The sequence below is a fragment of the Rhamphochromis longiceps genome, linkage group LG1, assembly GCF_057381845.1.
Source record: "Rhamphochromis longiceps isolate RC_006_pf linkage group LG1, R_longiceps_female_GT1.1, whole genome shotgun sequence".
In the NCBI taxonomy this organism is placed as follows: Eukaryota; Metazoa; Chordata; class Actinopteri; order Cichliformes; family Cichlidae; genus Rhamphochromis; species Rhamphochromis longiceps.
Genome location: NC_140557.1, coordinates 22260501 through 22775855, shown reverse-complemented (window position 1 = coordinate 22775855; position 515355 = coordinate 22260501). Strand labels below are relative to the sequence as shown.

General features: G+C 40.0%; 19 protein-coding genes and 2 long non-coding RNA genes across 50 annotated transcripts in view; 9 read left to right on the top strand and 12 right to left on the bottom strand.

Annotated features, from left to right (window-relative positions):
• Positions 1 to 220: 220 nt before the first annotated feature.
• LOC146678721 (serum amyloid A-5 protein-like) lies at positions 221 to 1238 on the bottom strand. Its single transcript, XM_085402676.1, has 3 exons — positions 1063 to 1238; positions 803 to 941; positions 221 to 640 (listed from the first exon to the last, which is right to left on the bottom strand). Exons 1-3 carry the CDS (start codon positions 1148 to 1150, stop codon positions 502 to 504), a joined length of 366 nt encoding a protein of 121 aa, XP_085258802.1. The 5' UTR covers positions 1151 to 1238; the 3' UTR covers positions 221 to 501.
• A 5392-nt stretch (positions 1239 to 6630) lies between these two features.
• Positions 6631 to 7655, bottom strand: LOC146678720 (serum amyloid A-5 protein-like). The gene is made up of 3 exons (XM_085402675.1): positions 7473 to 7655; positions 7213 to 7351; positions 6631 to 7050 (listed from the first exon to the last, which is right to left on the bottom strand). The coding sequence occupies exons 1-3, from the start codon at positions 7558 to 7560 to the stop codon at positions 6912 to 6914; spliced, it is 366 nt and encodes a 121-aa protein (XP_085258801.1). The 5' UTR covers positions 7561 to 7655; the 3' UTR covers positions 6631 to 6911.
• A 13816-nt stretch (positions 7656 to 21471) lies between these two features.
• On the bottom strand, positions 21472 to 22489 carry LOC146678719 (serum amyloid A-5 protein-like). Its single transcript, XM_085402674.1, has 3 exons — positions 22314 to 22489; positions 22054 to 22192; positions 21472 to 21891 (listed from the first exon to the last, which is right to left on the bottom strand). Exons 1-3 carry the CDS (start codon positions 22399 to 22401, stop codon positions 21753 to 21755), a joined length of 366 nt encoding a protein of 121 aa, XP_085258800.1. The 5' UTR covers positions 22402 to 22489; the 3' UTR covers positions 21472 to 21752.
• A 13841-nt stretch (positions 22490 to 36330) lies between these two features.
• LOC146678718 (serum amyloid A-5 protein-like) lies at positions 36331 to 37353 on the bottom strand. Its single transcript, XM_085402673.1, has 3 exons — positions 37171 to 37353; positions 36911 to 37049; positions 36331 to 36748 (listed from the first exon to the last, which is right to left on the bottom strand). Exons 1-3 carry the CDS (start codon positions 37256 to 37258, stop codon positions 36610 to 36612), a joined length of 366 nt encoding a protein of 121 aa, XP_085258799.1. The 5' UTR covers positions 37259 to 37353; the 3' UTR covers positions 36331 to 36609.
• Positions 37354 to 38405: 1052 nt separating this feature from the next.
• Positions 38406 to 42501, top strand: LOC146678717 (uncharacterized). The gene is made up of 2 exons (XR_014910862.1): positions 38406 to 39063; positions 41646 to 42501. It is a non-coding gene; the product is annotated as an uncharacterized LOC146678717 (long non-coding RNA).
• An 8698-nt stretch (positions 42502 to 51199) lies between these two features.
• On the bottom strand, positions 51200 to 52223 carry LOC146678716 (serum amyloid A-5 protein-like). The gene is made up of 3 exons (XM_085411345.1): positions 52041 to 52223; positions 51781 to 51919; positions 51200 to 51618 (listed from the first exon to the last, which is right to left on the bottom strand). Exons 1-3 carry the CDS (start codon positions 52126 to 52128, stop codon positions 51480 to 51482), a joined length of 366 nt encoding a protein of 121 aa, XP_085267471.1. The 5' UTR covers positions 52129 to 52223; the 3' UTR covers positions 51200 to 51479.
• A 14356-nt stretch (positions 52224 to 66579) lies between these two features.
• LOC146678715 (serum amyloid A-5 protein-like) lies at positions 66580 to 67586 on the bottom strand. The gene is made up of 3 exons (XM_085411336.1): positions 67421 to 67586; positions 67161 to 67299; positions 66580 to 66998 (listed from the first exon to the last, which is right to left on the bottom strand). The coding sequence occupies exons 1-3, from the start codon at positions 67506 to 67508 to the stop codon at positions 66860 to 66862; spliced, it is 366 nt and encodes a 121-aa protein (XP_085267462.1). The 5' UTR covers positions 67509 to 67586; the 3' UTR covers positions 66580 to 66859.
• Positions 67587 to 81398: 13812 nt separating this feature from the next.
• Positions 81399 to 82374, bottom strand: LOC146678714 (serum amyloid A-5 protein-like). The gene is made up of 3 exons (XM_085402672.1): positions 82241 to 82374; positions 81981 to 82119; positions 81399 to 81818 (listed from the first exon to the last, which is right to left on the bottom strand). The coding sequence occupies exons 1-3, from the start codon at positions 82326 to 82328 to the stop codon at positions 81680 to 81682; spliced, it is 366 nt and encodes a 121-aa protein (XP_085258798.1). The 5' UTR covers positions 82329 to 82374; the 3' UTR covers positions 81399 to 81679.
• A 5431-nt stretch (positions 82375 to 87805) lies between these two features.
• Positions 87806 to 88823, bottom strand: LOC146678713 (serum amyloid A-5 protein-like). The gene is made up of 3 exons (XM_085402671.1): positions 88648 to 88823; positions 88388 to 88526; positions 87806 to 88225 (listed from the first exon to the last, which is right to left on the bottom strand). The coding sequence occupies exons 1-3, from the start codon at positions 88733 to 88735 to the stop codon at positions 88087 to 88089; spliced, it is 366 nt and encodes a 121-aa protein (XP_085258797.1). The 5' UTR covers positions 88736 to 88823; the 3' UTR covers positions 87806 to 88086.
• Positions 88824 to 97038: 8215 nt separating this feature from the next.
• syt7b (synaptotagmin VIIb) lies at positions 97039 to 232693 on the top strand. 4 transcript variants are annotated; one of them, XM_085402669.1, is made up of 13 exons: positions 97039 to 97318; positions 150622 to 150725; positions 169290 to 169369; positions 171373 to 171507; positions 177670 to 177870; positions 186400 to 186747; positions 191667 to 191789; positions 218123 to 218258; positions 224482 to 224749; positions 224860 to 225029; positions 225349 to 225463; positions 225654 to 225853; positions 228190 to 232693. In XM_085402669.1, the coding sequence occupies exons 1-13, from the start codon at positions 97270 to 97272 to the stop codon at positions 228292 to 228294; spliced, it is 2034 nt and encodes a 677-aa protein (XP_085258795.1). In that variant the 5' UTR covers positions 97039 to 97269; the 3' UTR covers positions 228295 to 232693. The 4 variants fall into 4 exon arrangements, with proteins under 4 accessions (XP_085258795.1, XP_085258792.1, XP_085258793.1 ...); XM_085402666.1 differs by lacking the exon at positions 177670 to 177870; XM_085402667.1 differs by lacking the exons at positions 177670 to 177870; positions 191667 to 191789.
• A 1700-nt stretch (positions 232694 to 234393) lies between these two features.
• sdhaf2 (succinate dehydrogenase complex assembly factor 2) lies at positions 234394 to 241765 on the bottom strand. 3 transcript variants are annotated; one of them, XR_014910812.1, is made up of 5 exons: positions 241600 to 241765; positions 240090 to 240313; positions 239583 to 239692; positions 237389 to 237578; positions 234394 to 235202 (listed from the first exon to the last, which is right to left on the bottom strand). XR_014910812.1 is itself a non-coding variant. In XM_085402663.1 (4 exons), exons 1-4 carry the CDS (start codon positions 241624 to 241626, stop codon positions 237448 to 237450), a joined length of 492 nt encoding a protein of 163 aa, XP_085258789.1. In that variant the 5' UTR covers positions 241627 to 241764; the 3' UTR covers positions 237158 to 237447. The 3 variants fall into 3 exon arrangements, 1 of the variants encoding a protein (XP_085258789.1); XR_014910806.1 differs by lacking the exon at positions 234394 to 235202 and adding an exon at positions 237158 to 237284; XM_085402663.1 differs by lacking the exon at positions 234394 to 235202 and having other exon boundaries at positions 237158 to 237578; positions 241600 to 241764.
• LOC146678710 (cleavage and polyadenylation specificity factor subunit 7-like) lies at positions 241728 to 248086 on the top strand. 4 transcript variants are annotated; one of them, XM_085402661.1, is made up of 10 exons: positions 241728 to 241820; positions 242260 to 242430; positions 242854 to 243057; positions 243959 to 244062; positions 244154 to 244299; positions 244398 to 244734; positions 244941 to 245044; positions 246128 to 246272; positions 246397 to 246735; positions 247928 to 248086. In XM_085402661.1, the coding sequence occupies exons 2-10, from the start codon at positions 242341 to 242343 to the stop codon at positions 247944 to 247946; spliced, it is 1488 nt and encodes a 495-aa protein (XP_085258787.1). In that variant the 5' UTR covers positions 241728 to 241820; positions 242260 to 242340; the 3' UTR covers positions 247947 to 248086. The 4 variants fall into 4 exon arrangements, with proteins under 4 accessions (XP_085258787.1, XP_085258786.1, XP_085258785.1 ...); XM_085402660.1 differs by lacking the exon at positions 241728 to 241820 and adding an exon at positions 241860 to 242061; XM_085402659.1 differs by lacking the exon at positions 241728 to 241820 and having other exon boundaries at positions 241860 to 242430.
• Positions 248087 to 248442: 356 nt separating this feature from the next.
• Positions 248443 to 249659, bottom strand: polr2l (RNA polymerase II, I and III subunit L). The gene is made up of 3 exons (XM_085402664.1): positions 249511 to 249659; positions 248953 to 249057; positions 248443 to 248654 (listed from the first exon to the last, which is right to left on the bottom strand). The coding sequence occupies exons 2-3, from the start codon at positions 249045 to 249047 to the stop codon at positions 248546 to 248548; spliced, it is 204 nt and encodes a 67-aa protein (XP_085258790.1). The 5' UTR covers positions 249048 to 249057; positions 249511 to 249659; the 3' UTR covers positions 248443 to 248545.
• Positions 249660 to 257368: 7709 nt separating this feature from the next.
• dagla (diacylglycerol lipase, alpha) lies at positions 257369 to 298565 on the top strand. 2 transcript variants are annotated; one of them, XM_085402657.1, is made up of 21 exons: positions 257369 to 258597; positions 275983 to 276084; positions 276226 to 276437; positions 276600 to 276701; positions 276789 to 276927; positions 277093 to 277180; positions 277872 to 278006; positions 278102 to 278179; positions 278796 to 278920; positions 279274 to 279424; positions 281195 to 281278; positions 282651 to 282728; positions 282998 to 283078; positions 283346 to 283488; positions 287387 to 287455; positions 287541 to 287613; positions 287883 to 288091; positions 288474 to 288600; positions 292364 to 292530; positions 292800 to 292817; positions 295714 to 298565. In XM_085402657.1, the coding sequence occupies exons 2-21, from the start codon at positions 275990 to 275992 to the stop codon at positions 296816 to 296818; spliced, it is 3279 nt and encodes a 1092-aa protein (XP_085258783.1). In that variant the 5' UTR covers positions 257369 to 258597; positions 275983 to 275989; the 3' UTR covers positions 296819 to 298565. The 2 variants fall into 2 exon arrangements, with proteins under 2 accessions (XP_085258783.1, XP_085258784.1); XM_085402658.1 differs by lacking the exon at positions 292800 to 292817.
• Positions 298566 to 304496: 5931 nt separating this feature from the next.
• On the top strand, positions 304497 to 324613 carry ext2 (exostosin glycosyltransferase 2). Of its 2 annotated transcripts, none has more exons than XM_085402642.1 (15): positions 304497 to 304656; positions 305119 to 305460; positions 305545 to 305768; positions 306392 to 306481; positions 308721 to 308837; positions 308929 to 309124; positions 309272 to 309411; positions 310618 to 310711; positions 315312 to 315443; positions 319342 to 319531; positions 321424 to 321590; positions 322237 to 322380; positions 322874 to 323002; positions 323606 to 323688; positions 324040 to 324613. In XM_085402642.1, the coding sequence occupies exons 2-15, from the start codon at positions 305146 to 305148 to the stop codon at positions 324176 to 324178; spliced, it is 2160 nt and encodes a 719-aa protein (XP_085258768.1). In that variant the 5' UTR covers positions 304497 to 304656; positions 305119 to 305145; the 3' UTR covers positions 324179 to 324613. The 2 variants fall into 2 exon arrangements, with proteins under 2 accessions (XP_085258768.1, XP_085258775.1); XM_085402649.1 differs by having other exon boundaries at positions 304510 to 304660.
• A 1302-nt stretch (positions 324614 to 325915) lies between these two features.
• On the bottom strand, positions 325916 to 345227 carry alx4a (ALX homeobox 4a). Its single transcript, XM_085402656.1, has 4 exons — positions 344492 to 345227; positions 334324 to 334643; positions 330330 to 330458; positions 325916 to 329647 (listed from the first exon to the last, which is right to left on the bottom strand). Exons 1-4 carry the CDS (start codon positions 344841 to 344843, stop codon positions 329327 to 329329), a joined length of 1122 nt encoding a protein of 373 aa, XP_085258782.1. The 5' UTR covers positions 344844 to 345227; the 3' UTR covers positions 325916 to 329326.
• LOC146678705 (uncharacterized) lies at positions 340600 to 368169 on the top strand. Its single transcript, XR_014910715.1, has 3 exons — positions 340600 to 340720; positions 340965 to 341083; positions 368041 to 368169. It is a non-coding gene; the product is annotated as an uncharacterized LOC146678705 (long non-coding RNA).
• Positions 368170 to 374321: 6152 nt separating this feature from the next.
• On the top strand, positions 374322 to 388003 carry caprin1a (cell cycle associated protein 1a). Of its 2 annotated transcripts, XM_085402622.1 has the most exons (17): positions 374322 to 374515; positions 376079 to 376213; positions 376701 to 376763; positions 378463 to 378549; positions 381653 to 381894; positions 382059 to 382141; positions 382639 to 382794; positions 382899 to 382948; positions 383044 to 383127; positions 383231 to 383392; positions 383930 to 384038; positions 385407 to 385468; positions 385802 to 385933; positions 386239 to 386398; positions 386888 to 387076; positions 387186 to 387292; positions 387411 to 388003. In XM_085402622.1, the coding sequence occupies exons 2-17, from the start codon at positions 376079 to 376081 to the stop codon at positions 387495 to 387497; spliced, it is 1908 nt and encodes a 635-aa protein (XP_085258748.1). In that variant the 5' UTR covers positions 374322 to 374515; the 3' UTR covers positions 387498 to 388003. The 2 variants fall into 2 exon arrangements, with proteins under 2 accessions (XP_085258748.1, XP_085258753.1); XM_085402627.1 differs by lacking the exon at positions 385802 to 385933 and having other exon boundaries at positions 374324 to 374515.
• A 234-nt stretch (positions 388004 to 388237) lies between these two features.
• On the bottom strand, positions 388238 to 394860 carry nucb2a (nucleobindin 2a). The gene is made up of 13 exons (XM_085402635.1): positions 394741 to 394860; positions 394199 to 394342; positions 393228 to 393335; positions 392868 to 393000; positions 392599 to 392702; positions 391819 to 392004; positions 391596 to 391686; positions 391432 to 391490; positions 391261 to 391353; positions 390717 to 390806; positions 390422 to 390592; positions 390173 to 390233; positions 388238 to 390067 (listed from the first exon to the last, which is right to left on the bottom strand). The coding sequence occupies exons 1-13, from the start codon at positions 394762 to 394764 to the stop codon at positions 389790 to 389792; spliced, it is 1542 nt and encodes a 513-aa protein (XP_085258761.1). The 5' UTR covers positions 394765 to 394860; the 3' UTR covers positions 388238 to 389789.
• Positions 394861 to 402705: 7845 nt separating this feature from the next.
• Positions 402706 to 477556, top strand: plekha7b (pleckstrin homology domain containing A7b). Of its 11 annotated transcripts, none has more exons than XR_014910692.1 (29): positions 402706 to 402872; positions 402985 to 403061; positions 403163 to 403220; positions 439745 to 439828; positions 445046 to 445157; positions 446108 to 446212; positions 446614 to 446686; positions 447103 to 447203; positions 453284 to 453462; positions 454886 to 455314; positions 455556 to 456087; positions 458231 to 458314; positions 459350 to 459484; positions 460228 to 460296; positions 463214 to 463285; positions 464356 to 464436; positions 464523 to 464672; positions 466071 to 466172; positions 466384 to 466495; positions 466688 to 466890; positions 468238 to 468429; positions 468512 to 468629; positions 468724 to 468815; positions 469022 to 469240; positions 470959 to 471189; positions 472233 to 472331; positions 473882 to 474030; positions 475588 to 475726; positions 476944 to 477556. XR_014910692.1 is itself a non-coding variant. In XM_085402572.1 (29 exons), exons 1-28 carry the CDS (start codon positions 402721 to 402723, stop codon positions 475710 to 475712), a joined length of 4110 nt encoding a protein of 1369 aa, XP_085258698.1. In that variant the 5' UTR covers positions 402706 to 402720; the 3' UTR covers positions 475713 to 475726; positions 476944 to 477556. The 11 variants fall into 11 exon arrangements, 10 of the variants coding, with proteins under 10 accessions (XP_085258698.1, XP_085258693.1, XP_085258692.1 ...); XM_085402572.1 differs by having other exon boundaries at positions 453344 to 453462; positions 472233 to 472366; XM_085402567.1 differs by having other exon boundaries at positions 460228 to 460281; positions 472233 to 472366.
• Positions 477557 to 483439: 5883 nt separating this feature from the next.
• Positions 483440 to 515355, top strand: part of sox6 (SRY-box transcription factor 6) — a 135928-nt gene continuing 104012 nt past the window's right edge. For 4 of the 9 annotated variants that reach the window (XR_014910663.1, XM_085402542.1, XM_085402535.1 and 1 more), the window contains exons 1-3: positions 485011 to 485391; positions 506263 to 506326; positions 514345 to 514395. Coding sequence is in view for 6 of the 9 variants with exons in the window: in XM_085402542.1 (XP_085258668.1) it covers positions 514361 to 514395 (35 nt within the window). In the remaining 3 variants the exon portion in view is untranslated. Of the gene's footprint in view, positions 483460 to 485010; positions 485392 to 506262; positions 506327 to 514344; positions 514396 to 515355 lie in introns of those variants that run through there. The other 5 variants (XM_085402549.1, XM_085402526.1, XM_085402518.1 and 2 more) reach the window with 4 other exon arrangements.

The window sequence follows — 515355 nt, the reverse complement described above, 5'->3', positions numbered from 1 at the left end:
GCTCTGGGTAATGACTGAAAGAACAACGCTGTGTAAACAAGCAGTGGAAATGAGCTTTCCCCAAAGCATGGCAACGTGAGATGTTCTGGCCATGTCCTACTGAGAAGAGGCCCTGGGGTAGGCTCAGGAGACACTGGAGAGATTACTGGAAGTGCCCCGGGGTCACTGTAGCAGAAGGACAACTGACAGTATTTGGTTTTAAAAAATGTTTCTGTGGAAATGATGGACCTGACACCAACAGCTTTTGCAGTTTTACACGTTTTTTATTTGTTCAGTGTTTTTTCAATGGGCAACTTTCCTGCTTCCCCGCTTGTACCACACACACCACCCCACCTCAGGTCCCGGCACATCTTTTACAGGGGAGACGTGATCAGTTGATGGAGCTCAGGTATCTGAGCAACAACAAATTTGGGCTATTTAAAACACCATGTTTTCACTAACTCCAACACTAGAAGCGTCTTCATGCAGTTTTATTCTCCTGTAAGTCAATGAGCTTTGCGCTCAGTACTTGTTGGGAAGACCCTCGGGCCTGAAATGGTTGGGATCATTTCCGTCTCGCCCCCAACGGTTTGCCGCCTGATCAGCTTCGGAGTCCTCAGCGCCATGACCCAGTCTCTCCTGCACCCACTCTCTGGTGTTACTAAAATGGAAATAGACAGTGAATCCACCTATCTTCAGTAAGTACGTTTCAGAACAACATCAGAAACTGAAAAAATGAGAGAAGCAGAATTAGCAGCCTTAAAAAATTAGTGATTAGTTAATCAAAAATACAAATGAATTTCAGTAAAGTAGATTGTCAAACCTGATAACCTCAGCAGCCCATCTGCCTCCTGCTCCTCTCTGTGCAGCATCAGAGTTTCCTCTGGCATGAAAGTATTTGTCTGAATCTTTCCAGTTGGCCTCCCTCATGTCGCTGTAGGCTTGCCACATATCACCAGCCCCTGATCAGAATGACAGAAAACAGTACTGATAATAAATAATGACAACATTCGCAATTAAAATATCAAAATCTGAGAAATATGACAGATTGTTGTTAGGTATTTAAAATGCCATATTTCTAACCTTTAGCTGCTTCAATTGGGAAATTATACCACTGGGCATTGGTTTCCACAATTAGAATGAGAAAAATCCCAGCCACAAGCAACTTCATGGCTGCAGAAGTCACAAAATTTAAATCTAAACTGCTTTTTTTTTTTTTACACAGTTTAGACAAATCTTTAGAGCTCACTGAATAACTTACTACTGAGGGACGCACTGGTCTTATATTCTGTTCTGTACGATCATAGGATTACTCAATAATGGAAAGTTTTGGTCCATGTTTACAGAAAGGAAAGTTCAGCCAAACACACCAGGCACCAGTTGTGAAATCGCAGGTATTCACAGCTGTGGAAAAAAAGAGCAAGCTTCATGTAAACCAAAACATCCGAGGGGTTTTTTGCTCATCATGAAAAATCTCTGTTCATTCCAATAAACTCTGCTGCCTTACCTTTATCAATGTATGTGCAGCAATTTATTACTATTAAAGTTATTTATTCATTTTTAGATGTGTTAATGTTTGCTTCTTTCTAGTTTCTTCTGGTTATGTCGTCTTGAATTCAGAATGCAAATCCAGAGTTGTCAGGAAAATTTGGACAAAAATGATTGTTTATGATGTTGTTGCTGCTGCTGTTTTTGTCACTGATGCCTCAGGACGTGATTTTGCGCGAGAGAAAGTCATGCACATGAGCACAAATGCACATATATATGTGTCTACTGGTACACGCTGGTGGTGCTACTGCTGCATTAGTTTGTGTGTTACACTTTACTGGAAAAAACCTATATGGGATTTCTTAATAAATGTAAAAAAGATCTATTGCAGTCTATTGCGATCTCTTTGTCTGTTTCTTTTTAAAACATATGCATGTTAGTTTAGGTTTTTGGTTGTGTCAAGGCTGCGTCTGTGAATTTAGTTTTGTATTTTCCATCCATCCACATTTTGCCACATACTTATATGTCCGTGTATTCTTTGTAGTTATTTTCTAAACAGTTTTTATTGTTAAAAGCAGTTAAATCAGGTGGAGGAAGTGGTTGGGGAAAGGGAAGTCTGGGCTTCTCTGCTTGATGAGTCACTAGATTTGTGGTAGAAAATGGATGAATGGATGGTTGGAAGGCATATGGTGAAGGCATCAAAGCATCATTAGACAAGATGAAATAATAAAATTAATACAACTTGCAAACTAAGGATATTTCATCTCTGTCTTTATGTTAGTTTGATTTTCCCAGTTCAGAAAATAGTTTCAAGTAGCTTCTGTTTTTCCTCAAAAGTCTATGTTTTATTTTTATTTTAACTGGATATTTTTTCACATCTAGTTTTAGTTTTTATGTTAGTTTAGCTATAACTCTTCATAGTTATAGAAGACTAAAAGAAAAATATATTTGTTACTCATAATAGTTCATAATCTAAAAAAAGGAGAAGCATACAGTTATAAGTCAGAATGAAGGTAATGTAATGCACAATTCAGAGGCAACCTGCCAAAAATGCTGTAGCAGACCTCAAAGGAATATAAAGGAATGCTCACTTCAGTGACCTGAAGCATCTTTGTAGAAGAAAGAAGAGAGGATCAAAATACCGCCACAAATAATGACAGGGGGTAATATGTCACGTGTTGTTGTTCATCTGAATTTGTTATCATCTTAAATAGACAGTGAAAATCTTACTTTCCAAGCTGCAGAATTTAGAGTTCATCTTTAAAGTTCACTGAATAACTTGTTTACAGGAACACTACTATTTTTATTCTGTTCAGAAACAAGCAGGGTCAGAGAGATGAAAGTTCAGCCAAGCCCACCGGTGTCCTGAGTGTGCAGCTGCAGGTTGGGGTTGTGGTGGGGATATTTAACCTGGCACTACTTTCTGTTCTTTTTAATGCTGTTCAAATCTGCATTGAATCCATAAGGGTCAACAGGATATGTTGTATTTAAAACAGAAAATCAATCTACAGTTTATTTGATCAAAAAACCAAACTATTATTTATTTATTTATTTTGCTTTGTTTTATGACAGGCTTTGATGCTGACAAAAACACTGCTCTGTTTTGAGCAGTGCTAAAGGTTCAAAGCAGCAGATGGCAGTAGAAGCCTACTGATTCCTGGCAGAGAAATAACTGTAATTCCTCCAATCATGTCACTATGACATGACATGATATGACATGACATGTCATAGTGACATATCTTACACTGAAAAAAATCTATCACACAAATTCCTATATGCATGTATATATCATATTTATTTTTAACTTCCCTCTCACCCCTGCGGGTGGACTTTATCCGTGAAGCTCAGATTCTCTAACAGAGGCCCGGGAGCTTGAAGGTCCTACACAGTCTCTTTGCTGCTCATAGGCCTGTGCTCTTCTGGACAGAGATCTTGGATGTCATTCCTGGGATCTGCTGGAGCCTGTTGCCCAGTTTGGGTGCCACTGCCCTGAGTGCCCACAGGGACCACTTCGCATCTTCTCCCCAGCTCCTCTCTCAGCCATTTGTATATTTATATATACCAGGATTTCAATTAAAGAGCCGGTGCACACTGGAACCATAAAACCAGTCACCAATACTGTTAATTTATGATGTTTGTGGCATAAACATTACATTGGGTGATGGTCCAATCATTTTTAAGCAGTCCACATGTTTGTTTTGCCGAGACCTGGGAGAACAAGCCTTGAGAACAATTTACAAAAACTAAATAAATAAAACTTACATATTGAGATTGCCTTGTTAGACTTTGGATAGGGGTCACTTTAACACAAAATTTCAATAACTTAATGGCACTATTAGTGATCAAGTTAGCAAAGGACCCAATATGCAGGCCAAATGCAGACTCTCAGGTTGGCAATTAAAAATGAACTTATGCAAAACTTAATGTGGTGGGAAAATCCTATGACTAACAAAAATTCAAAAACAAAAACAGCAGCTAAAGAAATGCAAAGAATTAGAATAAAAAGAAACCAGAGAGCGCAGAAACAAGATGGATGTGAAGAGGAGACGATAACAGAGACAGGTTTGACGCTTAAGGTACAGAAAAAGAAAAGAACAACAACAACAGTTGAATAATGATGAAATTAAACCAAATAAGAGACTGTTTCACAGTGTAGGTGTGTGGAGTGTTGAGCAGAGGATCTGAACAAAAGATGAGCTCTTTATTGGCTCTTTAGCAAATCCAAAATGTAACATAATCCAAGGAAAAATTCCAAAAACACGAATTCGAAACCTGCACAGGGAAGCTAAACCAATAACGTACACGGATAACTCACTGGTGGACTAAGCAAAAATAGCAGGAACTGGAGATGGGTGGGGAACAAGCCATAGCTAAATAAGATTGACAAAGGTAAAAGCAATCCATTCACCAATCAAGAAGTAAAAGTGGGAAGAGCCACCACTTAAAACTAAACGTCTTAAGAAATACACAAAGGAGACTAATACAGACATGGTTATTAACACTTCACAAGAAGTGCAAGACAAGAAAAGACCAAGATGCTGCCGCCCCAGCAGACCGCACTGTAAAAGATGGCTGAGGCCACCACAGAGTCATAGAAGGTCTTCAGAAGTGGGCCCTTCACTCCAAAAGACCTGAGCATCTGCAGCGGGTACAGCATGCTCTGCCTTTTCCTGTAGAGAGCATTTGAGTTGTGAGACCAGTACAGTTTATTGTTCAGGTGAACACCAAGGTACCTGTAGCTATCCACAGCCTCAATATCAATACCTTGGATGTTTAGTGGCTGCAGTGGAGGATGTTTGTGCCTGCAGAAGTCTACCACCAGCTCCTTGGTTTTACTGGTTTGGATTGGTTTTAGTGTTGATCTGTAGGTAGTTCTGCTGACACCAGTCCATAAAGCCTTAATACTAAATAGTGACTAAAACTTAAATGCAACAAGTACATGAAGTTTAAGATTGAAGATAACAAAAAAAAATCAAAACAGGAATCGAAAATCAAAATAATAATAATCAGGGAACCAAACAGAAAACGCTTAACCCACTACTGTAGGGTTACACAAGCATCTCAGGGGTCTGTGAGTTAAAGCAGTGCATTGAAGATACAGCATATTACACTGTACTGCTTATTTTTTTCTCTCTTTTCTGATAATAACTCGATAATAACTCAAAGCTCTGTTTCCAGAAGGTGCTATAGATAAAACCTCTAAACAATGTTACTACCGAAAGGTGATTCATTTTTGAACTCTTTTAATGGCACAGGAACATGAATGGTTTGTTAGTGTATACAGAAAGACCATATGCAAAAATATTGTTGAAAAATAATACAACCCTGTATGTAAAAGTTGGTTCACTGTGTGAGATACGTAAAAACAGAATGCAATACTTTGCAAAATGTCTAAATCCTTTATTTTTTTTATAATGGTTAAAAGACAGCATAAGAAATGTTGACACTGATCAGTAAACCACTGCATGTCATTTGAAAAGCTTAAACTGAGAACAAAAACATATTAAAAAGGGCCAAGTACCTCCTGTTGCTTCAGAAATGATGTTCATTTTCTATTATTAATTTTGCAGCCTTACAGCCCTGTGCCTGCATAACGTCATTACCACATTAATATGCCTGTTGATAAGCTGAGCTGATAGCTTGCTCCACACTGAATATAAGTACAATAAATAATTCTAAAAGATGATTGCAAATTTTGGAGAGTCTTTAAAGTCAGAATCAGAAATAAATCAGGAAGCAGATTGTAAAATTGACATAAAAATGTATTTTTAACTGACTCGCTAACTAACTGTGTAGACCACAGCTGATCCATCTTGAACTTTATTGTGTGTAGAAAAAAAATATTGATGTGTTTTCACATCAATTATAGTAGCAGTAGTTAAGTGACAAGGACAATTTTCTCTACAAACACCACAGCCTCAGGTTTCAGACAGAAGACAGCACTGTCACCCAGTGGCTGCACCTGTGCATCACAACTGAGTCAACAACTAAAAGCGCTGCCAGAGATGGGGGAGGCTGAAATCTGACACAGAGAAGCAGACTGGAATATGTTTAAGAACACTGATGCTTTGTGTGTCATACACTGGAAAAATGGGACTTCTTAGCACTATCATTAATGAATATATTTTAACCATTTTGATTACTTTGGTCAAATTTGTGCTAAATAATCAATTTGACAATATACTTTAGGATGGTTGCTGGTGGTAAAGAGGCTGAAAATAAGAGACGGAGGACCAAAGCCCACACAGCAACAACATGAAAAATTTCTTGTCCAAAGTATCCTGGCATCTTGTTCATGAGTAAGGGAGAGGGGAGATTGAAAGATGAATTGGTGCGGTATCTGCAGGAATATGGGCACTGTACTGGTCCAGTGTGGTGAAGAGAGACCTGAGCATAAAAGCGAAGCTGCCAGTTGACATTCCTACCCTCACGTATGGTCATGAGCTCTGGGTAATGACTGAAAGAACAACGCTGTGTAAACAAGCAGTGGAAATGAGCTTTCCCCAAAGCATGGCAACGTGAGATGTTCTGGCCATGTCCTACTGAGAAGAGGCCCTGGGGTAGGCTCAGGAGACACTGGAGAGATTACTGGAAGTGCCCCGGGGTCACTGTAGCAGAAGGACAACTGACAGTATTTGGTTTTAAAAAATGTTTCTGTGGAAATGATGGACCTGACACCAACAGCTTTTGCAGTTTTACACGTTTTTTATTTGTTCAGTGTTTTTTCAATGGGCAACTTTCCTGCTTCCCCGCTTGTACCACACACACCACCCCACCTCAGGTCCCGGCACATCTTTTACAGGGGAGACGTGATCAGTTGATGGAGCTCAGGTATCTGAGCAACAACAAATTTGGGCTATTTAAAACACCATGTTTTCACTAACTCCAACACTAGAAGCGTCTTCATGCAGTTTTATTCTCCTGTAAGTCAATGAGCTTTGCGCTCAGTACTTGTTGGGAAGACCCTCGGGCCTGAAATGGTTGGGATCATTTCCGTCTCGCCCCCAACGGTTTGCCGCCTGATCAGCTTCGGAGTCCTCAGCGCCATGACCCAGTCTCTCCTGCACCCTCTCTCTGGTGTTACTAAAATGGAAATAGACAGTGAATCCACCTATCTTCAGTAAGTACGTTTCAGAACAACATCAGAAACTGAAAAAATGAGAGAAGCAGAATTAGCAGCCTTAAAAAATTAGTGATTAGTTAATCAAAAATACAAATGAATTTCAGTAAAGTAGATTGTCAAACCTGATAACCTCAGCAGCCCATCTGCCTCCTGCTCCTCTCTGTGCAGCATCAAAGTTTCCTCTGGCATGAAAGTATTTGTCTGAATCTTTCCAGTTGGCCTCCCTCATGTCGCTGTAGGCTCGCCACATATCACCAGCCCCTGATCAGAATGACAGAAAACAGTACTGATAATAAATAATGACAACATTCGCAATTAAAATATCAAAATCTGAGAAATATGACAGATTGTTGTTAGGTATTTAAAATGCCATATTTCTAACCTTTAACTGCTTCAATTGGGAAATTATACCACTGGGCATTGGTTTCCACAATTAGAATGAGAAAAATCCCAGCCACAAGCAACTTCATGGCTGCAGAAGTCACAAAATTTAAATCTAAACTGCTTTTTTTTTTTTTTTACACAGTTTAGACAAATCTTTAGAGCTCACTGAATAACTTACTACTGAGGGACGCACTGGTCTTATATTCTGTTCTGTACGATCATAGGATTACTCAATAATGGAAAGTTTTGGTCCATGTTTACAGAAAGGAAAGTTCAGCCAAACACACCAGGCACCAGTTGTGAAATCGCAGGTATTCACAGCTGTGGAAAAAAAGAGCAAGCTTCATGTAAACCAAAACATCCGAGGGGTTTTTTGCTCATCATGAAAAATCTCTGTTCATTCCAATAAACTCTGCTGCCTTACCTTTATCAATGTATGTGCAGCAATTTATTACTATTAAAGTTATTTATTCATTTTTAGATGTGTTAATGTTTGCTTCTTTCTAGTTTCTTCTGGTTATGTCGTCTTGAATTCAGAATGCAAATCCAGAGTTGTCAGGAAAATTTGGACAAAAATGATTGTTTATGATGTTGTTGCTGCTGCTGTTTTTGTCACTGATGCCTCAGGACGTGATTTTGCGCGAGAGAAAGTCATGCACATGAGCACAAATGCACATATATATGTGTCTACTGGTACACGCTGGTGGTGCTACTGCTGCATTAGTTTGTGTGTTACACTTTACTGGAAAAAACCTATATGGGATTTCTTAATAAATGTAAAAAAGATCTATTGCAGTCTATTGCGATCTCTTTGTCTGTTTCTTTTTAAAACATATGCATGTTAGTTTAGGTTTTTGGTTGTGTCAAGGCTGCGTCTGTGAATTTAGTTTTGTATTTTCCATCCATCCACATTTTGCCACATACTTATATGTCCGTGTATTCTTTGTAGTTATTTTCTAAACAGTTTTTATTGTTAAAAGCAGTTAAATCAGGTGGAGGAAGTGGTTGGGGAAAGGGAAGTCTGGGCTTCTCTGCTTGATGAGTCACTAGATTTGTGGTAGAAAATGGATGAATGGATGGTTGGAAGGCATATGGTGAAGGCATCAAAGCATCATTAGACAAGATGAAATAATAAAATTAATACAACTTGCAAACTATTAGATTATTCTGTTATTATATGTTACCTTATATATGTAATCAAAGTAGTTGAATTAGAATACTGCTGTAGATCACATTATACCCTTTAATATAGAGTGTGTGAGCTGTATGTAGTTTAGTTCTCATTATACTTTTGAGTTAACAGAACATATTCACATATTAGTTCATTAGATAAATGTGCATCACTCTGTATCCTTGATCTGCTGGGAATGTGTTACACTGTTTTCTTGACATGCTTAAGTGTTGAATCATGAAGAGAAGGTTGTAAGCAGGAGACTCTGTGTCTAAAGACAGGGGAGATAGATAGACCACATTCCACACCCCCACCTTACAGAAAGCAGAGAAACAACTGCCGAGGTCATAACTTAGGCGCTGTAACAGAGAAAAAATGTGATGTTTTGGCTTTTACGACTAGCTGGGGGCCACTAGAGACTATAAAAAGCTGAGCAACCCATCACCATTTTGAGACATGTGCCTGACCCTCTGGTAGCATCTCTCCCGTCCGGACGTTGTAATGCTCTGACTGTTGAATTGTATGGAAATAAATGATTGTTGATTGAGCATTTATACACCGAGTATTGTCCTTCCTTCAGCCCAAAGATTCAAAGAATTGGGAGATTTCAACAACTTGGTGCCGTGTGACCCGGATCTTTGGTGTGCTGAGGAGGTGCAGATTTGACCTTTGGTGAGATCGTGAGGCGAGGTGAACAGAGGACCGGTCCAAAAATAAAAAGGTAAGCACAGCCTGTTGTATTATAAATACCAAATGTGCATATTGGGCTTTCCAAATTAATCTGTTCGCTGAGTCACATGTATTTTCACAGTAAATTTGTCGGTGTCTGGTTTTTGGCGCAAGATACTAACAACATAAGTTGAGGCTGAATTCCAGTGTGTTAAATAAACTGCTTCTACCGAGATACTAATAACATACTACGTTGGACTAGTTGCAGTAAGCTGCTTCTACCGAGATACTAATAACATACTACGTTGGACTAGTTGCAGTAATCTGCTTCTACCGAGATACTAATAACATACTACGTTGGACTAGTTGCAGCCACTTTACCTTCCACATTTAATTTTGTCTAATACTGGCTTCTGTAGCAATAATACATTAGAATTTATTCTGAAGACGCGGCCATTAGTCCAGTACATTGAAGTCGAGGTTTGTTTATTTTGTTTATGGTGTCAGTGACGTCCTGGCTCTTGCCGGCTATGAAATAGAAGTTGATTTAAGGAAAAGCAGATGCTGGCTTCACGGTGCAGTTGAACGCTGGCAACGCGAGAGCGAAACACGTCCGTAGGTTTGGTTTATGATACGGCGTGTTCCGGTGGTGCGGCCGTGAAGTGCAGTAGTGGTTGGTGCTAGTTTTAGTACATTTGATAGAGGTTTTGACGGTGGTTTGTGGCGTCAGTCGAGTATAAAGGGCTGCGGTCATAATACAAAGTAAAAATTTAGTACATAGCAACACCTGGTTTATGATGTCAGGTATAACTTCGGGGATGCAAGCATCACTTTTATGATGCGACTTTGCCCCGTGGTGGCGGTCATAAGCGCAGAGAAAGGGGTATTTTGGTCTATGGTGCAGTGTGCTTTAAGAAGATCTAATAGTTGAGCTCAGAGGTTTCTGTGTAAAATTCCCGCTGAGGAAAAGTGTTGTGGGTGAGTGTGAAAGCGCGCTCTGGGTGAGAGAGTGTGTGTGAAGCTGCGAGGCGCGCTCTGGGTGCTGTCTTGTGGGTAAAGCGCGCACTGAGTGAGAGTGTGAGTGAGGCGCGCTCTGAGTGTGTTTTTTGTGTGGAGTGTGAAGCGTGAACACAGTGACAGTGACGGTTGATGTGTTTGATTAGGAGGACATTAGAGCAAATACACATTTTAGGATCAAAGGTTGATGCCTAGTGTACCTGTGGAACATTTGCCTATGGAGTAGCGACCCTCCTGTCCGTGGACGCGTGGCCAGGACCGGCGTCGTCCGGGTGCTGAGGTGGTGACTTGGGGAGGTGAGGGCCCCCGCATAGCCACGGAAATAACACTGGAACGGCCGTGTAATCACGGGTTCACATTTATTTCCGGACTAGAACAAGACACATTTTGCGAACAAACGTTGAGTCTAGATTAGTAAAGAAATATAAAAAGGTTGAATTCCTCGTTTCAGTGGTTGAAATTGTTGTGTGCCTGTCCCCTGACGAGTGTGAAATTAAAATAAAGAGGGAATTTGGAGCCACATGGAGATAGACGGGCATAATTGGGTGTATTACTCTGTGGTGTAATAAAAATAAAAAGGAGAGATAGTAAGAGGTGTGCAGTGGAGAATTATGGAGGAGTAGAGAGAGGAATGTGTTGGGAGACTGGCGTACAGTTTACGCTGTCAAGGTAGGCGTGTTGCCTGCTTATCGGTTTAAAAGTGATGAAAATGAAATTAAAATAAATCTCTTAGTGTGTTAATACAGGAAGCTGCGGACCTGGACCAACTGCCCCCACAAGCACAGCGGCCGAAGCAAAATTATAGGTAATGGGAACCACACCCAGCACGAATCAGCAGCTGTGAAAAAGACAGCAGCGAGGAGAGAATTAGAGGAGAAATTAAGAGAAGTTTTAACACATAAAATTGGGGCCAACGGACTTGTGGAGGTTGGGAAGGCGTCCGGAGCATCACAACAAAAAGGTGAAACAAAAACACACACAAGCAGAGAAATCTGAGAGAAAGGCTCCTTTTAAGGTAACGCCTAGTTTGAGAAAAGATAAAATTAACCTGCTTTTATACAAATGCACATACACGCAATGAAGAAACAGCTTACACTCATGAACACGTGAAGATTTTCCAGCAAGGTTAAAGAAAAATTAACATACTTAAATGATGAAGTCTATACATTACTGACAAAGAAACCCTCTGGGTTGCAGGACAACAATTTAACTAAAAAAAAAAAAAAAAGGAACACTGGTCTAACCAACCAGGCAAGACACAACAAATTTAGTGGTTAAAAGATTCAAATTGTGACATGTTTTCTGTTGATTGATTAATAAAAGTGATTACTGAATGAAAGAAAGTTCCTTTTTGGGCTTTTAAACATGATCTTAAGAATTTTAACATATACCGGTGTTGTCCTGTCAACTTGGTGGGTTAGGAGTTGATTATATCGGGAGACAAAAAACAAAAAAAGGGGGAGAGAAGGCTGACACAGGGCCTGGCCCCATTGTCTCCCCTCTGAATAACACAGCCAACACAACAACATTTTCCTGTTCGTTTGTTTTTGTTTTTTGTTTGTTTTTGTTTTGTTTTGTTTTTGTTTTTTCTATACATATTTAATTACAGGCTGCTTTGCCGGCCCTGAAAGCCGAGGCTGACTGGACTCCTGCTCTCCCCCATACGTGACACTGACCAAATGCTGCAACAGCTGGACCCACAACAACGACCTGAGAATGTCAACAGACCTGCAGGAATGTGATCTCATGCAGCCGAGACGGAGAGCACTAAACCTAAGGCCCGTTTCACTACACGGGGGAAAAATTCCCAGACTGCGTCAGCTGACAGAGCTGTGACGAGACGCCCGCCAAGCCCGAATGAAAAGTAAGGCCGAGCGAAAGAATGCTGACCTTGATAACTTTGCATTCACACTGTGCAGGACAGTGATGGACCAACACGGATGATCGGGTGGCGAAAAAGGGCGTGACCGAGACAGGAGGAGTAACTGAGGTCAGAAGGCACCTCAGAATGGACAAAAACACAGAAGAAGATGCAGGTTTCACCTGCGGTGAACATCGACCCTGGAGAAAGGACTGCCCCAATTGGGGTCAGAACCAGGACGGACTGAATTTTGAGCAGCAGCAGCAGCAATGGTCGCAAACAAACTGAAAAGGAGGGGGGGCAGGACCCCAGGGCATGCTTCAGGCCGTGGTTTACCCAGAACACCAGAACAGGAAAGTGATGAACACACACACACACACACACACACACACACACACACACACACACACACACACACACACACACACACACACACACACGTCTCCAAACACACAGATTCAGAATGAAGTGAAATACACACATGAACACGTGCACTCGTTGAGTGAGTGAGAAATGACACACACACACACACACACACACACACACACACACACACACACACACACACACACACACACACACGGGAATGTTGATTCACTGAGAAGTGATGCACACACATACACATGCACACGCTTGTGCAATGAAGAGTGATCCACACGCACACACACATACACGCTGATGCAATGAAGAATGCTTTGCTTATGCTGATATGCAAAATGCTGCACACAAACATCCCAATGCATAATTTTTATGAGGAGCCATTGATTACTTAGAATGTGTTATATGTCACCCAGAGGGCATTTATGTAGATTTTAGGAATAAGGTCTAAAAAAGTTTGGTTATGAAAACAATGTCTGTGCGTGATGTCTGTTTATGGCTCAAGGCCTTGACTGAATTCTTTGCTGTGCTTCACACAGCCCTGATGAGGAACAGTGGCACAGAGTGAAAATGATGAATTAATAGTGTAAGTTTTAGGTCGGAGTACGGCATTTTCTGTGATTGAGTTTTAATTCAAGGAGGAACAAAAGGTGTTACGGCACCTGAGGTTCTCATTCCCACACAATATTGTCCCGGCAGGAAGCAAAATGTTCCTGTGAATTTCTGGTTGATTGTTTGGTTTTGTTTAGCGCTAGCTTGATTTTATCAGTGAGCAGTCAATCCGGCCCAAAAAACAACAAGGAATTGTTTTCCTTTAAAATGATGACGTCATCTTGCTGGTGATGGAGGCTCGAATAGGTTGCGCGGGAGACTCCATTATCAGCAACATCTGGTATGAATGTGTATGGAGGTATGCATGCGAATGGACTGTGATGGACTGACGACTAAAAGTTTTGACTGACTTGATACTGAGACAATGACTGCACCCACTTTAGGATTAGTAAATGCCAATAAACAATTCATAAACAATTCACCCAGCCGACAAGAGAAGGGTGGATGCTTCGCTTTGTTTTGTTTTGTTTTTTCAGGAGCAGGAGGATAAGAGAGACTGGAGGAGGAGACTCTAGCTTCACATAAGTATGAACTGCAGACTTAACACTGTGGTTGCTGATTTTGAGTTACTGATGTTTGCATCAAGAAAACTGTGCTATATTAACTGTGTTTTGATTAAGGTATCATGTTATATTATTGGGAATGCCAAATGCTACAGTGGAGAAGACTTTTGATACCACTCATGACTGGAATATGTTACTATTAACCACAGCAGGCCACTGTAAAAAGTCAATTAAATTTTATAGAGGAAAATCGCCAAAATTGAACAATACCTATGAATGACTGGCCACATTCAGAATAGAGATATGCAATAATAAACATTGGTCCACATGATTTAGGTTCTCACTTGAAATAGTAAGTTATTAAATGTAGAATATAATCGACAGGGACATTTGATAGGATGTGGTACTGCAAAAGAACAAGAGCAAAGTAAATAAAGAAAATATTGTGTTTAGTTTGGATAAATTCAAATTAAAATGTACCATTACACTCAGAGGATCAATATGGAATAAAACATATGCAAAATTTGTAGGAAGTACATGACTGATAACTGTTCTGTCCTGAGCGTTTGTTTCTAGAGCACCCACTTGACCACACCAACAGTTTCTCGCCACCGAGGAGGGGTACTTGCAAAAAGAATAAAATAAAAATCTGAGTTTAACAAAACATTTTAAATGTAAATATCAAGATTACCTTTCTTTTTCCATGAAATGTGCTTGTGGGCACGCCAGCCATTTTGAAAAGGTGGGCAAAACAATTGGCAAGGCCACACCCCCACACATGTGATATAATTTTAAAGGTACTGTTGCCCTCTCTAAGAAACATCAGGACTTAGAGGAGTGGCAAGTAGAGTATGCGAGCTACAAGCAAAAACTAAAATGTGTACTACAGTGTGCAAAAATGAAATACTGGGTCATCAGGGGGTCATGAGGGACATTTATAAAACTAAAAGTCCCACTAACCTTAAAGTGCACTTGAAAAGCCCACACAAGAAGGTTAACCTAGCTTACCTAGAAGACCTCATCAGGGGGAGCACACTCCCCCTCCTTGAAGAGCTCACCCACTCAACCCGCATCCCCAGAAAACAGCTAACCCCAGATAAGGCAGCGTGATGTATCCCGAGATAACAGGACTGGGACATCTAAATAAAGGTGTGAAACAATCGCCTTCAAAAGATTATCAATTCACTTGAACCAAAATTAGGACCACACGGTGCGGCAAGAGTTAATAGTTATTAGTCTCAACACCCAAGGATAACCAGAAGAGCATGACTGATATGATGGAACTGGGATTTTGTTACACTTAATTTTTGCAAAACACAAACAAAACTAAATTGAAACTAAGGATTTTCAGAAAATAAAAACTAAACTAAACTAGCAAACAATTGGTAAAAAACTGATTAAAACTGATGAAAATTGCAAAACTATTACAACCCTGGTCCAGACTAAGATGGTGTTGGACATCTTCAGGGCAGAAAAGGGTTGGTGTGACCAAGGTGTGGTTTGGCTTGTTGTATGTACATTTCAAAATGTTACAGCTCTGGATGGACCAGTTACCAGGGCATGGAAGGATGACAGACTTTATTACATGAGGAGAAGGGACATTTTCGGGATCGAAGATCCTCAGGGATGACAAGGCTGGAGCAACGGTACTCGAGAGAAGAATTTCTGATACTTTCTGAGATATGATGTCACCAACCTTCTCTTTTAATTGTCTAGCTCCAATGAATTGACACATGGGAGTGTGTCAAAAAGGGGGAGTTGAGTTTGAACATCAAACAATGGTGATATGAAAATTTCTATGAGTTTATTTTTGTGTTTAATAAATTAGCTATGGTAAAACTTAAGCTTATAATGTGTTAGACTTAGAAAGGGTTCACTAATTTTTGATTTCTTTTACACACACATAGATTATGATTAGAATAAGTCCTGAACATAATATTTTAAACCAAATTTGAATCATTAGAAGAACAATGGATAACAATATTAGATTATCAAGGCTAGGGAGAGAGGTGTTTTGGTTTTCTGTCTCTTGCAGAGAAAGGAACAGACACCAGACGGGGACCCGGAGATGTGAGGACCCTTCACAGCAGGGACAGATGTAGGGACTGCCGAGACAGCAACTGGGGTCAAGTGTCATGACGTTTGGGCTCCTGGAGAAGATGGATCCCACAAACACAGCAATAACCATGAAGGGGTTGGCGAAAACCAGGAACACCAGACCAACGAGGTTCGAGAGGCTCTTGGCAAAAAGGGGGACACGCCGGTGAACCCAAAACACACAGATCCTTGTTTGAAATCGGGGCAGAATAATCCCCAGAACTGTGCAATGACTAAAGGGTGGTCTAACCCCGGAGGTCGAAGAAAGAAGCTGAGAATCACCCAAACTGGAAGACACTGGTAGCTGCAGCAATAAAAATAAAGGTTAAAAGCTCCTTAGACAGAGGTTCTAGTCTAAGTACATTTGAAAGGTATAAGGGGGCATTAAAATGGGAGTGGAAAACTGGAGCACCAAAATAAAGCTGTGGGAGAACTGGGGAGTGATGGGAGAGTCATCTGTAACTGCTGTTATGGTTGTAAATCTAACTTTGCTTGCATCTGAACTGCGTGAACACAGAGGTCATCCCACATATGGTCCACCCGTTAAAGGGGGACAGAGGGCCTCAGGATCAAGAAAACTTGGACCTTGCGACCCTGGAGTGCATGTTGTAAGTGATCTCTTTCAGAGATCAAAAGGGGGAATTATTAGATTATTCTGTTATTATATGTTACCTTATATATGTAATCAAAGTAGTTGAATTAGAATACTGCTGTAGATCACATTATACCCTTTAATATAGAGTGTGTGAGCTGTATGTAGTTTAGTTCTCATTATACTTTTGAGTTAACAGAACATATTCACATATTAGTTCATTAGATAAATGTGCATCACTCTGTATCCTTGATCTGCTGGGAATGTGTTACACTGTTTTCTTGACATGCTTAAGTGTTGAATCATGAAGAGAAGGTTGTAAGCAGGAGACTCTGTGTCTAAAGACAGGGGAGATAGATAGACCACATTCCACACCCCCACCTTACAGAAAGCAGAGAAACAACTGCCGAGGTCATAACTTAGGCGCTGTAACAGAGAAAAAATGTGATGTTTTGGCTTTTACGACTAGCTGGGGGCCACTAGAGACTATAAAAAGCTGAGCAACCCGTCACCATTTTGAGACATGTGCCTGACCCTCTGGTAGCATCTCTCCCGTCCGGACGTTGTAATGCTCTGACTGTTGAATTGTATGGAAATAAATGATTGTTGATTGAGCATTTATACACCGAGTATTGTCCTTCCTTCAGCCCAAAGATTCAAAGAATTGGGAGATTTCAACAAAACTAAGGATATTTCATCTCTGTCTTTATGTTAGTTTGATTTTCCCAGTTCAGAAAATAGTTTCAAGTAGCTTCTGTTTTTCCTCAAAAGTCTATGTTTTATTTTTATTTTAACTGGATATTTTTGCACATCTAGTTTTAGTTTTTATGTTAGTTTAGCTATAACTCTTCATAGTTATAGAAGACTAAAAGAAAAATATATTTGTTACTCATAATAGTTCATAATCTAAAAAAAGGAGAAGCATACAGTTATAAGTCAGAATGAAGGTAATGTAATGCACAATTCAGAGGCAACCTGCCAAAAATGCTGTAGCAGACCTCAAAGGAATATAAAGGAATGCTCACTTCAGTGACCTGAAGCATCTTTGTAGAAGAAAGAAGAGAGGATCAAAATACCGCCACAAATAATGACAGGGGGTAATATGTCACGTGTTGTTGTTCATCTGAATTTGTTATCATCTTAAATAGACAGTGAAAATCTTACTTTCCAAGCTGCAGAATTTAGAGTTCATCTTTAAAGTTCACTGAATAACTTGTTTACAGGAACACTACTATTTTTATTCTGTTCAGAAACAAGCAGGGTCAGAGAGATGAAAGTTCAGCCAAGCCCACCGGTGTCCTGAGTGTGCAGCTGCAGGTTGGGGTTGTGGTGGGGATATTTAACCTGGCACTACTTTCTGTTCTTTTTAATGCTGTTCAAATCTGCATTGAATCCATAAGGGTCAACAGGATATGTTGTATTTAAAACAGAAAATCAATCTACAGTTTATTTGATCAAAAAACCAAACTATTATTTATTTATTTATTTTGCTTTGTTTTATGACAGGCTTTGATGCTGACAAAAACACTGCTCTGTTTTGAGCAGTGCTAAAGGTTCAAAGCAGCAGATGGCAGTAGAAGCCTACTGATTCCTGGCAGAGAAATAACTGTAATTCCTCCAATCATGTCACTATGACATGACATGATATGACATGACATGTCATAGTGACATATCTTACACTGAAAAAAATCTATCACACAAATTCCTATATGCATGTATATATCATATTTATTTTTAACTTCCCTCTCACCCCTGCGGGTGGACTTTATCCGTGAAGCTCAGATTCTCTAACAGAGGCCCGGGAGCTTGAAGGTCCTACACAGTCTCTTTGCTGCTCATAGGCCTGTGCTCTTCTGGACAGAGATCTTGGATGTCATTCCTGGGATCTGCTGGAGCCTGTTGCCCAGTTTGGGTGCCACTGCCCTGAGTGCCCACAGGGACCACTTCGCATCTTCTCCCCAGCTCCTCTCTCAGCCATTTGTATATTTATATATACCAGGATTTCAATTAAAGAGCCGGTGCACACTGGAACCATAAAACCAGTCACCAATACTGTTAATTTATGATGTTTGTGGCATAAACATTACATTGGGTGATGGTCCAATCATTTTTAAGCAGTCCACATGTTTGTTTTGCCGAGACCTGGGAGAACAAGCCTTGAGAACAATTTACAAAAACTAAATAAATAAAACTTACATATTGAGATTGCCTTGTTAGACTTTGGATAGGGGTCACTTTAACACAAAATTTCAATAACTTAATGGCACTATTAGTGATCAAGTTAGCAAAGGACCCAATATGCAGGCCAAATGCAGACTCTCAGGTTGGCAATTAAAAATGAACTTATGCAAAACTTAATGTGGTGGGAAAATCCTATGACTAACAAAAATTCAAAAACAAAAACAGCAGCTAAAGAAATGCAAAGAATTAGAATAAAAAGAAACCAGAGAGCGCAGAAACAAGATGGATGTGAAGAGGAGACGATAACAGAGACAGGTTTGACGCTTAAGGTACAGAAAAAGAAAAGAACAACAACAACAGTTGAATAATGATGAAATTAAACCAAATAAGAGACTGTTTCACAGTGTAGGTGTGTGGAGTGTTGAGCAGAGGATCTGAACAAAAGATGAGCTCTTTATTGGCTCTTTAGCAAATCCAAAATGTAACATAATCCAAGGAAAAATTCCAAAAACACGAATTCGAAACCTGCACAGGGAAGCTAAACCAATAACGTACACGGATAACTCACTGGTGGACTAAGCAAAAATAGCAGGAACTGGAGATGGGTGGGGAACAAGCCATAGCTAAATAAGATTAACAAAGGTAAAAGCAATCCATTCACCAATCAAGAAGTAAAAGTGGGAAGAGCCACCACTTAAAACTAAACGTCTTAAGAAATACACAAAGGAGACTAATACAGACATGGTTATTAACACTTCACAAGAAGTGCAAGACAAGAAAAGACCAAGATGCTGCCGCCCCAGCAGACCGCACTGTAAAAGATGGCTGAGGCCACCACAGAGTCATAGAAGGTCTTCAGAAGTGGGCCCTTCACTCCAAAAGACCTGAGCATCTGCAGCGGGTACAGCATGCTCTGCCTTTTCCCGTAGAGAGCATTTGAGTTGTGAGACCAGTACAGTTTATTGTTCAGGTGAACACCAAGGTACCTGTAGCTATCCACAGCCTCAATATCAATACCTTGGATGTTTAGTGGCTGCAGTGGAGGATGTTTGTGCCTGCAGAAGTCTACCACCAGCTCCTTGGTTTTACTGGTTTGGATTGGTTTTAGTGTTGATCTGTAGGTAGTTCTGCTGACACCAGTCCATAAAGCCTTAATACTAAATAGTGACTAAAACTTAAATGCAACAAGTACATGAAGTTTAAGATTGAAGATAACAAAAAAAATCAAAACAGGAATCGAAAATCAAAATAATAATAATCAGGGAACCAAACAGAAAACGCTTAACCCACTACTGTAGGGTTACACAAGCATCTCAGGGGTCTGTGAGTTAAAGCAGTGCATTGAAGATACAGCATATTACACTGTACTGCTTATTTTTTTTCTCTCTTTTCTGATAATAACTCGATAATAACTCAAAGCTCTGTTTCCAGAAGGTGCTATAGATAAAACCTCTAAACAATGTTACTACCGAAAGGTGATTCATTTTTGAACTCTTTTAATGGCACAGGAACATGAATGGTTTGTTAGTGTATACAGAAAGACCATATGCAAAAATATTGTTGAAAAATAATACAACCCTGTATGTAAAAGTTGGTTCACTGTGTGAGATACGTAAAAACAGAATGCAATACTTTGCAAAATGTCTAAATCCTTTATTTTTTTTATAATGGTTAAAAGACAGCATAAGAAATGTTGACACTGATCAGTAAACCACTGCATGTCATTTGAAAAGCTTAAACTGAGAACAAAAACATATTAAAAAGGGCCAAGTACCTCCTGTTGCTTCAGAAATGATGTTCATTTTCTATTATTAATTTTGCAGCCTTACAGCCCTGTGCCTGCATAACGTCATTACCACATTAATATGCCTGTTGATAAGCTGAGCTGATAGCTTGCTCCACACTGAATATAAGTACAATAAATAATTCTAAAAGATGATTGCAAATTTTGGAGAGTCTTTAAAGTCAGAATCAGAAATAAATCAGGAAGCAGATTGTAAAATTGACATAAAAATGTATTTTTAACTGACTCGCTAACTAACTGTGTAGACCACAGCTGATCCATCTTGAACTTTATTGTGTGTAGAAAAAAAATATTGATGTGTTTTCACATCAATTATAGTAGCAGTAGTTAAGTGACAAGGACAATTTTCTCTACAAACACCACAGCCTCAGGTTTCAGACAGAAGACAGCACTGTCACCCAGTGGCTGCACCTGTGCATCACAACTGAGTCAACAACTAAAAGCGCTGCCAGAGATGGGGGAGGCTGAAATCTGACACAGAGAAGCAGACTGGAATATGTTTAAGAACACTGATGCTTTGTGTGTCATACACTGGAAAAATGGGACTTCTTAGCACTATCATTAATGAATATATTTTAACCATTTTGATTACTTTGGTCAAATTTGTGCTAAATAATCAATTTGACAATATACTTTAGGATGGTTGCTGGTGGTAAAGAGGCTGAAAATAAGAGACGGAGGACCAAAGCCCACACAGCAACAACATGAAAAATTTCTTGTCCAAAGTATCCTGGCATCTTGTTCATGAGTAAGGGAGAGGGGAGATTGAAAGATGAATTGGTGCGGTATCTGCAGGAATATGGGCACTGTACTGGTCCAGTGTGGTGAAGAGAGACCTGAGCATAAAAGCGAAGCTGCCAGTTGACATTCCTACCCTCACGTATGGTCATGAGCTCTGGGTAATGACTGAAAGAACAACGCTGTGTAAACAAGCAGTGGAAATGAGCTTTCCCCAAAGCATGGCAACGTGAGATGTTCTGGCCATGTCCTACTGAGAAGAGGCCCTGGGGTAGGCTCAGGAGACACTGGAGAGATTACTGGAAGTGCCCCGGGGTCACTGTAGCAGAAGGACAACTGACAGTATTTGGTTTTAAAAAATGTTTCTGTGGAAATGATGGACCTGACACCAACAGCTTTTGCAGTTTTACACGTTTTTTATTTGTTCAGTGTTTTTTCAATGGGCAACTTTCCTGCTTCCCCGCTTGTACCACACACACCACCCCACCTCAGGTCCCGGCACATCTTTTACAGGGGAGACGTGATCAGTTGATGGAGCTCAGGTATCTGAGCAACAACAAATTTGGGCTATTTAAAACACCATGTTTTCACTAACTCCAACACTAGAAGCGTCTTCATGCAGTTTTATTCTCCTGTAAGTCAATGAGCTTTGCGCTCAGTACTTGTTGGGAAGACCCTCGGGCCTGAAATGGTTGGGATCATTTCCGTCTCGCCCCCAACGGTTTGCCGCCTGATCAGCTTCGGAGTCCTCAGCGCCATGACCCAGTCTCTCCTGCACCCACTCTCTGGTGTTACTAAAATGGAAATAGACAGTGAATCCACCTATCTTCAGTAAGTACGTTTCAGAACAACATCAGAAACTGAAAAAATGAGAGAAGCAGAATTAGCAGCCTTAAAAAATTAGTGATTAGTTAATCAAAAATACAAATGAATTTCAGTAAAGTAGATTGTCAAACCTGATAACCTCAGCAGCCCATCTGCCTCCTGCTCCTCTCTGTGCAGCATCAGAGTTTCCTCTGGCATGAAAGTATTTGTCTGAATCTTTCCAGTTGGCCTCCCTCATGTCGCTGTAGGCTCGCCACATATCACCAGTCCCTGATCAGAATGACAGAAAACAGTACTGATAATAAATAATGACAACATTCGCAATTAAAATATCAAAATCTGAGAAATATGACAGATTGTTGTTAGGTATTTAAAATGCCATATTTCTAACCTTTAGCTGCTTCAATTGGGAAATTATACCACTGGGCATTGGTTTCCACAATTAGAATGAGAAAAATCCCAGCCACAAGCAACTTCATGGCTGCAGAAGTCACAAAATTTAAATCTAAACTGCTTTTTTTTTTTTTACACAGTTTAGACAAATCTTTAGAGCTCACTGAATAACTTACTACTGAGGGACGCACTGGTCTTATATTCTGTTCTGTACGATCATAGGATTACTCAATAATGGAAAGTTTTGGTCCATGTTTACAGAAAGGAAAGTTCAGCCAAACACACCAGGCACCAGTTGTGAAATCGCAGGTATTCACAGCTGTGGAAAAAAAGAGCAAGCTTCATGTAAACCAAAACATCCGAGGGGTTTTTTGCTCATCATGAAAAATCTCTGTTCATTCCAATAAACTCTGCTGCCTTACCTTTATCAATGTATGTGCAGCAATTTATTACTATTAAAGTTATTTATTCATTTTTAGATGTGTTAATGTTTGCTTCTTTCTAGTTTCTTCTGGTTATGTCGTCTTGAATTCAGAATGCAAATCCAGAGTTGTCAGGAAAATTTGGACAAAAATGATTGTTTATGATGTTGTTGCTGCTGCTGTTTTTGTCACTGATGCCTCAGGACGTGATTTTGCGCGAGAGAAAGTCATGCACATGAGCACAAATGCACATATATATGTGTCTACTGGTACACGCTGGTGGTGCTACTGCTGCATTAGTTTGTGTGTTACACTTTACTGGAAAAAACCTATATGGGATTTCTTAATAAATGTAAAAAAGATCTATTGCAGTCTATTGCGATCTCTTTGTCTGTTTCTTTTTAAAACATATGCATGTTAGTTTAGGTTTTTGGTTGTGTCAAGGCTGCGTCTGTGAATTTAGTTTTGTATTTTCCATCCATCCACATTTTGCCACATACTTATATGTCCGTGTATTCTTTGTAGTTATTTTCTAAACAGTTTTTATTGTTAAAAGCAGTTAAATCAGGTGGAGGAAGTGGTTGGGGAAAGGGAAGTCTGGGCTTCTCTGCTTGATGAGTCACTAGATTTGTGGTAGAAAATGGATGAATGGATGGTTGGAAGGCATATGGTGAAGGCATCAAAGCATCATTAGACAAGATGAAATAATAAAATTAATACAACTTGCAAACTATTAGATTATTCTGTTATTATATGTTACCTTATATATGTAATCAAAGTAGTTGAATTAGAATACTGCTGTAGATCACATTATACCCTTTAATATAGAGTGTGTGAGCTGTATGTAGTTTAGTTCTCATTATACTTTTGAGTTAACAGAACATATTCACATATTAGTTCATTAGATAAATGTGCATCACTCTGTATCCTTGATCTGCTGGGAATGTGTTACACTGTTTTCTTGACATGCTTAAGTGTTGAATCATGAAGAGAAGGTTGTAAGCAGGAGACTCTGTGTCTAAAGACAGGGGAGATAGATAGACCACATTCCACACCCCCACCTTACAGAAAGCAGAGAAACAACTGCCGAGGTCATAACTTAGGCGCTGTAACAGAGAAAAAATGTGATGTTTTGGCTTTTACGACTAGCTGGGGGCCACTAGAGACTATAAAAAGCTGAGCAACCCGTCACCATTTTGAGACATGTGCCTGACCCTCTGGTAGCATCTCTCCCGTCCGGACGTTGTAATGCTCTGACTGTTGAATTGTATGGAAATAAATGATTGTTGATTGAGCATTTATACACCGAGTATTGTCCTTCCTTCAGCCCAAAGATTCAAAGAATTGGGAGATTTCAACAACTTGGTGCCGTGTGACCCGGATCTTTGGTGTGCTGAGGAGGTGCAGATTTGACCTTTGGTGAGATCGTGAGGCGAGGTGAACAGAGGACCGGTCCAAAAATAAAAAGGTAAGCACAGCCTGTTGTATTATAAATACCAAATGTGCATATTGGGCTTTCCAAATTAATCTGTTCGCTGAGTCACATGTATTTTCACAGTAAATTTGTCGGTGTCTGGTTTTTGGCGCAAGATACTAACAACATAAGTTGAGGCTGAATTCCAGTGTGTTAAATAAACTGCTTCTACCGAGATACTAATAACATACTACGTTGGACTAGTTGCAGTAAGCTGCTTCTACCGAGATACTAATAACATACTACGTTGGACTAGTTGCAGTAATCTGCTTCTACCGAGATACTAATAACATACTACGTTGGACTAGTTGCAGCCACTTTACCTTCCACATTTAATTTTGTCTAATACTGGCTTCTGTAGCAATAATACATTAGAATTTATTCTGAAGACGCGGCCATTAGTCCAGTACATTGAAGTCGAGGTTTGTTTATTTTGTTTATGGTGTCAGTGACGTCCTGGCTCTTGCCGGCTATGAAATAGAAGTTGATTTAAGGAAAAGCAGATGCTGGCTTCACGGTGCAGTTGAACGCTGGCAACGCGAGAGCGAAACACGTCCGTAGGTTTGGTTTATGATACGGCGTGTTCCGGTGGTGCGGCCGTGAAGTGCAGTAGTGGTTGGTGCTAGTTTTAGTACATTTGATAGAGGTTTTGACGGTGGTTTGTGGCGTCAGTCGAGTATAAAGGGCTGCGGTCATAATACAAAGTAAAAATTTAGTACATAGCAACACCTGGTTTATGATGTCAGGTATAACTTCGGGGATGCAAGCATCACTTTTATGATGCGACTTTGCCCCGTGGTGGCGGTCATAAGCGCAGAGAAAGGGGTATTTTGGTCTATGGTGCAGTGTGCTTTAAGAAGATCTAATAGTTGAGCTCAGAGGTTTCTGTGTAAAATTCCCGCTGAGGAAAAGTGTTGTGGGTGAGTGTGAAAGCGCGCTCTGGGTGAGAGAGTGTGTGTGAAGCTGCGAGGCGCGCTCTGGGTGCTGTCTTGTGGGTAAAGCGCGCACTGAGTGAGAGTGTGAGTGAGGCGCGCTCTGAGTGTGTTTTTTGTGTGGAGTGTGAAGCGTGAACACAGTGACAGTGACGGTTGATGTGTTTGATTAGGAGGACATTAGAGCAAATACACATTTTAGGATCAAAGGTTGATGCCTAGTGTACCTGTGGAACATTTGCCTATGGAGTAGCGACCCTCCTGTCCGTGGACGCGTGGCCAGGACCGGCGTCGTCCGGGTGCTGAGGTGGTGACTTGGGGAGGTGAGGGCCCCCGCATAGCCACGGAAATAACACTGGAACGGCCGTGTAATCACGGGTTCACATTTATTTCCGGACTAGAACAAGACACATTTTGCGAACAAACGTTGAGTCTAGATTAGTAAAGAAATATAAAAAGGTTGAATTCCTCGTTTCAGTGGTTGAAATTGTTGTGTGCCTGTCCCCTGACGAGTGTGAAATTAAAATAAAGAGGGAATTTGGAGCCACATGGAGATAGACGGGCATAATTGGGTGTATTACTCTGTGGTGTAATAAAAATAAAAAGGAGAGATAGTAAGAGGTGTGCAGTGGAGAATTATGGAGGAGTAGAGAGAGGAATGTGTTGGGAGACTGGCGTACAGTTTACGCTGTCAAGGTAGGCGTGTTGCCTGCTTATCGGTTTAAAAGTGATGAAAATGAAATTAAAATAAATCTCTTAGTGTGTTAATACAGGAAGCTGCGGACCTGGACCAACTGCCCCCACAAGCACAGCGGCCGAAGCAAAATTATAGGTAATGGGAACCACACCCAGCACGAATCAGCAGCTGTGAAAAAGACAGCAGCGAGGAGAGAATTAGAGGAGAAATTAAGAGAAGTTTTAACACATAAAATTGGGGCCAACGGACTTGTGGAGGTTGGGAAGGCGTCCAGAGCATCACAACAAAAAGGTGAAACAAAAACACACACAAGCAGAGAAATCTGAGAGAAAGGCTCCTTTTAAGGTAACGCCTAGTTTGAGAAAAGATCAAATTAACCTGCTTTTATACAAATGCACATACACGCAATGAAGAAACAGCTTACACTCATGAACACGTGAAGATTTTCCAGCAAGGTTAAAGAAAAATTAACATACTTAAATGATGAAGTCTATACATTACTGACAAAGAAACCCTCTGGGTTGCAGGACAACAATTTAACTAAAAAAAAAAAAAAAAGGAACACTGGTCTAACCAACCAGGCAAGACACAACAAATTTAGTGGTTAAAAGATTCAAATTGTGACATGTTTTCTGTTGATTGATTAATAAAAGTGATTACTGAATGAAAGAAAGTTCCTTTTTGGGCTTTTAAACATGATCTTAAGAATTTTAACATATACCGGTGTTGTCCTGTCAACTTGGTGGGTTAGGAGTTGATTATATCGGGAGACAAAAAACAAAAAAAGGGGGAGAGAAGGCTGACACAGGGCCTGGCCCCATTGTCTCCCCTCTGAATAACACAGCCAACACAACAACATTTTCCTGTTCGTTTGTTTTTGTTTTTTGTTTTTTGTTTGTTTTTGTTTTGTTTTGTTTTTGTTTTTTCTATACATATTTAATTACAGGCTGCTTTGCCGGCCCTGAAAGCCGAGGCTGACTGGACTCCTGCTCTCCCCCATACGTGACACTGACCAAATGCTGCAACAGCTGGACCCACAACAACGACCTGAGAATGTCAACAGACCTGCAGGAATGTGATCTCATGCAGCCGAGACGGAGAGCACTAAACCTAAGGCCCGTTTCACTACACGGGGGAAAATTCCCAGACTGCGTCAGCTGACAGAGCTGTGACGAGACGCCCGCCAAGCCCGAATGAAAAGTAAGGCCGAGCGAAAGAATGCTGACCTTGATAACTTTGCATTCACACTGTGCAGGACAGTGATGGACCAACACGGATGATCGGGTGGCGAAAAAGGGCGTGACCGAGACAGGAGGAGTAACTGAGGTCAGAAGGCACCTCAGAATGGACAAAAACACAGAAGAAGATGCAGGTTTCACCTGCGGTGAACATCGACCCTGGAGAAAGGACTGCCCCAATTGGGGTCAGAACCAGGACGGACTGAATTTTGAGCAGCAGCAGCAGCAATGGTCGCAAACAAACTGAAAAGGAGGGGGGGCAGGACCCCAGGGCATGCTTCAGGCCGTGGTTTACCCAGAACACCAGAACAGGAAAGTGATGAACACACACACACACACACACACACACACACACACACACACACACACACACACACACACACACACACACACACACACACACGTCTCCAAACACACAGATTCAGAATGAAGTGAAATACACACATGAACACGTGCACTCGTTGAGTGAGTGAGAAATGACACACACACACACACACACACACACACACACACACACACACACACACACACACACACACACACACACACACACGGGAATGTTGAGTCACTGAGAAGTGATGCACACACATACACATGCACACGCTTGTGCAATGAAGAGTGATCCACACGCACACACACATACACGCTGATGCAATGAAGAATGCTTTGCTTATGCTGATATGCAAAATGCTGCACACAAACATCCCAATGCATAATTTTTATGAGGAGCCATTGATTACTTAGAATGTGTTATATGTCACCCAGAGGGCATTTATGTAGATTTTAGGAATAAGGTCTAAAAAAGTTTGGTTATGAAAACAATGTCTGTGCGTGATGTCTGTTTATGGCTCAAGGCCTTGACTGAATTCTTTGCTGTGCTTCACACAGCCCTGATGAGGAACAGTGGCACAGAGTGAAAATGATGAATTAATAGTGTAAGTTTTAGGTCGGAGTACGGCATTTTCTGTGATTGAGTTTTAATTCAAGGAGGAACAAAAGGTGTTACGGCACCTGAGGTTCTCATTCCCACACAATATTGTCCCGGCAGGAAGCAAAATGTTCCTGTGAATTTCTGGTTGATTGTTTGGTTTTGTTTAGCGCTAGCTTGATTTTATCAGTGAGCAGTCAATCCGGCCCAAAAAACAACAAGGAATTGTTTTCCTTTAAAATGATGACGTCATCTTGCTGGTGATGGAGGCTCGAATAGGTTGCGCGGGAGACTCCATTATCAGCAACATCTGGTATGAATGTGTATGGAGGTATGCATGCGAATGGACTGTGATGGACTGACGACTAAAAGTTTTGACTGACTTGATACTGAGACAATGACTGCACCCACTTTAGGATTAGTAAATGCCAATAAACAATTCATAAACAATTCACCCAGCCGACAAGAGAAGGGTGGATGCTTCGCTTTGTTTTGTTTTGTTTTTTCAGGAGCAGGAGGATAAGAGAGACTGGAGGAGGAGACTCTAGCTTCACATAAGTATGAACTGCAGACTTAACACTGTGGTTGCTGATTTTGAGTTACTGATGTTTGCATCAAGAAAACTGTGCTATATTAACTGTGTTTTGATTAAGGTATCATGTTATATTATTGGGAATGCCAAATGCTACAGTGGAGAAGACTTTTGATACCACTCATGACTGGAATATGTTACTATTAACCACAGCAGGCCACTGTAAAAAGTCAATTAAATTTTATAGAGGAAAATCGCCAAAATTGAACAATACCTATGAATGACTGGCCACATTCAGAATAGAGATATGCAATAATAAACATTGGTCCACATGATTTAGGTTCTCACTTGAAATAGTAAGTTATTAAATGTAGAATATAATCGACAGGGACATTTGATAGGATGTGGTACTGCAAAAGAACAAGAGCAAAGTAAATAAAGAAAATATTGTGTTTAGTTTGGATAAATTCAAATTAAAATGTACCATTACACTCAGAGGATCAATATGGAATAAAACATATGCAAAATTTGTAGGAAGTACATGACTGATAACTGTTCTGTCCTGAGCGTTTGTTTCTAGAGCACCCACTTGACCACACCAACAGTTTCTCGCCACCGAGGAGGGGTACTTGCAAAAAGAATAAAATAAAAATCTGAGTTTAACAAAACATTTTAAATGTAAATATCAAGATTACCTTTCTTTTTCCATGAAATGTGCTTGTGGGCACGCCAGCCATTTTGAAAAGGTGGGCAAAACAATTGGCAAGGCCACACCCCCACACATGTGATATAATTTTAAAGGTACTGTTGCCCTCTCTAAGAAACATCAGGACTTAGAGGAGTGGCAAGTAGAGTATGCGAGCTACAAGCAAAAACTAAAATGTGTACTACAGTGTGCAAAAATGAAATACTGGGTCATCAGGGGGTCATGAGGGACATTTATAAAACTAAAAGTCCCACTAACCTTAAAGTGCACTTGAAAAGCCCACACAAGAAGGTTAACCTAGCTTACCTAGAAGACCTCATCAGGGGGAGCACACTCCCCCTCCTTGAAGAGCTCACCCACTCAACCCGCATCCCCAGAAAACAGCTAACCCCAGATAAGGCAGCGTGATGTATCCCGAGATAACAGGACTGGGACATCTAAATAAAGGTGTGAAACAATCGCCTTCAAAAGATTATCAATTCACTTGAACCAAAATTAGGACCACACGGTGCGGCAAGAGTTAATAGTTATTAGTCTCAACACCCAAGGATAACCAGAAGAGCATGACTGATATGATGGAACTGGGATTTTGTTACACTTAATTTTTGCAAAACACAAACAAAACTAAATTGAAACTAAGGATTTTCAGAAAATAAAAACTAAACTAAACTAGCAAACAATTGGTAAAAAACTGATTAAAACTGATGAAAATTGCAAAACTATTACAACCCTGGTCCAGACTAAGATGGTGTTGGACATCTTCAGGGCAGAAAAGGGTTGGTGTGACCAAGGTGTGGTTTGGCTTGTTGTATGTACATTTCAAAATGTTACAGCTCTGGATGGACCAGTTACCAGGGCATGGAAGGATGACAGACTTTATTACATGAGGAGAAGGGACATTTTCGGGATCGAAGATCCTCAGGGATGACAAGGCTGGAGCAACGGTACTCGAGAGAAGAATTTCTGATACTTTCTGAGATATGATGTCACCAACCTTCTCTTTTAATTGTCTAGCTCCAATGAATTGACACATGGGAGTGTGTCAAAAAGGGGGAGTTGAGTTTGAACATCAAACAATGGTGATATGAAAATTTCTATGAGTTTATTTTTGTGTTTAATAAATTAGCTATGGTAAAACTTAAGCTTATAATGTGTTAGACTTAGAAAGGGTTCACTAATTTTTGATTTCTTTTACACACACATAGATTATGATTAGAATAAGTCCTGAACATAATATTTTAAACCAAATTTGAATCATTAGAAGAACAATGGATAACAATATTAGATTATCAAGGCTAGGGAGAGAGGTGTTTTGGTTTTCTGTCTCTTGCAGAGAAAGGAACAGACACCAGACGGGGACCCGGAGATGTGAGGACCCTTCACAGCAGGGACAGATGTAGGGACTGCCGAGACAGCAACTGGGGTCAAGTGTCATGACGTTTGGGCTCCTGGAGAAGATGGATCCCACAAACACAGCAATAACCATGAAGGGGTTGGCGAAAACCAGGAACACCAGACCAACGAGGTTCGAGAGGCTCTTGGCAAAAAGGGGGACACGCCGGTGAACCCAAAACACACAGATCCTTGTTTGAAATCGGGGCAGAATAATCCCCAGAACTGTGCAATGACTAAAGGGTGGTCTAACCCCGGAGGTCGAAGAAAGAAGCTGAGAATCACCCAAACTGGAAGACACTGGTAGCTGCAGCAATAAAAATAAAGGTTAAAAGCTCCTTAGACAGAGGTTCTAGTCTAAGTACATTTGAAAGGTATAAGGGGGCATTAAAATGGGAGTGGAAAACTGGAGCACCAAAATAAAGCTGTGGGAGAACTGGGGAGTGATGGGAGAGTCATCTGTAACTGCTGTTATGGTTGTAAATCTAACTTTGCTTGCATCTGAACTGCGTGAACACAGAGGTCATCCCACATATGGTCCACCCGTTAAAGGGGGACAGAGGGCCTCAGGATCAAGAAAACTTGGACCTTGCGACCCTGGAGTGCATGTTGTAAGTGATCTCTTTCAGAGATCAAAAGGGGGAATTATTAGATTATTCTGTTATTATATGTTACCTTATATATGTAATCAAAGTAGTTGAATTAGAATACTGCTGTAGATCACATTATACCCTTTAATATAGAGTGTGTGAGCTGTATGTAGTTTAGTTCTCATTATACTTTTGAGTTAACAGAACATATTCACATATTAGTTCATTAGATAAATGTGCATCACTCTGTATCCTTGATCTGCTGGGAATGTGTTACACTGTTTTCTTGACATGCTTAAGTGTTGAATCATGAAGAGAAGGTTGTAAGCAGGAGACTCTGTGTCTAAAGACAGGGGAGATAGATAGACCACATTCCACACCCCCACCTTACAGAAAGCAGAGAAACAACTGCCGAGGTCATAACTTAGGCGCTGTAACAGAGAAAAAATGTGATGTTTTGGCTTTTACGACTAGCTGGGGGCCACTAGAGACTATAAAAAGCTGAGCAACCCGTCACCATTTTGAGACATGTGCCTGACCCTCTGGTAGCATCTCTCCCGTCCGGACGTTGTAATGCTCTGACTGTTGAATTGTATGGAAATAAATGATTGTTGATTGAGCATTTATACACCGAGTATTGTCCTTCCTTCAGCCCAAAGATTCAAAGAATTGGGAGATTTCAACAAAACTAAGGATATTTCATCTCTGTCTTTATGTTAGTTTGATTTTCCCAGTTCAGAAAATAGTTTCAAGTAGCTTCTGTTTTTCCTCAAAAGTCTATGTTTTATTTTTATTTTAACTGGATATTTTTGCACATCTAGTTTTAGTTTTTATGTTAGTTTAGCTATAACTCTTCATAGTTATAGAAGACTAAAAGAAAAATATATTTGTTACTCATAATAGTTCATAATCTAAAAAAAGGAGAAGCATACAGTTATAAGTCAGAATGAAGGTAATGTAATGCACAATTCAGAGGCAACCTGCCAAAAATGCTGTAGCAGACCTCAAAGGAATATAAAGGAATGCTCACTTCAGTGACCTGAAGCATCTTTGTAGAAGAAAGAAGAGAGGATCAAAATACCGCCACAAATAATGACAGGGGGTAATATGTCACGTGTTGTTGTTCATCTGAATTTGTTATCATCTTAAATAGACAGTGAAAATCTTACTTTCCAAGCTGCAGAATTTAGAGTTCATCTTTAAAGTTCACTGAATAACTTGTTTACAGGAACACTACTATTTTTATTCTGTTCAGAAACAAGCAGGGTCAGAGAGATGAAAGTTCAGCCAAGCCCACCGGTGTCCTGAGTGTGCAGCTGCAGGTTGGGGTTGTGGTGGGGATATTTAACCTGGCACTACTTTCTGTTCTTTTTAATGCTGTTCAAATCTGCATTGAATCCATAAGGGTCAACAGGATATGTTGTATTTAAAACAGAAAATCAATCTACAGTTTATTTGATCAAAAAACCAAACTATTATTTATTTATTTATTTTGCTTTGTTTTATGACAGGCTTTGATGCTGACAAAAACACTGCTCTGTTTTGAGCAGTGCTAAAGGTTCAAAGCAGCAGATGGCAGTAGAAGCCTACTGATTCCTGGCAGAGAAATAACTGTAATTCCTCCAATCATGTCACTATGACATGACATGATATGACATGACATGTCATAGTGACATATCTTACACTGAAAAAAATCTATCACACAAATTCCTATATGCATGTATATATCATATTTATTTTTAACTTCCCTCTCACCCCTGCGGGTGGACTTTATCCGTGAAGCTCAGATTCTCTAACAGAGGCCCGGGAGCTTGAAGGTCCTACACAGTCTCTTTGCTGCTCATAGGCCTGTGCTCTTCTGGACAGAGATCTTGGATGTCATTCCTGGGATCTGCTGGAGCCTGTTGCCCAGTTTGGGTGCCACTGCCCTGAGTGCCCACAGGGACCACTTCGCATCTTCTCCCCAGCTCCTCTCTCAGCCATTTGTATATTTATATATACCAGGATTTCAATTAAAGAGCCGGTGCACACTGGAACCATAAAACCAGTCACCAATACTGTTAATTTATGATGTTTGTGGCATAAACATTACATTGGGTGATGGTCCAATCATTTTTAAGCAGTCCACATGTTTGTTTTGCCGAGACCTGGGAGAACAAGCCTTGAGAACAATTTACAAAAACTAAATAAATAAAACTTACATATTGAGATTGCCTTGTTAGACTTTGGATAGGGGTCACTTTAACACAAAATTTCAATAACTTAATGGCACTATTAGTGATCAAGTTAGCAAAGGACCCAATATGCAGGCCAAATGCAGACTCTCAGGTTGGCAATTAAAAATGAACTTATGCAAAACTTAATGTGGTGGGAAAATCCTATGACTAACAAAAATTCAAAAACAAAAACAGCAGCTAAAGAAATGCAAAGAATTAGAATAAAAAGAAACCAGAGAGCGCAGAAACAAGATGGATGTGAAGAGGAGACGATAACAGAGACAGGTTTGACGCTTAAGGTACAGAAAAAGAAAAGAACAACAACAACAGTTGAATAATGATGAAATTAAACCAAATAAGAGACTGTTTCACAGTGTAGGTGTGTGGAGTGTTGAGCAGAGGATCTGAACAAAAGATGAGCTCTTTATTGGCTCTTTAGCAAATCCAAAATGTAACATAATCCAAGGAAAAATTCCAAAAACACGAATTCGAAACCTGCACAGGGAAGCTAAACCAATAACGTACACGGATAACTCACTGGTGGACTAAGCAAAAATAGCAGGAACTGGAGATGGGTGGGGAACAAGCCATAGCTAAATAAGATTAACAAAGGTAAAAGCAATCCATTCACCAATCAAGAAGTAAAAGTGGGAAGAGCCACCACTTAAAACTAAACGTCTTAAGAAATACACAAAGGAGACTAATACAGACATGGTTATTAACACTTCACAAGAAGTGCAAGACAAGAAAAGACCAAGATGCTGCCGCCCCAGCAGACCGCACTGTAAAAGATGGCTGAGGCCACCACAGAGTCATAGAAGGTCTTCAGAAGTGGGCCCTTCACTCCAAAAGACCTGAGCATCTGCAGCGGGTACAGCATGCTCTGCCTTTTCCTGTAGAGAGCATTTGAGTTGTGAGACCAGTACAGTTTATTGTTCAGGTGAACACCAAGGTACCTGTAGCTATCCACAGCCTCAATATCAATACCTTGGATGTTTAGTGGCTGCAGTGGAGGATGTTTGTGCCTGCAGAAGTCTACCACCAGCTCCTTGGTTTTACTGGTTTGGATTGGTTTTAGTGTTGATCTGTAGGTAGTTCTGCTGACACCAGTCCATAAAGCCTTAATACTAAATAGTGACTAAAACTTAAATGCAACAAGTACATGAAGTTTAAGATTGAAGATAACAAAAAAAAATCAAAACAGGAATCGAAAATCAAAATAATAATAATCAGGGAACCAAACAGAAAACGCTTAACCCACTACTGTAGGGTTACACAAGCATCTCAGGGGTCTGTGAGTTAAAGCAGTGCATTGAAGATACAGCATATTACACTGTACTGCTTATTTTTTTCTCTCTTTTCTGATAATAACTCGATAATAACTCAAAGCTCTGTTTCCAGAAGGTGCTATAGATAAAACCTCTAAACAATGTTACTACTGAAAGGTGATTCATTTTTGAACTCTTTTAATGGCACAGGAACATGAATGGTTTGTTAGTGTATACAGAAAGACCATATGCAAAAATATTGTTGAAAAATAATACAACCCTGTATGTAAAAGTTGGTTCACTGTGTGAGATACGTAAAAACAGAATGCAATACTTTGCAAAATGTCTAAATCCTTTATTTTTTTTATAATGGTTAAAAGACAGCATAAGAAATGTTGACACTGATCAGTAAACCACTGCATGTCATTTGAAAAGCTTAAACTGAGAACAAAAACATATTAAAAAGGGCCAAGTACCTCCTGTTGCTTCAGAAATGATGTTCATTTTCTATTATTAATTTTGCAGCCTTACAGCCCTGTGCCTGCATAACGTCATTACCACATTAATATGCCTGTTGATAAGCTGAGCTGATAGCTTGCTCCACACTGAATATAAGTACAATAAATAATTCTAAAAGATGATTGCAAATTTTGGAGAGTCTTTAAAGTCAGAATCAGAAATAAATCAGGAAGCAGATTGTAAAATTGACATAAAAATGTATTTTTAACTGACTCGCTAACTAACTGTGTAGACCACAGCTGATCCATCTTGAACTTTATTGTGTGTAGAAAAAAAATATTGATGTGTTTTCACATCAATTATAGTAGCAGTAGTTAAGTGACAAGGACAATTTTCTCTACAAACACCACAGCCTCAGGTTTCAGACAGAAGACAGCACTGTCACCCAGTGGCTGCACCTGTGCATCACAACTGAGTCAACAACTAAAAGCGCTGCCAGAGATGGGGGAGGCTGAAATCTGACACAGAGAAGCAGACTGGAATATGTTTAAGAACACTGATGCTTTGTGTGTCATACACTGGAAAAATGGGACTTCTTAGCACTATCATTAATGAATATATTTTAACCATTTTGATTACTTTGGTCAAATTTGTGCTAAATAATCAATTTGACAATATACTTTAGGATGGTTGCTGGTGGTAAAGAGGCTGAAAATAAGAGACGGAGGACCAAAGCCCACACAGCAACAACATGAAAAATTTCTTGTCCAAAGTATCCTGGCATCTTGTTCATGAGTAAGGGAGAGGGGAGATTGAAAGATGAATTGGTGCGGTATCTGCAGGAATATGGGCACTGTACTGGTCCAGTGTGGTGAAGAGAGACCTGAGCATAAAAGCGAAGCTGCCAGTTGACATTCCTACCCTCACGTATGGTCATGAGCTCTGGGTAATGACTGAAAGAACAACGCTGTGTAAACAAGCAGTGGAAATGAGCTTTCCCCAAAGCATGGCAACGTGAGATGTTCTGGCCATGTCCTACTGAGAAGAGGCCCTGGGGTAGGCTCAGGAGACACTGGAGAGATTACTGGAAGTGCCCCGGGGTCACTGTAGCAGAAGGACAACTGACAGTATTTGGTTTTAAAAAATGTTTCTGTGGAAATGATGGACCTGACACCAACAGCTTTTGCAGTTTTACACGTTTTTTATTTGTTCAGTGTTTTTTCAATGGGCAACTTTCCTGCTTCCCCGCTTGTACCACACACACCACCCCACCTCAGGTCCCGGCACATCTTTTACAGGGGAGACGTGATCAGTTGATGGAGCTCAGGTATCTGAGCAACAACAAATTTGGGCTACTTAAAACACCATGTTTTCACTAACTCCAACACTAGAAGCGTCTTCATGCAGTTTTATTCTCCTGTAAGTCAATGAGCTTTGCGCTCAGTACTTGTTGGGAAGACCCTCGGGCCTGAAATGGTTGGGATCATTTCCGTCTCGCCCCCAACGGTTTGCCGCCTGATCAGCTTCGGAGTCCTCAGCGCCATGACCCAGTCTCTCCTGCACCCACTCTCTGGTGTTACTAAAATGGAAATAGACAGTGAATCCACCTATCTTCAGTAAGTACGTTTCAGAACAACATCAGAAACTGAAAAAATGAGAGAAGCAGAATTAGCAGCCTTAAAAAATTAGTGATTAGTTAATCAAAAATACAAATGAATTTCAGTAAAGTAGATTGTCAAACCTGATAACCTCAGCAGCCCATCTGCCTCCTGCTCCTCTCTGTGCAGCATCAGAGTTTCCTCTGGCATGAAAGTATTTGTCTGAATCTTTCCAGTTGGCCTCCCTCATGTCGCTGTAGGCTCGCAACATATCACCAGCCCCTGATCAGAATGACAGAAAACAGTACTGATAATAAATAATGACAACATTCGCAATTAAAATATCAAAATCTGAGAAATATGACAGATTGTTGTTAGGTATTTAAAATGCCATATTTCTAACCTTTAGCTGCTTCAATTGGGAAATTATACCACTGGGCATTGGTTTCCACAATTAGAATGAGAAAAATCCCAGCCACAAGCAACTTCATGGCTGCAGAAGTCACAAAATTTAAATCTAAACTGCTTTTTTTTTTTTTTACACAGTTTAGACAAATCTTTAGAGCTCACTGAATAACTTACTACTGAGGGACGCACTGGTCTTATATTCTGTTCTGTACGATCATAGGATTACTCAATAATGGAAAGTTTTGGTCCATGTTTACAGAAAGGAAAGTTCAGCCAAACACACCAGGCACCAGTTGTGAAATCGCAGGTATTCACAGCTGTGGAAAAAAAGAGCAAGCTTCATGTAAACCAAAACATCCGAGGGGTTTTTTGCTCATCATGAAAAATCTCTGTTCATTCCAATAAACTCTGCTGCCTTACCTTTATCAATGTATGTGCAGCAATTTATTACTATTAAAGTTATTTATTCATTTTTAGATGTGTTAATGTTTGCTTCTTTCTAGTTTCTTCTGGTTATGTCGTCTTGAATTCAGAATGCAAATCCAGAGTTGTCAGGAAAATTTGGACAAAAATGATTGTTTATGATGTTGTTGCTGCTGCTGTTTTTGTCACTGATGCCTCAGGACGTGATTTTGCGCGAGAGAAAGTCATGCACATGAGCACAAATGCACATATATATGTGTCTACTGGTACACGCTGGTGGTGCTACTGCTGCATTAGTTTGTGTGTTACACTTTACTGGAAAAAACCTATATGGGATTTCTTAATAAATGTAAAAAAGATCTATTGCAGTCTATTGCGATCTCTTTGTCTGTTTCTTTTTAAAACATATGCATGTTAGTTTAGGTTTTTGGTTGTGTCAAGGCTGCGTCTGTGAATTTAGTTTTGTATTTTCCATCCATCCACATTTTGCCACATACTTATATGTCCGTGTATTCTTTGTAGTTATTTTCTAAACAGTTTTTATTGTTAAAAGCAGTTAAATCAGGTGGAGGAAGTGGTTGGGGAAAGGGAAGTCTGGGCTTCTCTGCTTGATGAGTCACTAGATTTGTGGTAGAAAATGGATGAATGGATGGTTGGAAGGCATATGGTGAAGGCATCAAAGCATCATTAGACAAGATGAAATAATAAAATTAATACAACTTGCAAACTATTAGATTATTCTGTTATTATATGTTACCTTATATATGTAATCAAAGTAGTTGAATTAGAATACTGCTGTAGATCACATTATACCCTTTAATATAGAGTGTGTGAGCTGTATGTAGTTTAGTTCTCATTATACTTTTGAGTTAACAGAACATATTCACATATTAGTTCATTAGATAAATGTGCATCACTCTGTATCCTTGATCTGCTGGGAATGTGTTACACTGTTTTCTTGACATGCTTAAGTGTTGAATCATGAAGAGAAGGTTGTAAGCAGGAGACTCTGTGTCTAAAGACAGGGGAGATAGATAGACCACATTCCACACCCCCACCTTACAGAAAGCAGAGAAACAACTGCCGAGGTCATAACTTAGGCGCTGTAACAGAGAAAAAATGTGATGTTTTGGCTTTTACGACTAGCTGGGGGCCACTAGAGACTATAAAAAGCTGAGCAACCCGTCACCATTTTGAGACATGTGCCTGACCCTCTGGTAGCATCTCTCCCGTCCGGACGTTGTAATGCTCTGACTGTTGAATTGTATGGAAATAAATGATTGTTGATTGAGCATTTATACACCGAGTATTGTCCTTCCTTCAGCCCAAAGATTCAAAGAATTGGGAGATTTCAACAACTTGGTGCCGTGTGACCCGGATCTTTGGTGTGCTGAGGAGGTGCAGATTTGACCTTTGGTGAGATCGTGAGGCGAGGTGAACAGAGGACCGGTCCAAAAATAAAAAGGTAAGCACAGCCTGTTGTATTATAAATACCAAATGTGCATATTGGGCTTTCCAAATTAATCTGTTCGCTGAGTCACATGTATTTTCACAGTAAATTTGTCGGTGTCTGGTTTTTGGCGCAAGATACTAACAACATAAGTTGAGGCTGAATTCCAGTGTGTTAAATAAACTGCTTCTACCGAGATACTAATAACATACTACGTTGGACTAGTTGCAGTAAGCTGCTTCTACCGAGATACTAATAACATACTACGTTGGACTAGTTGCAGTAATCTGCTTCTACCGAGATACTAATAACATACTACGTTGGACTAGTTGCAGCCACTTTACCTTCCACATTTAATTTTGTCTAATACTGGCTTCTGTAGCAATAATACATTAGAATTTATTCTGAAGACGCGGCCATTAGTCCAGTACATTGAAGTCGAGGTTTGTTTATTTTGTTTATGGTGTCAGTGACGTCCTGGCTTTTGCCGGCTATGAAATAGAAGTTGATTTAAGGAAAAGCAGATGCTGGCTTCACGGTGCAGTTGAACGCTGGCAACGCGAGAGCGAAACACGTCCGTAGGTTTGGTTTATGATACGGCGTGTTCCGGTGGTGCGGCCGTGAAGTGCAGTAGTGGTTGGTGCTAGTTTTAGTACATTTGATAGAGGTTTTGACGGTGGTTTGTGGCGTCAGTCGAGTATAAAGGGCTGCGGTCATAATACAAAGTAAAAATTTAGTACATAGCAACACCTGGTTTATGATGTCAGGTATAACTTCGGGGATGCAAGCATCACTTTTATGATGCGACTTTGCCCCGTGGTGGCGGTCATAAGCGCAGAGAAAGGGGTATTTTGGTCTATGGTGCAGTGTGCTTTAAGAAGATCTAATAGTTGAGCTCAGAGGTTTCTGTGTAAAATTCCCGCTGAGGAAAAGTGTTGTGGGTGAGTGTGAAAGCGCGCTCTGGGTGAGAGAGTGTGTGTGAAGCTGCGAGGCGCGCTCTGGGTGCTGTCTTGTGGGTAAAGCGCGCACTGAGTGAGAGTGTGAGTGAGGCGCGCTCTGAGTGTGTTTTTTGTGTGGAGTGTGAAGCGTGAACACAGTGACAGTGACGGTTGATGTGTTTGATTAGGAGGACATTAGAGCAAATACACATTTTAGGATCAAAGGTTGATGCCTAGTGTACCTGTGGAACATTTGCCTATGGAGTAGCGACCCTCCTGTCCGTGGACGCGTGGCCAGGACCGGCGTCGTCCGGGTGCTGAGGTGGTGACTTGGGGAGGTGAGGGCCCCCGCATAGCCACGGAAATAACACTGGAACGGCCGTGTAATCACGGGTTCACATTTATTTCCGGACTAGAACAAGACACATTTTGCGAACAAACGTTGAGTCTAGATTAGTAAAGAAATATAAAAAGGTTGAATTCCTCGTTTCAGTGGTTGAAATTGTTGTGTGCCTGTCCCCTGACGAGTGTGAAATTAAAATAAAGAGGGAATTTGGAGCCACATGGAGATAGACGGGCATAATTGGGTGTATTACTCTGTGGTGTAATAAAAATAAAAAGGAGAGATAGTAAGAGGTGTGCAGTGGAGAATTATGGAGGAGTAGAGAGAGGAATGTGTTGGGAGACTGGCGTACAGTTTACGCTGTCAAGGTAGGCGTGTTGCCTGCTTATCGGTTTAAAAGTGATGAAAATGAAATTAAAATAAATCTCTTAGTGTGTTAATACAGGAAGCTGCGGACCTGGACCAACTGCCCCCACAAGCACAGCGGCCGAAGCAAAATTATAGGTAATGGGAACCACACCCAGCACGAATCAGCAGCTGTGAAACAGACAGCAGCGAGGAGAGAATTAGAGGAGAAATTAAGAGAAGTTTTAACACATAAAATTGGGGCCAACGGACTTGTGGAGGTTGGGAAGGCGTCCGGAGCATCACAACAAAAAGGTGAAACAAAAACACACACAAGCAGAGAAATCTGAGAGAAAGGCTCCTTTTAAGGTAACGCCTAGTTTGAGAAAAGATAAAATTAACCTGCTTTTATACAAATGCACATACACGCAATGAAGAAACAGCTTACACTCATGAACACGTGAAGATTTTCCAGCAAGGTTAAAGAAAAATTAACATACTTAAATGATGAAGTCTATGCATTACTGACAAAGAAACCCTCTGGGTTGCAGGACAACAATTTAACTAAAAAAAAAAAAAAAAGGAACACTGGTCTAACCAACCAGGCAAGACACAACAAATTTAGTGGTTAAAAGATTCAAATTGTGACATGTTTTCTGTTGATTGATTAATAAAAGTGATTACTGAATGAAAGAAAGTTCCTTTTTGGGCTTTTAAACATGATCTTAAGAATTTTAACATATACCGGTGTTGTCCTGTCAACTTGGTGGGTTAGGAGTTGATTATATCGGGAGACAAAAAACAAAAAAAAGGGGGAGAGAAGGCTGACACAGGGCCTGGCCCCATTGCCTCCCCTCTGAATAACACAGCCAACACAACAACATTTTCCTGTTCGTTTGTTTTTGTTTTTTGTTTTTTGTTTGTTTTTGTTTTGTTTTGTTTTTGTTTTTTCTATACATATTTAATTACAGGCTGCTTTGCCGGCCCTGAAAGCCGAGGCTGACTGGACTCCTGCTCTCCCCCATACGTGACACTGACCAAATGCTGCAACAGCTGGACCCACAACAACGACCTGAGAATGTCAACAGACCTGCAGGAATGTGATCTCATGCAGCCGAGACGGAGAGCACTAAACCTAAGGCCCGTTTCACTACACGGGGGAAAAATTCCCAGACTGCGTCAGCTGACAGAGCTGTGACGAGACGCCCGCCAAGCCCGAATGAAAAGTAAGGCCGAGCGAAAGAATGCTGACCTTGATAACTTTGCATTCACACTGTGCAGGACAGTGATGGACCAACACGGATGATCGGGTGGCGAAAAAGGGCGTGACCGAGACAGGAGGAGTAACTGAGGTCAGAAGGCACCTCAGAATGGACAAAAACACAGAAGAAGATGCAGGTTTCACCTGCGGTGAACATCGACCCTGGAGAAAGGACTGCCCCAATTGGGGTCAGAACCAGGACGGACTGAATTTTGAGCAGCAGCAGCAGCAATGGTCGCAAACAAACTGAAAAGGAGGGGGGGCAGGACCCCAGGGCATGCTTCAGGCCGTGGTTTACCCAGAACACCAGAACAGGAAAGTGATGAACACACACACACACACACACACACACACACACACACACACACACACACACACACACACACACACACACACACACGTCTCCAAACACACAGATTCAGAATGAAGTGAAATACACACATGAACACGTGCACTCGTTGAGTGAGTGAGAAATGACACACACACACACACACACACACACACACACACACACACACACACACACACACACACACACACACACACACACACACACACACACACACGGGAATGTTGAGTCACTGAGAAGTGATGCACACACATACACATGCACACGCTTGTGCAATGAAGAGTGATCCACACGCACACACACATACACGCTGATGCAATGAAGAATGCTTTGCTTATGCTGATATGCAAAATGCTGCACACAAACATCCCAATGCATAATTTTTATGAGGAGCCATTGATTACTTAGAATGTGTTATATGTCACCCAGAGGGCATTTATGTAGATTTTAGGAATAAGGTCTAAAAAAGTTTGGTTATGAAAACAATGTCTGTGCGTGATGTCTGTTTATGGCTCAAGGCCTTGACTGAATTCTTTGCTGTGCTTCACACAGCCCTGATGAGGAACAGTGGCACAGAGTGAAAATGATGAATTAATAGTGTAAGTTTTAGGTCGGAGTACGGCATTTTCTGTGATTGAGTTTTAATTCAAGGAGGAACAAAAGGTGTTACGGCACCTGAGGTTCTCATTCCCACACAATATTGTCCCGGCAGGAAGCAAAATGTTCCTGTGAATTTCTGGTTGATTGTTTGGTTTTGTTTAGCGCTAGCTTGATTTTATCAGTGAGCAGTCAATCCGGCCCAAAAAACAACAAGGAATTGTTTTCCTTTAAAATGATGACGTCATCTTGCTGGTGATGGAGGCTCGAATAGGTTGCGCGGGAGACTCCATTATCAGCAACATCTGGTATGAATGTGTATGGAGGTATGCATGCGAATGGACTGTGATGGACTGACGACTAAAAGTTTTGACTGACTTGATACTGAGACAATGACTGCACCCACTTTAGGATTAGTAAATGCCAATAAACAATTCATAAACAATTCACCCAGCCGACAAGAGAAGGGTGGATGCTTCGCTTTGTTTTGTTTTGTTTTTTCAGGAGCAGGAGGATAAGAGAGACTGGAGGAGGAGACTCTAGCTTCACATAAGTATGAACTGCAGACTTAACACTGTGGTTGCTGATTTTGAGTTACTGATGTTTGCATCAAGAAAACTGTGCTATATTAACTGTGTTTTGATTAAGGTATCATGTTATATTATTGGGAATGCCAAATGCTACAGTGGAGAAGACTTTTGATACCACTCATGACTGGAATATGTTACTATTAACCACAGCAGGCCACTGTAAAAAGTCAATTAAATTTTATAGAGGAAAATCGCCAAAATTGAACAATACCTATGAATGACTGGCCACATTCAGAATAGAGATATGCAATAATAAACATTGGTCCACATGATTTAGGTTCTCACTTGAAATAGTAAGTTATTAAATGTAGAATATAATCGACAGGGACATTTGATAGGATGTGGTACTGCAAAAGAACAAGAGCAAAGTAAATAAAGAAAATATTGTGTTTAGTTTGGATAAATTCAAATTAAAATGTACCATTACACTCAGAGGATCAATATGGAATAAAACATATGCAAAATTTGTAGGAAGTACATGACTGATAACTGTTCTGTCCTGAGCGTTTGTTTCTAGAGCACCCACTTGACCACACCAACAGTTTCTCGCCACCGAGGAGGGGTACTTGCAAAAAGAATAAAATAAAAATCTGAGTTTAACAAAACATTTTAAATGTAAATATCAAGATTACCTTTCTTTTTCCATGAAATGTGCTTGTGGGCACGCCAGCCATTTTGAAAAGGTGGGCAAAACAATTGGCAAGGCCACACCCCCACACATGTGATATAATTTTAAAGGTACTGTTGCCCTCTCTAAGAAACATCAGGACTTAGAGGAGTGGCAAGTAGAGTATGCGAGCTACAAGCAAAAACTAAAATGTGTACTACAGTGTGCAAAAATGAAATACTGGGTCATCAGGGGGTCATGAGGGACATTTATAAAACTAAAAGTCCCACTAACCTTAAAGTGCACTTGAAAAGCCCACACAAGAAGGTTAACCTAGCTTACCTAGAAGACCTCATCAGGGGGAGCACACTCCCCCTCCTTGAAGAGCTCACCCACTCAACCCGCATCCCCAGAAAACAGCTAACCCCAGATAAGGCAGCGTGATGTATCCCGAGATAACAGGACTGGGACATCTAAATAAAGGTGTGAAACAATCGCCTTCAAAAGATTATCAATTCACTTGAACCAAAATTAGGACCACACGGTGCGGCAAGAGTTAATAGTTATTAGTCTCAACACCCAAGGATAACCAGAAGAGCATGACTGATATGATGGAACTGGGATTTTGTTACACTTAATTTTTGCAAAACACAAACAAAACTAAATTGAAACTAAGGATTTTCAGAAAATAAAAACTAAACTAAACTAGCAAACAATTGGTAAAAAACTGATTAAAACTGATGAAAATTGCAAAACTATTACAACCCTGGTCCAGACTAAGATGGTGTTGGACATCTTCAGGGCAGAAAAGGGTTGGTGTGACCAAGGTGTGGTTTGGCTTGTTGTATGTACATTTCAAAATGTTACAGCTCTGGATGGACCAGTTACCAGGGCATGGAAGGATGACAGACTTTATTACATGAGGAGAAGGGACATTTTCGGGATCGAAGATCCTCAGGGATGACAAGGCTGGAGCAACGGTACTCGAGAGAAGAATTTCTGATACTTTCTGAGATATGATGTCACCAACCTTCTCTTTTAATTGTCTAGCTCCAATGAATTGACACATGGGAGTGTGTCAAAAAGGGGGAGTTGAGTTTGAACATCAAACAATGGTGATATGAAAATTTCTATGAGTTTATTTTTGTGTTTAATAAATTAGCTATGGTAAAACTTAAGCTTATAATGTGTTAGACTTAGAAAGGGTTCACTAATTTTTGATTTCTTTTACACACACATAGATTATGATTAGAATAAGTCCTGAACATAATATTTTAAACCAAATTTGAATCATTAGAAGAACAATGGATAACAATATTAGATTATCAAGGCTAGGGAGAGAGGTGTTTTGGTTTTCTGTCTCTTGCAGAGAAAGGAACAGACACCAGACGGGGACCCGGAGATGTGAGGACCCTTCACAGCAGGGACAGATGTAGGGACTGCCGAGACAGCAACTGGGGTCAAGTGTCATGACGTTTGGGCTCCTGGAGAAGATGGATCCCACAAACACAGCAATAACCATGAAGGGGTTGGCGAAAACCAGGAACACCAGACCAACGAGGTTCGAGAGGCTCTTGGCAAAAAGGGGGACACGCCGGTGAACCCAAAACACACAGATCCTTGTTTGAAATCGGGGCAGAATAATCCCCAGAACTGTGCAATGACTAAAGGGTGGTCTAACCCCGGAGGTCGAAGAAAGAAGCTGAGAATCACCCAAACTGGAAGACACTGGTAGCTGCAGCAATAAAAATAAAGGTTAAAAGCTCCTTAGACAGAGGTTCTAGTCTAAGTACATTTGAAAGGTATAAGGGGGCATTAAAATGGGAGTGGAAAACTGGAGCACCAAAATAAAGCTGTGGGAGAACTGGGGAGTGATGGGAGAGTCATCTGTAACTGCTGTTATGGTTGTAAATCTAACTTTGCTTGCATCTGAACTGCGTGAACACAGAGGTCATCCCACATATGGTCCACCCGTTAAAGGGGGACAGAGGGCCTCAGGATCAAGAAAACTTGGACCTTGCGACCCTGGAGTGCATGTTGTAAGTGATCTCTTTCAGAGATCAAAAGGGGGAATTATTAGATTATTCTGTTATTATATGTTACCTTATATATGTAATCAAAGTAGTTGAATTAGAATACTGCTGTAGATCACATTATACCCTTTAATATAGAGTGTGTGAGCTGTATGTAGTTTAGTTCTCATTATACTTTTGAGTTAACAGAACATATTCACATATTAGTTCATTAGATAAATGTGCATCACTCTGTATCCTTGATCTGCTGGGAATGTGTTACACTGTTTTCTTGACATGCTTAAGTGTTGAATCATGAAGAGAAGGTTGTAAGCAGGAGACTCTGTGTCTAAAGACAGGGGAGATAGATAGACCACATTCCACACCCCCACCTTACAGAAAGCAGAGAAACAACTGCCGAGGTCATAACTTAGGCGCTGTAACAGAGAAAAAATGTGATGTTTTGGCTTTTACGACTAGCTGGGGGCCACTAGAGACTATAAAAAGCTGAGCAACCCGTCACCATTTTGAGACATGTGCCTGACCCTCTGGTAGCATCTCTCCCGTCCGGACGTTGTAATGCTCTGACTGTTGAATTGTATGGAAATAAATGATTGTTGATTGAGCATTTATACACCGAGTATTGTCCTTCCTTCAGCCCAAAGATTCAAAGAATTGGGAGATTTCAACAAAACTAAGGATATTTCATCTCTGTCTTTATGTTAGTTTGATTTTCCCAGTTCAGAAAATAGTTTCAAGTAGCTTCTGTTTTTCCTCAAAAGTCTATGTTTTATTTTTATTTTAACTGGATATTTTTGCACATCTAGTTTTAGTTTTTATGTTAGTTTAGCTATAACTCTTCATAGTTATAGAAGACTAAAAGAAAAATATATTTGTTACTCATAATAGTTCATAATCTAAAAAAAGGAGAAGCATACAGTTATAAGTCAGAATGAAGGTAATGTAATGCACAATTCAGAGGCAACCTGCCAAAAATGCTGTAGCAGACCTCAAAGGAATATAAAGGAATGCTCACTTCAGTGACCTGAAGCATCTTTGTAGAAGAAAGAAGAGAGGATCAAAATACCGCCACAAATAATGACAGGGGGTAATATGTCACGTGTTGTTGTTCATCTGAATTTGTTATCATCTTAAATAGACAGTGAAAATCTTACTTTCCAAGCTGCAGAATTTAGAGTTCATCTTTAAAGTTCACTGAATAACTTGTTTACAGGAACACTACTATTTTTATTCTGTTCAGAAACAAGCAGGGTCAGAGAGATGAAAGTTCAGCCAAGCCCACCGGTGTCCTGAGTGTGCAGCTGCAGGTTGGGGTTGTGGTGGGGATATTTAACCTGGCACTACTTTCTGTTCTTTTTAATGCTGTTCAAATCTGCATTGAATCCATAAGGGTCAACAGGATATGTTGTATTTAAAACAGAAAATCAATCTACAGTTTATTTGATCAAAAAACCAAACTATTATTTATTTATTTATTTTGCTTTGTTTTATGACAGGCTTTGATGCTGACAAAAACACTGCTCTGTTTTGAGCAGTGCTAAAGGTTCAAAGCAGCAGATGGCAGTAGAAGCCTACTGATTCCTGGCAGAGAAATAACTGTAATTCCTCCAATCATGTCACTATGACATGACATGATATGACATGACATGTCATAGTGACATATCTTACACTGAAAAAAATCTATCACACAAATTCCTATATGCATGTATATATCATATTTATTTTTAACTTCCCTCTCACCCCTGCGGGTGGACTTTATCCGTGAAGCTCAGATTCTCTAACAGAGGCCCGGGAGCTTGAAGGTCCTACACAGTCTCTTTGCTGCTCATAGGCCTGTGCTCTTCTGGACAGAGATCTTGGATGTCATTCCTGGGATCTGCTGGAGCCTGTTGCCCAGTTTGGGTGCCACTGCCCTGAGTGCCCACAGGGACCACTTCGCATCTTCTCCCCAGCTCCTCTCTCAGCCATTTGTATATTTATATATACCAGGATTTCAATTAAAGAGCCGGTGCACACTGGAACCATAAAACCAGTCACCAATACTGTTAATTTATGATGTTTGTGGCATAAACATTACATTGGGTGATGGTCCAATCATTTTTAAGCAGTCCACATGTTTGTTTTGCCGAGACCTGGGAGAACAAGCCTTGAGAACAATTTACAAAAACTAAATAAATAAAACTTACATATTGAGATTGCCTTGTTAGACTTTGGATAGGGGTCACTTTAACACAAAATTTCAATAACTTAATGGCACTATTAGTGATCAAGTTAGCAAAGGACCCAATATGCAGGCCAAATGCAGACTCTCAGGTTGGCAATTAAAAATGAACTTATGCAAAACTTAATGTGGTGGGAAAATCCTATGACTAACAAAAATTCAAAAACAAAAACAGCAGCTAAAGAAATGCAAAGAATTAGAATAAAAAGAAACCAGAGAGCGCAGAAACAAGATGGATGTGAAGAGGAGACGATAACAGAGACAGGTTTGACGCTTAAGGTACAGAAAAAGAAAAGAACAACAACAACAGTTGAATAATGATGAAATTAAACCAAATAAGAGACTGTTTCACAGTGTAGGTGTGTGGAGTGTTGAGCAGAGGATCTGAACAAAAGATGAGCTCTTTATTGGCTCTTTAGCAAATCCAAAATGTAACATAATCCAAGGAAAAATTCCAAAAACACGAATTCGAAACCTGCACAGGGAAGCTAAACCAATAACGTACACGGATAACTCACTGGTGGACTAAGCAAAAATAGCAGGAACTGGAGATGGGTGGGGAACAAGCCATAGCTAAATAAGATTAACAAAGGTAAAAGCAATCCATTCACCAATCAAGAAGTAAAAGTGGGAAGAGCCACCACTTAAAACTAAACGTCTTAAGAAATACACAAAGGAGACTAATACAGACATGGTTATTAACACTTCACAAGAAGTGCAAGACAAGAAAAGACCAAGATGCTGCCGCCCCAGCAGACCGCACTGTAAAAGATGGCTGAGGCCACCACAGAGTCATAGAAGGTCTTCAGAAGTGGGCCCTTCACTCCAAAAGACCTGAGCATCTGCAGCGGGTACAGCATGCTCTGCCTTTTCCTGTAGAGAGCATTTGAGTTGTGAGACCAGTACAGTTTATTGTTCAGGTGAACACCAAGGTACCTGTAGCTATCCACAGCCTCAATATCAATACCTTGGATGTTTAGTGGCTGCAGTGGAGGATGTTTGTGCCTGCAGAAGTCTACCACCAGCTCCTTGGTTTTACTGGTTTGGATTGGTTTTAGTGTTGATCTGTAGGTAGTTCTGCTGACACCAGTCCATAAAGCCTTAATACTAAATAGTGACTAAAACTTAAATGCAACAAGTACATGAAGTTTAAGATTGAAGATAACAAAAAAAAATCAAAACAGGAATCGAAAATCAAAATAATAATAATCAGGGAACCAAACAGAAAACGCTTAACCCACTACTGTAGGGTTACACAAGCATCTCAGGGGTCTGTGAGTTAAAGCAGTGCATTGAAGATACAGCATATTACACTGTACTGCTTATTTTTTTCTCTCTTTTCTGATAATAACTCGATAATAACTCAAAGCTCTGTTTCCAGAAGGTGCTATAGATAAAACCTCTAAACAATGTTACTACCGAAAGGTGATTCATTTTTGAACTCTTTTAATGGCACAGGAACATGAATGGTTTGTTAGTGTATACAGAAAGACCATATGCAAAAATATTGTTGAAAAATAATACAACCCTGTATGTAAAAGTTGGTTCACTGTGTGAGATACGTAAAAACAGAATGCAATACTTTGCAAAATGTCTAAATCCTTTATTTTTTTTATAATGGTTAAAAGACAGCATAAGAAATGTTGACACTGATCAGTAAACCACTGCATGTCATTTGAAAAGCTTAAACTGAGAACAAAAACATATTAAAAAGGGCCAAGTACCTCCTGTTGCTTCAGAAATGATGTTCATTTTCTATTATTAATTTTGCAGCCTTACAGCCCTGTGCCTGCATAACGTCATTACCACATTAATATGCCTGTTGATAAGCTGAGCTGATAGCTTGCTCCACACTGAATATAAGTACAATAAATAATTCTAAAAGATGATTGCAAATTTTGGAGAGTCTTTAAAGTCAGAATCAGAAATAAATCAGGAAGCAGATTGTAAAATTGACATAAAAATGTATTTTTAACTGACTCGCTAACTAACTGTGTAGACCACAGCTGATCCATCTTGAACTTTATTGTGTGTAGAAAAAAAATATTGATGTGTTTTCACATCAATTATAGTAGCAGTAGTTAAGTGACAAGGACAATTTTCTCTACAAACACCACAGCCTCAGGTTTCAGACAGAAGACAGCACTGTCACCCAGTGGCTGCACCTGTGCATCACAACTGAGTCAACAACTAAAAGCGCTGCCAGAGATGGGGGAGGCTGAAATCTGACACAGAGAAGCAGACTGGAATATGTTTAAGAACACTGATGCTTTGTGTGTCATACACTGGAAAAATGGGACTTCTTAGCACTATCATTAATGAATATATTTTAACCATTTTGATTACTTTGGTCAAATTTGTGCTAAATAATCAATTTGACAATATACTTTAGGATGGTTGCTGGTGGTAAAGAGGCTGAAAATAAGAGACGGAGGACCAAAGCCCACACAGCAACAACATGAAAAATTTCTTGTCCAAAGTATCCTGGCATCTTGTTCATGAGTAAGGGAGAGGGGAGATTGAAAGATGAATTGGTGCGGTATCTGCAGGAATATGGGCACTGTACTGGTCCAGTGTGGTGAAGAGAGACCTGAGCATAAAAGCGAAGCTGCCAGTTGACATTCCTACCCTCACGTATGGTCATGAGCTCTGGGTAATGACTGAAAGAACAACGCTGTGTAAACAAGCAGTGGAAATGAGCTTTCCCCAAAGCATGGCAACGTGAGATGTTCTGGCCATGTCCTACTGAGAAGAGGCCCTGGGGTAGGCTCAGGAGACACTGGAGAGATTACTGGAAGTGCCCCGGGGTCACTGTAGCAGAAGGACAACTGACAGTATTTGGTTTTAAAAAATGTTTCTGTGGAAATGATGGACCTGACACCAACAGCTTTTGCAGTTTTACACGTTTTTTATTTGTTCAGTGTTTTTTCAATGGGCAACTTTCCTGCTTCCCCGCTTGTACCACACACACCACCCCACCTCAGGTCCCGGCACATCTTTTACAGGGGAGACGTGATCAGTTGATGGAGCTCAGGTATCTGAGCAACAACAAATTTGGGCTATTTAAAACACCATGTTTTCACTAACTCCAACACTAGAAGCGTCTTCATGCAGTTTTATTCTCCTGTAAGTCAATGAGCTTTGCGCTCAGTACTTGTTGGGAAGACCCTCGGGCCTGAAATGGTTGGGATCATTTCCGTCTCGCCCCCAACGGTTTGCCGCCTGATCAGCTTCGGAGTCCTCAGCGCCATGACCCAGTCTCTCCTGCACCCACTCTCTGGTGTTACTAAAATGGAAATAGACAGTGAATCCACCTATCTTCAGTAAGTACGTTTCAGAACAACATCAGAAACTGAAAAAATGAGAGAAGCAGAATTAGCAGCCTTAAAAAATTAGTGATTAGTTAATCAAAAATACAAATGAATTTCAGTAAAGTAGATTGTCAAACCTGATAACCTCAGCAGCCCATCTGCCTCCTGCTCCTCTCTGTGCAGCATCAGAGTTTCCTCTGGCATGAAAGTATTTGTCTGAATCTTTCCAGTTGGCCTCCCTCATGTCGCTGTAGGCTCGCCACATATCACCAGCCCCTGATCAGAATGACAGAAAACAGTACTGATAATAAATAATGACAACATTCGCAATTAAAATATCAAAATCTGAGAAATATGACAGATTGTTGTTAGGTATTTAAAATGCCATATTTCTAACCTTTAGCTGCTTCAATTGGGAAATTATACCACTGGGCATTGGTTTCCACAATTAGAATGAGAAAAATCCCAGCCACAAGCAACTTCATGGCTGCAGAAGTCACAAAATTTAAATCTAAACTGCTTTTTTTTTTTTTACACAGTTTAGACAAATCTTTAGAGCTCACTGAATAACTTACTACTGAGGGACGCACTGGTCTTATATTCTGTTCTGTACGATCATAGGATTACTCAATAATGGAAAGTTTTGGTCCATGTTTACAGAAAGGAAAGTTCAGCCAAGCACACCAGGCACCAGTTGTGAAATCGCAGGTATTCACAGCTGTGGAAAAAAAGAGCAAGCTTCATGTAAACCAAAACATCCGAGGGGTTTTTTGCTCATCATGAAAAATCTCTGTTCATTCCAATAAACTCTGCTGCCTTACCTTTATCAATGTATGTGCAGCAATTTATTACTATTAAAGTTATTTATTCATTTTTAGATGTGTTAATGTTTGCTTCTTTCTAGTTTCTTCTGGTTATGTCGTCTTGAATTCAGAATGCAAATCCAGAGTTGTCAGGAAAATTTGGACAAAAATGATTGTTTATGATGTTGTTGCTGCTGCTGTTTTTGTCACTGATGCCTCAGGACGTGATTTTGCGCGAGAGAAAGTCATGCACATGAGCACAAATGCACATATATATGTGTCTACTGGTACACGCTGGTGGTGCTACTGCTGCATTAGTTTGTGTGTTACACTTTACTGGAAAAAACCTATATGGGATTTCTTAATAAATGTAAAAAAGATCTATTGCAGTCTATTGCGATCTCTTTGTCTGTTTCTTTTTAAAACATATGCATGTTAGTTTAGGTTTTTGGTTGTGTCAAGGCTGCGTCTGTGAATTTAGTTTTGTATTTTCCATCCATCCACATTTTGCCACATACTTATATGTCCGTGTATTCTTTGTAGTTATTTTCTAAACAGTTTTTATTGTTAAAAGCAGTTAAATCAGGTGGAGGAAGTGGTTGGGGAAAGGGAAGTCTGGGCTTCTCTGCTTGATGAGTCACTAGATTTGTGGTAGAAAATGGATGAATGGATGGTTGGAAGGCATATGGTGAAGGCATCAAAGCATCATTAGACAAGATGAAATAATAAAATTAATACAACTTGCAAACTATTAGATTATTCTGTTATTATATGTTACCTTATATATGTAATCAAAGTAGTTGAATTAGAATACTGCTGTAGATCACATTATACCCTTTAATATAGAGTGTGTGAGCTGTATGTAGTTTAGTTCTCATTATACTTTTGAGTTAACAGAACATATTCACATATTAGTTCATTAGATAAATGTGCATCACTCTGTATCCTTGATCTGCTGGGAATGTGTTACACTGTTTTCTTGACATGCTTAAGTGTTGAATCATGAAGAGAAGGTTGTAAGCAGGAGACTCTGTGTCTAAAGACAGGGGAGATAGATAGACCACATTCCACACCCCCACCTTACAGAAAGCAGAGAAACAACTGCCGAGGTCATAACTTAGGCGCTGTAACAGAGAAAAAATGTGATGTTTTGGCTTTTACGACTAGCTGGGGGCCACTAGAGACTATAAAAAGCTGAGCAACCCGTCACCATTTTGAGACATGTGCCTGACCCTCTGGTAGCATCTCTCCCGTCCGGACGTTGTAATGCTCTGACTGTTGAATTGTATGGAAATAAATGATTGTTGATTGAGCATTTATACACCGAGTATTGTCCTTCCTTCAGCCCAAAGATTCAAAGAATTGGGAGATTTCAACAACTTGGTGCCGTGTGACCCGGATCTTTGGTGTGCTGAGGAGGTGCAGATTTGACCTTTGGTGAGATCGTGAGGCGAGGTGAACAGAGGACCGGTCCAAAAATAAAAAGGTAAGCACAGCCTGTTGTATTATAAATACCAAATGTGCATATTCAACCCGTTCTCACTCCCAAAGCGTAACATTTTACGCTAGGTGACAAATCGTCACCATATTACGTTTCCGGCTACCCACCACGTTCCTAAATGACGACCTCGGAAAAAGAGGAAATATGAGAACCGTCTGGACTGAACCTACACATGTTCGCTCTTTTTCTTCAAATCGCTTAGAAACACGCTATTTAACATCATTAAAGTCCTGGTTAAGGTCAGGAATAAGGTTATGGTCAGGGCTAGGGATAAGGTTAGGTTTAGGGCTGGAATACAGGTCTGGAACGTCTACTACCGCGGGAGCGTCATTGCACTGGATTCCAGCCATAACCCGCCGCGTACCATAAGAACGCCGAAGGTCTCCTTTCGCGTTCCTCAGGAACGCCGCGGGACGTGACAAAACGTCCACATGTTACGCCTCGGGAGTGAGAACGCTCTGGCATATTGGGCTTTCCAAATTAATCTGTTCGCTGAGTCACATGTATTTTCACAGTAAATTTGTCGGTGTCTGGTTTTTGGCGCAAGATACTAACAACATAAGTTGAGGCTGAATTCCAGTGTGTTAAATAAACTGCTTCTACCGAGATACTAATAACATACTACGTTGGACTAGTTGCAGTAAGCTGCTTCTACCGAGATACTAATAACATACTACGTTGGACTAGTTGCAGTAATCTGCTTCTACCGAGATACTAATAACATACTACGTTGGACTAGTTGCAGTAATCTGCTTCTACCGAGATACTAATAACATACTACGTTGGACTAGTTGCAGTAATCTGCTTCTACCGAGATACTAATAACATACTACGTTGGACTAGTTGCAGCCACTTTACCTTCCACATTTAATTTTGTCTAATACTGGCTTCTGTAGCAATAATACATTAGAATTTATTCTGAAGACGCGGCCATTAGTCCAGTACATTGAAGTCGAGGTTTGTTTATTTTGTTTATGGTGTCAGTGACGTCCTGGCTTTTGCCGGCTATGAAATAGAAGTTGATTTAAGGAAAAGCAGATGCTGGCTTCACGGTGCAGTTGAACGCTGGCAACGCGAGAGCGAAACACGTCCGTAGGTTTGGTTTATGATACGGCGTGTTCCGGTGGTGCGGCCGTGAAGTGCAGTAGTGGTTGGTGCTAGTTTTAGTACATTTGATAGAGGTTTTGACGGTGGTTTGTGGCGTCAGTCGAGTATAAAGGGCTGCGGTCATAATACAAAGTAAAAATTTAGTACATAGCAACACCTGGTTTATGATGTCAGGTATAACTTCGGGGATGCAAGCATCACTTTTATGATGCGACTTTGCCCCGTGGTGGCGGTCATAAGCGCAGAGAAAGGGGTATTTTGGTCTATGGTGCAGTGTGCTTTAAGAAGATCTAATAGTTGAGCTCAGAGGTTTCTGTGTAAAATTCCCGCTGAGGAAAAGTGTTGTGGGTGAGTGTGAAAGCGCGCTCTGGGTGAGAGAGTGTGTGTGAAGCTGCGAGGCGCGCTCTGGGTGCTGTCTTGTGGGTAAAGCGCGCACTGAGTGAGAGTGTGAGTGAGGCGCGCTCTGAGTGTGTTTTTTGTGTGGAGTGTGAAGCGTGAACACAGTGACAGTGACGGTTGATGTGTTTGATTAGGAGGACATTAGAGCAAATACACATTTTAGGATCAAAGGTTGATGCCTAGTGTACCTGTGGAACATTTGCCTATGGAGTAGCGACCCTCCTGTCCGTGGACGCGTGGCCAGGACCGGCGTCGTCCGGGTGCTGAGGTGGTGACTTGGGGAGGTGAGGGCCCCCGCATAGCCACGGAAATAACACTGGAACGGCCGTGTAATCACGGGTTCACATTTATTTCCGGACTAGAACAAGACACATTTTGCGAACAAACGTTGAGTCTAGATTAGTAAAGAAATATAAAAAGGTTGAATTCCTCGTTTCAGTGGTTGAAATTGTTGTGTGCCTGTCCCCTGACGAGTGTGAAATTAAAATAAAGAGGGAATTTGGAGCCACATGGAGATAGACGGGCATAATTGGGTGTATTACTCTGTGGTGTAATAAAAATAAAAAGGAGAGATAGTAAGAGGTGTGCAGTGGAGAATTATGGAGGAGTAGAGAGAGGAATGTGTTGGGAGACTGGCGTACAGTTTACGCTGTCAAGGTAGGCGTGTTGCCTGCTTATCGGTTTAAAAGTGATGAAAATGAAATTAAAATAAATCTCTTAGTGTGTTAATACAGGAAGCTGCGGACCTGGACCAACTGCCCCCACAAGCACAGCGGCCGAAGCAAAATTATAGGTAATGGGAACCACACCCAGCACGAATCAGCAGCTGTGAAAAAGACAGCAGCGAGGAGAGAATTAGAGGAGAAATTAAGAGAAGTTTTAACACATAAAATTGGGGCCAACGGACTTGTGGAGGTTGGGAAGGCGTCCGGAGCATCACAACAAAAAGGTGAAACAAAAACACACACAAGCAGAGAAATCTGAGAGAAAGGCTCCTTTTAAGGTAACGCCTAGTTTGAGAAAAGATCAAATTAACCTGCTTTTATACAAATGCACATACACGCAATGAAGAAACAGCTTACACTCATGAACACGTGAAGATTTTCCAGCAAGGTTAAAGAAAAATTAACATACTTAAATGATGAAGTCTATACATTACTGACAAAGAAACCCTCTGGGTTGCAGGACAACAATTTAACTAAAAAAAAAAAAAAAAGGAACACTGGTCTAACCAACCAGGCAAGACACAACAAATTTAGTGGTTAAAAGATTCAAATTGTGACATGTTTTCTGTTGATTGATTAATAAAAGTGATTACTGAATGAAAGAAAGTTCCTTTTTGGGCTTTTAAACATGATCTTAAGAATTTTAACATATACCGGTGTTGTCCTGTCAACTTGGTGGGTTAGGAGTTGATTATATCGGGAGAGAAAAAACAAAAAAAGGGGGAGAGAAGGCTGACACAGGGCCTGGCCCCATTGTCTCCCCTCTGAATAACACAGCCAACACAACAACATTTTCCTGTTCGTTTGTTTTTGTTTTTTGTTTTTTGTTTGTTTTTGTTTTGTTTTGTTTTTGTTTTTTCTATACATATTTAATTACAGGCTGCTTTGCCGGCCCTGAAAGCCGAGGCTGACTGGACTCCTGCTCTCCCCCATACGTGACACTGACCAAATGCTGCAACAGCTGGACCCACAACAACGACCTGAGAATGTCAACAGACCTGCAGGAATGTGATCTCATGCAGCCGAGACGGAGAGCACTAAACCTAAGGCCCGTTTCACTACACGGGGGAAAAATTCCCAGACTGCGTCAGCTGACAGAGCTGTGACGAGACGCCCGCCAAGCCCGAATGAAAAGTAAGGCCGAGCGAAAGAATGCTGACCTTGATAACTTTGCATTCACACTGTGCAGGACAGTGATGGACCAACACGGATGATCGGGTGGCGAAAAAGGGCGTGACCGAGACAGGAGGAGTAACTGAGGTCAGAAGGCACCTCAGAATGGACAAAAACACAGAAGAAGATGCAGGTTTCACCTGCGGTGAACATCGACCCTGGAGAAAGGACTGCCCCAATTGGGGTCAGAACCAGGACGGACTGAATTTTGAGCAGCAGCAGCAGCAATGGTTGCAAACAAACTGAAAAGGAGGGGGGGCAGGACCCCAGGGCATGCTTCAGGCCGTGGTTTACCCAGAACACCAGAACAGGAAAGTGATGAACACACACACACACACACACACACACACACACACACACACACACACACACACACACACACGTCTCCAAACACACAGATTCAGAATGAAGTGAAATACACACATGAACACGTGCACTCGTTGAGTGAGTGAGAAATGACACACACACACACACACACACACACACACACACACACACACACACACACACACACACACACACACACACACGGGAATGTTGATTCACTGAGAAGTGATGCACACACATACACATGCACACGCTTGTGCAATGAAGAGTGATCCACACGCACACACACACACACGCTGATGCAATGAAGAATGCTTTGCTTATGCTGATATGCAAAATGCTGCACACAAACATCCCAATGCATAATTTTTATGAGGAGCCATTGATTACTTAGAATGTGTTATATGTCACCCAGAGGGCATTTATGTAGATTTTAGGAATAAGGTCTAAAAAAGTTTGGTTATGAAAACAATGTCTGTGCGTGATGTCTGTTTATGGCTCAAGGCCTTGACTGAATTCTTTGCTGTGCTTCACACAGCCCTGATGAGGAACAGTGGCACAGAGTGAAAATGATGAATTAATAGTGTAAGTTTTAGGTCGGAGTACGGCATTTTCTGTGATTGAGTTTTAATTCAAGGAGGAACAAAAGGTGTTACGGCACCTGAGGTTCTCATTCCCACACAATATTGTCCCGGCAGGAAGCAAAATGTTCCTGTGAATTTCTGGTTGATTGTTTGGTTTTGTTTAGCGCTAGCTTGATTTTATCAGTGAGCAGTCAATCCGGCCCAAAAAACAACAAGGAATTGTTTTCCTTTAAAATGATGACGTCATCTTGCTGGTGATGGAGGCTCGAATAGGTTGCGCGGGAGACTCCATTATCAGCAACATCTGGTATGAATGTGTATGGAGGTATGCATGCGAATGGACTGTGATGGACTGACGACTAAAAGTTTTGACTGACTTGATACTGAGACAATGACTGCACCCACTTTAGGATTAGTAAATGCCAATAAACAATTCATAAACAATTCACCCAGCCGACAAGAGAAGGGTGGATGCTTCGCTTTGTTTTGTTTTGTTTTTTCAGGAGCAGGAGGATAAGAGAGACTGGAGGAGGAGACTCTAGCTTCACATAAGTATGAACTGCAGACTTAACACTGTGGTTGCTGATTTTGAGTTACTGATGTTTGCATCAAGAAAACTGTGCTATATTAACTGTGTTTTGATTAAGGTATCATGTTATATTATTGGGAATGCCAAATGCTACAGTGGAGAAGACTTTTGATACCACTCATGACTGGAATATGTTACTATTAACCACAGCAGGCCACTGTAAAAAGTCAATTAAATTTTATAGAGGAAAATCGCCAAAATTGAACAATACCTATGAATGACTGGCCACATTCAGAATAGAGATATGCAATAATAAACATTGGTCCACATGATTTAGGTTCTCACTTGAAATAGTAAGTTATTAAATGTAGAATATAATCGACAGGGACATTTGATAGGATGTGGTACTGCAAAAGAACAAGAGCAAAGTAAATAAAGAAAATATTGTGTTTAGTTTGGATAAATTCAAATTAAAATGTACCATTACACTCAGAGGATCAATATGGAATAAAACATATGCAAAATTTGTAGGAAGTACATGACTGATAACTGTTCTGTCCTGAGCGTTTGTTTCTAGAGCACCCACTTGACCACACCAACAGTTTCTCGCCACCGAGGAGGGGTACTTGCAAAAAGAATAAAATAAAAATCTGAGTTTAACAAAACATTTTAAATGTAAATATCAAGATTACCTTTCTTTTTCCATGAAATGTGCTTGTGGGCACGCCAGCCATTTTGAAAAGGTGGGCAAAACAATTGGCAAGGCCACACCCCCACACATGTGATATAATTTTAAAGGTACTGTTGCCCTCTCTAAGAAACATCAGGACTTAGAGGAGTGGCAAGTAGAGTATGAGAGCTACAAGCAAAAACTAAAATGTGTACTACAGTGTGCAAAAATGAAATACTGGGTCATCAGGGGGTCATGAGGGACATTTATAAAACTAAAAGTCCCACTAACCTTAAAGTGCACTTGAAAAGCCCACACAAGAAGGTTAACCTAGCTTACCTAGAAGACCTCATCAGGGGGAGCACACTCCCCCTCCTTGAAGAGCTCACCCACTCAACCCGCATCCCCAGAAAACAGCTAACCCCAGATAAGGCAGCGTGATGTATCCCGAGATAACAGGACTGGGACATCTAAATAAAGGTGTGAAACAATCGCCTTCAAAAGATTATCAATTCACTTGAACCAAAATTAGGACCACACGGTGCGGCAAGAGTTAATAGTTATTAGTCTCAACACCCAAGGATAACCAGAAGAGCATGACTGATATGATGGAACTGGGATTTTGTTACACTTAATTTTTGCAAAACACAAACAAAACTAAATTGAAACTAAGGATTTTCAGAAAATAAAAACTAAACTAAACTAGCAAACAATTGGTAAAAAACTGATTAAAACTGATGAAAATTGCAAAACTATTACAACCCTGGTCCAGACTAAGATGGTGTTGGACATCTTCAGGGCAGAAAAGGGTTGGTGTGACCAAGGTGTGGTTTGGCTTGTTGTATGTACATTTCAAAATGTTACAGCTCTGGATGGACCAGTTACCAGGGCATGGAAGGATGACAGACTTTATTACATGAGGAGAAGGGACATTTTCGGGATCGAAGATCCTCAGGGATGACAAGGCTGGAGCAACGGTACTCGAGAGAAGAATTTCTGATACTTTCTGAGATATGATGTCACCAACCTTCTCTTTTAATTGTCTAGCTCCAATGAATTGACACATGGGAGTGTGTCAAAAAGGGGGAGTTGAGTTTGAACATCAAACAATGGTGATATGAAAATTTCTATGAGTTTATTTTTGTGTTTAATAAATTAGCTATGGTAAAACTTAAGCTTATAATGTGTTAGACTTAGAAAGGGTTCACTAATTTTTGATTTCTTTTACACACACATAGATTATGATTAGAATAAGTCCTGAACATAATATTTTAAACCAAATTTGAATCATTAGAAGAACAATGGATAACAATATTAGATTATCAAGGCTAGGGAGAGAGGTGTTTTGGTTTTCTGTCTCTTGCAGAGAAAGGAACAGACACCAGACGGGGACCCGGAGATGTGAGGACCCTTCACAGCAGGGACAGATGTAGGGACTGCCGAGACAGCAACTGGGGTCAAGTGTCATGACGTTTGGGCTCCTGGAGAAGATGGATCCCACAAACACAGCAATAACCATGAAGGGGTTGGCGAAAACCAGGAACACCAGACCAACGAGGTTCGAGAGGCTCTTGGCAAAAAGGGGGACACGCCGGTGAACCCAAAACACACAGATCCTTGTTTGAAATCGGGGCAGAATAATCCCCAGAACTGTGCAATGACTAAAGGGTGGTCTAACCCCGGAGGTCGAAGAAAGAAGCTGAGAATCACCCAAACTGGAAGACACTGGTAGCTGCAGCAATAAAAATAAAGGTTAAAAGCTCCTTAGACAGAGGTTCTAGTCTAAGTACATTTGAAAGGTATAAGGGGGCATTAAAATGGGAGTGGAAAACTGGAGCACCAAAATAAAGCTGTGGGAGAACTGGGGAGTGATGGGAGAGTCATCTGTAACTGCTGTTATGGTTGTAAATCTAACTTTGCTTGCATCTGAACTGCGTGAACACAGAGGTCATCCCACATATGGTCCACCCGTTAAAGGGGGACAGAGGGCCTCAGGATCAAGAAAACTTGGACCTTGCGACCCTGGAGTGCATGTTGTAAGTGATCTCTTTCAGAGATCAAAAGGGGGAATTATTAGATTATTCTGTTATTATATGTTACCTTATATATGTAATCAAAGTAGTTGAATTAGAATACTGCTGTAGATCACATTATACCCTTTAATATAGAGTGTGTGAGCTGTATGTAGTTTAGTTCTCATTATACTTTTGAGTTAACAGAACATATTCACATATTAGTTCATTAGATAAATGTGCATCACTCTGTATCCTTGATCTGCTGGGAATGTGTTACACTGTTTTCTTGACATGCTTAAGTGTTGAATCATGAAGAGAAGGTTGTAAGCAGGAGACTCTGTGTCTAAAGACAGGGGAGATAGATAGACCACATTCCACACCCCCACCTTACAGAAAGCAGAGAAACAACTGCCGAGGTCATAACTTAGGCGCTGTAACAGAGAAAAAATGTGATGTTTTGGCTTTTACGACTAGCTGGGGGCCACTAGAGACTATAAAAAGCTGAGCAACCCGTCACCATTTTGAGACATGTGCCTGACCCTCTGGTAGCATCTCTCCCGTCCGGACGTTGTAATGCTCTGACTGTTGAATTGTATGGAAATAAATGATTGTTGATTGAGCATTTATACACCGAGTATTGTCCTTCCTTCAGCCCAAAGATTCAAAGAATTGGGAGATTTCAACAAAACTAAGGATATTTCATCTCTGTCTTTATGTTAGTTTGATTTTCCCAGTTCAGAAAATAGTTTCAAGTAGCTTCTGTTTTTCCTCAAAAGTCTATGTTTTATTTTTATTTTAACTGGATATTTTTGCACATCTAGTTTTAGTTTTTATGTTAGTTTAGCTATAACTCTTCATAGTTATAGAAGACTAAAAGAAAAATATATTTGTTACTCATAATAGTTCATAATCTAAAAAAAGGAGAAGCATACAGTTATAAGTCAGAATGAAGGTAATGTAATGCACAATTCAGAGGCAACCTGCCAAAAATGCTGTAGCAGACCTCAAAGGAATATAAAGGAATGCTCACTTCAGTGACCTGAAGCATCTTTGTAGAAGAAAGAAGAGAGGATCAAAATACCGCCACAAATAATGACAGGGGGTAATATGTCACGTGTTGTTGTTCATCTGAATTTGTTATCATCTTAAATAGACAGTGAAAATCTTACTTTCCAAGCTGCAGAATTTAGAGTTCATCTTTAAAGTTCACTGAATAACTTGTTTACAGGAACACTACTATTTTTATTCTGTTCAGAAACAAGCAGGGTCAGAGAGATGAAAGTTCAGCCAAGCCCACCGGTGTCCTGAGTGTGCAGCTGCAGGTTGGGGTTGTGGTGGGGATATTTAACCTGGCACTACTTTCTGTTCTTTTTAATGCTGTTCAAATCTGCATTGAATCCATAAGGGTCAACAGGATATGTTGTATTTAAAACAGAAAATCAATCTACAGTTTATTTGATCAAAAAACCAAACTATTATTTATTTATTTATTTTGCTTTGTTTTATGACAGGCTTTGATGCTGACAAAAACACTGCTCTGTTTTGAGCAGTGCTAAAGGTTCAAAGCAGCAGATGGCAGTAGAAGCCTACTGATTCCTGGCAGAGAAATAACTGTAATTCCTCCAATCATGTCACTATGACATGACATGATATGACATGACATGTCATAGTGACATATCTTACACTGAAAAAAATCTATCACACAAATTCCTATATGCATGTATATATCATATTTATTTTTAACTTCCCTCTCACCCCTGCGGGTGGACTTTATCCGTGAAGCTCAGATTCTCTAACAGAGGCCCGGGAGCTTGAAGGTCCTACACAGTCTCTTTGCTGCTCATAGGCCTGTGCTCTTCTGGACAGAGATCTTGGATGTCATTCCTGGGATCTGCTGGAGCCTGTTGCCCAGTTTGGGTGCCACTGCCCTGAGTGCCCACAGGGACCACTTCGCATCTTCTCCCCAGCTCCTCTCTCAGCCATTTGTATATTTATATATACCAGGATTTCAATTAAAGAGCCGGTGCACACTGGAACCATAAAACCAGTCACCAATACTGTTAATTTATGATGTTTGTGGCATAAACATTACATTGGGTGATGGTCCAATCATTTTTAAGCAGTCCACATGTTTGTTTTGCCGAGACCTGGGAGAACAAGCCTTGAGAACAATTTACAAAAACTAAATAAATAAAACTTACATATTGAGATTGCCTTGTTAGACTTTGGATAGGGGTCACTTTAACACAAAATTTCAATAACTTAATGGCACTATTAGTGATCAAGTTAGCAAAGGACCCAATATGCAGGCCAAATGCAGACTCTCAGGTTGGCAATTAAAAATGAACTTATGCAAAACTTAATGTGGTGGGAAAATCCTATGACTAACAAAAATTCAAAAACAAAAACAGCAGCTAAAGAAATGCAAAGAATTAGAATAAAAAGAAACCAGAGAGCGCAGAAACAAGATGGATGTGAAGAGGAGACGATAACAGAGACAGGTTTGACGCTTAAGGTACAGAAAAAGAAAAGAACAACAACAACAGTTGAATAATGATGAAATTAAACCAAATAAGAGACTGTTTCACAGTGTAGGTGTGTGGAGTGTTGAGCAGAGGATCTGAACAAAAGATGAGCTCTTTATTGGCTCTTTAGCAAATCCAAAATGTAACATAATCCAAGGAAAAATTCCAAAAACACGAATTCGAAACCTGCACAGGGAAGCTAAACCAATAACGTACACGGATAACTCACTGGTGGACTAAGCAAAAATAGCAGGAACTGGAGATGGGTGGGGAACAAGCCATAGCTAAATAAGATTAACAAAGGTAAAAGCAATCCATTCACCAATCAAGAAGTAAAAGTGGGAAGAGCCACCACTTAAAACTAAACGTCTTAAGAAATACACAAAGGAGACTAATACAGACATGGTTATTAACACTTCACAAGAAGTGCAAGACAAGAAAAGACCAAGATGCTGCCGCCCCAGCAGACCGCACTGTAAAAGATGGCTGAGGCCACCACAGAGTCATAGAAGGTCTTCAGAAGTGGGCCCTTCACTCCAAAAGACCTGAGCATCTGCAGCGGGTACAGCATGCTCTGCCTTTTCCTGTAGAGAGCATTTGAGTTGTGAGACCAGTACAGTTTATTGTTCAGGTGAACACCAAGGTACCTGTAGCTATCCACAGCCTCAATATCAATACCTTGGATGTTTAGTGGCTGCAGTGGAGGATGTTTGTGCCTGCAGAAGTCTACCACCAGCTCCTTGGTTTTACTGGTTTGGATTGGTTTTAGTGTTGATCTGTAGGTAGTTCTGCTGACACCAGTCCATAAAGCCTTAATACTAAATAGTGACTAAAACTTAAATGCAACAAGTACATGAAGTTTAAGATTGAAGATAACAAAAAAAAATCAAAACAGGAATCGAAAATCAAAATAATAATAATCAGGGAACCAAACAGAAAACGCTTAACCCACTACTGTAGGGTTACACAAGCATCTCAGGGGTCTGTGAGTTAAAGCAGTGCATTGAAGATACAGCATATTACACTGTACTGCTTATTTTTTTCTCTCTTTTCTGATAATAACTCGATAATAACTCAAAGCTCTGTTTCCAGAAGGTGCTATAGATAAAACCTCTAAACAATGTTACTACCGAAAGGTGATTCATTTTTGAACTCTTTTAATGGCACAGGAACATGAATGGTTTGTTAGTGTATACAGAAAGACCATATGCAAAAATATTGTTGAAAAATAATACAACCCTGTATGTAAAAGTTGGTTCACTGTGTGAGATACGTAAAAACAGAATGCAATACTTTGCAAAATGTCTAAATCCTTTATTTTTTTTATAATGGTTAAAAGACAGCATAAGAAATGTTGACACTGATCAGTAAACCACTGCATGTCATTTGAAAAGCTTAAACTGAGAACAAAAACATATTAAAAAGGGCCAAGTACCTCCTGTTGCTTCAGAAATGATGTTCATTTTCTATTATTAATTTTGCAGCCTTACAGCCCTGTGCCTGCATAACGTCATTACCACATTAATATGCCTGTTGATAAGCTGAGCTGATAGCTTGCTCCACACTGAATATAAGTACAATAAATAATTCTAAAAGATGATTGCAAATTTTGGAGAGTCTTTAAAGTCAGAATCAGAAATAAATCAGGAAGCAGATTGTAAAATTGACATAAAAATGTATTTTTAACTGACTCGCTAACTAACTGTGTAGACCACAGCTGATCCATCTTGAACTTTATTGTGTGTAGAAAAAAAATATTGATGTGTTTTCACATCAATTATAGTAGCAGTAGTTAAGTGACAAGGACAATTTTCTCTACAAACACCACAGCCTCAGGTTTCAGACAGAAGACAGCACTGTCACCCAGTGGCTGCACCTGTGCATCACAACTGAGTCAACAACTAAAAGCGCTGCCAGAGATGGGGGAGGCTGAAATCTGACACAGAGAAGCAGACTGGAATATGTTTAAGAACACTGATGCTTTGTGTGTCATACACTGGAAAAATGGGACTTCTTAGCACTATCATTAATGAATATATTTTAACCATTTTGATTACTTTGGTCAAATTTGTGCTAAATAATCAATTTGACAATATACTTTAGGATGGTTGCTGGTGGTAAAGAGGCTGAAAATAAGAGACGGAGGACCAAAGCCCACACAGCAACAACATGAAAAATTTCTTGTCCAAAGTATCCTGGCATCTTGTTCATGAGTAAGGGAGAGGGGAGATTGAAAGATGAATTGGTGCGGTATCTGCAGGAATATGGGCACTGTACTGGTCCAGTGTGGTGAAGAGAGACCTGAGCATAAAAGCGAAGCTGCCAGTTGACATTCCTACCCTCACGTATGGTCATGAGCTCTGGGTAATGACTGAAAGAACAACGCTGTGTAAACAAGCAGTGGAAATGAGCTTTCCCCAAAGCATGGCAACGTGAGATGTTCTGGCCATGTCCTACTGAGAAGAGGCCCTGGGGTAGGCTCAGGAGACACTGGAGAGATTACTGGAAGTGCCCCGGGGTCACTGTAGCAGAAGGACAACTGACAGTATTTGGTTTTAAAAAATGTTTCTGTGGAAATGATGGACCTGACACCAACAGCTTTTGCAGTTTTACACGTTTTTTATTTGTTCAGTGTTTTTTCAATGGGCAACTTTCCTGCTTCCCCGCTTGTACCACACACACCACCCCACCTCAGGTCCCGGCACATCTTTTACAGGGGAGACGTGATCAGTTGATGGAGCTCAGGTATCTGAGCAACAACAAATTTGGGCTATTTAAAACACCATGTTTTCACTAACTCCAACACTAGAAGCGTCTTCATGCAGTTTTATTCTCCTGTAAGTCAATGAGCTTTGCGCTCAGTACTTGTTGGGAAGACCCTCGGGCCTGAAATGGTTGGGATCATTTCCGTCTCGCCCCCAACGGTTTGCCGCCTGATCAGCTTCGGAGTCCTCAGCGCCATGACCCAGTCTCTCCTGCACCCACTCTCTGGTGTTACTAAAATGGAAATAGACAGTGAATCCACCTATCTTCAGTAAGTACGTTTCAGAACAACATCAGAAACTGAAAAAATGAGAGAAGCAGAATTAGCAGCCTTAAAAAATTAGTGATTAGTTAATCAAAAATACAAATGAATTTCAGTAAAGTAGATTGTCAAACCTGATAACCTCAGCAGCCCATCTGCCTCCTGCTCCTCTCTGTGCAGCATCAGAGTTTCCTCTGGCATGAAAGTATTTGTCTGAATCTTTCCAGTTGGCCTCCCTCATGTCGCTGTAGGCTCGCCACATATCACCAGCCCCTGATCAGAATGACAGAAAACAGTACTGATAATAAATAATGACAACATTCGCAATTAAAATATCAAAATCTGAGAAATATGACAGATTGTTGTTAGGTATTTAAAATGCCATATTTCTAACCTTTAGCTGCTTCAATTGGGAAATTATACCACTGGGCATTGGTTTCCACAATTAGAATGAGAAAAATCCCAGCCACAAGCAACTTCATGGCTGCAGAAGTCACAAAATTTAAATCTAAACTGCTTTTTTTTTTTTTTACACAGTTTAGACAAATCTTTAGAGCTCACTGAATAACTTACTACTGAGGGACGTACTGGTCTTATATTCTGTTCTGTACGATCATAGGATTACTCAATAATGGAAAGTTTTGGTCCATGTTTACAGAAAGGAAAGTTCAGCCAAACACACCAGGCACCAGTTGTGAAATCGCAGGTATTCACAGCTGTGGAAAAAAAGAGCAAGCTTCATGTAAACCAAAACATCCGAGGGGTTTTTTGCTCATCATGAAAAATCTCTGTTCATTCCAATAAACTCTGCTGCCTTACCTTTATCAATGTATGTGCAGCAATTTATTACTATTAAAGTTATTTATTCATTTTTAGATGTGTTAATGTTTGCTTCTTTCTAGTTTCTTCTGGTTATGTCGTCTTGAATTCAGAATGCAAATCCAGAGTTGTCAGGAAAATTTGGACAAAAATGATTGTTTATGATGTTGTTGCTGCTGCTGTTTTTGTCACTGATGCCTCAGGACGTGATTTTGCGCGAGAGAAAGTCATGCACATGAGCACAAATGCACATATATATGTGTCTACTGGTACACGCTGGTGGTGCTACTGCTGCATTAGTTTGTGTGTTACACTTTACTGGAAAAAACCTATATGGGATTTCTTAATAAATGTAAAAAAGATCTATTGCAGTCTATTGCGATCTCTTTGTCTGTTTCTTTTTAAAACATATGCATGTTAGTTTAGGTTTTTGGTTGTGTCAAGGCTGCGTCTGTGAATTTAGTTTTGTATTTTCCATCCATCCACATTTTGCCACATACTTATATGTCCGTGTATTCTTTGTAGTTATTTTCTAAACAGTTTTTATTGTTAAAAGCAGTTAAATCAGGTGGAGGAAGTGGTTGGGGAAAGGGAAGTCTGGGCTTCTCTGCTTGATGAGTCACTAGATTTGTGGTAGAAAATGGATGAATGGATGGTTGGAAGGCATATGGTGAAGGCATCAAAGCATCATTAGACAAGATGAAATAATAAAATTAATACAACTTGCAAACTATTAGATTATTCTGTTATTATATGTTACCTTATATATGTAATCAAAGTAGTTGAATTAGAATACTGCTGTAGATCACATTATACCCTTTAATATAGAGTGTGTGAGCTGTATGTAGTTTAGTTCTCATTATACTTTTGAGTTAACAGAACATATTCACATATTAGTTCATTAGATAAATGTGCATCACTCTGTATCCTTGATCTGCTGGGAATGTGTTACACTGTTTTCTTGACATGCTTAAGTGTTGAATCATGAAGAGAAGGTTGTAAGCAGGAGACTCTGTGTCTAAAGACAGGGGAGATAGATAGACCACATTCCACACCCCCACCTTACAGAAAGCAGAGAAACAACTGCCGAGGTCATAACTTAGGCGCTGTAACAGAGAAAAAATGTGATGTTTTGGCTTTTACGACTAGCTGGGGGCCACTAGAGACTATAAAAAGCTGAGCAACCCGTCACCATTTTGAGACATGTGCCTGACCCTCTGGTAGCATCTCTCCCGTCCGGACGTTGTAATGCTCTGACTGTTGAATTGTATGGAAATAAATGATTGTTGATTGAGCATTTATACACCGAGTATTGTCCTTCCTTCAGCCCAAAGATTCAAAGAATTGGGAGATTTCAACAACTTGGTGCCGTGTGACCCGGATCTTTGGTGTGCTGAGGAGGTGCAGATTTGACCTTTGGTGAGATCGTGAGGCGAGGTGAACAGAGGACCGGTCCAAAAATAAAAAGGTAAGCACAGCCTGTTGTATTATAAATACCAAATGTGCATATTGGGCTTTCCAAATTAATCTGTTCGCTGAGTCACATGTATTTTCACAGTAAATTTGTCGGTGTCTGGTTTTTGGCGCAAGATACTAACAACATAAGTTGAGGCTGAATTCCAGTGTGTTAAATAAACTGCTTCTACCGAGATACTAATAACATACTACGTTGGACTAGTTGCAGTAAGCTGCTTCTACCGAGATACTAATAACATACTACGTTGGACTAGTTGCAGTAATCTGCTTCTACCGAGATACTAATAACATACTACGTTGGACTAGTTGCAGCCACTTTACCTTCCACATTTAATTTTGTCTAATACTGGCTTCTGTAGCAATAATACATTAGAATTTATTCTGAAGACGCGGCCATTAGTCCAGTACATTGAAGTCGAGGTTTGTTTATTTTGTTTATGGTGTCAGTGACGTCCTGGCTTTTGCCGGCTATGAAATAGAAGTTGATTTAAGGAAAAGCAGATGCTGGCTTCACGGTGCAGTTGAACGCTGGCAACGCGAGAGCGAAACACGTCCGTAGGTTTGGTTTATGATACGGCGTGTTCCGGTGGTGCGGCCGTGAAGTGCAGTAGTGGTTGGTGCTAGTTTTAGTACATTTGATAGAGGTTTTGACGGTGGTTTGTGGCGTCAGTCGAGTATAAAGGGCTGCGGTCATAATACAAAGTAAAAATTTAGTACATAGCAACACCTGGTTTATGATGTCAGGTATAACTTCGGGGATGCAAGCATCACTTTTATGATGCGACTTTGCCCCGTGGTGGCGGTCATAAGCGCAGAGAAAGGGGTATTTTGGTCTATGGTGCAGTGTGCTTTAAGAAGATCTAATAGTTGAGCTCAGAGGTTTCTGTGTAAAATTCCCGCTGAGGAAAAGTGTTGTGGGTGAGTGTGAAAGCGCGCTCTGGGTGAGAGAGTGTGTGTGAAGCTGCGAGGCGCGCTCTGGGTGCTGTCTTGTGGGTAAAGCGCGCACTGAGTGAGAGTGTGAGTGAGGCGCGCTCTGAGTGTGTTTTTTGTGTGGAGTGTGAAGCGTGAACACAGTGACAGTGACGGTTGATGTGTTTGATTAGGAGGACATTAGAGCAAATACACATTTTAGGATCAAAGGTTGATGCCTAGTGTACCTGTGGAACATTTGCCTATGGAGTAGCGACCCTCCTGTCCGTGGACGCGTGGCCAGGACCGGCGTCGTCCGGGTGCTGAGGTGGTGACTTGGGGAGGTGAGGGCCCCCGCATAGCCACGGAAATAACACTGGAACGGCCGTGTAATCACGGGTTCACATTTATTTCCGGACTAGAACAAGACACATTTTGCGAACAAACGTTGAGTCTAGATTAGTAAAGAAATATAAAAAGGTTGAATTCCTCGTTTCAGTGGTTGAAATTGTTGTGTGCCTGTCCCCTGACGAGTGTGAAATTAAAATAAAGAGGGAATTTGGAGCCACATGGAGATAGACGGGCATAATTGGGTGTATTACTCTGTGGTGTAATAAAAATAAAAAGGAGAGATAGTAAGAGGTGTGCAGTGGAGAATTATGGAGGAGTAGAGAGAGGAATGTGTTGGGAGACTGGCGTACAGTTTACGCTGTCAAGGTAGGCGTGTTGCCTGCTTATCGGTTTAAAAGTGATGAAAATGAAATTAAAATAAATCTCTTAGTGTGTTAATACAGGAAGCTGCGGACCTGGACCAACTGCCCCCACAAGCACAGCGGCCGAAGCAAAATTATAGGTAATGGGAACCACACCCAGCACGAATCAGCAGCTGTGAAAAAGACAGCAGCGAGGAGAGAATTAGAGGAGAAATTAAGAGAAGTTTTAACACATAAAATTGGGGCCAACGGACTTGTGGAGGTTGGGAAGGCGTCCGGAGCATCACAACAAAAAGGTGAAACAAAAACACACACAAGCAGAGAAATCTGAGAGAAAGGCTCCTTTTAAGGTAACGCCTAGTTTGAGAAAAGATAAAATTAACCTGCTTTTATACAAATGCACATACACGCAATGAAGAAACAGCTTACACTCATGAACACGTGAAGATTTTCCAGCAAGGTTAAAGAAAAATTAACATACTTAAATGATGAAGTCTATACATTACTGACAAAGAAACCCTCTGGGTTGCAGGACAACAATTTAACTAAAAAAAAAAAAAAAAGGAACACTGGTCTAACCAACCAGGCAAGACACAACAAATTTAGTGGTTAAAAGATTCAAATTGTGACATGTTTTCTGTTGATTGATTAATAAAAGTGATTACTGAATGAAAGAAAGTTCCTTTTTGGGCTTTTAAACATGATCTTAAGAATTTTAACATATACCGGTGTTGTCCTGTCAACTTGGTGGGTTAGGAGTTGATTATATCGGGAGACAAAAAACAAAAAAAGGGGGAGAGAAGGCTGACACAGGGCCTGGCCCCATTGTCTCCCCTCTGAATAACACAGCCAACACAACAACATTTTCCTGTTCGTTTGTTTTTGTTTTTTGTTTGTTTTTGTTTTGTTTTGTTTTTGTTTTTTCTATACATATTTAATTACAGGCTGCTTTGCCGGCCCTGAAAGCCGAGGCTGACTGGACTCCTGCTCTCCCCCATACGTGACACTGACCAAATGCTGCAACAGCTGGACCCACAACAACGACCTGAGAATGTCAACAGACCTGCAGGAATGTGATCTCATGCAGCCGAGACGGAGAGCACTAAACCTAAGGCCCGTTTCACTACACGGGGGAAAAATTCCCAGACTGCGTCAGCTGACAGAGCTGTGACGAGACGCCCGCCAAGCCCGAATGAAAAGTAAGGCCGAGCGAAAGAATGCTGACCTTGATAACTTTGCATTCACACTGTGCAGGACAGTGATGGACCAACACGGATGATCGGGTGGCGAAAAAGGGCGTGACCGAGACAGGAGGAGTAACTGAGGTCAGAAGGCACCTCAGAATGGACAAAAACACAGAAGAAGATGCAGGTTTCACCTGCGGTGAACATCGACCCTGGAGAAAGGACTGCCCCAATTGGGGTCAGAACCAGGACGGACTGAATTTTGAGCAGCAGCAGCAGCAATGGTCGCAAACAAACTGAAAAGGAGTGGGTGCAGGACCCCAGGGCATGCTTCAGGCCGTGGTTTACCCAGAACACCAGAACAGGAAAGTGATGAACACACACACACACACACACACACACACACACACACACACACACACACACACACACACACACGTCTCCAAACACACAGATTCAGAATGAAGTGAAATACACACATGAACACGTGCACTCGTTGAGTGAGTGAGAAATGACACACACACACACACACACACACACACACACACACACACACACACACACACACACACACGGGAATGTTGATTCACTGAGAAGTGATGCACACACATACACATGCACACGCTTGTGCAATGAAGAGTGATCCACACGCACACACACATACACGCTGATGCAATGAAGAATGCTTTGCTTATGCTGATATGCAAAATGCTGCACACAAACATCCCAATGCATAATTTTTATGAGGAGCCATTGATTACTTAGAATGTGTTATATGTCACCCAGAGGGCATTTATGTAGATTTTAGGAATAAGGTCTAAAAAAGTTTGGTTATGAAAACAATGTCTGTGCGTGATGTCTGTTTATGGCTCAAGGCCTTGACTGAATTCTTTGCTGTGCTTCACACAGCCCTGATGAGGAACAGTGGCACAGAGTGAAAATGATGAATTAATAGTGTAAGTTTTAGGTCGGAGTACGGCATTTTCTGTGATTGAGTTTTAATTCAAGGAGGAACAAAAGGTGTTACGGCACCTGAGGTTCTCATTCCCACACAATATTGTCCCGGCAGGAAGCAAAATGTTCCTGTGAATTTCTGGTTGATTGTTTGGTTTTGTTTAGCGCTAGCTTGATTTTATCAGTGAGCAGTCAATCCGGCCCAAAAAACAACAAGGAATTGTTTTCCTTTAAAATGATGACATCATCTTGCTGGTGATGGAGGCTCGAATAGGTTGCGCGGGAGACTCCATTATCAGCAACATCTGGTATGAATGTGTATGGAGGTATGCATGCGAATGGACTGTGATGGACTGACGACTAAAAGTTTTGACTGACTTGATACTGAGACAATGACTGCACCCACTTTAGGATTAGTAAATGCCAATAAACAATTCATAAACAATTCACCCAGCCGACAAGAGAAGGGTGGATGCTTCGCTTTGTTTTGTTTTGTTTTTTCAGGAGCAGGAGGATAAGAGAGACTGGAGGAGGAGACTCTAGCTTCACATAAGTATGAACTGCAGACTTAACACTGTGGTTGCTGATTTTGAGTTACTGATGTTTGCATCAAGAAAACTGTGCTATATTAACTGTGTTTTGATTAAGGTATCATGTTATATTATTGGGAATGCCAAATGCTACAGTGGAGAAGACTTTTGATACCACTCATGACTGGAATATGTTACTATTAACCACAGCAGGCCACTGTAAAAAGTCAATTAAATTTTATAGAGGAAAATCGCCAAAATTGAACAATACCTATGAATGACTGGCCACATTCAGAATAGAGATATGCAATAATAAACATTGGTCCACATGATTTAGGTTCTCACTTGAAATAGTAAGTTATTAAATGTAGAATATAATCGACAGGGACATTTGATAGGATGTGGTACTGCAAAAGAACAAGAGCAAAGTAAATAAAGAAAATATTGTGTTTAGTTTGGATAAATTCAAATTAAAATGTACCATTACACTCAGAGGATCAATATGGAATAAAACATATGCAAAATTTGTAGGAAGTACATGACTGATAACTGTTCTGTCCTGAGCGTTTGTTTCTAGAGCACCCACTTGACCACACCAACAGTTTCTCGCCACCGAGGAGGGGTACTTGCAAAAAGAATAAAATAAAAATCTGAGTTTAACAAAACATTTTAAATGTAAATATCAAGATTACCTTTCTTTTTCCATGAAATGTGCTTGTGGGCACGCCAGCCATTTTGAAAAGGTGGGCAAAACAATTGGCAAGGCCACACCCCCACACATGTGATATAATTTTAAAGGTACTGTTGCCCTCTCTAAGAAACATCAGGACTTAGAGGAGTGGCAAGTAGAGTATGCGAGCTACAAGCAAAAACTAAAATGTGTACTACAGTGTGCAAAAATGAAATACTGGGTCATCAGGGGGTCATGAGGGACATTTATAAAACTAAAAGTCCCACTAACCTTAAAGTGCACTTGAAAAGCCCACACAAGAAGGTTAACCTAGCTTACCTAGAAGACCTCATCAGGGGGAGCACACTCCCCCTCCTTGAAGAGCTCACCCACTCAACCCGCATCCCCAGAAAACAGCTAACCCCAGATAAGGCAGCGTGATGTATCCCGAGATAACAGGACTGGGACATCTAAATAAAGGTGTGAAACAATCGCCTTCAAAAGATTATCAATTCACTTGAACCAAAATTAGGACCACACGGTGCGGCAAGAGTTAATAGTTATTAGTCTCAACACCCAAGGATAACCAGAAGAGCATGACTGATATGATGGAACTGGGATTTTGTTACACTTAATTTTTGCAAAACACAAACAAAACTAAATTGAAACTAAGGATTTTCAGAAAATAAAAACTAAACTAAACTAGCAAACAATTGGTAAAAAACTGATTAAAACTGATGAAAATTGCAAAACTATTACAACCCTGGTCCAGACTAAGATGGTGTTGGACATCTTCAGGGCAGAAAAGGGTTGGTGTGACCAAGGTGTGGTTTGGCTTGTTGTATGTACATTTCAAAATGTTACAGCTCTGGATGGACCAGTTACCAGGGCATGGAAGGATGACAGACTTTATTACATGAGGAGAAGGGACATTTTCGGGATCGAAGATCCTCAGGGATGACAAGGCTGGAGCAACGGTACTCGAGAGAAGAATTTCTGATACTTTCTGAGATATGATGTCACCAACCTTCTCTTTTAATTGTCTAGCTCCAATGAATTGACACATGGGAGTGTGTCAAAAAGGGGGAGTTGAGTTTGAACATCAAACAATGGTGATATGAAAATTTCTATGAGTTTATTTTTGTGTTTAATAAATTAGCTATGGTAAAACTTAAGCTTATAATGTGTTAGACTTAGAAAGGGTTCACTAATTTTTGATTTCTTTTACACACACATAGATTATGATTAGAATAAGTCCTGAACATAATATTTTAAACCAAATTTGAATCATTAGAAGAACAATGGATAACAATATTAGATTATCAAGGCTAGGGAGAGAGGTGTTTTGGTTTTCTGTCTCTTGCAGAGAAAGGAACAGACACCAGACGGGGACCCGGAGATGTGAGGACCCTTCACAGCAGGGACAGATGTAGGGACTGCCGAGACAGCAACTGGGGTCAAGTGTCATGACGTTTGGGCTCCTGGAGAAGATGGATCCCACAAACACAGCAATAACCATGAAGGGGTTGGCGAAAACCAGGAACACCAGACCAACGAGGTTCGAGAGGCTCTTGGCAAAAAGGGGGACACGCCGGTGAACCCAAAACACACAGATCCTTGTTTGAAATCGGGGCAGAATAATCCCCAGAACTGTGCAATGACTAAAGGGTGGTCTAACCCCGGAGGTCGAAGAAAGAAGCTGAGAATCACCCAAACTGGAAGACACTGGTAGCTGCAGCAATAAAAATAAAGGTTAAAAGCTCCTTAGACAGAGGTTCTAGTCTAAGTACATTTGAAAGGTATAAGGGGGCATTAAAATGGGAGTGGAAAACTGGAGCACCAAAATAAAGCTGTGGGAGAACTGGGGAGTGATGGGAGAGTCATCTGTAACTGCTGTTATGGTTGTAAATCTAACTTTGCTTGCATCTGAACTGCGTGAACACAGAGGTCATCCCACATATGGTCCACCCGTTAAAGGGGGACAGAGGGCCTCAGGATCAAGAAAACTTGGACCTTGCGACCCTGGAGTGCATGTTGTAAGTGATCTCTTTCAGAGATCAAAAGGGGGAATTATTAGATTATTCTGTTATTATATGTTACCTTATATATGTAATCAAAGTAGTTGAATTAGAATACTGCTGTAGATCACATTATACCCTTTAATATAGAGTGTGTGAGCTGTATGTAGTTTAGTTCTCATTATACTTTTGAGTTAACAGAACATATTCACATATTAGTTCATTAGATAAATGTGCATCACTCTGTATCCTTGATCTGCTGGGAATGTGTTACACTGTTTTCTTGACATGCTTAAGTGTTGAATCATGAAGAGAAGGTTGTAAGCAGGAGACTCTGTGTCTAAAGACAGGGGAGATAGATAGACCACATTCCACACCCCCACCTTACAGAAAGCAGAGAAACAACTGCCGAGGTCATAACTTAGGCGCTGTAACAGAGAAAAAATGTGATGTTTTGGCTTTTATGACTAGCTGGGGGCCACTAGAGACTATAAAAAGCTGAGCAACCCGTCACCATTTTGAGACATGTGCCTGACCCTCTGGTAGCATCTCTCCCGTCCGGACGTTGTAATGCTCTGACTGTTGAATTGTATGGAAATAAATGATTTTTGATTGAGCATTTATACACCGAGTATTGTCCTTCCTTCAGCCCAAAGATTCAAAGAATTGGGAGATTTCAACAAAACTAAGGATATTTCATCTCTGTCTTTATGTTAGTTTGATTTTCCCAGTTCAGAAAATAGTTTCAAGTAGCTTCTGTTTTTCCTCAAAAGTCTATGTTTTATTTTTATTTTAACTGGATATTTTTGCACATCTAGTTTTAGTTTTTATGTTAGTTTAGCTATAACTCTTCATAGTTATAGAAGACTAAAAGAAAAATATATTTGTTACTCATAATAGTTCATAATCTAAAAAAAGGAGAAGCATACAGTTATAAGTCAGAATGAAGGTAATGTAATGCACAATTCAGAGGCAACCTGCCAAAAATGCTGTAGCAGACCTCAAAGGAATATAAAGGAATGCTCACTTCAGTGACCTGAAGCATCTTTGTAGAAGAAAGAAGAGAGGATCAAAATACCGCCACAAATAATGACAGGGGGTAATATGTCACGTGTTGTTGTTCATCTGAATTTGTTATCATCTTAAATAGACAGTGAAAATCTTACTTTCCAAGCTGCAGAATTTAGAGTTCATCTTTAAAGTTCACTGAATAACTTGTTTACAGGAACACTACTATTTTTATTCTGTTCAGAAACAAGCAGGGTCAGAGAGATGAAAGTTCAGCCAAGCCCACCGGTGTCCTGAGTGTGCAGCTGCAGGTTGGGGTTGTGGTGGGGATATTTAACCTGGCACTACTTTCTGTTCTTTTTAATGCTGTTCAAATCTGCATTGAATCCATAAGGGTCAACAGGATATGTTGTATTTAAAACAGAAAATCAATCTACAGTTTATTTGATCAAAAAACCAAACTATTATTTATTTATTTATTTTGCTTTGTTTTATGACAGGCTTTGATGCTGACAAAAACACTGCTCTGTTTTGAGCAGTGCTAAAGGTTCAAAGCAGCAGATGGCAGTAGAAGCCTACTGATTCCTGGCAGAGAAATAACTGTAATTCCTCCAATCATGTCACTATGACATGACATGATATGACATGACATGTCATAGTGACATATCTTACACTGAAAAAAATCTATCACACAAATTCCTATATGCATGTATATATCATATTTATTTTTAACTTCCCTCTCACCCCTGCGGGTGGACTTTATCCGTGAAGCTCAGATTCTCTAACAGAGGCCCGGGAGCTTGAAGGTCCTACACAGTCTCTTTGCTGCTCATAGGCCTGTGCTCTTCTGGACAGAGATCTTGGATGTCATTCCTGGGATCTGCTGGAGCCTGTTGCCCAGTTTGGGTGCCACTGCCCTGAGTGCCCACAGGGACCACTTCGCATCTTCTCCCCAGCTCCTCTCTCAGCCATTTGTATATTTATATATACCAGGATTTCAATTAAAGAGCCGGTGCACACTGGAACCATAAAACCAGTCACCAATACTGTTAATTTATGATGTTTGTGGCATAAACATTACATTGGGTGATGGTCCAATCATTTTTAAGCAGTCCACATGTTTGTTTTGCCGAGACCTGGGAGAACAAGCCTTGAGAACAATTTACAAAAACTAAATAAATAAAACTTACATATTGAGATTGCCTTGTTAGACTTTGGATAGGGGTCACTTTAACACAAAATTTCAATAACTTAATGGCACTATTAGTGATCAAGTTAGCAAAGGACCCAATATGCAGGCCAAATGCAGACTCTCAGGTTGGCAATTAAAAATGAACTTATGCAAAACTTAATGTGGTGGGAAAATCCTATGACTAACAAAAATTCAAAAACAAAAACAGCAGCTAAAGAAATGCAAAGAATTAGAATAAAAAGAAACCAGAGAGCGCAGAAACAAGATGGATGTGAAGAGGAGACGATAACAGAGACAGGTTTGACGCTTAAGGTACAGAAAAAGAAAAGAACAACAACAACAGTTGAATAATGATGAAATTAAACCAAATAAGAGACTGTTTCACAGTGTAGGTGTGTGGAGTGTTGAGCAGAGGATCTGAACAAAAGATGAGCTCTTTATTGGCTCTTTAGCAAATCCAAAATGTAACATAATCCAAGGAAAAATTCCAAAAACACGAATTCGAAACCTGCACAGGGAAGCTAAACCAATAACGTACACGGATAACTCACTGGTGGACTAAGCAAAAATAGCAGGAACTGGAGATGGGTGGGGAACAAGCCATAGCTAAATAAGATTAACAAAGGTAAAAGCAATCCATTCACCAATCAAGAAGTAAAAGTGGGAAGAGCCACCACTTAAAACTAAACGTCTTAAGAAATACACAAAGGAGACTAATACAGACATGGTTATTAACACTTCACAAGAAGTGCAAGACAAGAAAAGACCAAGATGCTGCCGCCCCAGCAGACCGCACTGTAAAAGATGGCTGAGGCCACCACAGAGTCATAGAAGGTCTTCAGAAGTGGGCCCTTCACTCCAAAAGACCTGAGCATCTGCAGCGGGTACAGCATGCTCTGCCTTTTCCTGTAGAGAGCATTTGAGTTGTGAGACCAGTACAGTTTATTGTTCAGGTGAACACCAAGGTACCTGTAGCTATCCACAGCCTCAATATCAATACCTTGGATGTTTAGTGGCTGCAGTGGAGGATGTTTGTGCCTGCAGAAGTCTACCACCAGCTCCTTGGTTTTACTGGTTTGGATTGGTTTTAGTGTTGATCTGTAGGTAGTTCTGCTGACACCAGTCCATAAAGCCTTAATACTAAATAGTGACTAAAACTTAAATGCAACAAGTACATGAAGTTTAAGATTGAAGATAACAAAAAAAAATCAAAACAGGAATCGAAAATCAAAATAATAATAATCAGGGAACCAAACAGAAAACGCTTAACCCACTACTGTAGGGTTACACAAGCATCTCAGGGGTCTGTGAGTTAAAGCAGTGCATTGAAGATACAGCATATTACACTGTACTGCTTATTTTTTTCTCTCTTTTCTGATAATAACTCGATAATAACTCAAAGCTCTGTTTCCAGAAGGTGCTATAGATAAAACCTCTAAACAATGTTACTACCGAAAGGTGATTCATTTTTGAACTCTTTTAATGGCACAGGAACATGAATGGTTTGTTAGTGTATACAGAAAGACCATATGCAAAAATATTGTTGAAAAATAATACAACCCTGTATGTAAAAGTTGGTTCACTGTGTGAGATACGTAAAAACAGAATGCAATACTTTGCAAAATGTCTAAATCCTTTATTTTTTTTATAATGGTTAAAAGACAGCATAAGAAATGTTGACACTGATCAGTAAACCACTGCATGTCATTTGAAAAGCTTAAACTGAGAACAAAAACATATTAAAAAGGGCCAAGTACCTCCTGTTGCTTCAGAAATGATGTTCATTTTCTATTATTAATTTTGCAGCCTTACAGCCCTGTGCCTGCATAACGTCATTACCACATTAATATGCCTGTTGATAAGCTGAGCTGATAGCTTGCTCCACACTGAATATAAGTACAATAAATAATTCTAAAAGATGATTGCAAATTTTGGAGAGTCTTTAAAGTCAGAATCAGAAATAAATCAGGAAGCAGATTGTAAAATTGACATAAAAATGTATTTTTAACTGACTCGCTAACTAACTGTGTAGACCACAGCTGATCCATCTTGAACTTTATTGTGTGTAGAAAAAAAATATTGATGTGTTTTCACATCAATTATAGTAGCAGTAGTTAAGTGACAAGGACAATTTTCTCTACAAACACCACAGCCTCAGGTTTCAGACAGAAGACAGCACTGTCACCCAGTGGCTGCACCTGTGCATCACAACTGAGTCAACAACTAAAAGCGCTGCCAGAGATGGGGGAGGCTGAAATCTGACACAGAGAAGCAGACTGGAATATGTTTAAGAACACTGATGCTTTGTGTGTCATACACTGGAAAAATGGGACTTCTTAGCACTATCATTAATGAATATATTTTAACCATTTTGATTACTTTGGTCAAATTTGTGCTAAATAATCAATTTGACAATATACTTTAGGATGGTTGCTGGTGGTAAAGAGGCTGAAAATAAGAGACGGAGGACCAAAGCCCACACAGCAACAACATGAAAAATTTCTTGTCCAAAGTATCCTGGCATCTTGTTCATGAGTAAGGGAGAGGGGAGATTGAAAGATGAATTGGTGCGGTATCTGCAGGAATATGGGCACTGTACTGGTCCAGTGTGGTGAAGAGAGACCTGAGCATAAAAGCGAAGCTGCCAGTTGACATTCCTACCCTCACGTATGGTCATGAGCTCTGGATAATGACTGAAAGAACAACGCTGTGTAAACAAGCAGTGGAAATGAGCTTTCCCCAAAGCATGGCAACGTGAGATGTTCTGGCCATGTCCTACTGAGAAGAGGCCCTGGGGTAGGCTCAGGAGACACTGGAGAGATTACTGGAAGTGCCCCGGGGTCACTGTAGCAGAAGGACAACTGACAGTATTTGGTTTTAAAAAATGTTTCTGTGGAAATGATGGACCTGACACCAACAGCTTTTGCAGTTTTACACGTTTTTTATTTGTTCAGTGTTTTTTCAATGGGCAACTTTCCTGCTTCCCCGCTTGTACCACACACACCACCCCACCTCAGGTCCCGGCACATCTTTTACAGGGGAGACGTGATCAGTTGATGGAGCTCAGGTATCTGAGCAACAACAAATTTGGGCTATTTAAAACACCATGTTTTCACTAACTCCAACACTAGAAGCGTCTTCATGCAGTTTTATTCTCCTGTAAGTCAATGAGCTTTGCGCTCAGTACTTGTTGGGAAGACCCTCGGGCCTGAAATGGTTGGGATCATTTCCGTCTCGCCCCCAACGGTTTGCCGCCTGATCAGCTTCGGAGTCCTCAGCGCCATGACCCAGTCTCTCCTGCACCCACTCTCTGGTGTTACTAAAATGGAAATAGACAGTGAATCCACCTATCTTCAGTAAGTACGTTTCAGAACAACATCAGAAACTGAAAAAATGAGAGAAGCAGAATTAGCAGCCTTAAAAAATTAGTGATTAGTTAATCAAAAATACAAATGAATTTCAGTAAAGTAGATTGTCAAACCTGATAACCTCAGCAGCCCATCTGCCTCCTGCTCCTCTGTGTGCAGCATCAGAGTTTCCTCTGGCATGAAAGTATTTGTCTGAATCTTTCCAGTTGGCCTCCCTCATGTCGCTGTAGGCTCGCCACATATCACCAGCCCCTGATCAGAATGACAGAAAACAGTACTGATAATAAATAATGACAACATTCGCAATTAAAATATCAAAATCTGAGAAATATGACAGATTGTTGTTAGGTATTTAAAATGCCATATTTCTAACCTTTAGCTGCTTCAATTGGGAAATTATACCACTGGGCATTGGTTTCCACAATTAGAATGAGAAAAATCCCAGCCACAAGCAACTTCATGGCTGCAGAAGTCACAAAATTTAAATCTAAACTGCTTTTTTTTTTTACACAGTTTAGACAAATCTTTAGAGCTCACTGAATAACTTACTACTGAGGGACGCACTGGTCTTATATTCTGTTCTGTACGATCATAGGATTACTCAATAATGGAAAGTTTTGGTCCATGTTTACAGAAAGGAAAGTTCAGCCAAACACACCAGGCACCAGTTGTGAAATCGCAGGTATTCACAGCTGTGGAAAAAAAGAGCAAGCTTCATGTAAACCAAAACATCCGAGGGGTTTTTTGCTCATCATGAAAAATCTCTGTTCATTCCAATAAACTCTGCTGCCTTACCTTTATCAATGTATGTGCAGCAATTTATTACTATTAAAGTTATTTATTCATTTTTAGATGTGTTAATGTTTGCTTCTTTCTAGTTTCTTCTGGTTATGTCGTCTTGAATTCAGAATGCAAATCCAGAGTTGTCAGGAAAATTTGGACAAAAATGATTGTTTATGATGTTGTTGCTGCTGCTGTTTTTGTCACTGATGCCTCAGGACGTGATTTTGCGCGAGAGAAAGTCATGCACATGAGCACAAATGCACATATATATGTGTCTACTGGTACACGCTGGTGGTGCTACTGCTGCATTAGTTTGTGTGTTACACTTTACTGGAAAAAACCTATATGGGATTTCTTAATAAATGTAAAAAAGATCTATTGCAGTCTATTGCGATCTCTTTGTCTGTTTCTTTTTAAAACATATGCATGTTAGTTTAGGTTTTTGGTTGTGTCAAGGCTGCGTCTGTGAATTTAGTTTTGTATTTTCCATCCATCCACATTTTGCCACATACTTATATGTCCGTGTATTCTTTGTAGTTATTTTCTAAACAGTTTTTATTGTTAAAAGCAGTTAAATCAGGTGGAGGAAGTGGTTGGGGAAAGGGAAGTCTGGGCTTCTCTGCTTGATGAGTCACTAGATTTGTGGTAGAAAATGGATGAATGGATGGTTGGAAGGCATATGGTGAAGGCATCAAAGCATCATTAGACAAGATGAAATAATAAAATTAATACAACTTGCAAACTAAGGATATTTCATCTCTGTCTTTATGTTAGTTTGATTTTCCCAGTTCAGAAAATAGTTTCAAGTAGCTTCTGTTTTTCCTCAAAAGTCTATGTTTTATTTTTATTTTAACTGGATATTTTTGCACATCTAGTTTTAGTTTTTATGTTAGTTTAGCTATAACTCTTCATAGTTATAGAAGACTAAAAGAAAAATATATTTGTTACTCATAATAGTTCATAATCTAAAAAAAGGAGAAGCATACAGTTATAAGTCAGAATGAAGGTAATGTAATGCACAATTCAGAGGCAACCTGCCAAAAATGCTGTAGCAGACCTCAAAGGAATATAAAGGAATGCTCACTTCAGTGACCTGAAGCATCTTTGTAGAAGAAAGAAGAGAGGATCAAAATACCGCCACAAATAATGACAGGGGGTAATATGTCACGTGTTGTTGTTCATCTGAATTTGTTATCATCTTAAATAGACAGTGAAAATCTTACTTTCCAAGCTGCAGAATTTAGAGTTCATCTTTAAAGTTCACTGAATAACTTGTTTACAGGAACACTACTATTTTTATTCTGTTCAGAAACAAGCAGGGTCAGAGAGATGAAAGTTCAGCCAAGCCCACCGGTGTCCTGAGTGTGCAGCTGCAGGTTGGGGTTGTGGTGGGGATATTTAACCTGGCACTACTTTCTGTTCTTTTTAATGCTGTTCAAATCTGCATTGAATCCATAAGGGTCAACAGGATATGTTGTATTTAAAACAGAAAATCAATCTACAGTTTATTTGATCAAAAAACCAAACTATTATTTATTTATTTATTTTGCTTTGTTTTATGACAGGCTTTGATGCTGACAAAAACACTGCTCTGTTTTGAGCAGTGCTAAAGGTTCAAAGCAGCAGATGGCAGTAGAAGCCTACTGATTCCTGGCAGAGAAATAACTGTAATTCCTCCAATCATGTCACTATGACATGACATGATATGACATGACATGTCATAGTGACATATCTTACACTGAAAAAAATCTATCACACAAATTCCTATATGCATGTATATATCATATTTATTTTTAACTTCCCTCTCACCCCTGTGGGTGGACTTTATCCGTGAAGCTCAGATTCTCTAACAGAGGCCCGGGAGCTTGAAGGTCCTACACAGTCTCTTTGCTGCTCATAGGCCTGTGCTCTTCTGGACAGAGATCTTGGATGTCATTCCTGGGATCTGCTGGAGCCTGTTGCCCAGTTTGGGTGCCACTGCCCTGAGTGCCCACAGGGACCACTTCGCATCTTCTCCCCAGCTCCTCTCTCAGCCATTTGTATATTTATATATACCAGGATTTCAATTAAAGAGCCGGTGCACACTGGAACCATAAAACCAGTCACCAATACTGTTAATTTATGATGTTTGTGGCATAAACATTACATTGGGTGATGGTCCAATCATTTTTAAGCAGTCCACATGTTTGTTTTGCCGAGACCTGGGAGAACAAGCCTTGAGAACAATTTACAAAAACTAAATAAATAAAACTTACATATTGAGATTGCCTTGTTAGACTTTGGATAGGGGTCACTTTAACACAAAATTTCAATAACTTAATGGCACTATTAGTGATCAAGTTAGCAAAGGACCCAATATGCAGGCCAAATGCAGACTCTCAGGTTGGCAATTAAAAATGAACTTATGCAAAACTTAATGTGGTGGGAAAATCCTATGACTAACAAAAATTCAAAAACAAAAACAGCAGCTAAAGAAATGCAAAGAATTAGAATAAAAAGAAACCAGAGAGCGCAGAAACAAGATGGATGTGAAGAGGAGACGATAACAGAGACAGGTTTGACGCTTAAGGTACAGAAAAAGAAAAGAACAACAACAACAGTTGAATAATGATGAAATTAAACCAAATAAGAGACTGTTTCACAGTGTAGGTGTGTGGAGTGTTGAGCAGAGGATCTGAACAAAAGATGAGCTCTTTATTGGCTCTTTAGCAAATCCAAAATGTAACATAATCCAAGGAAAAATTCCAAAAACACGAATTCGAAACCTGCACAGGGAAGCTAAACCAATAACGTACACGGATAACTCACTGGTGGACTAAGCAAAAATAGCAGGAACTGGAGATGGGTGGGGAACAAGCCATAGCTAAATAAGATTAACAAAGGTAAAAGCAATCCATTCACCAATCAAGAAGTAAAAGTGGGAAGAGCCACCACTTAAAACTAAACGTCTTAAGAAATACACAAAGGAGACTAATACAGACATGGTTATTAACACTTCACAAGAAGTGCAAGACAAGAAAAGACCAAGATGCTGCCGCCCCAGCAGACCGCACTGTAAAAGATGGCTGAGGCCACCACAGAGTCATAGAAGGTCTTCAGAAGTGGGCCCTTCACTCCAAAAGACCTGAGCATCTGCAGCGGGTACAGCATGCTCTGCCTTTTCCTGTAGAGAGCATTTGAGTTGTGAGACCAGTACAGTTTATTGTTCAGGTGAACACCAAGGTACCTGTAGCTATCCACAGCCTCAATATCAATACCTTGGATGTTTAGTGGCTGCAGTGGAGGATGTTTGTGCCTGCAGAAGTCTACCACCAGCTCCTTGGTTTTACTGGTTTGGATTGGTTTTAGTGTTGATCTGTAGGTAGTTCTGCTGACACCAGTCCATAAAGCCTTAATACTAAATAGTGACTAAAACTTAAATGCAACAAGTACATGAAGTTTAAGATTGAAGATAACAAAAAAAATCAAAACAGGAATCGAAAATCAAAATAATAATAATCAGGGAACCAAACAGAAAACGCTTAACCCACTACTGTAGGGTTACACAAGCATCTCAGGGGTCTGTGAGTTAAAGCAGTGCATTGAAGATACAGCATATTACACTGTACTGCTTATTTTTTTCTCTCTTTTCTGATAATAACTCGATAATAACTCAAAGCTCTGTTTCCAGAAGGTGCTATAGATAAAACCTCTAAACAATGTTACTACCGAAAGGTGATTCATTTTTGAACTCTTTTAATGGCACAGGAACATGAATGGTTTGTTAGTGTATACAGAAAGACCATATGCAAAAATATTGTTGAAAAATAATACAACCCTGTATGTAAAAGTTGGTTCACTGTGTGAGATACGTAAAAACAGAATGCAATACTTTGCAAAATGTCTAAATCCTTTATTTTTTTTATAATGGTTAAAAGACAGCATAAGAAATGTTGACACTGATCAGTAAACCACTGCATGTCATTTGAAAAGCTTAAACTGAGAACAAAAACATATTAAAAAGGGCCAAGTACCTCCTGTTGCTTCAGAAATGATGTTCATTTTCTATTATTAATTTTGCAGCCTTACAGCCCTGTGCCTGCATAACGTCATTACCACATTAATATGCCTGTTGATAAGCTGAGCTGATAGCTTGCTCCACACTGAATATAAGTACAATAAATAATTCTAAAAGATGATTGCAAATTTTGGAGAGTCTTTAAAGTCAGAATCAGAAATAAATCAGGAAGCAGATTGTAAAATTGACATAAAAATGTATTTTTAACTGACTCGCTAACTAACTGTGTAGACCACAGCTGATCCATCTTGAACTTTATTGTGTGTAGAAAAAAAATATTGATGTGTTTTCACATCAATTATAGTAGCAGTAGTTAAGTGACAAGGACAATTTTCTCTACAAACACCACAGCCTCAGGTTTCAGACAGAAGACAGCACTGTCACCCAGTGGCTGCACCTGTGCATCACAACTGAGTCAACAACTAAAAGCGCTGCCAGAGATGGGGGAGGCTGAAATCTGACACAGAGAAGCAGACTGGAATATGTTTAAGAACACTGATGCTTTGTGTGTCATACACTGGAAAAATGGGACTTCTTAGCACTATCATTAATGAATATATTTTAACCATTTTGATTACTTTGGTCAAATTTGTGCTAAATAATCAATTTGACAATATACTTTAGGATGGTTGCTGGTGGTAAAGAGGCTGAAAATAAGAGACGGAGGACCAAAGCCCACACAGCAACAACATGAAAAATTTCTTGTCCAAAGTATCCTGGCATCTTGTTCATGAGTAAGGGAGAGGGGAGATTGAAAGATGAATTGGTGCGGTATCTGCAGGAATATGGGCACTGTACTGGTCCAGTGTGGTGAAGAGAGACCTGAGCATAAAAGCGAAGCTGCCAGTTGACATTCCTACCCTCACGTATGGTCATGAGCTCTGGGTAATGACTGAAAGAACAACGCTGTGTAAACAAGCAGTGGAAATGAGCTTTCCCCAAAGCATGGCAACGTGAGATGTTCTGGCCATGTCCTACTGAGAAGAGGCCCTGGGGTAGGCTCAGGAGACACTGGAGAGATTACTGGAAGTGCCCCGGGGTCACTGTAGCAGAAGGACAACTGACAGTATTTGGTTTTAAAAAATGTTTCTGTGGAAATGATGGACCTGACACCAACAGCTTTTGCAGTTTTACACGTTTTTTATTTGTTCAGTGTTTTTTCAATGGGCAACTTTCCTGCTTCCCCGCTTGTACCACACACACCACCCCACCTCAGGTCCCGGCACATCTTTTACAGGGGAGACGTGATCAGTTGATGGAGCTCAGGTATCTGAGCAACAACAAATTTGGGCTATTTAAAACACCATGTTTTCACTAACTCCAACACTAGAAGCGTCTTCATGCAGTTTTATTCTCCTGTAAGTCAATGAGCTTTGCGCTCAGTACTTGTTGGGAAGACCCTCGGGCCTGAAATGGTTGGGATCATTTCCGTCTCGCCCCCAACGGTTTGCCGCCTGATCAGCTTCGGAGTCCTCAGCGCCATGACCCAGTCTCTCCTGCACCCACTCTCTGGTGTTACTAAAATGGAAATAGACAGTGAATCCACCTATCTTCAGTAAGTACGTTTCAGAACAACATCAGAAACTGAAAAAATGAGAGAAGCAGAATTAGCAGCCTTAAAAAATTAGTGATTAGTTAATCAAAAATACAAATGAATTTCAGTAAAGTAGATTGTCAAACCTGATAACCTCAGCAGCCCATCTGCCTCCTGCTCCTCTCTGTGCAGCATCAGAGTTTCCTCTGGCATGAAAGTATTTGTCTGAATCTTTCCAGTTGGCCTCCCTCATGTCGCTGTAGGCTCGCCACATATCACTAGCCCCTGATCAGAATGACAGAAAACAGTACTGATAATAAATAATGACAACATTCGCAATTAAAATATCAAAATCTGAGAAATATGACAGATTGTTGTTAGGTATTTAAAATGCCATATTTCTAACCTTTAGCTGCTTCAATTGGGAAATTATACCACTGGGCATTGGTTTCCACAATTAGAATGAGAAAAATCCCAGCCACAAGCAACTTCATGGCTGCAGAAGTCACAAAATTTAAATCTAAACTGCTTTTTTTTTTTTTACACAGTTTAGACAAATCTTTAGAGCTCACTGAATAACTTACTACTGAGGGACGCACTGGTCTTATATTCTGTTCTGTACGATCATAGGATTACTCAATAATGGAAAGTTTTGGTCCATGTTTACAGAAAGGAAAGTTCAGCCAAACACACCAGGCACCAGTTGTGAAATCGCAGGTATTCACAGCTGTGGAAAAAAAGAGCAAGCTTCATGTAAACCAAAACATCCGAGGGGTTTTTTGCTCATCATGAAAAATCTCTGTTCATTCCAATAAACTCTGCTGCCTTACCTTTATCAATGTATGTGCAGCAATTTATTACTATTAAAGTTATTTATTCATTTTTAGATGTGTTAATGTTTGCTTCTTTCTAGTTTCTTCTGGTTATGTCGTCTTGAATTCAGAATGCAAATCCAGAGTTGTCAGGAAAATTTGGACAAAAATGATTGTTTATGATGTTGTTGCTGCTGCTGTTTTTGTCACTGATGCCTCAGGACGTGATTTTGCGCGAGAGAAAGTCATGCACATGAGCACAAATGCACATATATATGTGTCTACTGGTACACGCTGGTGGTGCTACTGCTGCATTAGTTTGTGTGTTACACTTTACTGGAAAAAACCTATATGGGATTTCTTAATAAATGTAAAAAAGATCTATTGCAGTCTATTGCGATCTCTTTGTCTGTTTCTTTTTAAAACATATGCATGTTAGTTTAGGTTTTTGGTTGTGTCAAGGCTGCGTCTGTGAATTTAGTTTTGTATTTTCCATCCATCCACATTTTGCCACATACTTATATGTCCGTGTATTCTTTGTAGTTATTTTCTAAACAGTTTTTATTGTTAAAAGCAGTTAAATCAGGTGGAGGAAGTGGTTGGGGAAAGGGAAGTCTGGGCTTCTCTGCTTGATGAGTCACTAGATTTGTGGTAGAAAATGGATGAATGGATGGTTGGAAGGCATATGGTGAAGGCATCAAAGCATCATTAGACAAGATGAAATAATAAAATTAATACAACTTGCAAACTATTAGATTATTCTGTTATTATATGTTACCTTATATATGTAATCAAAGTAGTTGAATTAGAATACTGCTGTAGATCACATTATACCCTTTAATATAGAGTGTGTGAGCTGTATGTAGTTTAGTTCTCATTATACTTTTGAGTTAACAGAACATATTCACATATTAGTTCATTAGATAAATGTGCATCACTCTGTATCCTTGATCTGCTGGGAATGTGTTACACTGTTTTCTTGACATGCTTAAGTGTTGAATCATGAAGAGAAGGTTGTAAGCAGGAGACTCTGTGTCTAAAGACAGGGGAGATAGATAGACCACATTCCACACCCCCACCTTACAGAAAGCAGAGAAACAACTGCCGAGGTCATAACTTAGGCGCTGTAACAGAGAAAAAATGTGATGTTTTGGCTTTTACGACTAGCTGGGGGCCACTAGAGAGTATAAAAAGCTGAGCAACCCGTCACCATTTTGAGACATGTGCCTGACCCTCTGGTAGCATCTCTCCCGTCCGGACGTTGTAATGCTCTGACTGTTGAATTGTATGGAAATAAATGATTGTTGATTGAGCATTTATACACCGAGTATTGTCCTTCCTTCAGCCCAAAGATTCAAAGAATTGGGAGATTTCAACAAAACTAAGGATATTTCATCTCTGTCTTTATGTTAGTTTGATTTTCCCAGTTCAGAAAATAGTTTCAAGTAGCTTCTGTTTTTCCTCAAAAGTCTATGTTTTATTTTTATTTTAACTGGATATTTTTGCACATCTAGTTTTAGTTTTTATGTTAGTTTAGCTATAACTCTTCATAGTTATAGAAGACTAAAAGAAAAATATATTTGTTACTCATAATAGTTCATAATCTAAAAAAAGGAGAAGCATACAGTTATAAGTCAGAATGAAGGTAATGTAATGCACAATTCAGAGGCAACCTGCCAAAAATGCTGTAGCAGACCTCAAAGGAATATAAAGGAATGCTCACTTCAGTGACCTGAAGCATCTTTGTAGAAGAAAGAAGAGAGGATCAAAATACCGCCACAAATAATGACAGGGGGTAATATGTCACGTGTTGTTGTTCATCTGAATTTGTTATCATCTTAAATAGACAGTGAAAATCTTACTTTCCAAGCTGCAGAATTTAGAGTTCATCTTTAAAGTTCACTGAATAACTTGTTTACAGGAACACTACTATTTTTATTCTGTTCAGAAACAAGCAGGGTCAGAGAGATGAAAGTTCAGCCAAGCCCACCGGTGTCCTGAGTGTGCAGCTGCAGGTTGGGGTTGTGGTGGGGATATTTAACCTGGCACTACTTTCTGTTCTTTTTAATGCTGTTCAAATCTGCATTGAATCCATAAGGGTCAACAGGATATGTTGTATTTAAAACAGAAAATCAATCTACAGTTTATTTGATCAAAAAACCAAACTATTATTTATTTATTTATTTTGCTTTGTTTTATGACAGGCTTTGATGCTGACAAAAACACTGCTCTGTTTTGAGCAGTGCTAAAGGTTCAAAGCAGCAGATGGCAGTAGAAGCCTACTGATTCCTGGCAGAGAAATAACTGTAATTCCTCCAATCATGTCACTATGACATGACATGATATGACATGACATGTCATAGTGACATATCTTACACTGAAAAAAATCTATCACACAAATTCCTATATGCATGTATATATCATATTTATTTTTAACTTCCCTCTCACCCCTGCGGGTGGACTTTATCCGTGAAGCTCAGATTCTCTAACAGAGGCCCGGGAGCTTGAAGGTCCTACACAGTCTCTTTGCTGCTCATAGGCCTGTGCTCTTCTGGACAGAGATCTTGGATGTCATTCCTGGGATCTGCTGGAGCCTGTTGCCCAGTTTGGGTGCCACTGCCCTGAGTGCCCACAGGGACCACTTCGCATCTTCTCCCCAGCTCCTCTCTCAGCCATTTGTATATTTATATATACCAGGATTTCAATTAAAGAGCCGGTGCACACTGGAACCATAAAACCAGTCACCAATACTGTTAATTTATGATGTTTGTGGCATAAACATTACATTGGGTGATGGTCCAATCATTTTTAAGCAGTCCACATGTTTGTTTTGCCGAGACCTGGGAGAACAAGCCTTGAGAACAATTTACAAAAACTAAATAAATAAAACTTACATATTGAGATTGCCTTGTTAGACTTTGGATAGGGGTCACTTTAACACAAAATTTCAATAACTTAATGGCACTATTAGTGATCAAGTTAGCAAAGGACCCAATATGCAGGCCAAATGCAGACTCTCAGGTTGGCAATTAAAAATGAACTTATGCAAAACTTAATGTGGTGGGAAAATCCTATGACTAACAAAAATTCAAAAACAAAAACAGCAGCTAAAGAAATGCAAAGAATTAGAATAAAAAGAAACCAGAGAGCGCAGAAACAAGATGGATGTGAAGAGGAGACGATAACAGAGACAGGTTTGACGCTTAAGGTACAGAAAAAGAAAAGAACAACAACAACAGTTGAATAATGATGAAATTAAACCAAATAAGAGACTGTTTCACAATGTAGGTGTGTGGAGTGTTGAGCAGAGGATCTGAACAAAAGATGAGCTCTTTATTGGCTCTTTAGCAAATCCAAAATGTAACATAATCCAAGGAAAAATTCCAAAAACACGAATTCGAAACCTGCACAGGGAAGCTAAACCAATAACGTACACGGATAACTCACTGGTGGACTAAGCAAAAATAGCAGGAACTGGAGATGGGTGGGGAACAAGCCATAGCTAAATAAGATTAACAAAGGTAAAAGCAATCCATTCACCAATCAAGAAGTAAAAGTGGGAAGAGCCACCACTTAAAACTAAACGTCTTAAGAAATACACAAAGGAGACTAATACAGACATGGTTATTAACACTTCACAAGAAGTGCAAGACAAGAAAAGACCAAGATGCTGCCGCCCCAGCAGACCGCACTGTAAAAGATGGCTGAGGCCACCACAGAGTCATAGAAGGTCTTCAGAAGTGGGCCCTTCACTCCAAAAGACCTGAGCATCTGCAGCGGGTACAGCATGCTCTGCCTTTTCCTGTAGAGAGCATTTGAGTTGTGAGACCAGTACAGTTTATTGTTCAGGTGAACACCAAGGTACCTGTAGCTATCCACAGCCTCAATATCAATACCTTGGATGTTTAGTGGCTGCAGTGGAGGATGTTTGTGCCTGCAGAAGTCTACCACCAGCTCCTTGGTTTTACTGGTTTGGATTGGTTTTAGTGTTGATCTGTAGGTAGTTCTGCTGACACCAGTCCATAAAGCCTTAATACTAAATAGTGACTAAAACTTAAATGCAACAAGTACATGAAGTTTAAGATTGAAGATAACAAAAAAAATCAAAACAGGAATCGAAAATCAAAATAATAATAATCAGGGAACCAAACAGAAAACGCTTAACCCACTACTGTAGGGTTACACAAGCATCTCAGGGGTCTGTGAGTTAAAGCAGTGCATTGAAGATACAGCATATTACACTGTACTGCTTATTTTTTTTCTCTCTTTTCTCACAAGCAAAACAGTTAGATCAGATTAAAACAAGAGCAATTAGGAAATTCAATACAAAAATGTTACTGGTGGCCTTCAAAACTAAATTGTGAAAAAGAAAGGAGACACTGTCAAATGACCAAAACACACATTAGGTGCAAGGATTTGTGTTGCAATCTTTCCACGCAATAATTTACCTTTGATTGTTGGATTTCTGCTTGGTCAGCTTTTGGTTAACTTATAAATAAATAAATTTTAAGTATACATGACAACTGGGTTACAAATAATTAGAGAACCAATCATAAAGGATAAAGCAACCCCAGAACTTAATGCTATTACCACCACGTTTCTCCAGAGAGATGGTATTAACCATGTGATAAACAGTAACTTGGAGTTCAGCCAGAAAGCTCTGTTTTAATCTCATTAGAGCAGACATCACTTTAGCTCTTCCCCTTAGTACTTTAAACCACATATGGTAAACTCCAAGGTGGAAAGAGTGCCTTTCTAGCTGCTTTACAATGATGGAGTGGTGCTGAGATTATTGCCCTAATGCCTCGCCACAGTTATCGCAGAGATCTACAAAGAATACCTTGGCGCTTAGTACTTGTTTTTTGCCACAACATGCAGTCAGATCTGTAGGACCTCAGAGACACAGGTGTACCTTCCAGAAGGTCTCAGTCAGCTTCAGGGCATTTAAAGATTGATTAAACCAAACTTACTTTAACATAATTTGGATTGCCAAAGGGTGTAAAGTGTTGGAAGACTGACATTTTGTTTTTAAACTTGTAAAAGTTTAAAAAGTATATATTTCCAGTTGTTCAAAATTGGCTACTGAGTTCTGAATGACATACAAAAGCAGTTTTATTAGTTTCATATTCTGCAAAATCATAAAAGCTGTCATTTGACTTCTGCACATTTGACATAAACAGGCTGTAACGATATTCCCTGGGCTGCTTTAAACTAGCTCAGCTGTAATGTTTCTAACAGTGCTGTTGATTGTGATATGATGAGTCTAAGATTACCTGGAATCTGAGCGCTCATGAATCACTCTTTTATTGTTTCAAATAAACCAACATCTCTCCAGACTGTGACGATATTTCGCAACGTCACCGAAAACGCCCGAGGGATTAAAGCACGGCTCGAGTTGGGCTGATGAATGTGTTGTTTTGCGTTCAGAGGAGGCACTGTGACAGGCTAATAAATATGCATCACAGTGACAGTGCGAAAAAACGATGAAGCTGTGAGAGTGAGAAGGAGAAGTTTCTGTCCATATGCAAGGGAAGCGTATTTTTCAAGAATTAATCGAATGTTTATGCAACAGATTAAATGCATTCCACACTTGACATAAAGCAGAGGCAACAAAAGCAAAATCGTAAAACTATCTGCTTTACACAGATGCACAAAGCTCATACAAGATGTCAGAGGTGCTATCACAAGAAATGTGTCAGACAGAAATCTGTGTGATTGAACAACTGAACAAAGGTGTAACATTGAGTCAACACAGCAGAGCAGTCAACTGGCACTGAGCTTTTTGAGATAAAACACTGCTACATGCTGCAAATTGAAAAATGCTCTCTATCCCTGACATAAAATTTCACTGTTACTTCAAAGATAAAACTAAAAATAATTCTGGGCCTCCCCTAAAACAATGAGGACATGGATGATTAACTTCTACACTTGAGCTGCACTATATTTACAGCAAGAAGCTGAAGATAGCTCTTCCAATGGGTAAAAAAAAAGCTAAAATAATGGTTAACTGGGGGTGCTTCTTCCTTACAAGTTGGAATTGTTTGAACTGGATGTGTAAAGTAATTTGAATTGATTTTCACTAAATGTGGTGCTGTACATTATGGCCAGACATCTTCACTCTGGTCCCATCTGTCTAGATGCAACTTTGCAAACCAAAGCTGTGCTCCTTTTAGAGAAACACAAGCTTTCTGCTGACAACCCGTTCAAACAGCCATACTTGTGCTTTCTCTTTGTTTTGGCACCACCTGACCTTTGGGTGAAGACCAACAAACTACCAAAACCAAAACCTGGAGATAATCAGTCAATTAAGGGTAGCCCCACCTGGCTGGTCATTCCTATGGAAGCAAGGTTAAGGTTGGACTTTATTTTTTCAGGGTTGCTTGTGAAAACTTTCTTTTTCACATGAATGTACTATGTTGACTTAAACAGTTTAAGAGCCAAGAAATGTTCCACTCTTGGGAGTTTCCCATTTGTGATGAACAAACAAACCAACAAACAAAACTTGCTTGCTTGTGTCACTTTCCAGGTCTTTAGCAAATTATTGACAACTCAACTTTGGTGTTAATTTGGGTTGCTCTGTGGCTCAAAATCACCAAAAACTTAGAGCCGATAAATCATATTCCATATAGTGCATTTTTCAAAATGCCATTCTAGTTGGAAAAATGTACACATCAATGGAATTTTTTTTTAAAAAACTAATAAAATATGAAATATTAACAAAATATTAATGATCAAAAATACTCTCAGACACGCAATCGCATTAGGCTGAAGTAATAAATAAGTTGAGATTCTGTTGTAATAAAATCGCCAATCAGGTTACCAGCTCTGTGCTGCATTTCTGTCTTTTTATGGCTTCAAAACGATCGATTACACAGGAACAAAGAATAGAAGAGAAAACGGTTTAAAAGATATTCAGTAAGTGCATTTCAAGGACACATTTACAAGAACCTAAAAGCTAGAAATTTTTAAAGCACTTTATTGCCATGCTCACATTGTAATCTTCATCTTTAACGTTTTATTACTTTTTTATATATAATTTGCCCGCTAAACACTTTTCTTCGACTTCTTTATTAACACTGCATGCGACTTTCAGTTTAGTTGTAACACTCGGCGTTTGATCGGCTTTAAAATCACCTCCTATATTATATGTTTAACCGAAAGACAGCGTCCAGGTGACTGATTGATGGGTAACACAACACTAGAGATCGCCATTGAGCCACGATCCACGCGTGATTCAGGGCGAACGTGAATAGTGAGTAAATGTGCCTTATCGACTGTATAGGCCTTTTGGCTGTAATGGCATTATTATAATAATTAAAACGCACAGACTGCTCATGACACTACCACTAATGAAAAGCTTACTAGAGGCTCAACACGTGAGCGAGAGCAAAACGTATGGGCTACAACTTGGACACGTTATGCGTAAAAGGTATCAATATTCGCAGAGATTCTCACATGAATCCCACTGATTAGGCTATCGATCCGTAGTGAAGCCACGGAGATGAGGGTGATCAGCACTTACTATTTAAATCAGTAATTCGTGTAATTTATTTATTTCCTCCCTCTTCTGGGCTCTTTTTTTTATCATCTCACATAGTAGCGACAGACTTCTGTAGCAGACTGTATGGTTACTAGAATCGATTGTCTGTCAGAATTACCTCTATTATTAAAAAGCTCGGAAAGGCTCCGGTTCACATGACAGTAGGAGCCTCTCATTGTGCAGCTCGGAGTGAAAGAGAGGCTTTGACTCTGTGTGATGAGATGAAGACCTCAGATGAAATGGACAGCAGCACCGAGGGCGCACGGATTCCTCGCCTCGGCTCTGAGTAGACGACCTCCTACCGACTTACTTCACGTCACCCCGCCCGTCTGCTTGCCGTCTCCTCCCCTAAAACCCTTCCTGCGACCAACCCTTTGAGCGACTCTGGGCTTAAAAAAATAGAGACTGAGAGAGAAAGTGAGAGAGATAGCGAGAGCGAGCCAAAACACATACTCCCAACATCACTTAGACTATCTTCTCCAGCACAACAAGGGGAGGAGGACGCACAAGTGGAGGCGCGTCCATGCGTGCCAACCGGCAGACGAACAAGACATTAAAGCGGGCAAAGGACCACAAATAAATTGGAATAAGACTGAACTCTTTGGAAAAGCGCACAGCTTTGCAAAAAAAACCCCAAACAAACAACACCCCCAAAAAAGACAGTCTAGATGAGTGAATGGTAAGAAGAGTCATGCATCTCAACGGAGGAGCAGATAACAGCAAAGGTGAGCAAAAATATTTCAGCGGCCATCAGTGGATAATTTTAATCAGGCTCTCTGCATAGTTCAAAGCTCTCGCGTTGATTGCCAGATGCCCTTGAGTGTGCCATGTTGATGTCAAGTAATGATGCTGGGGGTCATTCCAACAAGCTAATGGTTACTGCTGTCATGGTTTTATTAGTGCCTGTTTGCCTTTCACCAAAACGCACTGAAAAGCTTCGCATGGTAGTGAGAAGGGGTGCTGCAATACACCCAAGGTGGCAAGTGACTGTCTGTGAGCCAGCCACTTGAGCACTTGTTGTTCTCGATTTGGATCCAGTGTGCACGGTCGCATCCTTGCACGGTCGTTCTTGCACGGGGTGACCTGAGCATACATGCACAAGGTCATTTTGATGAGCAGCCTGTCGTGTTTGTGCAGCTTCGAGGTGCGTGTGTTTGTATTGTTGTCTGTAACTGAGACGAATGCGTGCCCTCCGCTGTGGTCGGAGGGGGAGAATTAGAGAGCAGACGGTGTGTAACGACAACGCTTCCTATCAAGATAAGTACCGATGGCTGTTGATGCATCTGCGAGAGCCGTGGTGGTGGTGTTGGTGGTGGGGGTAATTTTACTCTCAGTCTTGGAACCGAGGTCGAGGTCACTGACTAACACCTGATGCTGATGGAGATTTGCCTCTCAATGTCTGTCGACATGACGCAGCCCGTGTCTTACTGAGCACTGTAAAATAAACTGCAATTGGACTTGTGTCCACCACACCCACGCACTCAGCAAGTTAAATGTATTATAATGACTGGCATCAAGTATATGGCACTATGATCCACAGACTGATTGTTCAAACTACTGCATGTAATAGTCAGTCCCCCATAAACGTGAGATATCTGTAGTACAGTTGTGGGCAGAAGAAGTCTTAAAAAACCCCCAAACTGAAATACTAAAGAGCAACACCACAGTGTAAGTGCTGAAAATCTTTCAACTTTTTATTTTCTCACATCTGAGCAGCATGCTGATAATGATGTTATACAGTTTGAATTGGAGTACAGTATTTCACATTTTTATTTGCAAGTGGTGAGCTTTACAGGAGGCTAATATCTTTGTTTTTACCAGCTGTAAAGCATGCTGTTTGGTGAGGAGTTCCCCATGTGGAGAGGGGTGACCGGCACAGTGGCACACCGCATCGCCCCTCATCTGAAATGTCTTACGACCTCATTGCCAGATATGGTTTCACTGGGGACAAAAGATGAGTCACCATCTGCAACTGGAAGTGATTTCATGATTACATGACAGGCGTGTGTGCGTGCGCGTGTATATTCCTGTATTACTCTGCTCGTGGGGACATAAATGTGCATACAGAGTCTCAATGTGTGGGCATGCTTTCCTCCTGGGGACGAAAGGAAAGCATGCCCACAGTGTAAATTACAATAATTTAGTTTGAAGATGCGCTTAAGGCTAGGCTTAGGTTAAGATGTGGTAATGGTTAGGGTTAGGGAGTTAGCAGCTATGTTAAGGGTTAGGGTAAGACTGTAGCAAAGGAAGTTAATGTTCTTGGGAGTGATAGAAGCGTGACTGCATGTGTATTTGCACATGTGCGTGCTTGTGTGAGACAGAGAGAGTATATGTGTCTGTGTTTGTGTCTGAAAGTGAGAGGGAACATGTGAGAGAGAGTCGTGAAGCCAAAAGGTATTAATCAAAAGGTTAAGTGTAACAGCAGAACTCAGGCTAAAGCTCGGCTCCTTATATATTGAAAACACAGAAATAAATATTATAAATGTCACTGAATAACATCAGTGATGACGGAGACACTGCGTCCAATATAATAACAGCTTCTTTTTTTATTCTAACAGCAAAAATATTACATGTGGCATATTAAAGATGTCTGAAGTTCATGAAGTTAATGTTCTGTATGGCAGCTGAAGCAGATGGTGTTTTATGCTTATAGGCTGTTTACTGTGTCAAAATGAATCACATCAATGGCTCAGACTCATTACCCAAAAAAATTATAGCCAAGCCTCCAGCTTTAATTGTCACATTGCATTACCTTAGATAGTCTAGACAACACAGAAACACGTTTTCCGGCAGACACAATCTATTTCAAGATTAATTTCAGCAAACGGTTCAGTCAGCAAAGCGTTTGTAATTTGTCTTAAAAACAACCGGGAGTGTTCTTTCTGGAGCTCATACATTTTTAGCTTCACGGGGACAGCAATCTAAACTTCAGCAATCGTTAGCCCTCTTCTGCACCGTGGCGCGAATTGAGCAGAAGGGTGCCAGTCAAACTTTGAGTGTAGTTAATGTGTTTGTGTAGATTTTACCTGGAGATTGAATTGATATTTTCCCTGCTTGTTGGCTCTTAAGCAATAACTGTACTTTGGTTTAAAATCATCCTCAATTTACACTTTCCTATGAAATAATACATTAGTAAAACACTGCATCAACAGGCTTCCTGAGTATACCTTTAGGTGTAAAATGCAATCACTTGGCCTTTTTGTCCAATTGGACATTAGTGCTAAAATGTGTTTTATGAGGCCACCGTGGCCTCTAACCTTATTCTAATCAAGTGAATGGTTTTGCCAAATGTAATGAAATCCCATCCATGGGTTCCTGTGGCATTGCTTTCACAAATAATGGGTCAGATGTGAGGTAACGCCTACCCTGACATTCATAAACCAAATTCAGATTTGTTCATGTTTGAATCTAAAGGAATATTTGTGCAAAAATTTTAGAAATCCTCGCAAGATGTTCAAGTGATATTGTGCTCAGAGTCTGAAGCAGACAACCTCATAATGCCCAGAGCTCACTGTGATGAGACTTTACTTGTTTATGTGACCAAGATTAAAAAAACCCAAACTCATATTGACTTTACCATAAAAAAGCTGATCTGGCAAACAAATAATCAATAAATGCATAAATGCATTTGCTGATTGTTTTTTTTTTTTCAATTATCTCCAAAAATACCAATTGTGGCTGCTCTTAAGTCACTTCAGCTTCATAATGACATGTTGGTGACAGGGCATATGAATACTTTCATATTTACTCATGATATCCATTCTTAGGTCAAATTTTCAATATCAGACTTCTTGTAAATGCGGAGTATTTGTGCTTCCCAGTGCTACTGTCATTTATTTTAACATAGGCTACTTTTTACATTTTTGTCTTAAATGAAAGAAACAAGCACACATAACATCCCATATACAGTAACTATATTATACTATTATAAATAACTATTTACCTTGACCCTGTGTATAAACGTAATCTTACAAAGTTTTTAAAAAAAGGTTTTCCCGACCATTTCAAATATTTTCTGAAACATTACTTTTTCCTAGTGGAAGTATTGAACTCATCCATCATACCCAGTGCATACGCTCAATTTTGTGAAGTAAAACAAGTGAACCAACACACTGCAATTACATCAAGATTTGATATAAGCTAGGATTTGAAGCTTTATTCATTCTAGTTATATCACCACTAAAGGAGACTCCATCTAAAAATATCCTCATTTATGGTTATGTCAGTAAATGAGTTCAAATTTTGATGCTATAAAAGCAACAGCTCATTTTCCCAAATATTGATTAGGCTCACAGCAAAAATAAAATACATTACATGCAGTCTGCAGGATGTTATGTAATTCTTTCCAGGCATAGAGTCACTTTTTTGTGTCTAGTTCCCCAAACGAGCATTTATTATGCAACTTAAAGAGGGGAGCATATCATTGATTTGCAACCCAGTATTATTTATTAACAGAAAGGAAAAAAAAAGGATGGAATAAGAAAAGGTATTGTTCCAGGGACTAAGAGCGTGAATACGACAGATTGAGGAGCTATTTATATAGAACCAACAAGCAATTTAACACAAGCAGTTACCAGGGACAGCACTGACAAGACAAAAATGTAAATGCACAAGCAGAATAAAGACAAGACCACAAGTTTGTGGATGGCTTGTAGAACATAATCAGAGACACCTTTTTAGTGTTGTAGTAATAATCAGTGGGTAGTTAGTTGTGGAATTCCTGCATTGTTGTTGCAAGTTCCCTTCACAACAGCCCAGGTGTAAATGTCAGGTCTTAAGTAAGCATCAGGGCAAAGTGCAAAAGAGACGTCTTGTTAATCAAGCATGTGAGAACAGTCAGCGATAACCACTCAGTATTAGTAGCATTGGGATTCAGTGGGAAATGTTTAATTAATATTACGGTTCAAAACTAATGGACTGGAATTATTATTAGTGGTATGAGACAAACTGTTAGGGAGACAGAACACTAATTAATAGAATTTGAAACAAATATATTTTTATTCCTTGTTTAATTGTGAGCCACAATGTTGGGGAAACAAGCCACTTAGATTTACAGACTCAAGAGACCAGACGAAGAGGACATGAAAGAGGAAATATTGCTCTGTTCTACTTAGCTGCGCACATATTTTTAACTGAGGAGGAATATGATAGACTACCGCTTAAAAAATGATGACTGAATTAAAAAGTCAGACAGGAGGGGCCAACAAAGAAATAGACACAGCGTGTCACTTAGAGGGACAGATCGAGGCATGTCTCGAGCTAGCAGGCCCGGACAGATGAATTCTTTAGCCTCGGTAAACTGTCACATCGTCACCTCGTGGTGTGAGGTTTGAAATAAAGAGAGCAGCAGCAACAAGGCTTTTTCTCTGATGAAGGCATCAAAGTGAAACACGTCAGGTTTGCCAGTGCCTTTGTTTCAAATACAACTAGAATAATAAACGAAATGCCAAGTGATGTATCATTAACATATTTTTTTTAAACCCAGAATTATTTATATTGGTGTTTTTATTGCGAGCATACCTATATTTATACCAGAAGTAGGCAGGTCTATAGAAAAGTTATTAAATATATATAGAACTTATGTCATTTTCTTTATTGATATGGAAAAGAAATGTGTGCACAGACCCAATCATCTGTCCAAATATACATTGTCTTAACCACTAATGCTTCTTAGTGTTGTAGCGAGTGTTGTTTCCTATCCCACCTGTCATAAAGCATGGAGGTGGAGTGCAACCTTCCAGTCCTACACCAGTCCATCACAGAGCTTTAGGGGCAACCACACACTCACATCCACACCTACGGCCAACTTACAATCACCAGTTAACCTAACAAGCATGTCTTTGGCCTGTGGCAGGAAGCTGGATCACCCAGAGGAAACCTACACATGCACACTCATTCAAGCCCCACGCAGACAGGCTCCAAACTGATCAGGATGTTTAAACTAAGAACCTTGTTCCTGTGAGGTGACAGCACTAACCGCTGCACCACTGGTTTGTGGTTAGGCTCAACGTGTCCACGCCGAAGACGGCATTGTAATTGTTCTCAGATTCTTTTCTTGACCCTGTTTACCTTCTTGAGTTTTACTTTGCACCTCAAGAATACTTGTGGTGGAGAAGATTGTGGAATCTGGCTAAGGTGGCATCGAGGAAAGTAGTGCACCAATCTGCTGGCAGTGTGGGTTGAAAATCTTACTGGCAGATTTAGGGGGCTGGTGGAGGAGACAGAAATAGATAATTGGAGACACAGGCAGAGACGAAGGGAGAGAGGTAGTGTAGATTTAGGGAGAATGTCTGTGTTGTTCCTCCTAGTCATGAGTACTTCTCAAGAAGAGGCAAGTGACAGGAAGAGACATATACTATGCCTTTTAATCAGTGAACTCATTGAAGCAACACTGATCTCCACACACTTTACACAGCAAAGTGGAGAAAGACAGAAAGCAGAGAAAGACCCCAAAAATCTAAAAGTGCTTCTTTTTAAATGCTGATTTATATTTACACATTAGCAGAGGAATGCTGTCGAGGCTCAGTAACAGAAACAGTGTATTTAAATATCTTATAATGCAGCTTCTTCAACTACATGTACTTTCTCGGAGTCTAAGCAGTTTGATGTATGAATAAATATGCACAAAATAAATGGTATGAATCAGCCTCATGTGATACAGGAGGATGTTTCTGTGAACAGAGTTAAGATGAGCAATAACTTCAAATTTAGCACTGACTAATAAAGGTTGTAGAATCTTTACATGAGCACATCAGTATATATAAAAAATTTTTGGCTAAATAATCATTATCAGTACTGATTATATTATTTCCACTTTACTTATGTAAGTTAGGACTTTTTTTAGTGTTATTTCTATCTTCAGTAATTTGCTTTTCTAGCCAAGATTTGCCAATTGGATGCATAAAAAGGCATAAGATGAGCTGTCAGCGGATGTGGGTTGGCATGGAGATCACATGTTATCAGCTCATCTTCTGGGACGGTTGCTGTACACAGATTTTGTGGCGTACATGAAATAACACTATGCTCAGTTTTGGGGTGAATCCCTCTGCGCTCTTTGTTTCTGACACGAGCTTCACAGAGAGACTGTGAGACTGTAACAAACTGCAACAGTTAATCCTTTTCTGTAAGACTTTTCTTGGCTGCATCACGCTGTCTCCATGATCTCCCCTCAGAAGTCTTGTGTGTGTGTTTGTACCTGTTTAGACATCTTTGTGAGAACCAGAAATTGGCGTGCTACTATACTTGTGAGGACCAACAGTCACTTGTGAGGACACACATGCTGGTCCTCATAAGTTTAATGAGACTCAAAATGTGGTTTTAATCTCAGGGTTACAATTGGGTTATGGCTAGGTTTATGGTAAGGGTTAGGCATTCATTTTTGATGGTTAGGGTTAGAGTGAGCAGCTAGGGGAAGCATTATGTAATTATAATGTAACGAGAACGTGTTTGTGTGTTTTATGTGTCTTTGTAGTTGTAGTTTCTCTATACAGCAATATGAATACAATAAAGATAAAAATGCTCACTTTCCTAGCACAGTTTATACCACATGGTATTAATGTTGTGCTATTTGATTTTACAAGCAAAAATGGAAACTATCTCCTTTTAATTAGATCCAAATAAAATGAAATTGTTTTCATATTAGATTTAGCTTCAGCGCAATCACAACTTGCATTACATTACGATGAATTTTAAAAAGACATTGGAGTGATGTAACTGTGGTTTGTTTTGATAGCATACATACAAAATGCACACATACAGAGGACATGGGTTCAGAATTTAATCCTCTTGCAGTTATGTTTCATTAAACATGCCTTTCCTGTTGCAACCTCTCTCGGAGACTGAGTTGCAGAAGTAATGAAAATAGTATTGACAACGTATGCTTGTTCACACCTGGCATTAGAATATTAGAATTCTCCCCGTGTTTGCGTGGGTTCTCTCCGGGTACTCCGGCTTCCTCCCACCGTCCAAAGACATGCAGCTTGTGGGGATAGGTTAATTGATTAATCTAAATTGTCACTAGGTGTGAATGTGCGAGTGAATGTCAGTGTGAATGGTTGTCTGTCCCTATGTGTTAGCCCTGCGACAGACTGGCGACCTGTCCAGGGTGTACCCCGCCTCTCGCCCTATGACAGCTGGGATAGGCTCCAGCGCCCCCCGCGACCCTGAAAAGGATAAGCGGAAGCGAATGGATGGATGGATGCCTTTCCTGTTGCAACCTCTCTCGGAGACTGAGTTGCAGAAGTAATGAAAATAGTATTGACAACGTATGCTTGTTCACACCTGGCATTAGAATATATCTCTACATGCATTCAAGTGCTAACGATTCACCCATTTTCTTCCACTTATCTAATTCCGGGGGCTGGAGTCTATCACAGCTACCACAGGATGTGATCCTGGGTACACCATGGATAGGTCTCCAGTCTGTCACAGGGCTAACACAGAGAGACAGACAGCCATTCACACTAAATATTCACACCAAATCCCATTAAATGAATGTCTTTGGACTGTGGGATAAACTCCACACAGGAAATCCCCCAGCCAGAAACGTAGATTCAAACCCAGGACTTTCTTGCTGTGAGGCACTGGTGCTGACCACTTGTTGCTTGTGGCGAAGAATGAGTTCAACTTTTGATGAAATCAGATTTTCCCTCCAATGTGAAATGTTTACTCTTTTTTACATGTATTTGCAATCTCAAATGCCACAATCCTGCACACGTGCAGTTTTGCAAACTCATATCTGCTGAAGCCACATCGCTCAGTATACTAATGTACTGTCAGTCTGGAATCCACACCATACACTTAATTTGAGGCCTGCACCCAAACCTGGGATTCAACAGAAAGGCTGTATACTAACTTTAAAGTGTTTAGTTTTAAGTTGCAAATTTGACAAGCAGCCTTGAAAAATGAAGGCTGCGACAGAAATGGCTACTAGTACCTGCAGGCACCCAGCCCGATGCAGTACTATGCCGATACGCGTTGTTGTTTTCACTACTGGGAGCTCTGTAGGTTCAGGAAACATTTGCATACAAATTGCTAAAAAAAATGCACCCACATGAGGCTTTGACCGCTCCTTAATATGGTCTGAGATTCTGCAGGTAAACATCAGGTTTCTGTCTGCTGATGGCGTGACTGTGGTTAATGTTTGGTACGTGGTTACAAGTGGACACAAAGGACTTGTAGTTTGGTAAAGTTTTTGGAATTAGGATAACTATTTCACTGTGTTTAGAGCATCTCCACTGCTAAAAATAAGCATGTGGTAAAGGTCAGGGAACTCTTAACCTACATTCACTTATAGCTGAAATGGGAAACAAATAGTTGTGTTAAAAACTGGGCATTCTTGATCCATCCATCCAACCTCACAGGGGTTATTTTAATGTAGATTAGATTAGATAGAACTTTATTAATCCCTCGGGTGGGTTCCTCTGGGAAATTCGATTTCCAAAAAAGCACAGCACCGACAGAAGTTACAGAGTTACAGAATATTATATATATATATACACACACACACACATATATATAAATACAGAGACAATATAAATAAAATATACGAAGGGGATAAATAGAATAAATAGGAATAAAAAAAATAAAAATACAAGTGAATTGCACATTTCAAGTATTGAGTCTATTGCACTGTTGACTATTTACAAAAGTATGTAATAAGCTTATCTAAAAAAAAAAAAAAAGCAAATGAAAAAGATTTGTTTTTATTTTCCTTCTTTCTTCAATAATAACTTCTGAGAGATTTGTCAGTTTGCGTGCCGTCATGCTATTTTGGTCACTTGCTGAAACGACTAATAGAGCTGTTTGTGTTTACAGTGACTGTTTTTCTCTTGCAAAGAATGAAAGAAGACAGGTTGAGGAAGACCAAATTCGCAGAGGCCTTGATTTATACAGAGGCTTAGATTCTCAACCCAGCAGAGACCAGGTGCCCCAAATCAGTAGAAGTTGCTTGTGCTGTGACAGAGACGTGACCTGCAAATACTGTTGGTTGTTTTGCTGGAGTGCTGTAGGCATCAAGGTTTTCTAACAGCTCACTGAACAGGAAGGTATCCTGGGTTGGGACATGTTTGTTGCAGGACCTCTGATTAACATTTTAGGTTGACCACTGCTGTGAGAAACGGGCACAAAACCCACTGTGTGGAACAACAAATGGTGAAGTGGTGATTGCTTTATGTTAGTGGCTATGAAGAGCAGGACAGGTATTTGTTGGGACTGCTTTCCCAACCCACAGTGGCCTTGTGTGTCTCCGCAAGGCACTCAGGATGAGTTAGGCAGAAGGCTATTTGTGGTTTGTTCTCCTGTCCAGAATGGAGGCTTTAGAGAGGGAGCACTCTCACATCAATAGTAAACATGGTGTTCCCTGACTTTCCCTCTATTATTGAACAGGACACAAAATTAAATCTTTAAGTGGAGGCTTGATAGCTGGCGGGATGTTTGGATGGCTACATGGATGGATGCATGGATGGATGAATGGGTGGATGGAAATTGTCCAAGATACAAGATTTGTGCACCCCACCTAGTCGAAGAGAGGCGAACAGGATATTATAAGAAGAGATATCAGCAGTCTAGCCAGGAACAGATGGTGAGACAGAGCTACGCACAGACAGGATCTTCCTGCCAATACAGTACTGACAGGGAACAGTGTCAGTGTGCACATGCAAAGACACATATAAACACAGTCTTTGACTTGTCAAAGTCTCGATGAGGGAGCATCAATGAAGTCAAAGGCTGAATCGCTGTCACTGTCAAACCCCCAAGCCTTTCATTTCCTCTCTCCTCTTTGTTCAGTTTCCTCTGCTTTTCAGTTTTCTGATTGCTCCGTGCCTCTTCGTCTTCCTGTAACTCATTATCCATCCTGAAGAACGTGTTAGGATAATTTGTTAATGCTAACAAACACTGACACTTGCTTGATAAACTTTGCCTTCATTTTATCAGCTCTTGGTGTTCAGTTCCCAGCAAAAATCGTTTATGTTGGGCTGGTAAATTATTCATTTCAGGTATTAGAGAGGCAATATAATTAAATAAGCTAATGCAAAGAAGCTCTCAGGGACTATAAAATATAACATGACTGTGTAGTTCTCCCTTAATTAGATTTATAATTCCTCTGATGCACATCAGACATGCGAGTGTTATCCTGGGGTAAATCTGGCGCCAGCTGGTGTGTATGTAGCATGTGGAGCCCTGGGAGTCCTGGGAGCTTGTTGTCGTCAGGTGGTGTGTCCCGAGAGAGCTGCTGCAGCCCACCTTAACAGACACACACTGACCACAACCCTGGGTGTAGCACTCTCCCACAGATGGCTCTGTTTTTCATTTCTTCCAAACACTGACCATGTTCTTCTAAGACTAAGAATGTAATTATTTTTAAAGTTTTTCAGGGAAAGTGTGCGTTATATGGTTGACAAGTATTGCTCAGATGAAACATCAACATTTTCCCTTCATGCAGCTGACTGGGCTGTCAAGTCTTCTTCGGGGCAGCTGTTCTGGGAACTTTTTTGTCGAATAGAGTCTTATTTATTCCCCAGCATTGGAATCTTTTGAAAACAGGGTGAAATACAATCCATTAAAATGCTGAAGCATGTTTGATTAACAGTATTATCATTAACATGAAACTGAGTGGAGCCATTATATGCATTTACACAGTATCACTCTCTATTCTTTCTTATTAGATCTGATGTCAAGCTAGTTTTAATGGGTTAATACTTTTTACTCAATGTTTTGCCTAGGATACTAAAAAAGTGATGAGCTGCAACTATCAGTCAAAAGGAAGTCATTGCATCCTTTTTTTTTAAACAAACAAAACACAACAACAAATGATTTGTGATTTAGATTCATTCTCAGGAATTTTGGTTTTCACCAAACTACAATCCCAATGGTGAAGACATTCAATTTAGATTTTCTAGTAAATGGAGAAAAATCATATTTGATTAACTGGAATCGGGGAATAATTGATTATTGTAGCTAGCTTTGCTGCGTGGCTTTAGGGAGTTTAATACTGGCCTGTTGTGGGCTCTTGTGAGCTGACTCAGTGAGCTCCAGTTGGGAATAGTGCCAATTAACAACATCTGCATGGTTGAGAACAGTGCTAAGTGGTGCACGAGTGTCACCTTATCTTAAAAATTGACCAGTTTTCTATTCTTGTGTTATTTTCACACTAGTTTTAATTAAAACGGTCAGTATACAGAAAAGGATTTTCTGCACACACTCATACCAGCAACATTGCCACTGTGCTCAGAAACTAGTCTTTCTAAGGTCTACTGCAGTCTGTAAATGTTGACTTACCAATGTGGAAAAAGTCTCACAGTTTCACAGCGCATTGATGTGTCCAAAGACGGAAGACACATCTCAATCCTAATCCTAAAATGAAAACTCACTGTCTTGTTTGGAGTGTACTCGCACAACCCTACACCAAACATGCACTGCAGGTGGTGCTCCTGCAAAGAAACACAGTCCACGGCACATCTGCTGAGTGAACAGGCCTTATGTGGGCTGTCTGTTTACTATGTAGTGCAGGCAGTGTTAGTTTTGTTGCTTTATAAGAAACTTCAGTGATAAAAATGATTAAAATAGCTCCCAATAAATTTCCAGCAGTCAGGTATCTTTAATTAGCTTGTAGTCGGCACTTTAATAAAACTGTCATTTTACTGTCCCCTCTTTTATAATTCTGGGACGGAGCCTACCAGCTGAAGTGGATGAATACCGTAACAAAACAAAAAAAAACCCTCCCTTCCCTGTTTATTCAAACAGAAGCACAGTCTCTGACCTGACAATTCACACCCAGTGTAGTGAAGGTCTTATTTTGGAGAGCTTTTTCCCCCCTGTCAACCTCCAGCTGCCAGTTTCACTCTGCTCGGCTTGGATGATGCTCGTGGTCATTGAGCTGCCGCCGTGTTGAGCAGCAGCTGAAGATATGCAGGAGCATCTTCTCCTGAGGCAGCGAGGCCACGGAGGTGACTCAGCTTCGCTCCTGAAGAACAAACTATACATGCTGTTGCACATACAGTGACTTATTTTAAGAAATTTCTGAACAGTTTAGTTTGAGATGTACTCATACCACTGTTTTATTGTTGTTGTTTTTTTCATTTTCTCTGATTTTTTTCCTCCCTGATTTTACATCATGTTACTTTTTCCCCTTTGATGTACTTTGTGTAAATACAGCATGTTACTGTTAGCTACAAGTATGCATTCTGTCCACCCGTTACTGATCAGTAGTCAACTCACTCTCTGTAAAATTGAAAGTATAAATGCAAAAATAAAATTTAAAGTGCTTTTAAAAGCTTGGCAAGACCCGCACATCCTCGCAATACAAGTCGGCCATATTTTCCATTACAACTAGACGCCCACCACCTGCACTGATGCCTCTGCCACTGATGATTGTAATTGCCATATTCTTGTTATCAAATATCTATACAGTGTCCTCTCTCCAGGGAAATGAGATGGAGAAATATGAGTATGCGTGTTTGTTTTCAGGTTAGAATAATGGAGGGCCTCATCACTTTGTAAATGAGTGTTTGCTCATGCATATGCGTCTGTGTTTGCAGCAGTGTGTCACAACATCCACATTAATTTTTGTGTCAATGCCAAGCTGAGGTTCTCTTGCTCCTCTGCGCCTCCTTCAACTTCCCTCTCTTCTGCTTTTAAGGAGTCGTTTTTATTTCCTTGTGTGTCTAAAACCATCATACATTTAAAATGATTAAATTATGGGGATGGAAAGAAGCCAAGAATGGAGAGGGAAGGACAGGAGGAGGATGGAGCGCAACAATGGCACTCTGCTGAGGACTTTGGAGAGACAAGAGTTGGCAAAGTCGATATAATTTTAAGAGTAGGAAAAGAGCCACTGAAGCAGTTTATTTATCTATTCATCTAGTGTAAGAAGCTATAAAAGGCAACAAAAGAAGAACGTGTAGTTTCACTAATTTGGATAATAACAAATGAAAAGCCATCTGTGAAGCTGCTTTTTCTTCCTCTTTTGGCTGGTCCCTGCAGGAGTTGCAGTGGATTATGTGCCTCCATCTCACCCTATATCTAGCATCCTCTACTATCCCCCTTTCCTCTTCCTTTGTTTTGAGGTAATAGACTAAAGACAAAATTGCTGCTAACCCTTGCCCTAACCAATTCGATGGGGAAATTTTATTGATGATCCACATATTTGATTTGGCAAGGAGTTTATGCCAGAATCTGTTCCTAAAGCAACTCTCCCATGTATCTAGGCTTGGGGATTGCACTAGGAGTAGAGTGACTTGATTAAAAACACTGTGTGAAACTAGTACCACATATTGTTCATTAGTAACAGAGGAATACAGCAAGAAACGTTTCTTTTCGATACTGTAACCAGGCCCACAGGTGGCAGGTTGGGATTTAGTCACTCAACAGTCACTGCTACATTTTTCACTGACTTTAAATATAAAATATTTTTTTAATTCCTTTCCAGATGAATGAATGACTGACTGAAGCCTTTATTTGTCACTTGCATTTGCCTGCAGCGAAATTGACCTTTTCAACTAAATGGATAGAATTATACCCAAGTAGAAGAGAACAGTACATGAAAGTGAATAATGATAAAGTCACAGTCCATAACTCTGCTACTGGTATCCCCACAATGTAGATAATTTCTACTAAATTATTAAAGATTTGTCTTCGTCCTTATGTAGAAATTCAACTATATGCTGATGATACACTGATTTATCTCCACTGCTTCCAAAGGCTGAGACATATTACAATATGATCAGATGACTCATCTCTCAAGTCAAATGTTACCAAAGCTACCAATAGTCTAATTACTTTATTGAAGTATCTCGATTTCTGGATTCTGGATCTAATCATTGCTTTATACCTTATGGTACAGCATAGGGTATTAGATGTACCAAAAAAGGATTGTTTCTGTTTTGAAGAAGTGCTTACAGTCAATGAGCTTTTTCTGGAACAGCATCTAAATAATAGATTTTACTGCCAGTTCATATCAGAGAAATCAATACTTACCCTTCCTCCACCGATCAGTTGAAGCTGATATGTGAACATTAGAATACTATCAGCTGACTGACCTTTTCTTCTTCCTTTTGTTTTGTCCTGCATTGATTTCTGCTTTGGAAATGCACTTACATTGTTTGGTGGGGGTGCTCATTTGGGTTTGGCCAATATCTATCATGTGTAGACGTATGTGATGTCTATGATCATTTATCCATCCATCCATCTTTTGCCATTCATTCAGGTCCACAGAGACACTCAGAATTCCCTCTCCACACCTACCACCTTCAGCTCTTCCGGGGGACACCAAGGTTTTCCCGAGCCTGTTGAGAGACATGGTCTCGTCAATATATCCTGGGTCTGCCCTGGGGCCTCCTCCTGGGTGGACATATCCAAAACACCCCACCCAGGAGATGCCCATGAGGCATCCTAGTCAGATGCCCAAACCACTTTAACTGACTGTTTGGCAGCTCTATCATGAGCTGAGGTCCTCACCCTATCTCTAAAGCTGAACCTAGACAAAATTCAGAGGACTGATAAATTAATTTACTTTAATGTTCGGTTGCTGTTGTAAGAACTGGCCAGGGACATTTGGCACTACCTCTTTTGATCAATGAGCACGGTCCCTGTCAAATAAACAAATAAATTAAAAAAGTAGTGCAGTGAGATGATGCTATCATTTGGCGCTGATAATGCTGAAAATTGGAGATGATTTGCAGGCAAAATATTCAGTATTTCAGTGTGACATTCTGGACTTGTTGCTAAAGTTCACCTGGAGCTGATAATAATTTTTATTACATTTACATTTGGTCATTAAGGATAATTTTAAAACGTGAAAGTGGTCATAGCGTCAGAGTTATCTAGTGAGGGATGTCAGCATCTGCACCAAATGTCAAGGACTGTCCTCGGAGAGCTGCCAAAGTCTTTCACTCAAAACCACAAAAATCATGTTTTGAGGAAATGTTTGGGTTTCATAAAATGAACTAGTGAGATTCATTGATTGAAGACACTGAATGTTGTTAAGGAAAAAGAATTAAAGAAAAATAAACATCATCCATTCGACCCGAGTATTAGAGAAGAAATGAGAAGAACACGAATTCATGGTGAAGTGAAGTGAAATGGACATAAAAACACAAGTTCTGAGATTTCTTGTCGAGTTTCCTGGTTGTTTACTTGGTTGAGTTGCAGGAGAGAAGACAACACACCTCAGTACTGGGATAGCAGTGTTCATTTATAAAGAAATTCTTTGAAAAGTTTTCAAGGAACTACCGCAAAAGAACGTAGCTTGTTTCCAAGATGGTTAAAAAGGGAAATTAAAAAGATTAAAGGTGCAGCTGAGGTTTTGTGTGAAGTGAAGCTGTGTTAGATCTCACCAGACCCCTAACATGGTTAATAAAAAAAGAACAACCCAAAAAACAAAGTAGCAAACTGCTTATCCAAACTAAAATAAACCTTCATGTGGCTGTCTAACTCTTTGTATCTCACTATCTGTATGTGTGCTGGAAGATTTGTTGTATCTTCTCCTTGTGAAGCTGTCCTAGATTCCTGTGGCGCTGTGGCCCAGACTCATGAAACAGCGGTGTGCTGCACGGATCACAGGAGCACATGCTGGACACACGCAGGCAGAGATAAATACCGCAAGGGGGGGAAAAATTAAATAAACAAAAACAAAGAAGACAATGTGACAGAGATGTGTGCGCACAGGCTTGTGTTGGGCTTTGGTATATGTTAGAAATGGATAGGAGGGGATAAAGAAGATAAACAAAGATGGACAAAAGGTAAAGAGGAAAAATGAGCTGGTGTTTGTTTTCTGTACCTTCTTTCCTTCTCATGTACAGCTGGTAGATGGATGCAGCAGCCATGTGGCAGGGTTATGTATTTTTTAAGGCTTTAGGCAGAGCAAAAGCAAAAAACAGGAATCTGTGAATGCTGGTGGGCTTTGAAACAAAAGGAGAGTTTGTCTTTCAGATGGGCTCATCTGGCCCTCAGTAATCAGCTCTTTATTCTGTCCTCTACAACCTGAGACAGTTTACAACTTGTTACATCATCCATCCACAAGCTTTGTTTCACTTGGGTTTAATGTTCATATATCATATCGTTTGATATGTTTGCTCTCAGCATGCTGTACATTAGCAGACTGAAAGAAAAATGTATTTTTTCCATATTTTAATGTAAAAATTCAGGTTTTTCCTCCTTCTCTATCGTGGATAGAGATATTGCCCAAAAACTGCCATATTTAGTAGTTTTTCATTTGGCTTTAAGAGGATAGACAGTATTGGATAGGTGGGCAATAGCTGTTTATTCCAAAGATGTTTCTGCTAAGTATTAGCAAAAAAGGCACTAATAAACAGTGCCTTTCATAAGTTTAAAAACAGGCTTGAATTCAAAAGGAATTAAACTAAAATTGAAGAATTTTCCATGTATTAAAATGTTTTTTCTATCAGACAACATTTAATTTTACTTTGGTCCAAGTTATTCTGACTTGGTGTTTAATGTGTGTTGTTGGTGATTTTTGCCTCCATCTACAACACACACACACATACACTGTATGAACAAGCACTGAACCACCTACTCATTTTACAGACAGGAGCTCCTTGTCCTTGGAAACCCATGCCATGAAGTTCCTGGCCCACATCTTTTGTGCTGATGTTAATGCTAGAAGAGGTCTGGAACTCTGCAGTTAGACTCAGCAGAGTATTTGTGACAATTCCCTCACTCAGTTGTGTAACTTTATCTGGGCTGCTACTCTGTGGCTGAGTTGCTGTGTTTCTTAAACACTTTCAGTTTGCAGTAATACCAATTACAGCTTATCTTGGAATATAGGGGAAGGAATACATTTCACAAACTGGCTTGCTGCAACAGCTTGAAGTCACTGAGCTCTAGAACAACCAATTAATATGCACGTGTTTGTAAAGGCAGACTTTGTGGCTAGGTGCTTGACTTTATTCACCTGTGGCAATGAGACCGAAAACACCTGAATTCAATACACAGCCTGTACAACAATACATAGAGTGAACATTAATGAATCATTAATGATTTAATGATTTTCTGGATTTGTTGGGTTTACCTGTAGATTTACAGAGCAGCCTGAAACAAATTAATGACACAAACAAGGAAAACACATTTTAAAGGCAGAGCAGTGTGAGGAAATATGGATCTCCGCTTTACTTTTGTAGTACATTTCATTTTAATCAGTTTTTCACTCTGATTTTATCCCGTTAGTTAAATCATTTATTAAACTATCCCTGTGTTTCTCTGAGTTTTTTGGTAGCCTAGTTTTGGCTTTAGCGAGTAGGCATCCAACTTAGGATCTGTCAGACATTTTAAACTTTAGAAGATTATTTGTTCACAGTACTTCTAGGTCATCATACATATTTCCTTCGCTTGAATCAGCTTGTCTCCCCATCCCGCTGTCGCTTCTCTTTACTCGCTCTCTTTTTATTTCTCACTATCTCTCCCGGCACTTTGGTGAGTCACCTTGCATGTCTGAGTAATTATACACATCCCCTGGCGTACGCATGCACAACAATGCAGTCACAAACAAACTTGGTACACATCATGCATTTTTTTCATATATTATATGTTTTGGGGGGGGGGGGATCTGCAAAACTACAATGGATAAACATTTCTAATTGTAAGCAGTGGACTGTTAAGTGAAGAGGGATCACCTTAGATCAGCCTGCAAAACAGCCTTGTGTCAAACAGAGGGGATGTGTTATTTCAGGTATAGTTAGACAATAAAATATGAGTCAGAGAGGTTTGAGTAATACATACGTGGACACCTTGGATGCTTATTAGATGTCCAAACGCTGAGCTGCAGACTATAGTGCAACGAGAAAGAATTATATTAATACTGAAAGTAATGACAGTGAGTCATTTCATCTTCTGTTTTGATCTGAAGGTTTAAAAAAAAGAAGAAGAAAAATGACCGGTCACGTTCCAAAGTAATCTGCCAGAAATGTGTTTACTTTGAAGGCTGAACAAGAAGAAAATGATCCAATTTTTCACAACACACGTTTCTGAAAATTAAACTTCCGTCTGGCTAACAATGAGATGTGTTTGGAGCTTAAACTGGGAGATAGTTTCAGCTGTGACTGGTTTTCTCTCATCAACTATTGGGCTATCACAAGGGTCACCCCAGTGAGTACCTCCTCACGTTTGATTTGGCAGAGCTTTCAAACAGTATCTTCCTGATGCAACCCCAAAGAGAGTTGCACCTTGTCCTCAAACCAGGGAGCCACTAGACTACTTCGTCACTTCATCTACAATGTGTGTGAGAAACTTACCTTTTGAACTGAGAGAAAGCAGTAGTCTGAGAAATAAAAATAGTCCTGTGCCCTTTACACTGATCAGCATTCAGATTAGGACCACCGGCAGGTGAAGTCAATAACACTGATTGTGTCTTCATCGTGGGACCTGTCAGTGGGTGGGATATATCAGGGAGCAGGAAAATGGCTGAGCGAGTTCAATAAGGGCCCAATTGTGATTGCCAAACAAATTGATCAGAGCATCTCCGTATTTATTGCTGGTTCTGATAGAAAGGTGTCAGCGTACAGAGTGCATATCTGCAAACTAGTCAGCATATTCCCTGATGGCTGTGGCCTCTTTAAGCACGATAATGCACCCTGCCACATATCACAAATGTTTCAGGAATGGTTTGAGGAGCACAACAGGAAGTTTGAAGCCTTGACCTGGCCTCCAAATTTCCCTGATCTCAATCCAATCAAGCATCTGTGGGATGTGCTGGACAGGCAAGTCTGACCCATTGATGCCCCACCTCCCAACTTACAGGATTTAAAGGATATGTTGCTAACACGTTGACGCCAAATCACAGCACACCTTAAGGTGTCTAGTGGAGTCCTCGCCTCGATGGGTCGGGGCTGTTTTGGCAGCAAAATGAGGACCAATTGAAATTTAGGCTGATTAGGCCATAATGTTATGTCTGATTGGTGTATAGGGTCCTATATAATGAATATAAGGTTGTTATGTGCGAATAATCCTTGACTTTAATCCTCACTGACACACCCACAAGTAAAAGAACATAGAAAATCATAGCCGTTCATCTTCATCTTCATGTGCTTAATGGCAAAGGTGCATTAGGTTACCTCTATTATGCCCCCTGGCCATTGCAAAGTAAAGCTCAGTGAGAAGAGCTGGACTTCTCTTATGAATTAGATATGACATTAGAGAGTATGTTAAATTAATCATGACAAAGGATTCCAGCTTGATTCACATATTAAAGCACTCTACCTTTAATAATGACTAATTATTAACAGGGTGGTACAGGGCCATGATTTTACAGAGGCAAATCCTGATAAGCCAGTGCAGAAATGTCTCTTCCACCTCAAGCAAATTTGAGGTAGAAAATTCATCTTATTCCTCTCTGTCCTGTATTGTTTTTTTCTGGATCATATTGGCATAAATTAAGCTTTGTATCAAGCAACAAAACAAAGAGAGCATGATTCAGTAAAGAAAATAGTACACAGCTTCAAAGGAAACAATGCACAGCTACTTAACTGCCCCACTAGAAAACAGAATAGCTTTGGAAATCAAGTGGAAGTAGAAATCTACTGCCTAACAAAGAACCACTAATAACAAGACACATATAATATTTTGCAATAACACAAAAAAACAGATGGGGTCAGGATGGCTAGAAAAGGAGGAATGAGAGTCTTGCTTCAGCATTGGCATGTCCGCTGGGCTCTCTGTATAGCCAGATATCTTTTGGGTAACCAATTGCCTGCAAACCCTTCCAGACAATGAGCCAATCACCACCCCGGTTAATCAGGCTGCTGCCAGCACGCGCTGGATGCAGGGCGTGCTGGCAGTAATTCTCATTTTTGTATAAAATCCCTTCAGCAATCCTTTTACTTTCTGACATTATGTGTGGTAAAATATTTTGCACAAAAAGTATCGCAAATGAATGAAAATTGTTTTCTGTTTCATTTTGGAGTTTGTTGATCTTTGAGGCCAAAGTCCAAAATACAAACATCCAACCACAGCTTTACAGTGTTGTTGTAAAAATGTTTAGCGAGTTCTATGATGCTTTTTTGTAAATTCATAATTTGGGAAGTGCTTTAACTTCTTTTTTTTTAAAGTCAAGTACGGATAAATTTAGCATTTTTCTCTGAGACAAAAAGAAATAAAGCTTGCGGAGCATGAGTGGGCATTCCTCAGCTGCTAAACATGATTGGGTTAGGCTTAAGGGCCAACCACATCTAAATCTTTTGTTTTGTTTTTAATTTTCTTTTCTTTTTTATAACGTTTTTAAAAAATTGGCATGCCAGAGATATTAGTTTCAAGAAACTCCAAAAAATGAATCAACACCTGTGCCTCAGGGTACAACTGTGTTCACCAGTTCTCGTACGAAGCTGAAAGGAATGATTTATAAGGGGTGTTTTTACACCTGTGGTTCATTTAATATGGTCTGATCAGATAATGAGTTGGTTTCCTCACAAAGGAAACTTTAAATAAACTCCAAGCAAACCAAAATGTGTTACCAGAAACCACACGAGAAATTCAGTCTTCTTGTGTCTGGTGCAGAACCAACAAAAGTAAATACAGGACGATTATGCTTTAGATGGTTCTTGAGTTTTTCTTGCGTGGTGGCCATTAGAAACCAAAAAAAAAAAATCACAACCCACACCCCACAATTGTAATAAATCACATGGAATAAAAAAGCGTCCAAGTTGAGTTCAGTTAGCATGAAAAAGATCAGCAGGATTGCACATGTCTGCACATGGCGCAAACTTGCTTTTTGTTCTGTTCTTTGAAAATAATATTCAAATTAGTTTTCATCAGTAGTAGTGACCCCACAATTTGGCTTGGATTTCGTCAGGTGAGTGTTTTGTCAGGTGTTGCTAACACCATAACAGACATTGACAGGAGTGCTACCTTCATGTTGACTAACAACATAAAAACCAGTCACAGCTGATCCAGTCTAACAAGCCTGCTCATTCTTTGTTTGAGGGTGTGCCAAACAAGGTATTATAGACAGTTCAGGAGCCGTGAATACGTCCCTTCGAGGTGAACTTTAGTCTGGGAACTTTGCAGACTTTTGAAAAAAGCTAAATAAGAGGGTAAAAGAAATAGGAAAAAAACCCAAAAGCAAAATATGGTCACTTGAAAACACACTGGACAATTCAATCAATGCAATCACAGTATAATCACAGGTCTCTCGCACTCGTGAACACATTCACCCTCGCATTCACAGCTTTGTTTTGCCGTTTCATTTCTCCAGGTAACCTAGAGACAGATCTGCAGGTGGGTAAAAGGAGTAAGTGAAATCAAATCACTTACTTTAAAAAGGTAAAATTCTCATTATGCACGGCTGAAGTTTAACATTCATCTGCTTCTGTTGTGCCTTAGCGAATGTGTTAAGTGTGCCAAATGTGGCGTTTCTTCAAAACAGTGGAGCAGACATGTGCAGTAGCTGTAGAAATGGATTCATGCAGACACAGGTGGGTACGATTTCTAGATTAAATAGAATCAGGCGGCCTTGGTGGTTGGCAGGTGGGTAATTGATGTGTACGTGACGACAGCTGAAGTGGTCGATTCGGAGCAAACATGATAGATGATAGCACGCAGAGGAAGCCCTCACAAACAAGAAAGGCGCATGAAAACTCCTCACAGGTGACAGCACTAACCGCAGAGGCACCGTTCAGCTGTAACACTGATTAATCATGAAAATGAATGAGCTGTATTCGAATAATCAGCTGTATTGTGTGCACAAAATGTGAGTGGGCACTTCATTGCACTTTAGTGCTACAAAGCCAAGGATGCACAAAGTTTGTGTGTATTAGTAGAGTGGAGGGTGTTCATCACAGAAAGTAATATTTATCAACAGCATAGGAAGTTCATTACTCAAAAGTAGTTACTGGCTTAAAAAAGTAGTGTTAATTTGACAGCAAAAGCAGGAGCAGATAAATTTTCGATGGTCGATTGGACAAATTACTTCCCGTCGCCTTAATTAATTAGAGGTAAGCAATCTGGTTACCATTTTCCCCCAAAATGCAGGATTCAATTAATTGGTAAAGCATTTGGAAATGAAAACAAGTGCTCCTGTGACTGATTCACAGGTCTGGTTAAAAAAAAATTTCAAAATGAAAGTTTCATTATAGACTAGTACTCGTAAAGGTTACTTTATTAAAACAATGCTATGGCAAAATCAGCCCAATGAAAAATGTAAAAGAAAATTTTTTAACTTAACAAAATTTGTTTTCCAATGAAAAGCTTCGCTTTTTTTGCCTCTTATTTTCAAATATCTATTCCCAAATGAATGCTAGAAACCACAAAATTACACTGTGAAAAGGCTTAATTGACTAGATTTTCTCAACGGGTTTTGTTAATTAAAATCTGCCAGCAACAGTCATCATTTCAGTCATCAAAAACCACAATCGTGGTAATAATGAAGAAACAAAAATCAGACACTTAATTTTGCAAAGTTTTCTAAGAATTTCAACTGCCAAATCTGACTATGTTATCAATCACCCCACTGCAGCTATGCTATTTACACTTAGTTTATCCTACTGCAAGATTACAGCATGAAAAGTACAGACAGTGGCTGCAGTGGGCACTTTTCATAGTTTTTAAGACAATTTCTGGAGACAGGCAGTAGCTGCCTATGGACCTAATCAAGCAGCGAGTGAACGCCAAAGTAACAAGTGAGTGAAAAAGAAACTCATCAGCAAGTAACAAAAACAGTCCAAAGCACAAAGCTCCCAAAAGGAACAGTCTTCTGTACCCCTTAAATCTCCTAATACAGAATTTTCCTCTTTAAAAGAAGATGGCACAGCTGGTGCACAGAGGCGTTAGTGCCAAAGGACACCTTAAACATATCTCTGTGACACCAGCAGCATTGCCGGCCTGTTCGGTGGGAATGCTAAAAAAAAGTATTAGGCATCGGATGTTAATCGTAACAGGCATATGAACCATTTGGCTCTGCTTTGTAAGTAAAACACTAAATAACACAAATTCCAGTGGGTTTTGTGAAAAGTCTCAGAGCAGAGCAGTGTAGATACAGCATAACAGTGCTGGTGTACTGTATTAGAAAGACTCTGTACAAATGCCTTCGGCCAAAACTACTTAAAATTCAAGGCCATCTGACATATCATAGCACTGAGGGCTGTAACACACAGCATCATCCAGTCTTTAAGAACTCGTGATCAAGCAAACACGATGTGTTTAATTTAATCCCTTATTTAGAGTGAAGGGGGGAAAAGAAAACAGCATTAAGTCAGAATTATGTCACCTAAACTGTTCAAGCCTCTTTAGGGATTAGACGAGATTAAATAACTCAATCCGAATCACACATTCATTCAGAGGGCATGTGTTAAGCAAAAAGAATCTAACATATGACTAAGAAAACCGAAGAAAGCCAGCTGGCTGGGAAAAAGATGGAAAGTGGGCAAGAAAAGGCAAGGGGGCATGAAAAAGTCACCCTTGCAGAAATGAGATTTGCAAGAACCAAGACACCCTATCTGATGTCTTGTGTAGTCTGTGAAGTTTCCAAGACTGTTAACAGTTGCAGTACACCATCCTGTACTGTAAACACCTACTGATTTCTAAAAATACACCAGGTTGGCAGTAGGACGAAAGGCATATCTCATCCTGAACCTTCTCACATCTTTAAGGGGTTGTTTTTCAAAACACGGCACGACATTGATGAGCTTCAGTGGATATAATGAAACTTTTTGGGTATAAACTGAATGCCCGCATAGAAACCTGACTTTGCTTTCAAATGGGCTGAAGCAGAGTGGCGATACATTATACATCATCGGTTATGTATTACAATAGCAAGCGCCTTCCTTTACTCATGCCTTTATATAGGCCTTCAAACTACAAACCTTATAGTGCACCGCAGCACTGATAAGATGAAATTGCTTTCACTAGACTGCACCCATTTTCTTACAGTTCTGTAAAAAGAAACCAACTCTTTCCACCAGATCAACAAAATTGCTCTTGCAAACGCAGAGAAATGATTCGGCTGACCTGGCAGACATCCCATCCAATATCGACAAACATACAAAGTCTGTTGATGTTCCCTGCATTTGCAGTATTTTGTTAGCTAATTGAGTCTACAAATGTGCAACTGTTAAAGGAAAAACTTCATTTGACTACTTCCTTCTCAAATAATAAAGCGAATAATGAACCGTATGAGGTATTTGTCAGTTTGTTTGGTGCAGGTAATGCTGTTAACCATGCTTTGCTTTGGAAGCAGATCCAACTTAAAATCAAAATATGTAGAGAGCTGCTACACTCTGAAGGTGTGCCTGACAATGATGAATTAAAATCTATTAAAAAATTCTGTGGATAATCCGCGGTATTGTTTTATGTAACTCATAGCGGTAGCATCAGAAGAACATGTCTCTCATTCTTTGATCAATGAACTGTAATAAACTGGGCACATTTCTGTCCCTGTGAAGATAAATTCTTCTCATTTCAATGCACTGTAGACTTCAGCGAAGAACAAACTCTGAGGACAAACTTTAAAGTAGTAAGAATCAAATAAAATACCAGATTTTCCTCTGTGGTAGAGATTTTAATGGCTAAAGGCAAATTCTTTGGCTATACAGTACTGTCACTTAACCTGACTTAAACCTCGGAAGGTTATACTCGACTGTGAGTTTATCAGTTTTGTCCAGATTATGCCCACCTTTACAATATTTTTTCAGCTTTTATAACTTCTATTCACAGCTTAAACTCTACACTCACCAGCCACCAGCCCGTAGTATGGTTGCTGGTGCCAGATGGGCCGGTGTGAGTATTTCACAAACTGGTGATCTATTGGGATTTTCCCACACAAATATCTCTGTGGTTTACTGAGAATGGTTCAAAAAGAGAAGATGCCCAGTGAGTACAGTTCTCTGTAGATGTCAGAGGAGAATGACCAGACTACTTCAAGCTGAAAGGAAGGAAACTCTAAATGACTACTGGTTACAACCAAGATAAGCAGAAGAGTATTACTGAACACACAACACATCAAACCTTCAAAAAAAATGTGCTAGCGCCACTCCTATCACCTATGAACAGGAAACTGAGGCTATGAATCGCACAGGCTCACCATGATCACAGAATACAAGATTTGATTATAGCCTCATTTGAGGAGTCTCAATTTCTCTGCAACATTGATAGTGTAAACATGATGAAGGCATGGATCCACACTGGTGCATCAGCAGTTCATTCTAATGGTGGTGGTGTAATGATGTGGCGATTATTTTCTTTGGGGTCTTTATTGTTTGATAGTGTGGCAATCAGAGTAATCATAATAAGTAATAATAATAAGTAATCATTTCTTTCTTTGTATTTTACATATCCTTGAGGTTGTCTTTTGTCCACAAGCTCATACACCTTCATCTATTTCACTGCAGTTTACGGAGCTGCTTTTGAACACATCACGGCAGCTTGTCTGTACTGCAAGGCACGTGTCAATTGTTCTATCAAGTTTGACCATTTTAGGCTTAATAAATGAATAAAACATCATATTTTCATGCTGGAAATGTTTAGCTTCAGTTTCATAGAATCTTGTGGCGCGTCAGCGAATGACGAGCCACCAGATAATACTCGTACACTTTGTTTTTTTAATTAAGTTTACGTTGCATTAAAGTTTCACAGTTAACATGGAAAAATGATTAAAAATTGAAACAGACAAGGGACTTTCATGGCTAAATGTTTTTGTCCTCATCTGGGTTCATCTATCACAAGCAACAAGACTTTCTCTTAAATGCATGCTGGCATGCCTCCAAGTGGCTTTTAACCAGAAAATCTTAGTGCAGGGAAATGCAATAGAAATGCTAAACCAATATGAAATGCCAATAGGTGAGCCGAGCATAGAAAAGGTTGTCTGTCTGTGGTCTGTTTTAAAAAATAACTCAGAGACATTTGCTACAGAAATAAGCTTTTTTTTGTTGAAGATTAAATATTGAAAGCCTCTTGAATTGAGTTGCAAACAGCGAGAAATGTTCTATTAGTCTTGAATTGCAGTTGGAAACCAGTTAAATTTTAAAGTCTGCCCCCCCTGCCCTAAATGCTGTTGCTTAACCATGTGCGTCAGGTTTTAGTTCCTGACAGGAAGAGATGAATGACCTGTTATTAACCTCATTACTGGACAAAACCGCGATTTTTCAATTTATTATTGCTGAACTATATTAAGTTGCTGCTTCCATGGAATACCAGTGAAGATATGTGCTTCATAAAAGAAGACTTACAGTGTAACACCATATTTCATGAAAATGGCAGTCTGCTAGGGACGTACCGATGCATTCACTGTATTAGTGCCTTGTTTATAAATGATGTTGATTCTTCTGCATTAATCTGCTAAAAGAACTACAACGAATGACTCACCCTTCAGCAACAATGATTACAAAACACTTGAATGATGCTATACTTGAAACTTAAAGGAACATTCCACCAGTTTTACCTGTGAAGATTTACTTGTCATGAAGAGGCGCACTCAGCATAGTGACTTAGAGCATAGATGGGTCAAGTGTGATGTCATTGGGTTTTTGACGCCTACTTCTTATAGATTTGCGTATTTAGAGCTTCAAACAAGAGACTAGATGTCAAGATAACCATTAGTGCCAAATGGACAGTCACTTGTACACCTTGCTGGTTGGACACCAATAGATTCAACATGGTGCTCCTCTGAGATTTTGGACCATGTTGACGTGATAACATTGCATAGATCTGGATTTCTCATTCATGGTTCATTCATCCCAAAGGTACAGTTTTAGTGATCCTGTGTAAACTGTAGGCTCCGTTTCGTGTTCTGACACCCAGTTTGGTCTGGTTCAAGGTTAAGTATGTATTGTAATGTGGCTGTTCTCCTCTGACCTCTGGCATCAACAAGGCATTTTCACGCAGAGAACTTTCTCTTTTCCAGACCATTCTCTGGAGATGGTTGTGTGGTAACATCCCAGTAGATCAGGAGTTTCTGAAATATTCAGACCTGCCCATCTGGCACCAACCACCATGCAACATCACTTTTTTCCCCCCAAGTCTCATCCTCAGTTTGAACTTTAGCAGGTTGTCTACACGCCTGAATCCATTGAGTTGCTGCCATGTGGTTGGCTGATTAGATATTTGCAATAATGAGCAGTTGAACCTGGTAAAGTGACCAGTGACTGCATTTTGTTAGTGTGTTTAAATAAATGAGTAATAACACCTTAAACTAATGTGTCAATCAAAAACAGGAAACTGGTTCTGTACACTGAATTCAAAATCAGCATGTCTCTGTTGTTAAATTTAAACTGCGAACATATCATAACAATCTGAAATATTACTGTCATTGTTTGCACCTCCAGCGTTCACAAAGGTTAACAGTATTTGACTATAAATCCGTTAAGCATATCACAATGTAACAGTTAGCGTTCTGCGCTCACTTGCAATAGCTCTAAAAAAGAGAGATTATTTAAAAGTACATGAATACATTTGAGGGAGCTCATTTTGGGATGCAAAAAGGTTTCTGGTCTAGCTGCAAAAATGAAAGTGCACCGCTGGATTCTGTAGCATCTCTTTTAAGAAAATAAAAGTTTCTGACACTACATTTAACAACAATTGTAGGAGACAGCAGCCAGGATTTGCCTGTGTAGAGTTGTCACCTTTAATATTATGACCAGGAAATCAGATTTAAGCTGCTTTATTGTTCATCCAGATGGCTGTATTGGGTTCGGGTGGCAAGCAGACAAACTGAATTATTTTAGTCCAAGTTGGTATTAGATTTATTTTTGTATTCGGTATCAGATATTTTCAGTGCTTGTGTCTGAGGTCATCTTTCAGTGAGGTGGCACTCTTTTCAAATAGGTTTAAAGTTGAACTAAAATCCCTGAATTTAATAGAATCTCTGTGAAGTTAAGGATCAATATCGCTGCATCTTGTCTAAAAAAAAACCTTCCACTTTATGTGACTTGAAAGTCATAAACCTTTGCTAGTATATTTTAGGTGAATAGCTGCCTTTCTATCACCAGTCTCAAAATTTACTGAGCATTCACTAGTATGCCATATGTAGGTGTAGGCAATAATAAAACACTGTGCAGGTGTGTGGGTCTAAGTGCCAAGTGGCACTGAAAATTCTGAGATTACACAACTTTGTATTTAGCTTTGGGAGTTTTGGCCTTATATCAGCAGAACATCTGTGATGGGAGTTAAACACACTCGATTTACATCTTCAGTGAATGCACCTAGCGCTTTCTCTTCATTTGTACTTGCCTTGAAAAACAGCATAAATGACACCTCATCTTGTGACATAAACCAACAGGGATTTCTGCATAAAAACACTTCCCAGAGGTTTGTGTGTCATTTTTGTCCCGGTAGCTTTTAATGATGTCGTTATCTAATAATAAGCATGTCCTGTCTCAGCAATAACGACACAGTGTCAGCAGAAAACAATGGTATGGTCCAGTTCTCCTCTTTGATTCTGACCTTGTGCTTTGCCATCTTTAATCAGGGCCATCTTTAAATGTGATCCTGATGTGATGGGTGATGAGGGCGTCCTGGCTGTGTGTTAATGGGTGCAAACTAGAGCGCAGTATGACAGTACAGCCCCTCCATGAGTAAGACTTCTTTTGTCAGACAGATGGGACACAGTCTGACTGATGACCTGACTGCTCCTGGGGCTTTTTGGACTCCGACCGACTCTTCACTACGTCCACAAACACACATACATCCACGTATGTCTTCATTGTTCCCTATAATGCTGTGTTCTGCACCGCTGTCTTCAGCTCAACTCTTTGCGTGTCATCGTCCAACCCAGGTGTGTGTATTTCTGCCCCTCTCTTTCATTTGTCTGTCTTCATAACTAAGTGTCACTGTAGATATATTTACACTTCCTTCCATCGTGAGCAGCAGAGGTCACTGAAAACACCAACAAGTGGAGATAAGAAGAGCAGTGACAGAGCCACCCAGAGAGGCCCTTCCAGAGTGAAAGTCCGACAATGGGGCTCAAGGAGGTGTGTCCATATGGACTTCCTTGTCAAAGCCACTCAGCTGTGCAGTCAATCATAGTGCTGTGGGGCAGGGTTAACACTGTTCTCAGGTCTAAGTGCCAGTAATGAAGTCATAAAACCCTCCACACAGGGCCTCTAAAGTGGCACTGCCAGAAACAGACTGGGCTGATAAGGCATCTGCTGTTTGCATAAGGTGGCTGAACCTCTGGACCTCAACATGTGACAGATAAAATGCTTTATGTGTTTCCATTAGTCACAGTAAATGTTATTTTTCTATATTAGCTCATCACAAAACTCTAAAAGCCTATATTTGCCAGTAAGACCCTAAGAGATGTATTTCATCTATTTCCAAATAGTTACCCCTTTGCATACTTTATCCACCACTGACGCATCGCTTCCTGACTAGTTTGGTCTTAATTATAAGAAATGTAAGGACTTTTAAATTTTAGATAACATTCATTGGTTATATAATTAATGGTTTCATGAATAGCTAATGAATACACTAGATATTTTCCTTCCTAGCGTGGGTGGGCCTCTGGAGCAAATGTTTCCAGTCAAGAAGAGGCAGATCAGGTGGTTCCGGCATCTAATTAGGATGCCTCGTGTCTGCCTCCCAGGTTTACTAGGAAAAGGTTTATAAGTATAAATCCAGAACCTGCTTGAGTGATCATCAGGAGCACCTTGACATCCCCCAGGGAGAACTAGGACACACTGCTGGGGATAAGCATATCTGGAATATCCTGTTGCCTGCTCCCACCATGACGCATGGATAAGTGGAAGATAGATGGATGGATCAATCGATGGATCAAAGGACTGATGGATGCTGATGGGTCTCAGTGTTTTTATAAGTTATGAAATAATTAGGTTAAAGCACCGGGTAATCTAGTGGATTTCCAGAGTAGAGCAGTGTAGTTAATACAGTCTGCCTTTTAGTTCTGACATGAGAAATAATATCACACAGAGGATCTAAGGTTCCCATATGTCTATTGTGTATTTTAACTATGTCAGGTAAGACTGGATGAAGTCATTCAGTGATTTCAAAACAATTAAAATTGATCATAAAATACTATACTGGAGATTTTCTGTGGATGCATACTGAACATGAGAGTGTTACTGTGTAAAGCTCAAGCCTATAGACATAGAACCATTACATCTTTTTTCTCTTTTTCACTTCTTAAAAAATACATTAGTCAAATGTCTGCGACACTCACAGTATAGTCTTCCCAGATATTTGATATTAATGGTCGTATGTGATTAGACGCATTTTCTTCTTCAGCTTTTGCTCCATTGACTATAATTTTCCTTCGTTTTTTTCTTGTTTCAGTTTTAAGTTGTTCTGACTTCTGAGTCATCCACTGATTTATGTCAAAGATGTTGATGGAACTTCAATTATTTGGAGAGATATATAGCTCAGTATGATCTGTGTAGTTATGGAAACTGATGCAGGTTCAGTATGCATTTATGGTTGCACAGGATTATACAAAAGTCTTGAGCCACTCCTCATTTCTTGATATAAGAAAAAGGCAAATATGTGCAGTGATGTAGTGAAACATGGAAGCATACATGGAAGCATACATTATTCCCTGGCTTTTAACTCTGTAGGAAAACTGACACCTTTCTGATTAATTTTATTGTATTTTTTAATAATTTTATTGTATGTTTAATTTTGCTAGTTGTTTTGATCTGTGTTGTTCAGCACTTTGGTCTGCCTGGTGTGTTTTTAAAGTGCTACACAAATAAACGATGATGATAATGATGATGAAATATCGTATATAACGCAAAAACAGAGTTTGTAATATTCTAACTGGCCTAAAGGCCTAAACAGGTGCAATTTCCTTCAGTAGTCTTCAGGAATAGTTCTCCAGGCTTCTCAAAGGACATTCAGATCTCTTCTATGGATGTTGGCTGTTCTTTGTTTTGTTTATAGTTAAAATGATCCCACACTGCTTGAATAATATTGAGGTCAATATCTCTGGGGAGGCCAATCCATGACTGATAGTATTCTGGTGTTGTGTTGTTCTATCCACGTATGCTATTAAGGCACTGGCAGTGTGTTTGGGATCACTGTCAAATTGTATTGCATTGTGGATCAAAGCCTGTTGGTACTTTTCTGCATTCATAATTCCATCAGTTTTGACAAGATCACCATTTCCACAGGCTGAAATGCAGCTCCATGATCCATGACAGTGCTGTCACTGAATTTTCTTGTGTAATTTATCATACCTCAGCCTGTTTCCCTTCCTTAAGGGTGGCTTCTTGACAGACACCCTTCCACTGAGACCATTTCAGATGAGGCTTCAGCACACAGGAGATGTGAGCTCAACTGAAGGGCCAGTTGGAGAAATGTTTTTCAAGATCACATCCTGAAAATTAGTGGCTCCTGAGAAGCAAAATATATGATGTGATGGTTTTGCACAGGACGGTATCGGTATATCCATGATTTGATTAATCTTCATTCTAGCTTTTGGTCTGCCAAGCATCAATCCTTACTCAGCTTTACACTGTGAAAATCAGTGTGGCAAGGAAAAGGAAATATCTATAATGCCCTTTTCTGCACAACAGGCTTTTGTTGGTTTAGGCTGTATACTACAGGACGCTCTCTGCAAAATTGGCTTATGTTTGAGTCTGTTCTGCTTGGCTCAATTCCTGCTTTCTTGTGGTGTTCATGTGATTAAGGTGACAGTCAGAGTGTGCGGTTTGAAAATGCCACTCACACTGCTCCAGGGCGCACGCTAGTAAATGTGCTACTGAGCAGTTGTTGCTATGCTACCGTTGAAAGTAACAGTAGGAGATGACATGAACTTGACAGAGTTAAACTTCAGGAGATGCATGCTTTCTTAAAGCCCTTTTCAGCCAAGCAGCTTCTGTTACACCCATAGTGGTTTCAGGAATAATTGAATGATGTTGTGAAGTAGGCAGTGTAGCAGTAGGTAGTGGTTTCTAATTGAGTTTTTGTATTCGATACGATTTCGATGCAGCAGGCTATGGATAAGAAAGGAGTACTTTGATTGTACAGCTAATCATTAGCATGTTCATTTGTAGTGTTTGGTAACTGTACATAGCTCTTGGAATGACTCTAGTATAGATATCTATTTGATGCACGGGCACAATCTCATGTGCAGAAACTGATGGTCCTGAAGCAGCATGAAGGTTACACACAAGCCAAGTTTATCTCTGTTTTAAAATTGGACTTAGCATGTGAGTCTATGGGGATTAACTTGCTTTCTGAGAAGGCCTCAAGTGGCCATTTGAGGAAATGCAGTTGTTGGCACTTGCACATTTAGCATTAGCTTTGAATTTATTGCCCGGTAGACTTTCAGAGCTACTATTATGGCTAGAATCCAATTTGTTTTTAGGCTTGTGAACTATTGATTTTTTTGTTTGTTTGTTTCAAAGCTGTGTCTTATATTTGACTTCACAGTAGATTAACTCAGCTGACAGAAGTTTTATTTTGGCTGAACCTTTGACCGCGTGCTGGCCTCATTATAAGCCTCATGATGAGCTGTCTGTTGTTGGTAATTAAGAGGGTGTGGAGGGAGGTGCCTCTTGATAACCCAATAACAAACCCTCAACCAAGCCTGTAACATTTACATTAGATTATTCATTTAGCCGTGTACGTTAATGTCTTAGGGTGTAGCCTGATTTCCACAGTCATCAATTCTTCTGTTGATGACTGTTTTTTGTTTTGTTTGTTTTTTCCATCTGACATGAGCCTCTTCATTGTTGCTCTCGGAATCTGTGACATACAGTATATCATGTGAAAGGGAAGTGTGTGCTTTTGTGTGTTTAGGGCTTTGTATCTTTGACAAAGAAAAAAAGGAGGCACGATACAGAGAAAGAGACAGATCAGATAGGGACTGGACAGACAGCAGAAGAGCTGAGATGGAAGAGTGATCTTATCACTGCAATAATGTCACACTGAGAAGATTAGAATTTAAATCCTGGCAACTCCACTGCTTCGAAATTAAGGGCACAGACACTATATCGGGAAAATAATATCATACAATATACTGTGGGAAAATGCATGATGGAAGCTGTTGAACCTCGGATGTGTTAAATACGTCTTTGATTAGGGTTAGTCATGCTGCTCGTTATTGACGTTATAGTATGGTGGAGCGTCAAATCAAAAGCGGTTGTCCTTAAGTAAAGGAAAGCTCATGATGGGCACTGTCTGGTTATAGTGTACACATGCTCTTAGAGATGAGGTCGTACTGTCTCAATTTCCAGAGTTTGAGTTGATTAAATGCTTTCTTTAAAATCAATAAATTAATAATTGAAATGAAAAAGTGCTTTTTTTTTTCCATTTTGACTCTCATGGCGCTCTGAGTTTGTGATTCTTAGTAGACTGACTTATGATTCCTGTTTTCATTTCATTACCATGTAATCAGTTATCATTATTTCTTGTTATTTTTGAGTTCTTGTTATTGCTTAGTATTCATGAAGTTTAAAGCCTGTTAAGCTGATTTTCATTCCTCTGTGTGCTGGTGTTGAATCCTTGGGTTTCTTTCAGCTTCAGTTTCTGCTTTGAGTTTGTATTTCTGTTTATTTTGTGTTTAGTTGCCTCAGTGTTTCCCCATCTGTTCCTCCCTCTCTCTCATCTTTATCATTCATGTTTTAGCATATTTTTATGATTATTATTCATTTCCAATTTTATTCTGTTAACTAGTTTTCCCTTGTTTCTTGCTTTGGATTTTCCTTTCTGACGACTGTCTTGCTGTAAGTTCACCTGAGCCTTGTTCCCTGCTTGTTTCCCTCTGTGTCAGTAAGGTCCCGTCATCCCTGTGACTTTCCTATTCCTCGTTGAACTTCAACGAGTTATTGTGAAGCAAAAGAGCAATTAAGCAACATTAGTAGATGTGTGTGGCATTTAAGTTTCATTGTTCAACTTTCTGTGCATAAACAGTAATAAAAGAATGCAAAAAGAGACTAAAATATAATTACAATTGTAAGAAAATGTGATCAAAATAGAACAAAAACAATGCGGCATGAAACTCTTCTAGTTCTGGAGTGGAAATGTGAGCACTTTCGGAGAAGAGAGAAGATGTTTGATGAAGGAACATGTGGCTCCTCCTCACAGAGAATATTTGTTCTCTAAACAAGGCTCCTTTATGTGAAGTGTGCGGGTGGCCTGAAGGCGGGTTTGTCCTGTTAAGCAAATTCTGTTCCCACAAGAGGTTCAAACCTGGCTCTTTCCATGTGTTTGCAGTAAAATATATTCAGTTCTATCTGCAAGTCTCCTGGCGCTCCTTCCATGCCGAGTGCAAATGGATTTGTATGTTAAAAATGGCAAAACCTAGTTAGTGAGTTTGAGCTGTTATATTTTACTTTGATGTATTTTTGTGCAGAAAGTTTAGGTGGTGCATACATTTACAATTGGATATTCTTTTCATATTAGAGGCTACAAGCATTTGATTTTTTACATATAATCACACTGAAATTTGCTCTTTGTGGGAGAATTTTCCTAAGATTTCTTTAAGATCTCCTGCTATCGCACAGTTTTTGTTTCTTCAAAAGTCGTTAATGTCTTGCACAAAGCTGGAAATGGCTCATCTCACAAGTCCCTTTCACAGATATTCTATTTATCTTAGCACGTGGTTTCTGAAGCTCACGCTGGCATTTACAGTCCACTAAAGGTCCACTTGCACATGACATCATAATCCTAGAAGGCTGAGTCTGACTCAAACTCACACCTTGTAAATATGACCATTCCTGGTTTTACAAGCTGCAGGAAGTGCACGACCACTACACTAATAGATTGTCTGGGGGGGGGAAATTAAGTGCTGCTGAAGATAAAATGATTGTCATGGGTGAACTAAAACAGCCACCATACTCATACAAGACTGGTTTAAATCTAGTGACTTGTCTTTATCTGGGACAAAAATTATTCTGATTATGAAAGAAAGATTTTGGGACTGATCAGCAGGTTCTTTGTCTTAATAATCTTAAAGATTAGCAATGGCCCAAAAAGTGTGCTGTTAATCATATAGTGCAATGCTACATGCATCAAACAATTACTGTAAACTACACAGTTTTTAAGAGTTTAGCTCAAAACTTGAAGTCATTAATTTCACATTAAAGCAACTTATTTTTCAGGGTTTAACTAATCCTGTAGCAGGATCCTACCCCCAACTTTTCTTGTCACTGAGCAGCAACAGTGAAGAAGTAGCAGCAATGCACTTCAACTGTGCAGCTGACTGTGTTCTTGGATGTATGCGTCAACTCATGCACAGATTCTCATTCTGCTTGCTATGTTACTGTATGTTCTTCAATATGACTGATGACAGCAGGCGGAAATCACCCTCAGGGTACCAGTGAGGGTCCTGGTGCTAGTGAGTTACAAACTCCACCATGTTCAGTCTAGACAGTTGTACTTTAGAAGACCTAGCTTCTTGAAATTAGACGGAGCCTAGGGAAAAAAGAAACGCTTTGACATTAAAAGCCTAATAACAATTAGGTTTTTATTGTGCCGGGAACAATCATAGTGATTGAAATATTCAGATGTTGCTAGAGCAACTATGATGTTGGAAACGTGGTATTAATATTACTCCTTTGTTTCAAGGTCTGCTCAGTTTAAAGCACTTTTATGAAAAAGAATCTCTACACACAGATTTGGTGCAGGTTTCTAGTTGAGGACTTGGCAGCTTGGGCAATGAGTGATGTATACAGTGGCTGTAAACTTTAACCTGGATGCAGGACTACCGTTTTGTTCACACTAATATTAAAAAGGAGGTATCTTGAGTATTTTGAAATATAGAAATAATCTTTTATGTTACCACTAAGCTTCATAGTTAATTTCATGAAACAGAGGTACTAACTCCCTTAAAAGCTTTTTTTTTAAATCACCTAGTTAGTGGTGAGTTAGTTAGCATGTATGCCTTAAATAGTCCAAGTCCCTGAGTTAGGAGATTGTTGCATTTCATTGTCTAGTAAATCAAGTGAAAATAAAGTAAAGTAAAGAGATGAGTGGAAAAGACTCATGGGGCAGCTTTCCTCCATCACAAATGATAAGCTCAAACACAGGCTAGCCTAGTAGGTCGCAATGTGCCAGCTTACAAGTCTGCTGTTATAGGGTTGAAAAAGCTGAAAGCTGTGTCTCTTTCAGGCAATAGCGCAACAGGGAATTGTACTCAGCAGATTCAGCCAGAATGAACAAACAACAACGATTCACCAGCCACTATAGTAACATTTACTTTGAGCTGGATGCAGCCAGCGTGCCACAAATTTACTCAACAAACAGATGCAGGATTTTGTGAAACAAAGTGTGAAAAACACAGAATTAAGCATTCGCCCTATTAGTTACAAAATAGGGGTGAAAATAGGTTTATATGGTTTGTAAAAAAAGGTGGTAAAAATTATGTGACAAAAATGTAATGGCAGGCTTTTAACACTTGTCTGTTGTCAGTGTCACGCTGCACACAGAATTCATTTTAGAAATGAAAGAGGGTGTATCCAGAAATATTTTCAGGAGGATCAGGGAGCATTTTATTTGACTAACAACTGTGGAGGTAATACTGCCATTATTCACATTCTTATGGGTCCTCAAAGTCAATCTTATTTATTGTAAATGCAGCTGCTTTCAGCTCTACATTTGCATGATATCACAGATTAGAGACATGGTTATATAATTTTTTTGCTTCAGGGAAGAGTTGTTCATATTCAAAACACTGACTGCACCATACACAAAATGCGGAGGGAAAAAAAGTGTTCACAAGCGCTCACAATGGAAATATGTTTTTTCTTCCTTGATAATGGCAAACAGGATTTTATCACATAACATGCTGTGCTGGTGATAAATAAACTGATGAAGAAATCTGGGTATATATACAGTGGATGTGTGCATGCAGTAGTAGCTGAATTTGTGATTTAATATTGCTAATATTATTATATCTAGTTGTCTTCACAGTACCAATGCCACCTATACAGCTGGAATTTGGAGTATTTGGTACCACTCTTCAAGTTGAAAACAGGAAATAAAAAGAAGCAGAGATACCAGTTCACTAGCCAGGCTATTAACACGTTCCATCTTCCTTATCCTGCTGATTTAAAGTTATGTTACTTATCCTGGCTGCCTGTTACTTTCATATAATTTCAGCCACTCCCACCTGCTCCTCTTTCCTGCCAGTTGCATCACTTGTCCTTCTGCTCATCTACTTCCACTTCAATCATTAGACCCTTCAGTACAAATACCAGCCATTCTTGTGCTTTAGTGGACTGGCTTTGTGCATTTTTGGCCTTGCTTTTCAGAAAATTATGTTATCATTTGTCCTTCTTTTTTCGCTTTGGTGTGATCAACCTGGAGCTTCGTTCGTGGTGAATTCTTCATTTTTCCTACCAGCTTTGTTAGTTTTCATCAAATTCACTTTATCATGTCTGTTTCAGTTTTACAGACTATTCTTTAATCCAACATATTCCTACTGAAGGTACACTCGCTGACAACTTTATCAGGCACACCTGTTCAACTGCTTATATAACGCAAATATCTAATCAGCCAATCACACGGCAGTAAGTTGGAAACATGGTTAGGTGATCACCAGAAATGGCAAGAAAGGTGATTTAAGTGACTTTAAATCTTCTAATGTTGTTGGTGCCAGATAGGCTATTCTGAATATTTCAAAAACTGCAGATTTACTGAGAATTTCATCTCAACCATCTCAAGGTCCAGAAAAGAAAAGAAAAATCCACTGAGTGGGTGCTGATGAAAATGCCAGACTGCTTCAAGATGATTGGAAGGCAACAATAACTCACAAAAGAAAAATAAACACACAAAAAACCCACCCATTACAACCAAAGTATGCAGAACATTTCTGAATGCATGTGTTGAACGTTGAAGTAGATGACCTACAGCACCACAAGAATGCACTGGGTGCCACTCCTGTCAGCTAAGAACAGGAAACTGAGGCTACACTTCACACGGCCTCGCCAAAATTGAACAAAAGATTGGAAGGATATTGTCTCGACTGATTAGTCAGAATCAGAGAAATTTTTTTAATCCTACAGGATCATGTAAAATTAAGTGTAGAAATAGAGATATAACTAGGTAAATATAGATATAAATATAACATAAATATAAACAGACACAAGCATTAATTCCAATGTTTCTAAAAGAATATTACAGGTATTATAGGTGCACAGATGTGCAAATATACAATCAGATAGGGTCAGAATTTGGCATAAACACCATTAAAGCACTGATCCATACAGTTCAGCTTGTAATGGCATGGGAAATATTTCCTCAGCACACTTTTGGTCTCTTAGTACCTACTGAGTATTATATAAACCTCCTCCCTGAGTTTTGTCCATCTCTTCATGAACAAAGTAAACCGGTTTTCTGAAGGCTGCTCCCACTAGTTAATGCACCCCGTCACAAAGCCCAAATCATTTCAAAATTATTAGTTCACTGTACTCAGATAGCCTCCACAGTCACCAGAACAGGATGTTCTGTAGCAACTCTGTGATGCTATCATGTTCATAATATGTTAATATGGACTAAACTCTCTGAGGAATCTTTCCAGCATCTTGTTGAATCTACAGTAAACCACGAAGAGTTAAGACCGTTCTGAAGACAAAAAGGTTGTGAGTGTATGTTCCTCCAGAATGTCCACAAATGGCCGTGTACTGTAGTTTTTAACAACACCAATAAATGTATACATATATTTTGAGATGCACATTTTGTGCCTCTCAGTACAGAGAGCAACACAGTACAGGTCTGCATAGTGTGTGCCTTTTGCCTTTAAAACAGAACCAGTTCTCCCAGCTCCGCGCACAGGTGCAGTTTTTGAGGGTACTTGACAGGTGCGATAGCTTGCTCTAAACTCGGCGTCTCCGAGGACTTGTCACAGTTCTTCGGTAAATTTATGTTGTGCAGTTATTTTTGTTGGTTCATGTACTGTAATCAGAATGACTTGATTATGTTAAGATCAGAGCTGATCCATCTGTTGCAGGTCTCTTGTTGTTGCACATATTTCTTTCTGGCTTTGTTTGATGTCATTATGATGCCATAGATTGAGTTTGGGAACGACCGGACACCTCCCTGGCGATACTGCTTGATGGATGAGGATCTGAGCACTGGAAGTTCCTAAAAATGTTGCACAGTAACATGTCAGCTAAAACAATAATGCCTACGGCAGTCTATATATCATAACCTGGTGGCTCACTGATGTGTTTATAATAGTCTTGGGGCAGCATGACTCTTTTCTAGTTCTAATATCATCAGGAAAAATATATAATGCCACATCTATATTCATAAGTGTCAGATACATTACAGTATTATGAATTATAAACTTAAATAAATAAGATTAACATTCATTAAGCTACACAGAAGATCAGGACAGGGAATGACGGTATAATGACGTTTTGATTTATGTTGAGTAAAGCGTAATCTGTGGTTAAATGATAATGAATCTGTGATACCGGAGTTTAATTGGAGAACACGTATCTGTGTATCTCTTCTCATTCTCCTCTAGGCAGGATTTTCTCTTCTACTTTCAAACAGTCCTCCAAGACTTTGTGAGAGTTTTTAACCTCTCTCTACGATCCCATCAGTTGTGCCCATTCACCCATAGCCTGTCTTGTCGCATGCAGTAAACTTCTGGATCCTCCTCATTACGAGCAACACATCACAGATCCTACAGAAACACACTTTGATGGCTCTGCCTGCAGACTGTTAAGATGTTTTGCCTGGATAAACACACCTGCCAGTCAAGTATATTAGGTTATGAGCCAGTCATGGGTCTGTTGTGTTACGGCCCTCTGAGACAGCAAAGAACAGCTTGTTTGCTGCACATCACATGTGCTGAAACATAGCACGCCTTCCTGTGTTTAGTCACTGTAGCAGTTTTGAAAAAATATATCTCTGAGTGTTTTTGTCCAAGGTTTCCCTCTTTGCTTGTATGTAGCAGTAGTTATATATGTCTCTGATGGACACACAGGTTAATTGTGTACTGAAATGAAAAAATACTGCTTAAACTGGAAAGTCGCCAATGTTGTGCATGCCCGTCCCCCTGTGGGGCTTGGCTAGGAAAAGAAAGAGGCAACCGGGCGAATGCTTTTGATGTTTCAGTTGAATGAGTAGCAGGGTTACAGAGTCGCAGTGATAGTTTGGCAGGAGCATGATGAAGTCTGCTGGCATCCATTAGGAAATGCATGGTTTCGGAAAGCGAGGGGAACAAATAGCAGGTGGAATGGAAAACTTGATTTACAGTGAACAATGTGAATGGAAGTGGAATTTGTGTCACTCAAGTCTCATTACGAATCATGAAAAATAGCTGACTGCAGAAACCCTTTTTCAAATAAAACCACACAATGAAGAGTCTCTAACCAGGTTGCGCTGTTAATCTGAAGCGTGCCTCCACGACACATTCAAACCCAACTCACAGTGCTGTCTTCTTTATGCTGTCTACACTCCTTCATTTTATGACAAAAGTCATATTAATTGACTTGTTGCTCATTTTTATTGAAAATAGTTTTGTGTGTGTAACAACCCTCTGGTGAGCTTTGTTAAGCTTAAGCATAAAGATGATTACTTCGGGTTGGGGTGGGATAAAACGACTGCTTTGCTAATTGCAAATTTTGCAAGCGCATCCATCCATCCCGACTAGAGATGAAAGATTTTAAGGGTTCTGGTGACATTATTGATTCTGCTTAAAGGTCAGATTTTGTATCGATTACCCTTTGATTCCCCATCAGTTTTCTCCGGGGAGGGAAGTGGACTCTAAACACAGAGTGAAAGCTGAGAAGAAAAAAGCTTGACTGTGTGCAAAAGCTCCACTGCCATGAGTTTGATGTCATTGTTTAGCAAATTGCAATTGTCAAGAGCAAAAAAGAAATCATTGATAACAGGAAAGGATAAACTTGGGGGCATGGATTTTAAATGGACTGGGCACTTTGCTACCAGTTTACCAAATCTTGACCTCCTCAGTAATTATGTTATGCAACTTCCTCCTTTGCTCCATTATTGGTACAATTGCTAGAGGGCATTAATTGGATGGATTTGGTGCTTTTTGCTGCTAGATTGAAATATAATTTCTGTAACTAATTTTTTTTATTCTGGGTTGTAGTGATTGTTTGGTTTGATTCCTGGAGTTTCAGTTTAGCCCTGCCTTCCATGTGTCTTCTCTCCGCTATTCATCTTTGTGTTAGATTTCTTTGTTACTTGCTGGGTTTTTTGTAGTTTTGGTTGCTTGTGCCTTTGATTGAGTTTAACTTCCTTTGTCTCATTATCCATGATTTATCCCAGCATTACCGTGTGTATATAATGTTTGAGTCTTTCATTGCAATTTTTTATTTGTGTCTTTACTCAATGCTGTGTGCTCCTCTGCGTTGTATTTTCTATAGCTCCTTTTCCTGTCTTGGTTGTGTGCTTCCTTGCGCTGTGACTTTTCCCTAGATTCCAGGTGCATTCCTGGCTTTTTTGTATTTTTGGAAAACTTCAGCATTAAATCTATTTATTTAAAACAGCATCCCATGAGTCCTGCATATTGAGTTCATATCTTTCCTGCCACGCATCCATTTATGACAAAGTGATTATGAGACATATGAAACATGTAATGACATGTCAAAGAAAAGAAACTTCCTGTATTCCAAAGATGACATTGCATATAAGTCAGTGCTAACATGAGTATGTGATTTTTTGGTTCATAGGCACTTTTACAGCCTGTAATTTATGACAAAGTTCTGCACTGGTGTTGGCATGCAAATGTGTTTCCATGAATACTAAATTATATCAGAAAAACCGCTGATAGCCATGTTTTTAAGTTACAGGCTCTTTTAGGTTTATGCTCCTCAGAGTGATTTGATAATAGGTTAGGTTTTAGAACTGTTAAAATCGTGTATTTACTATCACAAATAAGTGGCTGTCCCACACATGACAAATGAGCTGCACCAGAGTTTGCTTTAAAGTGGCCAAAGACCCAAATTTAAGTGATCATTATCAGAATGTTTTGTAGCTTCACTTCTCCACCCCCACAAACGCTGAGCAATTTCACCTGTATAACAAAGGAGTCTCAGTTCTTTCAGGTTCATCCAATTTATTCAGCTATCATGTTTTTCAATGTGTGGCTGTAAAATTTGAGGTCCAGTGCCAACATTCAAAAGAAAATAAGCGAAGCAAAATGTCACACAGGAATAATTGGACCAATTGTACTGGTCATGCAGTCTATCTATCATGTGTTGGAGGCCCTCCATGAGGTGATAAAGCGTTCATTTGTCATGCATATGTTATGTATTCAGTGTATGAGTTAACCATTAAATCACCTTCTATTGTCAAACCAAAGTATAAGTGAAACGTACTTAATTTTCCAAAACCATTAGGTCAGCGATACTCGTTTTAGCTCAATCTTTTAAACATTCACATTTGAACTCTATTAAAAACTTTTTGACACAAGCATGTCATTTAATTACCTGAAGAGAATGGGATTCCTCTTTTTTGCTTGTAAAAATGTGATGCTTCGGGCTATACTATGAGACAATCCAGGGAAAAGACATCCCACCCCCAGCCTACACAAAGGCTTCTGAGGTTAATTTAGTAACTGGTAGTAAAAAAAAAGGTCAAATTGAACTAGTTTGGAAGAAAAAGGTAATCAGACAAAGCAGTCACTTTCCATAGTTGCAGTATGTGACTCAGCAAGCTATTAACAGTAGTAATTACAGAGATGACAATATTTTCCATTATTCAGTGAAAAAGCCTAATGAGAAATTAACCCGTACACTTATGATAGAAAGGTTCACTGAAATGGAAATCTGCCACGTCAGGAGTCAGGTGCTCGCACACATCTTTGCTCTCACTGGCAGCTTCTTCTCCCTCCTTCTTATTTCCTGTTATTCTTCTGTGTATCTGTGTGAAAAGGCCCCAAAAAAAATTTTGTTAAAAAAGTAATGCAGTACATTACTTAATCACTGGCTTGATAAAGTAATTTGTTACACTGCTCATTATATTACTTGTATGTCAGTCCATAAAGTTACGTCTGATTTGCACTGTCACATTATAACCCGTTAACAACATAAACCTTAGGGTACAGTCCCACACAGTGACACAAGATCAGGTGAATGAAGAAAAATGCACGTTTGATGCACTGAACAGATGATTGGAGAACGTTTGTAGTACAAGTACCGACATATTTACAAGTGTAATCGATCGATCGCTGGATTTAGCACAGTGAAGTGTTTGTCACTGTGTTTCCAGAAAATGTAATGTGATTACAGTAACTGGTTATTTTCTTACTGTGTTACTTTGTAAAACATTACATACACCCTAAACTGGTCATACACAATGTTCTATATAACGCCAAACCACAGCTCTTTATTCTTAGCATCTCAGTTTATACAACAAGCAGTTTAAAAAAAAAAAATGAATAAGTAAATAGAAAAATAGAATCTCCAGATCTGATCTTTGATACAGTCGCAGACTTTTAAGCAGAGACCTACTCTTCTCTTTCATTTCCCTTTGCTTTTCTGTATAATTGCATGCCCATCTTCCTCCCACTGGTCGCCACTCTTCTGGCAGAGCGTTTGTTGTGCCAGTCAAGGGTCACCTCCCTTAGTGGTGGCCCTCTCCGTGTTGTGCCGACCTACAGCAAAAGATGGCCCTTTGGGAGGTCTCCGGTGACTAATAGTGCTTATTCTCTGTGTTGTGTCAGGCGCTAACACCAGGGGCTGAATGAACAGAGCGCCAACAGATAAGCACAGCAGGTGGAGAAAAAAAAAGGGAAATGCAGAGACAGTAAGGGGCACATTTGACAGAAAAAGATATTTGTGCCCACAAGTGAGGAGAGCATGGACTGAATTAGGATGGAGAGTGTGGAGGAGTGTTCAAGAGACAGAGAGAAGCTGAGGCATCTTAAAAACAACCTTAAAGAATAACTACAGTTTAGACAAGCTTTTATAAATTTGTCTACCCTTAGAATCATTAATACCTCAACAGTTAGGTCCTTTTTAAATTCTCTATTCAAAACAGAAGTAAGGATCTTATTAGCTTAGCTTAGTATAACATTTTTGAAGGGAGGAACAGATAGCTTGGCCCCGCCTGAAGTATGCCTACCAGCACATCTAAAGCACACTGAAGCTCAGGTTAAACACATCAACAAAAGTTCTGCATGACACCAGCACTTTTTATATAAAGTCACTAACAGAGATGCTTCACTACATTTTTACGTAAAGAACCAGGTGTTCCTATCCATTTTTTATATTGTGCCTTAGGTCATTTACTGTAGTTCAGAAGATCTTATGCGATGGGATGAGACTTACATAAAGATGATATAGACATATATAGTTGCATAGCATACAAGCACATTGATTGATAATGCACTACTGTAGTGAGTGTGTCTATGTCATGGTCCGGAGTCTGCGACTCCGTGTTTATGTTTAGTTTATTAGTATTCTGTGGTTTTGGTTACCTTGGGTGTTTGTACTCTTCTGTTTCATGGTTCATGTTCCTATGTTCTGTGTCCCCCAGTCTGTGTTAAATTGGTGTGTTATGTCATTGCGTGTATGTGTTTCCTGTTTTATTGTGAAGGTCTGCGTCTTATGTGAGTGTTTTCAGTTTGCCTCCCTAGTCTCGTCACGTTAATCACTCCCAGCTGTGTTCCCTACCTGTGTGTAATCTCCCTGTGTTCTCTGAGTGTATTTAAGTTGTGTCTTCTGTCATGGTAGTTGCTGGTTCGTCTGTGTTGTTTCCCCTCGTCTCCCCATATGTATTTCCTCGGACCTCCCTGCATCTTCGTTTTTGGTTTGTGTTGTTAGTTTCCCCAGTTTAGGTTTCCGGTTTCATGTTCACCCACCATTGCTGTTTGTACCCACTCCTGTAAATACATACTCACCTGCACCAGAGCTGCTGCCTTTTGGGTCCTTTCTCCAACTCCACACGGCTTGCCCCGGCAAACCGTGACAGTCTACACTTGCCTTGTGCTATTTCTAACTTTTGCGGTAGTGTGAAAATCCTTTTCTCTACAGAAAACCCCAAATTGAGCTTTAGAGGTTTTTAGAAAGTGTATAGCTGAACCTCCAGTAACACTGTGAGGAATCTCGGAGTCGTTTTGGACCAGGATATGTACATCAGTGTGCATATTAAGAAGTATGTAGGATTGCTTTCTTTTGAGCAATATCTCTAAAATTAAAACCTCCTGTTTCAGAGTGACGCAGAAAAACTAGTTCATGCATGTATTACTTCTAGGTTGGGCTACCGTAATTCGTTATTATCAGAATGTCCTAAAAACTCCCTGAGAAGCCTTCGGTTGATCCAGAATGATGCAGAGGACTAGAAAGAGAGAATATATTTCTCCCATATTAGCGTGTCTTTACTGGCTCACTGTTAAATCCAGAATCAAATTTAAAATCCTTCTGCTCACATACAAGGTATTGAATCATCATGTGCATCTTATTCCAGTGGAGCACTTCGCTCGCAGATTCCTGGCCTACTTGTGGTTCCTGGGATTTTTCAAAGTAGAGTGGGCCCCCCAGCTCCCGGTTTGGATTCAGGTGACTGAAACTCTCTGCTTGTAAGATTAGGCCTAAAACGTCTTTTTTAAAAGCATATAGTTAGGGTGACACTGAATCCTCGCATAGTTACGCTGGAATGGACCTAGGCTTCCCATGATGCACTTAGTATTTCTTTTTCCCTCTCCGTTTTTCACTCCGTGCGTTTTTATGAACCACTCTGCATTTAATCATTAGTTATTATTCCACAGTGTATTTTTTTTGTCTCGTCGCTCTCCCTCCCACCGCCAACCAGTCACAGCAGATGCCTTACCCTCCCTGATCGTGGTTCTGCCAGAGGTTTCTTCCTGTTAAATCAATTGTCAATTGTTTTTTATTTGTGAGTTTTCTGTAAGTTATAGTTGGTCTTTAGCTTACAATGTAGAGCACCTTGAATTGAATTGAACTTTTGTTTTACATTTCATTGCATGATTCAAATTGCAGTGTGTTTTAGAGCATTTTAAAATGTTGTGAAGTTGACTGATGCTTCTCTTGGATTAATCAAATTTATGGCTTTCATTTGTAGCTCTGTTGTGTCCTCCTGGAAAATTCTCTCTCATGGTTGTTGACTTTTAAATTTAAGCAGTAGCTAGTTTAGCTAACTTTGCCCTACTTTTTACTGCATGACAGGTAGCACACATTGATTTATTTTAGCTGTTTTGTAGAAGTTTGCTGGAAGCAGAGTTAAGGAGAGTGGTGAGACTGAACCATACAGATATAGCTGCAGGATGTAGCGATCATTTTCTGTAGTTTGTGACAGAACAACTTAATTTTACATTACAGAAAGTCATTTTAATGAGAAATATTGATTTTGTGCATCAGCTGCTACTCTTCCTACTCACTTCGTTACATTATGACCACCTGCTTAATATTCTGTTGGTCCCCCTTCAATGCCAACAAAAAGTCTGACCTGTCTGGATATGGACTCCACTAGATTCCTGAAGCTGTGCTGAGGTATCTGGCACCAAGATGCCACAACAACAGATCCTTTAAGTCCTATAAGTTGTGAACTGGGGCTTTTATGGATTAGACTTTGTTTGTCCAGCACATCCCACAAGTCCCACATGTCTCAACACTTCAAACTCGCTGTTGTGCTCCTCAAACCATTCCTGAGTCATATTTGCTTTGAGGTAGGCTCATTATCCTGTTGAAAAAGGCCACATCCATCAGGGAAGATCGTTTCTATGACAGGGACAGTGCAGGTAGATGATATATGTCAAAGATCAACATGGACGCCAGGATGCATGGTTTCCCAGCAGAACACACAGACCACACGGGGCCAGCCCGTGAACCTTGGCCACCTGTGACCCTGTTGCTGGTTCACCACTGTCCCTTCCTTGGTCTACTTTTCATAATAGCTGGGAACACCCCACAAGAACTGCAGTTTTGGAGATGCTCTGAACCAGCCGTCCAGCCATCACAGTTTGACGCTTGTCAAACTTGCTCAAAACCTTATGTTTGCCTATTTTTCCTGCTTCTAACACATGAAGTACAGCCCACCCACCGACAGGTGCCATGATGAAGAGATAATCAGTGTTATTCACTTCACCTGTCATAATATCACGGCTAATTAATTATTAATCAGTTGACTTGATTAGTAATTATGCCAGCTGAAAGTCATTAAAGTAACATTTTTTAAGCTGTGAACTGAAAATAACGACAACGCGTGAAAATGTTTGTGAGTCAAAAGTCTTATTCTTCTACTTTTTTGACTGCTCCCTTTAGGGGAGGGGTTCTCACAGTGGGTCAGCTGTCTCAGAGGCATCCTCCTCTGTTACACTAGTACTGCATGTCCTCCTTACTACTTTGGCTCCAAATTGCTCAACTTGAGCTGTCCCTCTGATGTACTTCTTTCTAATGCTGTCTTGACACTGAGACACTCTCTATTATTGCAGGGTCTTTACCTTGCAATATAAAGTGCCTTGAAGCAACTGCTGTTGTGATTTGGGGCCATATAAATAAAACTGAATTGAATTGAAGTGAATTGAACTGAATCCCAATGAAAATCTTAAGCACTGCCACCCCCAGTTCTGCTTTCTGTGTTTTTGTCAGCGCCACCATCTCCAAACCATACATCACAGCAGGTCTCACTAGCATCTTGTATACCTTTCCTTTCACTCTTGCTGCGATCCTTCTGTCACAAATCACCCTTGACACTCTTCTCCACCCGCTCCACTTCAACCTGCCTGCACTCTCTTCTCTTGCATTCTTGATGATCCACATTTGATTTTATGTCGGATTTCCTTCCTGATACAAGCTGGGCTTATATCAGGAAGGCAATAGGAGTCCAGTGACCCCCCCACCCCCCAGCTAGTTTAACAAGCTTTCTACCAAATATCATTAAAAATTAATGCAACACAAGGATGCAGTCTACATTAATACAAGAAAACTAAATAATGGCTTACAATCTGTTGGAGCTGCATGTGGGGAGAAGGGAGACTAAGGCATGTTTAGAGAGACTTCTTTTCAGATGGGCAGTTTCAATCATTTGTCTTCTTACCATAATTGAAAATAATGTTGTGTTGACAGGACACTGCAAGTTGAAAAATGCTGACAACAATAAAATATGTTGAAGAATGGCAAATCACTTCTAATTAAATATCAGTCTCTGTGTTACATTTACTGCAGTTATTGTTATCACAAGGATCTCCGACTATGGCTGCTCCAGTTGTATACTACACAGAGGGAACAAGACAGAGAGAGAGAGAGATTTGAGTTATAGTAACAGTGTCTTGTTTATATTTGGAGCCATAGGTGGTGCCAAGAGTGATACTAAACACAGCGCAGCGGGGGCTTCATCTGGAGGCAATTCACATTTATTGAACCCTCCAAGACCTGACTTGATATTGTTACATCAGCATAGCCTGTACAGTTTTTCCATGATGCATAAGGTAAATGTTACCATTAATCTGTATATGTAAACTTATTAGTAGGCAGAGGTTTGAAATACACATATACATCTGTTTTGTTTTTATTTCTAATCTGGTTTTTAACTGTAAGCTGCTGGTTTAGTGAAGACTCCACTAATACTTTGAAGCCAGTTTCTGGAAATTTCAGTATTTTTCTTTGTCAGGTGCACTTTGACATAAACCCTACAGTTCGCTTAAGATTTTTAGTCTCAACACTTCAGGGTTAGACTTTTGATTTGCAAACTTATCACCGGGCTTGACTTTTTTTATCCTTGCATGGATAAGGGTGTAACAGGTACGTATTTGTTAGGCCGAGCTGCGATGTTAAGTATCCAGCCCAGTCATGGTGAGGTCATCAGAACTGGAAAGTTGTTGCAGTTCATCATTTCTTTGTTCCATCAATTTAATCCTCTGGCCCCTTTGCTTAATGTGGCCTTAAGTGCACAGACTGCCTCCATTAGGTTCATGAAGTTAACTTGCTGCTTTACAACTTTACTGTTTTCTTCTAACATAAAGTTGAGAATTTTTTCTCAACTTGACTTATTTTTTTAAAGTCAGTGACAAAAAAAAACAAACAAAAAATGAAAAAAGGTTCATGAAAAAAACCCTTTGCTGTCAGAGGTGTAACACAATGTGTCAGCAAACCCACATCTGTAACCACGAGCCAGAGATCCTAACTCCGGTTTCTGGGATGTTTTCTATGATTCATGGCCTTTTTTGGCGACAGGAAGCGAGCTGCAAACACACAGCTCCTCCTCTCTGTGTTGCGGATATTTAGCGGTTCAGTGTTTAGAAAGTCTTGCAGTTGACTTGACATTTATTTCATATATTTAAAAATAAATGTCAAACTGAATGAAGGCACAGGACAATAAACTGTGCTGCTGAACTCCATTTGATCCTTCATTAGATCATCAGGTACACAGATCTTGCTTTAGCCTGCAGGTGGAGGGAGCTCTCTGTGGTGCTGAAATATAGTACCGTTGAGTTGTAACTATTCCAGAAAAGATAACCAGAGCTTTTTTTTTTTTTTTTTTTTTTTTTTTTTTTTTTTTTTGCACCAGGGGGTTTTACCCTTATTCGTTTTTGTTTTTGCTGATGTTTTCCAGGAGGCGGTGTATTATTTTGTTTCTCCTGGGTTTTATTTATTTTATTTATTTATGTAATTTTTTTTTTTTTTTTTTTTTTTTTTTTTTTTTTTTTTTTTTTTTGTTTGTTAGTGTGTTGTTTGTTTGCTTGTCTTAGTTTGTTTGTTTGTTTGTTTAGAAATGGACAGAGAACTGACAGTATGATTATTGCAGTTGTATATTTATTTATTAATGTTTCTGTCCATCCAAAAATATTAATAAAAAAAAAAAAAAAAAAAAAAAAAAAAGATAACCAGAGCTCACAGGATGGCGCATTTATGAGATAACACATGTTTCTGTCACAGCAGCACAAAACAAGCAAACCGGGGGGACAGGAGAAGGGTAAAATGGGTGGATGGGTTTGGCAGCAGGATCACAGGGACAGGCAAAAGGCAAAGTCCATAAACAGATAGGGAATTAAAACTGGGCAGACTGAGCACACAAATGACTGGAAAGCTCCAGGGGAAATACAGCTGGATAGACAGTCTGGTTTAAATGAATGAAACCAGTATAAACACTGAGGGAGTTAAAGGAATTGGGAATGGGTCACTGGATAGATGTGGGAAACCAGGTGAGCACAAAATGACACATGAAAGGCAAAATCAGGCATGAATGAAATAATGAAGAGAAGGAATGTCACAGAAACAGTGTGATGCTGCATGAAGTCAGTGATTCAGTGCTGTTTGAGAACTGGTAGCACTGAGTATAGGTCAGTACTTATAATATGCCACAAGTCTATGCCACCCTATTAGAGCACTTCGCTCTCGCACTGCAGGCCTACTTGTTGTTCCTAGAGTATTTAAAAGTAGAATGGGAGGCAGAGCCTTCAGTTTTCAGGCCCCTCTTCTATGGAACCAGCTTCCAGTTTGGATTTGGGAGACAGATACTATCTCTACTTTCAAGATTAGGCTTAAAACTTTCCTTTTTGCTAAAGCATATAGTTAGGCCTTAGTTATGCTGCAATAGACGTAGGCTGCCGGGGATTCCCATGATGCATTGAGTTTTTCCTTTCCAGTCACCTTTCTCACTCACTATGTGTTAATAGACCTCTCTGCATTGAATCATATCTGTTATTAATCTCTGGCTCTCTTCTACAGCATGTCTTTATCCTGTTTTCCTTCTCCCACCCCAACCGGTCGCAGCAGATGGCCGCCCCTCCCTGAGCCTGGTTCTGCTGGAGGTTTCTTCCTGTTAATAGGGAGTTTTTCCTTCCCACTGTCGCCAAAGTGTTTGCTCATAGGGGGTCATATGATTGTTGGGCTTTTCTCTGTATCTACTGTACAACATAAAGTGCCTTGAGGCGACTTTTGTTGTGATTTGGCGCTATATAAATCAGCTGGTCCACTGATAATTTGGCCATGGCTGGCTATAGCATTTTGCACATAGTTTGAAATATAAGAAGGGACTTTCATATTGCATTGTGTTTGTTTGTCTCTATTCGTAATATTTACATAAAGAAAGTATTATTAAGAGGATATTATGATATCTAAAGATATGCTTTTTAACTAATTATGTATATAACAGGTTAAAAAACACACTTGACATTGATTAAAAAAAAACAATGTCAGTATAACATATAGGCTTTACTGCCTCCTTGCGAAGGCATTTTTTTTCTCAGCTTCTTTTTCCTCAGTTTCAGAAACTTGACTTGACATTTTGGATTCTGATCCAAAAGTTGTAACCTTTAATCTCCTAAGACCTGGACTCTTCCATGGCATGCATTTTTAATTTCTCTTTGATATTTGGGCATATTGGGACCTGATGAATGTAAAAACAAAGAATTTCCAGATTTTTTTTACCTGATTTTTGTTTCTGAGAGAAATGAGATCCACATATGAGGACATTTGTTTTAAATGTCAATAGAACAGTGGCAGTATAATGTCTTCGTATCTGGATATCAGGCCCAGTTTTGCTCATTTTGTAGAGCAAAATGTATTATTTTGGTCTAGACATCCCAAAATGCGATGTCCACATATGTGGATGCCAGGTCCTAGGAGGTTAAGAGCTTCTCATGCAGCTCTTAAATGTTCTCTCTAAAGTAAAAAGTGAGTCAAGCACTCGAAAACAGTGCACCATGACAACATTGTTTCCATAACAAAGACTAAAGAAAGCAGCAATACAGTAATAGCTTGCATACACTCGTTTATATCTTTGTATGCATCTTTAAAGTATCTTGAACTTTCAATTATCTTGGGCATTAAAGGTGAACCTGACTAGAAACTATATAGAGAGATAATTAGTGAGTGAAGAATAAAGTTTTCTTGCACATATATCATCACGGATCATGCACTGGCTTAACTTTGGTGCTATCTTGATGTTCTATGTGGTGAGCCGGTTAAAGTTTCTCATCATGCAATCATAAATTTGTCTTTTTGATTACACCCCATCAAATATCGCTCTTATGTGTTCGCACACATTGTCTTTTCATTCTGAAAGATATGAAAGGATTATTCTGTTTCCCAGCTGGTTGTGTTTTACTCAGCTGAAGAGCACTGTAGCCGCTTTAGTTGTGTTGTTCTAAATGGGCATGGAAACACTTGTAGGATTGAGCCTACTTATCTGTTAAGCACCAAAACACTTTACTACAACACACCCTCTGCTGCCAGAGTGAAAGGCTCAGAGCAAAAAATTCAACCCTGCCATCTTCGAGTAATTGCCACCACAATCAAAAATCAGATACGCTATCAAAGAGTTGAACAGACTTTAATTTTATTGGGGATGGAGGGTAAAACAAGCTGACATTTGAATAACCAAACTAACATATATGAGGTGCATAATACGAGAAGAAGAAAGTGGATGGAAAGAGTGCGAGCATGGGCAAGAGGGTGGATAAGAATGATTAAGTTGACTTAGCTGATCCTCTTCCAATATTTATTGGCCTCAACAAATTTGCTGTCGGTGCACAGGCAGGGATAAAAAATGAAGTCAAGGGATCAAGGGAAAATTCAGCAGTCAGATGAATTTTTCAGGTGGAGGGGAACTCAGAAAATGATCATCTGCGTAGCAGAGACAAAAAGGATGCAACAGTTATGAGTTCATTGTTTGCCAACATTGCTTTTGCTTTGTGCCAGTGGATTACGAATTGCTTGGCAGACAGCGGGATGAGCTGTATGTTGATAGGCAGAAACTGAAAGAAATAGAGATGAAGAATGGAAGGCTGTGGAAGAAGTTTTCATCTGTCAAGACGGGAACAAAGTTGCTGAAGGATTTACGAGATAGAAGAGAGCAAAAGGAAGCTGGTAATTGCACAGCTTCTGGCCTCGTGATATTATCTCTTCCTGACATGTGCGCATCGCCCATTGATACATGCAGGGAACATGGGGATGATGCCTTTTCACTGCCTTTGTGCCCCCCTCGTTCCTGTTACATTTCTCTCTGTCTTACTGATGACAGTTGCCAAATGACAAGGATGAATGGTGAAAGGAAGGAAGGAAATAAGGAAGGAAAGCACATTACTAAGCATCACTCCTGATTATCTCAAGCATTTCCCCAAAATGTTGAGCTCTGTCTTTTTTTGTCCTTCAACAAGTCATCTTAGACTTTAAACCTCAGGAGCTTCAAAAGGCTAATTGTTACAATAAATGCACTAACACCCTCTGTGTGTGTGTCTGTCTCTCTCCCTCAGGCTCAGTGTCTCTCAGTGTATTCCTGGTGTCTGTTGCATTCATAGTATGTGCCATTTGGCTGGTAGCTCTGTGTGGCGTCTGCACCTGGTGCCAACGTAAACTGGTAAGTTCCAATACTTATTATTCACATTTTAATGACCATGACATTTGCTTTAAGTCCCCAGCGACCCCAGCAAGAATATATTGTAGATCTTTAATAGGCATCTAGGAAATCACTGTGAAATGGAAACTGAGATGTTGGGTTTTTTCCCCTGGTGAGTAGGTGGCATCATTTATTCTAGAAATAAACTTTTGGAATAAAAATAGTTGCATAATCACTTTGCAGATTCGTGATTTCTTTTCTTTTCAAGTATAGTAAAGAAAATCTAACCAGATACATCAACTGTATCTTTGTTATATCCTACATATTTAAGTGTTTTAGAGGCAGTTGGTACAATTTGTAAGGTCTTGTTTTGGAGGATGACTGGACAAACTGGCTGAGTGTAACATCCGTTTTTTTTTAGGAAGTAAGAAGGTTGTGGAAATTCTGCTGGGCCTTCTCACTGTATGAATAATTCATTATTGGAAGGATCAGCACAGCTTTTTTAATGCCCTGCATAGAAAACAAGATTTTTCATTTATTGTGTGTCCTAACCTTCAAATGAATCGAACGTTTTTGGTGCACAGGATGAAGAAAAAAACCTCATTTTGATATGGTGGTCTTTAAAGAAAAAAAAAGATATATTACTAAATCTTGCACATTTTTATTCAAAAATAAATTAAATGTTATCTGAAATGCAAAATTTTGATATGCAAACAAAGTATGTGCTCATTTGGATGAACAGAGTGTACTGAAATAATACTCTCATGTGCAAGTTGAATGTTTTCTTTTCACTCCTCTGAGAAAATACATGTTGTGAAAGCAAAATGGCCCCAATACTGACCAGTGAATGAAAAAAAACAAACAAACAGTGTTTCTGCATGAAAATTCAAATTAATGTGATTTAACTCTTTAAAGCCTGAACTTTGAAAAAGCTGCCAGAAAATTCCTGTGAGTGTTTAATGAAGCTTCTCACAAGTAAAACAGATTTTAGATATTAATTTGTATATATGTAAGTTTTAATTTGTATAATATTTTCTGCATGCAACGTTTTACTTTTTGCAATTTATTGCTTAAATATGTTCAGTTTATTTTAGTTTTGTGGGGTTGAGGTGGGGAGATGGGGGTGTCACATTGATGAAAACTCAGTGTCAAAAACTCACAAAGACTCGTGTATTAAATATGGTTCGCTTGTCATTGCAGAGTTAAATCAGCATCAACTTAATTAATACTAGAGACTTGACATACAGCTTTCAGTTTCTCACACTGCAGATGAGAGTTGCAGATCCACTGTGACTGATGGGAAAACTTCTCAAGGTTTGGTCCTCTGCCTTATAACGGAGGGTTGAAGCAAGTCTTTCTTTACAGTCAAACTGTTTCAGAACAACATCTTGTAGCTGTGTAGAAGATTTACAGCTGTATAGACAGTCAGGGTTTCTTCTGAAATATCTGCAGCCTTAAATTGAATGTGTTTGCCTTAAATAGTGTTGTGCTTTTTCTGCGCCATGGCATTAGAAGCAGGAGAGAGGCTGTATATTTGGCTGTGGCGGCGAACATGAACAGAAACCTCTGTAACTGTGGCCGTGGCTCTGAGCCTCGTGCATCATGACAGCCGCTCCATGCTAATGATTAATATGCTAATGAGCGTCACTTTGAGCAATTGGCTGCTCGAGTAACTGTAATTCCTAATTTTGATCTGCTGGCATTTCCCCCACTTTGTCCTCTCTTTCCCCCCCTTCATGCATCTCTTTTGTCCTGTTCGCATCTCTCTCTGTTTGAATAGTGACTGTAGCACAGCAATTCATTCACCACGACAAGCTAAGAGTTAACTGAGCTATTACAGATGAAAAACACCTTCTAAGTAACATTTACAATTGCTCACGACTGAGAAACAAACCCATTTCTTATCTTTGTTTACTTTAAAGTTATCCATATCTCTCTGTGTTTTTGTGTCACCTTCTCTCTGTATAACAAATGATCTGGTTTGTATTTGTCTCTTTGTCACCTTATCACCCCGTCCTTGTCAGAATTTCACTGCTTCTCTCTGCCCTTTTCTAGTATTGTCCCTTGCTTGCATCTGTTGCAACTTTAGTTCTCCCTTCTGCTTGCTTTCTATTTCCTTAAGGTTAAATAAATAATCACAAAAATTATAAGAAATGAGGAACATACATTGTATATACACATATGTTATGTTGGGGGTGGGGGTGCAGATTTTAGATAGTGAAATCTGCAAATAGTGAGTACTATTACCTGAAAAAATAGCTAGAATCTTACCTACTGATCAAAATTTACTGTCAAAGATTTTCTGTCAGCAGATTAATAATTTCATTGACTAACCTCTTTGGCTCTAGTCAGTAAGGATAGTTCAGTATTGCTTGTAATGAACTATTTTTTCTTTCTCTGAGCGAGAAATAACAAGGACAACAGATGCATTTTAAAGGAAATCACTGGATTACAATTTTTTTTCATAACATAACAAATTCAATGTTTTCCTTTTAAAAAATCAGCTGTTGTCCATTTTTAGTACATGCCCATCCTGCTTTGTTATCTAAAGGTCATTTTAGTTGGTTTTTGGCCATTCCTTGACTCCCAGCAAAAATAAAAAAAATAGGGAACCACCCCCCCACCATCTCATGATGCTTAATCGACGTAATCAACTTTAATTTGATGCAGTGTGAAAAAAAAAATGCACAGAAATAAAAAAAATTTCAAGAATAATTAAATAGATTCAACATCTTTCTTCAACAGAATTGCAGACTGCACACATGGTATCTTCCCAAAGGAAAAAGTACTATAGCTTACTAGGGTATATTAGACTTAATAGTTACTATATACAGTAATGGACTTCTATACATTTTACATCAGATTAAAACTTTGGGTGTAAGATTCAGATAATTATTTATTATTAACTAGACATTTTAAATGAGAATAAGAAAGAAAAGTATGTCTTTGTGCCCCCCTTTTCCCTGTTAATGCCCTATCGGCCCCCCTGGCTAAACTTTGCTAGATCCACCCCTGCACAGTTACCAGCCGTCAGCTACATAGAAAAAGATCCTGGTGTAGAAAGTAATATTAAATAAATTCTAACAACAGCTTAACAAGCTTAAACGTGCTGCTGTTGTTCAGCCGCTGGTTTCTTCTTTCTGGTGCAAAGTGGGCCAAAAACAAACGGACTCGCAACAGAAAAGCCGATCAGCTGATCATTAAGCAGTTTCATGATTGAAGTAGCAGCAGGAGAGGGAGGGAGAGAGAGAGAGAAGAGGCGGTCGCTCTATATATCGGTTGTTAAGCGTAACGCAGGAATGCTTTACAAACATTCAGAGATGAACTTACACACTTGCTTTACTTCTCTCTGGGATAACTTTCTCGGAGATGAAATGTCGGTTTGGTAGCGAGGCTACAAACACACACAGCTGCTCTATCACGTGATGCACACTGCTCCGACGCGCTACGGTTATGAGCCGAGTTACGCCATGTTGCAAGTTTTGTGAGGTGCTTTTTTGATATTTAATGGATCGGATTATATTTTTTATTTCTCTCCATATATCTGATCCAGTAATTTACGTCAGTATTGGACCGATACCGATACTTAATATCGGAGTATAGAGGGAAGGAAGAGGGAGGCAGATGCATACAGGCAGGCGAGTGTGGAAGGTGCTGTTGGTCTTTGCTGAACATCCAGGTGTGTGACAAGCATAATGACTGTGTGACTTAGGAGGATGATCCAGAGGGAAGCAGGGCCACACTGCTCTGAACAGGGAATCACCCTCTGTGTCTTTCACATCTCCAGTTCATCTCATGTGACAGTTTTATCATCCTCTGCACAGCTTCATTATTCTAGATCCAGTTTCGAACCTCCCGTCTTGTCTCTTCCTGTTTCTCACTTGGCCCTCCGCTCAGTCGTACTCAGTTGCTTCTGCTTCTCCCCATCCTCCCGATCCTACCGTCTGTTTCTCACATCCTCCCACACTCTGTCAGCATTGTACCTTCTCCAACCTCTCTCCAGCCTCCTGAAGATTTTATGATTTTGCTTAATGATAGATGAGCCGCACTTGATAGCATATACTTGACTGTTATGCCATCCTTCCTTTTCTGAGTCTGTGTACATGTGTTCCAGTGCAGTGTTGTGGCTGGATGTAGGTACAGATCAGGTCAGGGCCCCAAGCGTCGCTCTCTATTGAAGATGTTTGTGGAGTTGAGTTGGACATATGAGAAGAGACATGTTGAATAATAGAGTTTATTTTAGATGCATTGGCGATAAAGTAGAATGCATAAAGAGGCCACCTGTCTGTAGGACACTGAAAGCCGAATTAAGATAAACATTCGGCTCTGTGCAGTGTCTGAAAGCCCCCAGGCTGTGAGCAGCATGATATCTTTCATTGAGTACAAGAGTTGCATTTGAACCAGAAACGGAAATGAAAAATTAGATAAATCTTTTGAAAAAGTTTGATAACTCGATCGTGTGAAAATGCACATTTGCATTGCATTTCTTCTCTAGATAGATAGATAGATAGATAGATAGATAGATAGATAGATAGATAGATAGATAGATAGATAGATAGATAGATAGATAGATAGATAGATTAGACAGCATTTTCATGTATGCATAATAATTCTGCTCTCTTTTTGGTCTTGGTTTACTGCAATGTGGGCCATTTTCAGTGACCTGTTTTGTCTAGACATGAGGAAGCTAAAATTCATTGTGTCCTCTTTCAACTCTGGAAACATCTGTTCGAAGGTTTTTCAGACTACTCTCTTAAATATTTATAAGGTTGCATTAAAAAACTCCACATGGACTAAAGTTTTGACCCAGAGAATCTTTGTTTTGTTTTTTTCATTTAACACTTAATTTAATCAAATGTTTTAACGTTTTCATCCTTAAAGATTTTTTGGTATAAGCTCTCTCTGGAGTTCTGTAAAAATCTTTTTATACTGCTGTTTTTCTCTGTAAAAATCATGTTCAAAACTCGGATTTTTATGAGAAAGTCTGTGACAGCTGCTCTGTGGTGACTTTCTCACTTTTACAGTGAGGTCCATAAGTACTTCTGCCTCTGTACACCACCAAAGTGGATTTTAAATCAAGATGTGATTGAAGTGCACCATTTCGACTTTCATCCACAGGAGTTGGCATTGCAATAAAAAACAGTGCATTGCCATTTTTAAAGACACTATTTATTTTCAGATGTGCAAATGTAATCGGCTAATTGACAAGGAGTTTCATGGCTAGTTCAATTCAGTTCAATTCAATTTTATTTATATAGCGCCAAATCGCAATAACAGTTGCCTCAAGGCACTTTATATTGCACAGTAGATCGTACAATAATAGATACAGAGAAAAACCCAACAATCATATGACCCCCTATGAGCGAGCACTTTGGCGACAGTGGGAAGGAAAAACTCCCTTTTAACAGGAAGAAACCTCCAGCAGAACCAGGCTCAGGGAGGGGCAGCGATCTGCTGCGACCGGTTGGGGTGAGAGAAGGAACACAAGATAAAGACATGCTGTAGAAGAGAGACAGAGATTAATAACAGTATGATTCAATGCAGAGAGGTCTATTAACACATAGTGAGTGAGAAAGGTGACTGCAAAGGAAAAACTCAATGCATCATGGGAATCCCCGGCAGCCTACGTCTATTGCAGCACAACTAAGGGAGGATTCAGGGTCACCTGGTCCAGCCCTAATTATATGCTTTAGCAAAAAGGAAAGTTTTAAGCCTAATCTTAAAAGTAGAGATAGTGTCTGTCTCCTGAATCCAAACTGGAAGCTGGTTCCACAGAAGAGGGGCCTGAAAACTGAAGGCTCTCCCTCCCATTCTACTTTTAAATACTCTAAGAACAACAAGTAGGCCTGCAGAGCGAGAGCGAACTGCTCTAATAGGGTGATATGGTACTACAAGGTCATTAAGAGAAGATGGGGCCTGATTATTTAAGACCTTGTATGTGAGGAGCAGGATTTTGAATTCAACTCTGGATTTAACAGGAAGCCAATGAAGGGAAGCCAAAACAGGAGAAATATGCTCTCTCTTTCTAGTCCCTGTCAGTACTCTTGCTGCAGCATTTTGGATTAGCTGAAGGCTTTTCAGTGATTTTTACGACATCTTGATAATAATGAATTACACTAGTCCAGCCTGGAAGTAATAAATGCATGAACTACTTTTTCAGCATCACTCTGAGACAGGATATTTCTGATTTTAGAGATGTTGCGCAAATGGAAGAACGCAGTCTTACATATTTGTTTAATATGTGTTTAACTGCCATAAATGTAAATTATGTCAGTTTGTTTAATTTATTGTGTTCATTTATGTTATTTATTTTCTTTATTTATTGTTCCTTTTGGGGTAGGAACTAAGGTTCATTCTGTGTTGCACACAGGCCTTTTTAAGTGACGTAAAGGGAAGTAAAAAGCATGTGCAAGAAGCTAAGTTAATAAGTTAACTAAGGCAGAAGAAGGAATAAATAAGCAGTTTAAAGTAAAAGAAAGCTGCAAAGAAGAAGAAATTGGGAATTATTTTTGTTAAGTTTTGTTCCTGAAGCGGACTCATTCCCTCACGGTTACGTGCAGCCAGCGAGGTACGTTAACTGTGTTTGTTTATCGCGTATTTGTTAACTTGGGTTTAAATGTTTATTTGTAATATTTATGTTGGTCATTCTGTACTTTTATGTAATAACAGTTTGACGGTGGATTTTATGGTGTTTCTGAGGAGAAGTGTGACAGAAGAATAAATCCATCTGTGAATGAAGAACCGTGGTGTCGTGTATTAACTGGAGGGAGTGATAGTCAAACTCGGACCTGCCCAGACTCGCCCTATCAGCGCAAATTCGACAGCTCATCAAGACGGGAACACAGATAAGCCACTGTTTAGGACACACAGGTTCATAAGGTTTTCATGAAGAAGTCTATAAGCCAGACTCTAAAGTTTTTGGTCTGAAAAGTAACACAAGAGTTGGAAACTAAAAGGAACTGTGTATAGCCTGGCAGCCACGCTGTTTCACGTATATGAATGTGCATTTACGTAAGAGATGTAAATTCATGTTCAGCTGAATAATTATAGTTGGCTCTGAAAGGGCAGAAGTAAACTTTGTACATTTTGACAGAAATTCAGTTTGTATTTATGGTTCAGTGTCTTTTAAGAACTCTGTTAAGTGTACTTACTCTGTAATATTCTACATGTATGGGCTAATTTGAATGAGAGTGACTTCATTTAGTTAAGCTCATTCTTTCAGTATTCACAAATGTTGTTGCAGCTTGCTCTTCTATGCTGCCTGTGTATATCTGTGTCTAAATAATCAAAATGTCACATACAAGTAAAGAAGCTCAGGGTGCAGTAGCTGCTCCGGAAGAAGAGACTGAGTTAGAACAGACAGGTGAATCAAATATCGGGCAAAATATAGCACCACCTGAAGAGCCTCGTAGAAGTGAAAGAGCCCGAACATTAACAGAAAAAGGAAAAGAGTTTCAGAAAGAGCAAATCAAAGGGCTATTGCTTCGCTTTGACAGCAAATATGAACGATGGAAAGCTCTGATTAAGGTAGCTAAAAGATCTGTATTAAAACAGGATCCTAGTGACATCCTACAAGAACACATCACCAGTATTCAAAGGGAATTATCTGAGTTGAACATTGCTTATGATGATTACAGAAGAATTGATCAACCAGCCCATGACATGCGTCGCAAGATGGATAACTGCATCTCGATCACAAAGACTGTAGTACAAAATGCTCAATCTGAAATGCAGGGAACAGCGGAGGAGTTGATTTGGCCAGATAATAGTTCTGTATTCTCATCATCAGCCTCCAGTGTTTCACTTCCTGCCTCTAATGGTTCTAAAGCTTCTTCTATTCACTCAAACGTATCTTCACTTAGAAGACAAGAAGCTGCTGCCGAGTATGCAGCTACACAGGCTGTACTGCAGATTATGGCTGAACAAGAGGGCCACGAAGAGAAACTGCAAAACCTTGAAGCTGAAGAGAGGTTGATCATTGCAGACCAAGAAGCAGCAGCATTAGCTCGTCGTCTTGAAGGAGAAAGGGAAGAAACTGAACGTAGGCTAGAAAGAGAGAAACAAGAGGCTGCTCTCTTAAAGAAACAGCAAGAAGAGAATGCTGCAAGAAGAAGGTCTGTAGAAAACCTAAAGAGAGAACTTGAGCGTTTGGAAAATTTGAAAAGGCTGAATGCAGCCAAAGCAAGGCTTCAAGTATATGATGAGAGTGAGCTCAGTCCAGCCCAAGGGAATGCTGCACAGAGCCTGGATCTACATAAGGTTATGCAGCCACTCAATCAGGTGAAGACTGAGGACCAGCACTCACAACCACCAAAGGATGCAGTGCTAACACATGTGCTCCACGATAGCACAGGAGAGCTCGTGAAGGTCTTAGCTGAGGCTATATCAGCAAATAGGCTACCCATTCCAGAGCCCACAGTTTTTAGTGGTGATCCACTCAAGTTTAATCATTGGAAGTCATCCTTCCAAACTCTTATTGAAAAGAAAAACATTCCAAGCTCGGAGAAAATATTCTTCCTCCAGAAATATGTTGGAGGAGCAGCTAGAGAGGCATTAGAAGGTTATTTTCTGATTGGTTCAGATACTGCATATGTTGCTGCATGGGAACTCCTCAATGAGCGATACGGCCAGCCTTTTATGATTGCCAAAGCCTGCCGAGACAAATTACATGCCTGGCCAAAGATAGCATCAAGAGAGAGCGCTGACTTAAGGAAATTTGTGGACTTTTTACGCAGTTGTGAATGTGCCATGGCTCACAATGAGAGTCTGCGTATTCTTGATGATGGCATTGAAATCCAAAAACTGACAGCCAAGTTGCCTGATTGGTTAAGCAGCAGATGGAACCGAAAAGCCACACAGTATCAGCTGGAGCATGGAAGGTTCCCAGATTTCAAGTATTTCGTAACTTTCCTGACTTTGGAGGCTAGTATTGCTTGTAACCCTGTTACATCTTACTATGCTTTGCGGCAAGGGGAGCCAGAAAGGACAAGATCTAAACCTCAGAATGTAGTGACCTCTAAGAACCAAGCAGCAAATGCAAGGATTTTTACAACTAACACCACTGAGAAGAGCATAAGCACATGTATGTTTTGTAAGAAAACAGGGCATGTCTTGCACAAGTGACGTAGACTAACTGCAAGGCCAGTTGCTGACAGAGTGAAGTTCATACAAGGTGAGAAACTGTGCTTTGGCTGTTTGAGTCCTGGCCATCAATCCAAGCATTGCAGCAACCGGATGGTCTGCGACACCTGCTCAAAGCGCCACCCCACATGCTTACATGAGGGTCGCTCAAAGCAAAAGGAAAATGACGAGACAAGTTGCAGTAAAGAAAGAAAGCCACAATCGCCGCAAGACACCACTCACGAAACCACATCCAATAGAGTTGTGCATGATGGTAACAGTGCTCAGACTTCAGCAATAGTTCCTGTTTATGCATCAATGCCAAGTGATTCAAACAAAGAAGTCCTTGTCTATGCTCTGTTAGATTCACAAAGTGATTCTTCATTCATTCTTGAAGAAGTGGTAGATGCTCTTGATGTTAATGCAGAGCCAGTCAAGTTGAAGCTGTCTACAATGTCTTCCAAGGAGACAATTGTACCATGCAAAAGACTCAAAGGTCTACAAATAAGAGGGTTATCTTCTTCTAAGAAGATCACAGTGCCAACGGTCTACACTCGTGAATTCATACCTGCCAATCGTACACACATTCCAACACCAGAGACTGCAAAGGCATGGCCTCATTTAGAGCATCTTGCGGAACACATTGCCCCGCCGAAGAAATGTGAAATCGGTCTTCTTATCGGGTATAACTGTCCACAAGCACTAATGCCTAGAGAAGTTGTATGTGGTGAGGACAACCAGCCCTTCGCACAGAAAACTGACGTAGGCTGGAGCATAGTGAGCTATGGTGATCCAGGTGAACACTACAGTGATGCAATAGGAGTAAGTCACCGCATCATTGTAAAGCAAGTGACCCCTGAACCCAAAGTAACAAGTAAGTTGAAGAGCGAAGTTCATTATGTTTGCAAAACAAGAATTAAGGAGATGACTGCTCCAGAAGACATACTTAAGGTGCTGGAATCTGACTTCAGTGAAAGGCTTGGAGAAGAGACAAATCTCTCGCAAGAAGATCTCCGGTTTTTGACTAAAATGAAAGAAGAAATTAAGCACAAAGAAGACGGACATCTTGAAATGCCTCTGCCTTTTAAACAGAGCAGGCCAGAGCTACCAAATAACAAGCCAAGTGCTGTTCAACGCCTCATGTGCTTGGAAAAGAAGCTCAAGAGAGACCAGAAATATCGGAGAGACTACATGAACTTCATGGAAGACATTATCAGTCGTGGTGAAGCAGAAAAGGTCCCAGAAAAAGAGCTTGATAAACGATCAGCTTGGTATATTCCCCACCATGGCGTATAGCACCCTCAAAAGCCAGAGAAACTGCGAGTGGTCTTTGATTGCTCGGCAAGATTTCAAGACATGTCATTGAATGACTACCTTCTTACAGGGCCAGAGCTCACAAACACCTTGGTGGGAGTTCTTTGTAGATTTCGAAAGGGCCCAGTCGCTATTATGTGTGATGTGGAACGAATGTTTCATCAATTCCATGTAAAGCCTGAAGACCAAGACTACTTGAGGTTCTTATGGTGGGAGAATGGTGATCTTGAGTCTCCGCCATCAGTTTTTCGGATGAAAGTCCATTTGTTTGGAGCAGCTTCCTCACCTGGCTGTGCCAATTTTGGACTTAAACATCTAGCCACAGAAGGTCAAGATCGATTTAACCAAAGCACTGTCAAGTTCATCCGAAGAAATTTTTATGTTGATGATGGACTGGTGAGTGTAAGGTCTGATGCTGAGGCAATCAAGCTGATCAAGGAAGCAAGAGAGCTTTGCAGCACAGGCAAGCTTAGACTACACAAGTTCATTTCTAACAGCAAGAAGGTATTGGAGTCAATACCAAAGGAAGAGTGTGCAGACAGTGTCAAAGAACTGGACGTAGATTTAGGGGAGCCACTCCTAGAAAGAGCACTGGGCGTGCAATGGTGCGTATCCTCTGATGACTTTCAGTTCAGAGTAACTGTCAAGAAACACCCAATGACGAGAAGGGGAGTGCTATCCACAGTAGCTTCCATCTACGATCCTTTGGGTTTCGTAGCACCGTTTGTTTTGCGTGGGAAGTTGATCTTGCAACAGTTGAGTCGAGAGAAAGCTAGTTGGGATGAACCACTTTCAGAGGAGTGCAGATCACAGTGGCAGTCATGGTTACAAGATCTCCATAACTTGTGTCAAGTAAAGATTAAGAGGTGCTACATACCAGCAAGCTTCATAGATGTCAAGCAGTACGAGTTACATCACTTCTCAGATGCTAGCTTCACAGGTTATGGGGAGTGCACTTATCTAAGAGCAGTGGACTCTAATGGCAGCGTACACTGCTCACTTGTCATGGGGAAAGCACGTGTTGCCCCCACTAAGGTCACAACAGTTCCAAGGCTTGAGTTGTCTGCAGCAGTGGTTGCTGCGAAGATGGGTGCCATCTTAAAACATGAGCTCGAAATAGACAACCTTAAGGAATATTATTGGACTGATTCAAAGGTTGTTCTCGGGTACATTAATAATGATGCCAGACGCTTTCATGTTTTCGTGGCAAATAGGATCCAGAGAATCAAAGCCACCACAGATGTCAACCAGTGGTATCATGTGCAGTCCGAAGACAATCCGGCGGACCATGCTTCGAGAGGGTTATCGGCAGATCGGCTCGTTGCTTCAAATTGGTTCACTGGCCCAGACTTTCTGTGGGAAAGGGAGCTACCCACAAGAGATGCTAAGGTGGGAGAGGTTAGTGATACTGATCCAGAACTTCGAAGGGCTCAGGTGCTCAACACCAGCGCAAGGATAAATAGAACATTGTTGGACCGCCTGACTAAGTTTTCTGACTGGAAAAGAGTTGTTAAGGCTATTGCTTGTCTTAAACGTCATGCTAAGCAAGTTAAGGGTCTTAGTCCCAAACTCAATGGAAGTACAAGTGTTGAGGAAAGACAACAAGCTGAACTTTTCCTAATCAGATTGGTCCAAACAGAAGTATTCAGCAGTGAAATCAAGAATTTACAGCAATCCAAGGACGTAAAATCCAAAGACAAAGCAAACAAGCTATGCAAATTAAGTCCATTTTTGGATGAGCAGGGTGTGCTGAGAGTAGACGGACGCTTAACAAGAAGTGATCTTCATACACATGTTAAACATCCTGCTATTCTGCCAAAAACAAGTCACGTGTCTTCTTTATTGATCAAGCATTATCATGAGAAAGTACAGCATCAAGGAAGAGGTATGACTGTAAATGAGTTGCGATCTAATGGGATATGGGTCATTGGATGCAGCAGTGCAGTTGCCTCACATATCTTTAAGTGCGTCACATGCAGAAAGTATAGAAGGAACATACAAGATCCAAAAATGGCAGACTTGCCAGAGGACAGAATGGAAATGACCCCTCCATTCACATATTGTGGCATGGATTGCTTTGGACCATTCTATGTGAGGGATGCAAGAAAGGAACTGAAGAAGTATGGTCTTCTCTTCACTTGTATGTGTTGCAGAGCTGTACATATCGAAATGCTTGATGACCTCAGTTCAGATGCCTTCATCAATGCATTGCGCGTATTCATTGCAATACGTGGGAATGTAAGGCAGTTGAGATGTGATCAAGGTACCAACTTTGTGGGTGCAAAAAGAGAGTTCATGGACTCAATGAAGAACTGGGATCATGAGCAGGTGAAGGAATATGGCTGTGAGTTTGTAATGAATCCCCCATCATCAAGCCATATGGGAGGAATTTGGGAGAGGCAAATAAGGACAATCAGAAGTGTTCTAACAGCAATTCTTGATCAGTCTGCTAAAAGACTTGACACCGCCTCACTTAGGACTTTTTTGTATGAAGTGATGGCTATTATAAATAGCAGACCGCTGACAACAGAGCACCTGAATGATCCAACAAGTCTTGAACCGCTCACACCAAATCACATTCTTCTGATGAAGTCTAACATCATATTGCCACCTCCGGGTCAGTTCGTGAGTCAAGATTTATACCTGCGTAAGAGATGGCGTCAGGTGCAGTTCTTGGCGAATGAGTTTTGGACAAGGTGGAGGAGGGAGTACCTTCTTAATCTCCAGCAAAGACAGATATGGCATGGGGATAAAAGGAACACCAATGTCAATGACATTGTTATTCTTCAAGAGGACAGTGCTCCGCGAAATCACTGGAGACTAGCAAGAGTCACGGAGGTGTACCCCAGCTCTGATGGAAGGGTCAGAAAGGTAAAGCTGTTGGTTAGTGACTCAACTTTGGACAAACAGGGAAAACGCACAACTAGGCCAGTTTATCTTGAAAGGCCAGTGCAAAAAATAGTACTACTTGTTGTCCAGTGCTTTCAACACCATCAGGCCGACCCTCCTGGGTGATAAGTTAGCAGCGATGCAGGTGGATGCTTCTCTGGTGTCCTGGATTGTTGATTACCTGACAGGAAGACCACAATATGTACGTCTCCCACAGTGTGTGTCTGACAAGGTGATTAGCAACACAGGGGCACCACAGGGGACTGTCCTCTTCACCCTCTACACCACAGACTTCAGCCACTGCACAGAGACCTGCCATCTTCAGAAGTTTTCTGATGACTCTGCGGTGGTTGGATGCATCAGCAGGGATGATGAGACAGAGTACCGGGCTGTGGTCGACTCCTTTGTCACGTGGTGTGAGCAGAATCATCTGCAGCTCAACGTGGCAAAGACCAAGGAACTGATCGTGGACTTCAGGAAGACCAGGAAACACTTGACCCCTGTTTCAATCCAGGGGGTCAGTGTTGACATTGTGGAGGACTATAAATACCTTGGAGTACACATTGACAATAAACTGGACTGGGCTAAAAACACCACAGCACTTTACAGGAAGGGCCAGAGTCGTCTCTATTTTTTGAGGCGACTGAGGTCCTTCAACATCTGCCAGAAAATGCTGAGGATTTTCTATGAGTCTGTGGTGGCCAGTGCGATCCTCTATGCTGTTGCATGCTGGGGGAGCAGGCTGAGGGTCGCAGATGCCAACAGACTTAATAAACTGATCCGTAAGGCCAGCAATGTTGTGGGGATGGAGCTGGACTCCCTCAAGGTGGTGTCGGAGAGGCGGATGCTGTCCAAGATAAAGACAATGTTGGATAACACCTCCCACCCACTCCATGACATGTTGGTCAGTCACAGGAGCTCGTTCAGTGAGAGACTGAGATTACCGAATAGCACCACTGAACGACACAGGAAATCATTCCTGCCTGTGGCCATCTCCCTGTACAACGCATCCACTTAACACACTGTTTGCTGCTACAACTACACATGTTTCTTTTCCAAATATTTATTTATAAGTGACTTATGTATGTATGTATGTATATATATGTATATATTGTACTATTCTTAGTTAGCGTATTGTCTGTCTTGTCTTAATGTTGGTTTAAAATGGAGCACTGTAACAAAAAATAATTTCCCCCAGGGATCAATAAAGTATTCTGATTCTGATTCTGATTATAACTTGAAGATGCAAATCTGTGAAGAAATCTCAAGTTGAGATTTGGTGGGAGTTTAACTGCCATAAATGTAAATTATGTCAGTTTGTTTAATTTATTGTGTTCATTTATGTTATTTATTTTCTTTATTTATTGTTCCTTTTGGGGTAGGAACTAAGGTTCATTCTGTGTTGCACACAGGCCTTTTTAAGTGACGTAAAGGGAAGTAAAAAGCATGTGCAAGAAGCTAAGTTAATAAGTTAACTAAGGCAGAAGAAGGAATAAATAAGCAGTTTAAAGTAAAAGAAAGCTGCAAAGAAGAAGAAATTGGGAATTATTTTTGTTAAGTTTTGTTCCTGAAGCGGACTCATTCCCTCACGGTTACGTGCAGCCAGCGAGGTACGTTAACTGTGTTTGTTTATCGCGTATTTGTTAACTTGGGTTTAAATGTTTATTTGTAATATTTATGTTGGTCATTCTGTACTTTTATGTAATAACAGTTTGACGGTGGATTTTATGGTGTTTCTGAGGAGAAGTGTGACAGAAGAATAAATCCATCTGTGAATGAAGAACCGTGGTGTCGTGTATTAACTGGAGGGAGTGATAATGTGCATTGAAGGTTCCTCACAGCGTTACTGGAGGCCGAGGTAATGCCATCCAGAGTAAGAATCTGGTTAGACACCATATTTCTAAGCTTTTCAGGGCCAAGTACAATAACCTCGGTTTTATCTGAATTAGGAAGCAGAAGGTTAGTGGCCGTCCAGGTCTTTATGTCTTTAAGACATTCCTGCAGTTTAACTAATTGGTGTGTGTTACCTGGCTTCATGGATAGATAGACCTGGGTGTCATCTGCATAGCAGTGAAAATGTATACTATGTCTTCTAATGATACTGCCTAAGGGAAGCATGTATAATGTAAACAGAATTAGTCCTAGGACTGAACCCTGTGGAACTCCATAATTGACCTTAGTGCGTGAAGAGGACTCTCCATTTACATGCACAAATTGGAGTCTATTAGATAGATATGATACAAACCACTGCAGCGCAGTACCTGAAATACCTACAGCGTGCTCTAACCGCGCTACTAGAATATTATGGTCAACAGTATTGAACACTGCACTAGAGCAGGGCGATATGACCAAAAATATTTATCACGATATACATTTGAAAATTTGCGATAACGATATAACTGACGATATAATTGACACTAGACAAAATACTTTACAACTCCACAACTTTATTAGTGCAAAAAAAAACCCATCAATGTATTTTCACTTAAACAAGCAGCTGTTTTTTCTTTGCATTAAAGTTATATAAAAATGTAACTGTGCAAATGCAAATTCCTTGCTGACAGTTTAACCAAAAGGCATTTCCAGTGAAAACCATAACCCTAACCATGTAGACTATCCACAAAACTTAACCCTCCTGTTATGTTGGTTTCCAGGAACACTAATTATGTTCCTGGGTCAATTTGACCTGGGGCATGTTTACTCATCCAAAAGTGTCAGAAACACTGGCATTGATTATTTTACAGTTTTGTTTTATAATTTAGATTTTTTTTTTTTTTTCTGTAGTGATGCAGATGACATATGACATCTCTTCTGTTCTGGGTGAATCTGACCCGCAACATAACAGGAGGGTTAAAAAGAGGTTATATACACACACAATACGGTAATATTATGTTGAAGCACAGTACGTATCACTCCGTGAGGCTCCTGCCTATGATAGCCGTAATGCTCCGACAATCCATCAAGCATTGCGGGTTCGTAGCTTAGCAAAGTCGTACTGAAACATTTGACAGATTTTTGAGCGCCGTGTACATAAAATCATTTCGAGGTCAGTAAACACAACCAGAATTCATACATAAGGCACACGGGATTATAAGGGGCACTGTCGATTTTCAGAAAAATCAAAGGATTGATTTTAAGTGTGAGTTTGTCAACCTAAAACAAATGGGATGTTACAGTTAAAGCCTGGCAAAGGATCTCAAGGGAGGAAACACAGCATTTGTTTCCTCTCTTAAAGATGACAGTCTGCACTTTAGCCACATCTTTATTGTTTGAATTAAAATCCACTGTGGATGATGTGTACATATAATGTAAGGAAGAGCAGCACAGCAAATCCTGATGTCAGACTGTCCTCATCATTTCTTTATGTTACCTACATGGCTGCGGGACGAGTAGCTGTTAAGTGTGTCACTAGCAGTATGTCTGCCCTGGGTGTGAACTCACTGCTCAGCCGGCTTTTAAATTTGTATGTTTTCTACATTTGTAGGGTCCCTCAAACAGCAGGAAAAGTACAAGTAGTACACAATATAATGTTTGTGTTCAAGCAACACCACTATGGCTGCTTTTCTCTCGGCCTGACATTAAAATTCACCTTTGTTTGTCGAAGCTGTGACGAGAGTGCAGGAAGGAATCACGTCACACCTTCAGCCTCAAACAGCTTCTAAGAGACACACTGAGAAAAAGCAAGAAAACGAGAAAAAGATTAAAATAATATAAATACCTGCCCTTCAACACTCAATTAGTCAGCATTTGTGAAATTAATGTTAAATTTAAAATGTCACCACCACATTTCAAGTTTGAGTTTTTTACCCCTCTGGCATGGTGCGATATTCTTATTAATAGTCCGTAGAGAGGATTGGTATATATTTTTTATGAAAATATGCATATGTAATTAAAACGCATGTCAAGTTGATTTTGTGGATAATTAATTACAGCAACAGATGGTAATGTAGCTGAAATCTTCAAATAGGAACGAGTCCAACATGTAATTTGCCTCAAAGCAAACATAAAAAAGTCTAACAGCAATTTTATGTCTTGCCTATTTGGTGGACACTTTATTACATATGTGCACCTCATGTCGTTGTCGTGAGCTTATAATGGAAAAACATTATGTAAGAAGCGAGAGTCGGTGTGACTCAGCGGGAAAGAGCTCAGTGTTATCACCCCCAAGAGTTTAATAAATACGGAGTTCAATAAAACATAGAGGTCAATAACTGTAACTACTGTATATTGCTTTGCTGAAAGCACTATCCATTAAGTAGAAAATATTTGCACAGAGTAGGTAAGATACGGTTTATAAGCCATCGCAGCAGCAATGTATGCAGTTACGTTGCCCGGTTGGAATTTCACCGTCTCCCAAATGAGCTGGCTTCACCTTAAAAAGCAGCTGTTTTCGGTTTGAGAGGAAACCCTTTAGATTTCCAGTCTGTAAATGTGTTTTTTTCCCTTTTATATAAGATCTGACATATCATTGTTTCATATCATATCACAGATTTTTTCGATGCCGAGGTTTAATTGCATGACCCGCAGCTTTTTTATATATGGTACAGCCCAGCATCTGATTTCACCTACTGCGACACTACAGTAAAGGCATGTCAGTTAGATTTCCATTACATTTTATTGACTCTTCCTGGCAGCGATGGAGAATTTAACTTATTTGTTCAATCTTAACTATCAAAACATGCACAGCAATCTCCACAAGCACGGGAAGCTTTTTCAGAAAACAAAAGCTGTTGTAGACCCAAAAACTACTTTGATTTTTTTGAGGAGACACACATCACAGCATAGGCGCAGTGGTGATATGTGCAGGCCCTCCAGCTATGCTGTAACTACAGCTTCAGCTGTAATAAACAATGCGGTGGCACCTCCGAAGGCTTTCACGAATGACTTCCTGTTTTGAAATCTTGAGTTATCTCATTATCTTAATGTGTCTGATTTCACTTTAAGTCTGATGTAGCCTGCAGCTGCGCTGTGTGTGTGTGTCTGCGTGTGTGCTTCTTGTGTGCGAAAACATTTTTGCCCATGTATCATGCATGTGAGATTGTGTATTTGCATCTCATTTTAGTTAAGTGGTCCCTGGCATCAAACCAGTGTGCACTCTTCCCTCATTTATTACATTTTACAACATGTGTTGGAACCTGATGTTATTCTAAAAACCTGAGTAATGAACACTTGACTTGCACAGATGCCTTTATAAACGATGAGAAACACGCCTCTAAGATGTGTGTCCCTCTTACTCTCTCTGTCTCTCTCGTGTCTTTGCAGGGGAAGAGGAATAAGCCCGGGATGGAGGCTGCCAGCTCTCCAGATTCAGTGAGAGGTCGAGGGGAAAATAAAGCCATCAAGTAGGTGTCAGGGAGGGAGTAGATGGGGCACGTGGGAATAATGTATGATGTGGTGATAGTATCACATTTAAACAGCTATTTGTGATTGCAAACTAATCTTGTAGCTCTGTGCGTGGACTCAAATGCTTTCCCTGAAATTATGCCCTAAAGATAGTGAGCATTTATCATATATATATACCGTATTTCCCGGACTACAAAGCGCACCTAAATATTAGCCGCACAAGCTAAAATCAGGGGAAAATCCTGTTTTGTACATACATTAGCCGCACCTGACCAAAAGCCGCAGGTGTTTCAATGTTGACTTATCATATGTAAGAGAATATGCACAAAGGGAATTGTCAGGAAAGAGATGGCTGTTTGGAGACATCACTTTTATTAATATTTTGAAAAACAAGTTATGGGTACATATTTGCACATGTAGTACATAACAGTAGCCTACAGCACACCAGAAAAATAGATTCGGACTACCTTTTAGGCTCAGGTGCAGTGACACAGCTTTAACAAGAAGAAAAGTCAGTCATTCACCATCTTTCTCTTCTTCCTGCGCACTAAAACCACCAAAGTCCTCTTCTCCAGTGTCGGATACAAACAGGCTCAGGATGGCTTCGTCATCCACTCTTCTTCTCTCCTTCGTTGTCACTTTCAAAACCAAAGAAATCCTCATTGTCAGTGTCAGAGTCGAACACCCTCAGAAGGGCCGTGGCGGTGTCCTCCTCTCCATCATGCAGCAGTCCAGCCCTTCAAAATCCGTTGGTGATCGTGGATGTTTTCACACTTTTCCACGCTGTCAGAATCCACCGGTGGAGTTGGGCATAACTTGCTTTTTGGGCATAACTTGCAAGTTTATCGCCGCTCATCATCCACGCCTCCCGCTGAACGCGTAGCGCTACTTTGAAGTTTGTTTTTCGCGCTACTTCGTACGGCACTACGTTGCCTGGCGGACGGACATGTGACTAACATACCACTCTTGAACCCCGATCCTTCCGCCAGGCAACGTAGTGCCGTACAACAGCGGAACACACAAAACAAATCGTCTTACGATATGACAAAAATCACGGACAATCCATAGAAAAGCCGCACCTGACTAAAAGCCGCAGGGTTCAAAGCTTGTGCAAAAAGTAGCGGCTTATAGCCCGACATTTACGGTATATATATATATATATATACATATATATATATATATACATACGATGTGTGACGCTGCTACTGTGCCCATAAAAAAAAAACTACCTGATTTAAATTTGTCCTTGGGCAGCTCTGGACCACTTCCAACATTGCTGCTATTTTTAGATCACTCTTTGAAAATCATGTTCTGACCTCCTGGTCTGCTGATGTAAATCAAAGGCTGCATTATGGTAAATGGTCTTTACCTTATATTTAAACCCCTCCCCAATTTTTTGACATAGCAACAGCCTGCTCACCGTTTGCTCTAGTTGGAATAAATAGAAATAAGCACACTAAGCTAATTGTTAAGATTAGGATATCGACAGCTATGAATATACTTCTGCCCCTGTTTCAAATATAATTAAGCATTATTGAATACAAGAGGGTGACGCTAACAACTTGCCACAAATCTATTAGCTTTTTTGAGCTATTTCCTTTGACGTTTTTATTCTGAGTGCATACCTGACTTGTTTTTTTTTTGGTGTTTTAAATTCATACTGACTTTTCTCCCTTGCCTCCTTATCTCCTTTGTTTTGTTTCCTCATCATTGACAGCGTGATAAAACACACAGGTCACGTCCTTCCATCCTCCTCCTTTCTGAGCGTTTTGACCTACTTTTCATGATACTGGGTGACCATAAACTTGTAGTCATCCTGTAGCCAAATTCATGTTAAATTTATTTTAAAAGTATTTAAAAAGAGTATTTTTCTTTTTAGATTTTCTTTTTAATTTATTTATCAACATTTCTCGAGATCTGCTTTGTTTTCTCTTCTTTATATATGTCTGTGATTGTTTACTGCTCTCACCTGTCTCACCTTTTGCTTTCTCTCTGGCTACAGCGATCTAGACAGAGACTTTTGGAATAACAATGACAGCAGCAATGTCCAACAGAGGTGGAGCTCCTACCCACCCAAGGAGTTCCTCTTAAACATGTCTCCCTATGCACCCTACGGAGACCCCCGCCTCACGCCCAAGTGAGTCTCATTCATGTCTGGTAAGGGACTCCTCTGTCTGGGCAGGGCTGTAATGAACAGGGGCTTCTGTACAACGCTGTAGGAGTGGTCAACATAATAAAATCTTTTGCTCTTTGAGGTCATAGGTATGAGACAAATAGCACAAAAATATTCCAAATCAAAGGCTGATCAATACACAACTCAGAGCAGTGAAAAGATCACATTTAATAGCCTAAAGCATAGGTGTCAAACTCTGGCCCGTGGGCCAAATTTGGCCCGCAGCCTAATTACATTTGTCCCGCGAAGCCATACCAAATTACTATTAGAGCTGGCCTACTGGTATTATACAGCTAATATATATATTGTTTAGTATTAAGCTTTGCTTGTTCCATATTCAGTTTTTCATCAAAACTTGTTTGAGTCCATAAGAAAAGATTCATTCTTATATCTAGAGGAAGATTTTTTTTTCAATAAATATTAACGTTAGCCTGCGACTTTGTTCCAGTTTTGAATTTTGGCCCACTGTGTATTTGAGTTTGACACCCCTGGCCTAAAGGGAAACAGAAAGCCTGATTTTGTAACGCTGTCAGATCACATATCTTTTAAATGGAATTCTCCCCTCTTCCCCGGTAATCCTCATGTTTTTGCATTCAGGCATGTCCACAGTGAGGTGGTGTTTAGTATGCACTGCTGGCCATACAGCAGCTGATAGAGATGTGCAGCACCATCCCTTAATATCTGTGATTCCTTGGGCTGCGCTGACACTAACTAAAATTATGCACAATTTCCAAACTGCTGCTTTCAGACAGAAAGGCTGCAGTTGTATAGGAGTTTGAGCCCTGTGTCTTTAAAACAATACAGAAGAGTAAACTGGGGAAGCAACAGTATAGTTTGCTCTTAAATCACATACAGCGTGTACAAATGAATGTCTTTGATAGCTCCACTGCTTACAGCCCTGCTAACTTCACCTGGGTAGACCCTCCCTACCTCTCACCTGCAGCCCATGGACTGTTACCATGGAGACGGACAACCCTCAGAGAAAAGATCCCACTGTTTAACAAAACTTTTCCCCATTCCCCACTCAACGCCAAATATTAAAATCTTCTTTTCAGGATTGTGTAATAAATAACCAACATCCACAGAGGGTTGAACGTAGTGCACTAAGAAAATGAGTTTTTCAGTTTTTGTCAGGATTACTTTGACATTCAGAGAAGTACAGTGGGGCAAAAAAGTATTTAGTCAGCCACCGATTGTGCAAGTTCCCCCACTTAAAATGATGACAGAGGTCAGTAATTTGCACCAGAGGTACACTTCAACTGTGAGAGACAGAATGTGAAAAAAAAAATCCATGAATTCACATGGTAGGATTTGTAAAGAATTTATTCGTAAATTAGGGTGGAAAATAAGTATTTGGTCACCTCAAACAAGGAAAATCTCTGGCTCTCACAGACCTGTAACGTCTTCTGTAAGAAGCTTTTCTGTCCCCCACTCGTTACCTGTATGAATGGCACCTGTTTGAACTCATCATCTGTATAAAAGACACCTGTCCACAGCCTCAAACAGTCAGACTCCAAACTCCGCCATGGCCAAGACCAAAGAGCTTTCGAAGGACACCAGGAAAAGTATTGTAGACCTGCACCAGACTGGGAAGAGTGAATCTACAATAGGCAAGCAGCTTGGTGTGAAAAAATCAACTGTGGGAGCAATCATCAGAAAATGGAAGACATACAAGACCACTGATAATCTCCCTCGATCTGGGGCTCCACGCAAGATCTCATCCCGTGGGGTCAAAATGATCATGAGAACGGTGAGCAAAGATCCCAGAACCACACGGGGGGACCTGGTGAATGACCTGCAGAGAGCTGGGACCAAAGTAACAAAGGTCACCATCAGTAACACACTACAACGGCAGGGAATCAAATCCCGCAGTGCCAGACGTGTTCCGCTGCTGAAGCCAGTGCATGTCCAGGCCCGTCTGAAGTTTGCCAGAGAGCACATGGATGATACAGCAGAGGATTGGGAGAATGTCATGTGGTCAGATGAAACCAAAGTAGAACTTTTTGGTATAAACTCAACTCGTCGTGTTTGGAGGAAGAAGAATACTGAGTTGCATCCCAAGAACACCATACCTACTGTGAAGCATGGGGGTGGAAACATCATGCTATGGGGCTGTTTTTCTGCCAAGGGGACAGGACGACTGATCCGTGTTAAGGACAGAATGAATGGGGCCATGTATCGTGAGATTTTGAGCCAAAACCTCCTTCCATCAGTGAGAACTTTGAAGATGAAACGAGGCTGGGTCTTCCAACATGACAATGATCCAAAACACACCGCCCGGGCAACAAAGGAGTGGCTCCGTAAGAAGCATTTGAAAGTCCTGGAGTGGCCTAGCCAGTCTCCAGACCTCAACCCCATAGAAAATCTGTGGCGGGAGTTGAAAGTCCGTGTTGCTCGGCGACAGCCCCAAAACATCACTGCTCTCGAGAAGATCTGCATGGAGGAATGGGCCAAAATACCAGCTACTGTGTGTGCAAACCTGGTAAAGACCTATAGTAAACGTTTGACCTCTGTCATTGCCAACAAAGGTTATGTTACAAAGTATTGAGTTGTATTTTTGTTATTGACCAAATACTTATTTTCCACCCTGATTTACTAATAAATTCTTTACAAATCCTACCATGTGGATTCATGGATTTTTTTTTTCACATTCTGTCTCTCACAGTTGAAGTGTACCTCTGGTGCAAATTACTGACCTCTGTCATCATTTTAGGTGGGGGAACTTGCACAATCAGTGGCTGACTAAATACTTTTTTGCCCCACTGTATGATTATTTGCTTTCTGGCTGACATGACATGATACTACTCATGTAGTATGTTTTATTAAGAGCTAAAGCTTCTTTTTTCAAACTGAGAATGAACTAAGGGGCTGCACCAGAATCCAGTAAAAAATAAATAAATAAGGGAGGATTACTTTGGAGTGTAGCATGCAAAATAGTAAATCCCCTTTAAATATAAATCTGCAGTCAAGATGTGGTCAGATTAGCTTGAGTTCAGAGGTCTGAAGAAAAAGTGACTTCTTCAGCAAAACATGTAATAGGCACACCGGTCCAGTTTGTCCATTTCATGCTTTGCCTCTCCAAAACGTGAACATGCAGAAGTTGTATTGTGCATGCAGAAGTTGAATTACCAGCGGAGATGATGTATGAAGTTCATTTCAGGGTGCCTAATTGCCAGAAACGATTAAGCTGTGCGGCTAATATGTATTTACATGTAAATGCGTTCATAATGTCTAATAAAATGCTTTCCTGTGATTATTTTCATGTGGGCTTGAAATAAAATGTTTCCCTCTGTTGTTACTGCAACTTCTGCATGTGTATCTGTTTCACATTTTGGAGAGGCAAAGCGTGAAATGGACGCAGTGGACCAGCATGACCAGCATGTAATATTTGTAATATCGGGTTGTAATGTTGGTCCAGGATCAACATTGCATCTGACCAATCACGTTGTTGTGATGTCATAACTTTGGAATGTGGAGCAAAAAGAAAAAAGAAGCTTTTGTTAATATAAAACCCTCTTCATGAAAAAAAATTATTAACATTTCCAGTGTTTTCTTTATTAATTTGAACAGTGTAATAAATATATTATCAAGTTAGGTTTCCTAGCCAGATTTATGTTACTGATATTAGTATGCCAGTGATAGTTTTTAATAGCGTTAGCTATTTTTTTGGCTAATGCTAAGACATTGTGACTCGTCAGTTGCTATGTTGATTCTGGACTACAATTGTTATGATGATAGGAGGATAGTAACAACACCAATTCGTTGATATTATGCTCAGTTTTTCCACTGAAGAAGAAGTGAAAAGCTATACCCAAATGAACAAACCAAACCGTATCGGATTTCCTTATCTTGATTATTGAACATGCACCAAATAAAGAGGCAGCTTCATTAATGTAAATGCAGAAGGCTTACAACAATGGGTGAACTGGTTACACTAAAAAAACGGGAAAAGTTCTTTGAACAGTTAATTCCAAATGTTGCAAAACTGCTCAAATGCAGTCCAATGCCCAGGTCAGCTCGACCCAGCAGAGCAGCTTTTCAGTTATTGAAGACAAAACTGACCCAGAAGCAAGCAGCAACTGAAAGTAGCAGCAGTTAAGGCCTGGAAGAGCATCTCAAGGGATGAATGGGTTCTTTCATCTAATTACTGAAAACAATCCTTATATTTAAATAATGTTAGCTTGTAGCTTGAAAATGAGTAACTGTGTGTAAACATGGCTGCAATTCCTGAACAGTTAATTCTAAATTTTTGTTACAAATCTTGAATGAAAAGTGAAAGTTCACACTTTCAGTATTATATTCAATATCTGAGGGTGGTACTTTCTTCTTTCCACCAGAAAACAAATAATTGTATTTCTCAAAATGTCCATCTGTTCCTTTAATGACGTGGTTTTTGGTCTGACTTTTTTCACTGTTTTGTTTTGGGGGGTTTTGTGAGTGTAAAGTTACGTGTTTTTACCCCCACTCCCCTTTCTCCTTCACTCTTTCTGTGTTTTCTGCTTGTTGTCACTACTCGTACTATCACTCATAGTACTTTGAGTGCTTTAAGCCTCCCCGATAGCCCTCCTGAGTCTAGTCTACTAAGCCTTATTCCAAAAATAGTGACACTGTATCCTTGGTGTACAGTGCAACGTCTGTTTCATATCAACCTCCATTCCATCATTTAGATGCACCTCACACAGTCACTGAGGCATTAAGTGAACCTGTTCTTTCTTATTTTCTCTAATTATAACTCACTTGACTCTTTCAAAACCACCGGGCGCTCAGTTATTTGGTGTCTGTGCAGTGATGCTGAAATTATTTTTAAATTCAGCGAACAGCAGTGATTATAGCTTTTGTTGTGATTGCATTTCATTCTGTTATTGACAAGATTAATTCTGTGTGGCATTTGATAAGATAGTAATGGTGAGCTTTCTGAATAGGGTGATAGTGGATCACTGAGCTATTTCATAGTCCTTACTGTGGCGATTCCTTTGTACAAAGCAAGTTTGTTTAGCAGCTTTCAAAGGTGTCTTTCTGAGGTAAATCGAAAATTACTGTTTGGAAACAGTTCAGACAAATTATATCTAAAAGCAAGGAAAAAAGGGATCAAGTCACGAAAAAGAACATGTTATTCAAGTAATGATATTCAAGTTGTGATTAATTATATCACATTCATCATTGCAAAAACAATCATTCACTTAACTGTCAGCCTACACTTAATGCTTGAATGTCGTTGTGGACGCCCTCCTGTTGTTCACCTGTGTGTCGTGTGATTTGTCCTCAATCAAAAGGTCCCGTACTGATCTCAGCGTTCTGTCTGTACTCGTCTCTGTGACGTCCGAGTCCAGGTCAGCTGGGGTTGGGTTTGTGGCATGCTGAGAAGAAAAGAGGACACTTTATATTGAAATGCTTTTTTTTTATTTCAATGGGAATATTTGCAAATTAAGTGAAATATTTTATGCAAATGCATAAAAGTGCTGCAGGCGAGTTCTTGTGAACAGACTATAGCATTCTGTTTTCATACCCTGCAGTCTTAAAATGTGAAAATGACGCATTTGCATCATTTCTCGGCTGTTATGCCTGCCTCCGAGAGCCAGCGGCTTGGTCACTGCTGTGTACATGTATGAGTGAAATGGGCAGAATGTCGGGTTCTTGTGGTCCTTTTCTTACCTTAAACTAGGATATATAGTGGACTGAGCAGCTACAATAACAAAAGTTTTCTGAATATCACTCCACACTTAGTGAGAATCTGTGTAAATTCGACATTAAGAAGTTGCTTTAATAACATATTTTACAATGAACAGAGTAAGCTTTTGTGCAGCTTTGAACTGAATTATTGTAAATATGTTTTGCCCCCTTTTAGTCCCCAAAGAGTGAGATGACTGTCCTCTCCAATTTAGTCAAAGCATTGGTGACGAGCAGCTGCTCTTCCAAGTTTTTGTTATTCACTGGACACTTGTGGCTAGACTGAGTGCCTGTGAAGTGTCTTAGTCATCGATTTGACTAACTCATAACACTTTTGCTCTCCGGCTCTGTGCGTCTGTCTCTCGTCTATCTCTCTCTTTTTTGTTTTGTTTGTACCTTCTCGTGGGTCTGTCTGTCCGTGTTTTCCTTGTCTACGACCCACCCCACCGTTCCACCCAGTGGGGCTGTGGATAAGGGTGGGCAGGGTGGTGCTGGACCCTCACCGGGGGCCAGTGACAGCGGGGTTGGTGCTTGCTCTGGGACTGGGGCAGGGCCCAGTCGCAGCGACAGCGTGCGGAGCATGGTGACGGGGGGCAGCAAGGCCGGGCGCTGGCAGACGGTCCAGAGCCACATGCATGCCGGAGGCCTGCGGTTTAGCAAGTGAGTGGCGCATGGTGACATGGGGCACGCATGAGGGGCTACAGTGGGCACAACAGCAGCATGGTGTGGCAATCAAGGAAGTGAGTCTGTAAAAATATCATGGATGGAGTAGTTGCATGTACTCTTTTTTTTGTTCTTTTTACACATTTGAAACCCTGTGCAGGTGAAGACAATGTAAAGCAGGCTTTAAAGAGAAGATGCTTTGCAGAATGCACCTGCTATGCATGAGTAACCGTTTAAACCTCTTGGCTACAGAGAGGTTCCTCACTCATAAACAAATGCCATTTTTATGTCAGCTGCCAACCAAGTGATGTTGCAGACAAAGCAAATTCACGCAGCCGTACTGTTCCTCTGCAGGCTCCAATTTGCTGAAGGCTGTAACAGTTTCAAGAATTTCAGACAAAACAGATGCTCTCTGAAGATCTTCAGAAACGACATGTTCATTCATCTGAAGTAACAGCTTTTTAAACTCTGAGTGGGTTGCTGGATAAACAGCAGGAGAGCAGTTTTATCCGGGCTAGTGATACGAATGAACCTTCTGTTAGTAACTGCTGGATGAATATGATAAGATGATACTGTAAACAACATCATTCAATAACGGTGCTGCGTAGTGGGAGGAGGTAGTAAAAGTTACCCAAAGTTTGAGCAGTTTATTGCTTGCATTGACATGAAACTCCCTTTAATTAATCAGGGCAAAAGTCTGAAAACTGGATTCTTTTTTTGCTAAAGAGTCAGTGTGAGTAAACTGTAAATACATACAGTAAATACAAACACAAGGATGTTATCTCTCAGAAACCAAAGGGAAATACGTATACGTAAAGACTAGGGCCAAGTTACAGGATGGCCCCAGTCTTCATTTTGCGTTAACCAAAACAGTCCCAAGTTTCTAAAACTTTGAAGTAGAAATACAAAATAGACTCAGGATAGCTATTTGTTAGCTATAACCTTTCTGTGTGACCTTTACACATTCTTCCACTCATCCCAGGCCCCACTGTGACCCTTCTTTGGATAAGTGGTTAAGAAAATGAATGGATGGAATTAACAGCTGCCCTCATTGTGTGGCATTAAAAAACGCACACAAGCTTAATGTAACAGCTTCGTTGCAGAGATAAAGATTTATGATTTGGTGTCATTTCTAGTGATGTGCAAAACCACTGATTTCCTTTCCGATCCGACACCAAGTAAAATTCAGGGTGGTATCGACGATACTGATCCGATACCGATACTTTGTACAAAAACGTATTTCAGTTATTGTATCTCAAATTATAGCGTCATAATGATTACAGGACATCGGATTACTTGTTCTTATCGTTTAATAATGCACAGTTAACATATAGAAATAAGAAAACTGAAGTTGTGCGCTATTTGAACACGTTGCCTGCCTGCAGCACTAAAGGACTCTGTGAGAGACGTCTGTCTCGCCCTAGCAGCACCTGTCCCTGTCCTCCTCTTCAGTTCGCCTCAACATAAGCTCATCATATTCTGTGATATGATTTACTCTGAAGTGCTTGATGAGGTTAGTAGTGTTGCCACAACACCTCACTTTCTCGCCACATGTATTGCAAACTACGTCTCAACCGTTTTTGTGGAAGTAAAATATGTCTGCACATGACTCCATTTACGCTCAGCCATTGTTGTGAGTGTGCACTTTGCACATGACTATGACAGGCGAAAGACTAAGTAGTTCCTTCCAATGTAGACAATCCAAATGATACAGATTCTTTCCACTCTGTTCCTGTTAATGATAACCTACAAATTTACCCTAAATTACTAAAATATCGATATTTTAATATGAGTATCGATTCTGGAACATAAATGACTGGTATCGGAGGAATCGATATTTCAGTATCGATCCGCACATCACTAGTCATTACTATACAGTGCTATGACAAAGTTTTTGCCCCTTTCCTGATTTCTTCCTTTTATTTTTTTATTATGGCATATTTGACACACTTACAAATTTCAGATAGTCAAAGAAATTTTAATTTTAGACAAAGATAACCAGAGTAAAAACAAAATTCATGTTAAGGGAAAAATGCTATCCAAGCCAGCCTGACCCTCTATGAAAAAATAATTGCCACCTAAACCTAATAACTGGTTGTGCCCCTCTCAGTAATCAATAGAGCATTTGCAATAACTGACAATGAGTCTATTATATCCCTGTGGAGGACTTTTGGCCAACCCTTCTTTGCAGAATTGTTTGTAATCCAGCCACACTGGAGGGTTTTCCAACGGTCATACCAAAGCATCATAATCAGATTTAAGTCCAGATTTTGAGTAGGACACTGACAACTTGACTTATACTGCCACATAAGCCAAGTGTCCTTGAGCTTCAGAGCATGAACTAACAGCTGACAATTGTGCTTCAGGGTTTTCTGGCAGAGAGCAGAATTCACATTTCCATCAAGAATGTCGTCCAAGTCCCGAAGCAGCAAAGCAGCCCCAGACAAGCACACTATCACCACCATGTTTGATTGTTGATATGATGTTCTTTAGATGCTCTGTTAGTTTTACATCAGCCGTAACGGGATTCAAACCATCCAAAACGTTCAGCTTTTGTTGTGTCAGTTCACAGAATATTTTCCTTAAATTTTTTGGCCAATGTGAGACAAGCTTTTTGCTCAGCAGTGGTTATCACCTTTGAACTCTTGCTTGGGTGCCATTTCTGCTCTGTCTCTTTGTGAATCATGAATTATGACCTTAAGTGAGGCCTGCAGTACTGCACTTTGGTGTTCTGGGTTTTTTGCGATGAGTCCTGGATGAGTCGTTGATGCACTCTTGGAGTAATTTTGGTAAGCCAGCCACTCCTGGGAAAGTTCACCACTGTTGCAAGCCTTGCACCTCCATTTGTGGATAATGGCTCTCACTGTGGTCCACTGGATTCCTAAAGCCTTAGAAAAGGCTTTGTAACCCTTTTCAGACTGATAGATGTCAATGACTTTGACATCTTGAGTTTTTTTTGGTCGTGTCAGACAGGTTTAAGTGATATCTTGGGGGCGGTTACTTTTTCACACAGGGCTAGGTAGGTTTGGACCCCTTTTTTTACCTTAGTAAACGAAATCACTATTTTAAAACTGCAAATTTGATGACGTGAAATATGTAAGTGTGAGAAAACATTTAAAAAAGAAATGCATGTTATCCAACAATGTAAATCATCACAAATAGTGCTTTCTAAACTACAATTAAGTGAATTTTTGCAATTATAATTTGTCAAACAAACTGGTTGCTGAAAGCTGAATTTTTTTTCAACACCTGTAGCACATACAAGATATAATGACAATAACATGTGTGAATCAAACGGTCTCCTGGAAACAGTTTGATCATTGAATTAAGAGCAGTACTCTGTAATATACAATAGATTAATAAGTGGAGCTCTACAATAGCGTTCAGCACAGTAGATGAAAGCCATCTCTCCACTCAGTCACAATTCCTTCATTACTAGCTAACTCTTCATAATACTGCCTGCCCCTGTTATTCTGATAGAATAGATTAATTAGAAACTAGGAAGCAAAACTGTGATTTCAGAATTGATATTTGCCTCTTGATTGGACTGAAGATAATAGAAACTGCCTCCATGCATAAAATGATGAATGAAAATTAGGGAACTGGAGAGCTCAGTGCACAGCAAGAAAACACAGGCAAATAAACAATTTGCAAGCAAACCAAGAAAACATCTTCACCAATTAGACAACACATGCCCTAAATGTAGGACAATGGTTCTGTTTCCTCACCTCGCAGCATTTATTGAAATTGTGCTTTCTTGTGTCTGTGCATTATGTTTGAGTGACCTTTATTTAAATAGTATACTGATATAAACATGAATTTAAATGGTAAATGGCCTGTATTTGTATAGCGCTTTACTTAGTCCCTAAGGACCCCAAAGCGCTTTACACTACATTCAGTCATCCACCCATTCACACACACATTGACACACTGGTGATGGCAAGCTACATAGTAGCCACAGCCACCCTGGGGCGCACTGACAGAGGCGAGGCTGCCGGACACTGGCGCCACCGGGCCCTCTGACCACCACCAGTAGGCAACGGGCGAAGTGTCTTGCCCAAGGACGAACTCCCAACTCTTGAGCCATGATCGCCCCACAATTAAGTTATCCCACCACATTATTCTTTACTCCTATCACTCCTCTGTTTTGTTTTCCTGCTCTTTTTAAATCCACCTGTATTTCCATTTCTCCTTTGGAATTGGTTTCTATTTTTGAGCATTTACGTCTCTCTGCCATACGATCTTTCACCCTTCACTGTTGATATTTTCTCGCTCTCCTTGTTTTTCACCCTCCTCAATTTCCCTTAATTACGAAATCATTCAAGGTTTATAGTCATCTTAATTGACTTTCAAGCAAGAAATGTGAAAATAACCCTCTAAGTCAGTAATTGGATACAGCAGATAAAAAGGGAGCGTGCTCAGGGTGTATGAATGACTGTGGCTGGTGCCACCGTGCCAATAAAGAAGGCAGCAATGATGTACAGTACCTGAAAGCACAATTTTAAGGGAAACCGCTTGAAAAGGGCTTAGAATATTTCAAATGATAAAATTAGTCAAACTCAAGACAGTGAAAAGACTTGAAGCAGGTAATACGGCATGTGCTCAGACATCTGGCTTAATGTCACCATTAAACCATCAAGATATACTAATTTTTCATGATGTCAGCTATGATAACGTGACTATTGAACCCCCCAAAATAAGGGGTATTACACACTCACCAGACACTTCATTAGGTACTCCTGTTTAACTGCTCATTAAAGCAAATATCTAATCAATTGGTCAAATGGCAGCAAAGCAGAGTATGCTAAAGTTCAGACTGAGCATTTAGAAGAAAGGTAATTTAGGCAACTTTGAACACACATAACCTTTTTAGACTTTTACAGAGAATTGTCAGAAAAAGAGCAAGTATCTAGTGAACATCAGTTCCCTAGATGAAAAGGTTTCGTTGATGCCAGAGGTCAGAGGGGAATGGCCAGACTGCTTTGAGCTGATAGAAAGCCAACAATAACTCAAATAACCGCTAGTTATAATCAAAGTATGAAGCAGAGCATCTCTGACCTCACAACACAACAAGCCGTGAAGCAGGTGGGCTACAGCGGTAAAGGACCAAGAACAAGTTAAGAACAAGAAGCTGAAACTATAATTCTCATGGGATGACCAAATATGGACAACAGAAGATTGGAAAAATGTGGCCTGGCCTGAGGAGTTGGAATTTCTGCTATGACTTTTAGACAGTGTGGTCGGAATTAGACATAAACAATATGAAAAATCCCATCTTGTATCAGTTGCTCAGGCTGATTCTTGTGTAATGGTGTGGGGGATACACATTTTCTGCCCTTCAGTACCATCAGTGGCCTCAGTTAGCCTAGCCTACCAAGTAATGGTACTCAAATGGCCTCTACAGTCACTAGATCTCAATCCAATAGAGCCCGTTTGAGTTGTAGTGAAATGGGAGATTCACACAAGTGAATGTTGACATGCTGTCATGCCAGCATGGACCAGAATCTCAGAGGCCACCAAGAATTTATGCATTTATGAGGGCAAAAGAGGCTTCAACTCATTACTAGAAAAGTGTAACTAATGAAGTGTCTGGTGAATATAGGGGTGTTAAAGGTGTTAAGTCACCTTCTTATTTTGGCTATACCAAAGTTAGCTGCAAATTTTAGTTCATTTGCTCAAATCATCATGCAGCAATAACGTAGGTCATCATTTTCCTCTTTTAACATCCCATTTTACACCTGCCCACCTGTCCTGTCACATGCCAATTCCTTTATCTGAGGAACAATGCATCCTGTAGAGTAAAACACAGCCAGACAATCAAATTCATCAAAGCTAAGAATCCTTATAAAATACATTACCTATAGTAAAAAATGCTAAAAGGTTTTAAATTAATTGAAGCTAAAATTATCAGAGCACATATAAAGGGATGATCTACTGTAACAGTGTACTGTTATTAAAAATATATATTCTACATAGTCTTGGTGTACAAAGACTGTGTAGCTCAGTACAAAGACTCATAAAAGTTTAAATGTTTAGGTTCAAATGATTAATTTAGAAGTTGTGCGATTATATTTTAGTTATTTCATGTTTATGCTTGGATAAGTGGTTGTGTGAACTGTTTGTGTTAAGATTTAAGTTGTTCATATTTCTTACATGAACATCTAGCTTGAAACTCTTTTTCCTGATCAGAGCTCTAAATATTTTTTTCTTCTAATGATGATCATATCTTCAAAACAGTTTTGCCCTAATGACGTCGATTTATGTCATAGTTTTTGACTTTTTACTGAAAAATCGGACTTCCTGATTGCTGTTGCTCACCTGTTGCACTGATTATTCAAGCTGGGATAATCCAAGCCATGAAAGTGCTCCTGCTAACAGTCGCCCATAGCTGTTTGTGTAGGAAAATAAATAAAAAAGTCAAACTTCTGGAACCCCAAATGCCCTCCTCCCACTTCAAAACCGTATAATTCTGCTCAACAGAAATCCGCCAAATGACTTTTATACATTAATTCACATTCATTCAGTTCGAATATTAGGCACAAGTAAACAAACACACTCATCAAAGTCTCTCCCCAGGAAAGATCTAATGGTGTGCTCCGTGTGCGTTTGTATGAGAGAAAACATGCATGCACCAGAGCATGTATATGAGCCCTGTCTTGTATTTACTTGATCCAGCATTGCACTGCTCCTCAGGGTGCTTGTCTCCTGGCTCTCCAACAGAGTCAGAGCCGAGGTAATACCAAAGAGCGCTGCTGTACACAACTCAAGTCCAGGCAGTAAATCCTCCCTCACTGCATTAGCTTCAGACAGAGCTGTTTAGCACAAGCTTACAGTCATCAGGCAGGGCAGTGATTGAGGGGAGGATAAGGGGTGAAGCACTATTACATGCTTGTAAGAGTAGCAGACCTGTAATTAGAGGGCAGACTTAAGGAACGGTGATTGGAGGTGGTGTGGCTATAGAGTGATGTGAGGGCTGAGGGTAAAGAAAAGATGAATAGGCAGAGGAGAACCACAAAGGTAAAAGGAAGAGCTGCGAGTGAAAACATAGCAGGAGCCGACAGGACCTTTGAGAAAGATTGGTGGAAGCAAAAGGGAAGAAGGTAGAAGTAGGTCAAGGCTAATTAGGGAGATAGATAACGGAGAGAAAGAAATTCAGCACTGCAGATGGAGAGCCGAGTCTCAAGTAAAGAGATAGTGCTACTATACCTTAAGCTCCAATTTAATTCCACTTAACGCTGAGGTAGGAACCATGTTTGTAGAATCATAAAAGGGGAAAAAGAACCTAATAACCTTTCAGTATATTGTAATTACAGTGGTCTTAGGTGGGGGGGGGACTAGACTCTTGCACTTCTTGTGCTCTAATCAGACGTTGGAGAATCGAGCCTGTGATGGGAGACCGGACCAATCAGATCATTTCAGACCTGATCACAGGAGTAATGTAAAGTAGAATAAGAGTCCAAGTCCACACGAGAATTAAGATGTTGGAGGTATTAGTGGTTAACTGGAGAACTTTCAGCTGGGAGAGCTGGGTTCATGTTCCTATGTGAAGTTTAAAGTCAGAGTTGATTGTGTGAGCAAATGCTCATATGCTTGATTGCTGGGAGGGAGTTGGCACAAGAAGGAAGAGCTGCAGGAGGAGATCTGTCTATGTTGAAGATTCACCCTTTCTAGATTTCGGCTGCAGTTTTAAGACCTGATCCCACTGAATGCATCACGCACAACAACAAAAAATCTCCCAAACTATGACCGCTGAACACATCAGAATGCAACTCATCAGTTTGTTTGCTCATAGACAGACAGACTGCCTTCGTGTGTTTTCTTTTAATGGGCTTATTAGACAGCACTAGCTGCTCGTTAGTGGAACAGCTGGCATGATGGGCATTTAGATTCAATGTAGAGTCACCCATGTCACTCCGTGTGAAATAATTTTGTTTGGCTTTCGTCATTTTATCAACCTGAAGGACAGCTGCAAAGAGGACTACACCCTGATTTTGGCATTCTGATGCTGCAAAATGTGCATTTCCAGTGGGACCAGTGTCACTGGCTGCAGGTTTTTAATTTGTCTGTGATTCTACAAAAAGCAGAGGTTTGTTTAGTCGCCAGTTTGGATATGAATGATATGTTGTATGCCAGACTAAACACGTATGGTCAGCTAGGCAAGATAAGGCAAAAATTCAGCACAGCTGTTTTCTTGCAGATGTTTAACAAGTATCTCAAGCTTGTTGGCAACTCCTTCTTTACTGATTTTTGCTCTCTCTCAAGTCTCTCTCCCTTGGATATTCACTGCAGACTCCTAGAGTTCAGTCAGTGCTGTGCTTATGTATGTTTTGGCCATTTTTATCCTCTCTTCCTTTTGATATCAACATAATAACATGTTACAAATTTGTTTTATACTTTCATCTTTCACCCTTTCATCTCAAAACGGCCTGCTCTTTCTTCTATATTCCCATTACGTATCTCTAACTCCATTTATTTCCTTTTTTTTGTATCCATCTCTGTCCTCGGTGTTCCCATGTATCCGTTCAGCTTTGGGGACGCTTCCCTTTCATCAGCTTCCACCCTGGAGCACATCCCGTCCTCAGCTGTGGCGCGCCCTCGGCCCCTGGTCCGGCAGCAGAGCCTCCAACAGCCCCTCACTCACCAGCCTCCTCCGGGTCCCAACGACCCCCCAGTCACCTCGCAGAGTCTGGGCCAGTTGCACACAGGCCCAGGCGGGGGGGGCCACCGTGGGGGCCCGCGGGGGGTCCGGGGGAGTCCGGCTGGAGCCTCCCGGTACAGAGGAACAGGGACAGGCCGATCAAGGTCAAATCCAGGCAGCTGGGACCACATGGTGGAGCAAATCCGAACCCGAGGTCTGGATGTTAAGTCGTTCCTGTAAGTACTTTACTTTCCTATAAGTAAAGTTGAGGATCATATGTGCAGCACTTCAAATACAAATTTATTAAATTTAGTGCACCATTTCATTGTAGTCTCTTAAATCCTGCCTTCAGTTTTCAAATTATCGTTTGTGTGCTGGAGTGTGATCTGTGGCATTGTCAGTCTTCAAATCCTGTAAGTAATAGTATAAATAGTCGAATGTGAAATTACTTTGTAAAATAAAAGTTCTGCTTTCAAAAGTGTACCGAAATATAAATGTTTAATATTACTCATAACAAGAGAAGTATAGCAGGAATAATAAAATGGACCCGTGAGTGTCGCACTAATACATAATTATCACTATATCATTAATGTTTAAATAGCTTTTTGCTGCTGCAGGTGGTTGACGGGGCTAATTTGAACTGTTTTAAATGCACCACATTTGTGGTTAAGTTGATAATAAAGCATCTCTGTACGTAAAAGTAGCGGATCAAACTTCCTTCTGAAATGTAGGCAATTAGAAGGAACACACTCAAATTTTAAATACTCAAACAAGTAACTCAAACGTTGCATCCTACTGCTGGAACGTGGTGCTGTTAAATCTTGTTGAGTGCTGCTGAGAGGTTTTTTGTTCGCCCCCCTTTTTTTCACTCATGCCTGACAAAATAAAGCTCTCAGTATAAAGCACCAGAAACCGAAAGAGATTCTTCATGAGTGTGGGATTTCTTGAAGGGCTGCCGAATAAGCTGTGGTCTAATAAAGTGACAAAATGGCAAAGCGTGTGCTTTTTACACAGGATGGAACCAAAATCAACTGCAATCCTCTACGGTCTCTGCAGAACTTCAATTTATTAATTTTGATGAGGTTGTCCCCAAGAGACTCATTTAAATGATTATTTTCAGGGTGTAGTGATATTAATATGCATGTAGTAGAAAAGGTGTGTGTCGGGCATCAAGGGTTTTAACATATTAGTTTTTCATTGCTGTTAATTGCCAATCATGTAAATGTCTCAAATAATAGGTGATATTATCTTCTCTTAAGGTATTTTATAATCACTTTCTAATGTTCTTCAGCTCCCATTTACATTTATTTGTGTTTATTTACTTGTGTATAGTTTTAAATTTTACAAAAACAGCGCTGGCACATGCAAAAGTTCAGATTTAACATCTGTTTATTATCATATATTTAATATATTTTTATAGTAATTCCAGCAGGTCATAAGAAAAACAAACTTGATTTAAACTTGTCTGGTCTGGAACTGTGCATCACCACAGCATGCATATATTAACTACACAGCAGTACCATAAAATACAAACTTCTGTTTTTTTCCCTATTACGTGCATCTTTTATGTCTTGATTTAGGTGGTATAAAACAGCCAGATACCGCAGGATAGCGTTAGGCCTAACAATAAAATAAACAATCTTTAAATATTCAGATTTCAAAACTTGTTTTCTTCTAAAGTTTTTTTCAAGACAGACTGATAGAAAAAATCCAATCATAAGCAGAAATCTTATAACAAGCCCAACCTGGGTTACAAAAAAATAAAGCAAAGTTAGCCAAAGTCACGAGTGATTTTTCAACACCAATTTTCCAACTCATTCTTCACTGAGTAGAGAAGCTTCTGGTGTGCGATGGTCAGTGATTGTTTTTTGATACCGAGCATGGAGAGCCTTCCTCCACCCCTTAGCTTGAGTGATAGATTACAGATGATGTGCTCTGCAAAGCAGCCTCATGTAAAAGCTCTCCTTCCCGCCTGACCGCAAACATAGATGCTCACACACACATCCATCCATGCACATAGCTCTTTGCTCTGTACCTTTTACATGTCCGCCCATTAGCAGTGTCTCCGGGGCTATTGACCTCCCTGCCTATGTGAATCATCATTCAAATAAGGCTGTGCACATCATGCACACGAAGGTGGTTGTCCCTGTCCTCGTGAATCTCGTTGGACCAAACACGCCAGCGGTTGACCCTGGAGGTGGTGGGAGAGGGAGACGTGGAGGTGGGTGGGGGCAGTGTGGGTATCATGCATTTGTGATCAGTGGTGTATAAACAAGCAAAAGCAGCAGTTTCACCCTCCAGCTGTGACCATACCTGTCACGCAGTGTGGCATCTGAGCTGCTCCCCTTTCATTTTCCAATCAATAGACCTGATGTAGGTGGCAATGATTTCAGCGTGGAGCACGTGTGTCTTTTTTTTGGTCATCTATATAAATCCATTCACTTTATCGATGAGCGTCATGTAGATGCTGTTTACACATCCCCAGTGGGCTGCAGCCTCTCAAGTACTAATGTGTTCCTCTTGTTGTCAATACTACTTCAACAAAGAGCACCTTGTTTGGTCGGGAGCACTCCAGAGAGTGGGGACAAAAAATATGAAATGTGCAGAGATGAGAGGAGGAAGATCAGAGAAAAGCTAAGAAGAAACTGGAAACATCAGGAAGGAGATAGGATTCTTTCTTCTTTTTTTTTTTTAAATCTTTTGATCCTATTTAAATCTATTTATGTTTCTAAGCTACATGCACGTCGACACGTGAAGTCAGCGCTGCCAACGTGACTGGCTCGCTGCTGCAGGAGTTAAATTTTTCCAGTTCAATTTTTGAGAGAAAATAAACATTTGGGTCTCTGCAATTTCATTAGCACCCACCACTATCTGTTATTCACAACAAAGGCATTCAGATAAACGTAAGACAGCACCTAATCCACCAAATAAAAAGTAAATAAATAAATAAATGTGAGGCTGAATCTTTTATAGCTAAGCCTAAAACTAAGCCAGCTGATGTTAAGGGCTGCAAGACATCAGAAAAAAAAAACATGTTTTGAAGTTGGATTTGGCTTTTAAGGGAAGAGGTAGTGGTGAAGAATACTATATGTTAAGGTTGTCCTTGGATCATGCATGCTATGGTAAAGGGTTGTAAAAAATGAAAAATAAATGTGGTGAATGGAGAAAAAAAGCTAGAAGAGTGTACAATATGTACATACATGTGACTTACTGTCTGTGACTGTGAATCACAAGGTTAGTTGTGGGCAAATGCTCATTTGTTAAGGGCACTGTTTGCATGGCTTTGAATTCATGGCGCAGTGTTGTTCAGTAAAATGCATTTTGGATGATTTCAGGCTTGTTTAGAGAGACAATAACAGCTGCAAATGAACATTGTGTTTCTTTGTTGCAGGTATGCTTGCACCTCTGTTTTTGTGGATTTTCTTTTTTCTTTTTGCTTTGCATGTCATTTGCATGTCATTTCAGGTGATTCTGTTTTTCTCTGAGACAATCCAAACCTTTCTTTTAGGGTTTTCTGTACAAATATTAGCATATTTATTACTCACAGAGGCAACATACAGTGGTGTTAAAAAAATGTGATCGCCCCCACTTATTTATCAAAAGTTATTCGTTGTTGAACATCACTTTTGTTATTCTCTAACAAACAAAAACAATAGTAAATGATAGCCACATATACAATGTCAGTGCAGTGTTGTGTCAGTGTTAATGAACTGAAGAAATTCAGCTTTGAAGCAATAAATTGGCTGAAAAAAATCTCTACTCATCCAAATGCTACAGCATACAGTACATTAGGCAATCAGAGGGATTACACATTATCTGAAATGTTACAAAACTTTAATGTAATTCAAAGACCGGGTGACTTTTCTTTGCAAACTCACGGCCTCGATGAGTTAATGGTAAAGAACAAAACTTCCCTAATAACTTAAGGTTTAAATCATTTGTGTAACAAACAGCACTGATAATAAAACCAAAGAATGAATAAATACTAACCTGGGATCAATGAAAGGTTCCGAATTAATGGTGCTTCCTTGTTACCTTTAACAAGCACACATAATCTACACTGCCAGACCAATAATAAATCACCACCTTCAGCTGAGAGCCTTATATTGGCTAAATTGCTGTGTAACCTTAAGAAAAACACTTATCAATGAAGCTAATTAGAAAAAAATGTATATGGGTCAGTGGGAAAAGGGTATCATCAGGGCAAGAAGAGCGGCAGATGGATGCACCCATGATGCTTAGTGACTATCATACAAGCCTGTTGGGGCGGTGTTATCGCCGGGGGTTGCTTCAGTTGGTCAGGCCCAGGATCAGCAATCTTAGGTGCCCAAAAATGAGATAAGCCCCAGACCAGGATGACCCGGTTCTCCCATTAATGGATTTTTTTCTTCCATGATGGAGCCGGCATATTCCAAGATGACAATGCCAGGATTCATCAGGCTCAAAGTGTAGAAGAGTGGTTCAGGGAACATGAGAGATCATTTTTACACATGGATCTGCCACCACAGAGCCCGAACCGTAACCTCACACAGCGATCCATCTCTTGTGTAAATTAATGCAACTCTCAACAGAAATAAATATAGTGATATTGTGTAACCTTATATTATGTAATGGTAAATGCATGCTGCCGTCAAAGCTAAAGGTTGTCCAACAAGGTATTATTTTCTTCTGGCTAGAAAATGTATATTAGTGTAAAAAATATATATGCACATCAAACTAGCTGGCAGTCACATTTGGAATAAGGGGTCAGGTTATGTACAAAGGTACATGTCATGCATTAAAAAATGAAGTGTTTTCCAAATTCACTATAAGAAAATTACATTTTTGATAACCAAAACTGTCAGGAATACAAGCATTCATGTCCTATTAAAGAGCCTTTGTATCACTTCGTAGCTCGCAGGTTTGGATGAGAGACATTTAAAAGTGCAGTTTGGATTGAACATATGTTTAAGATGAAATATAATAGTGTCCTCACAGCAATCTACCACCTCTCTCCCACTCTCTGTCTTTGTACATGAATTGTGTGCCGTGTGTATCTGTCGCTGCTTGTTTTTGTGTTTTTTGGATGTGTGTGCCCCTGTGCCTATTTGCCCACATGCCTCTATGGTCTTGTGATGTCCTGTCTGTCTGTCTGTCTGTGTGCGTGTGTGTCCAGTGAGGGGAAGATGGTTGTTCTGTCTCTAGCAATCGGGCTGGCTGAACAGGATGACTTTGCCAACCTCCCAGATCTACAGGAAGCGCCAGCGAGCAAAGAAAATGAAACCACACCAGAGAAAAGGTAATGAGAGAAAGAGAGAGGGGAATGTGAAGAATGTGAGTTGTTAAGCACAAAAACAAAACGAGCAGCCGAGGTAGCTGCTTGTCATACGGTGAAGAGGTGTGTAATGGATTGTAATTTTAAGCGGGGCAGGGCTATTTATCTCCACTGTGGTGATGAAGAAGTGCGCAGCGTACAGTAGAGTCACCTGAAAGATCAACACTTCATGGCAATTTTAGTCTTGCTTGAAATGCAAATTATTCATAATAACACTATCACTAAGTAGCATATTACAAACCAACAGTTATGTATTTACTGTTCTCATAAATTATAACTGTATTTAAAGATGTAGACCTTCTTTCAATTGTAAGGTTTCACATTATCAAGACTTGGTAAACATAATCTGGTCCTTAGCAACTGTTACAATGAGCTAAATATAACTACAATGCATTACATATTACACTGTGTGATTTTTTACTTATTTAACAAAAACTAAGCCAAAGTACAGATGCAGTGTGTGAAAGATTAACTACACCTTTATAGCTTTTATAGTGATTTAAAGGGTGAGTAACAGCCAGGTGCTGGTAATCAAGTGCAGTTTGATTAGATATCATCAGTAAGTGTGAGCATCACTATATGAAGGATTATATGGCCAATTTGAAGTCTGTCATTCTACAGTGAGAAAGATTATTCTCAAGCGGAAAACATTCAAAACATTCGCTAATCTTCCCAGGAGTGGACATCCCAGCAAATTCGCCCCAAAGTCAGATTGTGCAGTATTCTGAGAAACTGTCAAAAGAGTTACATCTCAGACTCTACAGCCATCAGTTAGCATCCTAATTGTTAAAGTTTATCATGGTACAGTTAGAGAAAGACAGAACAGTATGGCTTATTTGGAAAGGTTACCAGGAGATCAGCTGTTCTATTTAAAAGAACATGGCAACGCAGCTAATGTCTGCAAACGTAAATCCGAGCTAACGCACAAGACTTCTGAAGCAGATGATGTTCGCAGTCGTGTTTGGTGAAAGCCAAACACATCAGCACAAACACCCCATATCAGCTGTTAAGCACTGCGGTGTTTGTGCTGTGCTTTGTTTGGCTTTCACCACACTGGGCGATGATTTGTGCTTGTTTTGGACCCACAGGACCTCTGGCACTTTGCAGCCGTTGAGTCGACCATGCTAGAGTCAAATGTGAGGCCATCTGTCTGACAGCAAATCTGCAAAAGAATGATTGAAAAGAAAAGAAGTGCTTCAATGGCCCAGTTCAAAGCCAGTCCTCAGCCTCATTAAAATGTTGATCTGGGACTGTGAAACATCTGTGTATGAATAAATCTTCACAAACTTCCAAGGATTGAAGCAAAATGTAAAGAAGAGCGGGCAAAAATTCCTCCACAAAAATGTGAGAGGATGATAACGTCCTACAAAGGAGCGATTGCTTCGAGTTTTTGCTGCTGAAGGTGATTCTAGAAGTTGCTGAATCGTGGGGTGTGCTGGGGTGTGTTTCACACACTGTTTCTATAGTTTGGCTTAGTTTCTCTTAAACTTTCTGTTAAATAACGACATGGTCTAATATGTCGTGTTTTGTTGTTCATCTCAGGTTGTATTCATTATATTTTATGACCTGGTAGGGATCAGGTTTAAAATGTCCTGGTGTGTAGAGTCTTAGAACTTAAAGAAAATTGATCAGGGGTTGTACTTTCTCTTTACTTTGACAGACCTGTGAACTTTTTATATATGTAACCTTATTGTTATTTCAAAGCCTATACTGCCAGCACTGCGATTCTGTTTAATAGTATGTCCTTTGTCTTTTTTTCCAAATAAAATAAAAATGTTCAATCTAAAAACAAGCCAGCCTTTTAAACTCCACAATGTACAATCTACTTCTGATGTAGTTATTTTGCATTGTGTAAAACTTCAAAGCATTTGGGTATTAAGATTGTTAATCATCTTACAACAGTATCAGTGTCACTCCCAAATTCATTCTGCAGTCTGACAATAAGACCAACATGCTGCCTCAGTCGTAGAGAGCTGCAGCAGGAAACTTGCAGCAGATGGTCTAAACCCCACAGAGCTCTGATCTCAAAATCACAGAGTCAGTCCGGGATTACCTGAAGACAGAGGACAGTGAGACAGACTGTGGCAAGTTCCCCCAAGATACTTGATACAACCTGTCTGCTGTATAACAGTATAAAGACTAACTGTGCATAAGCGTGGTGCTGTCTGAAAGCTTTATTTAGTGTTGTGCTTTTTGTACAAAGGTAACTAATCAAAATACTCATGGCGTTTTCTTTCTTTTTTAATCACCCAAACCTTTAGTGTCTTTTCACTCCTCTGAGAAATTCACCCAGAAATAATACTAAGAAAGTGTCTTTGGTATTCTCAGTGGGCAGCCCTGCTTGGTACATTTATATTAGCTGGGTTTCTACCTTTAATTATTAGGTTTTTCCAGCTTCCAGCACTAAAGAGCTTTCATTTCTTTTGCCTTTATTTTTACCTTTATGTTTTCTCAAATTTCTGTTTTGCATACCCACATTTTGAGTTCCTTTATCCCATTTTTCATGGCCTGTGTTTTCTCCATCCAGACCTCTGATGGTTGGCTTGTCTGCATCTCTTCACTGGTGGTTTGATCTTTGAGTTGCAGGCATACGGGAAGGGCACCCTCATTATTTAGGAGTAAGATTCCTCACATGAAACACCCGTCTAAAAATATGCTAACCTCTCATCTACCAGTGATCTCAGAGCAGCCGTCAGAGACTAGCACAGTTTCTCAGCTAGTGAACAAAGGACTGAACAGGCTGCTCGCTTATCGCATCTGTGTTTGACGGATAAAGTGCTTATCCCACTGTTTTGACACTACTGGGCAGAGGATAAAGTAGAGGTGTAGTTCATCATAAAGGTGCAGTTTTTTTTTCGAGGGCTCTGTCTGTTTGTTATGTTTTGTTTACCTTTGCAGAAATTCTGCTTTTGAATTGCATTAAGTTTCTTAAATGCTCAGAGTTTTCCCAAAACCTCTCTGCAGTGCATATTAGTGTGCCGTTCTAACTAGGTCAGCTGTGAATTTGCGGTTGATGGAAAACCAGAAGTCTCTCTTGGAAGAAAAAATGTGATAAATGTTTCTTCTTCCTAATGTTATTGCTACAATTATCCTTTTATTTTTTTCTTTTAAAATTTAATATCAAATATCTAAGGACAAGTCAGGGAAGAGGACTAGCCTACCTCTTGTCCCTATGCTCTCTCCCTCTAGCTGTCTGGAGGTCTGTCAAGCACCCAACTCTAATCACAGCCAGCCTGCGAGCCTCTACCCAGAGGGCTTGCGTGGGCCAAGTTGTCTAGTGTCCTTCCACAGCTAATAACAGCTCTCCATCATCATCTCTGTCCATCTCCCTCATCTCTCTTGTCTCTCCTGCTACCTCTTAAGCTCCCTGTGCCCGTCTGTTCACTTGCTCCTGGCCGTTTTCACAGCGCCCAGCAGCCTGAGTACGACGCAAAGAGACGTTCCGGCCAAGAATATATCCATGACAAGACGAGAAGCCGTCAGACAGAAAGCGCAGGAAACCTTTGTTCTCCGCTTTGCAGAGAAATATTCAGCAAGATATAAATACACACCCATGGAGGTCTGAGGTTCTGTTTGTTTATTAATGAAATCAAGTACAGCTCAGAGCACAAATATCTACAGACGTCTAATCTGATAACAGAGAAATGACAGGATAGAGACAAACGCAGTGTGTGCTGTGTATTAGCACAGATCCATATTTGTTGAGACAAGGTTAGTAATTGCGAGCAAAAGGAACATACTGTAGCACTAATATTATAATGAGTATGTTAGCGCAAAGTGCATTCATTCAATATATATATATATATATATATATATATATATATATATATATATATATATATATATATAGATATAGATAGATAGATAGATCTATATATATCTATCTATATCTATCTATATATATATAAGCAGCGGGACTGAACCAAATCACTGAATGCGTGGGCTGCTAAACATCTCTGTAAGGGCAACTGCAGAGCCGATGATGACTCTTTGTCAGTTCAGTATTCTGGGCCATCTCTTTCACAGTAGGCAGAGTCATTCGAGCCATTAATATGAAAATATTAGTGCAGCTTTAATGTGTTTCTAGGATTCAGTCACTAGTTGCTAATCTACATCATCTCAGCTGCAAAGCAAATTATTGGCACGAATCATATCAGAGCCCCTCATCCAAAGAAAAATATGTCTACAATAATAAAAAGATCTATCTTTTGTCTGCTCCATAGCAGCAGACTGCAGCCGCCTTTAAAAAATGACTATGGAGTTAAAATAATAAAAATGTTAAATGACAGTAAGTGTGATGATCCAGACATCTGTGGTCACAGCACTGAACCAGCTACTGACAGTGACTAATACCAGCTGGACGCAATAAAAAATATCATATGATCAATTTGTCGCTTGGATCACTTTTACGTAACAAGGCAACATTTTGTTTTTGTCAAGTGAGAAAGCATTCGTTGCTTTCGCACTCAACAAAACCTGCAGCAAGCGTCTTATTGAAAATGGGATAAATGGCTCATGATAAATGGAAGAAAATCCCAATTTCAGAATAAGCAACGATAACCTAAAGGACGTATATTTGTTTAATTTTCATGTTGTTGCGATGGCAGCAAAACATGCTGAGTCGTACAGGGTGAATCAGTGCTGACAGAGATACACCGTAGTGCAATGCACTCAGACATTAGAGCTGCTTATCAAAGCTTTGGATATTTTGTTACTGTCTGTGACTCATCTAAAGCCTGAAATACTTGCACAGCATCCTGTTTTAATTGTTGAACCTCACATCACCTCTAAAAAAAAAGTGTGTCATGTTTTGTGAGAAGTTTAAATTTAGTGTTTGATTCAGGATACAAAGCCAGTGTCAATACAGTGCTGTGCAAAAGTCTTAAACCAACCTTCATTGCTTAATATTTTGTTGAAGCATCTGTAAAATATATATGTGAATACAGTATATAAGGCAAAAAAAAAAAAAAAAGATGTACAATTCCAACGAGCCTGAAAATCAATATTTGGTACGAGTACCTTTATTTTTCAGCACAGCCTGAACTCTCTTAGGCAAGCTTTCTTTTTATTTCTTTAAGTAGTGTTCAGAATAGTTCTCCAGGCTTCTTTAAGGACATTCAAAGCTCTTCTTTAGATGTTGGCTGCCTTTTCTTCCTGTTCTATTGAGGCCCGGGCTCTGGAGAGGCTAACCCATGACTGATAGTGTTTCAATGTGTGTTTTTCTATCCAGGTATACTTTTACTGCGTTGGCAGTGTGTTTAGGATTATTGTCATGAAAAATAAAACTGTTAACAGTCAGACAATATTGCATGGTGGTATTTTTCTGTTGCAGAAAAAATAGTTGCATCGATTTTGGGGGAGCAGGGGAGCAGAGTCCAAAACACAGTTCAGGTGGCCGGCCAGGGGCCCGATAACACAGGAGGCCGGGATGGGACAGTTCAGGAGGCCGGCCACGAAGAAGGCCGTGGAGGCGCACAAAAGGTTCAGGAGGCCGGCCGTGCGGAAGGCAACGGCGGCCGCTCAGGCGAAGAGGGTCCGGGGGCCGGCCGTGCGGAAGGCAACGGCAGCCGCTCAGGTGACGGCGCCCGGCCAGTAGCCTAGCCAGCGGTCCAGAAAACGGCCGTTTAGCTCCAGACCCAAATGAGGCTGGGCCAGGCGAGGCTGAGGGCACGGAAGCCGGGACCGCAGCAGGCGGAGATGATGATGCAGACACGGAGGCTGGACCAGACGATGATGCAGACACGGAGGCTGGACCAGACGAGGATGCAGACACGGAGGCTGGACCAGGCGAGGCTGATGAGGACGCTGAAGCTGAGGCTGGACCAGGCGCTGCGGGTGAAGATGAGGATGCTGTGGCAGAGGATGCGGGCACGAAGGCTGGACCAGACGAGGATGAAGCCGGACCAGGCAGGGACGAAGCCGGACCAGGACCGGGCGAGACTGAAGCTGGACCAGACGAGGATGCAGACACGAAGGCTGGACCAGACGAGGCTGAAGCCGGACCGGGCGAGGATGAAGCTGTAGCTGAAGCTGGGCCGGGCGAAGCTGTAGCTGAAGCTGGGCCAGGTGAGGATGAAGCTGGACCAGAATCAGGCGAGGATGAAGCCGGGCCAGGCGTGGATGGAGCCGGGCCAGGCGTGGATGGAGCCGGGCCAGGCGTGGATGGAGCCGGGCCAGGCGATGATGGAGCCGGGCCAGGCGATGATGGAGCCGGGCCAGGCGATGATGAAGCCGGGCCAGGCGATGATGAAGCTGTAGCTGAAGCCGGGCCAGGCAAAGCTGACGCTGTAGCTGAAGCTGGGCCAGGTGAGGATGAAGCTGGACCAGAACCAGGCGAGGCTGAAGCCGGGCCAGGCGAGGATGAAGCTGGACCAGAACCAGGCGAGGCTGAAGCCGGGCCGGGCGAGGACGAAGCTGTAGCTGAAGCCGGGCCGGGCGAGGACGAAGCTTCAGGCTGCGGCGTGGCAGTAGCAGGTGGTAGCGCTGCAGCCACAGGTGGAGAAGCAGCCACAGGTGGAGAAGCAGCCACAGGTGGAGAAGCAGCCACAGGTGGCCGGACGGGATCCTCGGGCCCCCCAGCTGATGTGGCAGCCGGTGTGGCATGAGGCCGGACGGGCTCCTCGGGCCCCCCAGCCGAAGAAGCAGGAGGCCGGACGGGCTCCTCGGGCCCCCCAGCAGGCGAAACAGGAGGCTGGACGGGCTCCTCGGGCCCCCCAGCGAAAACAGCCGCAGAACCAGTGGGCACCGGGGCCCCCGGCACACATGAAACAAAACCAGTAGGCACGTGGGCCTCAGGCACACATGAAACAAAACCAGTAGGCACGTGGGCCTCAGGCACATTTGAAACAAAACCAGTAGGCACGTGGGCCTCTGGCACATTTGAAACAAAACCAGTAGGCATGTGGGCCTCTGGCACACATACGGAGGGCTGCAGCTGCGCAGAGCACTGACCCTGCTCAGGCAGTGACAGCCCGGTGCAGGTCACAGCTGGCATCTTGGCCTCCAGGGGTCCAGAGTAAGCTGAGGGCAGTAACCCAGCCTCTGGGGAAGCCCCGGAGTGAGCAACAGTCTCTATTGTTGCCAGCTTTTGAGGAACAGGTCCGTTGTAAAACAGTTCATCTCCCTGCTTAGAAACAGCGGTGGAAAAATAGTGTGAATGTTGTGACTCAGCCATTAACTGAACTATGGGTTGTAGCGAGGCTAGCGGTGGTGGTGGCTGAGTGGCTAACTGGAGCGGCAGCAGAACCGGTAATTGTGTCCGTAGGGAGGCTAACGGTTGAGCTGCAGACTGGGAAGCTTGTGGCTGGACACAGAACTGAGCCGGAGAATGGCAATAAAGTCCTGGCTCAGAAGGAGCGGCAGAGAAACAGTCTCTCGGTTTTACAGAGGGTTTGTACACGCCCACTTGGGAAGGATCCGTTACCACGAAGGTAGGTAAGCGACCCGTACAGTCTCCCATCCCGCTCTGAATAGCCCCAGAAAATAAAGTCCCGGAAACTGGGGAAAGCAATGCATCCCGCTCACTCACCGCATCGGGCTGCTCGAAAGTGAATGCAGACGGGGGGTGTAGTCCAAGGTCCAAAAGGAGAAACTCCCGCTCCCACGAACAGAGCGAGCCCAGAAGCCATGGGAGACCGGTCACCAGACGCTGTAGCCGCCTCTCTATAGCGCGCTGGGACGTGCCACCCGGGCTTTCCAGCCACAGGTCGATCAGCTCCTGTGTGGCATCGATGAGTGTCTCCCGTAGCTCCCTGGACGGGTTAAGCGCTGCTGGGTCCATGTTGTGGTCGCGTCATACTGTCACGGTCCGGGGCAGCGGCCGTGTGGAGAGCGGAAGGAGGACTCAAAACGCAGCACTTATTCAGGTGTGAGGGTGATTTATTGATAATATCCAATATAAAGTGGGGATGGTAAAACAGAACTAAGGATGAACTAACTGGGAGAAACTACACAAAGAAATAGCAAACCTGAGCATGAAGGAAGAACAGCAGGGAGAGCACGCAGGGGATTACACCAGGTATGAACACAGACGACGCGACGAGGAGCAGAGGAAATCACACACTATAAGTACACAAAGAGACACTGGGAAATCACACACAGGTGGGGGAAACAGCTGGACCTGATTAACCTGACGAGACAGGGGAACACTAACACCAGGGACCAACAGAGGGAGCACAAACCCAGAACCCAGTGTCTAAAATCCCAAACACAAACCATCCCAAAACAGCCATGAATAATAATGAAAGTAATAACAATAAAGAACATAAACATAAAGTCACTGAGTCATGGTCGCAGGACCATGACACATACTTTGAAAGACCTTCAGAAAACCTGGAGAATATTGCTCAAAATCGCTTTAAAAATTAAAACTTGGCAGCAAAATGTAAAGAAATGAGGGGAGGCTCAAGGCCTTTGCACAGTGCAGAATTTGTAATATTTCAAGTCAAACCTAAATACACATTTAATTTCCTGTTGTTCTTTTATCTGTAGAATAAAGCATGCCTCTTTTTCTAGGTTAAACTACATGTCCTGTAATCGCTTATGCGTAGCTCCATGTTATGTAAGTCAGTTTGGGTCACCGTGGTAGACCAGCCAAAACCCTGCAGCGTACTGGACGTAATCACCCACCTGCAGATAACTATGATGGAAGCTCTGAAGCTGTTTGTGTTATTATCATCTCAGAAAACCATTGTTGCATGGCGGAGCTGCATCTTAATGAGTTCAGAGATCCACCACACACAGAGATGCAGCAGAGAAATAAATATGAATAAACCCTTACTGGCCCCAGACTCTGAAAGCTGAGTTTGTAAAAGCTGTCAATACTTACTGCGCACTGCTTCCACTCAGTGCAAGCCATGCGCATGTCAATGCCTGTTCATTCAAATCAAATCATTATGATTTATAAAACTGGAACTGAAAGCTACACAGCTTATCATAGCTCATCCAGCTTTCACCTTCACAGTGGAGAGTTATTACTTTGACTGGTTAGCAGTTAAAGACCACCAACTATTCTGACAACACACTTTCTGATTCTTCTATTTTATTGCAGTTTTTTAACTTCTGTTTCCCAACTCAATATTTTAGCTGCAAATGATACAATTAGGAGATAGTACAACATTCATACCTAAAATCAGCTTGAAAGTCAAGTTTGTGTGTGTGTGCATCAAATGACTGAGATTTTTAAATGACGACCATCTCATTCTCCATCAAGCCGACTCTAATATCTAAACAGCCAAACACACTGCAACAACTCACTGCATTGAGGCATGTAGACATGGCCAAGTTGACCTGCTGAAGTTCAAAGTGAGCATCAGAATATGGAGAAAGAAGAATTCATGGTAGGTGCAGGATGGGGATTTTGGGATCCCTTATCACGAATTAATTACCATTTTAAAAACGCCTACCTGAGTATTGTTGGTGATCATGTAAGTCCCTTTATCTTCTGATGACTGATGGCTGCTTCCAACAAGAAAATGTGATATGTCACAAAGTTCAAATAATCTCAAATTGGTTTCTTGAATGTGACAATGAGTTCACTGTACTCAAATGGCCTCTACAGTCATTAGATTTCAGTCCAATAGAGCACCTTCCTGTAGCAACTGTGTGATGCTATATAAATTATATATAAGCTGTGTCCACGTGCATGTTTATATAGTTCACCTGTGCTCTGATCTTTAACAATCAGTACCACACACGAGAAAGTTTGTAGCTAACTGGTGGAGCATATAGCAACCAGACACAAGACTATGGAGCATAAACAAAGAGAGGTATTTATAGAATCCCTAAATAAATGCTCTGTGTCTACTAAGAGTGTAAATATTTTGTTTGCTAACATAACCTTCATTACAAATTTATGTTGTAATAGCGGGTAAGTGTTGTGTCTGCAGCTTGTTCTGCTGCAAACAAGTAGCCAAAAATGAAAAATATCTCTATTTATAAGCTTTCCTAGTGTGTGAGCGCTTATTATTTTATGTTTTTTGCCCAAAGCCTGAATAGAAAAAAGGCTTAATTAGAAGACTCTTCAGAGATGAAGAAATTTAAGCCATTTTGTCCACCATTATGTGACATTTAATGGGTGTAATCACAGTCTTGAATGTCTAAATTGTTCAAATGGGTGGGAATCAACGTTGTAATCATGGCAGCGGTAATGTTGTACAGTATAAATCAAGCAGGAAGTTGCTGTCACCCTTTGTCAGATGGCATATCTGAATCTTTCAGTTGTGTGCCTGAGCCAGCAATCAGGCCGAGTCAAGCTTCTTAATGACTCCAGGCTGGCCAGTGGTCCCCATGGCGGCCTCTGAAGCTGCCAGTGGCCCTGGGAGGAAGGTTGATTGGAGGAAAAAAAGCAATGTAGGTCAGCACAAATGAAATATCTTTAAAAAAAAAAAAAAAAAGAAAAGAAATACTGTCAGAACAAAGTCTGGAGCTCATTCACCATTTCCCTTGTTGCTGCTTGTGGCTCTGAGCAGGGAGCTGATTTTAGAGAGGCCACGAAAGGAAAGTGAGGGGAGTGTCGCAGTAAAAGAGACAAAGATCAGCGAGGAGAAAATAAATAGTTTCCATGACAGTAAACTCACCTGATCTGAGTTTTCTTTATGTTTTTCCCCTCCCAGTTTTCAGATGCAGAAGATGTCACTGCAGCCCTCTTCATGCATGAATTTACAACAACAAAAGCTCCATCCAGTGGATAAATGTCAAGAGCAAGTCAGTGGAAGTCTATTCAAAGAGCATCAAAGCAGTCCAGCACTGTCCATGGCTCCATTTGTTGTATTAGCCTGTGTGTTGAGGGGGGTGGTGCCCGAGTGATTTGTCCCCGTTGGTGGGGAGCGCTGACATCGGCGCCTCAGCCTCATCCATCATGGGATGTGGGACCTATATTGTGTTTCATGGTCTCCTAGGGCTAGTGTATGATCAGCAAGACCCAGATACATGTTTATGGAGACACACTTCCTATTCAGGCCCAGAAAGTAACTCTCATCCCTCATGTTCTCACCCATCCATCCAATGTTGCTCCCTTGTCCTGTGCCGCCCATTTCTTTCCCGCCTCACTCATCAATTTCTACCTTACCCTCAACTGCTCTCACTGTGGTTTTTAACGTCACTGTCACCTGTCCTTCATCTTGTCTCCATCTCTCCTAGTTTCCTCCCTAAGTTAACTGCACAACCTTGTTTCCTACTTGCCTTTTGCCTAGCCCTTTCTCCTTTTCCATTTCTATCCCCTTATTCACCTTATCCTCCTTCTCCTGAGGGTGTTGACTGACATTGTGATGTGATGATGTCACATCAGCACTCCTCTGTCAGTGTAGATAACTGTCAGCTTGGGCAGACTCAGAGAAATCTGCTTCATTTCCAAGCACCAGAAAAAGCAATGGAGGTCCCCTGTGGACAGTTGCCCTGCATTGGTATACATTATTTTCTTTTTTTTTTTAAATACTAAATATAAATATAAGCACAATTACGCAAAGACTTAGCTCCAGTTCTTAAACATAGCTCTGTTTTGTTTTGTTTCTTTCTTTTGGGGGGGGGGGGGGGTTGAGGGCGAGGCTTTGGTTTTCTTTTTTTTTGCTGGTTTCATTTATCTAGTCAGGGACCACAGCTGAATGGACTCTAACGAGACACAGTGAAGCAAAACTAAGGGACAATCAAAATAAAATAGGAAGTAACAAACACTGAGACGTGTGAAGTTAGCAGACATGACTGGGTAGACAGAGAGGTAAATAAAGATGGAGACAAGACTGACTTCCACATGAGACGCTGAGCAGAAAACAGAGACAAAACCAGAACATGAAAGGGAACTAATATCACACAAGAAACCATGAAACATAAATGTAGGTTAAAAAAAACTCAGAGGTACCAGAGAAGAACTAATTCAAGAGTAAACAGTACACAGCTTGAACTTAAATCATCTCCTAAAGCAGAAGAAAGAATCAGGAGACTCAAAACGCTGGGTCAAAGACCCAGAACCATGACACAGACAAGTTGCACTCACTGCCATCTCATTTATAAATTAAATTGCAATTATTTGCCTTTGCTAGTTCGCCTGAGAGTGATTGTAGTCCGAGTTAAAGTGCAATTGTTTAGAGATAAGTTTCCTCCCACCAGGCAGCCTGTGCAATTATCTTATCTTGGTCACTGTAGCTACTTATGATCAGTCAATAAATGCCAAAAATTCAATACAACCACCCGGCAACCACCTATTTTTCCTTGTCACGAGGAGGTTGCCATGCTATATTTACTCTGGTGTAACTGAGCTGTTGAAGTTTACTGCACATTGTAAAAATGTATTAAGGTTAATTGTCAAATAAGTTATAAATACCAATTCGACCCTTTTAATATTTAAATAAAAAAAAAAACCTAAGTAGAATGTAAAAATAATAAAACCTAAGCTCATGTTGTCACTTTTAAATAGTCACCTTGAAGACAAAATATTTATGATTTAATCTGATGAATCTATTGCTAAACATTTAATAAAGGTTTTATTGCTGATTTCATATTGTGTATTCAGAAAACAGAAGCTCATCAGCTGCTTCATAAAGTCTGCATATAGACCCTTTGGTGGCACCTGTAAGCAAACAGAATCCATGTAATTGTGCAGCCATCACATTGTTTTCTTGTGTCTCAGCTATAAGGAGCTGTGTTGTGACAGAACAGTGGGATCAAAAAGATTTAATTATGGCCATAAAATGAAATAAATAAACACACTCACTGAAATTATCCTCATCCATTACGTTTGTAATGCACACATTGCTTTGCCTGCATTGAGTCTTCTGTGAAGATATACTCTCCAACTTGAGCTTCTTAATGAAAATTTCTTCCTTTTTTTTTAAAAATCCAGTCTCTTCCCCAATAATTACTTCTATGACACACCTTTGTCAAAGCCAGATGAATGAAGCATGTTCCTTTCATTTATTCACTCTTTCTTAATCAGTGCTCACCAGCCTGTCCAGCAGACAATACACATGTTACACAGAAGAAGATAAGATTTCACTGCATTGTCCCCGGGGATGTAATGACCTGCTTTGTCCAATTACTCAGAAGGTGGCTTTCAACTCAGATTGAGGCCATGAGGTCAAAAGTCGGGTTTCAAGTTTCACTCTGGCAGATCGAAGTGGTTCTCCAGGGGATGCTTGTGTGTGCTCGTGTGTGCGCGCACTCCTGTGTCTCGTTTTATAAACTTCTGATTGTTCGTTCGCATTTCCCTACCATCGAAACAGCAAAGTAACGAGAGCTTCTTCAGTTCGATAGTCTAGAAGGGAAAAGAAGGTAGAAGTCCATAGTTGCCCATTTCTGTTTTTGCCTGTTGTTTTGCTGGCTGGAGGTTATTCTGCACTTTCTTTTGACATTTATGAATCAGCCATTTTCAGCGTGAGCTCACACGTACATGGCGGTATGTGCTGAGGTGTTTTCGCATGTCACAGGGGGTTAGAAGAGTGTAGGTATGAGGAAGTCAAAGAGTGTCTTTCAAAGGCATTTCTAAATGTTTGGTCCCTTTGCCCTGCAGGCTTTTTTTTTTTTTTTTTTTTGGTGCTATTTTTAATATATGCCCCTCTCTGAGGAACTTCCTTGGATTTCATTGCCCTCTTTTGAAGGCTCCTGTTACCATGGTTACTTCACCCCTGTGTAAAATACATGATGGTAGTGAGTACAACCTTAAGTGGGAGCACACATTTCAGTAGTCATGGTTACAACAACCTCTAAAGGATGAATTATGTAACTGGTGTTGTGTTTCAGAAAAGATAGTCACTAGCTGGCAGAAAAAGGGGCAACTCGTGGCTAAAGATATTTTTACTCCTCTTTGGAGAAATTCTTAAGTTGATAACCACGGCATGATGCATGTGAACACCTTTTTTATTTTCTAATGATTGCCAAAGTAGTGTATGTATTTCTGCTGCTGAATACAGATAACTGCAGAGCAACATTTCAGCTGTTTAGTGAGAATTATCCTGGAAGATAATTACTCTTTCTCCTCGTTCTCTCAGAGTAACAAAGGCCTATTTTTGTCACGTCTCATCATTTTCTTTATATCACTGCACGTAAAGCTAATTTGGGGATGTTATCATGTCTGTCTGAAATATTATGCAGCTGCTTTGCTGCAACCTGTGTGTGTGTGTGTGTGTGTGTGTGTGTGTGTGTGTGTGTGTGTGTGTGTGTGTGTGTGTGTGTGTGCGCGTGCGTGCGTGCGTGCGTGTGTGTGTGTGCGTGCGTGCGTGCGTGCGTGTGTGTGTGTGTGTGTGTGTTTGGCAGTGAGTAAATATGTACATTGACACGCATGGATGAACTCACCTCCCTACCACACCCAGTAGCCTCAATGTCTCCCAGGACATTACCGTCAACAGGCGTGATTCGATGACACAGGAAGCAGCAGCAGGTTTTTATTTGCAGTTCAGGCAGGAAGGAAATGAAAAAATAAAAATTTTAAGGCAGATCACCCAATAAAAATTTTAAGAGACCTATTATGTTCATTTTCAGCTTCACGTTTTTATTACTGAAATCTTCTAGAGTATTTGTGCATGATCTACAGTCCACACAACATTTTAGCTCCTGCCTCTTTAATGCACTTATGTTTGCTTTTTTCTGATTGGAGGCTCCTCTCCTGTCTTCTGTTTTGTTTGGGCTTTTGAGCATTGTCACCTCCATTTGTCAGTATAGGTTCTGAAAACAAGCTGGAAACATACTGAATAATATAGCTGGTTCATAATTAGCAAAGTTAACTTTTGAAAGCCACCTTTAAAAATTAAGACTAAGCGCAAACATCCACACAAAGAAAGGACGCTTGGTAAAATGATGGGTGGTTGGGAGGTCTGTGTCTGAGGTGATGATATAGGGAAATCACATTCAAGAATATGGGGTTAAAAACCAAATTTTTAGAGGAGCCTGAAGCCTGCTTTTCAGAAGCGCTGGTCTTCTTATTTGTAAGAGTTTCCACTATTATAGCAGTATCTAAAAAAATATCTGATTGCAGCTGACTGCACTCTGCTGGACAGAGATTGCTGGTGTTGTACCTGGAATCGGTTGGTACTACTGGTCCAGTTTTAGACACCTTTGGTGGTGTCTCCCATCAGAACTTGGGGACGTCTAGTCCATATGTTGCACAGATGTTGCTGTACACTATCCCAGCCACTTGGTTGTGCCTCCTCGTGTATGCAGTCCCAGCTTGCATCTTATATCCTACTGCTCCCATGGTTCTGGGTCATTTGACCCAGCATTTCTTGTTTCTTATATTTTGGTATTCTTCTGTATTATGATTTATGTTCTTATTCTTTTGTCATCCCGTTTTGGTTATTATCATATTCTATGTTTCAGTTTATTCTGGTTTAGGGTTTAGTTCTTAGGTTTTGTTCTGGTGCCCTCGTATTTCCTGTAGGTTTAGTTCAGTGTCAAGTCTGCGTCTTTGTGTAGTTGTTTCTTGTTTCCTGTTTTATTGTGAAGCTCCATGTCTCATGTGAGTGTATTCAGTTTTGCTTCCCTTGTCTCGTCTCGTCAATTACTTCCAGTTGTGTTCCCCACCTGTGTGTAATCTCTCTGTGTTCTTCTGTGTGTATTTAAGTCGTGTCTACTCGTGTACTAGTCCCTGGTCTGTTTGTGTTTCATCCGTGTGTTCTCCCTGTTATCTACCGCCATGTGCCTCTGCTCACCCACCTTCGTGTTCGTGTTTTATTTTTACAATAAACACCCTTCGCACCTCCACGAGTGCCTGCGCTTGGATCCTCCTTTACTTTCTCCACACGGCTGATCCCATTCGCCGTGACAACTACTATGTGCTACCACAGCCTCTATGGATCTGTGGCGTGGGGCCTGTTCTTGTTCTGTCATGATCAAAGTCTCTGTGCTGTCCTTTTAGATGGCTTTTTCCAGCCACTGGTAGGATTTCTTGATATCAGCCACTTCTGCTATCTGTCAGTGGTCATCCTTGACAGTTCCTCTTCCTGTTTCTTAGGAATGACCAATCTTCAGCTGCCCAAGCACCTCATCTCCGGGTACCATGTTCCTGATATATTCATGAATGCTCTGTGTTTCATCATGGATTGTGGTTCTGACAATCACTAATCCTCGCCCTTCCTCATAGAGCCTTTGGGTGCTGGACCTCAGTTGGAGATCTCTGTCATTGTGAGTTTTGGTGTCCTATCAGTGGCATCTGTCTTCCTTTGTGGTCAATTTACCATTCTAGCTGGGTATCTGATGACCTGTAGGGCATGTGTATTGATGTCTTCCTCATTCCTACCATTTCGATGGCTTCTCAACACCTTTTTCTGGAGGTATTTGTTTGTGGCTAACCTTTGTGCATCTTTAACATGGTTTTCATCGGCCTTTGCGATACTCATGCATTTGTAGCTTATCCTGTATATCTCCTATTCTACCTTCTGGGAGCTCCAGTCCTTTAGTCTGGATCACCTTCCCTCACTTTGCAACCATTCGGCCACACTTATGAGTCTGAATGACATCCTGATGTCCTCACTGTAGATCCTGGTGAGGTGAATCAGTGAGTCGATGTCTCGTTCACTCCTGGCATATAGCTCTATGTCATCCATCTATATAGAGGTGGATGATGATCACTCCAGTCGTGAATCTTAGTGCGCTTAATGATGGGCTGGCTTAGGGGGACCAATCATGGGCAGGACAGCAGCAGGGACAATGTATCATCTTGGTATGTGCAGTTCCCTTCAAGTTGGCCTCCAGCGTTGTCTTCCACATTCCCATTGAGTTCCTGATGAATGTTATTAGTGCACTTTTAGCCTTGTACAGTGGCCAGCAGTTCAGTATCCATGAGTGGAGCATAGAGCCGCAGGCTTTCTTGTAGTCAATCCAGACCAGCAACACCCATGTCTGGAACACCACAAACACAACACTAGCGGACCTGAGTAGCCTGGGAGGATGTAAAGGAGTAAATGACTAACTGCACAAAGCAAGTGCTAATGGTAATTTGTTTAAGTATCATGTTTCTGAATGAAAAAACTGTTGTCCAATATACTGGCGTATCGCATCACCAAATATCAGTATTAGTCTTATAAATCCTATGTTGCTCAGGCTCTAATCACCTGAAATGCAAAAGAATCCGACCCTTTTGTTTTTATTAGATATGTTTAAAATTTATAACCAATTAATGGCATCTCTCTTATGATAAACGAGTAGAACAAATTTTTACATTACTAAAAATGGTATCTTATTTTCTATAAATGTTTTGTCTGGTATATGTTTTATGCAAACTTTGTGTTTTCACTGAGTATTCAATGATAAATGCACACGTTAGAGCAATGTAGTGAATTATGCTTTGTTTTCTTGTTGATAAATTAGGCTATCAAGCTGAAGAGAGGGAAGGGCTTGACAGATGTTTTCTGCATGTCGAGCTGGATAACTCCCAGTTTGGATCCATACATTATAATGGCATTTTTTGGGAAGGGGGGCTGTCTGTTTTTTGTTAATCGTTTATTGCTTTTCTTGTGTCTGCTCGAGCACCGAACAACTAATTGTGTGTCTCATGTTTGAAAGACGGGAACATTTTTACAGTACCTGTTAATTTATTATCCAGCACACTTTCCACTGGTTGCTTTTAGAGGTTTGTTTGACTCTACCTGAATCTCTCTACTTGAGCTTTATTCATCAAGTAAAAAAAAACTTTCAGTACCTCAATATACTAGAGTAGACAGAGGAGTGAATATGTTCTCATGCATAATCTATGCAAGTGTGCATTGATTAAAACTTTTTTTAATCAATGCACACAACGATCAGGCATAACATTATGACTGCTGACAGGTAAAGTAAATAACACTGATTATCTCTTCATCATAGAACTTGTTAGCGGCTGCGATATATAAAGGAGCAAATAAACAAACTTTGTATCCTTAAAGTTTAAAAGCAGTATAAAGTATAAAAGCATAAGGAGCAAGTCTGACAAACTGTGATGGCTAGACTGCTGGGTCAGAGCATCTCCAAAGCTGCAGCTCTTGTAGAGTGTTGCCAGTCTGCTGTGGTCAGTATCTATCAAACGTGGTCCAAGAAGGAACAGTGGTGAACTAGCAACAGGGTCATGGGCAGCCAAGGCTCACTGATGCACATGGGGAGGGAAGGCTGACCCGTGTGGTCTGATCCAACAGATGAGCTATTGTAGCTCAAATTGCTAAAAAAGTTCATGTTAGTTCTGATAGAAAGGCACCAGAATACTGAGTGCATTACAGTTTTTTGTGTATGGTATGGGCTGCATAGCCGCAGGACAGTCAGAGTGCCCATGCTGACTCCTGTCTACCACCGAAAGCACCAACAATGGCCATGTGAACATCAGATCTCGACCACAGTACAGTGGAAAAAGGTGGCCTGGTCTAATGAATCACGTTTTCTTTTACATCATGTGCATGTGCATCACTTACCTGGTGAACACCTAGCACCAGAATGCACTATGGGAAGAAAGCAAGCTGGTAGAGGCAGTGTGATGGACAAGATAGTGTGGGAATCGCATATCATCATAATATTATTTCAAAATAATACTATAACATGGTGGTTGTTGGGTTTTTTCATGTCTTAAATAAAACATGACATGAAAAATACATGCAAGAAATACATTTTCCCTTCTCACTGAAACATTTATTAAGGACTGATTATCCATTTATTAATGCCAAATAGGCTATTTACACATACTTAATAGATATATTGTTCAAAGTTTGTTATAGACACATATTATGTGAAAGCTGAAGCAAGCTAAAATATAAAAGTATGGAATATGAATAGCATGTAAGGGTTGAGAAACATGGAAGATTAATTAAGTTATACATTTGTGAATTGATTACATAGAATGAAAATGTCTTTTCAACAAAACTTTTATTAGTTAGTTAACATTAATGTTATAAGCCCTCAGACATATGAAGGGACTAATATAAAATCAGTGCTTTTGGGAAATGGTGATATTGTTTAAAAAGTGTCCCACAAAGTTAAGAGTGGAACAAACACTGTTTTTGATCACAACAATAAAGGGATAGCCAGCATTCAAAGATTCAAAGGATAGGAATTTAAAGATGTGGACCAAGACCAGGAAAGACAAAAGAGAATTACTGAATCATGGTCAAAACATTTTGTGATTTTATTTACTTTTGATTTTTGTCTAAACCCAGATTGTATTTCGTGTCTTTACTATAATCAAGAGCAGAGAACTTGCTTTAATCCACCTTTGTGCTTTCAAGCATATGTTTTCAGTGGGGACCGGTTTGAAAACTGTGGTTATTGGCACAGTCAAAGTAATTCTAAATGTCTGCTGCCAACACTAAAATCTCAGCATCCCACTTAGTACCTAAAAATGTTAAAATGTTTGTTTCTATATTCCAGGTAGGTTGTACTGTTGAGTTATTTTCCTCTTTTTTTTTTTTAAATGAAACTCTTAAGAAGGATTTATTTTAAATGTGTTTTCAGTGGTAGCTCAGTTTCATGGATAAGACATTCCTCACTTTAAACTATAGGGCACATAATATATGCTTGTCAGCTGGTCTCTACCCAAAGAGTCTATAAATGCTTATTTGTAGGAAGGGTTGGCAAAGTGACAGCCCAATGAGCCCTACTAAATCACTATCAAACACACAAGACAGAGGCCACATGAACCTTAAACAATGAACCTTACATAAACACAGCTGGGCATTTTCTCCATTATTTCCCTACAAGATCTCCTTTTTATTTTGCTGTGAATATTTGTCGAGAAATGACCAAAGCCATGTAATGTGCATTCAGTCCTTTAACACAATGTATATACTAGAGATGGACCGATCCGATATTACGTATCGGTATCGGTCCGATACTGACCTAAATTACTGGATTGGATATCGGAGAAAAATAAAAAATGTAATCCGATCCATTAAATATCACGAAAGCACCTCACAAAACTTGCAACGCGCCTTAACTCGCCTCAGAACGTTAGCACGTCGGAGCAGTATGCATCACGTGATAGAGCGGCTGTGGCATGCGGGACCTGTCGGTGGTCTGGATAGCATGTGGAGCTTCGCTAGCAACCCGGCATTTCATCTCCGACAAAGTTATCCCCGAGAGAAGTAAAGCAAGTGTGTAAGTCCATCTCTGAATGTTTGTAAAGCATTCCTGCGTTAAGCTTAACAAGCGATATATGGAGCGACTGCCTCCTCTTGCTGCTACTTCAATCATGAAACTGCTTAACGATCAGCTGATCGGCTTTTCTGTGGCGAGTCCATCTCTCTAGTTTGCTTTTGGCCCACTTTGCACCAGAAAGAGGAAACCAGTGGATAAACAACAGCAGCACGTTTAAGCTTGATAAGCTGTTGTTAGAATTTATTTAATATTACTTTCTACACCAGGATCTTTTTCTACGCAGCTGACGGCTGTAACTGTGCAGGGGCGGATCTAGCAAAGTTTAGCCAGGGGGCCCGATAGGGCATTAACAGGGAAAAGGGGCACAAAGACACACTTTTCTTTATTCTCATTTAAAATGTCTAGCTTTTAATAAATAATTATCCGAATCTTACACCCAAAGTTTTAATTTGATGTAAAATGAATAGAAGTCCATTACTGTATATAGTAACTGTTGAGTCTACGGTAATAAATATACCCTAGTAAGCTATAGTACTTTTTCCTTTGGGAAGGTACCATCTGTGCAGTCTGCAATTTTGTTGAAGAAAGATGTTGAATCTATTTAATATTTCTTGAAAAATAATTGATTTCTGTGCATTTTTTTTCACACTGCATCAAATTAAGGTTGATTACTTCGATTAAGCATCATGAGGTGGAGCGTGAGGGGTGGTTCCCTATTTTTTATTTATTTATTTTTGTTGTTGCTGGGAGTTGGAACCCTATTAGTTAGGTTGCTTAATATTTACGCTAAGTACTCTTTAAAATACCAGAATAGGGAGGATGGTGTAGGTTTAAGTTTATTAGATTGATCAGTATTGCTGAACTATGAAACATTTTTTTTTGCATACAGGTATAACAGAATAGCTTTAGTGTAGTTGTTGTTTTAAACTTGAGTATGAACTTATACAAAATTCAGCAAGATATTTAAAAAACAGTTTTGTTGATTAAAAAACACTATATCGGATTCATATCGGTATCGGCAGATATCCAAATTTATGATATCGGTATCGGTATCGGACATAAAAAAGTGGTATCGTGCCATCTCTAGTATATACAGAGATCAGGCATCACGTTATAACCCCCTTTCTAATATTATATTGTCCACCTTTCTGCTGATAAAACAGCCCTGACCTCTTGAGGCATGGACTCCACCAAACCCCTCAAACTGTGCTGTGGTATCTCACACCAAGATTTTAACAACAGTTAAACTTTAAGTCCTGTAAGTTGCGAGGTGGGGCCCCTTGTTTGCCCACATCATCCCACAGATGCTAGATTGGAGTGAATTCATGTCAACATTTAAAACTCGTTGTGCTCCACAAACCATTCATGAATCATTTTTGCTATGTTTGCCTGTTTGCACTGCGGGAGGAGGCCATAATACCTGCAGGAAACCCGTGCCGGCACATGGAAAACATACAAAGTATAAGTATCAGTGTTGGGTTACTTTGAAAAAGTAATTAATTATAGTTAGTAGTTACTTCTTCAAAAAAGTAACTGAGTTAGTAACTGAGTTACAAGATTCTAAAAGTAATTAATTACTTGAAAAGTAACTATTGCGTTACTTTAAAAAAAACATTTAACCCTCTGGGGTCCAGGGTATAATTGGCCATTTTTCACTACTTTTGATTTTCCCTCCACATTACATCTTTAAAAAGTATTTACTTTGCCTTGTTTGGTATCATCCTTTTGGCCGTCATGGTGCATTTTTCCACCAAAACGAACGGGCTGTTTTTTGTTTTGTTTTTTAAATTTTTGTTCATAAGCAGAGAGTGCTTGCTAGCGCTGTCCTTAGACAGTAAACATGAAACTATTCAGGAAGAAACACGCGTATATATATTGTTTATCATGACTATGACATGGCCTATCAGCACAGTTTAAAAACTGGTATATATCACCTTGTTGCTTTGTCATCTTAAAGTCATGTGATTGGCTTACCACGACTACTTTATTTCTCTGAATACGGGACAATTCCGTTTTTTACGGGACAGTTGGCAACTATACTAACTCACCTTATGAATAAGTTCACTATCAGTAACATCATAGCACCCACCCAGCTGTATAGAAACTCCGTCATGCTAGCTAGTACACAGTACGAGTTATTGTAACTGACTGTAAAAAGTTAGCACAAATAATAAACCACACCTAACCTTGGTTTATATCTGACCCATATAGACTGTAGGTCATAACTTCCTACCTGAAGTTCAGTTCACCTGACACTCGGACCGGAGGCCGCCTCGGGTCTCTCCTCCTCCTGCCTCCCCTTTCTCTCATCCACCTGCTGGCCTCTGTGGAAGCTCCACCATAGCCACCACCAAACAACTGAGTTATTTTTACACATCGGCCAGCATCTGGCCAATCCACCATCTTTCATTGTTTATACCGTTACAAAAAACAAAACAAAAAAAAAAAAACACCCATCGGCCCATAAAAACAAAAAATCACCATCAGCCCACCGGGCAAATGCCCGGTATGCCCGATGGCCGGTCCAGCTCTGCTTGTTAGTAACGGTAACAGCGTTGTAACGATAGAAATAGTAATTAGTTAGATTACTCGTTACTGAAAAAAAGTAACGCCATTACTTGTAACGCTGTTATTCCCATCACTGATAAGTATGATCAGTCGGGCCCCTTAGGCCCACCCACAATTCCATGTTAGGCTCCTAGGCAATGGCACTAACTACTCCACCACCACAGCACAATTACAAGTCTTGTGTCTGTGTCAAGGTACCCTCTGTCCTCTCTATGAACTCTGTTAACGATGTGACCCATTTATTCTCACTGTTTGGTCCTTCAAAGCTCAGCAGGTACCTGGCTCTGCGGGAACTTGTTCAAATATGGTAGGTCTCGTGAGAATGTCAGGTTTTCCATTTAACTCATCTCTTTGCTTTGTAAAAAAAATTGTGTGTTAAGTTGTGCTTTGTGAGCTGATCAGCTGCTGTACAAACTTTAGATGTATTAGTGGTGAAATATTAACAATGTGTAAAACACAGACCACACACTGTGCCGGTGAGAGTCACATCAGTGGCAGAGCGAGACATCCAGGTGTTATGTAATTATTTAAGGTGGGACATGGTTCCCTAACGTATTAAGGGTCGATATTAAAAGGTTCAATTGAGTATTTTTAGCTTAACCTGCAGGGATCACATGCATGTGAGACTAATCTGCATTTGACAGACCTGTGGAACATAAACCATTACAGTTTGAATTGAGGCTGTGGTGCATCGTTGGCTCTATGACCTGCAAATCACAGGAAATAAACGCGGAGTGACGAATCCATTCTTTTCTCTTCCACACCATATCCTTTTCTTTTTTTACCTCTTCTTGTTCAGCATCGTTCTACTTCTGCTTGTCTCTTTGCTGTGTAACCCCTGTCTATCTCTCACCCCTCTTTCTCCAGCCTCCTTCTATTTTGCTTTCCTGTGTTACACGTCAGTTTGCTTCCTCTGTCTGCTTTTTAGCGTGTCTGACTCTCCTCGCCAATTCTGTTCTGCTTTGTTTCAGAGCTTTTATCCCATCTCCCCTTCTCTGAGCTAAAGCTTAATGTGTGTCTAACTGTGTCTCACATTCATTCGTTCATTGTCTCAATAAAAATAAATCATCTCCTTTGCTTTTACTCTAATTTATCTCATCTCGTGGATCATCTTTCCCTTCTTTTAATCTAACTTGCGCTGTTACCTTTGTATTTAGTATCTCACCTGCTCACTCGCTCGCTATTTCTGTCTGTCTGACTGTCACTCTCGCTATTTTTTGTTTTTCTCGCTGCATCATCTTATTAGTGTTATTTGTCACTATGCCTAGACTGGTATCACATGTTTGTATTTTTCTGTATCCCAAATAGTTACATAATGAAAAAGCTGGGAAGAATTTTTTAGCAGCATCGTTAAAAGCAGCATTTGTTTCTAAAAATAGTTTTCTGTACAGATCGTCTTCAAAGTGTCTAAAGTGACAGGTGGTGTCTGACAAAGTTTTGCACTGGTGTATGTTTATCTTGGAGCGTTTTTAATTTATATATATATATTAATAGTCAACCACTGCAAGAAATTGGCCATGACTGCTTTAATGTCTTTTTGATGCAATTTTATTACAACCTATGCTACCTGAGCAACTTAAATACAAAAAAGTATCTGGATCACTGTAATATGTTCAGTTCAGTTCAATTCAGAGGTATTTATGTGGCGCAACATCACAACAACAGCTGCCTCGAGGTTCTTTATACTGCAAGGTAAAAACCCTACGGTATTCAGGAGGAAACCACAACAATAAAACGATTCCCTGTGAGCAAGCACTGTGCTGTGGTGAGAAGAAAAAATTCTTACTTTCACCAGGAGGAAACCTCCGGCAGAACCAGTCTCAGGGAGGAGCAGCCATCTGCTGCAATCAGTTGGGGGTTAGGGGAAAGAGAAAAGGGAAAAAAGAGAGCACAGGGAGACATGACCAATCCCAAAATAGGGGAGAGAGGAGAAACAATTGAATTGATTTTTTTTTTAAAAAAGGAAACAGTTATTAATATACCAGTGTGAGAGTCTGTTGCTGCACGTGGTTGACTGTTTTCACTTGTCAGTTATCAGACATTGTGTTAGGTACACCTGTTTCACTGCAGATTGATGCAAACATTTTCTCAGCCAATCACAACTCAGTGCATTTAGGACTTTGACTTTGAGTGTTGCATGGCTGTTGGTGCCAGATTGGGGTTTGCCCACACAACCATCTCAGAAAAACACAAAATAAAAAAAAATGGTAAATGGCCTGCATTTGTATAGCGCTTTTCTAGTCCCTAAGGACCCCAAAGCGCTTTACACTACATTCAGTCATTCACCCATTCACACACACATTCACACACTGGCGATGGCAAGCTACATTGTAGCCACAGCTGCCCTGGGGCGCACTGACAGAGTGAGCAGCTGTTCTCTGGGTGATGACAGCGCTCTGCTGCAACATTCAGATGGCAGTGACAGAATTTGGAATAAATAACATGAAAGCATGGATCCTGGTTTGTATCAAAGGTTAGGGCTGATGGTGGTGATGTAATGGTGTGGGAGATATTTTCTTGGCACACTTTGGACCCCTTAGTACAAACTGAGCACAGATCGAATGGCGGTCCAGCTGACTATTGCTGCTGACTGTGTCCATCCCCTTATGACCACAGTGTATCCATCTTCTAAAGGCTGCTTCCATCAAGAAAACATACCATTCAAAAAGCTCAAAGCTGAGGTCTCCTCCATAGTCACTGGATCACAGCGCAATTATTCACATTATTGATCTGCAGCCATCAAATCTGCAACATCTGTGTGATGCTATCATGTCAACATGGACCAAAATCTCTGAGGGCTGTTTGCAGCACCTTGTTGAATCTGTGCAATGAAGAATTCATGCAGCTGTGAATGTAAAAAGGAGTCCAAAACAGTAGCAGCCAGGTGTTACTAAAGTGTCCACTGATATTTGTCGTTATTTACAGGGGCAGTGTAATTTTCCATCCAGTAGTTGCTGCAAACATATTATTGCCTAATGTCACTGTATGCTGGCAGGAAGATTGACGTTATTTGAAACGAATGTAATGGGAAAAGGACCCACGAGACAGAATTACAATTCAAAGATCCAAATCTTTAATCTATGCAAGCAGACTGCCACATGAGGTGGGCAAAAAAAAACCAAAAACTAGTTCAAAAGGTCACTTAAAGGGAAAGATTAGGAAAAACGCACAAGGAAATACCTGGAAAATCTGAAGTGGAACAGCAAGGAAACAAGAGTAATTGGGTAATGTAAGCCAGGAAATTTACCTTACCTTACTTTGGTTTATTAGGATCTTGAGGCCACAAATCTTTACATTTTCATGGTGTAATAATGAAACACACACATGCAAACCAACTTATAACACAAACCGTGACTCAAATCAGGGTAAGCCCTTTAAATTAGACAGTTTTTTCAATCCAGTTTTATTGGTTTCTTGTGTTATCTGTATTGACAGTGAATTCTCTCCCTTTATAGGCCATTATAAAACTGTTCTTTTCATTGCATTGGTTCTTGCTGTAGGTAATGATAATTGACTTCCTGTGGCCTGTCTGGTAGGATATTGGTTCTTAGCTACACTTAAATACAAATTTTCAAAACAAATAATTAATATTTGGCCCGAGGATGTAAACTACATGTATTGAGGATAAACTTAGGAACACTGGAAACAAGCTATATGTGTAAAAATCACTGTGCTTGTTTCTGTTTTAACAGAACTCCAGGTAACAAACCAGGCAGCAGCCCCAGAGGTCAGACTCCAGACGAGACCGGACGCCGCCACGGGCAGGGCCACGAAGCCAACTCTTCTGTTTCTGACTTGGCCAACTCGGTCACCAGTGACATGCTCATGGTAACATACACGAGTACTAATAGCTCAGATCTGTAGTCTGCTTTCTGCATTGATGATTTCAACTATATTTAGAGAGGAAGAACTGCTTTTGGCAAAGCCTCTGAATCAGAATAAATGAGATGGCAGAGAGACTTCACTGGTACTTTCAGATCATCTTTCATAATCTAAGATGAAAGGTGCATGCAAATCTGGAGATAAGAAAGTGGAAGACGAGCCAAAGGAGTAGATGAAAATAGTGTAAAATGTTCAAAACTTTCACCCGTTTGTGATTAATCACCATTACAAAGAACACTGTTTTAAAAGCTCAAATTAATACATTTAGCAGTACTGTTTATGTTTATCGCCTGTGCTGCCCAGTTTTCTAACTTATAGCAGCTAATCGTCTTCTTTGAGGCGGTTTGCAGCTTGACAGTTTATCTTACCTTTGAAAACAGCAGTTGACAGTTGAGTTAAAATGATCCACTTTCACTGACTGTGCTGAATTAAATGTCAGCGATAAAGTACAATCCCAGCTTCTTTTCTTTCTTTCTTTTTAAGCATCGTGGCCCTATTTTTGTATTTTGACAATCATTGCTATCAGTAATAATAACACCTAACCTGTCAAAGTCATTTCTGAAAAAACACAAAAATGTATCGTGCCAGTGGGGTGTCTGTTTGCAGCCAATCTAAAATGAAAATATATTTTAGAGGTAGTAGATTTTCTCAGAAACCTTCAATTTTCCCCACCAGATAACCTTTTTGCTTGCTTACCTGCTTTCTAGATCACAGTGGTTTATTTGATAAGTGCAATGATTTTCTTTGATATTTCACTATATGAGAAATAATTGGCAAGGCTTCAAAGATAAGATCAAAGTTGCAATGCAGATTTATTTATCATGAGCTACGTGTCACTTACTGTATATAATGCAGTCTTTTGGTTCAAAGACGGAGAAAGCCTACGCGCTTCAGTTCAATTGAGGAGGAAAGCTGTTTGAGAAGTCTTTCATCACTCAGGAAAGTGCTTTCTCCTTCACCCTCAGCGCACCTACCTGTAGAGCGTTACAGTTAGCTGCGGCTATACAGTAAGTCAGCTAACTGAAACATAAAGCAATCATTACCCTGAAGTGAGACGCCGGGAGGGGCGGCAACGTGCACCTGATTCAGAGAGGTTCGGTAATTAGCTGTGAGAGAACATGCAGTGCTGCTGTGGGTGCTGTGAGAATATGGCAGATCGGTATGAGCACTGTGTAATTATGTGGGTTTCATGGGGTGTCTGAGGAATTCACAGTGGCAGTGCCTAATGATAATACTCATTCTGGGCACTTTTGCCAAAGCCATCTATATATTACACAACCCTCCTTTCATGCTGAAAATACCAATCCTGCACTTTTGAGCCACTTGTGGTGCTATATGAAAAGACATAGTCATATATACAGACAGTACTGAGAGGAGGGACCGAGTGAAATGTTATTGGACGTCACAGTATATATGCATCCAACCCACTCAAGCATCTCAGGTGATAGGGGTTTGGGGGAGATTGCATGGGGGTCCTGTCAGCATCAGGTTCTTATCAGTACGTACTCTGACACGGCTTTCATTTTGTGTGGTGCTCACAGAGTGGTGGAAAGTGTGGTGTGAAAAGTGTCTTTGCCTATTATCACACATCCACACATTATAGGGAGGCTTATATGTGCTTTATTTGTTTAAAGGATAAGGCTAGTGATATTCTACCGTTTGTTGCCACTGTCAAGGAATCTAATGGAAGGATCCCGAGCACCCGAGGGTTAGTCCATTCATTTTTGAATCGCAGTTACAAAGGAAAGGAAAGGGTTGTAACATTTTGACAATAATAGCTCAGAATTATAGACAAATAATATCTGATGAAACAACATAAAAGTGTTCTTTATGTTGTTCTTGAACACTTGCAGTCAAGAATTGCTAAAAGTGCTCATGAGCTCTCCAAAAACTACTTGGAATCAGCCATTCTAAGAGATCGGGAGATCCGACTGGAAGTGTCGCTTGTAGAGGTGAAGTCTGGTTGCTTTTTTTCAAGACTGACATGTGTGACCCTTTCCTAGATCACAACAACTTTGACTCACAGGACAGAAGAAGCATTGTGCATTGTAGAGATGCACAAAGGTGGCTAGAAAAAAAAAAGTTAAATGCTTTTTTATGAGTGTTCATCGAGGTGCAAAAGGACAATTTGATTCAAAGTGGAGGTATGTAGGGCTGCTGTGCTCCCAAGAGTGGCTGGCCTGCAAAGATCACACAACGAACTCAACACGAAGCCCTGAAAGAAGTGAAAAAGAACAGAAGTCAGACAGCAAAAGTGGGACATCTGCACAGATCTCTGCAGCTCCCTCAAATCTGACTTTTTTTTATCCACTGTGAGAAAAATGCTGCATAACAATGAGGAAAGGACAAGAAGAAGAAAAGAGCATGTTGTAAGTTTGGAATTAGGCCTGGCCTCTTGGCAATCCATGGGGAAACAATGAATTTAAAGTTGTGTGAAGAAGTTTTGAACTGTAGTATCAGGGCAAAAGTCAATTACTTTAAGCTTTGGAGAGATTTACTGATGGAATAAGACACTGACGAAGAGCACACAAGTAAATTAAGAATCAGAATCGCTGAAAAAGAACAAAATTCATGCTTTGAGATAGCCGAGTCAGAGTCCTGACCTTAACCCAACTGAGATGCTGTGGCATGACCTAAAGAGTCCACTCAAGTCATCTCAGAATTACTGATGAACTCAAACCAGTTATGTAGTGAGGAGCAGTCCTGAATTCCTCCTTAATACTGTGCTGGTCTCATAAGCAGTTCGAGGAAACATCTGACAGGAGTCACTGCTGATAAAGGAATGCAGTCAGAGGGATTATTACCTATGCATAATTAGAACATAAAATGTAAAACTGTTTATTTTTTTTCTTTTATATATTGGGGTTTAGATGAAGATCTGTCCTTGTTTTTGTAGAAGTGCTGAAAGCCTAAGTTACTTTTTTCCCCAAAGGGTTAGCACGCTTTTTCTTCCAACTGTGCATTTAACGACATGACTTCCAAAAAACAGATGTGCTCTGCGGTTTTTAGCAAATGTTACTCAAGCAAGAGTAAATGATACATTTATGTGTGGTGTGTGTGAGTGTGTCTATATAATATGATATAATCTATATATAGGCAGCACGGTGGCACGGTGGTTAGCACTGTTGCCGCACAGCAAGAAGGTCCTGAGTTCAATTCCAACATCAGGCCGGGGTCTTTCTGTGTGGAGTTTGCACGTTCTCCCCGTGTTTGCGTGGGTTCCCTCCGGGTACTCCGGCTTCCTCCCACCGTCCAAAGACATGCAGCTTGTGGGGATAGGTTAATTGGATAATCCAAATTGTCACTAGGTATGAATGTGAGTGCGAATGGTTGTCTGTCCCTGTGTGTTGGCCCTGCGACAGACTGGTGACCTGTCCAGGGTGTACCCCGCCTCTCGCCCTATGACAGCTGGGATAGGCTCCAGCGCCCCCCGCGACCCTGAAAAGGATAAGCGGAAGCGGATGGATGGATGGATGGATGGATAGAGATTTTCCTTGTTTGAGGCGACCAAATACTTATTTTCCACCCTGATTTACGAATAAATTCTTTACAAATCCTACCATGTGGATTCATGGATTTTTTTTTTCACATTCTGTCTCTCACAGTTGAAGTGTACCTCTGGTGCAAATTACTGACCTCTGTCATCATTTTAGGTGGGGGAACTTGCACAATCGGTGGCTGACTAAATACTTTTTTGCCCCACTGTATATATCTGGCCATGTTTGCCTCTGTTGCACGTGGATCGCTGTGGTTTTTAGAAAAAGAAATTAGGAAGGCAAATTTAAAAACTGGATAAGAAGGGAGGGGGGGACTCTAAGAAAACGAGAGTATCCAAATGCAGAAAATTGGGAATAGCAATTTAGGCCATCTGTTGGCTGGAGGACTGCATAATGAAAAGTGAATATATTCAGCATAGAGAATGAGGCTGGGCAGCACCACCAGGATTGTGTGGGAAAATACAGAATTGGATATTATGTTTCTGCCCCTTGAATAATGCCTCCAGCTCTTCCCCCATCAGATAGCACTTTTTAAACTGGATTCTCTCCCTCCCTTCAGGCCATGTCACCATCAGTCAGAGGATGTGTCTGTCAATAGATAATCTGCTTTTCCAAACAGCCATGCAACCAGCTCTGCCCTTTTCTTATGGGGGACGCTAGCCATGCAACATAACATCATGCTAGTTTGCCACTTACAAGCTGTGGTATTTATGGTGAAGTTCAGAATTGGTGCCCCCCGTGGTGTGGAGTTCAAGTCACTTGTTTAGTGTTCGCTCCTCTTTAAGTGTTCAGACTGTGTGACCATGCTGTGAATATTGCAGAGCTTGACCCTTGATTTAGATCATAGCAGTGCAGCTCCCGCGGTGCTACACTTTTATACCTATCTAGCCCCAGTTCATTAGGAAAAAAACATAAAGTAATGCGGTCTAATGTAACAGTCTTATATTCAAAATAACCCCCTCATTATCACGTCAGTATTCTTTGTTATAGGGACTTATTATAATCCTTTATGTACTTAAATCTGAGCAGTATGCTTAGATTTTAAACACTTTATTATCAACACTGACAGCAGCATTGCCGCATGGCTATTACAGATCTATAATCTAAAAAAAACCCCAGCTTTTTAACTTTAGAGAAGTGCTATAAAATCATTCACAGATGGTTTCTTTTTCCACACAGGCATACAAACTCACATAGCAACTATGGCAGAGTCACCATACAAGTCTGTTATTGTGGCTGGGCTAATGATCAAACCGCCACCTCTACTACCTGTGCAACACCACCCCAAATGACATATGTACAACATACTGCACAGAGGGTGGAAGTTGTTTATAGAAAGTAGTCTATCTACTCACAATTTGGACACACCAGTTCAGCAGCACGGAAAATGACATTATCTGCATTAACACATATTATTCTTTAACTGGAATCTTATCTCCTTGGAAACAAAATTCAGTTTATATCCATTCAATTATTGTTTTTAGCCAATTTGTTGTTTTTGGTTTTTGTTTAAGCAGGAAGTACCGTAAAAAAATCTCTTTTGCAAGATTGTGCTGGTTCTCTTCCTCTGATTCCTTCTGGAATCTTTCTTATAATTGTCATATTTCCACCCTTGGCAACAAGAACTACAATCATTTGCGATACCTTTCACAACTTTCACCCCGCAGAGGAATTTTTGCCCACTCTTCTTTGCAGAATTGTTTTAATTCAGCCACATTGGACATTTTTAAGCATGAACAGGCTGTTTAAGGTCATGCCAAAACCTTCATTTCAATTTTTTGTGCCATTCAACGGTGATCTCACCGGTCCAGTTGTCCATGTCCTGAAGCAGCAAAGCAGCCCTAGACCATCACACTACCAACACCATGTTTAACTGTTGGTATGGTGTTCTTTTTATGATACTTAAGAGATGTTAGTTTCACACCAGAGCTAACAGGACTCAAACCATCCATAAAATTCAACTTTTGTCTCATCAGTCCAAGGAATATTCCCAAAAGTCTTGGGGATCATCAAGATGTTTTCTGGCAAATTTGATGTTGGTGTTGGTGTTGGTGTGGTTCAAACTTGGTGTTCTTCTTGGTCAGCAGTGGTTTTCTCCTTGGAACTCTCCCATGGATGCCGTTTTTGCCCAGTCTCTTTCTCATTGTTGAATCAAGAACTCTGACCTTAACTGAGGTGAGTGAGGCCTGCAGTTCAGATGTTGTTTGGATTCTTTTGTGGCCTCCTGGATGAGTCGTCAGTGCGCTCTTGGGGTAATTTTGGTAGGCCTGGACTCCTGGGAACATTCACCACCACCCCATGTTTTCTCCATTCTTGTTGATAATGGCTCTCACTATGGTTCACTGGGGTCTCAAAGCCTTAGAAATGGCCTTGTAACCCTTTCCAGAGTCATAGATGTCAGTGAACTTTTTCACATCTTTTAGCCTACTTCACTTTGTCAGATGGACTCTATTCAAGTGATTCTTTGGTCAAACAGGTCTGGCAGTAAGCAGGCCTGGGTGTGGCTAGGGGAATAGAAATCAGCATTTCAAGAAAGTGTATTTATTTATTCATTATTTATTTAATAAATGAATATGATTAAAGACTTTTCCCAGTGCTGTAAATCCTCCAATAAGATAACAGAGTTGAATAAAAATAAATAATGCCCTGCTTATCTCCTCTTGTTCTGTCAGCTGTCACCAGGTTCAGAGGAAGAAGAACATGAGGGTCCAGTGTGTGAAAAGCTGGGTCGTATTCAGTTCAGTGTTGGATACAGTTTTCAAGACTCCACCCTCACTGTGAAAATTCTCAAAGGCCAGGATTTGCCAGCTAAGGACTTTTCTGGCACCTCTGACCCATTTGTCAAACTATACCTGCTGCCAGACAAGAAGCACAAACTGGAGACAAAAGTGAAGAGGAAGAATCTAAACCCCCACTGGAACGAGACCTTCCTTTTCGAAGGTGTGATCAGGAAGCCTTTCCTTAAACACATTCACAGCATATGCAGGCAGTCATTTCTGTCTGGATCACTGTAACATATTAAGACTATCGTGTGTGAATCTCTTTCTCAGGGTTCCCCTATGAGAAGGTGGTTCAGAGGACCCTGTACCTCCAGGTTCTTGACTACGATCGCTTCAGCAGGAACGACCCAATAGGAGAGGTGTCCATTCCACTCAACAAGCTGGACCTAGCCAACATGCAGACTTTCTGGAAGGAGCTGAAACCATGTAGCGATGGCAGTGTGAGTAAGAAGGAAAGAGGCTGAGTAGAGGAAAAGAAGATAGACAGGAAGGGAGGGGGCAAGATGAAGAGAAAGAGAAGATGGGACAGAATGTAGCGGGTGATGTCATTCCTGGCTGCCGTGATGCTCCCATGGGAGATGTAGCAGCATGCTAGAGGGAGAAGGGATAGGGAATATGGAGAGGCTGACAGGTAGATGAAGGAAACACAGGCAAGCAAAGGAAACATAGGATGAGTGACAGAATGGAGAGCAATGCAATGAGGCAATTCAAAATGAACAGTTTGTTATTGTTTTTGTTATTGTCTATGGTTTTTTCCAGGGAAGTCGAGGGGATCTGTTGGTGTCTCTGTGTTACAACCCCACAGCCAACACCATCACTGTGAGCATCATCAAAGCCCGCAACCTCAAAGCCATGGACATTGGAGGCACTTCTGGTATAGATACTCCCTCATCTTCCTTTCTTCAATACATTTTTACATTCCAACAACAGAAAATGAGAAAATAGCGTGTTTATATTTCATTTTTGGTTTTTTGTTGTTGTTTTTTTGTTCTCATTAAATCCCCAATTCTGGTAATTCATGAATGCTATATTGCTTCATAACCGGCACATTTCCCTCTCCTCAGACCCCTACGTAAAAGTGTGGTTGATGCACAAGGACAAGCGTGTGGAGAAGAAGAAGACGGTGGTAATGAAGCGCTGTCTGAACCCTGTTTTCAACGAGTCCTTCCCCTTTGACGTGCCTGCCCACGTGCTGAGGGAGACCACCATAATTATCACCGTCATGGACAAGGACAGACTCAGCCGCAATGATGTCATTGGGAAGGTATCTCCTTCCCACTTCTCTTCTTCGCCTCTTCCTCTCTTCTTCTTCTTCCTCCTCTTTTTTTCTCTCTTCCTCTGTGTTTTTCTGACTGTCTGTCAGACCATCAGCAGATGATCAGTGAGCCAGTCTCTACTGACCCCTGCTGGAACATGCAGTTCATTCCCCTGTGCTGTAAATGAACTCATATGCAGCAAACAACAAGCAGCTAATTTTAAGTGTGAAAGTAAAAGTGTGCTTTATTTAGACTTAATACTACAACATTTAGGAATGGCACAGAGGCAGATGGAGATACACACAGTCAGCAAACTGCACATTTACTGTTTTGGCTAAATGCAGATGGTGAGTTTAAACCTTTCCAGCTTTAACCGGAATATCCCCTGAATTTCTTTGTTGAATTAGCTGATCAACTCTGAGAAAAATTAATGTATTTCTGTTACAACGTGATTAAACATTTTAAACTTCTTATCTGCATCTTTTAGTTTCCTATAATTTTTCGTAGTTTTAATGCTTTCTGGGGAAAAAAATCTAATAAATTGCAGCTTCTTTTAGACACAAAGACATGTAGATGTACTTTACTTTAAACGGCAAATATGAACCCAGTACTGTGCAAAGGTCTTAAGCCACCCCTCATTTCTTTATATTTTGCAACCAAGGAATCTTGGAGTTTCTTGTGACTTTTTAAAGTGGTCTTAAAGAACAGTTCTCCGGGGTTTCTGTAGATCTTTCAAATGTTGTTTTTGGACATTGGCTGCTTTTTCCACACATTTTCAGTCCTGCCCTTCACACACACACACAAGCAGGCAAATAACTTGAGGGGATTAACCAGTGCTGTGTCTACACATGACAGAAAATTTAACAAAGAACCAACTATAAATTTGTATCCTTTTTTGTTACTAGCTGCCTGTCGCAAAAACATACATAATATGTTCCCATTTCTTTAGTTGAATCTACAAAAATGCCAAAAGTAACACAATTTGACAGTATAATATTGCATCTTTTGACCAACAAGGTAATTCCAAAAGAGCTATTTGCTGTAAGCTTGCCATATCGCAGCATGGTGTTGAGTGTGTCCTCAAAAAAATATGAGAAAACTGGTCAAACGGCCAACATCCAAAAAAAAGAGCTTTGAATGTCCTTCAACAAGCCTGGAGAACTATTGCTGAAGACTACTTAAAGGAATTACAAGAAAGCTGCCTAAAAGAGTTCAGGCTGTGTTGAAGAATAAAAGTGGTCACACCAAATATTGATTTTCAAGCCCGTTGTACAAACTCTGTTTTTACTTTACATGCTGTATTTTCGTGTATATTTACACCTGCTTCAATAAATCACTGCACCTATTTCTCATTTTCCAAGCAAAATATAAAAATTTGAGGGTTGGCTCAAGGAGTTTTGCAGACCATTGTTTATGTATTCCTTTGTACTGCTGCCTGTAGACAAAGTCACATTGGGTGCTCTGACTGAACAAGTCTGTGTTACGCTTGCTCAACAATTAATATGAATTAATTCACTGGACATGCAATTTAACAGTTTCTGCTTCGGTTGTAATTACTACCAAATTAGATTGTTCTTTTCTCGAAACTTGTGGGATTTGTCAGGATTTTAATATCCCATAAAACCACAGTTTCTTTTATCCCATAACTGCTTCAGATATCAGACTTAACAGTAACCAAAATAACTCCTTTTTTTCCCTGTGCAGAGTGAATGATTTGCTTGTTTTTAAAACCAAACACCAGCTTTTCTATAAATAAACATACGGTATATGTATTAGGAGAATAAAAATGGAATACACCAAAGCTTAAATCAAATCTTTGTTTCATCAGGCACTTAAAAAAAATCTATACGCTGTGTACAGCAGGGAAGAGCATTTACTTTATAAGGCTTTCATACACATCTACAATATTTACAGGTACTATATGTATTCCCATTCTAACCACATATATTATTTTCTTTCACGCCGCAGTTGCCTATTATTAGAATAGCTTCGTAGAATAGAGAACAATGAAAAAGTGAACAATTTTTCATGTGGAATCCAGGAGTTTCTTGCTACATTAGAATCGCTTGCAGACGAGTCTGTGTTTGATCCTATTAGTAACAGCATTAGCCTTTCTCTGAGTTTTTCACTGGGTGAAATCTCTTGCTCTAATGGCTTTTTTTTCTGCTCTGGATTTGAGTTAAATTCCAATTAGAGCAGCAGGCTTAGTGGTGAAAGGGCTACACTTAAGAGTCACAGTTTTTTTCTCTTAATACTCTGCTGTTTTATTGGGAGCATTCTTTACAAATAACATCTATCTCTGTGTGGCTGTATAGAAGTTACAGTGACTGTCTCTTCCTCACAGATTTATCTTTCATGGAAGAGTGGCCCTGCAGAGGTAAAACACTGGAAAGACATGATGGGTCATCCTCGCACTGCCGTGGCCCAGTGGCATGCTCTTAAGGCCTGAAGGACCCAGCAGCCCACCTGCCTACATTGTTTTCCCCTGAAGAATCCCCCCACCCTGCCCCTGCCCTCGGCACATATCCCCTACTACCTAAATGCACTGTTGGGCTTCAGACCATCTATCATCTCTTTGTTCTCAGGCCTCTTTGATATTCCTCGCCTTCAGTTCTCCTGACACCTTCCTTAAATTTCACCCCTGTCAAGATCTGATTCCCGCCTGACCCTGTCTCATCCGTTTGTCTGAACTTAAAAATGTCTTTGATGTCATACGCTCTCCTTGTTCCATCTTTCTTTTTTTTCTCTTTTTTTTTTCTTCCACCACGTTTCCCTAATGTTTTACATCAGAGCAGTACCTCTTAACACCCGTAATTACAAACTACCAACCAAAAATGGATCAAACAGGCATTCCAACCATCCGCTGTGGCAGTGTGTTTGTTTGATTGTTTGCTTGATTGTTTGAATCCTTCTGTGTTTCTGTCTCTCTTCCGACATTCCTTTAAAATGCCTAAAAAAAAAATCAGGAAAAGCGGCACAGGCAACAGAAGAGCGATGGGCTGTATTTAAAATGGACAGGAACTGGACTCTGTCACTCATCATGTTTTTCACTCTTCACTCCTCCTCCTCCTTCTACCACTGTAATAATTCTCCCTTGGCTGGAACCCTTTGTCGTCTGTGCGTGCTGTGGGTGATGTGCTGTAACCCCAAATGAAGATCGTCAAGAAAAAAATAAGAAAAAAAGGATATGAACATGAACATTTAGCACTGGTCTAAAAGGGGCAAGTGTCAAACTGCTTTCCTATTTTCTTTAACTCCCGATGGACAGAAAAAAAGAGTAAAGTGATTAATGTTGTGTTTTATTTATTTATTTAATGAGTTTTGTTTCGAAAGAACTTAGAGAATCAACCTGTTCTTCCAGAAAATAAGCAAAAAGCAGCTTCCATGAGTGTGGAAGTGTGGGGATAATGCGTGTGTGTGCGTGTGCGTGTGTGTGTGTGTGTGTGTGTGTGTGTGTGTGTGTGTGTGTGTGTGTGTGTGTGTGTGTGTGAGGAAATATTTTAGATTTGCACGGCTGAACAAAAAATATTGTCGAAAACCAAACTGCCCTTGATAACAATGACAAAAAATGAGATTAGCTGAACATGTGGGTGGAGGTCACTGAAGTTAGTGTCAGTCTGTCCAAAACACATACACAACTTTCTAACACGCCCTTTAGTGGTCTCAAAAAAGACAGCTAGTTTCAGTTTCACATGTAAAAGATTTGAGCTCAGAAAATCAGACTAACTGCCGGAGATATATAACAGAGGATTTCGTTGTCAAACAATTTACCACTTTGATTTTTAACGTTGTGTTTTGGTAAATTGATATAGTCCAGAAACCCCAATGTAAATGGTTTTCTTTGAGAGCAGAAAACAATCTGTGCAAATTGTTGACGACATATAGACATGGTAAAGCAAAGGTACACCCTTTCTCAGTTCTAAAGTTTTACATACCAGCACATAATAAAAAGTTATTGACATGTGGTAAATACAACCTGAGATGCACAACAACACATTAGTTTAACTGAAACTAAGCCAAAATGAAGAAATAGTGTGTAGAAAGCTTATCGAACCGCCTTTAGCAGCAATAACTTGAGGTTAAGAGCTGGAATTTGACTGGGCCTTTGCAACACCTTAATTTTTAGCTTTTCTGCAATGTTGTAGATTTGCTGCTGTGCTTGGGATATTATTGCAGCCAGGCTTTAGTTGTCAAACAAATCGCCTCACATTTGACTCTAGAATAGTTTGATAAATAACTGCAAGGTGTCCAGGTCCTGTGGCTGCAAGCCCAAATCATCACCCCTCCACCACCGTGCTTGACAGTTGATGTTTGTGCTGATCTGCTGTGTTTGGGTTTCTCCAAATGTGGCGCTATGATCAAACATCTAAGGTGCACATAGTTTTTCACACACACTGTTTCGGCATTTTGGCTTAATGTTTCTTGAATTAAAAAATGAGACTGTGTAGTATGTTTTATACTTCATGTGAGGTTGTATTTACCTCATTGTAAGACCTGCTAGGACAGATTATGTTTTTTATGTCCTGATATTTAAACCTTTTTTCTTTTTTTCTTTTTCTTTTTTTTACCACTACGTTTTCCGAGTTTATAAGAAAATATTGAGTCCTACAACTAGAATTTCACTTTTTTCCATCACATTTCACTGCTGTGGTACCACAGCAGCCAACCGTTAATGCATGGCTTGATAACACTAGTGATAGATTGGAAAAACATTTTTTGAGATCTTATGTCCTCTTTCTAGCTTTTTACTGCTGTTTTTTTAACCATCTCCAAGATCTCATGGTGATAAAGTGCCCAATCCTACACCATGGCATTGCACCAATATGCAATACCAGCAAGTTTCTCTAAGTCCAGTACATCAGTGGCAGTGACCAGAAACTACAAGAAAAATATTTCTTACAGTAGTAACTTAAAACTGGCTGTTTTGGTGCGATGCCACTTTGTGCTCTCAAGAAATCTCAGATTGTATGTGCAGGCTCCGCCTGAGCAAACTGCTCTGGGCAGCCATGAGTAATAGTCAGTAGTAGTCAAAAGAAAGCAGACCTTGAGGGTTTTTTAAAAATGTATTTATATAGTTGAGATTTGTGTTTTCAAGGTTGACCATGAACCTTTAGACTCTTTTTTTGGGATGAACTGACAATTTATGAATACATGCAGTAAAATATGAGAAGAAATCACATGAAATCAAAAGTTTATAAACTGTTACAAGATTACAAATTACAAATATGCCCAAAATACAAAATAAGACTGCAGCCACAAGTTGCAGACGTTGTCAAGAGATTAAGAGCCCAGGAATATCATGGACTACAACTGGGTCGTTAATCTAGACTTAAAGACAGCAGCATTTGGAGGATTTGTAACGGACACAGGGAGTGGAGCTGCAGTTGAGAAAGCCCTGTCACCTTTCTGTTTGAAACGAGAACTGGGAATGTAAAGTCAGAGTTTGTCTTTATTTAGTTATTTTTTTTAAACATCTTTGCTGCCTGAATGCGACCTCCCTCAAGTCCTGTACAGACACGAGCTGTTGGGATGAATGGAAACAAATGAGAGTAATAACACCTGGGGTTGGGAAAAGTCTTTTTACATTCCACTGTTTGTTTTTTGTCTACTGGATGTATGTGTGTGTGTTTGCACCGTGGTTGAATGTCAGTATTTGAACTTATGTTTGTGTGATTGTATTTACTGTGAGTCCCTGTGTGTATATCTGCACTGAGTTCTATTTTGCCAGTTTAATACTGAACAGCATTCTTTGCTGTTTTTATTCTGTATGAATCCAGATGTACAGAGAAGTATGTTCTTTTCTTCTTTTTTTTAAGTTGTCACTTCTTGAAGAATCACTGCACTTGTTGACGATGATGCTGGAACAAACCTCTCTTCACAGCAGGCTTATTTTCCTCATGTTTGGAGGACATTTAGATCTCTTATACATGAGCTGAGAGTGAAGGTCACAAGAAAAAAGCTTTACAACAACCACAGATAAAAGTTGCTCCATTTGACCGCCATACACCAGATTTTCAGTTTAAACAAAAGCAGCTGAAGACGTTTTTCCTCTATGCCCTATCTCGCCTCTCTAAGTGGACCAATCTAATTCACCAAGGCCAAAAAACGAAGGGTTGCTCCTTCACGTCACAGCTGATGCTCCCTCAAAACACCCCCATTGTGCACACATGCTTTCTGGCACAAAGTATTCTGTGTGTGCCTTATGAACCCCGTCACGCCTTGCTCTTCACCATATGCGCTCCCTCTCCAAGTGTCAGGAAGGGAGGAGGGGGGGAAAAAGGTGAGACAGGAGATAATCATCACCTCTTTGCTTCACTGTTAGCTACATCTCAGGTCAGAGCAGAGCCTTGGAGCATCCCAAAATAACCACCTCTCATATTCATCTGTCTGTCCTGATGTACTGCCCTGCTGACAAAGCATTACATTCCAAAGGCTTAGTGAAAGTCAATCAATGCAATTTAAATATTGGTTAAAGATCAGTCAGGGTTTGATACATTTTTTTAAGAAATCGAGCTAAAATTGTCTTCTACACTCGTCACTGGCCAAAAACCAAACACTGGTAAAGTTTACTGGACAAGCTCGCATTTCTGTTTTAGGGCATTCTCTTTAGGGACTGCTTGAGACAAAGAGAGGTTAACCAGCAACATTTTAATTTATATACTGACTGTATAAAATGATTGTGAAAATGTTCTGTATGGAGAAAAAAAGAGAAAAAGAACCATCATTACTAATGGGGTTGTAGATATCTATCCTTGATATCACAAACCCCCCTGTTTCACTCCCTTTCTCTTTGTAGTTACACATCCGTGGGGTGCACAATGTTAAATATTGACCATTTATTTTTTTGAAATCTGTACAGTGTATATAATGATATAAATGTATATATAAAACAAAGATACTTCTGGTCTGGTATTGTATGAATTTTTCATATTTTCTTTTATTTATATTACTTTAACTCACACGTGTATTTCACAGTAATAGTTAATTCAGTCTTTATTTTAAGTTTTTGATTACTGGCTACCAGGGTCAGGAGCAGACCATACGTGCTGGATGGGCAACCAACTTTGACACTGGGGGAGGCATTTGGCTCAGGACAGCTATATATGATAGTACAGTCATGGAGACATTTAGCCACAACTCTAAAAGTGCAAAAATATCTATCTTAGATTGCAGAGGCAAAGGGGGAGACAAACAATAGAGACTTTTTCTCCACACAGTAGGACGGATGATTGTGAGCGCACAGTGTCATCAACACATTTACATTTGTTTCGCAGTTTTTCAGTAGAGTCGTGCTTTGAAACTAGTTCTCAATATCTGCTCAGTGTCCTCCTCAGAGTCGTGCTGATTACCTCAACTCATGCAGAACTACTGTGCTCACATTACAGTAACTTATCTGTGATATTTCAGGTTTTCATTACCAAATTGTATGAATTAGTGTAACTTATAGTTGAAGTGCATCAGTAAAATGAAGCTGAGGGGGTGTAGTCACTCTTTTAGGTGGGGCTAGACCCCTGAGATCCATGGCCACTTCTTGCCAGTAGTGTGTTGGACCTTAGCTTTTATAACTGCCTTGTCTTTGTGGCATAGATTGAACAAGGCGCTGTGAACATTACTTAAAAATTTTGGTCCATGTTGGCATGATAACATTACACAGTTGCTGCAGATATGTTGGCTGCACATCCATGATGTGGGTCTCCAGTTCCACCACATCCCAAAGACGCTCTATTGATGGTGATCTGGTTATTGTCGAAGCCATTTAAGTCATGTTCAAGAAACAAATTTGAGATGTTTTAAGCTTAGTGTTGTGATGTGTTATCCTGCTGGCAGCATCCGTCAGAAGATGGATACAGTGTGGATATAATGGAATGGATATGCTCAGCAACTCTTCTAGGCTATGGTGTTGGTGCCAAGAAAATGCCTTTATGTTGTTGCCATATGCTGACCCATCTGAATATCAGAGCAGAAATCAAGACTCAAAAGGCCAGGCAACATTTTTCCAACCTTCTGTTGTACAGTTTTGATGAGCCCATCTGACTTGTAGCCTGAGATTCCTGTTCTTAGCAGGCAGGAATTACACCTGCTGTAGCCAATCTGCTTCAAGGTTCAACATGTGCATTCAGAGATGCTCTTCTGCATACACTGGTTTTAATGAGTGCTTTTTTGAGCTACTGTTGCCTTCTAAGCAGTATGTCCATTCTCCTCTGACCTCTGGCATCAACAAGGCCTTTTTTATTCAGAGATCTTCGGCTTTCTGAATATTTTTCAAAATGTTTTTAGACCATCCGCTGTAAACCCCCAGAGACGTTGGTGTGGGAAAATCCCAGGAGATCAGCAGTCTATGAAATGCTCAGACTAGCCCGTCCAGCACCAAAAACGGTACCATGTTTCAAAGTCAATTAACCCCTTAAAGCCTGAAAATGAACTCATTGCCAGAAAGATTTAACTTTTTGAAAATGGAGAATTTATTGAACCATGTGACAAATTTGTTACAAAAAATGACATTTGCCACGTGATTGTGTGCTGCCTTGTGTGCTCCTCAGTGACTCTAAGCTGAATAACCAGTTAAGAAAATGGAATGCATTCATAATCCAATTTAATCAAAATTACAGAAGTATTGTCTGTTTTATGTACTTCAAGTTTGAGAAAAAAAGTAGCTGGTCTGAAGAACATTATGTATGAAAATAATACGCATGTAGCTCTAGCTTGAAGGGGAGTACCATAAATTAAATTGTTCTATGCAAGACCAACCTAAAGGTTTGCAATATGATTATCTATGTCAGTAAAATAACACAAACAATGTGGCTGGTTGGCTACCCAACCAACATCAAAATGCTATCTAACATAACAGAGGTCTGTTTGCAAAGAGCTCTTAATGTGCAGTTTTCGTCCAAAGATGTCTAAAGAGTTTTGGGTGTTGATTCCATCCACCTCTGTGTAGAAGCTTAATTCCAAATACACATATCAGCAGATAAAATTTCAGTTAATTCATCCAATGGTGGAAATACATAAAATCACATTTGCTCCCTGCTTTCCTCTTCCTTCAGCTCAGGCAAACAACAACAACAACAAAAAAGAGGCTTGGTTTTAAGGGTAATTAACATGGATCTTTAGAATCGGCACTGATCTCTAGAATTAAGCAAATTGCCTGCTCTGCCTCCTACACACTAAACTGTCTCACTGCAAGTGTGCATGCATGTAATGATGACAGAGGGTGTTCAATTTACCAACTTATCTAACACTTCCGTCTTCAGAATAAAACCGGGCATGCCTCCTCGCTCGACACTTTTCTTATGCGCACAGCTCTCCAGCAGGCATTGGAAGACAAGAGGCGCACTAGGGGTGCTGCTGCAGGTGGTGCTGGTGGAATAAGGAAACAAAAGCACATGAGATTGAAATTCCAGGGGAGCAGAGGGTGACGGCAGTGCTGAGGATAAAACAGAGAGCTGTCACGACACGGGAAGCAGCAGTGGAGGATGACAGGAGCGGCGGGCTACAGATAGACACAGTGGGTGTGTGTGTGGGCAACTGATGAATATACACTCTAAACAAGCCTCAAAGCAATAAAGACCTGAATTGTGCTTCCCCTGCATGGGGGATCTTAAGGTGTTATTCTTTCTTTTAAGGCAAGGAATTGTGACACCAACAGTGGATCACATTCAGGTCTCTCGGCTGCAATGGTGATAAAAATATTGAGGTCATTTATGTGTAAGTGACAATGTAAAATGATTTTAATGGTTTCTTAAGTATAGTATTTAATGCACATGTATTAGGTGCATAATAAACTTTAATAATGAATGTAAAAGGAGCTGTTTTATAAGAAAAAGACCCCAGTGTCATTCATATTATTACGTTATATTATCAATCACATTGAAATTGCTATTAGATTGAGTAATCACGTGTAGGCTGTCTTTTATTGTTAGAGCCAGTCACGGTGGATCTAGTTACTGCTATAAACTTTTTTCCTTGTCTTTGGACTTTTTTCCATGTTCTTACATAATTTAACATTTTTTGACAAGCATTAAACTAAGAAAATAACAAAAAGAACCCAAAAAGTCTTATATATATATATATATATATATATATATATATATATATATATATATATATATATATATATATATATATATATATATCTGTCCATGTCGTTGGTTAAATAGATACCCATGCTTACCCAAGGCAAGAGTCAGGGTGCACCATGAATTGATCACTTCAGAGTAAACATAATAACTGGTAAATCTAACATGGATGTTTTTGAAATGTGCACAGAAAGCCTTAAAAGCACAAGGAGAACATGCAAATAATTCTGCACATACAAACCTCAGCCAATCAGAAGGTTCAAACACAACCTTTTCGGTGAGTGAACACTTGATCGCCTTTACACCCACTGCAAAAAGTGTATGTAGCATACTAGTTTAGCTTTCCTCTGAAATGGATAAAAGAAATAAACTTCATGGTTGAAGTATTGGTTAATTTCCATTCGCAATAAAGGTAAGCTCTGAGACAGATGGCAGTGAAACGGAAAAAAACCACACAGAGGGGAACCCTTCTGACATCATCTCGGTCTATTTTAGGAAAAGCTGACAATGTAACAAGTGAAGGTCATTCTTCCTCAACATATTCTCCCTTATTAAAGGAGAATATATTTGCCTCAGTCTCATGTCTGCCTTGTTTGTGTAACACCTTGGCTGCAAGTCATGTGTGCATTAATATTCGATGGACGTACACAGGAGGGCTTGTCATCTGTTTAGAGTCTGTGCACATCTCCTGGCCAGAGGGCATTTCCCTCCTGCACTCAGTACAAGGTTCCACTGGACAGACATGACACATAACTGGACAAAAAAAAAATGTTCCCCTTAGTCAATACATGCATATCTACTAGAAGGGGAGACAAAAAAAACCCAACCTTTTTTTGGTTTTAACCAATAATATATGTGGTTTGATTGCAAAACTCAGCTTGACAGAAAGTATTTTTACTGTAAATAAAGGCTTAAAAATACACAGCTTAAATTTAATTGTAATTTATTTAGATAGCTTATATTTTCACATTGCATCCTGCATTAAAAATAAGGTATGTGAGATATGTGTGGTTTCAGGCGAGCCATTCGCCACACTGAAATCAGCCGGAGCTTGAATTTGACACTGAAACTGAAGGGATCTGCTTCCCTCTGGTGTCTGTAAACCCACACTGCAGGCTGCACAACCTTCCTTATGTAACAATAGTGTCTATATTGTCAGTCATGGCTTCCTGCAGTCACGTGATCCAATACCGTGGCATTATAGGCACAATCACAGTCATGAATGACACAGCAATGCAAAGAGACAAGCATTAACATTTATTAAATAACCCACAATGTCAATAATAGGCACAGTAAAATTGATTTCCAAATCATCTTGCAGCCATTAGTCAAAGGTGGCTTCTTCAGTAAGCCTCTAGCAAACCTAGGAATTTGAATATACATCACTGAATCACACATTTATAATACAATATATTCAGAGCAAGTTTCAACTTCTGAAGCATTTCTGTAAAGATTTATTACACTCACATTCACTCCGAAACCCTCATTTAATGAGTCTCTGTAAAAGGCCTTGCAGGCCAAAGACCTCACTGGTTTTCTTTCTCCAAGTACTCCAAGCTGGGCGCGTCCAGCCTCTGTTCATGATTGCGGTTTTTTGTGAACTCCTTCAGCATATCCATGACCTCTCCTTGGTAGACGTCAGGGGTGGGCTGAGCCTCTGTAAGTATAAAAAGACCAGGATGCAAAGAGCATAAAATAAAGAATCACCTCAGTCGATTTTAGAACAATATAGGAGCATAAAATTGAAACGGATGTAGGCTGATGGAACATATTTTGCCTCAGTGATAATAAGAAGATGCACAATATGCATCAACTGAAATAAGATCATTCCCTCTTCATCCCAATAGTACATCTATGTCACTTTGAAAATTCTGTTGATTAATTTCTAAATGTAAAAAAAAAAAAAAAAAGGGGCATTTCAATTAATCACTTAGTAACAGCTTTGTAATTATTTGTCCCAGTCCTGTCAGAATTCCTGCAACAGTTTATTTGTCTAGAGATGCTGCCAGTTTGGTATGCTCAGGCTGTTCTCACAGTGATTTTGTTTTCAGCTGTTTTCACACACAAAAAGGCAAATGACCGGAACAAATTAGAGTAAATTACAAGAGTAAAAAGCCAAGTTATCCAGGAAAAGTAAATGAGTTCCAAGGATAAAGCTTAAAAACAGTAAGTGAAGTGTAGTTCATTTATAAGCACTGTTATAACAACAGCATCATCATCATCTATTATTCCAAATACAATTTATTATTTCTTATCTGTCAGTTAAAACAAACCAAAATAATAATAAATAATCATAGCCACTGGAGTTTTACACATTTTGTTGTTAGAAGGTGAAAACAAATTGACTTTTGCTGTTTTCTTTGTTGCTGAAAACAAGTCAAAGGCTTTTTAGATATCTGTAACTGAGTAATGTCTGGCCCCAAACTTCCATCTTCTGCTAACTTTAGTGCTTTAATGTGCAAGTTTATTTATCTGTGTAGCACTTTTTATACAGTCTCATTCATTGCTCATCTGAACTCAAACATCCTGCAACATAATAATAAGTAACAATAAAAGAAAAATCAATAATAATAATAATAATAACATTTTACTACAGTTGCCACTATTCTATTTTTTTTTTACCATTTTATTTATCCTCATTTTGCAGCTATTTAGTTAAATTAATATTCTTGATATTTAAATTGAGCTATTTGTATAGATGTTAGACCTTTCTCTTATATTTTATTAACTTTGTAATATACTGCATAATTTAATTAGTTCAGTCTGTTAGTGTTATCGTCTTGGAGGGACTGTAACCCACATAATTTCCTTAGGGATTATTAAAGTATTCTGATTCTGACTGGCAACAGGTCAGTAGCATGATTGAGTATAAAAAGAGCATCTTAGAGAGGCAGATGATGAGCAGAGGTTCCTGAATCCGCACTAAACTGTGGAACACTTTCCGAATAATGTTCCTCAACGTAAAATTCCTAAGACTTGGAATATTTCATCATCTCCATCATGGCTTTGTAGCAGAAGAGCCCAGGTCCTTAGAGCATCGTGAAATGTAAAATATAACAAAAAAGAGCCAGGACTGTAAAACATCTAAATCCTAAATAAGACAAGAATGGGACAAGATCCCAGTCCTGAAAGTTCCCCAACGTTCTTCAAAGAAGAGAAAAAAAATGTTGCTGCTGAATCAAATTCAAAATAGCTGTATTTATGTTCTTCTTCAGAGTTTAAACATTTGAAATGTTTTCTATGGTCTACTCTGAATAAAACGTGGAGTAATGAGATTTGAAATCTGTTTGAACTTTATATTTCACACAGCGTTCCAGCTTTTTTGGATTTGGGGTCATAGAAGAATAGCTAATTACAACTATCAACAGAAGTGCTATTTGGTTTTAAAAATACATGTGGAGGGAGCTAACTGAAGGTGAGTTTGTAAAGACAGTCTTTTTTTTTTTTCATGTTGTAGCAGCATTCCCAACATTGTCATGGGTTGTAAGAGCAGCTGTAGGGAGGTGTTGGAGGACTTAATGAAGAGAGCTGAGTTTTGGGAAGACATTTGCAAAGCATTAAAAAATTAAAATCACTTCCAAAACAACTAAGAGCTAGAACAGAGACAAAACATGAAAATGAGTCTGCAAAATTAAAAAGAAAAACACTACTTGGCTCTCACCTGTTGCCCAATAGTAGATGTCCCAGTCGTTACTTGGTTCATTAATCAGCCTGTCATACTGCTTTAGCTGGTTCTCAGTCATTGTGTTCAGGTATCGCTTTGCAAAAAGGCTACAAGACAGAAAATTTATCAGGATCTGAAGCTTCCTTCCTGTTTTCTGAGAAAAAAATCCTTCACAATGATAAACAAAAACTTAAAAAACAGCTCTAATGATTGAAAATGCTTAAAATATTATTCTCACATATACAATGAAATTTTTACTATGAGACTGCACCAAAGCCTCATTTTAAACTCAAATGTTCTCAAGAATGTATTTAAAAATCAGTGATATGAATTATTGTCACTGATCGCATTTACACTGGATTTGATTAAGGAAGGAGCAAAGATCGATGGTAGGCAAACTTAAAACCGTGCTTAAAAAAATACTGGATGTAAACACATCCTTTAAAGCTGAGATGGATGAATGAACAATGCAGGTCACGGACAAAATCAGTACAATTCAGCAACCTTAGCAATATGCAGTTCTCCAACATGCCCCTCTTGCGGCTTTCGTAGAGAAGGCGGCGTCTCTTGATGTCGATGGGCTCGCTTGGATTTTCCTTCCAAGGGGGCAAAGGGATCTCAATCAGGTCAACCTTTGTGTCTTCGGGAGAGTCCCCGCGGTAACCACGAGATGACACCAGCCCTGTGATTGCTGGTCTCCAAGCAGCCTGACACATCCCGGTTACCAGCTGATGGGACAAGCACACATTAAAAGACACATGTGATAGGTAAAATAATCCACTGTGTCTTCTGAACGTGCTGAGTCAGTACATCCGATTATTCTAGTTACTAACAAACATTGTATTTGGGCAAGATTGTGGTAGCAATTATTATCTAAAAGCTAATACAGGCATTGGATCTACATGTTAAACTGCCATTACAGCTTAATAAGTTGCATGAGGAACAATTTAGAGACTGTGTTCTGCTGTTCGCATTTTTCAGCTGACATTGCATCACTGATAATTGTGAGTCATGCTGAGACTAAATATTCTTAAGTATTTTCAATTTATGTTCAGGTATCAGCATCCAACTTTATTTACCATTTTCTCATTTTATGATCTAGAATTTGTGTTTTCTGTTTAATTTAAATTGGCTTTCAGTCTTCCAATTTAAGTGTTATTGTTTCAAATGTTTCATTATTCATTTTATTTATATTTTTACATGTAGTGTTAGACATTATAATGCAAACAATGTCCTTCATTTACTCACAGGTAGACACATCACAATAAACATGTTCCATGCTTCCTCGTGCTTTTTGACAAATACGAGCAAACTGACTAAAACAAAGATCATCCCGCATTTCAGGTGTATATTTTATGCTTGAATGAATGGTAAGTAAGTATTGAGCGGCTTAGCAAAACAGGTAAAAAGACTGGAGTGAAAATGAGTGGGGTGGGGGGCTGGGGAATGTTAAAAAAAAAAATTAAAAAATGGAAAGACTTCCAAAAAGCTAGGAGAACTATTCCTGAAGGCCCTTTAACTCTATGGAAGCAAATTTGAAAGAAGTGAGGGTTGGTTCAAGGCTTTATAGTATAGTATATACCAATGCAAATCATATAATCTAAAACGTTTCTTTCTCCCCAGTTTCAGTTTTCGCTTTTAGCTATCTATAATAATATTATAATAACTATGATGGCTTGGAGTCCTAAAGATTTGCTGCTAAACTAAAATAAAGAAAGCAGGGGGTAATTGCATAATCTGAGACTCGGTGCACTGTTGTACAACTGTCCTCCAAGAGGACAACCTCTCTGCACCAGAGCTAAATCAACCCTGACAATAATAATGCCACACCCTCGCGAAATACTGAACCGTTTGTTTAATACTATTAAGTCTGTTACTGCGTCCTGTTATTGAACATTAAACGTACTAACGCTAAAAATGTTTAGAATTAGACGGCGAGCTCTGACGTTACGACGGCCACAGATTCAGATTTCAAGCAACAAATACACAAATGACGAATTACTCGCTAGCTCACCCTTTTCGCGACAATAGAAGAGAGCATTTTAACCCAGGTTCTTTTAAGGTCCACAAATTTGACGTATCCGTCTCCCCTGTCGAAATGTTTTTCTGCTGTCTGACAGAAATTACACAAGTACGGTCACAGGAAACTACCGGAGGGAGGGCTGTACACAGCCCACACGTGGTTTTGTTTAACTGCAGGAAAACGTAGCTGGCGTCACAGTTGGACCTTTAGAGGTTATATAGTTAATCTGTGTATTTATTTATTTTTCGTACTCAAAAACAAATGCATTAGCTAAATACATGCTTGACCCTTTACCAAAAACTAAACCAACTTGACTACAGGAACTAAAAGTCGATTGTTGTTTTCAGCCGGTGACTATGTCAGCTGCACCAACTGCCAGAGTAGCAACATTAGCTTAAGCTGATCAGAGAACGAATGAGAAGTAAACTGGTAGCTCGTGCTATGAAATACCTTGTATGTTTGTGAAAGTTTTCATCATAATTCAGCTTTCTTATCATTTATTTCCGCAGACTATATTTTCGGTTTGTCACACTCAGTTTTAGCCACAGTATGTTTATTTTAAGTCCAGCGGAACATTAACGTTAGCTAACAAAATAAGGAAAAGTGAAATTTCTGAATTCTAAAAGTGCATCCTTTGTGTTAATTTCTAAGGTGTGCATGTGCGAGCTGCACTTAAAACAAATAACAATTACTAGCTGGATTGCAAGTAATTAATTATCTTCGGCCCACGGGATGGCTGCTGCAGGACGAGAACATGCAGCTGGACCAAGCACCGAGGACAAAGATATAGATCTATATAGTGACCTGAATCAAAACGACGAGGTGAGTCTGGCATTGAAATCAATGCAAAAAAAAGGGTCAGTTTATGAAACGATCAAACATAATGTTTACTGAAACAATCGGTCAAAAATAAAACTGCGGTACATATCTTCCTAGAAGGAAGGTGCCACATCCTTTAATTTTTTTTAATTTTACGTTATCTAATACTGGAATATATGTTAGTATGTTTTTGAGCTACTTAAAACTCACCTATGACATGAAAAATACTTAACTAAAAGGATGAAATTTAACAAAGAACCGATTTGGAATAGTTTCTTTGGGCTTTAGTTGTATATTTCTTTAGTTAAATATTTTTTAAAAGACAAAATTAACAGAGTTTGTGTGTTGAAAAGTAAAGGTGATCATATGCAGCATTGACAAGACTTTTGCCCACTGCTGTAATTATTCTTTTTCTATACTTCACAGGATTTGGATAGAATTGCAGAAGCAAATGAACTTTTTGATGCCGTTCTAACCGGTTCTGTTAACCAAGACAAGAATGTTGCTACCAAGGAGTCCTTACGTAAGGAGACATCAGCTAAGGAAGAGGATAAATCAACAGAAGCAAATACTCCAAAAAGAGCAAACTATCTAAGGAGACTTTCTGTATATGTTGGGCATTTCCCATGGGTGAGTTGAGTTTTGCATTGCCAATACATTTTCATCCATTTTAGAAACACTGTTAATACTTAAACATTACTGGAAAACAATAAATAATAATCTGATTTTAGATTCTTTATATAATGCCAAGACAGATAGCACACTATACCATGCTTGCCATTTGTTTACACAGTTGGCACAACCTTTTTTGCGCCACGGACCGGTTTATGCCCGACAATATTTTCATGGACCGGCCTTTAAGGTGTCGCGGATAAATACAACAAAATAAAACTTGTACCGGTACTGAAAAAAAGAAAATTTATTCATAACACACGTGAAAAGACCAAGGAAAACCCGAGTAAACGATAAAAACGATAACAAAATAACGCTGAAAACCGATAAAAACCCTGAAAAACATACATTTCACACCTGAGCCTTAACTCTCGCGGCCCGGTACCAAACGACTCACGGACCGGTACCGGTCCGAGGCCCGGGGGTTGGGGACTGCTGCAGTAGATGATCTGTTATACCTATAAAGGGGTGGCATATGGGGTAGCTGTAGCTCAGGTGGCAGAGCAGGTCAGCCACTAATCAGAAGGTCGGTGGTTCGATCCCAGGCTGCCTCCTGGCTGCATGCCAAATATCCTTGGGTAAGATACTAACCCCATGTTTGCCTACTGGTGGTGGTCAGAGGGCCCGGTGGCGCCTGTGTCCAGCAGCCTTGCCTCTGTCAGTGCGCCGCAGGGCAGCTGTGGCTACAATGTAGCTTGCTATCGCCAGTGTGTGAATGGGTGAATGACTGAATGTAGTGTAAAGCGCTTTGGGGTCCTTAAGGACTAGAAAAGCGCTATACAAATGCAAATGCATAAAGTTGAATGACTTTCCCCCTACCAGTTTTTTTTCTTTTTTACAAACCTTCTCATCCTTGCAGTGGGTAACTGAGAATGACCTAACATCTATGGCCAAAGGGTTGGGTGTGAAGAACATCGCAGACATCAAGTTTGCTGAGGACAGAAGTAATGGTGTGTCAAGAGGGTGAGTATTGTGTAAAATATAGAGAAACCTTTAAAAAATAAAGCATTTTTGTATTTTTCTTTTAAATTTTATCTCCTACTCTGTGATGCAGCTTTGCAGAAGTGGTGATAACGTCAGACGAGTCACTAAAACTAATGTTGGAAAAAGTACCACAGTGTAAAATCAACGGGGAAAGGATAGACTGTCGCTATGCCACTTGTCAGAACCTTGCTTTTTTTGAAGAGGAAGCAAACAAACGTAAGGGGAAGACGACTCTCACAACACCCTTATATTTAGTTTGTATTACTAAATGTCAGGATAACATTTTTCATGGAGATGTATTTTGTTTTTTTCAGGTGTACCCTTGCGAACTAACAAAGAAACCAAGGAATCTGATTCGTCAGATGAGATTCTCTCAGTATTATTAGCACAGAAGACCGCCCCGTCTGCTATACCTCCACTTTTTCCATCACATCCACTTGCTAACAGCTTTCCTCCATTACCCGGCCCTTCTTTTGGTCATCCACCTCCCCTGTTTCCACATATGCCACAAACAATCGCTCCGCTCATGGCAGCCCCGCTGTTCCCTCCTCATCCAGTCCCTGTCCCAAGCCACCCGTCTCTTGGTATGCATCCCACATACTTCAGCCCAGCACAGGATGGGCACAGCAGCAAAGCTTACAGCCAACAAACGTGAGAACACATTATTTAATTTTTTTAGCCACTGACACACTAAAGGCATTTACAGAGAGATCATATTAAACCTCCAGTGGAACGTGAACCAATGAGCAGGATACAGAGAGGCATAAATGAGAATAGAGATTACTTAGGACTAGAAGTTACAAAAAAGAAAACATTAAAACATTAGTTACTTTTACTAATAACTGCCTATTTTACAGAAACACACCTAAAAGTTCAGATCAACATTTGGAGGAGCTTATGAATAGAAACAGAACCATTGCCAGCAGTGCCATCACAAAAGCTGTGAGTGGTGCAACAGCTGGTAAGTATAAATGCATATGGGACACAGGGTTTTTTTTATGCTTATTATCAATGATTAACAGACAGTTGGAGAAACACTCAAAATGTAAAGTTGTTCCACACAACTTGCACTTGAATTAGGAAGCACACACATATCATAGTATATTTTTGTCTTAGATATAATTGGAATACATGTTTTTACTAGTGATAAAAAATAAATACCGTATTGTGTACATAAATCATTACAGACTTTATGCATTATTTGAAAGGCTCTGAAAATGCTGTTTTAATGCTAATCAGTCTGATCTCTGCAACAGTTCTAGTTCTTTGGTAGATTATTCCTATTTTTAAGGACATGACTTTTTATAGATAGTTTTTTTTTATTATTATTTTGGCCTGCCAGTTTTTTGTTTTTTTTTTTGGTCTCCACTTCAGTTCAGTTTATTGAAAATACTGCAGTTGCAAAAATTACAAGAAAGACTGGCTCCTTTGAAGAAAGATACAAAGAATAATGAGTAACTCAAGAATTTAGTACATTTAGCATATTTGTGGCAAAATAAGAAAAACATGACTGTTTGGTTGTGGTTTAATCAGATTTGATTGTCAGCGCTTTTACAACACAATCTGTGTCTTTGGGACCTTTAGGTTTTTGGTTATGTTTTTCTAGCTTTGCACACTTTTAATTTCTACTTTCTTCAAACGTTTTGTTACCTCCTCTAGTTCTATCAGAGTGAAATAAGAGCCTTTCTTAGTTCTAACTATTTCTACTTGGGATTTGAGAGGAGTTTAAGATGAAGCTTCGGCTGGCACATTTAACAACATGCAGAGATTTATCCCAAAGCCCTCTCAGCCTTTTTTTGGCTGCGTGCTCTGGGTCTCTGTATACACATAGGTGAATCATCACCTCAGGCCAGGCTTTATGTCTTCTGACTCAACAAGCCTCCCTGCTGCTTCTGTTCCGAGATACTTTCCTATCTTTAATGAATTTTGTAGTAACTGTCGCCCATTTTCAAAAACTTTTTATTAAACCTAACCCTAGGAACTTTAAAGTGTTTCGTTACTAAACAAACAAATGCTTCTAATATCTCCCAAATTTCTACATCAGGAGACCTGCAGGTGGCCATGGAAACACTATTAACTGCCATTGCCATCATTAAGCAGTCCAGAGTGTATGGAGATGAGCGATGCCAGACGCTGGTCACATCACTCAAGGATTGTCTAGTCTCTATCCAGGGCAACTATGGCTACAGGTTTGTATAACTGCCTATCAAAACGCTGTCGTTGTTGTCCATATATGTATGTATATGAACTAATACTGAGGTTGGACCTAGCATTAGATTTCTTACTTTGTTACAAAACCATATTTCTTTTCAGTGAACAAAGTCGCTCTGGAAAAAGAGACCGGGACAGGAGTCGGGACAGAGAGCGAGAGCGGGACAGAGACAGGGAATGGAGCCGTGACCGAGACCGTGAAAGAGACCGTGAAAGAGACCTGGAACGGAGTCGAGAGCGTAATAGAGACCAGGAACGGAGTCGTGGCAGAGAGCGCGATAGAGACTGGGACAGGAGTCGTGACAGAGAGCGTGATAGGGACTATTCTTCTGTCTGTGAAGATGCAGGAATGTCTCGAAGACACCTGGAGCACTCCTGGAGTGGAGAAAGGGAAAAGGCGTATTCACGGGAACGGGAAAGACACAGAGATCACAAAGACAGGTACCACTAATTAGGTAAGTTTTTCACTAATATTAATTTGTACACTACAATTATATTTTACCATCAATCAGTTTCACGTTTTTGGAATATCTACTATTTTTCCAGTAGACATTTTGACCTCTGATGGAAGGAAAGCCCAGGTGTGTTCCACATAGGTTGCATTCCGATATTGCTAACTCACTGGAACAACTTACTTGAACAAATGAGCCATTTTTTATTTCACCTTTTGTTTTTCTTATGGTGACAAAAAAAAACACAAGTCGCCTGCTCTCAAGAAGTTCTGTCATCCGTGTTAGGTTTCTCATTACACAGTAATAAGTACAAAAAACTTAAATAAGACTTACATCTTTTAGTTTGTCCAGTAAACCTGATAATGCAGATTTATTCATGTAGAGCACAATAACTGTGCTTTACTTCCTTCAACCTTCAACAATTTGTTCAGGAATTTAGCAGCACTTTGTGCTGTGATGTAATAGTAGTTTATTATTTAGTGTCAGTTTTTTCATTTTGGTTTATAAATGTATAAAAGCTTCTTATAGCTAATATCTTCTCATATTAATAGTACTTTTCATCAGATCTGAGGCCTGTACTATGAAAAGAGGTAACTTCAGCAGTAAAGTTCACATCTGTCACTTATGGTTTAATATGAACTTAGAGAGATGGTTAAGTGTTACCTGAGTGTATGTTGTCCTGAGAGCAGGAGCTCCATTACATTTCATAAATGTTTGTAGAAGCAGTCTGCATGACTAGGTGCTTGATTTCATACATCTATGGTCATGGAAGTGATTGAATATCTGAATTTAAATATTTGGATTGGTGACTGGATCCTTCTGGCAGTTTACTGTATTATGTATGTGTATATGGTTCATAAAGTGAAACTCACTAAATTTACTATATTACAGTGGATCAATTTATTAAATCTGCCTGCACCAGACAGAGCACAGCTATATTTGATCAAGTAAAATGAAAACATTTTACTTGATCAAATGCAGAACTTTTAGTCAAGATATATGTAAGGGATTAGCACAAATACTGCTGTGTGAAACACCACAGGATGCATCCTAAAATGACAGAACCCATTTAGGAAATGTATTTCTGAAAACATACAAACATTTACTTTTATGTTTAGTATAGTGTAGGTCTGATTTGTAAAATTTGTGGATTTCAAAATGTATTATTTTCCCATCCCTAGACTGAAGTCCTGTGACTGAAGCAGAGCAAAGACAGGCCTTTTTTTTTTTTTGGGACAAAAGTAGAAGAATTCCAGATTAAACTACGGATATGCATCTTCTAAAGTCCAAGGTGTACTTTTTTTCTTTGAAGGTACTGAGTTTCTTTTCTTTTTTAAGTTCTCCACGATCTGTAATTTTAGATAAAGACTGTAGAATTGTTGCTGGGACATCAACTTTCAAAGCTTGCATGCACAGAAGCGCCCCCTAATTTATGTAACTGTAAAATTTTATCACTTTTTGTATTAAATGTACAAAAAAATATCCATAAACATAAATCCAAGTTGTTTTATCTGCTTACTGGGGACCACAAAAATCATTTAAACTGCCTCTGTTTGGACCACTGTTAACACATTAAAATGTAAAACTACTGAAAGTCTCGCTACAAGATTTATCATGCTGCTTGGTTTTAATGCATAGAACAAGTGTGGGGACTAAGCTTTGCAACTACACAAGACAGCAAAGGTATAAGCACATGTAGCAATGCCATCAACAGCTTTTATTTAGAAAAATGCATCACATTAATAACACAAACGCTCAAAACTTCAGCCTGCACAAAGTCCAAACAGTTCTTCTAGTTTTCATTTCTCCAATGGCGCATAATTCAGCAATTTCTCAATAAGATCCACGTGAGAAAGAAGCATCCTCCTGCAGCAGTACCTCTTCAGTCCCAGGGCATCCAGGGCGTCACTTGAGAAGGAAGAAGAACAAGTAATGTCAGAGCTAATGCATGATATCCTGAATGAATAAGTACATGGACATTACTGAACACACTGAGGAAAATGGTCTAAATGGCCTCATGAAATTATGATTCACTTAATCCATCAACTAATTTTCAAGCTGACTTCAAACCACTCAACTTCTACAAACGAAAAAAGTTCAATGTGCAGCGATTGCACTGCTACTAAGTTGTGTTGCCATAATACAACAGTTACTTACAATTTAAGAGGCAATGTCAGTGGAACAAAACAGAATGTATTAGTCTTACCCCTCTGTGTACTCGGCTTGAAGAAGACCAAGGTATGCTTCCCATTTGTTACCAACAATCTTGCCACACGTGAAGCACCGTACAGGGATGATCATGTTTAGACACCTGTGAATAGAGACCTGGTGCTCAACTTACCCAATAAAATTACGTATCAAACACGTATGTGATGTTAACGACCCAATTTTGTTTTCGTAGATCTACGAAAAACGACGATAAGTTTAACTTGAAAGTATTAGTAGGTGCCCGGCTAATTCCGAGCTAGCTAGCGTCACTATTATGCTAATACTGTATCTTTGGTGTGTAGCTAAGACAACTATAAATTATGCAAGGTGATAAACCCAAACGGTGTTTACCTGTGCGTTGTTTATTGATATTTTTTGTATCTGTGCGTGTTTTTTCAGGAGCAGTTATCAAATTAATTGAACAAAACACCTAGCTAGCCATTTCAGCATGCGTAACCACGCGCTTAGCATAAAACTTTAGCTGCTTTAACATGTTGCGAATCGCAGTGTTGGTTGTTTACCACAAAAAGCAAAAGGTCACGTTTTATTTACTCACCGTTGCCACTATCGTTCGCTAAAGTACACAAGTTATGGTCTTCTGAGAGAAACAAACACCGGAGAAGTTGTAACTGCTAGCTTTGCTTTCTCCAACCGCAACAACAAGAAGACTTCCTGTTAGAATCTTTCAAAATAAAGGACTACTTCGGCCTCACTGTTTTTCATCAAGATCCGGGGGAAAAAAATAATCTAGAAAAATTTCACAAAACTTCTCGGAGAGATGTAGCATGGGTAAAGGTTAACTACATTTAGAATTATCGCTAAGTTATAAATTAAAAAAAAAAAGCCTAAACTGTATGGACTTAATATTTATATCTATGAACAAGTGATGTGGAAAATATCTTGTGCAAATAAGAGAATTTACTTCATGTGTGGAAATGTGTTGCCTCCCTGCTGATGGTTATCCTTTGTTCATCTGCAATAGCGGAGTGAATTTAATTTTATGACATTTAGAGGTAAAACGAAAAGCTTGAGTAGGTGTTTCTTTTCATTATAATGCATCTTTGTACGAATAAAATTAGACATACATATCACTTTTCTAGTAAATTATCTTGTACACACACATTAATAAGAGAGACCTATGGAGATATTAGGAGAGAATTCAGTTTCTATGTACCCTTATAGCTTCCATATTATTAATAATACATGTAAATTGTTCATTGGCAAAATGATAGAAAAGCAGCAGCCAAGCTATGAAAATCTCACATATAGCATTGGCATCACATAAGTACAGCTCTAAAAATGACCATAAAGTTGACTCAGCAGAAAGCAAGCTGTCACACTAACTATAGAGCAAACTGCAGATGCCTTAAAAACAGACACAATACTTCTCAGCGGTATAACTACATCTTATGTCACATTAACGAAACATCCTTCTGGGAGGACGTGTTGAGCAAAGTAGACCTGACCACAATAATGGTTTCCGTGGGCCAGCAGATATTGATTATGGAGTAAAAATGAATTACATAACAATACACCCTGACACCAACAATACACCCTAATACTTTACATGAAATGTGCCTCAAAAGGGGTAATAAAAGAGTGATTAAAGACGTTCCTGGACACCTGATGCAGTCTGATACATTCATGGTGAACTATAAACTTTGTTGTGACAAATAACTGAATAAAATTCAAATAATAACAAAATACAAAAATAATAAATTATAGTAGTAAATATCACAAATCACAGAATACAGAAAGTAAAATTAAGTCAACCAGAAGTTAGTGTGTGTGTATATATATATATATATATATATATATATATACACACACACATACATATACATAAGTAGAAAAGGTTCAACTATGCCATCATAAATAAACAATGTTGTTGTTGATTTTTAATAGACATGTAAATATAAAGTTCAGATGAAACTGGGTATCATTTATAACCCATTTAAAGCTGAAGTTGTGATTAAAGACATACTCACTTGGGTTGGTTCACTACCTTTAATAAAGTTGGGTTTCACTTTCTTTTTACACATTAAGAAGTTTGGGAGCTAAGGGGAGGGTGCATAAGGTAAATATGTTATAAATATATAAAAAAATATATCATAACCATCAATACTATCATTACAGCCACCATACTATACCACAGCATACCATCACCCTCATTATCATCGTATGTAACATCGCCATCATTTCCATCACTAACATCACACATTATGACAATGTTTATATAATTTAACTTGCTACCGCACGTGTGCTAAATGAGGAGTCCTATCTGAATTATTGCATTTATACGCTGTTGAGATTATGAAAATAGGAATTTTCTTCTTCTTCTTTTTTTTTTTGGTACACTGTATTGTACAATGTAAGGTGAAGTTTGTTTCAGTGTTGGCATAGGCCATCTATGTTTTGGACATGCTTGGGGTGCTAAGTGTAGTGATGAGTGCTGAGTGTTAGCACAATGTTAATGGCCAGTAATGTGTAAAATGTATACATATCCTTAAAGTTAAATATGTGTTAGAACTGTCTTATGCATCTACTTATGGAACGGGGGACAATCCCCCCCATGAGCTTTGCAATGTGAGTTGGAAATAATGTGTACAGCTGTACAAGTTAATGAGTGCAGGAACAAAAACCGAGACTGCTTTTTTCCCTTTTGATTAAACTACAGTTCTATCCAACTATAGAACAATAGTTCATGCACACCACACTTTCATTGTATAAGAGTATTCGGGATGCTCTCATTACTAATTCCTAAATGAGGTTGACAAGGTTTAGAAAACATAAGAGGGGCAGAGGGAGGACAGAAATAACTATCATGTTTTGGCAGCAGGCTTTTAACCTGATACACAACACTAATGGCTGTTCAGCCTGCTACAGCTAAACATCTACTGTAAGATGTAAACAGATTGAAACAGCATGACTGCAGCTGCTGTGTAAGACACGAAAGGTTATTGATTTGTGATATAATTTGACAGTAAAATAAATCTGCTTATTCTACAATAATAAATAACTGCACTATTATACTCTGGTCCACAGTATACATATTTTACATCCAACGACCCTTCATGTGCCATTCCTCGACCCCTGCATACTTATGTGTTCTCTCTGAATTTTTATTGTGTTGTACTTGCTTGTGTTCGCCAGTTCGATGTCTCATACGCTCTATACTAATAGAGGAACTCAGTACCTTCCATTAGGCTATCAATGATTTAGCCAGAGTAGTTTCAATACACCACAGTGCACAATCCCAGCTATTCTCTGCTCTTCTCTTCCAACAGTCTCATTTTAAAGTAAAGTAAAAACCTAGAACTCTGATAGCTGCTATTCATATTTCAAAGGTTCAATATTATGATTTGAGGCTTCACGTGTTTCTTTTAGCAAAGTGAACCAAGCTCATTTCTGGTGCAAGAATGTACAAATATTTAAACATTTTTGTCAATATTTGTTCAAATTAGATTAAACCAGACAAAGCAGCTGAATAAGCTACCTTTAAGAGTTCAGGTTTTTAGCTCGGCGTAAGGTTTTTTTGAGTGTGTTTTTTATAATTATATAATTACACTTCAGATGCAGTATTGTAGCAAATTCATGCATATAATATGTGTAATTATGCTCCATATACAGCCTTGATCGGAAATCAAATGAGTTGATTCACTACAAGTGAAAGCAGGGCTAAAAAAAACAAAAAGAAAAAGTCCCCAATCTTTATCATGATAGTCTGTGAACCAATCAGCAGCGACCATCTAAGTCATCAACCAATAAATACCCCAACTTCAGATAATGATTTGGTTTTAATTTCTCCTCGCCAGTAGCAATACTCCGAGCAAAATGGCTCCCGCAGCAATAACGGCCCCACCAATAAGAAAGGGCTTCAGGTGTTCCAGAGAGTCTGTGCCGGAGGCTGCAGCTTCGTCACCTGCTGCTGCTGTCTCTGTTTCCGCTGCTCCATCCTGCGCAGGAGGGCGATGCTCCGGCTCAGGAGCTGCAGGGGCAGGGTCAGACTTGCGTGGGGCAGCCGGCTCCTTTTTCTCCACTTTAGGTGCTGCCTTTGGAGCTGAAGTCCCAGGCTTGCCTTTGGCTTCCATCAGCTCTGAGACAGAGGTGTGGTCTGGTCACAGGATACTTTATAAGGTCAGCTCTGTGCTGCTTCACTGAGGAAAAAAAAAAAAAGACAGCAAACAGACATTGCCAGATTATCCCTCTAAACTGGGCTCAGACATCATGTCATATGCTCTGTTGAGTGTAAAGCCACTGGCATATGAAAGACCACCTGATAATCATGGATTCACCTTACAGCAGTGAAGCAGTCGTGAGGCGATAGGGCCTTAAATGTGACCTTGGAAATATGACATTGATAGGAATGCTCTGGTGCTTATAGGGGCTCGAAATTGTTTATTTTGGTGACATCTCCTGTGACACGATCTCCCACTGAAGGAAAAAGAAGCCACAGAAGCGTCCTATGTTAAGGTTTTTCATGGGACAATCTTCTAGCTTTATAATGGAGGCAAGGGGGGAGGAAAGCATTGCATCTGCAGAGCTGATGTAAGGCTTTAATCTTTACTCCTTTGACCGTGAGAAGAGCCTATAGTGGAAATGCAACATGAAGATTTTATCTTTTTTCCCCTCCTTGTTCTCTATTCTGTAAAGCCCGCATGAGTCATTTGTGCTATAAATGTAGGACAAGATGGAGGAAAGAAATAAGGAGTACAGTCACTGCAACAGAGGAAATCAGGGAAAATGCTAATTAGAACAAACGAAGAGGAATAAATACAAGACAAGACTAAAAGAACGCATTATTCAGCTTCAATATTACAAAATGCATGTTGGACGCAGCTTAACAAAAAAGTCCCCTGTTATACAGGAAATATCTAATAGAGGAAATATAGTTTTCACCTACCTATCCAGCAGCACTATATATATATTACAGGGATAACGGGTGGTACAGAAAACACGGCAAAAGTTGAATGTCCTTAACGTAGGAAGGTGGGAGACAGCGGAGAGATGGAGGACGCAGAAAGCAGACGGCAGGAAAATGAGAGGGAGAGGACGAGAAACTGGGACGTACCATCAGGTGCTCAAATTAGGGGGAGTCGACTCCTGGATCACGTCTTTTTGAGATTATTGCGCAAGCACAGACCCGCTGTCTTATTATCGGCTAAATAAATGGGATTTCCTTCATTATTTATCGAGTTTATATTACTGTGATCATTAAACTAGTCAAATACAGGCTAATACATTAAAATAACTTGTTTTTTCGTTTAGAAGCATTTTTTTTTAATTATCTGTCGATAATCAGACAGCTAACTGCAAATAAAACAGTTTCTGTGGATAAAAGGAGCTGACTTTAATCTTACAGGATTTCGGGGGTGTATTGGTATGTCGTTGACAGTATGGCCATCAATTATTAACCTTTTACCCAACCTATAAGACGTAAGAGTAGAGTGACGTAGGCTAGAGACGCTATTCATAACGTAAAGGCAACATCCTCCAAATTAAAGCGGAAAATCAAGGCTTTAGCGTCACTGGGTACATGAACAATAAATACATTAACAAATAATTACAATAATAAAATAAATTATATAAATATACATTTATTAAAATGTATAACATATTCTTTATTCTAAATATATTTTATATTCTAAATATCTGATTTCTTTTGGTTACATCATAGTTACATAACACTGGACAAACGTTTGCATGTGTGTGTGTGCTCAGATACAGATTTTGAAGTTGAAACAAAAAGAAATTTTTTTTTTCTAAAAGCTTCTTTTTTTTAGATGTTTGTTTAAAAAAAAAAAAAAACGTCCCAGTGCTCAGCTCTTGGTTCACTTTTCCATGTAAAAGTGAAGTCCTGTGGCCAATGGCGTGTCCAGCGGGGTGGCCTGGGGGGGCACAGGCCACCCCCCCAACCAGACTGGCCACCCCAGGTGCCACCCCAAAGGCAAAACAATAAAATTCAATCAAATATCAAATGTCCGATTATGTTTTCACGGTGACGCTCAGATATCCGAGTGTAAGTGAATGCAGCATCGGCTTCTGCGCTATGTGCATCACGTTAGCAAAGGTAGGAGAGCCAAGCACGAAAGACGTCACTGCAGGAAACAATTTTTCGGTGAAAGAAAATGAGGACAGAATAAATGTCCCGGTAAGTAATATTAAGTTTGTTGAGTTTAGTAAACTTCGGCGAAATTAGAATACCAAGGAAAAAATAACACTTAAAGAATTATTGCAGCCGTGGAATATTTCAGACAGTATGCTACAGAGGGCAGCTAACATAAGAGTTATGAGTTATAAGATGTAATCTAAGTCGTAACATTGCTGTATGGAGCTGCAGATTTGGTTGCAGGTTAACATAGCTGGACTGGCCATCGGGCTTATTTGACTTATTTTTTATTTATTTTTGTAAGGGCATGAACAATGAGAGGTGGTGGATTGGCCAGATGCAGGTCGATGTGTAGAAATAACTCCGTTGTTTGGTGGTGGCTATGGCGGGGCTTCCACAGAGGCAGCAGGTGGATGAGGGAAGGGGAGGCAGGAGGAGAGCCCCGAGGCAGCCGCCAGTCCGAGTGTCAGGTGAACTGAACTTCAGGTAAGAAGTTATGACCTGCAGTCTATCTGGGTCAGATATGAACTAAGTTTAGGTGGAGTTTATTTTCGTTGTGCTGACTTTTTACTGTCAGTTGCAATAACTCATACTGCGTTCTAGCCAGCTTGGAGTTTTTATACAGCTGTTCGGTTGCTATGATGTTACTGATAGTGAACTTTATTTTATTCATAAGGTTAGTTAGTAGAGTTGCCAACGGCTCCTTAAAAAAATGGAATGGTCCCTCAATCAGAGAAAATATTACACGTTTCGTATTGAGCTGAGAAGAGACGCAGTTTGTCCCGAACTTCAGCTAGAATGGAAAAAGACACAAAGCTGGATTTATTCTGTCTTTACGCTGCACAGCTGCCTCTTCTCTCATCCTCCCTCTCCTGTTGCTACTTCAATCATGAAACTGATCGATGATCAGCTGATCGGCTTTTCTCTCTTGTTTGTTTATCGCCCACTTTGCGCCAGAAAGACGAAACCAGCAGATGTCACGCTAAACAACAGCAGCACGTTTAAGCTTGATCGGCTGTTGTTAGAATTTATTTAATATTAATTTCTAGTATCAGCTGATGTTTGCTGGAGCCACAGCTGTAAAGCTGCTGGTCATGATGTCGGTTTGGATATCTGGTGAGAGGGAAACGTGAAGACCACCCACCAGGATCCTTTTTTATGTAGCTGACAGCTGGTAACTGTGCAGGGGCGGGTCTAGCAAAGTTTTGCCAGGGGGCCAGGTAGGGCATTAACAGGGAAAGGGGGCACAAAGAAATACTTTTCTTTCCTATTCTCATTTAAAATATCTAGCTTTTATTAAATAATTATCTAAATCTTACAACCAAAGTTTTTATCTGACGTAAAATGTATAGAAATCATACATATACCAAAAAGACTGTACATCACTGTCACAACAGGGTTTGTTTTCATTCAAAGGCTTTATGGCTTTAATACCTGGTGGGTCGGTCTGTAGTCAAAATGCCCGATTTTCTGTCCCAGTCCAGCCCTGCAGGTTATACTGGCAGTGTCACCATGCCAGCTGAATGTATTTCATCATCAGCCAGTGTTGTTCTTTATCAATATTACCAAAGTTTACCATAAGGCAGCATAGAAAGTATTTACTTGCTTTCAGGTTTTATTCAAATATTAGTCTTTTCAGTTGTTTCTCCACTTTTTTCCTGTTTCAAAATCAAACACCAGTTTGTGAGAAGATTATCTTCTTTTTTTAACAGGCAGAGAAAGTTTTGCATTGGAATGGCTAATTTGTCAATTGTTTGCTACAAATGTTCGTATTTTAATATTCAAAAATGTTTTTGCCCAAAACATATGTGCAGTATATGTCAGTAAAAATACTATGCAAATATTGCTGTCCTTGAATGCTGAGTAAACACTGACAAAGCACTGATTGTATCTCTTGTACTTTATCAACGCAGTATCTAAAAACTTTGCACCGTAGTGGTTAAAATCTCATTCTAATAAGAGTTAAAAGTGCATTTGGTTATTAGGTTTATAGGATTATTGAATTATGGTTAAGGGTTGGTAGAATTTTTTTTTAAAAACATTATCTGCCAATTAAATCTGCCACCCTTCTCCAAATCTGTGCCCCTACCTGGCCCCCCCAACAAAAATTTTCTAGACACGCCACAGGCTGTGGCTGCAATGGCTCTTTGTTCTCACGAGGATTTTCGCATTTATTTCTTCTTTTCAAGACCACGGCAAGATGTGCAGCAGCCCCGACGCCATTTATATGTCGATCCAAAGACCAAAGTGATATCTCAAGATAGTAACTTGCAAATTAAGAGGCTACCGGTCCGTACCAGCTGACGACACACACGCGCACAACCCAAAAGGAAATTTTTTATTACATATCCAGATCTTCTTACACAATATGGATTTGATTTATTATCTGCAAGGAGCACGTCATATGAGGGGAAAAATGGGTGGGGGAATTGGGTCATGATGTCATGCAAAATAAATTATTAACGGCGTTTATCCATGTATCCCAGTGTCGTCACCGAGTGTGAGAAAGCGTGCATGCGCAGAACAACCGTTCCCACTTCAATAAGTTGACGTTTCTGTTGTTTCTTGCTGTGAATCGCGCGCAGAGCTGAAAAGCTTGCTCAAACTATGAACTGAGCGAACAAAACAAAACAGAAAAGAAAAAAGAAATCACTGTCGGATCTCCCCCTGGGTCTTTCTAGATGACATCACAAAGGGGAGCGGCAACCTCTGAAAGAAAAGAAAAAAAAAAAAAAAGCACCGCTCTCTTTGAAAACGTTTGCTGATAATTCACAAACCACCGGTGGCGCCCTTTCTCCACAGCACCTCCACGGAGTCTGTGGTCTGCCATTTACTAAAAAAAAAAAAAAAAAAAAAAAAAAAGGGGGGGGGACGAGTCAGGTGTGCGTAAACATAAAGCTGCCCTGGGTTTGCGCAGCCAAACACGGAAGGGGAATAGCCAATTCGTACGCGTTGTTCGGTGGGAAAATATCCTAGGGGATGGGCTAGATTCTCGGGAACTGCTGCCGTCCGTGTCGGGATTCGGGAGTTGTCCGGCTGTTGGCACATACACACACAAGCTACAAACAACAACGTGAAACCCGAAGGGCTCGATATGTTCGCTAATCCCAGGGGACTGTAATTCTCTTTCATGGATCGAAATAGTCATGCAGAGCTCGGACGTGAAAACGACCACCACAGCCGACGACGTGTTGCAATTAAGCGGAGAGCCGAGCCGCCAGTTTCCAGCGCTTTCAAAACGGCCGTGTGATTAATTACAGCTTCGACTGTGCGTCTCAGGATTGCCTGACAGCCGGGAGGTAACCGAGGAAGCTCCCGGTCTTTGATGTCTCTGGGTCCATTCATCCTTCTGTTGTAATGACGTCTGCACGGTTATTTTAATTCCATCGGTGAGGCGTTTGAGTGTTCATCCAGCCCCCAACCTTCAACCGGTGTCGGGGACGACGAGCCTGAGGCGGGTCGACAGTCGCAAGGATATGGAAAAGAGAGCGGAACCGATGCAGTGGGTCTTGGCAAGGCATCGTCAAAACACAGGTGAGCAGTAGCAGCAAACGGATGAGACTTGACTGTAAAGCCGCCTTTAGTTATATGCACACGCAGGGCAGCAAAGCCCGCCACGACACGGCCAGCGTGACCCGGCTTTTAAATCCACGTCTTAGCGCTGTTTGAGGCACATTTCTTAGGCCGTATCCTCATTTGCTGGGGCGGCAGGATGTCACCTCAAGCAGCTGTCCTGATTGCATGAGACTGGGTACTACTGCCACTGATGGTGATCGACTTGTTGGAATCACACGTTAAGGTGCTGGAGCAAAATACAAACATCAGCTAACAGCGGTGTGAGTGCTTTTTATTCTTGTGTGTTTCACCTTTATTTGTTAGAAATCACACAGGAAAATAATGGCAGTTTTTTTTTTCACAATTTACAAGAATAAGTAGTGCAGAAGACCTCTTTACTCTGTGGTGTTTGTCTCCTCATTTAGTAGGTAACTCATCAATCCCCTGTTCTTTAACATTACTACAGAGGAGCCTTTCCAACAAGGCTTTAAAGCCTGACCAGTACATTATCCAGACTTTATGCTTGCACGCTTCCCTGCAAAAAAAGGGACCTGGCACAGTGACAGTAATGGGGACTGTCACACCTCTTTATCATTCACACTGAATATTTCACAGCTAATTTGGGCCCTTCTTTTCTCACGACTTCCAGTTGTGGATCCATGCTTTTCTCTTTTCTATCTATATTTTCATGCCCACTCAAAGTGCTCTGCCTTTATGAAGCCACGATGGATGAAAGATGACCGCAGGGTGTAAGGAGAATGTCAGGCTGTCCCAAAGTGGATAACAAATGCCTGAAAAATAGCAATATGCTGGTTTAAGAGAATGACACAGTATTTGAACAAAACAAGAGATGAGAGCAGGAAATGTTGGTTATTACTCATACAGTGGCACTCACTGTTGTCAAGATCTGTTGTGGTCTTTGGTTTTATATTAAGGTGCTTAATATGTTGTTTATGAGCTGCAGCGAGGCATGTTTATGACACACAGATAAGTACTGGACTATACCCATGCATACATATCTCATTTCGTTTATGATTTCTGCACAGGAAACTGCATAGAGGAATTTTTGGCACCCTCCTCCAAAAAAGCTTTTAGCCATCCCCAAAGGAAGTTTCACCCAGCGCTTTCCAGTAATACAATAAAATAATTTTTTTTTAAACCGCATTCGTGAATTAGGATTTCATCTGCTGCAGCTTAATTGTATAATGTGTCCGAAATAAAAACAAAATACCCAAATTTCCCTCTAATAAGCTAACAGACATGTTGCCTTTACTGTGCTATTCAGTCAACCTCTGAAGGCCCATTCTGATTCAGAATATCCCTGACAGGGTTCTCTAGGGTCCTACATTACACCTATAACTTGCATATCCTTTATGTATTTAATCAATATTGTAGTCCACGTCCCCACCTTAACCCTCCATGCACACATACATGATTGTAAAGGGTGTGGAAAAGCTTCACACAAACAGGAAAGGAGGGGAAAACCCAGTTAATTTAGGTTTTGCGTGAAGATCTTGTAAGGGTGAAGATTTTTTTATTTTTCTTCTCATTCATTTTTAAGCTCATTGCTAGTTTTCCTGAGATCAACTACAGCTAAGTGTTTTTGCAAAATAAGCCAGTCAGGCCATTCCTGGCTATGTCAGGCTGCATCAACACCAGTGTAAACACTTGATTCACTGGTGTCCCTGTGAGGCTTCTCTCCTAATGAAAACCAAGTGCCTCCAGCAGAGTCCTGGTGGATATGTTGTCTCTTTGTTTTCCCCATCAGTTTTTGCGAGAGTTTCTGTTACGTCACCTCTTCTTGTGCTAGAGAACTGCCTGCCTTCTCGTCTTCACTCTAGACTTATTAATTTAATCTGATGTAACAGGTCTAATGCTGGTGTTTGGTTTTTCACAGCGAGTTAAAGAGTCAAAAGGCTTTTAGATAAAGCAACGGAGAACATTTGGCAGTATTTATGGAAGTGCAGATGACAAAAAGCATTAATTATCGACTGCATCAATGCATCTTTTTGCAAGGGTGTAGATATATTGTTACTCGTTTATGCTTTCTGATTTGGACTTCTGTACAACAATCAAATTACCCCTTTGAGCCAACACTTGGTGAACATTGGGAAGGTAAAAGTCCCTTTTAACAGGAAGAACCCTCTAGCAAAACCAGGCTCAAGAAGGGACAGCCATCTCCCGTGACTGGTAGGGGGTGAGGGGAGGAAGACCGGACAAATGTTACAGCTTAAGGGAGAGGAGGAGGATGAGAACGTGCAGTTGACATTTACAGTAATACATTTTATTTTTGGAGTTTACAGTAGGAATGCAAACAGTGTAACGGTAACCAAAGCAGCTGACAGTAACACACTGCAACGTTTATGTTCTGTACAGAGCAGTGCTGTACAGTTTGTTACCATTAGGGATTATAGTAGGCACACTGCAAAATACCTGTTTACCGACAAGTCTAGCTGCCAAATCCATCCATCCATTCATCTTCACCCTGGACAAGTTACCAGTCTGTCGCAGGGCTAAAGCTTGAGTTAAACTTCTGTGGGAAAGCTGCGTCCTAACTGACAATGTGACTGGAAACTCAATATTGTAACCATCCACGCCATTCAAGTCATTGTGCTACGCATCAACCCAACGTGTAATTACATTTATTGGGACATGCATGTCAGGTTACGTAGAAGTTAAAAGACTCAAGGTTAAAACTGGGATCCGGTTATGACGTAAGTTATGGCATCAATGGGATGCAGAAGTATAATTAACGTGTAACACAAAGAAACCATTCACACGCACATTCACACCTAAAGGCAATTCACCAGTTAACTGTATGTCTTTTTACTGGTATTTAATTGTAATGCTTTTAAACAGAGTTACAAAGATCAAGGCACTGTTATTGATAAGTAGACAGTAAAGTCATAGAGTTAATGTCCTTGGAAGTTGGAAGTTGATGATGAAATATACAAGCATCTTTGAGGTTTTTTTAGACTGTCTTGATTAATTTTCATTTTTTGAAATTCTTGTAAGTTTGGCTTTTCATAAATAACTTGTTCATGTGCATGAGTCAGAAGCCAGTAGCTGTGGCTGAGCTGTGATAAACACCTTGTATAAAAGGAAGACTGAGTGGAAGTTTTTTGGATTTACGGCGCGTGAAATTTTACGTTTAAACAAGACACTTCTGCCGAGTTCCTCAAATCACCTAAACTGAGAAATTAAATGAGGGCAACAGAACAGTTTTAGTTGAGCTATAAATATTCAGCTCAAAATGATAATGCCATAGGCCCTTGAAATTGAGTTTCATTTTCTCATGTGTGTCAAGAGTCCATTTCAGCATTAAAGGGTACTTATTTTCCTGTTAGGCTACATCATGCTACAAGGCAGGATTTTAATAGTGAATACTTTTCTTTGAAATGAGCTGAAACTTGCAGTAGTTCACAACAGGCTGGAAATGTGTTCCAGTGACCGCTGTGTATTTGCCTGACATGGCATTGGAAGTGCACGAATGATCCAGCACAATTAACATTTTCAAATCTGCTATTTTAAGTCCCTGTTATCTCCGCTATATATGTAATACTTTGCATGTGCCTGAATTTTAGGTTTTATCTTCTTCACTGTGAATCCGTTGCCGGTCCAAATAACTCATAAATAAAAGGGAAACATTCACACATAAATGAGCTAGTATTGATTATCTGACAGGTGTTGTTTGTCGGCGTCCCCTTCCGAACAGACGTGTATGCTTTCCAAAATCTGCAAGCCGCACCCGTGATCAGACAGCTGTTCAGTGGAAGTACGTGGAAGAACGTCTATTTGATGTTCCCCAAGAAATGCAACAGTGCTATGGCTGCAGTAGAGTGTTGCATGGGGAGAATTGATGAAGTCACTATATGATCGCATACGATGAAAAACACATTCGTATATAGTATGTGGCAGCATGCCACAGACAGGTTGGCAGACCACATATGTTGCCAGCCGAACACACAAACACATAAAAGCATCATCATGTATACACAAACACACGCATGCAATCTGCGGCGCACATACTATCACATCAAGTGGAAGAAGAGAAAATGGAGTGGGAAGAGGTGAAAGGGATTGAGTGGGCGGCGGTGGGAGAAAAAGATGGAGAAAGAGGCAGAGGGAGAGTAGGAGTGAGCGGCACATGGCTTTCAGTCTAAAAAAAGATGAGCAACGCGAAACCAAAACCAGAATCTGGATTAGCTTGATAAGGAAGAGGAGGGGTTGTGAAGGGGAGGGCCGGAGGAGAAAATGTAGATGCGTGTGCATCTGCACCGAAAATGGTGCTCATAAATGTCCTCTAAAATATGAATACTGAATGAGTGTGTGGGTAGGAGAGAGCATGAAGATGGGGAGATGAGAAAGAGAGAGGGTGAGATTCTTTAGGATGGACAGAGTGGTGCTGTCGTGTGACAGAACGGGGAGAGACGGGATCATTAGAGACAGCAGAGCCAGGGATGTGACAAACGCTGGAGAGAATCTTGATCTGAGCAGAGTGTAACACTGACCCAGGCAGAAAAAGAGAGAGACTGGAGCAGATGGATGTATGACAGCGAGCAGAGGAGACGGAGAGATTTGGTTATGTGCCGCAGTCACATAGTCATGCCAACCCAGCATAACCTCAGCATTTTCTGTAGACATTCTTAGTAGCCTGTCTCTCCAGAACTGTGCCCAACACCTCACTACGTGCCAAACTCTCTTCAGCCTGCCATGTCTGTCTCAAGTCAAGTAAATATATATATTTTTTCTCCTTTCTATCTCATTCCCATTGATTTTGAAGACATAACGAGCTACCTGCTGCATGCCTCTATGCCCAACTGTGTGCTCGCAGAGCCTGTCTTTAATTATAGATCACCCTTTAATGGTGCACTAGTTAAATAACCCTTTCACACATAACCCCAGAAATATCACACAACATTAACGTGAGTCAGTCCAGTCTAGAAAGCAATTCCACCAGATAATGTCTTATGGAAGAAATTCCGTCATTTATAATTGGCACACAAATGTCACAGAAATTATACCTGTACATTTTGTGTGTACAGTCACAATTTCAGACACACTTTTGTGAATGTACAACATTTATATTCTTATCTACTTCAAAGATATAAATTTTTAATTCAGAAACCGAAGGGGCCACATGAATATTTACATCCTATGGATGAGGAGTTGCTGCAGAAACTGTGTGCGTGCTACAGAGAATTTCAGGTACCTAGAGGATGCAGACCTCAGGTGAAAGCAGGAATCTCCTTTTTTTTTTTTTTTTTTTTTGGGATACACATTAGATCCTCTCCTCTCTCCCACGTCCCACCAAAAGCTAACAGGTAAACTTTTCAAGCAACCCCAGTCGCATAACCTAATTCTGTTCAAAAGATGTCATGTGAATATATGAAAAGTGGACTAATTACTGAATATAGTGCATAGCTGTTAGTTTAGTAGCAGGCTAAACTTGGATTAAAATTAGATACTATGTTTATCGCTCAAAAGTGTGTATTTACTGTCTGTTGCCGTTTTGGATGGACACCCAAAAAAAGAAACATGTTCCAGACTGGCATCAAGTAGTGTCACCCACTTGACAACATGTTCCATCTTTGTCTGATGTTATGATGTAAAATACATAGATTACTACACCTGCAGAGCTTCCCAATTTCCCGTCATTCTTAGCGTTAGACTTAAGAAAGGTGTAAACCCGTAAAAACCTGTAAAAGCTCACTTGCTTGTTGTAATTTCATAGGTTTACCCAAAATCTGCTTTTGCTCTGTTGGTTCAAATGTTACCTGTTACTAAGGGTCTACTGGTGTTCACACCACAAAGTATCACAGTGTCTGTGAATAGGTAAACCTTTAAGCAGAAGCATAACCTATTCCTGTTCTGTCCATGACTGGCTCAGTATGCTCAGTATGGTGTATTTAAACACTAATTGGAGGACATAATTATGAAAAAGATTTCGCCGTCATTTTTATGCATTGAAAACATGCACTGCTATAACTATGGAAAAAAAAAAAAGAAAAGTCAAGCTGCATAAAAACAGCAAATATATATATATATATATTTTTTTTTTTTACAGTGACCTTTTAAGCACACAGTGTATGATTGCAGAATATGTCAGTGTCAGTTTTCAAGTTTTTCATATTTATTAGGGGTGGGAGAAAAAATCAATACAGCATAGTTTCACAATCCATGCAAGGACACCAAATATCAATTTCTTATTAAATAAAGTAACAAAGTAGGGCTCGTTTCACCTGATAGGAAGTAATCTTTCTGCAAGCAATCACATCTGACTTGAAATCACAGCAATCACTCTCAGAGAGATTGTCAGAGGTTTGCAAACAGATGCAGACAGATTGCCAACACATGACCCCATTGAGTCACAGACTGACTGCAGACGGACTCTGTCTTATGTCAACATTTATGGCAGGTTTTGGTGGCAGTGTCGGTATGTTTGACAGTCTCATTTAGTGGCACAAAGTAACTGCAGTGAGATAAAATTATCCCATTGGTTGAAACAGTTTAACTTTGAGGATGTAATTTGCTGTTGAAAAGACATAACAAATTACAATATATCTTATTGCAGTACTCCAGATATGTTAAAAATTGCATTAATATCGTAATGTAGGGTACCTGGTGATTCCCACTTTTAATATTTATTATTGTAAAAAAGAGTGAGTGGTGTTAGAAATGTTTGGTTCAGAGCAGGGAATTGTATTCCTGATCATAATGGATTAATATTTCTCAGCTGTTTGTTTTCAGACCACTCAGTAAGTTGTGCTCTCATCCCTCTGTGTGAGGAGACGCTTGCCTGACGAACTCAATGTTCTTGAGCTTGGTTAGAGTGTTGATAGATGGGGAGGTTGCGCAGGGAGAGGGTGTGATAGAAAATAAAGGGCCTCTAACCAGCGGGCTGTGGGCCACAACTTGGCTTGATGCTGCTGCAGCAGCAGGCTCACTTTGAGGAAGAGGATATTAAAACACCTGCTGATAGTCATACCAACCAGCAACTTGCTCTCTGTAAAACAAAGAACGGGCAGCAGTGCTGAATGTTGTGGTTCCTGTATGTGCAGATTTTAGATTCAGGTCCAGTATTCGTGACTCACCCAGTGGTGTAGTGTATTGATACGTCAGCAGTGCTCTGTGTAATTATTTCAGCAGTAAGACCTGGTGAGTTGTAACGTTTCCCTTTTTGTTAGCAACAGCTCATTTATGTGTAGAGATGGGGAAATGACTGCAGTTTTTCAAAACATGTACAGGCAATGTCCAAGTCGAGAATAGGGATTTCATTAGGGCTTTGCTTGTGAATAAGATGCATCGTGCAGTTCACACAGAATCAGTTTGTGTAAAACATTTCAGAGGCAGTGCTGTGCCCGTTTAACTCGTTTGTCCCAGTCAAAGACAAAGGCATAGTGACGAAAAGGGAACCCTGTCATTGTTGCTACATCATTGTCACTGCATCGCATGGGTGTGGGCCTAGGCGCGGGGAGCACAAAAGCATTGCTCACGTGCATCGATACATTGTCGTCTCCTCTGAACGCACGCGGCTTGGATGCAGATGGAATCTGTAGCTCTGGATGAGAGTCGAGAGTTTGTGTGACTCATGCTTCATGCAGAATGCATCAATCATAGCAGAGTCAAGAACCGCAGTTCACACTGGAGCTGTCTGCATAGTAGAGTTTCTTTTTAGGTCAGGTTTTAGACATTTAGATGCTCTTTTGATCTCAGGTTACGAACACGGCAGGGAGTGTGGCAGCTTCAGGTGCTGCAGCGAAATGCGTTTTATTGCATGAGAAGGTTTAAAGAAGGCTTGAAAATCCAAGCAAAAATGTCAGTTCATTAAGAACTATTAACATCAGCATCAACATTAGATGGGCTTGGCTTTTATCTAGGCTAGGCATCATGGTCAATATCATGTATTATGGAGCAAAAGATATGCAGATTCGATCAATATGCACAGCAATGGAGAAATTGACAATTTGGATTTGAAAATGTATAGTTTTATTTTGAGGAAAAATAAAAAGTCACGTAGTTTGTGAAGATTTGCTCTGCTTAGTGCATCAGTGTACCTTCAAAGTTTAAAAAACAAAAGCAGAAACAGAAAAATCAAACAGTGGTTATGTTTCACTGATGGCTGATGTGAAATATGCTACCCCCAGTGCTCACAATATTGAACGCTATATGTACTGTATAAAAAGTGAAATCTAATTTGTGTAAGCCTAAGTGTTATGTAATTACATTTTAGGGAAGTCAAGGATTCCACGAAACAAGGGGAAACGAGCCATGCCTGAGACAGATCTACGAACCCGCATAAAAAAAAAAAAGTTAATAAAAAGTCGTTTCTATATCAGGCGTGCAACAGTTGTTTAATTTTCACCTTGGTCTGAAACATTTTCTTTGTCTCTTTTGGTTATTTTATGGTTATTAAAAATAGTACTCGAAACAATATATGGACTTTGTGCCTTTGTAAGTAAAAATGTATCAAGTAGTAACATCCAGTAAGCTACATTTAAACTCTACATCGCTGCAGCTGTAGAAGTGCTATGCCGATGACAAGTCCCGATAATGATTTTTTTCACAACATAATTTGTGCTCCAGCAACACTGTTCAGGTGTAGCTTGGCTTGAAATAATGGCTTTTGAGGACAGTGAATTCCTGATGTGTGAAAGTAGGATTAGTCAGCTTAGTCTGTCAGAAAGTGTCTTTTTTTTTTTGCTGTGTGCTGGTTGTGAAATGATCATTATGTTACCATAAATAACAACAATTTATGGGAGAACCAGGGAGGCTTTTTTTGTTTGTTTGTTTGTTTGTTTGTTTGTTTGTTTGTTTGTTTGTTTGGGGTTTTTGTATGTAACGTCCCTCGCATGGAGTTGGTGTCCTATTTTTATTTTGGGGATGGGATTTTGCAGCCTTTCTATATCCTTTTTTTAAAATGTTTAGTTTTCAGGTTGCAAATATCCAGCTCTCTGGTTTAATCACAGATTCTAAACTAATTAAGGAGGTTAAGTTTACCAGGGGAGCACACTGAACATGCAACATGGTTTGAAATTGCTATGGAGATTGGATATTCCATTTAATGAAGATGCTTTATGAGAGTCAATGTGATTTAATCCCCTGAAGCCCAATTGCACATTACATCCTGAGCACATGAGCATAATTCCCTTGAATTTTTTTTTTTAAACAATCAGTTTTCAATTTTCTGTTAGACGATGACCCAGAACCTTGAAGTTGATCGAGGTCAACTTCAATTAATCTGTCGCTAACTAATTACACTCCTTACATATGTATTTTCCACTTTCATTGCTCAAATAGCCTGGTGTACCTGTGGAAGGAAGGAGGAATGTAATGAACATAATATCAGGATGACGTGTTTGCATTTGACTGCGGTGAAAAAATTGTCAAAGTGCATCAGCTAATGCCTATAGTTGAGGCCAAACAGCACCACTAATAGGCTAACGTCCTCTGTGTGATGGATGGGAAAGCCCTTGAGGATGCAGTTGCTTTTTGTGAGGATGTCGAGTTGAGATATGAGATTGATGGTCATAGATGTTCATGAAATTTGGCTTTCAGAGTTTTGTAGTTGGAGGTCAGCACTGATTAGTTATATGCTGAACTGATTGAAACAGTAATCAGCACGGTTTAGCTTAAGATGAGCACACTATCGTACTCTCGACTGTTTTGAAAAACCTCTTAAAATGCTTATAACCACAAACGGAAGTTCAAGTCTGGTCTTGAGCTTGTCACATTCCAGTCATTCCCTAATGGACTTAGAAAACACACTGGTGCAATCAATTGAAGTACTGACTGTCCTTAAAATGTGTCCGATCTTTTGTTGCCAAACAGAAGCCTTGAAAATGACGATACCATAGATTAAAGATGGGAACAACACAATCCAGCCTGGATGTGGTTGTGCTTATTATTACTAATGAGACTTCAGCCACAAAACAACAGTACTCACAGAAATGGACTGTTCCAGCTTCTCAGACCTGAAGATTTGCTGTTTTTCCTCAGTCTCATGTTAATGTAGATAGTAATCACTCAGGATGATTTAAAGGCACCTTGTGTGACTTATTGTGAAAAGTAATCAGCGGTGCTCCTACTCGTAAGTTTAAATCAAACAAGATCAGCATGAAAAGGAATAAGAAATTTAAAAAATGAGTACACGATTTCTAAAACACTTGAAACTTTCTGATATGCATGAACTCTCTGACTTTGACGTGCTAACAAGAATTAGATTGGACAGATACACACCACTCTCCCTAAATGCATCTATTCTGATAAGGTTAATTAAAGTTAGGAACGTGTGTGTGTGTGTGTGTGTGTGTGTGTGTGTGTGTGTGTGTGTCATCGTTTTTTAGCTTCAGTGATCTAATGCTCTTGGTGACACATAAAATAAACCTGTAGTATTTATTTAGATAATGACTCTTGAGATTAAATGTCTTTTTTTTTTTTTTTTTGAGTCCTGTAAAACAATAGGAGCAGTAAAGTCAACAGTGGTTACGGTCGCTAGTAGCGCCCTCATGTATGCTTTCAGCAAAAATACATAAGTACATATGTCAAATGTACAAGTTTTAAAGACTATAAAATAAAAGTAACCAAAACCTTTAAACTTCTGGACCAGTAAAGGCTAAAACATCAGTTAAAGTAATAATCAGGCAACCTGCACAATCCTGCAGCTTTTAGATGCATCCCTGCTCCAACACAGCTGAATCAAATGGTTGGATGTATGTAAAGCTTACATGCATTCATACATGCCTTTTAATACTAAATAACTCTACAGCCCTCACATGCACACTCATATCACTGCTTGGCCTGCAGCAGCTGTGTCTCATGTTTAACTGCTTCATATTTTTCCCATCATATAGTTTAATCTTCCTTTGTAAACGGAGCCACCCTGCTGCCAGCACTTATTCATAATTGTGATTAGTCTGATGCTGGCAAAGCCTCCCCTTTCGTGTGAGCGTGGAGGGGAAATCCTGAGTTATCTTAGTGAGTTGATAACCAGCTTCGTGTGACCACTTACCCTGATTGCCAGTGTCGCGATAAATGAATCCAGATAAGGTAACAATACCTTGGGTATATTGGACTTGCTTCGTAGTAGATGATCCAGCTCCATCCATCCAGCAAGTTGGTCTTGATTTGGTAGCTGAATGAAGATAGCAGAATGTATACCAGTCGTTTGTAGAGCCTACGACTAAGCTATGCAAGTGGCCGCTGCTGTTGGTGGCATTTATGTTTGTGCTGGTGCATTACACATTAACAACCACAGCTTCGTGTCCTGGTGTTTTAAATCCGGATCTGGCCAATAGAAACAAATAAAATGTTGGAACGTTTTCCCCTCTTGGGTCCTCACTCTTTATTGTGGTCATTTAATTTTTTTCAGGGGCAAGCATATTTGTCCCTCTATTTTTTTCCACTTCTTGATACATTCTCTCACATCAGTTATGATAGTTTAAGCAATCTCCCTGAAGGAAATTGCTGGCATTTGTAAATCCTTATATTGATCATATGATTAGCCTTCGTTAACTGAGGCTATGGTTGTTATTCTCTCACTGATAAATTTAAGAAATGTTGTGAAATGTAGCTGAAAATGTACAGGAGGAATCAACAGGACTGAAGAGGCCAATGCAGGCTGAATCAGCCCAGTGTTTAGTTGCATTTCCTGGGAGGTTCAACTACGCGATGTAGATTTCCCACTGAAGCATAAATCAGGTTTAAGGCAGTTTGCATACGTCGTGTTCGGATATGTAATTTAGCAAATGCTCGGATGAAGGGAGTGTTTTTTTGTTTTGTTTTTTTGGTTTTTTTTGCAAAAAACGATGACATTTGAGGAAACAAAATACAACAAAGCCCCCAAACACCAGACAAAAAAAGACCTCCATATATCTGACACTTTCACATGAACAAACTTCACAGAGGAGATTTGCACTACACAAAAGCAACTGTCGCTCTCTTACTCCATTCAATTTCTAACCATGCTGTAATGTTTTTTTTTTTTTTTTTTTTTTTCCACTTTTGACGCCTCTGCTGGGAGTTTAGTCTTATCGTACCAGCAGGCCTGGAGGAGAGAGCTGATAAGTGTCCCTGTTGGTGTGGAAGATTTTTCTAGATTTCTTTTTTTTTTTTTTCTTTACTGGCCTGATTGTTTTGGCCTAAATGAGATTTTTGGGGGGGGGAGTTCAGATGTTTCCTTATTTCTGTCCCCTAATTTTTGTTCTCCCTCCCTTCTTCCACTGTCCTCTTTAATGCCGCTCCAACCCAGATAGAGTTTCACAACTAGAGCTAAGATGACTCCTGGGTCAATTTACATTTTCTTGCTTCCCCTCGCTCTCTTACACAAAGCTGAGGAGCCATTTCGTAGACTGAATAGCTATAAAAGCTGGAATCTGCGGATCAGCATTTGTGTTATGACTTTTAGAATAATGTGTTGCCTTTTCTTTTTTGTGCATTGCCTCCTTTTCTGTGAATATTTACTGCATTTATCCAAAACTGTGCATTCAGGCTATTACACCATTTGCTGTGAAAGACTGAGAGTAAACTTTTTCAGCCAAACACAACAGCAGCTGATTTCACTGTGCTGTCTGTCGTCTAACGTTAAGTGTGCCAATCAGTGAAACCACCTGCTGTAATGCTTTGATTGAAACCAAAACCTTCACACATTTTACTGCTCATGGTTTGACCCCTTTGCTTTGATGCATTGTCCTCTTTGTAATCCTGTGCCAGCACAGCTCAGGCTGTGTTGCTGTGAAAACATTTTTGTGTCACTGAAACACTGAAGGAATTAGTTGTTTCTGGGCATAAATTTCACTGTAATAATTTTGCCAACTTCACAAGAAATAACTGGGGTTTTGTTTTGTTTTGTTTTTTTGGTGTGTTATTTATAAGGTTTTGAAGATGAACTTTAAATTAAAAACTTCTGAGCTCTTGCTATATCATTGAAACAGCCACAATCTGGTTATTGGTGGGGCTGGAAACACTGTTGTGAAGGGGTGGGCAGTCAGATGGCCTTACAGTGTGGCATGCAATCCACTATTGGTTAAATTCTGTGGATGATATTAATTATACTCACCAGTCACTTCATTAGAATAGAATAGAATAGAATAGCCTTTATTGTCATTGTACAGAGTACAACGAAATTGGAGTGCCACTCCCTTGGTGCAAGTTTCAATAATAAATATAAATGTAAAATATAAAAAGTACAAAAAAACAATCGTAAGTACTCAAACAATAGTATGTACAATATATACAGGATAGCAGCATTATTAGGTAACCTGAATGAGTGCAGTTGGTGTTCATTTATGACCAGAGGGTACTAGTTTCTTGAACATGACCTTGAGTTCACAGTCACCAGATCTCAGTCCAGTGGAGAATCGTTGTGATGTGGTGAAACAGGAAATTCACATCATGGATTACAGCTGAGAAATGTGCAACACCTGTGGGATGCTGTCATGTCGCCTTGGACCAAAATCTCTAAATATAATTGGAGCAAAAATAAGATGCAGCACTTCCTAAGTTGGATCTTGAACTTATAGTAGAGAGTAGTAGATCCTTGCAGTCATATGTACAACAACTCATACAGTCACATGAGAGATGAAAGTGTCATTATATGATCTTTTGTTCAAATCACCCAGCCTTAAAGCCATTACACGCTGAGCACTTTGGAAAAAAGCGACACAAAATTCCTTATTTTTTGGGGATCTGAACTTGCTGTGTAACATATATACACAATGAATAGTATGTGTTTTTGCTGGAAATTAATTGTCAAATAATACACTGTGGAAAAAATGAAGTCGACATTATTTAGTGTTGAGCTGGTCCTGATGTTTCTAAACAAGACAAAGAAGACAAGATTCTGGGTTCAATCAGTTTTCATGAAAAGGCAGCAGCAGTGAGAATTTCATGGTTTGTTCCAGGATTTGAAACTGTATCACGATCGCTTTTGCACATACAGTCCTGATGCAAAGTTGAAGACCACTTGAAAAATGGCAAAAAAAATCATATTTTGCATTGTTGGAGCTTAACAAGTTTCCAAGTAAAGCTTCAACATGCAACAAGAACAACAAGAAGCAATGGGAGTACTAGGTTTGGTTGGCAACTACGTTGCTCAACCACAACTGTAAGCAGTAAAAACCTTTACACACCAGCCATGTAAAAGATCTGCCTCCTCAGATATGGTCCCAACTCTGCCAATAAAGCCCCTTTTCCATTAGTACCTACTTGGTACAAGGTTCCAAGTAGATCTTCAATATGGAACAAGAAGAAGCTGGAGTGAGACACAACATTTTTTTGAGCATGCAATTTAGTGAAAAGACGCTTAAACTGAAACAGGCTGTTTTACAGCAGATCAAAAGTTTAGATCTGCATGCCTTCAAAAAGCTAAATCTCTGCAAAAATGTGGATTCATTATCATTATGGGTATATTATTATGAAAGATCAAGTAAATTATGGAACATGAGATTTGCATTCACTTTTGTTAGTACTCATCATTTGTAAACTGGAATTGTCTACATTAGTAGGTTTTGGGTTTTTTGGGGTTTTTTTTCAGTTTTTGTTTGTTTGTTTGTTTTTGCAGTTGCATTTAATCCCAGTTGATGATCTGATAAAGGAACGTTACAACATTGTAGGAGTGCGTGGGCCAGTATTTTTACGTTTGTTCCAAACAATAAGGAAAACCTTTGATCTATATTCAGACAATGCAAATCAGTGCAGGTGTTTAAGCTCAAAGGGTACTTATCCACGGACCAAATGGGAGATCTCATTACTGAATAAAGGTGTAGAAAAGTCTGAGATGAGGGCCTATTATGCTTTTCCTTATTGGAATATGGAGCTGGAAATTGATGTAAAAGACTAATTTAGTTTGAAGTAGATTTAACATGAACACAGGGCAGAACTTTTATCTCTCTATTGTTAAACTATTAGACTGTGAATAGCCTAAATTTTATTCTGAGTTAAAGGTCCGTCCGACTTAAAAGAGGAGAAGGGGGCATGGGAATCCATTCTGACAACAGTGTTTCTTGTGTTACTGCTTGTGCAGTAAGAGAATAGTGAAGGTTTTGTTTAACAAAAAAAAGACCTCCAGATCTGCACAGAGAAAATGCCAGTGTTTTGTGTAATACTACACATCCCTGCTGAGAGCTATGTAGGTGGTTGCACAAATGGCTCAATGAATGGCTTTTTTTCTTCTTCTTTGATTTCTTCCTTCACAGGTAATTAGGTGGATTCTTTTTGAAGTAAAAATCACAAACAAACTGTATGTTGTATGCAAAAGAATTGTTTATATTTCAAGCTTATTTCACAACTTGAGCTTAGCTGGATGGCTCATTTTCATTGTGACGCGCTGAACTACAGTAGGAAGTCATTATAACACTTGTAGTATTTTGATATGAAAGAGTGGGTTCTCTCCGAGTGCTCTCACTTCCTCCCACCATCCCAAAACAGGGATGGGGTTGGGCTAAATGGCGGTTCTCTTTATTAGCCTTGTGGCTGATTGGCGACCTCTCCAAGGTGTACCCTGCCTTTGGCCCTGCCATCACTGCTGGGATAGGCTCCAGCATCCCGGCGGTCCTGAATTGGATAAGAGGGGGAAAATGCATGGGAGTAAACTATTTTGCCGATTACTGAAGAGGCTACTTGTCTTCAAGTCTTTGACATTTAATTTGACAGTTACCCTTCTATAATACCACTTAAGATTATTAGTGCTGATGGGGGTTTTTTTCCTTCTTCTTTTAAAATCCTTATTCATTTTAGTGCAAGACAGCAACAACTTTTGATAATCTCTGTTAAAAGGAAGTCCTTTCAGAAAATAATATCTGTGAGTCGATCATCATTATTAGGTCAAGAAGCTTTTAGGTGCATACTTCTTTGTTGTTTACAGTAAAAAGGCCGTATTTGAGATGACACTGTGAAATGTGATTATTTGCACCAAGTCAGTGTTCAGCAGAGAGGGAGCTTTTCTTTTAATGTTCTTAAACTGTATTTTCGACACCTTGTTAAAGTGACAGTGGTGGATGCATGCGTCGACTTTACCTTAAAGATCTAACAGTACGACGGTTGTGACACTACATGATCAAGCAAAAAACATTTGTGAGCATTTTCTCCAGTTAACTTTAACTGGAGTGAAGCAGAAGTCATGTGCAAAGCTACAACCACACATAAAAAGTCAGGAAACAGAGGTGTGAAAAAACTTGGAAAATATTAACAAAGGAACGCCAAATGAAGAATTTTGTTGCACCACCAATTTGTTGTGCCTGTACTCGGTCCAATCTGACTGGTTGCCACTAGAACAAACTTTATTGCATTAGTACACATGCATGCTTTCTGTGATTCATTTAAGTTGTCAACCCATTGTGTTCATTTATGATCCAACTGTACTTTTTGCTGCAGTTGTTATTCTTGGCAAACACGATCTCTTTGCACATTCCTACGTTAACCTTTAAGCAGGATATAATGCAATTTTCTCTGCTATTTTTTGGTGTCGTGATTCAATAAGACTTTATCAGCTATTGTTACTGTGCTTTTTTTTAAAGGTGATCTTGGGAGGTGCTGCCAGTTTCTTAATAACTCAAACAAATGTTCTGAAACAATACTAAAAGGCAGAGGAGGGCTGGAACGGGACCAATAAGAAAACTTAAAACTATATTTCACTTATTACAAGTTACTAAGTCACTCACTACACTGATAGATGTACTACAGTTAATGGTTTTGTCATAATGGATGGCATATTTTCTTTGACTGAAAGCTGCGTCGCCCTCTACCTCCCTCCACTGCTTTTATAGTTCATTTCAGTTTAGCCCAAAGCAGCTTGAGTAATCTTGCAGTGCTTGTGCAACAAAGGAGGACCCCGAATAACATAAAAGATATTCTTTCACAGGGCTACAACCAGAATGGTGACATCATATGTTCCAGCTGGTTTTCTTCCTTTTTATACATCAAGTCTTACACGTACACTGCACCCTCCCTCACCCACTCGATCTCCTCGTCTCTACCTTCCATTATCTGTCACTCTTCCCCCTTGGTGAAAAGTCTGTTGTGTTATTATCTCCACAGCCCTTCTTCACTTTTAGCATGCAGTGCATTTAAGAAACCGGGGAAGGGGGGGTTGGGGGGGGGGATTCAGGACAAAGAAACTTCCCTGTGTGGCTGCTGATGCTGAGCTTGGCATGATCTGAATGCTGTTTAGTTCAGAGATGCATGTGTTGTGTTCATTGTTGGTTTAGAGTTTTCATTGTGGCTCTGCTTTTTTGAAGATAAAGACAGAAATTTCCTGTATACTGTGCACCGTGCAAGGTGATGCTGACTGAATTAGACGTAGTGAATTAAAAATGAAGCAGAGTTCCTTTCCCTGATGTTTCCTCTCTCCCTTTGGTTTTCCTGCAGGGCAGTGATGCCTGGAATGGTGATGTTTCGGCGGCGCTGGTCAGTTGGCAGTGATGACCTGGTGCTGCCCGCCCTCTTCCTGTTTTTGTTACACTGCATATGGTGAGTCAGTGTTTCTTCAGTAGAAATGACATTATTATTTATTTATTTATTTATTTTTTGGGTCTTAACTTTTCAGTGTTTGGTTTGTAGATGTCTGAAGAAAAGCGTCTGTGTGATTGCTTCCTTACTCCGGTCTTTTAGGTTGGTGGTTCTGTCTGTAGTTGTGTTCGGCCTTCCATATGGCTCAGACAAGTCCTGTTCGGAAACCCTGGTGGACCATGGCCGAGGGTACCTGGGCATCCTGGTCAGCTGCCTTATATGTGAGAGCGCCATCATGTGGTTGAGCATGAGGGGCAGCATTTTGTACACACAGCCCAGGGAAGCTGTACAGTATGTCCTTTACATACGGCTAGGTAAGACATGCTGAGATGTAAAGTTTTTGGGGCTTTTTTTTGCATCCTGACGCTATGTATGATTGAAAGTGGTGCGTTACTTTTTTGTTTAGTTTGTATAGTTTTTACATTTACTAATTGATCATGAGTGTCCTCACACACTCTCCCTCTTTTTCTCTCCAGCTATTCTGTTGGTTGAGCTCGTATATGCTGTCGTGGGCATTGCCTGGCTTGTCCAGTATTACAAACCGTGCTCTGATGTCACTGCCAAAAACTTGGCTTTGGGTGAGTGAAACGTGGATATAAAGGAGAATGAGAAAGGTTTAAGTAAAAAGGGGTTTTGTTTGAATAATGTTTTAATATTCTCTGCAGGAATTGTTGTATGCAACTGGCTGGTAATTTTCAGCGTTTGCATTACCCTCATGTGTACTTTTGATCCCACGGGTCGGACTTTTGTCAAGCTGAAGGCAACCCGTCGGCGTCAGCGCAACCTCACTACTTACACGCTCAGGTATCAACAGGCTGCTGGGGTCAAGACGCTAATCTCTTTGTTATATTTGTTAGATTTTACCTATCAGATTTCACCTCCCCCCCCCCCCCCCCCCCCCTCTTTTTTTTTTTCGAACTCTAGTTCAATTGTGAGAGAACTTTTTTTTTCCCCCCCCCCCTTGATTAGACACAGGCTAGAGGAAGGCCAAGCCAGCAGCTGGAGCAGGAGGCTAAAGTTTTTCATGTGCTGCACAAGAGCCCAAGATACACAATCGGTGAGTCGCAAAACAAAACACACTTACCGGTAACATTTTTTCCTTGAATTTGAAAATATAAAGGAATAAAACCACTGCTGGTGTATAATGTTCAGTAAGACGGTCATTAGAATAAGCCCTGACTGGATTAATCTTGACTGTGGCATACAGCTGCTCTGCTCAGCTGCTTACCAGTGACATTAAGCTTTTAATGTGAAATAAAAATGTGAAATAAATTAATTCCAGATAACAAGCTGCCATCAAAAAGCTAATCTCATGTACAGTGAAGAGATTTGTTTGTATTTCTGATTACAATCCTGGCACATCTTAAGTCATGAAATAAAATTAAAAAAATTGTGAACACATTTAAAGATACAGTTCATTGGTGAGTAGGTAGCTCCAGTGGATAGGTGGCCATGTGACTGATAATAAAAACCTGGTTATGATCATGTATATTGGTATTCATCAGTTGGTATAAGGAATTAGTATTAATCCAAAACCTCACCAGTGATCTGAATCTGTGTTTACCTGATTATGACATCAGAGACATTAATTTTTGGTCTCTACGCCTTTCTGGTCATTACTGGCAATAGTGTGTAGTCTGAACTAAGCAATAAACACTTAAGATAACATGCTCACAACATGCATCCTTTGCTGGCTTTTGTAGTTCATTTTCCTACCAGCATTCTCTGATCTATGCTTCTTCCTTCAGGATGCGTATTCAGAGGTGGCCAGCCTTTTTGCAGAGTTCTTCAGAGACCTGGACATTGTGCCTAGTGACATTATTGCTGGTCTGGTACTGCTCCGCCAGAGACAGAGGTCTAAGAGATCATCTATCCTGGACCAGGTATTACTGTCTATTTTAATATGCAAAAATATGTTGTTTAAAATGTTTCTAAATACTCTGATCTTAATAATGTCTTTGTTGGTTTTCTTCCAAAGGCCAACAATGACATTTTAGCCTTCTTATCAGGAATGCCTGTCACTCGTAACACTAGATACCTGGACCTCAAGAACTCGGTGAGTTTCTTCTGTGTGACGCACTTTCAAAAAGTCGACTTCTGTTTTTAAATCCCATTCCAAACCACATGGACTCTTATGAAAGTTAGAATTGATAAAAATCATTGCAGAAATGTGACATGCATTTCTTGTTCTTTAAAGCTCTCCTGAGTCATATTTACCCTTGAAAGATGTTTTGACAATGCAAAGTTATTGCACATGTTGCACAAAGAGAGGGCAATTATAATAAAGGTTTTTCTCAAGGTGTTTCAGTTCAAATGACAATGGAAGAAATTGTGACAAATTAAGATGTAGTCTCAGCATCCCTTAGATATTGGCTACATAAATCACAGCTTTGTTTATATTTCAGTGTACATGGTGGGGGGCACAGTGGTTTTGCATCATGTTCAACGATTAGAACTCTTGATGTGACAGAATTTTTTTCTGCAGCGTGAACTGTATACGTGTCTCACTGTTAGTGTGTCTGCTCGCAAACATACCACACCAACAGCAAACACAGTATGTGCTCAACTGAAATAATATTTGAAGATCTCAATGATGTCTCAAGTTGCTCTGATGCAAGCGTGTGTGTGTGTGTGTTTGTGTTTGTCCATCTGTCTGCCTTTTCCTCTCTCAGGCTGAGATGAACATGTACAAGGATGTGTGCTATTATATGCTCTTTGCCCTGGCTGCTTATGGTTGGCCCATGTACCTGATGAGGAAGCCTGCCTGTGGGCTGTGCCGCCTCGCCAGCTCCTGCCCGTAAGCACTCAAACATACACCCGCACAGTTTTGATCTATTTGGTTTCTGTGTCTCTTGAGCCTTTCCAGTGCGGATCAAATTTCACATGCGTCAACACTTGCCAAGTGGTAATCCACTGAGACAATACCACTCTACTTAGACCCACTCACTGGCACAAGCAATGTAGAATTAATCACATACTCATATCCAGATTGCCTGCATTGGGATACTAATTATATCCCTGTAATCTTACCAACGTACTGTATTTCTCTCGTGTCTCTTTCACCTATTTTTTTTTTTTTTTTTTAAACATTGATTTGTTCTTCCTTTGGTTGACATCCTGTTTTCTTCTCATCTTCCTTTTTTTGGACAGCTGTACATCTGTGTCTGGATCTCGGCTGTCTCAGTCCGTGACAGTGGAAGAGGACAATTGTTGCGGCTGTAATGTCCTGGCCATACGCAGGCACTTCCTGGATAATGACCTCAAGCAGGTCCACATTGTCTACACTTCCTGCCACGATGCTGTAGGTGACCAAGTAAATAATTAAAGGTGCAATCAGAGTCTTAGAGCTCACAATGCCCTAAAGGACTGATATAGACAATCAAATAGTAGGAGCTTTCCGCTTATCAACATATATGTTGCAAAAACTGAGAGATCTGTCAACATCCTCTGCAGTAACTCAAGTGTGTTTTCAGGAGATGATGAACAATGTAAAGCCTATCACTGATTCTGCTCAAGACTGTCATGCACAGAATCTTAACGTGCAGCTGTAGAGGGGAAGTGTGCCATTAATGTGCTCTGTACAGCATTTGTGCTCGGTACAGCATTTCTGCTCACAGCATAAAAAACAACACCCACCCTACATCATAATTTACTTCATGTACTTGTCACACTTTGCTTCAGTTCATTATGTGGATGGAGAACATGCATTTTAGCTGTTAATGTAGTGACAGCAGAGCAACAACTGCGTTCCTTCCTGACAAGGAAAGTAACGCTGACGGTTTGTTTAAACCCTGTGTCGTGTAACATGTTGGTGGCTTTTCTGCTTCAGATGTAGATTTGTTTTGCAAAACTGTTTTATGTAATAAGGCAGTTGAGGTGGTGCATAAACACTTCTGGATGGACTCTAAGGCCTTAATTTCACAGCCACAAATGTAGTTCTGTGTCCATCTGTCCATCCATTCATTTTCTTCGATGCTTATCTAAATGAAGGTTTCAGGGGCTGAAAGCCTTTCCCAGCTATCATAGGATGAGAGGCAGGGTACACCCTCGGAGGGAGGCCAATCTGTCGCGGGGCCACTCCTGCCCACAACCACACCTGCAGTCAGTTTAGCATAGTCAGTTAAGCTAATGCCATGCATGGACTGTAGGAGGAAGTAAGAGTACCTAACTCCACACAGAAAGGCGCCAGAGTGGATTAAAACTTAGGACCTTACTGTGAAGTGCCAACCACTGTGCCACCATGCTGCCCTAATTCCAAATAATTAAAAAAAATAGATTTGCAATAAGTTTGCAAGTCAAACACACAACATAAAGTATTTTGCTTTCTTACAGCTGGTGGGGTATTATCGTCATCCTGCTGGGCGGGCGATGTTGACACCCAAGTTTGTGCATGCAATAACTCGAGAACAAAACAACATAGGAGTTTCAAATTGATACCATAGGTGTATCCACAAAAAATCTCTGGCGAGTTCAAATCTTAGGCACCTCGACCTCAAGGTCAAAGGTCAGGTTTTCTGAAAATCTTGTGAATGCAATAACCTGAGAAGCAGGATTTTGAAATTCATACCACTGGTGCATCCACTCGGAGGCTGAGGGGTGCCACTGGCTGCTGCCAGTATTTTCTTACAGTAGGTCCACTTTGGCTCTTAGTGGAATTAATTACACTCCAGTTACGCATTGGTCCCCAATACTCTGCTTTAAACACATGTCTTGCAAAACAGTTTAGGAAAAAGTAGTTGTTCGATTAGTTTCCTAATGACAGTGAAAATTAATTTTCATCATAATTATGTTTGTTTAAATTCCAGCAGCTCTCAAACTAGCAGTTGAGCTATAACACATCGATGATTTGTAATGCAGAGCGCAGCCAGCCTGCGCTGACTTTCCATCTATAAATTTCTTTTATGAGCATGCACTGTGCCAAGTAGAAAGGTTTGATGACAATGACTGTGCTGTGGTTGCTGGGCTCCAAGTGAAACAGTGATGCACAACTCTTAGCCCTCCACTCACGATCCTCTCACGTTCTAACCAGTTTTCACTGTGCGCTCTGCTTCAATCTGCATCTTTCATACAGGTTTACGAGACTCCATTTTTTGTGGCAGTGGATCACGAAAAAAAGAAAGTTGTCATCAGTATCAGAGGAACTCTTTCTCCAAAGGTGACTTTCTTTCTTAAATTTCTGTGATTATTTAAATCTTTCTCTAAGGCTCTCAAAATATTGTCCGACCCCATTCTCTTCAGTTCCTCACAACAACACCACCTCCAAAGCAGGTGAAGTTCTCATGGCTTAGTGTTCTCAAACTCCTACACCTTTTCACACATAGAGCAGAAACAGGACTGTCCACCTTCAGAGATAAATGTCCTATCCGCTTTTTTTTTCATAAGCATTTGTGAAAATTCCTGAGCAGTGTTAAAACTGAACTGAACCATCAGCTGAGAGATTAATCATGGTTTTATAATAAAAGCAAATTGGCTTTTAAGAGGCAGCTCACTACTCATCCCATTGAGCTTTGCTCCCAGCTAGCCAAAAACATCCAGTTTATCAGTGTAACAAACAAGAACGCATGCAGAGTGGAACATTTACAAGAACGCCACAAAAATTAAAGAAGCATTTGCAGTATTTAGGAACATGCAGAATCCCGAATGATTACTGCAGCATTATTTTCATACACTGTTATAAAAGATGGATGTCGCTACTGTGATGCCACTCATTAATTTTTGAAGCCTGGAGATAAGGGTGCCCAATCCATCTTTACGTTTTGAAACCAGATGTAGTCAGAGAGAGGCAGGTCTGACTGTGAAACCACACCTGCACTTGCTAACAATGAGCTCATTGGCTAATGTACAGCGTACAGTCCTCCTGTCTGAAACATATTTAAAAAAGGACCAAAAAGGAGTGACCGAGTCCATAAAATAAGCAGACAGTTGTTTCCAGAGGTCAAGTTGGAAAGCTGGTTTCCTATTGACTTGTAAAGAATTGCAAGTCTTTTTTATTTCTTTTTTTCTTTTTTGCAACTGTAGGCGTTGCCCCCTAGTGGCTTCTAAATACAACGCAGGTTTAAGGCACCTTTGCTTTATTTTCATACCTGGTGTTTTTGCCGATCCTGTAGACTATCTATATACCGTACTGATTAGTTTGAGCTTTTGCAACAGCAGAAGTGGCACATCAGGACTGTCTGCGTGTTTGAGAAATGGTTCTGTGGTTCAACTCATCATTTTTGTTTTTGTTGTTAATGGAAGTGATGAAACATTATCGCAATCGTGACTTCTTAAATATAAAGTTGAAGTGATTCAGACACTTTAATCATGTAATCTCTGTGAGCTTAGTCTTACTGCTCTCGGTGTATCCACGTACAGTTATATAACAAATAGTCACGTTTTCAGAGGGGACTATAATGACTTTTTTTATTCCTGTACATAGTTTGGCATCTTTTATTATTAAGGTGATCTTTTTTTATGATCCCCGCCTCCGCTTGTGGTATTCTGCTTTGTGCTGTTGTCACATTTTGAATTTGCCTTTTGCGGATCAGGACGCCCTGACTGATCTGACGGGGGACTCTGAACGTTTGCCTGTCGAGGAACAGCAAGGCACCTGGCTTGGCCACAAGGTCAGAAATTAAACGACTCGCCTATGATACATCATCTCAGCGTTACAGTCTCCTGAGATTTTCTCTTTTAACTTTCCTGTGTTCTCCATGGTGCACTTTCAACAAGCAAAGTACATCCTATACTCCAAAGGTCATTTACGTTGTTAATAATAGAATAATTACTTTGGGTGTTTTAATGAGGGAGCAATGGCACAGACTTCCTGTGCATATTTCTTTCTCGCTCATCATCTTCCATCCACTGAATCCCCCCTCTCTCTCTTTCCTCCCAGGGAATGGTTTACTCAGCAGAATACATTAAGAAGAAACTGGAGCAGGAAATGATCTTGTCTCAAGCTTTTGGACGAGACTTGGTACATGACTCAGTATACTGTGTGAAGTATGGCAGGCTGAATGATGATCCTTTTTTATAAGAATTTGTACAGTGTATTTTTATTGGCGTCACTGTAGTACTTTAGTCAAGGCCACACTGGCTGCGTAACATTACCGTAATATTGGCTGTAGTGTATACAACAATTTATTTGGCAAACAGCAACAGAGGCAATTTCTTTAAGTGATTGTCTTCGCTGTGGTAACAAGTGTGCTCTTGTGAATGTAATGACTCTCGCTGTCTCACACAGAACAAGGGCACCATGCATTATGGGCTGGTGATAGTTGGGCATTCTCTCGGTGCAGGCACTGCTGCTATTCTCTCCTTCCTGCTGAGACCTCAGTACCCGACACTTCACTGCTACTCTTACTCTCCACCCGGTGGCCTTCTTAGGTGAGTCAATCTGGATCCCAATCCCAGAGTATCAGTACTACGGTGTGAATGCATTACAAAGGAAGTTACTTAAAGTGTGTTTTTGTTTTGTTTTTTTGTCACTGGTAATGTTCACAAGTCTGTCACATGTTTAGTTTCACTCCCGCTTGCTTGTTTACTTGGGGGCTCATTTATAAAAGGGATCTTGAGTATGGCAGATAACCATGGATACATAATTTTCAGCCAGCTATATATACTCCACCCAAGAATACATGTCGGCTGGCATCAATCTCCTCTACCATTGCTGCGATCTCGTCTTCCAAGCAGTTTGCGTCTCTCATTCGGTCAGTTTCTGACTGAAAACTCATCTGTGCTGGCACTGTGCAGAGGAATGAAAAAACTTTTACTTAATACTTAATATGAAGTTTTTCCATCGCATCAGGGTTTTTTTTTCCCCCCCTCCCTGTGCTTCCAGTGGCCATTGGGGTTGACTGCTCGTGCAAATGCTACTGGCCTGCATACAGCAATGCCAGTGACTCTGTTTCTTTCTTTTTTTTACTGACAGAAATCCTTGTTTTTTTTTTCCAGTTGTTTCAGACATTTTGATACAAGTTGGTCAATTATTTTAAGTATATAAAATAAGAAATTATTTTATTTCTGTGCCGTTTCCCTTTGGCTTAAATCTCTTTGCAGGGAGGGGTTTGTGCTTTGTTTTTGTTTTTTTTTATTTGGGGTTTTTTTCCCCTATCACATGTGAGTTAAAAAATTGGATGCTCAGGATGTGTGACAGAAACACTTTCTCTTTAATGCTTACAATCTATTTTTATAAACCAATAACAAGCAGGTCATAAGGAATTACTTTAAATTCAGGCATAAATCCAAGAAGATTTTTATCAAGTAGGTCTTTTTCATGTTGTTCTGGGTCGTCTTTCGCAATACATACCAATGCTATTACTCACTTTATTTCTCAACAGAGCTGAGAAATTTCTTGTGATTTTAACAATACCAGTATGAGCAAAGTGGTCCAGTTTGTTTTTTTTGTTTGTTTTCCCGGTTTCCTTTTTTTAAAAAAACCTTATTTAATTGTAGAGGCAAACAAACAGTGAAGAGAGAGGAGGTGAATTGGAAGTAGAAGCCCAAACTCTTTCACTCTCAAGAAACTAGTTCAGGGGTGAGCTAGATGAAAGAGGAAATATAAACCAATATTTTGAGGCTAAACCAAGAGACATTTATTTTGGGGGGTTGCTTTTTGGGACAGGAAAGCAGTGAGAAATTACTGGGGAAATATGTGCAGTAAATGGCCTTCAGGCAGGTTTGAGGATTTGCTTTCTGGGCTTGAGGAATTGTGGTTTTAAATCCTACTTTAGTTGCCACTGATTGGTCAGAGTATCTTCCTGAAACAGATCAGAGGAAGCAGGTATCCTGATTGACATTCTGGTAGATGAAACGCAGCTTTGATGGATGCAGCTACAGATTTCTACTAAATTTAGTGTAATCCTTTCACAGTTTTCACAGTTACTGAATTATTTGAAAATGATGATAGACCCGGCGTATGTAGCAGATCTGCAGAGATGGACATTGCTATAAACATTTTCTTTTTTTTACCCATCCCCTCAGGAAGTCTCGTTCCTCAGTCTGAGAAGAAATATATTCTCCTTTAAGTGTAGGTGCAAGGTGGTGCATTTTACTGTGGACAAGTACCCCAAAGCTGTGGTTTGTACTTTCAGATCATCTTTTTTTGTAACGATGTAGCCTATTTTTGGTCCAGTGGTTCAGAGTTGACTTTTATTTTGACTGTGCACAGTTAACACTGCATACCACCATGCAGCTGGATAACTGTTTGCTATGCAAATTGTACTGGAAGGAAGCTTGTACCAAGAGGAAATTAAATGCTGCAGTGCACCTTTTAGTATTCTGTTAAAATCATCATGCATGGCAGTTCTTAAACTGCTGTCACAAGATTTCACAGAAGAGGGGTGGCTAAAGAAAAGCATGAGTAGATGTAGTATAAGCCCCACTAAAGCACTGTTTGTTGCCCACATGTATGCAGATGAGGGAAAAAAAAGATTAAGCCCCTTTTAAAGTTATAGTTTGTGTCCAAATTTTCCCAATGGCTTTTTGCCCCTCATGGGATATTGTCGTCACCCCACTCGGTGGACGGGGGGTTTGGCAGCTCACCGTATCAGTGTTTCTAAGTATCAAGAACCAGAATGAGAAGTTTCATCAAGAAATTCACTAAGAATCACACAGTTTAGAGAAAGAAGCAAGAGCCGTGCAACCCAAACACCACTGTTTCCACCGTGAAACATGGTGGTGAGAGTGTTATGCTGTGGGGATGTTTCCGTGCCTCTGAAACTGGGAATCTCGTTGAGGTGGAAGAAATCACAATGAAATAAGGATATGTGAAGATTTTAAAGGAGACCTGAAGCAGGCAGAAGCAAAACTGGGTCTGGGTCATCGCTTCATCTTCCAACACCACCACGACCCAAAACATACGCCGCTCCTGGTGAACAAATACCTCCTGAAAATTAGGGTCCATGTCAGAAGACAATCAAAGGAGCTTTAGAGATTCGCCAAAGAAGAATAGGCTGGGAATGTGAGACTTGTTGAAAACTACAATAAACGACTGCAGTAATTTTGACCATTGTAATGTTTGTTTTTTGTGAAATAATTTTGTTTCCATGTGCAAAGTACAGTAATGTGAGCATGCATAGGAAAACAAGGATGGTTGGAAAAGCTGTGTTTAAAAAAGCTCCTGGGAAATGCTCTTTTTTCCTCATCTATATAAGTTAATAATATGATAAACGTGTATTGTTTCTACAAATAATACAGTAAACTTTATCTGGATGGTATCTCTAGTTGATCTTGCAGGATTTATATGAACAGAGAACATCCTTTTTAGCTGAATGATCTGGTTATTCTTGCAATGAACTCTTGCATCAAAACTTAATTTTCTTAGTATTAATTACATCACTGAATGCTAAATGAATGCCTCTAATTAGCTATTGCATTCCCCCAATGTGGCATAAACATAGGCTTTCCAGCACATATGGTGTATGCCACATAATGAGTGCACACTCCACAGTGGCACAGCTGCACTTTCAATTCATCAGACTTGCAACCATTTTCCAGTCATTAAACCTTAAACTCAAAAGGGGTTTTGTATTAAAACTTTACATTGCGCTGTTCAGTCACATGCTATAGGCTATCACATCACTATTTAAGAGTAACTGCCGACATTGTCAAAGCTTTGAGTTGCTGTTTTTGTTTTTTCATGGATTCAGCTCATTCATAGTAAACCCTTTGTGCATTTCCAAAAGTAGGCCTCCTTCATCATCTTCTTTTCGGTAACCTGTTCACATGCAAATCAATTGTAGAAGTGCAGTTCATGTTAAATCCACGGGTTTACATATTAAGGGAGAGATGGGCAAACAGGAAGGGCGCTTCTTCTGAAGACGTGTAGTTCTTGTTTACCAGCTGCATCACCAGTAGACTTTTTAACCTCCAGAGTGTTCCTGTTTTTCTCTCCGTCTTCATGACGTCATGTGCTCCTGGGGACATGAACTGCAGTGTAAGCACCACAAAGGTGGCTTTGAGGACTTTGGCAGGTGACATCACTCTCAAGGGAGTGTGTGTATCGTCAGAATTCTGTAAAGGCAGAAAGACGACGCAGGTCTGAGAACACACTGGTGTTGCAGCTGGTGTGAACCCATCACGAGATGGTCTCTAATTTTCTTAAAATCTTCTCCCCATGATTTGCAGTATTCTATCAACCAGGGCATTTTTATTATGGTAAAACAGAGTGCATCCTGTAAATATGTAGCGTGCAGACTATGTGCCATTATTTTCCCTCTGTGTATCCAGTACTCCGTAATTTAACTACTTCTTTTTTTTTTTTTTTGTCCTTTTATGCACCCAGTGAGGATGCCATGGAGTACTCCAAAGAGTTTGTGTCATCTGTAGTTTTGGGAAAAGACCTGGTGCCAAGGTATCCTCTTTTACTACATCAGTATACTCATGTTACTTTCACCCTTCTGCAGTATTACCCACAGTAGCCTTCTGCTCTGTCATAGGCTTGGCCTGTCACAACTAGAGGGTTTCCGACGCCACCTTCTGGAAGTTTTACAAAAGAGTAACAAGCCAAAGGTGACTTAACTTCTTGATGTTATAGAAGATTACAGACTTGTAGAGCATTTGCTGTATGAAATCATCTGGAACATAAAACAAATGATTGTTTCACAAAAAGCATGCACTAATGAGAGAAGGCTGATCGTTGCTGTTTTTTAATCTATTAAATTCAGCATTATAAAACCTGTAGAATTTCTCATTTTTTATTCCTGAAAGTTTTGTCATGAAGGAATGCATACAAATATAGAAATGCATACTTAAAAAAATAAAATAAAAAATTCTTACAGTGGAGGATCATTGCGGGAGGCACTAAATGCATCCCAAAATCAGAGCTTCCACTAGAGGATGATGATCCTCAGTCTCAGCCTGCAGCACCTCCAAGCAGTCGCTTGTGGCTACACCCCAGTGACCTCAGCATTGCCTTGTCAGCCTCCACACCCCTCTACCCACCTGGCAGGATCATCCACGTGGTACACAACCATCCTCCAGAGATATGGTAAGAAAACTGGTTTGAAAGCTGCTGCAATTAAATGCAAACATGCGTTTTCTTTTTCTGTATTACCGTGTCTAAAGGTAAAACAGAAAGTTCATCCTTATATATTTTTCTTCATACTGCAGTACTTTTTAAGGCACTTGGTGTTTAAAGGTGCTATGACAACAAACTGACTTGCCTTGTTCGTCTTGGAGTCCTTTTGCTTTTTAATCTTTTACCCCAACATATGAGTTTTTTGACTTGATACAAAAATATTCCACTTAGTGGTGTTATACAGTGCCCCCCATGTTCTGTATTGTGAGGAAAATATATTAAGTCAACCTGTGTGTTTACTATTTCTCATTATGACTGATAGATTTTCTCTCTTTCTCCCTCTCCCTTTTAGCTGTGGTCAGGAAGAGCCAACCTATTCAGCATTGTTGGGGGACAACAAAGCTTTCAATGAGGTCATCATATCACCTGCCATGCTTAATGAGCACATGCCCCACATGGTGATGGAGGGTCTCAACAAGGTCTGTTTTTTAAATCTGCATGCATGCATTATTTCGAGAGGGGGTGTATTTGAAATTGTGCAAAAACGGCTTTTTAATTTTGTTCTTGATTTCCAACACTGGGTAACGGATTACACGGGTGATGCTTACGTGGGGATTGGCTCTAACAATGAAAGAAAATAAACAAAAGAGATGTGGGTCTTAATAAAGGGTGGAATACTTATTACAGGTTGTTTTATTAAAAATAGAGGCCAGTAGCAATTTTATGTTTTACTTTTAGTTTATCATTTTATTCTGGAGACGAGGGCAATCTTAATTAAAAATTCACTCAAAGCATTTTAGTAAATTGAGAGCTTAACTGTATGAAATTTATCTGGAAACATGCCCATAAAAATATTTAAATATGTTTTTCTACAGACATTTGCAGGTATTGTTACTAATAAACCCTGTGAAGAGTGATGACATCTAGAGAGAACTTAATTGAAAATTGAAGATTTCCTTATCCTTTAAATCTACCCATCTTGTGGCTTTCAATAACATTGGGGACTTGAACTAGAAATTATCATATGTTGGTTATTGTCATTTAGTTCCTGTAGTTGCACCATGCAAAAAAAATGTGCAATTTCAAAGGTAAAGGTCTTAGGATCACCAAGTTTTAATTTAAATGGAGTTAAGAATTAGTTTTGAAGCATTTCAAAAATTTTAATGCGACTCCGTTGTTACTTTATGCATGTCATTAACCTACAACTCACCACACCTTTTTGTTTTTCTCCACATTGCTCCTGTCTCAAAGCATGGGAATTGTTCACTCGTGGCTGGTTTCACGGTCTTTCTTTGGTCTTTTTGAGCCTGTTCGTCATGGACGTTGAACATCTGTTTTGATAACAGGGTATTAATGTGAATGTTTGCATGTGATGGACTGATTTTGGGGGATTGCACTTGTTGTGGCTGAGGACTTCACGTTGTGTGGTGTTTTTCCCGTCTGTATATGGTGTTTTTCAGCTTGGTTTTGCCTTTGTGTTTGTCTCTCTAGATGAATGTTTAAAGTTAAGTATGTGTGTATTTGTGAAGTGTGTGCGTGTAGAGGATATAGTGGTGTGATATATTTGGTGTTTCTGCAGGTACTGGAACCATTTTGTCTCCTGTCTGAGCAGGCAAACTTGGAAGCAGAGGAACTGGGAATCAGTCAACCTACATCCAGTACCACTGATTTAATAGTCTCCCAAACAAAACTAAACGCTAGTCCTCCTCCCTCCAACTCTTCATCTGCCAACCACAAAGACCTGTCTTGCACTGGCTCCCTTGCAGAGACTGAAACTGTCTCTACACCACTCGCTGTCACTTCTTCTTCTTCAGTTCCAGATGCTGAGTCTGTTCTTCCACCTCCTCTGTCAGACTTTAACTCTGTGTCTCAGCCATGCATGGTGTCTGTCCCTTCCAACACCCAGTCAGGAGTTCTTCCAGCTGAAGATGATTCATGCGTTTTACCACAACCTCAGTCAGAACCACGCGTCTCTCACCACCGTCAAGAGGAAATCCGATCTAACGAGTCTAACAGTCCTCAGATAGAAAACTCTCCTCCCGAGATAAAAGTGCCAAACAATCTTTTTGAATCTGTTGTCTAAACTTGATCACATTTAGACGCTGACAAATTCTATTACTATGTACATTACTAGTCTACATATTCTAAGGAGATGCTAATCGTAAGACTGAATTCAACTTTTGCTTGTTGCATTCAGTGTTGGAAACATTTCTGCATTATGTGCAAAACTCAGATGTTGGCCAGTCTTAGGACAAAGGCTAGAGCCAAAAGTCATAGTAAAGCTGCTATTTTTTATTTTTTTTAAAACTGATTTTAGAGCAACCATAATGACCAGTATGTAAAGAATCCTTTTTAACCAGCAACTGGCATTTTTATTCTGTCAGCTTGCTGGATCCAACAAGTCCAAGCAATTTACTGGTTGCCTTTAAAAGGTGTTTCTCCAAAAGTATTAAGTGTGACATTGAAACTCAGCTGAATAGCTGGCACATCAAGTTTTAGAGGGTAAAGAAATGCGCATCCACAAGGCGATGTGGTAAAATGTTATCAATAACCATTTCCATTAATACATCACTGGTTAATGATGTATACAATGGTACAGGAGCATGCGATGGCTTTAAACCATGGAGTCAGAAACGATGAGTCCAAACTCACCTGGACTCCTTTTCTTGTTAATCATCATCCAGCTTTCCACAAACCAACCCTTGTTCTTTTTTCCATTCCTCTCTCAGCTGCAGTGCCTGTGGTCAAGTGCTTTGGCACAAACTTTCTAATCCTGGTCCTCAACGTAACAAGTTTTCTTTGTAGTCACAAAGTTTCTATGGTAACCTAATTTCTTCCACATTAACTGCTCTTTCTTCCTTCCTGCCTGGGTTTTTCAGTAGCTGCAGCTCTTCTCTGTGGATGTGTTTCCCTTTTTATTTTTGCTCTTTGAAAGCACACATTCAGAACATAATCCCCTAGAAAAAGATTTTGGTTTTCTTATTACTGGCATGTAAGAGAGTGGGTTTACTATTCAAAATAAATTTGTAGTTTACACAATTTTATATCCTTCACTGTACACTTCATATGTCAGTGTGCTTTTATTAATTCTATACACTAATACTGTTGGGATAGGCAATGCAAAAAACCGTCCAAGTATAAATTTGATGTATTTTGTCATCATTTGTAGTTGTTGTGTCTACAGTCATAGATATGTTTGCTGTTGTTGGTGCCAGTTATCTCATGTGGTTTATTACTTGCAGAAGCATGTTCTCATGTGTCTTTAAACTCAACCATGTAACACATTGTTTACATTTGTGCAAATTGGTTATGGATGACAATATAACCATAATAAATATATTAGCTTTTGTCTTTTTGTGTTATTTTCTCTTTTAATCACCTCATTCCATTGTCACGTGTATTTTTTGTGTGTGTTCATGTCCTCTCATATTTCCACCTGTTTTTATACCACAATATGTTGTCTTTTGAGTCATTAAAGTTAACCAAACAATTGCGTGCTGATGTGTGGCTTGCCATTAATGTTTTGGGGTTTGTTTGGGTTTTTTTTTTTTTTTTTTTGTTCTGTTCTCATTTATGTCAGCAAACATAACACGGTTTGTATTTTGTTGGACAAACTTTGTGTTGAACGTGTTTCCAAGATGGATAAGACACTCGTATGGTTTGTTATTCCCTGTAGTGGTAATGCAGGTCTTGCATAGTTCTTGCTCAGGCATCATGACTCTGTTGTGGGTGTTTAATGTCAGCTGGAGTAGGTGTCAGCTCACCTTCAGATTGCACTTATATGTAACTGAACTACGCTGCTTTTTAACACTATACTACAAGCACTTGTGCGCTTATAAATATAGTTGTAGTGGTGACCCACATAATATTTTTGAAACCATTATAATCTTACTGAAGTTGATCCAAGTGCATAACTGGCATTCGATATTTGAATCTTTTGGTTCTTTGGGAATTTTTTTTCTCATGTTTTGCTGACGAAGAGGAAGAAAACACCTCAGCATCTCTGTTTGAATCTAGAAAATGAATAAAGGAAAAACAGTAGAAAGGGTTTTAAAAACTACAAAATCATTGGCTGTCTGCTAGCATAGGCCAGTTTAGAAACATTTCACATATAAAACATGATTAGTCAGATTAACTTTTTCCAGTTATATATTTTTATGAAGTTGTCCTGTTTATTTTGAAACGGGTCGTCCCTCTATCAGTCAAGTCATGTATCTGTTTATACTCCTGTGCTTGTGACAGGTGCTGGAGAACTACAACAAAGGGAAAACTGCTTTGCTGTCAGCAGCCAAGATCATGGTGAGCCCCACAGAAGTGGACTTAAACCCAGAGACCTTGTTCGTCGATACATCAACAACCTCTCAGCAGCCAACGCCTACAACCCACCACCGCAGGAACAGCAGTGTTCGGTTAGTACATCAGGCACCACTGTGGGCATGTTTAAGCCTGAAAGGCTATGTAAAATAGTTTCATCTTCATATTCAGCTTTCACTCTTGCCTAGTATGTAATAGTAGCAAATCTCTAAGTATAAGAGAAATCACTGGGAAATGATGCCTTGTAATGTAGCTATATAACCAGTACTAAAAAAAATACAACTGCTACTAACTACTACTTTATTTTCTCAAAATTATTTTTGTTTGTTCTGTATGTTTAAAAAAAAAAAAAAAAAAAAAAAAGACAAAAAACATTGTTACGGTAAGCAAAGCATGCCAATACTAATTTTGCATAATGTATTCCCTTCTCTCATGCACGCATGCACGCTGTCTGAACACAGAGCCGTTGCAACGTATGGTAGTATTCAGTTCCCACCTCGCCCTCTCTGGTTTAGCCCCTGTCCAAAGTCAGTGTGAACTCCTGGTACAAATGGTTAAATTACGAAGGTACTATCACAAAGTTTTATGACTCTGTCCACAGAAATGAAAAACCGTACCAGATTTAAGTTAGACCAATTTCCTTTTTAAGGCGGTCTCTATGTGGACCTTTGGACACTATTCAGACCATTTGTATATGCCTGTTTTCTCGTCGTGTCCCTCTGCTGTGCCATGAAAGAGGACGCCTAGTTCAAGTTATATGCACTAAATGTCTCCCTCTGTTACCTCGGGACATTATAGTAGAACTTTGACAGTCTGTTAGTAGCAGGTGCATTCACTGTGAACGACCCCATGAAGGGATAATAATAATAATGGATTGGATTTATATAGCGCTTTTCAAGGCACCCAAAGCGCTTTACAATACCACTATTCATTCACTCTCACATTCATACACTGGTGGACGCAAGCTACAGTTGTAGCCACAGCTGCCCTGGGGCAGACTGACAGAAGTGAGGCTGCCATATCGCGCCATCGGCCCCTCTGGCCAACACCAGTAGGCAAGTAGGGTAAAGTGTCTTGCCCAGGGACACAACGACCAGGACAGAGAGCTTGGCTACTGGCTGGAATCGTCCACTGAAGAGTGCTGCTTGAGCTTTACCCTGAGAACCAGCTCTCAACAGCAGTAGACATGTAATATGAAGGCTGGATGATGTTTTCTACCATCTGCACAAGTGTACACGCAAGCAGTCACGATGGGACTTTAAAAGAGTGAGCAGCAGTCCAAAGGTACACAGGAAGTTGATCTTGAGGGTTTATTAAACGATTCTTAAGTGAAAGGTTGGGGTTCTTTTTTTTGTTTTTGTGGACAGACTCACAGAACCTTTTGATCCCACCTTGTACTTTACCTCTCCTGTATTATAAGCCAATACAAGAGCACATGCACTTGGATACACTCTTGCCCTTCCAGTCTCTTTCCTCTTGTTTTTTTTTTTTTTTTTAATCTTTCCTCCATCTACAGGGAGTGCAGAATTATTAGGCAAATGAGTATTTTGTCCACATCATCCTCTTCATGCATGTTGTCCTACTCCAAGCTGTATAGGCTCGAAAGCCTACTACCAATTAAGCATATTAGGTGATGTGCATCGCTGTAATGAGAAGGGGTGTGGTCTAATGACATCAACACCCTATATCAGGTGTGCATAATTATTAGGCAACTTCTTTTCCTTTGGCAAAATGGGTCAAAAGAAGGACTTGACAGGCTCAGAAAAGTCAAAAATAGTGAGATATCTTGCAGAGGGATGCAGCAGTCTCAAAATTGCAAAGCTTCTGAAGCGTGATCATCGAACAATCAAGCGTTTCATTCAAAATAGTCAACAGGGTCGCAAGAAGCGTGTGGAAAAACCAAGGCGCCAAATAACTGCCCATGAACTGAGAAAAGTCAAGCGTGCAGCTGCCAAGATGCCACTTGCCACCAGTTTGGCCATATTTCAGAGCTGCAACATCACTGGAGTGCCCAAAAGCACAAGGTGTGCAATACTCAGAGACATGGCCAAGGTAAGAGAGGCTGAAAGACGACCACCACTGAACAAGACACACAAGCTGAAACGTCAAGACTGGGCCAAGAAATATCTCAAGACTGATTTTTCTAAGGTTTTATGGACTGATGAAATGAGAGTGAGTCTTGATGGGCCAGATGGATGGGCCCGTGGCTGGATTGGTAAAGGGCAGAGAGCTCCAGTCCGACTCAGACGCCAGCAAGGTGGAGGTGGAGTACTGGTTTGGGCTGGTATCATCAAAGATGAGCTTGTGGGGCCTTTTCGGGTTGAGGATGGAGTCAAGCTCAACTCCCAGTCCTACTGCCAGTTTCTGGAAGACACCTTCTTCAAGCAGTGGTACAGGAAGAAGTCTGCATCCTTCAAGAAAAACATGATGTTCATGCAGGACAATGCTCCATCACACGCGTCCAAGTACTCCACAGCGTGGCTGGCAAGAAAGGGTATAAAAGAAGAAAAACTAATGACATGGCCTCCTTGTTCACCTGATCTGAACCCCATTGAGAACCTGTGGTCCATCATCAAATGTGAGATTTACAAGGAGGGAAAACAGTACACCTCTCTGAACAGTGTCTGGGAGGCTGTGGTTGCTGCTGCACGCAATGTTGATGGTGAACAGATCAAAACACTGACAGAATCCATGGATGGCAGGCTCTTGAGTGTCCTTGCAAAGAAAGGTGGCTATATTGGTCGCTGATTTGTTTTTGTTTTGTTTTTGAATGTCAGAAATGTATATTTGTGAATGTGGAGATGTTATATTGGTTTCACTGGTAAAAATAAATAATTGAAATGGGTATATATTTGTTTTTTGTTAAGTTGCCTAATAATTATGCACAGTAATAGTCACCTGCACACACAGATATCCCCCTAAAATAGCTAAAACTAAAAACAAACTAAAAACTACTTCCAAAAACATTCAGCTTTGCTATTAATGAGTTTTTTGGGTTCATTGAGAACATGGTTGTTGTTCAATAATAAAATTATTCCTCAAAAATACAACTTGCCTAATAATTCTGCACTCCTGTATGTAGTATTTTGCAATGTTCACCTGCTCTGTAGACTCTAGATACCTGTAGTTTCAGTACTAACACTTTTCATTTCTATCCTTTTTCTTTAACCTTCCGTGAGTTATTTTGACTCGTTTTCATGCCTGTCTTGTGTTTTGAATCCCCTCACCTCTCTTTTCCCTTTCATTATGTTCCAACCCACTCTTCTCCTCTCCTCTAGCTCGTGTGCCCAGTCTGAAATATCTCTGGATGGTTTCTCTGAGTGCCCCCCTCCTCCAGTGCCTGTAGTACTGCGTGGAGCACGAGAACGTTTGGCAGTGGAGCTGAGGGACCGCAAAGCACCCTTAGCTGTCATGGAGAGTCTCTCAGATGCAGAGTCCCTGTATAGTCTGGATTCCCGACGGTCCTCTGCTGCATTAAGGGGTTCACCAATGCTGGGTAGCCTCCCGTTCCCTTTGGATGCCCCAATCCCAGAGGAGAACCCATCTCTGAGCTCTCGCACTGAGCTACTATCTGCAGATGTCCTCTGCCAAGCAACAACAGAGCATCTGGGTGAGGTTGGGCCCTTCTTTACCCCACTGGAATCCAGATCAACCCCAGATTATCCTATGAGGCTGTCCCCTGCCACACCTCGCTACAGTGGACTCCATTCCCCAGCTCTTCTAAACCAGAGTGTCTTGGCTAAGTCTTACAAAACTGAGACTAACGCCAACTTGAAAATGCTTCCTGATGAGGATCACCAACAAATGCCTGGTGTCTACAGCCCAGGGAGCACACCTGTTGCTCCCCTAAGTCCACATATTGGTACTAGACCAATGGATAGAGAAAAGGAAGACTGGGAGCTGGAAACGGCAGAGAAACAGTTAAGTGCAGAGACTAGACCAGCGGTTTCTACACCTCCACCCCATCTATCCAATGGAAACCCCAGCCAGGCAGTGCTGGAGTTTGCCCAATACTTAGACTCTCTTTTCAGACTGGATGGCAGCAGCTCACCAACTCTGGACCTTTCTGATGGGGAGTCAGAATCAGGCCGGGGCTCCTTTGGGCAGGGTGAGTGTCTTGGAGATGAGCAGCGGTTGGATGACAAACAACTTCTGGCCAGGGCAACAGTGGAGCCTAATCTAGTTCCTAAGCCCCCGCGCACTTTTGCTGGATCCGCTGACCCCTCTTCGGGCATATCTTTGTCACCCTCCTTCCCTCTCTCTTCATCTGAGGAACTCAACGACCTTTCTCCTAGCGAGGGTGCCCCGTCAGCCATACACTCCCTACGAACATCACCCCCTTGCCACTGCCCTGAAGAGAACACACTATCGTCTATGGTGTAGAGTGCGCTCTGAAGTCTCCAATGCCCTTTGCTCTGATTGAGAGGTGCAGTCAATTTCAGATTTTAAAACATATCACAGTACATGCATGCGATGGAATGCAGTTACTCATCTGAGATCCAGTGACAGAATTTGACTGACCAACTCACACGATATTCCCATTCTTCAGGTGTACCCCTTTGAACTCTGTTTATAGCATTTTCACACTATTGCAATGACTAAGAAAAAAAAAGGATACCTCTCTCTGCATGCCAGGGGGCTGTGCTGCTTTTGGGTGAATATATAAATAACTGTAGCTTCACAATGCCATTTGAAAATGTTGTCTCACCCACATGGGAATGCGTCCACATTACATCAATTCCCTGAAGTAACCAAATCAAAGGGAGAATATTTAACTGAGCAGGGATTCAAAAATTAACACTGTAGAAGAGGTTAGCATAGGCACATCATCTGGGTTGATGTACTGGACGACTTCCTGCACACTCAGCAGCTCCGGAAATTTGTCCAGCTTTTATTTTTGTTTGATTTCTTTAAATCAGAAATGTGAAGATGGACATTTTGTTAATAAATAGAAGTGATAAGATTTCAAGAAATGTTCCTCAGGTCTACAAAGAATTGACTTTGAGAAAGAGAGTAAGTGTGTTACATTGGTGAGAATCCATGTGTCTTAAACATTTAGTGATTGTGACAAAGTTATTTCAGATGCCTATGGATGTTTTTGAGTCTTTTGGTTACTCTTTATAATGCATGATGATAATTTTTTTTGTAATTTATTTATTCTTCAAGAGAAATCATCATTAAAACCACCTTAGACTGACATTTGATTACTTGCGCACATCATTGCTCAATTTACCCCTCTTGCCAAAAAAAAACATTTAATACATCGTCTTGCCAAATGTATTTATGGGATGTAATTTTGTATATGTATATGGATATTGCTTTATTTAAAAACAAGCTAAGTTCATTATCTCCTTCCCTAGCCATCCTGTTGATTACCCACATAGACTGTTACACAGCAACTCCAGAAAAGATGTCATCCTGACCTTAAAACACTGCCATGGCTTTCTTTTCCAAAACACAGCCTCTGTACACCGGAGTTTATAGGAATATCAAACTTGCTAATAGTTGTCCTAGTTTCATAATAATTACTGTACAGTTCTTCTTGGAGAGCTCTTAGAAACAGGTCAGTCTGCATGCATTCCAGAGTAGCATGGCTGGTATAGAACGTGTCTTGTCCTTAAGCCACAGTAAAGAAGCTCTAAATGTGTCCAGAAATTACCATCATATGTAAACTCAAACTTTTGAGAGGCTCAATAGTCGCCAAGGTCATCAGACAGGACCAAATTATATATCCTACAGCTCTCTCGGGATAGATTTCTCTTGTTCTGAAGGTGCTTTGTCATTTTGGACATCAAGGCGTTTGCTTCCCTTTAATACGGTTCATCTCAAACATGCTTGAGGTTGGACTGAATGAATAAGTGTACTCGAACATTGCATTTGCCGACTCTAACTGCTGTGTGCAGCACAGTATCTTCCATATCACTCTGGGTGTAACCGATGGGTCACGATTTGAATTATTACACTTAATGTTGTTATCACTTTATTGCTATATTTGCTGGTATTATTATCCTTATTGCTCTTGCAACAGATTGGTTTGACGTCAGTGGTTTTTATCTCAGTTTTTAAGGAAAGTACGGAGAACTTTTTCGACTTTCCCAGATGTAAGGAGTTAAACATTTCAGGGTTCCCCCCCCCCCCCCCGTCTTGAGTGGAGAAAAAAATTTGACATTCTGCCATGCCACTGGTAACAATATGCTTTTTGTTTTTGCAAATGTGTCATGGTGGTGAGACATGCTGCAGAGTGACAGCTTTCTCACAGTGAGTGACCTTTGGTGGAGCGCCACCATCAAGCCTGGAGTCACCATAGTGATCTGCACAGTCTCTCCAATTGGAATAAGATTTGCTGTGGTTACTCACAGCAGACCAGCCAGCCAGTTTACAGTCTGACACTACTGAAATCATGCTGCCAGTCCCAGTAGACACACTAAGGTTGGGCCAACAATTTCCTACATTCAGTAGCTTTGCTTGCAGCTGGTCATGCACTAAACACTGCTGAAAGAAAGCACCAATATTTTCCACCATGATGTGTATAGCACCATCTTCTATGTGTAATTATTTATACAGATGTCTAAAAAAAAAGATGAATTCCAATAGAGTCATGTAGAAAACAACTATATAACAATAAGGAGATAATTACTATATTAAAAAGATATCAGTATTGACATATATATATATATATATATATATATATATATATATATATATATATATATATATATATATATATATATATATATATATATATATAAAAAGATTTCATCTGACAGTTATTTATTAAAACTATTGGCAGATTTAAGAATTGGACTTTATTTAAAGGAATAATTCAAGTATGTCTTGTCCATGTTTACCTGGTTTGCTTCCCGTCCTTTCCTGCCCCACAATGAGAATGTATTTAATCCCTCTCCCTCACTACCCCGCCTGTAATGAAATAAACTACAAACTGAAAAATATCCATTTGTGTCCTAACCTTTTTTTCCCCAATATGTGCTGCTGATATGTCTGTTTAAATGAGCCATAAATGTATATATTAAATTTGCTTGTTTTTATTTTTTAAAATAAAGTTTTCGATTGTGTTTGTTTGCTCACGCATGAATTTTGGATTTGGGTCCTTTAGATTTGATGTAAAGGCTGGATCAGTGGTTTTAGAAGTGCTGAGAGGCCAGATATATTTTGTGTAAAGATGAGCTGTTTGAGCTATTATAAGCCCAGGTGTAGGTGCATTGTATTATGAGTGTACAGCAGGTCAGATTAGAGTCTACTGCTGAGCCTTTAAAGAGGCGTCATGGGTCAAATGATGTCGAGTGGATGTGAGGTGTTGATAAGACCAAGGATATATACTGTACATCCACTCCCACTAATATTTGGTTGAATGTCCTTTAGCAAACTGCACCTCGACCAGATGCTTTTAAAATAGCCATCAGTAAGCTTGTGGTATAATTAGGGCCCGAGCACTGAGAGTGCGAAGGCCCTATTGTATCTGCTCCGTTTCTTATTATTATTATTCAGGCAAAACAAGGGCCTTTTTGAGGGCCTAAACATGGTCAAAAACTCATGAAATTTTGCACACATGCCAGGTCTGGTGAAAAATTTTGTATTTTAATGGTTTTACATATGAGCACTGGGAAATGGCTCTAGAGCGCCACCTATGCCTTGTTAAATGCAGCCCTACGACCACATCGTTTCAGCTACATGTATAAAATCTGGCACACATGTGAACAAGACGAACAAAAAAGTCTGTGGGCCCATTGACGCAAACCCAACAGGAAGTCCGCAATTTGGAACTGAAGGTGACATTTTGGCTCTAATTTTGCCATTTCCATGCCTCGAACTTTTTCGAACTCCTCCTTGGGATTTGGTTGTATAAGCTTCATCTTTGGTCAGTGTAAACTACACACCTGGGCCATGTTAAATTGCGGAGCTTTTGAGTTTTCGTGATACGGTGAGGCCGTGGCACCACGGCGAATTTTGATGACTCGCCATGAAAATCTTATTGCCTCTCATTCTGTCATACATTGTCCGATCTGGACCAAAGTGAACACATATGATAAGGCTCCAGCCCTGAACATATTTCAACTGCCATATTTGACATCAGGGACAGCGCCACCTAGTGGCAACAGGAAATGTCATGTTTTACACTTTGGGGTACAGTATTGTGATGGGTGACATCTGCAGCCTCAAATTTCTCCAGAAAAGCCTTAAGGAGTTGGTCTTGGGTTACAGTGAAAACTGTGACTTTTCGCGAAAGGGTGTGACCCCAGCGGCATGGCGAACTTTGATGTCACGCCATGAAGAAACAAATTAGTATAACTCAATAAAATCCAGTCTGATCAGTACCAGACTTTACAGGCATGATGTCAGTCCCGCCCTGAACAGATTGACGTGCCCATTGTCAGTAATACGCAGAGCGCCACCTAGTGGCAACAGGAAATGTCATGTCTTTCATTTTGTCGTACTGATTTTCACAGGTTCATCGTGGCCACCTCAAAAGCGGTGAATATCACCATCAGTTGCTCATGATGCTTCGGTGCGAAAATTGTGACTTTAAACTGAACGGCGCACCCTGGTGACAACGTGGTTCACCGTGAACAATGAAGTGACGTTTGAGGGGCTTGAAAAGTTTAAAAAGTCTTGAAATTTGGCCCACACCTCCAATGGGACGAAGGCTTTGTTGTTATGTGATCACCTTCCTTGAATAGCGCAAAATGGCTCCACAGCGCCCCCTACAAACTTTCAAAATCATCAGCCCCTGCTCTGTGTTTTATGTATGAGTCTGAAATCTGGGAAGCTTATAGGAGAGATCAAGATGTACAAAAAAGTCTCTTGGAGCAAAATCCCAAATCCAACAGGAAGTCAGCCATTTTAAAATGAATGTGTAATTTTGGCGACATTTTCCCCTCTTTTCAGGCACCGTTCTTTGACGAACTCCTCCAAGAGATTTCATCAGATTGATGCGGTTTCCTGTGTGTGGAATCTAAAGACCTTTGTGATGTTAAATTGCGAAGCTTTTTACGTTCAAGGAAACAGGGTGGTCATGGCGGCATGTGGAGTTTCAATCACTCGCCAAAAAGCAGTAATCTGCTGTCACTCGAAAACACAATGTCCAATCTCTCCCAAAGGTCGTAGGCATGATTAGACTCGAGCTCGGATATGTTTGTTATGCCATTTGTACATAATGGTTACACCGCCACCTAGTGGGACGACTATAATCCTGGTTGAATAAGATGAAATGTTAGCTGGTGGTTAAATGCATGAAATCCATCAATGTCACATCAGATCGGACGTGCTGGTTTTAGGTGTTGGCCGTGGCTCGACGCGCCGGGGGTGCGAGGGCCCTCATAACGCTGCTTGCAGCTTTAATTCTGGTTGGATCTTTGAAAACTTTTTATGGCAGAATTTGTGGGTTTAATGTTAGATTTTCAAATGTAATCCACACATTTTCAAAAGGGTTGAGGTCGGAGCTTTGGGAAGGTCATTCCGGAAGGTTAATGTTAGTCTGCTTTATCTATTCCAAAAGTAGTGTTGATGTTTAGGATCATTGTCCCCATTGAAACAATAAAATAGTATCCAAGTTTCAGATGTTTAACTGTTGTTTTGAGCGAAAGTTGAAGAATTTGGAAATTATCCCCCTTCGTCATATCATCAACTTTGTGATGAAACCACTTCAGCTAAACAGCCCCAGAGCATAATACTACCACCACCATGCATGAAGGTTGTTGCAGTTATTGCCTATTAAATTTGAAAGCCTCATCTTTATTCCTCTAAACATACTTTTTGTTATTGTGGCCAAATAGCTCAATCTTTGTCTCATATTTTTCTCCAGAAGCCATTTGACTTGTCCATGTGGGCAGCTGCAAATTTCAATCTGAATGCTACCCCAGAAATTACGATTAAGCCCGTCTGCTTCAAGGTTCAACATGTTGAGTATTCAGAGATGCTCTTCTGCATACCTTGGTTACAACAAGCGGTTATTTGAAATAATATTGGCTTCCTATCATCTCAAAGCAGTCTGACCTTTCTTCTTTGACCTCCAGCATCAACAAGTCATCGTCACCTTATTACTGTATATATTCTTTTATTTCTGACTTCTCTCACAACACTGTACAGATGGTTGGGGGACGTGATAGACCAGCGTTTCTGAAATACTCAAACCAGTCCATCTGGTACCAACAACCACGCCATGTTCAGAATCTCTTAAATCATCCTCCTTCTTCATTCTGATACTCAGTTTTAACGTCAGCTGGTCATCTTGACCATGTCTGTATGTCTAAATGCACTGAGCATCTGCCATGTGATTGATTTATTTGATATTGGCCTTAACAAGCTATTAAAAAGGTGTACCTAACAAAGTGGCCAGTGTGAACTGTGGGTTCCTTATTTGTCTGAATATTGCCTAATCTAAAGTGAAAAGCAGAGAAAAGAGGAAATCCCATGCACACACTAGCTGTATTTGTGAGTAGTAGAGTGCCTGCTTGTGTGAGACATTTCTGATAATTTCCACAATACCCACTTGTGCTGAAGTGTGGGTTTATTATACAGTATTCTGGCACTTTTCCAGACTGTGACACACTACCTGTAGGCTCACACACTTAAGTGTTCACCACAGTTGCGGGTACTGGAATAGACCCAGTACTGAGGAGGTGTTTCAGAGTATCAGTACGGATATGAGGCAGAGGGAAAAACTGTACTGACAGGCAAAAAGACCATGACTAGTTCTTGCATCATTAGCCAAAGACAAAAGTAGTTGGCTTACCAATGGAAATGCTTCTACTTACAGCAAGTCGACTGTTTTAAGCTGTAAAATCTAATTCTTCAAAATATTTTCAACCAATTTAAATAAAACATCTTCAGTTTTCACTTTGATTACATTTATTTTTCTGACTTAACTGTGGAAGTTTTTGTTAACACAAATGAAAACTTATATGTGAGCAAACAAAGCAATGCCTACTTATTTATTTTCCTTCCTTTTTCAATTTGCCCTTCACCCTATCCCTTCATCTTCCTCTGTCACACCAATGATCTGTATGTCCTTCACTACATCTATCAATCCTCTCTGTGGTCTTCTTCTTTTCCTCCTGTCTAGCAGCTCCATATTCAACATCCATTGCCCGGTATATTTATTATCCCTCCACTGCACATGTCCAAACCATCTCAGTCGTGTCTCTCTAACTTTGTACCCATTTCTAACTGTGTCCATCCTGGTCACTCACTGCTAGCTCCACTTCGTGTCTTTTTCTCAGTGTTACTGTCTAAAAAACCATACAGCAGGTCTCACTATCATCTTGTAAGCCTTCGCTCTCACTCTTTCTGCTATCCTTCTGCCACCCCTCATACCCTTTTTCAACATTAAGCTATCACCTTTGTTCTAGAAAAATCATTATCAGTACACTTCTCCATTCCTCAGGGATCCTGTCACTCAAGACTGTGTTAAAAAAGTCCACTCACTTTTTTCCTAACATCTCCATACTTCCATGGGTTTTTCATCTATACCAATCACCCTTCCTTTTTTTATCTGCTTTTTATCCACTTCTACATTAATTAACCTAAAGCATGCCAAATCTTCCATATTTCTACATAGTTATATGTATTTGTGTAATTTGCCATGACAAAAATAACAAACCATTGCTGTTTTTAGCTTCTTAATTCATTAACTTGGCTTTTTTTATTATTATTATTATTTATCCCACTTTAATTCCGTCAGGTAAAGTGGGACTAATCTTCATATGTTTCTGGCTAAAATTATAGATAAGATTTAACATATTTTAACGCACTAGCAGCAAGAACGTTTTTCAACCAATTAAAAAAATTCTATTAAATTTTGTTGTGCAGTTTTATTTTGTTAGTTTGTTAAGCATGAAATCTGAGCACTCACTATAAGGGGCCAGTGAAAGCACATGGTAGTAAATTTTGAATTGACTTTGTTTTTTTTAAACCATCATCATTATTATTATTTTCTTAAATAATATCAGAGGTCTCAACCTTTGATATTAGTAAAATGTGTTCTTATACTTCCAATTCCGCCAGAGAGAAGCAAAGCACGTCTCTTCTGGGTACTCTGAGGAAGCAAAGAAGAAGAAGAACTTCCGCAAGTCACGGAAAGATTACCTAGGGGTGTTAGCTGCTAGCTCAAAGCTAGGTTAGCACTGTATGCATATGTGCAGTCTGTTCTCTAAATGTTGCCATGATTTAAGACCAAACTCCCCTCTCCGACTAACGACATCTCGGTAGGTAGAACATATACGTTTATTGTTAGGCATTTACTCCTTTTCTGGTCGGTTTCTAATGGCTGAAACACCTATTAATGTTAGTAAACTCGGTTAGCATGAATGTTTACAGAGCTAGTGTAGCTTACTAGTGGGTTACGTTAGCTGCTGTTAGGAAAGATAGTTTCTTAGCTAATTTCTGCAAATTTGGCGTTTGTTTAACGACCTTTTCTCGCTCACTCGCTTTTTATGTTATGGTTGCTATCATGGACATTGTGGTTTGGTGGCATCACCCTGATAGTGGTAACATTCCCGTTATCTAGCTTCGAGTCATTGGCAGCAAATGCATTGAAATCGGCATATAAACTAGTGATTTTTGCCAATCACGCGACAGAAGACTGGTTTTTAAACTGATGCCTAGTGTGCTTCGTGTTGTCTGAACACTTCCTGGAGTTGCCATTGATCCGAAACCTGTGTTTACAGCGGCTGGTTAACGAAGAGGTGTCAGACATGTATACCTCTGGGAAATACAGCTCGCGGGGCCCTGCTCTCATCCCTCGGATGAAAACCAAGCACCGCATCTACTACATCACCCTGTTTTCTGTGGTGCTGCTTGGACTAATCGCCACAGGGATGTTTCAGTTTTGGCCGCACTCCATTGAGTCCACAGCTGATTGGACCCTCGACAAGCGCAGTGTTCACGACGCACCTCTGATCAGACTTCCCGTCTCCAGTCCCATACCTGAGAGGGGTGACCTGAGCTGTCGCATGCACACCTGCTTTGATGTATACAGGTGTGGCTACAACCCTAAGAATAGAATCAAGGTAATGCTACCTGGAAACACTCCCCACACACAGACACTCAATTTTCTTAGAAGTCACGAACAACTGTTGAAATTGTGCTTGCAGGTTTATATCTACCCTCTGCAGAGGTTTGTAGATGAATTGGGGGTCCCCATCAGCAGCACCGGCCTGTCTCGAGAATACAATGATCTGCTTAGTGCCATCTCTGACAGTGACTTTTACACAGACGATGTTACAAGGGCTTGCCTTTTCATTCCATCTATTGATGTACTAAATCAGAACTCCCTCCGTATAAGAGAGACAGCCCAGGCTCTGGCAATGTTACCCAGGTACTCGGTTTTTATTTTAATTCAGATCCTCAAAAAAAGTCTGAAACGCCTCCTGGTAATTACTTTGAAATATTGTCTAAATTTACATTACTGCAGTTTCAGTGGTGATCAGGACACCAAAACTCCACGTGTGGAATAACAAATCAAAATTGATTAAAAAAAAATGTTTAAATTGCTGACTTTCCCCAAAATTAAGGTCTCAAAAATCCCCTTCCCTCCCAAAGTTATACTTTGTACTGCTGTAAAATACTATAATAGATTTAATTTCAGCCTTATTTCATCACAATAGGTCTCTGTTGTGATGCCTCTGATTTTAAACATGTATTGGAGTTTAACTGTTTTGGTAGTTTTTAATCTGTAAAAGATTCACATATTGTCTCTTAAATATGCGCAATATTCTGTTTAACCAGTATTTTTTGATACCAAATAATACATTGATAAATTTTGAACTTCTTAAAACTACTAAATGGTAACAGCTTAAAGTCAAATAAGGCTTTTCTTTTTAAAATGAGCAGTTATTTATTCAGGTAATTAGAAAAACTTCAGTCAGTTTTCCATTGTTCAAATAATCTTCAAAGTGAGAAGTTGTTACAGCTCTGATCTTGATGATGATGTTTTGTTAGATGGGACAAAGGGATGAATCATCTGCTTTTCAACATGTTACCTGGAGGCCCTCCTGACTACAACACTGCCTTGGATGTGCCCAGAGACAGGTAAATGGAACACATCTTAACATAATTACTTTGCTGTGATTGAAGTCACTGAGAAATAAAAAAAAAATAACATGATTTGAATTTACAGCATCGTAGTATTGTATGTTTAACTAATGCAATGGATAGGGATGGGTATTGATACGATTTTCACGATTCAGATTCCATTTTCGATTCTGTTTAACGATTCGATTTTTTTATCGATTCTCTTATCGATTCTTTTTTAAAAAGGAGAACAGCGAATAGCTTAGAACTTTGTTTTATATCTTCTCTTTGAACAAGACAGAAATTTAGGAGTAACATGGCCTTACAAACCTAACAGTGAGATCTTAAGCGATCCACAGCCTATGGCTCTTCAATGGGGTGTCACAGGGTCCCCAGGAAAAAAAATTGTAAATGTAAAATAATAAAATAAATATTCTTCTGTAGCAATAACAAAGTATAACATAAATTATTCAGTAGCAATTACACAAGAATATCCTGTAATGTCCCTGCCTACAATTAAACACATTCTCTTACCAAACATCGGGGGCATCTGCTGTGGCAAATGGGTGCAAGCCTTTGACCACAAACTTAGTCACTGCTCGGTGACATTCGTCTATCCTGGCCTGAAAGGAGACGCTACCGGTGGACTGCAGCAAGAACTGCCAGCATCTGAGCCAGACTCTCTCTCTCATCATGGTCACCTAAATGCACAGTAATGGCAGGTTTTGTAATAAGGCAGATCGCGCAAACAAAATATGCACTGTTAGTTGATTATTTACCTGCCGCATTAACGGGAGAGGACGTGCAAACGTTAATGCTGCTGCTGGGTTGAGATTCACGAGTCCGGAGCGGAATTAAAAACACGACATTCATTTAAGGTCATCGTGTGTTTTGTGAGCAAATGCTTTTGCATATTCGTAGTGTTTCCTCCCTTAAATGAAATATCTACTTTGCAAGTATTGCAAGTTGCCCTGTTGTCATCCGTTCTCGTAAAGTATAATCAAACTTTTGAGCGTTTGAGCCGCTTAGGCGCCGTGTTTCCTGCCAGGTAAATGACGCTCCGCAATGTGGTGACGTCATTCGGGGTGACTGGAATCGATAAGGGAATCGTTTGCAAAAATGGCAAACAATTCCAAGGAATTGAAACAGTGCGAACCGGTTCTCGATACCCATCCCTAGCAATGGAACTGATTATATTGATGACTGATAATAGTAAACGAGATGCTCATATTTAGATCAAAGCTTTGAGACTTCCATAGTCTTTGTTCATTAATTCCATTAATTAATCCTCATCAGCTGAGGTTGTACTGGTACAGCTTAAAAGCTGTCTAGAAATATGATAAATAAGCTTTTATGTTGTCCAACAGCCTCCTGCTTGGAGGTAAAAATGCATTCAACTAGAAAACAATGTTAATCAGTTTTTGTGCAGAAATTATCAAAGTTCAAACAAGTATTTATCAAAACTGCAGTCATTCACAAATTGTTAAGAGTGATATTTTGATGCAGATGAAAGATCTACTTACAAGCAGGTAAGAGAGAACATGTTTTCCAGACCCTTTAAGGCAGGGGTGTCAAACTCAAATACACAGTGGGCCAAAATTCAAAACTGGAACAAAGTCGCGGGCTAACGTTAATATTTATTGAAATATATTTATTCCCCCAGATATAACAATGAATCTTTTCTTATGGACTCAAACACGTTTTGCTGAAAAACTGAATATGAAACAAGCAAAGCTTAATACTAAACAATATATATATATTAGCTGTATTATACAGCTAATATATAGCTGTATAATACAAATTACAGCTCTGATAGTAATTTGGTATGGCTTCGCGGGCCAAATGTAAGTAGGCTGCGGGCCAAATTTGGCCCGCGGGCCAGAGTTTGACACCTATGCTTTAAGGTGACTGAGTGAGAGTGATTGTTAAGGATGCAAGAGGTTGGGTTTATTACCACGTTTGAGACACTGAACACTATCTTAGCTGTAAGGAATTTCCTGTGCTCATCCACAGTGTATTTGGCATGGAGCCTCATCAGAACCAGGTGTGCATGTCAGCATGGTTTCACTTTATAGAAAAGTGAAACCACGAACTTAGTACAGAATCCATATCATTGGGAACTGTTTAAGAATATAACCACAAGCAAATCGGCATTGCTGTTAACAAAATGTAAATTTGAATGAGTGAATTTGTGTTGAGCGTGTTAAGGTTCCTCTTTTCTGGAAACATTGCTACAACCCAGATCTGTTTGTTTCAGAGCATTGCTGGCTGGAGGTGGTTTTTCTACATGGACCTACAGACAAGGTTATGATGTGAGCATTCCAGTTTATAGCCCCCTTTCTGCAGATGTTGACCTGCCTGAGAGACAACCTGGGTAAACACATGTCACACATTGACTAAATTAAAATCATTTCCTAATTTATCTTCTCTAATAACTGGTTTCCATATCTTCTGACTCCACCCAGGCCTCGGCACTACTTTATTCTTTCTTCACAAACTGCTATTCACCGAGAGTACAGAGCTGAACTGGAGCGATTGAAGGAAGAAAATGGAGAAGCCCTTCTTCTTCTGGACAAGTGTAGCAACCTCTCTCAGGGTGCTGCCTCTGCACGAAAACGATGCTACAAAGGGCAGGTGTACGACTACCCACAGATCCTGCAGGTGGGAAACATAACAATCTGCACTCAAAGAGTCATATTTTTCTCGTTAAGTGCACTCATTTAAAATCTATTTAATTTATTCATGTTCAGAATGCAGTTAAAGTTTTTTCCTTGTAATTAATAGTTTGTTCCCAACATTTCTCTGCAGGAGTCGTCATTCTGTGTGGTCTTGAGGGGGGCACGTTTGGGTCAGGCTGCCCTCAGTGATGTGCTACAGGCTGGCTGTGTTCCCGTCATTCTGGCTGACTCCTACATTCTGCCGTTCTCTGAAGTACTTGACTGGAAAAGGTCTGCCTACTAGGGCTGGGTATCGTCACTGATTTCTAGAATCGATTCAATTCCGATTCACAAGGTCCCGAATCGATTCGATCCACGATTCGATTTAATTCGATTTAATTCGATTCGATTCGATTTAAATCTGGGAAATTTTGACAGTCAGAAATATTATAATTCAGATCAGTACATTTACATATTTTTGTATCAATAAAAAGGAAGCTGACACTCGCAAGACTTTATCACAGGTGTGAGCATCACAGCAGATGCTTTTGTGTCAAAGTAGCTGAAGATAAAACACAGAAAAACATGAAGGTGATTTTCCTGGCCTGGGATTTTATAAAAATATTCTGCAGTACATCAAAAACGAAAGAAAACCATTAATCAACATATGAACATTACCTCTGAAGTTACAGCGGTTTTATTAGAGACACGGTTAAGCGTTTTGCATTTTGAATAATTTTAAAAAGTTTAAATTTATTCAGTATTGAACAGCAGAAATGAGGTTTTCTTTTCAGAAGAATGTAAAAGGGAAAAAAACAGCGGCTGACAGCGCTGTAAACAACAGTAGACTTGTGTAACAAGCAAGCGAATAATGAAGAAAGGGAAACTGTTCTTGAAGTACAGAGAGAGAGAGAGAGGGAGAGAGAGAGAGAGCTGTGCATCGCGGTGGAAGCAAAACAGTAAAAGTCAGAGTGAATTCATGACGATGTTTATGTGAAGCGTTTGGATCTTCTTCTGCTGCTGGTTCGGTCAATATTGTTTGGAGAGAGATCAAACTAACAGCTTTAGAATCGGCTCATAAAGGGCGTGAACACAAAGCGCCGACCCGCCGACAGATCAGAGTCAGCGAGCTGTCGGCTTTCAGCCACGACCGTGAGAAAGGCGACATCTCACTGATTCTGATCCGCGGGTCGCGCTGTGTGTTTAAGTCTATGTGCAGAATCCATGTACCTGCTCTCATTTACTGTCTTAACTGTTTGGTGGTTCTTGAAATTTTGTGAGATGTCACCAGAGATTCTGGCATTTCGGGCAAAATAAATTTATATTAAAAAAATCGATTCAGGATTTTAATGAATCGATTTTACGTTATCCAAGCCAGAATCGATTTTAATCGATGAATCGATTATAAAAACCCACCCCTACTGCCTACATCTTAATACAGTGGAAAAATAAATCGTTTGAAAGCCTGTCATATTTAATGCTTTTGTTTCTGCACAGGGCATCTGTTGTTATTCCTGAGGAGAAGCTGTCAGAGATGTACACAATCCTGAAGAGTATCCCTCACCGACAGGTTGAAGAAATGCAGAGACAGGTACAAGACAGTGTTTAACATCTCTCAGCAAACTTCTGCAAAACTAAAGAACATTTGGTTGCAGTTTATATTTGGTTTGCACCATACATTTAGATGTCAATCAGATATCCACCATGTCGGATTGACATGCTAGTCGCTGGGTTTTACAGCACTTGCATGTCATGTCTGAGATGAACCTGGTCCTTAACCAGCCGGCCAACCAATCAAGCCCTTGAAAACCAAAACAAATTTTATGTCATGTGCAAAAGACAGAAATTTGGCTGGCAGTCTTCCTTTTTGTGAGTTTCCTTCTTTGCTTAGGCTAGATTTTTAAAAGGCTCTCTGAGGACTTTATGTTGATTCTAGCTTGAATGAAATGGACAGAGACGGCTCATTCGCTTTCCATTTGCTATGTGCATTGAGCCACAATAAACAAAAGTGAAAGCAGCCACGAGAGAGGTGCACCAGTTCAGCTGCTCCTCATTCACTTGTATCAACCCAAGTCCATTTACCAATTATACTGGCCAAACAGGCGTTTTAGGCCAAGGGCTCAAAGATGGGGTTGGTGTTGGATTACGCCAGATATACTCTAAAACATGGTTTGCTTGTCAGGTTGCTAGGTTTTTCTCAGGGGTGTGGTACTATGCTGTGGACATCTCACAGCTACCATGGAAGCATCTGATATTTTTTATTCACTGGTCACAGAAGTACTCTTTTGCCTTCTCTGATGGTGTACAGATGGATCAAACTGATCACCACTTGAGGTTTTTTTTTCTGATACATTTCTCTTACCAAATTCTTTTTTATCGTGATTTAGATCATTTATCAGACTGAAAGAAGTCATTTTAAGACAGAATTTTACTTTAATGTTCAGGAAAAATGCTAGATAAAGCATGTTTCTAATATCCTTCTGTTTGTATTTGTTAAGTGCACCATGGTACATTCCCATGTTAAAAAAACAACAACTAAAAACACAAACCTTATTTATCAGAATGGGAACATCATAGTTTTGAGATGTATTAGCATTCACAGCCACAGTGGCTAAGTGCCAAAATTAACAAGGATGTGAACTTTTATTATAGGTCACTGGGGCACTTTTGCTTAATGTACGATTATCCAGATTATTCCCAAATAAGAGTACTGGACATTGTTCTACATAAACCATAGAGTAAAGTTCATGCTGATTTTTTTTTTTAAAGCACATGTATAACAGAGCTTGAAAGGGACCTGTTGCGCTGATTTCCAGCTCCATACTTTTATTGTGAGCTCTACTGCAGTTCAAAATAAGTTCATGTACCCTAAACTGGGCTTTGTTGCAGCCCTTCAGTTAATCTGCTATCCAGACATATTAGTTCCTCTCCCTTTAGGATCACCCTGATTTTAATCCTACTTCCTTCTGATTGGTCCCTCCTCCCAAACAGGAAGAAAAGCAGATGAGTGAGATTTCTGAAGTGACAGCCAGAGATATGAAGGATGTCCTCGCTTGTTGACATCATACAAAGCTAAAAGTTAACTAAAACTTGGTCTGACAACAAGCAACCAGTTTGAAGTTAGAAAGGTTCATAGGTTAATTAAACATACACTGACCTCGATATGTGGAACTTAGGTGCTGTTTAATATAAACTTTCATTGTTGTAAAGGGAAAACTCAGTGGGTCCATTTAAACTTTTGAGATAATGTATTTTGTTAGATCTGCCAGCAGAGGGCTCAGCAACCCTTGATTTCAGAGTGTGTAAATCTTAGGTGGCGTGATTTGTAGTAATTGTCATATTGCGTGGGGTGGGGTTTCCAAACAAGAAAGGAAATCGGGAAAGAGGGAGATTTGATGAGAAAACAAATCGGACTAAGATAAGCTACTTTTGTTTATACTGTTAATACTGTTGAGCCTCTATTAGTAGCCAGCGGACTTGGTTGAAGCTGCAGAACTCATTTTCAAATTTGAGATGATGTAATTGCATCAAATTAGGTCACATTTAAAAAGGCCACATACTAAACAGCTGTGAGATGTTAACAGTGCTCAATTGAGGCCACTCCAGAGCCAGTGTTTGTATATTTACTCCCGTTGTTTTCTTTGGGTCATACCCTCAAAATAGGACACATAGATCAAATAAATCAATTCTGTCATTAAATTAGAATACATAAGAGAGATGGAGGGAGTTACTGCCAGTGAGTTTAAGTTAAACTTACTCCTCATCTTTTCCTTAGACTGTTTCTAGTTTGCTGACCCTGCCTATTGTCCCAACTTGCAATAGTCTCACTGTATAGGTATTCCTGTAGTCTTCTTCTTACATGCAAGCCTTCATTCAGAACTGAGCAGTCAGAACAATGACAGTGGCTTCACTGGCTTTTTTTGGTCATTTATTTGTTGCCCATTAAATTTAGTAGCAGGTTGTTAATTTTACCAATTGAGTTGCAAATTTAATCTCAGCTGAGGTGCTCCAACAGATTCCTGTTTTCTTTCCTAAACACAAACCCAGGAGTTATATAAACTTCGCAGTTTAAGGTTAAATAAAACATGAAAACACAGGTTAAACAAAGGAAAATGGGAATCACCGCATTGTGTGCTTCTTTGTTACACTACAAAATGTTTTGGAGCCACACAAACCTGCTGATAAAACTGGAATGGAAAGGTTTTCCCGGTAAGCGTGATTTGAACAGACTTCAGGTTTCACTGCTGTTTTTGATTATATCAAAAACACTAATGACTGCCTATGTCTGTACACAACTCAGTGACTGCCAATTCTGGTTTACAGGTTAATTCATGTGTCAGGCACTTGAGAGCTACAGCTGATTTAAACAAAGCCATGCAGAATACCGTCAGCTTAACTGTTATTGTGCACTGCTTTGACATTTTAATGATTATAAACAACAAAAAAGCAGGAGCTGCTGGGGAGTATTTTAAACCAGCCATTACATCAGATTACTGTTACATCATACATGAATTATTTTTCACCATTTGCAGCGGCCTCATAGTTAAAATTTACATTACACCAGTATTTTTTAAAAAATGATTGGAGAAGTAATTTTTGTTCAGCTTATGGATTATTTGGTTGGACGTATTTGTACTGCTGTACTTTTTGTTTTAAGCAGTAGAACCAACAGGGACCAAGTATAGACTATAGACTTGCTGCACGGTTACTGCTCCAGTTGGAAGACGTAGAAAGGGTTTCTCTTCTCTCTTGCAATGATGTCTGTTCTTCCCTGCTCATAAAAATTCCTCCAGGCGCTGGGAGAGGGTGGAGGGGAGGGGAATGGGCCCTCAGGCCAGCACAGTTTGCTTTTTGCCTCCTCCCGGTCGGAAAAGAAACTTTCATCACTGGCTGATTTATGGACCGTTGGGATTCCCCCTTGAGATTAGAAAGTCTTTTTGGATTCTCCTCAGCTCCTCTGTAAAAATATAGTCTCTTTTTGTTGTTCTACATCTCCAATCTTTCATCTCATGACATCGACATTGGCGATTTAGGGAAATGTCTCATGGTTATGTGTTAACAAGCTCTTTGTTTAACATAGAGCATCCACAAAATGCAGTAATGCTCATGGACGCATCCATTAGGAGGGCAGACTCTAAGATATTTACATCCTTCACCCCAAAACTATCAGTAATTCAGATTGGGTGGAGTCATATAAGTGTAACATGGCACTGTCCCTTGAAGTTTCATAACAGTCAGATCTTGAAGCAATTTTCATGATTATAGAAATTTAACACATAGATGACTTCCATGCTTCCAATATTGACAAAAACTATGTGAAGTCAATGGTGAATGAGAGCACTTGGAGATTCCAGAGTCCGTTGCTGTAGCATTAAGATATGGGTTAAGAGTTCACTTATCATAAAGTCAAAGCAGAGATGTGTTGAAGGAAAACAGACGCAGTCAAAAGAGATTTCATTGGGCTTCAAAAGAAGAGTCGTTGAAGGACAAAGACGTTGGAGAGGGCTGCAAAATTGTCTTCAAAGATGTGGGCCAGGGAATATCTGGATTTTATAGTTATGACAACACTCTGGTGTTATTTTTTTATAACTGCTCCACTCTGTAGGTTAATATGAGAATAAAAAAAATTTTTTGGAGGACATAATATCATTTCATGTGGCCAGTGAAATAACATATTTATCTTAAAGTTAGTAGTTCTAGATTTACAGTTCTGCTGTGAAAATATATATATTTTTTTATATGCACTGATTTATCTTATATCTATTTGCAGCATTTTTTTTAAATAATATTTACGTAAGATATGTTGCTAAAGTTAAATGCACTGGTTCTTGGATAGTGCTTTTCTGTTCTAGTTGAGCATTCAGAATGCTTTCTCATTCACCTCCTCATAAAAGCACGTCTTTATTACATCTGAGTGCGTTCTATCAAACATTAATTTTCCAATGAAAGCATCGGCGAACATCTTGGGTTTAGTATCTTGTCCAAGGATACTTTGGAATGTAGACTGGATCATCCAGGGATCAAGCCATTGACCTTCTGTTTAGTAGATGACCTGCTCTACCTCCTGAGCTACATGAGACGAAAGAATATACGTAACACTGAATGTGAATGCACTGACCCTAGGCATGTCGTGTTTTTACTCTGGCTTGCCTGTTTCCAGTTTTAAGTAGTTTTGTGTCATTTGTCTACAGGCACGCTGGTTCTGGGAGGCCTACTTCAGCTCCATGAAGGCTATTGGCTTGACAACTCTCCAGATCATCAACGATCGCATCTACCCATATGCTGCGCGTACTTATGAGCAGTGGAACAATCCACCTGTGGTGGTATGTAACTGTCTACACTTGACATTGACATGCATATTGCAAATGTTTGTAACTTTTAGTCACCAAACAGGATATTTAATGTTCTATTATTATCTTTTAGTTTTGTGCTGTTGCTTTTTTTTTTTTTTTTTTTCATTTCTTTTGCAGCAAACATCTGTATAACCTATAAAGTCCTTGGCTATTATGTGCTGAGCTGCTCAGTTGTATTCCTAGAAGTTTTTTTTTTTTGTTGTTGTTGAAGACATCTGAGTGACACTCGTCCAAAATAGAGCTTTGGCTGTACACACGCTCACAGTACCACATAAGCTTTCCCACTCTCCTGTGCCTTATAAATCAAAGCCTCTTTAGTAGAGTGACAGTAGATGCCTTCCCTCTTTCTGAAATACCACAGATGCAGCGCTTCACAGTTTGGTATACACCCAGATAGCTTTGAGGGAGCCAGTTTGTGTCAGCAGTTCTGCGCTCAGAGGATGCCTCCATTGTGGTGAAAACTAAGTTCCCGTACGCCTGAGTCATTGTGTTTGTAGCGAGAACGCTGGATGTGAAAGAATGGTCTCTGTGTGTGTGCATGTGTGTGCTTAGCATCCCTGTGGTTATAAGAGTTTGTGGCTGCCGACATCTTGGCTGGGGCGACCATCTCTCAGGAGTTGTTAATCAGCTCGGTCTGATCTAGAGTCTCCTCCATCCTCCGCCTGTGGTGTAGAGGCGTGTGCATGTCAGCTTGTGTGTAGATGCATAATAATGGCCTTGGATCTGTCAGATGTCTACAAGTACCACATTTTAAGTAGATCCACTAAAATGCCAAGATTAGAGGTGGCACTTGCAATCAGGATGCGTGGATGTAAACAGTCAACACTTTGAGGGGGTTTTTTGGTGGGGGGGACTCCCTTTCCAGTTCTGCTTAAGTCCGTATAGTATTTCAGGATGAACTGGTTATCCAGCTGTTCACTCTCAACCACGACTTCACTCTAAACCAGCTCGCTTCACAAAACAGCTTCACTTGACATTTGCCTCTTGTGTCAAAATGTTTCGTATTAACATCTAAGCCACCAGTCCATCCCATCAGAATTACTCTGGTCTCAAAGTTTGTCCCAACCCAGAGGGTGTTGACGGTGTCACAGGACAGGTCTTTAGATTAACCTGCCTGAAATGGGAGATAAAGTGTTGTCTGTATGAATTCTGTGAATGGATGGTGAGGAGAACTTGCACACAGCACTAAATACATCAGGCAGACATTTTCCCCCTCTCCTCCCCTAGTCTTTTGGTGGTAATTGAAAGCACATTGCCCAGGACTGCTGGTGCCTTTGGAGAGGGGGTTTCAGAATAAGGGACAAGCTGCTTTTTGTTTGGGATTTGTAGGAAGGGGGCATACTTGTAAGGTTTTTACATTACAAGAACTGAGGCATCTCAGACTTTATAATTTGCCACAGTTTAGGTTTTTGTGGTGATTGGGACCTGGGCATAGGAAAGTCTTTTTCTTGTTTTTTCTTAAAGTTAGAGTACAATCTTTGAGTATTTGGGCATTACTTCTTTAAAAAAAAGTTAAATATGAAAGAAAAGAACTGCTATGAGGTCAAAGTGCTGACTTTGAACGACATACTGAAGGCTGTGTGTGAAATGTCATTGAATAGTATTTTATATGCTAAAGTAAGGTTTTGTTTTTTATAAGTTAACTGAGTAGTACATGAAGTGCATGCTATTCTTGGGAGAAAGTTTAAGTATCTGGTCACCGGTCAATACACCATCTTAAATATCCCACAGTAGAGCAGGGCGATATGACCAAAAATATTTATCATGATATACATTTGAAAATTTGCAATAACAATATAACTGGTGATATAATTGACACTAGACAAAATACTTTACATGCTCTACCAAAAATACTGCTTTGTTGTGTATCTGATGGATGAAAGCTAAACCAGTTCCACACCACTGAAGTTGCAGCATTTTTACAAACCAGTTCTGATTCATCAGTTTCATTCAACGATCCGCTTTCACCCTTCTCATTCTCCATCACGGCCATGTGCGTATGTAAACAAAGGCACTGCGCATGCACGTTTTACCCAAATTCTATCGCGATATTTCCTTTTCTTATTGTTGCCCAACATTATACCGGTATTACCGTGAATGGTATGATATGACCCAGCCCTAACCCACAGTGTAATGCAGTACATGGCAACACAGCTCGATGACAATGAGGACACTAAGATCTAATACTAACAATGCTTTAGTTAAAAACTGACATGAATGCACGAAGTAGTGCCTCAGAAGGATTCCTAGGACTTTTTAAATGGTTGAACCAGTGTGTAAATAATCAACAAGTCCATCACATGTGTATAAAGAGAAGTTAAATATTTAAAAATACAGTTTTGGGCCCATCAGAAAATGATTAAATTCCTTGGATGAGAAAAAAATGCTACAAGTAACTCAAGTAATGACATGCTAACAGAAGTTGTGTAGCAGTTCTCAGATGTCCTGATGTCTAAGATTAGAGAATAACCACCTAAGCAGTTCAAACAACCAAATAAAATTCTTCTTCTTAGTTTAAATGTTTAGTATAAAAGCAAAATGACTCCTACCACTATTTGATGGTTGATATTCGAGCTGTGGCTTTCTTTTATCGAATCTTTTCTGTTTGACAAATGACTAAACTGCTCTCAGTGTCTTTTAGTCTGTTTTCATGCAACTGTGCTGCCTATATGTGTTAGTTTAATTGTTTCCCCCTCTTTTTATTTGACAATGTGACAACGACCACAGTGAAGTTTCCACTTGCCAGTAAAGTGCTTTTTTTTTTTTTTCTTTTTCTAATTGTGATGGAGTGAGTGATGTTGTGTAAAAGGCAGTGGCCGTGTCTCTGTTGACAGACTTGTGTTGATGCTGTGGAAGCAGCCACATAATCACACTGTGGCCACCTGGGACCAGAGAAGAAACAGGGTTTATATGTACTTCAAACAGACCACAGATTTACTGTGTTAGATGCGCTCTCTTTGCTGTGCTCAAACACAGTGGAACTTTTTTTGGAGCTTTTGATGAAGTTTATCAAGGGTGCCCTGAAGGTCTTATATTCTTATATTTGGCAGTAGTGCACGCTTGTTAAGTGGAAGATATGGTTTGGTTTTATTTCCCCTATAAAAACACCCTTTAGAAACAACTTGTTTTTTGAGACTGGTTTCAGTAAGTTCAAAAGGAGCATAGATTTAAATGATAATCCCACTCCATGTATTGTATTTGTACTTTTAGAAATAGTTTTAAGCAGTTTACTGAGGACTGCATTCTGTTCTTATTTACTTTGTGCACACCATCACAATTTCTTTTGGAGGTGAGTTTGTTTTTTTTAATCTAACTAACGGATTTACATCCAGGATTACGTTCCACACTGACTTTAGATGGCCGCTACTCGCAACTGGGAAATTCTTTTCATTTTTATGACTGTTCCATCCCATCCCGTCCTCCCTGTCCAGCCCACTTTCTCCTACATTTTCCTACCTTAGTCTCACTTGTCACAATAGCATCACAAGATTAGTAGGCACGAGAGGTTGGACACCTGTCTCAATTTCCAACTCCTTTCTTGTCCTTCTGTGCTACTGCTTCTGTAGGGTTTACTTGGCACTGTCACTTGAAGCTTTTGGCTTTAAATACTCAGCCTCTGCTAGGCCCTTTGACACACTGTTGGACGATTCTTGCTCCATTATAAAAAGTGACCTCACTCACCACTAAAGCCCTGTTATTGGGCATTCAATCATGGAAACCATGACAGACTGGTTTGACACAGAATTCATGAGACTAGCGCTACAGTGGCTTTGCTTGGAAAGGACAAAAAGAGTGAATGATAAAGAATTGAAAAAGATGCTCCAGGCATTAAAAGCTTATGTCTTTCTTTGTCGCCTTTCTTGTACAGAAGTGGTCCAGTGTAAACAGCCCCCTGTTCTTACCACTCATCCCACCGAGGGCTCCTGGATTCACAGCAGTGGTGCTAACCTACGATCGTGTTGAGAGTCTTTTCCGGGTCATCACGGAAATCTCCAAGGTGCCTAGCTTAGCTAAACTGCTGGTGGTGTGGAATAACCAGAACAAGAGTCCTCCTGAGGGTGAGTGGAAAACATTCAAGGTCATGAAACTTTTCAGAAGCCTATACCCACTTTGAAGTTTACTGGGTCAAACCAAACTAGCTAGGTAATGGAAGCAATCTTGTAGAAGAGACTGTGATTGGTATTCTTGTTAAATTTTGTGTTCAATTGAGAGGGGTTTCTGATATTTACTTCTGCCCTAAATTACCAGTCACAACCACAACAGCCCTCAACTGCACTTCTATTGTGATACCATATTCTTGCTTCCTGCTTTTCAACCAGTTTCACCCAGCGACAGCCAGCAGTCACTCACCAACTGGTCAGGACCAGTCTGCAATCACAGGATATTATTGATTGGTCTCTTGGCCTGTGTGCCTGAGCAATAAATGTCTTCTGTACAACAGATAAATGATAATGGAGAGAGCAGCCAAAACTCATCTCCCCACAAACGGTTTCATGCTCTCTGGTTGCACAGAGGGTTTTTAAATAAATAAATAAAAAAAGTAGAGCGGACTGGCAAAACACTGCCCCTAAAAAGAGAAGTGTATTAATGATATGCAGATCACCTAGCTACTAATTTACTGATTGCTCAGCGCTCCAGTCACAGTCACACGTAGAGTAAATAAATGTGTTGGTGCTAATAAAAAAAGAACCTGTTATTAGGATTTGGTTGGTACCAACTAACTCTGTTTAACTTTTTCTGCTTTTCTCTCAGGCTATTTATCATCATTAGTTCTTTACAGATTTTTGATAGTGAGGTCTTATTAGTGGTTATTTATGGCACGGTGCCCTATAATTATTTACCCTTATTAGGCAGTTAAGTATAAAATGGTTAGGTCCTTATCCCACCGACACCTTAATTCAGATGAAGGTGTTTTATTCCGAGAATTAAGTCTGTCTTTCTGCTGTAAGAGTTGGCTAATGTACTCAAGTAGTGAATGGCTTTGAAGTGCTGTTAGTTGCCTTTTCATTAGAGGCATCAGCGGCGCCTGGTTTGATGGAGCCTTTGTGTCCTATTAGACTTAACAAGGGGCCATTGATGGGTCAGACTTATGGGGCACAACCCACTATGAAGGCAAATTTCTTCCCCATTCACACCTAGCCTAGATTTGATGTGTTAATGGCTTACTGTTTTTGCTCCACCCTTTTTTTTTTTTTTTAAATTTTGGGGTTTTTTTTATACACAATCCAGCATTACATCTATTTTTAGCAGTAATTTGTTTTATAGCAAATAATCTTTTGACTTTTATTGTCTTGTTTATAAGCCTGGAGGAAAAAAACAGAAAAAAAACTGATGACAGATCCAAAGAGAGTGTGAAAAAAGAAACTCAGGGCATTAAACTCAGCTTATTTTTGACAATAGCTTTTGACAGGAGACCTCAGACTTGGTTAGGAGGACCTGGAGCTCCTCTCATGGGCTTCCAGGCCTCAGTTACTCCATTAATGGGGGAACACATTCTGTGTGATCTGTCTGTGCCATAGTCCGTGCCATGGACACTGCCCAAGATCTTTGAAATGCTCCCCTGTTGGTCTGCCTCCTGAAGAATCGTAGTGTGGTTAGATTTGCATGTGCTTGAGGTTAGTATAGCGATATGAGTCAGTGAGGGAAGTTAAGCTCCCACAGCGCTATTTTTCCACTGCCAGCAAAGATTTCAAAACCTCTTTCAGGGGTAAATGATATCTTCACACACTGATTTTTTTCTAATCATTTTCAACCCCTAAATGTCTTCCACATACATCTCATTTTTATTTGCAGTCATTTAATTTGATTATTCAGTGACACCAAATATAGCCAACTCATTATCACATAACGTGAACTCAGCAATGTTTGTCTTTAAAAGTACAATTTTGGAATTTTTCTTTCTGTTTAAAAAAAATAAAATAAAAATGTTTTGTTTTTTCACCATTGATAGAAACTCTTTGGCCGAAGATCAGCGTCCCACTCAAAGTCGTGCGAACCAAAGAGAACAAACTGAGCAACCGTTTCTTCCCCTATGACGAGATCGAGACCGAAGCTGTGCTAGCGATCGATGATGACATCATCATGCTAACATCTGATGAACTGCAGTTTGGCTACGAGGTGAGGAAAAACAAAAGAAGAATTTAACCTTGGCCATACTTTCCAGTCATCTCCCTGATGGCAGGTATTGCAGGGAACCACTTCAAGTTGATCCCAGAGTTTAAAGTCATTGAGTGAGATTACAGTGTTTATTCTCTAGTGGTTGGGGATTTGACGGCCTGTTTAATGTGTTTGATGTGTGAAGAACAATAACAGGTCTGGAGCTGATGCTTTCCATACTCACATACCTGTCCAGCTCTTTTTAGCCATGCACACTCACCTGAATCCATTTAAAAACCATTTAATAAAATTATGCTCAGTTAAAGGGTAATTACGCTGAATTACAGGCCGTATAGAGGAGGAGTTTCACTGTTGGTGACTCTGCTTATAGAGGGAGGTCAGATTGACTGCTGGTGTTGAGCCAGCAGCCTGTTGAAATATTCAGCTTGTCATGAATCAGTTTCTTTCTGAAAGCGTTCTCTTTGTTTTCCAAGTTTTTGACTTTGAGTAATTGTTTTTGGAAAAGCATCAGACACGGATGTAAGATTAAAACTTCAATTTGAAATTTGTTCTGAATATTTCATTTTTTAATGCAAGTCCTTAATTCTTATCTCTGTTCGCGTTAGCTGAGTGTTAGACGATCTGTCTTCTCTTCTGCTCTTTCCAGGTTTGGAGGGAGTTTCCAGACAGGCTGGTGGGCTACCCCGGGCGGCTGCACCTCTGGGACCATGAAATGGGAAAGTGGAAGTATGAGTCGGAGTGGACCAATGAGGTCTCCATGGTTCTAACTGGAGCTGCCTTCTACCACAAGGTGATCTGAGACAGGTTGCTTGAAAACAAGTTGAGCTTTAATTTGCCGTTTTTATACATGTCGCGTTTGTTTTCGTTGGAAAAATGAGCCCATGTTTCAGCATGTTTAAGACTTCACAAGAAGTATGTAACAGTTCAGCAAAAGTTGGGGTAATTTCTGTGGGAAGATGATAAAGCATAGACTTTGGGTCGCAAGTCAATTTTGGAATTTGTGCCCTCGTGGTCCCAGCATTGCTATGTTTTTGTATTGCTGCAACTATTTTCTACACTAGCAATTTGTCAGTGAAAATGTGTGAAGCTCATCTTAGATTAGACCACAGCATCAGTAGTGCATTGATGTAAACGAAGTATTGAAGGTACTGATGGTACTTTTGCTTCACAGTAATGCAAAAAGCTATGTGCATTGAGTTTAAAGGAAATTAGAAAAACAATAGTTCTCCTTACATGATGCTGGTTCACTATGTTAAACTGTCCGCTCTTTTCTTTCTTTTCAGTACTTCAACTATTTGTACACATACAAGATGCCGGGAGACATCAAGAACTGGGTGGATGCTCACATGAACTGTGAAGATATTGCCATGAATTTCCTGGTGGCCAACATCACTGGCAAAGCCCCCATAAAGGTATGTTCATGGCTCTGTCTGGTCTGGGTGTTAAAAGTTTGCGTGGGGAGTCTGTAGCCTGACACAGCAGACCAGCATCTCTGGGTCTGATCAGCTCTCACCCTTCAACATCACAGCCTCTCCCCCTCCCCATCACCCCAACTCTGTCCAGGTGCAGGGGCCCTGAGCTAAAGCCCGACCTTAACCTCCCTTATCTGGGAGTCACTCACTGACACTCCCCCTCCCAGTGTGTTTTTCTAAGCTCACTAGGGCTTATGCACACTCTGCACACTTTCTTACACCTGCACCTCTGGTCCTACCTCCCATAACATCTCCAACAGGTTCCTTAACTTACCCTCTTTGACCAAGAATATCTGTCTTCCCCTTCCTTCTACACACGTACATTCAAATGTTCACATGTTCATGACAAAAGTCAAGGGAAGGAAATGTCCTGCCGATAAGAATTAAAAAGTAATTCTTCACACTGTCTGCAACAAAAGTTCTCTTTGGATGTCAAAGACTTGCTTCATTTGACCAAACTGCTCCTGTTTAGGATGCTGAGCCTTAACAAACCCTGAAGTGAGCAAATATCACTGGTGTGACTGTAACTGTGCTTCTGTTTAGGTGACTCCAAGGAAGAAGTTCAAGTGCCCTGAATGTACTGCCATAGATGGACTGTCGCTGGATCAGACACACATGGTGGAGAGGTATTTGTTTTCCAAATGATCAACAAAAGAGCAGCTGAAATTCCCTCAGATCATTTTAGTTTGGTGCAATTTCAGAACATCAGTAGTAGAGTGTGTTTATTGCACTGTTTGTTTTCTAACAGTCTAAAAAAAACCAAGAAAATAATTTTGTACAAAGACTAAAAATAAGTGAAAAAGTAGCCAATGTCCAAAAACAAACATTATAAAAACCTTCATGTAGCAATTGCATAAAATGTCAAAATAATGTAAGTGACCTTAATGTACCCAATCTCAGTATTGAGTCTATTAAGGGTCAGATGCTATATGAATGGTTTTATCATGCTTGTTGATAAAATGTCTCCCGCTCTGTAGATCTGAGTGCATCAACAAGTTTGCCTCAGTTTTCGGGACGATGCCTCTGAAAGTGGTGGAACATCGCGCAGACCCGGTGCTCTATAAAGATGACTTCCCAGAGAAGCTGAAGAGCTTCCCCAACATCGGCAGCCTCTGACCAGCCAGCAGAGGATGTTTGGACCCCATCACAGCCTCAGCACTCAAACACGCATAACCAACACTGTTTTCTGACTGAAGCGGGATGTGCTCATGTCCCCTCTCAGTTCAAGTGATTTTTGTTTTTACCTTGAATTTAATGACATCAGGTTTATATTTTAAATCAGAGTTAAACCAAAATCTGAGGTGGCTGTGAAGTAGTCTGACGTTTGACGGACAAGGCCGACTGACTCCAGGTTTTTGGTCCCTCACTGTTACCGTTTTGGAGCTGGTTGCTTTGGGCTCCAGCTACTCTCGATTCAGTGTATACAGTGTATATATTTGTATTTTGCAGCAGTGCTGTATAATTTATGATTCTCCAACACAAACTTTCTCTTCTATGTTTTTCCTTCTTTCCAAAAAGCTGACATCGGACATTATTCTTAAAACTGTACAACACAGAAAGAGTAATAAATGTTAAAGTTAACACGATAAATATCAAAACGATTCAAGGACACATCCGTGTACACTTTATTCATGATGTACAGTGCTTTATGCAGTCAGAGCGGACCTTGGGAAAAAGCTGGCACCGTAAATCTAAGATTTAGAGTGAGTAGGCGATTTGGAAAAAGGCATGTCGAGCTACTGGAGCATTTCACTGCAACTGTAATTTTATACCGCCTGAGCGAGCCTTTCTTTGTATTTATGCGTAGAAATGTAAGAAAACTGTGATGCTTATTAAAGCATCTACTAAGTCAGTTCATGAATTGTCTATGAACACTACATTAGAATAGAAGACTGGTTGACAAATCCACATTTTTCAAAACAGACATAAACGGTTTGTTTGTTTTTCCTGTTTTGTTTTTTTTAATCTAACCTATTGTGTATGTTTCACTTTTTGACCTTTTTTGTCACTAATTTCTCCAGTTGCATCATTAAGGCAGCAAATCTGAGAGCAGTGCGGTCTTTTAAGATGGTTTTGTTTGTTTGTTTTAAATTTCCCTTTCCCGTTGTTTTCATATTTTTTCGACTGGGGTTTATGCATTTAACTGTATATATGTGACTTTGTAATACAAATAAAACCCTGCACAACCATGTACCACAGTTTTGTTTTGTTTTTTATTTTCCTCGATGTTCAAGAGAGGTGGGAAAGAAGATGAGGAAAGACACTTTCCTCTTTAACGTCTGCCTCGCGCTGTAATCTGTGACTGTCCAGATCAGCCCCTCCGTGACACGGCCGATCCACTGTTCCCTCCAGGCTGTCACCTGTTGTTAATATAGCTGCCTAATCCACCCTGTTCAATGTCAGCGGTTCAAAAGGGTGCAGTTCGTATTTTTGTCAGCTTCAATTAGTGTGATAGTCTTGTGGGTTGCGCGATCTCATTTCAGCACTCTTGTCCCTTCAAAGGACCTGAAACGCACGGGGATTTCACAATGTGACTACAGGGATGACACAATATTTTGGCACGGTGGTGCGAAGTAATAAGACGGAGCAAATTTTATGGGTTTTCTCAACAGCCTCAGACACTTCTCTGGCCAACCAGCGCCTTTAGCTGACATCTTGAAAGACTTCTCTTGAGACTCGGAGTGACTTGAGCGATCTTCGAGTGCTAATAGGAGGATGTACCGCGGCTGCAGTCGTTTGAGTTTTCTGGAAGTCTCGGTCTGCTGAGAAGCTGCAGGGAGCAGTTACTGTTTTGCTGCTTCCACCTTATTAAGGCTGTTACGCATTTCAGAACACAGCGACTCTAAATCAAAGTACAATAACTTATGGTATTTTAATCACACAAGCATGAGTAAATTCATACTCTCATTTCCAAAGACAGCTTAAAGCCACACAAACTTGGTAGGAGGGGGAAATTAAAGAATAACATGATGAGAAAACAATGTCCACAAACACTAGGAATACAAACAGATCATCACCAAGTTTAAGAGAAGTTTTACACTCAAATATTTATAAATTGTCCCACAAAATAAAACGGCATCAAATTAGTAAAATGTTTACGAGTCTTATGACACTTCAAGCTGCACGCACAACACTGTACATGCACACAACAGCACGCATTTATCATATATTTACTCCTATACTGATTACCTGACTTCAGTAGTATTAGAAAAATGAGAAAGGGGGACGTTATCACTCAAGGCTGGAGTTGTGCAGCATACAAGAGAGATTTTTTTTTAAATATAAAGCTGAATCTTGCATTAACAGGCTTTGTGTAAGTGTAGGAAATTACTTAAAGTGGTAAAAACTGTCCATCTTTGGTTTCCATATGTTAAAGACCTCACTGGAGATTCTCATGAATGCACAGAAAACGGTAAACCTGAGCGTCTCATTGCCAGTATGTCTGCATCCAGCTAGACCAACTAGAAGACAGACAGTCCTGTCCATCCTGACACACAATACTGCAGTCCATAGCCTCCACATGGCTCAGTGTTAATTAAAAAGCCTTCCTCAGTTGCCTGTGTGGCTGTGCCTCAGACCCTGCGATGAGGGGCTGCGGCTTGGGGCTGGTGGACATAGTGGGAGTGAGCGAAGGGAGAGGCGCAGTGCAATGTGTGTGATTGGGGAGGGGGGAGTAGATCTTTGAAAGCAGAGCCATGACAGCTGAGGGGGAAGCATGTGTGAGGCATGTTTGTTTTGCATTTACCCCCTGAGCGCAGCTGTGTGCACTGTCCTTTTCCCAGAACACCGGAACACAGCAGACGCCCTCACAGCTCGCCCTCCGTCCAACCCCTAGGCTAGAGCACAGGGGGCCCCATGTTCAGATTCGCAAGGATACCCTCTCACTTCTGGGATATGTCCTCTGTGCATGCACATGCCTCGCATTTGCACAGAGGAGTGAAACTGGAGGTGATTTGGACAACTTGAGGGCGATCTGCTCTGCTGACAGGTTGTAGCCCGCACCTCACCTCTCTTACCTACCTACCCAGGAGGAGAGGGAATGTGGTTTAGTTTAGGGAATTAGCAATGGTTGCTCTGCCTCGAGGTGGTACCACAAGGTATCGGGTTTGCTTTCTGAGACCATGAAACCCTTTGTTATGCTTCAGGCCTAAATCAAGCTTTGCAAACAAAGGAAGCCATGTATTACCTCATCTTGCTGCACTTGAAAAGCTCATTGGCTATTTCTGTCACTGCAAGATGCTGTTACCAGGGAAAAATGGAAGTTTGCTTTTTAAATATGCTTAAAAATTTGAATGATATCCCAGGCAAGGTATGAGGTATCTGGCTGGGTCAACCTCTATCTTACACTTCTTTTCGTGGGGGCAAAGGACACAGACACAGGGAATAGTGCTTAAGTCCTGATAGAAGTAAACTAGACGAAAGCAGAGGGAAGACATGGACCTGTCATGTTGGTATCTGACGGGGGAAAAAACGTTTATAAATATGGTCAAAAACGGATGAAGCTAGGACCAAAGTTTTGTAGCTTTAATCCTCGTCTCCATGTCACAACTTTGTGATGGACACAATTATCCTGCCTTGTTCTGCTGTAGAGAACTTTCAGCCAGTTTTAACCTCATTCCCATCAGTCACCTCGCTGTAGATGGCAGACTGATCATCGAAGCACCTGTGGATTTTGTGCCATTTAGTTTGTTTTATGCTACAGCGTCAAATAATTAAGGTGAACTGGATCCGAGAGAGAGACCCGAGCTTACTCAGTACTACAGAACCCAGCTGATGTACACACTTTAGTGGGGCATCAACCCAAACATATTTGGAGTTAAGCTGAGGACTCACACAGAATCAATTTGAGAGTTTTTGTTGTCCTAGGTCACGGCCCATTGCAACCGAGTGCAAAGGAGACCCTGATTTTACTTCAGCTTTAACACATTCTGGTCCAAATACACTTGAATCTTCATGTATGCACGAGGAACACAGGGCCAAAACCTTAAACAGAACCACAGAGGTCACTATGCATTAATCAGGGTGATGGAGTACTTTGAAAGATCTGATGATGGTAAAAAAAAGAAAAAAGAAGAGGAAGAGTAACAATGACATGTATGGCAGCGCTGCACTGAAAGCCAAATGCAGGCTTGTTAAAGTCCAGAAAAGGCTGCTGAATACTGACATCCATTCAGTGCTTAAGAGCGTCAACACACGGTGTTATCCCCAGTAGCCCGCTCTGTTTCAAAAGAGGCTTCTGCTGGTTCCTGTGTTATTTCTGGCAGTCTGGCTTGACTGGTAGGCACTTCTCTTTCTGAGACCTGTGAGACTAGAAATGCAAGGGGCACAGTTATGTCCACTTGGAGTCTTTCTCCTGAAAACAGAGCTGCATCTGTTTGGAGGCTGGCGCTCCCAGGCTCTTCAACCCTGAGAGCAGCAGGCCTGCTGTGCCCCTCTCGTACTCCCATACACCATTTCCTCCTCCTCTCTGGGCATCAGCAGGCTGGGTTAGTGCAGCAGGTGGATCTTTTACCCTTGGCCATACTCAAGAGAACCACTTTTCATCTGTTTTACTTTGTAATGTTAGAGGGAAGAGCCCTGTCTACGTTTTCAGTCACTGGAAAACATACCCAGATTTGGTTACTGTGACGCTTGTATTGATGGTCATCTCAGCACCGGCATGACTTAAGTTAATGCTGACAAAGAGTAAAATGTATGGAGGTTTTTTAAAGGGATTTTTTTCAGAATGCGTTTTAAACTAGCTGTGAAATCAAAACTTAAAATTAAATGACGCAAAAAAGGGAAAAAGGGGGACATTTTAAATAACAAGATCAGAATAAAAACAGCACCAAAACAAACATACCAAAAGCTCTGTACAAATAGAAATTGTGTCTGTGTTAGCAAATAAGTGCATGGATGTTTCTTTTCTTTTTTTTCTTCTTTTTTTGGATTAATTGAACTTTTTTCTAGCATCTTTTTTTTTTAATATATATATATATATATTTGCCTATCTTCAGCACTACACTGCAACTCCTGTTATACAGCACACCTTCACCTTCTCACTGGGCTTCCACAGCACTCACTGCTGTGCCACCAAAAACATGGCACTGCCAATTTTGCCAAATCTTTATCTCTTTCTTTTTTTCCCCACATAATTTGATTGCAGCATTTTTGAAGGTAGCCACTGTTGCCTTGATTTTAGTGCCACCCCTTACTCCATTCTGGGATTGTTTAGACTTTTCAGGGGTCAACAAGGTCCCCCGTCATCCAGCATGTGTCAACACATCATGTGGCCCAAGATATGGCTGCACTGTGCTCTTTGGCTTTCATGCGCAAAGCGGCGATGCTGGAGGACTTGCGGTCGGGGTCCATGTTGAGATCGTAAGTGTTGATGCCTCCAGCCATGCCAGGAGATCCTCCAAACAGGCTGCCCATGTGAGCCTGCCCCACGTGACCTGCGGGACTCGGTACTCCCAGAAAATCAGACACCCCGCTGGCAGAGTGGGGGTGAGGTGTCATGCACGGAGTCACTGTGTCGCAGGGCACAACGCAGCCCGGCACAGGAGACGCAGCGCTGCTGCCGCCGATCCAGGAAGGGTTCTGGATCTGGAATATTGTTGGAAAATCAACATGAGTGAGGCAGTCACACACCTCATTATTTTGAATGCACGCTCAAAGAAAGCAAAGACTACATTGGCTGTTTAACCCACGAACACTTGTGTATACAATAGATTAGTGCAGGTGTATTTTTCATTTATCTGGCTCTCCTTATCTTTAAGTGCCAATTCCTGTAACCCAGCACAGTCCAATCTAAAGCCTTACATGCTTAAGGGATTTTGTAATTAGGGTACATATATTAGTTATTTGTGTCCTTGTTGAGGGTTAATGTTGGTAAACTGTGAACCTCCTGAAAAAATTAGACAAAAAACAGCATAGCATGTTAATCAGTACCCTACAGAGGTGCTTTCGTACAAAATGTGCTACATACTTTGCCCTTTTTCTTCTTAAAAATAATCTTACTATGAAGGAAAAAAGCCAAGTTTCTCAAAAATGTTCAACAACTCCTTGAAAAAGAGATTCTTTTTTTAACTGTTGCCACCTGCAGCAACTTTCCTGATGCAACGGAAGGCAATTAAAAGTTGATTTTATTGCAAGCGAATCATTCCCAGTCTGTAGCAGAAATTAGGATCATAGCAGTAAAGAAAAAAAAATCACCCCTGTCTACGTTTAGCTTTTGGTCGGGGGAGAGAGGTCTGAAAGAACACGTGTTAAAGAGCTCACACTGTACCTGAGCATAGTTTTCAGGACGAGTCAGGAGAGGCAGCTCGTAAGCTGTGGAGAAGTGTGTTCGGACCTGCTGCATCTGGCCAAAGCGTTCCCTCTTTCGCCATTTCGCTCTCCTGTTCTGGAACCACACCTGCAGAGAAAGGAAAAGGTCCAAATATCACAAAAACCGCCAGCAACACTTGAGGTTTTCTTTACTTTCATCCAGGACAGAGTGTGCAGTCAGAGGAGCCTGAACTCTTAACAGCAGCTTTCCCCTCAAATCTAAAGGAAATACTTTTCTATAGATACAAATCTAAGTTTCCATTTCAAATGGGAAAACGACCCTTATGTGGGTAGACTGCCAATGGCTGAAAGTATTATTTGAAGCATATCAAAAATTCAAACTTAGGTGTAAACTTGCAGCAGAAAGGAATTATTATTTTTAGTTTTAATTGTAATAATAATGAACACAATCCTATAGATGATAAAGACAACAATGACGATAAAACATGTAAACAATGTGCTGCTGCCTTCACAGAGCTCCGTCTCACCTTAGTGCTTATATGCTGACCGCCAAAAACAGACGTCTGAACCCGATGGCGTTGTTTATCGAGAGCATTAGTTTGTTTAAATTATCATCACTGTCTCTGGCACGCTTTAGAGGTCACCTGATTTCCTTTGCAACTCTCAGCTACCAGCCTGGACTGATTATATTTTAAATTCGGCACCAAAAAGTTACCTTCCGATGGGATTTCTCACATTTTGTGCCCAGATATTTTACTATAAATCTATGCAGGCAATAAAGGACATTGAAAGGTGAGATGGGATTATAAGTTGAGGTTTGTTTGCATTTTGCTTTTTAATTTCCTGAAGCCAAAACTCCTGGCTTTCTGACGCTGTCCCCTACTAAATTAAAGAAGCACACAGACCAAAGGGCATAATCCTTCTTTCCCTTATGTTTTAATGCATCCTCTTCTACACTGTCCAACTCAGGATGCTCAACTCCAGGCAAGCTCACGCTGGCTCTTTTGGACTAATATCGATAATTACACTCCAAAAATGTTTGTGTGCTACCTCTAAGGCCCAGTATAAGTGTCGCCAGCAGCTCGAACCTGCTCAGTCTTTGCTTCGTGCCAAGTCTGTTGGCTATTATACAGCGAGAACATATTTTTGCGTTGCACACGCTGCTTTGTGACAGTAATTGGTAAAGACCTTGACAGCTTAAGTAGCTGGTGGACTTTCAATGAGGCTTTATTTATGTTACTGCCCCAGAGAGAAAGAGCAGAGAAATACCAAACTGGCCCCGGCAGGAGAGCTGTATGGGGCTGAAAACACTTTGAAGTGAGAGACTGGCTCAGAGGATTGATAACCCGCCTCTGCTGTCACTCATGTCAGCTTCCAAGCCAAAGTAAAAAGAAATCCAAGGCTGAGCCTGGCTTCGGTTTTCCAACACTCTTAAGCGCCAATAATATCGCTGAAGCGCCTCTGAGCGGTGTTGTTGTTCATTAAATGTGAGTTTGTTCTCGTTTCTCCTCCTCCCACCACATAATGTCTTATTTCCTGTGTCAATTAAAGGTAAGATGAGGACAAGCAGTGGACACAAAACCCAAAGAAATGTAGAACTGAACTGGGAATGTAATGCATGCTGGAAAAGATTGCTGCAGCCTTGTTTTGTAATAGGCCATGATCAAAAGCAACACAGGATTTGCTAACACCATTAATATTATTTATATTAAAGGTATTAATAACTAACATTATATTTTCAGCTGCTGGTTTAACATGCAGTTAAACACAGCGTTACCTTTAATCATTTGCCTGAAATGTAAAAAGTGTAAAACATAATGATAAAGGTGGGTGACAGCTATAGCAGTCATACCTGCCAACTAAAGTTGACCCTCACTGCCCTCGTTGGATCTGGTTTAAAGTTTGGGTCTTTTTGTTTTTATTTTATTTATTTTTTTACCAGGCAATGCTAAATCAAATTTCAAGCTATTATCTGAAAACTTGGACATAATAACTCGAGATTATATTTGAGTAATTTTCTCAGAAGTTAGTAAGAAAGATTTTTGAGATCATTAACTCACATTTCTTTTGAGTGGCAGAAACAAGCTTCCATATGAAGGTGAAGCTTTATCCTGTTTCATTTCTATGTTGTAAACACTTTTGTGTTTCCTATTCTGTACCTCCCGCTAACTCAAAGGCTAACAGTCTTGGCAGGGATACTGTTGCAAGACCTGTTAAGTCTTAATGTTGTTAGGTCCTATTTTTATTTTTAAGTAAAGGTAAAGTAAACAATACTTAGAGGTTTTTAACCTGTCGCCATAAGGAACGCAGCTCAAATCACAGTATTAGTGTAAACATGATTTCATTTTTTTTTTTTAAATGGCTTCATAGAAAAAATACATTTTTATCAGTGTTGTGAGTTAGAGATGGTGACTCCACACTAGATGCCATCTTGATTCTCAGAACCAACGATGCTATTGAAACCCTTGACCTTTGACCTTCCTATATTGTATATAAGAGCTGGGCTCACTCTCTTCCTTTGAAACCCCAAGACTGAAAAAGCAAACAACTCCGATCCCTGATGTTGTTTAACTGAAAGCCCCCTGTTTTCATGCAACGAACCTAAGCATGGACTCTCAGTGATTTTTGTCTTTTGTTTTTATAATTAAACAAAGGGTTTTTAAAAGCCGTCGTGGACTGTTTTTCTTTTATCAGCTGATCAACTTTTTTTTTCTTCCCATTTTGGTTTTTTCATTCCAGATGTTGAAATGATGAGCTGTGAGGGCTTTTTTGTGCGTGCGTGTGTGGAGCACAGAGCCCCGTTCTCTGACTGACAAGGCATCTCGTGTCTTTTATCTTTTTTAACTTGAGCGTTTAAGAAGACCACTGGGAGAGCCGAGGGCTGTAAAAAGCTGCATTCATCTGAAGCGGGCAGGTCCGTGATAGCGCGAGCTGCAGAACAGAGCCGAGCAGCATACCTTGAGCGACTCGGGGTTGAGTTATAACCCTTTGGCTGCGTGGACTTCCTGCGTTTCGCTGTGGAAATTTGCTGGCCACCACTCCATGTCGAAGACTGGTTTTAATCCAGCTCTTATCTCATCCCATGTATGACAGCCCCGCACATCAAAAACTATATCCATAATATTGTCTCCGTACATTGTTGGAAGACATCACATGCCTTCAAATAGATATGAATTCACATATAAATCTCCAGCTCACTAAAAGCCCACGGGAAAAGTTTCACACCTTACCCCCGGAGACAACAGCAGGGACACATTCTTGTCAGAAGAGGAACTTAATGAAAGAAAAACAGAGAAAATCCAGGGGCTTTTGTAGTCATACGCATACACCACACACAGACATGGCACAGAAACAGTGAAGGTTTCCTTCTCTGCCCATTAATGTTGGAATGTATCAAAGCAGTCATAACCGGGCCAGTGAGACACCTCAAGCCAGACAAACGCTGGCAAAGCTAAAATCAGAAATTCAGCAAATTAAACCGTTTAGGTGCAAATGCGATGGGGGGGGGGGGGGGAATAGAAACAGCGGCGTCAAAGGGGTCTCCTCATATGTTGATGAAAGTCTGCGCTCCTAAAACTGCACATATGAGGCCCAGGCAGCTCAAACCTCAGCTACCCCCTGGGCCCCCCTGGCCTCTGTTAGCTCCCACTCCCCCACTCTCTCCCCTGACTCCCACATTACCAGATAAATCTCTCATGTTGTTCTGTGAGTGACGTTATCTGTGTCGAGCTGCAGATGCTCAAAGATCCATGAGGTTGTGATGTTCAGCTGTGGAAGAGCTTAGTTTTTCTTTTTACACCTCTGATTTAGAAGTTAACGTCTCTAAAGACACAAAACTGAACGACCACCCTAAATAAAGTTTTTTAATCAGCCTCAGTGTGTTATTATAAAGTGCAGTGTTTCCTTTTTTTCCAGCTCTATCTGCAGTTTGTTTAACCCATTTAGCTTCATGCGAAATTCCCCCTCAGCTGCTGCTGAGTGTGCTGCAGTACCTGCACGCGGGCTTCAGTCAGGTCCGTCCTGAGCGCGAGCTGCTCTCGAGCATAAACATCAGGATAGTGTGTCTTCTGGAAAACCTTCTCTAGTTCTTCCAGTTGGTAGCTCGTGAATGTCGTGCGGTTTCGCCTCTTTTTGCCTTTGTTGCTTTCGCCACCATCAGCCTTTTCCAGAGGGCTCGCTAAGTCAGTGCCTGGTGTCCTATCAGAGGCCGCCTTGACGCCCTGATCCTTCACAGCTAGGTATCTGGTGTCCATTCCAGGTGGGTCGGAGTCTGGGGCCAAGTCAGAATCTGCCAGACCAGAACTGTCTTTACCTAGTGAGTCAGGAAAAGGTTAAAAACTGTTAGGAGAGGTTTGTGTTTCTATAATTGTATCAGGACTGATATTTGTGAATGTCTGAAGTTCAGATTTTTTTTTAAACCCCAAATGCCTGTAAAGAAAAGTCATTACATAACACTGCCCAAAAAGGATGTAACTTGACGATTAGACACACAATGTTTTATTGGAGAAGATATATTAGTTTAATAAAATAAATGTGTTTTTAACGGTGTTTGTCCAAATGCTATTATTCAGAATTTAAGGAAGCAATTCACACTTCACTGATTCAAATCACATGTGGAGGAGTTTGAACAAGATGAAAGTTTTTATTGCCCCGGCCTTTCTTCTGTTCCTCTTATTGGCACAAAGATTTGAAATGGTTTCTGGTTTTGCAACATTTTTGCTCTTGAAAAATGGAGTTTTAAGACCGCGTATTTCACACGCCCACGGCTACTGAAAGATAAATGCTATTATTTATCAGCGTGGCCTTATTTGGTTTTCTCAAATCGCCCTGTTCCCCTTAGAGCCATGCTGATATTAAACGTTTTCTGATCTGAGACCCTCTCAAAAAGTCAGATAGATATAATCTATTACAGCACTGGGCACTTGGGACAAACATTTTTCATTTTTTCAGCACCCTTTAAAAGTAAATAAATGAAAGAAATGACTGATCCTCTATCCTACTAAACGTCCCAGTCACATGGCTCCTGGCAGCGTGTTCATAAATGATGATTTATGCCTTCGATCGCTGTGATATTTCATGGGGTTTGATTGGGTGGAACAAAGGGATTTCTCGCTCTTTGTGAGGAAATTCTGCGACTTGTGAAATCCGCTGGTGTGCAGAGCCGAGAGTGCGCGTCAGTGTGTTTGTCTGGGGGGGGGGAGCAGAAACTCAGGCTATAATTTGAGCCTGTCAGAAAATTGGATTTTTCTTTACAACTCTTTTTTTTTTTTTTACCTTCCTAAACCACCTCCAATCCAACACACACCCACACACAGACACACACAGAATACTTTATCCTCATATTAGTCGTATGTGTAACTGAAGTCTGTCATGTGGCTGCAAAGTCACCTGGCAGCAAAACTGTCAAAATGCAATAGCTGCAGAGCGGCTTCTTGCCATGCAAGCAAGATAGAGATCTTTGTGCTTTCTTTCTGTCTCAGTTACAAACACGCTCCCTCTTTCTTCATGGCTCAGCTGATCATAAATTTCAACAGCCATGTCTCTGAGTTGGCAGGACTTTTGGGGCCCCGCTGATCTAATCAATTGTGAACACATCTCTTGGTTAATAACTATTCCCGCCATTGGGGGGGGGGGGGGGGGGGGGGGATTCGGATTGATCACCATGATTTAGAGTAGCCGTGCGGCACCGTCCTGCTTGTCGATTTTTTCTGAGGCAAAGTTATTTTCAGGAACGAGGACGTCTCCGCTCATCTGAGAATTTGCAAGGTTAGAAGTGGGAGGTGTGTGCGTTTGTGTGAGCTCCTGCTCAGCGCTCGGTCAGCAAAGAAGGCATCACACATGCACACACACACCCAGTGACCCCATCTCAGAGCCATTTTGGGTAATGCACTACAAGGTGAGCTGAAGGGACCCTGATTCCCTCCCCTCTCTCTTTCTCTACTCAATTCTGTCTTCTAACACATTTTTACGAGATAAGTTTGCGAGCATCTGTTTATTACTTTTGCTGCAGTTGTTTTCTTGACTGTCGAGTACAATGCTGGACTGTCAGTAGCTAATAGAGACCAAATTCATAGTTTACAATCCTTATCTTGTTTGCAGGGATATGAATAATAAAAACGAGCATATTTTTCCAATTAATACCAGGCAAAGCATTTGGCTTGGTACTAAAAAAAAAATACTGAGGCCTGTTCTGGACAGCAGAAGCTGTGTGGCTCTTATTTTATTTTATTCAGCCTTGCAAAGAAGAAGAAAACGGAAGAAAGTAAAAACCTGCCTTGCTGCACGGTTTGCAGCGTGCATCCGACCAGATGCGTTTTAGCTCTACGACGTTCAGAGAACAGAGAAATCTGGCCTCCCCTGATGGGCTCAGGAGCTGTGTTTTGGTGCAGACCGCTTGCTGGGGGTCCAGTGCTTCCAACATTGCCTCACTGTCCATGACTAACATACCCTGTTGAGCTTGAAGGGAGAAAATGTGTTTTCTCCTAGCATAAATACTATGCAGTTATTTAATCATATTTCCCTGGCCTGCACCCGCAGTCCCTGCAAAGCAAGAGCTGTCAGGCTGTTTGAAATCATGAGGCCTCTCACTGATCAAAGGCAATTGTTTATATCGCGTGACAATCTCCTGCTTGTTATCCATGCAATCTTCTTTAGCACTCCGGCACTGCCCAAGGTGAAGAGCAGTGGGCCCTCCTGCAGGGAATGCCATATGCAGAGAGAGCACAAGAAAGACTGGCTGCAAAGAGTGCTGTCAGGATCAAATCTCCTCTCAGAGAGGCAGGAAAGGAGCGACTGTGAAAAACATGTGCTCCATCAAAACCTCTATCACAGTGCTCATGACTTCAGCTGTTCTCTCACAGTTTTAGCTTAACCTGCACTTCTGCGCGCAGCGTCTCTAACTCACGTAGGCCAGAACAGTCCAGCAAATGCACGCACCAGAATTATTCTCTTTTAGATGAAAATGCCATGAAGATGTTTTTAGCCACGACCACAGAATATTCTATTTTCAATGCAGTGACTCTACCAGCCAGCATCTGTTCAAATTACTGTGCAGCTGCACAGTAATTTGAATCAGAATCAGAATCAGAATCAGAATCAGAATCAGAAGTATTCTGATTCTGATTCTGATTCTGATTCTGATTCAAATTACTGTGCAGCTCTGTGCCGCGCGGACAGGGAACGGTCTGCACACATAAAATAAAACTCAGAAAATTCTTCCGAACGAGATCAGGAGGGATTTAGAAAATCACAGTTACACACTTGAATAAAAGCTCTGCTGCGTCTCACACACTTGCAATTTTGCAAGGCCATCGGGGCACAACAGACGCTCTTATGGGCTAGACGGGGACGTGGCGTGGGCTGCTTAATTCGAAGCTGAAAACGAGGGGCAGCATCAAAGTGTAAATTTAACAGGGCTGTAAAGTGACAGGGCACTTTTCCTGGCCTCTTTATTGACTGGGATGACTGGGGTCAGCGTGGTGTGTTAAGAGGAAACACAATAAATCATACACCCCACGAAGGCTGAGAGGGATTAACAACGTGTCATTCAAAGTGAAAAGGAAATATCTCAAAAAGTAGAGAAAGAAGAAAAAACACTAGCAGAGTATATTTGGATTACATTTGTGAAAGAGAAATTAAATTGGGGTCATTAGAAGAGCCTAGCCGTGCACGCTGGGCAGTCAAACGAAAGCCTTAAAGATTGATGTAAAATATGATGCTGTTTTCAGATGCTCTTTGTTTTACTCATCATCCGGTTTAACTCCATAACAGATCACAAATGCAGACCTAAGCAGACTGCTGCTAAAATGAAAGATTTGCAATATAATGTGTAAAATAAAGTGTTTTGTCATTATTTTATTACACAGACCCGAGACTTATTGTTTGTAATGAATTATTGTTTCATATTTGTACTTTTAGTTAAAGCTAAAGTATTTTTAATTGTTGCACAACAGTGAGACGATGTGTCGTATAATCAAATAGACTCAAATGAAACCTTTAAACAGAATGAGTACTTATTTACATATTCAGCAGTTTGAAAGCACATCAGCACTAAATGTAAGTTTCATGCAGCGTGCCAAGTACATCACTGATATCCTTTCTTAGCTCCGGGTTTGGTCTCAACCAACACATTTACTGTCCTCATTATATTCCTGCACTTTGTTTAGTGTCGAAAGCATTAAATATGTGGATCAGACAATTTACCGCTGTATGTTATAAGAGATCCTCTCCGTGTTGTTGTGTTGGTTTTTTTTACATCATTTAAAAAAAGAAAGAAGAAGAAGAAGTCCAAAAACATCTTCAACCTCTGCTGAAGATGAAGCGATCATGGCCTTGTCTCTTTTGGAAGGATATTGCTGCACTTCGGTTTCTTTGCTGTAATATCAGGTGCTTACATACATACAAACATACAAAATGCACTTTTACACCACTGCTGTACACTGGGAAAACCTGATACTAAACAAAAGAAGCATGAACACATTTCTGTTTGTTCAGTGTTTGTAACCATGCAACAGGTAGCCATTAACCTCTCTGCAACAGAGCAATAAGCCATCTCAGCAGGCTGTGAAAAATTCAGACTGTGAAAAAAAATCCCATAAAGACAAAGGTTGATAAATCACCTCTCACGCAATCTCTGTCTTTCTCGCTCTCACCCCCCCTCTGCATCGCTCTCCCTGTCTCTCACCCACCAGCTCTCTTCCAAATGTTTCTCCCAGACTTTGGAACAAAACTGAATTTCCTCCATCTTATGTTTTTGTTGTGTGATCGAAACAGAACATTCCTTCCGAGTGCGAAGAGCTTGCTCGTCTACATTTTTCTGTTTTGTTTTTTTCGTGGGAATGCACAGTACATAAAATGGAAAAAAAAAAAAAAAACCCGTGTTGAAAACATGCGTGATGGCTTTTTTTTCCACTCAAGGTTTCAATAACTGCAAGTGAATTTGAGAACACAACGTGCAACCAGTTTCCACCAGCTAAACATCCAAAATGCTTCAGTCCTAACAAAGTGCTCTGCAGCAGCTCTGTTTGGAAATTAAAAACTCCCAAACTGCCTCGCCTCTTTGATTAGGAAATATTAATTACCCAGCAGCAGGAATACTACAAATACCACAACTGATCAGACCGACAAAAGACGCTGACACTGACAGAAAAACTGGGGAATCCTACTAAATCAATCACAAATCATAAGCTAAATTTTAACATTAAAAAAAGAACCACAGAGTTTCAATAATATGGTTTGTAGAATAAATAATAAATAAACTGAAGAAAAAAATCTATTTTTGTGTGTATTTTAGTTGAACTTTATGTTTACATCATCATCAGAGTTTCAGAAAGTGCCCGGCCTTCAAAAAGCAGAAATCACAACAGAAGAACATCTTGAAAAGAAAAAAAACCCAACAAGTTATTGATTTGGAAATTTGAACCGTTTGCCATAATTCACCTCGCTAAACAATAAGTGTACAAAAAATTTCAGAACCAATCTGGAGTCTTCTAGTTCTGCGTAAGCGGTCAGTTTACATGAAGCAGTGACAAAGAGACCAAAGGAAGTCCTGGTCCTCGTGAGCCTTTTTCTTTTGCCCTGCTGCTCTCACTCGGCCATGCAAACCGAGCCTAATGTAAATTACCCTGCCAAACTTTAAGCTAAATGGTAAAATGATCCTGAGTCCTTGTCACCTCCACTCATGTCACCGAGTTGCTGAAGTGTGCCTCAGTTGTCTGGGCTGCGTGGCTGGTTCCCATTATGCCCTGCTCGAACCAATCAGCACAGATTGCCATTACGAATGGGTGAAATTGTTGCAGTGGGGCTAAAAATGGTTAAGGCATATAAAAAATGTAAAAAGGCTGAAGAGTACAGGGGCAAAACCTCACAAGGCAATGAAAGCATTATGTAAATGATGGTCCTACTGAAGATAATTTCCTTAACTGCCTGTGTAAGTTATGAAATATTAATACCTGCAGGGCAGTAGAGCAGTATTTAATTCTGGCTGTGCAAAGAAATCAGTTTAACAAACAGCAATTTTTTATAGCTTTCAACTGCAACAGCGGCATGTCTTTAGTGAATAATGTTACTGCCTACACCTAAAGAAAAAAAAGTATATGAGGCACAAATCTCCTCTAAGAAGGCCTGCAATCCTCCATGCAACAGCACAGAGGAGTGACAAATTACAGGAAAAAACTCAACTCCTGTACCCCTACAAGGAAGATATGTGGTGGGAGTTCTTAATGACCACCTTTACTCTCTAATAGAAGATAACCCTCACCCCACTCCAACTCATAAGGCACGAGGAGGTCACTGAGTGGTGATAAGGATGAAGCTCATCATATGGATGGCCTAAAGCCTATGATGGCAGATTCTGGATTGGCACTCTCCACCATCAGAACTCAAAATGAGGTAAACATCTTCTTTCATCCCTCCAGTGCGACATTTCACATATTTCAGATTACTAATAACTTTCTTCTTTTCCTTTAAATTGTCAACCATCTGCACTTTGTCATGCTGGGGTAGTTAACCATGCAGCGTGTAAAGCTCGAGTCCAATTCTAAATGTTGCAAAGAGCTCTGTTTTGACACCAGAGCGTTTCGGATGGGGGGGGGGGGGGGCCCTCAAATGGATTTTCTCTGCTGTGCGCTTGCAGGGGAGCTCCCGCTCCTCTCCAAACACATGAGGGCAGGAACGCCGAGCTAAAGGTCAGCACCCTGAGACACTGAGAGAAGACATGGACACATCAAAAGAGGAAGAGGATCACAAAGACATGTAGGTGGTTGTTTTAAGACTACGAAGTGACCTACCGGGTCCCTAGACTTCTATTTTTTCACCATTTTTGAAAGTTTTTCATACAGTAGAGTTTGTGAATCGCATGCATATTTTTCTGGTTGTGGTGGTGACAAGATTTCTTTATAAAAAGAAAACGTGCATTATCTGTGATGGAAAATAATTACCAATTCTCAAGGTCCCTTATTTTTAGTGTTTCAAGTTTCTGCAGCTTGTTTAACCTGTTGGAAAACCATACACCACTGAAATTGCAAATATTATAATATTTTGCCTGTAAAATCATATACATTATGCTGTGAAACAAATGACCTACAAAAATCCAGTAGTCCAGAAACACTCATTAATCTCCATATGGAATATTTTCCCCAGTATATTAAATTTTGAGGGATTCTTTTAAAATAATACTTAATTAATTCTTTATTTTTTTAAGGAATGTGAACCCATAACTTTGGCTCTTTTTATAGATATTTTAATACAATTAAATCTGACATGTAGCCTGACTGTTGCTTTAAATCAGCCTTCAAACAGTATTTTTAACCACACACTGCTCTTTCAGCGCTCTCTCTCATATTCTTCTCCCAGTCTATCAGTCGGTCTCAGGCTGTCAGCCCTCAGCCTGAGCTGAAAGCTCTCTTCGGGCTCCAAGAGCTGCCTTGTTGATTTGCTGTAACAATATGATTGGCAGTGTGCTGAGTATAAACAACATAGCCGTGTTTGCAGTTCCTCTAATGTAAGTAAATGTTTATTAGACGGTTACGCAGCTCTGTGTCTCAATTATGGCTGGCCTGCGCTTCAGACAGCTCGGAGACCAGTCATCACATCACCTTTGACTGAAGGGATCAAGCCGCAAATTATAACAACACAGCAAATCTCTGACAATTTGAGTTAGTGTGTAAAATACAGGTTTGATAAAAGAAATGAGCCAGGAAGTAAAACAGTCCAGCATTTTCCAATAAAAACATCAGGGATCGTTTATAAATTCTTCCCTTGGCTCGCGAGTTCGGCATTTTTTACTGCTGTGTTCAATTTATGTCGAGTCAGTGAGCGCTGCAGAAATCAGTGAAAAACCTGCAGCCACTGATAAGCACAGGGAGCCACCACCCACAGCACCACCCAGACTCACACAGTTTTCCTCCAGTATTTTAGGAATTATGCGTTTAAACTGGGAATTAGATTTTATTTCTACAACTGTAACGCCGATTTAAAAAACAACACAGGAGATCTGCAAATATCAAGCAGGATGTCACGTGTTTCCAAACTGGAGATTTAAAGGAGGATTGGCTCTCTGAGGGTCAAGCCTGAGCTGAGAAATAAAAGCAAACAGAGAAGGTTGACATCTGAGTCGTATTAATGCCCGAGCACTGATAGCGTGGATATGGATTTTGTTTTCTTGCTTTCTTCATTGTGCATTTGGACAGTATTGAGTCGCAGAAAGAAGCAGAATCCACGAGAACCTGAAAACCTGACAGAGGTTTTTCACTTCCAGTTTTTAAAACTGGAAGTGAAATGATAAAGCACCAAAGAAAAGTGAAACTGAAAAGCTGGTATAAAATTTTATGTCATTAGAAAAAAAAATTCTTTATGGGTATCTGCAGCAAATATGATATCAAGATTCCTCTTTAAGCCTTTAATTTAAAAACAAAACAAAACACAATAATCGGGTTTTTTTTGTATTTATATAAATAAGTTTATCATAAAAATGATTTTGGTTCTTTAGTAGTTCATAGCTCTTACTGAAGAAAAAAAGTGTAGTTTAAGTATCGGTCTAATGACTGCGGCTCACAACATTACATAAAACATTTTATTTCGATTTTTATTCTAGATCCATCAGATCTACGCCAAAGTTAACGAATAATAACAAGCTTAAGAGCCATTTTAAAGGAGCAGAATGCCTTTTTGAAAAGACTGTTCTATGTTGTTGACATTGTGAAGCTATAAAGAGGCCGACATCCGGAAACTGTCAAAACATCCCTAAACCCCATCGAATTAAAAAAAAAAAGATAAACAGACTGTGTTTGTGGACGATCGTGGTGGGATGACTTCATGCGTAAAGGCGACACAACAGAGGCCTCCCATCAAACAATTATTGTTCCTTGAATTTATTTTATTGTTTGCTTTATTAATTTTCTGCAACGTTAGCTCGCTTTTTTGGTTATTTTTTTTATTCTATTATTTATTACAGTATTTCATTTATTACGTTTAAGCACAGATGTCCACTGAGCTATAGATATAGAAAGCGCGAGAACGAAACTCAGTCCAGATAATATATATTTCATTCAGAGAGATAGAGATATATTTAATTTCACACACACACACACACACACACACACACACACACACACACACACACACACACACACATATATATATATATATATATATATATATATATATATATATATATATATATATATATATATATATATATATATATATATATATATATATATATGTATTTCTTATTGTTAACCAAGAAATGACGTACCTGTTTTTGAACAACAGATAATACCAAAGGAAGTTCACCATATCGTCTTACGTTTAGTTCGCTGTAGGTTAAAGGCGTTTTATGCGCTGAGAAAATGCTGTTTAAAAGTGGCCGCCCACCTAACTAGGGTCAAAGTTTTATTCACACTCTCATCATTTACCAATTACAGCAGCGCCCCTTCGCAATTAAACTAATTGGATCCAATCAGGCGGTGCAATGAAATGAAAATATCATCAGTTTGGGGCTCACTATTTGTGCCATCTGAAAACCTGTTAATTCAATTGTCCGACTCAACTCCAATATTAAGGATTGTAGTGCAGATTATCGCATTAAATTCGCCCTAATTTAATTTTGATGGCCAAAGAGACAATTTGATAGTCGGGAAGATTATTGCTCTCCTTAACCGCGTTACGCACAGAACCGCTGCCACTTTGAGAGCCTGCATATGCTGCAGTTGGCACTTTTAATGCTTCTGAGTTTCACCTCTCTGCGGATGACAGAAAGTTAGAAAAAAAACCCGTTTTGGATAACTGGTTTGATTAATCAGAACACTCCTCCATTCACGCCGATCTGCGCTCTGCTTGTTCACTTGTGCATCCGTGCCATTGGTGATCAAATCTCCTAAACCCTTAATAGCTACCCGCGGAGTTTGTGGGAAGAAGCGGAGCAGTGAGTGACAGGTTCAAAGCAAGTGTGCCTAATCGAGAAATCAGACGTAAAACTAACGCCGCGCTGACTCCCTCCGGAGAAAACACCCTGATGCTGAGCGATCACGGTAGCTTTTATTTGCACAGCGTGCCCTTTGATACACAGGCCCTTTCAGTTTCTTCCCTTTAAACTGAAAACACAAGATTAAAACTCTGATCTGGTTTTTTTTTTCTCATCTTAATTATTTCCCCACTCACCGTAGCAAGAGATGAGCGCTCCGTTGTGTCCCCTCTCCTGGTGCAGTTTGTCCTCCTCGGGGGGTGTTTTGCAAGAAGACCTCTGCATGAAGAGGTGGTATTTGCTGAAAGTGCCTTGCCCAGCTGCGGCGGCATCCAATGACTGGCACTCCTGTTGGAAGGGGCTCCTGGACTTTTCTCCGTAACCCTGACCTTTGTTGGGCAGGAAGGCAGCGGGGCTGTATTTGGTATCAGTAGCTGGGAATGTCCTAAAGTGGTCCGTCTGGTGATCCCTACCTTGCGCAGCAGAGGAGCTATAATATGAATCCATGGATGTCATATCGCTGTATGAAACGCAGGTCTCAGTGTTCATGCCTAAAAAAAAGAGTGAAAGGGAGAACAAGACCAAACTTTTCTCTCTCTCTCTCTGTCTCTCTCTCTCTCCCCCTCTCTCTTCCTATCTCTCCCTCTATTGGAAAGGGAAGCGCAGAAACCCCTTCCTCTCCTTCTACCTCATTCAGATGAAAATAGACACACACATATACATCCGCACGCACGCACGCATACATACATGCACGCGGAGACTGCAGCGCACACCAGACCGCAGCTGGGTTTGGTTATAAAACGATTCAGATCTTTTCCAGGAAGCACTGTCGTTGACCAAACACTCCACAACTCCCCTCAGGTTTGAGGAGAGTTACACAAACCCGTCTTCCCTTAGAGGATGGGACACAGATCTCCTGCCTTCGAGACCTCTCCCAAGTGATTATGTTGATGACATGAACGAGTTAGTGCGCTCATTTGGGTTTTTCTTTTTCTTAAAAAAAAAAGAAAAAGGAAAAGGAGTTTGCAAGAAGAGGGGCGTGGGGCTTAACACGTGACAATAAAGCAATTTGGATATGAATATATAGCCTGCGAGTGATGGCACCGGGGCGGAGAGGGGACAATTTTATCCTTCATTCGCAATGGTTCATCAAGGGCAAATCATCCATATTCAGCCGACAGGTCCAAGTATGTGGCTTCAGAATAACACGAGTATTGCTTTAAAAGATCTTTTTGTTTTCATCTCTGAAATATCAACTGAAACGGGTTTCGGAGTCACTTGCATCCTATTAATTTCAGCGAAAAAAACCCCAGTTTGATTTGTGGCGATAACTATTTTAGCTTTATTAGACTTTTACATTTCAGTTAAATACGATTATTATTATTACAGTCTTACTAAATAATACACCAGCATCCAGGTAGATTATGTGCACAAACCACCGAAAGATTTGAGTTATTACTGATACTAATTAATATATTTGTTTTGTCATGCTGACAGACAGCTTTAATAGCATGCCAGAAATACTTTTCCTCTGAATAAAAGAGTTCAAAATTCATTTTTCGAATTAGTTTCCTTATTGTTTTTTTTATGACATAGGAGATATAATTTTACGCCCAGAGAAAAGTTTGGGAGTAAAATAATATTTTTATGTAATTTGTCTTTTTATGTGTTCATACTGTGTATAAAATAAAAGCTTGAACATCTTACACAACGACCGTTCTTAAGGATTACTTAGAAGTGAGTATATTTCCGGTCTGCTTTAGCTAACCTTTCTATTAACCTGACCAGTATAAAAACATCCTGTTGGCTTATTGAGGTTTCCTACTTTAATCAACAGCTCAGTATTTGGAAGACCCTTATTATCATTTATAATTATTATTCGCAAATAATTAAGTACATAATGGCTTTTTACCTATAATCATGTGCAGTACAATTCAAGCCCTGCTGTATTTATGAATGAAATTTTTGTAGGCTATGAATTTGTCTCAGAGAAAAAAATATTTTTGATGATAATAAAAAAGTGATCATTTTACTCCAATTATATCACAGCTTCAAAATGAGTCTGTTATATTTGATTCAGGATATTTTGAATACTGATATTTTCCATTATCCATAGACACCCATGCCAAATGGAAATACACACACATATATATATATATATATATATATATATATATATATATATATATATATATATATATATATATATATATATATATATATATATATATATATATATATATATATGCGTGTGTGTGTGTGTGTGTGTGTTAGTTGCTCTTCCAGTGGAGTGCACATTTGTTTTGCATATACTCACAGAGCTTATGGGCAAGCAGCAGAAAGAAAGACGGATGAACTGCTCGCTTCACATTATATGCGGACACACACTGCATTCAAGGCACAAGTAAGCTCATACTGTCCCACACACATGGTGGACACATGCAAACACGCGTTTTATGTCCGAGGGAAGAAAAGAAAGCAAGCGAGTGAAAGACGAGCAGAAATCTGCTTCTTTGACTTGGTTGGATTTCAAATTAAATCCATGAGAATGAAAGGTGTCCATAGTTGCATGTCTGATGCAATGTTCATGCTCTGAAAACCTGGCTCACACTCTGCTGTAAACCGACTGTCCTCAGGGAAGAGATAAAGTGACTTTACAACAGTTTATGTTGCATCTTTTGCTGTCAAACAAATATCTAATTGCTTTGAACTCACTCCTCTTTTGCCAGAAGGACGATTTATGGCAGTGAACCAGAGTTCATGATCACTTAAACTAATCGTCAACCTGCTAGAACAGTATACTTCTGTCTGGGCTTTTTCTTAGCAGAGAACCTGACGATAACTGATGAGCTTGTGGCTTCTTGTGCACTGCATGTGAATCAAGAAAGTATCGATTAATTAATGAATCCTTTCAGAGATAAAAACTTGTATCCTAAGTGTCAGAATATTACCTAATGTGATGGCTGTAAATGAAGATGAAATGTAGCATAATTTATTATTCCTTTTGAATTTTCTTGGTGTGTTTAGAGGGTGCTTCATGCTTTGGCCACAAACATAATCTGGTCTCCTTTTATTCAGCGGACAAAAAACAGAAAAAGTATCCACAGTTTTACTAACTGATCTTACAAGAACCTTGGACACTCTTTGTTTTTTGCAGCCCAGGAAGGTCAGAGCGAGAGCGTGTGGGATTGTGGTCCTCACTACTAAAAAATTATTTACGTGTCAGTTTTCTGGCACCGTGAGTGGAAGCGTCCCCCTAACAGTAGGCCCACCTGCAGTGAATAATGGAGCATTAAAGCACACAACACACACACACACATACACAATGAATGCATTCATGGATCATATTTTACTTCCAAAAACTCGGCTTGCGTCTGTCTTTATAAAGTCCAGTATTTAGTCAAATTCCTTTAGAGAGAAGTGACGACTGATGACAGAAGTTTAACTAAGTAACTATAATGAGGTTCACATGGTTAGAGCCCCTTGATGAAAATTCATTTGACCAAATCCAATATAGTTTTAATTGCATGTTATTACAAGTACATTAACCAGCACCAGAAAGACGTGCAGTTTTGTATGAAGACTGACTTTTTCTATTCCATGATTTATAGCATTTTTTCCTCTTACTTTAGCTTTAATTTCACACTTAACTTGGGGGGGAAATGGGGATTTATGACTGTAAAATTCATGTCTTGTGTTAATTTTGTGCACTTAGTGAATGCATTGCTCAAAACATATCTCAAATCAAGTAGCAGATGGAACTGAAAGGTTAAAGTTTAATTAGGACTGATACAAAGCCCAATATTCCACTCAGGAAGTGAAAATGTCAGCAGACAGTCGGCAGCTTCTTCATAAACATTTATTATAGCCGGATACTTTGAAACCACGAGTCTACTGACTCACAGCCGTGACTAATTTTTAAGGAAGCCCTGTGTAATTATGTTATATTTAATGAATTTTCTGCTTTCCCAGTGAAACATGAAGACATTGTCCTAATGGCACAATGAAAAAGGCTGTTGTCATAGTCAGTGACCTTGAAATGGCACTTTCAGCGAGTGCAGTTTTTTCAGACGCCTCATTCCACTAACCGGACTTACCAGATATCTGTGGATGTTGGGGTTAAAAATAAACTCCAGGACAAGGAAGAGACATGAGCCCACATCCTCACTGCACTAACAGCTTTAAACTTTAGCCTCTCCAGTTTGACTTTAGCCTGTGGCAAAGCAACTTGATTGAGGCCTTTGATGGGCATTAATACACCGTGGAGAGACGGCTTTGTCCGGGAATGGAAATGAACATAAAATGGAAAGCGGAACAGGAAGGAGAGAGGCCCACAAGAAGATCTTATTTAATTCACATAAAAGACAAATTCCGTGTTCCCAACAATCTGAGGATCATAACTCTCTCTCTCTCTCTGTGTATGTGTGTGTGTGTGTGCGTGTGTGTGCACAGCAGAAATATGCTGAGGATTTCTGAAGTCATAGCAGCTCGGCCTGCACCATTTTGAGCATGTTGCCTGTGACAATTTAAAAAGGTGCTCGAAATAACATTTTCGGTGGCGGTGGACAAATCAGAAGCCCATACCTGGCACGATGACGAGAGCCAGAGGCTAAATAACTGCAATTAGTCTTTGTGTAAAAATTACTTAAGCTCTACTCAACTGTTCATCTGTAATCAATCTGCCTGAGTAAGAGATTATTTGTGTCACATACATCACAATACTTCTGTAGTATATTTCTGTATATATTTTAATTATATACACTGACACTTCTTTCATTTTGTTATGCTTTGATCTGTATTCTTTGTTCTTGTTTGTTTGTTCCTCTATGCTTTAAATTAATTGTATTTTATCAAAACCATATGAAAAGTGCTTTGGAGGACGAAGTTCTGGAAGAGCCAGTAGAGCCAGTGGCATGGATTGCAGGAATTAAAAAGGACCTATTTTATTTAATGGCAGGCTTCAGAGAACAAACAGAACAGCGACATCTATACGCTTCAAGTACTTTTCTTGTGGTAACGCCAAACTAAAGCATGACACCTGATACTTCCTTTGGTCACTTCATCAGTGGTGTATATAGATAGTTTAGTGGGATTAAATAGCTCTTTATTTTTACCTTCATGTAAATACGAAGGCCTTGTTCAATACAACCTCACAAGTGTAGATTGTATTTTTAGAGGTCTGCAGAATAAGTCAGAACCGCTGTGAGCATATTAGCAGACTTTTCCAGCATACAGTGCTCAAATAATATCAAAAATATATTTAGAATTAGGTTATTGAACATTCAAGTTTTGGTTGCATGTAAAAATAAATAGATATTAGTTTTCACTCTTATGCAGATCACACGCAGCAGTGCATTTCTTTAAATCCCAATAAATACGCTGAGTGTATCTCACATATGAAATGCTGCAGCTGACCCACTGAATGTGCTCAGGCAAGGCTCTGCTGGTCACCCCATAATCTGATCTGAGGACCAAGGGTGACCGGGCTTTTTCTGTCAGGGCCCTGCTCTCTGGAACAACCGCCCCAAGGAGATCAGATTGGCGAGCTCCTTATGTTCTATGCTCTAAGACACATTTTTTTCCCTTTGAGTTATTTTATGTTGGCTTCAATGATTTTTTTTATTATTTCTTCTCAGTGATGCAACATCTTACAAAGTGTGTTTAAAACACTTTATATTTGAGCTTAATTTACCTGTTTTTACATTGTTAATTTACTTTCTCGCTCACTTTCATCTCCCCTTTATCAACCACAGCTTTTGTCAGATGTTTTATTGCTGGTTGATTTTCTATCTTGTGAATCACTTTTTAACTCTGTTTTTGAAAATGACGTCCTTTCTATAAGTAATGGTAAAGGTGGTCATGACTCTGTTTGATTTTAAAATCACACACTTTAAAATCAAACAGATTTTTCTTTGCCAGCATATCATCTTTCTGTGCAAGTCACAGAACATTTTGTCAGTGCTACTGGTTTTGTTCGTGTGACGGTCTGGTTGATTATGTGAACCGGCATCTCTTCCTTCTCTGTATCCTCTGTGCAGTCGAAGGTGGCGAGAACAAACCGGCAGGTTCGCGCATCTCTGGACAGTTTCAGTGTCCTTCTGGGTCTGCTGATCTGCTTGCTTGAAACGCGCTGCTTCAAATTGATTTCACATGAGCGAGGCACTGATCTGCATCAGCAGATGTTCCAATGAAATTAAATGAAGAAAGAATGAAAAGAAAAAGCAGTGGCATTAATCTTGAATTGAATTTTAAAAAGCCCAGAAGGCGGTAAAGATAGAAAGAGCATCTGTCTTACTAAGAGGTCAGGTTAGTGTATAATCTTAGGGTATACTGCACTGACCTCCAGTGCACACAGTGCCGGTGAAACATCTGCTGGACTTCTTGTGGTGGAGGGTTAAACATCTGGCACCTTATGTCAGGTTTAAAGATAACAGGTAAAGTCACTGTGGGCTGTGTCTGTTGTTTTTCTCATAAGTATAAAATTTTATTTCCAAATGTGCTTTCATGGTTCACTAAATATTCATGTAATGTGAATGTGAGCATAAATCACTGATTTATGTTATGTACCTCTTATAGGCAGTCTCTTCTCCTCAGTCTTCAATGTTTTAGCATGTTTGTACACCGTGTACAAGAACTAGAATATGGATTCAATCCAGAGAGATCATTTTCCATCTGCCTTCTTTAAAAACACCTTGACTTTTGGGCGCTGCAGCTCTTGTAGGAAACCTAAAGATTGTGTCTGGTCCATCCGAACCCACAACATGCTCAAAATCCACAGATGAAAGCGTGTTAGGATCTGGAAATATGTGTCCCATATGTGACTACCTCCAGAATCTGGTGTTGATCTTGGGATTCCTCCTTTACTGATATGATCGGTTGAGAGAATAATCCTGCTTCATTATATTCAGGGCACACCCAGCTAGCATGCAAAGCTTGCAACAGAGACGTGTGCGCTTGTGTATTTCTGGAGAGAGCGGTTTAATTAAAATGAGGACATTCTTGCAATGAAATAGCCTCTGTGAGGGATTATTGATCCACCTGTGTAATTCTGAGACACTGGCACAAATGGTTTACGGTCCACTGCACTGTCCAAAGCTGTTGCTGTTTTCATTTGTGCCTGTATGTGAGTAGTTGGTAGTAGGAACATTATATTACTGACCTTCATACATTTATGAAAACAAACAAACAAAGAAAATAACACTATCTGCAGAGAAGTGATGGATCAGGTTCAGACTTGACTTTTTTATGCTGTTTCATATTCACATGGACTGAGATGGGACTGACATGAGGAAATGAGCATGATATAATGTGCATCTTATTAAAATTTGCTTATTTTCTTTAAAGAAGGGATAACTTGAGGTTTGAATAAAAATGTATAAAGAACTAAAATCAAAATATTACATTGACACTGTATTGAGGAGATTCTTACAGTTTTCCCTTAGTCTTCTTCAAGTACACTGATATTTGGATAGGAGGAGAAGAGTTTAACCCAATAAACTGAGCAGCCTTTACAGTAACAATAACAGGTACAGTATACAGGTATAATGCTGAGGTACACAGACTGTACATCCCTTGTTTTGTGGCCTTGTGTTTCAAAGCCTTGGGGTCGTCATTAAACCTTTGCCATCTTATTTTTCTGAAGCTGAAAGTGGCTTTTAAAATACCAGCTAGCACTAGGGTTGCCAACTTTTTAACTATCAAATAAGGGACACCGGCGTGCCAGAAGCACAGTGCACAGCAAGCTTTTGCATTTTTAGTATAATAAAAATGCAAAAACTTGCATTTTTAGTATAATAAAAATGCAAAAACTGGTATTCAGTTTAATCAGTACCTCATCTAAAACAATAGTGAACCAATTTTGCTCATTATACGGGATGTTCCAGCTAAAACGGGACAGTGGGCAACCCTGGCTAGCGCTGATATTTATATAGCTAATGCTAGTTAGCATGGTTAGCAATGAGCACCCAGATCCACATGAGTCAGTATGAGCGCTTCAAAGAAACATACCTGCTGTTTTGTGCTAACAGATAAACAGGTCGCTGCTGAAGGGTCTTTTTGGCTTCAAATGCAGGAGAACCCAGGCATGCACACTACCTGGACAGTCAAAACCACGTTTCGTGGTTCTTTCAGGGAAATCACGGCTATACTGTGTTCTAGCCTAAAGGTTAGTATGATTAGCTGCAGAACAAGCCATACTCCCCACCCCCAGGAAATTACGTTAAAAATGTCAAAACATCACAGATATAGTCAAGTGATCCCATCTCACGACTCGAATAAAATGTAAACAGGGGAGCTGTCATATTGGATGAAATTAGACTAAAATAATTTTCATCACTATGCTGTGAATGTGTTTAATTTTATTTGCTGTACAGTTTTGCATTTTACAATAATCTATGGTGATGGCTTCGCTTCTTGAACATAGACTGCATCAAAAAGATGGACTAGATGGAAACAACTCAGGCCTCTTCCAGAGGTTTGTGAACCCCTGACTTGTAGTTGAGTATTTTGGTCAATGTGTTTTAAAACCAGACCAGGACCAAAGATGGATCTGAGTAAGAAACAGAAGAGACACTGCATCATCATTTGGTTACAACATACAATAAGGTAGGCCCAACCTAAAGCATACTTATACTTGTTCAAGTATTATTAAGACTAGACTTTACAAAATGAACATCATGTTCATCCAGCTGTGTGGGTGTTTGCCCCTGTCTGAGCTTGGTCCTTCTCAAGGTTTCTTCCTGTTAAAATGGAGCTTTTCCTTCCCACTGTTGCCTGGTACTTGCTCATAAGGGATCATGTTGTAGGTGGTTTTTTTCCTAATACGGCAGATGGCAATGCTGGTCTTTAGTACCATCCTGCTGATCGCCGCAGATGGACAACTGGTGGCGAGGTGTAGGTGTGTAACCAGGAGAAACAGCCAGAACAGAAAAACTCACATGGATCATGACATGTATGGTCTTTACCTCACATTATAAAGGGCTTTGAGGTGACTGTTGTTGTGATTTGGCACTACATATATATAAAACTGAACTGAGTGTTGTATTCAGTGAGTGAGAAACTAGTGACTGAGACCATAAACTCACCAACAAAGTGTTTACTGAGGTAAATGGACTACTTCTTATATAGCTCACCTTTGCTCAATTTGAGCATTCAAAGTGCTTTTGACCTGCTCGCCTTTCTGAGCTGAGCTACAGCCACCCCAGATTGCTATAGAGATAGTGAGCTGAATTTACTCTGATTGATTTTTTATTTGTTCTTAAACCGGAAGCATTGCCCCCTGCTGGACAATAGAAGGAATGTAGCTTTTCTGTGCTTTGGCTTTGGCTTTACACTTCAGACCTGAGATAGAGTGAAAGTGTTTCTGAATCATTGTACAGTTATTAGGAATCCATGAGACAGAAAAAAAGCTGTGGCCCTAATTAAATTCATGGCTATTTAGGAGTCACCCACAGGTATTTAAATGGCTGAGGCTTGACATATTTGGTAACCTCTCTTGCCAAGTGGGTGCCCCTACCTATAATTTAATTCCCCTGAGCTGCTGTAATGGCTTGGCTTTATAATCTGTGGAAACCACGGCCACAAATATGTCCATATAGAGGTCCTCAGAGGATAAAGATGCTTGGAGATGATGACTGCTGAGCTGACTCAGTATTATTGTGGCGAGGATGACCTATGATGAAGTTAAATTTACATGAATGATTTTTATGTCACTTGAGGAATAACGTGAAGACATTATGACACTGAGTGTTATCATTATTAGCTCTGGTAAAGTTTGTCATTGACTGATGGTATATACGATGCTGTAACCACTTCCTACTTCCTCGACTGAAATGAGCAACAGTGCTCACAGAAAAACTGAAGTGATGCTTCTTTTTTGTTTTAGCTATACAGCAAGTTGGAAACAGGCAGTGGATACATGTGATAATAATGTGTAACAGTATGAAGAGACTTCAGGAACTGGCACCTCACCCAATCCAACCACTTCTGAGAGATAATGCTGTGCAAATAGGTTGCAGGCTGCAATTTAGAGGGAACACTATTCTGAATAAATTACACAAATGTCCAGTAATTTGTTGTCTCCCTCCCCATCCTCCTGTCTTGGTAAATGTCTACATGCTGTGTGGGTCAGCACTGTCAGTGTATTAGTTCCACTGGGTCCTTTTTCAGTGTGCAACTGCAACAATGCATTGTCTTTTTGTATTTTTCCAAATTTAAACTCAATATAAAAATAAACATTTATAGACAAACAAGAAAAGTTGGATGTTCCCTGAGCTGTCAGCTGTGTTAAACCCAGATTTATTTGCAGTATATTATCTTGAAAGTCTTAAAAACCATAAAGTTACAGTTTCTGCCAAAAAAGCGTTAAATGTCAGTTCGTTCTTTAAGTTATTTGGAAAAGATTGAGTTTTTACTGACAGTCAGTGAAACCAAATGTCTTTAATTTGGACTTAGCACACAGACAGATGGGTCATTAACTGGAGCTCTTCTGCCCCAAACTAACCTCAGTCTTATTACTAAGATTTCAGGACTCCACCATAAAACTGAAAAATGAAAGCTGATATAAAACCATAATGTATCTGGCGCGGTCCTTTGAGGTTTTCCAACTGATTTGCTTCAATAGCACGAAGCTTATTTGATCAGCAACCCTTATTGGTTTATGAAAGCCTGGTCATATGAAACAAGCACTACAGATTTTCATGTTTGTGCGACATTTTATTGTTGTGCCACAAACACTGATCTCTAATTTAAATTTGTAGTTATTTATATATTTATCAGCACAGGGGAATTTAAAAGTCCTGGCAACAGCTGGAGGGCTACAAACCTACCTATCACCAAAATAGACAGTTTCACAGTTTTCATGTAACATATGGCATTCTTATAAGTAATGCAGTCATATATTAGTAGGGGTGATCTCCCCTTTGAATAGCAACAAACAAAAGCTGTTCAAATAGACTATTTAGAGTACAGTCCATCTGACACAATTTATTATTACGAGCACAGCTAAACTTCATGGAGTATTTTCTTATGCTGCTGATTGGTTTTAGCAAATACAGTTTTGAGATTTATTTTAAATATATCCTCAGCCACGCCATCGATGCGTTACATCCATCATCAACTGCTTATACAGCTCATTTCTATCGGGCACTGCAGCACATCCCAGCTGACATATGCAAGGTCCAATGACAACACTAACACAGAGAGTCGACAGGCGTTCACGCTCACATTCACACCTACAGCCAGTTTAGAGTCACCAATTAACCTGTAACATTAAAAACAAGTATTGTGTAGACAGCAGTGTCTGTCATCACCGCACTGAAATAAGATTCTTTGAGTCCTGTGGGATGCAGAGTGGGGCCTTGATGGGTCTGGCAGGGTCATAATTTTGTGGAATCCCATCCATCCATTAACATCACTTTATATGAGGCACAAGATCCTATGTAAGACTGCTGGTCCATAAAAGCAAAGCAAATGTATTTTGCTAAACAATCTAGTCGTCCAATGTTTATCTGCACACCGACTGATTGTGGGTCCAGTTAAGTTAAAAGTAAAGTTAAAAGCTTTACACCCTCGTTTTAGTGAATGCAGGGGAGATTTTTTTGTTGTTGTTTTGCTCTCTGCTCAGATGCCCTTTAGTTTATTTGTATTTTTTTTTTAAGTTAATAAAATTGTGCTGACCTTCACTCTATTAAACCAACATTAACCATATGCTCCTGTTGCCCTGTCTGCATCGGTTCTCTCCATGTACTCCAGCTTCCTCCCACAGTCCAAAGACACACAGATAGTGGGGTTTGGTTAACTATTGATTCTAAATTATTCATTGTTGTAAATGTGAGCGTGAATAGTTGTCTGTCTCTCTCTGTGTTAGCCCTGTGATACACTGGCAACCTGTCCAGGCTGTACCCTGCCTCTCACTCTATGGTAGCTGGGATAGGCACCAGCACCCCTGCGACCCTGAATTGGACAAGCAGAAGAGAATGGATGGATGGATGGATGGATGGATTGAAGATTCATTGTCTTTTGCTATAAAAGTGCAACATGAGCATATGGTTAATGTGGGGTTAATGTGGGACTGTGTTATTTATTTCACACAGGGCTTACTGACACAAATGCTTCTGAATCTGGATAGATTTATTTGGAGAAAAATGAAATTATTTTTTTTAATTTTGTTGTAAAGATTTTTCAAAAGAGGAACATCAGATTTGGATGCATTTAAACTCAGCAGTGTCATGTACACCACTGACTTTACGTGCATGCTCAGCTTTTTCATTTAGGCACACAGTCTGATCTGCAAACAGAAAAGAGAAAGAGAAACAGGTCCCTTAAAATAGGAGTCTAGCAAAGGAAAACAGCAAGGACTCTCCCTCCATCAGTGTAAAGCCACATTCTCTGAAACAATGTCAGGGATAAAAGTTTTCTGTGATCTCTGAGCTCAACCTTTTGCCCTGACAGTGTTTTTGTTAGAGCAGGCAGGATCCTGTCCATCCTTAGTGTTTAATCTCAGAGACTCCGTGAGAGCTGGACAGGGTGTGTGTTGTGGGAGGGCTGGAGCAGAAACTCTATTTATTTTGGTGGGCAGATAGAAGTCTCGCAGCAAGGTGCTTGCTGTCATCACCGTGACCTGCGAACTCAGGCCGCCGGACATCATCATGACTCCAGAGACTAGTGCCACAGCAGCATGTGGGCGGCTCAGTGAACAGGTCAAAGGCCAGGGCTGCTGCTCAGATGTTCAGAAATAGTCTCACTGGATATTCTTTGATTTCATCAACATATTGCATCATTATTTATTTATTCTTTTAACAAAAAACAAAACCTCAGAAGCAGTATGATGAAAAACTGATTCAGTAGCTTGTAGAACCATCCTTAGCAGTAAGTGTTTACTGTTTGTTTTTATCAGTCTATCATTTTTGGAGGAATTTTCACCTGCTCTTTTTTACGCTTTTACTCCAGTTCATTGAGGTTTGCAGGCATTGATTTATGTGCCGCTTTCTTAAGGTCCTGCCATAGAATTTGATTCAGGCTGAGGTCTGGACTTTGACTGGGCCATTGCAACACCTCAGTTCTTTTCTTTTGAACCATTCTGTTGTAAATATGCTGCTGTTCGTGGGATTATTGTGCTGATGCATGACTGAACGTGGGCCAAACTTTAGCTGTCACACCTCACATTTGATTCTAAAATACTTTGGTACACAGAGGACTTTATGGTCGACTCAATGACTCCAAGGTCCTGTGGCAGTAGAAAATCCTAAATCATGCTGTGCTATGCTGCATTGTTCCTTTCATAAAGATAAGGATTTCTCAGGTACTTCATTCCTCTGGATGCAGTAAGGGTGTACTTTGTTTTTCACGCACTGCTTTTGCATTTAACAGTTTTGTTAAATTAATAATGTACTTTCTTTTTGGCATGAGTGCACTTGTTAAGAGTGTAGCCTTTCCTAGAGTTAATTGTGTGAAACTTGGGGAAAATTCAGTGTCAAGTCAGTCAGGTCAACACATGGTTAAGATTTGTACATGAACATAAGAATGTCTTGGTGTCCAAATTTACAGCTCTTTGCAAAACACCTGCAGTTTAAAGAGGTTCCTGTATAAACATTTGTACTGTGCTGCAGAGTTTATCAAGGTCTTTTAACACAGTGTCTCTGATTCTTTTTGTCATTTCTTTTCACCTTGGACCCAGAGACATAAGACCACATTAAATACCTTAGGTAGTTCCTACATTAATTTTAAAAAGTCCTTGTTTGCAGTTAGCAGACAGCAGGGGTACCAACAGTTTTCCTGTTTACTCACAGGCCAAATTTATTTTGTTATTCTTCCATTAGAAGTTACAGTTATCCTAATTTGGATACTTCTGTTATTACACATTCATTTAGTGTACAGTATATACCAAGCACTTAGGTAGTATGTGAATGCTGTTTTAAATTGAACATGGAAAGTTGTGCACTGACTGACAATAGCAATTACAGTATTTTTTACTGATATTATAAGGCCAGACTGGTGACCAAGTATGGAAGTGAGGAGCATTCTGGACTCCACATTTGGACTTTTATAAGTGCACCATCTGGATATTTACAGTGTGCTTGTTGCAGCCATACTTGTCAGTGTAAACATACTTATCTAATTATAGAAAAACATGATTTAATATACATCACAAGAACTTTAAAAAACATTCTGCTTCTATCCAAGTGCTTGGATAGAAGACTGTATCTAAAAGATGGCTGTAACAACTGTGACATCATCCATTGGTTAAAGCCTTGGGTGTTTTGGCGATTACCATCTTTTTTTAAAAAAACATGTGGATCTGTTCTAGCTTTATTTCTGACTCTAATGAAGACCATAATTTACTAAATAAACATCCTATTTTATTCTGTAAGACTTAAAACTAGTGATTGAGAGTATAATCTCATCAGGGAAGTGTTTCTAGAGGTTACATAAATGTCTTTGCAACTGGACTTCTCTTGTAAGCAGAAGATTTGCACTCTTCTGTCCATTAGCAAGAAAACAAGCAGTTTTCAGAGACCTGGAAGCCACATCCAGCATTTAAATACAGTCTATGGGATCAAAGTTTGGTATTTTCTGTTTCCTCATGTCAAAAATTGCAGTGACTGTTGGGTGGCTACAAAACAGATGCCCGTGCATTTGAGGATTCTTCAAAGCCACTAAATGCCACCGGGAATCCCTCTAAGGAGCACCGTGGCGAATGGGACGACATATCTGAAAGCGGTTATGGAGATTATGTTGTGTCATAAAAATGATTGTTGAGACACTTTGATTACAGCCTAAAAGCTAAGAGACTTTACATTGCACCACAGTGCTTTGTTTATTGGTTTTGTATGTCAGAAAACAATTGAGCCTGTGATAATGATGGGTCATTATCCATTGTTGAGCTACTGAGATGTCAAGAATGAAACAGCACTGATGACCAGCACTGAAACCCAAGTGATCTTTTTATCAAGGGTCAGCAGCCAGAGAAAACAGAGAGCTCACTCACTGGTCTAATATCCTGGAATGTCCTGGACGCTGCAAGGAAAGAAGTCCTTTCAAGCAGCATCTTAATCAGAGTCATGTTCTTTATTGAATTTGAGATGACATTCTCGCAAAAGCAGATGCTCCTTTCTTTAGCTACTCATTTATTCACTTAAGTTCGATGAAACAAACACAAGATGAATGGTTGCTATTTCTATCGTCTAAAAAAGCGTTCACAAGAACAGATCATAACTAGTGCACTACAATAACAATAAAAAAATTGATCTCTCATGTTTTACGTTACATGTAATAATTATTTTGTATGTTTGAGTTCACTATGTGTCGGTCTCTTGGACATGCATTAGTGGGACAGAACATCAAATATAAAGCAATGCAGCCACTAACTGCAAAGATAAATCAACAGCTCACTTTTAAAGAAAATAATCATAACCTTACTTATAAAACATTTAGCACAAATGTGCTAATTCTGGCACTTAATGATCAGTTATGGCACTGGGAAATGCTATGGGGCCCAGATGTTGTGAAGCATCTGATATTTGGCCCATACAATTTAGATCCGTGGCTATATTTACCCTGAGTCAGAGCCAGAGCTGCAGATGTGCCAAATTTTTATTGTGATCTGGTATCACTGATATTTGTGCAATTGTATCTTACACCACATGCATCTTATCATTTCGATATAAAGACATTATTAATCTTTGCAGACCAGCGGGTGATCTATATATGGAGACCATATGAGGGCAGTTGAATAAAGTGAATGATAATAACAAACTGAATAAACTGAATATCAGTGAAAATAAAACAGTTTCACAATTTTTATCTTTGTCTTTTTCAACAACAGCACCAACTATATTTCTGGCCATTTAATATGCATTATTATAGTATTACCAATACCACGACATACTAGGAATGCTTGTAAAAGCGCTATAACTACAATAGGTCATGACTTTTGCATTTGCTGGAAATTCATATGGTTTCTGTAGTCCAGCCACCTCTTTGGAGATATTTCAGGTTCTGGGAGCCGCCATGCTGGCAACAAAGCCCTGTTCATCCTGCTTCAGGGTGACCAAGTGATTCCAATTAAAGCTGCATGTGTTGTTTACTGAGGCTGGGGTCGAGCAAGTCAAACACAAAGGAGTCTGATCTTACAAGAAGAGAGCAGAAAAGAACCTTGGATCTTCTATTCAGATGAACAGTGAGGTCCATTGTCTTACTTTCTAACCACGCAATAGAAACTTTCTGTCTACATTTCAATACTTTTCAAATTTTGCAATATGTTTTTTTTTTTTTTTCTGGGGTTTTTTATTGTATATGTTTTGTCTAATTGATTTACAGAACTAAAACCGGCATGCACACAACTGCAGCCTATAAGAAAGGCATACAGTTCATATAGCCATGTCTGGCAGACATTTCTATGACATACTGAAAATAAGCACGAACAGCCCAACTGAACTCAAAGGTGAGGAAAAACAAACAAACAAACAAGATGCAACATTGTGCAAAACTCTTATATTTTGCTTCCAAGGATACAAAATGTCTTATAAGTTTTAAAGTGGTCTTGAGCAATACTTTTCCAGACTTTCCACTCATTTTCAGTATCTGACCATTTTCAGCAAAAAAATTGGTGGTTGGACGTTAAACCACTTAATACTGACCTATAAATCATTCAAGTTATCTCTTTTAGAACAGCTCATGGGATAACTTCACAAAGATCCACTTTTAAATTAGGTGGTGCGGTGATTAGCACACATGTCTTGCAGCAAGAAGGTCATGGGTTTGAATCCACTCTTGGACCTTTCTGAGCAGAGCTTGCATGTTCTCCCCATGTCTGTATGGTTTCTCTCTGAGTCCTCTGGCTTCATCCCACAGTCCACTCACATGCATGATGTTAGGTTAACTGATGATTCTAAATTGGCCAATGGTGTGAGTGTGAATGGTTGTCTGTCTCTCTGTATTAGCCCTGCAACAGACTGATGAGCTGTCTATGATCTACTCTACCTCTTGTCAAACGACAGCTGGGATAGGCCCCAGCCTCTTCCCCCTGTGACCCTGAATTGCATACATGTAAGAAAATGGACGAATTAGGGACTTTGTTGCTAGCAGGTTCAGGGATCAATGATACCTAAAAAACAGTTTAGATTAAACATTGGCCAAGATATTGGCTTGCAGTTATTATGGGCCAAAAATATTTGTGACAGCTTAACTATCTTTGGATCATATTTACGATGGAAGGTCTGTTGTTTATGTTTCCTGTATATATAGGCTTGTATATGTCTCTGTCTTGGCTGTTCTCACCTGACAGTCAAGAGTCAACAATATTGAATCATCACATCTTCCAGAAATTATAAATTGCATTTGTTTTTTCTATCTTTCTCCACACAGCGAGCTAACAAACAGACAGAGAGGTCGCTGTTTATAGTTACAAAATCCATGTTGATTCCAAGTTCAGCTGAAGGTCCAAACCTCTAAAAAAGGTTTGCATGTGAAAATGAGGAACATAAAAGACAGACAGGATAAGTTGATTATGGAATGAACAGAGGAGCGTACGGCTTGGCTGGACTTCACACTGGTTAGAGCAGTGGACACATGCTTGTGACTTACTGATTGCCAAACTTAGAGACTGTGACTATGTAGATGGAGGGTTTCCAGAACAAATGTCCTTTTCATTTCATGCTTTACATCCATAAGCTCCATTCTTCTGCCACTGATTCAATTGCAGCTAATCAAGGAATTGAAATCACATGTATGAACAAGTAAATGGGCTATTCAAAGAACTGAGCACAAAAATAACTTTTTCTTCCTTTGGATGGAGAAAGAAATGTATTTGGCTGCATCATCCTGCTCCATGTTATTGCATGTAGTGATGCTTTTATATTTTCTTGTGGTTATTTAACCCTTTATTTCCTCTGCAGGAAAGACTTGCTCCAAAACAGCCACGTTCTACTACATCAGAGAGAAAAAAGTCTGCGATTGAGTTTTGCTTGAGGGAAAGTTTGCCTACACAGGGAGAAGTGAAGGAAGGAAATAAGGTTTGGCATGTTGACTCAAGATTAATTTCCCAGCAGTCCCAAATGGACAGCTATTAAACTTTAATTGCCCCTTTTTCCTGCTGGAAGAGCTGCGACAGTGCTGATGTGGTACATTTCAGAGCTGCCATCAAAAGAAAGTTGTTTAGTCACACTGAAGGAGCTTGTTGCTCACACCTCTCTTACCCCAAAACTCCTAAACTTCCAAGAAAACTGATGGAGAGGTGGCGCACGGGAACAGATCTTTCTTTAAAATTCTGAAGTTGTGCATTGGCACTAGCAGGGATGCTCTAGCTGAGTGGCCTTGTGGTTTCAGAAGTTATTAAGCAAAATGGAAAAGCAATGCACAGCATAACACTATCCAAAGGAAAGTAGCAGATGACAATAACGCTTAAAAAAAGCAACTGAATGTTTGTATCATCCCAGCACAAAGGCAAGGAATTCAGAGAGGATCTGAGCTTTGTTTCTCAATTATTTGCATAATACACTTTGATGGGTGGATACTCATCTCAATCCTCGGCTCTTTTGCATCTGCAGATTGCAAAGGGCCTATTTCCAGCACCGTGCAGGCTACCAAGAAGAGACTATCAAAGGGAAGGAATGGGCTTTCAAGTCAGGACCCTTCGATTGTGTTACAGATTGGTTCCAGGTGAGGCAGCTTTGGGAAGTTCAGCCGGAGGAAAATTGCCCTTCCACGCAGTGCTTGTGAGAGGCAGGGAGGCTTCACGGTTGGCATGGTGCTCCGGAATTCCAATACTACTCACGTTTGGTGGGATTTCTAAGGGATGAATGCTGGGCCTCAAAAATCTTGTTGTGGTTGATTGCAGTTACATTAAAAGCTATGCCCAGACAAAAAAGAAGGGTAGGGGAGGGGGGGTTGTACAGTGTGTCTGGTTATTTCAAAAAAGTATACTGAATAGCTGAATAGTACCGCAGTCCGCAGACAGTAATTGGCAACATAATGTTCAAAACATTCCCTTTGATTCACTCACAAGATAAGTCCCGAATTTATTTTTCAAAACAGACATTTTCCAGCTCCAGTGTTAACGTAAGTCATTTTCAGAATAAGCCATTGATGTTCTTCTTTTTCACACATGCTATTATGGCAGGAAACTATCTCAAGGACTCCTGGCAGAGAAGGACGATATACATTTGAGCAAAAACTGCCCCAACAGTATCATTGCCTTTTATTTGATTTCCCTGTAGCACTGCTTTGATTTATTGCCTTTTCAGACCACACTCCCTGGAGAGAATTGGCATTTGATTACATGGACTTTTATGCGTACATATCTGGAGGTTCAACAGAGTTTCAGAGGATTTTTGCCGGAGCTTTGGAGCAGTTTTGATAAAATGCTAAACCCTGTCATCATACCACTCGAACTCGTGACAACTTTACAGACTCCTCTGCTGGCACTACTTGTCTTGTAACCTGCCGTCATAATTTGTATTAGCAGCTTCAAATCTAGATCCATCCATGCAGATAAAGCCATTTTTAGAGAAGTCATAGGTGTAACTCTCTGTATGTCTGCTGGAGGGATGGGATATTTTATTTATATTTGTCTCTGTATTTATATATGTGTGTGTGTGTGTGTGTGTGTGTGTGTGTGTGTGTGTGTGTGTGTGTGTGTGTGTGTGTGTGTGTGTGTGTGTGTGTGTATATCAGTTGTCATTTTAACTGACTTTTTATTTTATTTGAATTTTATTGAATTTTATTTTTATTTTATTTGTATTCTTTCACTTATTGTTGCATGTGTGTTGTTGCTGCCTGTGTTTGAGTAATTTCTGTAACTGTGAGACATCTGCTGCTGCCTATCTTGGCCAGGTCTCCCTTGAAAAAGAGGTTTTTAATCTCAATGGGATCTTCCTGGTTAAATAAAGGTTAATAAATAAAAAAAATATATATATAACAATTCTGTAACTGTAACTTCGGTCGTTGCTGTGCTTTTTGGAAGTCGAATTTCCCAGAGGAACCCACCCGAGGGATTAATAAAGTTCTATCTTATCTTATCTTATCTTATCTTATCTTATCTTATCTTATCTTATCTTATCTTATCTTATCTTAACTCTCTGTATGTCTGCTGGAGGGATGGGAGGGACAATTAGGGAGGGAAAGAGCTGAGCTGTGCACAGGAGTCTCAGGCCATAGCATTATGCATCACTCACCTGTCTACCTAAATAAACCCAGGCAGGGAAACATCTGGTAAAACTGCTTAAAAATGTCCGTCCCACTGTGTTTTTCAGGAGTTTTATTTTAGTTCCCCCCATTTTTTTTCTGGCACCACATCACTAAGCTCTCCAAACATTACCCACAAAAATAAGGTCATGATCTCATTACCGCAGCTTGGCTGTCTATTTTCTACTTCAAATTACAGTGATTGCCAATTATGCACAAAAATATACATATATCTAAGTTTGTAGCATTCTGCATTCATTTCTATGTTGAAATATACCATATGAAAAAAGGGGGAAATTAAATTAAATTTTCACGGTGAGTCAAAAAACAGTCTCCACCTTCACCGAGTGCCGAGCCCAGCAACAAAGACTACCCTACAGACCTCCATACTGACCAAAATCACTCCTCAGAGGCCACATTGAACAAATAAGCTGTTATTCCACTGTTGTTTGAAAGGATTTTGATGAGATTGGTCTTGTAATGAAAAGAAAATAGAAGTGACGTTCCCATGACGGATATGGTAAACTAAATTGAGAGAGGCTGCTCTGTCGGCTTGTAGTTCGCACCTCTGGTCCCACAGTGCCCGTCCAACCCCCCCTCCCCAAATCCCCTCCTCAAATTCACCCTTTGTCCTGTACCGTCATTGACTCACCATTTCCAAAGAACATGATCCAGCCTAGAGGCCCATGTGCTCATGTCCTGTTGAGGATTTGTTGATTTCTTTAATCACTGTTCCAGCTCTGCTTGCCTTTGTTTGTTTTGTTGAAAAAGCAGCAAACACAAGTGCTTAGGGTTGTCTGTGGAACAAAGAAAGGGAATGCTCTTGATTGTGTCTTTAAGGTCACTGTAATTGTTTGGTCCTGCACAGTTTCCCTATAGTATAGTGTGGCAAAATTATGCCAGTTGCAATTATGAATGAGACCGTCTTCTTTTGCATTCAGGCCGACTTTGCAATCGAATATGTAAAGATAAAGCCTTCTATCATTGTGAGTGGATAACCGTGTCTTATCATTTCGAACAGGTTCTCGCCACATTCGTTCCTCGCTCCGCGCCATGTATTTCTTTTTGTTTGTATAAAATTACCGAGGGGGTATGCACAGAAGGGAAGGAGAATGCGGCTTAAAATAAAAACCATGAGGAGAAGGAGGAGGAAGTGGTGTATTTACGCTGTTCATCCTCTTCTCTCTTCACTGACATGGAGAAACAAGCCCTGCTGGCTATCTGCATGGCTTGACCATATTTTACTGACAAGAGCATCTGCATTCTCTGAGCCCCTTTTCTGTTCCTCCTTTTGCAGTTACAGTGTGTTTAAAACCAGAACCACAGCTCTGTTCCTATCCCCGGGGACGCAGACTCGTACCCCTTGACCTCCAAAGATGTTTATTGATATGAACTCAATAGGCATGATGGAAGTTTTAGTACATTTTTCAAACAAAAGAGTGCTTTTTTGGGGCCTGGGTTAAGAAAGAGAACTAGCAGAGATACAGCCTAGTGCCAGTTAATTGTCAGATTAGCTGATCTGGCAATTAAACACGGAATAAGCAACCAAAAAAAAGAAGATTTTTAAAGACACTGAGGCATAGGACATCAAAGGCCTGCGCCTTAGCACAAAATCCAAGCGTCACTGCAGTCTCCTCTTTCCCATGCAGACACAGAGCAACAGGAGGGATTAGCCACAGCTTGACATAAGTCAAAGCAAGACAAGCCAAACAGATGTCATGTTTGACCAAGATACATACGGTTAGCACATACGGAGGCTACTGCAGCGCTACGTGCTTATTAGTCTTGTTAGCGCAAGGCAACGAGCCTAACAGACAGACTTGCTAACAGATCAGCAAGTCCGATGTTTGGGTGTTTCTCCGTCACGCATCACAGTATTATGGGATAAGTGAGCAGCACAAATAGTTTTACAACAAATGATGTCACTACACACTATCATATTAGTGGAAAGAATTTTTGTGTCCATCAATTTCGTCTGTTTACACACTTAGCATGTTTTCCTGTTTGGGGGTTTAGCAGGCCTAATTAGCAAAAAATGGCACAGTCCACAAACAAACATCCATCACCACAGTGAAATCTGATTTTTTCTTCTTCTTTTTTTACTGGAAATCTTTGCTCACTATAAATTTCAGATGCAATGGTTTTTGTTTTGTGTTTTTGTTTTCAACCCCAGAGTTAACACAGTCCAAATTTGAGACGGTTACTGCTCACACGTGTTGGCACATAATTGTGAGTGTTTTCTTCAGAGGTAGTGGATGGGGCTGCCATTTAAAAGTTCTGCTGAATCATCAGTTTTAAAATGACATGTTAGACGTTTTTTCTTCTGCTTCTTCTTTATTGCCCGGGCTTAATACGAAAATTTATTTAATGGTTTACAATGGGAAAGTAGCCAAGCTCAATTTTCTGTGGCCTGTGTTTTTGTACCTGATGTAACATAAGGCTTCCTCACAATGAATGCATAGTCACACCACCTCCAATAACACTTGATCTTCAGCTCTAACTACATAATGACACGTTTCTCCTCAGATGTCAGTCACATGCTATCTCGCCCTCTCTTCATAAGCCTGCACCCCTTATCTTCAATCTCTTTTTGAACCGCACATTTTCATATAAGTAAATAATTACACTTATATGCTATCAATCACGAAACTGCAGAAAAGAATCAAAATGTGTATTTTTTTCGTCTCAAACACTTTCAACTGTAAGGAACCACTTTAGTTCTTTAATGTTTAATATGTGTAAACTAACAATAAATGTATTGCTTAAATTCGTATTGGAATCAATGATGTACTGTCTTGAATTTAAAATGTCAGTAGTCTGAAATTTCTGTGGAATTAGTAAGCAAGACTGCCACAATGATTCAAATTCCGCATTTTAAGTTTAACAACACTAAAGCTTTTTCACGTTAAATGTCATTTGGTTGTAATTAATTGCAATTAGGAAAAAAAGTACCTGTGCGTCACATGATAAATATGAAGGTTTTTGTACAGTGAGGTTGTTTTCGACCAAAACCTTGCTGTGAGAACATTAAAATGATGTGTGCTGTTGCAATAATGGGAGCTGTGTGGTCAGAAATCTTTCCACAAGATCACTCCAAGTGTGCCTTTTTTTTTTTTCTTGGCACGCAATTTTTCAAAGTCACATAACACAGTTTTGTGATGACAACAAGCACATTTATATAAAAAACATTTCTTGTATGTGTAAAATTTCAGTGATTCTGATGCTGACATATTAACATGCAAACAAATATATACATGGGCAGAAAAAAATATTGCATGAATTCAATAGGCTGCAAGCATGCAAGGAAAAATTACCCCGCTTTGTTTACGTGCACGTAAAACACAAATGGAGACCTGTTGTGGAACTCCGGATGATACAACTCGGCCCTCCCTCAGTGCGGTTGTGCTTCTGGTACTTTTCTTGTGGGGATGTCACTGTGCGTGCCATTGTGTGTTTGTCTGTGATGGAGTCCTGTGTTGCTGGTAACTCTGTATAAATCCACACACTGTGAGGGAAGCCTGATGTGTAATGTCAAAAGTCTGCCTTTCCTTTAAAATCTTTTCAGGTTCAATGTAGCGCCTGACCCCAGATCATCAGCAGAGCACCTGCCACGTCAGCCCTTCATCAACATCACAACACCCACTCACCGACTCCAGACGTGACAGGCACGGAGCTAGGCAGAACTGCAAGACAGCAAAGAGATGGGTGGGAAGCACAAACATAATACTTCATGTCATTTCCATTATTTAAAATAGCAATCAAAGCTGATCTAATTAGGCCGGTCTGTATAATTGAGGCCTTTCAGGAAACACTGACAGGGTCCAGATACTCTCTCTTAGTCTGTGTGCAAGTCTCACCAGAAGCACAGGGAATTCTGGGACACGGCGCAGTCATGACTTTTGTTAAGGATGCAAACCAGACTTGAGCTGCCTGTGTGTCCTGATGTCACATGGGCACTTATCGGAAACGATCACGTATGTGCGAGAGCTCTGCACACTCACTTAAAAACAGTCGTGCATTTGTCATTGTCCAGGTCTGCACTTGTTTGTTTAAGCTCTGACTTTGGCATGTGATGAATATGTATTGCATTTCTTATCCAGGCACTGCGTTTCCACATTTGTCATAAAGGGCTTTTCTGTGCATCTCAGTGCCTTTTCACACTTCATACATATATAAAAACACAAACCTTAACTTTTCCTGACTTAAAAATAGTTTTCTCTCTATTCCTGTAAGTTATAACACAACTAAAGTTTTGATTGACTGAATTTCTAGTGTTGCAACACAAACTAAGGAGGTCAGACATTTTTGTGGCAATTCGCAGTTGGTGGTTGATACCATCTTCACGGTCAGGCTGCATTCAAGTGTGTTTCTAGTTTGCCTTGCTTGGATAAAACATCACTTTTGTTTTGGTTTTTCAGAGTGGATAGATTTCATACGAGGAAACAGTGGAAGTCCTAAACTCTTCCATAACTTTGAAAGACACCGGCCAACAGAGGAGGTTATTTGGCACAAGGGTTTTGGTTTAGATTTTCATGAAAATTGAAACACAAAGTAAAACATGACGTGTTTTTATTTTTTTAAACTATATGTGTATGGAAGTTCTAATATGCTCTCTTGATCCGGGGTTTGTGTGGTTTGTTTTAGCCTGTAAAAATTTAGATCTTGACTATAAAAAAAACCATACGCCTTCCTCTCAGCAAGAAAATGCAAAAGGTATCAAGCTGAAATTGAAGAAGCTTGGTGAAGAGGTCAAGCAAGGGCAAAGGATAAACCCATTACTGGTGAGTCTTAATTAAAACAGAGAAATAGGCCATCATCATTGGTAGAGAACGCCATTGAAATTGCGTTGAGATTGTTGAAAGTGTGAGATATATAATCAGTTTTATATATATATAGCACTTCAGAAAAAAACAAAAAGAAATCTGAAATTAAGATGATAAATAATAAGAATAGAGTTTAATCTTTCACCGTAAGAGTTCTGACAATTTCATATAATTTTGCTCCTGGAAAGCTGGCCAAGCCATGTGCACGACCAACAGATGTTATTTTAAATCTAGATTCACAGGTGGTCAAAAAAAACAAAAGGAACTCTGAACCTCTGTGGGAGTTTCATCCCGAAACTGGCTTCCCATGATGCCCTTTGGGCCGAGCTCTGTAGGACAGAGGTGCCAAGTCTCCTCTGGTTTCACACAGGAAGATAAGATTGGTGTGTGTGTTGGACTCCTGTCATTGCGCAGTCAAAGTTAGTGCTGAGCTAGTACAAAGGTTTGCCAACACCAGTCACGCAATACAGAACAAAAAGTCAAAGGCCATATTTTACAGTCCCCACCTCCTCATTTACTCAGTTCCTCACGGCGAGATGGCTGAGCATCTAATGACAGCAAAGCAAATGTGCCTGGATTTGTCCCTTTGCATGGATTTAAGTGCTATAACATGGAAATGCAAGCACAGTTTTTGAACGAGAAGCAGAGTCAGCTACTGCTGAGTTACCAGCTGACAAATATATGGAAGACACAGTTAATTTTCCCCTCTGTTTCTAATATAGATGCAAATTCTGTGAAAAGAAACAAAAACAATGATGACTTATAGGCTGCAAACGCAGCTGTGCACATTCTCTATACTTGCCATGTGTGAGCGATATTTCCATACAGTTTCTGACATGTGATTAAAAAAAAACACATAATGTCATTTTTTGCTACTTCGTCCACAGTTGTTTGTTATGACAAAGGACACATTTAATTGTAACTCTTTAGTTACAGAAATGAGGTAGAATTTCTTTACCTTTACTTCTAATATCTTCCTTCCAATACACTTCCAGACTTTCTCTTTGCTCACAGTCCATTTATTTGGTCAATTTATTCTCTTGGGTTTGGCCCACATTCTGGTTCCTATTTAATTATAACAATGCTGTGGATATTAAGAATTACACATTAGAATTGAAATATTACAGTTTTATGCTGCATAATATGCAAAACAGATGTTCTGAGCTGAAGCTCTCTTCTTATTTTCCTATCACAACCAACCATATCATTACCAGCTGTGACATAAATCATAACATGATATGTCTGATATAATATCATTGTCCATTCATTGTCTTCTGTGTGGTTCTCTGAAGCCGATTAAGGACTTAGAGAAAACTCAAACATGCTAAAAGAGGAAATCCTGGTTTTTTAAAAAACTTTCAGGAAATAATTGTGTCTTATAAACAGATATACTTATTTTTCCTTTAATATGTGTCTACATCTTTGTTATATTTCTATCGATTCATGTTTTTCGCCCATTGTGTACGGGCCATGCTAAATAACGGTTTACAGAGATATTGCAGATTCTATGTGAGTCTGTGGAAAGATGATCCTTCCTGCCACAAGCATGCTAATTATTTGCTTTATACTGGATATTTGCCATAATGTGTTTTTGAATAACTCCTGATATCACAGTTTGTTTTAGCTTTGAGTTACCTAAATGAAGGAGAACAATTATGCGAGGCAAGCTAACATTCTAAACACCAGCGTAACTCACAGTGCATATGGACGGACACATGCCATGATGGATCGCTGCGGTCAGCACCATCTGCTTCTCTCCAGCTGCTATGTCACCTTTTGAGCTCTTTTACACTCTACGAAACGAAACAGACAGAACGTAAGAACAGCAGCCTCACAGAGAAAGATGTTGGCAAACAGTTTCTCAGCAGCTCCATGTGGCACAGGACGTCATACGTCATGCAGCATCTTCAAAAGCGGCCACATTTCCAAAGGCATCGCCTGTGAACTAACTGGTGCACTTGGTTCTAAAATTCAACCAAATGGGGATTCTAATCATCATAGCTTTCCGCGAAGGAGAGCATTTGTAAACAAATCCACCTTTGATCCACGCTCCAAAATCAAACCTCAGTCGCTTAAAATCGCAAATTGCATGATGGTGAATGAAATTCTCTGGCTGCAATAATGATAATTATGGCAGTTAAGTGGAGATGTTTGTAATCTGTCTGCAACACATGTGGGTCATGAATTATTAATGCTGAAGAGAGAGGCTGTGAGTGGAAAAACTTTAATCCACCTTGAAAAAACAGGCTAGTGGCATGGTTGGAAGGAAGATAAGGAAGAGTGAGAAAACACAAATGGACAAAACATTTACAGCCTATGAGTTTGAAAGGGAGAGCGTTAAGAGAGAGAAAGGGGCAGATGAATTTGTGTGTTTGCCTGGACGCCACTACAAGTGGTGTGAGGCTCTTGTGGTTTTTCAGCCAATAAATCCTCTGCACATATTTAATCCAGTCAGATGTGCTGCAGGAGAGGAGCACTGAGGGATGTATGGCCATTACTCAGCAACCCACATCAGAAGGAGAGGACCTACAGATCCACCTTACCACTTATAGACATGCTCAGCATGGGGTGGAAACCAGACATGAGGATCACGAAAGAAAAGGTGTGAAAATCAACTATTCAGTATTCAAAGTTCACTGAAAAGGTCTGATCTTCTAGCAATATTGGTGCAATTATACATGGTCATTTATATGATGTGAAATGTGAGGGAGTGGAACTTCTCACAAAGACCGTTTTTTTAAATTCGATTATGGCCTAAAACTATTAAAGATACAAAGATACGAGCGGAAAATGCCTTGTGTTTGATTAAAAAGCACATAAATTCTCTTCTTAGTTACGTTTTGTTTAGTGTTTCAGTGCATTAAAGTCAGTCTGATGCCTGAACTAAAAAGTAAAAATATAGTTCTATGAGCTGCTTCACTTTTGAATTTATGTTCTTCATTTCAACAGTTATCACTACACCCCGCAGAGTGAAAAAGACAAAGAGTTGTACATTTAGAGATGGTTTTTCATGTTGTTTCAAGCGTGAGCTTTTTCTAGGTGTCTGAGACACAAGCGCCATCTTCTGTTCAGTCTTTGCTATTACCAGGCGGGCTCATTTCACTCTGATCATTAATGTCCTGCTCCATTTGACATGGTTTGCCACCAGCCATTGTTTGAGACGTGTCTTAAAAGTGGGATATGCATACTGCTACTAATACTACTACTATTACTAATACTATTTAAGCTGATTGAAATTACAAGGCACACAGAAAATCGCACTACTTTTTTCAAGTTCATCCAGTTGGTCAAGACAGCATTGGCTGCTTCTGCTGACGTACAATAAAGAAGAGAAAATTACACACACAGAAGTGATTGTCTCTAAATCCTTTTTTTTTTTTTTTTTGCAGGGATGATGGATGGATGAGGTCAGGCAGGAGTGTCTTTGCCCTTTGATATTCACAGTTGACACTGTGATCTGTAGTGAGAGTAGGGGGCAGGTGAGTCAGTATAAATGTCAGGATAAGCAAGACAGAATACATGTCTGTGAATGAGAGGGAGAAAGGTTTAACAGGGAAGCTGCAAAGAGTAGAGGTAGTGACGGTGAGTTTAAATACCTGAGGTCAGTTATCCAAAGTAACGACAGACGAGGGTCAGTGGTGATTTGGGACAGATGGATACCAGCAAGAGTGAAAGGAAAAATTTAAAGGATGTAGTGAAACCTCCTGTGATGGCTTGGAGATAATGACACTGACAAAAAGATAAGAGTCTGAGTCCCCCAACACTGTTTAAATAATTTTTAATTTTAAAAACGTGAATAAAAAATAAATTAAAATATGCATGCTATATTTAGCTTTGAGATGAATGCAAAGAAATGGTTAAGAAGTAAAAAGGAAACAGTTTTAAGATGAATTTCAAGTGGAATCAAAGGTGTGTTTACAGTGATTTTATCTTCAAATTTCCATAATTCTCAATAAGAATATGCAATTAAAAGAGAAAGAAAAGACTGAACAGTGGGACTCATAAGACCCCTGTCTGTCTGTTTTAAAGCGAGACAGCTTTGACGGAGAGAAGGCTTATTCATTAAAATGGGGAAGACAGGCATCACACAGCGAATGTACAGATGGATAAAGGATTTTCTCTCAAGAAGGCAAATACAAGTAAGGATAGGGAATAATTATTATGAGAAGTATATAGTAGAAAATGGAACACCACGGGGGACTATAGTGAGTCCCTTATTATTTTAATTGATGATGTTTCATAATAAAGACAGTCGAATGGCATTTTCTCCTTTTGCAGATGACGGCACCATGTGGAAGAGAAGACGTTATGTAGAGTTTGTTACTAGAAAGGTGTAGGAAGCAATTTTTAAAGTTGGAGAATGGACACATAAGTGGGGATTAAAATTTTCAGTGGATAAGACCAAGACAATGTTTTGTTTTGTTTTTACATGAAAAAGAATTGGTAAGGACATTAAACGAAAGTTATAGAATCAAGAACTAGAAAGAGGAAATAATTCAAATTTCTTGGGGTTTGATTTGAGAGGGTTACATGGGCCATACATATTTAGAAAATTAAAGACAAATGCAAGAAAATGTTAAACTCACATGTGGTACAGAAATATATTTGTCAGGAAGCAGGAGGAAAGAGGAAACAGTCATTTCATGTCTCAGATTTGGACACACTGGGCTAAAATGCACACTATACATTTTAAGGGAAACATTGCCAATTAAATGAGAGTACTGTGATGAGACATTAGAGCATGTTATATTACACTGTCAGAAGTATGAGAAAGAAAGAAGACAACTGATTCAAAACCTAAACATAATCAAACTGAAACAGGATTGAATTGATTTATTTAGAAATACCACGACAAGTAAAAGTTATGAGGCAATATTTAATGATCTTAGACAAATGAATTTGTATGATAGGATCTAATACTTAGTGACATTCCGGTACCTACTCCTTATCAGTTGGAGGCGGTAATGCACCAATTCGTTGTTTCTCAACCACCAATAAAAACCAAGAAGAAGAAGGCAGCGTCGAGGTTAGCAGTGGGGTCCTTTTAGCTGCTACCGTTAGCTCTGCAGCAGCTAAGCAGCCATTGGCCGGTGTAAGTCGGAGCATCCTTCTAGAAAAACACCGCTTGAAGTGAAAGATATCGAACCGCAGTTAACGCCACACAGCTAAAGTAAAACGAGACCAACGAGATCTCTTTGAAGACAAAGAGTCTTAAAGGTATGGCTTTCACGAGGTCACTGTCATTTTAGGTCTTTTTAATAAACCGTCTTTATCATCTGGATTCGAGACGGCTGCGCGAAAACGAGTTGTCTCGGCGTCCCGAGGTGCTCTTTGTTTTTCGCAGTTAACGTTAAACGTCCCGAAACGATGGCTTGTCCTGGGGGTCTGTAATGGCTGTTTCATATGGATTTAACCTTTGGTTTTGAGTGACAACCGTTGAACTCGGGGCTTTAGCAGCACATCGTTACCGAACACGCTCGGCTAACAATGGGACGCGGAGATTAGTACGAGCGCACTATGCTTATTAAACTGATTTGGCATGGCTAGCTAACGTCGAGCTCTCACCAGTGAAAGTTTATTTTGGCAACTAAGCCGCAGATAAGAGTTTCGAGGCTTACGTTATGATGCGGATTTTTGTGTTGTTAGCATCTGTCAGTAAGGCTAGCCTCTTTCTCCACAGACGCTAAAAGACTTTAACTTTGAATAGGAGGCCCGACATTTTTATGTTGTTTTAACTTCCTCTGTTATATTGGATGTGGTGTTCTGATTTTTTTTCAAAGCTCACCCCAATAATTGCTGTTACCAGCCAACAACTTATCGTCCAAGAGGAGGTTGTATCTCGACGTATCGATTTAATTAGCCCTCAAACCTTAATAAGGGATCACATCGGTAAGTATCACTTTCACCGGCCCGGGTATTTGGGCTTGAGTCAGGGTTTGGTGTCCTAATGTGGAGCTTGGAGGGTCGCTGAAGCAGGGTCCTCAAAGTTCAAAACGTGAAACTGCTGGCGTTACATAAAGTGGATATCTTACCAGCTGAACTCAGCATGAGCTCAGTTTATATTAGAGATTACCGGGCAATACAGTACAAATAACAATTCATACGGTACCACTTCTATCTCTCTATCTAGAGAGAGAGATCGTTTTTAGGCTTTTATTTAATACACAGTTGACAATGAAAGGTACATTTAAGCAACAACTGTGGGTCCATTTCGTCCACAGGTATCAGTTGAATCGGGTGGTGCTCAGCTTAATTACTGTTTATTGCTAGACTTGGACAAAAATGGAAAAGGGCAATGTGTCTGTAATCATTTGTGTAATCCTCAAAATACAGAACATCCCTACAGTATCACAGTGCAGACAGTTATGTTGAAATGTGCACAAGCATCTCAAGATACATAACCCTTTAAAAATCTTTTAGAATTGTCGTGGATCTATGCAACAAATATCATAAAACAAAAATTTATAATCAAAGTATAATATAAGTTGTTTATACAAGTCTGTATGTGCATGCGTAGTAAATATCCAGTTGTGAGCTCTGTTCTAGGAAACCTTGTTTCTGATGGGTGTCAGATACAGTAACTGCAGGTTGAAAGTCTGAGACTGCAGAGCATGACCTTAACAGCATTTTGTAACCTGGTTGAAGACATAAGTGTACGATCTAGTTCTTAGGCTTTGAAATAGTTTGTCTTCTTCTGCTAACATCTTAAGTTAGGATTACTTGTTTGTTTTATTCAGGTCCAAATTTTAATTGTAATATTTACATGTTTCCCTCCCAAAGATGCCTTCAGCAACAGCTGGCAACAGTGCTGTCCAGTCTGCCATTCCAGACCTGGGAAATGGAAGTCATTCTGAGGCCATGAAGCAGATTATTGGTGTGATTGACAAGAAGGTCCGCAATATGGAAAAGAAAAAGGTATCTATAGTTATCATCTTAGAGTAAACTTCGCTTTGGATTAACCTCAAATAGGGTGTAAAGCTTTTATCTGTTTTGTCTGTTGTTGTGGATGCTGGAAAATGTATGCTTTTGTCAATATATAATGACATACAGTAATATATAATTATCAAACATACTGATTTGGGAGAATGCAGGTGTTGGGATGTGTTTTGAAAATCAGAAAAATGTTGGAGTAGGTACTTTAAATTTCAACTGGCTTTATAACAGGTTTCCCCTTCCCCAATGAATCCACTTAATAGACTGTAGCACTAATTATGATATCCAGATTTTCCTCTGTCTTGCTCATAATTTGTTAAGATTGTGTGAGAAATGTCATCAAACTGCCTTAAAATATAAATCCACAGTGGTAATAAACCTAATGATGACATTTTTTAATACGTTTGCTCTTTTTATTTGAATTCAACTTTAATGTCAAATTTCTTGTTTTTCAAAAACCTTCTTGCAGTCCAAACTGGATGACTACCAGGCAAGGAAGAATAAGGGCGAGAGACTAAATCAGGATCAGCTGGTAAGAAAACAAAACTGCTTCTCATTTGGACACAGCTTTGTTTTGTCGCAGGATCAAATGTAAATTCTGTCAAATGCAAGGATTTCCAGTCACTCTAACGCTGTATTTATATTAGGGGTGCAACAATACATGTATCGGTGTTGAATCGTTGATACAGTGCTTTCGGTTTGGTACGGATATGTATCGAACAATACAAAACCTTTCTTGTGACGATGCTGTCTGTGTTGAGTGCTCAGTGGATCTGCGTTCAACTACTCCGCCTAGGCTGCACTGTCGAGCGCAGATCCACTGAGCGCAGCGCAAGCTAGCAAGACAGAAGCTAAGCTCGTTGCAACATGGCAACTGCCTCAACTCTACCTGAAATTGAACCTCCCCCACCCTCATTCAGATCTGGCGTTTGGAACTATTTTGGTTTTCATGTGGAAGCATGACCCTGATGGACAAAAGTAAAACAGTATGTCGGATGTGCCACGCAATGCTCAATTACAGTGGTGGGAACTAGTGCGTTAGCGCAGTTAGCTCGTTATTGTGTTGACGCCATCCAGCCCCACGCACGGGGCGATCCGCGGTAACTCGTTAAGGGAGATTTGCCGCGTTATGGCATTAATGTCATTTTAACGCTGACAGCACTAGTGGGAACACAACGAATATGACTGCACATTTACGCCGACATCATCGTAGTGCAAAGACAAGTGGAAGCAGACAAAAACAACAAGCACGCATGCTACAAACTTTACCCGAGTCATTTAGACAGCCGTTAGCACATGATTCTCCTTATGGGGACCTGATATGTTTAATATGCTGCTGAGAATATAGCCCAGAAGAAGCGTATAGTGTAGCTTTTATTTTTGGAAAGAGCCATTTCTCTGTAATAAACTCTTTTCCAAAGATGAGTGATTCCTCGACCAGAGGGTTTTTTTTTTTTTGTTTTTTTTTGTTTTTTGTTTTGTTTTGTTTCAGCAACATTAAATTTAAAAACTACTTTTGAGTTAAAATATATATTTATAGTTTTAATAAATGACAAATTAAAAAGGCATGAACATTTTTTTGTATCGAGAAAATATCGAACCGTGACACCAAAGTATCGAACCGAACCGTGAATTTTGTGTATCGTTGCACCCCTAATATATATCTCAACAGTCTTGCTTTTCTTCACTCACTCTCTTAATAATGCCCATTATCACAGTATTTGTTCAAGTGCTCTGGTGGAATGAAAGAGCCATTATAAAAGTCTTTAAGTTTAACTTAGAGGGGGAAAAAAGATCTGCAAACCCAGTTGCCAAACTTCTGAAGTATTTTCTTTTTTGACTGGTGACTTTAGACATTGATTGTTTTTTTTATATCCCAGAGAACACTGAAGGTCAGAGTTATGCTTGGTAGCACTAAATATTGCACAATTAAAAGCAATGATATTTTTAACGTTAAACATTTGCATTTCAAATGATTCAACATTTGAAATGTTTTCTGTGCACTATTTAAACATGGGCTTTAAATTATTTTCAAGTCACTCTATTTTTATTTAGCTTTTACTGTGTCCCAGCTTATTTGCAAACAGCTTTGTGTATGTAACAAACTTATATGAAGTTATGTTTCACATTCAAGTGTTATGAAAGTATTGCATGTTTAGTTGTTACTACCTCCTGCTTTAAATCATTTCCTGTTAAAAACATCTGATTTTCTTTCCGTGTTGTGCATGAAGGAGGCCTTGGCGAAGTATCAAGAGATCAACAACAACTTAGAGTTTGCTCGAGAATTGCAAAAGAGCTTTCTCGCATTGGGTCAGGAGGTGAGTCCTGAGCTATAGGTGTGCTTTTAACTTGCTGATGAAGTCTTAAACACGCATACTAAAAATCAGTATGCATCAATTATTTTTTTTATAGATCCAGTGGGATGCAAAGGTTTGGGCAACCTTGTTAATAGTCATTATTTTCCTGTATAAATCGTTGGTTGTTACATTAAAGAATGTCAGTTAAATATATCATATAGGAGACACACACAGTGATATTTGAGAAGAGAAATGAAGTTTATTGGATTTACAGAAATTGTGCAATAATTGTTTAAACAAAATCAGGCAGGTGCATAAATTTGGGCACCACAAAAAAAGAAATGAAATCAATATTTAGTAGAGCCGCCTTTTGCAGAAATTACAGCCTCTAAACGCTTCCAGTGGGTTCCAATAAGAGTCTGGATTGTGGTTGGAGGTATTTTAGACCATTCCTCTTTACAAAACATCTCTAGTTCATTCAGGTTTGATGGCTTCCAAGCATGGACAGCTCATGGCGAGTCATATTTTACTGTAGCTAGCAGGTGTTTTCCTTGGAATGCTGTGTTCTTTTTCCTCCATGCATAACGCCTCTTGTTATGCCCAAATAACTACCGTAAATGTCGGGCTATAAGCCGCTACTTTTTGCACAAGCTTTGAACCCTGCGGCTTTTAGTCAGGTGCGGCTTTTCTATGGATTGTCTGTGATTTTTGTCATATCGTAAGACGATTTGTTTTGTGTGTTCCGCTGTTGTACGGCACTACGTTGCCTGGCGGAAGGATCGGGGTTCAAGAGTGGTATGTTAGTCACATGTCCGTCCGCCAGGCAACGTAGTGCCGTACGAAGTAGCGCGAAAAACAAACTTCAAAGTAGCGCTACGCGTTCAGCGGGAGTCGTGGATGATGAGCGGCGATAAACTTGCAAGTTATGCCCAAAAAGCAAGTTATGCCCAACTCCACCGGTGGATTCTGACAGCGTGGAAAAGTGTGAAAACATCCACGATCACCAACGGATTTTGAAGGGCTGGACTGCTGCATGATGGAGAGGAGGACACCGCCACGGCCCTTCTGAGGGTGTTCGACTCTGACACTGACAATGAGGATTTCTTTGGTTTTGAAAGTGACAACGAAGGAGAGAAGAAGAGTGGATGACGAAGCCATCCTGAGCCTGTTCGTTTCCGACACTGGAGGAGAGGACTTTGGTGGTTTTAGTGCGCAGGAAGAAGAGAAAGATGGTGGTGAATGACTGACTTTTCTTCTTGTTAAAGCCGTGTCACTGCACCTGAGCCTAAAAGGTAGTCCGAATCTATTTTTCTGGTGTGCTGTAGGCTACTGTTATGTACTACATGTGCAAATATGTACCCATAACTTGTTTTTCAAAATATTAATAAAAGTGATGTCTCCAAACAGCCATCTCTTTCCTGACAATTCCCTTTGTGCATATTCTCTTACATATGATAAGTCAACATTGAAACACCTGCGGCTTTTGGTCAGGTGCGGCTAATGTATGTACAAAACAGGATTTTCCCCTGATTTTAGCTTGTGCGGCTAATATTTAGGTGCGCTTTGTAGTCCGGGAAATACGGTACATTTTAGTTTCATCAGTCCACAGCACCTTATTCCAAAATGAAGCTGGCTTGTCCAAATGTGCTTTAGCAAACCTCAAGCAGCTCTGTTTGTGCTGTGGGTGAAGAAAAGGCTTCCTCTGCATCACTCTCGCATACAGCATCTCCTTGTGTAAAGTGCGCCGAATGGTAGAATGATGAACAGTGACTCCATCTGCTGCAAGATGATGTTGTAGGTCTTTGGTGCTGGTCTGTGGGTTGACTATGACTGTTCTCACCATTCGTCGCATTTGTTTATCCGAGATTTTTCTTGGTCTGCCACTTTGAGCCTTAACTTGAACTGAGCCTGTGGTCGTCCATTTTCTCAATATGTTCCTAACTGTGGAAACAGACAGCTTACATCTCTGAGAAGGCTTTCTGTATCCTTCCCCTGAACCATGGTGGTGAACAATCTTTGTCTTCAGGTCATTTGAGAGTTGTTTTGAGATCCCCAAGCTGCTACTCTTCAGAGAAAATTAAAAGAGGAGGGAAACTTACAGTTGACCCCCTTAAATACTCTTTCTCATTATTGGATTCACCTGTGTATGTGGGGTCAGGTTTCACTGAGCTTATCAAGCCAGTTTGAGTTCCAATAATTAGTTCTAAAGGTTTTGGAATCAATAAAATGACAACAGTGTCCAAAGTTATGCACCTGCCTGATTTTGTTTAAACAATTATTGCACACTTGCGATCGTGGCTCAAGAGTTGGCAGTTCGTCTTATAATCGGAAGGTTGCCGTTCGAGCCCCGGCTCCGACAGTCTCGGCCGTTGTGTCCTTGGGCAAGACACTTCACCTGTTGCTTACTGGTGGTGGTCAGAGGGCCCGGTGGCGCCAGTGTCCGGCAGCCTCGCCCCAGGGTGGCTGTGGCTACAATGTAGCTTGCCATCACCAGTGTGTGACTGTGTGGATGACTGAATGTGTAAAGCGCTTTGGGGTCCTTGGGGACAAAGTAAAGCGCTATACAAATACAGGCCATTTACTTTCTGTAAATCCAATAAACTTCATTTCACTGCTCAAATATCACTGTGTGTCTCCTATATGGTATATTTAACTGACATTTTTATTTTTTTTTTTATTTTTTATTTTTTATTGTAACAACCAACGATTTATACAGGAAAATAATGACTGTTAACAGGGTTGCCCAAACTTTTGCATCCCACTGTATAATTAAAATACCTAATTGCAAAGCTTTTAGACACTTGTTGTGCTCTTTAGTGGCATCTGCAAATCCTTATTCATTCTCTGCTCTAGTAATTTTTTGTAACGTACATTCTTTATTGCCATAAAACAATCAGTTGGCAACACCTGGTGTAATTTATGAAATACTCCCAAATGGCTCACAAAAGCTTAAAGTGCCAGATGGAGTGAACAGGGAAGCGAATAATTGTTTTGACCATGCTCATTGACCTTTTTGATTTTTTTTTTTTTTTTTTTCAAAGTGCAGTGATGTACAGAGTGAACGTAATGGGTGTGTGTTATCTTGTGAAGCTAAATGCATGAAATTGTGCCTGGATGTGTTCAGATTCAAAAGGCAGTCAAGAAATCTGCAAGACGGGAACAGCTGCAGCGAGAAGAGACTGAACAAAGACGATTGAAGAGTGTTTTGGAGCTTCAGTATTTACTCGACCAGCTGGGAGAAGACGGTGTCAGGCAGGACCTTAAACACCCCGATGCCTCTGGTGCGCCTTTGCTCACTGATGCTGAACTCTCATCCCTCGATGAGTTTTACAAATTGGTAGGACCTGAGAGGAACTACGATGTAAGGTACGCGCGTACCTGTGTGCTGTCACTGGTACAGAAGTTACATTTAGAGTTATCAGTGCTTAAATATGTTTTTGGTTTTGTTTTTTAATCCTGCTCTACAAAAACTATATACTACTACTACTACTACTCTGTGCAATTAATTGCATTTATTTTGTGATTTGCAGGTTGACTCGCCAATATGAAGAAGCATCACTACACCTGTGGGAACTGCTTGAGGGTCGAGACAAGGCTGTAGCAGGGACCACGTGTAAGTATTTTCATGTCTTAATATCGTTCATCACCCATACACATACCTTTTTTTTTTCTTTTTTTTTTAAAGAAACTATTTTTAAACTATATTTAAAGCACTTGTGGAAAATGCCTTAAAATGGAGAGGCTTAACATGTGGCTAGTTGATATTTATTTCATGCCTTCATCTTAAGTGCAGTAAGAAAAAAAATATCTTAAAGAAAATGTTTGGTGTGTGCACCTATCCACACAGGCGGAAACTCACTTGCACTCATTGTTAGTAGTTAGATTGTTCAAGACATCTGATCGGCCCCAGTTTATTGTATCTGTTGTTTCATCCCTTCACACAACATTTGATTCACTCGGTTAATTCTGAGATTGGCTCATACCAGCTGTTGCAGGACTTCTCTTGCAGATTGTACTGACTGTGTAAGAAAACGGAGGCAGACCTTAATCGTCCATTGTGGTTTGTGATAATAGGAAAGTCTGAACAGCTTCGGTGTTCTCTTATTCCAGACAAGTCACTGAAGGAAACCCTGGACAAAGTGCTGCAGAGTGGTTACTTTGACAGAGCGCAAACTCATCAAAATGGGACATGCGAGGAGGAAGAAGAGCAAGAGGAACAGACCGTGGTGGCTGAGTCTAAAGCTGTGGAGCAGCCATCGGAACCTGGTAGCTAACAATTAGCAAATGGTGTGTGTGTGTGTGTGTGTGTGTGTGTGTGTGAGAGACCCAGAAAGAAAGCCATCCTCATGTATATTTTTCATTTAATATAGGATTCGCTAGTGAAAAAAATACAGAGCCCGTTAAAGTGGAAACTATAGAGGTGAGATTTGTATTTATGCTGCACAAGAACCCACACAGATCAACTCTTTCCTTAAATTGTTATATCACATTTTAGTGTACTGTCTTCTGTTGCAGTTTGTAAACAGACAGTTCATTCCAGAAACTACATACAGCAGTACAGACAAAGACCAAGTCGAGGAGTGGAGTGTGGAGGCCCAGGTATGCTCTATTACTGAATCATCAGTCCTCGGTGCCTTGAAACCTACTTTCCAATGCCGTGAGTTTGATTCTAATGTGCCTGTCATGTGTCTGTGCTGAATAGATGGTGAATTCACTCCAGCATCAGCCCCCTGTTCAGCTGGCTCCAGAACAAACCATTACTGGGAACCAAGTTTCTCCCACTCCTGATACTGATCCTGTGGTTAGAAAGCAGGCAGTGCAAGACCTCATGGCCCAGATGCAAGGGACATACAACTTCATGCAGGTTAGATGGCCCAAAATGCTGTATATTGTAGTATCCTATGGCTCACAGTGTGTGGTGTGTGTCTCAAATAAGCAATGGCAAGTAGGATGAACTTGCAAAAAGGTTGGCCAAAGATGAGGACTGCATGTCCAGGCAATTTACAACAATCTATGAAGTCGTGCTAGAGGTCATGAGACAAGAACGTACTTGTTGTGACTCAGAAAACGAATCTAGTTGTAATTTCTGATATATGAATGTGAACTTAAAAAAAAAAAAAAAAAGTAAAATATCGAAACAGGGGAAAAAACCCATTCCCCATTTGGGACAAAAATTCAAAAGAAGTACAATTTAAATGAGATCATGATTATCCCAGGTTTTAGGAAGATGTGCTTACATGGGAGTTGGTACTAAGATCCTTTTAGTCAAGGTTGTTTGTAGTTGAGGTATTTTCCTAATGTGGAGTGAAGGATTATGGGTATGAAACAGACGTGCTCGCTTGCTTATTGGACTGATTGCAAATCTCATCTGTTTACATTTACTCTTGTTTGGTTGTCGTAGGACTCCATGTTGGAGTTTGATGGCCAGGCGCTGGATCCAGCCATTGTGTCTGCGCAGCCAATGAAGCCTGTGCAAGCTGTTGACCTGCAACAGATGGGCGGTGCTCTACGTGAGTGACATTTACTCACAGGTTATACTGAATATGGATGCACTGATTTATTAGTATTGCTCATACTGGCCAATAGACTTTAAAATATAAATATATATACCGTATTTCCCGGACTACAAAGCGCACCTGAATATTAGCCGCACAAGCTAAAATCAGGGGAAAATCCTGTTTTGTACATACATTAGCCGAACCTGACTAAAAGCCGCAGGTGTTTCAATGTTGACTTATCATATGTAAGAGAATATGCACAAAGGGAATTGTCAGGAAAGAGATGGCTGTTTGGAGACACACCCCTTTTTATTAATATTTTGAAAAACAAGTTATGGGTACATATTTGCATAACTTTTTAGGTATGTACAAGTAGCGGTAATTACAAGTACGAAACATGTACTGTGCTTCATAAATGAGTAACAAATGTAGTACATAACAATAACCTACAGCACACCAGAAAAATAGATTCAGACTACCTTTTAGGCTCAGGTGCAGTGACACGGCTTTAACAAGAAGAAAAGTCAGTCATTCACCATCATCTTTCTCTTCTTCCTGCGCACTAAAACCACCAAAGTCCTCTCCTCCAGTGTCGGATACGAACAGGCTCAGGATGGCTTCGTCATCCACTCTCAGCTTCTTTCCTTCGTTGTCACTTTCAAAACCAAACAAATCCTCGTTGTCAGTGTCAGAGTCGAACACCCTCAGAAGGGCCGTGGCGGTGTCCTCTCCATCATGCAGCAGTCCAGCCCTTCAAATCCGTTGGTGATCATGGATGTTTTCACACTTTTCCACGCTGTCAGATTCCACCGGTGGAGTTGAGCATAACTTGCTTTTCGCAAGTTTATCGCCGCTCGTCATCCACGACTCCCGCTGAACGCGTAGCGCTACTTTGAAGTTTGTTTTTCGCGCTACTTGTACGGCACTATGTTGCCTGGCGGATGGACATGTGACCAACATACCACTCTTGAACCCCGATACTGTGTGTCTGATCACATGCCCTTCCGCCAGGCAACGTAGTGCCGTACAACAGCGGAACAAACAAAACAAATCGTCTTACGATATGACAAAAATCATGGACAATCCATAGAAAAGCCGCACCTGACTAAAAGCCGCAGGGTTCAAAGCTTGTGCAAAAAGTAGCGGCTTATAGCCCGACAATTACGGTGTATATATATTTTAAATAGGATTTCTTTGTTTCCTGGGCACAAATGATCACTTTGCTGTTAGGCCAGAGGTTCAATTAGTAATTAGTGCATGCCTATTAAGTTGTTTGGTCGCTGCTTTCTGATGTGGATATAATTGAAAGTGCATAATTTAGCAGCATGTCTTTTTTTTAGGAGTTTGTCTTATTTATTTGTTTTATGTCTTTCTGAACAGTCCACTCAGAGTCCAGACTTCCTCAGACAGCTGCAGTGTCTGGACCACAGGAATCCTCACAAGTAAGTAGGGAGGAGCCCCTGCAGGATATGGGTGGTGAGACTGCTCTTCTGGCTAAGTGGTGCAGCTCATGAATAATTGGAGTTCAGATTGTTTTTGTATTATGAAGAGAGATTTCGAAAGGTCTTCTCCATGGATTGAATGTGATGCTCTCCGACACATCTTTTTTTGTTGTCTACTGCGTGCGATGGGGAGATATTTGATTCATTTGAATATTATAATAACAGAAAAGGGAACTTTTTAAGCCAAAAGAAAATCATCTCATCTCTTGCACTGACTTCTCCATATTCGTTGTTTCCTTGCCTTCCAAATTCCCTCCTCTTTTACTTACCCAGGCCTCAATGTCTCTGTCATCTGCACCGTCTCCTGCCCCATGTTCTCTGTCCTCTGCCTTCCCTCCTGTCTCCAAACCCACCCTCACTGGAGGCATCAATGTCAACGCAGCACCTTTCCAGTCAGTGCAAGCGGTACGCTTTCTATTGGGTCCATTTAAACGGTGTCACAGTGAGCATGTTTGGACTTGATGCATTCTGTAGGAAACCGTCAGCTTTCATACTTGCACAAGTCATAGGTCAGTATTAGAGATTGGTTGGCATGTTTTATTAGTCACAGTGAAAACTGGTCAGTTATTCGTGCAAGGAGCAACAATTTAAGACTTCCCAAACTACGCAGATCTTTGACCCCAGGCCATCGTCGGGTATTGTGGTTATTTTATTTTGTTATATTGATATGGACAGGAATGGGGGAGGAAAAAATTTGTTTCTCTTTTCAGGTATTTAACATGAATGCACCTGTACCTCCAACTACCGATGGCCAAGCAGACCCCTTGAAGCAGCCTAGCCAGTTCCCTGGTGGCTATGGACAGGGCTTTAGCAGCCAGCCAGAAAATGTGGTCGACCAGCCTGACATCCCACAAGAAAGATTACAGACAGGTGTGCATCTTGTTTTGTACGGAAACCCTAGAGCATGAACAGAGTGGTAAAAGATGTATTAGGATATCAAGAGGCTCCCAAGCTTCACTTTGTCACAAAAGAAATATTTTCTGTTGCAACAAAGTTGAAATATGAGTCAGTGAGGATGCCATAAGTAAAAATCACGCAGCCTTCTCAGAATTCAGAAGGTGATTTTGCATTTTAAAAGTAAAAAATCCTTCCATCCTCTTCTGCCCATCCTTATCAGGGAGCCTATCCCAGCCACCATAGGGTGAGAGCAGGGCAGACCCTGGACAGGTCATCAGTCTGATACAGGACTAACACAAAGAGACAGACAACCACTGGCATTTGCATCCACACCTATGTGCAATTTAGAATTTCCAATTAACTAAACCCACTAATACCTTGTCTAAAATTAAAAATGTACTAGAACTTATCCAGCAGTACGTGACGTATATTTTGATGTCGTTTTGTGTCTCTTCTGTCCAGTTGTTAATGCATTCCAGCCCCAGGACCAGATTATGTCCTCAACGCCAGGACATGAAGATCCCTCTGTAGGTGCAGGGTTTGGGCAGTCTGGTCAGTCCTTCTACAGCAGCAGAGCTGTGCCAAGAGGTGGACCCAGGAACGCTCGTGGCGTTATGAATGGATATCGGGGCTCCTCGAATGGATTTAGAGGTAAAAGCATCCAATGTTGTTTCACAGATTTACAATAATTATATTGTGATTTATTTTGATTAGGAGTAAATATGCATCACCTGTTGAACTAATGTCTTTCTGTCGTCAGGTGGATATGAAGGCTACCGTCCACCGTTCTCAAACGCTCCCAGCAGTGGATACGGTCAAACTCCGTTCAACACATCTCGGGACTATTCCAGCAATACCTATCAGCGGGTAAGAGTTAATGCATTAATTTAAGTCATTGCATTGAATTTACATCAGTCTTTTTTATAACCAAGCGTAACTATAAATACAAAACATGCACTTATGAAGCCTTACTATCTCTTTTAAGGAGGGATATCAGCAAGGCTACAAACGTGGAGCAGCCCAAGGACCTCGTGGTTTGTCCCGAGGTAATGTGCAGGCAATGCGATCCTAAAGGATCCCGGGGACCGTCGAATTACGCCACGTTGAACATTCAGGATTTTTTTGAATGTGTTTGCCCCAGCTCACTTTTATAACAATGTTTTGTTTCTCATCGGTAATCTTATTTTTTTTAACTCCTGGCCTACTTATCAGTCAGCCTGCTTCGGTCTGTCTAGATCTTTTTGATGTTTTGTCACAAAAATGCTGAAATTAACTACATGTAGGATTATCAGCAAGTACGTGTGATGGAAAAACAACAAAAAGATATTCCTGTAAACTTGAAAGATTTCATTAATTTATTTTTTGTACAAAATAAATGCAAAAAATACCCCGTCACTGTCTATTTGATTCCATGAGTGCAGTAAGCCACTTGTTACTCCCTTTATAATTTTCATCAAAACGTTTAATTTTCTTGTTTGTTTGTTTTTTTTAACTCCTGTGTCCCTGCCTGCATCGTCACCTCTTTGTACACTGTTATTGATTGAGACTGTTTCAATAAAGTTGTGCCCTATTACCTTCTGTTGCTGAAGCTGTTTGTTTTCTGACATTTTCATTCTGTGTGGTCTTGCATGTGAGTAGTTTAACTTAATACAATCCAATGTAGAATTCAGTCTACTTCAGAGCAGCCTTCAGCTATGACAATAACAGCTATGGAAACAGCCCATCCTTTTTATTACATTGCATCTGTTCATGGTTTCACTGGAGGTAAATGTCCCACAGGAAAGGCATCGCTCAAACATTAGCAGTGAAATCTGTTTGACAACCTGAACCACTTTATTTTAAGTGAGGTGTGCAATTTTGTCAAATGACCTTTGGATCCAGCAGCAAGAAATCAAACACCAGCTTTACATTTTGTGCAAAATATAATGCATGGCACACGGGAAACGACTGACAAAGCAAATAAAGACGTTTTCTTAAATTTTGTGTAAGGTAAAACCAAAAAGCAGAGATCTCACAGACTGAAAATTTAGGTCTTCAGTGAGAAGCGGCAGCAACTCCCAAATATCTCATTATTCTCCCCGAATTGAAGAAGCAAATTTACATTAAACAAAAGCATACAGGCTAACACAGCATGTAACACCAAACCAGCATTTTGCCAAATATGCTAATATGTTCTCTTTCATGTAAAAGTCATAAATACCTCAAAATGAACAGAGAAACAAAATTCAAGGTTTTCATTGCCTTACTTTGACAGACGGTTTCAGCAAAATACTAGATGGTTAGGTAAAAGTAAACCTTAAATAAACAATATCAAAACTGTTTCATCAGAATCACGTAGCAATACATGTGTATGGACCATGAGTTCATTATACTATTTAACAAAAGCACTATTTAAGAGCTTTTACTGTTCAGTACAGTAAATTAACTGTACACATAAAGAAAAAAATGTGTTATAGTAGGAAAATAGTAAACTGGTAGTTTGAGGGGAAGCAAAATGACCATTAAGAAGGGAGCATTTGAAAAAAAGACAGCGACCTGGCTTCATAAGGTGTTGAAGGTTAAAGGATTGTAAATGTCAGGTCACAGTGATAGCTGCAGATCTGACAGCACCTTGTAGATCATTACACAACACAGCGGCTGCTTGTATCAATTCCTTAGTTTTTTTTAGTGCGATGTCTGGGGATGGTGTGAAAATGATGTAAGCTTGTTGCATTTGCTACCGTAGATTTTTTTTTTTGCCAATTTAGTGTCATAATTAAATAAAACAAACATCTTGCAGTTAACTCTTGAAGTATGTTTTCATAAGGTCCATCATGATTCATGCATGTCTTTTATTTTGCAGGTTTTTTTGGAGTATATTGATAGTAATTTAAAAAAATCTAAATCTCAAAGGCTGTAATTAAAATGAGTATTTTTACACCTTATCTTCTTAAACAGCTGCACTGTACATATCCAGAAGGCTCTTGGGTCAGGATGTTTAGCAAGCAGCAAGTCATTTTGAGAGGAAACAAACAACCGGTCTGAAAGCTCACAAAATATTATTTATATGATTCTATAAAAAAAAACACCCTCAATGTAAGCAAACACAACTGTGGTAAAATCTATGTATGCACATATCAGGATCCAAACCCATGTAGGTCATTTCACTGTGTGATTTAATTATGTAATGAAGGGATTACTGTCACCAAGACTGAAATCTGGGGTAACGGATTCCCTTTGAGTGGTTGTTCTTCTCAAATGCACTTCAAACCACTAATGCTGGTCAGGGTGGTTAAAGAGGTCCTTATACTCTGATGGGACTGCTCCTCAGCACTTACGAGTGCAGGTGCTGAAAAAGTCTGATTGTAAAGTTTTGTGCACATTATTATGGCAGCTGATTCTGGCTTTGCACAACTTCTTGATGACCAGGTGGTATATTATCATGTGTTTGAGGGAGACCTTGCTGGGCCTGGTTTTGATTTTCTTGTCCATGGTGTTCCTGTGGTATATCCTGAGGAGCTTGGGGTGCAGAGTCATGACCTTGGGGTGCAGGGTCATGTCCTTCGGGTACAGGGTGATGTCCTTGGGGTGCAGAGTCATGTCCTTGTTGTTGGGCCTCATGCAGTTGGCTGTCAACTGCAGGGATTTCTGGGACGGCGTTCCCTTCAATTGTAACAAAGAGAACAATTTTATATTCTCAGAGGTTAGACCTTTAAAATCAAACCACTATCAAAATAAAAGTAGGAGAAAAACAAAATCAACACTCACCGAGAACCTCTGGAGGAGGGTCTACTTTCTGTGACTTGAGACGTTCCATATGCTCAACTGCCTGTAGAGTTTTAGTACATTAGAATTCATTTACTACATGTGGACAGACAATTTGATTGCTTAAAATACAATATAAGCACAGCTGAATCAATTGGTAAAATGTGAAGGTTAGGATGTGGGCAGATTGATGCACTGACTGTAAATCTACAGAAGCAACCCTTTTTCCATTAGTAGTGTACTATTCCTTACCTGTTGTAGCTCCATTTTCTGTGCATTAAGCTGCTCCTGTTGTCTTTCCAGCTCATCTCTCTGTTTCTGGAGGTCAAAAGCCTTCTGGTTGAGATCTTGCTCTTGCTGAGCAAGATGCTCCTCAAACTCCCTCATCTCGTCATCGGTATAAGCCTGGTTCTGCTCCAAGGTCTGAAGAACACAGAGCAGGTAGGAAGCCATTTTTTACAGTCCTGCTTTGTTTAACCAAATGTTTCTGTATTAAATAACTCATAAAAGCTGTTATCATGATAAAGTGTCATCTAATGTTTCTCACCTCCCAGCTATCTGGCTCCAAGAATTCTTTCTTCTTAGTAGCAACAAGGAACTCATCCAGAGAGACCAGCCTGTCTTTATTTGAATCCACCTGTGACACAGACAAGAGCAGAAAGGCTTTGAACACTAGTTGTATATTTTCTTATTCACTGAAAGGACTAAGGCAGATAAAACACAGTGGCGCCTGTTTAACACAAGATGCAAACCCAGCTGAGACCGAGAATGAGCTTTAGGTGTCTTTTCTATTTTGTTTCTGTAGTCACTAAAGTCAGTCATGTGACTTTAGTCACAGGCTTTGAATTATGGAGACTAACTGTCCACACGCATAAAGTTTTTGTGCTTCCAACCTTTTAACAAACTGATGAGCTGCATTAAAGGTAGTAGAGGACTGCGATTGTGAATATTACTACATTAGAATTAATGATGCTAAATATTACCCTATGTATATTTCACACACAGAACAATTTTGGCCCAACTAATCCAGGATCGGCTTTTTCACCTGCATAGTTTCAGGAAAACAGGTTGCTGAGTGCAGCTTGTTGTACCTCATTCATAACATGCTCTCTCATACGTAGCCTCTCTTCCTCCATCTCCACCATGTCGTCCTCCTCGTTGGTGGGGTCATAAATCTTTTCCAGCTGAAATCACAGAGGCCCACAGTCAGTACAAAGACCTACTCTGAAATATTTACACATTTTCAGAAGCCACAGCTTTACCTCTTTGGTGAACAATGCCTCCAACTCCTGTTCATCAAAGAAGCCATCTCCATTTGTATCTGTATTATTGAAAAAGAGAAAAGAAGGCGAATGTGCCGTGTTCTAGTACTGTATGTTTTACAGAGCAAATTATGTATGTTAGTAAATGATAGTACAGGTCTTACCATGCAGGTTGAAGAATGTCTTAGGATCAAAATCTTCAGGATCTAAGCCATCAGCTTCCTCCCAGACCTCCTTCAGCTGATTCTGACTTCCCTGCATCATTGAAGTAAAAACACATTTGATTTCCAGATTGAGGTAAAATGAATATTACAATCTGGACAAAAAAAAACAACAACAACAACAAAATATATCATTTATTTTTCTCTGTGCACCTTCGTCACTTACCGGGTGGTTGACTTTAGGGTGGTCGGCGTGCTTCTTCTTCATCTCCTCATAGTGTTCCTCCTCTTTCTTCCTCTCGTCATCATCCAGTGTTTTCAGGTGTTCTCGTCTGTCGTGCTCTTTCATCATTTCGTACCTCTTGAACTCCTCGTGTCTCTCTTTGTCATAGTTCTCCAGATCTTTAGTGGCCTGATGACAAATAGAAAACAGAAATTGTTCAACAGTAATAACCACACAAGGCTATACCCAGCAAACAATAATGCATCAGCTGGAAATGTCACTTAGACACAGTCGAAGTCAAAACAAGAGATACTATTCAGAACATCAGACTACTTCCAGACTGTCAGACCCTCACAGTAGTAGTAAACAGGATTTTTCAGGTCTATGCCTGCACGTTTCTATACATCAGCACACTTCTGGAAACCATTGTGAAAAGCCTTTTTGTCTTAACATCATCTGAGACACAGATACAAGACTAAACGCATTGCTGTTTTTAAAAACAATAATGAAAAGAAGGTCAAATAAAAATAATACATCTGTCCTCTACACCTCAGTACTCAGTACTACCCTTTCCTTTCTAGTTGCTGGTAATTATAGTCATTCACCAACTGTGAAGCTTTCACCACCTATGGGCCAATTTTGGTGTATGAATTAAGCATCTGCATAGGTTCCTGTTTTTTCTCTTTCTCTCTACTGCAGGACTCCACTGTGCAAAGGCACAAATAGTTTCAAGATGCTATACTTTTCATTAAGTACGAAGTAGCATCGAGCAACAACATTTACCGATCTGATCAGCCGATCCAGATCTTCCACTTCAAACGTGTGCGGGTTCATGTGGTTCAAGTATTCAAACTGTTTCAGCAGCGCTTGATGGTCCACTGCTATGTCTGTCCAGGGAGAAATTCAAATATATTACACATATTAAAACATATGAATACATAAAATAGAACTTTCTTTTATTTACCTCTAAAATAATCAACTTAAAGTTGATTTAGAGCCTGATACTTTAAACAGAATTCAAAATGAAATTATTTTTGTTTTGCACAACTTACCATTTCCTCCTTCAAGGTCCTGCTTGGCCTTAATCAGGGTCCGGAGTCGGTTTACCTCTTGCCTTTTTAACTCATCTAGTTTTGTTCTGACATGATGGCTGACAAAGTCTAGCTCTTTGGCCAGCTTACCTTGCTGCAACATAAATAAATTGTAGCAAATTAAGCGATTAAAACAATTCTGGAACATACACTACACTTTTACAGCGAAGCATAATGTACTTTTGCTTACACTGGGTTAAACTTTGCAGGAAGCTGTGCATGTACACGAAACGAGTATATTATAGTGACTATTGTCTTATAAGGAGCTGGTTGAAATGTTGTGCCACTGCAGTAAGACCAAACCAACAGAAAGCGGGGTACCTTAATATCTTCCATGTCTGTATTGTGGAGCTTTTCCCTGAAATGCTGATCCTTCTCTAGAAAATCAATGACTTCTCTGAGGTAGCGGTCATAGTGGAGTCCAGTGTCCTAAAAGCACAGTAAATAAAATGTAAAAACGCCAATAACATGTTACATTGGGTAATCAAATCCTATTTTAAACATTTCTGATATAGATCTATATTTATATATACAGTACAGCATCTCTATCTGTATACGGGTGACAAATTAAAGAAAAATCCAACCAAAAGTGTCTGAGCAAGTACAGAAAACACCACCACATGACAAATACAAACTGGGTTGCCGCTTTCTGTAAAGATCATATACTTAATATCTAAAAAAGAGCATTCCCGTGCAATCAACACTGAAACTATATTGTACTTGTTTAACCTCTGTATGACAGTATTTACCCCTTCCAGAGGCACAAATGAGTACACAGATAACAGTATTTGGGCACTAAACAATCTATAGCATCTGAAACTATTGTACTGAGAAATAAATTGGTTTGTGAGATCACAAGTTTTAAAGTTTTGAATAAGAGAAAGAGGCCATTTTTCCAATAAACTTAGCAGGGCGTACTTACTACAGTGTACCACCTATGAAATAGCTAATAAATAAACATTAATAAATCGTTTATTCTGTGAAATTATGTAATCCAATCCCACAAAGATTCTTGAAGCCGCTCATCTCTATACACATTGTTTTAAGTAAAAAAAAAAAGGAAACAAATATTTTTATAATAAAAAAATCGTCTTATCCTAAAAATAATGACCAAAATTGTGAGTTTTATGCCTGCCTTAAATACTGTTAAAACGAATAGATAATGAAAGCCAAATAAACACAATTATCTCTCTGCACCACTGCTGAAAAAGGGTCGTTATTTGATACGACATGTATTATGGTTTGTGGTGAATTTTCAGCGTGCAGTGTAAATATTATGTCTTCTTCCTTACCACACTGGCTGGAGGCTCTTCAGGCTTTTTCTCTGGTTCTTTGACTTTCGTCTTGTCGATGCTGATGGGCACAGCCTCCAAACACAACAGCTGGACAAGCAGCAACAGCAGCCAGCCGGCGAGAAAGGCCCGGCTCCCCCACATCTACAAACGAGAACAATCACTATAGTGCCGGCTGAGGTGACGTGTTTTAGGTTTTACAATATCTGGAAATATACATTCTTGAGTTTCTAAGTGCGTAAGCATCATCGTGTACCCAGCTTCCTCATTTTTGATCTTCCTCGAACAGCCCATCTAGTCTCCACACACTGCAAATTATTGGCTAATAATAATAACCAGAGGAAGCTGTTGGTGTTAGCCTTTAGCACCGTCACTGACAGATTTAGCGCTTCGGTGCCAAGCATGGACAAATGAGACTCTCATGTAACGTTACACCGTGAGCCTGAGCAGAAGAGCTTATACAGCATTTCCCCCACGCTCAGCGTGGATTTTAAAGCTTTACTAAAGAGCCCCATAGACAGATATGTTGCCAGTATACTCACTTTATTATGAACACAGGACCTCATCTACTCTACCTTCCACCCGTCGCTTCCTCTCAGCTGGAGAGGTGTCAGCAGCTTCCACCAGCCCGCTGGACAGAGTAGCTCGTGTGGTGGTTAACCTGATTGGTCAGTTGGGCGGTCTGTCAAACACACTAGCATGTTGCGTTGCACTGAATCGTACGTGGCGATATGACAGCAGAGCAGGTGGGCGGGTCTTTTGGTTTGTCATGTACTGCACCGCACGGAACGAAAATGAGACGGAAAATTAACGCTGGGGGTGGATGAAACCCGTGATGCTGAATGACTAATTTATTTATTTAAAACACACAGTTGGATTTTTTTCTTCTTCTTCAAAGTATAACGATTTTAATTTAAATTTTCTAATTATTTGCCCCTTTTCAGTTTTTCATTTTTGTTTTCAACTTAGCCGCCATTGTTGGAGTTTTGCGAGATCTGTATTGCGAGCGCTCGCAAAAGTATTGCGAGATCTCGCAAAACTCCAACAATGGCGGCAGCTACTTAGTTGTAATATTACTCTTTCTGGGTCACAAAATACACTTTTAAGATATTTTGAGGCGTGAATGTAGTTGTGTAAACGTCAGATACCTGCTCGATTTACAAGACATCACATATTTGTAAAAGAGCTCCGACGTTTTTGGGGATCTGACACCCACTAGCTCGAAGCTAACGGGAGGTCGAGACCTACTACAGCCGGGAGGAACACCGCTTTCCCGGCACATCGTGCCTCGACCTCCCGGTCGGCTTCGAGCTGGCGGCCTCCGAAGAATGCGGCTAAAACTTTTGCGAGATCTCGCAATACTTTTGCGAGATCTCGCAATACTTTTGCGAGATCTCGCAATACTTTTGCGAGATCTCGCAATACTTTTGCGAGATCTCGCAAAAGTCCGTCTTAATTTTTTTTTTCCTCCCTAATTTTTTTTTTTCCTCCCTAATTTTTTTTTTCCTCCCTAATTTTTTTTTCTCCCATGTCCCCTGGGGGGGCTCCGTAGTTTTTGTTTATTTAATACAATACACGAACATTTTTCATTCATTTGTCAGAATATGTTGCAGATTATAAAAACACCGTTTGTGAAGGCGCTTGACATCCCAGTCTTAAAGATACAGAACTGTGCAAACACTTCAGCGACCCCTCATTTTTTAAATATTTTGCTAGGAAGATGGGAAATATGCGCAGTGATTTATTGAAGCACACATTTAAACATACATTAAGATGCAGTATAAAAGGCAAAAACAAAGTTCTAACAAGATGGAAAGTGAATATTTATTATGACCACCTTTATTCTACAACAATGAACTTTCTTAGGCAAGCTTTCTTGCAGTTTCTCGAAGTAGTATATAGGACTCTCAATGCTCTTCTTTTGATGTTGGCTGCCTTTTGTTTGGTACGATCCTGTGGTATCGCAAGAAATTAGTAGGTTATATAAATATATGAGTATGCATAATAGTTATTATCCATAGATACCTACATCCTAAGTTCCTGTTATTCTTCTGAAAGAAACAGAATGAGTGTGTTGTTACAATGGTAATGCCAGGAGAGGCAGTATTAGTTCTGTGTTACATTAATGTGTAAGGAAGTGGAAGAAGAGTGTGTCCTGTAGGAGGCAGTAGAAAATGGATACTGATGTTCTGTACATGCCCTGAAAGAAAGGTTCAGTAAACCAGTGCAATGATACTTTATTGTAAGTCTCAGTTATTGTATTTTTTATTTTTTGAAGATGCAAAAGATCCCATTCATAATTCCATCAGTTTTGATATTAATTCCACTGTTTGAAATGCAGCCCCCAAACATGAGAGAGCCTCCACTGCATTTTATAGATAAACCATCTGAAAAATGGTCAGGTACAAGGCCTGAAAATGAGTAAAGGACCATCCAGTGTTCAAAGAAAAACTTCAAAGACCTTCAGAAAGTCTTTTATTATACCTTAAAATAAAAAGTGCAAATAGAGTACTTGAATAAATGTATAGCTAACCAATTCCAATGTTGGGACTTCACCAGCAGCTTTAAGCATTTAATACTTTCTTCAGTCAGTGTTTGCTTTACTTCCTGTGGAAAAAAAATCCCCCTAAGTGCAGTTCTGCCTCAGCTTTTTCTGAGCTCAGGAAGCAGCAGTCTGTGATTAATGGGACCAAGTTCACCTCTTAACCCCGGTCCTGTTCACTGGCCTCATGGGAAGATCTTACATGAAACTTTTTTGTGTGTGTGTATGTGTGCTTATACAAGCTCAAACTGTACTCATCATCTTAGAGGCTGATTAGCCATGAATAAATGACTGCTACTCATTTTCTTTTGTGTGTCTTGCCTTTGTTCAGTGTGTCTGTAAAGATTTGATCATTTTTTTTGTAACTGTAACTGTTCATTATAGAGCCACAACACTTTACAGGTGTGTAGCTGGGATATAAATGAAGGTCATGTTTTAAATATTGGGGCGAAAAGAAAAGGGTGCACAGTCGTTTAATCTATGTGTAACTGGTGTTATAATAATATTTTCCATAGTGGATGTGAAATTCACAGCTACTGCAGTCCCACCGCAAATCTGTAGCAAATCTCAAACTTAGTCCTGATTGGTGTAGATTCAGCCATCTGTATCGAAAGACCATAACGCCAGAAGAGGGCGCTGTTGCTATGTGCTGGCTGCGTCGATTATTACCATCATTTTGACTTTTGTAAAAGTACTGAGTGTTTTGCTTAACTGGTCAAATATACTTAAAGGCAAATGACACTAACATCAGCCATGAAATTGTGCACCTTGTTAGCATCGATCCCTGCTGCTGTGGTTTAATTACCTACGAATCAGCATATATGAAAACCTATTTACAAAGGAATTATTTAAACGCTGTTCTGCTTTTTCATGCTACATCTTCAACAGCTGATTGGACCAGGGCTGAAAGAAGACTTAGAGCCGCTGCCTGCAAGTTGTATAACCATTAGCTTTCTACTGGAATTATGGATGACAGAATAAAAATGCAATGAAGACTTTGAAGCTTTGGCAGGTCCAGCAAGACAATGAATCAAATTTCTATCTGGATAAGTGAGGTTATGACTAAATATAACATCCCTGCTCTTTAGATGACAGTGTAATAGTTCACTGAGTTGGAAGGCAATTATTCAATGTCATAGATCATAACTGGAATTGATAGTGAAAGAACACTAGAGTGGATGGGAAGATCAGCATTTCTTTTTAATCAGCCACTATATCATAAAATGTGCTGCATAATGAAAAGAAGGCTACTGTCTAAATATTACCCTACAGAGAGTGTTAATAATGTAGGAACCTGTACACACTCATTTATATACCTTACTCTGCTGACATGAAGGTGTATTTTTAAAAAAAGCATTTCTGAAAAGATGCTATTGATTTCCTATAAGGGCTTCTGCCAACTAGATTAAGATCCAAATGATTCCTTACTGAAGAGCTGGAAGTCAGAACAAGAGAATCTTTATTTCATTTTCAGCTCAGCACCTTTAGCGAGCATAAGTAAGTGATTCAGCGGGAGGAGGCTCTCTGAGGAGAAGACAATAACATTGAGTCACCTTGCTGCATTGTGAGCCTCTGGCAGGCAAGAGGCAGGATTCAGCAGCAGTAGCAGCAGAGAACATACTGCAGAGCTGCGCTGGCCTGCGCAGCAACTAAATGTGTATTTGTTTGTGTAAATTAGCATGTATAGATGGATGTCTACATAGTGGGGATGATAATAAATCATAGCAAGGTCAAATAACAGCAATTGAGTTTGGCTACGAGATGATTACGCTGCAGTGCGTATGGTGTTTCAGCACTCTGTACCTGATTGTGCAGACTGGTTGAGGAATACACAACAAGTTGAATCAAATGATGCCAAGTGTAAATGTAATGTTTGGTGGTATTGATGATTAATTTAGACACTGTTCTATTTAATTCTGTTGCTTGTGTCTGCCTGACCTTTATACAGTACAGAGGAAAAGCTCCAAAATGCATCACATTTTTAGCTGCAGTGAGCTGTAACAGGGTAGTGATGTTATAATATCGTAACAGCTATAATAGTACATTTCAACATTCACACATTTTGTTTGTTTCTTTAAGAAAAAATCAAGCTGGTCATGAAAAATCTCTGATAAATCTGCCTATGTATGGCACTACAGCACTGTGCAAAAGTCCCTACATTTCTTTATATTTTGAGGGAGCTAGCCTTTCTTGTACTTTTTTTTAAAGTGGTCTTGAGCAATCATTTCAATTTTTTTCTTTGGACTTTATTGGCTTTTAAACTCATTTTCAGTCCTTGTACCTGACCATTTTCAGAGGAATGTTTATTTTATCTGTTAAGCACATTAAAACCGACCTATGAATGACCTATAGCCAACTTTAAATTGTATCTTTAGGCACTTTGTTACTAGCAGTAGAAGGATGGCTGTCAATACGCCATTCTTAAGGAAGGGAAACAGAGAGAAAAGGCTGAGGTATGCCAAATTAAACAAAAACTGGGCTAAACATCAGTGGCAACATGTCTTATGGAGTAATGAATCAAAATTTGAAATGGTTCAAATCCTCATCAATACGTATGGATGAGGTTAGCATGGAGGTCGAGCAGTGACTATCCACAGCCATTTTTAAAAGACAGTGGAGGTGCTGCACCTATTTTTTCATTTTGGTAGCAAAATATAAAAAAATGAGGAGGCTCATGAGTCTAAGTGTACATTTGTGAAAAATTCTTTTACTGAAATGGTTCCCTGGAAGTAGATCTTATTTAGTTAATAATTAGATTATTACATGTCATATATGATCAGAAATCCTACAGGTTAGAAATAGTTTATGACCCAATTTTGTTTTACTTTTCTTTCATGTAGGTAAGAATTTGGGAGATTTTCAGTTAAACAGCTTCTGCACGGCTGATAAAGGCAAAGCTTTTGAGAAAATTTTATCCTCCACTATCTTTAAAAAGCTGTGCCTTGAACCACCGGGGAAGAACAAAACATCCCCGAAGTGAGTCAAAACCAGTTAAAGCACATGGTATTACACAATGAGGGTCATAATAGTGATGATTCATTAGTATAAGAGAGCTTGGGATGATAAGATGAAACCGTGCTGCTTGTCTTGTTGTCTTTTGGTCAGCAAAATAGCCCCTGTGCCAACACCACTGTGACTTTGAACATTGCCTGCCCAGTGAAAATTTATGAGCAGCGGCGGTAAATTGGGCAGGTCTGTTTGATGCAGTGTAAGCATTATTGTAATGTGTCATGGTCAGAAAGGCTTTCTGTCCTTAAAGCTTGGCTGCAGTGCCAGTGAAGGTGATGCGAGGCTGACAAACATCACCTAAAGCTTCCAGTACAATTAATGCAGGGACATAGATTCAACCTGACCTGCGGACGTTCTCAGCACACATTTATATCCTCACGTTTCACTACTCCAGTCCTCTGTTTTCCCTTGGAAGACAAATATCAAAATATAAGCATTTATCTGTGCTTACTCCTATATCACTTTGTGTAGTTTTTATGTGGTACTTCCAGGATCATTCTTTCATAAAAGGGAAAAGACAGTTTCTATAAAATTTCAGCAGAACTCATTTGATTGTCTGCTTGTTCTCCTCTATTAATGAAAAGGACGTTTTTTTGGCAGGAAACCTGAATCAATAGACAACTTTATCTACATTTGTATTATTTTTATCGTTCATTGTAAAGATTGTTTTAAGAAAATTTAAAAAAGAGGGGTTATTGCGATGTTTATTTATATGAAATTTCTATTAGTCTAAACTGGTGATGTTGGTCCAGCTTTTATTAAAACAGCCTTACAGAAGACTCATGGCATTTTCAAACTGATATTTACTTCATGACTCACGTGCTGGACAGTTTTTTAAGCCCCAGAGCACCTAGCCCTGAAAATCTTTTATTTATTTATTTTTGCATTTTTCCCAAACTATTAATAATCTAGGTGGGATTGATGGTGGGAAAAATATTATTGCTTGGCCACCTGTTAGTAATGAATGGTCAGATGAACAATAACTTGTTGTCCCAGCTGTCTCTGTAATGCAGCACATCCTTATTGAAGTGCGTCGGCTACACTGTGTGTCAAACTAAAGAGCTTTATGGAGGCTAGCCTGGCTAACTCATTCCCTAGCCTGTCTTCTGATAGAACGATATGCTAGAATTGCCTGGTAACAACTAAAATCAATATTGTAGGGTAAAATAGGATTATTTAAATCTAGTTTGTTGTAGCTCAGTCAGTGTGATCAGTAAACATGCCCCGTCTTGTGGCCACCCAACAATATCTCACAACTTAAACTCATTCCCACTCCTTATTAACTCGTGGCCTCGGGTTATTGATACTGTGCCTGTAAGCTGATAACTGCTGGCCATGCAAAAATATCTCATGGCCACCGACCGATACTTTTATCACCTATGTCACAAAAGCAGCTCTATATCAAAAAAGCAGATTAGAAACTGTTTAGGGATACTTCCCCCCTTCAGACAGCACATGCATTTGTGTTCTGCACAGAGCAAAACTCATTTAGAAAAGGAAAACCCATACTTCAGTAACACTCTGTGATGAACGCTTTTTTTTAACTGCAAAAATTTTAATTATAAGTTCATAAAAACATCAAATGTTTTGTGGTAAACATAATTATCCATGCCCCAACACACATGTAAACTCAGTCAGCAGCTGCAGTTTCTCTTGTGGCACTGTGCACGTGCACAGGCAGAGCAGATATACTAGAAAAGGGAAAGGCGTAGGAAGTTATTAGGGACTTCTTTTTCCAGTCTGCAAACTAAGTAAGTTGTTGGATTGTTGCTAATTTGCCACGATCGTCTAGGTCGTGCTGGCTGTCCATGCTGTTTTTAGTAGTCTGACATCAGACAGAATTGTCAACTCCTTACACTTTAATCTGGACTAAGCAAACAAAAAGGAGGATAGGAGAGTCAATCATACTTGGATATGTGTTGACAATGCAGAGATAATATTAAATTTAAAAAATTGAGAATAATTATCTGAAAATAACAGAAGGAATGCCCAAAAACCTCACTTCTGTTATCTGCTGTCTGATTTTTGTGTTATCCTTTATATCAGGGGTGGGCAATTGATTTTCCCAAGGGGTCACACAGGAAACTGGGACTGTTATGGAGGGCCATGCCAACAAGCTGAACTCAATTCAGCCATCCACTCATCCATCCATCTTCTACCACTTATCCGACTTATAGGGGCTGCAATAAGAAGAGATAAGATAATGTAAAGGTGGATTTAGAAAAGTTAAAACATAATAAAACACAGACAATATAAAAGCAAAGATGTAATTAAAAACAAAACAAATGTCCACATTGATTTTATTCCTTTATATGCTTATCGGTGTGGCCCTCCACAACAGTCCCAGTTTCTCATTTGGCCCATTGGGAAAATTCATTGCACACCCCTGATATAAAGGATAACACAGTAATACTTAATTAACTAAACCATAAAAAGTGGTGCGTAAAAATAAAGAGTAAATGGAAGATGACGGGGAACACAGAGCCCCCTCCACCAATATTCAGATGAAACCCTTTGCACCCATGTTTCTCTCATTGCATTTCTCTAAAACAAAGATCAGTTAAGCAGGATGATTTGTTTCAGCTTTATTTAACATATACCCACAATTCTTTGAAAGCGTGCACGTTTTGCTTTCATGTGTGAATTATAGTACAACTACTTTCACAACTAGGCCACCCAAAAACTGAAATCATTTCAATCACCAGCCTTGAAAAGTCTCCATTCCCCAGCGCCAAAGCTTTTATCCGGTTCATTTCTAGCTCACGCACTATTTTGTGCTTGCACTTCTTTGGTTAGGCTTTATTAGTTTATTAATTTCTTATGCAAGGATCGGCTGTGTTTTTAATCATTTGCCAGACCGCTACTTATGAGGACCCGGTTGCTCAACAAAAGAGTCTCGCAGGGGAGGTCGTCTGTTGCTCTGTTTGGTATTCGTCCCCTTTAAAAACTATGCAGCCCTAGCGGCGGTATTATGTGGGCTCCCTGGAAAAAGTCTGCGGAGAGGGAAAGGGGGGACGAGCCGAGCTGGAGTCGAGAGATCATGGCGGCACCTCTCGGACGGGACACCCTACCTGACTACTGGTCTTATGGAGTTTGTCGAGATGGTCGAGTCTTCTTCATTAGGTGAGGCGTTTTACTTGTTCTGCTCTGAGTACTTTACGAGGCGGTGTGAAGGGATTTTTTCTCTCCCTCTCGTTGTTTTATTAGCGTTCAGTAACAGGTGTCTTTCTTGCAGCGATAAAACTCAAAGCACTACTTGGCTACATCCGCGCACTGGCGAACCTGTTAACTCTGGACATATGATACGTTCAGGTACGCCACAAATTATCTGATTTTGCAGGATAGCAGCAGGATATTTTGCTTTTGCTGCAGTGTGCAGCGGGTCGCTCAATGTGTTCTTGCTCGTGTTATAGATTTACCAAGAGGCTGGGAAGAGGGCTTCACGGAAGAAGGAGCCAGTTACTTCATCAAGTGAGTGGCTTTTGTGCATTGTTGCCTTGTTTGGTCGTGTAGAAAAAAGGAAAAAAAAAAAAATCAACCCATGCAGGCTGGTTGAGTTGATCATTATTAAAGTGCTCTATGTGGAATGCCTTCCTCCTCCTCTCTGCTGCTCTAACACGTCTGATGCACTATAACAACCAAACTACATTAAAGGCTGTATTGTAAACACACTGATTTATCTGAGAGCTGCATGTAGATGACAGGGAAAGCACACACCAACATATGGATTAACTCACTAGGGTCCCATTAGATAGGTGAAACCAATTATCTCTGCCTGCATTGTGAACGGAAAGTGACAGAGCCTAGCAGGACAGGAAGAAAGGCTATTAAAATTCTCCTCACATCCACCATGCAGGACCTCTACTCACTCCGATAGGTGTGCAGACTTGCTGTGTGTAAGTGTGTGTATGTGCAAATGTGAATGAGAGAGAGAGAGAGACTGTAAAGGTTGGAGGAGAGGGGTGTGACCATGTGGTGACAGAGATGTATGGCATGATTGCATTATTGAAGCAGAAAGGACAGAATTTTCAAAGTCACATGCAGCACTCTGAAGTTTTTTCCCCGCTTTTTCTCAGATTTTCACGTTAAAGCAGGAGGATTCTGGATTAAATCTGGCTTCAGTGGAAGGCAACCAAGAGACACGTTATTTTGAGTATCTAGAGCTACTGTTGCATTTACTGTAGATTATATTATGCAGTGGGTTATTGGATGCTGGTCTGCGGCTGTCAGTGTGTATATCAGACAGTTACTATGATGGGAACCAGTGCAGGAGAGCAACCCGGAAATCATACCCAAATCAGTCAGATAAGTCGGGCTAACATTAAAGCTTACTACGACATAGCCTGGAGACATCTGCATTGATGTAGCTCATTGTTACAAATCCCACCTCCCACCCAGACATGTTATCACATTGCCCTTTTAATTCGCCCCAGTTGTTGCAGATGCAATGGCTACATGGAGAATTTTACATCCTCATAGCTGCGGTCTCAGCATCAGGCTGGTTGTTACTCAATGACATATAGTACTCTGCAGATACCATTGAGCAGCTCTGTAACAATGTGGACACTTTGTATCAATGACTTTTATATTTAGATTTTAGTATACATTTGTGCATCTGAGATGTTGCAATAGTCACACATATCAAAGCAAACAAATTATTTCCTTCTTTTACTTTTTCTGTATCCAAAGATGCTTTTAAAAAGGCCTTTAAGTGGTTCCAGCTAACAAATTTGTTGTTACTGACACATATTATGTACAGAATAAGAGTCTTTGTTTTTCCCCTCATTCACTCACTTTTTCTCTGTAAGAAGTGAGAACAATACAGCAGTGAGGCTGTGTGATATATGGCATCCTAAATGTCAAGGCTGTGAAATCACTCTTCTACTTGTTGCCCGTTTGGCTTGGTGGAAGGATCCTGTTTTGCTTTAGTTTCTTTGTTTTGGAGACCTTATTTTCTTGCGGTGGAACGGAACTCACCAGCGCTGTCTTCTGGTACCATTCAGCTTATTAAGAGCACCAGCTGACATTTTTCCATGTAAATGAAAACAAAATGATGCCAAAAAATCTATCAGCTAGTTATAGTACACAATATTTGCCCTTCAACTTCTGGGGTACCTTGAAGGTCTTGTGGTTTGTGTGGATTAGGCTTGCACTACTGCATCACTTGCATGCTCAATTTGATTAGGATCGTTAATTTTGGGGGTTATGTCATTGCCTTATGCTCTTGCGTCCCTAAAGCCGTTCCTGTGCTGTTTCTGAGGTGTGATGGCACTGCTAGAGGCTGTTGTTGGTAGATGTGCTTGGTTTACAACAACTATTAGTGCTATGCATCCCAACAGAACTTATGATGATCACTATTTGTTGATCTCTGTCATCTAATCTGCTTTATTAGATTGGATAATTTGGTAATTTGAACCTCATGATGACTTTCAAAGGCTCCACCATAGCTTCTTTAATTTATTCTCTTGAGTAAAAAACTTGTAGTTCAAATGCATCCAAATGTAATTTTATCTGTTTAGAGATCAGTTTTTCTAAAAAATGTGATAATGATTGTTCAATAAATGCTGGAATATAGAAAACAAAAAGTTACCGACGTGCACATTAAAAATTCTTATTAGTTTTTAGCTGCTCCACAGATGTCAAATCGTGGGCTTTCTAAACCTAAACGGTGTGTTGTTAATGCCTAAACCTAACCAAACAATCCATTTTAATTAATTTATTATTTGAATCATACAGATGATGTCTGAAAAACTGAATGTAGGAAAGGTGAGGGAAGAACGCAGGACAGAAAAACACACTTTGGAAGAGAGCCAGAGATTAATAATGACTAATGATTAAACACCCACATTTCAGGGTAACTAAGGGAGGATTCAGGGTCACCCGATCCAGCCGTAACTCTATGCTTTACCATAAAGGAAAGTTTTAAGCCTAATTTTAAAAGTAGACGGTGTCTGTCTCCTGAATCTAAACTGGGAGCTGGCTCCACAGAAGAGGGACCTGAAAGCTGAAGGCTCTGCCTCCCATTTTTCTTGTAAAACCACAAGTAAGCCCACAGTCTGAGAGTGAAGTGCTCTATTGGGGTGATAGAGGTCTTTAAGATAAAACAGGGACTGATTACTCAAGACCTTGTATGAGAGGAGAAGTCAGTATGAGAGAAATATGCTCTCTATTTCTAGTCTTTTTTTGGACAATCTGATAATAATGATGATTTACAATACTCTAGCCCAGAGGTAATAATGCATGAACTAATTATTCATTATTTCATTTTTCACTCCCCCTTTGTCTCTTCTGCTGTCAGCAGAGATGCACATAGGCAGCTTTACTCTCGCCACCCCACCGCTAGCACTGCCTCAGATGGATAGCAGTACAGTAACAGCCAATATAGTAAACTGATGATAAATCAAATAAAAGAGTAAAAGCGGAGGTTTGTCCTCTTAGTCAGACAAAAAAGAAAAAGAAAAAACAAACGAAACGAAACTAAATGTATAATTTTCAAAGCTGTGTTAACACTGCTATTTCTTTTAATTTCATCATGTTAAACATGGGCAAATGAAGAACCAATCAAATTTTGGTAAACTGTGAAATTGGACAATGACCTTATCAAGAGAAGAGCCCTCAGATTTTGTCAAAAGAATCCCTTAATCTTCAAACACATGGCAGATTCTAGCACTCACAAGCCGGGTTGATTATCACAACTTTAGTTGGCAAAGCTGAAACACAGTGACGATGGCTTCAACTCAGACGCTCTATAAACAATGTGATGGGCTCGATAATGTGTCTGTTTCAGACCATTAAAATGATCATGTATTAGTTTTTAGTTGACAGCAACTCAACATTTACAGTGTTATATTTATCCCACAGGGGTAACCATTAGTAATGATTTGGTTTTATAGTCTGTGTAGAAACTGAGATTCCTGTGTGTGTGTGTGTGTGTGTGTGTGTGTGTGTGTGTGTGTGTGTGTGTGTGTGTGTGTGTGTGTGTGTGTTTAATGAATAAATCTCACTTTAACATCAGTTTTTTTGAGAAACTTTATGAGTTGGACTGTTGGCATGTCTTTTTGGTATAATGCCCTTCTTTTCTTATCCCTGAGCTTTCCAGGAAGTGTGCAAGCCCCCCCTCCCAAAAACAACAAAAACACTCTGCACTGAAGTCCACATGGTGCTGCCCTGACAACAGTCAGTGGATTTGCTGTGTGTTGATAGTGGAACTTAGCTGACTTGAAGTACAAAGAAGGGATTGTTCTAACACCACGGCTATTGCAAAACTCACGTTTACGTACACCTCACTGCTGGTGAGCTGTGCAGCCTTCAGCCCTTAACTACCTGGTTAATGGTTACTGATGTTATCTTCAAGTTTCCTAAAGTGTAATGTTTTCAGATTTTCTCAGCTGATCTGAGAATGATTTACTTAGGCTCACATGTTGTACAAATTAAGTATAGTTTCATTAGGAAAATTTTACTCAGAGCACTCCTGAAACACTCACATTATTTTGAGGATAAAATTGTCCAAGCTAATGGGTGAGACTTTTGTCATTTGTGGCAGCAGATTGAAATAGAGTTCGTCAGGCTGTCATACTTCCAGCAAATCTCCCAGGGAGTGACCCAATTTTGAAACCATCTTCCAAAATCAACCCGCTTCAATCCCTGAACATAATGTTACAGATGAAAGAGGTCTGTGTCTTTAGTCTGACGGATGTAGATTAATCTAAGTAAAAGGAAAGTAAGACTATTTTGGGAAAAAGGTAACATTTTTAATAATTATTAGTTTTGTTTTATAGTTCCAGCTTTACAATGTCACGGTCAACGAACCGCTCTGTGTCTATGTGCTTAAAACAATCATCTCGGATCACTCTAGGCGCCATCGGAGAGTGGCACCGCACATACCAGGTATAAATATTGGCTATCTGGCATGAAAAGAAGTGGGGCTTATCTGGACTGCTCTGGGCTCACTAGGCCAACGACCCTCACTGTGAAGTCATGAATACCCGGCTCCCACTCAGTCTTTACTCTGAAGATTTGTGCCAGCATATGCACTCATGTCTTGAGTCGCGGTTGTTCACCCTGTGGACAATTCAATATTTGTTCCACAAGACATAAAAGACACGATATTCTGGAACAACAAAAATGAAAAAAAGATGCTTGAGTAGCCTCTTCTTGCAATCCCAGCATCTCACACCTTCATGTCATTACATTGAGGGCAATTCAGTACACCTGGAGCCCTGTCAGACCCATACCCTTCACATCCTGGTGGCCAACTCGTTTGGTGGGGGGTACCATGACAAGAAACCATCCACTCTTTATAGATGTTTATACTCTGTCTATAAGGAGGCAGATAGAGTGGTGGTGGTATTTAACCAAATGCCCTTCCTAAGCAAACCCCAAAGGGAATTTGTGTCTCATATACACACAATAATCCGGTTGTTCAGTGATGACGCGACGAATCCTACTCCGGGTCTAAAGTAGTCTGCGTTTAATATGGCTTTTGTGTTGTTAACATGTTTAATGTTATGTATTTTCTTCTATTTGATCTCAAAAAGCTCCTAAAACAGTCAGTGATCCCTGTTGACCTCCCTCGGCTTTTATTACCACTAATCACTAATCATTTATTTAAGCTCAGTTTTTAAAACCTTAGGATGTAACTACAGCCCAGCCCATGCAGCAGTATATGAATGACTAACCTCGCATTGTGGATGGATTATCTCAGTTGTTCTCCTGGCTGAAGTTTGGTCCTTTTACAGCATCCTGCCATGCGATTACATTTGTTTCTGACCACCGAGAACACTCACGTTAACTTTTATCGAGTGGAAAAAAAGTTAGCTTGTTTATATTATGCTAACATAGCTGTGTCGCTAGCGGTCACATAGCACATCATTATATACCAGCTAGACCAACTTCAGTTACCCTACAAACGTCACTGCTGTTTAGTTTTCTGTCTTCATTTATGCTGGAAGTGATAGCACAGCTGTACGTTTTAATTTGTTTCCAAAACCCCGCAGTCAGGACATGCTATATTGTATTTAGATAGAAGCTAGCGAGCTAACTCCCTGCTAACTTCTAACTCCGTTAAATGTCATAAATTCCGTTTTCATGGATGCCTGGATGTTAAACTCAATTGTTACACCTGGTAGAGCAGAACGCTGATCATTTTATTAAAGATGAAAGACTTTAGACAGTTTTTCAACTCTCAGTAATGCCACAGTGATCGTTTGATATATGGACCTGCAGCGGAGTTTAGACCCAGACAAGGCTAGTGACGTCAGACTGAACAACCAGATTACATGTAAGCCTGTGAGAATGAAAAGGTTTTGAGTTTGCTTCTGGAACAAACTACATTATATTATGCCAAACTTTCTGCAGACACAGTTATAACTGACCTCAGGTCAGCGGGCAGCTTGTTCCAAAGAAGCAACCTCAGCACACTTATATCTAATTCTGGGAATAGTTCAAAGATCTGCACGTGATGACTTTTTTTAACTTATCCTTGGCTGTTTGATTGTTTAGGTCTGCTTGCTTTGTTAGATTGTTAAAAATGTGGTTTGGCGTCAAATATGACAACTTAACCATGACTATGCTTTTGCAGTCAGGTCCCCTTGGTTTACAAATGACCGGCTAGAAGAGATCAGGCTCACAGACTTACTTCTTAGAACTCAGTTTTCCCGACTTTGTTTTAAGTGGTTCTGCTACATGTGATTTCGTCTATCTTTTGGTTTTAGTTTTCATGCTAATTGCCTGCCTCTAGTCTTTCATTTATTTAATTATGTCTTTTATTCTCTTTGTTGTGTACACATGTACACAAAAGGTCCTCTGAAGGTCCTTTTGTCTAGGCTTCCTGTTTAAATCTACCCTTTGAGTATGCTGCTTTTTCACTTCTGTCAAAGCATTTTTTTAAGCTCTGTTTTTTTAAAGATGCAAGTATATAAAGAAAGTTTCTTCTTTTCTTCTTCTTCTTCTTATTAGTATTATCATCATTATTATAGTAAGCCCTGTCTCACTGTTGCATAATACATCAGGTACTGATGCCAAAGGACACTCTGAGAGCGCAGAGCTGATATGCCAGTGGCTTTGACATACAATAACAATTTTTTTCATTACACAAACTCATGACATAACATAAATTATAATATTACTAGTGATTACTAAACGCTGTGTATTATTATCTCATTACTTACAAAAACTGAGAAAACTGAGTACACTAAGGTTCACTTTCGACCACTTCACTGGCACTCACTGAGAATAAGAAAAGTGCAATAATATAGCTCCCCTAGGGAGAAAATTACCACGCCGAGGTACAATGGCGTCCTGTTGAGGACACGGTTTACATTGTTGAAAGGGTTAACAATGCTGTGGGCCAGTCCAGGCGGAAGTGTTTGAAATCCACACTGAATCACTCTTAGCTTCTACACCAAAAAAAGGCTCTCTCAGCTTTTTTCTCAAATTTAGTTGCCTTTTCCGTCAATATTTCATCGTTGCCTGAGATTTCTGATGAATATTTATCTTGCTTTTGTCCCACAGCTTGTTATGATTTTAGTTTGTGCTTGCATTTTTTTTAAATAGTTGACGTTTTTGATCAGTGCTGTGAGTTAATTAGCCGTGAGATGTTTTGAAGCAGTTTTTTTTTTTTAAACAGGAAATGGAAAATAAAGAAGTTTAATGTCCCTACAGGCCTTTATCATAACCCTGTCTTAATGAAGCTGAAGCTTTCTTTTTTCTGCTAACACATCAAATCCAGGCCTCACTGCTGAGGCCACAACATGGTTGCCAAAATAGATGGAACAAACAAGGTCAAAGGGGCGATAAACAAACTTTTCCTTTTCAAAGCTTTTCTAACGTGTAAGTTAAATTAACTGTAAGGGTTAATTTGTCTTCTGTCAAAGGGGTATTATACTTTTGGTTCCTGGCATTAAGTTTTAAAATTTTAAAGTCAAGTAAAACTAAGTATGTGTCTCTGTACAGGACCCTGTATGAGACAGCTAGTCTCTGACAGGTAATCACTTAAAAACAATTGTTTTCCCAACTGGTGTTCCTGGGCCCTGAGGCAGGAAGCTAGTCCTGTTTCTTTGTTTCTCAGTGAGGCAAAGAAGCAGAAAGTCTCGAGTGACCTGATCAAACCTTTCATCCTGTCAGAAATGGTCAACTCTCAGATTAAGTGATGTCAGATGTTATCCTTGGATGTTAAACCTTACCAAAGTCGTCTATTGACATCAGTAAGACCAACTATAGTTGAATGACCTTGTGTTTCTGCGGGTTGTAGTTGTAAAAAGTACATGTTTTGAAAGTTTCTAGTGCCATGGGAGGTCACGAAGAAACATACAGGGATCAGTGCACAAGTTTTGTTTCAACAAAGCATCGGTGAAGGTTGGTTTTATCTGAAAATCGGCTCTGCTCCACGTTTCATTTGCAGTGTGTTTTTTCTTGTCCACCTGTGCCAGCTGTGTTTGTTAAACTGCATCCATTAGGCGTGTCTTCAGAATCTGATAGCATCACTTTTAATGTAGCTTAAGCACATTTGTTAACTGTTTATTCTTGTACTGTACAGCACTAACCACTAAGCAGGGATTCTGACATGAGTGCATCAAGTTACCACACATATATCTTCGAAAGCATTAGATGGTAAAGCAATTTTCTTAAACATTTTGAAAATTTTAAATTATAGCTGAAACAAAAACGATACGTTTGTGATAGGGAGTAAAACAACACATTGAAGGAACTGCTTTGCCAGGTTGGCTTTGTCTTTTACTAAACTACTGACTCGGGAATATATTAAAAAAATTTATTGAAGCATCAACATAATTAATTTTATACGTACTCACCGATTAATCTGGCTAATTCTGAAACAGCATGCGACGTTTAGACATTCTTATTGCAGCATCATCAGCTTAGCTTCTATATTTTTACTGGTAGCTTAGCTTTTGCAAGCTCATTTTAATTAAACTCGAAGATTGTTGTACTTATTTTACACAGCTACACCACTTGTGCTGTACGGCTTTCCAGAAATGTTTTAACTGGGATTATATAACTAAAAAAAGTAAATGTTTGCTTGTTTAAATTATGGTGATATTGTGACTGTGGGGAAAAATAGTGGTTTACTCCAAAGCTATACAAAATGATGGGTTTTAAAAGAGCACTGTCAACTCACAATGTGGCGGTATATGTGGGGGTAATATGTGGTGTTTCAGTGTCAGCACAGCTGTGTTGCACCACTGATATACTGCCACTGATGTGGTGAGAAAGAGAGAGGAGGAACTTTTTTAGTTCTCTTTCTTTTTCAGTTACAGCAGACTAATGAAATACATTAACTAACTGAGCAGTAGTTTAAGACAACACTCCAAAAATGTGATACTCGGGTCTTGCAGGGGGTCAGTTGAGACCTAGAATAATTCACTACCAATATTGTGGTAGGGATGGCAGACAGTTCACGTTCCAACCCCAGAACTAGGGATTTATAGTCGACTCCTGTTTCGATACTTTCTATTCTGAGGCTTGTGATGAGTTGAGTTTTTAATTATTTCATATTTCATGTTGAGGAAAATTTCATGTAGGTTGTGTGTTGCACAATAGTGCTTGCTGAGGCTAGTCGTTTTTATGTGACTTTACCAAATGATTGTGGGTTATTTTGTAACCTATAGGTGTCTATTTTTTTTTTACTTAACAGCCCTTTTGTGGTATTCTTGAAATTAAAAAAACACACCCAACAGGCTGAATGCATTGCAGGGTACTGGAAACAGCAATATGATGTATTGCTGTTTTGCCAGCCTGCCAAAGATCTTATTGGATTTCTTTTTTTTCTTGTTTGAATCTCACTCACACACACATGCAAACTACATGGACAACACCGACACACAAACAATATGATAAACTTGCTTAGAAGCGTGAATCATTAATCTATGAGAAAGGCAGCGACGCACCTGATAATGTCATCTTAGCAGCAAATGCACGGACAGTGAAATTGATATTTGGACTCTTGGCCAAGGATTTGCAAATGTGCTGCTGGTGAGATAGCAGGTGCTTTCACCTTTGCTGGGTTATTTATGTTGACTTGTTGTTATTATCAGTAGATCATGTCTAAAGCTCTTATGTTTCTGCATCCATCTTCACAACTTACGTGTGAGGCAGCCAGGACTTTTATTTGAGGTCAGAGTGATTTTCTAAAAAAAGGGCCATATTGTCAACATCATGTCCACAATGACTCATTACAGGGTTTGTGGCAGTTAAAAAATAAATAATGCTCAGTATTGCCTGGGCCTGCAAATAGGGATGGAGACTGAAGCAGTGGACTGAATAAAGATGATGAAAACAAAGAGCAGATTTAGTGTCTGGTACAGTAAGCTTTTGTTCTGCAGAATACAGAGGAAGCTTTCTATCAGGCCTTGTTTGGACTGCAGGCCTGAGGTGTGCGCTGGTTGATGATGTACATTATGTAGAATGAGTCATTCACTGTCTAGATGACTTGAGCAGGTTGAGAAGTCAGAGCTGGAGCAGCAGGAGTCAGAGCAGAAACAGGGCAGGGGAGATGACCGAGCTGGGATGGGGACCTGCTGTTGCAGTTGTCTGCCCATCAGGCACGAGACTGACGGGGCTGATCATGAAACAAAGGTGGTTGCAGAGCTGGAGCTCTCCAATTTGGAGGAGAAGGAGAGGCAGGTTGAGGCAAGGTAATACTTTTTTTTAGCCTTGAATTGTATCTCTGTGCCTGATTAGTGTTTTCATGTCACTACATTACTATGATTGTGGTAAAGCATGCCATCTTTGACTTTAACTAGCATGCAGGAAGATGTGACAGAAATTGAAACATGCAGCATTTTTGTCAGCTATCATTTACAACTCTTTTCAACTTATTAAAGAAAGAGGCTCTGGACCGTAGTAATTTCAGCTGCCTCTCTGGAGGAAAAGCAGTTTGTATACCTCTCTCTGATTAAATTCAGATGACAGTTCTTTCTGCCGCATTCTGTCAGAGCCCGAGTGTGACTGGAGCCACTGCAGAGAGAAGCAGGTCCCACCGTGTCCTCATCTCACCAGATGGGTGACAGGAGAAGTGATTAGTTAGCACAAAGGAAATGATGGATGTTCTGTAACATGGGAAAAGAAACGAAAGAAAACTTACATTTTGTTTGTGCAATACTTTGTATTTTACCCAGAGTTTGCTTTAAAGTGATAAGCAGTATAAAGAGTAAATGTGAGCAAGTGCTCCTGTGTTGCCACGAATATAGGAAAGCCACTGGTTTTCAGTGATTATGTGTCCTGTAAAGTAAAGGTTTATGAGCTGAGTAAAACATCTTTTAATTTTCTAACTAACTACATTTATAACATACGCTGAATCTGCAACATAGCATGTGCTAAAACTGCCACAAACAAGCCACAAGGGCAGTTTATTTGAATTGAACTGGACTGCTAGGCTTTCTTTGTAATGTTTGCATGGTCTACATGTGACTCTGTGGGTTTCCTCCTGCAGTCTAAAGCTCTTAATGTTAGGCTAACTTGTAAGTCTAAACTAAGTGTGAATATGAATGGTCTGTCTCTCTGTGTTAGCCCTGTGATGGATTGGTGACCTGTCAAGGCTGTACTCCACCTCTTTCCAGTTGTCAGCTGTGATATGCTCCGCTGCACCTCCACCCCTTATCCAACCCACCTGAACTGGATTAGCAGTTAAAAGGATGAATGAATATACTTATTGTTATTAATTATTGTATTATAAATATTACCAGTGGCTTATAATTTAACATAAAAGAGCTTTAGCTCTTGCTTAAATTAATACAGCCACACAGAGTATTCTTTATTAGGTGTTTTAGCCGTTTTCTTGCTTTTTAAAAAACAAAACAAAAAAGCAAGCAAACACACAAAGCTGCGGGTTATGACAAACCTGCCTGGTACGAAAAGACAAACAGGAAAAAGTTTGTGACCAGTGGGCAAAGTGGAGCTGTCAATCGAGTGAATATGAGAAACACTGCCAATGAGCGCTTTTGTTTCTCAGTTTCTGCTTAGTATTTAACACAGCTGTGTGCTAAAAAGTGGTGAATGTGAAGGCTATATATGTCAAACATTGGCAGCGTGTTGTGCTAACCCAAGTGGAGAGAAACGTTATTATAAAATTGCTTATTAATTGCTACAGTGCATCCTACAAAGCACATGATCCTACATCCTACCTGCTCTATCTCTCTGCAGATAAGTTTCTAGAAATTTCTAATCATGCAGGGTGCTTTACTGCTGATATATTCCAAAAGGCTGAAAAACCAAACACTTCAATAAGCTTATGTTAGCAGCAGATTGAGTGTATGAGCTGTGAGAAAATGTTGCTTATTGTGGATTACTTGATTGAATATTGCTGTTTCCATTAATGGAATATTGAGTGTGAAAAAAAAAAAGAAAAGAAATGAAAAGACTGGACCGACCACTGCTACTGAGAGCAGATGTGAGGGTTTGAGCAATTTCTCTCACTGCAGCATTCATCGAGCACATTGACCACACAGCTGTGTGATTTCTTGCAAACCGATCCAATTTAATTTGCCTCAGTGCAAAGATGCATGGCTAATTTTGTATTCATGAGCCTTTCCTCAGTGCTTCTTTTTTCTATTCTAAATCTTTGATTGATTAATTAAAACCTGCTGTGATCTGGCATTACCTCTAATCATTCTGTTTAAGTTATATAGTGACAAAAAAGTGCTAATTTTAAGCGATGTATTCATGTTTTTAAAACTGCAGTCTCTGCGATGCTGCACCGGCTCTCAACTGTCATCGGATCAATGAGACCTGCTGAAGCACTAGCAGGAGAACCATGGTGCTGTTCTGCATGTAGCCACTAGATACTGCTGTTGTGTCTTTGTACACTTCACCAAGACACTTATTGACAGTTTGGTGGTTTATCACACATTTTTTTTTCCATCTCTGCCAATGACAAGGTCAGATAACGGAGATTACACATAAAGTGTTGAATCAGGTATATTTTTTTATTGTGGTTTCATCCTATGACAGCATCTAACTCAAGCTTGAGTTACAAGCTTGTTTTACTTTTTAACGAGATATAATAATTCACCATTCATCTCACAGTGTGATTACCCCTTTCGTGTATTTGTTCTGTAATGTATAGCTAAATGTCAGAACATCCCGTCTCTCTGAGCTATTTGAGAGTCTGTTAATTCAAACCTTTTTTTCTTGTGTTGTGGGTTTCCTGTTTGCTAACCGGATGGATCAGATACAGTAAATTAAAAACCTTAATTTGTTATACGGTAGCCGGGATAAAAGCAGTGTATGGATATCGACATGGTATGGATTGACCTACCCTCAGGTTTGACCACCTTCATTCAGCCCTCTGGTCTTATCTATATGTCTGTCTGTGGATTATTGAACCGGCACTGCAGCAGCCTGCACCAGCCACTCAGGTTTGCTCTCCATCCATTCCTCTCTCCCCCAGGCGGACTGGGATGTGATCTGATAAAGAGGACTCTGGGTGAGACGGAAGGCTCTGGTTGCAGTCAGAGACCAAGGTCAGCACTTTGCTGGACACCACAAAGAGGTGATAACTATTCATCTGTGATAATCAAAAAGAGCGGCACCTTTAGAGTTTTGTTTCAGGCCAGGTCCAGCTCTTTTTCTCATCACCAGCTTCTGCATCGACACTAAGCAGCAAAGTGTTATTTTATTATTCCCCAGTGAGCATAAGTAGAGCTATATTCTGCAAGGGCCGCCAGTGTTACCGATTGATCAAGAGTAGAGAGAGAGAGAGGGCTGAAACAGCAGTTATGCTCCTATCTGACACCCCTCTTTTTCTACTTTCTAGCACACCCACTAGCATACACTTTAGCAAGCTCAGTTTTCATATGTTAAGAGAGCAGAAAGGGAAACTCCCTATTGGTTGTCTTCAGAATCAGGACAGATGTGGACATCTGAGGCTTTTTAAGTGGACTCACTGTATTACGTCTGATCACTAAACTGGTGAGTAGCAACATGTGCATATATATGAGTTTATAGTTTTTAGAAACAAGCCAGGAGTATGTAGATTAGTCTATTATATACTTAGTGACTGTAATGTCCAACATATTTGTCTTGGGACAAAAATAGAATGACCTGTTCTACAAACAGTTTCAACTTTTGAAGAAACGCATTGTTCTGTCTGTTGTTCACTTCATCATATTGATGAAGCTTTTTATTGCAAGCATTAAAATGTTTCATTGCTTTGTCCTCTTTGTAATTTTATTACTTACCTAAGTGCTCGAGTACCCTCCACAGATCTCAGTTCTCTTCTTTGCATGTAAATCGATTCCTGTTATAGATTACTTTCAGTAGTTTCACACTTTTTGAAATGCTACTGCTTGTGCGGCGAGTTTCTGAGTATTCTGATCTGTCACCTACTGTAAATCAGGCAGTAATATCACATTAGTAAAATACTGTGTTACAAATAAAACGTCTGCATTCAAAATCTCTAAGTAGGAAAGTAAGTAAAGCAAAGTGTACTATCAAGAAAACAGTGCTAATTTCTGGTAGTGCATAATGCAATGCAGTGATTGCCCTTTCTATGTATTAATATTTAACTCTGGTGGGTGAATATTACTTATGTATTCTGTATTGGACGGTTTCATTTAGAATGAGAAATCTGCATAGTAGTTAATTTATTACAGACAGTGGCAGACTTAATGTTGGGGAGCAGTGGAGTGTTTACGGAACTTTAGAAATCACATCATCAGATGCGCCTCAGCAGACTGATCTTAGCAATGTGATGATGGTGTGTTGGTGAGCCACCCACAGATGTATGTATATGTGTACATTCATTATCCCCCCCACCCCTCTGTAAAGCTTGCCGCGTTTGCCTGCATCTCTACAGCTGCCCAACATAACAGAAAGTTAAAGTGAATGTAGAGGAGAGACAGAGATAATTAGCATTTAGCAAAAGATATGGCTAAATGCTACGCTAACAATCAGGGACCAGATCAGTCAAAAGCAGTAACTTAACAAGTGCACTTACCCCATTTCTACAGTTGTCGAATGAGCGACAGTCATTTTAAAGTTTGAATGAACGCTGTGTCTGTTTATAAGGTGTGGGCTTATTTTTGTGTGTATCGTGGCTCAAGAGTTGGGCGTTCGCCTTGTAATCGGAAGGTTGCCGGTTCGAGCCCCGGCTTGGACAGTCTTGGTCGTTGTGTCCTTGGGCAAGACACTTCACCCGTTGCCTACTGGTGGTGGTCAGAGGGCCCGGTGGCGCCAGTGTCCGGCAGCCTCGCCTCTGTCAGTGCGCCCCAGGGTGGCTGTGGCTACAATGTAGCTTGCCATCACCAGTGTGTGAATGTGTGTGTGAATGGGTGGATGACTGGATATGTAAAGCGCTTTGGGGTCCTTAGGGACTAGTAAAGCGCTATATAAATACAGGCCATTTACCATTTACCATGTATCTGGCCTCGTATGCTTGATGTGCTATGTTTGATATCAGTCCTGCTGAGGGTGTACAAGTAGCCATTTGTCACTTCATACCTAGTAGTGCTGACAACAGCCATTATATTTATAGGAAGAAGAAGCTGTTTTACATCTGATATGATTTGTATGTTGGCGTTAGTCCATGCAATTAAATTAATTACCTTCAAAACTGTGCAGTGCGATACATGAATATGTTGAAAGAGGCGGCTAGGACACAATTCAGATGGTGTTTGGTGGTGGTCGGACCCAGATATCTGACAGACTGGTATTATCGCCACAGTGTTGAAGTCTTTACTTGCAGCGCCATGCCTCTGACTCCTGTGGTATGATAATGAGATGTGAAGCAGTGTGGAGATGGATGAGAAAGAGCAGCAGAGGGTGAAACTAAGGGAATGAGAGCAGCAGGGGCAGGACACATCGACTACATGTTCATGTGTGTACTTGTGTGCTCAGGTGCCATCAGATTAATTTTCACTTAAAGCCTAACTGCTTTAATAGCTAATTGAAGGTATTTGTAGCATGACATAGTCGTCAGTCTCTTTGGTTTATAGTCTTCACTTTCTCATGTTATCTGATGTCTCCGCTATGCAAAATGTTCCCCTTTTGTCTTTTCTTGGTGTTTAAATTCATCATGTTGGACAGTATTGTCCTGTTGTGCATATGCAGAAGGACTGAGGTAATGTTTGCAAAAGAAAAACATCATTAGAAGATCATTTGTAGAGACTGGTAACATGGGAATATAGAGAGTATAAACTGTAGTCATCGCCTTTTCATGTAATAAACTTTTCCATCATACTATCTGGCAGAATAAGCACTTACAACATAGTATATTTCTAGTACTTACTTCAGCTCAGTTCAGTTTTAATATTATAGGCTTATAAATCACAACAAAAGTAATCAAGTGCTCTTCATATTGTAAGAATTTCAAGTATTCCAAATTTAGCAATCAAATGATTGGGAGGGGCAGCCATCTGTTTTAAGCCAGTGGAAAGACAAGATCATAAAGTGATGACGAACAACAAACAGGGAAACACATGTGACATGCAGCAGTAGTACGGGGGAGTAAAAGTGAGAGGAAAAAGAGGAGCGGTGCTCAGTGCATCATGGTAGAACCTCCATCTGCTTGAGCCTATTGCAGCATAACTAAGAGTTTAGAAAAAAGGAAAAAACAAACAAAGCCTAATCTTAAAAGTACAAAAGGAGGGGGAGGTGGGGTCTGCCTGCCAAACCCAAACTGAGAGCTTGTCCCACACGAGAGGGGCCTGATATCTGGATGCTTTAGCTCTCAGTGTACTTGCTAAAACACTTACTTTAATATTTTTGGATATTTAAGATAGATTTATTTTAGTACTCTAAAAGAACAGCTTTGCATGTTTCACAGTCGTAAACAATCCTTTTCTATCGTATACTGTCCGCTGGTGCAGCCCCTTTTATTATCCTTTCTAAAACAAGTGCCTTTAAGGTTTGGTTCTGTGCACCTGGAATGATTTTATTAAGGACATAGTGTCTCTGAAAGTAACAGATTCAAGAGTAGAAAAAACACTGTCTGAAATAAAGCATTTAGAGGAGTGTGGAGTCGGGGCCCTTGCACACTGACTGACTGCAGTTTTGAAACTTTGGCCATGTTTCATATGAGCAACCACGACTGAAACAATATCTGTTAGAGAAAGTAAGAAAGAGCATAATAGATCCCCCCTTTTAGAAGTGATAGGATGTGATCGTTCAGGACTTTGTATGTCAGGAGATGGATTTTAAAATCATTCCTGGATTTTACAGAGAGCCTGTGAAGTGAAGCTAATGTAGTTTTTCTCTGGTCCCAGTTAGTGCTCTCACTGCAGCATTTTGGATGCTGCTACCCATTCTCTCCCTTTTCCTCACCCCCTCATCTCTTTTTTTTTTAATTCCTCATCCATCCATCCTTCCTTCCTTCCTCCTTAACTCCCCCCTTTTATGCTGTGTATTGGCTGCATGACTGCAGAGAGAATGGAGCAAAGCATCCAGTTCAGGGAAGTGCTCTGGCGACAGCTCTGCTGAGGAACGCATTTATTAGAAGAGAGAAGGAGGAGAGCTGAGGAAGAAAAGAGTACCGTTAATGGGAGGGAAAGAGGGAAGAGATTATGATTATATTGTTATGGCTTATTCTTTGTACCTGTGGTGTTAGTTTGTGCTTTGGGACCTCTTAAAAGACTTATTGGTGAGGTTGATTGGCCTCGATAATACCAATCACACGGGTGTCACTCAGAAACCGGGGACACTTCGGTGATTGCATATATTTTTAGTTTCACCTAAGCAGCAAAGGCGGGAAGGAGGATGTTTTGAATGAACTGACGCCACGGGGCTCAGCAGAGGACGTCAGCAACAGCGGCACTACCAGCTGAGAGAAGTACACACACACAGGCACCACTGAGACGAGCACAGCACAGCAAATCACAGACCTGCAGCTAACATGCTGGGCCAGCCAGGACAATCAACCTCACACGTCTCCTACAAGAGGCAGCCAGTGTATGGGGCGACTCACAGGTGTGTATCCCAGCCCCTCTCTTAGCACATATATGGGACTGTATTGCTGCATAGCTTGTCGGGAGCTGTGTGTGTGTGTGTGTGTGCTAAGGCTTTCCAGCAGGCAGGAAATAAAATGCTTTAGATTGCATGTTGTTAAGTGTTTATACAAAGTCTACATGCAGGCAGGCAGATTTCAGAGGCATGCTGAAAAGTGTCCGCTATCTCTTTTTGCTGCCAACAAGGCATCTGGCTTTTTATGCCTGTATAAACCTACTGATTGCTTTTGGAGGGTGTGTGTACCTGTGCGAACTGGATCAGTCTTTACGGGGGTGAAGAGACAGAGAGGGAAAAGAAAGAGAGGGAGAGAGAGAGAGAGAGAGAGAGAGAGGGAGATGCTCACTGCAGTGCTTCATGATCACAGGTCACTGATTGCTGTGTTGATGTCAGCAGAACTGTGATCCCTTGGGCTTGTATACTTTAATGTAGATCTCTCTATAGGCTAGACTATTGCAGGGGTTTAATGCAGTCCTAAGTTCAGAGTGAGCCAGACTTGTAAAAGAATGTAGTTTACATGGGAGTGCGTGTTTATTCTTAGTGCACTTGCTGTTTGTTAGGACCCTTTACATATGCAGACAAACAGCACACCTGCTGTATGTTACATGTTTCTTACACACCTCAAATCCTATATGTTACACTCTATAAACTACATGCAGTGGGCGCTGTTGCCTTAAATAAAAGACTAAATTGTTACATTAGTATAATTGTTCAAAATGGATCATATATGTAATTGATACAGCAGCATATAGTATGCATGCTGCTGTAGACAGACAGCTTTACATTAACACAGTTCGAAGCCCAGTGTATGAAAAGCCAAAGAGCAGCTTGAAGCCGGCAATTTTGAAGCTGCTCTTTGGTTTATTGGTGTGGTTAATGCCACTTTTAAATGGGATGTGACATGGAAACCATCCATTTATTGATCTGCACAAACTACATCAAGCTTATTGCCATTCTGTCAGGGTCTTTATGTTAGCTGAAGCGATAAGGTTACTTAGCCTGTTTGTCATTCCTACATATGCTTCTGCATCGGCCAGATCCCCCGCAGTGCTCTCTGCCACAGAGGCAGTAAGCACCACACTGCAAAATTTCTTCTAAGATCAGCAAATAGCAGAGCGTGAAGGCTTGGATCATCTTTGAATCAATAGTCTTTTAATTGCAGTATGCTACATTAACAGCACAGCACATGTTGAAATAACATTAATGAGACTGGTGAGTTTTTTCCAGTCCTGTGCGGTTGTCTGGTTTTAATGGATTAGCTAATGCTCACCTTCTAGTGTTGAACATCTGACTCAATGTTTAGTTCACCAAAACAGTCCCCAGTCACACCCAGCACAGCTCATCCTTCCTGCTTCAGTCCTCGGCCACAGAGTGGAATGTAGCCAAAAGCCATAGTGCTTCATTTGTATGCTTATCTGACATAGAGGTCATGTCTTTGATTGAATGGCTGGAGCACTTCAGGCTGAAAAATGAAACACCAAAAATAGGTGCAGTGGATAGAATACCTTTGAATACAGGGGACAGACCCCGCCCCACTGCACATTTCCAGGGACACTTACTATTTCTAAGAATAGACTATAATGGTGATACTTAACAGAAGGTTAAAGCATTTGAAAAGGGAGGGTCTTCTCAGTGTATTAAGATCGTGACCTTTTTAAATCCCCCAAACTGTTATTTAGTTGAGCCGCTGTGAGTGGGATAGAGATTCCAGGGAAGAGACTGTTCTAGTAAAATCTCCATCCTGCTGGCTGGTAAGAGTTTTTCGAGCAGTGCACCAGATGTGGCCTACCTTCCCTGCCTTAATAAACCCACTAAGTCACAGCAAGCTTTCCTCACACACAGGATACAGAGGGCTAAAAATAGCCTTCATTTACCCTCTGCCAGCCAAGTGGACCCTCACCTAATTAATTTAATCCATCAGTTTAATTTCCATGTTGAACTGTGATAGCATGCATGCTTTGGCAGTCAACAGAGAGAGATGCAATGTGTTATTACATGTTTTTTGTGAAAGAAAATGGGTAACAAAATTTGCTAACAAATAATAATTCTAAACATTTGATCAATGTGTTTGATCAACAATCATGTGGTCTAGTGATGAAGGATTTAATGTCATCACTGTGCTCCTCTGGTCTCAGTAAGGGAATACCAGGAAAAAAAATAGCTATGTGTGCAGCAGACATGAAGCCTGGACAAATTCTAGTTGATGTTGTGTGGTTTCTGGACTGCAGGGGCCTTTGTGTGTGGTGCCTGGGTGTTGTTCATTGCCACAGAGCACTGCAGTCGTGGAGTAGCCGCTTTTTGTCTTAACCCCGTGTATCACTGTAATATAACTCCCCAGTGGGAGTGTGTTCATTGGCTGCCTGTACTCTGGGCTGTGTGTCTTCTCAGATTCTGTAATGAGAACTGCAGGAGAGATTTCTCTAAGCCTCAGGCAATCTGGGCACAGGTAGCTCCCAGCACACAGACACCCTCACACAGAAAGAGCCGACTCAGTCCCGCGAAGGAAAGAATGTGACGGAAGAAAGCATTCGCCATCCTTGATGAGATTTCAGAAATGTCTTCGTTATTTTAGATACACTGTACACATTCAATGGTAAAGATAAGCGTGTGGTTTAGAAAAAAGAAAGTGCTGTGCTTTACAAACTTGGATGCCCTCAGGCCTTGGATTCTTACCAACATAATCACTTTTTGAAAACTGTCACTAAATGTAAATGAAGTGAAGACATTTACAATAAATACATTTCATCGGGATGATTTCATATATCTGTGTGTGTGTGTGTGTGTGTGTGTGTGTGTGTGTGTGTGTGTGTGTGTGTGTGTGTGTGTGTGTGTGTGTGTGTGTGTGTGTGCTGGTTAGGGTTAAGTAGAGGGTATTTAGTGGCTGGATGATATAATAAAGTCTCTGACACAATTGTGTAAAGGATTTAGACATGTTTCACAGCATGAGGGTTAGCTGAATCCGATTGTTAGAGAATCCAGTGGCTGTTTATCTGCTTCTCTGCTTTTGGACAAAAGCACTGGCAAGTGATATGGCTTTCATGAAATGTGGAAAACGGGGATTACCCTGGTTCAGATAAAGTAAGCCTTAAGGCTACAATAAGATACAGCTACATCTGCTTTGTTTCACTACATTGCAAAGAGCATATGGTGAACTGAAGGCACAGGAGAACATATATATATATATATGTGTGTGTGTATATATGTGTGTATGTATATATATATATATATATATATATATATATATATCTCCCTGAACTGATATTGTTACACTATAGTAGTTATATCACTATTAAGTGGTCTCCTCTGTCAGCTATTAGATAGCTATTACCCTATTCAGTGGTAGCTTGAGTCTTTTGGATGTGTCATGTGCAGTTCAGTTAGATCTATCATCATACTACTAGATAGCGCATGTTACAAAGCTCTGTTGGCTACTAAGACATTTTATATGCACCTCTTAAGGCCTATGAGAGCCTCCAATACTGTCCTCTGTTTATCACAGGTTATAATAAAAGAGGAGCACCTTCTGAGCCTGCTAAAAGCTAGAGAGGGTGATATGCAGGGACTGATAACAATTGGAATTTTTTCTTCAATGCACTGATAGCATCTCTACCATTTAGTTTCAAATGAAGGAAGATTTGTTCCCCTTGCATCAAAGTGGTAGTGAGACAAGAAACAGGGTATAAAGGGTTATGGAAGGTGTTTTACGCTCAGGGGGAATAAAGGAGGGCCGGTGTTTTGTGTAATGAGAAGGTTTTCTGCCAGCTCTTCTGAAGTAAAACATTCACCCAGAAGACAGAACAAACTGCTGTGTCAGTTTCAAGTCTGTGCAGTTTAGCCACAGTATCGCCACCTAATTTCCCACATTATTTATCTATCAGTTTAATACGGCGCTCACCAACTCTATTAATTACTGCAGTTTATTCTTATATTGTGTAGCCTGGCATACTGTAAATTGAATAGAAGAAATGTTGTTATTTGTGAAAAAGATTCAGATATAGTGTTTTTTTTATTTGAATATTTGCAAATTATGAACTGGAATTTTTGTATCTGATACATGGTGTCTTGCTCACAGTCTGTTTATCTGTTAGCTTTTTATTGATTCAGTTTTTGATGTTGTGGGATTATGGGGTTTAGAGATCAGAGAGATAATCTGTGCATGAACATATGCAGTTTGTCACTCTGTGTGTGCTCAGGGAAACGTGACAGATATTCTCGCTGTGTGACTCAGACACATTCATTCTGCACATCCATCATTTGGTACTGTTCAAAACTGGGTGCAGACAGGTCGAAGACAGAAAAATGCTCGGAATAAACCTCATAAATGATAACTGCTGCTGCATGGGGCTAGCACTGAGGTAGGCCGTGCCTGCATTTTAAGACACATATTTTTAAGATTTGCATTTTTAGGCCACATATTCTTACTTACTTGGTGATGCTAGTCCAGATAACTCTGATGCACACAGTGGTGACGAGCCACATTTTGGTTTGTGCTTTTGTTCACCAGTTTTCACTTTTTCAGGAACTCTTCATCTGTCTTTTTATAAATCTTTTCATGGCTGTTGTATGCAATTGATTCTCTTATTCTGAAGAAAGAGCAGTCATCTCTCACTGTCACCTGAAGAAGTGAAGACAAGCTGGGTTACTGAAGATTCTGTAAAGGTTTACTGGCAGCATAAGAAAGCATTACACATTAGAGGTGGGAATCATCAGACAACCCATGGTGTGATGTTATCACAATACTTCACTCACAATATGGTATTATTGCAATTCTTTTAACATTTTATGATACGCTGAGTATTGCAATAACATATAATGCGATTTGTCACCTATTTTCGATTGCTCATTATGTCCGCAAATATAAATGTAGTCAGTATCTGTATTATCCAATAAGATAAAGTTGTCTTTGTTTTTTTTTCCTGCAAAATGAGATTGACAAACATACCAACACTGTCACTAAAATCTGCAATTTATGTTGCTTTGAGACAGAGTCAGTCTGCTATCAGTCTGCAATTTAATGGTGTCAAGTTGGCAATTAAGTGCAATCTGTTTCTGATAATCAACTGCGATAAGTCATAAAAATCACATATTTGTTGCTGTCTACTTAATCAGAAAATCACATTTAACAGAAATTTCCATTTAACTGTTACATTTGCATTCAGCAACCATCCTATTCTAAATATAACCAGAATACAAGTAGTTTGCAGCCAGCTGAGTTGAGTCCCCTCGAGTTGTGCTCAGTGACAAAGGCTCATTCACACTGATGGCAATGTGCTGGCAATCTGTCTGCATTTATAAATTAGGCAGTAATTATTTGCTAATCTTTGACAATCTCTCTGAGATGGATTGTAGTCAGTCCAAGTCAGACTGCAACTTTTTGCTGGATGTCCTGGGCAATCATCAGTATTAAAAAAACAAAACAAAAATAAAACAATAAATCAATGCAATCACCGTGCAGCCACTGATTTTTTGTCCTAGTTTTCCTCGTGTGACTGAGCCATTAGCTTGCTCTGAATTAGGAAGCAGCTTTGTCAAGCTAAGTATGTCCAGTGTTGGATGTTTTTTTTGGTCGAGCTGATTTAATGTAAGTAAAGATGATTGTGCATGCGATGAGCGCTCTTGTTCATAGCATTCCCCGAGTATATTCATTTATTTCATGAAATATCGATATTTGGTGTTGCTGAATCGATTGCCATGTAAATTCTATACTAGATATAATGCTGCATCCACCCCACCCCCACCCCCAACCATACAACACATCTGTGTACACATGGGAAGAGTGTTAAGAGGCTGTGCATGATGCACCACTGCAAAATCAGTTTTATGCTTACAGGGAAGATGCTGTGACAGCTCTGACACTTATTATGAATATCAATGACGAATGCAGTGGAGTGCAAGAAAGATGTACAGACGATTTCCACAGAATTCTCTCATCTCCTCTTTCATAATTTTGCTTTGGCACTGATTATAGAAAATGTTTAATCTGACGGGTTATTGGGAATAGTCTTTTTTTGTAAATTCCTTTATATGCATGTCACTGCTCAAAAACATTGCCCCACTATAAACACAGATCGTGTCATGTGATTGCATAGCCTTAGTTTTACAAAGGATGCCACAGCTATGCTTTATCATCTGGTTTGCTTGAAAAATGATAGTTTAAACAACCACCTTACTATGTTGTGCTGGATTCTGGGGTTTAATTTAGCTCACATGTTGCTATGTGCCAGATAAATAAACTGCAGATGAAGACTGTTGCTTATTGACAGACCTTTACTTTTAAAAATCTTTTATAGGTTGTTCCAGCCAGACTTTCCCCCTTAATCTCTCTCCTCAAGGATATGTTGCACAATTTATTTATCACCACTCCTGCCATCAAAGACGAATGTAAGGTACAAAGAGGGAAAATATTTCTTCAGTTACTCTAACTTTTCACAACTTTGTATGTTCTTCTCCAAGTCTCTGTTTCTTAAACTTTATCACATATAGTCAAAGAAGCTTGCAAAGAAAAGCGTCTGGACTTCTTTAAGTTGCTTGAAGACGTTTCACCTCTCATCCGAGAAGCTTCTTCAGTTCTAAGGTCAAATGGTGGAGAGTCCCATATATAAACCTAGTGGGAGTAACCCCCCACAGAGGGACAAAAGGACCCCCTGATGATCCTCTAATCGCCTGAGCCAAGGTGTGAAACTGGGTGTGGGTCCCAATCAGCCAGAGTTTCGGGTGTGTTCATTGTGAAACCTGGCCCCACCTTATCATGCGAATTCCTGAGGTCAGATGGCCCAGGATGTGAGTGGGCGTTAAGGCGTCTGGGAAGGGATCTCAAAACTGGATTATAGATGGCAGAGAGTTGGTGTCGTAAACCCCCGCCTCTGTTCAAAGATGGTCGCTCACAGTGGACATAGATGGCTTCTTTCACTCCTCTTTCAAACCATCTGTCCTCTCTGTCCAAAATGTGAACATTGGCATCCTCGAAAGAGTGTCCTTTATCCTTAAGATGCAGATGGACTGCTGAGTCTTGTACTGTGGAGGTGGCTCTTCTGTGTTGTGCCATGCGCTTGTGAAGTGGCTGTTTGGTCTCTCCAATGTAGAGGTCTGAGCATTCCTCGCTGCACTGTACAGCATACACCACATTGTTAAGTCTGTGTTTTGGCGTTTTGTCTTTCGGGTGAACCAGTTTTTGTCTGAGCGTGTTGCTGGGTCTGAAATACACTGGGATGTCATGCTTGGAGAAAACTCTCCTGAGTTTTTCTGATACACCGGCTACATAGGGGATGACAATGTTGTTGCGTCTGTCCTTCTTATCCTCCCTCGCTGGTGTCTGGTCTTCTTTTCTGTGCCTCTTTGCTGACTTTAAGAACGCCCATTTAGGATAGCCGCACGTTTTGAGTGCTTCCTTTACATGTGTGTGTTCCTTCTTTTTTCCTTCAGGCTTAGAGGGAACATGTTCTGCCCAGTGGTGTAGGGTCCTGATTACTCCAAGTTTGTGTTCCAAAGGGTGATGGGAGTCAAAGAGGAGGTACTGGTCCGTGTGTGTGGGCTTCCGGTAAACTTCGATGTTGAGTTTGCCGTTCTCTTCAATGTGCACAGCGCAGTCCAGGAAAGGCAAACAGTTGTCCTTTGTGTCTTCCCTGGTGAACTTGATGTTTTTATCCACAGCGTTAATGTGCGCAGTGAAGGATTCCACTTCTTGTGTCTTGATTTTGACCCAGGTGTCGTCCACATATCTGTACCAGTGGCTGGGTACTCTTCCTTTGAAAGAGCCAAGAGCCTTCCTTTCCACTTCCTCCATGTAAAGGTTGGCTACAATAGGTGACACGGGGGAGCCCATGGCACAGCCATGTTTTTGTCTGTAAAAGCCTTCGTTGTATTTGAAATATGTAGTGGTGAGGCAGAGGTCTAACAGTGTGCAGATCTGATCGGGTGTGAAGTTGGTCCTGTCCTCCAAGGAGCTGTCTTCTTGTAGTCGTTTTCTGACAGTCTCCACGGCCTCCGTGGTGGGTATGCAAGTTAAGAGAGAGACTACATCAAAGGACACCATGGTTTCATCTGGATCCAGGGTAAGTTTCTGGACCTTGTCGGTGAAGTCGACAAACACAGACACAGACTTAACAATGTGGTGTATGCTGTACAGTGCAGCGAGGAATGCCCAGACCTCTACATTGGAGAGACCAAACAGCCACTTCACAAGCGCATGGCACAACACAGAAGAGCCACCTCCACAGGACAAGACTCAGCAGTCCATCTGCATCTTAAGGACAAAGGACACTCTTTTGAGGATGCCGGAGTTACTAATTCAGTTGTGTTGTGTGTTTTTACAGGAATTAGATGGGGGGGAAAGGGTGTTACAGGATATCGCTGACCTGTGAAGTATTTTATCTTCTGTCTATTTGTTCTGCTTCCAGAATGACGCATTGCTGCTTTTATGTACTGCCTTGTTTTAGTTCATAAGTTACCCAGATGGGAGGCTATGGGTAGGGACAATAGAAGGAAGAGAGCAGAAGGAATGGGGGAGCTAACATCTTTTTATCTCTTCTGATTCATTGTTATATTTCACAGGCTCATGCTCTTTAATATATTTTATTCTGCTGACAGTGCCATGATCACTTTGCTAGTTAAGCCTCCTACACATGGGTGAGAAGGGGGAGATTCAAGGGTGAGTCAGACAAATTCAAATGAGTCATAACGTAAGAAGGCGCAATAAAAGTTTAATGAGTTTAACCATTATCGCACTATGAAAGTGTCAAAATTGGTGACTTTTGGTAAAATTGATCTGACTGTTGGATCTTGGTGGTATGTTTAGCTTTGGAGTCAGCACAGCTAACGGCCCTGTGTTTATCTTCTGCCCAAAGATTTTCAGCTTTAGCTTTCCTGCACACTTCACATCCCCTTCTGTCCTACATTGCACAGCTAAGCGTTTAGCTGTGTTTGGCTTTGTGATGCGGGTTGGGCTCTGTATTTAGCTGCTGAGCCTGAGGCTCAGTATGTAAAACAGAAGCATATGCTCTAGTTCAGTGTTCCTTAGCCACAGGGGAAATCAGGTTATCAAAGAAAGAAATCGATCTTCTTTGTCATTTTATATTTCACGCTTAAGATTTGTTTTAATTATTTTGACTGTTTTTGCTTGATTTTGTTTTATATGCAAGTGAGCTCCCAGTTTGGATTTAGGACACAGACTCACTCTACTTTTAAGATTATGCTTAAAACTTTACTTTTTCGTAAAGCTTATAGTCTTGTTGAATTAGACTTAGGCTTTCGGTGGGGGGGATTACACACTGAGCATTTCTTTTTCGCTCCCTGTGAAAAACTACTATATTTAATCATTAGCAATTATTAAACTTGGGCTCTCTATTATAGTTTACCTCTTGTCCTGTCTCTCTTTGCTCTCACTCTCAACTGGTCATGGCAGCTGGCTGCCCCTCCCTGAGCCTGGTTATGCCAGCAGTTTCTTCCTGTTAAAAACACGTTTTTCCTTTCCAATGTTGCCAAGTGGGGATTATGGGATAATTTTGGTTTCTTTTTAATATTGTTGTGCATTGAGGCTACTGCTCTTGTACATAAAAATGTAATTGAACTGAACTGAAGCACTCCACTTCAGAATGACCTAGAATACAGTACCTTCCTGTCTGTCTCAGTAAGGAAGGAGTTAAGTCTGTGTTGGCACATAAGCCTTTTTTAGGCATGGGGTACATAATATTGCTGCCTTCATCTCTTACAACAAGGGCATCCTGTCATGCAGAAATAGTTCACTTTGATGTTAATGTTCTCATGGCTTCATTCAGAGTTTCACACAACTCTGACATTTAAATCCATCATACAGATCAAACAAATGATCAGACTGTATGATTGTAAAGTGAAGAACACAGTGTCCTTTGTGGTTAGCTCCTGATCAGGTCTGTTTCAATGTGGCAAATAATTTATTATAATCAGTAATTAAGTTGCAACTTCACACACTTCGCTGTGATGCTCTTTTGCTCTGGAAATGTGGAAAAAAAAGAAGTCTTTGTATTTTGTACAGATTTACTTTACAATAATTATTATTATTATTATTAAAAGAGAAGAGGGAACATTCATCATTTCATTAACTCTTGCCCCATCATAGGGCAAGTTTGATACTTCCTCAAATTTGGCACGAGATTAGTTGGAAAGTATGAGACCGTGTGAGCAAGCGAGGTGGAAAGTGGCAGACTCATGCCATTTAAAAAAATGTAAATGTTACTAGATTCAATCAGAAAGGTTCATATGCCCTCAGATTAATAGAAAGGAGTACATGTCTAAAAGGGGCAACATTCATCCTGCTGTGTTAGTTGACATTAGTTAGCATGCTCCAGTTCATGGAGCATGAAACAGCATTTGCATTTAAGAGACACCGTGTCCAGGATCTCCTTGATCAGGACTGGCTAGCTCATCAAGGAGCCCTAATTCCTGATTTGGAATCATTTGCTTGGAACCTGAAATCAGTCTGCTTAGCTGAGTAGCGTGCATCTCTGCCGGATGCTTTCTGTGCATCATTGAAGCAAAATATTCTGTTCTGTGATTAAAAAAAAAACCAAACATGTTGATAGACATTAAAAAGCTTTGGGATATTTGAGACCTTGACTTTTTATCGTTTAAAATATGCAAGGTGATAGAAATAGATGGAAATACATGAAAAACCCAGGCTTGGAACCTGGGCCCTTGAAATAGCCATCTGGCTCAACCTCATGAGCTATAACAGTGCCATCATTTTCTGGTATATGCTACTTCAGAAAGAAGAAATAAATAAAATATAAATAAAATAAGAAATAAAGTTCTGTATGATAGCATCAGAAAACTCGTGTTTGTTTATTTTTCTTACAAACTGATCTTTTTTTAGCTTATTTCTATGTCATATTTCCCCCAGGTTTTCCTTGTATAGTGGCTGGATGCCTCAATTGTGCTGCCTAACGCACACTTTGTGAACCACTGGCCTAAAGGGAAGAGGAAACGAAGCTAAAACAGCCTGTTTCAGATAGTGGATGAACTCAGGGTTAGTCAAGTAGAGCCCAACAATAAGAATATGGAGCTGGAAATGAGCACGATATGTTCTCCTTTATGTATGCACTTCACACTTTACAAGGATGTTGTGAAGTAGACTTCATCCCGTTAAGGTTACAAGAACGCCATTTAACATTACTTTCTATTACTCGAAGAAATGTGACAATTCTTATTAGCAAAGATTGAAGACGTCAAATAAATGTGATTTGTCATTGGTCTTGGCCATCAATATTCGTCCAATAATGTGTGGATAAATCTGTGGTATTAAATATTGACCCAAAAAGCTGCAGGGACCTGCCATTGATTTTTTTTTCTGAGTAATGCTCACTTCAGAAGACTTCCCAACTTTTTCTTTGTCACAGCATATCTCTATTATTGATCCCTGGAATAAGCTTTTAAAAGCCATTTTATTGTCATGTTTTGGGGCATTATACTAACACAGTGTCTTTGATGAATTACTACTTATCACCCTTTATAAATATTTATCAGCCAGCTAAAACTAATGCCAGTGGAAAAGAGGAGGCAGTGCCCAAAGCCTTATCTGCCCTGCCAGTTGCTGGCATATTTGGAATTTATAACAATCTTCAACAAATAAATAACAGGAGTTAATGTTTTTTTTAATAGTAAATATAAGAGATCAGAATCTCAACAGCCACATCTACTTTTGTCAATTTTTAAAATCAGGTTTCCATGCATTTGTTATTATTGGTCCAACTCAAGTCTCTCTTACATTCACTGTAAAACAATTAGCTGTTGCCAGACTTGTTTTGCAACAGCATGACCAAAGGACAATTGTGACTCCAATGAAATGTGCTGCGTCAGAACTGCACATGCTTTGAATGTTAATAAGACAACACTTCCTTCATTTACTGCCAACCCTTTTGTTTGACTGATGTTCAGACACTGGCAAGTCTGTGCACCTGTTTTTGAGCCACATTGGGCCCGTTTGAGCCTGTCTTTGTCCAGTGCTACTTGAATAGTGTTTTTTTTTTCTTTTCTGGATGACTGTGCTCCATTAAGTAAAGCTTGGACCAAGATTTTCCTATTTCATTTATTCCATCTTAGAGACACAGCTGTCCTTCAGCTGCAATCATTGTGTCATGCTACCAGTTCAGCTTGGTGTTGCTGCTGTTGAAAACAATGTAGTTGATGATGAATGAGTGCAGTGATGGGGAAAATCCAGTTATTCAGTGTGAAGCTCGTATCCCTCATTTCCATACTGAACTGCAGTTGAATCTCCCGATAGCTTTTTGGGAGAGACTGCCCAGATAATTCTTCCACAAATGTCAGGGAAATGATGCTGAGCGAGGCTGCTGCAGTCCTCTTCTATGAAACTGATAACGCTCAGTCAACATTCAGAAATCCTGCTGCTGAATGCTTATCTCCTTAATGGCTCCCTGTGCACAAACCACTATTATTAAGGCTTAATTATTTTTGCCTCCTATGCTATGGGGTGTTTTCTGGAGGTCCACGATATCTCCCTTATGATGTAATGTCCCGTCGCACTCTGTAACACGCTCTCGTTGCATGGGTGGGGTATTACACGCATAGACATGAGTATTATTACAGACTTCGTTAACAGCTTGTGGCACCTCATTTGGCTTGTCATGTGTGCATATCTCCAGCACATCTTTGATTTGCTTTTATCTCATTCTTTTGAAGCCTATCATCTGCACACTAACATGATACTGTACATTCATTACCGCTAATTGCACTGGTCTGGAAATTAAATCAGCAGCCCAGCTCAATTAAATGATTGCTGTTATCTTGTGATTCATTTCACAACATTGATTTGTAGTTTTTATTTCTCTCAGAGGTCAAATGCAGCAGATGATTTATGTAAGCACACTGGTTCAAGAGACAGATTTCTGTGCAGCTGCTGTTGCTGTCAGTGCATCTTCTTGACTCAGTGGACGTCTTAACAACCACAAGACTTCCAGTGTTTCAGAGTTGTGTAAGACAGAAAAATTAGGCTGATACTATGTTTGTCCTACGGTACTCAAAGTCAACTATACAAGGCCCACGTAGTTCTCCACTGCACTCCACCTTCGCTATAAGGATGAGAATCACTGGTGAGTTTCTGTGGGCATCTATCTAATGTAGCTTACCAACAAAATCATGGAGGCACTCCCTTGTGGTGCTATTTGGTATTGCAACGGAAACATAAACTTTTATTACAAAGTTGTTTTGTAATTGCCAGCAGTTACTGTAAAATATAAAAAATATTACATTATACATATTTTGTTGACTGGACACAGAATGAGATGTTAGGATGGTTGCCAAGTAGACTACAAAAGTTACTACAAGTATAACAGGCCCTTAATACTTTCTGTTCTCGCCCTTGCAAGCGGCACCACACATCAAAAATAATATCTCATCAATTTTGTCTAAGCAGCATCACCTATTGTTCAGGGAATACTGCTCTGAGTGCTCACACCTTCAGTGTTGGTCATCACTATATCTGTGCATCACCATCAAACCTTCATACCCAAAGTACTTTTTATTTTTTATCAACAAGTTGTGGCAGCTGCACTAGTCTTCATTGTGTACTTTTTCCTGTGGCTGTTGCCCCCATCGGTTCTGCAGGAACTGAAGCCGTGGTACCCACCATACTAAAAACAAATAAATAAATAAATACCATCACATTTTCAGTATATTGTATAGATACAGTATAGTATGTAAAAGTATCTAAAAGTATGGGATTAGGAAGTCTATCTGTCAACTGGGCAAAAAACCCCACCCCAAACCAAACATTTTCACAAGTCACCCAATTCTAACTTATAGTTTGGCACATTTTTTTTAATGCCACTTGGTATTTGAATATTTATAGAATAATATACATCTGCCACTCAAATTTGCCAGATAACTCTTGGATTTGTTGTTCTGTTGATTCCAAATGGATCTGGGAAAAAATATGACTTTTCAAAATGTATCAAACCAGTCTGTCTTACAATTCATTTATAATTAATGAGTTAGTTCCATCATGTATACACTTTCTCATTGCTTCACTGAAAAGCAAACTGAAGTCTTTTCTTTGTCACGGTTCTGGGTCTTTCTGACCCAGCTTTTTGAGTTCTTGTGTTTTTTTTATATTATGGTTTATGTTTTGAGTCCTTTGTTGTACTGTGTTTGTTGTTTCTTTAGGTTTCAGTTATGGTTATCATAGGTTTATTTCTTAGGTTTTGTAATATGGCTTCCCTGTGTTCCATGTTGCGTCTACTATGGCTTTCTGTACCATGTTTCAGGTTCCTATGTTCTGTCTCTCCAGTTGCTGTTAAGTTTACATGTCTAGAGTTCAGTCAGTGTGTTTCCTGTTTTACTTTGAAGGTCCGTGTCTCATGTCAGTGTTTCTAGTTTTGCTTCCCTTGTCTCGTCCAGCCTGATTACTCCCAGCTGTGCTCTCCTTCTGTGTCTCATTCCCTCGTTATCCCTCAGTATATTTAAGCCCTGTGTTTCTCTTTGTCAGTGTTGTAGTCTCCCTCATGGCTGTGTTTCCCTGTGTGTCAGTTTATCCATGTCCCAGTTTAGTTTTGTTATATTTTTTGTGCCATTCTGCAATAAAGCAGCTTTTTGAGTTTAATTCCTGCGTGGTGAGTTTTGCGTTTGGGTCCTTCTCCTGCCTGCACACAGCCGAAACATGACATTTTTACTAACTTCAACAATCCTTGGTTGTCTGTTGGATTTAATATATTCCATAGGCCTACAGTATGTTGGTACCACTTGGGTTACTGGATTACTTTTTAATTCCCTCTTAGCATAGATCAATACTGCTGTTAAACCAGCATCAAAAGGAGACACTCTGAGGTTTAACCCCAGTTTAAACACTCTAGTTTTTCTTGTGTTTTTTGTCATCATAGTTATTTTAACAGTCCCAGCTTAAAGCAGTTCACTGACTGCACAACAGATGTTTTCCAAAACTGATGTTGTTGCCGTGGTGGCTGTGAGCATGTTTAGCTGACTTCACGGCGTACAGTTTATTATATGAACTTTAAATGTGTAAACAACGGTTCTGAAAAAGTGTAAATAAAACAATAATGCAATCATGTGTAAATCTCATAAACCTAGATTTTATTCACAATAGAACAGGAAACATCTCATATGTTCGAACTGAGAAATTTTATTATAAGCAACCACACATGTAAAGAAGGCTGTAAAAGCTGAAGGAACATTTTTCAACTAACACTGTTTCCTCTGCACTAAAGAGAAGGAACCATCAGGTTTGGTATCAGCGCTCAGTTTAAAAGCCTGCATCTCTGATGGTAAAGGGGTTCACTGGTGCCTCTGAGATTGGCAGCATGCACATCTGGAAAGCCACCATCAATGCTAAAAGGTATATACAGGCTTTAGAAGACATGGTGCAGTTTAAACATTTGGGTTTCTTTTAGCTTGTGTTTTGAATTAAATATGGGTTGATGAGACTTGTATATTGCTGGTTTCTGTTTTTATTTACATTTTCCTTTCCAGTTCTTGAACTTGGAAATGGAAGAAACCATTAGTATGAAAGAACAGGAATAACCTGGCCAATCAAAGCTTGTGATCTGTGAGAAAATTGCTGTCAAGTTATTTTGGTGTCTCTACTTGCAGTGTTGTTACTTAGGGCATATCAGTAATGTATGAACCTGACAATGATTTACTAAAATAAATGAATAATGCATTTAAGAAATGATTAGGCGGCAACATCATGAAACTGGCAAAAACTCTGCCATGTCCAAAACAAAACAAAAAGACTGAATTGATGTCAAAGATAAATTATTCTCAGTTTAATAGCAGCCATAGGTATAGGGCTGCTGCATATATTTCCCTGAAAGAGATTTATGGAAGCAGAAAGCTCAATTCCAGGAAATAGGGAAAGAGAAACAGAGAGAGGAGCGAAGAGAAAATGGAAAGGGAGGAAGATCTGATAAGTAACTGAGGCATTCCCCTGATGGGAGGGAGATAGCTCTCTACCATCCACTCAGTAAGTGTGGGCTGAAACTCAGATAGCACGCTTAAGCAGGACAAAGTGGAGATGGAGAGCTCCCCCTTCAGCCTATATCCTGCTGGCTCCACTTTACTCTGCTCTTTGTGGATGTCAGCCTCTATGAAAGACCCTCTGCATCTTCCACCTGACACAGTGCCGAGAGGATAACCTGCCACCACGGCGAGTCCAGCGGCGTCATGATGATGCATGATCTCAAAACAGGTCAGACTGTTGCCATTATGTGTATTACATAGCAGTATATAGTGGTAGAGAGATATGTTCTCATAGTGGGAACAGTTTGCTTTTTCCCACTGGAGTTTGTTGTTCCTGAAAAAGTTCTATAAAGATTGTACAAGGAGTTTTCATTGTATTCTCGTAGTGTGATTAATTTCTTACAGAAAAACCAGAGTAGTTAGAAACCTCAAGGTGTTTCTGTTGGTGTGAGAGAGTATTAGGTGCTCCGTCCACAGCGCCTTGCCCTTGGTACCCTTCTGTCTGGACCTAACCCATGTATTGGACAGGGATTAGGCTGAGCGTCTTGTTTTGCTGCAAAATATTGCATAGCGTGCCAGGGCTGAATCCAGTTGTTGCAGCAAAGAGAGACAGAGCATGCTCATAGGAACTGAGTTGCAGTGCTGCTGTTTCTGCACAAATTTCTCAGGGAAGGTTTTTGGTTCTCATGAAAAAAAACCAGGCTGTCATTTGGTGTTCAGAGTTTGGCAACTGTATATCAAACTCATTTCAGTTCATATAAAAAGCTCCATTTGATGGTGTAAGGGTGTTTGCATTTGGGCAAACTAAACCAGTATTTTTACTTACAGCCCCCTTTTTTGTGGCTCAGCTTAAACTGACACAATGAGACATGCCTTCTTGAAGTTCACTGCAAGGAGAAACATCAATCATTCTTTGCTTTATCTGGTAAAACTCTTGACCCGATGGTTTTGAATGCTGAAATATGCAAGCCTTGAACTCCTGTCAGGATAATATATACTGCATAGTTATCAGATGATGCGTCCCTCACTGCTGTATTGCAACATTTGACTTCATAGGAGACAGAAACAACTGCAGGATGACTGAAAACACTGTCATCTTTTTAAAGTTTTGTTTTGCTCTTTGTGTTGACTTACAAAACTCTTTTAAACAAATCGTGCAACTAAATGAAACCTTCGGTGCTTCCCCACTACATAATTTAGATGGCTGTTCGGTAGCTCACGTACAGGACGTTTATTCCCCCGTCCTTTAAAAAAAAAAAAGCATCGTCACAAGCTTTCAAGGAAGCTAATTTTCTCCAAACAAATGGGCCCAGTGTGCTGCATTGTTGGTACATTAGCTGGGGATGCTTCAAATTCCATGACAAATAGTTCAGAAGTAATGCGGCTAAAACAAAAGCCTCAAAGAATGCAGATTCCTAATTAACAGGGGAGCCTGGTGCAGTGCTGCTGCCTGTATGTGCCCAGTTCAGCTCAGCAAATTATGAGTGGTCAAATCTCTGCGTGTGCGAATGCATGGGTGTGCAAGTTTTTGTTTATCTATGGATATTTAAATGCTGAATTCAATGCAGGATACACGTGATCGTAAACATGCATTTTATATACCGTTTATACTTGAAGTCATGTTTTTACATCTGCAGAATTGGATTTTTTTTCCTGTGAACTTTGCTGAAATGTCGACTCATAAATCTTTCCAGCCTGCTCTGTTTGTTTCCTCCTCCCTTTGCTGCATGGTGATGCAGTGAAGAACCACTTTCTGTTTCTATCATTCTGCGTCTGTATGGTGCTGAAACTTAGCAGCTTTCCTTCAGAGCATTCACCCCCCTCCCCACCTCCCACTGCACTATAATCATTTATTTACTACTGGCACACTTTAAGTGAACATAGTGTAAACATTTTTTTATCTCAGCAATGTGTTTATCCGTGCCTGTGTGAGTGCTTATGAAAGTGTTTAGCTTCTGCATAGCAGTATTTACCCTGTGAGCGCACAGTATTTTTCAGCTTCAGTGCTGTTAACGATGACAGTGACGATTAAAGGAAACAAAAGAGAGACAGTGAGAGAAGAATTTAATAAATCACTAGTAAAGAGTATCAACTTAAAAGGATTATTTGTTTGTTTAACCCATCATTGCTCCCAGCCTTTTTGTCTTTTGCTTGAATGAAACCATTTCTTTAAGTTGCCAGAGTCGAGACTTCAAACCTGAAATTGCATCTATGATAGCAATATATCAAATGCAATGCAAATTGCTCACCGACATTTTTTTTGTAATATTCCAACATAAAATTGTTAAAAAAAATAAGGAAAAAGTTCAACGGAAAAGAGCGATAATGATAATGAGCAGTGGCAACCTGTCCTGGATAGGCAACAAGTGAGGTACTTTAGATAAATCCAGTGAATGAGTGAAACTAAAAATACCCCAATTATTAGTTTATAAGGATGGGCAATCAGACTTTAAAGCTTGTAAGAATGAAATCATCCATTGAGTAAACCTGCTGGAAACAGGTTTCAGGGCCTGCAGCGTGGCATTATATTTGTTTAGGCTTAGTTTGACACAGTTTGTTGAGTTTGTATTCAAGGAGGATTTGAAAAATATTTTTATTTTGGTGTAAAAAGTGATTATTACCATCATTGTTTAGTCACGTGTAATTATACAACAGACAACAAATAGAAACTTGTCGTGTCATGCTTTTCAGCCCTCTCGTCACCAGTAGCTGCTGTTTGCTATTCTTTCATGTGACAGTAACATGTGTTTATGCTCTAGTTAAAGCAATGAATGGCCCATCTAATTGAAATCAATAAAGCTTGGTGGGCTGGCTTACGGAGAATGCTGAGCCCTACACTCTGTGTAAAGCTATATGAGCCTTGGCTGGCTGCAGGGCTACTGAAGATTCTTTTTTTTGCTGTTGACTGAATCATCACTGTAAGCTTATGAACTTTATGTGATATTTTTACCCTCATCCAACAGACAGCTAGGAGTATAGAAACACAGGTGTGCAGGGAGTTGATCCAGAAGGAATATGATTAATGACTTGATACTCCTTTTCTTATTTCTCTTGGTGTTGTCTCTCCCTCTGTCCTGCAGCCACAACCTGAAGGCTACATCATTTCGGCATCCTGTGACTGGACAGATTTCCCCTGAAAACATAGATTACACACTACAAGACAGGTGAGCTGGCCTACCTTTTTTTAAGTGAATGATGTATATGACGCTCGCTTAAATATATAAGTTAGTTTACGAACCTGAGATGGGAGTCTTTAGTGTTACTCTCCTTGAAACATGCCACAGCAGGGGAGTGCGAGTGTCTATTCTCCACTAACAAGAAGATTAAAATTGGTTGATTTCCAGTTTGTTGTTTATTAGCAACATAACCAGCAGTCCTTGTCAGAACACAAAAGGATGGGCACTGTTGTATTTGAATAAACTGAATGCATTCATCACCATTACCATGGTATTTATAACACCATAATGGAATCTATGGCAATGACACAACACTCACATCTCGCTTTGATCATATTCATATCACGTCAGGAGCCATGAATCTGACTCATCAATCTGTTATGCTAACGCTGGCTGTATTATAACAGCGAGTTATTCCGGCCCACCTGGGCTGTTTCTCTCAATGCCGTTGACACCATAAAAGCAAGCTCCTGACTGTGTGCTCACTGAATTGTTGAGAACTGTTGATTGAAAGGAGGGATTTACTAGGCGGCAACATTACTATATTGTCATGGCACGATAGTCGGATTTATTTCCTTTTATGTCATTGTGTAAATCAAGCAAGGCATTAAAGCTACACAATTCAAGGCAGCAGGTGTCTGGTTGTATTTAAGCTGTCTGGTGTAAGATGATCGTGCATACCAAATATTCCACTATAACAGCACCATGGCGGGGCACAAGCATCTGTTAAAGCAATATAAAACTGATTAAAGTGATTCATATGCATCCTCCACTGTCATTCACTTCTTAAAACTCTCCATCATCCCTTGTTCAGTCCTGCTGAGACACGGATTTGTATACCATCAAAGGGGCTTTAACGCTATGGATGCCCCACTTGCATATTTTCAACAGTAACAAAATGCCACTTCTGATCTCTTTAAGCTCATAAAAGTAAGAATAACACCTGTTTTATGTCTGCTCTACAACAACATTACAAAGATGCCACGCAAGGGAAAACACAAGTTAAGAAAAGTCAGTCATAGCATATACACTAAGTGTACGGTAATTATTTTTATTACTATAAAAGACACTGACACAATTCATACATATGCCAGTCACTGTCTGTGTGAAGTGTTGAACTGAGCTGAGGGAAACATTGCACTCAAAGCAAAATGGATGCAGCACCACAGCTAAAATCAGTAAAAGGTAGAAAATAATAGTAAAGATAGTCTCGTACAAAAGTAATTTCAATTATATTTTACTTGCAAGGAGCCAGACTGTCATTCTACCTGTCATTTTTCAGAGGAATGTTTTTTGTTTTGTTGGTTAGTCACTTAACACTGACCTGTGAATGACTAACTCAAAGGATGAATCAGTGTTATGACAACTTTAAACGGTGTCTTTCTCAGGCTGTTGCACTTTTTTTTCTGTGTGTTTGTTGAATTTATGAAAAATGTCCAACAGTTTGAAGGCATAACGTTGTTTTTTTGCACCAACAAGGTGCTTAAAGATAAATTAGCCAAAAACTTGTCATATTTCTGCACAGTGTGGAGTGTGTCCTTACAAAAATCTGAGAAAACTGGACGAATAGAGGACAGAAGGAAAAAGTGACAGCCCTACAAAACTATCTACAGCAGATGGGCAGTTCCCGAAGCCATTAGAAGTCCTTAAGGAACAGAACAAAAAAACTGAGCAAAGATCAGATATATATGGCTCTTCCGCTGATCCATCTACTGTTCACTGAAGCACCATCGGTAATGGTCTCAGTGGAAGGGTAGCTGTCAAGAAGCCATTCTTAAGGAAGGGAAATAGGGAGAAAAGGCTGATGTATGCCAAATTACACAAGAACTGTTCTGAAAATCAGTAGCAACAGGTCTGATGAAAAGATGACTCCACCAGTCCTTCAAATCGTTATCAGTATGTATGGATGAGGTCTGAAAAGAGGCATGAGCGGAGGCTCTGTCATAGTTTGGGGTTGCATTTGGTGTTGGGAATTATCAGATTTTGACTCAACATGCAGTGCTGTCTGGAAAGCATCTGATTGGCAAAAGATTTGTTTCTCAGCATGACAATGATTTTAAACACACTGCCGGTGTGTATGCAGATAGGCAAACACACAATGGAACACTATCAGTCACAGACTGGCCTCCCCAGAGTGTGGACCTTAACGTTATTGAAGAAGTGTGGATCATGTTGAATGAGGCACTCAACATCCAAAGAAGAGCAAAGTTTGCCTGAGCCAGTTTAGGCAGTGTACCAAATATTTACTTTCAAGTTTCCTTAGAATTATACAGACTCTGTCTTTTATACTATGTTTCCAAATAGGCAACATATGAGCAGTGCATCAATTTAGAAGTAATAAAAGACTGCAAGATGATACAATTTAATATTTTAGTGAAACATCATTGGACACTTCATATCTGGTAAAAGCTGCATGTCTTAGACTTTATAACAGTGTGCAACACAAGCCGCCTGTAAACTCATCCACTTGTAAAACAGGAGTGAGTGCTCTTTCAGGCCTTTTCTGCTTTTCCTCTGGATCTACTTCTACCACATGCTTTTTTATCCTTGGTCGTTGCTTGCTGATAGCTAAATTTTATTTCTCCATTTCACAGCATGCTTAAATGTTGTTGCTGGTTTTTTTTGTTCATTAGTATGTTGACATTAGGGGTTCATTCTGCTTGTAATAATACTTTAATAGGAAGTGGGTTTCTTCCATTAATAATTGACTCACTTATTCCCTGGAGATATTGAGGACAGGCAGATCAGGAAAAGGAGCTTCATGAAGCCCGGTTCCACAGAAAGGTTGATCAGACTCTGCTTTACTGGCCTGAAGTGTCAGAGTTTGTCTAGATTATTCTACCAGGATCGAGTCATTGAGTCGCATGTACACTCACTGTCTAAAAAGATTAAAAAAAAACATCTAGTCTACCTCCATTTCCATCATAGCAGAAGAAGCAGGAAGACATTCCTACTTCGACACCACACTATGTGAAATATTGCTCCTCTCATCCACATGCCACTACAAATCTCCTGGGGAACTGCTCCAATGACAGTGGTGGTAAACAGTATGAAAACTTCACATAAAACAGCAGAGTCCCCTTGATAAGACAGAAACATCCTGTAAAACTGCTGGCAGCAGTCCAAGCTTGGAGTGAACTACTGTAAGTTGTGCTCCAGTTTGACTTTCCTTTTTCCCCCCCCGCTTGTTCTACCTGTATGTTTTCTTGCTTTAGTCTCTGACAGATGCCTCAGTCTTACCTACTTTTCTCTAGATTGTGTGTATTGCGGCACACAAAGGGAAAATCAGCACAAGGATCTGCTCATAACCTATTTATTGAACAATGCAGGGGGAGTTAGGACATTGTCAGGTCACATTAGTTCCTGTTGGTAAATTAGGTTCGACTAAGCACAAACTACTAGGTTACATATATAGCACAGAGGTCACCTGACTACTCATTAGTTATTCCTTCAAGGACCTGACTGATATACCAACCAGTACCAATGTTTGGTCACATAGAAATCTGATATTCGAATATATCAGCCAATATTTATTTTCTTTTAGTGGACACGAATGTTTTTTTATGACTTGTTTGGCATCATACAGATGTCACAGAGAGGAAGAGTCCTAAATTAAGTGTTTAAAGCAATCAAAAACATTTGGATCATCAGGAATGCTTGAACACACACTGACCTCATTATCTGAAGCGAAAACAGGTAGGTCACCTTTAAACATGTCACTCTCACCATCAGTAAATTTGTACATTATTGTACTTTATTGAGCCCCGTGGGGAAATGCCCATTGAAGTTGAGATGCAGTACTTTTTGGCCAAAAATGATTGAAGTTTATTTTTTCTTTACTGGTTATTACAGTGTCCATAACCATAATGCCATCACATTGTTCTGTACTTCAGGTTAAAACGCTTCTCACATTAACTGAGTTCTCTGTTAAGAAGATCTGATGCAAGTCTTGGAAAAGCTATGATGTAACATCATGTAAGGAAATGTATCATTGCATTGCTGTTGGTGGCTCTAAGCGAACTAATGTTGAGGCTGCCGAATGTAATCTTTATTGTTTTACATCTCAGAAGCATCTCAATTCTGTTCTTTTTATTATCTTTGAGGTGCGTTGCATACAGTATACAAAAATGTCAGAAGCTTCACACAAATGGCTGTAGATGCCATGTCGTTGGGCCCTATTTGTAATCTGTACTTTGACGTGATTTCTCTCCTCGGTTGTTTGCAATCAGTCAAAACTAATTAGACCGCAGTAGGTACGAGAGGAAACATTGTTGTTTCCTGGATGGAGAATATGGTAATGACACAGCAGGGAAGAGCTTGGGGCACTTGGGGTATGAAAGATGATCTTCTGTTTAAAAGAAGATATGCACACACACACACACACACACACACACACACACACACACACACACACACACACACACACACACACACACACACACACACACACACACACACACACACACAAATCAGCCCCCTATGAATAAGCTTTAACCTGTTTTCTGTCATGCCTTTAACTCTGTGATACAAGATTTTCTTCTTTATTTTCTTGATAATTTGCTGTTGGACTCAAATATTTGGTATTGTTGTTCAGCAACAGACGCTTGTACTTGCACACTATGGTTGGCCGCAGTCCAAAATACGCTGTTTAAAGTGTCTGAATAGCTTAAAGTGTGGTGCAAGCTATTTGTTATTTGACACCAGCTTGTCTCTGGCATGTGTGACTGTGTTAGTTCTTCACGTTCCCTTTCAATATGATGATGTCATGTGTGAGGTGGGAAGTAGATTCCTTGTAAGCTGTGCGTATGTGCCATTGTTATGATTTTGTCTTTTTAGTTTGTTTTGGCTTTTGTGTGTGTGTGTGTGTGTGTGTGTGTGTGTGTGTGTGTGTGTGTGTGTGTGTGTGTGTGTGTGTGTGTGTGTGCGTGCGCGCGTGTGTGCCACGAGGTGACTGCCAGGCCAAGTGTTACATGAGTTTTTCCTCACTGTTAACACATCCAGTGGAAAACCATTGGCTCTGAATGGTCTCACGTTGGTGTCAGGAAATAGTCATATCCTTTATATGTGAAAGCTCAGCAAAGGACTGCGCTCTGTTTTATTGCATGTTTGGAGCTTGTCAGAGGAGTTGAGAAGGAACAACACTGCCAGTGCTTTTCATCCTTTTTTGCATTCTGTTTTTCTTCCACGCTGTCGTCTCAAATGTAGGATAGAATCCCGTATGTCCAAGTCAGCGGCCAATCAGAGATCAGCCAACATGGTCACAGAGTCCTCCAAGGCTGTGACCTCAGCAGCAGTCGATGCTTCCTCAGGGTCAAAGGTGAGTCTCAGTGGTTCTCTGAGAAGCAAAGGCTTTAGATATACTGTAGAGCATGAACCAGTTAATGTATTACTGATCGAGATAACCTTTTGTTTTGAGTTTTAGTAAATTATGATGTTACAAATTTTAATACATTTGTTCAATTTGTCATAATATCAGGAGGTAGAACAGGTTGGCGGTTTAATGCCTTGCTCCTCCAGTCTGCATACCAAGTGTGAATGTCAGACTGAAAGTACTTAGATATAGTAAAAAGTGTATATGAATGGATGAATAAAACACAATGGATAACACGCTTTGAGTGCTAAAGCGCTATATAAGAACCAGTCCATTTTCTGTTATAGTCCAGAGATCAATTATCACATTGATTATGTGAGCCACAATTAACAGTCCAAATTTAACAAGTGTAACAAAATTTTATTTCCCCAGTTAACAAATGAGTCGACTACTATTAAGTTACAGTCAGAGAAGCTATATGTATTTAAGTTGAATAGTGCACCTCATTCATTTTGTTATTTTTTTGTTACCATGTATGTTTTTTATTTGGTGTCTTAAAAAGAAAATGATCACAAATCCTGATTTTTGTCTTTTTAAGCAACTCGTCAGCCAAACAGCCTCACATATTTACTGTATAAATGTACCTGAGAGACTGACTGACTTTGTCTAAAAATAAACTCTATTATAAGTGAACACGTGCGTCCACAGGAGTATACTTTTGGTATTTCCCTTTCTCGTTAAGGATGTTTAAAAAAGGAGCTTCCAGGAAAGAAGGCCATTTTATTATTTTAAAGGAAAAATGATTTTTCCTTTCTAAGTAACAAAATGATGCATTTGTTTTCTCTGTACTGTGTAGGCTAGCATCACGCAAAATGACTTTATATATGTTAATTTAAAATTGCCTCATGTTTTATTTTTATTTTGTTACTGATTATGTTTTTCTGTGGCTCCTGCAGGGCTCCAGAGGTACGGGGAAAGTACACAATTTTGGCAAAAGGGATCATGCTATTAAAAGAAACCTCAATATCCCAGTGGTGGTGAGAGGCTGGCTCTATAAACAGGTGAGGATATTCAGAGTGAGTCCGACAGGCAGATGTGTTATACAGGAGCACGTGTTAAAGACTGAGAAAATGTTTAAATGTGTCACGCAGTGAAATATCAGCCACAGGATTACCATCCTTCACTGTGTAAGAGGTGTAACTGTGCAGTATGGAAGCGATCTTTCTCTGTCCCTTAGCAGAACTTAAAAGCTCATATTGACCTTACAAAACCTTTAAATCTCACAATCCTTGGAAGTATAAAACTACAGTGCTGAATTAAATGTAGCAGCTGCAGCTTTCTGCCAAAGTAATCCTAATTAAAAAGCAGGTTATTCCCAAACTGCACTTTTTAATTAAAATATATTCCTGCAGGAGGATTTCTAAATATTGTTTGTATTGCGTTTCCCCCGATCCATTTCTAGGACAGCTCTGGAATGCGACTATGGAAACGGAAGTGGTTTGTTTTGTCCGACTACTGCTTGTTTTACTACAAAGGTAAGCGTACGAACAGTGCACTTGGTGAAGGGTTAACATGCAAACCTTTAGCGATCTCCTCTGCTGCCATTTTTGATTAATGACAGCCTGTAATTAGATATATGACATGCTTTTTCCACCAGCTTTTGCATCCTTATTACCTTGAGATCTCTTCTTGCGTTGCCATAGCATGTACCTTCTCTCCTTTATTAATAATACTGAATAATAGATAAGCCACATGCCCCATCATACCACATGCAGCCACATGCCCTTGCAGCATCTTGAGTCCTGCATGAGTTATGCCTCGCTAATTTTCCTGCTATTCATAAATCTGCAGTCATTTGTAAACATCGTAAAAGATATTGGCAGAATTAGATGTTGTTCTGAATGCAAGTAACAATGTTGTGTGTGTGTGTGTGTGTGTTCTGATTTCACAGACAGCCGAGAGGAAACAGTACTTGGCAGCATCCCTCTGCCCAGTTATGTCATTTCGCCAGTTGAGCCTGAGGACCACATAAACCGCAAATATGCTTTCAAGGTAACACTGAAGTGGCACTGAGTCAGATCTTTAAAAGAAGTTTTCATGTCTATGTGCGGATTTCAAAACTTCATCTGAGATTATTTATTGCTGCGCTGTTATTTGTTAACAATCCTTCCCCTCACTCTGCTCACTGCAACACAGAAAGGCTGTTTGTGTGCTGCCTGGTGCCCAGATCTCATTTTCATATCTCATTTTCATATATCCATATGTTTATTGTTATTTATCGAGTTATTGTTTTGATTAGGTATGACACTTCTATACTTCAGTATCTACCAAAATGTGTCTTTACAACAGAGCATCAAAAATAGTCAGATCATACAACTGTGGAAAGAAGTTTAAATACACTCATCATGAGCATGAATGCTGTGTTATTTTTTGTTCTTTTTATCGAATTGGCACAGGGTCAGAGGTATACATACAGGATCAAAGACACTGTTAAAAAAATTTAAGGGAACACATCTCAATGGGAAAAAAGTACTGCTGAATATCTATACTGATATGGACTGGCTAATGCATTAGGAATGAAAACATGGCATATCATTTGATGGAAATAAAAATGATCAACCTACAGAGGGCTGAATTTAAAGGCACCCAGAAAATGATGTGGCAGCTATACCATTTTGTCAGAATTCCATTGCAGCACCTAAAAATGGTGCTCAGTAGTTTGTATGAGTGTCTATATGCATGCCTGACAATGTTGGAGCATGCTCCTAGTAAGACATGGATGGTGTCCTGGGGGATCTCCTCCCAGATATGGACCGGGGCATCACTGAGCTCATGACAGTCTGAGCTCATCCTGATTGCAGTCAGGGTGCCGTTGCCTAACCTGTAGAGGTCTGTGTGTCCTTCCATGGATCCACCACTAAACCGGATAATTCTCATTGTCACTGTCTCACTGTTAACCTTCTACTGCACCTATTGTTCATTTCATTAACATCAAAGTAGCTGAAATTGATTAACAAACTCCTCTGCTACTTAACAAACCAGATCAATAGCCCACAAGTGTAATTGACTTGATGCTATACTTTGATTAAAAAGTGTTCCTTTTTTTTTTTTTGAGCAGTGTATATAGATGAACTCACTTAAATCTTTGTAAAGTTGTACTGAAGACTCTCCAGTATCTTCGGCGTTGACAAGGCCAACTTCTTGTTAGTGATCATGATTGAATACAACAGGTAGTTTCTCTTTGCAGGCATACAAGGATTTTTTACACCAATCATTGAATTAACCAATACTCAGAGCAATAGGAAAGTCCAAGGAACCCATTGAAGAGCTAAGAAGGAGAATTAGAGTAGATTTACACAAATTGAGAAGGCCTCTTGGAGCGATTTCTAAACAACTGTAGATTTAAAGATTATCAGTTCAAACAACTGTATTAGGAATCATTCAGATTTGTCAGCACTTTGCCAAATTGTGGAAGAAGACCCAAAGTGTCTAACCCTAAGATGAGAGGAAATTGGTTAAAATGTTCAGGAACAACCGAGGAACCACCAAGGCTCCAGTCTGCTATGAACTGGAAGATGCTGGAGCACCAGTGTCCACAGCAAGGGAAGTTTTACTGGGAGGGGTTGTGACCAAGCAAGAAGCCCCTGCTCCAAAACTGACAGCTGCAAACTCAATTGAAATTTGAAGATGTCTTTCTTCAGTCTTCTGGAGAAACGTGTTATGGTCAGACGAGACAAAGGTGGATTTATCTGGCCACAATGACGTTAGTATGTTTAGAGTTAATGGCGATGCTTTCAAATGTAAGAATACTGTACCATCTGTCGAGCATGGTGGTACCATCATGCTCTGTGGATGTTTTCCTGACAGTGGTACTCGCACATTGTACAAAGTGGATGAAATAATGATGAAGATGGAGTACCAAATTCTTCAACTTCACCTCAAATTCACAACTACTGTATACGATTCAAACGTGGTCAAATCTGTGTGTTCCAACAGGACAGTGATGCCAAACACACATCAAAACTGGTTTGGGGATGGATAAAGCAGGCTAATATTAAGCTTGAATGATGACCTTTCCAAGAGCCTCAATCCTATTTCTGGACTATGCTTAAAGGCCAAGTCTGTGCCAGGAAACCAATTAATTTAAGTGAACTCTACCAATTCTGCCAACAAGAGTGATCAAATATCCAGCCAGAATTATGCCAGAAGCTTGGTGATGGCCAAGACGTCTTATTGAGGTCCAACTTGCCAAGGGACATTTAACCAAACAGAGGGGGTATATGGATGTCTGTGCTTCTGTATGTATACTTTGATTCTGTGGATTGGAGAAAATCCAAAATACACTCAAACCTGTGCACCCAATTTCTGTTTTTTTTAAGTCATTAAATATGTATGCTGTACAATCTCTCCACCCTGGAAAAAGAACAGTTCAAAGACATCTTTAAAATTCCCCATGATATTCATGACCACAGCTGTAACTTCATTTATTAGTTGCTGAGTTGATATGAGACAGTTCTCAAAGTTCACCCATAAAAATCTATTTAAAGATTACCAAAGGTATGGATTTCATAGAGCTGCCATTGGCTGTTCCGATTTGTAAGATCAGGAGGTCATCAGAGGCGGGTGTCTGGTTATGACTAAGAAATAAATCAACAGCTTTCCATGGAACAGTTAGTACTGATCAAGCCCAACAAAAGAGACATCCAGAACACAACTGTCTCCTATTGTGCCCCACAGCAATAACATTTTTTTTTACCATTTAAAACCGTGGAAGAGATTCAGCATGCAAGTGATTAGAATAGTGAGAAATGTCTAAAGAACACAGGAGCAGCAGTTTACCAGCAGCTAAACTTAACTGAACTTAAACTTTTTATTTATGGTATCTTTTGCAACTTCATTGTATTACATGAAGAACTAATATAGTCTCAAGAGTGGAGAAAGTTTCACTGGAACTAAACAACAGCTCCACTCTTGATTATTATGTATGTTCAGGTTTTTGCAAAACAAGTATTTTGCATGCACCTGAGGTGGTCTTAACTCAGCTTTTTTTTATATAATTCTATAACTCGTTCTTTCTCAAGTTGTGCAGAGTGTGATGGAATTTTTGACCTCCTGGTTTCTGACCTTTTCTAGAACAAACTCAATAGCGGGGATTAGAGCGAACCGCTACAGTACAACTGTCCATGTATCAAGTACAGCAGAACTATTTCTTATCAGATTTTATCCACTATTATAAACTGAGAAGAAAAATATGTTTAGGTGTATTCAGTATTCAAAACAGTGTGTGAAGCATAAGAAAATGTTTCTGTCACCAAAATCTGAATGGTAATATAGCTAAAACTGGTGTTAATTGTATCACTTTTACTTTAATATATGTGCATGACGTTTTTCTTACATGCAACAAATATTTTGGGGTTTTTTTTCTTTTGTTTTCTTTCGTTTTTGCAAATTTTGAAAAAAAGAAGGACACAAGAAATTATGTTTCTTGTGTGTTAACATCATCTAGGTCCTCTTTGTGGAAGCACAGAGAGTCCCTCAAAGAATAATAGTGCCTGAATGTTGATGCAGCACAGCAGCATCTGGGTATTCTGTTATAATCCTTTCAGCTCTTTTGGGCTTTTTTTTCTTAGATTATCTGATTGTGAGAGCATGCCAGTGTGAATTACAATGTCTGTGCTCATGTGATATGTATGTACTGTGTTTTAAAGTTCATACAACGGGCACTGAAATTTGTATGGTAATTGCTGCTTAGAATATTAATAATGCATTCAGCATATTCGCTGTTGGGCGGGAGTGTATGTACAGTTAGGAGAAATGAGCGTTGGCTTTGCGTTAATACCTTGTATTTAAGGGATCCCCCATCCCCCCACCCTTAGCTCTCCCTGTGCCATCATGCATTAAAGAGCAGGAGATTTCATTATGTGTATCTGAGGTGCTTTGGAAATTTTCAGTTACTGCTAAGCAAGCATGAAAACAGCTGAGTTGTTGTTGGTGTCCAGGAATGATATGTCTCTCTCTTAGATCTACTGACATGTAGAGTTAATTCTAGATTAATCTTTTACCTGGGTTAAAAATGATTTGAAGATGAGGCGAATAAAGTGTTCAAATTCTACTGAAAATCAGCTAAATGAGCGGTTGGATTTATAAAACTTAAGATGTTGTGTAAGGACTTTGGTGCTGTAATGCTTTGTGCTTTGATTCCACAGTCGTGTGTCAAAGCACTTACGATGCTCCCATTATTACTCATTCTTGCTTTTGTGATGACGAGGGACTCCAGCTGGAGCCATTTCTGTTCTCTCTGTTTGAATCAGCACTGATCAGCTGTGACTTTCTGTTATTTTCTGTTCTCCTGTTTTTGCTCACCTCACTGTGTTTCTCTCATTCCCTGTTGGTCAATTGCCTTCCATTGTGACCCGGTGTGTTTGCGTGGGCGGAGTGAGTACTGTTCTCTGTGGGCGGCCGTCCTGAATCACACAGGCTTCCTGTGTTACATGAATAGGTATTTGATTTCACTATAGCCTCACCAGTAGCGCACCATCTTCACCTCCATTTGTTTGCGTCTAGCTGCTGAATGCACATTTCTAAATGTGCATTTAAGCCTCATCATGGAAACGAATGACAAATCATTTATGGACAATGCCAGAGCAATCATTGCTAGATTAGACAAATCTTTTGAGTGGGAAACATTAATCGAGTGCTTTTCTTTTACATGCACCACATTTAAAACATCTATTACAGTATAAGCATTCTTCCTGGACATGAATGTTAGATATTTAGCGCAGAACTGATAACTCTTTAAAACTTAATCCACCAGTAGCACAAGAGTCAGCACTTTACCCTCAGATGTTTGTTTATAATCCAAGTTAAACTCCCATATATTTAGCAGGTTCACCAATTACTAACTTTATAAATGAGATCAATTGGCAAATGTTGATGCTCATTTTACCATTTCATCACTTTGAAAATGTAACGTAAATGCTCTGAGGCTCTGATATTTGTCTTGTCAGGCTGCTTATTACTCATCACATTTCCATCATCGCGGGAGAGGGAGAATGGCGAGGTGTCAGCCATTTTTCTTTGCATTTCATGGAATGTATGTCGTCATTAGCAGTTTGCCATCTCCTGTACGTGTGTTTATTTTTTAATACAAGCTATGAAATTAACCCAACACAATTCTCTCCCTCTTTTTGGAAGCAGGTCTTGTTGAGTTTGCTTTGCCGTGTTTGGCCTCTAACATGTTGAGTTTTTAGTAGATTATTGAGTGATAATCATTATAATTATTAATGAATAATAATCATTTTAAATTATGAGTGCTACATAGTAAAGATCTTTCTGAACAGATCAATGAAAATAGAGACTTCTCTTATTAATAAAGTCAGCCTGAACTCAATAAACTACTTCTTTTTTTTTATTACAGGTGGCCTTCTGATTTTCTGTTAATATGATGAATAAGGATATGTATAATTGCATTAAGTTTTTATATTTATTTTGTTTCTCATTATCAAGTGTGTTGTATTGGACTCGTTGAAGGTCATGCTCTTACAGTTCATGTGAAATAGCCAATAAATTCCTCAAAAACATTCATTCTGGAAACCTCTATAGAGTAAGAGTAAATATAGTTTTAATTTCTGTTGAGTAATTGAAGATTTAACATTTCACTTACCTCTTACTATAATATATTGTAAAAGGTAAGGAAAAGTATGTAAACAGTAGTAGGTAAAAAACACCTGTGAAACTACAAACAGCTGCTCACCCCTTGAGTGGTTTTTTATATGCGGTTATGTGTGTGCTTGTGTCTAAAGGAGTCCGTAATTCTGTTCTCTTTGTTCCTGTTTGGTTGTTCGCTGCAGCTGGTATATAATTTGTGTATTTCTAGAAGAATTTCTCTTAAAGACGGGAAGGTGTAACCTTTATGTTTTGCTTTTTGTGTTGCCAGAAACAACAGCAACATATTTTCTGCTGCAGCACTTTTTTTCCCTTCCATTCTTTTTCTGTATATTGTTGCTGTAAACTTCAGTGAGTTGGCAGCGATCATTGAACAATAAAGCACTTATCGGCCTGTCTGGCAGCTTTTTCCTGCCTTTAGTAAGACGCTCTCACGTCTATTCCCCATCTCTCTCTCTCTTTGATAGGCGAGCCATACTGGAATGCGCTCCTACATTTACAATAAGAACTCTGTGATTGGCTCACAGGCAGAACACTGCGGGATGCGGACATATTTCTTCAGTGCGGACACACAGGAGGACATGAATGGCTGGATCCGGGCCATGAACCAGGCTGCGCTGATGCAGCAGAGTCACATGATAAAGAGGTTGGTCTCACTCTACTGGGTTCAGTTGGTTGGGGTTCTAGTGCAAGTTTGCACAGAAGAACTGGATATCTATTGAGATTAGATTAAAAAAGGGACCCTGGATGTCCCGATCAAAAACAACTAGAACCTTTGCTAGTGCATCATGCTTTAAGGACTCAACAGCACTGTTATACTGCAGTCCTGAAGGTCAGATTCTTTAGTATCTATATGATTCACTAATAAAATTATGTTTTCCGTAATGGGCTGCATTGTAACTTCAGTATTCTGCAGCTGTGAGTCCAGCTGTGTCTGCAAAGTAGACTTTCTCAAATATTTAATGGAGGGCAGAAATGCTCTAAAATATATAGCCAGATACTCGCTGTATACAGAGTTATCTTACATTAGCAGGCTGTACTGCATAGCTTAAATGATCTGTGCAATGTTGCCATCTAGAGACCAATGTACATCACTACCTAATTTTTTAATAATATTTTGGAAAGTGCTCAAAATCCCATTGTTGTGTTCTTTGAAATGAAATACAAGTTATGTGAAATACCCATTAGACATTAGTGTCCATCAACTGTATGAAGTTTGTGAAACTGTAAATAACACACCAAGAAAATCCAATGTTCGGGAATAAGGATACATGTTTTAAAGTATGGAGCATTAGGTTGCAATGCATTAAAAAGGTGGTGCTCTAAACTAAAGTATTTGATGAAGATAAAGTGAGTGATATTACTCCGGTGCTCTGGGGTTTCCATTTTAGCTCCTTTGAAAATGTGCAGTTGGATATTTAATGAATAGCTCCCCGTGCTCTGGATTTGTGTCTCTGCAAATGGATTTGGAAATTACCTTTAGGACCACTTAAGGTTGATTAGAGTTCCCATTGTGTTCTCTAGCCACTGATTAATACTGTGTAATCTCATAACCCTGTAACAGTAATGTCAGGTATAATTTACCTTACATAATATACTTGATAAAACATATTATTTTCCATCAGAATATTTTGAAGTACAACATTACATGGAAAACTGAAGTACCCTTCTTTTATTTCTCCCGATGTGTATCATTAAAAAAGTGTCATGAGGGGACCTTAAACAGCCTCTAAAATTAGTGAAAACTTCCTAAAGAAAAAAAAGGGACTGGGAACTTCTCCGGTCTACTCATTCCTTCGACACAGAGTCTTTTCCAGTAAAGGCATAATCTCCCTGCATCACTGACAACTCGGGGGATATGAATAAAAATGGCATTTTTGACAGGGTAAAAATGACCAGCTGGCTATAATTTTTTTAACCATATGAATTCTCTTGGAAATTACCACTAAGTGATATTAATTCATCGTGTGGGTGAAAATCATCTGACGTCAGTGAAACTCTTTACATTTTTACTGGCAGGTTTGACATTGGTTTAAATATCATATCAATCCTATGTCATGTCTTCACAGAGAGGTGGAGAAGCCAGAGAAAGCTGCACAACAGGCAGTCCCACAGACCAACCATGTCCACACTAACCAGAGCTCATCTCAGCCAGAAAGTGCTCACAGGACAGACAGAGGGGAAGCTCAGAGCAATGGTATCAGACTGGCTCACGGAGACGAGGTGAGGTATGGATTAGAGATCCAGGGGAAACCCAGTCAGACAGCCCCACAGGAGAGAGTAGAGAGACTGTCTCCAGACGCTGTTAATGATGCTGCCCATAAGAATGGACAAAAGACTGTAATCCAAGTGGCTCTGCCACCAGAACAAAATGGAAATCTTGTCTATCAGAGGGGTTTCGTTACACGGGCAGACACTGAGAAGCATGTTCAGAGGAAGAACACGTTGGCTCAGGTGGAGCACTGGGTCAAAGTTCAAAAAGGAGACCCCCCGAAGAGGTCAGTCTGACTTCACACAATCAGTTTGACTCAACTAACATTTCTCTATAACAGCAGCATGACTAATGACAAAGAAACTTTGAGTCTATGCCTCCCTCTAGTGGCTTTTATGAGGATTCACTTATTAGATTGCTTTAATCTTTCTATTGAATTTCATTTTATCTTATTTAAAGCATTATGGCTCTATAATAGATTAAAAAAACACAGCTAAAAGATTTCCTTGTTCTTCTTTCTTTCATAGTGCTCCCTCTGCTGAGTTCAACCTCCCTCGATGGACTCCTCCCTTAAAGCCCAAATCAAGTGCAGCGGATGTCACCTATCAGTCATTGCCAAAGTCTCCCCGTCTACCCTGTGGCAGCAGCTCTCCTCCAGCAACATGCAATCTGCCCAGTGACTACAAGTACGCCCATGACCGGCTCAGCCACTTCCGTATGTCCACTGACGAGCGAATGGCCACCAAGGAGGGAATGGTGTGGCAGCTGTATGAGTGGCAGCAACGGCAGCAGTTTCGTCACGGCAGCCCCACCGCTCCTATTTACACCGGCCCCAACTTCACAGACTCCTCATCTTTCAGAGTGACTGTAGAAATGCCACGCTCCATCTCTGTTCCTCCATCACCATGTGAAGTCCCACCATCATCCTTCAAGCCCCTGTCTCCACGCAGACCACACACTCCTTCAGACAGACGCACAGTAAGGCCCTTGGATGAATTGGCACCAGGGGACAGCACAAGATCAAGCTCACCCGGGCATTTTTGTGCCCATCTTTCTCAGGTAGCACACCTAGTTAAGGAGGCGCTTAGTTTGCCTTTCTTTCAGTTAGATTTGTACATTTAGAGTATTAATTGCAGTTCTTAATACTCTAGTTCTAAAATACTCAATGGGATAAAACAGAGAACTGTGCACAGAGAAATGTTGCATTCAGTGAACAGTAATAATTTAATATCCATTTTATTAAATAAACCTGCAAATACCTGTTTTTACTTTGATTTACATGATGATAAACTGTAGTTAAGATATAATAGGTAAGAATAGTGCACGTGTCATTCCATATTTTTAATTAGCCTCCCATAGATTAAAACCAGCAAAGAACTGATTCCTCTGTGTAAGAGGACCTTTGTTAATTGGATATTAAATATTACTGGTTACATTTTCTTTTGCTTTCATCTAAAAACAAAAAGTCTTTTGACTGATTGGTTATCTAAATAATTAATTGACTAACGAATAAAATAAATGGCAGAGTAACTGAAAATAATACTTGTGTTCCCAGCTAGTTCAATTAATCTCTTCAGTGTATCTTGAATGATGGGAACAGTGGAGTTTTTGTGGATGGTGTGAAAGTAGCCGGTGTGTTGACAGTGTTGTTTCTCTCCCATAGTAAGCTTGGATGGAGACCTGCACATAGTGTTGGATGGAAAGATGAAAGTCCCACCCTTTATGAATTTATGTGCTGATACTCAGTAATTGGGCCTTAAACACTGATGATACTGTGAGACAGTAAACAGCAGTGGCCTGTCATTGACATGGGACTGAAGTAAAACTCAGTGTTTCACATGTTCTGAGCCAAATGACAAAGGTCTCATTCTCATGGTAGCTTGTGGATATGAGGTGTCACAACTTGGAGAATGTTGTGAGCTCACAAGGACACCATGGGAAGATCGCGCGAGGAGCATGAGAAGGCTCCGACTTTACAGCGCGCACACTTTGATGCTCATGTGAATCGTTTGCAGATTCACACAGTCCACACCCAGGCCTACTCCACAGGTGGTGTGAGCGCATGCGAGTAAAAGCTCGCTACTCTGCCGTCCCCCCAAAACGTCATAGCGCTCAGACAGCACCGCCACCGCCACAGGAGACGGAGCCCAGGAGCACGTCCTGTAATCCACACCCTGCTCTCTCTCCCCACCACACCCTCCACATGTGAAAAAAATCTCCCTCCAAACCATCACCACATTTGCCAACACACACAACCCTCATAACCAACCCGTTGGCCTTACACAAGTAAACAAAGTGTTGCAGATGCTCTGTTTCCCCTATGATTCAACCAAGTGTCAAGACTCTAATTACAACCATAAAATATAGTGACGCGCAATTATGGAAAACCCTCTAGAGGATACATTTTTAACAAAGGTAGCCACAGTGACTATGCTAGGGAGCGATGTTTATGGGAACTAAATTTAGTTGGCACTGAACTTAGTTTTGGTGCACCCAGCATCTCTGAGGCTGATGGTGCTCTCTGGCTGGAGTGCACTTAAGTAATAGCGATCTGTGTGCCTCTGCGGAATATCATTAAGAAGTATGTTTTATTAGCAGCTAATCCAATTTGCCCTGGGCTTCTCAGCACCCTATAAACATCTCTACTGTATCTCAAACATCAGCAGCGGTCTCTTTCTTCTGATCTCGCATTTAAATAAAAAACCTATTATACAGCAAAAAAATTGTGGCATGGGAATCTCAAAGGGAATGGCTTACAGTGCTTCTCTTGCTGGTAGCAAACAAATGTTATTTTAAGAAAGCAGGTTTAGTATAATTTATGTGTAGTTAATTAAATCTCTTGTTGTTTGTGTCCTTTTAAGCTTCTGTGGTGGGCCTGGTTTTCGCTAATTCTGTGTGTTAAGCAAAAACGTCAAATTTTTCCGAGCCCTGTAGCATCTGAAAACTCAGGGCACACCTTGTTTCGTATAAGAGTAGGAGTGATGAAAGCGAGAAAAGGATAGATGGAAAAAATAAATCTGCTGTGTAGTCAAATTTGTTTGCAGACTTGGAGGCAATGGTTTAACTTTGACTTAGTGTGATGAAGTGATCCATATATCACTTTCAACACACTATTGAAGATTATTTAGTAAATCAGATATTCTGTTTGATTTCATTCTATATGATCTGCGTTAACAAGTGAACGAATTGCATTTCTCCACAGAATTCCCAAATAGAGAGGAGGTCTGTGCCAGCCATGGGCTACATCACACACACAGTCAGTGCTCCCAGCTTGCATGGCAAAACGGTATGAGCTTCTATTACATTAATATTACTTACTTGGATCAATATGAAAAATGGACTTTTTGTAATATTAACAAAGCGTTATAATAGTCTAGGAAAATGAATCCAGGTAAGAACTGGAAACGTAATTAATGGGGGCCGTCTGTGACATTATCACATGTAGAATTTGTTCCAGTGTTTTTGTTCCTGATAGCATTTCTGTTCAGACAGCACAGCAGGCCGTCCTCACATGACAGTCTTTGTTGTGTAGCTCTAGGTTTTACATTTTCAGGTATTATTAGGACACATTGTGTTAAAGGTACATGAATTATCACGAATTCATTCATGACTTCATGCATGAAAAACAATGAATTCATTAATTAAAGTAAAACCGTGTAAAAATATAACTGTATAAAGAAACTATAGGGGGAAAAGTTACTTATATCCAGAACATAAACATACACAGTTTGCTGTTATGTGTAGAGACAACACTGACTTTGGTCCCTTTTATGCTCAGATGATTCAGATGTTGTTGTTATGTGGTTCAACAAACAACAACAATAAAAACATTCCTCTAAAAATGGTCAAGGATTGGACTTAAACTGAGTGAAAAAAGCAAATGTCCACAGAAGCTTTGGAAGAGCTATTGTTCAATACTACTGAAAAAGTCTGGCTTCTTGGAAATAAAATATAAAGAAATGAGGTGTGACTCAAGACTTCTGCACAATACTGAAAATTACAAAAATGAATGTATAAAATATCTGAAATATTTGGGGGCAGGGCCAGTGTTAGATAAGAGTGAGGATGAGGTACTGGTGTTTAACATGTGTTTTTCATAAATGAATTAATGCTATTAATGTGTCCCGTTTTCTATGAATAGGTGACAATTCATGTACCTTTCACATAAAGTGTTACATTATTGGAGGCAGCAGTATACTGGTGTCTCTGCCACACTCCACAGTTACTGCAGCTCAGCCACTTTACTGCCCAGATGATTATGAAATATTTCCTCTCATCCCTCTGTGCTTTCACTGGCCCCTAAACCCGGGCTACGCTACAGCCAGAGGAGCTGACTCTGCTCCTCATTCAGCTTCGGAGGCACCAGGCCAAGATGGCTGGTGCACATAGTCCCAGCAATGCATTTGCTCACCTGCAGCACCACCAGCACAACGGCCTATTAGGCCCCAGCATGCAGGTCAGGGACCCTCATATTTCCCTAATGCAGCCCAGTGCATCCTTTGCCAGTGCATTGTGGTCCCCTGCTCCCCAGCCATTCCCATACATTACTACCCTATCATCGTTACAGACTGTGCAGTTTTCTGATTCTGCTTGGATGTCTTGTTCATTTAACCACTTTGACATGACTTGTATTGTATTAACGGTTATATATTATGGATACTCGGAGCCTTGTGTGACTGTTTGTAAACAGGGATATGCCATGTTTGGAGCATGTTGCTTGTGGCCCATGCCTGTATTTTACACTTTGCGTTGTCTCATAGATGTATAACCTTGCACAACCACAATAATGTCTGATTATCAGAACATTTCTGTGTAGTTGGGAAGCAAACACAATGCTGTAAGAGCAGCAGCGACAACTCCACCCAGTTTTTAGCAACCGACCATTCTCTGGCCATCCTCCACGCTTATGGAGAAATATAAACTCTCTGTCTGACCACATGTCATGCACATGTCTGTGTTCCTCAGTTGTGCATAAGGTCATACATGAGACATTAAACCAGATCAAAACAATTACTTGATTACTTAATTAGAGCTTGACTGTAGATAAAAATACAGAGGTAGAAGTGCACTGTAATTGAGACCAAGTTAATTAAAGTTCTGCTAGAAAATCCCAAATAAAGGCCCTAAGTGTCATCTGATCACGCATTATCCTTTGCAGCTTCATTTCAAATGATTTATCTCTCCATTGCTCATTTAAAGGCTGATGATACTTACATACAACTGAAGAAGGACCTGGAGTATCTAGATCTGAAGGTGGGCCCCAACAAAGTAAATGGCACTTTGTCTTTTCCATCTTCTTCTCCACCTCCCCTCTCTGGACTACAATCTTGTTCTCCTGTCGCTGCCTCCAACATCTGCCTCCCTGTTTCCCTCTTTTCCTTTCTGTCCTCTGTTCTATTTCTGTCCTTTACAATGGAATTAACATTTCTCGAAACTGTCTTCTTATTGCACAAATGATCAATTTAAGGATAAAGAAAAAGATACTTTTCAGTTTTGCTTTGATAAATCCTGAAAATTGTCCAGTGAAACTGGTATAAAGTAATAATGATGCTGAAGTGTTGAAGTGTTTTATTGATGCAGCTCTGCATCAGTAAAAAAAAAAAAAAAGAAAGGAAAAAAGCAAAGTGAGTTGAGGGAAGTCATCTTGTGATACGCAGTACAGCAAATAACTTTTCGCTTTCTGGGTTCAAAAGAGATCAAAAAGAGATCAGTGTGTTTGAAATGCCCACGTCATGTTTTGCTCGAATGTGAGGATGATGTGCATACAAGTGAAATAGACCATTGTACTGCTTTTTAAATGGAATGTGACGCATCCCAGTAAATTATGCAGGATCTTTACACATGAATCCCTTCATCCGATCATCCATCGTGTGATACTCACCACTGAGATTTTGAATTGCATGCTAATAAGCACCACTAACAGTACTGAATGTCTGTTTGACTTTTTGCTTTTGTTGTATTTGTTAGAGCATAACAAATGGCCTAATTAGGCTCTTTAGGAAATTTTATGTATTTTTTATGTATTAGCAAAGTAAATACGATTTTATATTATAGGCTGAGTCATAGTTTTATTGTGGTAACTGGTGGAAATGGATGAAAATGTGCAGCGGTGTAAGTTTGCTATGGTCTTCAAAAACTCCTACAGATACTTGGTAATGCACTTAATTAGAGCTGGCAAAGGGACAGACTGCAAAAAACATAGTCAAAACTTGTTTATTTTGAGTTGATTTTTGCATAGTTGGTCCTAACTCGTAAGCACCCACGCCTTTTAAACTCAGTGCCCCAAGAATGAAACTGAGACTTTCTTTTAAAAACTCAAAGTTTCCAAAGCCAAGAAAAAAATATGCTGGTGATCACTGTAATAATTTTCCCAGACTTCATGACGATCTCTCTACAACCACAGAATACATAATAAAACTTTTTCTCACAGACTGTGCAATACCCCCACAAGACTACTAATTGACCGTGACATGTAAAATAAGTGGAATGTCCCTTTAACTGAGTCTCCTATTTGCACTGGTCCATACTGCTGTTCAACGTGTGGTGACCCTAATGTGGGCGATATATGAATAATCAACCTTTTGATCTCTGAAAATTACTGACTCTGATAGAGAAGTGGCTGACAAATCTCTGCGTCATTATCTTGTGAACCTCCGGGTGCGATGCAAAGACCGGCAGTCGCTAGATACCCTGTACTATTAGCCTGATATCAGCAGAGAAAAATATCACAACTATAGTGGAGCTAGTTAAGTCTATACGTTTCTGGAAAATGACAGTTGTTTTTGTTTTTGTTTTTTTTTTTGTTTTTTTTTTAGTAATTTTGTTGCTACGATGGACTTTAAATTAAACCATATAGATGTCCCTGAAATGCAGACTTTCAGGAATTACATGCATTTTATGCATGGTTCCCCATTTTCACAGGCTAATTAGACAGACTAAAATAATTCTAAACCTAAGCATTGTTTTTAATACTTGGTAACATCAGGCCTGTTCACTCATTATTTCAGTACAAATTAAGCAGACAAAATATCTGGAGCTGATTCTGTGTTGAACTTGGACTTGGCTGCGGTTCACTGGTACTCTCAATATGAGGTCCAGATAAGTTGTTATTGCAGGTAAAGGAGGCCATCATGTCACTGAAAAAGAAAACTAAATCTATCACAAAGAAAAAAATTAAAATAGTTTCCAAATCTATGATCTGGTACATCCTTAAAAATAAAAAATGAACTGCCCACCTCAGCAACACAAAAAGGTTTGGAAGACACGTTTCCAACGTCCAGTCAAGCAAAAAACACTCTCGACAAGGTGGTTTAAGAGATGCCTTCATGAATGTAAATATAGAAGTTTACTGGTTACACACAGAAAAGGAGCCTGCACAGTTCTGCAGAATAAACCGCTGGACAGTAAACCACATGATGTGCCAAAAATGGTGGCGGCAGTGTAATGGCCTGGTAGTGAAGGAAGTAGCGGGATGAATTCTGAAGAGTGTCACAATGCAGATGGCAGCATGGTGGTTAGCACGGTTGCCTCACTGCAAGACGTTGCTGGGTTCAAATCCATCACTGGTCTAGGGAGAGGTTTCAGCACCCCTGCTAGATAGGTGGAAGTGAATGGATTGAAAGCAGAAACCAAAGGGTACTTCAGTGAACCCCTAACCGATCATCTGATGATGTCCACATCACTGGCTACAACTGATTTTTTTATCCAAATGTTATAAACAATTGGACAAAAACCGCATTGTTCCTCCTGTATCCGAGGGTCCTTTCCAGCACTCTGGCATAGACTTTCCCAGGGAGGCTGAGGAGCATTTTAATAATCAACGCCTTTGTTAGGTCTCCACTTAAAAACGTTCCCATTCAAAACCATGGATGTGAAAAACAAAATCTGAAAAAAACTTTTTTCTCCCATACTGGTAATATTAAGGAGTTGTTTGTTAAGTTACAGTAATAAGCATCCTGTAAATAGCAGCGTAAGAGCTTTTTTCCAAACACAAAGATGTAGAAACTCTATCTGCATAAATGTTTGAACGAAGCTATAATAAGTTTTTTTTTTTCCAATTTTGTATCAGTTTTTTTTTCTTTTGTTTTCCTCCTTAGTAAACTCGGCTTAACTTGTGTATCAGTCCCATTATCTGTAAACTAGAAATATGTATCAGTTTTTTATTTTGTCATTCGTTCAACTTTAGGTTACTGGACGTGACAGTTTAAAGAAAGAAAGACCATCAAGGCCTGTGAAAATAGCAGAAAGTGATGCTGATGTAAGTAAATCATTCTGTTCTCAGGATTTACAAAAACAGTCAGATAAGCACCCTGTTTATCCTTCTCTGTTTTTCCCCTCTAAGATCTCTGTTTCCGACTTCTGACAATCCACTACAGAGAAGCAGCTGACTTTAGTCTGACTTTACTGTGTGTTTTAGTGTGGTTTGCCTGCGTGTGTGTTCTTAAGTTGTGGTAAACAGAGGCTGTAGAGGGAAGGGAACGTATTTGCGTTGCAACACTGTGGGGACACCCATCCATGCAGCACAGTGAGGGCCTCCCTGCAATTTAAAGGGAAAAATACATGTAATGGGAGTTTTAGATGTTGAGCTGTTAAATTTTTCAGTTTGATTTCCCAGATTCTGCTTTCCTCATTCTTTGTTTTCTGCTGAATAGAGGTAAATAAGATGGATGTCCTGGCTTTTCATCATTAGCATTGTTCCACTTTAACAATTTATAAGAAATTGCCAGTAAATTTATCGGAACAATGAATATTTCATGCAATTAAAAACAACAATATGTGGCAGCGAAAATAAAAACAGCTTAATTATTAATTGAACAGAATGATAAATAGATCTGAGAAGAAAAAAAACACTGTTTGAGAAAGACTGTGAACTAGGCAGTCTTATGTTGTTTTCATAAACACATAACCCATTTCTGGGAAAACAAATCTGTCACTCTCTTTCTCCAAAAGTGAATTGAAAATATGGATTCTTGATTATGATTACTCATAATGGGTATTACCAGAGCTCACCCCCAAACTAGATAGTATAGAGGCTTTTGATATCTGGCACTGCACCGATGAGAGGAATTCCTTTGAGCTTTTTACACAGATGAGCCGTATTGACAGACTGAGACGATCAATTTGTCTTATCTGGGTGCATTGTGGAATAGAGTTGAACAAAGGCAAGAATGGAAGAGTTTAACGGTGTTGCAAACAGAAGCCGTATCTAAAAATCTCAGGCACTGTTTTATCTCTTTATTTTCTGTCTACACTCTGCCGTATTATCAGAAGCGATAGGAAGAACTGAGTTTTCCTCCATTCTCACTGTTTCAATATGTTTTCTTTTAGGTGAAATTAAGTCGACTGTGTGAACAAGACAAGATTCTACAGGAGCTAGAGGCCCGGATACGCACTCTGAAAGAGGACAAGGTTTGAGTTGTATATATTTGTTTGTATTCTTGTGTGGTCTATGAAGGCTTACGTGTTTATGACAATGTTATCGTCCCCTGGTGTAGGACAAGTTAGAATCTGTGCTGGATGTTTCCCACCAGCAGATGGAGGACTACAGAGATCAGCCAGCTCATGCTGAGAAAATTGCCTATCAGCAGAAATTACTACAAGAGGACGTGGTCCATATCAGGGCTGAAATATCTCAAGTATCCACAGTAAGACCCGGGATTTGCAAGTCCATTGTGCTTATGACAAAAACTACAGCCTCCTTCTTCAGTGAAACTGGCTCAGACTTTTTCATCCAACTCTCATTTCTTCATATTCTCCTATGAAAATGTGAAATAGGTGCACTGATTTATTGAAGCATGTGCAAACATGTACATATGTGGAAATATAGAGTTTGCACAATTTTAAAAATTTTGAAAGTCAATATTTGGTATGACCACTGTTCAACACAGTCTGAACTCTCTTAGGAACGATATCTTTCTTCTTGGAGGACATAGGTCAAAGGTCAAAGGTCTTCTTTGGCTGTTGGATCCCTTTTTTTCCGTTCCGTGTTCAGATGATCCCACAGTCTTTCAGTAATGTTGATTTCTGGGCTCTGGGGAGACCAATCCATGACCGGTAGTGTTCTTTTGTGTGATTTTTATATCTGTATGCTTTTGCTACACTCGCAGTGTGTTTGGCATCATTGCCGTGCAAAACAAATGACAGCTACCCTTCCAGTGAGACCATTTCAGGCTTCAGTGAACAGGAGATGGTACAGCAGAAGGACCAGATGTATGTTTCATGTCCTGTGTCGGGTCTTTGATTTGTTTTCTAGATTATTTTCTTAAGAGCACGGCTTTCAGATATTATTCATCTGCTATAGATAGGTCTTTTTTGCCCTACCACTTCTTCTTCTTTTGTTCTCTACTACTTATTTCCTCTCATTGTTTAAGGAAACCCTGTACACCATTTTTGAGATAAAATGAGTTTTTGGCTAGTACAATTTTTTGAAAAACCTTGTTTTGACATTTGACACTGATGTTTTGGCAGGTAAGGGATCAAACTACTCAGGCTCTTACAGTAAGCACATGCTACTAAAGAAATGTTTTATTTGTTGAAAACAAGATGTTCGCTTCTATTTTTAGTTGTTCCTTTTTTATGGTTTCTGCAACTGGCACAATGTTTCAGGATGACTGTCACTATCAAAATGAGTGCTTAGGGACAAACCTACGGCTACAAAGAAATGAGTAGATTTCTCAGCCACTCAGAAAAAAAAATATTTGGTCAAAAAGTTCACTGATATTCAAAATATTTAGTGTTGAAATGAAAATTACGAGTTTCAAAAGAACATTCACAAATAAACCGCAAGATTACATGAAAGCAAACAAATGTGTCTTTGGCTTAAAGACATTTCCAGGCATTGGTTGTAGTCTGTCAGTGCACACTGCAATTTAAAAAAAAAGAAGAAGTGATAAATCATAAAAATCACCACTTAACACACCTGGTCTTAACTGCAGCTCACATACACGCCACTAAAACAGCTTTTTATTCACAAGCTAAGTACAGTGTGTGAACACTGTTTTTTTGGCATTGTAACACAGAGCGTGATGTGTTTTGTTCTTTAGGAGATGGAAAATGCATGGAATGAGTACAGCCAGCTTGAGAGGGACGTGGACTGGCTGAAGTCGGCCCTGCAGGGACAGATGAGCCGCTGTGATCTTTCTCAGGTCTGTGGCTCAGTGATCTCCATTAACTCCCGCAAGCAGTCGCTCGCTTTGAATGGGAATGAGCTAAATACTGCTGATGTCATATACTCAGACAAAGCAAAGAACTGGTTCAGAGGATCGTGTGTTGGATTCTAATTAAAATCTGTAAAATATGAAAATGTGTCTGTATGCGTCTGTGTGTGTGTGTGGTTCTGTGTTTCTATGTGAGCAGCAAGAGAAGGTCCAGATCAGAAAGGAGCTTTGGAGGATTGAGGATGTTATCGCAGGTCTCAGCAGCAGTAAAGCCAACTACAAAGTCACCATCTCCTCTGTTACCAACCCAGGTGAGGCAAGCGCTATAGGTTCCATGTCTACAAAGCAAATCGCTGTGGACCTGCGACTGTATCTTCTCATTAAAGCCTGCAGTCATATTTTTGTTACCAATCCCTTGAATGTTTCCCATAGGAAACTAAAAGTGCTGTCTTTACAGCATGTGTGTATTATTGTCATGTGATCATCCGCATCATATTCCCCAGAGAGGAAATTTGTGCCTTCGGTGTCAGTGTCATCAGTGCCTTCTGTGTCTGGGAGCGCGTCTGCTATGGAGATGAGATTGTCCCAGCAACAGCAGCAGCACAGCCCCCACCTCAGTCCCAGTAGCCACACCCCCACCCTTTCCTCTAGTCTCAGCCAGCAGCCATTACACCATTCTACAGCTGTCATCAGTGGGCCTAAGTGGGTAAGTGAGTAAACTTAAGCTGGTTTGTGTTGGTTTGTTTAATCATGTGCTCTCTGCATTTGTGTGTTCAGCTTTGGTTGGTTAAATACACAGAAGTGCATTTTGTAGTCTGTGATTTTCAACTTCCCTTTTTTCTAGTTGGAGGTTTTCAACAAGCCATTAGCACTTTCCTTAAAATGAGTCTATTTACCCCTGTTGATCAATGAACTGAATGAAGTGTCAGGAAATAGAGAAATGTGAAATAATGTCCAAAAGTCCAAGAAAAAAAGTGAATATTTACCTTATTTGGCCACTAATTAGCCAAGTAATAAATGTAAGTAAACATTTTTGCTGGTGCTCATGCATCTTTGCATAAAACAAACTGAGTGAGTTAAGAAGATGACATTCAGTTCACTTTTATAGAGCTGTTTTAATCTCGTTATACTATGTATAATGACAATAAAGGCTTTCAATTCAATTCAAGTACGCCCAGCTGGAATGGAACAAGAAAAATGCAGTTAGGGCTGTAACCTCAGTGTTTGGTGTTTTTGAATAATTTGTTGTAAGATAAGCTAAGATGTAATTTTCTCAATTTGATTTTTAAATTGTGCAAGACAAATGTATAAAAGTAACACTGAGCCCCGTTTAATCAACATTACAAGATAAACTAAGATATATTACATTTGTGACAAAATTTCCAAAACTGTTAAAAACTATTATATTTAATCTAATTATAGTTATCCAAACTGCATAACATCACAGGTGTTGTCTGTAGTGTTACTGGAATCTTAAAGAAAAATTGCCACGTGCTTATGTTGCAATCATATAACAATTTTGAAAATTGCTGCTTACCAAATTGTGACCAAATGCAAACTTTGTATTATGGTTTAGGCTTGAAGTCTGTGGATTTGGTCAGTTTTCCCTGGTTTCCTTCCACAGTCGAAAAAAATTCTAGGTTAGGTTAATTTTTTTGAATCTGTTCCCTGAGTCCAAGGTGTACTGCCTCCCTCACCTAATCTCAGCTGGAATAAGCTGCAGTGATACTAGCTGGATAAGCAGTCAAGAAAATTGATGGATTATTAAGTGCAGAAAAATAATTAATGTGTATTTCAAAGTTTAAACGTTTTGGAAATGTATTATCTTTGTCATTAATCCTGCTTTGTTTATACCAATGTGTGATGGAAGTCAAAGTGTAACAGCATTTCTATGACTGTATACTGTGTAATCTGTGTCATAGCCACTGTCATCAGGCTCTACAGTCTATAGAGTTACTTGCTCAGGAACTCTTCATCTTGGTATTCGGGGTCCTTGCAAGGCTAGAGTCCTTCTTCAGTTGTTTTCAGTGGTTCACATTTATTCTGTGCGCAGAATGAGGAAGATGTGCCTCCCAGACCTCCTCTACCTCAGCTCTACAGTCCCGATGAGCATCCCCCCGCTGTGCCTCCCTTGCCCCGGGAGACAACAGTCATCAGACACACCTCTGTACGTGGCCTCAAACGTCAGTCAGACGAACGTAAAAGGGACCGAGAGACTGGGCAGTACACAAACGGGGACGGCAAGGTACGCAGAGCTTGTGTGTATTGCTGTGTTTGCATTTTTAATGTCATGTTGTTTCTAATTTAAATCCACTCGTATATGTCAGGTGGAACTCAGGCCTTTCCTGAGTGATCCAGAACTCATGGGAGCTGGTGATGGCTCCAGTCACATTAGTGTTGTAACACCTGGGCATGACGGAGGTTACAAGACATTACCGAGCAGAGGTACATAGACAACAGTCAGTTCATCCCGCCAAAATGCTTTAGAATATTGTTTAAGATGAGAACAGACTTCTAACATCTGTGGTCTTCCCCTCAGGAACGGGCGGATCTTCACTTAGGTTAAATCAGTCTTCGAGCATCTCCTCATACGTTACCCTCCGAAGAGCAACGTCAGCAGTTGGCATAAAGGTGGGGGTAACAACAGAGTGAACATGTCACTCCAACCCCAGATTATATTCATTTATAATATTAATAAGACTTAATCAAGCATTTTAAAAGCAATTTAACAGCACTGTATAATTAAAAAAATGCTATTTTAGTCATATTTCCACCAGTCTAAAGTCTGCCATGTGTTTGCTCTTGTTATCATCTTTCTCTCTTCCCACTCGTCTCAGGAGAGACCAAAAAGTGCCTTGGAGCGTCTGTACGCTGTGGACCCGGCGCAGCAGCAGCAGAGGGGGAAGATGAGCGCTGATGAGCAGCTGGAGAGGATGAAGAGGCACCAGAAGGCCCTCGTCCGCCAGCGCAAACGCACCCTGAGTCACGGAGACCGCCACGCCGCTTCGTCGTCACGCACGTCATCCTCACGCTCACTTTCAGCAGACTTGGGATCAGTATGTTACTAGAGCAGCATCACACGTCACACTCTCACGCACGACGACAACCAAACTGAGAGTGGCGGTCTACAGCAGTAATGCATGCCTGTGTTGAGTGCAGTGGGTCTCGTCTCTGCTTCTCTTGTTACCAAGTTTATATTAAACTATTAAGTTAGTGCGGTATGGCATTTCACTGTGTGGCTCTATCTGTGCTTATTCAGCACGTGTTGTTTTCAGGCTTCAGTAGGTCTTTTTCGCCAAAGTCATTTGGCCTAAAGAACCCATTCAGTTGAGTTGCAGACTTGGATCCCTTTAAGAAAAAAATATTATGACTTAGGAGGAGAATGTGGTCTCCAAGTGCCTTTCTGGTGTGCTTGTCCTAAATGCCCTTCGGTAAAAAAGACCTATACAGATAAGTAGATACGTTTCTGGTCTACAACAAGCTGCAGCATTAAAAGTAGCACACATATATAACTGTTTAAGTGTTCATTATGAGGTGCAGATAATAACATTTACATTAAATAGTGATGATTTTGTTTTCTTTTTCAAAATCTTTACAAGATGAGATCTTGGCTATAAAACATATAACATATTAATGACCTCAGTCACTGCATTTCTCCCTTTTCTCTGCTATGGATTCTAACTTTGCTTTATCCATCATTTCTCACCCTTCCTCACTGACCTGTTCATTTTTCTTTCACATCAACACTATCCTACCACATTGATTTCTAACCCGTTGAAGTGTTTTGTGCTGTCACATAGCAGCCGTCTTGTCTCTCCTCGTGTAGATATTAAAGCCAGCTCTTCCATGTGTCCATGCTGTTGCTGTCCATATATGTGTGTCTGCATGTGTGCGTGTGTGTGTGTGTGTGAGGCAGAGAGAAGGAAAGTGCCTACTTATATTCTACTGACCAAAACATTTACGTACACTGAGCATTACATTCTTAAGCCCACTCTTGTCAATGTCATCGCACCATTTTTCTCACCTGATTTTTTTGTTTGTTTGTTTTAAATTTAAATGAAGATAAAACTGAAATCATATGTTTTATAGATTGGGACCAACTCTTGTCCCATTTAACACTTTTCCTGGGCAATGCTGATGTACTGATACTAACAGCACATTACATATCGCAACATACAGTGAGTTAGGTGATTGCATCATGTGCTCAGTGTTTTATCTGCTAATTACTGTTGGCTAGAGGAATCCTTCCTTTTACAAATGTGACTGCAAAAAATAAAAAATATTTTCTAAAGAACTCATTGGCATGTTTTTTTTTAATTTATTGCATTTTTTTCTGTAAACATGTATAACTTTCTTATGTTTGTTGAATTTGTCATCAGTTTGAGTGAAGTGTTGTGTTCTTGTCACACTTGTAGAGTTCTAGCATGCTGTGTTTTGAGATCTTTCATATCAACATGCATACTCATTTATGCATGTGCCCTCTTTTTTTTTTTTACCTTTTCACACTTGTACACACACACACACACACACACACACACACACACACACACACACACACACACACACACACACGCATTTGGACATTGTACATTGCAAGTAAAAACCCTCTGCAATCTTTAATATCATGTTAGGAATAGGACGAGCATGTGTGCCATGAATATAACCACGAAGGCAAGTGAAAGAAGTTTCACTTTTTCTTTTAGTCAAGAAAACTTGGTGGCAGCACCCTGTCCTTTGTTTCACAGTCTACATTTTTCCTGTGTGCGTTGTCCAGTGGAAGAGAGAGCAGGAGTTTGACCTGCAGTTACTCGAGAGGGCGGTTCAGGGGGAGGAGGCTCAGGCAGTTAGGAGTGTCCAGGGGGAGGAAAGACCTCCCGAGCACAAAGAGAGACCCCGCTCGCATTCGGATGAATGGCTGACCTTCCGCTCCATGGCCACAACCCCCCCTCCCACCCATGAGGTTGACCTGGAACCTCTGGACTATGACCTGGACCTTAACAAAGAGGTATTTTTTTTTTCATTTTTTAAAAATAAGAAATACAGCTGACTAGGAAAAATGTCAACATAGGAATAACATGAAAGGGGGAAAACAGTGCACTGAACGTTAAAAAGGAGGCTACTCACCCCAAAAAGGAGTTTTTCTTTTATAAAATGAATACTGAAAGTGAATAAAAAGAAATATTTACAGAAGGAATATTTAAAATGATGGGAGGCGCCACAACCAAGCCCTTTTTTTAATATTCTCATTGATTGGATTTCGTGGATTGTGCTGCTGATCTTTAAATTCTCAGATGACATTTTTTTTCTGTTTGTTTACTTTTTCTTGGTATTTCTCTCCCATTTTTGAGGAAAATAAAATAAACTTGATTTTAAAAATACCTAACTGTATCAAATGGGACACAACAGATTTCCAGTCAATAAATGTCACTCGTCTTTTTTTGCTGATTGGCTGGTAGAAGTCAATACTGGTCGATACTGATGTTCCACTGATATTTTGATGAATCCCTAAAAGGCATATACTGAAAGGTTTTATCATGTTTAAAGAATATGTTAAAATGAGCAACAGATAAACAGCACCTGCACCAGCAAACGTGGCACATAATTAATAATTTCCTACACAATGCTGTCGTGAGGCAGCCTGATTAGACTGGCTGACAAACTTGCTGCTGAAATTATGGAAAAAGCATCAGAAAGTATTGCAGCACTGTTTCTACATAGGTATTGAAGAAATGAGCTATAGGCTGGATGCTGGCGGTATAAAGTATGCATTAGTATGCGACAGATAAACGTCATTGTGTGAAGCTATACAAGTGCTGAAACTTTCTGCCTGTACTAAAATGAAAATAGCATTTTAAAGATACTTCAGGGCACATCTCTGCATATTTAGTCTCCATATTTTATTACAGTTTGTCCTATGCTTATTTGATCATTTTCAGGATTACAAATCTTCAACTTGCGTAGTGAACTCGTATATCATTTTTGACCTCACAGTAGAGATCACAATAAAGTGGCAAACATCTTAATTCACACACTGCATCTGTGTTCTAGCTGTCCAAACCTCAGAAAGTGTCGATTCCAGAGCGCTACGTGGACTCGGAGCCTGAGGAGCCACTCAGTCCTCAAGAAGTGGAGGAGCGTCATCGTAAGGTGGAGCGTATCAAAAGCATCTTGGCAAAGTCCAGGTAGATGAAGTGTAACTAAATAAACCCTGAAGTTACATTGGAGTGTTACTCAACTCTGATGTTTTAGGAGAGTAGTGTTTCCATACTACTAGTCAAGCAAATGCAATCAGTTTCAAGGCCCTGAAGATTCTGGACTATAGGACTGTAAAAAAAAAAGCATTGAGTCACCCCTAATTTCTTTATATTTTGGACCCTAGGATTCAGGCTTTCTTGTAATTTTTTAAGGATCTTGAGCAACAAACAGCCTTTCTTTCAAAGTTTTTCTTTACAGACTGGCTGCGTTTTTACTCATTTTCAGTGAAGTCTTTGTACCTCACCATTTGTAAAAGGATGTGTTTTTTGTTAGGCCATTTAACACTGATGTATATGAATCAAATATTTTTTTAAAGCAACCTAACTCAAGGTATTATTCAGTTTTGTTTCTACACATAACAACTTTGGAAGACACATTTTTAAATTGTATCTTTAGGTGCTTTGTTACTAGCAGCCCAATTTATTCTCATTTATTTAATAGAATCTGCAAAAATGCCACAGATAACACAGTCTGAGTGTCATAAAAAAGTGTTCTTGTACCAACAAGGTAATTCCCAAAGAATTATTAGCCAAGGTATGCATATCATGCATGTTGCACAGAGTGTCCTTAAAACATTTAAGATGCATTGGCAGAACTAAAAAGCTATCTACAGCAGAATAACAGTATCTGAAAGTCATACCGTTAAGAAAAAGGGAAAAAAATCCATCAAATACCTAACACAGGAGAGATGCATATGTCCTTTCAATCCATCAGGACGTCATTCCTAAGGAAGGGAAAGAGGAAGAAAAGACTGAGGTATGCCAAGTTACACAAGAACTGGACTGAAACCCAGAAACAACAGGTATTATAGGGAGATTGATTCAAATTTGAAATTTTTGTTTCACATCCTACTCCACCATATGCAAGGTACAAACTTTGAGATTTACAAAAGTGAGTGCGTGTAAAACACAGTGGAGGCTCTGTCATGATGTGAAGCTGTATTTCAGCCAGTGTTGGTGAGGATTTTATTCAATTAGATGGAAATGTCAATCAGAAAAGAACCATCAGATTTTGATTCACCATGTACTACCATCTGGAAAGCATCTGATTTGTAATTTCTTTATTTTTGAGCATGACAGTGATCCCAAACACACTGTCAGTGCAGTAAAAGCATGATTGATGACTGATGGCATCATCAGTCATGGATTGGCCTCCACAGAGCTTCAGCTTTACTGAAGCAGTGATCTAGGGAATAGGACAAAAGTCAACCGACATCCAAGCAGGAGCTTTGAATATCTTCATTCATAAAATCATGTTTCATTAGGTCACAGCACCTATTGCTCATATTCCTAGCAAAATATAAAGAAATGAGGGGTGTCCAAGATTTTCGGACAGTTTGGTATATCTCAGGCTTCTTTTTGACCTCCCTCTAGGGTCCTTCCACATTTCTATGGTGTGTGAGATTTTTGTTCATTTGTTGCTTTCATTCTTTTCTTTTACAGTGTGCAAAACCTAGCACCAGCGGTGTCTGCGGAGAAGCCAGAAGAGGTGCCAGTGGCGCTCGACTCAGCTCTGCAGGAACAGGAGCGGATCATCACCATGTCCTACGCTCTCGCCTCAGAGGCTTCGCTCAAGAGCAAACTTGTTGCAGGTTGGTCTCTCATCTAATTTGAAACCATTATCTGCCTATTTGAACCGTGAGTGTGAAAAATCATTGCAAAAAAAAAAAAAATGCTGAAAAAAATAATAATTCCACACAAGCTGACGGCTTGAGTGGAATTCCTTCTGGGATCATATTGACATATTTTTGTTGAAGAAGGGATAAAGAGAGAGGGAAGCAGTCTTTCAAGAATTCTGGATTGATGAGGTGGGGCGTAAGGTGCAGAGTCAAGCAATAAGGCTGTTCATTTCCTAATAAGTGAACGTTATTCCTTACTAGGATCTAAGATAGTCTCTAATTGCAATCCATGTAGGATCTTTTAGGCTGGGGAGGAATCGCTTGATGAGGCCATTTTGTGATCTGATCAATGACCCAGTCAAACTCTACTCCACATCTGCATACTGTTGCTGCCGCTTTGAACGTAGCTCTGAACCTGCATAAAAGACACTGCGCCCACATCTCATCTCTTTCATACTCTACAGCAGACAGGCGAGTTAATTTTCACTGTAGCTGCAGCAGATTGTCAGTCTGCCTGCCTCGCACGCACACACACACACACCTATGCACACACATATATATCTGTCACACACGGTAAGACTCAAGCTGTCAGCGTGTGAGGAAGTTTAATATGCACAGTGAAGCAAAGTCAACAATTATAACATTATTTCCAGCATAGAGAAATGCCAGAGAATATAACTGGTGGCATCTTGTCAGTGGAGACTGAATCAATGACTTTCTCTTCCTTTGGTGTTAAAGTGAGGTATGTTGGTGCACTTTCAAATCCTTGAATTAAAAGAAGAGTCTTTTCCATAGTATTATGCATGAGAGACATCAGTAACTCCAGCATAAAAGCAGGAATATCTGTCGCTGCAATATCACATACGTGTGGTATTTATTGCAAAGGTGTTTTCATTGTTGGATTTTTTAAAATTCTTTGTATTCATTGGATCTCGTCAAATCTGTAATTTTGTACAGGGAAATGATTAATGAGCTACAAAGTTATCTTCTTGTTCAGTGCCTCTTGTTTTTTTGTATATAAGCAGATTAATTAAAAATGAATATTAACCAGTCCTAATCACGTTATGATGACCTATTAAAAAACGTTTTTTTACATTTGCATTTACATCTACATTTTCAGATTTCTTTAGTATACTTCATTGCTATTGAAGTTGGGTGATATGTATATGTATATATACATGCATGTATTCACTATTGTTTAAAAAATGCACTATTAATTTGTTTAAGTGCTGTTTGAAATGACTAAAATTTCCCCCAAAACTGATCCAATTTTATCGAAAAATCTTTTTAATATTTAAGAAGACCAATATAATAAAAAACCATAAGCAGTGTTATTGGACTAATCCATATTTCCCATCCCGAGTGTAATAGATGCACAACATAGAAACTGTAAGTACAGTTAAAAAGTTTCATGCTTATATTTCTTTTCAGGAAAACATGAATATGAAACTATTTCACTCTTTTGGCTTCTAACAACAAATGTTCCTTCTCTCTTCCCCCCCCCCCCCCCCTCTTGCCCTCTCTCCATAGTTCCTCCACAGGTTAACGTCCTAACACCTCCTCCCCCACCCCCTCCTCCACCTCCTCCTCTTCCTCCCGTTTCTCTGGCGCCTCCTTCTCCTCTGAACAACGGAATTCACTACACATTTGTCTAGTCAGAAAACATGAAGTAAGGCCTAAGTGCACGCTTTGCGGTGCTAATGCTTCTTGCTAATTCCCCCCCCAAAACAAGGTGTTCTTGCGTGCTTCGCACCTCGCCGCATGCTCACCGTGCCGTCATGATTGTCGGAAACACATCTCCTCTAGGTTAGGGAAGCCCTGCCTCTGCTCCCATTATAATCAAAACAAACATCTGCAGGCAGTCTGCTCATCCCACTGTGATAATTGTGTGTAAATCTTTTTTTGTACCACTGCCAAAATATTTATGGATGGCTGTGCAAAGAAAGGGCTCAAACGAACACGACTGTTTGTAGCATTGTGTATAATTAACAAAAGAGACACCTTTTGATTTAGCACCTTGACAGTTCAGCAGTCAGCACAGCTGCATTCCTCAGCACCAATTAGCTCCCCATCTGTAGCCTGGCAGAAGAAAATCTACATATCACTGTTGTTACTGTAAATGCACAAATAAAGCTCGTGTCATTTCACTGCTTTATTTAAAAAAAAAAACTTCTGTCCATCACCCAGTACTTGATGCCACAGATATTTTAATGCTATTTCCTGTTTAAAGGTATTTTTCCTGTACTAACCATATCAGCCATCTTTTGACAAATAGACGCACGTAAAATAATCAGATCCCAAAACAGTAAACGAAGACTCGCAATAACAAACACGTATATGAACTTTAACTTGCAGAGCAATGCAGCATTCATGTGGCTCTGAAAGCGTGGAATAGTTTCTTTTCAGAACTGCACAATGTGGATGTGAGATACTATCTACTCATGTCGCTGCATGCTTTCTTTATATTCTGGGTTTGCTTTCGGAGGTGAGCTTTAATGCGCAGTCGGGTTGTGAAAGTTAAGAATATTACATGCACGGCACTTGTTTCTTCACAAAAACCCCTCGCATGTAACATTTTGCATGTTAGTTTTAATCTGCATGTTGGGCAGCATGAAGTTATGCATGCACCGCGATGAAAGCCCTGTTATTATCGCTGTCTGATAATACCTTTAATGATTGGCCTCTAACTGCCCTTTAATAATGTGCAGGTATGTTATATCTTTACAAAGCTACTTTTTAAGAAGGGACTGTTAAGTAACCCCACCCCAACATAAAAAACTGAAACACACTGTTACTTTATCCAATTTTGTAGTTTTTTGTTTTTATTGTGTTTATGATATTTACTTTCCTTGTGCTTACTTTTTCCTCTCTCTCATCACTTCCCAGCTCAAGCAATTTCTGGACACTGAGGTGCTATTTCACACTGACAACAATCCACTGGGTTTTCAAAGCAAAGAGGTAGCGACGCCTTGAACTTGCTCTCTGAGATGTATGCAGCAACAACTAACTGAGGTGTTTCAAAGCTGCTGAAAGCAACTTTCTATAGAAAACCTGAGGACTTCGCTGTGGGTGTGGCTGTGCTTATCAAATATGGAAATGTCTAAAAAAAAAATGTTAATCTCATAATAGTAAAATGACATTTTCTACAAGTTATCGCACTTTTAACTGTGCACTGTATCATATTTTCAAGACACGACTGAATTGCTTCTTGCAGTGTGATCGCAACTGAAAAACTCAAATGGAATGTGAAGAGCGAGAAGGTACTAAATGCGTCACGATGATAGTATTTTTGTCAACACTCAGATAATATTCTTAAACCAAACCACTTGAAATCTCATATGTATGTACTTGTAGCACTGCCAGTCCCCTTTAGGCTTGCCAAAATAAATTTTATTTTTGCTTACATTGGGATGAAAATAACCTCGAACATATTTTTTGTGTGACTTGAGAAGGTCGAGCAATGAAAGTTTATAAAAAAAATGTGAATATTAAAGTTATTAACACAACATTTGCTTTGTCGCACATGTGTTCATTTCATTGATTTTATTTCTACGAGGTTGGCTCGAATGAGTCGAGCACCACGTACAATGGCCTCAAGCTTCAGACTATGTACAAAAACATGTAAAAATCTTTTGTTTTTTTCAAGGGAACTTTAAAACTCTACCGCGGTTTTCGCTCGACTTCTCCAGGCATAACAAATACCCAAATGTCTGCTAGAGTAGGCTAAGGCACCCTGACACAGTGGGCCCCTGTGATGTTCGATTGTGCCTCTGCGGAGAATAGCGCAGTAGGTTAGTGCAGAATTCAGTGTCCTGAATCCAAACAGAGCATTTCAGCGCTTTCAAGCAGACTCTCGCTGAGTACGAGAAAGTGCATCAGTGTCCCGATCCTTTTTTTCTCGCAACATTATCTGGAGCTTATGAGTGCAAACGACTTATGAAACATTTCCCTTGCCGCATTAGTGGCGCAGGTCTTTGTGGCACAGCTGGCATCGCCTTTTGATGTTACACCAAATATCAAAACTCAGTGGTGTGTTCACCCAAACAAATCAGCCCACTGCAGAAATACCAGGGGCAAAGCTGTAATATGGCTGTAAAGTCTTCTGTACAGTAGCTGCCACACTGTACAAGAGAGAGAGAGAGCATCTCCGAAGACACTAAAGTTGTTTTAGCTGATGTTTCCTGTGGGATGTTGGTATTCCTCCACAACTAGTTCAGACCTGATTTTACCTTTGACATGTGAAAGAGGTACCTTAAAAAAAGTTCTTGCAGTGATGGACAGTTTATTCTCCCCCCGTTTGAGAACCTCAAACGGCAGGAACCGAACACATTTTGTGACTTTAGCTTTTAACCTACAGGAGCCTTTGGTCTTTATTTGATTTCACTGATGCCGTTTATTGACTGTATCTTTATTCAAATCATGTACAAAGGGAAATTACAAAATATATCTGCATCACTCCAAGATTCTCTTTGAACCTTCACATTGATTGCCGTGACCTATTAAACTTCATTCTATTATTTGAAAAGGGAACCAAACTATGGCATGCTCAAAGGAGGTGAACTTCCAATACAAAAAAAGAAAGAGAGAGGCTTCTTGAAATGTTTCTTAAGTTCAAAGCTTTTTCCATCTCAAAAGGGCATTTTTAATTCCGTGTATTTTCAACCAAGAAGGTGGATACTAATAACTCTGGATTCTGAAGTACAGAATTCATATCTTTAAATCATGAACTACGTCTCCATTGCAATTGTAAAAGAAACCTCTGAGAAATGCATGTGTTGAACTTCGGATTCAAAAGGAAAAATAATGCAGAGAATATGTTTTTAAATGGAAAGCTCAACTGCGCCGTTATTACCAAATACTGCAGTTTCCAGCACAAATATTTATCACGTTACATTTATCATGACTCGTCCCGCTGCAGCTGTAGGATGTGATGCGCACACTTTGCCCTCGCCCTCCTCTGCATGGCGAGCCTTTGTGTTGCAGCTCCCTCCCAAGTGACATCTTTATCTTTAATTGGAGAGTAATTACTTTTACTCATCCGCATCACAGTGTGCTTTAAAAACACCTGAGAGAGAGAGAGGGGATGCACCCCCCGCCTACCCACCCCACCCTCCAGCAGCTACATCCTTTCTGCTTCCATCTTGATCCTCCAGGATCAGGGCCCCACAGTGCACGCTGGCCCTGGTGGCTAGAAGACCAATCACATCCACTGTTCTGCTTATTTTGCAATAAGATGGGATGTTTTCCCCTCCTCTTGCAAAAAATTCACCCAAGACCCTCCACCGAGGATTGTGGCATTTCCATGTATTGACGTTTGGCTGGCGGTTCATATACATTTGTTATTCTATGCTCTGGACTTCAAAGAGAATGAAAGAGGGCCTATTATGCTAATTGGGTCCTGTTCTGTTAAACGCAATCAAGGCCTCCCGCATTAATCCTTTACTAAATACTTACTGGCTTCAGAAGTGATTTTTTTTTTCCACAAGAAGAAAAACCGCTGCTCAGCGTCCTGACAGAAATGTTTGCTAGAGAGTAGCTTTTATACAAGAAAATAAAATGTCTCACTTAAAATCCAAGCATAAAAGAGCCTCGCGCAAGTGTTTACAGTGCTCTTCAGATGACATTGATTAGGTTAAGGCTTTGACTTTTTGTTGCTTTTTTTTTTAAAGGCCTTTGCTTGAAAGAGAGAGAGCCTCTTGACACCACGCTGAGCAGTCTGACCTTGTTCTCAGGTCTGTGTTCTTCACTACAGCGCACAATGCATTTGTAACATATTCATAGTTTTCCTGTGACATGAAGAAGAAAGGAGAAATCCGCCTGCGATTCCCAGTGATACCTATTTCAATCACATAAATATTATTGTTACAGTGAATAAGAATTAGGCTACAGTGGAAAACCCAGCTGGTGCCTCCTTTGCACACTGTGGGGATCCGGATTGTAGTCCAATTGTACAAATACAAAACCAAGAAAGCCCATGCAATAGGTGCTTTGATTTCAAAATAGTATTTTATGCTGTTTTATCATTTTCAAGTTCCACATACGGTACATTTTTTAATATGTAAGAAATGGAATTTGTTGAATAATTGAAGAGCTAGGAATCACTGAATATTCTTCCCAACGTGTGTGCACGCTATATAAAGAATAGAGGGAAAGCTGAATAACATTCATGCTGCACCGCATTGGCCCAGCTTTCCCCAAAAAGAAAACTTCCTATTTTTGAATTGTTTTATGTTGAAGCCACTTTGTTAGTTTTTTAATGTTTTTTTAAAACAATGGGATCATCAGAGAGGTACAAATGTTTATTACGTATTGAGGCATTTCTTTATTGGCCTATTATAGACAACACAATTCCTCCAACATGAATCATTAAGTGAATGTTGAAAAGGTGCTGTGTTACGCTAAACAATGAATTAATCTCATGTTTCCCTAAACGGAAAGCTTTTACAATACCTACAGTGAATGAGTTTTTTGTACATAAAAGCAATTACTTTGCAAATGAACCAAATGCCCCTGGGCCTCGTCTTTAGTCTAGCAGCTCCATGTACACATACACACTTAAATAAGTGAAATTTACTGCATTCAGTGAGAATGCTGTGCATCTTGGATCTTCAGAGCTACGTAACAAAAAGATCATGACATATCACTATTTAAATTTTTTTAATAAGTCTATCAGCATTAAAATGGTAGGACATTTACTTTGCAGCTTGAAAAATGTGTTTTACTGAAAGATATAACAGCTGTGGAAAAATTAAATTCTTCGGAGTAATCTGTGTTATACTCGCTCGCATAACCAGATTTCTGACTGTACCTCAAATAAGACAGTGCAGGTAACGTGTTCAGAAGCACTTTAAATGTACAGTACCGCACATCACTGACCATCATACATGAGTTGTATGTGTACATTTGTAGCGTTGTTGGCACAGGCAGCGTGATGATGTCGCTCATCACTACATCATTAGAACTGGCATGTTGCACTCCTTATTTCGACATGATTTATCAGGGGTTCGCTGTTAACTTGAAAGGAAATATTAGATCCTGACTAAACTTTGATGAAATCCAGAGTTACAAGTAAGAGATTTGGGTCAACTAATGAGAACAGCGCATCCCACGTTGCAAGTCCAGTTGGGATAGATCATTTGCATGTATGCAAATAGTGTTTGAGTTAATTGCTATATCTGGCATTCAGTAAGCTATGTTGGTTGGGCGGACACTGATCACTTACAGCTGAACCTTGTCGGCGTTTTTAACTGATCATCTAACCAATGGTAGGTAAGGGTCTTAGTCACTGAAAATCTTACAGTTTCTCATACATTTACATTTTTTTATAGAACACAAAATATAAACTGTATTAATAGATAGAAAAGAAACTTAAGAAACTGTATTTATTGCAACATTTTGGAGTCACTTACTGCGCCCAGTGTCATGGAAGTAACAGCTGAGCAGAACTACCAGCATTTACTTTTTACCTAGACCACCAAACCTGCATGCACAACTACTTGCAAAGTGCATTAAAAATGAAAAGCAAAGGCGTGTCTGCACATTTCTGCCTGCACATTTCCAAATGTAAGATGGATTAGGATTATATGAAGGTGGCACTGTGTAGATTTTTTTTTATATTAAAAATAGGGCTATATACTACATTATCAAGCAAATATTACCCATTTATACACCCGTCATGGGTGTAGATATTAAACAAGTGCTTAAAATTGCTGTGTATCTACGTATAACTGCAACAAGCACTTATTGTCTGTGCACTGCTCATAAATATGGGGTTAAAACAAACTTGTATGTGTCAAAGGAGATCCCATGTCCAGAGACAGACACCTAAACTGCTGTAGAATGAAAAGTAAATGGTTTAAAGTAGAACTTTTAAAATCTTCCTTTGGAATTTTGATAATTTTGGCTGCTCATTGAGATACTAATGACTGTATTCCTAAGCATGAATCAGCTGCACACCTTTGAAACCTCCTCTGGTTGCAGTGTAATCAAAGCAGCCCCCCCCCCCCCCCCCAATCCTCACTCACTGACTCAATGGTGTTCTCTAATTAACCATGCAGAACAGGAGAAGAACACATGTTAATTTAATGTAACAAAAATGTTGATTTTCATGCACTCTCCTTTTCAAATATTTATGGGCTAGACTTGAATTTCAAGATGCATCAAAGACTCACAGGGTATGCAAATGTGTCTGCCTTACCCCCCAACAAGTTGGACTGTCTTTTGCTCTTCACACAGGCTTCGCGCACTACCATCTGAACTATAAAGAGGAAGCCATTACAGTCACCTCTGTAAAAGTAGCCTATATTTGTATTTAGAGAACTATCTGGCACTTGCGGGCACCTGTTCAGCTGCACAATCATCTGTCACTGAACAGAGCAAAGTCTGGAAATAAATACACGTTAAACAAATGTAATGACTCATATTGTTTTGCACCCTTTTTTTTTTCTTTTAACCCTACTCACACTGTCACTTTTGAAGCAGCAACAATGGAAACCGGTGGTAATGCCATTGCACTCCTTATTGCCGTTTGGTCAATGTTAACCAAATAAAAATTGAACGTCCAACTTTAAAAACAAAGATCAATAAATAAAATAAAGGTGTTTTCCCTAAATGCACTGATTGTCTGTCTTTAAAGAGATTTTTTTTTCCTTGCAGGTGAGCTTCACACAGTGACCAAAAGGTGGCGCATGAGACACATCCAACACACGTTCAAGTGCAAGCGGTGAAAGAAAAAACTCCGCTCGTTAAAGAAGGTACACTAACAGCAGGAACAACACAGAATCATCATGTATGCATCCGGAAAAACACGGTGTCAGACTGTTATAGGATCATATGCAATTTTATGGTGCAAAGCTTTTTACTCTGTATGATTTTTATTAAATTTGGTGATGTGCATCAGATCGTTATAGCTTTAGAAGAGGGGCTCAGGTTAAAAGTGTGACAGTAGAAAAGTTTCAGTGTTAAAGGTAAGTCTTTCTTTATTTATTCGTAGCTAAATGTAAACTTTGACATTTCGCACACTGCCGGGAAAAAAAAAGTTAATACTTAACTTGCAGGCTATCAGTGTTGTAGAAGTTCAGTGGAGAAAAGCATGCAGTGTGTGCATTGTAACGCGCACAGGAGCATTTTGAAGGTCTTTGATGTAGATGTGGTGTTGGTGTTGGTGTGTTTTGCTTCACCTGGAACAGCAAGAAAGGGAAAGTGAGACGCTCAGGACTCGCATCTGTCGCGAAGTTGTTCTCTCTCTCTGCCTCACTCTCTTTCTCTCCCTCCCTCTCACCCCCCCTCTCTCTCTCCTCTGTCACTCTCTCTCTCTTCCTCTGCTTCCCCTCCTTCTTTCAGCTCAGCTCATGTCATTCTGCAGTTAACAATCAGAATTTTCTTCTGCTGTCTCCTGTCTTTGTAAGTAACTTTCTCATTTCTATTATGTGACACTTATGGCATGTTAACTAACGGACTTCTACCTTTTATTAATATTATTATGATTATTATTATTATTTGTATTTTCTGCTGGTCACAAAATGTTGCTGATGTTTTTCAAAGCTACAACGTTGTCAGATCTCTCTCTCCTCTTTTTAAATTAAATTACATTTTTTTAATATGTGCACGTTTCTACCGAGATTCCTTTTTTGAATGATAGCTGTGGGCCTCATCCAAACCCAGCTGATTATCTAAAACATATGCTCTGTTCGTGACAGATAAATTCCTCTCAGTAAAATCTTCTGTTATTGCAAGTGAGGGTCTGCCTGTAAGGTCCCAGTAGCTGGATTTTTGAGTAATATCAGATGTCAACTTACATTTGCTGAATCTGTTTAAAAAAATGAGGTGTTTTGTATTTCAGCTGTATCCAGTCTAACCTGCTAATCAATAGCTCTGCGTTAACGTACTGATGGTACATAATGGTTATTTTATTTTTAGTTTCTGTGTTAAAACTTAAGAACAAATACACCAAAACTACAGTAAAATGTCGTTTATGAAAGTAAAACTTAAACGTAACGCTTCGAACAATTTTCCATTATTTTCTAACGTTATACTGGTCAATATATAAATTTGTGTGTGTTTGTTTTTAATTATTTACAAAATAATATATACATGTATATCAAAATTCTGAAATAAGTGTGTAAATTTAAACAGTAAGACAGTCACCGACAAGTCTTTTATTTTTTGACACGTTTTTATAAAATGTAATAATTCACTTGTGTTCCAGTAAGTATATATCGTGACAATACTTGCATGTACTTAATTGACTGGCAAGAAATGCGCGTATGATGAAATAAATAAATAATATTTTTTTAAAATCTACACAAAAAAATCAAAAATGCATAATGTGAGACTCAGTCAATTAAATTAGAAATAATCTGAAGAGGAAGAAGAAGCTGCAGCCTTCTGGATGGTGTGAAAATGAAAACTAGGCGTATAGGACACCGTGACAAACTATAAAGAACACCGAATCTAATGCTGCTATATTTTAAACGGTGATGTAATTCACACAAATACATGCTGTTGTATCACAAAACTTAAGTAAATAAAAATAAAACAGCCTATCGCTCACCTGATCTCGTCACCTATACTCACAGATGACCGCATTTTCCTCTTAAGAAACAATAGTAATAATTATAATAAACTTTGACTGAAGTGGGAGGGGTCGCTGAATTACTCGTTTCCTAACGAGACAAATGAAAAAAAAAAGTGTCACTGAAGAAAAACTCTGGGGTGGAAAGGTCGCCCTTAACTTTTCAGTTGTTGTGTAGCTTGTAAGTGGTGTTAATTTAAGTAAGCTTATTAAACTTACTAAAAGCGGGCAGTAAGCTAACAGCCATCCTCCCTGTCTCCACTTTTATTTCGCCACCTCTCTCTCTCTCTCTCTCTCTCTCTCTCTCTCTCTCTCTCTCTCTCTCTCTCTCTCTCTCTCTCTCTCCCGTATCTCTTGTCTGGGAGGGGGAGTCCTGCCTCTTTGCCTTCCTCAGATCAATGCCCTGGCCACTCACTTTCTGATGTTGCACGACGGGAAATGCTTTGAATACTTGCGACATGGCTGCGCGCATTGATTGCCAAGATTGACAGCATCGTCTTCTCTTGTCTGAGTGTGTGAGAGAGGGAGATAAAGACCAGATAGACGGTTAACAAAAGGTACTTGTAGTTTTGTACAACTGAACTTCACAGAGAGTGGACGGGATCCCCTCCTATGGCCCCGAGTGAGCAGACTTAAGTTTTCGCTCAACAGATAGCTCGGTGATCATTTTCAGTAAAGTATAGCCGAGACTAGTTGCTGTTCTTTGCGCACGGGGAAGGACGCAAAAGTAGGCAATCATCAGCACGGCTCACACCAACAAGGTAAACAACACGTTTTCTCTACTTTTTCAACATGCCTCCTTCTCCTTATATTTCCACCTTGTGTTTAATTGCTGATTCCTTAAAGGCGAGCGCGCTGTCAGCGCGAGCGATCACACAACCTTGCGCGCGTTTTGCTTTAAAACTACTATTATTGTTTTTTATTTTATTTTTTTTACAAAGTAAACTGTGTGCAAAGCTTTCTCGAGTCGGTACATTTTGAGACTCGGAGAATGACTGTCAAACTTTAATCACTGAGACTGTCTGGTGCGTCGCTTTCACCTCAAACAAGCCAAGTCTACACGCGAGACGAGAGTGACGCGTGAAGTGCTGGTTGGAAGTGGCTCTGGTGACCTCGTAATTCATAAAAAGCGCGTTTACTGAACTTTATCACAAGTAAACTCTGCGGCAGCCCGATTCATCGCTCGCAGCTTTAAAATCATCTTCTTTTTCTTCTCCCTTTCAGCAGCGGGGAGCGTGCGGGCGGACTCAGGCTGCACGGTGCAATCTGCAGCGCTTAGACCAACCCCGACCGCTGCCACCGATAACGTTTCAACTATCTATCGTTGCCGAGTGTTGATTCTTAATCAGCTATTAAATGTTTGATGGTTGGTTGCGGTGTTCTGTGCGTGTTTACAGCGCCCTGTAACTTTGTTCTGCTGGTGGCAGTTTCCCTTCTGTCCACAGAGCGGTACCGTTCATTGACAGTGACGTGCGTCCCGGTAGGTTCCTGTCCACATGTGAGGTAGACAAGTTTATTTGAACCTTCCGCTTATGTCTCATTATACCCTCGTGCATCCAGAACCTTTGTTGCCTGAAGTTATCAGACCCCCACTAATCTTTTTTTTTTCTTCCTGTCCGAAACCTCGGAGTTTCTTGAAGCCGTGCAGCCTGGGAATTTGCTCTTCCTTAACTTTCTCCGGGGGTCAGGGGAATTGACCCCAAAAGAATGCATAAGCCATAAATTAAATTCAACAATCGCGGGGCTTGTCCATTTAGAGAAGATGTACTCGAACAGACAGTTTTCCATTTAAGCCGAAATATCTGAAGCTCCTCGCTCCCGGGATAAACGGAACAGAAGTTCCATTGTGAGAACTGTACATGTGTCCATTAGGAGATATTTTCTCACCTTTTATGTGTTTGTTGCCGCAAGACAGTTCCAGCAATGAATAGTAAGGCCTTCCAGTATAAAATGTTTTTTTTTTAGATATTTAGAGACGCCAGATTTTGGTCATATTTTAGGATACTAAAAAGCACTTAAATTTCAGACACACTGCTCATTGAGGAAATATTTAATTTTGCACGCACGTCAATTGATTTTGCAGGTTTATGAAAAATTGAAGATTTCCTAAAATATCACTCCAAGATCATTAATTTCGGCAGCAGCGGGTGTAGAGTGCCCCCTCATTTTAAGACGTTTTCCAAAATTAGACACACTCCCTGAGTAAAAAAAACAAAAAAAAAAAACAAAAAAAACAGCACTCTGAGGCTACTGCGGGACTTCTAATAACATTTTAATAAGACGGGAATCCACTATGACAACAGTTTAAACACCCCCCCCCCCCCGTTCTGTTTCTTCTTCTTCTTCTTCTTCTGTGTTTTCAGCGCCGAGCACGTGCATTTTTCGTCCACACAAACGACACACCTGTGGCTAATTAATGACACTGTAATTAACTCCGGCACCCCCCCCCCCCCCCCCCCCCCCCCCCGTTTTAAGACCTCAAACCCAGATAGCCCTCCCGCGCATTACTATTATTATTTTTGCCACAGTGATAAGAACACTCGGTAGTCCGCTCCTCCGCCCAAGTAAAGTTTTTAGTCCGTGTGGCATTTTGTTTTGCACAGTTGCTCTTACTGTGGCTGTTTACGCACGTTTCCTCATAAGGTAAGCCGGTTCTGGAGACCAAATGCAAGTCTAAATGGCACATTTATAATTAGACTGCCCATTCAGCACATTGTCCTGATTGCTATACAGGGACACTCGGCTCTGTCTCTATAAGAGTTTGTCTCTGACGGCTTGTGCAGCTCAGCGTGTCGCTCAGCAAAAGAGCGAGAGAGGGAAGAGTGAAAAGCGGCATTAGAGCTTTTTGATGCCAGCCGCGCTGGCTTTTATTGAACCTTTCTCACTTATTTTTCCACATGAGAACTACCGGCAACTTAATTAATGACCTACTGCACAATTGGTACATGCAGCTCAAATGTGCATTATAGTCGAAGTGTAACTAATTTTGGCAGTGTGATCCCCTTGAAATATTCACTGTATTTCTTTTTAAATCAATACTGCCACTGACATGTGCGCATTTATTTCACTGAAATTGGAAACAAATCTATTAAAACTCAACTAATCTGTGTATTTGTATGTTTCTCTGATACATAATACAGGGCAATAAAATCTTATGTAATGTTGCCTGGCCTTGCACCTTTCCTGTATTTTCAAAGACTAATCTGCGTTTTGATATTGGGGTGAGACTTGAGCTTTTTTGCAAGACTGAGAAATAAGGCAGCATTTCCCACCTGGACTCAGCATAAGATGTAGGGTCGCTAACACTGATCTGCCAGTAAGTTCAAAGTTTTTTAGGACCTACAGTTTGGCATGAAGGGAGGAAGCCTCACTAGCTGCTGCTCTGTCCATGTCCAGTGTCTCCAGTATTGCATGACATGGTGATTTTATATTTATATAATTTATATTTGTTTTACTGAGTGGAAGAGAAATGATGAGGCCATTTTAAAATGAGTTCAGACAAAAAAAACACAAACTGAATAAACCTCAAATCTTGCCTTTAACTGTCCTCATACACAGGTAGGATTTATTATTATTATCATTATTATTATTATTATAATTTAAAGCTCTTGAGCCAGCAATTCGTGGGATCAAAGAAAAAGATGGGAGCGAGTGAGAGGGAAGGAGGGCGAGAAAAGGGGCGCTGAAAGAAATGTGCTTCATGTGATGCTGTGAATATTAATGTCTTGCTCATATATGTGATTATCTGATTATTAACGGTTGATTCTGTTAACGCAGAGGGTACATTTGGCATAACTGTAAAGGGGGGGAGGGGGGAAGAAAAAGTCCCCGTCTCAGTGATGATATATCTTACCCATGTTATGTTATTTTAATGCTTAAAAAACTGTTATTTAACTCCAAGCCACACACTCATGCAAATGAAGGTGCTGGTGTGTGTAGGTTTCGTTTTACGGCCTTGCTCTTCTGCGAACAGTCTCACTCGGAGTGTGTTCCCTTGCCAAAATGAATTCTTTAATGATATTACAACCAATTCCGCTCACGATAAGCTGATTTGACACGCGCACAAGGAAAATAAAATGCACTCGCAGCGACATATCTCTTTATTCAGAAATGCAAATAATATTTTGCCACATGCAAACTGTGCAGTGTCGTGAATGACGATAACAATATGTGTATGAGTGTGTGCAGATTATTTCATAAAAAAGTTGAGTTTGTAATGAGGTGGCTCCGCTCCGCTCGGCTCGAGTTCTTTAACTTTCCATTTCTTTTCAATTGTTCTTGTTGTACTGTTATGTTATTTATCCTGTGTGTGTGTGTGTGTGTGTGTGTGTGTGTGTGTGTGTGTGTGTGTGTGTGTGTGTGTGTGTGTGTGTGTGTGTGTGTGAGAGAGAGAGAGAGAGAGAGAAGGGCGGGGGGCTTGGCATGCCTGCATACATGTGGACACTCTGCAAGAATGGCTTTACTCTTGCAACAGATAAAACTACTGTTGACTGTGATCTGAAATGTCAAAATCCAAAAAGTCACTACATCTCTCTCAACACACATATCATCACTGGGACTTTGGACACTTGTCTTTCCATTTGTACTGTTTTTTTTTGGGGGGGGGGGGGGGGTTTACAAAAAACAGCTATTTTATTCCAAGTGACAGGTCAAGAGTAGACTGTGGTCTGGGAGAGGGGAAGCTATAGCTAGGACCTAATGATAAACAGGATAAGAGGAGGTAAAGAACAGCAGGCCTGGTAAAGTTTGAGGCGAGGCGGGGGACTGTTGAAGGACCGCAGGAGTTAATGAATGTGGCAGCACGTGTTGTGACATCTGTCTTTCTAAGTGTTATCTAATTTGCTGCACAATCTTCCAACAATGATAAGAAGCGGTGCCATAGCATTTTCTTTTGGCAATTTTACCCTTCAACAACGAGTTCTTGACAACTTAGTAACACGCCACTAATTAATGTCACTAAATGAATTATGGCTCTTCGCTGTTTAGAAAATTGTCAGCTCTCACAGGCAAAAATACCGATGCTATCAAGGGTCAGTGGAGCCAGAAAGAGCGGACAGTGGGGCATCACCTCCATCAAGTCAGCCTCTTAAATGAAAAGCTGTGATAATGTGGAGCCAGGCAGACACATGCGAGCGAGTGTAGTACACCAGCTGTTTCAAAAGGCATCTTAAGGTTCCTCATTTGAAATTTCGCACAGCTTTGGCTGTTACATTGCCTCAATCTGAATGAGAGAGGTTTTTTTAATATTGTGCTTTTTTTCAAGAACACAGGTTCCTTTAATGTCAAAGATTCAACTTTATTGTGTGCTATTTCTTGTTTATTTTTTACTACTAACACATATGTGCGCCAACACTTACTGAACCTCAACAAAGGCAGCAGCGGTTTTTCCCTCTGCTCTGTTAGATCTCAGTGTCCCCCTGGCTGCTCTAAGTGAACGGTATTGCTGACATTACAAGATTACAGATTAAAAAAAATAAAAATAAAACCTAAATATGTGTATCATCACAGGAACTGTATAATTGCACAAGTAATGTAAGTGGCCCATTTTGATCTGCATCATTCACTCTCCCACCGAATATGTTTTTCTCAAAATAATTGGACATTTTCTTTCACTCCATAGCATAGTTGTGCATAATTAAGTTTGACTTCAAAATGCAACAGTCTAGGCTATGGTAAGTAGCCTTTGTTGATTTTTTTTTTTTAAATCACCCATTAATATGTAGAATTAATTGGAAAGGCGTTGGTGGCCGCATTTCTCTGACACAGGTCTGGGACTGTAATCAGGTGGAGGAATTAGCCCGGCTCATTGTTTTTTATGAATCACATGAAGATTTGTACAGTGGCTGTGTGAAGATGGTTGCCTCTATTTCCATATCAAAGAGGAACACAGTGCAGCCGGGCAGTAATTAAAATGTGGTGGATTTTGGAGTCCCTGCGCGCGCGCGCGCACACACACACACACACACACACACACACACACACACACACACACACACACACACACACACACACACACACACACACACGGGAATAGGGGCACAGGCATTAGTACACTTGCACAAACAGCATACAGACCAAGACTGAGAACTGTCAGGTTGTGCAAAAAGAGTGCAGGTGGTTGAAACTGAATTTTAAACAAACATTTGTGTCGCCCTCGTGTCTTTTTTTTTTTTTTTTTTTTTTTTTGTGCTACAGTTCGGGTATTAAAAAAAAAGTTTCTTTCTCCCTGTTTTTGTGGCAACCATTTTGTTAGCTACAGTCTGAAAGAGTCGTGCATTAATTATTATTTTGACTCACCAGCAGCTTTCACTGACTGCGGTCGTGCTACACTTTAATTTCAGCTGCAGAGGAAAAAGTGCTTATTTGTCAGCGCATGTGCTTTTAACAGATAGACAGATATATGGTCTGCATATGTGTGTGCGTGTATATTAGTGACCTTGCTCCAGCATACTGGGACTAATGAAAAAAAGAAGAAGAAGAAGCTGTGATCTTTTGCCCCAAGTGATTTCTGCCCTATTAGAATTGTAGAAGCTCTGAAGACCTGAGATTGTGTCTTGTAAGTGAACAAGGGAAAAGAGATTAGTGTAATGTGGGCCTTTGCGCTGCTTACACACAAAAGCATCACAACAAGCCTTTTCCTTGTGATTCCTCCCATTGTGTGCGGATCAGGCCATCCCATGGGCAAGCTGCTGCCTTGGAGGAAGCATTAAAACACTCCATGAAAATAACTTGAGCCAGCACGGGCAGCTGTGACACCGGGGGTTTTCGTGTAAATATAATGTGAGGGAATGCCATAAAAACCTCGCTATCTAATAAGGGAGAAGCTGTGCAAATATGGCATATTGCACGTATTTGAATTTCTCATTTGTCATGAATACCCACGCTGTAAGAATGCATCAAGCAATTCAGCATTTAGGACCGAAATCATTTATACAATTTAATCAAGTATTAATGTTTTTTACAATGTTTTATGCACTCTATATTCTCAGAAGGCAGTAGTTATTTTTGTATTCAAGTTAAGCAGGTCTCCACGGTCCTTTAAAGCCGAACAATTAGGCATTATCCAATTGGTGGAGTTTAATAGCTCGGCTTGGCATCTGCCAGCTTGATCTGACATGAGATGTAAAATATGCCTCACAGTTGCATCTAAGCCAGCCAATTTGGCTTCATTATTCTATGGTGGAGCATTAACGATACTGGGAGCTATTTTTTTTGAGCACACGATTGTTTCTGTGTGCACATTTGCCTGCTCGCTTGTACATAGCATTAATGCACATATGCACATCTATATTGTTTTTTTTTTTTTTACTGTGCACTGAAGCTAAGTGAAAATAATGATCAATTTTGTCGTAATCTCCAACTTGGACTCACAAAGCAGAACGCTAGCTGATATGCGCGATTTATAATGGTGTGCGCACAGTAAATGCTATAACAAAGAGCCTTTAATGTGTTATAAATGCCACCTGTAGAGTTCATTATTTTTTAAAAGGCAAGCCTTTCATAAAAACTATTTGCTATATAAAAACTCTTTGCTGCTGCTAAATTTTTAAGCTCTCCACATATTGTGTGTTGTCCCTCTTGGGTGGAAACAAACCCTGATCAAGCACTTGCATCATGGAGCAGCTACGGTGACATCTAAAACAGGCGAGGAAGTTATGGAAAAGAAAAGGATGTACTGGGCCAGAAGTCATTTTCCCAACAGCTTCTCCCGAGGAAAACACTAATGTACAAAGCCAAAAATAAATCAAAGTGACAAAGAGGGAGGGTGGGGGAATAAATGGAAAGGGTCTTGTGGCTAAAGTTCTGATGAGTTTAACCATAGCATCTCTTCTTGCCCTGGTCTTTTGTTGCCTTTCTGAATAATTTCTTTATACAGTTACTTGGATGTGTTACAAATCTGTGCTCTTAATGTGCATTATGAGAAAATGGCTTCAGCAGACTCGACCGCAATCTTCTCTTGGTCTCTGTCTTTCTCCCGCTCTGGATGTCTGTCTTTGTTATCCCCTCTCTCCCACTCACTCTGTTAGTGAAGTGGGGCGGGGGGGTGTTTAGGCACTGTTGGTAAAAAGATGAGCTAAAAGTAGATTTTCTGAGACTAAAACTCTGCACAAATAATGATGTTGGTATTCACGTCGCCCCAGACCCCTCTGACGTTGAGATTAAACTTGGTCTTCTTCAGTCCAAGAAATGGATTTTTGTCCTGACCCACAGTTGGTGAATTTTTCACAGGGAAAATGTTACATTTTCGAGGTGATTGATAACATTTAGTGTCCTTAATTTGAGTCTGCGAGTATATGTCTTTGTAGCATCAGAGAAGCAGCTGGAAATATTTTTATCCATCACTCTGACGACTTGTGCTACTATAGAACCATAACAGAAACACTAATGCTGGAAAATATGAACTTTCAGCTTAAACCAAATTTGAATTAACAACCATCTGCTTGTTCTTTTGAAGATCCATGAGTTAACATTCATACTTTAGAAACAACTGTTGGAGGCAGTGGAAACATTTTACCCACTCTTAAATTGCACAAGAAACCTCTGATTGGCTCAGCTGTACATTTATAAGCAAAGTGCAGCTCTAGCAATGAAGGCCAAAAAAAAGGCAACTCGGAGCTTGAAGAATAAAATCAGAGAGAGTACCATCTGTGACAATCTCCTGTTTCATGAATGGTACTAAAAAAAGAGAAATCTGCTGAAATGACAGAGAAAGACTGGGGTTTGGCCCGTGCAGAAAGTTTCCCATGAGCGTCTTTGAAAATCTTATGGGATAGCCACTCTGGCACACGCCACCCGCCCACATACAATATACGCACACATACAAAACACAGAGTGGTGTTTCTGCCAGGCATATGATTGTAGAAATCTCTGGGAGGAGGCCCGTGTGAAGCAAGATGATTGGCAGGTGGTGGGTAGGGATGTACAGGGATTGGACAGGAAAGAATGTCAACACTTAATCTTTTTTTCCACAAGACAGGATGGTGTGTAAAATATACAACTTAAAAAAAAATTCTGCTTTTTGCTCCATTATTGCACAATATTCAAGTTCACCTTCTACACACCACAATATGTGACTAATTTCCAGCTGCAATTTACCCTCGCTGTCAAATGTTGTTTGGAGGATTATGTTCCTGTACGTCAGCTCATACGGAGGAGGTCAGGGTGGATGGTCAGGCAACTAAAGTCTTCTGTGGTAGCTGGAGTTTGGACCCAGTGATATTCAAGTTGACGTTTCACGCTGAGATGGTCGCAGTATTTTTGCGAACCGCTAAAGAGGCTTCAGCTTTCCAAACATAGCCCTAATGCATTTGCAGCAAGCAGCTTTTTGCGTATCTGTAACCAAGTGCTTGTTTGTATTTCCTAAACATTACCGTGAAAATGCAATTATGCTTCAGTTACGAAAAAAGGATATTGCACAAACAAATGACAAACTTTATATTGACCAGGAAAAGAAAACGCTCCTAAAAAGGCGAATTAAGAAGAATATATAAAAATGAAACTTGACAGCCTGTGAAAACACCACCGCTTGACTTAGGTGTATGTGTACACAGACTGTTAGACTTCAGAGGTTTCCTTGTTCAGCATAGCTACGGTTTTTTTGTGTTAGTAAGGAGAAAGGCTTTGTGTTCTTGGTTAGGGGTGGGGTAGATTAAGGAGGTCCCTCCTCATCTTCAGCAAAGCTAAATTTATTGGTTACCATCTGCAGGGTGGAGGAGTTTGGGTTGTGGCCAGGCCAAAGAAAGGCTTCTAATTAAACAGTCATCATTATCAACTTGTGGTCAGTGATCATCATCCCCAACACTGGTTCTCCAAGATGAACATGGAATCATGAGGCTTTCCTTGAAGCCCATTCTGGATTGAGTCAGAATAGAAGAAACAGAGGAGCAAAGTGCTAGTGAGAACATTTTTTGTTTACTCTTTTGGCAGAACAAGCAGCATGAGGCCCTGTGCCATATCCACTCAGGTTTAAACAATTATCCGACATCAGAGAAACCAGTAGAGCCTCAGCGCTGGCACAACCGTCATGCTTTTGCCGGCTGTACTTCAGCCTATGGTTTCAGACATGGCCAAGTGTCACATGTAAGCAGAGCTTTCGATAATTTCAATTAGTGTAAGAGGGTGTGCCTGCAGTATCTGTATCACTGCTGCTGGAGGAGCTTTCCTTTGAGCTTGACAGCCCCTTAATATAGTATTTCATGGTTTGATGTGTGAGTGACACAGAGGCGCTCCAAGAGGATGGCAAAATGGTTTATTAGGACCTAATTAGAGCTCTGTGATTAAAGGGGAAGTGACTGTGATTAGGAGACCTGCAGATGATGTGGAAACATGGATGAATATTCAGAGGAGAAAAAACATAGTATGTATTAGCCTGTGGGTGTTTTATGTGTGTTTGTGTCTGTGTGAGAGCCTTTGTAGAATATCTAAGCACGAAAGAGTTCATGGTGCCTCAGAGCAGTCATGTTATGGTATCATCTTTACAACAGATCTCAGCAGAGGAGCTTTACAACTTAAGCTATTAGGTAAAAATGCACCAATGAATACGATACCAAAAACAGCTGATCTTCTCCTTTTTTAAAAAGAAAAAAACAAACCTAAATGTGCACACCGAGTAGCTCTCGTCTCACAAACATTGTTCAAAACAAAACACGAACAAGGGCTTTTTTATGATTTTGGTGCAGCATGTATGAGTGGACGTTCACAGCCAATTGAACTTGAAACCATAAGGAATGTTCTGCAAAGCGGGGTCTACTTTGGGAAGCTTAGAGCACTCGCAAAGAATCACACATTCTTGCGAGCTTCAGAGTATGCGCTGTTTAATCAAAGAGATACAGTGGGGCAAAAAAGTATTTAGTCAGCCACCGATTGTGCAAGTTCCCCCACTTAAAATGATGACAGAGGTCAGTAATTTGCACCAGAGGTACACTTCAACTGTGAGAGACCGAATGTGAAAAAAAAATCCATGAATCCACATGGTAGGATTTGTAAAGAATTTATTCGTAAATTAGGGTGGAAAATAAGTATTTGGTCACCTCAAACAAGGAAAATCTCTGGCTCTCACAGACCTGTAACGTCTTCTGTAAGAAGCTTTTCTGTCCCCCACTCGTTACCTGTATGAATGGCACCTGTTTGAACTCATCATCTGTATAAAAGACACCTGTCCACAGCCTCAAACAGTCAGACTCCAAACTCCGCCATGGCCAAGACCAAAGAGCTTTCGAAGGACACCAGGAAAAGTATTGTAGACCTGCACCAGACTGGGAAGAGTGAATCTACAATAGGCAAGCAGCTTGGTGTGAAAAAATCAACTGTGGGAGCAATCATCAGAAAATGGAAGACATACAAGACCACTGATAATCTCCCTCGATCTGGGGCTCCACGCAAGATCTCATCCCGTGGGGTCAAAATGATCATGAGAACGGTGAGCAAAGATCCCAGAACCACATGGGGGGACCTGGTGAATGACCTGCAGAGAGCTGGGACCAAAGTAACAAAGGTCACCATCAGTAACACACTACAACGGCAGGGAATCAAATCCCGCAGTGCCAGACGTGTTCCGCTGCTGAAGCCAGTGCATGTCCAGGCCCGTCTGAAGTTTGCCAGAGAGCACATGGATGATACAGCAGAGGATTGGGAGAATGTCATGTGGTCAGATGAAACCAAAGTAGAACTTTTTGGTATAAACTCAACTCGTCATGTTTGGAGGAAGAAGAATACTGAGTTGCATCCCAAGAACACCATACCTACTGTGAAGCATGGGGGTGGAAACATCATGCTATGGGGCTGTTTTTCTGCCAAGGGGACAGGACGACTGATCCGTGTTAAGGACAGAATGAATGGGGCCATGTATTGTGAGATTTTGAGCCAAAACCTCCTTCCATCAGTGAGAACTTTGAAGATGAAACGAGGCTGGGTCTTCCAACATGACAATGATCCAAAACACACCGCCCGGGCAACAAAGGAGTGGCTCCGTAAGAAGCATTTGAAAGTCCTGGAGTGGCCTAGCCAGTCTCCAGACCTCAACCCCATAGAAAATCTGTGGCGGGAGTTGAAAGTCCATGTTGCTCGGCGACAGCCCCAAAACATCACTGCTCTCGAGAAGATCTGCATGGAGGAATGGGTCAAAATACCAGCTACTGTGTGTGCAAACCTGGTAAAGACCTATAGTAAACGTTTGACCTCTGTTATTGCCAACAAAGGTTATGTTGCAAAGTATTGAGTTGTATTTTTGTTATTGACCAAATACTTATTTTCCACCCTGATTTACGAATAAATTCTTTACAAATCCTACCATGTGGATTCATGGATTTTTTTTTTCACATTCTGTCTCTCACAGTTGAAGTGTACCTCTGGTGCAAATTACTGACCTCTGTCATCATTTTAGGTGGGGGAACTTGCACAGTCGGTGGCTGACTAAATACTTTTTTGCCCCACTGTAAATGGTCTTATTATTATTAGTCTCCATCAATGGAGAGATTAGCATTGGATTTTCTTTCTTTTCGCCTCACAAACTTCTAACTTTTTCAAATATGTGATAGCCACTGCCATTAGAAATCATTTATGGGAGTGTTCTGAGGGCAGGAGATTGTCAGCAGGGCCTTGCGATTTTACAATTTCACAACTGACTTCCTCCTTAAAATGACACTGGCTTACCTGCCTATTACTCCCTTTGATTTCTACAGTACATGCTTCTGCGCTCCGAGAGGTATTCATAATAAGCTTAAACTCCACTGGCTTCATTGCTAAAGGGTGCTTATCTCTCTACTATTCAAGAGAAAGAAGGCTAATATTTTTTCCAATTTCAACATTTTACCATTTACTCTGCCCAAAACCACGTTTGCAGGGCTATTGTGGAGAGCAGGCATGCACACACATGTATATACTGACACGCAGACGAGCACGTGTGCCTTTACACACACTTACACACACTCTTTTTGTGGCTGTTCCTTGGAAATATTATTTTTGCAGTTCGAATATTGAAATTTTAGAGCTGTGGCTCTTTTTTTTTTTTTTAAAGATGGATGGAAGTCACGTATTTTAGCACATTTATTTATGTTATTATGTTTTATTCAGTCCACATTTAAAACTCAAATTTCTAAAGGTTTGTGAAAACCAGTCTGCAAGTGTGCTCAGCTCATTCAATTGAAATCTAGTTGTGTTTAAATGAAAAAGAATCCCGAAAAGTGTTTTTCTTTTATTAAATAGATCATACTTAGCTTGCAGCACATATTCCACGTTTGGACATGCAATTTAATATGTTTACATTCCCCTCCCTCCCCCTTCTCTGGAATGTTTAAAGTGTGCAAGCTTCAAAATGTATACTCATATATAATGTAAGGTACACTTGAAAAGTAGTTTGCGGTGAGCGGTGGCCATGGAGGACCCTCTCTCTTTTGGTTGGAGAAATGTCAGTTTTTCTTGAGAAGCAAAGTAATGAGAAGCATGTGTTAGTAGAAACTTATTTTTTTTATGCGACCCACCTGTCGCGCTTTCAACAATCAGGACTGGGCAAAGTCGAGAGAGATAATTAAAAGATGCTCTATCTCCTGCTCATTGTCCTTTTTTAGGAGCTTTGAAAAGTGCCTGGCCTGACGTTGAGGGCAGCACACAGAAGCTAACAACTCGAACAGAAAAACTAAGTCCTAATGGCTACCAGAATTTAAACACACATAATCTGCAGGTGCCAAGTGTTTGTTTGAACTACATCTTTCTCCAGCAGTTAACAGTGTGTAGTAGGTTTGTACTATGAGCCCAAGTGCTCCCCAGCCCTCTGCCTGCATGTAGCCTCAGCTTGCTGACTTTCTCAGTTTTACCACTGCTTGTGCCATGCTGTAATGGGCTCCCAGGACATGATGGGAATAACTGCCTGACAATGTTTTTCTTACCCCCCTCATTCTGCAGTAAATGTGAAAAGTGTCCAGAAGCATGGAATATATGGTACAGGTTGTGATGTCAGTTGTTATTGCTGGATATGTAAACCAGTAAATTCTGGATTATTTTCCACAATCTGCTGTGCAGAGGGCATTATGTCACAAAGGCCACATTGTAGCTGGTTGGGTGTAGAGGAGTGGTGTCTCTCTCTCTTTCTCTCTCTCTCTTGTTCTGTGCCTTGCTTGCTTTTAGTCCAGACTGCAGCCTTACGTTATGCCCATTTCCTTTCTTTGTGCTGCAATCAATGAACAAAGGACCTATAGGATGTTTTACATAATAGGGAAAAAAAATCATGCAAGTGCGAAGAACAAATCTAACTAAGGATCTTATCCAGACTCAATTATTTTCCACGTGTAATTTGGTTATGCGCATAATCGTGTAATCGTATAATCATAAGGTGTTCGTGTGTTCATGCAATTGCACAGATAGTGTGAACTAAATGGATTTTGCGTGCAATTTTTTTTTTAAAGCGATAAGATTCATTGATCGCCGATAATGTATATTTCTATTTCGCTGCCGCACAACTGGAACTGACACTGCCTTTTTATAATTCAGTGTAGAATGGAAGAGCTTCCTGTTTTTTCACTAATTAAATTTGCCACTGACATATGCTGGCAGGAACCGCTTACCTTGTTTGACTTATTTATTGCCTGACTGTAGAGGTAATTTGACCTTTCATTTCAAAGGCCCTTTTTTAATCCAGAAAAGGAGTGTTAAACTCAATTATACGAGTGATCAGTGGCTCAAACACTACATTTGTTTCCTCTGAGGGGACAAGCCAAGTGGAGCCCTGCTCTCAGTCCCCTGTCACTGACTCCTGGCCCTTCCACCCCTTCATGCCACAAGGGGGGGGAGAGGTAAATAAGGAGGAGAAAGAAATGGGGATGGGGGCAAGAGGTAGACATGAGTGAGATGAGAAAGGGAGAATGAAAAAAGGGGTGGTGGTGGGCTGGGTGGTTGCCCTACAGCTCCTGCCATGTCACTGGAGATTTGTGTCCTCCTTTTAAATCATTTCCCTCTTTAGAAGATTAAGAAGGCAGAAATATTCTCAAACTGATCATTTTTCCTCCTCCTAAATGGATTTGCATTTGCAAATGCTGTTATTAATGGTGGGTTTTAAAAACAAAGAAAGTAAAAACAACATGACCGTAAAACTGTAAATAAAAACAGAGGTTATAATGAATGAAGTCAATGCAAAGCGCGTGCCCTGATCAGATTTACTGCACGGCCGTGTACACTTAGGCTTAGTTATTTATTTACATGACCTTTAAATCTTATTCAGGTTTTAGGTATTTTTTTCTACATTAAATTAAGTGCTGTGCGTCTCCTTAGCTTTATTTCTATCATTCAGTTGGTTCAGTAACCAAAGTGTAAAGACTAAATAAGCTTTTGGAAGGTCTCTATGATGTAAAATGTTGCTTTGTATTAATAATTAATAAACAGAGTTTATTCCTTCCCAATGTTTCTTTTTTACCTGCATCATGCTGAAAAGGTGTCCCGCATGCCCTTAGTTAGGGTAGTCTATATTGTTCCGGTCTTACTACTAAAGCAGTCATTTGTCAACTTAAGTCTCCTTTTGCCAATCGAAAATGTGCGACAATAACACAAGTCATCAGTGGAAAAAAACCACAATCAAATAGTGCATCCCTGCTTCTCCTCGAACAAGGAGAACACTGAATAATTTGTGGACACCAATGCCTTGTTGTAACCTGATCATTTATGGATCAGTTGTTTCCTTTCTGGTTTAATTCACCATGTGATTGATTTTCAGTGCAGTACTGCTGGAAAATATCCACACTAAACTGTGCCTGAAATAGGGAATCATTTGAATACAGATGCATACGGCTTAGGCCTTGTCACTGGAAACCACTTGGAGCCAGGAGACAATTGCAGGTTGATTATGTTGCTTCTGACAGAAGTTGCAAGTCCTTTGTACAAGGCAGAGATATTTGCATCTAAATGCTTATTGTAGGCATCTAAACAGCATAAAGACTGATTGTAAATGCCAGCTGTTTGGCTGTACTCGGGGAATAAAAAAAGAATTTCAATAAGGAAAATTGGGATGGAAATGAGGAAGTTATTTTCAAACAGTGGAGCTGAAATCAATAAGTAGGAAATGGTGTGATGGTTGTATATTTTTATTGTGTCTGTTTGTACAATCATATGAATCTATTTACAGTTAGCACTGTATGCGGATTTTAACTAGTGGAAATACAGTATTTATATTCATATCTTTTCATAATATTGTTACTGCCAGTGGCTGTTTGCTTTTCTATCTGGAACTAGGTTGCACTGCAGGTGTGAGAAGAATTTGCTGGTTAATTTCTCAGATTTTAAATATACAGTAATTGTTAAAATATCTATTTTCTTTGGATCGTTTTTATTTTTCTTTACAGGCAGTTCAGATACAAATCATTCCACCCTTTGTTATATTTGTGTGAGTGGAAGTGTTCACATGTGTGCTATGTACTGTATGTAAGTGCAACCATATATGTGGGGGTGTGTGTGTGTGTGTCTGGTGCCCAAAGCAGAGTGATGCCCCTGCTGATTCTGCTCCTCTAGCTCTTTGTCCTGCAGCACTCAGTGTGTCTGCCTCCTTGGGAGACTGGCAGGCTTCTCTAGTGTGGCTCCACAAAGGCCCAGCCTCCTTTGAGGTGTTAAAAACTTCCATTTATGCATCTCCCTGGACAAAAAAAAGCACCAAGCCCATTTGAGTCCAGTAGCAACACAGGCAGACATTGTGGTCACGCTTCTCTAGCACTCATTTCACAGATTCTAAAACCAGTATGTGGTGAACAGGATTTGAGGGGCTAAAGTGCCCCACGAGGCCCAGGCGATAAGAGGGGAGAAACACCACCACGCAGTAAACTAGAAGATGGGACCTAGGAAAATAAACACATTACCTGGGAGAGAAAGAGAGAGAGACTTGTTTTCATGCCCCTGCCCCCCAACATACACGAAAACAAAAACTCCACACTGAATATGAAAGACAGAGAACAAAGGGGGGGTGGAAAGGAAAAAAATGGGTATTTCAGAAGTTAAGAAAAGAGGCCTAATCAGTGTGCAAAAAGACAAGGCTATTCTGTGTTGTTCTGTCTTTACAGTCTTTGGAGTAAAGAATATGTGAAAGAAAATCAAAGAGAATTGATAGGTTGCACGCCCGCATGTTTGGAGCACTGGGGACTGAATGCCGTCCACCACGGACGAAAACATTTTACTTGCTGGTCGTTTCTCTCCCTTCACCCTGCCTCAACCCAGTTGCTCAGTAAATAGACTTTTATTCTTGTTATTTGACGCCGAGGAAATGACAGATAATGTATTTGCCAAGCAGCACATGAAAGCCTTGTTCAGCCACAGCACTGTATCCGTATCAGAGCATTACTTTTAACAACCTCTGGGTAGAATAGCTGTTGCTTGAGAGCGATTTTTTTTTCCTCCCCTAGTTTTATCTGACATTACTGCATTTCAGCTCTGTCAAAATACTGGTCACTGTTTCACACTCAACAAAGATGTTTTAACTGGAGTGACACTCTGGTTGTCATTCTTGACGCACTGGTGCGCTGGTGCTAGACATTTTGTGAGTGTCTAGTCTGCTGTAAGTTCAGCATCAGAAACGGCATCGACCCGACGTCGAAAAGGGCAAGTCTGAGAGAGACAGAGGGTAATGATAAAGAGAGAAAAGAGAGATTTGTACAGTTGTGACAGTTGTGTGGTGTGCTGGAGCATGAAACAGCTGTTGGCATGTGACCCGGCCATGTTTTCAACACCAAATTACTCAATGACATGATAGATCGCTTGCGGAAATACTCTTTGTCTTTCTGACATCACAGCGGCAGGCTTTTTATTTTTTCTGTATGAAGCGTATCACAGCTGCAGGAAGTGAATGAACTGTGCTTTAGGTGTTTCCTGACGAGTAATGTCCTCTCGTCTGTGGAGATTACGCACTGCTGTTTCATATTTTGCAGATGCTACAGTACGTACAGAATGGACTTCATGCAAGTGGATATTTAATAGACAATCGTGCTCAATTGTGTTCAATTAGTATTTCAGCCTTTTCTGAGCAATGATGTTCTTCTTTGCTTCACACCTTTGCCTTCAACACTCAACCCTCCCCTTCCTCCCATTTCCCCATTTTCCCTTGGGATAGCTGCTGTTATAGCCTCACCCCAATGCATCCCAAACTCCCCCATGCAGTCCCCAGTCTGACTGACTGTGCGGCTGCTGCATTTGCAGAGATAACCACAGTGCATCCAGGTAGGGAACAGCCTGCTGATGGCATAGATTACCTCTATTGTCAAAATAACTAACTCTGCAGAATTCCTACTTTAGTGTGTTTGGACGCAGAGGAGAGTAAGGATTTGGAACGGAGGATTGGGAGGATTTTTTTTTTTTTAACATGTTGTAGATCTGGATGAATTCCACACAGAAGTTGAAGTAGAAGTTTTGGCTTGCTCATGCATATCCACACACGGCTACAGGAAGGCGAAATGCACATATGTGCACATATAACATGTGCATACATAGCATTACTGCAATATACAGTTAACAGAGGCACATGAAACACAAAACCTCTTTGGTATCCTCTGCTGTATATAGTTGTGGTGGTGTTTTCTATTGGTGCTGAGCCACTGTCACATGACAGTTTGAAAAAACACAGCTCTCTGTTATGGATAGGGGAAATTAAATTAAGCTTAACCCTCGCCATAAGTAAACACATGTCTCGAATTTAAAGGTTCAGTTGATTTAAAAGTGAATCTTTCTGACTTGTGGTAGTAAAACTGCGTTCCTCCACAGCACATAAGAGGCTTGACCTCAAATCCCAATTTTAGCAGTCGTGTGGTACACGCGATGTGTAACGCAGTACAAAGAGGTAGTTTCTAGTGGCAGATTTCGGTGTTAATTGGTTAACCTTGGAACTTGAACGCGTTGTGATCAGAGCAAATGCATACTCCTGACTTACAGAAAGTGTAGGATCAGGTACTGTCCTTTTGCTTCACATCAGCTGTTTGGACTCTGAAATATGTGTTTGTGTGTTGCTGGCAAAGGTCAGTGCTGGAAAAATATACCATAATTTATGGCTGTTTCTTTTCATATAAAAACTTTTAATGTAACCTAAGTGTGTGTGCATATTTTCTTGTGTGTGTGTGTGTGTGTGTGTGTGTGTGTGTGTGTGTGTGTGTGTGTGTGTGTGTGTGTGTGTGTGTGTGTGTGTGTGTGGTAGCTCTGTCAAACCGAACATGGAGAAAAGGCCACTCCTTGAAAAAAGATTTCTCTGTGCTCATGCCTTCTAATGTTAGCTACATCACTCTGTTTGGATTTTTCTACCTATGAGCGAAACCTCCAGTATTTTCATTACAATGAAGCAAAAAAACAGTCATTGTGCTTTGCTTTGAGCCTTAAATTGTTGTCCAGAAAGGTCTAATTTACTGTGCATTTTTCTTTCAAAGTAACTGTTTATTTAAAATAAACAGTTAAATGTATTGAAAGTTCATAAAACGTGGTGTGACTAATAAATTTGACGTTGAGTTTAACTAAAATTGTACATAGTAAGTCTGTGATCTTGTAATTAGGAATAGAGGGTGCCTGTTTTATGTTTCCTGCCTGTAGGTGTAATTCACAGCAGGAAAAGAGCTGTTACGTGCCTCTACAATAGGCCAGTTGACACGACTCTTATTACACCACAGGGATTGCTACACTGGCTTCATTATAATATCATTTGGGTTCACTCATTATTTGCAATTATAAATTTTTTCCCCCTCTCACACAAATAATTATCTTAAATAACCAATGAATAAAGAACTCAGCTCCCCATGTATTATTTACCCCATTGTTCTCAATTAACATCAAATTATGAATTCAAAGGTTTGTTAATATCTACTATGTGTAATTAGTAGAGCCCTCTTTTATTTAGAGGCAACAGGAATTCAGCCTGTAGTCAGATGACAAATGGAAAGAAAGACGAACTGTTTATTGAATTACCATCCATGAAATATGTGGTTTATCCAGCAGGCAGGGACGGTACTATACTGAATAGCTTCAAATATAACTTATTCCTGTGTATATGTGGGGACAAGAGTGGGTGTTTGCAGCTGGAGCATAGTACACAGCAGTGAAATAGTGAAGCAGCATTTAAAAGCCAGAAGTAGGCTTCGAAATCAGAGGTGTAATTCATATAAGGCCATAACAAGAATACCGTTTCTTGAGTTTGTCACCACTTAACTGAATTCCTCATGGATATTTTTCTGTCACATGAAACCTTACATCATTATTTATATCATAATAATCAAAAACAGGCCTTGTTATATTGTGAAAAGGATTTTTCTCTGAGGGAAATTGATTTTCGTCATGGTGGCAGCAGTACATTGCTGTATGTTACAGCTTTCCATTCAGCTGGGGTCACCTGGGTCCCCTCTCTCCCATTGTCACATCCAGCCTCAAGGCTACCACATTCAGATCTGTCTGTGACTCTTGCCTTTATCTGTCTCATTCTACTAGCCCTCCAGCCTCCCACGCAGCAGACTGTACTGTGCTCTGACAACAATGCAGCAGTAGCCAGTATATTTATCCTGTCTTGTTGATGGTGGCTTATTGGCCCCAGCAATAGAAGACTGAGGTGCTGTAGAGCAAATTAGTGACAGATCAGTTAAGCGTGACCTCAAAAAACCCTTGGCCTTGTTTAATTGGCGGTGTTGAGGCAGACTAATTGTATAAATAAGCTGGTAATGAGATCTTGGCTTATTGTTAAAAACAAGATAATGTGAGAAAATGAGCATGAATGATCTTGGAGCTTTTTCATCTCCCAAAGTATATGCTCTGATCACTGAATTGTTTTCGCTCTGTAATTATTACTTCTAAACTGTGGGTGCATTTAAGTTTGAGTTGGCTCTGACCCCTGAATCTGTGCACTTATTCTACACTAGAGTTTCTAACAGAGCTCTTAAGTTGCAGCACTTCAGCGTGATGCTGAAACTACCCATATGGAAAAGATATATATAAATCTTATAAAGTTTGTATCTGTCTTGTGTGAAACTTGTATGAAAAGCATATAAGTGTGAAAACAGATATGAGATCCCTTGAAAAATTATATAATGAAACTTGTATGTTTTGGATACTTACTAAAACAATGTATGAAAGTAATGCGAAAGTGGCCACTTTCATGAGTAAATCATGTAAGCCTTATATGATTTACTCATGAAAGTGGCCACTTTCATGAGTAATCACATATAAGTTTTTACTATTTCTTTTCCGTATGGGTAGCTGAGCACGGCCCCTAAATAAATCATTAGCAGCCAATGCTTGATGAAAGAAAGCTACATTAAATAAAACAATTGCTGAACATGAAAACTGTTGATTAGTGGAATCTGCGGACTTGAAGACAGAATAATGAGGTAGCAGAGAAGCAGATTTTAAACATTGTCTAAGACTGATTCCTATTAGTAACAGCTGTCAAGAGTGGAGGTCAGACACTAACAAAGCTGTTTTAACTCAGCTGTGGAAACTCTGACCCTGAGCCAACAGTCAATATGGTCCCAATTTTCTTCCTCTTGTTCGGTCTGTTTGTTCTAATGTAGGTAAATAGAGCCATCTAAGACCCATGCTGATTTTATATTACAAATTGCCTTTAACTTAGGCAATATTTTGCATACAAAGACACAACTTAATAGCTTTTTTCTATGTTTTTTTTTGTCTTTATTATATTGCAGGTTATTTACATGAATTCAAAATCAACCAACCAGTGATCGCTGGAAGCTGAGTCTTTCAGTTTTTGTAAGTATCAATTTGCCCCTTCAGCTGTTTCTGTCTTGCACACATGTCTCAAACACCCCTGCTGTCTTTCACCCACACTGAACACCTGCATTAAATGAAGTGGACAATTGGATAGGCACAAAATGTATGCACAATTAGACAGTTATATAGGGCCAAAGTTACTGACACACCTTTCCACACTTATTTTTTTTTTCTTGCATCATATATTCCTTCAGTTAATTTTGTGGTTAGTCAGAATTTCTTATTTTTTTCACAGCTTTTTCACCACTATTGTTTTGTGCTGTTGTGTCTTACAGTCCAGTTTTGTGCGTGGGCTTTGCAGGTTTACGGTTAAATCTGGTTTTCTGCTAATGAATGAAAATATCTTAAAGACTATATGAGCTACACACACACACACACACCCAAACAAAACCTTTGCGTGGGTATTGCTAGTCAAAGATATAAAATCTAAAATATCATTAGCTAAAAGCAAATTCACAGTAATATTGCAGGTTTATACATTTTGTAAACATATTTATATATTTTATGTCTAAATTTAATTCTAATCTTGACAACAGTTCCTGAAATTGTACAAATATATATATAGAAGAGGTTTTAATTTCCATAAATGTCAACATTTGCACAATACTGGTTGCAGTCACTGCTGCGCCACTATGTATAACAGCCTATTTTTCTTTAACAGGGATGCAGTTTCTTCTAATTAAATTAAAATTATTGGAAATAACGTAACTTTTCTTCTGTCCGATTATAACACAATAATGCGCTGACTTACGCTCCATTAATGATTCTTGTTAACGATCTCTGAGATGTTAAAGAAGAGGGTGAGATTATGATGGATAATCCTGTAATACATATATAACAAATAAGCGCTAATCCTCAAAGTACCAAAGGGGCGCTATCATTTATACCAAAGCAGGATCAGGTCTATGTTTAAAGCACGTCAGAGTCACAGATCAAGCACTGTATAACTCTGCTTGTAAACCGAAATATCAATTTAAAACTGGTTTACGTGAAATTTTTCAAAGCAATATAGTAAGACCGTTTCTATGAAATGTGGCATTTTGCTTAAAATAACAGAAACACTACAATTCTTTTTCTGCATCAATATCATATTACTTTAACAACCTTTGTGCAGCTGCTGCTCGTGCACGTTTTCTAATAAAAATGTATCTTAGATATTAAACAAATAAAGGAGAGGAACTAAGTTTTTATTATTCTTTTCCTCCAAATGTCAGTTGGAGATATCATGGGAGTCATATTAATGTGACTGGAAAGCTCTTCAATAACAGCTTGGAAATGTCGCTATATGAATTCAAAGTTCATGGCCATTTACTATTGTTTAATCACACCATTTCACACCACGCACGTGCCTTCTGCTCAGATGAACGCGCACCTGCCTACCAGCGATCTGTCTCTGTGGCTGCCTGTTAGCATTGTCGAGACAGCCAGGTTGTGCTTTGTATGGCTGTAGATCATCTAATTAATCAGTCAGCGTTATTAGAAGCTCTCAGTACTTGCAGGCACTGTTGCGATATAATAAATAGATTTAATACTAGTGGGAAATAGAATAGATATATTATGAGTATTATGTTTTGCATAATCTGGCTGGCTTAATTTACAGATTTTTCTATATATGAAAAAAATAAAAGAGTAAAACCAGCAGACGCTGGGTAAGCTTTTCAAAGGCTGGGTTAATTCAAACTGAATGTTTTTAGGACTTACATCTTGCTCTGCCTTTAAAGGAAGATCCATAATAGTCCCTTTGTTGAAATCATCAAGAAACCACTTATAGTTTTCGATCTTTACACTAGACGCACCAGCATAGCTCAAAATCTGCAAGCACAAAACGACACAAGCATCTCAGGGTACTTGTGAAAATGCTTGTACTTGGGTCTGGTAGTTAGTGAACTGATGCCTGAAGTAAAGAAATAAAGACTCCTCAGTAAAGTGCTCATGGTTAATGGTTATTGAATGCTATTAGGCACCTGTCACTATTTGTTAAAGAGGAAAATGCAACAAGACACCCATGTGGGCAAGCAGCAGTGTCATCGCACTTTTTGAGACATTAATCTGGGTCTTTATGCGATCTTAAAACCTTCGACCTACAGGTTTAATTAAGCTCAAAATACGAGCTGAAGTAATTTAGTTTGGTTGCTTATACAACGTGTTTGATTACTCTCGTGCAAAGTCGTTTAAAAAACACTTGAGGGGTATGTTAGACAATCTCTAGTACAGGTCATACACGCTCTCTGTTAAAATGCACCATTTATCCAGTAAGCCGCAGCCGCGTGGTCTCACCGCTGCTGAGCCCACTATTGATGGCTAGACTGAAGGGGAGGTTGCTGGGAGCCAGTTTGTCAGAAATTAAATAAACAGCACTTCACCACAAAATGAAAATGAACAACCTTTGAATGGTTACTCTCCATCTATTATTTATCAAATGAGCCTCTTCAGTCCACTGACCCTGCAATGATTATGGTCAATATGCTGAACAGAGACTGCTTGACAAAGACTGCCTAACAAAGATTTTAATTCCATCAGCCTCAATTACTTCAGACAATCCCAGAGTGAATTTGGAAAACAAATTGCTGCACATGTCATTACCTGGCAAGAATGTGTAAAACCTGCTTAACTTTATTTATCTTCCTATACGCTGCATTTAATTAATAACTCCCACTCTGTATTGCTCGGGGATGACCTCATTTGAAGGGTCTAAACTAACTGTTGGCGATCTGATTATTCTGCTCTGATATTATTATTATTTTTATAACGTTTGACAGACTTTATTTCACTCTCGGAAGAATAAAATTCTAATATGGATTTGGCCGCCGTCCTGCCTCTCACAGTCTGTTCCCTCGCACTGTAAGACAGAGTTTCATCTAGTAGCTATTCACGTCAGAAAACAGGACCAAAGAACATGCCATTAATCTCCTTGCTACCCCAGCTGTGGAAAGTAATGCATAACTAAAAGTCCTGTAAAATGAATTAATGATTTCAACCATGAACTTTTCTCCCAAAAAGCCATGAATCGTCTCCAACTGATAATGCACCACGACCCTGGAGTGTGGAATCCCTGTTGCGTTGAGAGTAGCCAGTTAATTGATTCGCAAATTATTTAAACTTTGTGGGGCCCAGGGGAGTGCTAGGCTCTAATGACAGCCCATTTTGAAAGAGCTGAAAAACTCTTCCCAGGCAAGCCGGTATTAAGTTGTAATAGTCGGCTAACAAGTCCAAACTGAGCCCCAAGATGAGATATGTGTAAGTACTGAGCATTAAATCGAGTTAGCTGAATACTCGTTAAATTAGGATGAATCACATCCTCAATTTAAGATATAATTTTATTGCCATTTATTATGTTTTTGCAAGCATTTGTTATTTTTCCCACCTCCCCCAGTGGCTCTTTTATCTTCTCTTGCATAGCGTACAATATGAAAAGCAGTCTGTTTATGATTCACATACGAGGCTGAACATTGTTACCAGAGTCAGCTTACGAAAGCCTGTTGTCATCTGTCCATCAGTATGCCAGTCACTGTAGGACAGTGAGCCATTAACCTTCTTTTTAATGGTGAATTTAAGGTGCTCAGACCTTTACTTGAATTGGACAAGTTGAAATGTTGTCATCTGTATTTTTCCCTGTATGCTTCATAATGTGTGGCTATATTTAAAGGAAAATCAGAATGTGAGGAAAAAGTCAACAAAGCTCAATAAAACAGGTGTATTTGTGAGGTTTTTGTTGTGGCAAAGCTTTTATCTAGTTATAACTGTGTATAGCAGGCTCAGCCAGTATCATACACACTTTACGTTCCATTGATTTTAAGTTGGAGTTGTTGGATCGCTGTGTTAATATCAAGGAGCCTCTAATCTCGACCCATTAGCAAGTGCTGTCATTCAGACACACGGTGTCGGCCTGATTTAAATAAAATGAAATGAAGATAGTTGTTTCTGCTCCCTTGGCTTCACTCATTGCCATAAACATATGCTCTGTGCCCCGCTTCTTTCCATCTTATTTATGACTTTAATTTGTTGTGTGGGCTGCGCAAGAAATCAAATTTAATCCAATCCTCCCAGGGACCCTGTCATATAATAACATGGTAATTTCTGTGTATCCTTTTGAAAAATGAGGAAATTAATTCTTCCTGACATGTTCTAATTATTCCAGTGTGAACGGCGGATGGGCTCCCCTCCTCCCTACCATCCACCCACCCCCCCACCCACCCCCCAGCCCCCTAAGTGTCAGTTGCCGACGGGTGGCGAGGTGCTAATGCTGACCAGCAGCGCGTTTAATTTGAAACATGAGCAGACACCTTTCAACACACCTTCCTAATGTTGGAGTGGCTCACACAAATTAATTCACTACTCATCTGGCAGCTCTGACTGAGGTGTGTGTGTGTGTGCGCGTGTGCATGCGTGTGCACACCTCTATGCAAGCATGTGTATGTGCATTGTATTTTAGGTGATGTAGGGAGTCACTGGGATACCATTAACATTAGTAAAGGTAACATAGGTTGTATATATGTGTCTGTCTGTGTGTGTTTGTGTGCCTGCCTCTGGGTATGGGTGTTGAGTTGACATTGAGATTGCTTGGTCTTTTTTCCCCCCTATTTGGATCTCCATCCTCTGAAACCTGTTCTACCTTTTCACATGTTTTGCTGCTCCATTGAGAGTAATGAAAGGCTTATTTAATTAGATTGTCATCATGCAGCGTTTAATGCATCACTTCAGTTTTCATGGGACACTACTAACAGAGATGCTGAAACAATAACCTCATCTTTAAGGCCAAAAAGCCTTGGCACAACCCACTTATAGGTGTTGTTGGTGCAAAGTTACACACCAAAATCAACAATAATCGCACTTAAGGACATGGAAAAAAAACATGCACAATTACAATTGTTTTGACTGCTGTGAAGACTTGGCCTATTTAAGCCCACAGGACTGTGTATGTTCAGGCTTCCTAGAGAAGAAATGTGTCTCTGCTCTAATTATGTATGGTATCAAAGCTGCGGAGACAAGAGCCCAAAAAATAAACAAAATTTGCTGAACTTTGGATTTGGGTTAAAAACCACAGAACTGTAATTGATTTGGTGTGTGTTGTCTCCGGGTCACAGAACACAGGGCTCGTAGCTGTGGCGTCATGGTCGAAGAGAAGAGAACGTGGCTTTGCGAGCTGTGGGTGGGTCCTTCTGTGACTCAGAGCAGGGAGAGGTGTCAACATGGCCGCCTGGCCCACAGGGATTAAAGTGCCTCCCCCTCCCCACACCCTGCAGGGTTAATCACTGCCATTTTGGATCCATGCAGAGGGAGCAAATACACTCTCCATCACTGTGGAACAACTGAGACACAAGCAACCAGTTAGACTGCCACTGTGGGTAGATGTACTTTATAAGCTTCTTTCCACTCAGTACAATAGAGTGTTTTGAGCTCTGGTTTACTTGTCTTAAAAGGGTTGGAGTTCCTGGATCAGCGCATGCTCTTGCTATCCATTCTCATTGGGGTTTATTTAAAGGATATACCAAATAACCTGGGATGTAGTTACTCTTTGGATCTGTGCAGCCAACTTATGTGTCTCGCTGTGCACCCCGCACTATGTGAGCCTGTTAATGACTGAAGACTGAGAGTTCTGTCTCATGCCAAGACCCACATTGCTGCTGGCGGTGCATTAAATCAGCAGTCAATTTGACTGGAAGTTTGAAATCTGGGCTAGGTTAAGGGGATGTGCCGAAGCCGTGTTAATAGCTAGCTTGTTGTCCATATGGTACTGCTTTAATAGAGCACATTTGTTGCAGATGGTGGGAGACTTGGTTAGGCAGAGGCAGCTTTTGGCAGAGGCTCATTCTTCGAAAGGGCTGCCGCACTGCTCAGACTGGGCCAGGCCAACTTAGTGATGTCTATCCTCCCTGCTTCTTTCTCACCAAAAAGCCTGCCCTTGAATTGCAGCCTAGCTTTAATTTAAAGACTTTTTTATTCTGCATTCAGACAAGAGCAAAGACAATATAACTCAGTCACTTTTTCCTTAGTTTTTCCGTTTTTTTTCATTTTTCTCTCCAAACCGCACCTTTACTTCCATAGCCTAAGCTCAGTTGTTGCTGACCACAATGGGACTGCAGACAGCAGGCACAGCTGAGGAAACACAAGCATGTTGAGTAAAACAGCAAGGGTTATGGAATACAACCAACGACAAAGATAGAAACTGAGCACAGCCTTATCTATTCAATTTTCACCCCAACTATTTTTAGAAGTCAGCGGAAGGATTAAGGTGTCAGTAAAACACATAGACTCAGTGACAAGTGAAAAAAAAGACCGTGCTCTTTAATCTAATTCTCATCCTGGCTTGTTTCAGATTTCTAAACCTTTTCTGTGGTGTAGGTTTTTTAAAAAAAACAAAAAAACTATTTATACATGTATTAGATTTTGTTTGTGTTCACTGTGCTTCACAGTGAATGCATATTTGAATTGGTAATTGTTTTAGTTTTTGTGTGCTTGCCTGCAGTCTATGTGTGCTTTTTGCACTCAGAGAAGTGAGGAGACACGCTTGATCTGCTCTGCACTGTTTGACGGTTGTTTTCTCACGTTGTCACTGGCTTGGTGTGCTCTGGCGTGGTGATGGTATTATGTGCACTGGGCCCAGCTGAGTGCAGAAAAGAGCAGAGCAGCAGCGCCCCTGGCTATGCCACTCCCGCCTCCCCAGACACCTTATTGTGAGAAAAGTCTCGGCTGAGCCCTCTGGGCCTTGTGGATCCACTGCCTTGCTAAGTGCTGGCCAGACTGAAAGGCACAGTGTCCTTGGGCCCAGCTCATTCTTTCCATTCTCTCAGAGGCTTTGTCTCATAAGCCAAGAGAGCAAGGGGAGAAAATGCCAAATTACACCCATGTCACTAAAACTTAAGGTGTTTAAGGGCTGAGATGTCATTCGCTGTAGAGTTTTGTGTTATTCATGATGATGAGGGAGTGCTATAGGAGGATAACTTCAGAAAAGAGTATTTTTCTTTCCAATGGTGTTAAAAAGTAGTGATTTTCACAACAGGAATTTCGGTATGAAGTCTTTACGGCCCTTGAATTTAAAAGATATCAAAATGAATAAAAGGACAGTGGAGAAATAAAGCGTTGAAGTGAAACGGCCTATTATAATGCCGAAAATATTTCTGCAAGATATCCTCCCCATATTTTCAGAGGCTGAAACATCTTTACTGGGCTTGTGAGATCAGAGAGACGTTTAATTTTCAACCACGGATAAAAGTTCCACTGACAAATCTGTTCCTTGACATTTCTGCCTGTTTTTCCCACTTAAAGCGAAGCACATGGAAGTCCTAATCAATTTTCAGCCAATCTTAACACAATAAAAGCACATATTATATACAGGCCAATAACACAGGATAATGGAAACCTGTTGTAAGTCAATTTTAAACATGTGTCTTCAGTATTTTTGTGGGTAAAGCTTCTGAACGACCCCTGCAAGCGGTGACATCATGACCACATCCTTTTGCCTCATTGGCGCTGCGAATCCCAGCTCGGGTACCCTTGCGGCCGGGCTCCCAGAAGCCACAGCACCCTCGCTACACATGGGCTGCAGCTGGACCACCGCTGGCTACTCTGAACAGGCTAGGGCTGCTCTGGGATCTGCGGTTACACTGCTGGATGTACATGCGTATATCTGCACACAGCAGTGGAAACAGTCTGTATAGAGATCAGTAGGCAGAGTTTATTTGATGCAAACATATCATCAGGCTCTCAGTGCAAAGCGATGTTGTATGCAAATCCACTCCCTGGATGGAAAGAGGTATAATTAATGATGTCAGATCATAAAAAGACAGGATGGGTTCTGAGTCATATTTCTGCTTTAATTAAAGACATAAGATCTCATATGAGGAAGATGTATGATCTCTGTGTTTTCTTTCTTTCCTTCCTTCTTTTCTCCCTTCCTCCTCCTCCTCCTTCTTTTTCTTCTACTTCTTGTTTTTTTTTTTTGTTTAATTATTACTCATTTCATAGTAAAAATGGTTCTCTGTGATTTCTCCTGCCAGAACCCCACACGCTGACATGGAGGGCTTTCTTCGTAGCAGCTTTTTACTGAGGTTAGTTTCATTTCCGTTATTGCCATTTAGGATCATAGGTCGGGCATGGGTGGTAGCGGGCTAACAGGGGTTAAACTCTCTGACACATGTTAGCTTTAGACTTTGTCCCGTGTGTGCGTGCACATGTCTGTGTGTGCGCATGTGTCTGTATATTTGAACATTGTCAAACACGGATTCTGACATATTTACCCAACCTGTTTGTTATGATTGTGCTCGTGTAGTGTGTGGCTGAGTAGCATGCTCACCCGGATAGCCTTAAGTCAGACTGAAAGCACACATCAACAGCTTGAGGGACACATGAGCTGGCCTTAACCCCACCCCCACCCTCTCCCTCCTTCCTCTCTGTATCACAGCTTAAAAAAACTGCAGGTCAGGGTTTCTGTCTTTAAGCTGCATGCCTTTGTCTGACCACTTTCTCTCTCTGCCTCTCCGTCTCTCCCCTACTAACCACCCCTAATCGGGGATGTTGGGGTTACTGGGGTGAGGCAGTCGCTGGGATATTGTTCTTGTGATGTACTGTTGTTTCCTGTTGTGCTCTGTGTTTGTATTCAGCGTGACATAAAGATTTACATTTTTGTCTTTACCCTTCCTGTGATTCTAATTAAAAATTTGTGCTGTCATTACACACAGAGGAAGTAAATAAGAGAGCTTATTTACCATTGGCTCCTTTCCTAGTCAACCACCTTCTCTAGGCTCCAGCGTTGCTCCCTAATTAGGGTTGGCTCATTAAAAGCCACAGCAGCAGCATCTGCCTTTCAAAGCTGCTGTCAGCCAAACTTTACTAAAGCTAATGAATCCTCTTTGATTTCTTTTTCAAAAGGTCACTTATTTGATTAAATTAACAGCATTTTTTTCCCTCAGAACTGTTGGGGGCATTTTAAAAAGAAAGGACAATTTGATACCATTACTCTCGGTAGTCAAAATGTCCTTCAGGAATTCAATAGGAACATTTTTCATGCA

Coding starts and splice junctions, on each gene's coding strand:
- LOC146678721 (XM_085402676.1), bottom strand. CDS start 1,150: ATGAAGTTGCTTGTGGCTGGGATTTTTCTCATTCTAATTGTGGAAACC. Junction 942..1,062: donor CCCAATTGAAGCAGCTAAAG/GTTAGAAATATG, acceptor CATTCTGATCAG/GGGCTGGTGATATGTGGCAA. Junction 641..802: donor TGGGCTGCTGAGGTTATCAG/GTTTGACAATCT, acceptor TTTCCATTTTAG/TAACACCAGAGAGTGGGTGC.
- LOC146678720 (XM_085402675.1), bottom strand. CDS start 7,560: ATGAAGTTGCTTGTGGCTGGGATTTTTCTCATTCTAATTGTGGAAACC. Junction 7,352..7,472: donor CCCAATTGAAGCAGTTAAAG/GTTAGAAATATG, acceptor CATTCTGATCAG/GGGCTGGTGATATGTGGCGA. Junction 7,051..7,212: donor TGGGCTGCTGAGGTTATCAG/GTTTGACAATCT, acceptor TTTCCATTTTAG/TAACACCAGAGAGAGGGTGC.
- LOC146678719 (XM_085402674.1), bottom strand. CDS start 22,401: ATGAAGTTGCTTGTGGCTGGGATTTTTCTCATTCTAATTGTGGAAACC. Junction 22,193..22,313: donor CCCAATTGAAGCAGCTAAAG/GTTAGAAATATG, acceptor CATTCTGATCAG/GGACTGGTGATATGTGGCGA. Junction 21,892..22,053: donor TGGGCTGCTGAGGTTATCAG/GTTTGACAATCT, acceptor TTTCCATTTTAG/TAACACCAGAGAGTGGGTGC.
- LOC146678718 (XM_085402673.1), bottom strand. CDS start 37,258: ATGAAGTTGCTTGTGGCTGGGATTTTTCTCATTCTAATTGTGGAAACC. Junction 37,050..37,170: donor CCCAATTGAAGCAGCTAAAG/GTTAGAAATATG, acceptor CATTCTGATCAG/GGGCTGGTGATATGTTGCGA. Junction 36,749..36,910: donor TGGGCTGCTGAGGTTATCAG/GTTTGACAATCT, acceptor TTTCCATTTTAG/TAACACCAGAGAGTGGGTGC.
- LOC146678716 (XM_085411345.1), bottom strand. CDS start 52,128: ATGAAGTTGCTTGTGGCTGGGATTTTTCTCATTCTAATTGTGGAAACC. Junction 51,920..52,040: donor CCCAATTGAAGCAGCTAAAG/GTTAGAAATATG, acceptor CATTCTGATCAG/GGGCTGGTGATATGTGGCGA. Junction 51,619..51,780: donor TGGGCTGCTGAGGTTATCAG/GTTTGACAATCT, acceptor TTTCCATTTTAG/TAACACCAGAGAGTGGGTGC.
- LOC146678715 (XM_085411336.1), bottom strand. CDS start 67,508: ATGAAGTTGCTTGTGGCTGGGATTTTTCTCATTCTAATTGTGGAAACC. Junction 67,300..67,420: donor CCCAATTGAAGCAGCTAAAG/GTTAGAAATATG, acceptor CATTCTGATCAG/GGGCTGGTGATATGTGGCGA. Junction 66,999..67,160: donor TGGGCTGCTGAGGTTATCAG/GTTTGACAATCT, acceptor TTTCCATTTTAG/TAACACCAGAGAGTGGGTGC.
- LOC146678714 (XM_085402672.1), bottom strand. CDS start 82,328: ATGAAGTTGCTTGTGGCTGGGATTTTTCTCATTCTAATTGTGGAAACC. Junction 82,120..82,240: donor CCCAATTGAAGCAGCTAAAG/GTTAGAAATATG, acceptor CATTCTGATCAG/GGGCTGGTGATATGTGGCGA. Junction 81,819..81,980: donor TGGGCTGCTGAGGTTATCAG/GTTTGACAATCT, acceptor TTTCCATTTTAG/TAACACCAGAGAGTGGGTGC.
- LOC146678713 (XM_085402671.1), bottom strand. CDS start 88,735: ATGAAGTTGCTTGTGGCTGGGATTTTTCTCATTCTAATTGTGGAAACC. Junction 88,527..88,647: donor CCCAATTGAAGCAGCTAAAG/GTTAGAAATATG, acceptor CATTCTGATCAG/GGGCTAGTGATATGTGGCGA. Junction 88,226..88,387: donor TGGGCTGCTGAGGTTATCAG/GTTTGACAATCT, acceptor TTTCCATTTTAG/TAACACCAGAGAGTGGGTGC.
- syt7b (XM_085402669.1), top strand. CDS start 97,270: ATGGTAAGAAGAGTCATGCATCTCAACGGAGGAGCAGATAACAGCAAA. Junction 171,508..177,669: donor GACCCCCGCCTCACGCCCAA/GTGAGTCTCATT, acceptor CGTTCCACCCAG/TGGGGCTGTGGATAAGGGTG. Junction 224,750..224,859: donor CGAGACCTTCCTTTTCGAAG/GTGTGATCAGGA, acceptor TCTCTTTCTCAG/GGTTCCCCTATGAGAAGGTG.
- sdhaf2 (XM_085402663.1), bottom strand. CDS start 241,626: ATGCTCTCTTCTATTGTCGCGAAAAGG. Junction 240,314..241,599: donor CTTCTATTGTCGCGAAAAGG/GTGAGCTAGCGA, acceptor TTGTCCCATCAG/CTGGTAACCGGGATGTGTCA. Junction 237,579..239,582: donor CATCTACTATTGGGCAACAG/GTGAGAGCCAAG, acceptor TTATACTTACAG/AGGCTCAGCCCACCCCTGAC.
- LOC146678710 (XM_085402661.1), top strand. CDS start 242,341: ATGGCTGCTGCAGGACGAGAACATGCAGCTGGACCAAGCACCGAGGAC. Junction 245,045..246,127: donor TGTGAGTGGTGCAACAGCTG/GTAAGTATAAAT, acceptor TTTCTACATCAG/GAGACCTGCAGGTGGCCATG. Junction 246,273..246,396: donor CAGGGCAACTATGGCTACAG/GTTTGTATAACT, acceptor ATTTCTTTTCAG/TGAACAAAGTCGCTCTGGAA.
- polr2l (XM_085402664.1), bottom strand. CDS start 249,047: ATGATCATCCCTGTACGGTGCTTCACGTGTGGCAAGATTGTTGGTAAC. Junction 248,655..248,952: donor CAAGCCGAGTACACAGAGGG/GTAAGACTAATA, acceptor TTCCTTCTCAAG/TGACGCCCTGGATGCCCTGG.
- dagla (XM_085402657.1), top strand. CDS start 275,990: ATGCCTGGAATGGTGATGTTTCGGCGGCGCTGGTCAGTTGGCAGTGAT. Junction 278,921..279,273: donor CGCCTCGCCAGCTCCTGCCC/GTAAGCACTCAA, acceptor TTTTTTGGACAG/CTGTACATCTGTGTCTGGAT. Junction 283,489..287,386: donor CCACCCGGTGGCCTTCTTAG/GTGAGTCAATCT, acceptor TTATGCACCCAG/TGAGGATGCCATGGAGTACT.
- ext2 (XM_085402642.1), top strand. CDS start 305,146: ATGTATACCTCTGGGAAATACAGCTCGCGGGGCCCTGCTCTCATCCCT. Junction 322,381..322,873: donor GAGCTGCCTTCTACCACAAG/GTGATCTGAGAC, acceptor CTTTCTTTTCAG/TACTTCAACTATTTGTACAC. Junction 323,003..323,605: donor CTGGCAAAGCCCCCATAAAG/GTATGTTCATGG, acceptor GCTTCTGTTTAG/GTGACTCCAAGGAAGAAGTT.
- alx4a (XM_085402656.1), bottom strand. CDS start 344,843: ATGAACACTGAGACCTGCGTTTCATACAGCGATATGACATCCATGGAT. Junction 334,644..344,491: donor AGCGCTCATCTCTTGCTACG/GTGAGTGGGGAA, acceptor CTGACTCACTAG/GTAAAGACAGTTCTGGTCTG. Junction 330,459..334,323: donor TGACTGAAGCCCGCGTGCAG/GTACTGCAGCAC, acceptor CTTTCTCTGCAG/GTGTGGTTCCAGAACAGGAG.
- caprin1a (XM_085402622.1), top strand. CDS start 376,079: ATGCCTTCAGCAACAGCTGGCAACAGTGCTGTCCAGTCTGCCATTCCA. Junction 382,142..382,638: donor GGCTGTAGCAGGGACCACGT/GTAAGTATTTTC, acceptor CTCTTATTCCAG/ACAAGTCACTGAAGGAAACC. Junction 382,949..383,043: donor TTAAAGTGGAAACTATAGAG/GTGAGATTTGTA, acceptor CTTCTGTTGCAG/TTTGTAAACAGACAGTTCAT.
- nucb2a (XM_085402635.1), bottom strand. CDS start 394,764: ATGAGGTCCTGTGTTCATAATAAA. Junction 391,491..391,595: donor GACATTCTTCAACCTGCATG/GTAAGACCTGTA, acceptor TCAATAATACAG/ATACAAATGGAGATGGCTTC. Junction 390,807..391,260: donor GAGAGCATGTTATGAATGAG/GTACAACAAGCT, acceptor TCTGTGTCACAG/GTGGATTCAAATAAAGACAG.
- plekha7b (XM_085402610.1), top strand. CDS start 402,721: ATGTGGGCTCCCTGGAAAAAGTCTGCGGAGAGGGAAAGGGGGGACGAG. Junction 459,485..460,227: donor TATTAGGCCCCAGCATGCAG/GTCAGGGACCCT, acceptor GCTCATTTAAAG/GCTGATGATACTTACATACA. Junction 466,891..468,237: donor TCATCAGTGGGCCTAAGTGG/GTAAGTGAGTAA, acceptor TTCTGTGCGCAG/AATGAGGAAGATGTGCCTCC.